The sequence below is a fragment of the Leptidea sinapis genome, chromosome 5 (assembly GCF_905404315.1).
Source record: "Leptidea sinapis chromosome 5, ilLepSina1.1, whole genome shotgun sequence".
Classification (NCBI taxonomy): Eukaryota; Metazoa; Arthropoda; class Insecta; order Lepidoptera; family Pieridae; genus Leptidea; species Leptidea sinapis.
Genome location: NC_066269.1, coordinates 5050026 through 5626741, shown reverse-complemented (window position 1 = coordinate 5626741; position 576716 = coordinate 5050026). Strand labels below are relative to the sequence as shown.

The 576716-nt window shown below is 36.8% G+C and overlaps 23 protein-coding genes and 2 long non-coding RNA genes across 34 annotated transcripts in view; 12 read left to right on the top strand and 13 right to left on the bottom strand.

Moving 5' to 3' along the window:
* Positions 1-1098, bottom strand: part of LOC126964523 (sucrose-6-phosphate hydrolase-like) — a 1642-nt gene extending 544 nt beyond the window's left edge. The window contains exon 1 of the mRNA XM_050807700.1: positions 1-1098. This exon is cut by the window's left edge and continues 544 nt beyond it. Within this exon, the coding sequence (XP_050663657.1) occupies positions 1-1044 (1044 nt within the window). The 5' untranslated portion in view covers positions 1045-1098.
* A 17890-nt stretch (positions 1099-18988) lies between these two features.
* On the bottom strand, positions 18989-20928 carry LOC126964569 (uncharacterized). The gene has a single exon (XM_050807765.1). It carries the CDS (start codon positions 20708-20710, stop codon positions 19997-19999), a length of 714 nt encoding a protein of 237 aa, XP_050663722.1. The 5' UTR covers positions 20711-20928; the 3' UTR covers positions 18989-19996.
* Positions 20929-26593: 5665 nt separating this feature from the next.
* Positions 26594-32682, bottom strand: LOC126964716 (chymotrypsin-1-like). The gene is made up of 4 exons (XM_050807992.1): positions 32231-32682; positions 29859-30033; positions 29424-29609; positions 26594-26863 (listed from the first exon to the last, which is right to left on the bottom strand). Exons 1-4 carry the CDS (start codon positions 32623-32625, stop codon positions 26594-26596), a joined length of 1026 nt encoding a protein of 341 aa, XP_050663949.1. The 5' UTR covers positions 32626-32682.
* A 21135-nt stretch (positions 32683-53817) lies between these two features.
* LOC126964497 (ras-associated and pleckstrin homology domains-containing protein 1) lies at positions 53818-118562 on the top strand. The gene is made up of 7 exons (XM_050807659.1): positions 53818-54198; positions 54902-54973; positions 59563-61112; positions 104941-105150; positions 106758-106893; positions 112185-112307; positions 116277-118562. The coding sequence occupies exons 2-7, from the start codon at positions 54934-54936 to the stop codon at positions 116381-116383; spliced, it is 2166 nt and encodes a 721-aa protein (XP_050663616.1). The 5' UTR covers positions 53818-54198; positions 54902-54933; the 3' UTR covers positions 116384-118562.
* Positions 118563-123794: 5232 nt separating this feature from the next.
* LOC126964512 (delta-1-pyrroline-5-carboxylate dehydrogenase, mitochondrial) lies at positions 123795-132062 on the top strand. The gene is made up of 2 exons (XM_050807681.1): positions 123795-123818; positions 129421-132062. Exon 2 carries the CDS (start codon positions 129747-129749, stop codon positions 131448-131450), a length of 1704 nt encoding a protein of 567 aa, XP_050663638.1. The 5' UTR covers positions 123795-123818; positions 129421-129746; the 3' UTR covers positions 131451-132062.
* A 6077-nt stretch (positions 132063-138139) lies between these two features.
* LOC126964578 (protein OPI10 homolog) lies at positions 138140-140277 on the top strand. The gene is made up of 4 exons (XM_050807775.1): positions 138140-138362; positions 138526-138778; positions 138866-138975; positions 139211-140277. Exons 1-4 carry the CDS (start codon positions 138333-138335, stop codon positions 139409-139411), a joined length of 594 nt encoding a protein of 197 aa, XP_050663732.1. The 5' UTR covers positions 138140-138332; the 3' UTR covers positions 139412-140277.
* Positions 140278-149239: 8962 nt separating this feature from the next.
* On the bottom strand, positions 149240-164640 carry LOC126964549 (cell division cycle 7-related protein kinase-like). Its single transcript, XM_050807742.1, has 8 exons — positions 164624-164640; positions 164336-164478; positions 163617-163716; positions 162705-162842; positions 161972-162097; positions 159574-159772; positions 157565-157728; positions 149240-152837 (listed from the first exon to the last, which is right to left on the bottom strand). Exons 2-8 carry the CDS (start codon positions 164461-164463, stop codon positions 152703-152705), a joined length of 990 nt encoding a protein of 329 aa, XP_050663699.1. The 5' UTR covers positions 164464-164478; positions 164624-164640; the 3' UTR covers positions 149240-152702.
* A 1217-nt stretch (positions 164641-165857) lies between these two features.
* LOC126964587 (CDGSH iron-sulfur domain-containing protein 3, mitochondrial) lies at positions 165858-166921 on the top strand. The gene is made up of 3 exons (XM_050807784.1): positions 165858-166088; positions 166158-166384; positions 166725-166921. Exons 1-3 carry the CDS (start codon positions 166032-166034, stop codon positions 166855-166857), a joined length of 417 nt encoding a protein of 138 aa, XP_050663741.1. The 5' UTR covers positions 165858-166031; the 3' UTR covers positions 166858-166921.
* A 1621-nt stretch (positions 166922-168542) lies between these two features.
* On the top strand, positions 168543-202424 carry LOC126964594 (cytochrome b5-like). The gene is made up of 4 exons (XM_050807794.1): positions 168543-168922; positions 176246-176334; positions 188467-188577; positions 195425-202424. The coding sequence occupies exons 1-4, from the start codon at positions 168806-168808 to the stop codon at positions 195498-195500; spliced, it is 393 nt and encodes a 130-aa protein (XP_050663751.1). The 5' UTR covers positions 168543-168805; the 3' UTR covers positions 195501-202424.
* Positions 202425-209257: 6833 nt separating this feature from the next.
* Positions 209258-213161, bottom strand: LOC126964592 (apoptosis regulatory protein Siva). The gene is made up of 4 exons (XM_050807793.1): positions 212849-213161; positions 211593-211735; positions 210757-210902; positions 209258-210520 (listed from the first exon to the last, which is right to left on the bottom strand). The coding sequence occupies exons 1-4, from the start codon at positions 212958-212960 to the stop codon at positions 210481-210483; spliced, it is 441 nt and encodes a 146-aa protein (XP_050663750.1). The 5' UTR covers positions 212961-213161; the 3' UTR covers positions 209258-210480.
* Positions 213162-227531: 14370 nt separating this feature from the next.
* Positions 227532-238604, top strand: LOC126964484 (uncharacterized). Of its 6 annotated transcripts, none has more exons than XR_007729388.1 (3): positions 227532-227908; positions 229418-230016; positions 237928-238604. XR_007729388.1 is itself a non-coding variant. In XM_050807631.1 (3 exons), exons 2-3 carry the CDS (start codon positions 227797-227799, stop codon positions 233608-233610), a joined length of 4305 nt encoding a protein of 1434 aa, XP_050663588.1. In that variant the 5' UTR covers positions 227541-227702; positions 227785-227796; the 3' UTR covers positions 233611-234649. The 6 variants fall into 6 exon arrangements, 3 of the variants coding, with proteins under 3 accessions (XP_050663589.1, XP_050663587.1, XP_050663588.1); XR_007729387.1 differs by lacking the exon at positions 237928-238604 and adding an exon at positions 234965-235247 and having other exon boundaries at positions 227533-227908; XR_007729386.1 differs by lacking the exon at positions 237928-238604 and adding an exon at positions 234965-235247 and having other exon boundaries at positions 227539-227908; positions 229418-234234.
* Positions 238605-240008: 1404 nt separating this feature from the next.
* Positions 240009-289541, top strand: LOC126964482 (uncharacterized). 3 transcript variants are annotated; one of them, XM_050807626.1, is made up of 26 exons: positions 240009-240403; positions 240512-243267; positions 243503-243759; positions 244914-244955; positions 247676-247816; positions 247884-248024; positions 249828-249912; positions 254672-254771; positions 255623-255773; positions 259270-259397; positions 259640-259724; positions 259838-259909; positions 260710-260808; positions 261955-262124; positions 265274-265379; positions 265543-265805; positions 266820-266971; positions 269715-269871; positions 273018-273158; positions 277012-277176; positions 281597-281710; positions 282512-282676; positions 283318-283421; positions 283950-284029; positions 284583-284734; positions 288020-289541. In XM_050807626.1, exons 1-26 carry the CDS (start codon positions 240329-240331, stop codon positions 288062-288064), a joined length of 5946 nt encoding a protein of 1981 aa, XP_050663583.1. In that variant the 5' UTR covers positions 240009-240328; the 3' UTR covers positions 288065-289541. The 3 variants fall into 3 exon arrangements, with proteins under 3 accessions (XP_050663583.1, XP_050663582.1, XP_050663584.1); XM_050807625.1 differs by having other exon boundaries at positions 282509-282676; XM_050807627.1 differs by lacking the exon at positions 244914-244955 and having other exon boundaries at positions 282509-282676.
* A 3774-nt stretch (positions 289542-293315) lies between these two features.
* Positions 293316-295692, bottom strand: LOC126964528 (uncharacterized). Its single transcript, XM_050807706.1, has 2 exons — positions 294818-295692; positions 293316-293742 (listed from the first exon to the last, which is right to left on the bottom strand). Exons 1-2 carry the CDS (start codon positions 295690-295692, stop codon positions 293355-293357), a joined length of 1263 nt encoding a protein of 420 aa, XP_050663663.1. The 3' UTR covers positions 293316-293354.
* Positions 295693-295828: 136 nt separating this feature from the next.
* Positions 295829-297763, bottom strand: LOC126964580 (U11/U12 small nuclear ribonucleoprotein 35 kDa protein-like). 2 transcript variants are annotated; one of them, XM_050807778.1, is made up of 4 exons: positions 297360-297763; positions 296858-297053; positions 296251-296381; positions 295829-296170 (listed from the first exon to the last, which is right to left on the bottom strand). In XM_050807778.1, the coding sequence occupies exons 2-4, from the start codon at positions 296925-296927 to the stop codon at positions 295829-295831; spliced, it is 543 nt and encodes a 180-aa protein (XP_050663735.1). In that variant the 5' UTR covers positions 296928-297053; positions 297360-297763. The 2 variants fall into 2 exon arrangements, with proteins under 2 accessions (XP_050663735.1, XP_050663734.1); XM_050807777.1 differs by lacking the exon at positions 297360-297763 and adding an exon at positions 297174-297308.
* Positions 297764-301785: 4022 nt separating this feature from the next.
* LOC126964525 (ubiquitin carboxyl-terminal hydrolase MINDY-3 homolog) lies at positions 301786-304419 on the bottom strand. Its single transcript, XM_050807701.1, has 2 exons — positions 304238-304419; positions 301786-304106 (listed from the first exon to the last, which is right to left on the bottom strand). Coding segments are annotated over exons 1-2 (1383 nt in total). The 5' UTR covers positions 304239-304419; the 3' UTR covers positions 301786-302724.
* Positions 304420-316732: 12313 nt separating this feature from the next.
* LOC126964511 (protein crumbs-like) lies at positions 316733-372299 on the top strand. Its single transcript, XM_050807680.1, has 15 exons — positions 316733-316961; positions 351670-351840; positions 353877-354088; positions 355775-355964; positions 357820-357916; positions 358476-358627; positions 358858-358977; positions 363176-363307; positions 363769-363911; positions 364946-365126; positions 366714-366791; positions 368299-368433; positions 369277-369356; positions 370763-370869; positions 372260-372299. The coding sequence occupies exons 1-13, from the start codon at positions 316907-316909 to the stop codon at positions 369318-369320; spliced, it is 1710 nt and encodes a 569-aa protein (XP_050663637.1). The 5' UTR covers positions 316733-316906; the 3' UTR covers positions 369321-369356; positions 370763-370869; positions 372260-372299.
* A 6255-nt stretch (positions 372300-378554) lies between these two features.
* LOC126964498 (nitric oxide-associated protein 1) lies at positions 378555-382773 on the bottom strand. Its single transcript, XM_050807660.1, has 3 exons — positions 381785-382773; positions 379967-380084; positions 378555-379769 (listed from the first exon to the last, which is right to left on the bottom strand). The coding sequence occupies exons 1-3, from the start codon at positions 382612-382614 to the stop codon at positions 378585-378587; spliced, it is 2133 nt and encodes a 710-aa protein (XP_050663617.1). The 5' UTR covers positions 382615-382773; the 3' UTR covers positions 378555-378584.
* Positions 382774-383028: 255 nt separating this feature from the next.
* Positions 383029-424930, top strand: LOC126964715 (protein crumbs-like). Its single transcript, XM_050807991.1, has 23 exons — positions 383029-383255; positions 383954-384061; positions 385939-386061; positions 386702-386850; positions 387237-387432; positions 387908-388086; positions 388387-388583; positions 388646-388868; positions 388956-389198; positions 391002-391214; positions 391611-391751; positions 405588-405693; positions 406469-406641; positions 407591-407680; positions 407761-407876; positions 408869-409013; positions 409091-409197; positions 409652-409839; positions 410080-410201; positions 411699-411828; positions 420992-421091; positions 421582-421750; positions 424685-424930. The coding sequence occupies exons 1-23, from the start codon at positions 383210-383212 to the stop codon at positions 424928-424930; spliced, it is 3510 nt and encodes a 1169-aa protein (XP_050663948.1). The 5' UTR covers positions 383029-383209.
* A 3465-nt stretch (positions 424931-428395) lies between these two features.
* LOC126964504 (protein FAM102B) lies at positions 428396-536309 on the bottom strand. 2 transcript variants are annotated; one of them, XM_050807668.1, is made up of 13 exons: positions 536035-536309; positions 502594-502947; positions 447998-448128; positions 446173-446356; positions 445499-445635; positions 443285-443377; positions 441461-441561; positions 438413-438507; positions 437406-438041; positions 433054-433180; positions 432115-432223; positions 430930-431062; positions 428396-430085 (listed from the first exon to the last, which is right to left on the bottom strand). In XM_050807668.1, the coding sequence occupies exons 2-13, from the start codon at positions 502737-502739 to the stop codon at positions 430082-430084; spliced, it is 1896 nt and encodes a 631-aa protein (XP_050663625.1). In that variant the 5' UTR covers positions 502740-502947; positions 536035-536309; the 3' UTR covers positions 428396-430081. The 2 variants fall into 2 exon arrangements, with proteins under 2 accessions (XP_050663625.1, XP_050663626.1); XM_050807669.1 differs by lacking the exon at positions 437406-438041 and having other exon boundaries at positions 536035-536308.
* A 2605-nt stretch (positions 536310-538914) lies between these two features.
* On the top strand, positions 538915-546140 carry LOC126964556 (pseudouridylate synthase TRUB2, mitochondrial). Its single transcript, XM_050807751.1, has 5 exons — positions 538915-539173; positions 539528-539719; positions 540384-540600; positions 543994-544130; positions 545515-546140. Exons 1-5 carry the CDS (start codon positions 539050-539052, stop codon positions 545763-545765), a joined length of 921 nt encoding a protein of 306 aa, XP_050663708.1. The 5' UTR covers positions 538915-539049; the 3' UTR covers positions 545766-546140.
* A 449-nt stretch (positions 546141-546589) lies between these two features.
* On the bottom strand, positions 546590-549673 carry LOC126964616 (uncharacterized). The gene is made up of 2 exons (XR_007729409.1): positions 549040-549673; positions 546590-547002 (listed from the first exon to the last, which is right to left on the bottom strand). It is a non-coding gene; the product is annotated as an uncharacterized LOC126964616 (long non-coding RNA).
* A 6392-nt stretch (positions 549674-556065) lies between these two features.
* LOC126964541 (box C/D snoRNA protein 1) lies at positions 556066-559240 on the top strand. The gene is made up of 4 exons (XM_050807733.1): positions 556066-556504; positions 556828-557146; positions 558140-558292; positions 558869-559240. The coding sequence occupies exons 1-4, from the start codon at positions 556160-556162 to the stop codon at positions 559141-559143; spliced, it is 1092 nt and encodes a 363-aa protein (XP_050663690.1). The 5' UTR covers positions 556066-556159; the 3' UTR covers positions 559144-559240.
* Positions 559153-561401, bottom strand: LOC126964509 (nudC domain-containing protein 1). Its single transcript, XM_050807676.1, has 2 exons — positions 559758-561401; positions 559153-559666 (listed from the first exon to the last, which is right to left on the bottom strand). The coding sequence occupies exons 1-2, from the start codon at positions 560989-560991 to the stop codon at positions 559173-559175; spliced, it is 1728 nt and encodes a 575-aa protein (XP_050663633.1). The 5' UTR covers positions 560992-561401; the 3' UTR covers positions 559153-559172.
* A 5607-nt stretch (positions 561402-567008) lies between these two features.
* On the top strand, positions 567009-567616 carry LOC126964610 (uncharacterized). Its single transcript, XR_007729402.1, has 3 exons — positions 567009-567166; positions 567244-567372; positions 567469-567616. It is a non-coding gene; the product is annotated as an uncharacterized LOC126964610 (long non-coding RNA).
* A 364-nt stretch (positions 567617-567980) lies between these two features.
* LOC126964573 (vesicle-trafficking protein SEC22b-B) lies at positions 567981-574124 on the bottom strand. The gene is made up of 5 exons (XM_050807770.1): positions 573824-574124; positions 573533-573642; positions 572185-572305; positions 570995-571193; positions 567981-569467 (listed from the first exon to the last, which is right to left on the bottom strand). The coding sequence occupies exons 1-5, from the start codon at positions 573893-573895 to the stop codon at positions 569319-569321; spliced, it is 651 nt and encodes a 216-aa protein (XP_050663727.1). The 5' UTR covers positions 573896-574124; the 3' UTR covers positions 567981-569318.
* Between the last annotated feature and the right edge of the window lie 2592 nt (positions 574125-576716).

Below are 576716 nucleotides of genomic sequence, written 5' to 3'. Positions count from 1 at the left end.
TCTACCCGAATATGTATTACGCCCTCTAGCTAAAGATATACTCTGCACTGGTGTTTGTTTCAATCTCAAATCATTAGTTACACTTATAACTCTCGGTATTGTCATTTGGCCAGTAAATCCCTGAGCATTTTCTGGATAATTTTGATCCCACATGTCAAACCAGGCAATCACAATTCTATTTCCATTTTCATCAACTTCGCTCTGTGTCGCATATAAATCATGTCCATGATCAAACTCTTGAAACTTGGAGAGAACTGTGAAATTATTAGTTTCATAGTCGAATGTACCAATGAGATAACCCGTTTGGTACAAGTTTCTATATTTATCTCCTCTTGGCTTGATACCCTGTGGTGAAAAAAGTAGCACAAAATATCCATCGATCTCAAAAAAGTCAGGACATTCAAACATATAACCAAGAAAACCATCAGATTCAGCCAGAACTGATGCCTTTTCCCAGTTTATTTTATCAGGCGAGGTATACAACAGAGCTCTTCCCAACTTACCATCGTTGAAAGAGTTTCCGAGGACCATGTAATACTTATCACCATGTTTCCAAACCTTAGGGTCTCTGAGATCAGGTTGTAGTTGGGTGCCATTTATTATAGGATTATTGTCGTACTTAGCCACGTTGATTCCATCTGTACTCATCGCCAGTGCCTGGTATTGGTTGTGGTTTGGTGTTTCGTTCGGATGATTCACGTTACCTGTGTAGTACAAGTACATGGTGCCATTGTCTACTAACGCACTTCCTGAAAATACTCCGCCTTCGTCATACCATTGATCAGGATACATTGCAATCGGCAGATGTTTCCAGTGGAACAAATCTTTACTCACGGCGTGGCCCCAGTGTGCTATCCCAGGTACGTAGCTGCTGTTTGGATTGTACTGGTAGAAGAGATGGTACTCATTATTGAAGATACAGAAGCCGTTCGGATCATTCATCCAGCCATGTTCAGGCGCCAAATGGTATCGTGGATAGAAGTTGTTCTCGGCATTTGCGTTTCTGAGAAAAACAAACGCGAAAATAGAAAATGATAGTAACATTTGTGCGGTTCTGTAGTAGCAATTGGTAACGATGACGCCGCAATAAATGACTTCGAGTTAAAATACGTTATTTATAGCAGTATGGGTCGTGTCAGACGGAGGGTCTCTTTCCGTTGTTTGTTTAACCGGCATTATATTATATTATGTGGAGTAGATTAGAGACGGTCGGTGACTTTGAATAATATATAACAAATTGTCTTTTACAATAAAATAGCGTTGATAATAACAACGGACTGAAATATAGTGTGGAATCATAATATACTCTTTTATAATGTAAATTTATCTGGTGCATTATGGACTGTGGAGTACAATATAGACAATCTACTGACAAGTAATGTGAACATTACATCAGCCACGACTAACAAGCGGTGTTACCGATTATTTATTACTAGCTGATGACCGTGACTTCATCCGCGTTGAATAGTTACTTTGGGCAGTTTTTTGAAAGTCAAGAATTCAGCAACAGTCTTCTAGGCCTGAAACCATGTTGTTCATTACACAGTTGGTGTTCAGTTTGTTCGTAAATTTTCATATAAAGTATATTTTCGATAGCTTTGCAGATGATAATTGGTTGGCGATGGTACGGTTTTAAAGTTTATTTATTTATTTATTTATTTATTTATTTATCTATTTATTTATTTATTTATTTATTTATTTATTTATTTATTTATTTATTTATTTATTTATTTATTTATTTATTTATTTATTTATTTATTTATTTATTTATTTATTTATTTATTTATTTATTTATTTATCTATTTATTTATTTATTTATTTATTTATTTATTTATTTATTTATTTATTTATTTATTTATTTATTTATTTATTTATTTATTTATTTATTTATTTATTTATTTATTTATTTATTTATTTATTTATTTATTTATTTATTTATTTATTTATTTATTTATTTATTTATTTATTTATTTATTTATTTATTTATTTATTTATTTATTTATTTATTTATTTATTTATTTATTTATTTATTTATTTATTTATTTATTTATTTATTTATTTATTTATTTATTTATTTATTTATTTATTTATTTATTTATTTATTTATTTATTTATTTATTTATTTATTTATTTATTTATTTATTTAGTTATTTATTTTTTTATTTTTTATTTATTGGTTCCCATACAACATACATGTATTAATAATTACAAAATAACGCTAGTATAAGTAAGTAATTATTAATGGTAGCACGTGATATTTAACTTAAATAAATGTAGAGTTATATAAAACAATGAATAATTTTATGTTACTATCACGACTTAGGAAAATGCATGTAACTTGTTAACTAAGATAAAATAAACATAAATTTAAAACACACAAACGAAAATTATATCCTACATATTATAAGTATAACATACAATAAAGCGAAACTGATACAAATTGCGAATAGGTGTGACCCTAGAGAGAATCTATTGGAGATTGGATACAAGTCTTCGCCTTGATGGAACCCCATCAGATCTGCTCAGCTGTCATTTTTTAGTTTTTATTCATTCCATATCTAATCCTCGAGAGTTAACCTCAATATAGTTACAGGCTTAGATTGTTTAGATTCTGGTCTATTTAACTGATATGTAGCTAACTAGGGCATTTTATACTGAAAAATGTTGGAGAATGTGCGGTAAACGCTTCCGCTACTTTTTTATCGCGAAACTTTGGGCCCTTTTAGCTCAATTTTGTGCAATTCAATTTTATCTTCGATGCCTTGTTGATGCTGATTTTCGTTGTGGGCTTAAATAATTAAGGCTTAAGAAATTTGAACTTCTACTGAAAGGTAAGGAGATTACCAGTGGGAGGCTCCTTTTCACAGGATACCGGCTAGATTATGGGTACCACAACGGCGCCTATTTCTGCCGTGAAGCAGTAATATAAGCATTATTGTGTTTCGGTCTGAAGGGCACCGTAGATAGTGAAATTACTGGGTCCAGTTTACAGGTACAGGGTGGTACAGTTTAAGTGCCGCTCAGAATTTTTGGGTTTTTCATTAATCCAGAGTAGCACTGCATTGGAATGGGCAGAGCGTGTCAATTACCATCAGCTGAACGTCCTGCTCGTCTCGTCCCTTATTTCATAAATCCTTCTTCTGTGCATTATGAGAGTAAGTCGGGCAAGCCTTGCGTACGGATACATTCCCCCGACCATCGAGACAAGATCCAAGAAATGCAGCTTGCAGCATGATGACTGCAATACGATTCTGGATCTACACCGGTTAATAATATATCTTTAATAAAAGGTATGCACCCAGTTAAATTTACAATAATATATGTTTAAAGTAAAATAATATAATACAATTAAAATTAAAATTAAATAAATTAAAATACAATTCTGTATTCAGGTCTATTTATTTCCTATTAGCCTCCTGGTGCACTGAACGCCAATGCTTGTTAATTGAGCAATCCAATTAATCTTATAAAGCAAAAGTTTCCAATATTTATTTTAGAAAACACATTTTTTTATGGAATACCGTTGACGTGTTTTTTGCTTCTCTTGTTAAATATTTCCTTAGAAAGGTAATAAATTAAACTAATTTCAAGACGAGCGAGGTAATGAATATCTATTTTACTTAAAGATGAAGATTGGATCAGACGAATCATTCGGGTGAAGGTTCACTTGGATAAAGCCTTCATTTTTGAAGTGAAAATTTCTTTAACCGCGTTGGGCACTTTTTGATAGGGGAAAATCTTATGGGTTCACGTCACCGACATGCTCATAACTGATGCACGCGTAGCGGCCGAGTGCTCTGCGTGTTAGACACTTTTTGGATGGGTGAAATCTCGTGAGTTCGCATCACCGAAATGCATAAAGCAGTATATCTGTAGCTATACAGCTGACGTATTGCGCAACATTAGTGCTGTGTATATCTTGTAAGTGAAATTGAATGGATTTTGTTTGATTATAATTTGAATTGTTAAATTGTAGAGTGCAGTACAATAGTGGGTCCTAAATACTATTTTTTTTATGATGCAAATTATAAATAACAGAAAATTATTTTAAATCCTCGTATTTATTTTGGCGTTAGTGATTGATAATTTAATTTCAAACATTATGAAAATTCAAATTTTAATACTAAAACTTCTAAGTTTTCACTTCCATCGGCAGTCTCTACAACTGTAAATTTTTGTTATTTTATTTTTATTCCATATTCGCACGACTTAGCTAGTTCTACCCAAATAAGCCGACTGATCGAATCGTCACTTTTACGAAATTCGCTCATTTCAATGTCAGATCAGACATACGATGTGTATGGGCAGCGGGGCGACAGGGGGCGAGGCGAGGGGACCCTTTGTGATCTCACCGGAAATAATTGAACTGGAGGATATTCGCCCGTCCGTCTTACTTGCTGGCGACTTGATTATACAGCCCTTTGATTTGTTACATGAACAACACTAATACCATTCGATGTTTGCTTGCCTGTGAAATTGGACATTCTCTTGTGAACGTGACGCAACTGCTTCATTATACTATATTACTAGCAGTTGCCCGCGACTTCGTCTGCGTAAATACCAATATGCTACTAACTTAAATGTCGATTTTCACGTCTCTAACTTCAAAAACATAGGACTTTCATACAACCTTCGACCCCCCTTACACCCCCTTAGGGGAGGTGTTTCTCAAATCCATTTCTTAGCTGACACCTACGTCCTAAAAAGAACCTACCTTCCAAATTCCAAGTTTGTAGGCTTTATAGTTTCTGAGATTTTGTCGTTCGTTTGAGTCAATTACCGATGTCTCTTTTAAAAATAATATTGATATATTAAACACACGCCCACACTCACAAACAAAAACACACACACACACACACTTACATATACTTGCAAGGGTATGAAGAACACTTTTTTACACGCTTTTTATCAGTTTCACCTGTATGTATGTTTGTTTGTAACCGACTCATTTGGGCGTGATTTTGACCCACTTTAAACGGTCAGATATCGTTGAAACTTCCGTAGTTTATCGAGGACCGATGGCAATACATTAATTTGATAAAATTATTCCATTTTGCAAAATAATATTTTGTCAATTGATGTGATTATCATATATCGTCGATAAGGCAGGAATTGAGGCCATATTTAAATTTCAACCATTATATGTAACCGATTTTTCTAATTTTAGGAAATTTTCGAATACCAAAGAAAATTTTTAATTCAAAAATGCAAGTAATAGTTTTAAATAACACCCTTTTATTAATAAACCAAACTAAAAGCGTGTTTTCAGTTTTCTCGTGTCATGGTGTTAAACTTTGAACTCCTTCGAAACGGCTTGACCGATTCTCATGAAATTTTGAGTTCATATTGGGTAGGTCTGAGAATCGGACAACATCTATTTTTCAACCCCCTAAATGTTAAGGGTTGTCTACACGATTTTTTTTTAAGTTTTTTTGACATATTTTTAACTTAGTTTGATTATGAGTCAGCATTAAAAAATGCATACAACTTCAAATTTTCACCCATCTACGATCAACAGTTACTTTTGTATCGCGATTTTAATATCGGCAATACAACGTTTGCTGGGTCAGTTAGTATTTTATAATAAAGATAGCTTAAGTAGGTAATCGGGGAGCCATAATACATCCACTCCCACTCAACACCTCAGGGAGGAGGGGAGTGGCTGATAAACAGCGCTGCATGGAAACATAAATCCATGATTCCATGTCAGGTGAAGCTGAGCCTTTTCCTTTTGCCTATTGTTTCATCGCATAGCCTATAACTTATTCATTTTATTTTTGTAACATTTTGTATGGCAGTAAAGAATTTATTTATTATTTATATATTATCGAATTTGACGATCCAGAGTGAGCGGGCCTTCACACTAAACATTAGCAGTGTTTTCGATTGGATCTGCTTAGTTTTCAATTGAGGTTTTTTCTTTTATTTTTTTAAAAAATCTGAGTGGGATTGCAACTCCGCTTGTCTCCAGACATAAAATGTGAAGGCCCTCTTTTACCACCTTCAAGTAAACTATCAAGTAAGCGCATCTAGTGAGTAAAAACAATAGTAACATAACATGCGAATTTCACGACCTTAAAGTAACACTAATCTTAAGATTAACTGTTCCGTAACTAACTTGCCGCATCTTCTGCCAATTAGCACGGTTATTTGACAGTTGCATTTTACATAATATGTGCCTACTATTATTATCAGTTGTTGTTTTGTGCATCTTTCAACGAATTTCAGAGGTAGCGTAAAATATAAATTATTAGATATGGATTTAGTCGATTTGATTGATCATCAATTGGATGATTTAGATTATTCTTCCATGGAACAAATACTTGTAACGCTTGTCAACTGTCAACAGTGGAACTTGTGCTTAGAGATTTTAATTATATTTTTAGTGTCTAACTTTACTAAATTGCAGACTTTTGTAATGTATTTGTAGTATAAAGTGTTTTGAACCTTGGTAAATGTTATATTGTGAAAGTGTACAGTATTTACAGTGATAAACTTTTATTAAATTTGCAAACAATCACATAGTGAATAAAAAAATTTCATGTACCCTCAATTTTCGTAATAATTGGTATTATTTCGTCGTCAATGCCGTATCCATACAATTGCTAAATAATCATGGTTGGAGAGTGTTTGGCATGTAATATTGGTGTTCTAGTAACACAAAACAGAATTAGATGCACTAAATGTAATGGTTTATACCACACTGAATGCATATCCTCAAATTCAGTACAAATAGCCCGTATCAATTGGGTGTGTCCTGCATGTACTGCTGTTACTCGGAAGGGTGGTGATAACACTAATACACCTATAAGAGTGCCACTACGTATAGAGACATCGCCGTCGACATCGAGTATAATAAATAATCAAACTGATTGCTCTACTGTCGGAACTTAAATCATTTCGTAGTGAAATGCATTCAAGACTAACCAGTCAGGAGGAGAAGTTTGATGCTTTCAGTAATGGCCTTAATTCCTTGCAGACTGAGTTGGCTGATATGAGGAAAAGTTTTCAGTCACTTCGAACTGATCTCGATTCGGTTATTGAATGTTCAAATAACATAAAAGAAAGCAACAATCGTAATACAGAAGTTCTTAATGACACAGTAAATTCAATTGGAGTCATTCAAAGTCAAATTAAAGAACACAATGAATCATTAGATTTTTTTTCCAAAAAAAATGAGGCACTACAAGTTGAATCTTCATCCCATTCTTATATAATCTCAGATTTAAAGAATGACTCCTCTACTTTCGATCACAATTTCAAATCCCTTCTGAGTAAGGTTATGCAACTGGAACGAATATCAAGAAGCCACAACATAGAAATACAAGCTGTGCCAGAAAGGAAGAATGAAAATTTAAATACAATTATAAAAAAATTATTTGATAAAATATCTGTGTCACTTCCAGATGATGTTGTTATCTCATGCAATCGAGTAGCTAAACGTACTGTATCTGATCGTCCCCGCACCATTGTAGTTACTCTTATGACACCGAAACATCGTGATTTAATTTTATCAGCGGTTCATAGATATAATAAAGCTAACCCAAAAGATATGCTTTGTTCTTTGGACCTTGGTATTATAGGAGAAAGAAAGCCAATATATGTCGCTGAAAATCTTTCACCTGAAGCTAAACATCTGCATATGGAAGCAAGAAAAGCCTCAAAAGTTTTGAATTTTAAATATGTATGGGTCAAATTCGGTAAGGTATACATGAGAAAGGACGAACACTCTCCAGCTATTAATATTAACAGCTTAGATAAGCTCAAAAGCATTTCTTAGATAATAAGCAATTATCACTTTATTTTATTTTTATATATATTTCATATCCTTTCCTGTTGTTTTTAACATTATGTTAATTTATTATCAGAATGTAAACAGATTTAAAACGAAGCTATATGATTTTTATATAAATGTATTAAATAACAACTATGACGTAATCTGTTTAACCGAGACTAATCTGAACTCTTCTATTAGGGATAATGAGTTCTTAGACGATCGTTACAATATTTTCAGAAGAGACCGTGATGTTAACACTAGTCATAAAATTACTGGTGGAGGGGTATTGGTTGCTATAAAAAAATGTTTTGTAGCCAATAGGGTTACTGTTTGGGAATGTAACATTGAATGTATTTGGCTTAATCTTGTTACTAAAAGTGACGATAAGCACAAAACCATAAGTACTAAATTGGGTCTTGTATATCTGCCGCCGGACCTATCTATAGAAAAGTTAAAAATGTTTTATCATAAAACTAGTGATATTCTACCAAACACAGATGAGTCTTTAATTTTACTAGGTGATTCAATACGCCCAATCTAAACTGGCATATAGATAATGTATCAAAAACTGTAGAGTCTAATTTTGCAATTATGGACACACGAGTTAGATTTTTATTGGACTTAATGTCAATTGGCAACCTTAAACAACATAATTATATTAAAAATAGAAATAATCATACGCTTGATCTATTTTTCTCCCGCCAAATTTCCGTATCACTTGAGCCATCTCAAGCCTTGTCTCGAGAAGATGTACACCATCCTGCCTTTGAGGTCAGTGTGAATCATGGTATATCTAAACCAGTACTTAAATATTGTCAACGTAGTCAGACATTTAATTTTAGGAAGTGTAACTTTGAAAAATGTAAAGAAGAATTTAACAATATCAATTGGCATTCACTTCTCTCATCTACTGACATAGATGATGATCTGGCTAACTTCTATAAAGTTCTAAATAATGTAATTCAAAATAATACACCTTACAAACAGCAACGTAGATCATCTATACCAGTTTGGTTTAACAACTCTTTAATTAAATGTTTAAAGGAAAAGGATAAATATCACCAAAAGTTCAAAAAATTTAAAAACCCCCGGGATTATGATACCTTTTCTTTTCTGCGTAAAAGATCAAAGAAAATGATGCAAGATTGTTACATCACTTATATAAGTAATATCGAGTCTAGTCTTAAAAAAGGTAGCAGTAAGCTATTTTGGAATTATGTAAAAAATAAAAATAAATGCTCACTTATTCCACCTACTGTTCAATTAGATAACAGAATTGCTACAGATGGTAACCAGATATGTCAAATTTTTGCAGACTATTTTCACACTGTGTATGAGGCTAATATGTCATGTGATTTTGTTACTAACGCCCATAATAGTAATTTAGACTGTCTCAGCAGTATTGTTGTTCAAATGGATGATGTAACTAGAGTTATGAAAAACCTAAATCCGAATAAAGGACCCGGTCCGGATGGAATACCGTCACATTTCGTTAAATTATGTCATGTTGAACTTTCTGCACCCCTTTCTATTATTTTTAATTATTATTATTATTATTATTATTATTATTATTATTATTATTTATAATAGACTAAGCAGCTTTCGCTGATGCGTCTATATCATTTGCCATATCTATCCAAATGTTTGTCCAGTCTATTCTTAAACTGATTAACAGATTTTGATTTAACCACATCCTTGGGCAATCTATTCCATATATGAACGACTCTGTTGGTCAGAAAGTGTTTCAATGGATTTGATGATGCTAATTGATATTCTAGCTTCATATCATGTCCCCTTAGTCTAGGATTGCTCTTCCTTGGAAACATGCTCTCAAAATTTGGGACATTATAATAATTATTTAGTATTTTGTATGTTTCAATTAGATCGCCTCTTTCTCGTCTGCTTTTGAGGGTGCTGAGTCCAAGCTGTGTAAGTCTTTGTTCATACGTAAGATTTGGAAGTGGAAAATTGCTCATGTAATTCCTGTTCACAAATCTGGTGAAAAGACAGATGCTCGTAACTACAGACCTATTTGTATACTTAATTGCTTTGCGAAAATATTTGAACGCGTTATATATAGACATATTTACAACTTTATTAAACCTATACTGATTCCTGAACAACACGGATTTGTATCATGTAAATCAACAACATCTAACATAACTGAATATATTGACTATCTATTTGAGACCATCGATGACAAGGGACAAGTAGATGTTATATATACAGACTTTCAAAAAGCGTTTGATAAGGTCAACCACGAGCTCTTACTTATAAAGCTAATGGAATGTGGTATACATGGTGATTTAATGCGTTGGATCACGTCATATATTAAAAATCGCACATAAATTGTAGCTATCAACGGATTTTTTTCTGACGCCATTTTGGTTCCATCTGGAGTACCTCAAGGGTCTCATCTCGGTCCTTTATTGTTTGCTTTGTTCATTAATGATGTCTCATCATGTTTTACTTGCAATAGTAGATACATGACATGTATAAAGTTGTAAATCATCATATTCATACTAAACTGTTGTCCAGGTTTTCACTATACTGTAATCCTTGTAGGACTAGAAATGTAAGGACTTTCTATGTTCCAACTTCTCGATTGTGGACATCACATAATGCACCAGTTAATAGATTATCTCGTTCATATAATGACTTAGCAAATATCAATAACTGTATTGATATTTTTTCTAATAGTCTGTGTAGTTTTCGACGCCTAGTTTTAGACACTCTGCGCCTGTTAGAGCCTTAGCTTATCTTTATGTGCTTCATATTTATGTTTTTTGAAATATGTATCAGTTTCGCTTTATTGTATGTTATACTTATAATATGTAGGATATAATTTTAGTTTGTGTGTTTTAAAAATATGTTTATTATATCTCAGCTAACAAGTTACATGCATTTTCCTAAGTCGTGATAGTAACATAAAATTATTTATTGTTTTATATAACTCTACATTTATTTAAGTTAAATATCACGTGTTACAATCATAAGTGTTTCCATTTAATTGACGTATATGTTAATAATGATTTACTTATACTGGCGTTATTTTGTAATTATTAATACATGTATGTTGTATGGGAACCAATAAATAAATAAATAAATACCAAGTATGCGTATATCTAATTTCCAAGGTATCAGCATATTTCGGTATTAATAATACCAAAATATCCTCTAACCTCTCGTGTAAAGTAAAGTTTGCAGTTCTCTCTCTTTTAATTTTATGCATTATAATGATTTTCTCAAAAGTAACCACTAAATAAAAAAAACTGTATTATTCTATTTCCAAACGTTTTCTAGTTTCAAAGGTAAACGGGCGGCAAACAGTGAAGTGAACGCTATATATTCAACAAAATCTTAACTGACAATCTGCAATGAAGCTTGACAAGTGATATTTGAACTAAAATTGAACGAATATGACGTGATAGATTCAATATTCACTTACGGCCTTTTTCAAAATCCTTATCCTTAGTTTAAGTTACTAGGGGTAGGGGTAGACAAATCTATCCTTTTACGCTTACTTACATTTCAATAACCTATTGACAGATAGCATTTGTCTATAACTATATGTGACATAACTATGAATAGATAAGATCTTGTCATTAAACAGTGACAGCAATATATCCGTAAGTTAAACTAAGGATAGATACCTTTCTATGCGGCTCAGCGGCCGCTTTCAATAACCTTATTGAAAGCGGCCGCTAACCAATCAGTAGTTACTCAAGACATATTTTCGCTTGTAAATTTGGCATAAGATACTCATGACATATAGCTTCCAATTAACGTTACGAGTACTAATCACAGCTTTACTTGGACATGGTGAACGAGAACCTAAGTCTCATTTAAGGCCCCTCTGAACGAAACACAGTAATGCTTCCACATTACTGCTTCACGGCAGAAATAGGCGCCGTTGCGGTACCCATAATCTAGCCGGCATCCTGTGCAAAGGAGCCTCCCTGGTAGGTTACTACTAAGTTAAGTCGAGTAAGGAAGTCTTTCGTTGGGAAATATTTTATGCTTTCACAACAAGATCAATAAACAAAATACATGCGTGAAGTATACCTTATATTTTACCAGTGGGAGGCTCTCCCACTGATAAAATCTTTAGGCACTTGTTAAATATTGAATAGCTAAAAAATAAATTCGTTATTTGTTTTTTTGCGAGTAAGCGTTGCGTGAATCATCCTCACGTTACTTCTACCCTGTATACTTGTGAACGTCAAAAATTATTTCCGTTTCTCTCACTCGCATCTCGGAAAGTTGTTTGTTTGATCTGATTAGCGGGTAGACGAGCTCCCCACCTTGAGCGGGAAAAACTCATAGTAATTGCTTCCTTCAATAGGGTGGAAGTGAATTTTGAAAATATAGCCAAATTTGGTTAGGCTGCGACGAAGAATTTTAAATGATTAAGAAAGATTTCGATTTAAATAAAAACCTGCTTTCATCTTATAGAGTGTAAACAAGATGAATACCCGATTACATTATTTCTGACCTGATGTCGATGACGTCACATCGTCCCTTTGTTAGAGCGCTTTTGCATGGTCCGAAGTAGTCGTAGAGCTATGTCTATGGTAGTTAACGCACTAGATGCGGCTTCCGTCATCCGGTTTCTTTCCGGGAACAATTAGAGCGCTTTCGCACTACGTCCGATCAGAGATCAGTCCGATCCGTACCCGTGAAAATACAGGTCTAGAAACCTCGGACCGAATTCGAATATTGTTAATGCACTAGTCCGATATCTGATCCAATTTCAAGCAATTCAGGCGCCACTTTTAGGCATACGGCATTTTACACGAAGCCTCACCGGAGCATTCACGTCGTTGATCATGAATCCTTTCAATCGGCGTCAACTTAAGTCAAGTAAAGAATTCTGGGTGGTTTTCTCGGTGAGTTGACGTTTCAAAGGAGCTTTTCACAATCACCATGCAGTGTTACGTCAATGCGACAGGAAATTTCATAATTTCCTACTACCGAATTAGTGTGTCCACTTTCGATTTTATCTTACATCACATAAAAGATAATATTTTGCGACAAGACACTTAATTTGGACAATGTATACCGCCAGAAGAAATACTTGCTTATTGTTGTGCTTAAGGTAAGTAAAACTCAGTTCTAAATCAGACAAGTGGGAGAGTCACGCTGCTGTCTTATGACGTCAGCACAATCGGGCCAGACTCGTCCGGGTTACTTACCACACTCGCACAGAACACCGGCGTGAAGTAGCGGCCTAGTGCCGCTATGTCGAGGACCGGAGGCCATTCCCCCCCGTCCTTTCCCCCCCCCCCCCTTGTGTTTCCTTACGGAGACGCAGATATCTCGACCTAGCGATACGTCATATTTAACGTACCCCGGGTACAAAATTGAGCATAATTTCATGCCTCATGCCGGGGTATGTGTGTACGTTAGGGAGGATATCTGCTGTCGCCGTCTCGGCAATTTTGAGGGTAGGGGCCTGTCTACTCTCTGGCTCCGCGTAGATTTAGAGGACCGCGTCCGCATCTATGCGTGTGTCTACAGGTCCCATAGTGGTAACGCAGAAACGGATCACCTCATGGGCTGCGTTCAAGCGGCATTTGATGACGTGCTTGCTCAGATCCCCTCCTCTGAAATCGTAGTCTTGGGTGATTTCAACGGGCACAATGCCGAATGGCTTGGATCACGTACCACAGACTACGCAGGGCGATCTGTGCATAATTTTGCATTGGCGTATGGTCTGTCCCAATTGGTTGAGTCGCCGACGCGGCTCCCAAATGTGGATAGCCACATGCCGTCCTTATTAGATCTTCTGCTGACTACACATCCCGATGGTTACCAGGTCTCTGTCGACGCCCCTCTCGGAACGTTGACCATTGCCTGGTCAGGAGTGGGTAATCGCGGAATGGGGTAAGTTGAACCTTGTCCAATTTAACCCCCAGAAGACTCAAGTTTGCGCGTTTACCACTTAAAAAACCCTATTTGCCGTATCACCGCTCTTCGAGAACACTTCCCTTAAAGCCTCGCCTAGTATCGGAATTCTGGGTCTCGAAATCTCGAGCAATTGCCAATTCCGTAGCCATCTGGAGGGCAAAGCCAAACTGGCTTCAAAGAAACTGGGCGTCATAAATAGAGCACAGCAATACTTCAAGCCGGCCCACATTCTAGCGCTCTACAAAGCGCAGGTCCGGCCTCATATGGAGTATTGCTGTCATCTCTGGTCTGGCGCACCCCAGTATCAGCTCGATCCATTTGACCGCGTGCAACGCAGAGCAGCTCGAATTGTCGGGGACCCAGTACTCTGTGAACGGCTGGATCACTTGGCGTTGCGTAGAGACGTCGCTTCATTGTGTGTCTTCTACCGCATTTATCACGGGGAGTGTTCCGAAGAGCTGTTCAACCTGATTCCTGCCGTCGAATTTCACCTTCGTACGACACGCCACAAGTTACGATATCATCCCCACCATCTGGATGAGTGACGGTCCTCCACAGTGCGGTTTTCAAGGAGCTTTCTTCCTCGTACCACGAAGCTGTGGAATGAGCTTCCTTGTGCGGTGTTTCCAGGACGATACGACATGGGTACCTTCAAGAAAAGCGCGTACACCTTCCTTAAAGGCAACGCTCTTGTGATTCCTCTGGTGTTGCAGGAGAGTGTGGGCGGCGGTGATCACTTAACACCAGGTGACCCGTACGCTCGTTTGTCCTCCTATTCCATAAAAAAAAAGACAATATTTATTATTGTTTACGTATAAGTTCTTATGAAGGTAGACAACACTACACATCCCTGTAATTCGGATTCGGATCTGACCCAGTATGCGAGCGTTCATATAAATAAAACTATGGCTACTTCGACCCGTCAATAATCTTCTCAGGAACGGAGGTTAACCGTTGACGGAAAGAAATCACATGGCGGAAGCCGGATCTAATGCGTTAAATATAATAGAATTAGTTCTACGACTACTCCGGACTGTGTTTTCAGACCATATTGCGAAAACGCTTTTAATCTCCGTTCGGGAGAAGATTATTGACGGACCGAAGTAGAAATAGTATTATTTGTATGAACGTGTGACGTTAGTAACAAAGTAACTTAAGGACCGACTTGTCAGCACATGTATCATACAGCAGTGATTCAGGTACTGACAATCGAAGCTGTGCGAAAATTCCTTCAGAATACAATTGGGGCTAGCTCAGACCCTACGCAGCAGGGATGTGCACCGCTTATGTTGTTCATCCATATATGTGACAGCCTCCCTTACATTTACGCCATGAAAAAAATCTGTTGCAAAAATTTTCCCCTCAGTGATACGTCAAGTTCCCGATATATTTTATTTTTCCCTTCAATAGGGAAAAACCCACCCTCTGCAGACACTGCCTGTGGGAGTGATACCGACCCCCTTGTGAGCACTGCCAGTTTGTGTGCACCCAAACTGGCACTTAGAAAATCAGCGTTGCAGCCAGTATTGGTTTACAGCACAAGCTGAGCATCGGCCTTTTATTTTGCCACACAGCATAAAATGAAATGAAATGAAATATATCTTTATTGCATACCACAAAATTATGAAACATAACAAAAATCGAGACTACAAAAAGCAATAGGCGGCCTTATCGCTTAAGAGCGATTTCTACCAGGCAACCTATAATGAATCAGTTATAGTTGAAAAGATAACAGAAGGTGGTGTTATCGATATGCATATAATTTAAACATACAGTAAATAATTCCAAGAAAAGAACTAGTATTGAAATTGTCACAGTAATAAATAATAATTATGGAGCGTTGTTTTGAAAGATTGGAGAGTTTGAGCCTTTCTGATTTCAGAGGGAAGAGAATTCCATAGGTTAACAGCTTGCACAGCAAATGAATTGTTGAAAAAGGAAGTTTTATGAACAGGTGTACAAAGCAAGAGATTATGAACAGACCGAAGATATAGTTGGTGAGAACTTAATGCTGAAAATTTTTCCTTGAGATATATAGGAGTTTTAGGATCAAATAGGACACGATAGAGATGTATAAGTATATGGAAATTTCTACGCAAGCGGATAGGGAGCCATTTGAGCTTTTTGCGAAATTCAGACACGTGGTCATACTTACGTAGTCCAAATATAAAACGAATACACATGTTCTGCAATCGTTCAAGCTTATCCAACTGGAGTTCGGTTAAGTCGACATATGAAATGTCAGCGTAGTCAAGAATGGACAGGAGAAGGGATTGAGCGAGTAAAGTTTTCGTGGGAATAGGAAGAAAATTTTGGAATTTTTTTAATGAGTGAGAGGCAGCATAGAGCTTCCTACTAACTTCTTTTAATTGATGGTGCCAAGACAAATTCCGATCAATGAATACGCCCAAGCTCTTAACAGAGCAGCTAAAAGGAATAAGAGTTCCTCCTACAGAAATGGGAGGTAGATTACCCCACTCAATTTTATGGGTTAGTTGTGAGCTACCAACAATAATACATTGAGTTTTCGACGGATTCACTTTTAGTCCATGGGCAGTACTCCATTCCACGATTGTAGTTAAGTCTTTGTTAGTGTTTTTAATAGCTAAAGGCAGACCCTCGAGAGAAGATTGTGAGTATATCTGGAGATCGTCTGCATACATATGATACCAGGAAGTTAAATTTTTAGTTATAGAGTTAATAAAAATTGCAAAAAGAAGAGGAGATAGTACACCGCCTTGTGGAACTCCAGCGGAAAGGTTAGACCAGGTTGAAGTGTTATCATCAATCTTAGTCCTTTGCCGACGCCCACGTAAATAGCTTCGAAACCACCCTATCACTGTTGGAGATACGTTAATAGAACTCAACATGCTCAGCAAAAATATCAAAGTCAACAGTGCAGAAGGCATTACTGAAGTCGAGTAGTGTAAGTATTGTGAGCTGTTGCTTATCCATGCCAGATCGGATATCATCGGTAATTTTTATAAGTGCAGTAGTCGTACTATGTCCTGGACGAAAACCAGATTGGAGAGGGTTAAGAACACTGTGCTTATTAATAAATATAGAGAATTGTTGATGGACTAAGCGTTCAAGAACCTTGGAAAGAAAAGGTAGTATAGATATGGGGCGATAGTCAGAAAGATTATGTGGTTTAGAAATTTTAGGTATTGGAATAACATTAGCGTCTTTCCAGGCTACAGGAAATTGGCCAGACGTTATAGAAAAATTAAGAATATGGAAGATTGTAGGAACTAGGATATCTATGATAGGAAGGATCATATTACGACTAATGCAATCACTACCAACGGCCTTAGATGTAACAGACAAAATGGTTTTTTTAACGTCAGAATCAGTGAAGGGAGAGAAGTTGAACGGTGGAAAGTCAGGGGTTGGGATTAAGGATAGGGATTTAAGCGTTTGAGCTTTAGTGTTATTGTCAAGAAAAGATGAATTTTGAGAGAAATGTTGATTAAGTTGTTCAATATTTAGATTATTGGAAACTGTATGTTGTTGCTTCCCAACTCCTAGCGTTCTTAGGAATTTCCAAACTTTACTGGTTTCACCGTTCTCAACAGACGAGTAGATATGGCGTCGCTGCGCGTCTCTGCACATTGTATTGCAACGATTCCTTAATCTTATATACTTTTCCCGGTTAAGATCAGAGTTATTATGCTTATAAATAGATTTAGCTCGATTTTTAGAAATTTGCAGTTTTTTAATATCATCAGTAAGCCAAGGAGCAGGTAAATGCTTTATCTTCACGGGTTTAACTGGCGCATGCTTATCATACAGCTGTATTAGCAAAGAATTAAAAATATCAACTTTATCGTTGATACTATTAGAATTAAAAATGACATCCCAATCAATAGTTTGTGCGTCTATAGAAAGACGTTGCATATCCATCCCAGAAAAATTCCGCTGCATCAGTATTTGGGGTTTACGTTTAGGGGGGCGTACTTTATAGGAGAGAAAAATGAGATCGTGGAAGGAAAAAGCATCCGCAGAGCATTGCCCATGCGAGTTTACATACTCGGGCTTAGAGACTATGATGAGGTCAAGAAGAGACGGAGTGGAGTGAGGAAAGAAGTGGGTGGCTGTAAGAGGAAGGATATGGAGATTGTAGGAATCAGTAACGGACAAAAGCTTTTTTGAACGATGGTCATCTTTAAGAAGACAGGTATTAAAATCACCCATCAAAATCAAGTGATCATATAGTGGTACAAATTTCTCGAGGATATGATCAAAGGAAGAGAAATAATCGACATTAAGTGAAGGACTGTAGAATACTCCAAGAAGGGTTTTTGTATGTGAAAGGATAACTTCAACAAGAAGATACTCAACTTCATTCTGTGACATGGAATCACTAGAAGAACTTATGATTGAAAACGGAAGGTGAGATCGAAGATAGATTGCAACGCCGCCACCAACTCTACCCACACGGTCGTTGCGAAGGAGGTGGTAGCCTGGAAGGTAGTAAGAGGAAGAAGGGAGGCTGGGCTTAAGCCACGACTCAGAAATAAGTACGGCATGAACATTGCTAGAATCAAACGACGCCTGAAGGTCAAGATAATGTGCAGGAATGCTTTGTGCATTTAGGTGAACTATATTAAAGTTTTTCTGTGTGTCTGGGAAGTGATTACTGAGAGCAACGTCAATAGGAATATAAGATACACTTTGAAAACTTTCTTCACCACTAGAACCAGAAGAGACTATAGACTGAAAATCATCAAGGCTAGAGTTATGTGACATTTTGAATCTTGATAATATTTAAAAATTATCTACTGTTTATTACTACTTATACTATTACATAAAAAATAATCCTATATAAAATAATATCCAAAAGTATACCTGCAACGAGTTTCCTAAACTAAAAAATAATATACAAAAATAATTAAATTAAATTAAATTAAATGATTAACGAACCCACCCGCCAGTTGCAAGGAGAGATTAATTCACTTCTTAAAACAAACAATAATAAAAAATAAAAAAAAAATAAAAGATAAAGTAAAAACAATCAAAAATGAAAAAGTAACCCTTTTTTCCTTTTAGCAAAAATAAACTATTTATCTCAAAACCCTCAAAAAACATAGGTAGGTTTTAAATAGGTAACTTAGAGGACTAAAAACTAAGTGACTAAAGACAAAAAATTACAATAATAAAAATGAAGTACATATACAAATTAAAAGAATAAAAATAATATAAACTATATCTATGAAGCTGTTTTGAGATAGACTTGTAATTTTCACGTAAATTATTATAAAAAAGAAATAAAGATTGCGCGCCTCCATCTTAGTACTCCATTTTTATGCTGTACAAATTTTATTTACGGTGAAAACATGATGCAGTAATTAAAACATAATATTTTTAATACCTTGACCCATATTAAGGGTGAGAAAAAATAAATAATAAAATAATAAGCGGCGCTATCTTACAGCTTCAATAACTTAGCTTACTAATCATGTAATTCTATAATCTAATTCTAATAATCTATAAATGCCAGCGCAGTGATGACCAAAAGCCTTGTATCCAAAGCAGTTATTTAGTCTGCGGCTGGTATGTCAAATGTCACAGCTGTCATTAGATGACAGTTGTCACGTACATCTGCCAGTCACACAAGACACTACAGTCTACACAAATAACAATGGTAATTTAATAGGTACCTATTATGTAACAACTACAGTTTTCATTTCCTAGTATCAACAACGGAATTTGATTTATTACACTAAAACTACAGTTTATTAAATATATTATACACAGGAAAGAAATAGCATAGGCAATATAAATCTGATAATTATGTAGTATGACATTTATACTATGTAACAATTGAAAATGTTTGAAATATAAGCTGCATTTAGTAATATCAAATTATCAAATTTTATGGAAAATTGTTTATTTAAAATGTTTAATAAATAGCATTTAATAGTTATATGATGTTCCATTTTATTTTTGGTATTAAAAAACAGAACAGGATGTAAATGAATACTGCAGGCTTGTTACCAAACTATTAAACTATAACACAAATGTTACAATGTGGTGCATTACAAGTTAGGTATATGCATTCTTTATATATTATCTTAATTATCAACACAGGATGGTTATGAAATTTTGTAATAAGTTATAAATACTAAATAAAAAAAGGTTTAATTCATATACATAACATAAAGATTCATACTAGGATAGCTTAGGCTTTGTGGTAGTGACATGGGTAATTAGAAGTTACAAAAAGCTTACAGTTAACTAAACCTATGAATTGTACAAGTTATTTAAAGGTTACATTACCTTAAAATACTTACAGATTAATGATACCTATTACTTATTTTTGACCGTTCTTTTGGACCTGGAGGTGAGACTGGCAGTACCCTGAGTCAGAGGCTTAGATGTCTGTTTAGATGTCTGTGGTATGCTGTGTAGGTCAGCTTTCCACTCAGCTCGGTGATGTGAACCATCTGGGCCTATAATATGTATGCATCCATCCCTTGTCCAGCACTTGTTTATGCCGAATCTCTGCCTTGCCTCCATAAATAAGTTATGACGACTCTTTGTTAAAAACTCTGACACAGTTAAACCGCTGCCCTTAAATCCAGTTTTGGAGAACCAAACCTTATCCCGCAATGCTACATCCGCAAACTTTACCACTATAGGACGAGGTTTCTTTTCGGAAGGACGTCCTAAGCGATGGGATGACTTGATGGAAGCAACAGAGAATCCAGTCACACCAAGATGTTCCCCTACTACTTTACAAACACGTGAAGTAACATCTTCCGACTTATCTTCGCTGACTCCGTGCACTAGTAGCATTTTGCGCCTTCTACGCATCTCCAGACGATCAACCTCTATACCAAGGAACTCCACCTGTCTCTGCAAAGTATTCATGGCAGAGAGCACAAAGGTCCTGAAGCTGTTAAACTCTGCAGCCAGGGAAGTGTTTGTAATGGGTCCATTATCTAGGCCCTGCTGGAACTCGCTCATCTTCTGTTCGAACATTTCAGCCATGGCGTTGAGCGAGTCTTTTAATGCATCCATGATGACTGGTGATACGTAGTGATCGGAACAAAGGGATATTAAAGAAGTGAACTTAATTGACTTTCACTAGGAGAATAAGTACTGTCTGGTGGGTACTATTTATCACATTTATCACACTTAACACTAAATCTACTAAAATAATAGTATAAAATTACTTTTTTTTTAATTTTAAGATGATTGAAAATACGGAGCTCTTTAAAAACAGTGTTAACTTTTTTCACACCTACCCTCGAAAAAAAGCATATTTAGTAAAGTTAGGATTAGAAATATATATTAAGTATTTAGATTGTATTTTAATGTATGTGGCATGGAATAAATTTTTCTTATTTCTTAAACTCACTTTGTAACTCTAGAGGAAACACTGAAGTGCAAAAAAAATGGCTTCGAAGAAGCTGGTGTCTTTAATGGAGCACGGAAATACTTCAAACCGGCTCACATTCTAGCGCTCTACAAAGAGCAGGTCCGGCCACACATGGAGGATTGCTGGTATCTATGGTCTGGCGCATCCCAGTATCAGCTCGATCCATTTGACCACGTGCAACGCAGAGCAGCTTGAATTGTCGGGGACCCAATGCTCTGTGAACGGCTGGATCATTTGGCGTTGCGTAGAGATGTCGCTTCATTGTGTCTTCTACCACATTTATCACTGGGAGTTTTCCGAAGAGCTGTTTAACCTGATTCCTGCCGCCGAATCCCACCTGCTCACGTTAGGATAATCCACAAGTTAGGATATCCTCCCCAACATATGGATGTGTGGCGGTCCTCCACAGTGTGGTATTCAAGGAGCTTTCTTCCACGTACTACAAAGCTGTCGAATGAGCTTCCTTGTGCGGTGTTTCCGGGACGATACGACTTGGGTACCTTAAAAAAAAGCAACGCTCCTGTGATACATCTGGTGTTGCAAGACAATGTGGGAGAGGTGATCACTTAACACCAAGTGACCCGTTTGTCCTCCTTTTCTATAAAATAAAACACAGGATAAATTTAATTAATCATACAAATTCAATGTTCAGTAAAAACGAACTGCTCCTAAATACGTACCTAACATAAAGTACTGTAATATAAGTCCAGCCCACTGGGGTTCAATCCGGCCCCGATAAGGTAAGCGCTGCAGTCAGCCGGGGGCGGTGCGGGTTGACGCCGGTGGTTCCGGGATCACATAATGAATATTGATGGCCTTGCCGCACTGATTCCGATAGTGAAATAATGCAACCAAGGGGCGAATGTTGGGATCCACACGAAGGTGGAATTTGTAGACACAGGCCCCAGCTCTTGTAGATTGGCACCGACTGATAATACGAGGAAAATTTAATGCGAATTTTTATATATTTTAATAAACAATAGCTTATTAAAGTTTGTGGTTTTAAAAGTGTAAACCCATACGAAATATCCGAAGGGACTTTTCGAGAAGGTGTACTGTAATAGTATAGTCCTCAAGGGAAAGTCTTACGGACTGTCTTACGTCTTCTTCAACCTTGATCTACCCAATGCTGAGTAAAGGTCTCTTCCATTTTAGACCATTTTGTGCGGTCTTGAGTTTTCCATCCGCATCCATTCCGTCCCAGCCGCTTGCATCAAATCGTCCTTCCATCTTGCTGGCTGTCTTCCAACATTCCTGAACCCCTTTCGTGGTCTCCAATCCAACAACTTTTTACCCCATCTTCCATCGGACCTACGACAAGCCCACTTCCACTTCCTAGAGGCAATGGTTTTTGCTATGTCAGTTAGTCCCGTTCTCTTGCGAATTTGGTGTTCCGAACGTGATCGCGAAAAGAAATCCCCAACATAGCTCTTTTCATAGACGATCATTGGGAGACTTGTAGTCGGTGGACGAGGTGCCGAGTCAGCGTCCAAGTCTCGGCTCCATAAGCCTTTACGGGTAGGACGCACTGTTCGAATGTACTGCGCTTGAGGTTTATCTCTGAACACATCGGAAAGTGTGCCGAAAGCCCCCCATCCCAACTGAATACGTCGCTTTATCTCACGTTCCTGTCCGCTCCTCGCGAGACTTATAACTTGACCTAAGTAGACGTATTCGGTACGATTGTCGAACCGTTGACCGTGCACGGTCACATATTCAGCCTCGGCATTGCAGCACATAATTTTTGTTTTTAGGCTGTTCTTTCTTACGTCATGAGCGTTAAAATGGAACCTGAGCGTAGCGAATGACTCGAGTTTTTTATTTTTAATTACAACTTCTGAGTAGTTATTGAGAGTCCTGAATGAAACGAGAGATTCAAGGCGCCCAACAGTAAGACAGGCTTTATTCAGGAATTGAATGATGTACTTTTGGCAACGTTTGCGAAAAATTTGCATTAAATAAGTTAATAATTTGTATTTAAATATAATAATATTGTATCAAGGTCACCATCACTTCGATTATTATTATTTTTATTGGAAAGGATGTTACAATGGTAGTTTGATGAGAGTTTGGTTAGGTTCTTATTATGGGATCCATGACAAAGTAACGGAGCTCTTCAATTCTTAGGAGCAAATTAACGATACTCGCCCGAATCGTTTATATGCCATCCAGATATTTGAGTCACCTACCGTCGTTATGGTCAAGTAATAGTCGTAGTCGAATAAGATTATCAATGGAACTCCTTAACGACATACAGTAACGGTGCGATCTGTGGCAGAATTTCTGTCTGCATTACTCGTATATATACAAAGGTACTCTGTGCTGCAATCAAATTGCAATGCGCTTACGTTCATTGCTGCATCTACACATATTTTAACAAATTATTAGTAAGTGTACTTCAGATTCACTAAAAAATAAAATAAAAATTAACAAAAAACAGCCAAACTTAAAAACTATTTATTTTCGTATTTTTATACAATCTGATTAATTTTTATACTTTCTAGTCCATATTATATCTATTGTTTTGGAATAGTGTTTTTAAAGTTGGTTGTTTTTTCTGTTTTTTTTTTTTAATATTCTTATTTCATCAAAACGATCGTACGCTGTAGTAGATAATTTGTAACCCCTAAAGCGCTAAAATTAAAAGCCTGTGGATATAAATCACTGTTACTTGACGACTTCTTCGTGTTCGTAAATTCTTAGCAAGAGCGCCATTGTTCGATTTTGTGTTTAGTTTCTGGTGGCCAGTTCGAAATATGACAATATAAAGTCAATCTTTGTTAAAAATCTCTTTACATAGAAGGAACAGAGTTTACATACCAATTTCAATATTCAAATCCTCCTTATCCGTAGGAAATATCTGCGTTATTATCTAGCTCTCTGTTTTGAAAAGAAATCAAGGCTTGTTTTACTTTGAAATTTCGTGGCATAAAATTAATTGAACATTGTCGAGCTGGAGGCATGTAAATATAACGACGGGCGTTCAGTAAATAGTAACCGTGAGGTGCAAACAATTTAGAACCAAAAAATGTCAATAGTGCCTGGTAAAGCTGAAATATTGATGAGACCTTTTGTTTGCTAGAAATGGAAGTCTTTTGTTCTCAGTTTTTCGGAGCGTGTTGTCGAATATAGTTAAAACTGAAATGCATGCGTTTATTAAGTATCCGTGCTTGAAGAAATCTAGTACGGAATAAGTTACTACAGATTGACAGGGTACTTTAGGTGCACATGCTCCACAGCATTCTACAGCTGTTGCGCGTTGGTGTACACGGAATAGAATAGGGTATCTGCATGATTTTTAAAAATACTTAAATTTGATATAATATTCTTTTCGGGCAATATGTATCGGCTATTCAGACGCGTCATTTTGCGCGGGGTTTCTGTGACGTCAGAGTCTATATCAACAAGCTTTATTATGAGTGATATCCTTCACTTCTGGGACTAATTAAATTAAATCTATTACCAAAATTTATGAACGATGGGGGATTCGAACCCGTGACCTCTCGGGTTTCGGCCAAGCGCGACTGAGCCAACCGTTCGAGTAACTTATTGTTCGTAAATCTTGTTATGCCTTGTTCAACTCTCAGATTGTGTCTGCATCTACAGTATCTACTTTACAGTTGATAACCTACTCAACCCCAATAATTGCATATTAGGAAATTGGCTTGAGATGTCGCTGTTTCAAATGTAAACAATTTGTTTTTTTCGTCTTATACTCGATCCAGTAGGGCGTAGTACAGCACCCGAACGCTGTTCTGACCCAATACTTTTCTCATTATTAAAAGCCATTTGACCCTGCAGATTCATATATATTTTCAGTGGTATCCATATTGTTCATCGTGCATTACATTTAGTAGCGGCATCTATGGGTGTTTGTTAAAATTGTGTTCCAACAGACTGGCAACAATTCGCCGATGATACCAATTAGTGATTTATTATTTATCTACTATCTTTTACTCGCGACTTCATCCGCGTAGAATACATAGTTACTTTGGGCAATATTTTAATTTAGGATACTTTGCACATAATATCTACCCTTACAAACTGCTCTTTCCGCTGCTGGTGGCGCTCTTCAATGATACAGTGCATATCCCTTGTGATTGTGGACAGTCTCTTCAATAGTATTTCCCTACGAACCTTTCATACCCACGTAGGTCAAAGTTTCAAAAACGCTCGACCTAATGTTTTTAAGTACTGCTTATCAAGTGCCTAAATACAAAGTTTCATGGTTTTATCTCCGAAAATGACGAATTCCCATACAAACTTCCATCCCTTATTTAAACTCCTCCATTTATTTTTTCACAATTAAAGGTAGCATATGTCCTCTTCCAAGCTCTAGTCTATATCTGTACAAAATTTCATGAAAATCTATTCAGTGGTTTAGACGTGAAAGCGTAACAAACAAACTTACATTCACATTTATAATATTAATAGGGATGTTCATGAGATATAAGCATTGTTGGCTGTCCCATAATGTTACCAATTACGCATGTTGTCGAATCCCGATGGTGTATTATTTCTTCAACTTTGACCAGGGGCGTGCATATCATATAGGCAATTAGGCAGTGCCTACCTCGTTATAAACCTAAATAAATCTTATATCTACAGCCTACCTTGCTAGAAAACCAATGTACGGCCCTGACTTTAACGTACTTCTACCAAAAATACGAGGGAACCACCAGCTTCGTGATGAGATTGGAAGATGATATATACGGTCACAGAACGGTAAATAATAACCGCCCGAGATGGCCTTTTAGAAAAACCTCATTAACAATGGGAGCCGAGCTGAACTTTACTTGACTTTCACAAAAATTAAAAAAGAAACATGTTATTATTTATATTTGAACACAGTCTGTCGGATATAGGTACTAGCGACCAATAAAATAGAGTGTTAATATTAAGTGTGTCTACAGACAAAATAAACAATAGATATATTAGAGACAAAACTAAACTCACTGACGCCATAGGAAGCATCAGACGGCTGAAATTTGGCTGGGAAGATTAGACGATTTAATATGGACGAAAGGAGTTACAAAATGGATACCATGGGAAGGCTCTAGACAAGGAGGGAGAGAAAAGAGGAGATTGTGTGATATTTTTACTAAAAGAGTTGGACCGGACTGCATGAGAAGAGCCAAAGATAGAGCGTATTGGAAAGGATTAGGGGAGGCCTTAGCCGTAGAGGCAACTACTACATTCAGTAATAATAAATACTGAATATCTAGTTAATTTAATATCCAAGTTAATTTAAGTTTTACCAGCGGGAGGCTCCTTTGCACAGGAAGCCGGCTAGATTATGGGTACCACAACGGCGCCTATTTCTGCCGTGAAGCAGTAATGTGTAATTGCCGCTCAGAATGTTTGGGTTTTTCAAGAATCCTGAGCGGCACTACATTGTAATGGGTATCAATTACCGACAGCTGAACGTCCTGCTCGTCTCATTCCTTATTTTCATAAATAAAAGCAATTTATTTGTACAAAATTTAAAGTAGTACAAATAAAGGTTTTTTTACTTTATTATTTTATTTAAACATTGTAGGTATCGATGTGTGTGTATCACAGACATATCGGACAGCACACCAGGATAGTAAGTGCAGGAGGGGTGCCGTAGAGGCGTGGTGGGGCGACGCTCGCGATATCATGCGCATGCGCAGCGCCGTCTCCGTGTCGCTGATGGTGGCGTTCACCACGTCGGCGTACTGGTACAGCATGGTGAACACGCTGCTAGCGCCGTGGGGGGGCACGTCCCCCGCGCGCGCGCATTCCACCGGACCCATTGACGTCACGCCCACCTGTCAACAGCCGTCACGTGAGAAGAGCGCGCGCTCATGAGGATGCAGAACATAGCATAGATAATACACTATATACCAGAGATAGATGTGCCACTGATGTTTTTATTATAAAAAATTCGTGTACCCAGGCTAAGAGATGGCGCTGCGTTATTTTTAAAAATATTTTACGCCCGTACCCGTTGTGTACCGACTACCGTCGCTAGATGGCGCTCAACAAAAGCTCTGCCAACTGAGCTAGCCGTTCGAGTGACGTATCGTTTGCAAAATCTTGTATGCTCTGTTCAACTCTCAGGTTGTTGCTTCATCTACAGGATCTACATTACAGTTGCCTGCTCAACACCAATATTTTCATATTAGGAAATTTACTTGAGATGTCGCTCTTGCAAATCTAAATAATTTGTTATGTTTATAAAGTGATTACCCTCACTCCCACGGAACGCGAGAGGTCGTGGGTTGGAATCCCGCATCGTTGATATAAATTTGTTTCCAAATTTTATTTGTTTTTTTACGGTATGTGTGGGTTGATCTACTGTAAAGTACAACTTTAAGTAAATCTATATATATGTATAAAAATGAATTGCTGTTCGTTAGTCCCGCTAAAACTCGAGAACGGCTGGACCGATAAACTAATGTTTAAGACCAAAATTAGCCAAATCTTCCATAATTATATGGAAGTCCAGAAAAGGTTTAAAAGGTTTGAATAAATATGAAAATGCTCGGAATTAAATAGAAACTACAATTTTGATTTTCCTTTGATGTGTCCCCCGTCGAACAGAAATCAAATTAAAATAATAGTTTAAAATGAATAACTATTTAGATTTTATATTAATTTTAGGTAGCCATAGCCATTGATCACAGTTGATCAGATTATTTTTATGTAGATTGAAAAATCTTAAGTTTTGTCACAAATTAAATTTCTGAACGCAAACAATTTTATTTGACATTTGGCAACAAACTGTCGATTGATAAATCTTAAGTTTTGTCACAAATTAAATTTCTGAACGCAAACAATTTCATTTGACATTTGGCAACAAACTGTCGATTGATAAATCTTAAGTTTTGTCATAAATTAAATTTCTGAACGCAAACAATTTTATTTGACATTTGGCAACAAACTGTCGATTGATAAATCTTAAGTTTTGTCGATAAATAAAATTTCTGAATCTAACCGCACCACAAAACAGAACAAAAAATATAGTTTATCAGAAAGCTTTAAATTAAACAGCTGTATCTGTGGCTGCATCATAACTGTGTGTCTGTCAATATCAAATTGAAACCTTAGCCAGTATTTTAGGAAAACTCTGTTTTGTAAGTATGCAACATCATAAGTAATTAATCGAAAATAATAATGAAATTTCATTCATATCCAGCATTTTTTTTTTTTTTAATAAAAAAAGGTTTCCTTTTGTTTGTTTTAAGTTTTTTTAAGCAAATGTTTAAGTCCTTTATTTATCCATTGAGGCAGTACGAAGTCTGCCGGGTCAACTAGTACTGAATAACAATAACTATCTATTTATTTACTAATTTACATTTTTTTTACTTACTCGTGAAGGCATCTAGTAATTGACCTTTGTGTATTTTGTTGCAACACTTTGCATATATTGGAATTGAAATGGTTTGTAAATTTAATTGAAAATAAGAACCTTTAATACCATTTTGTTCTGAAAAGAGCAACCTTAGTTTCTTGCTCGTTCATCTCTAAGGAAATCTGCTTTCCGAACGAGCTGTATGAAAAAATGACATATTTCATGTGTGCAATTTACCTACGAAATAAAATATATTTGATTTGATTTGATTCTGCAGATTTGTTAGTGTGCCGTTCACCAGGGCTGATACTTACACAAAAAATAACCAATAACATAATTTCCTGTACAAATTACATTTTTTCATCAAAACTTACAGCATCACAACCTATGCCATCTTCTTGTCACAAAAAAAGATATTGTTCGCAGTAGCTACACAATACATGATAAGTACTAAAAAGGGTTCTTATTTCTACATCAAGAAATTAAAATTCCTCAACAAAGAATAATATAATGGCTAGTTATAAATATTATCTTCATACCTTTTCTGTATACAATAATACCAAGACCAGTTTTGAAAGAATCAAATTAATTTAATTTCAATGATTAAGCTGTTTAGATACATTGTGAGCGGAATATCACTGAAAAGCAACATGAAATAATTATTTGCGTTTTTTTTTTAATGAAAACAACGGACTAGACGAGCAGGACATTCAGCTCATGGTTATTGATACGCCCTGCCCATTATAATGCAGCGCCACTCAAGATTATTGAAAACCCCAAAAATTCTGAGCGGCACTACAACTACGTTCGTCACCTTGAGACATAAGATGTCAAGTCTCATTTGCCCAGTAATTTCCCTAGTTACGTACCCTAGGTACATTACTGCTTCACGGCAGAAATAGGCGCCGTTGTGCTACCCATAATCTAGCCGGCATCCTGTGCAAACGAGCCTCCACATTACTGCTTCACGGAAGGCGCAGATAGGCGCCTTTGTGGTAGCGCCGCACACGAAGTAGTACGAGTCCTTCCCTCACCTGTACCCCGTTGTACAGCACGGGCCCTCCCGAGTCCCCCGAGCACACGCCGCGGGCGTCTCCAGTCAGCGTCATGCCGCACACGCAGTGGTACCAGCCCTCACGCTCGCACGGCACCAGGTGCAGCTCCACCGAGAAAAGCTCCTCTCCCAGCACTGACCGCTCTGTTCGCCCGAACCCCAGCACCTGTTGTGTAATATGCCTTCCTGTACTTGTCAATCATGGACTAAGGCACATATAGAGCAGTTTTTTGTCATCACAGGTGGGTCTACAGATAAGAGTACCAATAGCTTACAGGTAGGTAACCAGATACCAGCCCTCCGCTGTACTGAGACGAGTGTTTGGAGAAGCTAGGTTATGGTAGCACAAAGAACGAACCTGTGACATATATTACAACCTTAATTTCTAAGCATCTTTTAAGTGTGGAGGTGTAACCTTGACATTCTTATCCTGCAGATCAAACCCGCTGTGGATGCGCAAGTTGTTTATCATCTTCAGATCTGCAACGGCGTCGAGATTCATCTTGTTCCGCGTGCGCACGAGGCCCACGTCATGGTGGAGCACTGTCACGTCAGGGCCGCGACCCTCATCCTCCTGTTTCACCTCAAATCTGTACAATATTTTTGATGTCTATTTATATCCAACATGGGGCCCAAAGAAATAAATATTAAAGATTATGTCAATAGGGGAAGGCAAATACATCACGTCGTTCCGGTAACTTACTAATATACAAATAATTATACAAGGGGGAAGCCCTGGCAGTTAGCCTGGATATATCAAAGGCCTTTGATCGCATATGGCATAAGCCGCTTCTCTTAAAACTTCCATCATTTGGGCTTCCCGAGAGCTTATGCAAGTGGACCTCCAGCTTCCTCGGTGGGCGTTGTCGACGGTTATTGCTCTAACCCGAAGCCCGTGAACGCTGGGGTGCCCCAAGGCTGTGTGCTATCTCCTACACCGTATCTTCTGCATATCAATGTAATGTTACACACCTCAAACATACATTGCTATGCAGACGACAGCACTGGTGATGCCGTATACGTGAGCCATGCAGGTCTCTCTCGGGATGCAGAGAAATCGTCGACAAGTGCCGGGAGAAATTTGTATCGAGTCCTCTCTTGAGAAGGTCGTGAAATGGGCTAAATTGAACCTTGTCCAATTTAACCTCCAGAAGACTCAAGTTTGCGCGTTTACCACTGAAAAAAGTCCATTTGTCGTATCACCGCTCTTCAACAACACTTCCCTTACAGCTTCGCCTAATATCGGAATACTGGGTCTCGAAATCTTGAGTGAGTATCAATTCCACAGTCATCTGGAGGTCGAAATTATCGGGGACCCAGTGTTCTGTGAATGGCTGGATAACTCGGCGTTGCGTAGAGACGTCGCTTCATTGTGTGTCTTCTACCGCATTTATCACGGGGAGTGTTCGGAAGAGCTGTTTCACCTGATTCCTGCCGTCGAATTCCACCTTCGCAAGACACGCCACAAATTAGGATATCATCTCCACCATCTGGATGTGTGGAGGTCCTCCACATTGCGGTTTTCAAAAAACGATCACGTTCTACCAAAATCTGCATTGAGCTTTTTGGCGTCGTGTATTCATGACCATACGACAGATATCCTTTGAACACCAAACGTCTAGATTCGTTATAGCCTGGAGGTCTACTCGCAAAATCAACAACGATACATTCGAAACGATACGACAATACTCCGAAAATATCGCAACTATGCCACTCTAACAAATGTTCGAATTCTTTATCGTTTATCGTTACCATAGACGAATATTTTGATTTTTTTACGATGTTACTGTGAATGAAATATGTTCAAACCTAAACATTATCTGTGCTATGTCGCTGTTAGGCGCTAAGGACCATGCCAGACTCTGCACCACCAATTTGGTATCATTAACACATAATGTAAATATAAAAAAAATATGTAATGAATATAATATGACCATTTAAAACTGAATAAATAAAACAAAACTCGGGGATAATAAAATGTAAAAAAAAGTAACTCAACCCTCCTCGTCGACATCCTATTTCTCAGGCGGCATTTGCATTATTTCTATGCATAACCGATCAACAAAATGACTTAAATGACTTAGTAGTAAAAAAACCTGTTGAATAGTAGATCACATATAATTATTTCAATTATATTTATTAAGTATGTATATTGTATGGCAAATATATCTGTAGAACTTGAAACTTTATCTATTTTATTATCGTAAATGTGACGTTTGATTATTTGTGAAATTCGAATATTCGTCTCTGACATTTTCAACTAAGAGTAGGGTTAGGACCGATAATATCGAATAATGTTTCGTTCGTTCAATCATCGTTTCGACATTGAATACGATGTAACTAAGAGTAGGATTCGACACGACTAATGCCACGATTTATCGAATATCGATTTTAGGAGTAGGCCCCCTGATTTGTGGCATATCGTGCAAAGGTAGAATTCCAAACACACCTCTGGGCGTAAATTTGCACTACTAACTTCTTGTCAGAGGGTCAAGTCATCAACGATCGGTATTGTGGAGAGTTTCATCATTCCACTACCTCGCATTTCGTAATAATGTTCTACTTAATTCGAGGAATCATCCGTTTACAAGTATTCTGGAACCAATACGCTCGACTTAGGGATCCTACACCAACCTCAGAGTATGCTATCACTTCATAGGCCGGCAACGCATCTGGATTGGATATTGGGGATGTCCACGAATTCTTTCATTTATAAAAGGTTATTTTGATTTCCCATCAGGTGACCCATTTGCCCCTGTACTATAACTAAAATAACAATCAACTAACTTGGGGTGCCGATAGAGATAGTGCACCGGCGTGACATCCCCCTCGTTGGAGGCAGGGCGGCGCGTGTTGTACTTGACGTAAGCCAGGCGCGGCGACACGCAGTGTGCGGCTGTCAGCACCCAGTGCGGCGTGAGTGCGGCGGCGGAGCAACGAGCCGACCAGTAGCGGTCCAGAAGCGCGCAAACAGCCGGCCACTCCTCCAACGCCGCCGAGCGACCACCAAACAACCGCCGCGTCCCTCCCCCCACAACGTGCTCCATGCTCCGGAACGTGGCGTACCGTCCCCGATTCTGCCGCGTTCTATTACTCGACAAATTTAAGGCTTCGTTCTCCACATGTTGCAGCACAAACACAATTATCACTGCTAAAATTGATCGCAGAACTAATTTGATCATTTTGAATTATTCATTTATAAATGAAAATCACTATTGTAGATATTTATAAACCAAGAACATAATATAGAATATTTGACAGAACACTAACAGTTGTCTAATAGTCTGGCTGTCTATGCATGACATTAACAGAGGTTTTAATTTGTAAATTGCAATGAGCTCCATTTAATAGTTTAATAGATTATTCAATCTGCAGGAGATCTAATTAGGAAATCCAAAGATGTAATCGGCATTATAATAATCTAGTCAGAATTTAGTGGAAGAAAGAGAATGTGTGATCGCATCGCTAAGCATAATTTGGCGTCCACGCTTTGCTTAAGACGGATAATATGTAGCGTTACATCCTCTTCGAAGAGGGACGTCAAGGACACGGAGTACTTGCGCATTATGAACATGACAACTTTAGCAGAGTCTGCAGTGCTCGCTGAAAAAAAGGTTTTGATACAGTTAATAGAAATCTTCAGGGCTACAAAATTAACAATTTATTAAGATACCAAATATGAGAAGTTTGATTATAGTATAATGTAAACCCATTTGCAAATATGGGCACTCAAAACTTTACTGTACAAGTATGGAAATCTTAAACATTTTTATGCATTCAATTGATTAGAAACAATTGTACTTTACTTATTAAAAAGTAGTGGCAAATAATATTGCAAATCTTAAACCTAAATATGGCACACAAAGTAATTATCCCTGGTAATATAATATTTAAATTCTATTTGAGTAATATAGTGACTCTTTTTCAAGAAGGCTGTACTCAATGTTATGTATCGGAACGGTTTGGAGTCAGTCGTTCCACTGTTCAGAGGACCTGGGCTAGGTTTCTAGAAACCAGTTCTTTGCAATGAAGACCAGGACCAGGAAGTAAACGATGTATTGTACTGAGGGATGATCGATATATATTGTGAGTCAAGCTTTACGAAATCGGAAATCTACCTAAAATATCATCAAAAACAATCTTGAAGATGTTAGAATTCTGAGTGTGTTAGCGTCTACACTGTCAGGAGGAGACTTCTAAAAGTCGATATACACAGTCGAAGACCAGCCAGAGATCCTGAATTACTCCGTGGGCATTGCAAGGTCACGAATTTCTCAAAATTGTGTGACGTGGAGAGATGTAGAATGAATGCCAGAATGTCTTTATTTGGTATGAAGCAACGTCGTGAAGTGCTGAGAAGTCCATGAAATCGTTATGCAGAGGTATTTTTGGAGGAAATCCTATTTCCTCATGTCGAAACAGTGTTAGCTGTAACAGTAAGTGTTGCTGTGTTCATGAATGACAGTGCTCAAGCACGCCGAGCGGGTGACTTAGACGCCTACTTAAGTGAAGTCGGGATGCGCCGTTTGGATTGGCCAGCACGAAGTCCCGACCTCAATCCTATTGCATCTATGGGAATTTCTAAAACGACAACTACAGCAGTTATTTCAGTTAGTGGATGCCATACTCGAGAACCTAGCAACATCTTCATCATCAACATCATCATCATCATCAGACGTCCACTGCTGGACAAAAGCCTCCCCAAAAGATCTCCACGACGATCAGTCCTGCGCTGCCCTCATCCACCGGCCATCTGTCCGTCTAACTATGTTCCCTGCCCACTGCCACTTCATTTTCGCAATCATCTCGCGGGGAAACTCCTAGCATAGCCCTTTTTCATGCCATCTGAGCGACCATGAGCTTGCTCATCAGGCCCATAGCGACCAGGTCTACGTACCGTAAGTCTTCACTGGCAACACACACTGGTTGAAAACCTTCGTTTTCAGACACTGTAGTATTTAGGGCGAGAAGATTTTACGGAGCTTCCCGAACGCTGCCCATCCGAGTTGGATTCGACGAGTGACCTTTTTGGCGAAATTGGACCTGCCTAAGTGGATTGTTTGTTTATATATATAACATCTTACAGTGACCATATGAATATTAAAATGATGACAATTTTTTTTATTTTATTAAAGCACATTTTATCTCACAGGCAATTTCACTGATATATTTATGTAGATTATTTAGTTAAAACATCTTAAAGAAAAATTTCCGCGTTTAATATCTAATCAGGTAACTTAGATTATGGTAATACCTATAGGTACCCTTTTTTAAACTTAATTAATTGATTAACATAATATATTATAATATAAAAACAAATCTTATAACTATATTTACAATACTACGACTAGATAAAATTAAAACTATCATTACGTGGAAGCGTACTAAGATATATATATATACCGTATCAGGTAACTTAATGTACATTGTTGGTCCCATGCAACAGAATCTGTTTCGAAACAACTCTGTCGGATTTCAAAGCTCGTAATTATTGTTGTCGTTTCGTTTCGAAGTTGGGGTTTCATTATGAATATTAATCTTTACAATTACCGCTACTTCAAAAATATAATTTATTGATGGCATGATAACAATATTTAATATATAAAAAACGTAGTATAAAAAATCTTTTATTATTTAGAAAACACAAATCATTCTTATCATCATCTTTACGCTACGTGTTTACCTAGTTCGTTTATTTTTTTGAATTCTTCATTATGGCTACTATGGCCCACCCAAATGTTTACACAATACGGTCAATATAATTATACATAAATTATTAAAATAATTAAATTTTACATTATAAATAACAAAACCAGTGTGAGGCTCCTTTCCATCTGATGCCGGTTAGTTTATGGGCACCACAAGGGCGCCTATTTCTGCGGTGAAGCATATATGTGTAAGCATTACTCTGTTTCGGTCTGAAGGGCGCCGTAGCTAGTGAAATTAACTGTGCAAATGTGACTTTACAACTTATGTCTCAAGGTGAAGAGCGCAGTTGTAGTGCCGCTCAGAATTTTTGGGTTTTTCAATAATCCTGGGCGGCACTGCATTGTAATGGACAAGGCGTATCGTAACGTGCAGTTCACAACAGCGGTTTATATAAACGCGTCAAGCCGATCTGTCAGTGCAGCACTCCGTTATTGCTCGCTGCACCAGCGAAGTGCCTCTCTTTAGCATTATTGCATAGAAACAGTAAACACGGGCTTCAGCAAACATCGCTGAGGCGCTGCAATAGCGAGGAAGCCCCAACTACATCCTAAAAGCATTGTTGTACTGGACCCGAAGGGCGCTGTACGATCTTTGCGTAAAGTATACTTGTAGAATGAGGTGCAGTAGGCCCAAAAAGAGTAATCTTAACATCTGAAGAGCACCGGGCAAACCTACGGATCACCATATTAGATCATACCGACATCGCACTTCGTTCCAGCTCAACATCTACATCGACTCTCAGGGTAGGTACTAAATGTCCAAGATATTTAAACAGATCAACCGTTTCTAACTGTATTCCATTTATATGTCACTAACATCAAAGATATTTAAAAGTATCTATATAATATCATTGACTAACATGGCATAAAATAAGAAGATTTTAGAAAATAACTGTTATGTACCTTTGAGTGCTTTACTTTCAAGGTCAAATTCAAATCAACTTTATTAAATAAGGCAAAGCATGCACTACAAATATTTCTTTTAAATTACTGAATTTAACACGAATTCGTTAAAAGTTGTGCTCGTGTGAAGAATATACAATAAACTCAACGGCCACTATTTTCAATCAAATAGAGTATTTTACAATGGCTGTAATATATATAACAAATTAGTTTGTTAGATGCTGCATCCCGTAAAAGAATCATGTTTAAATAATAATAATTATTTCATAAAAAGTAATAAAGAATTTACTGTAGAAATACAAATTATCGTTTATTGGATGCATCAACCTTTAGAGCTAGAATTCATTATTTGTATAAAGATGCTTCGTGAACATGACGATCGTATTTGTAAAGTAAATACATCTTATACCCCCATCAACAATGTGGAGCATCTCTCAACAATGAACAAGATGCTACACGTCGTTGCCAGACAAATCACGAAGGAAAAGGGATTCAAATTTGTCTGGATAAAGCAAGGACGAGTCCTTATGACGAAGAAAGAAAACAGGGATTCCATCTATATACGAAACCATGAGTTATTAGATAAACTTAGAAAACTATAATTTCTTTATGTTAGGTATTGCAGTGCTATCTTAATATAATATCTATAATTTTAAAATTTAATAGATTAAATGCATATAACCAAAATGTAAGAGGACTGCGAACTAAAACACATGATTATTTATGCTCAGTTTACATGTGCAAACTATGACATTATAATTTTAAATGAAACTTGGCTTAATGATAGAATACATAATGCAGAATCGTTTGACAGTCGTTACACGATATACATGAGAGACAAGAAACGCTTCGGTTTTAGTGCAGGTAATTATGGTGGCGGAGTGCTGATCGCAGTCTCAAATAAATTTAATTCAAATCACTACAAGGTAGAAGATAGCCAATGTGACGATTGTTAGCATAGATATCAGTCGAGGTAAAACTATTTGTTTATGTGATGTATACCTCCTTTGAGTAAAAATATGCTTAAGCACTTTATCGATAACTTTAATCGAGTTTCTGAAAAAATAGATAACATCCACATAGTAGGCGACTTTAACATTTACTTTATTTCATGGCCATTGCTTTGTGATAACAACAATTTATCTTCTATAATTAATAATGTTTCCTTATGAGATCAAATTTTTGTTGATTTCTTGGCACTTAATACTCTCGTACACTATAACAATGTTACTAACTAGCTGTCAGAGCTTGTTATGACGCCCTAGTCAACGTTGACACACACCTAAAAGAAAGGAAAGAAGGAACTTTAGAAATATGCATTGTTTCAATGGTACAATTCTAAAATCCAACAATATTTTACGCTACAACTTTTACACAGCTGGCTATGATAATATTAATATATCTCTAAATAAAAAATAATGGATGTAAAATTTTCTGTGTAAAAATGTAAATGAAATGTCTGTTCTGCCCCACCGGCCATCTGACTGTCGAACTATGTGCCCTGCCTACTGGTGTATTCCCTAATATATAAAAAATCGCCAAGGTAGCTCCTATTCATAAAAATAAGATAAAAACATCATTTTGAATTATAAGCCCATCGCAATTCTATCCGTTTTCGCGAATTTATTCGAAGTCTTGCTCTATCCGTATTTAAAAAGCCATACAAAACAAATTCTCGTACATGAGCAACGTGGCTTCTCTCAATCCCGTTCAACGAGCACTAAGATGGTTGTATACCATAATGAATTAGTAAATGCAGTTGATGCCGATGTACAAATCAGTGCAATTTACATGGACTTTGTAAAAGCCTTCGATAGAGTAAGTCACAATATTTTATTGAGAAAATTAAATTTATATGGAATAGGCGGCTCACTTTAGGAATGGTTTAATTCCTACTTGTCGAACAAAAGTCAATACGTAAAGGTGAAGGGCATCAAATCAGACAATTACGTACTGGTCTCTGGAGTACCTCAGGGTTCACATTTGGGGCCATGGCTGCTCAACGTATTCATTAATGCTATTGTTTCTCACATACAAGACAGTAGCACTTTTCTCTTTGCTGATGTCCTGCATGTGCACTCCATCAGCTTACGAGTTTCCAGCGTGCGCAAGTTGGAGCTCGCCTGTTCCATCAGCCATTTGCCAAAACTAACCCTAAGCAATTTTCTGCCATACCACGTCTATCAAGACTTTTTTTGTAATAAGGTAAATATTCTTAAAGACTCTTTACCTACGTTTAAAGAAAATGTTACGAGATTGTTAGGTACTAAATGACTTAAGTTCTTTTTTTTTTAATTCGCAAACGTATCTTATTTTTGTAATTTTTGTTTTATTTTATATTATTGTGTTCTCGGTGTCACGATAGTAAAGACGGTGCTTGCTGTACACCTTAATTTATTGTACATTCAATTCATATTTTGTCAACATTCATATAATTAATCGTATAAGAATATAACAGCTACTGGTTGTCCATAAAATGAATAAATATACATAATACCATAGTAGGTTACTCATACTATATAATGTGTCTCGGTATGTAATAATAAAACTTTATAAGAAGTAACTACCTATAAACTATTACATCGCCGAAAATACCCCATATAGAGGGTCAAATCCAAAACCATACCAGTTCGCACTTACTTTTAAACAACAAAATTCACCTTAAGGGAAAGGAAAGGAAAGGTGTAGAGTAACTAGTACTATAAAAAAAGTTGGCAAATATGTGTTTTTTTGTAATTGCTGAAGGGAGAAAGTTTATTTTTTACGTATTTCAGTACGTCGAGAACACGAACATTGAGCCCCTACAGAACGTAGAACTTAAGCCGTCGTTTAACAAATTAAGATGAATTTTGCTAAGATAAAAGTAAAAGTAGCTGTAGACTAGTAGGGTTTTGGAATTGACCAACTGATATGGGATATTTTCGTCAATGAAATAGTTTATAGTTACCAAAAGTTTATTTACTACATGCCGGGACACATTATTGGTACACTGTCATCTCTCTCTACTTGTGTACTCTGTGTCAGAACGTAATAATAAAATTATTACTTACCTTGCACTTCCATTATAACTGGTCAAATATAAATATTGTCCTCTATTATTTAATTTATTTACTTACTTTAATTAAAACGGTTAACACCAATTACAGACAATTCATTACTAATTCAGACATTCATGTCGCTCACTGTACTTCATAATTCAACCTTTTTGGCATTAATCCCGTCCATTCATCCACGAACAAGTCACACTAAGTGTTTGATAAATATACATAATTCTACTTAATCATTTATTTTATTTATTATATAGGTGATCAAAATGTAGAATGATCACCTCGGGGGCGACACTGTTTTAAACTCGAGTGACGTATCTACTTTGATCCCTAGATTAAAAAACATCTCTGATCCCTTGCCCGTGTTTTGGAATCTAGAGTGGAGCGAAGAATTACACTTTTTACTATATTATTTTGAATGAATTGGTGTAGGTACGTTGACACAGAGCATAGAGCCACAATGGACGTTCCATTTACATCTACCAAACTCACACATGTCAAATATTTTATTTGGTTAACTGTACAAAAAAATTATACATAAAACGCAAATAATATCAAGCGAATAGATAGCTTGTCTCGAAGCGAACAGAGCCGATAAAATTGAAGGGATATTTCAGCTGGCAAATAAAATAAAACCCTTATAAATCAAGAAATACACAGCGAAGGGCTTAACGATCGCCAAGGACACGGCGCCGCCCTCCAACGAAGACGCTTAATATTATCGCCAGACGCCGATCGCATTATACTATAATACTTAAATTAATATATTTTATAAATATATTAATTTAAGTATTACAAATATATATTTAAACATTACTAGTACCTATAGGTACTAGTAATGTTTAAATTGAGGGAAGTCTTTTAATTATGAATACACTCTGTATGTATTATGTATTTATGTATGTTTAAGTAAGTATATCGTATCCATAGGCTATGCCTAATTTGGGGCACGATAATTTGTGTAAAAGTGTGACAATATTATTATCATTATTTTTTATTTTTATTACAGCAAGCGTCGCAAAAATGTTGGTCTCAGTGAGTCATATATCTTTGTGTAGTTTGGTGCCGAGACAATTGGTCCGTGGGACCCAGAGGCGCGGAAAATGTTCAAAATACTATCTTCGCGCCTCAATAAGGCTACTGGAAACCCAAACGCTGGCAGATATTTCGGTCAAGGGATCAGCCTAGCTATCCAACGAGGAAATGCTGCTAGTATTCTTGGTACGCTTCCACGTTATGATAGTTTTAATTTTATGTAGTCATAGTATTGTAAATATAGTTATAAGATTTGTTTTATTTGAATAAATATTTATCCACCTTGTAATCATAATCATTTAAAATTAAAATTTTCAGTTCTCGTTTTATTCTATGCTACTTATAAAACATTAAACGACAATTCTAAATTCAAAATGTAAGTTTGTAAGCTAAGTTTTAACATTTGCAAAATATAATTTACTAATTTTATTAAATAGAAACACAGGTACCTCAGCAAAAGTGAGTGAACATTGCGCGCCGGGTTTGAGCGCTCGCCATAATAGTTTGTTTCATTTCACAACTCATAAATGCATAACCTCCAAAGTAGTATTTTCATTCTACCGGATATTATATATTTCATTCGGACATACATAAAGAAAAACAGTTAAACGTAAACAGCCAAAGGCAAAAATTTAATACCAAGTACTTTTTGGATTCTCTTTTTTTTTGCGAGCTAGTTTTAATTTGATGGTAAAAAAATATACAATATACAGTTTTTACTTCGTTACTGTATAGAAAGATTTATTTGATGGATGAAGCTCAGTCAAATCGACGCCTAGTGGGGGTGGTAGGGAGTTCACTCCATTAAAGATTTCATAACTTTTAAGCCCTCCGAACGAAACAAAATGAGGCGAACTCGGCCCACTTGTTCAGCTCCCTCCGATAAGCTAATTCTAATTCAAACACCGGCTCGGACATAATTTGATAGGATTAAGAAAATCACATTGAACAGGAAAGAACGAGTTTGATGAACGGAATTAAATTAATCTTTGACAACCAGTTTACGCTTAATTCCGTTGTCCAGTCAGACTACCATTCAAGTAAAAACAAAGGAAAAGTGAACCATCTGTTTCATTATTAGACACTCATTCTTCTCTGCACTTGGCGGCAAAAATTGACGTTTTGAGTGCTCCATGCAACAGGTCGGGTACAGTGAGCTTATGCCACTTGAGGCCAGATCGCATCACGATTTATATAATTTGTCGTATCACCGCTCTGCGAAAACACTTCCGTTACAGCCTCGACTAGTATCGAAATACTGGGTCTCGAAATCTCGAGCGATTGCCGATTCTGCGGTCAGCTGGCCCATATTCCAGCGCTCTATAAAGCGCAGGTCCGACCACATATGGAATATTGCTGTCATCTCTGGTCTGGCTTACTCCAGTATTCACTCTATCTATTTAACCACGTGCAACTCGAATTGTCGGGGATCTAGTGCTCTGTGAACGGCTGGATCACTTGGCGTTGCGTAGAGACGTCGCTTCATTGTGTATCTTCTACCGCATTTATCACGGGGAGAGTTCCGAAGAGATGTTAGACCTGATTCCTGCCGCCAAATTCCACCTTCGCATGACACGCCATAAATAAGGATATCATCCTATGTGTATGAGCGCGGAATGTGCTTCCTTGTGCGGTGTTTGCGGAACGATACGACATGGGTACCTTCAAAAAAAGCGTGTACACCTTCCTTATAGGCCGGCAACGCTCCTGTGATTCCACTGGTGTTACAAGATAATGTGCGCGGCGGTGATCACTTAACACCAGGTGACCCGATCGTTTGTCCTTATTTTCCATAAAGAAAAATTATCAACACAAATAAAATAAATATCGCCGACAAATTACGCAGCGCAATGCGACTTACTTGTCTTGCCTTGCTCTATCGGAAAAGTCGGTATCGAAAAATTTAATTTGTGCAAATAGAAGTGTGAAAGAAGAAGTGTGAAAAATTGTTTAAATATCATGCATAACACTTTCTCAATTTAAAAAATTTCAGTCTTTAAATAAATTAATTCAGAATAAGAAATTGAAGGTTAGATTATCATCACATATCAATATAACGTTGCTATTGAATATTGAAGAATGCATCGCAAATGTAAAAAAAACTGAAATTTTATAAATAATTTAATTATTACTAAAGTAGTAATAAAAAAAACACTCTTGGAGATTTTAAAAAATATATTACTGGACAATTGGAAACAATTTTTTAACAGTTCAATTTTAACGGTTAAAAAAATAGTCAAAGTTACGGAAGTACTTCCGTCAGAAAAAATATCTTTAAAGAAGTTTTACTCAAAAAAATATCAATACTGGACTCCTTTCTTTCACCGTTGAAAGATCTGTCAAAGGTTTCTTTTATTTGAAACCAATGATATTTAAAAGTATAGATAGGTTACGTAGACAACATTCGGTGTTTGAATATGATACACTTACGAACACATGAATAATTTAACATTGCAATAGCACACTACATTACGATTACACGTCAAAGAAGGATAGTAAATGCAATTATCGCAAGCGAAAAAGAGATAACTCTAATTTGCTAATTGCTTCGTATTTGTATAGAAAAAATACAGTTAATTCATTAGATATGATTTTTTACCGTACATCGTGATTTATGCCTAAATTACGATTCATTAATGAGTTCATGTAGTAAAAGCTATAAAGTAGTAAAACTGCATTGAAATTAGGTAGATAATGTGTCATTGCTTTTAAAAAATAATAATAATATTGATTATAATATATAGCCACATTGACGATATCAATTATTGATACAGAAAATAATAAAAAACATACAGACAATAAAACAAAACCGAAAGGTATCTACAGTACTAAGGGTCCCAATTTTACTAACAACGGCTCCCAAAAAGTTTTGAAGTTTACAATTATTATTTTTTGTATCTTATAATATTTATGAATGTCTTTTTGTTGAGGGTTTATTACAATAAGGTAATGGGAGAAGAAGAAAATGATCCATTGATTCTTCTGCAGTTAACAAGGGATATACTGAAAGGGACAGTGTTACTGAAAAAACTCCTACGTAAACATATAGCACTCACTGTCTACAACGGCTACCTACCCTAAAACTTGTTTTAGTAGTTTGATAGTTCAGCTACCTATATACGCACTTGTTTATTAAAAATTATTACAGTTCGTATTACATTCACTGCAACAACGACTTTTTTACATCATTTCCTAAAATATTCTACCTCGATCATCTCGTAACAGACAGCATCAATATTTTGTCATTTCTGTACGTTAATCTCTGATCGGCCTGGTGGCGATCGGCGTTGTCATGGCGACATATTTATTTTGTTCGATTAATAATGAAATCTAATAAAATGTTATAATTCATGATTTCTTAACTGTGGCACGTAATTCTATGATTTTTTTTACTTTCATAATGATTTTTTTTTAATTTCGTAAGTATTATTACACAAGACGGCATTTTAATGTTGTAATTATATCAGATTGTAAGCAATTCTGTCAACAACAAACGCGTGTGTACCGTTTTCGTATCGAGAGAGCGACTACGACCAAAGGTACCAATTGACTTCATTTAGGCGATTGATTTTCGGCGTGCCAGTGACATATCTACCTCTTTTAATACTATAATATCGTTGTTTGAAACTCAATTATTTCTTACTATATATTATTACTAGCTGACTCGACAGACGTTGTTCTGTTCATAATAATTAAAATACTGTGTTTTATGAATTTGTCAATAATATTTTATAACACTAAGAATTATTTTTTAAAATATTCTCTCTGTTGTTATACTGAAATTGTTTCACGGCAGAAATGCCAAACCGTGCGTCAATGAATTCTCTCATAGAAAACTTGTCCATGCAAAACAAATATTTGAAATAAAAATAATCATGGATCTCAAATCGAAATAAAAACTATCCTATCTCTTGCTGCACTGCACTCCATGAAGTAAATCCCTGTAAAATCCGTTCAATAAATTAGGAGTTCACTGGAAGCAAACATCAGGACACTGGATTTATGTATATAATTAATTCTATAATTACTAGCTGACCCGACAGACGTTGCTCTGTTCATAATAAATAAAATACTGTTTTTTATGAATTTGTCAACAATATTTCTTAACATTAAAAACTATTTTGTAAAATATGCTCTCTGTTGTTATACTGAACGCCTTCGCTATGACCTTTCTGACTAGATGGTGCAATGGGGCTCAGGCCGCGCGCATTTGCAGTTACTTGTTTGTTGCGATACCGCTACTGCTTGCTTGTGTTGCTTTGCTGTGATGCTTGATCCTAGTGTAGCATATAGTCTTGATCTTGTCGTGGCGGGAAGGCTTACGCTAAACGCCTGTTGGTTGCCAAAGTCAAACTTTGGCAACCAACGAGGAGCTCAAACCCAAGCCAAGGTGTGAAACATCGTGCTGACGGCTGAGTGGCACCGGGGTTGTAATGACGGTGTCTCGAACGATCTCTTTGGGGCACCAGGGGGAACCCCATCGTATTCTACCCCTTGCCCCGGCATGCGGGGCTCTGCCGGGGTGGACCTTCAGTTCCCTCGCTACTCGTGGTTTCTATATAGACAAAAGAAAAATAGAAAAAATCAACAAAATATGCAGGAATAACCCTGCATCTCATTACTGCCTCGGCAGTTGAGGAAGCTTTACTTGATGGAGGTAGTAGGAGGAAAGTCATCCCCACTCCATCGACAGTTGAGAAGAAGACCGGGCATCCTCGGTCTTCACACCCCTCGACCAAGGTCCAGTCTGTCCGGAATCTGGAGCAAGCAAAACCCCTGCCCTCAAGCAGAAAACCTGCGGAGGAGAGCGGTGCTAAGCAACCTCCTACCTCCAACAGTCAGGATGTTGAGAGGACAAACAAAAAGAAGAAATGGGCCTCGAAGTTCGCCTTCGCTCTCCCACAGTTGGGTGAGCCAGGCGGCTTAAACGACCCCCTACGGAGGACTAAGCGGTGCAGCCACCAAAAGATACCTCTGCCTGTTACATGAAGGACGCACGCCTGAGGATGCGAGGAAATTGGCTATCGCTAGTAGAGCCACCCCGACCACAGCAGGAAAGAAACTCTTTCCCCAAAAACCGCTACCTAAGAGGGCAAATTGGAGACAAGTCCTGTCAACCCATAAGTCAGCTTTGCACATGCTACCAAATCCATCAAGGTAGCCATAGTAGCCAAGGATCACCCTTGCAAGACCTTGACCAAGGATGAAATCAGTGCACTTGAGGTAGCAATCATCTTTGAGGTTGCCAAATCAAAACCTGGTGAGTCCATAAGCTTCACAGGCGTTACCTTCCGCACGGGATGGCTACTTCTGCACTGTTACGACCAAGTCACTGTGAACTGGGTCCAGGAATTCATCCCCAAACTCAGTGATTGGAAAGGAACAGAACTAAGCACTCGCATTGGTGATGAAATACCGCAAGACCACTTCATCGCTATCTTCCTGCCACGTAGCTCCGATCTCGAGGGCTCCACCCTTATTCAGCTACTGGCGGCGCAGAACAGAGGTGCCAAAGTCGACACTTGGAGAGTAGCCAAAACCAAAAGAGAAGGAGGAGTTTGATACACGCTGGCATCTGTGACCAAGCTCGACTGCACATTGAACAACAAGAGTTTCAGCTTTTCTTCCGCTTCGGAACCATGCCCGTAAGCGGACTAAAGAAGAAAACCGGTGAAGGTACTTCGGCCGTAACGGACGACACACAGTCTTGAAGTAGGTGAAGACCTGAACAACTTGGAATTACCTACACTCCAGGAGGAGGAAGAACTGCTCGGAAAGAAGAAGGAGGCAGGTCTGAATGGAGGGGAGGATCAGAAAGCACTGATACATGCCTATAAGATTGCCCAGCTAAATGCAGGCAGAACTGCCAAACCGTGCGTCAATAAATTCTCTCGCAGAAAACTTGTCCATGCAAAACAAATATTGGAAATAAAAATAATCATGGGTCTCAAATCGAAATAAAAACTATCCTATCTCTTGCTGCACTGCACTGCATGAAGTAAATCCCTGTAAAATCCGTTCAATAGTTTAGGAGATCACTGGAAACAAACATCAGGACACTGGATTTATGTATATTAAGATAATGGAATGAAGGTTCAAACATTGAACAAGTTATTTAAAACTAGGAAGGTGCTGCTCGCGACCTCGTGTGCCTTAGGCCTCATACAGATACATAAAACGACGGTGACGGTGAACCAGAACTAGACAAAAGTCTTTTCTTTTTTCCACTCGCCTCTCTACACACCGAATATTTTCTCTGTCTTTTGAATGAAAATTATTGAATAAAAATTCTATATTGCAGTAAAAACAATGTTACAATTTCAACAAAGTTATGGTAGCACGATTTTGCGACCTTATTGATATTCAGCCTTTGGATGTAGGAGATTTATTTAAAATATTTGTTATGTTTTCATAGCTTCCTTTATTTCATTCATATAAATAAAATGCAAATATAAAATTTAAACGATTTTCATTATTTTGCGAACTCGACAACTAAAAATCTTTTCACACTCCCTCGAGTACTCTTAAAAGCGCTTAGTAGTTAGTTTCCGTATTACGCGAAGTTTTTAACATAATTCCGACTCACATAATGAACAAGAACCAAAGAAACCTGATAAATTGAGAGTTTCTCCGTTCTCAATGGAACGTAAAAGAAAAACTTTGGCATATATCAAATTTTGGATAGTTTTTTAAATTCTAGATGTCCACCACGTAGAACTACATATACAAGGTGGGCCAAAAGAAATCACCCTATTGGAAGATGCTCTCATTTTTGCAAATGGCCGCCAATGTCAAATCTGTTTTGACATTTATGGACTAGACAGATGCAGAATACAAGTAAACAAGCCATGGAGCAGAACACTTCCCAAGAACGTGGAATAATTGTGTCTATTTTTTATGTGTAACAATTCGTCTGTGGTGTTGCCGCAGCGCGAATTCCGTCGCAAATTCCCCGGCCGTCTGACACCGACTGCGCAAACACTGCGCCGTTTGGCCACCAACCTTGAAGAGTATGGCACCTCACGAGACGTTGCCAAGAGTGGGTGGCCCCGGAGCGCCCATTCTGCCGAGAATATCGCCGCTGTTGCCGAGGATGTCGTGCAGTCGCCGGAAAAATCGACCAGACGCCGTGCCACGCAATTCGCCATCATCCGGACGTCCCTAAGGCGAATTTTGGTCAAAGACCTGCGCATGTTCCCGTACAAAGTCCAGTCCGTGCATCAGCTGCTGCCTGCCGACCGCCAAACCTGCGTAACCTACGCCCAAGCCATCCTCAATCTCGAAGAAGAAGTGGACGATATTTCGACCAAAATCATAATGAGCGATGAGGCTCATTTCAACCTACGCGTGTACGCGAACAAGCAAAACTATCACTTCAGGGGCACCGAAAATCCAACTGAGTGATGCACGAGGAGCCATTACACCCGCTCAACGTGACTGCTTGGTGCGCTGTGCACGCTGGAGGAGTCATAGGGCCATTTTTTTTCGAGAACGCCGCTAGCCAAACGACAACAGTGGACGGTGCGCGCTATAGGGCCATGTTGACCGAGTTTTTTCTGCCGCAATTGGACGAATTAGGACTGCAGGACATGTTTCAACAGGAGGGAGCAACGGCACACACTGCGCGAGCCACAACCGATATTTTGAAGGCGGCGTTCCCGGGTCGCCTCATCTCTCGTTTTGGCGACTTGCACTGGCCCGCAAGATCGCCCGATTTAACCGTTTCAGACTTTTTTGTGGGGTTTTTTGAAGTCCCGTGTTATCGTGAACAAGCCCGATACTCTGGAAGCCCTCAACGACAACATTTGATACGAGTGCGAGAATCTGTCGGCAGAAGTTCTCGCTGAAATGATGAAAAATTCCATAAAACGAGCCCGTTTGGCAATCAATAGTGACGGCGCCCATTTGACCGATATCATCTGCTTGGCTTGACCACTACAATTCTAAAGGTTCAAATAAACATAATCAAAAAACAGAATCGAAGTTTTTCATTTAGAAAAAAAAGAGAGCCAAACAACATCGGATGACTTCTTTTGGCCCACCCTGTATACTTCAACAATATATGACTCAAATGAAACACTTTTGGCTTTACAATGTAAACACCCATCACCAGATGCTAATTGTGTTATTCCAGAAGCATCTTTTTCCGATAATCATCTACGGGCACACGATGCTGATGTATTAAAAGCAATTATGTCCTTTAAGACTGGTTCTGCCGGCGGCCCCGATGGACTAACACCCCAGCATCTTAAAGATCTAATATGTCCTTCCACGGGGGATGCAGGTAGAGCTTTGCTTGAGGACATTGTTCTCTTAGTAAATCTCATGCTTTCTTGCAAAGTCAATACCGAAATTACCGAAATTTTATATGGCGCGAATATATGCGCTCTTAAGAAAAAAGATGGTGGTATTCGTCCTATAGACGTGAGCTGCACCTTTCGACGCCTTGTTTCTAAATTTTGTTGTAGACATATTTCTCCTTTCCTATCAACTAAATCCATCCCAACTCAGTTGGGTTTTTGGCTGCAAAGGTGGTTGCGAAGCTGCAGTCCACGCTGCGCGTACTTTTTTGGACAGTAACTCTGTTTATGTCTTTCTTAAATTAGCTGTCAAAGTGCTTTTAACTCTGTTGATAGGGGAGCTCTACTGAGAGAAGTTAAAAATTCAAGTCTTTCAATCTGCCATTATATTTGGCAATGTTATAGTAAACCATCCAAATTATTATTAAGGCGACATATTAGCAAGGCGACCCTCTTGGTCCAGCAATATTTAGCCTAGCCATTCATTCCGCCGTATCAAAACTAAAATCAAAATTTAATGATTGGTACTTGGATGATGGCACTTTGGGTGGTGAAGTGGACACTGTTTAAGATGATTTGAAAGTTGTAATAGAAAGTTTTAGCTCAATCGGCCTTGAGTTAAATTTTTCGAAATGCGAACTTTTTATCGGCGAAAAATTCCAAATTTCAGACCGGGTTGATATTACAAATAAATTTAATGTTCTGGCCCCCAATTTTAAAGTTTTGTATAAGAATTCACTTCACCTTCTTAGAGCTCCATTATTTCCTGTTTCAATTCCAACGATCTTAGACGATCACATTAAAAAATTTAATAAATCAAATCAAAATAAATTTATTCATGTAGGTCACGGAAATGACACTTATGAATGTCAAAAAAATTTTTTCTAGTTGAATCTACCGCTACTTCGTAAAGAGTTGAGCAAATGAGAAGAAGTAGCAAGAAACTAATTGCCACTCTTTTATACAAGATTTACATTTCCATTGATTTACAAATCATTACAATTACAATATAATATGTAAAATGATGCAACAAACATACTCAAACGTAAAAAAGTAACGTTTCGGACAGATTATTTAAAATTAATTCTCATATGGCCTTAACTGCCTTATGCTTATTCGGCCTTGTTTATTTGTTCCAAAATTTACGTACCTCTTAAGGTCTAGCCCGTTATGGAAATTTCCAAATTTACTTGATGTAATTGATATTTTACTTAAAAATATTTTAGAAACCGTTTTGAATTGCGCGTTAACAGATCGTGCATGGTCTCAAGCCTCTTTACCGATACGGTTTGGTGGTTTGGGTACTCGCAAAGTTACCAGCATTTCTATCTTCTGTTAATAGTGCGCAGCCTTTGGTTACTAGAATTGTAAAAAATGTACCAGGTAACTCAGAGATTGCGTATGAATTAATTGCTGTACGAAGCTAACAATGCTTGGCTAAATATTGCAAATATTCAAAATTTTCCAGACGATTAAAAGTGTCAAAAAGCATGGGACGCACTTCTTTGTAAGTCAGCCTTTGGTGATCTTTTGATCTCATCTACTAACAGAACAGAGCGTGCTCGTCTTTTGGCCGTGACACAATATGAGTCGGGCTTTTGGTTACAAGCCTTGCCTTGACAATATGACATTGTCAATATGCGTATCACTACGGCTAGGTATAAAACTGAATGAACCACATCAATGTAGATGTGGCGTTCAGGTAGATGCTCTTGGGCGCCACGGGCTATCTTGCCTGAAATCGGCTGGCCGTATCAGTCGTCACGCCAGCATTAATGAAGTCATCCGCAGGGCATTTGCCGCTCTTAATATGCCAGCTGTAAACGTCATAATACTAAATACCATTCATTATCAGCGCAAAAATCACAAATAAAATTTCACATACAGGAAACTATCAATGCATGGTATTAGGATGTTACTTGAAAATAATTCGGTTACAAGCACAGCCATTCCACCACAGAACAGGTAAAAGATGCGTGTTCATTACAGAAGATATCTACTGTCGCCCTTTCGGAAATTTTGAGTACCGCGTCCGCATCTACGCGTGTGTGTATAGGTTCGATAGTGGTAACCCAGAAACGGTTGCGTTCAAACGTTAATTGACGACGTGCTTTCTCAGATCCCCTCCGCTGAAATCGTAATCGTGGGTGTCTTCAAAGGGCATAGTGCCGAATGACTTCCGTCGCGCGCCACAGACTACGCAGGGCGATCTGTGCATAATTTTGCATTAGCGTATCATCATCATTTCAGCCAGAAGACGTCGACTGTTGGGTCAAAGGCCTCCACCAAAAATCGCCCTGACAATTGGTCCTCATCCAACCTATTCCGGCGATCTTGAGCAGATCGTCGTCGGTCCATCTTGTGGGGGGCCCTTCTTCTACGTCTTCCGGTGCGTGGTCGCCTTTCGAGGACTTTACTGCCCCAACGGGCATCTGTCTGTCATGCTATGTGCCACTATGCCACTTCAGTTTCGCAACCATCTCGGCTATGTTGGTTACTGGTTGGTTCTTCTACGAATCTCCCCATTTCAAATTCGATCTCGCAGGGAAACTCCAAGCATAGCCGTCCATTGCCCTTTGAGCGACATCGAGCTTCCTCTTAAAGTTCATAGTTAGAGACCACGTCTGCGTTCCGTATGTCATCACTGGCAACACAAACTGGTTGAAAACCTTCGTCTTCAGACACTGTGGTATTTTGGACGAGAAGATTTTACGGTGCTTCCCGAACGCTGCCCATCCGAGTTGGATTCAACGAGTGGTATCTTTCCCGAAATTGGACCTGCCCAACTGGATTATTCGTCCAAGGTAGACGTACTAGTCAGTAATTTCGAGAGTACAGTTCCCAGCTAGGTGCCACATAGGTATTGGACATGACATTCGTCTTGCCCATGTTCATTTTGGGAAGCTGTATTGAGGCCATCGAGCATATGGTTTAAGTCTTCCATGGTATCTGCCATGATTACGATATCGTCTGCGAATCGAAGGTGATTGATGTATTCGCCTTTGATATTGATGTCCAGCCCGTTCCAGTCCAGAATATTAAAATCATTTTTTATACCAACGTCTGCAGTACCGATCGGTGACAGATGGTGCGATGCATCTGTTAAAGTAGCTGTTGACTACAGAAAAAAGGCATATCGAATCTGGGTTGCAATCTGGGTTCGATCTGGGTCGAACTGCCTATCTAAAGAGAAAATACAGCCGTGCCTTTCTTTACGCGATAAATCGCCTGTGCGAAATCTCAGCACGTTGTCAAAATTGGCGAGACACTTTCAAGCTACCCGACTGGTACACGCACGTTCTGGGTGTTGTCAAACTGCCGCTCTTTGCCTGCGGCCACTGTACGTGAGTAATGACAACCTGGCCCATAAGGCTAAAGAGAAAGCCGACAAACAATGAATTCAAGCTCTAAAGGTTGATGCATCCAATATGTATACGATAATTTATATTGATAGAGTTTATTCTATATTACTTTTTATGAAATAAGTTTACATCATTTAAGCATGATTGCTATATTGGATGCAGCACCTTACAAACTAATTTGTTTTGTATAGTAATAATGGCTGTAAAGCCATTGTAAAAAACTCTATTTGATTGAAACGAGTGGCCGTTGAATTTCTTGTATGTTCTTTTCACGAGCTGCACTGTTTCCGAACATATTATGGTAAATTCAGTAATTTAAAAGAAATATTTATAGTGACTATTCAAAAGCCCTAAGTTATTTTTTATGGAATAGGAGGACAAACGAGCGTACAGGTCACCTGGTGTTAAGTGATCACCGCCGCCCACATTCTCTTGCAACACCAGAGGAATCACAAGAGCGTTGCGGGCCTTTAAGGAATGTGTACGCGCTTTTTTTGAAGGTACCTATGTCGTATCGTCCCGGAAACACCGCACAAGGAAGCTCATTCCACAGCTTCGTAGTACGTAGTAGTAGTTTAAACGTAATTAAATAAATTTTATTTTACTTTGATATCCTGTGCACTCTTATTGCCTCCAACTAGTCTCTTGACGATAACGGAAAACACCGCTGATGATTCCGCTCTGTTTTCCTTGGACGTCAAGAAATCTAGCGGGCCGGATGGCATTCCTCCCGTCGTAGATCAGCCTAACGCCCTTGTCCATCCGATTCAAAATAAGAAGACATTTCGGATCCTACAGACCTATTGCTATCTGCATAATTAACCGCCAGCTATACTTGCTACAATTATTGGTGACCCTCTATCGCATTGTGAAACAGGCCACTCACCTCGACGTGACGACCACGAACATCGTAGTAAACAGTAAAATATATGACTGGTACAAAATTATATAACCCAATATACTTGCTTATTAATATGTTCGTAAAACTCTGAAACCCATAAAAAATTGTCAAGCCCTTCTTATGGAATATTATGTAGGGAAAACAATTATTTTTCTATAATAATCCCTGTATGTATAATCCCTGTTGAAAATAAACGCCATCTATAATCTCTTTTTAATTTTTTTTTTCTATTTTTTCTTTATTACAGTTTAGTTATTATTTCTCCGGAAAATCTCATCAAAATTGATACAGTCATTCCTCGGAGATCACCCAAATAAACAAACAGATTATTGTCTTTATATTATTTTGATATTGAAACAATTTTATTTATATTTTGTAAACTACTGATTCAACAGTCATAAATATAAATCTAAACACACAAAATAGGTATTATGTTTGTATAGATAGGTACTTTTTATCTGTTTTTGAATTGCAGAAATCTTCAAAGCTAGCTAGAAATAAAATAAAATAATATTGCTAACGAATTTGATAAATTCTTCTCCGAAAACCCAATTATTACGACCAAAGACCAGACTCTTCGTGTAATGAATGAAAGAGTGCCACTACTTGGAAAATATTCAATTAAATGCCACACAGATTGGGAATGGAGTGACCGCCGTCAGGCTATTTAAATTATTATAAAGTTGATTGTGTCGAATTTAAAAAATTAAGAAGCTCGTTAAAAATCCTTGCGCCCGTTCTTCTCAGGTGTGGGGCATTAATTCTCAAATGGGTGGTAGTTGTTTACTTCTGATATATAGTGATTTCATTTCCTATTTCGAAAAAAAATATTTGAATTTACTAAGTGTTTATGGAATATGTTATGTTATTGTCATTTCCTATGAAGAATTAATTTATTTCTATTCTATTCATGATTAGCAATTTGCTAGTGTGTGGCGTTAATGAATAGAATAAAGTCACCGACGATTTAAAAAAATCGATATTGAAACACAAGTTGATACACCAGATCCAAAATTTGGTATATCTTAGGAATTTTCAATCAGATGACAGTTTGAATACTCTATTGTCGTTAGTCGTTACTCTATAGTGTAAGTTTATACTCGGTGTACACGGTTCGATACACGAGTGGCATTGTGAATGGCATGCAGTTGCAGACTTCAGTCATCAGGTGTTTACAGTTTACTGTTGGGACTTGGGAGTATTTTTACTCTTGTTCTTCACGTTCACTGTGAATTATTTTCAAATTTGTATTTAGATTATCGTGTAACTGCATTTTATGTGTATCAAAATATCACTCAATCAATATCACTTAATAGTTGAAAAATAAATACAAAGATATGTTTATGTTTCTAATACAAAAATTTTGAAAAACCGGCAGTGCTTTTATTTATGTTTTATTGTTGTGCTTGGCCAGAACTTACCCATAAGGCAATAATGTGGTTTTAAAAGTTGTTTGTCTACTCGTGCGGTGATCGAAACTAATGGATATTTACTAATAGGTATGTAATTGATTACAATATTATATAGTATGCATGACAAAGTGGAATGCATTGTTGTAGGGCAGATTTTTTATAACGATAACCATAATGAGAGTGCTCATTACAAACGCATTGATTGTGCGTACTTTATGATAGTACATAATAAAAAGCCAATACAGTTAGTTGAATTAAAACGGCATGCGGCGGTCGACTCAGGTCCCGAGACGCGGGCCGCGGCGGGGGTCATCGACGTCTCTGCTATGTTAGGCTAGCTTCCTGATGTGTTGCCACTTGCCTGTTATGTGATGTTAATAGGAACTGTATTGCTTGCTATTTAGAATACTTCTGTATCTTATCAGTATTATACCTTTGTACATTGATAACAGTCACCAATGCTGAGTTGGTATGTGTATGGATGGGTTTTAAAATATTTATATTGTTAGGCCCATAATTCTGAAAAAAAAAACACCTATATTATATACAATAAGTATTATTTATTTAAAAAGTAGTGTTATATATTTACTTTAAACAATAAATATAATATATTATAAAGTATTATGTGTTTGTGTTTGTGTGGATCTCATTACATATGTATTATGCAATTTACTGAATATTATTTATAATATTATAAGTAGTACAAGTAATGGAATAGACTTAGTGATTATTTTGCTGTACGATCTTGATTTTATTAAATGCTTATTTGTTTTGTGTTGGTGCCATTCAGCTGTGTAGGGCACATTGGTGCGGAGCTGCAAGATGATGGTGGAGACAATCTTGGAGTGCTCACAGGACTTTGGTTAGTACTTTATCATGTGGCTATTTAGATAGAGATGTCAAGGCATGCTGTATATACATTTAAGTCATTTTTTGACAATGTCTTCTATATTTTCAACCTGAATTGCACCACCTGCATGCTGGTGCTGAATTAACAGATTTTTTTTATATATTATAACATAATAAACTCCCTCCTATTTTCCCGTTTCTTGTATATTTAATGCAAGTGAATGGCTGCAAACTCTTTCCCAGAAATTATTTGTCATGCATGCTGTTGTCTCAAGCTTCCTGGCTATTTAGTAAATCATTAATATCTTTATTGTAATGCTCTAGTCATTTTCATGATCAAATTATCCATTAAAGTCCCATCTTTTACCCAGCAGCCTTACTAGTACCTATTAATTACATTCCCGACAAGTGGTCACACCAGTGTGACTATGAGTAATTTTTTTTTTCTCACCGACACCCCATGGGTTTCGCTACACCCTATAATGAGTCACATTTATTAAAATTTATTGAAGTAGGCATTACTTTGCGGAAATCCATAATTATACAAATGATTTAAGTTTTCTTTAGTGTTAATTCTGCCAATATTTGTTTTTAAACAATTCAACACATGTTTCGCCTCTACACGAGGCATCCTCAGGACGTGTTGTCTTGCCAAAATCTGGCATGAGACTCGAGCAGACTTGTATATGTGAGCAGCATTGTATATTAGTCACATATAAACTTCTATTTTCAGGATCTCACCATTCTCAATATTTAATTATGAATAAAATTGTATCATAATTAATTGCAATAAGCTAATTTAATGAGCTCATCTATTGTTTCTGTGTCCCATGTATCTATGACTCTATTTACTGTTTGAATGCACAGAGTTATGTGAGTCAGCCAAATTATTTCTGTATATTAACATTTTCCTCTAACATATGTTTACTAATTAACCCACTGTTTCAAATAAATTGTTGTTTTATTGGTTATAGCTGTTGGTATTCCATATTATGAATATAAAATGAGATACACATTTAATTATCTAGTCTCTAATTGATATAAATAATTGTTCTTCAGTATTATAATTAATTGTTATATTTAAAATATAAGAATTGCTAACTTACACCACTTGCAAGGTGAGTAGTATTCTTTTGTGTTTCTCATGTCGTTGTATTTACTATAATTGTTGTAATAATAGCTTCTCTAACAAGTTGAATGTTGCTTGGGGACCTAGCCTAGCTCTGTATAAAAAGAGCTGTGACTGTGCTGTCATTGTCAAAACAAGATGTATATTATAAAAATTGAGGTTCAGAGATACAATAAAAAATAATTGATTAGAATGAATAGATAGATAGATACAGATAGGGAAGAAACCTAATTAAATTAATTATTATTTAACTATAGTTCAAAGTGTATGTTTACATACATTTTTAATAGATGATTCAGTTTCCCGAAACAAAAACTACACAATTATGATATAGTTATATTAATTTTAGGTCACTTAAATCCAGTGTCCTGGTGTTTGTTTCCTCGTGTGAACTCGTTTAACAGTCATTCTGTGAAATATTTTCATTGTAACAACATATTAGATAGATATTTTATTATATGAGGATATATTTTACAAAATAAGTCTTGACATTATGAAATATTATTCACAAATTCATAAAAAACAGTATTTTATTTATTATACACCAAACAATGTCTGTCGGATCTGCTAGTAATTGATTTGAACTTATTTAATTTATTTATTAGGGACTTCAATCATAATTCATTTTTATATGGTGACAGTTTAAATCAAGCTAGCGAAAGACATTGCCTGAACTCTAAAATTGTGGAGAGCATTAATAACAGTGCATGGTATGCCTTTAGGGTTATCAGTTGAACAATGATCAACAGTAAGGCTTTCATGATGGTTGGTTGGTTAAGGTTCTTCTAGTATATCTTACACATAGACTTCTAGTATATGAGCAAGCGGACCACTAGTTTTCTTACTGCTTGCAGCAGACAAGTCATTGTGAAAGGATATTTCTCAAGTCTAAAGCACATAGCACTGGAACTCGCCAAGGCTGTGTGCTATTACTAGTCTAGTTATACTACTACTTACAGTTGCTGGTCATAGTCTTCTGCATTTTGTATCCACTATCATGTAGATGACAGTACTGGATATGCCATATACACAGGCCATGCAGGTTTCTCTTGAAAAAATTGTCGACCAGTGATAGAATAAACTTATCTAATATATTCGTTTACCAGTGGGAGGCTCCTTTGCATCGGATGCTGGGTAGATTATGGGTACCACAACGGCGCATATTCCTGCCGTGAACCCGTAAGGTGTAACCATTACTGTGTTTCGGTCTGAAGGGCGCCGTAGCTATTGAAATTACTAGGCAAATGAGACTTCACATCTTATGTCTCAAGGTGACGAGCGCAGTTGTAGTGCCGCTCAGAATTTTTGAGTTTTTCAATAATCTTGAGCGGTACTGCATGTTAATGGGCAGGGCGTATCAATTACCATCAGCTGAACGTCCTGCTCGTCTCATCCCTTATTTTGATTAAAAAAAGTTTAGCTGCTCTTCAACAACACTACTGCGTTTTCCTACAAAGCCAACAACACTTAATTCCTCTGGTGCTGCAAGAGAAATTGGACAAATTCAAATTCCAAAAAAGTATGCCTCAGACCTGAGAAGAACGGGTGCAGCAAACTCAGCGGGCTCCATAATGACTCACAAAAGTCTTAAAAATTTAATTCTATTTATTTTTCATAGAGCATATGGTTACAATGTGATATCGTACAATTAAACTTATTATATAATAGACTGAGGGTGTTCGTTCCGTTCCCAATATATTGTGGTATAATAAGAAAGTCATTTATGCTATAGTAGGCTTTACAACACAAACGTTTTTAACAATTCTTTTTAGTATCATAATGCATTTGTTTTGAACATTTTCTGGGATCTTGCTGTAGAAGCATTATTATATCTGTTTCTGGTGTTAACATTAATGTTATAACAGTGAATGTACACTCATTTTTATACAAAATTTAAGTTGATAAATCATGCTGAATGAACAGAAAACTTTACTATTCAGAATATGGCGTTCTGTTGATAAGGTGAATCATAACATCCTTCATTCCAAACTTGAAAAGCAAATATAGCGATGGCGGCGAATTCTTGAAATTATTTATATCAAACTAGCTGACCCGACAGACGTTGTTCTGTATATAATAAATAAAATAATATATCATAATATCAAAAATTACTTCGTAAAATATGCACCCTGCTGTCGTAATGAAATTGTTTCACAGCAGAACTGTCAAACCTTGCGTTAATAAAATCTCTCATAGAAATTATGTATGGACACATCAAAGGAAAAACAAATTTGTTGTTTTTATTTAATTTAGCAGCATTTTCCTATTTATTCACCTTTTAAACCTTCTCTGGACTTCCACAAATAATTCAAGACCAAAATTAGCCAAATCAGTCCAGCCGTTCTCGAGTTTTAGCGAGACTAACGAACAGCAATTCATTTTTATATATATATAGATTATGCTAGCTCAGTTATTTAACTTGAGGCCTTTCCTATACGCTTTATATCTTCACTCCCACTTCTTTTTGTTTGTTTCTTATTTGACATGTAGCTATAAAAAAATCCAGCAATCATTTATAAATTCCGCACGCATCTGGCTATGTTAAATCCCCGACTAAATCGTCTGGCTTATTATTTATTCTTTAAACATAAAACTACAACATATAAAATTATTTAGGGGTTCATTTAGCCCGTTATGGAACACTTTTCAGGTTGCCTCAAATATCTTCCCAAAAATTTGTGCCAGCTCTCGGACTAAAATGAGATCCACAAATATGTTGGCGTTCCCAGTGGTCAGTCTGTAATTGAGAAATTCAAAAGAAAGTATGGTGATCGGCTCTCGGTCTACCCAAATACCCTGGCTAATGATCTCTTAATCCGCTCCACAGTGATGAAAAGGCTGAAAAGGAAGGATATGTTAGAGGAAGTTTTTAATCAACGTGTATATTTTTTTAATTTAATTTTTTTGGAAAGTGTAAATATATCCCGTTAGTCCTATAAAAAAAAAAAAATAAATATTTATTTTAATTCTTAACCGTTCATTCTTGACAGAGTGGGTGTGGTCTTGTTTCACTTGTGTAACAAATATTATGAGATCTGTCCACCGTGTTTGAGAGTGTCCAAGAGATCTTTTGACTTCAACTTTCCTTTATACCACCAGATGTTCCATGGAGTTCTCGTTACCGGTGATATACCCGAAGAGCTTGAATATTCGTATTTATACAGACGTATATGTATAAACTTACTATGATATTCAGTTCTTTCAAAATCAAGACGTGGATTCTTTGTTTGTTGTACTCTTTACAGTTGGTTTTAAAATTGCATTGCTTTTAATTATTGTTCATTGTTATATATAAATATTTTTATATTATTATTTAATTTATGGAACTGTTTTTATCTGCATGCTTTATATTTATTTGTATCCTTACTATTGTGTACGACTTTTGGTCCTGAAGGTATGATTGAGTAACATTCTAGGAGACATCTAAATAATGCTTCGTCAGATATAGAGAGTGAGCCCCGTTCTGTGTGCAGGCATGTCGACCGGTACCCTGCCCCAGTGGAAGCGGGAGCTGCTGCAGCGACGAGCGGCGCGGGCCCGGCCGCCGCCCGCCGCCCCCGCGCCGCCCCCGCCGCCGCCGCCCCCCGCGCAGCCCGCGCCCGACGACGACGAGGAGCTGCGCTACGGACCCGGCATCGTCAAGCGGCTCAAGTCGCGCTACCTCAGCTTGGCGCTGCGCGAGGCGCCCCGCCGCCGGCCCTCCGTGCTGCGCCGCGCCGCCTCGCTCGAGCACCTGCTGGACGAGCGGCCGCCGCCCGCGCCGCGCCAGCCCGCGCGCCCCGCCCGCCCCGCCTCGCTCGCCGACCCGCCGCGCGCCGCGTCCGTGTCGGCCCCGCGCCGCGACCTGGTCAAGCGCGCGCGCTCCGTGGACGCGCTGAGCCGGCTGGACACCCGCGATGACCGCGAGCCGCCGCCGCCCCTGCCCCCGCAGCCCCCGCCGCCGCCTCCGTCTCCGCCCCCCGCGCTGCCTAAGACGGCGCGCCCGCCCCGCAGGCCCGCGCCGCTCTTGCGTGACGCAGAGCGCCCTCCGCCGGACGTGGTTCGCTCCACCCTTCGCAAATTCGAGTGTGCAGCGCCCCGCAAGCCGGCCCCCGCGGCCCGCGTGTCGGGCGTGCTGCGCTGCCTGGAGGGCCTGCCCCGCAGCTCCACGCCGGAGCCCAGCCGGCGCTCGCCCAGCCCGGCGGCGGCCGACCTGTCCGCCATCGCCGAGTGGGAGGCCGCGCCGCCCGCCGCCGACGCGAAGCAGGTGTCGCGGGCCGCGCTGGAGGGCATCGCGCGCGCCGGTTCTTCAGTGCGGTACTCGTTCGAAGATCCGAAGCGGGGCTCTCACCTTCCCCCGGTGTCCGCCACGAATCCGGTGCTGCTGAACCGAGTCCGTCTCTCTTCTCCGCGACGAATAGGAGTCATCAAACCGATGCCGGCGATCTCGACCGACTCCCGACGTTCCAATTCCCCGCCGACGACAGGCGACACCCTCCAGGAGACACGACTACCGGAAAGTCCGCCGGCCGAACCGCCCGAGAGCACGCCGCCGCCGCGCCCCGAGCGAAGGGAGCCGCCGCCTGCCGCGCTGGTGGAGCCCCTACCGCGGCCGACGCCCGAACCCCACACCGAGACCGTCTTGAATGATTCCGAATCAAGTGTGTCGGTGTCTCGGGAACCGACGCCAGAGGCGGATCTAAAACCGGAGGCCCGCGTCGATGAAAGTCCAAAGCAAAAGCATTTAACGAACGGCTACGGCACCGCGGAAAAGATAGAGCCCAAGTTACGGGTCGTGTCGCGTATCGGGGCCGCGAGCATCGAGCGCGCGTGGACCGGCGCACCGGACCGCAAGTGTGTGACAAGTGACAAAGATGACAAGAGTGAGAGAGGTGACCCGGGTGTGGTGCGAGCGCGCGGGCTGCGGCCGGCCGAGCGCGCCGCCACCTCGGTCGTGTTCAACTTCTCGAACCGCAAGGAGGTGCCCGACTACATCGAGAACGATGGCATCATCCTGCGCGCCAGCCGAAGGAACAGGTTTAAGGTTAGTTTTGTAGTGATCATAGTTCTTCAGGTCACCGTCGACCTATTATCATTCTTCATTAAGACGACTGAGATGTTTTATTGTAAAACAATATTTTTTCTTATACCCTCAACTTTTTTAGTAAAATTAAATTTAGTTTTCTAATACTTCTATACTAAGGCCAACGAGACGAGATAAAGAATGTAAACAAATGGACCGTTACTGAGTTACGTTGCGTTAGGGAGTAATTATAATCTGTGTCCTTATCACTCCTACGCAGTAACGGCGTCAGTTGATCGACGACAGCTGTCGGTGCGTTTATAGCAATATTGCCAACATGATTAATAATATAATACATAGTTTTGGCATAAATAAGGCTGATCCGGACGCTAATGCAAAATGCATTGCTCTATGCGTCACCAACCTATGACCCTAGATCAACTTGAAAATACTGTCGGCAGACAGATGTCGCGATAGATATACATCTAGCATGCGTAGGGTGCGAATGACATTTACTCACAGAGGATAATATGAATACTATGTCATAAGAGACAGGACTGCCTAACAAAAAATTAAAATTTAGTTTGTGCAGTGGTTTGATATAAATTTGAAATAGTAGTAATTACAGTATGGCGATTGGCGACGAAGTATAATCCGGCTACGTTTGAAAGCGAACAGTTGCATATAACATAGTGGATGTCAGCCACTGACCTCTACGATATATCACTGGACTGACGGCTGTCAAAGTGCTTGTATGCCCGTTTGATATTCGCCATTTTGGCGCTGTTAGCCATGTAGCGAGAGTCCGCGGTACTAAAACTAATGATCACAACCTCAGCAAACATCTTTTGGGAAACTATTTACAAAAAAAATTGTGTACTTTATTACGTTTATTCTTGTAGTATAAATAACACGTAAAACGAACGAAATTAATTCAAAATGAAAAAATACTTCAGAGTATTGTATGTCCCTCCGCAGCCATTCGTATTATAAGTGAAAATTGTTCTCTGGACGCTCGTTAGTTGAGCTTCTAATGGGCACAAAAAATTTGCCGTCAAACATATGGAACAGCCTGTCCAGTTGTACTTATACAGGTCAGTGATTTCGGCTATATCCGTTTTGTACAGGCTTATAGCAGTCACCTGTCAATCTTTTTTTTTTGTTATGGAATAGTAGGACAAACAAGCGTACGGGTCACCTGGTGTTAAGTGATCACCGCCGCCCACATTCTCTCGCAACACCAGAGGAATCAAAAGAGCGTTGTCGGCCTTTAAGGAAGATGTACGCGCTTTTTGTGAAGGTACCCATGTCGTATCGTCCCGGAAACACCGCACAAGGAAGCTCATTCCACAGCTTTGTAGTACGTGGAAGAAAACTCCTAGAAAATCGCACTGTGGAGGACCGCCACACATCCAGATGGTGGGGATGATATCCTAACTTGTGGCGTGTCGTGCGAAGGTGGAATCAATTTATCAATGACTGCACGTTTCATACAATCGAGTGAATCGCTTTTTTCGTAGAGAGTTACGCTAGGCTGCATTATCTAACGTCTTCGACTTCGCCCGGTCTCATCTCTCATTTTCCTGCGAATCATCATAACAATCAATGAGTGCGAACCGATTGACGGTCGAGAACTTGACGGAGAGGCTTTCTAATTGTTAACGGCGAGCAATTAGTGCTAGTGACACCGCGGCCATTTTATAATTATTTGTCTCCGCTCTACTTTGTGCGCTGTTCGAACGACTCGATATCGAATCGAACATTAATGACTTACAACTTCCTACTTGTAAATCTTGATATAAAAGAGTGGCAATGAGTTTCTTGCTACTTCTTCTCATTAGCTCAACCCTTTATGAAGTAGCGGTAGATTCAATAAGAAAAATATATTTTTTTTTGATATTCATAAGTGTCATTTCCGTGACCTATGTGAATAAAATGATTTCGATTTGATTTACTTTAATCTTTCCTTTCGTTGCGTGCGTCCGTGCAGAATGGGATGTTGCTGCGTCAGCTTTGTCGATGGATTGTGATCGTAATCGATTTGGCAGATGCTTCTGTTTATGACATGGTTATTCTCATATTAAACATTTTATTAAGATAATGCCTTTGGTTGCGAATGAAACGTGCAACTAGTTTTATTATATTCTCGTTCAAATGCTACATTTTATAAAGCTGGTTCCAATACAACTTTTGATAGGGCAACATTGTTAAACTTTAATACTTTTAAGGTCGAAGAGCTCAAAATAACACAAATTATATTTTTGTATGGAATTAGCGGGAAGTTGCAGGATGGCCTTTCGGGTCAACCGTTTTCCAATTTTTAAATTTATTTATGAATAAAATACTGATTTTACTTAATGGTTTTAAAGCATAAAACTACTGAGGTTTGTACTATTGCTAGATTAGTCTAAGAGTCACAATAAAATAATTACTAGTTTAAATTTTAATATAACAAATAATAACTATAATGTTCCAAATAAAAATGAAGGTAATTATAACAATAAATTGTTTATGCATTAGGTAATTAAATATAGGTGAATCGGTGGTCAGGCATGTCTCAAAAAGTATTTTTTTTAAATTGTTGCAGTCAACAAGTCAGTCATGTCCCGTGGCAATTTATTAATTAGTTTAGGCATTATGTAAGCTGATATTCTTTCACTAAACACGTTGCATGCACGAAGCACGTGCAACCGGTTTAGGTCAACAGCGTCCGTATACAAAGGATGATCTACAACCGTTTTCATTAAAATTTAAAGTTTTGTTTAAGATTGAATACTCATTTTGCTTTAAAATTGGTAACACTTGACAATGATTAAAATACCCGCATTCTTTTTCTGATATTTTTAAGAATTTGAATTTTATAAATTTTGTTGTAAGTACGATTTTAACTGCTGATACATACTGAACGTATGATTCGGCTAACGAGTTTAAATGCATTAATTTGACTTTATAGGGGATGTGATTTTTAAGAATTGAGATATTTGCAAAGAATTGTCTAAGTTTGTTGCATACACAGTCTACGTGATTACTCCGACCCGAGATATGTGTGAGATTTAACTTTCCAAGTTGAAATTTCCATGGGCGTGGATTTGCCCGAGTGATAGTTTTTATCTAGTCAGACAATATGTTCGTGAACTATAAGGTATCTGATTGGTTACATTGATATATGTAAGAAAGGTTAGCAGTCCAACTACTGTACCTTGAGCAGCACCTTTCTTACCGTGACAGGATTACTGAACGTATTGTCGATTTTCACTTTGAATGTCCGATTTTTTAGATAGTGACTACACCATTCCAGTAATGGACCACGGACTGTACAAAAAGTCTAGCTCGTTAATAAGTTTAATATCTAACAGAGTATCAAAGGCGCGACTAAAGTCTATAAATAATACTAATACATGCTTTTTAAGATTGAATTGACTATTTACCTCGACAATAAATCTTGATAAAAGGTTCAAAGTACTCCGGCCACTCTGGAATCCAAATTGATTTTGTTGTACTTCATGTATCCTGTAACAACTATGTTATCTGTTCACATAATAAGTTTGCAACAATTTTATCAATCTATGTTATGATAGTATTGTTATGGGTCGATATGTAGAATAATCACTATGGTTTCCATTTTTAAATATAGGCCTCCCACAGCCTTCTTTTAATTAATCGGGAGAACGAATTTGATTACACTGCAGTTTATTTAGTTTGCAATAGCCACGATATGGCTATATAGAAGTTGCAATAGAAATCTCTTCCAATTAATTTTATATCTGATACCTTAATATCATCCAGACTAGGTGCCTTACGCGAGTTTAAATTTTGTATAATAATTTTAAAGACCGAATCGCTCGAAGGTTTTATAAATAAAGTGACTAGAATCATTTGGTTGGTGGTAACTATTTTGTTTATAAAATTTTATTTGCATGACGCACTAAATTCATTCATGGCATTATCAAAAACATTCGCAAAATTGTTTTTAAAAAGCATGTTGATATATAAGAAGGAAGTAGTATGCGGACAACTCAAATGTAGGTACATTTCTTATGAATCGTGTTACGTAGACGTCAATGAAAGCACGGAGCACGGCCTTGGCTGTCACGCCGCACGATCCGTGTCGATAAGGCGAGCGCAACTGATAACACAATGTCGGAAGGTTACTGTCCACTGTTCCTGTTCCAAGTCCACCTTTTTTTATGAAAATATGGGACGAGACGAGCATGACCTTAAGCTAATGGTAATTGCCCTGCCCATTACCATGCAGTGCGGCACTACAATTGCGCTCGTCACCTTGAGGCATAAGATGTTAAGTCTCATTTGCCCAGTGATTTCACTAGCTTCAGACCGAAACAATATGTTTACACATTACTGCTTCACGGCAGAAATAGGCGCCGTTGTGGAACCCATAATCGAGCCGGCATACTGTGCAAAGGAGCCTCGCACTGGTAAACGTCGTCGAAGCGAAGCGTGTTCTTAACATTGCTTAAGAATCCTCAGTTTTCCGAATTTGTCTGTAATACGCGGTGCAGTGCCTTGCTAGGTCTATTAAAAAGCACCAAATCCTGCTTGTAATATTAATTATATGAATAACTCCTATGTAAGGCAACATAAGGAAAGATTTGTTCGTAATTACTCATTATACATCACTTCGATTCATCACTTAGATTTGTGACAAACTGGCCCCGAACACGAATTTGTCACAAATCTTAAACTCCGTCTTTCTTTTATGGAAAAGGAGGACAAACGAGCGTACGGGTCACCTGATCTTAAGTGATCATCGTGGCCTACATTCTCTTGCAACACCAGCGGAATCACAGGAGCGTCGCCAACCTTTAAAGAAGGTGTACTCGCTTTTTTGAAGGTACCCATGTCGCATCGTCCCGTAAACACCGCACATAACACAGCTTTGTTTTACGTGGAAGAAAGTTCCTTGAAAACCGCATCCGTTTTTTACGCTGCGTTTTTGCCTCAATTTAGTTAAGATTGTACACGTGTACAGTGCACGATGACCTGCAATGTCACCTCCTACGATAAACTGCGTAGACGGGTCTAGATTTACGCTGGGATCCTCTTGAGGTTGCAAGACGATCCCAGTTCTGAAAGACCAATTTCAAAACTTAGCTTGTTCCGGTGGACCCTCTGCAGCTACATTTCTACCATATTCCAAAACTGGTCAAAAATGTGAATATAATTTATTTATTTATTTATTTATACTTTAATAAAACGGCGTAAGCCAATTACAATATTAAAGTAAGAATTAATTACAAACTAGACATATTACACAAATAATAGTTAATAAATACAAAGTTTACTGTAAATAACTAACAATTAATTAACATCCAAATACCGTTCATCCATTCCTCTCACAAAAACGCAAGCACTCTGTTAAAATCGTCTGCCATCCATCCGCAAATAAATCACAAGCAGGGTTGGCTTCGAGAAGAGCGTTGAGAGCAGAGAGAGACCTCGGTATAGGTGAGTTGGTGCGAGCCACAGTACGATGTGTCGGACTTGAGAACAATCTATGCTTGCGCCTCGAACAGTAATTGTCCGGTACAAAGATTCTACATAGCTCAACATGCAAACTCGGCGCATCTATATCACCTCTGAGAACTCTGCACATAACTGTGAGCTGCTGTCGTTTTCGCCTAACCTCGAGGGTGTTGTAGCCTAATGTACCCAGAAGAAATTTTGTGGGATACATATAGGGGTAGTATCCATGCGTACGTTTGTAAAGGTACCTAAGAAAAGCTTTTTGCACCTTTTCGAGAAGGAGTACATAAGTACTTTCATGCGGATTCCACACACACATAGCTGTTTCTAGCTTGCTGCGCACTAAAGCACCGAATAAAAGCTTTATAACTGGTTCAGATGTGAAATCCCCAGAATTCCTCAAAACAAAGCCTAAAATTCTATAGGATTCCTTGGCCAGAGTGGTAATATGATCATGGAAGGTTAATTTTCGATCGAATGTGACACCCAGGTCTTTGATAGTTTCTGGTCGAGATATCGAATCACCACCAATTCTATAATCAAACTCTATTGGGCACCACTTTCGACCGAAAGTCATGGCAAAGCATTTGGACGTATTAAATGCCATACGGTTCCTCAAGCTCCACTGGAACACAGCTTCCACATCATTTTGGAGTGCCATGCAATCTGAGTCAGATTTGATTTCTTTGAAGAGTTTCAGGTCATCAGCATACAGGAGACACCGAGAATTACCAAGCACATCTGGAAGATCATTTATCATTAAAAGAAACAGAAGAGGCCCCAGTATCGATCCCTGACTAACCCCAGATCGCGTGTGGTAATGATTGGATTCGAACAGACCAAGCCGGACATATTGTTGACGGTCACGCAAGTAGTCTGCGATAAGTCGGAGAAGTCTCGGTGCAAAGCCAATAGCGCTAAGTTTTTGTAACAATATGTCATTATTGACCCTGTCAAATGCTTTCTGGAAGTCAAAGTAGAGCACGTCAACCTGAGAACCACGATCCAGTTTTTCCGAGATAAAATCAACTAGTGACAACAAGTTAGTGTCTACAGATCTTTTCGGTCTAAAACCATGCTGCTCGCCACAAATGTATTTGTCCACTTGCGCGTATATGTAGTTGTGAATAATGCTTTCAAATACCTTTGCGGGCGAAGACAACACTGCAATAGGACGGTACTCTTCAACTTTCGATTTATCAGAGCTTTTCGGTACTGGGGTAACTCTCGACAACTTCCATTGGGACGGATATTCTCCCGATTCCAGGGCAAGATTGAAAATATGACAAAGAGGCATACAAAAGTTCTTTTTTGCCAGCTTTAGAACTGCAGGAGGAATACAATCCGGTCCTACGGAACTGCTCTGCTTCAACTTGTTGATTCCACCTATGACATCATCAGGTGTAATATGAAAGATGTTTACATAATTGCTGTCATACGTTCTATCGAAGCCATAAGCTTCATCTGTATCGAGTACAGGTACATCTGGCAAAAATGTGCTTGAAAAAAAGTTGGCGAAAGCATTTGCAGCAGCAACACCTGAAAAAGTTTGCCCCTCAAAAGTCACACTAGGTTCAAATCCACCTTTGGTGCGAAGGCTTGAAACGTGACGCCAAAAACCGCGAGGGTTGGCTTTGATGTTAACTTCAATATACTTAATATAGTCGCAATAGGATGACTCTATTCGGGTTTTAAGATCTGCTCGAAGTTCTGACAATCTTCTGTATATTTCTGGTGAGTAAGAACATTTCCATAATCTATGCAACTTCATCTTACACTTGATATCTCGGATAATATCACACGTAAACCAAACGGGGTAACGTTTACTATGGCATTCTTTACGTCGTTTCCTAGGCATGCACTGGTCAAAGATATTATAAACGGATTTATAAAAATTTTCAGTTGCATCTCTCACAGTATGTGCCTCCAGAACTGAACGCCAAGAATTTGCCTCGATTAATGCAGAAAAAAGCTCATAATCGCATCGACTAAAATTCCAGTCCCTGCAAGGATTTATATTAGATGGCTCAAGAAAATCTGAACGGCGACATGTATCGAGCCTGACTTCAATCTCTAATGGTGGATGATACGCGTCGGGCAGAACTATACCTTCAGCAGTTATAACACGCACCCCTCCACACACATCGCTCTCTCGAACCAGAATTACATCAAGCATACCTCCAAACATATTTTTGATAATGTTGTTCTCAGACAGATTACAATATGATAAAAAATAACAATAATAATTATTAATATTTACGGATGCACTATTTAAATTGAGATCACCTAGTATTAGAACTGGTGCTTTTAACACAGTAATTGTGTGCTCCACCTTACAAAACCACTCCATATAATCACAGTCTCTAGCACTAGGTTTAATGTATACAACGCAAACGTAGAACCGATGACCATGCCGGGAAAAGGATGCCCAGAGATCCTCACCATTGTCGGTCTCCAGTTCATGGCATCTGCTCAATATGACGGGAACGGGCAGCAAGCGCCACACCACCACATGGCGTGTCTCTATCTCTGCGTAGAATACTCCAATTTGCACATTCAAGCTCAGAAGTCTCCACAGAGGCATCAAGAAATGTTTCCGTAGCGGCTACAATATCACAATCATTCATTGCTAAATTATTCCGCCACATACGCAATTTCGTTTTCAGACCGCGGACGTTCTGATAGAAGATTTTAACGGTTTTATGACGACTACGCTGAACGAAAGGGCTGTTTCTTGCCTCTAGTAACAGGAACCATGGTAGCGTCATTGATTTTTGCCTTCTGGTGGGTAACCCAAGCCTTAATTCTGGCGTTTATGGGCCAGGCTTCAGCTGAAAAACATACCTCATAAGCTGCCACAGGTATACCAATCTTGTAGGACTTATAATCTCCTCTTCGGTTCAATTCCTGTACTGTACAAGTACCGGTGGGGCAAAGCTGACGAAGATACTCTCTTACATCTTCAACACACGACTCCATGTTCCACAAGTGCATGTATTTACGAGGCTCCACTGCTTTGAGATTTGTACTAGCTGGACCGGCAGTACCGCATAACGAAGCTGGTCGACGACTTTTCCTTGCAACTTCTATCCACTGGTCATCATCAGGGTCGTTACAGGAAGCCGCTGGAACATTCGAGTCATGTACTGCTGGTTGCGATACTTTTGCATTAGCCTTATTGGTCGATGGACAATAAGAAGGTTTTGGTGGCAGATGCTGAACTTTGCTGCAAGCTTTACCATGATAAGATTCGCGACGTTTCCTGTTCTTTTTAAGATTTCAACCGTGGCAGCGCTAAGCTCACATAGTGGCTGCTCAATAACCCTGTCAAAATTCTGTCGTGCAAAATTTATGTTTGCGATGCTATTGTCTATTATTCGCGAGGTGTACACATCAAGCTTGTTTCCAAGAGTTGCTAATACAGACACAACCTTGTCAAGACGATCCTTTAACTCAGTGACAAGTGAAAGTTGATTCGTATCATCAATAGTTTCGAAGGAGGTGTCATCCGTACCTTGGGAATCATTTCCGACGGGGTTCTTCTTTCGAATAGTTATATTTGAGCTATCCATGCTGCTAGTAAAGTTGCTCAAATAAATGAAATGAAAAAGAAAATAGAATAAAAAACAAAAAAAAAAACGCCGTACTCCGGGTATCAAAGTGTTACAACTAAACAATTGAGCTAACCGTGACTTGGATGTCGGAATGAAAAATTCAATTGCATGTGGCTTATGACAAATTATTGTCAGAAAGTATTGTACACAATAGTCTTTGGTATCAATAACGAAACGTACAATTTAGAAGTACCCTCGCTATTATTTACTCACTTGCGAACATTAATTATTTTAAAACTGAGATAAATCCACGATTTTTGCATTGAACTAATTATAACGCACTATTGTTACTATTAAGGCTTCACTTTAGACACAATTCAAGCAAAATCTTTGACTCTAGCCACTTAAATCGAATTAAAAATGTTGAGAGCGATGTGCACGTTACACGGCACACACAGTTAAAATAGAGGTTAATTCTAAACTAAGATCTTGCTATGGAAATTTATGTTGCAGCTGAGTTCCAACTAGGGCTTTCAATGCTGCAGTCGATGTCCAATCTCGGTATTCGCGGACGTGGAAATTGTCGATCCCGCGGGATCTCGGGATTTGCCGGATCCCGCACTTAGAAATAAATATATTTTAAGGCATTTTTAGATGAATGATGTGGTCTCTGCCTACCACTGTAATAATTACGTACGTATCCGAACGTAACTAAAACAAAAAATAATTGTGTAATACAAGAGTTTTATTTTAATTGTAAAGTTATTATGAAATCAAGTTATTTAGAGATCAAAGCAAATTAATGTTTGACAGTAAATTTAGAAGTATTGCGTTCGAGAATGATTCTTGTCTAAAACGCAAATCCCGCGGATACGCAAACTTGTAATACCGCCTTACACGGGATTTGAAAATGACGCGAGATTGGAAGCCCTAGTTCCAACCACGAATTAATAGTTAATTAGTTAGTTAAAAAGTTGAATATAGAGAATTGATTGTGCTGTGATGTGTATGTCAAAAAACTAAAATTGGGCAATCAAAAAAGTGATTCCATCCATCTTTTCTTTGATATCTACTCACAATACAAGGAAAAAAGGAACCAATCAATTTTCACTTATTTCATTTAAAAAACATTGAGAGTGGTAGATTTAAATAGTTTTTTGTGTAATATTTATTGAAATATGTAATTATTACACTATTAATTATTGTTATTTTTACATTACATTGTAATGTAACAGTCGTTACGTAACTTCCACAATTACAATCACAAAATAGTCATATCTTTAATGGTATTTCATGATATTACGGCAGGCTTGGAGGGGATAGGGATTTTGCTGCGCGACCGAACTGAAAAAAATGTGATAGTAAAACCGTAAGAAAAAGTCCGTGGAAAAAAGTGCGTGGAATAAAACCGTTAAATGAGACGTGCGCAGGCGCGACACAAGCGAGTAGTGTATATATTATCAATATTATTATATTAATATATGATAACGATTATAGACATATTAGAACGTTTTTTTTTGCACTTGGTCTATTCTACATTAGCCGAAGGAACTTCGTTCCTACCTGGTGTCCCACGACACCACATCATTTTTTTTTGTTAAAAGGTCTGTAACGACACTAAATCGTTTATCGATAAAATATGACGAGGGAAGTCTTGACACGTTGTACAAAATATGGAATATCCAAGTTTTTACAAGAAACAGTCGCTTAGCTCCTTAAAATATTATCTGCCCACATTAATTGGTGAAGTCAAGTTCATATTTAAGTTCTTCACTACCGAAAGCAGATAAATTTTCGTCGACTCCCGCTTACTAATTGTGAAACCCCATTTTTTAAGTGAAATCTTCTTTAGCGGCGTTGAGCACTTTTCTTGGGCCCATCCAGAGTATAAAATACCAACTATAAAATGTTAAACTCGCGTCATGCTACGTGTTCTGATCGAAAATTCGTAAGACAATTTCATACAGTGTTTTGGTATACCAGGCAATGATAGTTGAAAAAGAAATTGTCTTAGGTATGCCGTGAGTATACCTTAATATATTCTGACGTTTGTATTTAACCACATAAATGCTAGTAGGTACTTTTATTCTGATAACCATTACAATATATTCAAAAATGCACAACGTTAATGTTTAAGTTTTCATTTCTGCCAGCACTCCCCAAGTGCAACCCGTATTTTTTTGTCGCGCTAAAGTAGACCCCGTCGAAATTCCGCGGACCACTTTGGGAAGTTATGCTCTAGACTCTACAGTCTAGGCGAATCATATGGTCCATGTAATTAAGATTAAAGTCAGAATTGGACGTGTTTAAATAAAAAAGGTGCCGTGAACAAGTCGCCTGGGCCGCTCCCCGCTGTTATCATAACCTCAATACATTGTTCGCATTGGCGTTGTTATGAAAACATTCCGTCGGAATTGTTGATACAAGCTTCTGTACGGGCACACGAAAATTTAAACAGTGCACCAACCTGCAAATCTTTTGAATTGTTGCTTTAAAAGGTACCCGATGTTCAAATATATTTTCAATAGCTTCTTTTATTACTCATCCAACCTATTCGGGCGATCTTGACAAGATCGTCGGTCCATCTTGTATCGGCCTACCAACACTACGTCTTTCGGTACGTGGTCGCCATTCGTGGATCTTACTGCTCCAACGGCCATCTTTCTGTCGAGCTATGTGCCCTGCCCACTGCGGGTGATTTTGGTTCTCCTACGGATCTCCTCATTTCTGATTCGATATCGCAGGGAAACTCCGAGCCCGTTGCCCGCTGACCGACAATGAGCTTCCTCATAAGGCCCATTGTTAGCGACCACGTCTGCGTTCCGTATGTCATCCAATACTTAGGTGTGTGGTATTCCCTCTCACTATGGTACACCGCGGAACACTTCATGTGTTCCGCGGTGTACCTATTCAAGTTTACACTAGAGCACATGGTCACAATATGTCACACAGTGCGGCTGGACTGTACTGGTACTCACAACGTGGTGCTGCGAGGGCTTAGGAAGGATCTGGAAAGTTCGAGCTTTAAAGACGAGCATCCTCAAAAATTGCGGCCTTTTTGATCTTTAAACGCTAATCGCTCGATTGTGAACCACTTGTTCCCGTTTACTGCACTGTGGTTGGTAGGTTGCGTTACGTGTATCAATTCAGAGTTTACGATTTAAGTTATAATATCATTTGTGATAGTAAATCAATAATCGTACAGTTCAATATTATTCCTGGATGGCAGGACAAACGACCATACGCACGTGTCATCTGATGTGTTATGCTAGACAGAGGAATCATAGCAGCGTTGCCAACCTTAAATCTAATGAACGTTCATACGACTTTGAAACCCGAAAATACATTGGTACTACGTGTTGGGCGAAGATCGAAACATATTGCGTAACCGATGATTTTCAACTTGGTACAATTCAAAATATTGTGGTTTTTCATTGAGGTAGGTAATACTTATATCTTAATTAATGAACTCCTAAACTAATGAACGGATTTTAATTTGGATTACTTCATGGGATTTAGTCCAACTTGAGGGATAGGATAGTTTTTATTTAGATTTGGGACCCATAATTATTTCTATTTCCAATATTTGTAATAAATATGTATGGACATATTTTCTATGAGAGAATTTACTGACGCACGATTTGAAAGTTCTGCTGTGAAACAATTTCATTATAACACCAGGCAGAATATTTTACGAAATAATTCTTGATGTTATGAAATATTATTGACAAATTCATAAATAAAATACTTTTATGTACAGAACAACGACTGTCGAGTCAGCTAGTCCTATCTTCCCTTTCTTGGCGTGCGTCCGTGCAGAATGGGATGTCCCAATGCCAACTTAATGGCTGACAGGCAGTGTTGAGATAAAACCTTTAGTTGCGAATGCAACGGGCAACTACTAGGAAAATTATAAATTAATTGAAAAGGTGATTGCGTTGCATGCTATCGTGTCCGAACTTACAACTACGGGGTAGTAGTTATTAGCCCGTCAGTTGTCAGGCGGGTTACTACGTACGAGGCACACGGAGCACGGCGGGCAGGGTGCGGAACGCGGGGCGCGGCTGCGGAAGTATCTGCGGCGCACGCGCATGCCACCTGTCACTTTCTATGACTCCACCGCGAGTCGCGACCGACAACAATCAATGTTTGCCAAAAAACGTGTGGGAGAGAGTCGATGTGTTATGTGAGGTGATGTGCGATGTATCGCGTCCGCACGAGGTGCTAGCTCAGAGATACGAATCTGAGATCTATAAAGCGTACTTATACTTCGCTCAGACTCCTCCTCCTCGCGTCGTATTCCTCATTGCTGAGGGTCGTGATTTCTCTGCGGATTCTACTTTTTGACAATAGTTCGCCATCTGTGTCTGTCAAAGACAGACACAGATGGCTACGTCATGACATCCAGTATTGAGAGATGTGCGGATTTGGTCATACCATCTTATAGGGCTGCGACCTCTGAGGCGTCGTCCGTCTACCTTCCCAATACCCATCAGTTGTTTGAGGTTGTGGCCACCTTTTCTGGCGATATGTCCGAAGAACTCTAAGATTCTACGCAGGCAGATGGATGAGAGTCTGGTTTTTACACCTAGAGTGTGAAGGATGAATTGGTTGGTGCGGAATGCTGTCCAAGGGATTTCAAGCATCTCTCGCTCAGACTAAACTCACGTTAAACTTAGCTGAGTGTAAGCTTAGCACGATCTTTGAATTCGTTCTTATAGTCATTTTACGGCTGAAATTATGCTGAGTTTAAGCTAAGACAGCGTAATGCAAAACACAAGTACGGGTTTTATCGCATTCAGAAAAGTTTTACTTGACTAAAGTCTGAGCAAAGTCTTAAGTCCGCTCTATAGATTTTTATAAATGTAAATATTATCTTCTCGCGGAACGCTTCACGTTGCCAGAGTACGAAATTCAATTCACTCGAGCTATGTTTGAAAGTAATGAAATTGATATTCGCTTTGATAATATTTAGTTAAAGAAAAATGTTGTCCCCGAATTACAAAATTTCCCTTTTAGCTAAAGTATCGTATAACATCATTTAGCGACGGAATATCGAGTTACGTTACAATCAATCTGTATTAATGATCTGAGAAGCCTTACGGCCGTGTCGCGTCACCAATACCGTGACGTCAGCGCAATACGACGACGTAACTAACATCGTGGGAGGCGGACACAAGAGCCAGTCCTCTCATCTGCGCCCACAACAATTCAATTTTACTTTCGCAGAAAGCGACAGTTTTACGTCCGTGTAGCGTGTGCCTCAGACCCAATTTGCGGTTCTTTATTTCCAATTTCGGTCTCATTTGAAACGGGGCGACCTTTTCGTTGGTACCAATCCGGCCTTAAATTATGGACCAAATACTTGTTAATGGAAGGGTATCAATGTAGGTCTACCGGTCGCGGTAGCGGAGCGGGAAACTAGCGATTTTTAATAAATTGTAGAGTGAACGAAATTTGTCAATTATTTGCTAGTTTCGTTGGTTGTTTTTTCTCATATTGTGTTCAGTAATTTGTTACTGATAAACCGTTTCCTTTTTCGTTTATTTTAAACACCGGTGGTAATAATTACACTTCATGAATACTGGTTGATGATCAATACTGATACAAAGAAACAAAAAAAATCTATTGCAAATAACTTACTGTAATACTTTTACAGTGTGTTAGTTTAATACATAAATATAAAATAATTTAAAATATAAAAAGCTCATTCGGATTGGTTTTCCTTAGCTGCAATACAGTCCATAATACTTTGAGGCCAGTTATCAATAGAAGCACGCACCTTTTCCAGGGAAAAATTCTTCACTGCCAATCGTACGGATTGTTTTAGGAACTCCAAATTATCATGGCTATTGACTCCATCACGACCGCTGTCAAGAGTCTGCGGGCGATGCGGCGAGTGGCCAGTGTTAGTAGTAGTTCGTTCCGTGAGCCCGGCCCATCGACATTTACGTAAAGTTCGCATTCATTAGCATTAGATAAGTCGTCGGACTTGTTCAGATATTTAAACGAAGCGAAGATCGCAACTATTACGCAATGTTCAATTTCTATTTTGCCAAACGGCAGTATCCGCTACCTTACACATTATAATAATATTTTGTTTACTATAATGTTACATGGAGCCAGTGGGCCACAACCACAACGGCGCCTATTTGTCCCATGAAGCAGTAATGTCTAAGCATTACTGTGTTTCGCTCGGAAGGGCGCCGTAGCTAGTGAAATTACTGGGCAAATGAGACTTAACATCCTATGTCTCAAGGTGACGAGCGCAGTTGTAGTGCTGCATTTTTGGGTATTTCCAGATTCCTGAGCGGCACTGCATTGTAATGGGCAGGACGCATAAATTATCATTAGCTGAACGTCCTGCTCGTCTCGTCCCATAATGTTATAAAAAAATGGATTGTATTAAAAATATTTATAATAATTCAGTATGTCTCTATAAAAGTGTGTTTAGTTTGTTTGTATCTCTCTCTTTTAATGGAGGACAAACGTGCATACACACGGGTCAACTGATGTATATGATCACAGGCTGGATGGCCCAAACTCTCTTGCAGCACGAGAGATATCTCGAGAGTTGTCGACCCGAAAGCTTCAAATAAACGTACTTACAAATTCTAAAACCAAAAACGCTTTGGTATTTTCATGCCTTCCTCGTGTACCTTCCAAAAAAAATATTTTAAGATCATTAAAGTAAAATTTGACGAATTTTTATGTTAGGGGGATTTTTTTTCGAACCTTACCAAAGTCAAATAAACTTAATTCAATTAGGCTTAAACTAAGCGCTATTGTGGTCACTTTAAATATTTCTTCTACCTTCTATTTAATCTACCATCTATTATGTTCGGAAGAAGTTCAGCTTGTGAGAAGAACACACAAGAAACTCAACGGCCACTCTTTTCCATCAAATAGAGTATTTTACAATGGCTGTAATACACAATACAAATTAGTTTGTATGCTGCATTCAACATATGAATCGTTAATTATTTTATAAAAATAATAATGAATAAATTCTCGTATATTGGATGCATCAACCTTAAGAGCTTGAATTCATTGTTTGTGTAAGAATGCTTGGTGAAAATGATGATCGTTATACCTAAACAGTTATATGGAATAGTAAATGGTATAAAAATCATTAGGTATATACTTTTATTTAAAATTAGACACATAATGAATAATTATTAAAAAACAAGTAATTCGTGGCCAAGTCGCCGATAATCTCTAACATAAATAAATTAATCATCGTTATCGGTGTAAACCTTCATAAATTATTGACTGTAATACACGTAGGTACATTTCTTATCTTTGTTTTTATATGAAAGCAATAATTGAAAATATCCGAACCGTAAACTATAGAAAGTACTCACACATAGAGGTGGCTGTACAAAGTCATAAAACCATAATTTATAATATTGAATTGTCGCAGTAAAATGAGTATCACTAAACAGAAGGAAACAAAGATATGATAGATGACTCATTAAATACGGCCGACGGCCTCGTCAGGTGGTGCTCCTGGTATCCTATATTAAGATAGCTGATTGTTGGACAGTGGCTAATCATGTTGTGGTGTGCCTCAAGGAGCCGCGGTGGGCCCCAATGTCTACACTCGCTTCGTGTTGATAGTTGATCGAGCGCACACCGCACACCTGAGCGCCGGGATATAACAGCTGTGATCTCATATTTTATTCGCGCCACACGCGGCTCATGAGAGCTGTCGTTCCGCGTTATAACTTCAATTACAATTTCATTTATTTACTTCGTTTTGATGAGATTGGGTGTTGAGGATTAAGTTCTATTAAAGCATTTGGTTTATAGTCTGGCACGATAAGCCTGGGTTCACCAAACGCTGATGGTCATCATCAGCAATGCGCTCTACGGAGTGGCCACACCAATTTTGCTCATTTATACAGTATGTATTTTGCATTTCTGAATTAAATGTAGCCACATACTTGTTATTGCATTTGCTGACGATATACAAAACATGTTCAGCCAATAGATTACGATTTTATGGAGAACCTGATCTGAAATTACATTACCTATTAAAACTTAATTACTAAAGGTTAACTACTCATACTTTTTTGATATCAGAATCTCAGTAGGTACTAGATATTATTTAAATTAAAAAGAGTTGAAAGAAAAAAAATATAGCAGATCAAATTAAATTTTCACAAAAAGTAATCGGAAATGGAATTTATAACGGCATAAAAAGGCATTTATTTTCTCAAAATTGATTCCATTAGAATTATTTTTGATGTCATTTCTAATACACTAGCGGCGCAAGAAACTCTCCCAGTATTCTTTTTTTGCGCTCTTTTTCATAAAAATATACAATATTGTACTGTCATTACTTTTGCTATCACTTAAATGTTCAGCTGTGGAGAAATAGGATTTACGACACAGCCATTTTTGAATATAAAACATTTAAGTTTATAGATAATGCCCGAACAGGGGCTGGGACGTTATTATAAAAGTGTATACATTTACCCTTAAAGCTAGTATGTATCTTATGAAGCCTACTAGAATTAGTAACAAGCAATCAATTATTTCTAGTGTTATAATGTTGAAAATCACTATTAAGAGCAAAAAGTAGACGATTTTTGTCAACGTATATTAAATTTTCATAAATGTACTGATAATAAACAGTCCTAATATTTATTTCCATAATTTTTTCTTTGAGAGACTGTCTATAACCAAGCTGATATATAGCACGAACAGCTCTCTTTTGTAGAGCAAACACTATCAATGTCAGCAGCATGACCCCACAGTAAAATACCGTACGTCATGATGCTGTGAAAATAATTGAAGTACACTAGTCTATAAGCAATCTTTACATTATCAAATCAATTATTATTTATTTTCGCCTTAAATTTTTTTTTTAACATTTAATTGAATAAATATATAAGAAGTTTATTTACATATAATTCCAGTCATTGTGCCATTTTATTTGATGACTTTTTACCATCTTGTAAGTTATGACATAATCCCGTTCCAGCAATTATGAGATTTTTGATCAAACGACGTGAGACGTAGTTCTTGCACTCCTCTCTTGATTACTTGATCTTTGACATCAAAATTCCCGGAAATCGCTTTAAACCAACTTTGTGCTTTATCTCTTATTGAAACATCATTAAGTTGTAATTTAAGTCTTCTTCGCGGCTTGCGTTCCATTTTTTCTCATCAGTTAGAGAACATTATCGAATTTCTTCGTATAGATTCACTTACTTCGACCGATAGAAAAACAAATGAGAAATAGCTGAAAACAACATTTTACTAATTTGTTACTTTTTTGAAATGTAACCTTTTTAATGTCTACAAAACCAGCACTACAAATAAAACAGCCAAAGAGATTTTATTACAAGTTTATGCATACTATATGCTAAAATAGTCTTTCCCCGACCAACTATTTATATTTTTAACATATACCGCACCAAAGATTATAATTATTTACTTTAACGAAGTCCTAATCGTTGAATTAGTTATATCTACATATTATTATTTTGTTATCGAGGGTACTGTGTATTGTATAGGTTCGAAGTCCGTACACGAGTATAAGGAGGGTGAGTCACACGAGCGGCTGTGGCGAGCTTCTTGTTGTTCGGCCACCAATCTTTGGGACATGGTCGAGCCGGCTGGTATTACAGCTTGGGTGGTTGGGTGTTGAGGCCGAACACTACAAAATGGCCGGTATAATATTGCGGTACTCTGACTAATTGGGTACTCACGGAAGTTGTAATTGCCACGTCCGTGTGCCCTATGGGACCTTCTAGGACGCGCGTCTGGTACCATCCGCTTTTTACGCAGATGCAATCAGAAAGAAGTGAGGCATTAGAGCGTTAAAAGTGGTCAATCACCCAACTTACCTAAAAGAATTTGCTTTATGTAGGTACAATAAGCTTGCTTTCAATAAACTCCACCGGTCTTCAAATATGTACGGGCAAACAGAAATTAAGATGGACTGGATAAACTAACACAGAAAAAAAAGGCCCAGCCAGGGCAGTCCTCATGTACAGATCAAAGTAGTGACCACAGAAGATGAGCTCTCTATTATGTTTTTTGAACGACAAATGTCTCCCAACGGCTAGCGAGGGTGCCTGTGGCGTGAAATGTTGTCCAAATAGAACTATACACATAATCTCGAGGGCTTTAAGATTGCTGTGGCGGGTCCAGACTTTGTTAGTTGGACGCCGTGAAGCTCGACTGAGGAACTACGAGTTGGAAGCGATTAGCGAAGATTGGGACTGACTGGAGGTTCTTGACCGAGCAAGGACAGTGGGCTGTAGAGCGGCTGTAGCCTGCGATTGTCCGCCTGGCAAATGATGCAGCGAGCATTGCTCCCAATCGATCTCGAATACGTACAATATAATAAAATTCATAAAAATCGAAAGGCCTTCGCGACTGGAGTGTAGGCGTAGCTGATGACGATGGCACGATAGCACGCAATTACTTATAGTTTGATTCGAGGCACACAAACACGCATTGTTTGCTGGACTTGGATAAAGCATTCGATATATTCACTCATAAGTCGATTTATAACTCAAACCTAACCAAAACCTCAATAAACCAAACCAAATTTTAAATCCTCTTTTATTCGTAATTTGTACAAAAATAAAGCAACCAACCTGTGTTCAGAATAATTGGAAGCCGCAGGCAAAGATATGCTACTTATTGTGTATAAGGGATATTTCTGATATTTCATACAGTGAAACAAGAATTATTCCAAAACGAGGAAGTAGACGTTATTAAAACATCTGTTGCGGAATTAACTGGTTTACGTGACCTTGATTCAAACTGATCAATTTACGTCGAGCAAGCAGCTAAACAAATTATTGAACCCAATCTACGTCATAGACTTTTTATTACCTACATTTTATTCATTTGCAACAATTACCGGTCGGTCGGTAGGAAACATATTCAGAGTTTTATTGATTGGGTGATGGTGATGAGAAGAAGGAGTCTCAAATAATGCTAAACAAATACAACAAAACTTGATAATATTAATGAATTCCATACAATAATAATATCATAGTATATAATATATGGGTGATTGATAATAATTATCACAAGCGACATACCTAAGCGCTTTATCTTCGGTACTTGTAGAGAAGTAGATAATTTACTTAATGCCAAATAAAAAATTACTCAGGTTTTTTCTTTATTGATTTAAATGATTTTGTACGACATACTAATAATTTTGAATAATAAAAATTTGTATTTTCTTTAATTAACGCGAGTGTTACACATTTAAATAAACACTTTTAAAGGATTAAAACGCGTGTAATTGTAAATGTTTTTACATTAGATTTTTGTGTAAAAGTTACATATTATTTGTTGTAGTTAACCCGACGTTTCAAGACCTTTCCAGATCTCGTTTTCAGGGGTACTAAATGTAAAAACATTTACAATTACACGCGTTTTAATCCATTAAAACTGTCTTATTTTAATAAAAAGTATTAAGAATGAATAAATCGGATTAGGTTAGCCTGTAATGATAGTTTTAAGTTGTCTAATAAAAAAATTAAAAAAAAAATTGTCTTGTTACCGGCGGATGCGCCAGATGTGCGAGCTCTGACAGTCTTTCAAACAATGTATCTAACTCCACACGTTCTACTTTTCCTAATTAATTCTCATCGTATGTACAAAGTTATTTGTTTACCTCTCAACTTGTGTTGACTGTTGACGGAGCTGCTAATGTGTCTCAATGAAAAGCTGGTGGAGTCAATGACGTGTCTGTCAGTATTGAGGAATGCATCACTTGAACATTTTACATTTAACTTAGGCTGTACCGATATGCTGGAATGTTTCTTTTCAGTGTAAATATATATAATATATAGGTGATTGATAATATAATAAAATTAATAAAATAAAATAAGCCTTTATTGCTGTTATTTTTATCTTAATTAACAAAACATATTTAAAGTATAATAGAGGTAACAAAATATCATTAACTTAAACTAACTAGATGCTATCGTTGACATTCGGTTGTTTTCCCCTTGCAAAAGCTTGTCTTTCGACAAAGGCGAGGAGGCCTTTCAACAAGGCTTTCCACTTGTCTCTATCTTTTGCTATACGTAACCATTCTAAGATCACTGCTTTCTTAAAATCATCTTCCCATCTCTTTGTCTGTCTTCCCCTGCTTCGTCTGTTTTCTCTAGGGTACCATTCGGTTATAATTTTGGTCGATTTCTCTTTCTTTTCTCTATACTATTATATGTTATAAGTATCTAATTATATTGTCTGTGTTGAACTGTGTAGCCTCCTCTCAGTGTCAGTTGTCATTGATACCTCAAATATTTTAGAATGTGATGCTACGAATATCGTTTAATAATCGTTGTTTGTCATGTTCGCTATTAAGAAATTTAAAAAATGGTCCTTACATTATGTACAATCTAGTACATTGTATCCGTTCTCGGTTTCCCGTTAATTACCTATAACTAGCATGAATCAGAGAATAGTTCTGTCACAATTTTGTCCAAATATTTCCGGTGACGACTTCACAATCGGCAAATATTTATAGAGTAAGTGGGCATCTTTGTCCATAACATCTATGTTTATATTATATACAGGAAACTTGTAAAACCTGGATAGTGTTGGTTGTGCGCTTAGAAAATTTTGAATTACGAATTTTGAATTATTTTTTTAACAAAAATAATTGTACTCCTACTAATATCTTCTCTTTCTTGGCGTGAGTCTGTGCAGAATGGGATGTCGCTATGCCAACTTAATGGCTGACAGGCTTGCCCTGCATGTTTCAGTATGACAACTCGATGATAATTGAATTAGCAGACGCCTCTGTTTATGGCATGGTTATTCTCATATTAAACATTTTATTGAGATTAGCCTTAGTTGCGAATGCAACGGGCAACTACTAGTATTTATATAATGGTCCACGTACAGTGGGTGTGTGGAACAACGCGGTAAGGGTTGCCAACGATACTGTATGTATTTGGTGGCCGATGAAACCTTACGAGGAGCACGAACGCTTTTTATGAGATTATGAATCAGTCTGAGTTATATAGCAAACTCCTACTGTGTTCTACTGACACACATCGATCGAATCGCGGCCGCATGATCACACTAATAATATAAAACGAACGCAACAAAAAGTTTGCGTTTATAACTTGCCGTTACCGCTCGCTACGCTGGGCAATGTTTAAAAGGAAGCAAAAAAGACGAAGAAGAATTCGAAAAATAAGTAGCCATAAACCATCTAGGATAAATTTCGCATAGATTGGTGGTAGTTTCATGTTGATACGATCAATGGTTTAGGTGTGAATGAGCCTCAAACAAAGACCATTATATATATATAGATAACGCATTCTGAAGTTTTTAATCAGACAACATCGTGTGTTGCAGCTTTTCGTACAGAATAACTTCATCCTATTAATCCATAAACATAAATAACTGGCTGACCCAACAGACGCTGTTCTGTACATAATTAAAAAAAAAAACACTGTTTTTTATTAATTTGTCATATTTCATAACATCAAGAGTTATTACGTAAAACATGCTCGCTGTTGTTATAATGAAATTGTTTTGCGTGCGTCAATAAAAAATTCTCTCATATAAAATAATATGTCCAAACAAAACAAATATTGTAAATAAAAATAATTGTGGGTCCTAAAACGAAATAAAAACTATCCTTTCTCTCAAGTTGGACTTAACTGCACTCCATGAAGTAATTAAAATCTGTTCATTAGTTTAGGAGTTTACTGGAAACAAACATCAGGGCACTGGATATATATATATATATATATATATATATATATATATATAAATTAAGATTGTATACTTACTTTAAATATAATGTTGACATCTTTTTTATTAATTTAGAAAGAAAAAGAGAATCCATTTTATTATAAATAAGAATAAACAAAGTGCAATTGTGGTTGCTCGCAGTCAGGACCTCTTTGTTGGCAAGTCGTTGAACGGATACACTTCACTTGAATAACTCCGCAGGTTGTCGTTTCTGCGACAGCTTGGTATCGCTTCCGCGACGCGCTTGCGACCATGACCCTGTCTGAATACCATGACTCCAGTGAAAAGTCAAGTTACACTAGCGTGCCAGAACCGGCCTAGTGTGGCTCATTTCAATACTGCATCATTAATTTAACATTATTTATAACTAGCTGACCCAGCAAACGTTGTATTGAGAAAAAATTAAAATGTTTGGGGTATAAAAAATAGATGACAACCGCTTCTCAGACCTACCAAATATTATCAAATGGTACATAAAATGTATCGTAGTTTAATAATAATTATTGCATATTATTCTGTTCCATCAACAGTTAATCTGCCACTTATAGTTGGCTAAAATTGAGTTTAATTTTTACCGCCTGAGAAAGAAAGCTATAAAAATTCTATTTAGTTATTCATTTTAAACTATTCTTTCAATTTGATTTCTGAACGACTGGGGACACATCAAAGGAAAAACAAAATAGTTGTTTTTATTTAATTCCGAGCATTTTCATAATTATTCACCTTTTAAACCTTCTCTGGACTTCCACAAATAATTAAGACCAAAATTAGCCAAACCGGTCCAGCCTTTCTCGAGGTTTAGCGAGAGTAACGAACAGCAATTCATTTTTATATATACATATTAATGCAATCTTTATTTCCAAATCCATATAGTACAGAAAATGTGTTACGAAATTCAAAAGAATTCTTAAAAATGTTTGTGTTGTAAAGGTTATTATAACAAAACCAAAAATATATTTATTTACATTGTTTAAAACAAGCAATAACATAATTTGGGCTAGTGTATTCCGGTACGCAATTAATGCCTGTATCGAAAGAAACCGCTCTTCAAAAAAATGACTTTCTTAATGATACCGCAGATTGGTAATAGAGCAATCGCCGCCAGACTATTAAATATTAAATTTAATTCTACCATATTATAACATTAAAACCATATTTTTATGAAAAAAAGAAGCCCGCTGAGTTTCTTGCGCCGGTTCTTCTCAGGTCTGAGGCATAGTTTTTCGAAAGGGTGAAAGTTTTTGTCTTTCAATACCTAAGCGATATAATATCCCATTGTGAATAAAAATATTTGAATTTTTGTTTTTTTTTTTTTAAAAGAATAGCAGGACAAACGAGCGTACGGGTCACCTGGTGTTAAGTGATCACCGCCGCCCACATTCTCTTGCAACACCAGAGGAATCACAATAGCGTTGCCGGCCTTTAAGGAAGGTGTACGCGCTTTTTTTGAAGGTACCCATGTCGTATCGTCCCGGAAACACCGCACAAGGAAGCTCATTCCACAGCTTTGTAGTACGTGGAAGAAAGCTCCTTGCAAACCGCACTGTGGAGGACCGCCACACATCCAGATGGTGGGGATGATATACTAACTTGTGGCGTGTCGTGCGAAGGTGGAATTCGGCGGCAGGAATCAGGTTAAACAGCTTGAATTTGAATTCTTATCTCTGATACATATATACAAATACCATAACCTAAATGCGTCCTCCCACGGACCGAGACAACAGATCAAGATAGATCATCGTGTGCTTAGATAATTTATACGTCTTGACACAGCTAGTCTAGCTGTGTAAACGTCGTAAAAATAGACTTAGAACTTACCTCTATTTTTAGCAAGTTAAACAAATCGCGAGTGTAAGACGTAGCTTGTCACTCACACTAAATCAATTTTCCTGGCCTGTTTTTATCGATTGTCTAACAGCAAAAGACTCTATCTAGACGTATAAATTATCTAAGATCGTGTTGTTGATGTCTTAAATGATATGTGCCAGTCGCCACAGTAAACAGACGATGCCAATCAAAGGTTCAACGTAACTATAATTAATTCGATGGAAATGAAAGTGAGAATGATTGGATTCCATCGGCTTACGATTCGTTGTCCGCGTTGAATGCCGTGTGATAGTGTAGCGCCGAACGCGGCCGGTATTCCGATCGGCCGACGACATGTTGGACTTAAGCTGGCTGCATACGTAACGTGTTTTTATCCGGACGAAACGGGACGTGAAGTTTATATATCGTTTCATAGAAAATGTAAACAACAGAGATAAGTACCGTCGCGGTCGGCGACGATATTTAGCACGATGGCCCGCGCGTGCTCCGTCCCGTCCGTAACTTTGCTGCGTACCCGAATGCATTGGATGTACAGAAAATCTCCTTTTCCTCTTTACGGCCGTAGGTTCTTCGTCATCAAATCAATAGCAATTGATGGGCAAATGAAACTTAACATCATATGTATCAAGGTGACGAGCGCAATTGTAGTGCCGCTCAGAACTTTGGGTTTTTCATGAATCCTGAGCGGCACTGCATTGTAATGGGCAGGACGTAACAATTACCATCAGCTGAACGCCCTGCTCGTCTCGTCCCTTATTTTCATTAAAAAAATTATGCCAATGCTTCAAATGAAAGAATCCAACATCATCATTGCAAATCAATCCTTGTTTACAACACTAGTATGTTAGTTCAGAGTTACTGTCACGGTGCGTGTACATTGTAAATTCCCGTCAGTGTTTATTAAACAACATTCCTTTCGCGTCCCGTCAACATTTAAGGCGCGGACTGACTAGGATTGTAAACGCTACAATCAATAGTACAATATGTGTGTTGAGCATGTGGCTAAGCTGCAAATGGGCATTTATTTTACTGGTTTTCTTTTGTTTATTCAAAATATACATATTAAATTGAATTTAAGTTTTAGAAAAATACTAATTCAATTAAATTCTTTTAAAAAAGAATGTTGTTATCGCTGGAAATTTGTCGTATCACCGCTCTTCGACAACACTTCCCTCAAATCCTCGCCTAGTATCGGAATACTGGGTCTCGAAATCTCGAGCGATTGCCAATTTCGTGGTCATCTGGAAGGCAAAGCCAAATTGGCTTCAAAGAAACTGGGCGTAGAGCACGGCAATACTTCAAGCCGGCCCACATACTAGCGCTCTACAAAGTGCAGGTCCGGCCACACATGGAGTATTGCTGTCGTCTCTGGTCTGGCGCACCCCAGTATCAGCTCGATCCATTTGACCGCGTGCAACGCAGAGCAGCTCGAATTGTCGGGGTCCCAGTGCTCTGTGAACGGCTGGATCACAGAGACGTCGCTTCATTGTGTGTCTTCTACCGCATTTATCACGGGGAGTGTTCCGAAGAGCTGTTTAACCTGATTCCTGCCGCCGAATTCCACCTTCGCACGACACGCCACAAGTTAGGATATCATCCTCACCATCTGGATGTGTGGCGGTCCTCCACACTGCGGTTTTCAAGGAGCTTTCTTCCACGTTCTACAAAGCTGTAGAATGAGCTTCCTTGTGCGGTGTTTCCGGGATGATACGACATGGGTACCTTCAAAAAAAGCGCGTACACCTTCCTTAAAGGCCGGCAACGCTCCTGTGATTCCTCTGGTGTTGCAAGAGATTGTGGGCGGCGGTGATCACTTAACAACAGGTGACCCGTACGCTCGTTTGTCCTCCTATTCCATAAAAAAAAAACAGAGATTTTTACTAAGTTTAATTTGGGAAGCAACTTCCAAATTTTTTATTGGATATTTCAAAGTCGGAATATTTTCATTGCGTTATGTTGTAATCGACTCTCTAAGAAACCAATTTTTGTGGATATTGAGGTATGACCGCGCGTTTAAAGCCGTGCCCGCGCTACACGTTACGTATGCAGCGAGCTTTAATTATGTTGCGTACACTCGGGTGTGACGAACACGGGGCGAGAGGTCGTGGGTCAACACGCGGTCTGGGTACGACATTGACATAAACATGTAACCTGACTGAGAAGGCTTACTACAGTATAGCAGATAATAATGAACGCTCTGGCTTACCTAAATTGTTTAGTATCATACTAAGTTGGCTAAGTTATTATATGATTATTCTAGCCGTTCCTGCCCGCTTCGCTGGGCGAATTTTAAAAGGAAATAAATTTTTGTACTAAAATTTAGTAGTGTAGCCATAAATTATCTAGGATAAATTTCGCATCGATGATGGTCGTTTCATGTCGATACGATGAGTGGTTTACGCGTGAAAGAGCCTCAAACTAAGACCATTTTCATTGTAAACATATATATGTCTTCTAATATATAAAATTCTCCTGTCGCGGTGTTTGTTACAAAACTCCTCCGAAACGGCTGAACCGATTTGTATGAAGTTTCGTGTGCATATCGGGTAGATTTGAAAATCGGCCAACATCAACATTTTTAATTCTCCTATATGATAAGGGTGACCCACCCCAAATATTTAATTTTTTTGACAAATTTTTTTATTTTTATTTTATGATGATTCATCAAAAAAAAAATCCACCCGTTTTTGATCAACACCTATTTCTGTTCCGCGCTTATTATATTATTCTATTCCATCCACAGATCCACAATAGAGTTGCAAGATGGCAATCGAATATAATAATTAGTGTAGTGCGATATATTTGGTAGGTCTGAAAAGTGATCGTCATATATTTTTGATACCCCAATAGTTTTAACTATTGAATTTTTTTTATTACTTTAGATGGCAATACAACGTTTGCTAGGTCAGCTAGTATATATATATATAAATATTCAAATTCTAAAATAGCCTTTAATATATAAAGTTTGACATTAGTAAATTAGGGCATTTATTATTCAAAATAAATTTTAGAATTCTTTTTTGTTGTCACTTCAAACACTACCACCGCTTCGGAAACAAATGGCGCTCTGATAGAGAAGAAACGGTGCACTATACTATCACAGCATTCTTTTTTGCGCTCATTTTAATATACAATATTGTACTGTCATTGTTATTCCTATAAAATAATCATAATCTTGTCCCAGGCTGTCCGATCACTTAGATATTCAGCTGTGGAGTAGTAGGATTTACGACGGAGCTATTTTTTAATAACACATTTAAATGACACAAACGTCTCGTGCAAGATTTTGGCGAGACAACACGTCCTTAGGATGCCTCGTGTAGAGGCGAAACTCGTGTCAAATTGTTTAAAAAGAAATATTGGTGGAATCAACACTAAAGGAAACTTAAATCATTTTTACACAAACGTTTTTTAACAATACTTTTGTATATCGTAATACTTTTGTTTTGAACATTTTCTGGGTTCGTGTTGTAAAAGCATATACATCGCCTCACAAAAGACTTACTAACTCGACTTAGCCGAGTAGTAGGTGTTTTAAGTTTATGTCTGTTCCTGGTTTTAACAATATGGTTATGACAGTTTCTAGCAAATTCACTTATACATTAACAAGAATAATATATTGAGATTTTGTCAATTTATTTATTAAGAGATTATTAAATTACAAAATAACAAGTTAACAATACAAGTCTTACATAAAAGCTAGTTAACACTGCGCCTGAACAAGGTAAACCTGTGTTTCAGGCGTAAAGAGCATATATTAAAACTAAATAATCACAAAAAAGAGAAACTTAATAAGAGAAGCAACAGTAAAGTTGTAAATTTCTGTAAATTATGTGTTGGGTTGAAGATACCCATCTTCAACCCAACATGCATGTTATAATAATATACATGAAAAATTAACAAAATAATTTGTGTATTTGATTACACGAAGCCATCATTTGATGCCGCGCCCACAATTTTAAACAATAGCTTCAACATTCTAATTTGTTGCCAAGTCAGGTATGTGTTCACCAACTCGCGAGTAAAGTGTGTTAATTAATATATTATATTATTGCATAATTAATGAACTGGCCGCTCGCTGCTCTCACTTCGATAACATCCAGAGCACGTACATACGCAGCATGTCATTTCATCTCAAGCGCATAAGACGAGCCATCTGTCTTCTAAACTCTGTACTTGAGGCACGGACGAGTAAAAAAAGAAGGACTCCGCGCCGTGATATTAGCAAGTGAAGCACCGTTATGCTAGTGTGTGTTCGGTTACGGGGGATACAAGTTACACAATTTTTTCTGCCTTAAATAATCATATATGGCCACAAACACGTTTTTACACTTTATCACAACGCATGACGGCATTTTTAAAATATTTTATTGAGACGCAAACTGATCCGTCACAGACGATGACAATTGTCATAATGGCCGCCTATAGGCCTGTAGTAGTTTAAGTGCACACACTTAAACTACTACAGGCCACGCACACGTGAGGCTATGTATTTACACGTTGATCGGCTTGTTTTGGTGCTACACTGTTATGTAAAGTGATACGGAGTCCTTATTGTTTTACTAGTCCGTGACTTGAGGCAGCAATTTAGTTAATTTGATACCCACTCATAATTTTTTTCCTTACGCTATATACTAAAAACCTACTGTAAGCAATAGTTCATATTCCACCAGTTCGTTTCAGTTTTCCATTCCAGTTCGTTACCAGAAAACCAATGCACATTCAAAATTTATGTGTTAAATAAATAAATATAGTATAGTGTGTCATACTGAGATACATTCGAAGCGAGTTTATTCATTCAGACAGCCATGCGCGTGCACGTGTACGGCCGGGTCCACGTAACGAAAATATTAATCCATAACGAACCCATAGCAATTTATACAATGTTGCATTCATTTCAATGACATATGACTAATGGACAAAGACGATGTAAATACTACGTTATAAATAGGCGGAACTGCCTGAGTAAAAATTTAAATTTTGGCTTAGTATGTAACGTGCAGATGAATTTGACATAAGTTTAAAATAGTAGTAATTACAGTATGGCGATTGGCGACAAAAGCTTAAAACGTAGTGGATTTCGGCTATCTCCGTTTTTTGTAAGATTATAACCGTCATCTGTCAATCTATCAATGACTGCACGTTTCATATAATAAAGTGAATCGCTATTTCTTAGAGAGTTTCGTTAAGCTGCTAATGGAGACATTGGATCCGTTGATTATTAAATAAAAACTGACAGTAGTGACACACAGACAATTAGTGACGCCCATTTGTTTGACCTTTCAAGCGGCAGACTTAGCATCGATCACTACCCTTAATAATAGAAAACAAATACCTACTCTAAGTTTGGCGGTTTACTTTATGTGAGCCACAGTAGGAAGAATAGTATAGAATAGAAAATAGATAAGCAAAGAGGATGTAAATACTACGTAATAACAGGCGCGACTTTCTAAGTTAAAATTGAAATAGTTTAGTATGATACATGCGTAAGTCATGACTATCTTTGAAATAGTAGTAATTACAGTATGGGGATTGGCAACGAAGTATAATCCGGATAAGTTTGAAAACGGCCAGTTGCTTCACGCAGTGGATTTCGGCTATCTCTGTTTTTACAAGATTATAGCCGTCATGATTAAGATTTAGATAGGACTTTATTTATATACTAATAGTTAAAATTACAATCAAGTTCTGACTGCCTTTGACTTGAGTGAATGCCCTAGACTATTTAAATCTTTATAACGACTTCCTTCTCTGACTCATTTTACCCCTGTATAAATGTCGTAAAAAATGGATGGTTAACTGAAACTGGTTATCGGTGTGTGTGTGTCACTAGATACTGCCTTGTTTGTTGCTTGTACTGTCTGATTTCTCATGTTTAGTTCCTCGTAATCAATCATTGTGGCAAACGATGTCTTTATTAGTATTACGATAGATAAGTCGCAAGTTATCACTCGCATATTGTGAAACATACCTAAGGCTTACACTTGATATGTACAAATTAGAGCTAGCCCCTAGCCAGCATCGTATTCCATCAAAATATTAGGTTAAAGTATGAAATTTTCGATTTGTACTAAAAAAATTAAATTCGTTTTTTTTTATTTTAATTTATTTGTCAAAATAATTACCCTTATTATCTTTACATTACTGGCATCTAATAGGAAGGTCTTTTATGTCTTTGCGATAGAACTGTAGTGATCTAGATTCGACATACTGTCTGAAAACATTTTGTACTGCCTCCTGAGAAGAAAACTTTTTATCACGTAGAAAATTGTCCAAATCATGATAGAAATGGTAGTCCGTTGGAGCAAGGTCTGGCGAATAGGGAGGATGACGAATGGTTTGTAATAATTGCAGTTCCTATAGAGTTAAAACGGTTTCTCGTGCTGTATGAGGTCTGGCGTTATCATGGAGCAATAATGCCGATGACCGATTCATCATTCAGTCGGGGCTGTTTCACTGCTAGTTTTGCTATCATTTTCGGGAGTTCGGCACATTAGACATCTGCCGTTATTGCTTGACCAGATCGGAGAGTTTCTAAATTCAGGATATCTTTTGGACTCTCATTGGCAATCCATCTATAGGATGATATATTTGTATTTTTTAGATTTTGGTTTGTACGAATGTGACAAATCGCACGTTTTCTATAATTTATGGTTTTGGAAATCAATATTGATATAATGAAACGCAGATTCAGTATTGATTGACAGATAATATAAAATCTTGTTTCTAAATAATTCGGATATTGGAATCGGTTGTAAAGTATATTTGTGCGTAATAAATGCCATATTTTAGGCCCAATTATAACATGAATACGAAGGTACATTCCGGGAAGGTCGAGTATAAAATGCATTTTCAGGATGCAGGATCAAATGTATATATCACATGATATGTAACCCTTGGCATGGCATTTTGAACTGGTTCAAGAATCAATAACTACTAAATAAAGCCTCATCGTTGATCACATTAGCCCCAATGTAATCGCCGCAAGGCATTCAAATTTTGTTTTGAATCCAGAATATAGTATTTATATCCAATAAATATTCATGTGCGGCTCTTCTCGTCCTGTTTACACAGCGCAGACAAAACGAGATCACTGCATATAATGCACTCGTTACATTCCAAGTTATTTCAGAACCGGAGCATTATACTGATTAGGTCTACGGATGCTGCTCTTGTACCCTTGTCCTATTTATGACGATCAGTTTTGTACCGCGGCTGTTAACTATATGTCGTGCTTCTTGCACTGCGTCTGTCCAAGAGGGGCGTTCTCTTTCTTTATCCTTAAATGTTTGCATCTAAAGTGGGTACCATCTGTGGTCAGGCCTTATATTATGTGTCAGGTAGTTATTAGCATTAGTACTTTGGCCAAAATGCAAGTTACTTTAAGGTCTTGCATTCTAACCATCGTTGCAAACTCTTCGGTCTCTTGTCAAATGTTTTAGCTTCCTCTGGTAAAACATTGCTCTGCGTTCTTCGCCCAGTATGTCCTCTAGTTGTTTACTCCCTGTGACAAAGAAAGCTTCACCTGATACAATAACAGTTAATTTGTAAACTGGCATTATTTTGTTTGTACCTCTTGCTTAGTGAATGCTTTTGACCATAATTATAATAAGTACATATACCAGTGACGACTACACCAAGGCTAAAACAGTTATTTTTGTTTTGTGCCTCCGGCATTTGGCAAACTTTGGAGATGTCCATGGTGACCAGTCACCGTGTGTACAGCTGGAACTTCGAGTGACAAGTGTACTTTAAAATTAACTTTTTATACATATCTGCGATACAACCGCTAAGATTATATCTCAATTAATAGCCCAACTTGGCAAATGAAGAACCGATAAAGCCACATAAAAAGTTTTGTGGCTGTTTTACAGATATTTTCAAAATTTTATATATTTTTACACGCTTTTTATTAGCTTCACCTGTATGTATGTTTGTTTGTACCATTTGTTTCATTTGGGCGCGATTTTGAACCACTTTAAACGGCCAGATTTCGTTCAAACTTCGTAAATTTCTCGAGGACTGATGACGATACATTAATTTGATAAAATTATTCCATTTTTCAATTTGCAAAATAGGATTTTTGTTAATTTATATCATTTTCATCTTGGTCGTCGATAAGGCACGAATTGATGTTAATTTTAAATTTCGACCATTATCTTTAACCTTAAATTTATCGAATATAAGAATATTTTCGAATACCAAAATGAATTTTTAGCTCTTTAGCGTGTTATTAGTTTTTTAAACTATAATATTATAAGGTATGTCTTTGCACTGCGTCTTTAAATTAAATTGCTGTCACTCATGATATCTTGTAAACACTTATTTTTTTTTATGTACTAAGCATTACAATATTGTTAAAATTGTTTTATATTATGACTATTTGTCGTTGCTCACATGAACTAACTCATTGTTATTTACCTACCATTGTTATATTATCGATGAACGCACCTGCACAACATTATGTTAACATTCTTTTTGTATACGAATTCTAAATGGTTAGTACAACCAGTACTTTGAATAATAATTATCAAAACTATCGAAGTATTCGTAAAAAGCTCTTTGTGGTGTGTGTTAATCCCTTAAATTGTAATAAATGATATAAACACATTTGTGCAGAAACAACGGGCACTCAAAACTTTTCTGTATAACTATGGCAATCTTAAACAAGGAGTATTTAATACAATATACTTACTTAAACATACATATATACACATAAACATCCATGACTCGGAACCAAACATCCATATTCATCATATAAATGATGGCATCTACCGGGATTCGAACCCCAGGATCTCTAGCTTAGTAGTCAGAGTCACTTACCTTTCGGCTATATGGGTCGTCAAATTAGAAACATCTTGTCAACGTATTAAAGAGAACTGGCAAGTAAAATAAAATTTGTAGGTAATAGTATGTTATCCTCTTAATGGGCGTCGGTTTTCGAACGTACATCCCAGAGTGCATCATCATCATCAGCCGGAAGACCTTCACTGCTGGACAAAAGCCTCCCCCAAAGATTTCCACGACGATCGGTTCTTCGCTGCCCTCATTCAACGTATCGTCCATCTTGTGGGAGGCCTACCAACACTGCGTCTTCTGGCACGTGGTCGACATTCGAGGACTTTCCTAGAGTGCATATGACTACTCAATATATGGAAATCATCCTCTGTGTGACAATATTGGCGTGGCGATTGCAAACGTCATCTTATCTCAATTCTCATTATGATGTTAAAAAGGTTCCAATATAATAGGCATTTAGATTGATAAATTTTGGTACATATTTGTATTTCTCATCTATTGTTGATACACGTCTAGTTATGATAGTAATTAATAATCTGTAGCGCAAATTAATATATTTTTGTAAATAGTTTGATTTACGCGCGAAAATACTCGTAGGTGTCATGGTGGCCGATTATGACGTCACGACTCATAAATCAATGGTAGCGAGTTACATAATGACCAATTAATATTATATTAAAGCGACGCAGTGATGACATTTGAAGCGTGACGTCATTCACGTTTCAGTTGACATGGCCAACTGCCGTATATTTATACTTTTAGTTCATTAAATTTTTAATATCTTTACTAATCTCAAATTTACAATAAAAACTAACTCATTTTTTAGAATCTATTCGTCATTTCTTAAAACCATTTCTTATTTGATACTGTCATCATGCGTATTGGTCCATTTGTTCGTAAATGAGTTTCGTCTGCAAACTTCACACTATACTTTAGAGCTTAGATCAATTCACCTGTGCTGATAGTACTTATACAGACTTTCAAAAAGCATTTGACAAGGTGGATCATTAAATTTTACCAAAATAAATTATAACGGAGTTCAGGGCAATCCCCTTCGGTGATTCTCTTCCTACATCGACTGCTGGCCACAATCAGTTGTTCTCAATGGTTACTCGTCTTCTCATGTCTACATTGCGAAATCAGGCGTCCCTCAAGGTTCCAATCTTAGGTCCTTTCTTCTTTATTATATTTATCTAACGTTTTGAGAAATGCTTTCAGCTCAGTCATACTTCACTATGCCAAAAAAAATTAAAACAAATAAAGAACCACAATGATTGCTTCTTCTTTATAATGATGTATATTCGAAAGTCGGATCGGTCGATCGGACAAAGTGACGTGTTTCTTGAGTGCTCCCTAACACTTTAATTGTATTTAATTATTGTGAGTAGTGTGAGGATGTTTACGGTGTAAAATACTAAATTTTGAAGTTAAATTTAAAATATGTGACAATCCAGTTTATAGAATCCTTATTTCATCGAGTAATATTAGTATTAATATTTCAATATTGTGTTTCGAGTGTCATGGTGTCAGTGAGCGGTTGTCTCCGTAAAAGTTGAAATCAAAAGATAAGTAAAAATTATAAATCAAGTCTGTTTTACATTAGTTTTATAATGAAGTTTAGTGTCGATACTTCAAATACAGGCGTTACTTTACAGAAATTAACCGTTTCATCCGGCACTAAATACCTTTGAACTCCGAGTGCAATCTTCGACGTTTCATTAGGGTTTCATTAGATTACTGTTACAACAAGGTGATATTGATAACTATCATAATAATTAAACAAACACAACAAACACAAGGGCTATTCATTACAACGTGAAATCAACAATGCCGGTATTATTTAACTAAATTCAACCATTGTGATTTTTGCGCTCAAAGACACTAAGTAAATTTGTGTTGGTGTAAAATAACTTGCGTCGGTAGTTCAAAATCCGTGCTTAATCTTTATGACGTCTGAGCCTATATTTGACGTGGGCTTGTAGCTTGTCACTTCACACATTTCAACCCGGTTATTAATTATTGAATAGCTTTGTTGTTTGACATCGGACTAACGTGTTGATGATTACGGTTCGAATCTTATGTTTTCTTTTTTTTTTTTTTTTTCATTTTTGTAGATATAACGTGTTTTTATTTATATGTTTTGGCCAATTTTAATTTTATTGTTGTTTATTTCATTGGAATTTTATTTGAATCCTTACAGGTACATAATTTATTTTGTATTTTAATTTTTATTAAGGCTTTTTTTGTAAATAATTGATTGTCCTTTTACATATAATTGATTGAGCATAGATCATAATATTTTCCTATTGTAAATAATATTATAGCAGGATGTATACCAGATCAAAACGAAGGAATATCTGCGCAACGTGCACACACACTATAAAAGTGAAAGAATATTTGGAATGTACTAATTGCAATAACACGTTTGACTTAAAATGTGCTAGCATTACTTTAAAAAGATACAATTCAATGTCGACCGATAAGAGACTCAAATGGAAATGTCATAAATGTAGGAAAAGCTCTACACAGGAAATAAAAAATCTTTCAAATACTGAACAGCTGACACAAAGTATCTCGTTAGATAAAACCATTTCAAATATTAGTAATTTATCCAGCAAGAATACTCTCACACTACATAATCAATCATTAGAAAATATAACATTTTGTAGTTCAATGAAAGACCTACATAATTCAACATTCAGAGATGTCAGCACATGTAGTTTACCAGATCTTGGTACTGTCGAAAGCTCACAGGTTTTAGACCTTAAACAGGACTTAGCAACCCTATCTGGGCAATTAGAAAGTGCTCATGAAGAAATTGCCAAACTAAATATAGAAAACACAAAACAAAGAAAGTTAATTGAAGAAAATGAAAAACAAATAAAATTACTTAAAACATTGCTAAGCGACGGTAATCCTTCAATCAACTCCACACCGCTACGAACAAAAACAAAGAAGTCTAAACGCACACCGTCAGTAAAATCCTCTATACAGAACAATATAATATCTCATAAAGCAATAGAACAAATACCAATTAATTTAGAAAATGCACCAGCAGTACCACTAAATTCTGAATTTAATAAAAAACTCGCTCAAAAAAGTACCAATATTCAAAGAAAATCAGGAAGAAAAATTTGCATTATAGGAAGTCAACAATCTAAAAATTTATCCTCAGCGCTCATTCAGTCGAGAAGAACTAATCCGTATGAAAAATATACAATTGAAGCGTTCATCAAACCCGATGCAACGACAGGGGACATCCTCAAATCTTGTGAGTTGTATGATTTTTCCTGTAACGACAAATTAATATTAACTGTAGGTGAAAATGACTGTGATCCAATTAAAATATCATCTGACTTATATACAAAAATAAATTCTCTACCACAAGTCCATATTATTGTAACTAGTGTGACTTTCAGTAGGCATTTGAATGAACTGAAACTTAATGACATGTTGCGATTGATATGTAACAAGTTTCCTAATTGTACGTTTCTTAATCTCGATGAAAACATTTATCGAAATAACACGCCGTATTATAATATATGCCATAAAATAAATCTCGTAATTGACCAAATAGACTACAATAAAAGGTTTTTGAATTTCAAAAAACAAAGACACATAAATCGTTCCACACTAAAAGGAACGATACCATATTATTTTAAGAAAGTGACTCATGGCGTAACTTCAAAAAATGATCAAACTTTAAATTCATCTCAGGATGCACCAAAGAAGGGAACAATTCCTTTTTATTTTAAACCAAATAAAGTTGATGACAGCAAAAATGGGGAAAAACTGTTTTTTCGTGCCAAAAATTAATAATTCAACATGCACTTGTAAAGTTCTTCACCAAAATGTTGCTGGCTTTCTAGCAAAGAAAGACTTAATAGAAATCATGGTTGAAGATCTGCAAAATACAGATAAAATTGACATACTATGCTTCACGGAAACATTCATTCCAAAAGGGCATGAAAGTAATATAAAACTAAATGGGTATCTGTTAGCATCAAATTACAGTAGAATAAAAAGAAGGGGTGGTGTTTGTATATTAACATCACAAGGGATAGGATCAAAAAATTTAGAATACCTACATACTTTGTGTGAACCGAAAGCATTTGAATGTTGTGGGATAGACATAGTGGACAAAAATTTGTTTATCATTTGTATCTACAGGACACCTGATTCTGATGTAAGTATATTTTTTGAAAAACTAAGAACCGTGCTTCAGAAATACTGTAAAAAGAATAAAAAAATTATTATATCAGGAGATTTTAATATTAATACACTGAATTGTAATAAAATCTCTCAACAGTTAAAGCAAATCGTGCAAAACTTTAACTTTAGATTACACATTAATCTACCAACGAGAAATAGCACATGCATTGATCATATAATAAGTAATATTGATGGCGCTATAGGTTCTTTACATAATTACGGTATTTCTGACCATAACACAGCACAAATTCTAAGTTTCGAAAGTGTTAACATTAAAAATAAAATATCTATGTTTATGTACAAACGTAATTATAGTAATTATAATATTGAGATATTCAAAAATTACCTAAAAAGCTTGTCGTTCAATGAAGTCTATGAAGAAAAAAATTTCAATAACGCTTTTAGCAAATTTCATTCCTTAGTAACTCTATTATATAGACTTTGTTTTCCGAGAATAAAAATAAAAAATATGGAATCCAATGGAAAGCCCAAATGGATAACTAAAGGTATTCGAATAAGCTGTAAAATAAAAAGAGTATTAAGATATAGAAAATGTAGAAAAAAAGACGATAGCAATAAGAATAATTATTTGAAATATGCAAGAACACTTAAATATTGTATTGCCACATCAAAAAAATTGAGTAATACCCATTATGTAGCAAACAGTAAAAACATATGCTATGCGACGTGGAGAATTATTAAAAATGAAACAAAAAGTAACAATAGTGACACTTGTATAGAATCAGTTATAGTAAATAATAATGAGATTAATAATACTAAAGATATAGCAAACAGTTTTAATGATTATTGGATAAATTTGACTAACAGCAGTGATAAATGTCTGACAAAGCGAAAGTTGAAACCTTGTATAAATCAAAATAAAACTGGAAGTAGTATTTTTCTCAATCCAGTAACGGAAAACGAAACATTAAAAATAATACAATTGTTGAGGAATACTAAAGCAGTAGGCTATGATGAAATTCTCACAAAAATTATTAAAATATGCAAAGATGAACTAGTACCAGTTATAACATACCTAATCAATTTGTCGTTTGAAACTGGTGAATTCCCAGACGCACTAAAATTATCGGTGGTCAAGCCACTACATAAAAAAGACGATAAAAAACAACTTAATAACTACCGCCCAATCGCACTCGTATCTATTTTTTCAAAAGTCTTTGAGAAAGCAATGTATGGTCGTTTAACAATTTTTTTTACAAAAAATAATATAATAAACAAGCAACAATTTGGCTTTCAAAAAAACAAGTCGACAACATTAGCTGCATTTAAACTGGTTAACAAAATAGCAGAAAATATAGATTCAAAAAAACCAACGTGTGTAATATTTTTTGATATGAGCAAGGCTTTTGACTTCGTATCACACACCATCTTGTTGGATAAGTTGGAGCAAAATGGCGTTAGAGGACCAGCTCTTAACTGGATGGAGTCCTACTTAAAAGACCGTAAGCAATGTGTGGAGATCAATTGTATCGACGAAAAGGCTACCATAATTGCCCAACAATCAAACTTTAAATTAAATAGATTTGGTGTTCCGCAAGGAAGCGTCCTTGGACCATTATTATTTTTAATTTATATTAATGACCTGCCTAGTGTGACAAAAAATGACTGTTATTTATTTGCCGATGATATATCAATAATTATGACATGTAATAATAAAAATGAGATTGATATTTATGAAAGTGAAATTAATAATGAAATTAATACAGTGGTAAATTGGCTAGAGGATAATAATCTTCAAGTTAATATTAAAAAAACCTCATTTATGCAATTTAGTTTAAGTAACCGCTCTAATAACTATAGCCTTAAGATAAATTATACAAATACCCAAATAGAAGAAGCTTTGCATGTTCAATTTTTAGGAGTACTTCTAGATAAAAATCTAAAATGGAAAGAGCATGTAGACATGGTATGCCAAAAAATTGATAGATATGTTTATGTGTTATATAGATTGCGTAAAACGGCTTTACAAAGTACAGTCCTGGCAGCTTATCATGGTTATGTCACATCAGTACTTCGATATGGACTAATCTTGTGGGGAAACTCTAGCGAGGCTAATAGGGCTTTCATGGCCCAAAAGAGATGCTTAAGAGCTATGACAGGAGCTTTTTACTTAGATTCGTGTGAACCACTGTTTAAAGAATTACGTATTCTTCCATTCCCCTGTATGTATATATACGAAATATGTATCTTTGTCAAACAACATGACCATTTATTTACAAAAGCAAGAGATATTTATCCGAGAAATACAAGAAACGGTGACAGACTGGTGATTGCACACAAATTTCATAATGCATCCTACGGAAAATGTAGCTATGTCATGTGTATAAAAATATTTAATAAACTCCCTCCAAGATTACGCGTATTACCCGTCCAACGATTTAAAAAGGATCTTTTTACATGGCTTATAGATAAATGTTTTTATTCCATAAATGAAATGTTGACACATTAGGTTAAATTAAATTGACTTTAAAATATATATTAATTCTAGTCTTTAAATAATGACATTTAAAATAATAATTATAATTTAAATTAACCTAAGTGCTTAAAATATAGAGTTTGTTAATCAATTATAATAATAACTAGAATTTTGTTAATAATAATTTTGCATGCCAGAAATGGCCGATAACATTGATACATTAAAACTACTTACACCCATTGTTACATGTTTTCTAGCAAAATAAAGAATTTATTTATTTATTTATTATTATAAATAGACTCTTGCAATAAATAAATGAAAATTTAGTACAATTTCTAGAAGATCATAGGTTGATACCTTAGATATATTCTGCATAATTCATGTCCTTGACAGAGTTACTAGTATATGAGACCGCGGTGAGACATTTGATTCAACACTTATTTTCGATCTTCATGTACAGACTATGTCTAAGAAAGCTCACCAAATATTTCATGTTCAGTGTTAGAAAAAAAATTATTGCGTTCATACATGACTCTGTATCGGCATTAAGAATCCATTCTATGAATTATAAGTAATCTAGATGTTGTTCAACGTACATTTATAAAAATTACATTATATCGATAAAGTATAACATAAACTGTGGTCTGTTACTATTAAATTTGAAATCACTTGAGCAGAAAGCTTTTATGAAATCGAAAAGTATTCTGAATTTGACAGTCTCGAATCTCGATCTTCATTCACAGATAAACTTTGGGGTTTCGCGTGTTGCGTCTTGATAAGTGACCCTTGGGGTCGAAATTTGATTACCAAGGGTTGACATAAACGAATACTGACTTGAACCCATGTCGTATCTATAATATAATAAAGACTTTTTTCTTGTTCTTACAGATAACTATCCGATCCGTAAATTAGAAGAGATAAAGTATCTCCAACAACAGCTTGTTTATATTGTTGTAAACTAGTGAACGCGTCTATTTTTGGAAAGCTATCTGTTTGCGCTTTAACAAATCCACTTTCAGTAATTGTAAATAATTATTATTATATCGCTAATCACCAAAAATAATATCTAGCAACCATACCAATCGTGTTTATATGGACTTTGACGTCACACTGCGCTTCAACCAATAGCATTACGTTTCGACATTTTATATTTCGCGTTGCATTTATGTTTAATTCACATTCAGCAAACATTTAAGAAGAGAAACTTTTTAAGATATAATCAATAATAATAAAGATTAATAAATTAATATTTGAACTAAATATAAGTTACATGCATACACACTATTAATTTTTTCCTAAAATCCATTATGTTTTTAAATATATATACAGTATTGTTAACTTTAAATACTCTCGCACAGCATATTGTATTATAAGTATGTTATATTAGTAATCTCATAGAAAATGTAACCAAAACATATAAAGACACATAGTGTTGGGATAGAAATATAAATATATTTACAAACCATAGGGAGTGATAATATAACATATTGCAAAAACACTTGGTAATAGTTATTTATGCAACTGTTGTGTAATAAGGGGTATTAAAACACGAATGTGGATTTATCTCTCGAGGCGAAGCCGAGTGTGATAATAGTATCACATGAGTGTTTTAATACCTAATTATCAACAGTTGCATACAAGACTTTATCTTCACCCAGAATATGAATCTTCTAAAAGATTCTGAAACAGTTAGCTTACTGCTAACATTAAAACACCAGGCCTAGCAGTAACCTAATATCATCCATTACTGATTATATATACAAATAAACTAAGTATTAATGAAACAATTATTTATTTTAGTAGTAATTTACATTTTGTATAGTTCAATAATTAAAATTCACTCAAATATAATGTTCTTTTGCAGCGTTTAAAATGAATCGCTCGTTTTTTGTAAACAAAACAATAAAAATATCGAGATTTTAAGGTTCGATTTTATTAGTCTGTAGGAAGCATTAAATTAATTAAAAGACTTCTTTAAGAGAATTGTAATTTATAAGTAACTAGCTGTGCCCTGCGGTTTGACTTCTGTAAATATGTGTCTTCTTATAGAAAATATCACCAATACATATAAAGAAGTGTTGGGATAGAAATATAAATATATTTATTTACCATAGGGAGCGACAATATAACATATTGCAACAACACTTGGTAAACGTCATAAAGGTACATCTGTTCGTAAAGGGGCGTAAACATCGGGAGGACTGACAAAATAACTTCCAGCCCATCTTTTAAATTATATAACAACTCAGCCTACTTAATATTATATTATACAATTTAAGTATTCTAGTACGTAGATTCTATTCACGCAATCAAAAGGTCACAGAAAATAGCTGTTGCTTCATGGGAGTCCTCCCAAGAGTCAAACACATGTTGCACATAAACAAGTGCCATTTCAGCATCCATGATTGACTTTCCCCAAGTAAAACCTAATTGCTAGTCGTGTAGTAGATTATTTACCGTCAAATGTGGAAGCAGTCGGTTGAGTATTAGGTTTTCAAAGATTTTTACTAAACACCGGTAAAATTGTTTTAGGTCGGTTGTTCTTGGTATACTCGGTGGATAAATTTCACTAGTTACCAATGTTGCAAAGCACTACATCTTTAGATCACCATTATGACGCGAGTGTCAAGCTATTGTGTTGTTTATCAGATATCTTTAAACGAGCAATTCTTGTATATATATAATCTGAATCTAGGAAACGGCTAAAACGATTTTCATAAAATTAAAGACTGCCGCGACAAAGCTATTGCATAGCATTTTTATCAACTTTGCAATTATAATTATTTATTTATTTTATTTATGCAGTTTTTAATTTTGATAAAATTAATTTAAATAAAAAACAAACGGGAAGTGAGTAAAATTTTAACTTGCAAGATTTGATTACAGACAGACAACGGGACAGGTGAAACTAAATAAAAATGCTAGTCATAATAATAAAAATTAAAAAAACGTGATAAAGAAATTAAAAAAAATCAAGACGTACCCCAGGGTCGAACCTGGGACCGCTGTTCCACGGCAACTGCAATGACCGTGACGACATATCTATATACATCTAGTAAGTGTTAGGTTATTTTCGTTACGGAATTACTGGATTCGGTCTCCACGCTCAAGGCCCGCGATAGAAGCTATACAATAGCTTAAAATGTAGTTTTATCAGTGTTAAAACACTACAACAATACACGAGAAACAGCTACAGTAACATAAGAATACAAAGGTAAATTTCGCCACTGTATACAAGACTATAATAGCTCAGATGGGATTGGGTGATCCGGAAAGCCGAAGACCCCGGTTCGAATCCAGATGTCCTATTAGTTTATTTTTTGTTCAAGTTTTGTACATTCTTAAAAATCCGAGCAAGGCTCGATCGTCCGTATAGCAACTAGCTGACCCGACAGACGTTGTTCTGTATATAATAGATAAAATGATGTTTTTATATGAATTTATCAATAATATATCATAACATCAAAATTTACTTCGTAAAATATGCACCCTGCTGTCGTAATGAAATTGTTTCACAGCAGAACTGTCAAACCGTGCGTCAATAAATTCTCTCATAAAAATTATGTAAGGACACATCAAAGGAAAAACAAATTTGTTGTTTTTATTTAATTTAGCAGAATTTTCCTATTTATTCACCTTTTCAACCTTCTCTGGACTTCCACGAATACTTCAAGACCTAAATTTGCCAAATCGGTCCAGCCGTTCTCGAGTTTTAGCGAGACTAACGAACAGCAATTCATTTTTATATATATAGATTAAGATGTGTCGTATCTGTGCGTTCCAGGCGGGTGAACCAGGCGTGGTGCTGCTACCGGGCGCTCGTCCCCCGCCCCCCGAGGACGACGACGACGAAGGGGATGGCGGCGAGGAGGGGGAGGGGCGGCCGCCGTCGCCGTGCCGCGTGCGCTTCCTCAACGACAACGTGTTGATCAATGGACGCTCATGTTTGGCGCCGAGCCAGGTCACGCCGCACCGCCGCGACCGCGTCGCCACGGTATGTGCTGTCATGTTACTGGATACTATTTTTTTTTAGTATGCGGGCGAGTGGCTCGTGTTATAATGTTATTTTTTTTATGAAAATAAAGGACGAGATGAGCAGGACGTTCAGCTGATGGTAATTGATGCATTGCCGTTCAGGATTCTTGCAGAACCCAAAAATTCTGAGCGGCACTACACACATAAGATGTTAAGTCTCATTTCACTAGCTACGGCGCCTTTCAGACCGAAACACAGTAACGCTTGCTTACTGCTTCACGACACATATAGGCGCCGTTGTGGTACCCATAATCTAGCCGGCTTCTGTGCAAAGGAGCCTCCCACTGGTATGTGACAGAGATCCGTGAATTATTTGTAATATCTGTGGTGAAGACTTGAGTTGAAAATATGCTCAATGATCAAGGTCCACATGTGATATGGTCAAGTAGCAGCCTGTCCGAACACGATCGTTGATACACGCGGTAGGAGGTACACGAAGCACAGCTCTACTCAACGCTAGTGACCTATGAGCTGCTCCTGGCTGTTTTCGGTGAATTGGAAGAAGCTGGTACTGGAACTGAGTATGTGCCTTATATAATTACAGGCGGTGGTTTGGCGTGAAGTAGTACCGTCTGACCCTCCTGATCACATCAAGTTTTAAAATATTTTTTATAAGCAATAGTGGAGTACTGCCTTCACCTGTGGTGCACCCCAGTCTCAACTCGGACCGCGTGCAAAGCAGTTCTTTAAACGGCCCGATCACTTGGCGTTACGGAGAGACGTCTCTACGTTCGCATTTATCAGGGTAACTGTTGTTAGTCATTCTGCCGAGCCCACTGTCAACTTGCTGGCTTCACCTGAAACATATTCTCTCTCTGGATGGGTGGCGTGCCCCCACTGCGCAGTTCCTAAGTAACTCTCTTTCACGTGTGACCAAACTATCATGAGCTGCTTTGCGCCTTGTCGACATGGATCGCTTAAAAAAGAACGCGTCCACTAATGACCTTACAAGTCAGCAACGGTCCTTTGATTCCTGTGGTAATGAAGAGCGTATGTGCGGCGGTGATCGCTCGTCACCTGCGGACCTACCATGAACTATTATTGCGATTCAATTGAAAACCTAAAATGAACTGCTTTGCTATTTTGTACCACGACGTGATTAGAGCTATCTAATTTAGGTTGACGTCAAACCAACTCATTAAATCGCAATAATATCAATTGAATGTCAAAAATAATGTCAATTGAATCGCAAACTGATTTAGTTCGTTCATTCATTCGTACCATGAGGTAATAATTCAACCTAAACTGGATAGCTTATGTGTCAAAGTGAGCGATTCGATTGCTACTTCCTTAGAGGAAAGTGAATCGTGTTGTAACTTTTAAAAAATAATGACTCTTAAAATATACAGAAAAGGAAAATTTTATTGATGAAAGATGAGATAAGAATAGTTTATTGGCCTTTTTGTAAAACAAAATACTGAAAATAAATACCAAAAATGAAAATACTAAAGACGAGGCAGCAGTACCTAAACTGAACTGCATCGGAATCGCATCGCTTATTAAAAGTTGATGTTTGAACACTAGTTTGTCCATCTCTCATAATTGATCGTCTCTCGTGTGTTCCAGCTGAAGCTGCAGTTCGATGACTCGCTGACGCGCACCTTCGAGTATCCCTCGGAGACGTCGCTGTGCGAGGACACACCCTCGGCTGCGCCCGCGCCGGCCGCTAGCCTGGCCACGCTCGCCGACAACACACACCTGAGTGAGTACGACGCGCTGGTGGCCTTTTTAAAAAACACTTTTTCACTCCCGAATTACTTTAATTTCCGCACATAATTTTATACAGAACTTACTCACAAGACCGAGTGTAGCCAACTCTCCGCACCGCGTGGCGGCTATCGCTTTTATATAAAACTAATATGATAACTCGGCAATTTACCTCGTATGACAATTGTTGATAACAGCTCGCAGCTGCCTCGACCTGTCGCGTGGGGCTCACAAGATACCATTACTGACAGTCGCTGACTATTAGGTCCTAAACAATTATTATTAGGCCCGAATGGTGTTTTATCATTGAATAATCGGTAGTCTTATATCTTATACTAGCTGACCCGACAGACGTTGTTCTGTGCATAATAAATATATTTTTTTTTATGAATTCGTCAATAATATTTCATAACATGAATAATTATTTCGTAACATATGCTCCTTGTTGTTATGCGGCCGTTTTCAATAACGTATCTCTAGTTACGGATACATTGCTGTCACCGTTTAATGACAAGATCTTATCTATCCATAGTTATGTCCAATATAGTCCAATGCTTTATGTCAATAGGCTATTGAAATGTAATTAAGCGTAAAAGGATAGATTTGTCTAAGTCTAGTAAGTTAAACTAAGGATGGATAGGTTATTGAAAACGACCGATAATGAAATTGTTTCATAGCAGAACTGTCAAACCGCGCGTCACTGAATTCTCTCACAGAAAATATTTCCATACAAAACAAATATTGGAAATAAAATAATTATGGGTCCCAAATCGAAATAAAAACTATCCCCATCCTATCTCCCAAGTTGGACTAAACTGCACTCCTTGAAGTAAACTCCATTAAAATCCGTTCATTAGTTTAGAAGTCCATCGCGGACAAACAACGTGTCACGTAATTTATATATATTAACTAGCTGATCCGACAGACGTTGTTCTGTGCATAATAAATAAAATACTGATTTTTATAAATTTGTCAATAATATTTCATAACACTAAGAATTATTTTGTAAAATATGCTCTCTGTTGTTATAATGAAATTTTTTCACAGTGGAACTGTCAAACCGTGCGTCACTAAATTCTCTCATAGAAAATGTGTCCATACAAAACAAATATTGAAAATGAAAATAATTATGGGTCCCAAATCGAAATAAAAACCACCATATCTCTCAAGTTGGACAAAATTGCACTTCATGAAGTAATCCCCATTAAAATCCGGTCTTTAGTTTGGGAGTCCATCGCGGACAAACAACGTGTCACGTAATTTATATATATGTATTAAGATAAGATTAAGATTATGTATCCATTCATTGGTCATTTAAAAGAACATACCTTCGGCGATAATATCCTACACTAAATTAAAAGTAAACCGCCAGGCTGGAATCTAGAACAAAATGCTATTAATAAATAAAATACATTTTATTAAGACTTGTTTTTTCAACATCTGCTGTAGCTGATTAAAAAAAATTCTAAAAATATTTTTTTTTTTAAGTTATTTGTAATATATTTAAAGTACACTTTGGGGCACATTTTGTCCATCTCCTTTAAATAGTTTGTCTGTGGCAGGAGAATTACTTGAAGTTCAAAACTAAATGTATGTCAGTAGGACGTTCTTATGACGATAAGATTCGAGTATTTTATTTTATTTGAAAAAAAAAGCCAATATTTGAAAAACAATTGCATTCATAGCCTTTTGTAGTTATTAACATTGAGTTTATTTTTACAAAATTCTTAAGAAAATAAAGAATGATACGTTATTTCAGTATCACCATTTATTTATTTATTTCGAAATTTCTTGCTATTTACTTTTATTTAATATTTATATCTAAATATTTATTTATTGCACGAGATGTCTATTAGCCACGAAAATGTGCATGAGAAATGTTGAAATATATTGGAGAGTAATACATGCTTGATTGTAAAGTACACACAGTGATACACAGCCGGCGCGGCGTCACATCGCCCCCCGGGTCCGCACCTGCGCCCGTCCCGCCCGACGAGATCTACATATAAGACACGGTTCATACTGTACCTACTACTCTCGCACCATACGACACACGGTGGCGTGGCCTCGAGCACGTCCACCATTTGCGCTAGTGTGTGTGTTTGTGTGTGCTGTCACAGTAGTGCTATAGCCCGCAACCCCCACTGCATCTCGACGAATGAGATGGGCCTCGGGTGCACCAAACTAGAAACGACACCCACGCTCCGTTGTCCTCGTATGTGAGTAATTGGTGCTCGCTGGAAGAATCGCTTTTAACACGTAAGGGGCTAATACGAACCTCGTTTTGCTAACCCCCAAAAAACTCCACGTCCAAACAAAAGGCAGGTGTAGACTGCTGATAGAAGAAAAAACTTATAACTTTTAGTTATATTAATAGTTAAATTAATAAAAAGAACACTATTTCAGGAATACACAGTATATACACATTAACCTTTTCATTAAATGCTAAGTAGAAATCCATTCAATTTCACTTATATGATATATACAGCACTAATGTTGCACAATACGTCAGATGTATAGCTACAGGTATACTGCTATAAGCATTTCGGTGATGCGAACTCACGAGATTTCACCCATCCAAAAAGTGTCTAACAATATATATATTAATTATTTATTTATCGTGTGCGACAGTCATGAAACACACTATTTCAACAAGGCACAGTATTTCCATATTGAACTTTTCATTTAAATGCTAAATAGAAATCCATTCAATTTCACTTATAAGATATACACAGAACTAATGTTGCACAATACGTCAGCTGTACAGCTACAGGTATACTGCTATAAGCATTTCAGTGATGCGAACTCACGAGGATGTATTTATCGCATGCGCCAGTAATGAGTATGTCGGTGACGCGAACCCAAAAGATTGTCCCCTACCAAAAAGTGACCAATGCGACTAAGGAAGTTTTCACTTCAATAAAAGAATTTCCAGACTTACACAATACATGAAGCCGGCTCACATATTATGAGCCCTCTATATCTATGAGTTGCATGTCACATATGGAGTTGTATTGCTATCATCTCTGGTCTGGTGCACCTTTTTGTCATGTCAATCAGACATGATTGTCGAGGATCCAGTACTTTTGTAAGGAACGTCTGTTCATAGAAATGAAATTTCTTTTTATGATAGTCAATTTTGATGCCATCGGTTCAAGAGACTACCAGGAGGCCAAAATTTATCCTCCCCTAACAGTTTTCATATTATCCATACATTTTTATCGTTTATATATTCCTGAACTCTATAATACGCTTTCTTCATTAAAAAAGTTTAAATTTATGTAACAGCAGTTTAGTAACATTATTTGGGAGTTTATTATATATTTTTATATACACCCATGCTTTAAATCCTCTAAAGATTCTAGAACAGTTAGCTTATTGCCAACATTAAAACATCCAATGTCCTAATAAACATTACATCATTCAAACGAGTGTTGTAATGAAATTCAGTACAACATTACATCAACCGTTTTCATAATAACACTCCTTTGGATGATATTATAGTTACTAGGACTGGCTTTTTTAATGTTAGCAGTAATCTAACTGTTTCAGAATCTTTTATAGAGGATTCATATTATGGGTGTAGATATAGTTATTTATGCAACTGTTGTGTAATAATTAGGTATTAAAATACTCATGTGATACTAGTAAAATAAATAGATATTTATTATCACCATTCATATTAACCCACATTCGTGTTTTAATGTCCCTTATTACACAACAGTTGCATAAATAACAAGTATACACTTCCATATGAATGAGTGACCAGGTTTATTGTGTGTTATGTGTATGTCTTCTAAAACACCTGATTCCTGCTTCCAGCTTCGCAAAACGAGCCAAAATCATCCTCATTGACTGGATGTGTGGTGATTCCCTGCAATGTTGCTTTGAAAGAACCTTCTTCCACGTACAAACTCTGTAACGAGCTTCTCTGCGCGGTGTTTCCAGATTTATCCGACATGAGTACTTTCAAATATAGCTCGTACACCTTCTTAAAAAGCCGGCACTGCTCCTGTGTTTCCTCTGGTGTTACAAAAGAGTGTGTGCGGCGGCAACCACTTGCAAAGAGGATGTAAATACTACGTAATAAAAAGCGGGAATGTATAAGTAAAAATTAAATTTAGCTTCGTATAAAAAGTGCAGTGATTTGACATAAGTTTAAAATACTAGTAGTTACAGTATTGTATTGGTGACGAAGTATAATCCGGCTAAGTTAGAAAGCGAACAGTTACTTGAAACGTAGTGGATTTCGGCCATCTGCGTTTTTTTTACAAAATTATTGCCGTCATCTGTCAATCTATCAATGACTGCACGTTTCATACAATCGAGTGAATCGCTTTTTTCATAGAGTTTCGGTAGGTTGATTTAAAGACATAAAATCCCTGCTGCCCTGGTTTTCGTCATTCGTGTTAAAGATACGGATGTGTGGAGGGTTTTTAGTTTTGTCTATGGTCAGTAATAGATGACGTCAGTATGACCAGGTCTAGCTGCGGTCTCGCTCGGGGTACGCTTGTGTTGGACTGTCGCTTCTATTGTAGCTAATACCGCTAGGAACGTGGATAAATAAATAACATTTCATTAACATGGACTTTTATCATTATTTTTTATTTATATCACTCAGGCAACTATTGTATTAGACCCACTAGCTTCAAACCTTCATCCCTCTGTTGTCTGTTTTTTATGACGAGAGCTAATATTTTAATTATAACCCATAGATCGTATATCTTTAAACGAGCAATCATTGTATGTATATATATATATTTATATTCTGAATCTCGGAAACGGCTCCAACGATTTTAAAAAAATTTAGTATTTGGGATTTCGGGAGCGATAAATCGATCTAGCTAGATTTCAGTTGAAAAAAAAAGTAGTTTTATCCGTGTTTCAATGAGAAACAGCTACAATAGCATTAGAATACAAAGGTAAATTTCACCACTATATACAAGACTGTAATAGCTCAGATGGGACATTGGGTGATCCGGAAAGCAGAACATCCCGGTTCGAATTTCATCAATACATTCTTTAAAATCGTCGTCCGGATATTTGAGATATAATCGGCGTACAATACTCGTTCCTCTGTATATAAACCTCAATACACGCTCCAACACGCAACATCTTCACAGCTTACTTCTATATGTAGCTTGTTACATATATATATTGTAGTCAACAAATTACACTTATAATTTTATAAGATTTTTATATTAAACCCAATAATTGCACCACCTCACCTTAAAGAAAAGATGGCACACGGTGAAACATGTATTGTATGTGTGTGTGTGTGTACAGATGGCGCGGGAGGCGGGCTGGGACACTACACGCCCAGTAAGACGCTCGCGGAACACTTTGAGCTGGGCGTGGCGCCCGCGGCCCTCGACCACGTCCCGGACGACCTCGCAGACAAACCACCAGGTGCGCACACTACGTTCGCTTTAATTAGTGAAGTGATGGAATGTATTTTTTTTATATAAGAGGGGGCAAACGGGCAAGAGGCTCACGGGATTGGGGAGAGGTGAGGCAACCGCCCATGGACATCCGCAACAACAGGTGTGTCAATAAATGCGTTGCTGGCCTTTAAGGTTTGAGTATGCTTTTTTCTTGAAAGTCCCTAAGTCGTATCTGCTCGGGAAGACCGCAGCCGCTAATTGATTCCACAAAGTGGCTGTGCGGGAAAATTTCAGTTTCAGAGAGGCAGTTTCATTAATAGTTGTCGCTTACAATTAAAAATTATTTATTATTATACAATTAAAAAAAACTAAACTTACTCAGAATATACAACCAAAAAACATGCAATGTCCAACCAATACACGCAAAATCTAAAAAAATAAGATACAAGAAGTGAAACCTAACTTATTATTTTATGTAAGATTTTGGAGTATACTTTTTGCTAAACATTACTTGACTATAAGATAAGATGAGAAATGAGACAAGGTAAGATAATAAAAGCTATTTTATTAGGTAGGTACTTAACAATCTGTTGTGTATTGATACACACAATATAATGAGCACTTGTTTTTAATTAGTCGTAAATTTAATTTGTGAGTAGTAGTTTTTGGCTTTTGTACCACAAAATTTTGACAAGGACTGGATGTCCACAAATTTTGCCTTCGACACAGGAAGACTCTCTGCATATGATTGCTCTGGAAGAACAAACTCTGAGGTTTTGGCCAGATTTACGCTGTGATCAATCGCTCCAGTCTTTTTTTTGGTCCAGTTACCACAGCCGATGTCCACGTACTATTGTATTGTTCTCTGTGAAATAACAGTCTTGAGTGTTCTTTTTCAGCCCTTATTTCTTTTATTGGCCTAGACTGAAAAGGGCATGCTTTCATGGACAAAACATTTTTTTTCCGTGTACGACTAGGACCTTGCATGTTTTTGCATTGTATTAGTATTTTTAGAAGGCGATTACTCAGTGACTATGCATGTTCTTCCCTAGAACGTTTTTGCGTTCCTTTCTACCACTTTTACACTACAAAATGGCATTACCAGTTTAAAAAAAAATAAAAATGTGACATTGCATGATCTTTCCCTGTGCCCTTCATATATATACATACAACAGTTACCTGAGTGATATAAATAAAAAATAATGATAAAAGTGCATGTTAATGAAATGTTATTTATTTATCCACGTTCCTAGCGGTATTAACTACAATAGAAGCGACAGTCCAACACAAGCGTACCCCGAGCGAGACCGCAGCTAGACCTGGTCATACTGACGTCATCTATTACTGACCATAGACAAAACTAAAAACTCTCCACACATCCGTATCTTTAACACGAATGACGAAAACCAGGGCAGCAGGGATTTTATGTCTTTAAATCAACCTACCGAAACTATGAAAAAAGCGATTCACTCGATTGTATGAAACGTGCAGTCATTGATAGATTGACACATGACGGCAATAATTTTGTACAACACAACGTACAACTTCGCATATTTCTGCCGTGAAGCAATAATGTGTAAATATTATTGTATTACGACTGGGCAAATGAGACTTAACATCTTATGTCTCAAGGTGACGAGCGCAATTGTAGTGCCGCTCTGAATTTTTGGGTTTTTCATGAATCCTAAGCGGCTTCGCATTGTTATGGACAGGACGTCAATCAATTAGCATTAGCTTAACGCGCTGCTCGTCTCGTCCCTTTTTAAAAAAAAAGCCATCCGAACTTTCGCGGTTCTCCACCGTGCCGACAACGGCGCCACATCGAGCTCGGCTCGTGATTTAACTTGTTTCTAATCAGTGATAATAATCTACTAATCCATTATCACAGCGTATTTAATTTAGTCGGGACCCCGGCATCACGACTGGAGCTTAGCATTTAACAGCCATCTTACGGCTAACCACGTTTTTGTCACTGTGCGATTGGTACGATAGAGCATATAGATATACATATAATGACCCTCCTGGTGTCCTCTAACTCCATCAAATAGTTAAATCCTTCTGCTATACTATTTTTGTTCCCGCCGTTCTCTACCGCTCTTCAGTGGTGTGAGGTTTTTTTTATGAAAATAAGGGACGAGACGAGCGGGACGTTCAGCTGTATGATAATTGAAACGCCCTGCCCATTGCAAAGCAGTTTTTTTTGCAATTTGCCCAGTAATTTTACTAGCTACGGCACCCTTCAGACCGACACCATAATGTTTACACATTACTGCTTCACGGCAGAAATAGGTGCCGTTGGTACCCATAATCTAGCCGGCATCCGGTGCAAAGGAGCCTCCCATTTGTAAAAGGTTGTGCTGGTGAAATTCTAGCGGATTGTTACAAATAGAATGTAATGTAGTTTTAATCAGTGAGTCAGCTCAACAATGTATTTTTATTATTTATTTGTACTATTAATAATTTACAGAAAGAATCTTAATCTCACATAGTCCCGCAAAACTGTTTGCACCACAGACATGGATCAGACATGCAGACGAGTGTATGTACTTCGCGTGTCAAAAAGAGGAGCAATGCTCTTCCTTTGACGCTTTTTTTTTATAAAGATTTATAATACATTGCCGATTTTAGTAATAAGCAATACTGACTGTTGATGTACTGAAAACATCAACTAATGATGAGGTGAGTGGCTAAACGTTAGGCTCGATGCACTGGCATTTTTAATGACGTCACAGTAGGTACAAAAACAGGGCACGCTTGGTTTTGATACAGACGGAGGGATTTGCGTAATCTACTTGAATCTATGTCTGTGGTTTAGACAGTTTGACTGCAGGATCAAGTCTCTTGTAATACATGAATGCTTATAAGAACATTGATTTTGTACAAGTGTAATTAGCAAAATATATTGATAACACTATAATAAAAAATCTAATTTTAAGGCAGTGTTGACAATAAATATTTCTTAAGTTTAGTTTTAAATTTTCTCTTACTAGTTTATGTTTCTAAAGCTGTTTAATAAATACGTTTGACGTGTTTTCATAGTTCTATCGCCGTAGTAGTTATAATAATAATATTGACACACTTTTTACGCAAATTATCTTGCCCCAAGTTAAGCATATATAGCCTGTGTTATGGGTTACAAGACAATGATATATTTAATACAATATACTTACTTAAACATACATAAATTCATATAAACATACATAAATACATTTAAACATCCATGACTCAGAAACAAACATCCATATTCATCATATAAATGCTTGCACCTACCGGGATTCGAACCTGGGACCTCTAGCTTATTAGGTAGGATCGCTAACCACTCGGCTATACAGGTTATTAATTATTTATTAATACGACTTTACTCACGTTTTTGTCGGTGTCTCTTCGCCTCTTACTCTGCCTAAGAGGTGGGACGTTATCGCGAACCCACCACACTCACCCTGATGAAGGACTTCCGAATGGTCCGAAACTATTCGGTACCGACACCGACAAAAACGCGAGTAAAGTCGTTTTAATAAATAATTTAATAATGACTCACGAAAGTTTTAATAATTTAGAAGTAGTTATTAATTCTAGGTACCTCGAACTTGGTGATTGTGCGTAATTGGGGATGAGTTATGTTCTTGATTGATTCAAATACAATTTCAAATCCAAATATTTTTATTAATAGGATGTGTAATCACTTATTGAAAGTCAAAAAACTACCACCCATTGCAAAATGAATGCCTCAGGCCTGAGAAGAATGTGCGCAACAAACTCAGCGGGCTTTTTTTTCATCAAAAATTTGTTCTATAATTAAAGTAACATTGTACAATTAAACTTATTATTTAATAGCCTGAGGGCGGTCGCTCCATATACATCGCCCCACAAAAGACTTGCTAACTCGACTTAGTCGAGTAGTTGGCATTATAAGCTTACGTCTGTTCCTGGTGTTAACATTATTTAATGGCCAGTAAATACTTATGTTTTAAGTATGTTCCGTGTGTGTTCTCAGAGGAGGCGGGGCCTGGGGCGGAAGGCGGTGACGTAAGGCCGTGCGCCGCCGAGAGCGCTCGCTCGTGGAGCGAATCGCGCAGCCAAACTACCGACCTGCTGTTCTGAGCGACAACTACCGTGTGCAGTGTGGGTGACGATATACGAGGTGTTGAGAACTATTGTGTCGAACATGGCGGTGAGGTGCGACGATTGCCCGCACTGCGTGCGAAGTGCGTGCGGGCGTGCGGGCTGTCGGACACACTTATCTATTTAAATTTAAAAAAAATATGTTGCTCTATAATTTCTTATATTTGAATGATTGAATTGATAATATTATGTATTTTCTGGTAGTTGTAATGGAACTGTGTTTCGATAATTTTAGACGATGATTGTATATGCGATAGTGATTGTAATTTAATTCTTTATATTATTAATAATTATTGACCATAGAACGTATTGCTCAATTATTATTGTGTGTAGAAGTAATGTAGGTAGTCGGTGTGAGATAGCGGACTGTCGCTGGCACATTGTACGTACTTAGCTGTAGAGTAGCGCGAGCTGGACTGATTAGAAATATCATTATTATATCTACGATGCATTTTATCTGCTGCTGTCGCCACACAAACACATGCAAATTCAAATATTTTTATTCAAAACATGTGACATCACTTATTGAAAGTCAAAAACTACCAGCCATTCCAAAAAGAATGCCTCAGACCTGAGAAGAATGGGCGCAAACTCAGCAGGCTTTTTTTTCATCAAAAATTATGTTTACAACATCATATTGTACAATTAAATTTATTATTTAAAGCCTGAGGGCAGTCGCTCCATCCCCAATCTGTGGTATCATTAAGAAAGTCATTTATGTTATAGTAACCTTTACCACACAAACTTTTTTTAACAATTCTTTTGAATGTCGTAATACTTTTGTTTTGAGCATTTTCTGGGATCTTTTTGTAGAAGCATATACATCGCCCGACAAAAGACTTACTAAATCAACTTAGCCGAGTAGTAGACATAACAAGTTTATGTTTGTTAATTACACGTGTCAAGATTGCTTATTTATTTGGTAGCCAGTGGGAATTTCCATTTGTATGACTTAAATATTTCTTATTTAGGTAGACAAATCACGTAACCGTTTCTATTTGTGTGTGTTTGGGCGTGCGTACAGAAGGCAGACGGCGTCGCCCCGGGGTATGGGGCGGGGGGGATTTGCCCCCAAATTATTGTGATTAATTCCTATAACGTCATTCCATATTGCTTAATTGTATTTTTAATAACGATTTTATAAGATTTTTTACAAATTGATGTATTTAACTGAGCATTTAATCGATCGCTTTACATGTATTGGAGACACTGACCTCTACTATATACCACTGGACTGGCGGCTGTCAAAACGCTTTTGTGCCTGATTGATGTCTGCCATTTTGGCGCTGTTGGCCATGTATCGTGAGTCTGCGGTACTAAAACTAGTGATGACAACCTCAGCAAACATCGATAGATGGTGGGAAACTATTTACAAAAAAAAATGTCTACTTTATTACGTTGATTCTTGAGATATAAATAACACGGAAAACGAACGAAATTAAGTCAAAATGCAGATACACTTTAAAGTATTGTAAGTTCCTTTGCAGCCATTTGCATTATTTAATTTGTTTATTAATTAGTTCTCTGGACGCTCGCGAGTGGCGCTTCAAATAGGCGCAAAAAATTTGCTACCAAACATATGGAACAGCCTGTCCAGTTGTATTTATACAGATCAGTGATTGGAGAGTGTACAAAGAGGCGGGGAGAGGTGGCACGTGACATTTGACGTGTAGGTACTTTACATTATTCGGCTTGGAGGCGAATTCAAACGGTGCAAGTGGCGCCTTATTATTTAGTAGTTATAATTGCTTTAATATTATGTAAGTCAGTGTTTTAAACGCTTCTTTGTAATGATCGTGCGTGAGAGAGGGGGGTGGGGGGAGGTCGGACGCATTGACCGTTCCCTACACGTCATACAAATTGATTTTTGTGCCTGTTGTAAAACAGTCATAAACAATGTGAAATAGGTTTAACAAAAAGATAGGAGAGAGTGGGTCCTCCCGGCCACCCTGCGCGGGAGGTGGGCATGATGCAGAGGAGTAGGTTGGTGAGAGAAGGTCGACCTACGTGCCTTTTGTTTTGTTCTGATTCTTTACGAGTGTCATATTATTATTGTTTACGTGGGTCGGTGCGACCGCTTCGACAAATGCGACAAATCCGTCAGTATTTAATTGTTAATGTGTACTGATGCTGGACGCAATAAAATATATTATGCGAATCGTTTTGTTTTATTAACTTTTATATTTATATTTACTTTTAACCTCCTAAGACCCCCCGTACATTTTTATGTACAAAATAAATTACTTCCGTCAGTTCCAGCACAACACGTGACTCAGTAGTCAGTGACACCTATTGTACATTTTTCTGTACAAAACATTCAAACAACTCGTGGGCTTTTTGAATTTTCACGCCATTGAATTTTGTCAGTTGACGTGTTAGGTTGATGTGTTTTCTCTATGGATTTCGTTACTGCCATCCATTTGACACGAACTGTCAAGCAAACGTATGTACTTCTGAGAAGATGGCACCGCCCGTCCGCGTTGGTAAGTTTTCATCTTAATTTATCAAAAGGATCTTAATCGATATTATGTAAAACTCATATAATTTTCATTGAGCAATAAGTACATTATTCGATTCTAATATTATTTATCGAAATTCGCTTTGTTAAACTAGTTTATTTTGCATTGAATATTTATGTAAATTTTTCTGCACTTTGGGTCTCAAGCTCTCAACGTGTAGTTTCGTAATAATTTCACTTTTAATCCACAGAACTTCCTGAAAAGATGAAGAAATCAGCCATATGCTTGACCAGTCTGACTATGAAGATGATTTTGAAGATGGTAATGCTTCGGATGCTGATTACAACGCACCCGTTCAAGAAGACGTGGTTTCTTCAGAGTCAGAAACGGGTGAAGATGATCCTCCTTTAGCCCCTCCTTCTTCTCGTTCAGTACGTAGGCAGCTTCAGAGCAAGTGATGACTCATCAGGATCTGTCGATCAGGATGCGGAGTGGCTGTCTAAAGACTTTAACTCACCAATTCCACAGCTATTTGAACCAAGTTACTAGCCTAGCTAGATTCTTCAAAGTTATTATATACGACCTGTATAGCCGAGTGGTTAGCGATCCTACCTACTAAGCTAGAGGTCCCGGGTTCGTATCCCGGTAGTTGCAAACATTTATATGATGAGTGTGGATGTTTGTTTCCGAGTCATGGATGTTTATATGTATTTATGTATGTTTAAGTAAGTGTGGTCTACCTATTAAATATATCGTTGTCTTGCAAACCATAGTACAAGCTATGCCTAATTCGAGGCAAGATAATTTGTGTGAAAGTGTGTCAATATTATTATTAGATCTACTCGTGGTATTGAGAAACCTCCTGAATTTATATTTGTAGGGAGGGAAAAACCGATTCAAAACGAAACTAGGAAAATAGATCATTGAGTATACCTATTCAATGTAAGGAATTTAATTTTAATTCAGACTAAATATTTATATACAAATACAAATTATAATATGATACAATATAAAAATTTTAAAGTAATTAAAATAAAATTTAGCCTAATGAGTTCCCACAGCTGCTATTTTTTTTTTAATAAAATAAGTGACGAGACGAGCAGGGCGTTCAGCTGACAATAATTGATACGCCTACATTACAATGCAATGCCGCAGGATTCTTGAAAAATCCAAAAATTTCCCTATTTCGGCGAATAACGAGGCCGACCTGGAGGCTGGTATACAGGTGTTGCCCTGGCCTGCAAACAGTCCGGATCTCAATCCCATTGAACACATGTTGGATTTACTGAAACGCAGTATTCGAAGCACAAACCAACCCGTGCACAATGAAGTACAGCTAATAAACGTTCTCAAATCAAGCTGCGAACAAATTCCTCGAGAAACAGGTGTACCTGCACCTGGTGGAGAGTGTACCTTCTACTAGGCTTCAAGAGTGCATAAGAAAACGAGGAGGGCATACTAGACACTGAGGAAAGTCACAAATCAACCGACATTATATTTATTTTTCCGATATTTTTTCTCACTGAATATTTTTTGTATTTAAATGTGTGTATGTAAAAATAATGTAAGTTTTTTAGAAAATAGGAGTTTATTTTTTAAATTTTTTCCATCATTATTTTATGCTGTCCACAATAAAAATCAATTAATTTATTCCATCGAATCATTAACTAACCCTTAGTCCTCAAGAATTCATGAGAATACTCTATAAACGTTGTGGCCCTTATTTTGTTTTGACTAGTTGGTATATAATAAAGAATTTGTCTTATTCCGAAGAAGGCATAACAAAACATCTAACTCGCCTTTTGAAGCCATACTGTAGAACAGCTCTTCATCAAAATAACGCAAATGTTATTTGTATTAGGTCTTTAACCACCTTCCAAAAATATTAGAGAGGTGCTTAAAACAATCATGCATAAAAAATTATTTAGCCAAAAATAATGATATTTAAAAGTTAGTATTTGAGAGTGGTACCTACAAACGAATGTTTATTTTATATTAAATTATTGAATTCTAGCTACGTAATGTGTATTAATAATGACGTATTTAAATAAAATAATTTTAATATTGACAATCAAATATTTGTGTGCCGATTTATTAGCGAATTGTGCTCAAAACCTACCACTTATTAGATAATTTATGCCTCAGTCTTCATTGAGCGATGTATAGATATGCTTTTACAACAGGATCCCAGAAAATGTACAAAACAACAGATTGGGAATGAAGCGGACACCCTCAGGCTATTTAATTATAAATGTTTATTGTTATATATTGTATAGATAATACATGGTAACCATATTTTTAATTAAAAAAAAAGCCCGCTGAGCTCCTGAACCGCGGCCGTTTCTTCTTAGGTCTGGGGCTCTCTATTTCGAATGGGTGGTACTTTTAACGTTCAATAAGTGATTTTGGATCCTATTTTCAATAAAAATATTCGAATTTAAATAGAAAAAAATAAATTTATGAAAAGAACAACCGACTTAAAAAAACACTATGCCGAAACAATAGATATATTATGCACTAAAATGTATAAAAATAATTGCGAGTTAAATACGATCTTATTAATTAATCTAATTCTAGTTACGATTATTGTTATTTTTGGAATCGATGTCCTTCCGCCCCAGCCCCGCTCTCGCCTCCACACGTCACGCGACTCAAGCACATCTCATCTATGCATGTAGTTATAAATCTACCTTGGCTGACATTAGATATACACAGTTTTACAGGACTTTGTATTGTTTTAAGAAGAAACTGTATGTTTATAATAAATAAATAAAAAATAAAAAAAGAAGCCCGTACCTTCTTCACATTCCCTTTGTACGGTGCAGCTATCGAGAAATCGGCGAGCAGCTTTCTAGTTACCCGACTGGAACACGCAAGTTCTGGGCGTTGTCGAAAGCTGCTCATAGTAACTTCAACCACCCGTCCCTGCCACCGATGCACACGAGGAATGCCCATACGGAAAAGAGAAAGCTGCGGCGTCAGAGCACTATGCCTGAAGTAGGTACAGTTGAGACAGAAAACTGTTCGGCGAGCTCTGTTTTCGTTGGACGTAAAGAAATCTAGTGGGCCGGATGGCATCTCTCCCATCATGCTTAGAACGTGTGTCCCTGAGTTAACGCTGGTGCTAACGCGTTTATTCCGGCGCTCATACATAAAAGGCGTAGTCTGACTTATAGAAATCAGCCATTGTCCATCGGATCCAAAAAAAAAAGGAGATAGGATCCGGCAAACTACAGGCCTATTGCTATTGTCTCCCTGCTCTCCAAAATCATGAAGAGCATAATTGATTGCCAGATCGACAACCGACAGTATCGTTTTTGCCATTGTCTTCTGGTATACCTACCACATACATTGGCGGCGGCTATCGAAAGCAAGGGAGAAGGCCGGGCAGTTAGCCTGGATATAGGCGAAGACCTTTGATCGCTTATCTCAAAACTTCCATCATTTGGGCTTCCCGAGAGTTTATGCACGTGGATCTCCAACTTCCTCACTGGTCGATGTCGACGGATATCCTTGGAACCCGAAACCGTGAACGCTGTAGTGTCCCAAAGGCTGTTGTGCTGCCCTACCTGTTTCTTCTGAATATCTATGATGTGTTGGACACCTCCAACATACGTTCCTATGCAGACAGCACTGGTGATGCCGTATACACGGGCCATGTAGGTCTCTCTCGGGCCATCGTCGACCAGTCTCGGGAGAAAGTTGTATTTTCTATCGGGTCCTCTCTTGATTGGTTCACCACTAAAAACACCCAATTTGTCGTATCACCGCTCTTCGACAACACCTTGCCTTGGATTATCGGGGACCCAGTGCTCTGTGAACGGCTGGATCACTTGGATTTGCGTAGACACGTCGCTTCATTGTGCGTCTTCCACCACATTTATCAAGGGGATTGTTCCGAAGAGCTATTTCACCTGATTCCTGCCGCTGAATTCAAGGTACTTTCTTCCACGTACTACAAAGCTGCGGAATGAGCTTCCTTGTGCGGTGTTTCCGGGTTGATATATGGGTAACTTCAAAAAAAGCACGTACACCTTCCTTAAAGGCAAGAGAATGTGGGCGGCAGTGATTACTTTATACCACGTGATCCTTACGCTCGTTATCGATAAAAAAAGGAGAAATTAAATAGCGCTCAAAAACTGACGTAGATTTATTCAACAATTAAATTTTACAATTTAAACGTAACTATCAATAATACATTATTTACTCAAATTAATTACTTAGAACTTCTGTTTTTATGATCCCCTGTTGTGTATAATTTTCTTTTAATTAAATTTAAGTTAATCTTTTTTTGTAATTAAGCTAGTAGCTATCTGTGTAAACCAATGACGTTCAATACATAACTAAGATTACAAGAAATTCGATAAATATCAATTAGCTGCCAATAATTACATTAAATATATATATAATTATTCTTTTTCGTCAAATTTGAATGTGAAACAAATGCCATATCACAAAAATTTAATTGACTTTGGTACACAAAAATAAAATAAAACGCGATATTAACACGATTCTCATTGGTGTAAACTTGTAAATAGCCTTTTATGTAAACAGTTTCCATAGTATTATTATAAACCGTAAATTCTCCAATTATTGTAATAAACAAAATAGGAAGACCTGACAGCGGTTTAGCACCTATTCGAAATACTAAGGCCTCCTTGATAATTCTTCCAAGACTATGGAGCTAAAGCCAGGCGTGGCTGACTGTTTACGACTTTTCAATCAAAATGGGTTACTTTAACTATATATTCGCTTACTTTTTCTATCTTGCTGTACCTCCGTTATAGATGTTCAGTATTGCAAGCTTGGTTTGTTTATAGTCTATACGCTAGTATACTATAAGTCTATGCTACCTCACTACTATGCCCTCACTGTGACATAATAAAATATGACAACAGAGTACTGACAATTGACAGTTGACACAATAAAATTATCAAAAGAAGAAAGACAAATAGGTATCGAGAATACCGGAAAAAGGCGGGAAGTTTAGAAGTAGGCGGACGTCCTTTTTTGGCAAAACTTTTGAAAGTTAAATTAATTTGATATTATAGGATCAGTTAAGTTGTAAGGTGTATATATAAGTAGTTAGTGTTTATTATTTATAGTTTTAGTTTTTTTCTCTTCACCTGGTAAGTCATTTTATTGTATTATATGTAAATAGAATTTTTCTCTTGGCGTCCATGTTGGAGCCCGAAGACCCTGGAGGGGCATCCCTCCAGGTGTCTCATGTAGTCACAATAGATGCGTCGGGAATGGAAACGGAAAGTTCAATTATAGATACGGACTGTTCGGAAAACACGAAATCAATTAAAAGAAAGAGAATCTCAGATAGAAATCAAAGGAAGAGAAAAAATCACAGATATAAGGGTCCATCAGATTCCCAATACTCTCCCAATGATTTGAAGGATAATGTTATTCCTAACATGCTTGAGTCTAATGATAAAAACACCGAAATCCACCATAATGAGGCTGTTCAGTCTAATAATATCACAAGTAACCCTCGTTCTGCTCGGTCACTTTACCACGCGTCAGACCCTGCGCCTTATGTTGTCCATGTTCAAAAAATCTTACTACCAAATCAAACCGGATCTATTCACCCAGTACAATTTGGATTTTTCCTTAAAAAAAGTTTGATAAAAAACATTGTAGAGGGAAGCATCAAAAAGATTGGAAGGAATAGGTTGTCTTTACAATTTAAAACATTTCAGGATGCTAACACATTTCTAGATCACAAATCTCTTGATGTTAATAAATACAAAGCATTTATTCCGGCCTTCACTATCACCCGCATGGGAATTGTGAGAGGTGTGCCATGTGACTGGGATGAGAAAGATATTATAGAAAATATTGAGCTTCCGCAGAACTGTGGAAGCATTTTGAAAGTTCGGAGATTAAACCGAAAGGTATATGATGGAGAGACACCCAAGTTCATTCCAACTGAGACCGTAGTTTTAACCTTTGACGGGAAGGTGTTACCTCCCAGGGTCTTTATATGTTTCAATTCCTTATCTGTAGAGCTTTATATTTTCCCCACGCTGCAATGTTTTAATTGTTGCCGTTTTGGTCACACCAAAATGCAATGCAGAGGCACTCCAAGGTGTTACAAATGTGGTGACAACCACTCAGGTATAAGCTGTGAGACTGAAAGGAATGATGCTGTCTGTATCTTATGTTCTGGTTCCCATTTCGCAACCGACAAAAAGTGCCCGGAGTATGCTAGACAAAAAGCTATTAAGGAAACAATGGCTAGAAACTCTATATCTTATTCAGAAGCCAGTAAAGTCCATCCACCAGTTTCGAAATCTTATGCTGACGTTCTTGCTTCTGCTTCATCGGCCCCTACTGGTCCAACTATTACATATTCCAACCCCAATAATTTAACAAGCCTTTCTAAGAGTCCCACACAGTCATATAGGAAAACAGTATTCTTGAAACCCAAAGTTCGTCCCAGAAATTCTAGTAAGGGATATGATCAAAAAGCGCATGCAGAGCTTATCCAAGATTACAGCAACATTTCTTCCTTTTCTACAGGTTGTCTCAAAAATTACAATGATTTGTCAGAAATAATAACAAAGGATCTCATCATTTCTATCATTCAGTACCTTTCACAATCTAATATAATTAAAATACCGTCCAACGATGCTGCTACTTTGAAAAGTTTTTTAAATCATGGCCAGTCAGGACCATCCACAAAACCAGTCTCTAGTGATTCAGTGGAATTGCCGGAGTATTAATAGTAAAAAAAGTGACCTAATTTATTTATTGAATAGTTACAAACCATTTGCAGTCTCTCTTCAAGAGACTTGGCTTCGTCCCGGATTCAATTTTAGAATTCCAGGACATATCTGTCTTAGAGAAGACAGAACAGATGGGTATGGTGGAGTTGCACTAATTCTTAGAGGAGGTGTGCCCTTTGTCCACATACCCATCCCTAATCACAGTGATAAATTTTCCATTATTGCTGCTAGTGTAAATAATATTTGTTTTGTAAATATGTATATACCTCACCCTTCCACTGAAGTCTTTGATGATATTTGTAGCATTCTATCTTCACTCCCGCGCCCTATTTTAGTCATGGGAGATTTCAATGCACAACATTCTATGTGGGGAAGTTCTAAGTCTGATCATTATGGGGCTAGAATCTTAGACATCTTAGATGATAATAATTTATGCCTTCTAAACTCTGGCTGTTCTACTAGAAGGTCACAGCCCCATGAGGGTATTAGTGCACCAGACCTAACCCTGTGTAGTCCCTCCCTTGCCCCTACATTAAACTGGTGGCCTCTATCGTCTTCATATGGAAGTGATCACTTTCCACTAATTGTATCATTTCCTCAAAAAATTAGCGAAAAGTTGTCAAAGTCTCCTTCCCGATTAAAATATAAACTTAAGGATGCTAACTGGTCATTATATAGAGATAAAGTTCAACAAAATTTATCAACCATACCTCCACTAAATGATAGCAATAATCATCTTTGTAATGAAGCTTTTACACAGGCCCTACTACAGGCTGCTGAGGAAGTTTTTCCTATTAAAAATAATAATGGCAATGGGTATATTCCATCACCTCCTTGGTGGGACAGTGAGTGTTCTGCTGCGATAGCTGAGAGAAAGATAGCTGAAAAAAATTACAGAGAAAATTCTACATCACAAAATTTTAATGTTCTTTGTAATATTATAACTAAAACACGTAAATTATTAAAACAAAAAAGATTCAATGGCTGGAAATCTTTTTGTGCCTCAATTTCACCAGACATTTCTCCATCTGAAGTTTGGCAAAATATTCGTAGATTCAGATCCTCTTTTAAACCTCCAAGGTCTCCTCTTATGGATAGCAGTACAGTTGATTTGTTTCTTGACAGATTAGCTCCACCATTTGTCCCATCTATAGATAATATGTCTTCTAACTCACAGCTTTCTCTCCTCCCCCAGCATGATAGTAGCAATTCATTCATTTCCTTTAGCCTTTCAGAACTCAAAGGGGTTCTTTCAAAACTAAGGGACTCAGCCCCTGGTTACGATGGAATTCCATATTCCTTTTTTCAAAACCTGAATGATTCCTGCCTTTCTTATTTTCTCAGTTTAATTAATTCAATCTTAACATCAGGTAATATTCCTCCATCATGGAAAATCCATGAAGTTATCCCAATACACAAGCCCAACAAACCGATTAATGATCCATCATCATACAGACCAATTGCATTAGCTCCAGTTATGTCCAAAATTTCTGAACATTTAATTAAAACTAGACTAGAATGGTTTATTGAGAGTAAGGGGTTACTATCACCAAACCAGTTTGGATTTAGGAAAGGCAGGAGTACAATGGATAGTCTCAGTATTTTTATGACAGACTTAAGATTGGCATTTTCTTACAATAAGTCTGTGTTAGCGGCATTCTTAGATGTGTCGGCAGCCTATGATAATGTCAACCTTTCAATTCTGAAACAAAAAATGACTAATTTGAATATCCCACAAATTTTTATAAGCTTCACAATCAATCTTCTCTCTGGTAGAATGCTTAAAGTAATATCAGGAGACTCCTACCAATCCCGTATTGCCTGGAAAGGTTTACCTCAGGGCTCAGTTTTAAGTCCTTTACTTTACAATATATATTCTCATGATCTGGAAGCCTCCCTTAAGGGTAAAGTTAACACACTCCAATATGCAGATGATTTACTCCTCTATGTGTCTGGTGATTCTGTAGACAACATGTCTGATACTATGACACATTCCCTTAAGTTATTAAAAGTCTGGCTTGACAATAACACTTTAAGCCTTTCGGTTCCTAAAAGTATTATAGTCTTATTCTCACGTATGAGACTTCCTCCAGCAGTATCTGTATTTTATAATAACATTAGAATTCCCACTAAAAGTGAAGCAACATTTCTTGGGGTAATTTTAGACTCAAGACTTACAGGAAGCCCTCATTGCTACTATATAAGTGCCAAATGTGAGAAGATTATAAACATACTGCGTTGTCTCTCTGGAGTTTGGTGGGGAGCCCATCCTTTCTCTCTAAAGCTTCTATATAATGCTCTAATAAGAAGCATTTTAGACTATGGAACATTTATACTTGAACCCTGTAATGCAGTAGCTCTCCATAAGTTAGACATTATCCAGTCTAAGGCTCTGAGAATAATTGCGGGAGCTATGCGGTCGAGCCCTATTAACGCTTTGCAGGTGGAATGTTCTGAAGCCCCCCTGCACCTCAGACGTCAATTTCTTTGTGACAGGTTCCTGTTTAGAGCATTACAAGTTTATACTCATCCTCTTTACTATAAGTTACGGTCTCTGTTGGAATGTATGGATTATTCGTACTGGGCTCATAAATCGCCGCCATGCCTTATTGTTAGTCTCCAAAAATACTTAGCTCTTCAAGCTCCAACACATAGATCACAATTTCTTCCTATATTTTGTGTTAACTATGATGCATTAATTTTAAATCCATCTATTTTGTTTGACTTTGGTGTTTGTAAACAAGATCCTTCTGCCAATGCCAAATTTATGGATATTATTGACAGTGACAGCCGATGGAAACATTGCCATTTAGTTTTTAGTGATTCTTCCAAACCCGGTCCTGAGAAGTGTGTGGGAGTTGGCATTTTTCATCAACAGTTTGGCATTGTACAGAAAATAAAATTGCCTCCAGAGACTTCAGTATTTACTGGAGAATGTTTTGGTCTGCTGAAGTCTCTGGAATACATTTTAATCATGAAATTAAAAAACACAATAATTTTTACCGACGCTAAAAGTGCCCTACAAGCCTTGGACAGATTTCCTTTTAGCAGTAACAATCATCCAGTCATTATTGCATGTCGTGATTTATTGTATCAATGTTGTAGCAAAAATTACACAGTTTCCTTTGCTTGGATTCCGGGGCACTCAGGAGTCTTTGGCAATACCAAGGCTGATAGCCTTGCCAAAGCTGCGGTCAATGACGGAGATCTGGTTCCGTACCAAAACTTTTGTTGTGATTTGGCCCTCCTTCCTAAATCCCAGTTATTCAACTCTTGGACACATATGTGGCTTTCTTCAAGTCAGACTAAAGGTCGATATTACAGCACGATCCAGGTGGATATACCTCCTAAACCGTGGTTTTCAAATCTGACGTTTGGTAAAGCTACCACTTCGACTCTTATTCGTATGAGGCTGGGCCATGCATGCATTCCCTTGCATCTGGCAAGGCTTAACCTTTTGCCTAGTGATATATGTGAGTGTGGCAATGACGTTGGGGATTTTAATCATATATTCTTTGCCTGTCCTCGACATGACCGTTCCGCTTTTATTTCCTCGCTTTTGTACATTAAAATTCCTTTTCCTACTTCAATTTCTGTCCTTTTATCTAATATAAATATTGATGTATATAGAATTTTAGCTAGTTTTATTTTTCTTAACGATATAAAATTATAACCATTTATGTACTTATATACTAAATTTACCTGATCCTTTTCCAAATTCCGTTCCAATTCTCAATCCAATGACACACTTCCTCACCTTTTTGTATGGCTGACGCACAAACCGTGCAGGCTAATAAATGGCGCAAAAAAAAAAAAATAGGTATCGATAATTTTCTTTCGACCTACAAGCTAGCGTTTTATTTACTGCATTTAAATTGACAAAATGTGAAGTGAAGGTCATTACAATTGTCGCCAATTCGGTAATTTTCCGCTTCATTCGTTCAACTCAAAATAAGCAGCCTCAGCCTTAAAATCTATGAGTTACGTACCTACGGGTATGAATACGTGATTTACGTAACAGTGTGGTAAAAGCCCGCAGTTGCAAGTCTCAGAAACCCTCTGGGCTGACACCCAACGATCAAAACACCATCTTACCAGTGTTTTGCTGTTTTTATCGGTAGTACTGCATTGTCAGCTGGTAACAAAATGTTGGCAGTGTTATGTTCGCGGACAGCGCTGAGCGCGCGTTCGCTAGAGCGTTGCGTCTCCAGTGTGGTGGAGCTCCCGAAGCTACATAACTTCGGCGTACAGAACGAGCCGGTGCTGGGGTACCGCGCGGGCAGTCAGGAGCGTGACCTGCTGACCGCCGAGCTGCAGCGCACCGCAGCGGTCACCGAGGAGGTGCCGATCGTGATCGGGGATGAGACCATCAAGGAAGGAGAGCCCCACTTCCAGGTGATGCCGCACGACCATCACCACAAGATTGCGAAGTTCTACTATGCCTCGGAGAAAACTATCCAAAAGGCTATCCAGGTGTCGGCCGAGGCACAGAAACGTTGGGACCGCACGCCTCTTGATGAGAGGGTACAGATTTGGCAAAAAGCTGCCGACATGATGGCCGGTGCCCACCGTCAGAGCCTTAATGCGGCTACTGTTCTAGGTCAATCAAAGTCAGCCATCCAAGCGGAAATAGACTCTGCTGCTGAGCTGGTGGATTTTTTCCGATTCAATGTCTTCTTTTTAAAAGAAAATGCCAAATATCAGCCAATATCTGAAAATGCTTCAGTGACTTTGAACAGTATGAGGTTCAGAGGTCTGGACGGGTTCATTGCAGCCATTAGTCCATTTAACTTCACTGCCATTGGTGGAAACTTAGCCTATACACCTGCTCTCATGGGAAATGGTGTAGTGTGGAAGCCATCTGACACTGCATTGTTGTCCAATTGGCGCATCTTTAACATTATGAGAGATGCTGGTCTTCCATCAGGTGTAGTAAATTTTGTACCAGCTGATGGACCTACATTTGGACGTACCATTACAAAATCACCAAAATTATCTGGCATCAACTTCACTGGATCAGTTCCAACCTTCAATTGGCTCTGGAATGAAGTTGGAAAAAACTTAAACCTATACAGTAATTATCCAAGGCTAATTGGTGAATGTGGGGGAAAAAATTATCACTTTGTTCATCCATCAGCTGATATACAATCGGTTGTAAATGGAACAATCAGATCTGCATTTGAGTATTGTGGTCAAAAATGCTCAGCTTGTTCAAGAATATATGTTCCTAAGTCCCTGTATGAACCAATTAAAGAAGGGTTGCTCCAAGAGAGGGCTAAATTAAAAGTTGGTGACCCATCTGATTTCTCTGTGTTTATGGGTGCAGTGATTGATGATAAAGCCTTTGCAAGGATTACCGGCTACATCAAAAATGCTAAAGGTAATCCCAAGAATAAAATCATTGGTGGTGGTGGATTTGATGGAAGCAAAGGCTACTTTGTTGAACCTACAATTATTGAAACCTCAGATCCTCATGACAAACTGATGGTTGAAGAAATATTTGGGCCTGTCTTAACAGTATATGTGTATGATGATAAGGATCTAATGAAAACATTGGCATTGGTCGGTTCATCTACTAAATTTGCTCTTACTGGAGCTGTGTTCTCCAAAGACAAGAAATTCTTGGAGACAGCTCTTGAAGAGCTCAAAATGACTGCAGGCAACTTTTACATCAATGATAAGTCTACAGGCTCTGTTGTGGGCCAGCAACCGTTCGGAGGTGGACGCATGTCAGGCACCAATGACAAGGCGGGAGGTCCTAACTATGTCATGAGGTGGACATCACCACAATCAATCAAGGAAACCTTTGCTCCTCTAACTGAGATTGACTACCCATACATGAGGGATTAAGCACAATTAATGTTGCAATGCATAGTAGTTGTAACAAAAGAGTACAATAATAAATATTTACCTATCACTAGTATTAATAATAATAACTAGTAGTAGTTTGTTTGTGCTTCTTGTCAAGATATGTAATTGTCATGTTTTGAGTAACATAATATTATGAAATGTTATTTATTCTAAATGATACAATATCAGTAGAGTAATATGTGTATATTTGATGATTATATTATACACGGTGTTGTAGTAGGTATTATATTATAGTGGTATATTAGGTACTACAATAATCAAAATGCAATAATATTATTTGTTCAGTGAAATTTGCTTACCAGAGTGCGGATTCTCATCTGACATAAGCAATATATTTATTGTAACATTTAAACTAAACAATAATGACACAGTTGAGACATGTTTGTGAAACTACACACTCCACACTACTGTCCTTATGTTATCACTCAGAGTTCATAGTTTTGTTATCAATTAACTGCTCTCTGAGATAACTGCATTTACACTGTTTAAGTATTTATCAAAAAGCTAAGCTTAAGTTGTTTGTTTAAACTATTTATAATGTTTATTTTTTGTGTTACAGTAATAAAAGTATTATTTCTCTCCACTATTAAAGTTATTTGTGTTAATATTTACTATGGATGTTTGTTAAATAAATTAATTATTATTGCTCATACATAATGAAAAGTATATTTATTATAAAGCTGAGTGAATTTGTGGACCTACATAATCTAAAATACCCTTAAACTATGGCTTCTATATACATAATTCTAGGATTTGTTACAGGAACATGATAATAAATCATCAGAATTTTGTCTGTTAATATACTTGGGAAAATTTGTCACCTTTATGGACAATCAGATTGGATGCAATCAGTTTTTAGTTGTAAGGGTAAGTACATGACATAATATTCACTGGGATTTAAAATAGTAGTGGGAATGAGCAACAATTAAATCACAATGGTCACCAGACTGGTGATCACAATGATTATAATTAAAATAGCTTCAAATTATTTTTTTGCATTTCAAGACAGATAAGGTGAGATATGTTTGTCTCTTTTCACTCTGTAACTTTTAAAATAAGAGAATGATAAAACTAAAAAAATTATGATGTACATTACCACGCAAACTTCCACCGAAAATTTGTGTGAACCAGATATAGTAAATAGTTTTAATTTAATACGACATAAATCGCTTTATCAATAACTTCATTGAAATAAAATACGCTATTATATAAACATCGATCAAAGTTACAACGAACTACTAGAACCTTTATATTCTGTTACTTGCTGCTACGGAACCCTTAGTGGGCGAGTCCGACTCGCACTTGGCCACTTTTTTGTAATTTAAATCTCGCTAGTAGCCGCCGGCCGCGCGTTACCGACGCCAAGGTCAACGGGCTCGGGTTACACAATAAAATTTATTGCTTTTGAAGTTTTTTGGCTTGTTTATAAAAACGAACGTCAATGCTTTTGTTATTAAACAAGCTGCCGCTTTGTTAATTGTTAGTTAACATAAACAATAGATACTTCGTAATTTAAACAAATTTCGTTTAAAGTAGGGCTGTCATGCATTTTTTATGATTTTTTTAGATTTACCTACAGATTACATTTCGATTATAACTAATTAATGTAGTAATTTTTTATAACTAAAACATACTTCAAAGTTACTAATTAGTACTAGAATAGTTACTAAAACATCATAGATAATACTCATCCAACTTAAAGAATGCGCGTTCTAAACAGCCAAGATTAGCTGTTAAAGACCAGCGCCCATAGAAAGAAAGCATTTAAATTTCTATTGGGTAAATAAAAAACTTGAACACGAGGCCGAAACGCCAGTTGGTCTGCTCGCATCTGTCCTTAATCCTCAGGCACTGCAACGCGCGCATGGTAGGTGTAGATCTTACGAACATATTGCTTGCCCTCTACAGAACTGCAATGAAAAGTCGTAGCAATTACTTGCCAATATTTTCACAGATCTTGGGCATGTGCGTAAATAACGGATGGATTTTATACATAATCATATAATACAAGGGCTACTGAATTCTGGGAGACAACAACTATCAAACAAATCTGATTTTATGCCACAAGCACCAAAGAAACCATCAAAAAACCTCTTACTGCAAAGCCAACTACTACGTCAGATTTGATGGATATAATCATTTTCCGACATTTGGAGCCAAGGATCGATGCAAACCTTGCATAAAAGGGCAGACCAATGTCTTGCATGAAGTGTGGTATGGATACCATATCTACTGGCCGTCAGAAATGGTTTTTTTTTAATTTCCATAGCAAGCATACCTAACGAAATCCCATTTTATCATATTATTTCTCAGATAATCTATTATTTTTTTGTTTATTTTATTGGCTTGTCAACAGGAATGATACTAAATGTTTTATTTTTTGGATTTTAACAAAAAGTACTGATTTTTTATTAAAAATGCGATCATTTTTCTTATTTTTCCAACCAAATTATTATACAATAAGGTCATAGGAAACATGGCTATGTATCTTTAGAGATAAATTGATATCTTAACATATTATCAAGGACTCTTAGCACTGTATCCCACAGGACACATGTGTTTTTTGAAAAACTACTCTCATCGGATATTTTTTTTTTTGCATTTTTCTATGCATCTTTGGGTTATAAATATTACGCCATATGCAAATTATTTTGATATTCGAAGATTTTTTCTCTGCCAAGTAAAGGGCACCTACAGCATTAGACTTGGGAAAACTTCAAAAAATTTCATCAAATCAAATAGATAATTTTCGCCAATTTGCATTGCATCCATGTTTTAGAGAAAGGGTTGAGAAGGAAAATTTTGAGAAGGTGAACCCCTGCGGGTTGGAGTGCCATTATGATTTACGCAAAGATTAAATTCTTCGAGAATATCAAGCAGAGCTCCAAAACATGTGATGTCCATTAAAATCATAGGAGGAGAAATACGTTAAAATAATATCTGCAATCCTGGTTGAATGATGTTGAGTATATCGAGAACACGATGTTCAAAACCTTTGCTGCAACAATATTTTTACCGGGATGCTGGTTTTGAAGGGGTAAAGTGAAGGGTGCGTCTTGTAAATAAGCCACAGCCTGTACCATCGCCATCTATGCGATTATCAAATCAAAAATATTTTATTTCATTGGCAAATTACATTACACTTGAAAGATGTCATTTTTTCATACAGCTCATTCGCAAGGCAAAATTCCTTACAGAAGAACGAGTAAGAAACTCCAATGAAGTAGACTTCCCGGCGACAGGATCATCAAGCCATCTTGTGCCTGTTCACGAGCATGACGCATAGACCAGACATCGCCTCCCTCGACTATATTTTAGGGATGGAAACGACCCGGGCCACGTCACCGCCACACGCATGTCTAAAGGTCCCTGAAGTATCATCCAGGGAGGGGTCATGTCTACGAGATGGCGATGGCAGAAGGAAGATATTTATTTATAAAGTGAATAAGACTATGTTTCTGAGGAGGTAGGCTTCAATCTGGTGTTCCATTGCAGAATTGATACTAGGGCGATAATTGTTACTGAGAAATATGAATTGAGATAGTTTGTGAGCAACGTTGTACGGTATGCTGAGAGTGTTTCTTGATGTCGTCATTGTGTGCACAAGAAGAAGAGATGGATTAGTGCTGAACCATTCGGAAGGGCTGAAGTTACCTCAGCGATGATAGCCTGGGGAGAAGCTCTTCCATATAACTTGCTTAAAGAGTCTTCTAGAGTGTGGAGAAGATGTAAGAGTTTTCCTATGAGAGACTGTGGCAGTAGAATTAATACTAGCCTTGCTCATGTGGATTGTAGGTGCATAATAGGATGAGGAGGGATCAAGGGAAGGGAGGGAAACAGGAATATTTTGGTGAGCAGTGTTTATGTTAAGATAAGAACATGAAACTTAACCATCCGGGATTACGTTTCAGTTTAGTCTGGGAGCTGTTGTAATCTTTTTAAAACCTGTGGGATGTTCAACGGACTCAACAAACTCATTCGTCCACTGGAACCTGACGGACAATACCCATCGTTGTAATATCAAAATTAGGGATTTATGCTAATTGAGCGAAGCGAAGCGAAGCAGAGCGGAGCTCCCACCGGTTGACTCCAATTGATTTCTGTGTTAAATTGTTTCTCGGCCATTTCTCGACCGATTTTCAAAAAAAACTAGTAGAAAGCTTTAGAAATTTTCTAGGTTATTGTCGAGACAAAATTTTGAATTTCGACTCATGTTTACAACAAAACAAACATGGTTTACAAATTATTCTAAATTATGAAAGAAAGAAAAATATTTATTTATAAACACACGCACCAAAATAACAAAATTGAAACAATTTAAAAATATAAAAAATATAAAACGTGTGGTGTTTAAAAAAGGAGCCACTCAGCATGTGTTCCAACATAAATGTGTTGCAACGCTGATCTTCTGTGGCCCCCGCGTGACACATGAACCTCAAGGGCGACACCTCGCCTAAATAAAATTGACTTTACTAATTAACATAAAAAACAATTGTTACTAAACTTAAAAACTAGAACAAAATATACAGATTATAAAAAGTAATTACAAATTAGAACAGAATCATAGCCATAACAAATAATAACATAAAACGAAATTCAAAAATCCTAGTCTATTTGAACGCAACTAAGGCTGGAATACTGACTTTGATGTTCATTTAAGAGATATTTTTTCATTTTTAATTTAAAGAAATTAACTGATAATGAGGCTTTATAAGGTGGTGGTATAATATTGTTCCAGCACTTAGTTGCATTATAACTAAAACTACCTTTGAAGCCAGCAGAATGATGCCGACTAAAAGATAGAAGACAGTATAGAGCCGCTTTGGTCACTGTTGTGGTACAAGGTATTCGTGTTACTCAACCAGTTAAATTTTTTATATAAATATGCGGGAGCCTTAGAGGTGACCACATTGAAAAGTAGAGCTGCGAAATGCAGGCTTGTTCTATACTCCATATTTAAAACTTTATGTTTGATCAGATACGGAGTAGTGAGTCAGGAGGAGATGTGACTTCGTGGAGGAATGTCCCAATAATACCTTGCGCAAGCGTTTTGGACCCGCTGTACTGCATCCTTCGAGCGGGCCATTTTCACCATAGTTTAACTTGAAGAGTATTAGAGTCTCACAAAGTTTAAGACGCAATGTTTCAGTAATTTATGGTCTAATCCTAATAATAACAAAACCTTAATTCTATAAAAACCAATATTATGGCATTGATATGTTTCTCAAACCTGAGATTCTCATCAAAGAGAATACCCAGGTGTCGAGTTACTGGAACCCGTTCAATCACCACATTATTTATTATGATATCCAAATTGTTTTAGTAGCATTGAGCACCAAAGAGTTACATGAGGACCATTTTAATATTCGAGAAAGGTCTGAATTAAGCATGGAAATAGCATCGAGGGTATTTGAAGGGTCAAAAGAGACATAGAGCTGTATATCGTCTGCATACATGTGGAAGTTACAGTGTTCAATGGTCGTAATGATGTCGGATGTGTAAAAAATAAATAACAAAGGACCTAGGATAGAGCCCTGAGGCACTTCACGTGTGACAGCACAACAGCTTGGAAGTTCGGTTGAGCCATTTTCATGTGTCACAGCAACGGTCTGTGTACGGTTATACAAATAGCTGGCAAACCATTTCAAAGTTTGTGGCGTGAAACCATAATAAGTTAATTTGGCTAGAAGTCGCTGGATGTTGAGAGAATCGAACGCGGGAGTAATCAAGCATGATTTATAGAGATCATTACATTATCCAGTATTGTGGTCACTAAGCTAGTCTCCGACACCGGCGTGAAATCTGTCTGAAAACCTATAAATACCAGTAAATATTAAAACAAAATATAACACACAAGAGAATTAGAGATTTTTTAGTTACATTGTATATTAAAAAAAAATCCTCACTATATAAATATGAAATTAATCTCAAAAGTACAAAGGTAAACAATGCACATAAATTCTGAAATTAACAGGCATCCCGACACGACTAATCCGAACATATTAGCTATACGTATGTCTTTGAATTTAATATAAAGTTCTCTAAAGCATATTCGGATTGGAAATCTTTAAGACTCAATCATACAGACAAAACCACATGCAGCATTATTTTTTAAAAAGACCTGGAAACACCAGATAAATACACGCTGCAGCGAAGCGGTACGACGAGTGACTGCGCATCCTAGTTATTTATCTGCTGTTTAAAATGGATTATCTATAAATTAGTTTGAATCTAGCTTATTTTTTTTATTTTTAATTATTTTTTTAAATTCCATCCGGGCAGATGTTGGCAATTTAGTTTCTGTAGAGTAGTTGATCGACTCTGATACGTATAGCCTGAGAAGGGAATAGGGATCATCCTTAATGCGGGATACTCGTAATTTTGTGTTTTCCTTAATAACCACAAGTTAAATTGGATGATTGTATACATTTTGGATGGAGGTAGAAGCTATATCCGTATCAATATCTGTCTTTTTAAGAACTCTGTTATGTTTCGAGCTGGATAGTGAAATATCTGATGGATTCGGAGGGGACTTAATATACAATGGAGAAGTTAGTTGTAAGTTGTTAGTAACCAAGCAAGTACCTCATATATATCTAAATGCAAAAATGTAATAAGCGGGCAACACTACGGATTTCGCACTTTGAGGTATGACGTTTGACTACTTTGTGCTTTCGAGAGTCTGTGTTTGAGAATCGAAACCACTGCATTCTACTTTTAGTAATGAATGCCAATTTCCAGGTCTTTCTAGAAAATAATGGTGCATGTGGTTTTGTGTGTATGATTGAGTGTTAAAGATTTCCAATCAGAATATGCTTTAGAGAACTCTATATTAAATTGAAAGACATACGTATAGCTAATATGTTCGGATTAGTCGTGTCGGGAAGGCTTGTAAGTGTTAATTTCAGAATTTATGTGCATTGTTTACCTTTGTACTTTTAGATAAATTTCATATTTATATAGTGAGGAATTTTTTTAAATATAAAATGTAACTAAAAAATCTCTAATTCACTTGTGTGTTATATCTTATTTTAATATTTACTGGTATATAAAGGTGCAGACAGATTTCACGCCGGTGTCGGAGACTAGTTTAGTGACCACAATACTGGATGTGGACTCTATAAATCATGCCGTAGTATTTTTGACGGGAACGACGCCTTTGCCGCCGGGTACAGTTGCTATCGTGTACTGGAGTTGGCCGGATCCTAATGCCCCACCAAATTGGCAACCTTTAGGCCATATTTCCAATGCGAAACCTTCTGCAATTTTTAAAATTCATAATTTAAAGAAACTACATGAATTGACCAGTAAGTATTCATATTGAACTACCATTTTTTGTTATAAATATAAGCTTAAGTTTATTAATTTACATTTTCTATTATTATTAATTTTAGATGAGAATAAATTCATGAATGCATTTGGTCAACAGCAAATTTGTCACAATGCTCAGATTGGTATATCTATAGAACCTGAAGTTAATGCTCAAGTCCTTGAGCCACTATTGGTGAGTTGATTGTCTAATTTAAATAATATTATTACAGTCAATATTGTAAGATTCCCAGTCCATCACCAGAAAGTTAAATTTAGCTTTTGTGTTTATGTGCTAATGTTATGTTATTTATTAGCATATAAATAACATAACTTTTGGGCAGACATGTCATGATTTTGAAAGGAATGTGTTAAAATAGATATGCTACAGACAACAATAATTATTTCATGAAAATTTATTTTATTTATAGACACAGCAGACAAATACTTATGTGACATTTGCACAAAAGATGTTGGAGAATCTAGTAAACTATGTGGCATCATTCTCTGTGACACAAGAACAGATGACACCGACACCTGGAGTGTCTTACATACCTCTGAACACACTGCACACTTGGTATCAGAACTTCGAGAGGAGGTTACAGCAGAATCCTAATTTTTGGAAGAATTAGATTGTGTTGGACTTGAACTATGGTGTAAGCATAATAATGAGAGTGAAGTTGTGTGATCCAGTAACATGAAGTGGATGTGAACCAGAAACTATCAACTGCCATGTCAAGACATGGTGCAATGTCATCTTAATTGGGCATGTGACTTCCTCAGTGAATGTTATATAACCCCTCAACTCAGACATATGTAGAATTTAAAATGGCGCAATTGTGACGGCCACACACATCTTGCAGGCACTTGAGTGCGTCCGGTTACAATATAATAAATTTTTCAGAAATATGAAGAGTATAGGCATGTAACTTGGTGTGTTCATTATGAAATAAACTATGTCATTGTTTAATAATCTTAGAGATAAAGACTTTGCTATTTTATCAATCATTAGCTAAAATTGAAGCTTTTTTCCCGCTGGATTACATAACAAAACATCGTTTAACTGAGGTAGCTCGCCCACCTGAATACATGAAAGAATATTTTAAAAAATTGTATGGCCCTGAGTCTGCTGTTGACATTAATGCTTTCCTTGTTTATCCAAGATTGTTTTGTTTCATTCTTACATCATTGCGTTCACAATTAAAATAAAGAAAAAATAAATCTTAGACCATAGCGGGTCGAGTATAATATGTCTGGTGCGCAGTTATCGCCATTTTGCCACCAGATTATGTCTAGGTCCCAGTTGAGGGGTTATAACACTTAAGGTGAAGCTGCCATCTTACAGGATATAGTAATGATAATTTTTTTTAGAAGTGCTAAACATTGCTACATAATATTATTTTACATAAGATGCTGAAAATTACATTTTTGTGTTTACAGTTATGTTTTTACACAACTAAGACTGTTTATTGAATATATTAATTTTTTTTACATAAAATATGTTGTTTGACATATTTTTGTTATATAGTTAAGTTAATTACTAGTAGAATCTGCCAGGCATTGTTTTTACAGCTATACATATTTATTTTATTTATTTATTTCTTATTAACAAATTACTTAATATAAATTACAAAATTCTTGTACATAGTTACATAAACTCATTCGAGTTTTACTGTGTACAAAAGGTTGTCGGAATACATAATATTATTTAAAGTGTTATGCTTAAGTCATTACAAAAGAAAAAAGAAACAACTTAAAATTACATACAAAATAATATTAATTACTTATGTAGAAAAAAAAAAACAAAACAAAAGCATAAACAATAATTTCTTTAAATAATATAGAAATTGGTGGTTCCAGCACTACCTGGTGTGGGAAGCTTCCCATGCAGCTGCATCATATTTGAATAATTCTCCATGAAAAATTACATATACATGCCAATTTTCATACAGATCGGTTGAATGGTGTTGGAGTGAAACAATAAATTTAAACATCTGTTGTTATATGAAGGGCACAGGGGAAAAACATGCAATGTCACTGAAACAATGAACTGAGAAATTGTTAAATTAACATTTTGATCCTTGAAAAATGTTATAAAAGAAACTTAAATAAAACAAAGACATATTAATTAACGAAGAAAATATATTGGTTTTGGGTGTGTAGTACAAAAAAAAACATTTTGGTTGTATTTCTTAAGTTAACAGAAAAAAGTAAACAAACACAGAATATACAGGGAAAAAATATGCATTGTCCATAAAATTGTTATTGTTTATGCATCACTATATTTAATCCGTGAGAAGTATTCCTTAGCTCTTGATCCACAAAACTTTGACAAAGCCTGGATATCCATAAATTTTGCTTTTGAAACTGGAAGGCTCTCAATGTACAACCTTTCTGGTAGTAAAAACTCTAAGACACCAATAGTATAATCATGAGACTTCAACTTTTGTTTTGGTCCCATGAGAGCAGACGATGTCCAGGCAGAATTGTAATGTTCTCTATGAAAAATTGACCTTGGATGATCCTTTCCAACGTTGATTTCTCTTATGGGTCGAGATAAAAAAGGACATGCCTTCTTATACATAGGTGACAGAAATGATTACTACGTTGATTACTACGTACTTACGAGAAACAAATCACTAGTTTTTCAAATGAGTAAGCTTACAAAAATAGAGCTAAAAATTAAAATCTATAGTAAAAAACAGTAAGTAATTAAAAAAAGAGTTGAACAAAAAAGCTTCTTCTTCAGCTTCAAACACAAAATAAAACTTCAAATAAAATACTAATGCTATTCTCAGAGCTATATAATATAATCAACAGCTATGACGTAATAAACTCTACATGGACAAATGGAATTCGTCAAAACACAGACCAGGTTTTTCAATGCGGGTTTCGTATAATCCTTCCGTCAATACCACATATAATCCTTCCGTTTCTTTTGAGATTTTGACCACTTGCGGCACATCTTACGTTTGATTTTTTTTTTATGGAATAGGAGGACAAACGAGCGTACGGGTCACCTGTTGTTAAGTGATCACCGCCGCCCACAATCTCTTGCAACACCGGAGGAATCACAGGAGCGTTGCCGGCCTTTAAGGTAGGTGTACGCGCTTTTTTTGAAGGTACCCATGTCGTATCGTCCCTGAAACACCGCACAAGGAAGCTCATTCCATAGCTTTGTAGTACGTGGAAGAAAGCTCCTTGAAAACCGCACTGTGGAGGACCGCCACACATCCAGATGGTGAGGATGATATCCCAACTTGTGGCGTGTCATGCGAAGGTGGAATTCGGCGGCAGGAATCAGGTTAAACAGCTCTTCGGAACACTCCCCGTGATAAATGCGGTAGAAGACACACAATGAAGCGACGTCTCTACGTAACGCCAAGTGATCCAGCCGGTCACAGAGCACTGGGTCCCCGACAATTCCAGCTGCTCTGCGTTGCACGCGGTCAAATGGATCGAGCTGATACTGGGGTGCGCCAGACCAGAGATGACAGCAATACTCCATGTGTGGCCGGACCTGCGCTTTGTAGAGCGCTAGTATGTGGGCCGTCTTGAAGTATTGCCGTGCTCTATTAATGACGCTCAGTTTCTTTGAAGCCAATTTGGCTTTGCCTTCCAGATGACCACGAAATTGGCAATCGCTCGAGATTTCGAGACCCAGTATTCCGATACTAGGCGCGGCTTTAAGAGAAGTGTTCTCGAAGAGCGGTGATACGACAAATGGGGTTTTTTTAGCGGTAAACGCGCAAACTTGAGTCTTCTGGGGGTTAAATTGGACAAGGTTCAATTTTCCCCATTCCGCGACCTCAAGAGAGGACTCGATAGAAGACACAAGTTTCTCCCGGCACTGGTCGACGATTTCCCGAGAGAGACCTGCATGGCCAGTGTATACGGCATCACCAGTGCTATCGTCTGCATAGCAATGAATGTTGGAGGTGTCCAACATATCATTGATATGCAGAAGAAACAGCGTGGGAGACAGCACACAGCCTTGGGGCACTCCAGCATTCACGGGCTTCGGGTTCGAGCAATATCCGTCGACAACGACCTGTATGCTGCGCCCAGTGAGGAAGCTGGAGGTCCACTTGCACAAGCTCTCGGGAAGCCCAAATGATGGAAGTTTGGAGAGGAGCGCCTTGTGCCATACACGATCAAAGGCCTTCGCTATATCCAGGCTAACTGCCAGGCCTTCCCCCTTGCTTTCAATAGCCGCTGCCCATCTATGTGTTAGGTATACCAGAAGATCACCTGCCGACCGACCATGGCGAAACCCGTATTGTCGGTCGTTGATCAACTGGTGACCCTCTAGATATACCAAGAGCTGACGGCTAATTATGCTCTCCATGATTTTGGATTACGTTTGATGTTTCCTTTGGAATTTCTCTCAGTTATTTTACCGATTTTGTGTGGCAGTTCTCTGCTCGTTCTTGCTCTGCTTGGGCCGGTTGGAACAGCCACTAAAGGGATTTTTTCGGGTAAAAGCTCGCTTATAACACCTAAACGATAATCGTAGAGTGTCATTTTTTGGTGTCCAGAATACTTGTTGTACATTTTGTAAGAATTTATGAACAGAAGTTGAAAGGTGTGGATAGCTAGCTTAAGATACCAGCGAAGAGTTTTTCTTTCGCACGGATAAAATGCGAGCAGTTGGTCTTGTCGGTCAACTCCTGACATAAACTCATTGTATTTGGCAATAGTTTCAGGTTTTTCATTGAACTGGCCACGCTTATTAGCAACTGGTATCCTTTTTTCTTCATATTCCGTGGTGATGTACATGACTGGACGCTTATCTTTCCATTTTCCAATATGCACACCTTCTAGAAACCTTGAAATATTTTCACCTTTTTTCAGTGTTTTTTGAACCACATCTTTTGGATTTTCTTTCAAATCTTTTCTTAACGTTCCAGTACAATAAGTTTTGTTATCTAGAAGACGTTTAGCTAAGTGGAAACTATTATAATAGTTGTCCATATACAATGAGTGTCTATTCTGGAGTTTATCCTCCATCAATTGCATTACTACTTTTTCGGCGTGCCCTTTTCCAGCAACATCACGGTCTTGGCTTCCTGCATATACTCGAAACTTCAAAATGAGACCATCAGGCTCAGTCAACATGTATAGTTTGATACCATACTTATATCGTTTGTTTTGATTATATATATTGCTTGAATCTCAGACGCCCTCTCCACAGAACTATGCTCTCATCCAACGACAGCTCTTTGCCAGGATAATAGCATCTACTCATTTTTTGGTTGAAATAATCAATGACACTACGTATTTTGTACAGTGGATCGTCATCCACAATCTCTGTCTCCGAGCTGAAGTGAAGACATCTCATTATCAGCAGATATCTATTCCTACTCATCTGTTGACCAAAAATAGGTATTGAAAATAGCCGGCTCGTTTTCCAATAATCTTGTAATCGGGGCAGCTGAATGGAACCCATGTGGAATAGTAAACCAAAGAATATTTTCAGTTCAGGGACATCAACGTCCTTCCAATTAGTTATTCTTGATGATTCCAAAATACCAGTGAGGAATAACTTTTCGGCTTGGGCGTTAGTTTTATCGCAAATCATTGCAAGAAAATCATCTTCAAGGAAGAAATTGAAAAATGCTATTGGAGTTGGGTCAGGCGCGCCTAAGAACTCATTTTGTTTAGTGAAATAATTTTTTTTTAGCTCGCATGTTGTTGTCCATGAAGAAGAAGATCCTTCTTCAGACAATGCTGAATTTTCTGGTGGTCGTAACGCTTCCAACGATGGGACTCTACGAGTTCGTTGCGACGCCAATTGTACTTCCCTAGCCGCAATTTGCGTAATAACCTGCCGCTCGATTTCCTCTTCATCATCATCTGATGACATGTCCTCAAGCTGAAAGTCATCATCAGAGTCGTTGTCCCAAAGCTGCTCTTCAATATCACGATCAGTCATGTTATAATTTGGCGCCATTTTCTTTTGTTTAGGCCGCGAAGGCCCCGGTTGAATACTCATAATTTAACGCTAATATCTTCAAAACAAAACACAATTTTCTAAATCCACAACTTGCGTAACAATTTTGAAACGTTCAAGCGCAGTGCCGATCAATAAACGTGTCGCCAAGGACGGTGCCGGGCGCATACTGAGGCATACAAAATGAGCGGCACTACTCCGCTAATTTGCGGGGTCGGCACCCCGCGCTCAGCCCGCCCCCCGCAAATATGCGGAGTGGGCACTGAAGTTGTTAAGAGCTTTTGTTTTAGCCAAAAATTCATCACATGTACTGCATGTATCACTTCTCGGGTATCCGAATCCTATGTTGAAGTTATTTACAAATATATATCGATATGTTTCATAGGACAATTGTTGTTTGTCTTCGAACATATCATACATTTTTTTGACATTCAACTCTTCGGGCAAATAAATTTTTGAGCTATCATGTAAACTATAATGACTTTTTCTTCCACGAAATGACCTTATATGCTCCATGACCTTAGATTTAAGAGCTGAGCTAAGTTTTTTTGGGCGGTTATTATGTTTACCTCGCATGTCGGTTGGGGCTTTACCTGCTGTAAGTAACGATTTTTTTATTGTACATACTCTTTGCCTTGTTATTCCATGTATTGCAATAAATGCAGAAGCACATACTGGTACATCAATAGGTTGGATATCGTCCACAAGTCTCACTCTTTTCTAGGTCGTCTTCTTTGAATTTCTAAAACACTTATTAGGCCACTTAAATAAAGGTTTTGTTCATCCCTAGATGACAGTAGATTTAAATATTTCAAAATTCTGGTCCTCTGTTCCTCATTGACAACTTCAAAACACTTGTGTCTCTTGCAATTACAGTTGAATCCAGTTTCATGACTTTGAAGTCTAATTTTCTTATTAACTTCCGACATACGACCGTAAACTTTACGTTTTTTGGTAGCTAGCTTCAGATTAACGTCGTCTTCTTCTTGAGACGACATTCTTCACTTCAAATAATTGATTGAAATAGAATTATATCTTGATATAATCTAAACACACGCTGCATAACAAAACAGACGAATGAAATAAAAATAACATATGTCAAACTGACAACCATGGACAATGCTTATTTTTTTCCTGTACGACTTGGACATTGCTTGTTATTGCACTGTATTAATATTTTTGAACGAAGATTACTCTGTGACTGTGCATGTTCTTCTCTAGAACGTTTTTGCGTTCCGTTCTACCCCTTTTACACTACAAAATGGCATTACCAGTTTAAAAAAAGTAAAAATGTGACATTGCATATTCTTCCCCTGTGCCCTTCATATAGGTATATGTAGCTATTATTACTATTCAATAACTCGCTATTACTACTTTTCCACAGTAGCAACTTGAACATTAATTCATCTATTCTGTGTCAACATAATAATATCTTGGTGTGGAGTGGGAATTTTCTGTAATGAAAGAGGAGAACACAAAAACGAGTTATTAGTTTTAAGTAATCACCATTACCCACACTTTTCTGCAAAACAAGAGGAATCAGAGAAGTGCTACCAGCCTTAGCCATGCTTTTATTTTAAGGTACTCTTGTTGTAATATCCTGGTAATACTGCAAAAGGATGCACATTCAATAGTGTGTATGTATGGTGAAAATTATGTCCGAGTGGGAGGCTGCTTTGCACAGGCCAGGTAGATACCACAAAAGCACTTCTTTCTGCCACAGAGCAGTATTATAACAATGTCATAATGCACCTTGGGTTCAACATACTTATTAAATTAACAATGGAAAACAATAAATACTTCATAAATTCAAAGTTTTTAAAAATTTCCTTATATGAAAAATTACTACAAATTTTCAGTAAAAGGTGTAAGAATATAGCTCGAATTTGCTATAATAATTACATTGCCCATGTTGAGGACAATTTTTAATTTTATAAATATTTCTACACTTACCTTAAAGACAAACACGAATGCAATCCAACTACCCCAAACGATGGTTGTAAAAAATATGAAGGAGGTCGTTGGTCAGGGGATTACAGTCTGTTTGCAAGATACTCTTCCATGTATATTAATTACCCCTCAGACCATTCTGTCTCATATATTGAATCATTGGAAACTAATGGTATTGTATAAATCCATTTTGCATTTAGTTAAGTCACTAAGCACATCATATATAAAGAAATGGGTCCAGATTGAATCCCACCATATTATATAATATCAAGATGCGCATTATCATTGAGGATTATTGAATTCAGTGAATTATTAATTTCGTCTTCATATTTTTGTTTATTGAGACAGTGTATTAGAACTGCACTATCGTCAGCAAATAACACACAAGGGAAATAAATGTTGCGGGGAAGATCGTTAATATAAAACAAGAATAATAACGGTCCTAGAACGCGGCCTTGCGGCACGCCATATTTAATATCCCTAGAATCAGATAAATACTACACGTTTGGATTTGACACATACTGGATATTTCTGTATATTGAAGATGTCCGATTAAGTAAGATTTTATTAATTCTAGGGCATTTCCTCTTATGCCGTAAGTATTCAATTTGATCAAAAGCGTTTCATGGTTTACAGAGTCAAAAGCTTTAGACATATCGGTAAATATGGCACAAGTAGGTATTTTTTATCTACATTATTTATTATTTTATTTATTAGATCATACATTGCATATTTATATTTCTATTTTTACGAAACCCTTTATGTTCCTCACACAAAGTATTGTATATTATCACAAAGGAATAAAAGGCTTCATAAATTACTTTTTCAATGACTTTAGAAAAATCAGGGATTAAAGCTATTGGTCTATAGTTTGTCCTATCTCCTTTATCATTATTCTTGTGAAGTGGTTTAACTATTATCGTCTTAAGGCTATTGGGGAAAATTCCAGCGGATATGCTTGCGTTAATAATATGGCATAGAGTATCGGCTATTGAAGTAAAAACAAATTTTATGACGTTTGTTGAAATACCGTCATATCCAAAACGATTTAAAGATTTTATTATTCTGGTTATGTCATTAGGAACGATAGGGGCCATAAAAATTGAGTAAGGGTTATTTTTTAATTTGACGTCTCTATTTGAGCATAGAGATAGATCTGAGACTTGATCGACAAAGAAATCATTAAATGCTTGGGCTGTTTCAATAGGGTTGGTTACTATTGTATCATGTTTTTTTTATACAAGGTACGGGTTCAGTTATTGATTTTGTACTATTTATTACCTGCCAGGATGTTTTAGATTTTTAGAGTTCTTTATTAAAAACAGTTGTTTTGTGCTTTCTGAGTCAGTTTAATATATTTTTTAAATCTTATTGAGTATTGCTTAAAAGTATTTTTATTTTCGTTTGTAGGTTGAAGTTTTTGTTTCCAGAGCAATGGGCGTTGTTTTTTGCGGCAGATCCTTATACCTTTAGAAACCCATTTGATCTTTTGATCGATTTTATTATCGAATCGAACGGAAAACAAAGTTCGTATAGGAGTAAGAACATTTCTAGAAAGTTATCATAGGCCGTATTGAGATCTTCCGTGCTATATACATCTGAAAACGGTAAGCTTTCGAGATGATTTCTAAATTTAATCAAATTTTTCTCGGATAGCCTTAATGTTTTACAGGTTTTGATTTGACTAAACTTTTTAACTTTAACTGTCAATATTTGAGCCGTATGGTCGGATAAACCGAAGCCTATTATTTCACTCTGACAGGATTGTTTTGAATTGTGCGGAAAATGATCTAAGCAAGTTTTACTAACAGGTCTGGTCGGTTTATTTATTTCTAGTTTTAGATTATAATTCATCAGAAAATATACAAGCTCCCTGCATATTTTTGAGTTGACTTTTGAGTATTAGTGCCGGAAAAGGCGTCCGCGCACTGTGCTGATCCTGCTTTCGAGCGCCAGGCTTCGAATTTGACACCCGCCATATTGAATAGTTTTGTTATGTCATATTGTTGGCGGGGGTGCGACCGTCCACTTCAGGACCACTAAGAAAATGCATCCTGGTCGGTCTCTTCCGGCACTTGCCGGAATTATTTGGGGCTGTACCCCAACGAGCGCAATGCGTCTTGTATGTGCCCTGGCTTAGTAGCGATCGACAGGCCCCGAATCACAAATTTCAATTTGTGATCTGCCGGCGTCGAGGAGGTACACCAGGACGGCTTTGACTTCTAGGTGCGTTCAAATCAAATTCGTCCGCTGGTAAAAAGCGGACCCCCTTGTCAATAGGTCGGGCCAATCGAGGGCCGTCCCAACTTTGCACGCAGGACCTTGAAGTGCTGGGTCCGGTTGGACATATCTTCCACTACCATCGGTGGAAATCTTCCCCTGGGCGTGGTATTTAGTAGGGCCGGTTGTGGTCCTTGGGGTGGTCTAACACTGGTAATGATTACCTACCCCATTTATATATACCTCACACAATCCCAAACCACCTCTTGGAACCCCGTATTCGTTTTACGCCCTGGAGAAGCACAGGGAAGACATCCACATTAAAGAAAACAATTAATAAAAAAAAATCAATTTTAATATATTAAAACGTAACTTATTTAAAAATTAACAAAATTTGCATTTGTGGTAACACACAGAAGACATTCAGTACATTTCTCTCTCTCTCTCTCTACAAAAAATGTTTTAAAATGAGTAGTATATAGTAGTATCTCTAGACCATATCTGAGCATAGTAGTGAACAGAGTATAGGTACAATCTTAGATATATCGCAACGGTAATAAGGTATACGCATAGCTATAAAAAGTACCAAAATATTGCAGTAGTAAGAACTAAATATATTAAGCATTTCAATTTGATAGCATTATAATAAGTACAAAACCTGCACAGATATGTCGCTGCTGTCATATTAAAAATCTAAAACATTAAATGTCACGTGCACGGCACAATAATAATTGACAAATGGCCGCCCATACCTACTTGTTTTGTATGTTGTGTTCTGTAATTTTTCTGGAAGAACAGACTGAGTTTTATTGTTTGTGCTTTACACCTTTAACTGTCGAGTTCATTTGTTCACTCATAAATAATAATAATCATTCTAAAACGAAAATTGTTATTACAATAATTAATGTTATAAAAAAATCACTTGAAAATTATTGTTGTTTTAATATTTTATAACCATAGTTATGTAGGTAACATAATTTTAAAGTAGGTTATCAAAACACGCTAACAGATGGCGCTACTCTGTTTTCCCAAAACAGTTGAGGTAACTCTCTATTACTAGTATATACAATGGTACTCTGTGGTAGTGAACGTGCTAACTACGGTGACAGTACAATCCCTTAATGCAGATCAAGACCAAAGTAATGTAAATATTAATATTCTTACAATACTGAGGACGTAGTCCAAAGTGATTAGTCATCAGTGGTTAGAATAGGTGGATGAGTTTTAGTCAATCACGGCAAAACGGAATGAATATATGAAATTCAAGACAATAAATAGAATATGAGGTGCAAGAACACATTTTTAATGTAATGTCAATGCGGTCGTAGTAATGTCCGGTATCCACCAAAGCGGAGAGGAGATGAGATGTTTTTTGATAACCAATCAGATATCGTTATTTCCATATCTCCTCTTCGCTTAGCTTCGGTGGAAATGGATCAAGTGAAGAGGAGAGGAGATGTCTCCTTTTCTATATTTTTTTGTGCCGCGTCCAGCGATCAAGCGGCACGGCAGAGCGAAGATGCAAGTAGGCGGGCGGACGAGCGGTGTCCCCGAAGGCGTTGTTATAAGTACAGCACATCTCCTCTCCACTTTAGTGGAAATAACCTGATAGCTTCGCGACTTATCTCCTCTCCGTTTTGGTGGATACCGGGCCGCATGACCGCAGCTCTCGCACAGCTGTAAGACACTTATATATAAATCAGGTGAGGCAACGTCACATGGCGCTTTGTTTGAGTAGCTGAGTGATAGTGTGTTCTGGGCGATGCCTTTAAGGCGAAGAGTAAGCAGAAAACACGCAAACATGGTGTTTTTAGACAAGTTTTGTGGTGAAAGTATAGCATTTCGAGCTATGAACACTACTTATCCTGTTACACATATCCTAAGTCTTATTTGTAGGTTGCTAATGTTTGCTGTTGGTTATAGTTAAAACTGCTGAGCCTGTTTGAACTACCACTTTTCTTTGAAGTTAAACAAGTTTTATGGCATGGCGTGACGCTTGGGAAAGGACATAGTCTACATATTATCCCGGAAAAATCTATGGTTCCAGCGGGAATTTTGAAAAATTGAAATTCACGTCATTTTAGGTTTAGTTTGCCATAGCAATCTTCCTCGACATAAAATTCGTACAATATGCTGGGAACGGGAGCGAAAACGGAAACCGGAACTGGAATAGGACACGAGATAATCTTCAATTCCAAACCTGCTTATTAATTTTAAAAACCCTTAATCTACGCGGACGAAGTCGCGGGCATCATCTAGTAATAATATATTTATAATAATAACAAATAATAACTTATAAAATCACACAAACAACCAATTAAAATATATACAAGTTGTTTTATAATTTGGCATACACTGAGTAACAAACATTTTACACCTTGGCTCATGTATAACAGATCATATCTGTATTTTCTTCACTCCACGTTGTAGCCAAGCTTACCTAATATTATTATTAATTAATTTATTTGGTGTATTATATGGATAACTTACTCACGCGTAATCATAACCATAGCTGGTATATGATTTAGAAAAATACAAATTGCTTTTTAACCGACTTCAAAAAAGGAGGAGGTTATCAATTCATTGGTATATTCTTTTTTTTATGTTTGTTACCTCAAAACTTTCGACTGGGTGAACCGATTTTGATAATTCTAATTTTTAATTGAAAGCTGGTGCTTCCCGTGTGGTCCCATTGTAATTTGGTCCAGATCTGACAATGGCATCCATGAGAAAACCATTCTTAAATTTCCGATTCCAAAAATAACAATAATCGTAACTAGAATTAGATTAATTAATTAGATTGTATAAAAATACGCAATTATTTTTATACTTTTTAGTGCACATTATATCTATTGTTTTGGAATAGTCTTTTTGAAATCGGTTGTTTTTTTGTTATTTTTTTTTTTTGCTTTATATAATTAAAAAAATATTGTTAAAAACATTTATTTGGTAAAGGTTACTATAACGTAAGTGACATTCTTAATGATACCACAGATTAGGAAGAGGGCGATCGCCCTCAGGCTATTCAAGGCCGATTTTTTTTTTGCGCCAGTTCTTCTCGGGTTCGAAGTATAAATTTTCGAATGGCTAGTAATTTTTTTACTTTCAATTAATTATTTTGAAACCCTTTTTTTAAGTATTTGAATATATTATCCTTCAATCTACCCTCTGTACAGCTGTCACAATACCATACATGCAAGACAGCAATCACATCTAACATCAATGACATCAAAAAGGTACAACTCTTACATTTATTAGGTTTTTTTCACAACATCACCAACAACTACGGTAGTTACCTTATAAGAACCATAATATACAATTTTTGAAACAAAAACCATTCGCATGAGCTGTTGCGACTCCCCTTTTTGTTTGTATAAAACACCTAATGAAAAATAATTTCATAAGATAAAGTTAAATCTCTGAAATGAACTACAAAACAGGTTTCGTTTTTTTTTATGAAATAAGGGACGAGACTACTAATTCATACGCCCTGCCTATTTCTATACAGTGCCGCTCAGGATTCTTGAAAAACCCGAAAAATTCTGAGCGGCACTACAACTGCGCTCTTGAGACACGTAACATCTTAAATCTCCTTTGCCCAGTAATTTCACTAGTTACAGCGCCCTTCAGACCGAAACACAGTAATACTTACACATTACTTCTTCACGGCAGAAATAGGCGCCGTTGTGGTACCCATAACCTAGCCGGCAGCCTGTGCAAAGGAGCCTCCCACTTGTAAAAGCTTCATGACTAGGAGTGTTCGTATGATGAACTCTATGACCAGATGAGATTGTAAGGAGTCAGGGCTGCAGGAAGGCGTGATGCAGCGCGCTGGCAGCGCTGAGACGCGCGGCAGGGTCCGGCTCCAGAAGCTGCTCCGCCAACTGGAAGGCGCTCTCCGGGAACCCACACACGCTGGCTTCAGCCACGCCCCCCTGAATATCATACAAATTGCTTAATATCTAGTCGAACATTATTTAAAAAAAAAAATATTGAAGTAGGCGTTACTTTGCAGAAATCCATAATTATACAAATGATTTAAGTTTTCTTTAGTGTTAATTCCTCGTGTAGAGGCGAAACACGTGTCGAATTATTTTAAAAACCAATATTGGCGGAATTAACACTAAAGAAAACTTAAATCATTTGGAGAACATTATTTTATAGTTATTTAGTTGAGTTCTCGTGACAGGTTTCATCATGCTCGCTTGAAAATCACTGCTTGTGGCGAGGACTTGGTACGGGTCGTCGAATCAAAAGAAAAGAAAACTTTTGACATTCATAAGTGTCACTGCCTTGACCTACATGAATAAACTGTGAATGCTACTTTGGCGAAGAAATTAAGGCCTTATTACATATTTTAATGAATGTAGCTTTACTTTGAGTGTAAAATAAAAAAAAATATTTTTCATTACTCATACTCGAAAAGTAATGTTGTTTTGATCTGATTATTGGGTGGAAAATGCTGCTTCCCTCCATAGAGAGGGAAAAACTCATACAAATTACTTCCCACCTAAGGGTCGGAATGAACTTTAAAAATAGAACTGCTGTGAAGAGTTTTATGTAAAATAGAATTAATTAAAAAAAATGCTGCGGCCATGTGACTTTCTAAACAGCCAGTGTGAACTTAGCGCAAACTTCTTTGAGCGGAATAAACCGCAACAATTACGTGGTAAGTTCCATATTTGAAAGGACAATGGCGAAATAATTGTTGAGTTAATTATTAAGCGTATTAAAACGTCACTATTACGAATTTACATATTATAAATTCATAAGATTTTTCAGACTTCTATTTAATCCTGATTAAGCCAGGAAAATAATTCAATTAAAAAAAGGATCTCAAATGTCTTTTTGTTAAGAAGCAGCCATTTGACTGTAACTGAAATGTCATTATTTATCGATTTTGGCTTCGACTTATGTCTTTTGACCAGTAGAGTTATTATATCTATCCTGTTACTTACGTAAGCATTACTTTGCCTGTCTTGTATACTAATGCTTTGATTTACATTATGATAAGCCTTCAAAAATACAATAAAAATGGCACAAACAATAGTTTTATTCTCCTCATAATCGAAATGAAAAGTAGAGTGTTTAACACAGGTAAAAAAATCAATTGGTTAACAATCTACTATTTCAATACAGTTGTTAGACATGCCGCACTTTCAGAGGCTCGAATGGCCTGCGCTGCATTCGCGTACGAACCCGTTGCCACGTTTCATTGTCAAAATGAACGTATGTGTGTAGAAATAAACATCTATATATATAAAAATGAATTGCTGTTCGTTAGTCTCGCTAAAACTCAAGAACGGCTGGACCGATTTGGCTAATTTTGATATTTAATTATTTGTGGAAGTCCAGAGAGGGTTTATGGTTTATTTAGGTGAATAAATATGAAATGCTCGGAATTAAATAAAAACAACAATTTTGTTTTTCCTTTGATGTGTCCCTCGTCGTTCAGAATTCATATTGAAAGAATAGTTTAAAATGAATAACTAATAAAAATCTTTATATCTTTCTTACTTTCTCAGGAGGTAAAAAACAAACTTAATTTTAGTTACCTACAGTTGGCAGATTAGCTACAGTTGTTGACTATCTATCAGATTATTTCTAAAATGATAAATCTTAAGTTTTGTCACAAATTAAATTTTTAAACGCTTACCCTACTATTTGACATTTGACAACAAATATGTCGATCCATCCTCTATGTAGATCGATACCTTATACAAAGAAGGATGCGTATATCTATGTGATATCTAACTTTCTTTACTTCGGTTATCTTTTTGTAATAGTGATATTTCTGTCTCTTTTATACCCCAAAAAATTTAAGTATTTATTTTTTTCTTATTACTTTATATGGCAACACAGCGTTTGCTGGGTCAGCTAGTTAAATTATAAATCTTTCCCACAACTGTATTCAGAGACGTCTTCTGATACGTCTAACCTACTATCCACTCTTGTATCACAATGTACTATTTCCAGGCAAAACCGAATTCAACATAGAATTAAATAACGGTCCGCCACTCAAAGCTAGATAACACTTGTAATCAAAATCCTGTATTTTTTTCTAATTGAACTGTAATACCTACAATGTGTTACCTATCTTAATATATATAAATTACGTGACACGTTGTTTGTCCGCGATGGACTCCTAAACGAATTTTAATGGGGATTAATTCATGGAGTGCAGTTTGGTTCAACTTGAGAGATAGGATAGTTTTTATTTCGATTTGGGACCCATAATTATTTTTATTTTAAATATTTGTTTTGTATGGACACATTTTCTATGAGAGAATTTAGTCACGCACGTTTTGACAGTTCTGCTGTGAAACAATTTCATTATAACAACAGGGAGCATTTTTTACGCAACAATTCTTGATGTTTTGAAATATTATTTGTAAATTCCTATAAAACCGTATTTTTTTATTATCTACAGAGCAAAGTCTGTCGGGTCAGCTAGTTATAATATATATTTATACCTGATCATGGCATTTCTCGAGCGTGGGGTAAACAACTACTTTGAATCAGTCTTTGTCTTTATAACGCTTTGAAGCGGACCAGAACACGATAAATGATGACACTTACTGCCGTTTCCAATATTCAGTCTATCTCCGGTTGTGGCCTACTTGAGATAAAAATCGTAACTATTGTTGGCTTTTCTGTCCCGATAAACTTATCGACGCTAGCTCGTCTTATCAGTTCACGCTGTCTGTCAATGGGTGGACGTATAGCTTACCAGCGATAGAAGTTTGTATGGAAATTGCAATTCACGCGTCGCAATATCAGGCGATAAGAATGACTTATCGGGTACATTGGGACAGCTTCAGATTACTGACAGTAGAAGGTAGTAATTTATCTCACCTGTAGATAGTATATTGGAAACGGCCGTTAGCGAGTTTGAAATGTTTGTCAGATCCTCTTGCAACTTTAATCTGCAATTTCCTACAACGATAGTCATGGATAGTTGGACTGCCAGCAACATACAGGATGGCTTTTTGAGAAGGGCAGTGATGGCTAAGTCCATTAGTTCAATAATACAGGTGTAATTTTTTTGAAATATCATTCGGGCCGATTTCCGTCAAAAGCTCAAGAAATTTTATAAAACTAAATATACATTTATTGTTTTCTTATAAATCGAGGGCATGGCTCCTTTCACGACTTTTCTCTGAGACTTGTAGTTTCCGACTTGGCCATCACCGCCCTTCTCAAAAAACCACCCTGTATATAACAGAAAGCAGCCAATACCGAGTCAGCTAGTGTTGCAGACCACCGTATAATTCTGCCACGTTCGGCAGCCGACCACTTCCATATGTATATTCAAAAATTCCTACTTGTGGCGAGTGAGCAGTAACTTTAATAAAATTGATAAGCGAGCAGGCTTAGATCTATTCTGCACAAGCGTAGCATCGGCTAGACATGTTGGGTAAAGAATTCTTTTTTTTTTGACTTAATTGTTAGAGCATAAGTATGATATAAGTATATTTACCACTAATGTTGACAGTATTAACCTAAGTGTTGGTTAACTATTTTAAACTAATATGTTAGGACCTTTAATTGGCTTTTTGTCACTATTACGCTGTTGGCCTTTATACAAGAATTAAATAAAAAAAATTATTCAAATGTACATTACATAATATGACGTTTTATCTATTTTCAATAAGCCGCTGTAGATATTATTTTTAATTTTGTTATTAGGCTCTGCTTCATCACAGGACACCTTGTGGCGAGCCGGATACGAGCCATCATCTTGTGTTTGGGTTCCAATATAAAAAAAAATAATAATATTGACAACCTTTTACAAAAAAATATCTCGCCCTAAATTAAGCATATAGCCTGTGGTTATATTTAAAACAATATACTTACTTAAACATACATAAATACATATAAACATTCATGATTCGGAAACAAACATCAATATTCATCATATAAATGCTTGCACTTACCGGGATTTTCAACTCGGGACATCTAAGTTAGAAGGTAGGATCGCTAACCACTCGGCTATACACGTAGTCAAATGGACATGGACTAATTTTGTGAAGGTGTGTCACTGACTTGTATAAATACCATTGGACAGGCTGTTCCATATGTTTGACAGCAATTTTTATGTGCCTATTTGAAGCGCTACTCGCGAGCGTCTAATTAATTTTGACATATAATAGAAATGGCTGCGAATGAACGTACAATACTCTGGAGTATTTTTGCATGTTTAATTAATTTCGTTCGTTTTCCGTGTTACTTACACTTCAAGAATCAACGTAATAAAGTACACAACTTTTTTTCGTAAATTGTTTCTCACCATCTATCGATGTTTGCTGAGGTTGCCATCACTAGTTTTAGTACCGCAGACTCTCGCTACAACAGCGCCAAAATGGCGGATATCAAACAGGCACAAAATCACTTTGACAGCCACCAGTCCAGTGGAATATAGTAGAGGTCAGTGGATAGAAGCCACAATGAATAGTCAAATGTCTCTACGCAACGCCATGTTCAAGAAAAAAGTCATGCCAAGTGATATTAAAGTTAGCGTGCGTTGAAACACCGAACGGGCCACACAACGCAGTCCAGACTATTCTTGCGCCAAAATGGCGAATATCAAACAGGCACAAAATCACTTTGACAGCCGCCAGTCCAGTGGTGTATAGTAGAGGTCAGTGAGGTGTGTACGTACCTTGTGGCGCGCGTCCAGACACAGACAGCGCGCGGTGGGCTGGAAGCAGCGCGGGCAGGGGGGCGAGGGGGGAGCGGTCGCGGGGTCCGGGGGGGCTCGCAGGTGTCGCGCCAGACGCCGGAGACACAGGCCCGGCCGCGAGCCCGACACCACCAAGCGGCGACCTGCGACACACGCCGGCAACTAAGCGTTAGGCCTCGTTTCATATCATACTGTCGCAACTTATCGCGGAGGTAGGTAGGTATACACACGAGAGCTTACGAGTGTCGCGATAGGAATTATCGCAATTTATTCTATTATATACTATGAAATCATGCCGCCAAGACGCGCACGTGTAGCAGCTGCATTAACAATATTGTTATTGAATAAGAAAAATAGATCAATTTGGGTTCGAGAATGGATTTCTACGAGATGTGAAGCTGGTGTTATTACGTGAAATACAACTGAAAGATGGTCAACTATATTTCAATTTTATTCGTATGATCGTAGTTGATTTTTCTAAATTTTTAGTTTTTAGCTGTTAACACAGAAGTGTTAGAAGTAAAACTCGGTGACGTTATAAAAAAAACAAGTCACAAGACACACATTTCAGATATTCGATATCACCGAAGGAAAGACTCGTTTTGATGCTGCGAGTTTTTCGAATATCTCAGTTGTAGATAATTATTTTACGACGGATTTAAGCACATAGCTTTTTTTAATTCGGTTTTTATAATCCGCATGCCGGTGGACCCACAAACAAGAAGTAATACAATAAGAGTATATAAGATATAATACACGAAGACAAAATGAATGGAAATTATAATATTTATATGTATTCAGCACTCAAGAGAACACTCACTCATCCAACGCCCCGTCAATCAACCCCTTAGGGCATTTGGTGACGTATTCAATAGATCAAAATCAGGCAAGTCAACTAATATCTGATTTATTGCTTGTGACCACCTTATACAATATGAATGTTGCCTGTAATTAGTACTGCAATGAGGAACGTATATTGTACATTTTGTCCTGGTGTAGTTATTGGGCACTTTGATACCAATTTGTGATGTTAATTTAGAAGAATCTATCATAAAGTGGAGTAACTAAGAGTAAAAAACTTTATCAGCTATTTGCCACTGTTAATGTGTTTTTTATATGTAAGTTTACTGTCATGTGTCAAGGTCTCTTATTTCATTAACAGAATTAAGAACAACGCCCTTTATTTTATATTTGTGTTCTATTATATTATACTTATGTGAAAAAGTAATGGAAATGACATTTTAACATGTTTAGGACTAGTTTATTAAGATGACAGTATGCCTTAAATCTTTCTAGATCCGCTTGGAGAAGCTGACAATCTGAATCTCGGGTGGTATTTAAGAATATTTTCATATCATCAGCATACAGAAAAAAATTGGAAGATTCAAAGCAAACGCCTACATCGTTAATAAATATATTAAATAATAGAGGGCCTAGTAACGAGCCTTGTGACACTCCGGAAGAAACAGTATTCCAAGAAGAGGCATAGCCCTTTACAACAACTTGTTGAGACCAATGTAAGAGCAGTACCATCTGAATAGATTTCCATGTATTCCAGCAAATAGAAGATTCCGTAATAGTATGAAGTGATTAACTGGGTCAAATGCTTTACTAAATTCGGTGAAAACAGCATCCACTTGTCCACCTTCGTCCATACCCGCAATCAGCTTCTTCAAGAGGCCAATCCCGACTTTGTCGTTAAATCATTATTTTCAACTTACTTAAACAAAAACCTAAGCCGTGTGGGCGAAACTTGCTGCGTGATATACGAAACTAGACCGATAAGCAGCGAGATCTGTCGCGAGTCGATGCAGACATGTTTAGATATGCTTTCGCAACTACTCGCAACAGCACTTGCAACGGGGTTTTCACTGGCAAGCTGCTGTCAGACAGACTGTCGCACATTTCCCGCGGAAGTTGTCTTGCAGGTGGAAACACGGCCTTATATCTCGAGATCGATCGATCACGTGCTACTGTGGGTGTGTTACCGAGCGCGGCGGCGGCCCGCTGCAAGGCGGAGGTTCCCAGCAGGTCCGCCAGCTCGGCGAGCGCGGCCACGTCGTCGGGCGCCCGCAGCAGCGGGTAGCGGCCCGTCAGCAGGGACGCCAGGATCACGCCGCACGCCCACGTGTCCACGGCCGTGCCCTGCCGCGCCCACTTCAGAAGCACCTCGGGCGGCCGGAACCCCTGGCCGGAACGGTTCACGTATTAATAGACTGTATTAGCTCGACACTAGATAGAGAAAAACTGTGCTAATTTTAACTGTTTTTTTATGATAATAAGGGACGAGACGAGCAGGACGATCAGCTGATGGTAATTGATACGGCCTAACCATTACAATACAGTGACGCTCAGGATTATTGAAAAACCCCAAAAATACTGAGCGGCAGTACAATTGCGCTCGTCACCTTGAGACATAAGATGTTAAGTCTCGATGTATTGTACCGTAAAATATTTCTAAATCTGGATAAATGTCACTTAATTAGTTATAGCAGAAAACGCAACATAATTAACAACAGTTATACTTTAGGCGGTAAGGTTTTATCACGTGTAACACAAATTCGGGATTTGGGTGTCATTATGGACTCTTAATTGACATATTTTGTCCCACACATAGATCACATTTTGACAAAAGCGTATAAACAACCAGTTGTTTATACGCTTGTGATTGTTTTGCGAGTGCCTAAGCCTTTCAAGTCTCCATTGACCTATAAAATATTATACAACAGTTTTGTACGGAGTCATGTTGAGTTCGCTTGTACAGTCTGGCATCCTGTATATTGTAAACATATCGAAAGAATAGAAAGTGTTCAAAAAAAGTTTGTAAGACGGCTGGATTATAGGTTTGGTCACGAATATGTGGACGATGAGACTTTAATCAAAAAATTCAACATTATGTCTTTACAGTTTCGTCGCAATTATTTTGATTCTATATTATTTTTCAGAATTCTCAATAACGTGAATGATTCCAGCCCTTTTGCATAACATTACATTTAGAGTACCCCGTAGATGTGAGCGTAAATGTGTTAATAAACCGTTATTTAGTATTCCGCATAGCAAGATCGTTTATTTTAAAAATTGTTTTATCAGAAGAGTGTGTAATTATATTAATACCGAACATTGCCACTTAGACCATTTCATGTTTAAGTCATTTAAAAATGTAACCATACATTTAAAAACTTGTAACCAAATGTAGAAAAATATTGTTAGTTGTACCTTACTAATTTTCATATCTGTATTGGCTGTTTTAAAAATTAGGGAACTTTAGGTTTAGATTTAATATCCTGTTTATGTAATCAATTTATGAATGTGACCGTTTGTTTCTATTGAATAAATAAATTCTAAAAAATTATTTAGTGCGTCACGGCAGAAATAGGCACCGTTGTGGTACCAATAATCTAGCCGGCTTCCTGTGCAAGGGAGCCGCCCACTGGTGTAACTCTATGACTTTATTAAATTGCTGCTAAATAAAGGCTATATATGAGCAGATATAATGAATGGGAGCACTCGATCGCTGCTGTGAGTGAACTGATCGTCACGGGGCACCGGCGCAGCGGCCGCCTTACGCGGTTAATATTGCTGATCGGGCGAATAGCTAATCGACCTAAATTACATTAATAAAATAATTATTTGTTCGATTCTCGAACTCGTCACTGGCCGGCTCCCGGTTAAAACTTAGTATCCCGTAGCATGAATTGTGAAGTAAAAAATATTGAGATTGATAGAGATTATAATGCTACCAGTACCACTTTTATTAAAATAATGTAATTCACCGTTCCAGAGAAAAAAGAATTATAACCTAACCTCAAATTATGACATTTTTAAGGGGGAAATTTTTATGGGGAGGAGGCAAAGGGAAACGCATAGAATTCGTTTCTGGCACCCGCTGCCGCGGCACGCTACGCTCGTGCGTTGTTTTATCTGATCTAACATAACCTAACCTGGTTAGGTTAGGTTATGTTAGTTTTGATAAATTATAGTTGATAGAGCTTTGGGCCACGATTATAGTGCTACTAATCTTATTACAAGGTAATGCAGTTTTCAAGAAAGTAACGAAAAAAAATTGTGACATCTACGGGTAAAACTCCCAGACTATTTTTACGTTCATTTTACTGTTATACATTTAGTAGCAAGTTTTTTGCCTCCCGCCGCCATGCCAGCGATCATGTACCGTTTTAATTAAGTGATTTACCCGTTTTCGGTTAGAATTTTTTTTTCCTTGTTTTCTTGAAAACGGTGCATTACCTTGTAATAAGAGTGGTATCATTAGAATCGTGGACTAAAGCTATATCAACTACAATATTTTTTACCTCCAAGTTCTTGCTACAGATACTAAGTCCATCCCCAGCTCCCTCCCCTCGCTCCCCCGCCCCGCCCCTCACGTACCTGCGTCCCGGCTCGCGGCGCCCGCGCAGTATTCCTCCGCATACAGGGCGCGCACACTCCCCCCACGTTCGCGCATGCGCACTGGCCGACGACCCCTCCTACAGCCACGTTACTTGCACCACCATTCTGTATTCAACATGATTTAATATAATATAAAAGTGTTCAATACATAATGTTACCTGGACAAACTCCTGGTTCTCTCTCTCTCTGTTCTCCTAACGAGACAGCAAGAAAGTCATCCTGAAGGGGATGTCTTGATATTCAGTAATTGGTAATTCGACGTATCGGGTATGCCAGGTGCCAGCCAAACTCTTTTTCTTTCTTTATATGAAAATAAGGGACGATACGAGCAGGATGTTCAGCTGATGGTAAAGGCCTGTCCATTACAATGCAGTGCCACTCAGGATTCTTGAAAACCCCGAAAAATTCTGAGCGGCACTACAACTGCGTTCGTCACCTTGAGACATGAGATGTTGAGTCTCATTTGCCATTGTCATTTCACTAGCTACGGCGCCCTTCAAACCGAAACAAAGAAATACTTACACATTACTGCTTCGCGGCACAAACAGGCGCCGTTGTGGTACCCATAATCTAGCCGGCGTCCTGTGCAAAGGAACCTTCCACTGGTATAGCTTTCATCTGTCAATGACTGTTTCATAAAATCGAGTGAATCGCTTTTTTCTTAGAGAGTTTCGCTAGGTTCGAACTTGTATTTAAAACACGAAATAGTTACCTTCGCGACAGGACACTTGACTACAGGCCTCCTTATGTCAAGCACATTATTGGGTGGACCCGATACCCCACTGTTTGTTCGGCTGCTTGTAGATAGGTCTAGCGCTAATCTCTTGGCACTAGAAGAATCCTCAATTTCCTAGAAATTGCATAGTGTGAGTGCATAAGTATGTCAGAACATTGCATAGCTAATAAAATAGTTTAGTAAAAAAAGGATTGTGTGGTTTTATGAAACCACGGTAAAAGTGAAACAAACTAAATAGATTGGAGCACTGGTACAAATGAGTAATAGTCTATATACTACACGGTCAGCTGCTGCAAACTATACCGCCCGACCGTCACGCGACATGCAACACACAGACGAAAAAGTTTGAGATGATGTAATAAAAGTTTAACTTTAAAAAAAAATAGTTTAATACCAGTTTCAGGTTTAATAGTTTAGGCACCAAAGGAGTATTTACTTCTTCATCTGAGGCTGGTTATTCAATTGTATTGGTGTGAACTGTAATTTCTTGTGCTCCTTAGAAAAAAGTGTGTGTGTGTGTGTGTAATCTTTATGTGTGTTAAGTAAAACTTAATAATAATTAACAGATGCATAAATACATCATAATTATTAACATTATTTTATTTTATTATTCATGTATTGCTGAAGAGCTAGGATTATTAGATTACTATTGTTAGATTTTTTTTGCTATTTTTTTCTCTTTCTTTCTTGTTTCTGAAATACTAAAGTACAAGGTGAACATAGAAATTGTAAGATTCATTCAATTATTCTTTAATATTCCTGTTTGTGTAATTTTACCCTTTTGTGCTTCATCTAATTAGTGTAAGTGGCGCTGTCATGCTAATTCAACAATAAATAAATATTGTGAATATTACTGTGTAATGTATAAGAATACTGAACTATAGATACCTCGTCTCTTGGCCTCTTTTTGGTATTGGTGTGTGCAGGAGGGGGCTCATCTGGAGAGCTACAAACTCGCTGTGCCAGGCCAAAGTCAACCAACAAATACCTGGAGCAGAGAGTTCTATCATAACATCAGCCACTCAACACTTAAAACTAGTGATCAAAGAGGATGTAAATACTAGACAATAAGAGGTGGGACTACCCTAGTAAAAATTAAAGACCGAGAGTACAGCACACTATTCCCTTACCAAGTTCCGACCCCTATTTTGTTTATGAGATGGTTTATTTTGCATGGTCTTATAGCTTGTCAATAGCTTTCAGATGCATTCACTCAAATCATCGTAATTATAAGCAATCTATTAAAAAACTATGCAATAACAGAATGCTGTGCAAGTTCCAAAATCACACAGATCTGAGGCATACCACATGAACAGTTTCCCGGAATGGAAAGGTTAAACATAACGACATTCTAAATAAACTTAACATGTGTGAATATTTAACCCTCCAGGCATTTATAAAAATAAATTATGAATTTAACTAATTTAATAATTATTATGCCGAAATTTTTGATCGATTGATTGATTCAAAAGGGTGATAAAGAATATCTTGTCACTTCTTCTCATTAAGCTTGTTGTGTTGAAGTTTGCTGACAACTTGTATTGATGGTAATGAAAACATACAATTGACAATAAAGGTGCTTCCAAAATGTAAGGTAACAGAATTACCTCTTATTATCACGATCATATAGAAAGTTGCTTGGCTTGACATCTCTGTGTATGACTCCAAATGAGTGAACATGTTTAAGAGCTTCCAAAAGAGCACGCATATACTCTCGGATCTCATTCACATCCATGTCACCAACATACTCCTGTAATTATACAAAGTAATAAGTTATACATAAAGATGGACAGCTAGATTGATTTTAATATGAGATGAGCATATTAACCTGTAGAGTCAGGCCATTCCTAGATACTATATTATATGAAACATACTAAAAAACAATTAAAATCTACCTTGTAGCCCAAAGTTCCTGTGGATGCATGAAAGTAAAACAAGTACTACTTAGTGTAAAGTATACAATTAAGATATCATTAACATACTTAATAAAAGCCGTACTTACAGAGAATTTCTTATGAGGTATATAAGGCATCACAAATACAGTGGTGTCCAAATGTCGTAGACATAACTCAATTCCAATAACATTGTGCCTTCCTCTGTGTAAAGAAAACACCTTATTAATAATTAACATAACATCTAACAATACAATACTCAAAATGTATTTATTTACAACCACTATTCAGTAGTTTATTTGAATAATAGACATTTTATTACAACAACCAAATGATGATTCTATTCTAGCGATAGGAATTATTTATTTCCAAAGATGGAAGGTATCACAGCAATAAGATAATGAAGTTAAAAATTTGCAATCATAAACAAGAAAAATAATACGATAAATTAAATTTTACCCTACCCCATCTCTTGCAAACACCTCAGTTCATGTTCAATGCGTGCTGGGTGTGCGGTAGGAACCAGGTGCTTGATGGCAAACCATCTCTTCTGAGTGTCTGGTAAGTTGGCATGTTGACGCAGCGAGCCCAGATACACACTACTAAATGTCCCTTCACCAATTTTTCGATGCAGGTCAAATATTTTATTCAACTTCGGCAACTTACATAACAAGTCATCTATTTGAGCTTCTAAAAATGAATGATTTACAATATATAATTACGATGAGTTAATGCTATCAGAGTCAGCTGACAGAGATATTATAAATTAGTGATAGAAATTATGTAGACCTACTTTCGGGATCATCTTTACTACAACGAATTGAATTCCTGCTCTTTCTAGTTTTACTGTTTTTTAAAGTCACCATATCCCTTGGATACTTTAAGCTACTGCATTCAATTCCTCGTATTCTTGACATCATAACAGAGATGAGAATATAATGCTTAGTCTAACGATCATCATAACTTGAAAGGAATATTTAAAATAGTAATTTCTCTCAACGATTTGAAGCAATTTAAAATATATCAATTAAAAATTATTATCATTTATCACTACAATAACAATAGCAATACCATAATTATGTCAATTGTCAATTGGGAATAGAAAAATGGGATGTAAATTGTAAATGTAAATACTACCTACGTAAATGAAGATATTCTTTAGCAATAGGTAGTTCACTCGAAGAATATTCATAGTAATTACATAATCTTTGGTGGTGATAGAGAGGCAGTGTTTAAATTCTCTTTGGTGAGGCAAGATACGTCATACGACATAATAATATTATTTAATATTTATGATTATCTGAAAGTTAGTATAGTAATTAAATTAATAGAGTTGGTATAATGTAATAGATAGAAATTAAAAATATTCAATGCTAAACAGTATCACAAACTTTTAAAGGTTAAATTAAAAATGTTTACCAAGAAGGTTATACCATTACATGTATTGGCAAGATGGTCAATCAAAACGGTATGTTTATTTAATGTTGTTTTTCTGATGGTCATTGTAAAAGTCGAAAAATAAAAATTACATTTTCAGGCTGGTTATGTCACTAAAGCTCCGAAACCAGAAATACCTAATAATTCGTTAGCATCTGTTTATTCAGCTAATGAACAGAAAATTAATGGAATTGTATATGACAAGAAGCCGTTTAAGGTTAAGTTAGAGGCTGGGAAGAATTATTTGTGGTGTCTTTGTGGTCGTTCAAAATCCCAACCTCTGTGTGATGGGACACATAGAGATATTTATCTTAAAATTACGCAAAGGTGACTGAAACTAAATAGTAATTTAATAACATTAAGTTAAGAAATAACAATCTTATATTTTACAAAACTACAAAAGACATGGTGCTAAATATATAAATATTATCTATAACCTTTTAACAAAATTAATTTACAATATGTATGTTAGAAAACAGTATTGTTGTAGTAAAAAATAGTAAAAGCTATGTAATATGTTATGATGGTATCATAAAAATATTTAACATTATACCATTAATATTATAGAGCTTTAAAATGTTAACATTAGTTATAAATGTGTATATATTTTTTTAATTTAAACATAGTGTAGGTGTATGTTATAATACAATAATATATTTATTTACAGACCTATAAGGTTTAAAGTGGAACAAACTAAGGAATACTGGCTATGTAATTGTAAACAAACAAAGAACAGGCCATTTTGTGATGGAACTCACAAACAACCGGAGATACAGACAGCCTCCACTATAAGAGTGTGATGTTCTTTCGCTATTGGTGTATAATTATAGTTTATAGTGTAAGTAAATAAAGTGATAGAAATAATGAATGTCTATTATTGTTAGCTTATTTATTTAGATCACATATTATGTGGAAAATACATACTTCTTGGACTACTGATTTCTCCAAAAGACAACATAAAAAAAGATACTGAAAATTAAAAAAATACTGGGGGCTTAAAGAGATAATGAAGGACAAAAGCTTACATAATTCAACCTAAAGCAAAGTATTATAAAGTAGTATACATGCATCCTACCAGTTTTAGTATACCAAAGTGAAAAATAAGGTTAAACAAAAAACATAATGAATAAACTATTCATATGTTAGCACACCATGGAAAGAAGTTTCATAGTGATCAAAATAATGGACATAGTATGGAATAGCAGCATCAGATCAATGCAAAACTTTAGAATATAACCCGGAAAATAGGAATACAAAAGTGTAAATGGGATATGATTAGATAAACAGACAAATGGAGTAAATTAGTCACCCAGTGGTACCCAAGGAATAGAAAAAGAAATAGGGGCAGACCACAGAGTAGTGGGGATGATGATATAAGACAGGTTACAGGAACAGGCTGGGCTAGAGTAGCCACAGAAAGGCAGAAATGGAGAATATTGGTGGAGACCTTTGCCAACTGGCAACTGGACATGCACATATGGAGAAAAAGTAATATTTACTAATGATAAACTGTCCAATTAAAACACATCCCTATAGTTACTTCTTCTTGCAATGTCTAACCATTGCCAGGTCGCGAGTGAAGTGCCTATCAGGTGTCCACATCACAGAACCAGCAACCCAAGCCGTTTGGCACTTAAGTCAGCATATCCGAATAGGATGTTCCATTTTTGCATCCTTCCCTTTCATATGAAAACCTCTTTCATCCGCGGAAAAATCACTTTGACTAAATTACAAAATTTCTTAATTGTTACTTATTATTACTACTAAACTGTTGCTGGTACTGAATTGTATTTTTTGTTTAATATATATTGGATATTGTTTTTAATTAATTTTATGGAAATTTTAAAGAATGACAAGTTTAGGGTTTGTACACAAAACTGCGATGCGACGCGATGCGATTTCGCAACGCAGAAAATTACGACACAAATTGCTGCGATGCGATTTCGTGCGGCAAGGCGTCTCCCAGGGTGACCATTCCTTCGACGACCGTTAACCGTACTAAACGTATTTTGAATTGAAAACGTTCGTGACATGGATCGTAAAAAGAAGTGTGCACTTTTATTATTGCTTAGGAGATACAGGAAAAAGAAACAAAGAAGATTTTGGGTTCACATCGCAGGAATGCGCGATGCGAATCTATTTGCAAGTTCTTGCGATGGGTAGAGGGAGCTCGCAGATTTTTGCGATGCGACGTCGCCTCGCAGTTTTGTAATCAAGTTCGAAATTCGAATTTCCCGCCTGCTTCATTTGTGATCTTTTTTTTCAGTTTTTTCGAATTAGGTTCCTAGCTGTTATACACTATCCGTCCAAAAATGCGAGACAGGTGAATTACCAGTGTTTAATTGTTACTCTACGACATTTGACAAGTCGATATTCAGACTATTCGATTCTAATTTCTATAGTCAACGTCATGTGACGTTTGCATTTAGTGTCAAATGTCAATGACTACCTACCTATCAGTCACTTTAGTATGTTCTCAGTAAGAACTAAGAACGTAGTGTTTAATAGTCTATCAGACAACAAGCAGCAGCTAAGAAGACAATTCATATTAATTCAATTCGATAATCATATCGTGGAAAATTATTAACTTCTCAGAAAAAAACTAATTAATATTTGTTGTGCTACAAAATTTGTAATATTACTTAGCTACTTATTACGTAAATAATTAATATTGGGTTTTTGGTAGTGTGGAACCAAAAAAATTTTAAGGTTTTGGTTAGGTACTTTGTGTTTTTACAAAGATTCGTCATGCAAGACCAAGTTAAGCTATTTACTCGCGAAGAACTCAAGGCCCGCAATACTGAAACCGACTGTATACTTATAATTCATAATGGAGTTTATAATGTCACAGAGTTCCTGGAAGAGGTAAGAATTTTATTTTTTTGATATAAATATTATATTTGTACGTTTAACAAGTGTGCACAGCCTGCTTTTAGTTATTGAAATTTTAAAACTTCTTATTGATGTTGAGCAACTGCAATATGAGACAGAACTCACCACTATGGTATGTCTGTGGCAAATAGCAATCACCCAATCCATGGTGTTAACGAATATAAAAATATTTATAAAGTCATTTATGCTATACTACTACTAACATGGGAGATATAAATTTAGTAAATAATAAGCATATCTTCACCTTACAAAAGATACTAGATACAAAGTCAACTTCGTAAAGTGGTAGGCATTCAGATTTAAATTTATTATTATTTGGTATTATTACTTATATTTACAACTAGCTGACCCGGCAAACGTTGTTTTGCCATATAAAGTATAATTCATGCGATAGTTTTATAAGTAATAAGATATTGCCTATATAATAGCCTGTACATCATTTTGTTCTATTGTCAATAGTTTTTGCAGCGCACGCAAAAATAGGTTTTCGATTTTACACCTTGTGTTACAAAATAGCAATTTTATTACGGATCCCTAATTTTGAAAAAAAAACATAGCCTATAGCCTTCCTCGATAAATGGACTACCCAACACTGAAAGAATCATTCAAATCGGACCAGTAGTACCAGAGATTAGCGCGTTCAAACAAACACTGCAGCTTTATAATATTAGTATAGATTACTGGAAAATTCACTAAAGTCCATACATTCCTAAATAGAATATAAAACTAACTAGTTATTGCATACTGTCAATCCTTATAGTAAAACAATCAGTGATACTATAAATTTGTGTGTTTAGCAAGGTACTGTTAGCTCACTTCCACAGTGGGCTAACAGTACATACACTGCAAATTATATTAATGTTGGTGTTACAATTTGGTGGCATGTTTTGGGTGGTTATGATGGAAATAACCACTTCTGATAAGTAGTATTTGTTGAATGTGAAAGTAATTATAAAATAAGTATAGTGGAAACACTTCGCGTCTTGAATATTTTTCAAGATTGCTGAAAAAAGTGGATGACAGAGCTAAGACTAGATCCTGAACATTCAAAATGCCATCTAAAGCTGGAGTAGGTTTAGTTCACATACATCTTGTAATAGCTGTACAAGACCAATCATTGGAAGTGTCGTAGTTTGTTATTTACAGCTCGTATGTTTAGGCCACCAGACTACTGCACTATAACATATAACACATTGTAGTATCACAGCTCTGTAAAAGCCATGTTATCTAGGATAAGACCTGTCTTATATATCATTCCACTGCATTACAAGAGGGGGATATAGAGGCCATATTTGTTTTAACGTTGATGTACATATTTTCTAAATAAAAAAACGTACATACTTTGAAAAAATGTAGAAATGCACTATCAATGATAAATGAATCTAGGTTATTGGTTATCACGGGCTACTATCTATAACTTGATGATTATGGCACACCTATTTTGTGTGATGAGGTGAGTGGCTAACCCTGCTATCCCAACTCCTCAAGGTCTCTACTAAAACTCTGATGTTACCCATGACCTTGGGGAGAATCCTTAGTGACCCCATTTGTTTAACCCCATATATGGTCAGACTAGAATGATGTGTGGCACCATCTCTTCTGCCTCCAACCAGGCTCTGCATATTAGACTGTCCTTGACATCTATATATTATTACATGAGTTATCTTACATAACCTTGGTCATGGGAGTTTTAAACACTTGCGAGAGAGTTTAATGCCTATTAGAGGTAGAGCTTCTTTTACTTGACTGCACCCACTCACTTCCGTCCAGTATTTATTATGTAGTTCCTTGGTGTGTTGTTGTATGACCGTTGCAAGCCATCTAGAGCCCAGCTCTAAGTCTATTCTACGTCTCTACATCCGCTTGATACTATGTTTTGTTACAGCCTGTACATTTAAATTATATTAAAAAGAACATTTCAGAAATTAATTTATTAAACAGTTAATGAACCTATTCTATTGTCATCTGTTTATCATACAATGACATAAAATGATGTTTATTGAAATTTGGCCCATTTATAAACTTTCTAACCAAATTTCTTTGTTTTTAGATAGTTCATGAATGAAGTATTTATTAATTAACTAATGTTTCAATTATCTTTTATATATAACGAATCTTAATTGCTTTGTAATAATAAACTGAGACCCTAATAATTAAATTAATTCATATTCATTAATTAATTGAATCAATTAGGGCATGGATATTTTGAATTTTCATACCAAGCTCTGCTGTACTGATTGTTGGCAGATCACAGCACTAGTCCAATGTGTTAGTGAAAGCAACAACTGACTGCAAAAAATATTATTATTGGAACCTTGGTTGCGTTCCTACATATAAAGGATCCGAAATAAAACTGCCTCGGAAGTTCTGGACGTTGTCGAAAGCCTGTCGTCTCTTAGTAACCTCAACAAGCCGTCAATGCCGCTACACATGAGGAATGACACCGTCGGCCATACGGCAAAAGCTTTTTGCCTCCAACTGGACTCTTAACGACGATGGATACACCCCGCCGACCATCTCTTGTCAGTATTCTATGCCGGAAGTACAGTTCAGACAGGAAACTTTTCGGCGAGCTCTGTTTTCCTTGAACGTAGAAAATCGAGTGGGCGGGTGGCGTTAAGATATAGACATAATATTTTATTAACAAAAAGAAATAACAAATATTTTTTTCCCAAGTTAAAACTCTTATAACACATAACTAATTATGAATTGTAATGAGTACTTACTTTTAATACCGTTCAGCATATTCTGCAACAGGTACTGCTGCTGCAACGCTGGTTTTGAGCCAATCTATTGCGACACAGATCGCGAAGTGGTTCCGAAATGTTTGAACATATTTTAAATATATTACATACAACACTTAAAAGAAAATATACAAAAATTATAAATAAAATATGACACAATAGTAAAAAATTAACGATCATACGCATATTAGTTGCGCTTAAAATACTATAACTACCCGCATATCACAGAATTTTATTGTTTTATTATGTAACTGGACACAGTTTTGCTATCTATTTGTAAATCTTTTTGGTATTTTAGTAAGTAAATAACTTTTATATTTTAATTTAAAACTATGTATTACTTCCATCGTGCTTATAACTGGTGCTCCTGAGTTGACGCCCGCGGCCCGTGCTAAGGCGTTTATTCCGGCACTCATATTCAAAAGGCGTAGTCCCGGAACTGTTGGAAGTCAGCCCTTGTCCATTCGATCCAAAAAAAGAGACAGTTCGGATGCTGTTAACTCCAGGCATATTGCTATTACCTCCCTGCTCGCCAAAATCATGCAGCGCATTATTCAACTGCGTTTGTTATACCTAGACCACCAGTTGGTCGACGACTGACAGTACGGCTTTCAACATGGTCATTAGGCGGTTGAACTTTTGGTATACCTAACATATAGATGTGTGGTGGCTATTAAAAGCAAGGGAGAATACTTGGCAGTCGTGTATGACACGATACGCGTCTCTCAAAACTTCCACCAGCAGCTTCCTCACTGGGCGCAGCATACAGGTCCGAAAGCCCGCAAACAATGGAGTTCCCCACGGCTGTGAGCTATCCCTTAGAGTGTTTATTCTGCATATCATCAATATACGATATGTTGGATGTCTACAACATGTATTGCCATGCGAATGATATCAATTTTCGAATGAGTAGTAGTTTTTGACGTTAAATAATTAATATGTAAAGTCATAAGTGATTTCAAATTCCATTAACTACGGAGAAAAAAATTGAATATTTTACAACCAAGTCGACAAAACATAAATTTATACGGCTTACGCTAAACCTTAAGAGATGTATAGAAATAATGTACAATAATTTGTAATACTTCTTAAATAGTATAGAAGCGTTGGTATATCTCATCTCATAACTCACAATAAACCATTTCTCTTATTCAAACTAACAAAAATTGCGTTTCTTGCTAAGTTATTCAAACTCTTATTATGTATTTATAATCATTATTAGGTATAATAAATATGATAATATTCTTAAGCGTTTAATTTAAATTATAATTGACTGCTATCTTTTGTGGTTTATCTAAGGCTTTTGACTGTGTTAAACGTTCAACACTGGTCACGATGCTATGCAAGTATGGCGTAAAAGATGCTGCGCTTGATCTTCTGTTTTTATATTTGAACAACAGAATATAAAAAGATGATGGGAACGGCAGGAGTTCTCTTGGGACTCCTCTCAGTATGGGGATACCCCAAGGATCTATTATTTTACTGTTCTTTATCTTGATTTACATAAACGATTTACCTCATCTTGAAGAAAAAAATCGGATTAGCTACTTATTTTTTTGTGAATTACACTTCAGTCATATTCAGAGTTAAAAGAAACCAAGTTAGGTATGACGAAGTAAATAATGTTCTATATGACATCATGTACTGGTCTAGCGCTAATAACCTAATTGTTAATTTATTGTTAAGAAAACGAAATATATAAAATTGACCGTTTCAGTCGTCTAAAATGTGGATGCTAGTGTTAAACGGAGAGTTGATAAGACCGGTGGAATCTGATGCACACTTAACATGAGCTACTGCATCATCAGGAAACTCCATAAAACCATTGTGTTTCCACACTCTATACAACATTCTGCACACACCGTTTTAAATACCAACAACGCTGATATAATGTGAAATAGGTCTGGTGTTGCAGGAGAGGATGGCGACGGAGATCACTTAACATGAGGGTGATTCGCATGCTCGATGTAGCAATAGAAGTGTTCTACTCTTAAATAATATTAAAGATTAATTCGTCTTGTGACGAGACACCACAACATAATTGACATCTCATAATATTAATGTGACCCCACCCACCGACGTTCTCCAAGTACATTCCCGTCCGCACGACAGCCACATTCCTAATAGAACATTCCAGTGAGATTGCTGCCAAAGTAGGGCAAATCGATGCAATCAACCCGTGACGTTATGCGCGGAGCACCCCCGACTACGTAATAGATAGTTCCACATTAACACGAGGACGCTCTTTGGAATTTGAATACGGAATAATATAGTATGCCCACCCTTACTAGTATAAATAAAATGTTACAATTGGTATAGTGTCATGGTATACAATTTGTAACAATATTTGGTTATAGTACTACTACTACTTTGTCCAAAAAGTATCGGCAAAAGATCGATAATAATACACAAAATATTAGTTATTCATTCAATTTTATGTGCTATATTTTATGGGCTTCAGAGTTAGCTTCTTTTGAAATGATACACTTACGCCAACGAATAATCAAATAATTTTTCATCAGTCAAAACATTATTAAAGGCTGTAGTTCTCGTCGCGAACCCTCCTTTATGTCTTCTACCGAATGGAAACAGGTGCCACGAAGTGGTAATTTGAATTTAGGAAAAAGAAATAAGTCGTTAGGACCCATATCTGGTGAATAAAAGGTAGTTGCCTGATGCTATTTGTTGAGTTTTTGGTCAAAAATTCGTTCACAATGATAGCCATGTGCGAAGATGCGTTATCGTGGTGCAAAATCAAAACCATTGCCATGGAGTCGAATATCAACCGCCAGATCTTGGGATACCTAAAGGATCAACTGATCAGCGACTCTCAGTACGGCTTCCGTCAAGTTTCTTCAGCTTGTGATCTTCTTGTATATCTCACCCATAATGGGTGCAAGTGGTTGAGTCGATGGGGCTCGTCTTACCTCCTCTCTCGACGATACAGCGAATGCTTCCCACGCCGGTCGTGCCAACATCCCTCGGGATAGTGTCGACGAGAACCGGAACAAATTATGTTAACGTCTGGTATTCCACAAACACGCTTTTTGTGAGGAACTTCTTGCCTCGTACAGCCACTTTGTGAAATCGATTACTGGCTTCAGTTTTCCCGAACGGATACGACTCAGCATAGAACATACCCACCTTAAAGGCCGGCACCGCATCTCTTGACCCCTGGTTTGGCGGATGTCCATGGGTGGTTGGCTCTCCACTTCCCACTTATATTAAAAAAAAAAGAATATGAGTATTCCGACGAAATCGAATCGTCATTTGAGATTGAACCTTGTCCGAACCTAATTGCAAAATTTGAATACGCTCAAAGTCAATGTCAAACAAACTTTATTCAATTAGTCTTAAAGTAAGTGTTTTTGAATCGTCATTAAAGATATTTAGGTAATTTGAATTACGGAATACAATGGCTGTAGTATACATGGTAACAAATTAGTTTGTAGGTTTAAATATAATATTTGAATTTGTTTGCATAAAATATTTGAATCGAGTTTAAATAATATCAATTATTTCATAAAAACAAAGAAGAAACTGAAGGTATAAGTATAAATTATCGTATAATATTGGATGCATTAACTTAACATAGATCAACCTTTAAAATGATAGTCGTGACTACTGTCATAATTATTAGCAATCGCATCAAACAAATACAATGATTTATTAACAGGTCTACCTGGCACAACAAGCAGAACCCGTCCACGAGTTGACAGACTAGCCACCGTTCCTCCTTATTCCCAAGTTTGTTAAGTTGTTCGTTAGTAATATTAAGTTAGCTATTTAAGTATATCACAGTCCAGATTCGAGGGTAGAAGATAAAATTTAATAGGACAGTGTTAGAAGTTTACTTGTGTCTTGTTATTTAATGTTAGCGAAGCTGCGAACAGGCAAGATTTGTCGAAGATTTGATGTCGTGTTATGTCATAATCGCTTTAACTTGAGTGAATCAACGCCAGTAGGGAAAATGTTCTACTAACAAATACTTTGCCCTTCCTATGAAAATTGCACAATTACAATGAAAGAAACAATTTGTTATTTTTTTAGAGTGATAACGCTCACTTCTGGGATTAATTACAATAATCAAAATTTGTGAACGATGCGAGACTCAAACTTCCGACCTGCGCGAGGCCTCTTCCATCTAAGCCAAGCGTTCGAGGCCCGTATCGTTAGCATAAAACTGTCTTGTTCAACTTTCAAGCCACAACCTGAACATATAATATTTATCAACGATATGTCACTCGAACCGTTGGCTCAGTTGGAAGTGCGCTCGCACTGAGCGCGAGAAATTGCAGGTTCGAGTCCCGCATCGTTCACAAATTTTATTTGTGTAACGAAAGGTACAGTTAGGTAGGTCCACCAGAAATTGGCGTGACGTGTCACTTACTGTCTTTTATGACTTCGTTTGTGTACCTATCGAAAATTCTTTATCTCTCCCTTCCTTCATTATAAGGTGGTTTGTACCACCTGCAGGCTCAGTGATCAGTGGATTCTTATTCTGTTCAATATGTCCAGACCAGATGTATTAAGCACTATATTTGTTGTTCAGCATCCCGGCGGCCTCGAAGTTCTCATGGAGCTGGCCGGAAAGGATGCGAGCGAGGCCTTCGAGGATGTCAGCCACAGCTCCGACGCGAGGTGAGTTATGCGTGCTGAGGAGGATAGTACACCGTCATGACTGTCCATCCGTTTCGAAGACGTCCTCTGCTGGACAAAGGCCACCCCCAACGATCGCCATGACGATCGGTCCTGCGCTGCCCTCATCCAACCTACTCCAGCGATCTTGACCAGATCGTCAATCCATCTTGTGGGGGCCTATCATCACTACGTCTTCCGCCATTCTAGGACTTTACTGCGCCAACTGCCATCTCGTCACTATACATGAAAGTCGGCACTAGTCATAAATAATATTTAAGTATAGTATAATGGGTGTTAGGGCTATAGACTTACGGGCTGTTTTCATTTTTTTTATTTTCATTTCGTCAAACGGAACTATTGAATGCGAGGCTGCCAGACCAATCTGCCAGATAAGTCCTCTAGAAATTAAATATAGTGATTGTAAAACGCAATCTGTTATATCTGGAACTTTTATGTAGCCATTAATTTATCTAGCCTATGGCAATCTGCAACTTTATCTGGACATTGTGAAACAGCCCTTTAGAATAATACTAGAACTACTACGACTATACATACTACTTATACTACACCATAATATGGTGATGCGTGATCAATTTTGATTGGTGGGATGTGTGAGTTAATTAGTGGTTCTATTCTATTCTTCCTACTGTGGCTTCTGTGGAAGACACACCACAGATTTGCCAGTATCACGTTAAAGTAGCTATGAGTATGTGTCTCCTTTACATAAAGTTTTATTTTCTTATAATATCTGAAACAAATAATATACATGCTATTACACTATAAAAGGACATACACATATAGAATTACTTAAATTATTAATTAATATAAGTACTTAATGATATTTAATGATCTCTTATTCTAAGTTTATTTAATATTCAAAACACTATGGAGCTATAAATGTCAAACGTGACTGATTGTTAATGACTTGTCAATATAAATTGGATACAGTAACAATATATTATCTTTCTGTATCTCCTAAGAGATGTGATTCTCTCTTTGCATGCTTTGTTTGTTTATATTCACTGGTATATTCTAAGTCTGTGAATAGAACAATCATTTTAAATAATTATAGGTATTCTGACAGTTGACATCAACTGTCCTAGGGCGGATTGCACCAAAATTCCAGTTAATGTTCCTATTAAGGTTAACTATTGGTTCACATCGACAAATTACGTTGCATCATCATACAATTAGTTATCGTTAAAGTAATTAAGATTGCTAGTGAAATGAGGCGCATATCTGCTTAAAATACGTGGGCAGTATTTTCTCATATGACAATAGTTTAACGAAATGATGTGTTGACAATTGATAGCTGTTATTGTTATTCACGATATGACAGATAAGTGTGTATTCGGCGCAGTTATTTGGTTTTATTGGGTGTTTTCGCTGTATATATGTATAATTGTTAATTATTGGTTATTGTTTTGTATCTATAGAATTATTATAAGTAGTAGAGAATTATGATGTAAGAACAAAAATCCTCAAATGATGCGTTTGAGAAATTTTTGTGAATTTCGTCTTACCTATTTTTCCGGATGACTTTCTACAACCTTTCTTGGAGCAATGACATAATTAGAACTCTAAATAAAAATAATAAATAAAAAACGGAATAATTATTTTTAAAATAAAATTCAAGAACACAAATTTTAATTCAACTGACAGATCACAGACATGTATGCGTAGGTGTTTGACAATAACTTTAACGCTTAATCCAGGGGTTATTGTTACCGTATAAAACTTATGTCATTTTAACGAGCGTATGATGGTGCAACTCATTTTAAAGCTACATCGTTAATTGAATTTGAAGTTAAACGAATGATTAAACGTGGGATGATGCAACCCTCCCCTCATATCATGTTTTTAAACAGGCGTTTTTTTGTATTATTCGATTAGGTTCGGTACCTACTAGAGTTGAGACGTACTAGGCAAAATGCAATACTAGGTATGACGGTGTCTGTGACTCAAAAGTAACAGCGACAAATACCTGTTACAAAATACTAGCTGTTATTTTAATACTATCTGTGATAATATACTAGCTACTGTAGTGAGGCGTATATTTTTCGTTCTTTGGTGTTACTTTTTAGCGCCATCTATACGTATTACATCGAACTTTCTCTTGTGGTAACTTCGAATTTCAAAAGTTCTGTTTAGGTAAAGCTGTACAGACCTATTAATTATTTTTATAGTTTTGATGTAATAAAAATAATCATTATAATTTCGTATTCATTATGTTTCAATACTACCTATGCTTAAACAGTGATCCTTACCTAGTACACAATAAAAATGTGCCCTTATCATACGAATAATTCAACAATAAAGTAGAAATAAACATCATAAAAATATATTATTCAGTAGGTACTATCAAATTATCAATATAGGTTTTTTCTTTCGAAGAGGTGAGCCGTATTTTCCTACTCGTAGGCACAATATAACTGTGAATAAAAACGATTACGAAAAATGATATCAGAGACAGGGTCTTCCATTTGAAATTTACTTCAATATTTTAATTAGGTACCTACCTATCTAATCTTAACAATTGTATGTTAAATAAATGTATGAAAGTGATGTATCTAGTATTTACAAATGTGTCTAAAAGAAAAATATTCAGTAAACAGGGTTTTTCTTATCCCATATATTTTAAAAGAATAGTTGAACCATAACTATTTTATTACCTATTGAATTAAAAATAATATAACAGACCTACAAATCACACAATTATAGCTGTATCAAAATGCTGTTAAAAAAATACCTACTAAATACTCCTAATTATTTGTTTAATAACAGGTATTACTCAAATATCAGTTGCTACTAAAATACTAGGTGTTATTAAATACTTGTTCAGTAACCGTTGTTACTAAAATACTAGTTGTTATCAAATACTTGTTCAGTAACAGGTGTTACTCAAATAACAGTCGTTACTAAAATACTAGTTGTTACAAAATACTCCTAATACTTGTCACTGTTATTTTTGATATCCTGTCACAGTGACTGATATTTTAATACCTGTTACAAATACCTGTGACGATAAATACGTCTCACCCCTAGTACCTACACGTAGGCGTACGAGTAAACTACAAAAAAAATCCTTTTAGGTTTTCGAACTAAACAAGAGTATTGAGTAACGATCGAATTAAATAACATGACTTCGCAGAAAGTAAATTACCTACCTGATACTCATCGAGTAGATGTCGTATGGGCTAGCCGCTGCCCGCTAAGATAAAAAGAAAACAAATGAATTATGATAATTTATTGCATGACTAGTCATTGTACTTCCAACATTCGCAATATAGTTTCTAAATGATCATGTTAGTACAAACGATGCATGTGTGTAATACAGTACTCGCAGCCAATCTGATGTTGTTTTTAACCGACTTCAAAAGGAGGAGGTTATCAATTCGATCGGTATGTTTTTTATGTATGTAGACCGATTACTCTGAGATTAATGATCCGATTTACGTAATTTTTAGTTCGATGTAAAATAGATGCCATTTGGTCCCATAAAAATTTTATATAGTTTGGCCCCGTAGTTTTCATTTTATGAAAATTTTTGTTTACCTCGATGATATAATATTTTTTTGTGTACGGCTTTTTAACTAGTTTTCATTCATGTTGATTATATATTATAATTATTAACTGACACTAAAAAGTAAAAAAAAAAACTACGTTTAAAAAAACCGACTTAAAACCTATCAATAGGTAGCACATATAAATAATAGCATTTTATTAAAGGTAGAGGTGAATTAAATTAAATTTTTAGTTATTTGATACTTTTCAGTTTTTGAAGTCGTTTTTTTTAAACCTAGTTTTTTTTGACCGTGTGAGGTCCCTGATGTCGTTAGCTGTCACCGCAAGGTTGCTCTGCCCGAGCGTCACTCATACTCGTAGGTCGTTAAGAGTAAAAATATTCGTTGCTCGTAGGTGTCGTGGAACGCAATCTCAAGATAAACCTTGAAACACGTGAACTTTGCCCGTGTCCTCGATTATATCATAATATTGTAATATGTTGACGTTCACTTATTGTAGTACATTTTACAAAAGAATTGCTGTTTCGAATGAATAGAGATGCGGCTGCGGATTCGATTGCCGTTGGCGCAACTTCTGTCTGTTCTGTTCAAGTCTTGTGCCCCCCAGTATTAGCCAAAGAGGATGTAAATACTACGGAATAAGAGGCGGTACTGCCTAAGTAAAAATTGAAATAGAGTTCAGAATGAAACGTTCAGACGAAGTATAATGCGGCTAAATTTGCAAGCGAACAGTTGCTTAAAACGTAGCGGATTTCCGCTATCTCAGTTTTTTATTATAGTCGTCATCTGTCAATCTATCAATGACTGCACGTTTCATACAATCGAGTGAATCGCTTTTTTCTTAGAGTATTTCGCTAGGCTGGTATTACCTGGAACATTTGACCGCGTCGAACTCTGAGCTGCAAGAATAGTCTGGACTGCGTTGCGTGGGCCGTGCGGTGTTTCAACGCACGCTGACTTGAATATCACTTGGCATGACTTTTTTCTTGAACATGGCGTTGCGTAGAGACATTTGACTATTCATTGTGTCTTCTATCCACTGACCTCTACTATATTCCACTGGACTGGCGGCTGTCAAAGTGCTTTTGTGCCCGTTTGATTTTCGCCATTTTGGCGCTGTTGACCACGTAACGATTGATAACCTCAGCAAACATCGATAGACGGTGGAAAAATATTTAGAAAAAAAATGTGTACTTTATTACGTTGATACTTGAAGTATAAATAACACGGAAAACGAACGAAATTAATTCAAAATACAAAAATACTTCATAGTATTGTACGTTCCTTCGCTGCCATTTGTATTATTTATACGACAAACTTAGGTATCTGGACGCTCGCGAGTGGTGTTTCAAATACCTAGGCACAAAAAAATTGTTGTCAAACATATGGAACAGCCTGTCCAGTGGTATCTATACAGGTCAGAGCTTCTACCGAATTTATGTAATTATAAAAACTATTACATTAAATTACACTTTATATTTTATTTAAATAAGGTGGCGATCATTTAACATCAGGGTGTCCCGTACGCTCCTTTGTCATCGTCTTCGAATAAAATGAACTTTAAACCTTTGCCTTTCCTACTAATGGACAAAAAATAAAAAATCTATTAAATCTTGTTACAGTGGCCAGTTCGATATTTGAATATATATTTGAATGAGATTTCTTGACAAAACCTCTTTATACCAGGTTTAAATTATTTTTCACACTAGGGAGTTTTTACAATATTTTTTACCTCTGCGTTTTGAATGAAAATAATGACTTGCTTTGCATTGACTAATTGCAGAAAGTTTGACAATATATTATTTTATTTATAATTATTCATCAAATAACATACTTACTGCCAATCATGACGTCATACTGCAGAGTTGGGTGCAAATAAATTTAAATATCATAATAGCATTCTGAAATGCATAATTAATGGATACTGAATTACAATGCATAAGTGAGAGAGCTGTTTGTTCAATAGAACAATAATATCAGTTTTTAACTGAATAAATACTTACACTGATTAGTTAAATTAATAATAATGTGTAATAGTGTAATAAAAATTAATGTAGCATTTTTATAAGTTTATTTTAATTTTTACTTATTTTATAATTCTTTCCATCTTGCCTTATCTTTAATATACTTTACTTATAAATGAATCTCCTGTATTCAAAAGTGGATGTCAACGGGACCTCAATCCTTGCCTGTTGGTGTTTCCACGGTGATAAGACGGTGCTGGAGGATCACTCAGATGAGTCGTTGCCCGCTTGTTCGTTTGTCCTCCTCTGCCAAAGAACAGTACACCTTAAAGGCCGGCAACGATCCTGGGATTCCCCTGGCGTTGCAAGAGAATGTGGGCGGCGGTGATCACTTAACACCAGGTGACCCGGACGCTCGTTTGTCCTCTTTTTCCATAAATATAAATAAATAATAGTTAAAAAAAAACTAAAAAGCACGCCTTACATAAAATTCAACTAAAAAATAGAAAATAAATTTAAATTGAAAATAGCCCCGCCCCTTAAGCAGCGCTTTGGTGGGGTGCTTTTTAAGATATTATTAAAATAATAATTCTTCTACACCCCACGCTTTTTTTTTACAATAAAATATATTTTTTTTGCACTATTTTCAATTTAAATTAATTTTCTATTTTTTAGTTGATATTTATATAAAGCGTGCTTTTTAGTTTTTTTAACTATTATTTATTTTTCATTTTTTAGTTAAATTTTCTATAAAAGCGTATTTTTAAAACTATTAAGTACTTTAACATCAATTCCTGCCTTATCGACTATAGATGAAAATTATATAAATTAACAAAAATCATATTTCCCAAATTGAAAAATTGAATAATTTTATCAAATTAGTGTAATGTCATCGGTCCTCGATAAATCTACAAAGTTTGAACGAAATCTAGCCGTTTAAAGTGGGTCAAAATCGCGCTCAAAGAAGTCGGTTACAAACATACAGGTGAAGCTAATATAAAGCGTATAAAAAAGGGTGTGCGTGTAATCTTTATGCGCGATTGAAGTAAAACTTAATTATAATAATTAACTTTAACAATAATTAACAGATACAGCTCGTAGATAAAATATGTTTTTTTCGTTTGCCCTTGTTTTTGTCCCACCTATTCTAGGACATCCAGTATATAACAAATATTCTTAAAAAGTTGAAAGACAAGAAGTTTTAATTTATACCATTAAATATATACTTACATTAATTAAAGCCGTGTTATTAATTAATAATTGAATAAAAATAATAAAATTATTAATATTACACATATCAATATAACGTTGTTATTGAATACTAACGAATATGGCTCTATGGGCTCGGAGCTTTCGCCTGTCCGACGGACGAAGAAAAATACACGAATGTTGCAAACGTCAGACTGAGAACTTTTATTTATTATTTACTAGCTGACCCGACAGACGTTGTTCTGTATATAATAAATAAAATAATGTAAATAATAATAGTATATCAGAACGACGAGTAATCCTCGTTATATTACACACGTACACAAGTTCTTTAAAATAAAATTATTTAAACGCGGTATATCGACAGTTAAATTATTGTAAGTTGTATATGAATGGATAAAGTCTGGATCGAATAAATGTTTTGATTAAAACGTGAACAGTTTAATAGTTTAAATAAGTGAATTTAAAGTATTGTGCTAAGTATTTAAGAGAATAATTATTCTGAAAGTGACGGTGAGGTATAAAAAAGTGCTAACAATTGCATTCCACTATAGTGCTTATTTCTTTGAGGATTGCGGCGATAAAGGCATATGACACACGGCCGTATATGGTTTTATACTGGATGAGCAAACTGTAAGCGATGTAAATATTCTAATAATATTTTAACAAATATTAATAAGAGTTACATCTAAGACATACACTTATTGAACTAAGTGGTTGATGAATCGTTTTGTACAAGTTACCTACTTACCTAACATATAAAGTTCCGTAATGCCTTTATGCACAAAATGTTCAGTAACTATTCTTGTTACACAAAAACGTTTGAAGTGTACAAAATGCAATAACCAATACCATTCTGAATGTGTTGGTTATAATAATAATGATACAAAGTCACGATCACAGTGAATATGTTCCAGTTGCTCCCCAAACACTAAACAATGTAATTTAAATAGCACTTCCACAGTGTCTATAGAAACGCAGGCAACCAATTCTACTATATCGTCAAGTGTTATAAGTAAAATTGAGAATAAGATTATCGACGTAATTACGCAGGAATTACCGAGTATTATTCGGGAGGTTCTGGTTTCGGAGTTGGAACCAATTAAACAGCAGTTACAACAACTAAAGGATTCCACCGCAGTTCTTAATAATCAATACGAAGAATTATTAGAAGTTGTCAATTCCAAAACCACGGAAATATCATCTCTCCGCTTTGAAAAAGACACCCTATGTGATACCGTAAGCGAGTTAAAATCTCGAATTGGGTTTATGGAGCAAATTGCACGACAGAGCAATATAGAAATTATTGGAATCCCGGAACATAGAAACGAAAATACAAAGAAAATTGTCGAACAACTCTGTAGCGTAGTTAGGTTTAACCTTTCATCGTCAAAGAATATTTTATTGGCTACGAGAGTTGCTAAGTATAATCGTGAATCAAATAAGCCAAGAGCCCTTATATGTCAGCTTCCTAACAAATTAATGCGCGACAATTTACTTGCAGCTGTTATATTATATAACAAGACACACAAAGACACTAAACTCTCCTCAACGCTATTAGGCATTGCTGGTCCCCAAGTGCCAATATTTGTGAACGAACACTTGACGCGAGCCAACAAATCCTTGCACGCTGATGCCGGAAAGAAAGCCAAAGAAAACGGTTATAAATTTGTTTGGGTAAGAAACAGTAAAATATTTATCCGTAAAGACGAAAATTCTCTCTCCAAGACTATTTTGAGCCCGGAACAACTGGAAAAGTTATTTAAATAATTTTCTTATTTATTTTAGAATTCTTGTTTATTGTTTTCTCACCGTTCTGTTTAGATTTTAATTTAATTTAATTTATATGTCTATTAATTTAAATGTTTTTAATAATGCAACATTAGATATATACTACCAAAATATAAGGGGAATGAGAACTAAGTTGGAGGAGATTAATAAAAACGTATTATTACATAATTATATGATAATTATACTAACTGAGACCTGGCTCAAAAGCAATATTTATGATGGAGAAATATTTGACGATCGCTATGAGATTTATAGACGTGATAGGCAGTCTAATTCTTCATATAGTAATAGGGATGGTGGCGGTGTTCTCATTGCCGTACATAAATGTATTAAATCTCATAGAATGACCTCTTTTGAAAGTATTGCTGAAGACTTATGGGTAGAATTAGAGATTAAAATTGCTAATGGGTTTGACAAATTAAGCTTATGCGCCGTATATATGTCTCCTCCTATTGATAAAACAGTTCTTCAGGCCTTATTCTCGAAATCATCTATTGCTGTAAATGAATCTAAGAAACATTTGATAATTGGGGATTTTAATATGAGTTTTATAAAATGGAGCAGAGAGGATGATAATAAATTTCTGGAACCCATTAATTTTCAAACTCCAATAGGTACGTCATTGATTGACCACATGGCTTTTTGTAATAGTAAACAATTTAATTCTGTGTTAAATAAAAATAGTAGAGTTTTAGATTTGGTGCTGTCAGACATAAAGAGTGTGACGGTAGTGGAGACATTAGATGCTATCTCAAGTACGGATTATCATCATCCACCATTAAATGTATCGTTAGACCTGCTTCAAATGAGTTATTTAAAAGAAAAAAATAATGTCCGTGAAAATTCTCTCAATTTCTTCAAGGGTGCATATGAATTAATAAAAAGTGAAATTTCATCGATAAACTGGTTGTCAGAATTAAGTAGCTGTATGGATATAGATGCTATGGTAACGAAATTTTATTCCATTTTACATAAATTTATAAAACTACATGTTCCTAAACAATTCAAACGAAATTATAAATACCCTCCCTGGTTCACAGATAACCTTATTCAAGTGTTGAATGAGAAAGAAAAGATACGAAAACGCTACAAAAAATATATGAATGAAATGGATAAACTACAATATAACTTATTAAAAGAAAGATCTCGTGTGCTTATAAATAGTGCTTATGAAAAATATATAAAAAAAATAGAAGATAATATAAAAGTAAACCCAAAAATGTTCTGGTCTTACATAAAATCTAAAAGAGGTAATACAAGTGTAATTCCATCTTTAATGAAATTAAACGATAGTTCATCGAACAATGGCACTGAGATTGCTAACTTTTTTGCTGAGTTCTTTTCATCTATATATAATAACACATCAAAAATTGTATCACCACAAAAGGATAGACACACTACATCAAAATTTAATAAAAATAGCACAAATCACCTACAGGTAAGCGAAACAGAAGTTAAAAATAAGTTAATGTCTCTTGTCATTAATAAAAGTGCGGGAACTGATGGTATACCTCCCGTATTCTATAAAAATTGTGCTGCGGAATTATCGATACCTTTATCAATAATATATAATAAATCTCTGAGGGATGGTATATTTCCAAGTGAATGGAAAAAAGGGAAGGTGGTGCCTATATTCAAGAAGGGTAATAAATCGGATATTAAAAATTATAGACCAATTACTGTACTAAGTACTCCTGCCAAAATATTTGAATCTTTTGTCTGTTCCCAAATCTCATGGGAAACTAAACATTTAATAAGTGAAAAACAACATGGTTTCGTTAAAAAACGATCAACCCTTACAAATTTGATGTGTTTTACTGATTCTGCTATAACTGAAATGAGCAATGATAAGGAGGTTGACGCTGTGTATACAGATTTTAGTAAGGCGTTTGACAAAGTCGACCACACCCTGCTAATAAACAAGCTAAGAGATGCATACTGCTTCTCAGAAAGTGTATTGGTATGGTTAGAATCATATTTAGCTCATCGACCACAAGTAGTTAAAATAAGTGGGTATCAATCTAGAGAATTTCAACAAACATCTGGTGTTCCTCAAGGCTCTAATTTGGGACCATTATTGTTTACACTGTTTATAAACGACATTTCCAAAAGTATTCAAGAATCAAATTACGAGTTATATGCAGATGACTTAAAAATATATCGTACAGTTACTTGTTCAGAGGATCAAACGAAACTACAGAATGATATCCATCGTGTAATGTTATGGTGTAAAAATAATTTGATGGAACTCAATGCGTCCAAATGTCATTTTATAAAATTTTCTAGGAAACGAAAGAAATTGGAGAGTAAATATCATATTGATGGCATACAAATAAATCAAATAAACCATATCAATGATTTGGGTGTCATTTTAGACGAGGAGTTGAGATTTGATAAACATATTGACAAAATAGCTCACAAAAGTTTTAAAATGCTTGGGTTTTTCTTACGTAACACCAAGGCTTTTACATCAATTCCTACGCTTAAAATACTATACTATTCCCTTGTAAGATCTCAGGTTGAATACAATTCGGTAGTTTGGTGCCCCTATTACAAAACGTACATCACTAGGATTGAGTCAGTTCAAAAGAAATTTATATCCAAATTGAGTTATGTCACTAATAATTACACTATTATAAGTTACAAAGACAAATTAAAATTTTTCAATATGAAAATCTTAGAATTGCGAAGAAATGCGTCACAAATTCTTTTCTTATATAAATTATTAAATAATCAATTAGACTGTCCATTACTTCTATCTAAGATTGGATTATGTGTACCACCTTATCCTTGTCGTATTAGTACATATCTGCCAGTACATGTACGATTTTTCAGAAACAATTATGGCTCAAATTCACCTATCCAACTTATCTCAAAATTATATAACAGTAAATTCCATAGTAATAGTAGTATAGATATAAATTTTAATACATTTGGAATTTTAAAAAATACGCTTTTGAACCCTTATAATTTGGATGTATAAAATAATAGTTTTTAGTAATAGTAAACACATATTGTAGTAGTATTACTTAACTTACAATAATAAATGGAGGCAACGCTGTGCATACCTATAAGTTAGATATACAAATATAAATATAAGAAATTTTATATTATAAGTAGTCATAATATTAATTGTGTGTCTAGTTGGTAAGCCTTTTCTAATAAATAATAAATAAATAAATAACATCAAGAATTCGTAAAATATGCACCCTGCTGTCTTATTGAAATTGTTTCACAGCAGAACTGTCAAACCGTGCGTCAATAAATTCTCTCATAGAAATTATTTCGATTTATTCACCTTTTAAACCTTCTCTGGACTTCCACAAATAATTCAAGACCAAAATTAGCCAAATCGGTCCAGCCGTTCTCGAGTTTTAGCGAGACTAACGAACAGCAATTCATTTTTATATATATAGATTACAAAGTAGTCACAAATGAACAAATACACTTGGAGATTTTCAGAAAATATTACTGAGCAATTTGAGACAATTTTTAAACCATTAAATTATAATGGTTAAAAATTGTTACAATTGATTTTTTTCTTCAGTCAGTCAGAAAAATATTCTGAGTTACCCCCAAGTCACGCCTAAAGAAGTATTACATCAAAAAACAGTATCAATGATTTTGCGTGTGTCTGTTGGCAGATCTCTGATGAAGAAGTACAAGATCGGTGAGCTGGTGGAAGCTGACCGCACGGCCAGCAAGGCTTCGTTCGCGACCACCTGGAACAACGACCAGCCCCAGGAGCCCAACAAGTGCGTACTGGCCTAGCAACCGCGTGACCTCCGGCGGCAGCCACACTCCACATACATACATCATGCTGACCTCATTCATATATTTACATATTTGCACTTTTTTTACTTCTTGCACATATTTTGCTTATTATGAAAATAGGGTTGCCATCTAAGAGTGAAATAGAAGTAGGTACTACAGTCATGTATCATGTATTCATTTGTGTAAATAATCCCAGAATTGAGGGTTAGAGTACCTTAAGTTAAATATGGTCTACTGTGGCGACGGCTAAGAATGGACCCCTAATAATTGACACAAATTCTCGTTTGAAACTTTAAACAAAATATATATATTAATACAAAAAATATGAGTAACCTATTATATTATGTTTTGATTGCATTCATATTCTATATCATATTAAGAGGGGGCAATGTCGCTTAAATGCAAACTATTACATCCTCCCTGGGGCTTCAACATAACCCGTTTTTAAACACTTATGAATTTTCATCCAAAGAAATTTTTTGGTATAATAAAAACAAAGACAATTGTAAATATTATATTTTTATCGCTATATCAAATTGTTTAAATAAATTATAATTATTACAAAAAAAAATAAAATAACAAATTGTTTGGATTTGAAAGAGCTACATCTCAAGTCAATTTTCTAATCACTGTAAACTATATTCTGTAGATGAAGCCACAACCTAAGACTTAAACAAGATACTAAGATTTATGAACTATACGTCACTCGAACGGTTTGCTCGGTGGAAGAGCGCTCGGACAGTACCCGTTCATAAATTTAGTTTACAAACGTAATATGTGAAGTCAAGTATCATTATGACTAAATATTTCATAAACACATTATATTATATGATTTAGATTGGCTGAAAACTGTTTCGTTCAGTATTATAAATTGTAATGTAACATGTTTTTAATAGTTATAAAGTTGTGTTTCCCTAGCAATTTTATAAATGATCATGGTGTCATGGATTCCTTTAGAATTCTTATTGCTGTAATTTCTAATATACTAGACACTACTACCGCTTCAGAAACAAATGGCGCTCTGAGAGAGAAAGAGTGGCGCAAGAAACTCTCCCACCATTCTTTTTTTGCGCTCTTTTTAATAAAATATACAATATCGTTCTGTCATTGCTATTGCTATAAAATAATCATAATCTAGTCCTTGGCTGTGGGATCACTTTGATATTCAGCTGTTGAGTAGTAGGATTTACGACAGAGCCAGTTTTTAATAAAACATTGAAATTAGATTATTTTTAGATAATGCCTGAACAGTGGCTGGTACTTTATTATAAAAGTGTATACATTTACCCTTAAAGCTATTATGTATCTTATGAAGCTTACTAGAATTAGTGCATTGGCAACCCTATTTTCGGTATATTTTATATTACTTAATTTTATATTGGGCTCAAATAGTTACCTATTTAGTAATTAAGTGGGTATTAGTTATACATGTTGGGCTCAAAGTTATAACACGTGTTAAATAGTTTCTTAGCTTCGTATGCCATTGCTATAAGCGCAAATATATTAATTTAAGTTATATCAATGTCACCAAATAATAAGTGTTGCTTCATTATCATAGGAATTGTTTGAGTAAGGTAATTAGTATAGTAGTATGATTGATCTCTATTGCCTCGTTCAAGAGCTCATATTATATCATTCCACTTTTGTTAATAAACCTCAACGGCTCCGTGCAATCTGTAGGTGATCACTTGGGCGTGGTCAACGCATACCTCAGTACTTAATCTAGGAAGACCAAATGTGATTTATTTTATAGATCTGTATCCTATATAAAGTAATATTTACAGGTTCAATGTTATTTTTTATTAGTTTACAATTTTAAAATGTTTCGCTATTGCGTATTTTAATTGTTATATTTGTTGTGCCGACAGTACCTATGTTAGCGTCTTCCAATAATTTGTAAGGGGTCAGTGACCGTTCTTACCGTCAACAGTTCGACAAAGATTTATCCATTCTGAACATTCGGTTCAGTCGACTGAACAGAAATCCAAGCGTAGTCCCCGGCACAAATTATTTTAATAACATATCAGTTATTTCGCGTTCGAATAATTCTGGTTTTTAATCAGTTATTTATAAACTCTCATGAGTTATATTGATGTACTTTTGCATTAGCTCTGTCGCAAACACACGTGGTTACAAAAAATGAACGGATAAATTAATAGGTGTTTGTACGTAATACAATAATCTCGCCACCGTCACTGGACGTTTCGTGTGATGAATTCTCTGGTTATTGACACCACACTGCACTAAGTGGTGGGTACAGATCGCATAAAGTACTAATATCGTACCGGCTGGCGGTGGTTGGTCATTGGTGGACAGTGGTGGTGGTAATTGCGTTATGTCGCAGCTTGTAATAATAGTGTTCGACATACAAATTCTAAGTAGTCTATGAAAATATAGTTGTGAAGGCCAAATCTTGTTATACGCTATACGTCGTTGTACTATGCTGAATAAAGTGTTTAAACTGTTCGTGTCTTGTCATTTAATACATTCTCGCATACCTGTAGTGATAGTAAGAATGTGTGAAGAAGAATGCATGGTAATGTTATCGTAGAGTATTGTAACTCGCCCCTGTCCTTTAATTAATACCTAAGCAGCGTAAGTAAACAGTAAACACGCGCTAGGGTTGTCAACCTAGAGTATTTTAATTTCATCTACTTGAGTTTCTTTCTAGCAAAACAACTAAGATTGAAATAAAGTGTTCATCAAATATTATTCACCAAGGCAGTAAAGCACTTTATTACGCTATGTACGTCATATAATATCGTGAACGAAGCGAAGGGCCCTAAAATTAAATCCTAACCGAAGCGAGGGAGTTGTGTAGAGTGCCGGGTGAATCGAGAGATTAAAACCACTCACTACCTAATACAATCTTTACTTCGGAGGTGAATACTCAACTTTACACACCTTCTGCGAGGTAATAAAAAGAAAAGGCGATAGAAACAAGCCTTTATTTAGTCATAATAATAATTTGTACCTCAATATTATTAACACTTATCATCAATATTAATAATATTTGGTCTCTAATAATAGTCTCGTGCCAGATTTCGGCGAGACAACACGCCCTGAGGATGCCTCGTGTAGAAACGAAACACGTGTCGAATTGTTTATAAACAAATATTGGCGGAATTAACACTAAAGAAAACTCGATAATTTTGGATTTCCGCAAAGTAACGCCAAAATTTTTTTGTTATTCTCCATTGATTAACATCATGAAACTAATGATGAATAGCTGTAACGGTACCTATAATAATAATAATGATCTTTTTTCGGTTAAAATTAAATCCTTTTTAGACGACATTTTCTTATCAACGCAACGTGAATATATTTGAAGTTTTAAATAAATAATAAACTATTCAACATTAGAATTAATAATAAACTATTCTAGAAAAAGTGTTTTCAAAGCGTACGCTCACAAAACTATAACAACGTTCGTTCATCACTGCATCGCATTCGCAACTGTCCGGTGTACCGAGTGTCTACCGAACTAGAGACACGTAGGTATAACTTGAATTCGGGCCGTTTGTATGAAGATAGAATACTGTATGATAACATTACGATGAAAAAAACTTCTTCAAACATTCTTAGTATCTCCAGTATTTTTTTGACGAGCCTTGGCCCTTAGCTTCACCTGCTTGGACTTTTGTTGTTCAATGAAATTAGCAGGGAAAATCCATGCAGCCTATTAATAAGTTGGCATTGAATTGTGTTTCCGCAAGTTTATTTAAACACTACCTTCTTGAAGTGCATTAGTAAGTAAGTATATATATTTAATTCTCGATTAACAATATTACTAGATACTTAATTACCTATTTCATTATTAAGAGCGTATCTATAAGTTTTGGAAGATATGAAAAATATTATGTAATATAAGAAAAAGAAACTAAATGCATTGTCTCGTGCCAGAATTTGGCGAGTCAACATCTCCTGAGGATGCCTCGTGTAGAGGCGAAACACGTGTCGAATTGATTGAAGACGAATCTTAGCGGAATTTACACTCAACAAGGCTCACAACATTTGAATAATTTAGGATTTCCGCAAAATTAAGCCTACTTCAATATTTTTTATACTCGATGCTTTTGAAATTAAATATAATGTTTATACAAACGTACGGACTTGCAACATGATAACCTGTGCCTAATTTATTTTAAGGTGGATGATTAAAACATCAAAGAAAAATACGTAGGCGAACCGAGGGAAAGAAAAGGGAAATCTAAATTACCCATTTATTGGCATAGATAAGTTTCTACTCATTCATAGAAAAATCTAAATTCCTTAAGTATTGATATTAAGTTATGGAAGCAAGGCACACAATAAAAGATAGCGTGTAATGTATGTTGATATATAACAATGTGGATTTTTGATGATTACCAAAAAAATTTTTTTTCTTTCATTTTCAATTACAGTGCTTTGGATGAGGCTAAGAAATTGAATATGGCTTCGGAAGTGGAAGATAGCCTAGAATCTTTGGATACTGGCAGCTTTATCTTTACCCGATGTGTGTATCAGCTATTAAAAAGTTTTCAATGATGTTTGCGCCTTTTTTCAGGATGTTTTTTAATTAAATTTAATATAAATAACGACATAATATTCGTATTTTTTTTTAATTGTAACAGCCTTACCTCATCTATGGGATATCTGATTTTAAAATAAAACTGAATAATGCTAATAATAACAGTTTATAGCTTGCCAATAAAAGGGTGATTTACCCTATTTAATCAATTGCATGTCCAAAAAAATATTATTCTGACTATTTTGACAGTCACCTACTAGTAGTAGTAGTAGTCACAGAACGGTTTAAAGAGATCTCTTTACTGTTCTGTGGTAGCAGTAGTGCCTAGGTAGTTATTTTTATGTCAATTTGAAAAAAAGCAGTATTCTAATCCTTACTTGAAATTACATCAGAATTTTGCCAGGGTTCTTTAATTCTTCCGAGAAATAAAAGGTAATTATCGTTGATAACTACCTTTGTGGTGTGTGCACCAGGCAGTGCTGTGTAACCTCTCGGTTCTCAAGATCACTCGATACGAGCGTCTCGCACGAGCTATACTTACTTCATCAATATGTCTTTCATTTGTCAACATTCCACGTGTATCTTTTTTTTAACTATTGTTCCTAAAGACCTGTATAAATACCACTGGACAGGCTGTTCCATATGTTTGACAGCAAATTTTAATTCAAATTTATTTGAAACGCCACATGCGAGCGTCCAGAGGACTAATTTTGACGAATAATACATTTTTTTTGTAAATAGTTTCCCACCATCTATCGATGTTTGCTGAGGTTATCATCACTAGTTTTAGTACCGCAGACTCACGCTACATGGCCAACAGCGCCAAAATGGCGAATATCAAACAGGTACAAAAGCACTTTGACAGCCGCCAGTCCAGTGGTGTATAGTAGAGGTCAGTGATTGAGCGAGTCAAACTCAATTTATTCTGTTCTTAAACCTGCGAGAGATTACTTTATCTTTCGTTATGTACCAATTAATTACGACCATCATTTTCACAAAGCATTCTAACACAAACATAATTAAATCAAGCTAAAGGTCGATGCATTCAATGTTGGTATAATTATTAACATTTACAGTTTATTTTTTATTACTGTTTTAATAATTCATATTTAAAACGTTTTAAACTTTGTATTCGATTCATATTATATTGAATGCAGCACCTTACATATTACTTTGTTATATAGGTACCTTATATTACAGCCATTATATTATTAAATACTCTATTTGATTTAATAAAGTGTTAAGTTTCTTGTGAGTTCTTCTTACGAGCTCTACTTTTTTTGAACATATTAATTATGCTAGATTCAGTAATTTACATTAAATATTTAATAATTCAAATTCAAATATTTTTATTTAAAATCACTTATTGAAAGTCAAAAACTACCACCCATTCAAGAGACTGAGAACTTAAAATTTTCACCCATCTACGATCAACAGTTACTTTTGTATCGCGATTTTAATATCGGCAATACAACGTTTGCTGGGTCAGCTAGTTAATAAATAAATTTTATGTAGGCGTAATCGTGATGCGTAGTTAATAAATAAACTATAAATTAATACGATAAATTAACTACATGGCACACAATATTTCCATATACTGAGCAAGCAATGGGATATTGTAATTCATATTAATATTATATAGAGGAAAGATTTGATTGTTTGTTTGTTTGCATTGAATAGGCTCCGAAAATACTACACCGATTTGAAAAATTCTTTCTCTGTTGGGAAGCTACACTATCCCCGGATGACTAAAACTTCAATAATGCAACCCAAGGTGTGAAAAATACCAAAATTAATATTCATCGCGGCAGCATATTATGTTATAAGTATTCTTCTCTCAGTTCTGTGTGTACACGGATGAAGTCATGGGGTATCAGCTAGTTAGTAAATACATTGGTAGCTTTCTCACACACACACACAATCACTGACACATACACACACGCGCACATTGTTGTTTGTTAAGAAATTGTCTAGAATCTGAATGCTATGTTCCGCGAGTCAAATAGAAGTAACTTTATAAGTAACTGTGTTGCCCGGCTTTTGTGTGACAGGCATTATGCTTAGTGCAGAGCCACCACTCAGTACAAATACCCTACAATGTACTCAAATATTCACAATTAAGATTAAGTGTATTGTTTTAACTTTAATTACATTGTATGTATTTTAATTTTGGTAATAAAATTTATTTATTTTACCCTGATTAGCTTGTTTACATACTTAAAAAACTCACAGTCCACTTTTGTATTGTATCACTGTCGCGATGATGCAGATGTATTTATAAGACGGGACGTGAGCTGATGGTTATGTTATTGTTGCAGCGCGTGGAGCGCCTGGCTCGTGCCACTGCTGCTGGGCGTGGCGGCTACCTTCCTGTACCGTTTCCTGTTCTTGTAGCCGGGACTTGCGACGCCAACTACGCATCAATCGTGGCGAACACGTATCGAAGTATTGAACTATTTATAACAATGTCATAAAGATGAATTACCAGTTACATCCGGTTATCAGTTATATGATAACAGCGGAGAATACCACACAAACATCGATAGATACTTATTAATATTATGTATAATTCTTAAACTATTATTTCAAGCAATGTTTTCGTGTTGATTACTGCTGCTTATTGGACCGAGCCCATTTGCAAATCACTTTAACAAGTTGTAGGTATTGCCGGTATTACCGCCTATTATTATTATTATTGCCGATATTAGACAAATACAAGTCGTGTAGTGTTCTGCACCCACGATCTGCTACTGCCATATGTCACACTAGAGGTGGTCGTTAAATCCATAAACTGTTTTTATTAACAGTTTTATATTCGTTAACGAATTAACTGTTTTTCTTCAACGAAAAAACCTGTTGAGCATAATAAGCTACTAAATTCAATCAACGTCTTCGCCCGTAACTGGCAATAAATAAAGAAATTTAATGCCTCACTAAAACAGCTTAATTCAAAACAGTTGACGAATTTGCGAACGAAAACGTTGAATTGATATTATATTGACGAAATAAAAACCAAAATTATTAATAAATGCATTAACTGATTTTTCAAAACCCGTTGACGATTTAACAGTTTTTCAACCTGTTGACCATTGAAAAAAAAACAGTTAAATTAAATTAATTTAAAAACCTTCAATGACACACCTCTATGTCACACTGAGTCGCAATTTACATATATCTTCACGCGAGGAACTTTTTACAAAACAATCACACTGTAACGTGCTATGAATAAGTATATGTAATATAAAGAATGACTGGTGAGACACTATCGATACTCGGGGGCGTGGTATTTGGCGGGAAGGACACACAGCTAGGGTTACCATCCGTCCCGATTGATCCGGACGTGTAGGTACTGACTTAGACTCTAGTATGGATTTTGTACCGCACTGTATTTTGTCCGGTATTTATTTTTTATTAAATGGTATATATTAATATAAACTACATTAACTAATATCAAGTAAGTTTTTAATCTTTACGGGAAACGAAATCCAATCGAGATCAACTGAGATTTCGATAAAAGTCTAGACTTTTTGGATTTTTATCAAAATGTCAGGACTTTTCAAATTACTAAATGGTTACCCTACACACTGCGGACCCTTTGGCGCTTGCACTCATCTAACGAAACAATCGCGCACTCAACGGTGATCTATCCACACTTTTTTTTTGTTTGTTATATTTTTAACTTTGTTCAAAAATTATGTAGTATCTAATTTTTTATATAATTAAGTACATCATTTGAACCGACTCCTTTCCTTAATTGACATCTTTAGTGTCTCACCATTCCTACTATAATATGCATTAGTAACATATTATATTAATAGAATAATTAGTTCGATAGACTGCCATTTATTTATCTACCCGTACGTGCAGTGTGCTGAGTCTAGTAAGTACCTACTCAGTGCTCATTATTAGCAAACAATCTGAAGTGCGAATGACACGCTTTGGCGTCATAGTATTAAGTTATGTTTAAGAGCTGCAGTAACAAATACATCTTCTACAGCCATAACAAAAAGTCGATAGGGCGTTAATGAAGTTCACCTTCACATCTTTGATTGTCAGAACCAACCAACCATCGCACCATCACAGTGACTTGGCTTTTTCGTATTTACATATTACAGTGATATTGAATAATTTTCTATAAGAGAGGACCTTGAGATTAATTTCATACTGTATAGAATAATACTGACGCTATACTTGGAAATAAAAAAAAGTGTGTGCGTGTAATATTTACGTAAAGTTAAACTTTGACGTTTACGACTCTTATCACTGAAACAATTTACTTTATTTGTTGTGTTATGGGTGTTTATTACTAACCGTACTAACTCTTGTTGCCTATTCTTCAGTTCACAAAAAAACCACAGCTATATCAACCGATCATTTCCTTTTAAATCAGCTCTTTATATACTTCAATCAACTAAATTGTAATAAAAAATCTCTCCACCATGACGTTGGCCGAATCGTCGACATTCAGTCGACGGAGCCAGTTATAAAAAAAAAACTTAAAATAAAAATCGTATAACAGTTTTATTATACTTTTAAAGAGATCACATCACACATAAAATGATGAAAGAAAAGCCTAATTGCGTTTTTCTCTTTAATGAAAAAAATAACTTTTAAAGCCTATATATATTATCTTTTCTTAATTACGAATCTCTTAATCTATATAAACATGAATTGCTGTTAGTTAGTCTCGCTAAAACTCGAGAATAGCTGGACCAATTTGGCTAATTTTGGTCTTAAATTATTTGTGGAAGTACAGGGAATGTTTAAAAGGTGAATAAATAGAAAAATGCTTGGAAATAAATAAAAAGAACAATAGCGAAGTTTCATACTACAAAATATTTGAAATTGAATGGTAGCGTCTCAAGAACTGACGTGTACTAATTAATTCTCTATAATTTTCTGCATCTACTGATATTATTCATTTTTAATTTGGAACCGGGATAGTGGAGAAATAAATGATTATTTTGTTTGAGTTTTTAGGTGAGGTTTTTATTTTTATTACTTTACCGTTCTAACTATATTATACTTATCTATTTTATTCCAACAACAATAATACGGAATAACACTAATTCCAATAATCTTTAAGGATAGGAACTAGTAACCATAGGCAAATAGTTAATAAATACCTAATTACTAACGTATACGGTACTACTGTCTACGGTCAACAACTCTGAGTATTATATTATGATAAAATGGAAACTTGTTACTTGATGCAATGGTAATAACAGTTTATTTGCAACAAACCAGAGTTGGCTGTCCATAGCTTTATAAGTAATTTTATAAGAGGGAAGTCAAATGCGCAATCCATAGTCGTAGGTACTTCTAAAGTGTGCCTAACCTACACCCGAATTTAAGGCTCGGGTCGACTTTTAAACTAAATACTTCCATTTTTATAATCTTAAAAAACTGATATAAAAAAGTACCTAGTTTTCTAATGTCTTTTTCTCAATCCAAGATTTTATTTTGTAGAAGTAGGTAGCAGTAAATTAAACAAGCAAAATATTTTATTTTGTTTATTGTTATATAAACAGCGTACGTTAGACCAAATCGTGGGGCATATCATAGTCCGGTAATGGAGAGCAGAAGTAGTTCGAGAATCAGAGTTTAAAACGAGAGAAATATATTATTCAATTCCAAAACCAAGCCAGGTAAAATAGAAACTACTTATTAAAATAAAGAAAGCACAAAACAACACAACAGCGGTAACTATAATTGATAGGTATTATTAGCATTAGGTAGATCATAGGTGACAGGTATAGAAATTAGAAACTCATTGATCACTCGCTCATCGCTGTCAGTCATATTGACAGATAGCTTTCCTTGATCTAACCTAAAATGGATGTGATTTCATAGTTGTGACAGCATATAATGTGAAAATGAAATAAATATTTTATTTATTTCTCCGGTTCCTTGTGCAATACAATTTTATCTAACAAGTCAATTTATCTACGAAGTTTTTTTTTGTAACTATCCTAACCTTAGACGGTTATTCCTATAGTCAGGTAAAATTTCGCCATTGTTCTTTGTTTTTCCTTTGATGCGTACCCCGTCGAATTTATTGACGAGACGGTTTGACAGTTATGCTGTGAAACAATTTTATTACAACAACAGGGTGCATTTTTATGAAGCAATTCTTGGTTTTATGATATATTATTGACAAATTCATAAAAAAACATTATTTATTATATACAGAACAACGTCTGTCGGGTCAGCTAGTATTAAATATTAATCACTCTTTTTAGGTTACACTTCACCAAGACATTCCAATCTTTCCCAAATGTCACTGTCAAGTGACATATTAAGTAATTAACTAACATAGTACTAATTCATTTTACATACTTATTATTGTTTATATATTTTACAAAGATTGATGTGATGTTATAATATTGGTATTATTCATTAAAATACAAATAGTCTCTCTCTTTCTATCTTAACTAATTTATATCTCCCTCTCAACTTCCTTTCACCTCGCCCGATTACACTTTCGTAACGCTCTCGTCACGCATTCACGAGCTTACTCCCCAAGTCAAGCGTTATTACTATTATTAAATCTTTGGTTTTACTTCAAAAAGAAAAACACCTTGTTATCTACATCTAGATATGCGCTGAGGTACCGTCGTCACGTCCTGTACAGAATTTTTAAATGCAAATTTAATGTAAATCATCTACGATATACCGCACCCTACAAAGTAAATTGATACCTAGGTGGCTAGATATCTAAAGGTATTAAATTATATTATATTAATAATTAACTAGGTAACCCGACAGACGCTGTTCTGTTAATAGAAAAAAAATGTAAGTATTCGGGAATAATGTAGTCTAAAGCTATGTGTAATCATTGTTTATGAGTTAAAAATGAAACAAAAAGATATTTCTGAATGATTTTATAAAATGTATCTAGTACTAAAATGATAAGGATTAATACCGTATTTGTGTAAACAGCTTTTAAGTACTTAATTACCAATTAAAATCGATATAGTATGTTATCCATAAGAGATACACATAATATGCCGTCGCGGACTTTTCTGTAGACTTATACAAGATACATAATTCCACCATACTTTTTTTAGTTAAATCTCAAAGGGAAAACTCCCAGACGGCTTGGTATGTATGGTATGGTATAGGGGCTCCTATTTCCTCAATTAAACCACTAGCATGGGTCCGTGCAGCTCCTTCCAGAAGTTCAGAACATTCCTGGGGTGTTCGCAGACTTCCTGGAGCGACCCCGTATTCCAGTCCACGGCCAGACAGCCTCTGCACTTAGGACTGTCCCAGACGGCTTATTTTTTACTACGCCTCCAACAAATATCGGTGATATATATATCGGTCACAAAAATGTATAGAAAAACTAAACAAATTATATACTAAAACCTTCCTCGAAAACCACGGTTTCCATGAAGTGAAAACAGCATGAAAGTCGGTGAAGTAGCTTTTGAGTTTATCGCTAACAGACAGACAGACGCGGCGGAGGACTTTGTTTTATATTGTGTTGTTAAAACTTGAAATATAATCATTACTAGAGACCGGATTATTTGCTACAAAAAATGCCCAAAGTAAAATAGCTAAAATATGCACGAAAATCCACAAAAAGGGCCAAAATATGCATACAATTAAACAGGAAAAAATAAAAAGTCATATTTTGAAATATTTTTTTATTTTATGAAGGCTTGTACTGACAATAGTATTTGTGAAAAAAACTATTACAAGATATACCTACTTAGGTAACAATGAAATTTAAGATTTACCTTAAAAATATATACTACTAAGTACTGTTCTAAATGTTCTGTAGACAAATTGTGTCTACGATCGTTTAATAAATTTTTGTAAGCGGAAAAGGAGCGTTTTACGTCTACTGAGGTTACTGGACAAAATTTAAATTCGAGTGCAATGTTTGGGCGTACTACGAAAAGCATCGAACGATGAGCGAGATCGATCGTAAATATGCTTAATCATTACATAGTAATGCCACGTATGTTATACCGTGGTATTGTGGACGTTCAAATTGTGTTGCGTAATCATTGTGCAAGAATAAAATGATAAAGTTATGAATGATACATCGTATATTATCATGTTAACATTATACATTACGAAAATTTATTGAAAGAGCCGTTACTTTGCGGTAATCCATAATTATCCAAATGTTTTGAGTTTCATTTAGTGTTAATTCCGTCAATATTTGTCTTTAAATAATTTAATTTGAATTGTTTATTATAGGTACATTACATTTACCTCATCTCCAAGAATATTAAAGGAGCATCATGATCCACCTTCAGGATTTAAAAATGAAGCCTTTATTAAAACTATTCAACATTTCAAGGGTAAATCGGTTTCGTCAATTGTTTTTCTACAATATTTTAAATCAACAAAACACGTTCCGCACTAGCATTGGATTTTAATTCAGAGTAATGCACCGGAGGATGTGGTACCTTTTTATTACTACTTTTTTTTCCATTTCTACCTCCATAAAAATTAATCAGCCGAAAAAATGTTATTATTTTCAAGATGGAGTTGTGAATTTCGGATGTATACTGGCAATCATTTTTGAGTTCGTGTATTCCCTGGTAGACGTTGTTGTATATACCAAGAGAAATACCAAAAACATTGTACGTCGTTGTGCAGTTCTGCAGCGGATAGGCGTGCGTCTAAAGAATGTAGGATTTTTTTGCCAATAAGGGACGAGACAGGAAGTTCAACTGATGGTAATTGATACGCCCTGCCCATTTCCATGCAGTGCCGCTCAGGATTCTTGTAAAACCCTGCGTGGCATTAGAAGACATAAGATGTTAAGTCTCATTTGCCCAGTAATTTCACTAGCTATGGCTACCTTCAGACCGAAACACAGTAATGTTTTCACATTACTAGCCGGCATCCTGTGTAAAGGAGCCTCCCACTGGTATTATATTATATAATGTAAAATATTGTCTACGTTAAGTTAAACGTTCGAAAGTAGAAGATGTGTGTATTGATATTCTACGTATTATATGCATCTCTTCTTGAGTATTTTCATACTACGCAAATTTGTCAAGGATGTGAACTATTGCAAAATAAATATAATAGGTACTTATCATAAACAGTTTCGTTTCTACACAGTACAATGTACGTACAATAGTCGTGTTGGATTTCTAGTGATTGCGACGAAAATAACTATGCCTACTTATTATTTAATAGCTGCCAATGCTTTGATATGTGACGTCTGCGGCAGGTGACACGGTGCTTATTGATAAGATATTATTGTAATTTTAAATGTTGTATGGTTCAATGTAAATAATCTCTGTGCTATGATGGAATTTTATATAAAGGATATTTTAAATATGTAAATGGCTTTGATTTACTCCCACCCATGACTTCCGACAGCTGTACGAGGCCCCTAACTAACATGAATTAACACAATATTTTATGATCGTTGCGGGATCGAACGGTTGGCTCAGGTAGTAAGAGCGCTCGCACGGAACGCGAGAGGTCGCAGCTTCGAGTCCCGCATCGTTCATAATATTGTGTTTTCAGTTTTATTTGTGTAATTAATCCCAGAAGTGAGGGTCATCACTTTAAAAACATAACAAATTGTGTAGATTTGCAAAAGCGACATCTCAAGTCAATTTCTGTAAAGTATATCCTGTAGATGAAGCCATAACCTGAGAGTTGAACAAAGCATACAAGATATTATAAACGATACGTCACTCGATTTTTTTTTCAGTTTTATTTGTGTTAATTGTAGCTAGTTAAGGACCCATCCATAAATTACATCACACGAATTTCGTGATCTTTTGACCCCTCCAACGTCGTTGTTACATGTCTACGTGCTTTTTTTGAAGGTACTCATGTCGTATCATCCCGGAAATACCGCACAAGGCAGTTCATTCCATAGCTTGGGGATTATTCCCAATTTGTTGCGTGTCGTGCCAGGGTGCAATTCGACTGCAGGAATAAGCTGACACGACTCTTCAGAACATTCCCCGTGATAAATGCAGTAGAAGACACAAAAAGAAGCGATGTCTCTACGCAAAGCCAAGCTAGCTGTTCACAGAGCATTGGGTCCCCGACAATTCAAGTTGCACGCGGTCAAATGGATAGAGTGAATACTGGGGTGCGCCAGACCAGACATGACAGCAATATTCCATGTGGCCGGACCTGCGGTTTGTAGAGAGCTAGATTGTGGGCTTGAAGTATTGCCTTACTCTATTTATGACGTACAGCTTCTTCGAAGCCAATTTGGCTTTGCCATCCAGATGACCACGGAATTAGCAATAATAATAATAATAAATCTATAACTTGAGACTCAGTATTGCGATACTAGAAAAGGCTTTAAGGGAGGTGCTGTTTAAGAGCAGTGATACGTCAAATGGTTTTTTTTGTGGTAAACGCGCATGAGTCTCCTGGGGGTTAAATTGGACAAGGTTCATTTTACTTCATTTCGCGACCTTCTCAAGAGAGACAACACTGTCACTTATCTTCATATCTTTCCATAATGTGTTAACTTATACCTACTTTTACTTTTTCGTCAGCATAAGCTGCACTGTATGCTTCGTATAATTTACGGTAAACCTTAATAATTTTTTGTTCATTTTAAAAGTGTTTCACAAGTTATTACAAATTCACAATACAGCAGAACTAAGAAATAACGTTGTTTTAAAATTTGGCAACAAATCAAATTAAACCTTAGTCACCCAGACAGAGTCAGAGTTGCAACAATTTTATGCTATTCTTTAGTACCTCGGTACTTATGTAGTTTAAATTTAGAATTGTAATACTTAGATATAAAATAATAATAAATATTTTGGATAAACTGTGATGTCACAAATATTGAGACCCCTCCCCACTCCTTGTCACACTTCGTCGACCCCCATAATGTGTGACGTAATTTATGGATGGCCCCTAATGAGTCTGTTGTGGAATTCATTATTTCTTAAATACTTATAGCTCATGCGATACAGATTTCATAACGACCAGTGTACTCTTGCAAAATGCTAAAAAGTAAAGACCAGGGGGGTGCAGATTCCCTACATTGGCACATGAAAAAAATGGCGATCATTTTACATACATGATAGATAGAGCTAGTGATACCAAAAAACTTACTTAAATTACTTATTAAAACAAGACTTTACCATAGTTACCCTATTTATAACGGAGATTATTGGTTATTTAGAAGGAGAGAGCTCGACTGCCTGAGTCTGCTGACGTCTAGCGACTCGCACCGGCGCTCGGGCCCTTATAGTGTTTCAGCATACTGTGCTACTTTGTACTGAAACCTTCTTTTTGACCACGGTTGGTGTTTTGGGTCAACACGACACCCGGTCCGATGGTCTAGGTCCGGTCTACCTCCAGAAGCAAGCCCCGGGAACCAATCCGGTGGGGATGCTGGCGTGCCAGCACCTCCGTTTGGGCCGCGCCTAAGGCAAGACAAAAAAAAATTTTAAACCAGCATGCCACCATTAATCCTACCGGCGATATCGCAGCGAAGCGGGACTCGACCGCGCCCACTTCGGCGCAAGGTTTTTGTGCAAGTATTAGATTCAAATCTTTGTTTAAATCATATAATTTATCAAATATTTTCTTAGAACCTACTAGAGTAGCCAGCACCTCTAAAAGCTGTATTGATAATATTTTTACTAATTATAAACCTATTTCTCAATCAATAATTAGTAAACTGAGCTCAGACCACTTTGGTCAATTAGCCTCTTTTAATATTGAAGTAAACAAATGCACTTCAACTAAAAAGTTTATGTTTGTTCCGGTAAACAATAGGCGAATGGAGAAATATACAGGCAATGTTTCGGAAAAACTCTCAAACTTGTATTTGAATTATAACAGTAGTCCAAATGAGATGTATGGGAAGTTATTTAAAATAATTTAAACAGAGTTTGCTTCTATATTTACTTCAAAGACAGTCAACTCGGGTGGTCTCTTGCAACTGGGCAACAGGTGGTATTCATAGGAGCAGACAACGGTTATATGAACTATATAGTGAGAGATCATCATGTATCGTTCCTTGTATATGTGAAAAAATATTCAAAATTATTTAAGAAAGTATGTAGGTAGGTACTATTGCTAAGTCAATGCATATTAGAGAAATAATTAAAAATGCTTCAAATAAAATAAAAATGACTCGGAAAGTTATTAACTGGGAATCTGGAAGAGCGAAAGACTGCAAGTTTGAATATAATCTTATAATAAACAATACAAAAATCCACTCTGAGCAGGAAGTAGCTTCTGCTTTTGAGAAATTTTTTTCTGACATTCCAGTTTCCATCTCAAGCAACCTTGTCTCCTCCACCAGTGTTGCCGAGTCACTTCTTTTGGAAAATGTTAAGGAATGTTAACAAAATTTCAAATTCAGTGTTGTTAGCCCAGAAGAAATAATTAAAACTTTGAGATCCTTAGAAATGAAAAAAAACTGCTGATATATGGGGCATATCTGTAAACATAGTAAGTTCTGTTTTTGACGTCATAGCACCATATCTAGCACTAGTTTTTAATAGCTGTATTGAACATGGCGTGTTTCCTGACCTTCTGAAGTATAGTAAAATTACACAAATATTTAAATCGGGACTCACTTCTGACCCGAATAACTATCGCCCAATTTCAGTGTCGCCGACTCTAAGTAAAATTTTTGAAAAAATTAATTTAAACCAAATGCTTACTCACTTTAACACGTATAAGTTACTTCATATAAAACAATTTGGCTTTACTAGGGGACGCTCGACTACGGATGCAGGTGTTGAACTCATCAGGAATATTTTTGAGGCCTGGGAGGAATCACAGAATGCACTTGGTATCTTCTGTGATTTATCTAAGGCTTTTGATTGTGTTCAACATTCAACGCTGGTCAGGAAACTATGTCACTATGGTATAAGAGGATCTGCACTCGATCTTCTGATCTCATATTTAAATAATAGGATTCAGAGGGTCGAGATGAATGGCAGGAGATCTCCTGGGACTCCTCTCGGTATGGGGGTACCACAAGGACAATCTATTCTTGGACCCTTCCTCTTCCTAATTTATATTAATGATCTACCTAACCTTGTAGAAAAAAAACACAAGGTAGTATTGTTTGCGGATGACACTTCACTTATATTCAAAGTGAAACGAAGCCAAGTTTTATATGACGAAGTAAACAATGCTCTATCTGACATCGTGTACTGGTTTAGCGCCAATAACTTATTGTTAAATAGTCATAAAACCAAATATATTAAATTCACCGCGCCAAATGCTAAAAATGTAGATGCGAATATTTTGTTAAATGGAGAGGTGGTAAAACCAGTGGAATCTGCTGTATTTCTTGGCATTACTCTTGATTTGTGCTGCAGAAGAGGGCTATTCGCGCGATTTATAACCTAGGTCCTAAAGAATCATTAAGAGAAAAATTTAAAGAAATAAACATTTTGACTAATGCTTCTCAATGCATTTTTGATAATGTTCTGTATGTTCATAAGCACATTGAGGAATTTTCTACGAAACTGTGACATTCATAATGTTAACACGAGGAACAAACACAAACTTGTTATGCCTACTACTCGGTTGGGTCGAGTTAGTAAGTCTTTTGTTGGGCGATGTATATGCTTCTACAATATGATCCCAGAAAATGTACAAAACAAGTGTGTTACGAAATTTAAAAGAACTGTTAAAAAACGTTTGTGTGGGAAAGGTTATTATAGCATAAACGATTTTCTTAATGACATCACGGACTGGGAATAAAGCGAACACCCTCAGGCTCTTTAATTATAAATGTTTATTATATGATATCGTACATATTACATTGTAATCCATATATTATATTTAAAAAAAAACCCCGCTGAGTTTCTTTCGCCCATTCTTTTCAGGTCTGAGGCAGTCTCTTTTGAATGGGTGGTAGTTTTTGACGTTCAATAAGTGATTTTAAATCCTATTTTGAATAAAAATATTTGAATTTGATGCCACTCAAGCGGGTCGTTCGATGGGAGCCGGTGAAGAGACCTTCGTCGCGAGTCCGCTGACGCCGTCGACGGTCCTGTCCACGGAATCTATCCCGTCCGTCGTTCAACCATCTACGCCCAGGCGACGACAGACGCCCACGACTGCCGTCACACCTACTCCTGCCGTACCCACGGCGATACCTGCAACGGCGAAGCATACCGTGCAAGCGCCTCACCCACGTATGCCACGTTATCCCGCCACGCAGCTGGGTATCCCCGTGGGGCGCTTCCCCTCGCCCCCTCAAAGAGAAGACAAAACCCCGGCACGAACACCACCCGACCTTGTCACCGGGCTCTTCGATGGAGACCTCGATCGGCCCGACATACGCGGCTACTGCCGCGTCCAAAAAGACGCCAGTGCCAGGCGACGTTACCACATCCGCCGCCTACTCCATCGCTGCAGCGGTAGCCGCCCCCACCTGGGCCACTCCGACCACCAAAGCGACCAGTCGCTACCCGCCGTTGAGCGTGGAGGTGCTTCTGGACTGGCCGACACACTTCCGAGAGCTGAAGAAAATCCTCGGCCACACCCCTAACGGACGCCCGTTTTGCAAAGGCGTTCGTTTCATCCCGAAGTCTGACCAGGAGTTAGGAGTGTCGCTGGAATATCCTGGTTCTGCTACTCGCTCCCCGCGGAGACGAGCGCTAAAGTAGCTACCCAGGGCCTGCCGGCGAACACAAAGACGGCAGTAGTGGAGGCGGAGCTGCGTGAGCTCGGGTACGTCCCGGAGCACGTGCGAGCGATCCTCGCTCGTCCGGGCAGACCGGGATGTCTGACGTTCGCGCAACTCCAGCGTACGAAAAATCTCATCCCGGTACCGGGAGGACCATATCTTGCCGATCGGTACTACTTACAGGGGTTTAGCAGTCTTGGTGCCAGTACCTCAACTGCAGACGTCATACGCCCTAGGCGTGGAGATCTGCATGGAGCGTCAGCCCACCCGTGTGTTCGCCTTGGCTGATGTCCACACCTTGCTGGACTCGCCGCTGCCCACGATCCTCGCGGGCTACTTCATGCGAAACACACGGCGTGGAACTCCAATATTGTAAGCCCGGATGGCAAACGCCTCCTGTACGACGCAGACCGTCACGGCTACGGGGTGCTAAGACCAGAGGTCCCGACGCACTACCCGTACTGTGCAGCCCACATGCCGGACGTCATCGACATAGCCGACACGCGCGGCAATACGCCGCACCATCGCTAGACGTCCTGGATGACCACCTTATCTCCGACCACCAAGCAGTTCTCTTGACGCTGAAGACAATCCCGATGATGACATCGCTACCTTCTCCGAATCTTTGCCGAACATTCGCCGTCCTTTACAGTAGAGAGCCCTGCAGACGTCGATCGATTCGCCACTGGCCTCAGCGCAACAGTCTCCAATGCGCTTCGAGAGTCCAGACTAATAAGAGGACTACCACGTGACCTAGTCTCCTAGGACACGACTGCTTCCTCGCCGCTGACTGACGGGCGCTCACCGGTACACTACTGGCGGGCTCGACCACGCTGAGCGGCGGGCGCAAGACAACTACAGACCTACCACCCTGCCGCAGTCCGCAGATCGCTCGCGACACCACGCGGGCTCGATCGCACTGCAGCAGGATACCACCGGATATGATACCATGGACCAACCGGTCCCACCCAAAGCCCCGCCTATAGTTGCAGGCGGCGTTTATACCACTGAAAGGGGCCATCGCCCCGAACAGTTACCCTGAGGCCCGTGAGGGCCTACGCGGAAGACCCAGGTATTAATGAGGTAACTGTCGAACATTACACACAAATATGAACTTCTAATTATTATCCATAAATAAACAACTATAATTATTGTAATCAATATGGTCTACAGCATAGATAATACAATATATACTTACCAGAGATAGATCATAGATGTGCAAGTGATGTTTTTATTTTGTAAAATTAGTGTACCCAGGCTAAGAGATGGCTCTGCGTTATTTTTACGCCCGTATCATACCGTCGCTAGATGGCGCTCATTATGTTTAATGTTTATAATATATATAGCGGTAAAGTGTAGACCTTAATGATTATTATTTTTTATTCATTTTTTTTATAGATAACCTATCGCTAATACATTGCATACTTCCTTTCATTTAAAATTAGTTTTATCAAAAAACACGTACCCGCAAAATCAAGCAGAGGGATATTGTACTATTAGGGTTGCAATTGCAAAAAAATTCAACTCATTATTCTAAATTATTTATTCAATATTACAAGTCTAGGGAATGGACGGTAAACAATAAAAATTGAACATATAATAAATACCTACATCCAAATTTGTCAAATTAACTTATCTTACACATGTATCAACATCATAAAAATCTTCTCATTTATTTTTGATATTACTGCCTTAATCCAGGATTTATTCCGCATACTATGTCTCAATCGGGAATCTAAATTTATAATACAAAATGAATAAATATATTTGAAGAAATTTATCTGCATAAAAAAACACACAATGCACATGTAGCCAACAAAATATAAGCAAATTGGGAAAATATCCATTGCCAGCATTCATTCTTAATATTTTTATGTTGTTTCAAACTTTAAATTTTACAGTACTAAGCAAGCAGTTCTTGTTAATAAATATATGTACCTATATGTCACGGTAATAGTCTCTAATAACATTGATCAAATGTACTGCCCGGATATTTATAAGGTCAAATAACCAGTCTCAAGCCTTGACTCCACAGTCATTCTGGTATCTTTCTTGTTCCACATGATGCTCTATCTTTTACGGTGTTATTAGTCAACCTTTTATTGTAGCAGCTAACCCACAAACACTTTACATATCAAGTCAATTATTTATTTTAATACTTTTAACCACAAAAATATCATGTCGCCGAAGCTTGTCCAAAAATGTTTTCAAATAATTTCTGATTGCAAAGTCAAACACTTGTTAAAAAGTATTGCCAAGAGGTATCTTTTGTTCAAATTATTCGTTTTTGCTACATCACTAGTTTTTCATTCAATTATAATAATACAGAAATCAGAGGAATCTACACCCTCGTTTGGTCTCAGTTGACTGTCAAGCTGTTGGTTCTCTAGGATTGTGTTGACTTTTCTTTGCTTGTCTTGTTAATTTTTTAATAAAAATAGAATTGTTAATAATTAAATTAAGATGGTGCACTGAAGGCACTTGATCAATGAAAATTATATGAATAACTGAACCATGAAGATAACACAGCTTAATATAGGACCCAGCTTTCAATTGTTCAAACTATGAGAGCTGCCAATTTCTAGGAACTGGCAGAAAAAAATTAAATCTTTAGTGGCAGAGCATCTTGTTACCACTGACTTGAATACTGTTAGTTATGTAACCACAACCACTCTGGCCGCTAGGCCTTTTTGCATTTAGAACATGATTTGCCTCAAGTACATGATTGTGTCTGTTCCATATCCTCCCAATTTACCGATAGCATGACACACATACTTCTGTGCCTTCAGATCTGAAAAAATAACACTCAAAATTATAATTTAGCTGATACAGGTTAATTTTATTACAACTGTAGCTCAGAACAAGCAACATGGAGTCTACCAAATTTTATTTTTACTAAAGTATTTTTTAAATTCATAATCATTCATCGATTTACACATATGGAAGGTAAATCAGCCCTATAAATATTGCCATTGATAATTAATGTATTGGTAGAGTTTACTGCCATGATCCAACACCAACACTCACACAATGATGGAGCAGCTGGAACAGTAAAGCTGGTGGCAGGAAGAGCAGTTATGCCCACAGGAGCAGCACAAGGGTGTCTCACAGTATGCACACACATCCTCCTCTCTACCACCACATTTACATTCATGTTTATTATTCTCTGTTTTCTGAAAATAGATTGTGAATCAAATAGACACTTTCAAAATGATGTGTTGAGTTATGTTATTATTATATGATATAATGATGACTATGATACCACAGACTGGAAATGAAGTGGACACCCTCAGGTTCTTGAATTATAAATGTTTATTGTATGATATTACATTGATATCCATATTTTTATGAGAAAAAAGCCCGCTAAATTTCTTGCTCCCATTTTTAAGGTCTGAGGCAGTCTATTTTGAATGGGTGGATTTGACTTTCAATAAGTGATTTTGAATCCTATTTTGAATTAAAAAAGTGTTGTTGTACTTATGTATGCACTCAAGAAGTTATACTTGTTTGGCCTAACGAAGCAAAAATCCTTCAAATTAATTATTCCTACTCTACAAGTGTAGAATAGCACTAGGAACGCAGCAACTAATGAATATGGCTATACGGGCTTGAAGTTTGAACCCTTTGCCTATCCTAATAATGGACGAATAAACCAAAAAAATAATAATGAATGTCACAAACGTCAGAAAATTTTAGGAACCAACTTCACCCTATTACTTTTGTGTTAAGAGTGATGTGCACACATATTAAAATATCCCTCATCAGTTTTTGATAACACACCTAAATAAGTAGAACTTCAATAATTGAATTTGAATAATCATGTCACATTTCACTAACAGTTTTAGAGTTTATAGCACACTTACCAATTGGCCACAATGTTGAAGCATGCCCTCCGGTGATATAAACAACTGTTTATAATTGTCCTTTTTATCACTCTGTATCTCTGGTATTCTAATATTTGTTGAAGAGTTTTTTGCGCCATTAAATAGTATACTCAATGTTTTTTCTGAAACAATATAATAAAATGAATAAAAAAGCTAAAAGATTTAAATATACTTAAATTTAATCAGGATTTGTTATAGTTTTAATATATAAAGGTTTTATTTGTCAATAATATTTCATAAGATCAAGAGTTATGTTGTAAAACATGCTCCTTTTTGCTATAATGAAATTGTTTGACAGCAGGACCGTCAAACTGTGTGTCAATAAATTCACTCATAGAAAATATGTCCATAAAAAACAAATATCCAAAATCAAAATAAAAACCATCCTATCTCTCAAGTTGGAATAAACTGCACTCTATGAAGTAATCTCCATTAAATCCATTCATTTGTTTAGGAGTTCACTGGAAACAGACATGGAACTTGCTTTATTCACTGGAAACAGGACACTGGATTTATATATACATATAAAGATAAATATTTTTAAGTAAAATCAATATTTAACAATAAAAAACAAATGTATGAAACATTAACATTGAAAAGAAGCCACCTATAGTGATATAATTTTAGGAACTAACAGCAGGAGCTGTAAGTTAAAGCCTTTTTGTTGCTGTGTGAAATGCAAGTAATTAAAAATCTATAGCATGTGCCTCAGAGCTGGAGATATGGGAGGGTGCAATTGATATAATATAGTATTTTTATGTTTTCCCTATTACAAGCAATTGTTATAGAGACCTTAATGAACCACCATGAAAATATGATAATCAAGCCAGCCTGTATCTAGAATCATTCTGACCAATAATCTATTGTTATATATAAATATATATAATATATAAGAGAACTTCACCTATATGTTGACTCATCTTCATCACAATATTTCTGGAACAATAAGGTGTAGAGACTGGAAATTTGGTAGGAATATTCCTTTCGCCAAGTAGATATCAGGTAAGAATGGATTTTACGAAGTTCCAACCACAATAGCTTTTTATTATGAGCAAAACAACATCAGCTAGTAATATCTATAAATTTGTAAGATACCTTGATGATATATGTGATTTATGAAAAACAATGTTAAGTTCTATCTTCTATTTAAACAGTTCATGATTTCGAATAAGTGAATAATAATAATTTTATATGCAAGCGTAGTAAAATCATAACTTTTTATATTTAATACTTACCATATACTTGTTGAAGAGTTTCCTTATTATTATTATTGAATTGTTTAAGACCAATGTGTGTTTTGGATTGTGGAATAAAGTCATCAACGTAAGGATTTGCTCTCTTTGCCATGTCAGAAAACTTCTAAACAATAAATTAAATCGACATTAAAAAGTTAAATGCAATTAACGTTCTTCAGTGTTCAGAGATTGGTTTAGTGCGGTATCTTCACTGTGGCACTTCAAAAAAAGTCTGGTATTTAATGGTACTTGATAGTATTTTTGCATAGTAATTTCAATTTGCAGTTTCATTAGTAGGATTTTTTTTTTTTTTTAATTTAATTCGTTCTTTCGAACAGGCTATAGCCAGGGGCCTTACTGCCTTGTCGTTAGTATTTTCATTTCTTTGGTATTTATTATTTTCACTATTTTGTTTTACAAAAAGTCCAATCCAGTTTTCTCATTTCATCTTACATTATTTCCATTTTCCTTTTCCAATTATGTATATTCGATAGCGAATATTTATAGTAGTTTCTTTCATCAAATCCAATCCAGTCTTAAAGTCATCAGTTATTTTACCATTTCCGTTAATGTATAATTCTCTAAAGAATATTTTCCATATTTTCCTTTTAGTAAGTCCAAATCCAGTAATATAGTCTCTAATAATTTTCCCCTTTTCTTAAAGTCAAATCCAGTGTAATTTGCATAACTTTTTAGAATAATACCTACCTATTTACATTATCTGTTCAGTTCGGAATTGCGCTATGCTATTACTAGTTGTATATGTACGAGTTATAACGTATTTACATAATTATAAACAAATTTACAACGTATGTATCTACAAATTACAATGTATTTACAGTACTACATACAAATTTATACAAGGACATATAAGTTGATGTGTCCTTTAATAGATCTATTACTGAGAGCGGGATTATATTGGGTGCACCATATATTTCCAGTAGCTCATCCATCAGCACAAGGCGCTGTATGCCAAAGGACGAACAATCAAAAAAGATGTGATCCAGAGACTGATCTTGTTGCTTATTACAATGGTCACAAAAAGGAGAGGAGACAATTTTTTTGCGATGAAGATGAAAATTCAATCGATAGTGACCAATACGCATTCGTGTTATTGTAGTATAGAACTTTCTGTGAGCGTTATTTTTAAACTTACAAAACCAGGGTGTGCTATTAACGGGATTATCTAACAAAGTATACAAATGAGCCTTATTTTCAACTTCTGTACAATTGTACCAATATCTTCCCCAAAGAAGAGTCATACGCTGTTTTAGATTACTTATTATATCTGTATATGGTATGTTAATGTCTAGATCTTTGCAATCAGGATATAGGGATAGATCGGATATATTAATGATAGTTCTAGCTAGAAAATCAGCGCTTTCGTTTCCTGCTACTCCTATATGGGACGGGACCCAAACGAAATCCACTTTAATATCGATTAAACATAGTTCGAACCACAATTCCTTTATAGCAAAAATGATGTAATTGATGTTAGCACTCATTTTGTTATTTGACAAACTTTTTAACACACTCATACTATCACTAACTATTACCCACTTCTTATTAAGTTGATTTTGTTTCTTAATATGCTTTAAAGCAAAAAGAATAGCGACGGCTTCAGCAGTAAAAATACTGGCATATCTATTAATCTTAAAGCCAATACCCTTCCTAATTTCAGGAAGGTAGATTGCAAAAGAAACATTATTATTGTTTTTTGCGCCATCCGTATAAACAAATTTACAATTAGACCATTCTGACAATAATACATGAACCTCCTCTTTTGAAGTTAAATTTGGATCTATTACAACATTAATTGCAGAATATTTACATCGAAAAGAACCTGCATGGCAGGGAAGTATATCATTATTCCGATGAATATTTAAATCTTGTAGAAATTTAAAAAATGAAGAAAAATCTTGCAAGATAAACAACTGTCTCTGAAATGAAGACGATTGATAAGCAATAAGATTCTTAAGAAGATTGTTCGTCGGCAAGCTATAGAGCTTTAAAATAAATCTTTCTTTAAGATAACTAAATCTAATACACAAAGGAGGAAGGTTGGCCTCGATTTGCATAGCAGCTATTGGGCTAGTTTTAAGTGCACCCAATATTGTACGCATACATTTATTTTGTATTTTATCCAGACTATTAACAATTTTGCTGTCTGCGGCGAAACAATGAAAGCCATATTCAAAATGACTACGAATAAGCGATTTATACAAAATTAACAATATTTTAGGGTCCGCTCCCCACGACGTTGCACACAAAGATTTTAATACATTATAAGCTTTATTCGCTTTATTTATAACACTATCTGTATATTTTTTCCAAGACAGTTTTGGAGTAAATGTTACACCTAGAAATTTTATGTCACATGAAATAGGCAGTGGAATGCCATTGTATAAAATGGGAGGCAATATGATGCGTTTACGACCAATCACAAAGACTTTTGATTTGGTTGGATTTACATTTAAATTAAGATAAGAAAAGTATTGATATAAATTTACAAGTGCTTTATTAATAGTAGCGGCTAAATTAATCAGATCAACTCCCGATACATAGACGACTAAGTCATCTGCATACTGTAGGTTTACTATATTTGGCCCCAAAATAAGGTTCAATCGTCTTATGTACATAATAAAAATTAAAGGAGACAATATTCCCCCCTGACAAACACCTAGAGAAGAGAGTCGTGGTCCATACAAATGTTTATTAAATTTTACATATACTTTTCTGTCAGTCAAAAAGGATTGCATCCAATTTATTATTTTACCTGGTATCCCTAACATTGATAACTCGTCACAAAGCACGGCAATATTTACACTATTGAAGGCACCTGAGATGTCAAAAAATACAGACAAAAGATACTGATTACTTGCTAAACATTGATGCGCATCAAGCTGTAACTGCGCTATACTCTCCCTAGAAGACCGACCTTTGCGAAAACCAAACTGATTATTAGGCAAAAGACAATTTTGTTCTATAAAGAACTCGAGACGTTGTTTTAGAAGCTGCTCAAATATCTTCCCAACACAAGACGTGAGAGCTATAGGTCTATAAGAGTCGGGTAACATTTTATTTTTGTCTGGCTTTAAAACTGGGATTAAACAGTCTGTTTTCCATTCTGCAGGAATAGTATTCTCCTTCCATAGGCGATTAAGATTATTTAAAAAGATGTTGAGACTGTGGCAATTAAGTTTTTTGAGTAAAATATATGGAATGGTATCAAGACCGAAAGATGTATCTCTTCTAGTAAATAAAGCGGATTTTAGTTCTTGTAAAGAAAAAGGCTCTATCAAATATTTATTACTATCATTAACAACATTTACATAGTTAGTTAACTCATTTGATACAAAGTCAGAAGTATACTTTTGTAGAAAATCTGGAATCCAACTATCATTCAACACACTGTCAGGAATGTAAGTTTTGTTAAATTTGCGCATGTATTCCCAAATTGAAGACAAAGGAGTACAACGATTAAATGAATTGCACAAGCCTATCCAGCTATTTCTTCTTTCACTTTTTAAGATAAGTTTTTTTAAAGCCCGCAATCTCTTAAACTCCACATAATTTTCATCAGTGGAGTTGTTTTTAAAATTAATGTAACCATTTTTAGCATTTAAAACTGCTTCTGTACACCTCTGATTCCACCAAGGCAACCAAGGATATTTAAAAGATTTTTGTGAACAAGAACTAGTAACATTATTACTATTAGAACTTTTGGAAAACAGACAGCTAGGGATTGACTGCTTGGCAGCAGAAAGTAAAATATTACAAAAGGAATTAAAAGCATCTATTGAAGATAAAGTGTCAAATTTAACATCATCCAAATAAGAAACAACTAAGTTACTATACATACTCCAATTCACCTGCTTATAATTAGGGTGAGTGGGCAAATGTAGATTATTACATAATGTGTTTTGCAAACTACTACTATCACTACTTACTGCCATTTTTATTATTACAGGGAGATGATAACTACTGCCCAGAGGACTGTCAATAACTGACCAGTCACATAAAAGAGCCAATGATGGAGTTACCAAAGTCAAGTCAAGAGCATTAGGACGCCAAGATGGAGATCCTATTGTGGTAGCTTGACCATTATTCAGAATAACAAGACCATTCTCATCTATAACCTCTAAAACATCTTTACCTCGAGGCAATGTATCAACACATCCCCACAACATGTGATGAGCATTGAAATCACCTGCAAATATCATTGGCTCTGGAATGGACTTAATTAAACTGTTTAAATTGTTTTTATTAAATGGAGGATTTGAATTGGAAGGACTGTAAAAACTTACAATACTCAGTTCTTTGTTATTAATTTTAATTTTAATGCAAACATTTTGTAGAGCACTATCAAAATATGTATTTATGTTAGAAAATGTGATATTATTATGAATAAAAATTGCTACACCATTGTGTTTATTACCACAATCATTCCTTATTGTTTTATAGCCTTTTATTAAAAAATACTGATGTGGTTTTAACCAAGTTTCCGAAATTATAGCAATATGAATATGATTTTCATATAAAAACCTTGTAAAAATAAGCCTATTACTAATAATACTTTGAGCGTTCCACTGCACTATATTCAATGTATCCATAATAACAATTAACTAGATGTCTTTTTTCTAAAAGTGTTATTCAGAATTTCCTTAATACTATTTGAATTTATAGTTAACTTATCTTTATTCGTACAAATTTGTAAAACTGCTTCAACCAAGAGGTTCATAAATTTGTCAGATTTTATAAGATTGCTCAGGTGTGTGTCAATATACTTTGAGTTTAATTGAGGGAAAGCAGATTCATTGAAGAGATCTGAGTATCTAACACTACGGGACTTCACTTTGTTTTCTTCAATTTTTTGTTTTTTCAGAGGACAGGTAGATGAGATAGCTATGTGATCTCCACCACAGTTGGCACATTTTGTTAAAGTTTTTGGACACATTTTAAAATTGTGATTGTCAGAACATATGGAACAAACTTCATTGTTTCTACAAAATTTAGCAATATGGCCAAATTTCATACAGCGTAGACACTGTTTAATAGGGGGTACATATACATTAACCTCATGCCTCCAGTGATCAAGTGTTACATACTCAGGTAACAACGTTGATGCAAATGTGACTGCAACAGTTTGCGTTGGAACAAAGGAGACAACACCCTGTGGGTCCTTTACTCGCCGCATGAACCTTCTCACAGCAATAACTTTTTTACTCGATGCAATTAATTGATGAATTTTTTTGTTGGAGTAATCAGTGGGAACAGAAGTAAGAACTCCAGTGACCTCCGTTTCAGAAGCCGGAATTGAGGCAACCATCTCCAACTCGCTAAGTAACTTTTCATTTTTTAAAAATACATTCGCATTGTTAGGCAGGTCAAAGGTAACACCAACTTTAAAAGCATTAACGGACCTCAGGTGCAACACACCCGATACGCAATGCCTCCTGATTCCATTTGACAGACCCAACCTGTCCTTGTCTGATATTTTGACTTCACCCTGCTTGCGATTGAGAAATACAATAAATTCCTTCTTATTTGAATTTTCGTCGTACAACCTATAATAATTTGTCGCTCTATAAGGGGTATACTTCTCTTTATCCTTTCTTCTTACAATGAGACGTTCAGTCACCTCCGCGTCAGATACCGAGGATTCGGATAGGGGAAGTTCGTCTGCTGGTTCTGCGTCGCTCTGGCCGTTCTTCGGCCTTTTACCTGTACGCTTCCCCATGGCGATGGGGAAGCGCACTTAACAATTTATATACACAAAAATCGAATATTTATAAACCAGGATAAACAATTTACAAGTATGAAAAATATATGCACAATGAACAATAATTTAAACAATTTTTTTTTGTATAAGCGCGCCTTCCTTCGTTCACTCGTTCCCGCCAAAAAAAACTCATTAGTAGGAGGTTAATATTTTTTGATTTTTCGACCCTTCGATAATTCTTCAAATAACAATATCAAGTTTTTTTTTAATTTATGATTCTCTGTATCTGTAAGTCGACGATTCAGCCAACGTCAGGGTAGATAGGATTTTTATTTTTATTCAACTAATTTAAGTGCGGAAAGAACTAAGTAACAAGAAATGATCGGTTGATAAAGCTGTGGTTTCGTTATAGCATAAAATCCCACCGCTCAATTTAGCAGGTACGTGTTATTTGATTAAACTTATTTTAAATGAACGTTTAGAGAGTAAGCAATGTATTAGCCATAGGTTGCATAGTTTAGCCGCAAGCATATACATCAACAGGGTGAAATACAGCAAAATTTAAAAGCTATTGAACACTGGACAAAGGAATGGTTACTTTCACTGAATGTCAACAAAACCACTGTTCTACATATTGGAAAAAAATAATCCCCGAGTATCATATTGGTTAGACAATAAGCAACTAAAAGCGGTTGATACACAAAAAGACCTAGGAGTGATCTTAAGCAATGATCTCAAATGGGAAGCACACATTGTGGCTACTGTGAAGAAAGCCATCTTGTTATATGAGATAGAGCAGAGTATCAGCAGTAGACTATGAGCAAATCAGTGCATTCACCATTATTTAATATAAGAAAACAATTTTATAAATTAACTACAACTTTTTATAAGCATGACAACGTAATAACTGCTTTGTAGTCATAGTAACCAAAAGTCACTAATTTCTTCTTCTATGAGTAAGACCTCTATGATACTCCCAAGGTCTGAGTGACGCCTATCATCTTTAGAAGCTTTAACAATCTTGGTTGTGGTAATGCCTTTGTAAAAAGGTCTGCCTCCATATGTTCTGTGTCCTTGTAACGGATGGTCACTAATTTCTTCTGGACACAATCCCGTATAAAATGTTCCTTTATACTGATATGTTTCGATCTCTTACCAGTCATTTGATTGTTTGCTAACATCTGTGCAGCCAAATTATCATTATACATCGTAACAGTTTGTTGAAAAACTCCAATATCTTCCAACAGATATTTCAAGTGTAAAGCTTCCTTCGTTGCTTCTGTCATCGCCATATATTCGGCTTCTGCTGTTGACAAAGCCACTGTTCTTTGTTTCTTTGATGCATAACTGATAAGGCCACCACCATACTTAAAAATATAACCGGTATATGACCGACGGTCAACGGTACATGCCGCCCAGTCAGCGTCAGCCATGCCTGTTAGTGCCATTCCTGATTGTTTATATCTGATGGTTACATTCTTCGTTCCTTTTAAAGAACGAATCACCCTTCTTGCAGCTTGCCAATGTGTATTATCAAAACATGTATTATATTGGCTCAAATAACTAACAGCAAACATTATATCTGGTCTTGTGGCTACAGCGAGGTACATTAGAGATCCAATTAACATTTGGTATGGTATATTCTCCATCTCTGTGAGTCCATTACCCTTCTCCAGTTTCAGACCAGTCTCCATGGGCGTTGACACTGGCTTACATTCAGCCATGTTGAACTTATTTATTAAATTTTCAATATAATTCTCCTGTGACAATGTTATTTCTCCCCCTACATTGGTGAATTGTATGCCCAGGCAATGATGGAGTGAACCCATATCTCGTAACTCAAAAACTTTTTGCAGTTTTGTTTTGACTTCTCGTAACAGCATTTCTGATTTATATGCTAGTATTAAGTCATCCACATAAATGTTTGCAAACAGCTTTTCTCCTCCTTTTTCTAATATACACAAGCAAGGATCCGCTGAAGAATTCTTAAATCCGATTTCCAACAATTTCTCATATAACTTTAAGAACCATTGTCTTCCTGCTTGTTTCAAACCATATATGGCTTTGTTTAGTTGACATATCCCATTATTTTTAATATCTATTTATATCTAAAAGCATTTCTTTTGCTTTTTTAATCAACTCTATGTCTTTTCCATGTGTAATAATGTATTTTAAATATTTATCCAGAATTTTCGCCTTCTTCATATAAATTTGTTCATCTAAATGGCCGTTTAAAAACGCAGTACACACGTCTAGTTGGGATAACTTAAATTTATTTTCAATTGCATGTGCAATAAGTATTCTAAGAGTACTCATTTTTGCAACAGGTGTAAATGTTTCAGTGTAATCAATTCCTTCTTTCTGATTAAACCCACGCGCCACAAGTCGTGCCTTTCGTCTATCTATTTCTTCCATTGCATTATATTTATATTTTAAAATCATTTTACTATCAATCAAATTTTTGCTTTCGTTCCTGTGTACAATTTTCATAGTATTATTTTTAATATGAGATTCAATCTCGCTTATTATTGCATCTTCCCATTCATCCATGTTCTCGTCTATTTCACAGAGGAATGATTGTTCAGCATCCATCTCATAATCTTGATGCCATGCTGGTGGTTTTCTCTGTCTTTTATCAGTAGAACTAGTCGGATCTATTTCATCTGTTTCTGTATTTGCGTCAACAAATATTTCATCATTGTTCAATTCCTGGTCAGTTTCATCAATTTCATGTTCTTTCAAATCTTTATTGTCTTCTACATTTTCTTTTTCAGGAGAAAATATAATTTCTATTTCCTTTTTATTAACTACATCTTGTTTTTGTTCTCCTTTGATCTCGTTTTCATAAAACATTTTGTCCAGTATTTTGACATCTCTGCTAATCATTACCTGGTCTGTTTTTGGGTTGAAAATCTGGTATGCCTTGTGATTTTCCAAATATCCTACAAAAATTCCAGGTGTCGCTCTGGCTTCAAATTTTCCATTTTTCTTTCCATTCTTATGTACAAACGTCTTAGTTCCGAATATGTGAAAATGTCTTACTGACGGAACTCTCTTTACCCATTTTTCAAATGGAGTCGCGTTATCAATACTTGTGCAAGGACTACGGTTTGCCAAGTAGTTAGCTGTATTAATAGCTTAAGCCCAAAAAACTTCTTTCATATTGGCGTCTATCAACATACATCTAGCTTTATCAAGCAATTTCCTATTTTTTCTTTCTGCTAAGCCATTCTGTTCTGGCGTGTATGGTGCGGAAAGTCTCCTTTTGATGCCATTCTCCTTCAAATATATGTCAAAATTATTGTTAATATATTCTTTCCCATTGTCACTTTGTAAGCATACTATCTTCTTTTTGGTAAATCTTTCAGCCTCATTTTTGAATTCCTTAAATTTTGATAGAGTTTCATCCTTAGTTTTCATTGTATATACTCTTGTATATCTTGAATAATCGTCTGTAAATGTGATGAAGTATTTGGAACCCCCTTTCGATGGCTGCCTCATGGGACCACATATATCAGTATGCACAATTTCTAATCTTTCATTTGTACGTTGCTCATTTTTAGGTGCATTTAACAGTAATTTTGTTGCTTTGCCTTTAGCACAGACTTCACAGTCTTTAACTGTGTCACTTTTATTGAATTCTAAGCCTTCCATAATTTTCTTATCAAGTGCTATTCTCATTTGTCCTTCATTTAGATGTGCTAACTTTCTATGCCATTGCTGCATTTTGCTTGCTTCGCAGTAATTAGCTTTCTCTTCTATGTTTTCTTTAACGTAGTACAAACCGTCTGAATGTCTCTCTGCTTTTAACAGAATTTTATTGTTTCGCATCACGATAGCATTTTTTGTTTAAATAAAACTGTTCCACCTTTGTCTGTTATTTTTCCAACTGACATTAGATTTGTAGTCAGCGATGGTACGTACAAGGCTTCAGTTAGTTTCTGATTTGGTATTTTATAGGTGTAAAGTTTTGCTGGACCTCGTCCTTCGATTTGTGCAAGGCAGTTTTCTGATGCTAACCTTAACGTTTTGTTATCAGCTTTGTCCATATTAATGAATCTTTTCAATTCATTACTCATATATGACGTACATCCGCTGTCAAGACACCATTTCTTAATTTTTTCTTTATTATCAGACTTATTTTATTATTATTCTTTATTATCTTAATTTTATTGGAAACATAGCTCCAAAAGCCAAGTTTTAATAGTACAGCTTTTGCATGGATCCTCCATGTATCGTAGTTTTCTCTTTTCAATTGTTCTATGTGCACGTGATTACTCATTTTTCTCTTTTATGCCCGTTTCTGGGCCCATAACCTGTTATATGAGATAGAGCAGAGTATCAGCAGTAGACTATGAGCAAATCAGTGCATTCACCATTATTTAAGAAAACAACTTTATAAATTAATTATAACTTTTTACAAGCATGACAACGTAATAACTGCTTTGTAGTCATAGTAACCAAAAGTCACTAATTTCTTCTTCTATGAGTCTATGATACTCTAAGACCTCTATGATACTATGTCAGTTCAGTAAAACTTTTTTAGTCGATGTTTTGAAGTCGCGCACTTGCGGCCGCGGGGACAATTTTTTTAACCATTAATTTAATGGTTTTAAAAAAGTTGTCATGACCCGTCAACCCTAAAGTTGCGGCTGACTGAGCTGGCAACCACCTATTTTTAAGTTCCATATTTAATTTCCCTTAAAATGACGTACAATTTATTAAAAAAATGTATGGGTGCAATTTACATCAGCAAATTAATTATAACTACTTAAATTAATTACACGCCAACCTGCATACAACTATCTTAATCTATAGATACATTTAAAAATTCTTTTATAATGTTGTATACTCCACTTACAGGCTAACTCGACATGCTTAATAGTATTATATACATCCTTTGTTAAACTAAAACTTTTGAAAACAATTTTTGAAAAATTTTTACAAATTAAAGCCATAAGAAAAAGGCTAATAAAAAAATTACTATGTTCTTACTTAATAACCAAGGAAAACTAAAGAATAAAACAATAACTACGAACAATGACTAACCATCTTGCAGTACTTTCATAATTTTTTTTACTTCTTTTTTAAAACATGGGGCAGAGTGCTGAAAAATATCTATACCGGCTCTTTTAACCAAGTTGTTGTAGGTGACAACTATTCTATACAAAGGGGCGGATCTGCCTAGGTTCGATCTAGTTAATCTAGGCCTGAACGTTAGTTTTTTGATAACATGTGACCTAGCATTACGCTTTGGTACCGCCAATTGAACCCTACTCAACAGATTTGGGCAATCGACCCCTCCATCTATAACATTTTTTAGGAAAGAGAGATCAATTAAGTCCCTGCGGTCAGACAGTGACGACCCTTTATAAAATTTTAAAAGATCAGTGTAGGTGTTAACCTTTTTATGTATTTTATCCTTGTATGCTAGGTGCCGTAAGAACTTCTTTTGGACTCTTTCTACCCTATTCTTATGTATTTGATAATATGGATTCCATGCAATAGAACAGTATTCAAGTCTGCTTCGAACAAGCGAATTAAAAAGTGCTAGTTTAGTAGAAGACTTTCTAAATGCCTTTGTATTCCTGTTGATGAATCCCAACAATTTTAGTGAATTTTTAACTATATTGTCAATATGAGGTATAAAGCTTAATTTATAATCTACGATCACGCCAAGATCTTTTATTTGATTTACTTTTTCTAAAATGTTGTTTTTGATACTATAATCGAACTCAACATTTTTAATTTTTCTGCTGAATGTTATGCTTTTGCATTTCAAGTGATTTAATTTTAAATTATTGAGATCGCACCAATCAGAAAGTCTATGCAAGTCCCTTTGAATATGAATTGAATCACATATGTCATTAATCTTACTATACATCTTTAGGTCATCAGCATATATTTGGAACTGACAGTACTTGAAACATTCAATAATATCGTTTATGAATATTCCAAATAACAAGGGCCCAAGATTGGAGCCCTGTGGAACTCCTGACGTCGCAACAAATGTGTGGGACTTATATCCTCCTAAAACCACATTCATTTTGCGATTCGTTAAGTACAACTCAAACCAGCTAAGTAGAATCCTGCAGATACTGTATCTCCGGAGTTTCTCTAACAAAATATAGTGATCAACTACATCAAACGCCTTCGATAGGTCCGCGTAAACACAATCTACTTGAGCTGTATTATCCAGAGCCATTGTTACGTCATCCACAAAGAAGGCTAAATTAGACATAGTTGATCTTTTTTTAATGAACCCGTGCTGGTTTTCTGACATCGCTGGTTTCATGTACCATGCTAGTAGCGGACAAATTAATTTTTCAAAAACTTTAGAAAATATTGATAAAATACATATTGGTCTTTACTTTGCTATATCTTTTCGATCCCCACTTTTGAATACGGGAACTACCCTGGCTCTTTTCCAAATACTTGGGAATTCACCGTCACAAAAAAGATTTATTAAATATTAGCAATAACGGTTCTGCTAAGAAAACAGAACAACGTTTAGCAAATAATGGGTGGTATGTCGTCTGGTCCGGGCCCTTTATTAACATCAAGGCCTTTTAATTGTTTTATAACATCCATTTTAGTTATGTTGAAACTGCCATCATTGCGATTATTTATAAAAGACTAAGCAGTTTTCGCTGATGCGTCTATATCATTTACCATATCTATCCAAATGTTTGTCCAGTCTATTCTTAAACTGATTAACAGATTTTGATTTAACCACATCCTTGGGCAATCTATTCCATATATGAACGACTCTGTTGGTCAGAAAGTGTTTCAATGGATGTGATGATGCTAATTGATTATCTAGCTTCATATCATGTCCCCTTAGTCTAGGATTGCTCTTCCTTGGAAACATGCTCTCAAAATTTGGGACATTATAATAATTATTTAGTATTTTGTATGTTTCAATTAGATCGCCTCTTTCTCGCCTGCTTTTGAGGGTGCTGAGTCCAAGCTATGTAAGTCTTTGTTCATATGTAAGATTTTTTCAGTTCCCTAGGCAACTTAGTGGCTCGCCTCTGTACCCTTTCCAACAATTCTATATCCTTAACAAAATATCGATTCCAGACCTGAAATGAATACTCCAATAATGGTCTGATATAAGTTTTATAGATTTTTAGAAATGTTTTCTTCGTGATGTTGAAGAATGCTTTTCTGATTAGGTACAGGATTGAGATGTATCATAGAGGTCTTACTCATAGAAGAAGACTTTTGGTTACTATGTCTACAAAGCAAGCTTATAAAAAGTTGTAATTAATTTATAAAATTGTTAATTATAAAGACATAGAGTTGATTAAAAAAGCAAAAGAAATGCTTTTAGATATAAATAGATATAAAAATAATGGGATATGTCAACTAAACAAAGCCATATATGGTTTGAAATAAGCAGGAAGACAATGGTTCTTAAAGTTATATGAGAAATTGTTGGAAATCGGATTTAAGAATTCTTCAGCGGATCCTTGCTTGTATATATTAGAAAAAGGAGGAGAAAAGCTGTTTGCAAACATTTATGTGGATGACTAAATACTAGCATATAAATCAGAAATGCTGTTACGAGAAGTCAAAACAAAACTGCAAAAAGTTTTTGAGTTACGAGATATGGGTTCACTCCATCATTGCCTGGGCATACAATTCACCAATGTAGGGGGAGAAATAACATTGTCACAGGAGAATTATATTGAAAATTTAATAAATAAGTTCAACATGGCTGAATGTAAGCCAGTGTCAACGCCCATGGAGACTGGTCTGAAACTGGAGAAGGGTAATGGACTCACAGAGATGGAGAATATACCATACCAAATGTTAATTGGATCTCTAATGTACCTCGCTGTAGCCACAAGACCAGATATAATGTTTGCTGTTAGTTATTTGAGCCAATATAATACATGTTTTGATAATACACATTGGCAAGCTGCAAAAAGGGTGATTCGTTCTTTAAAAGGAACGAAGAATGTAACCATCAGATATAAACAATCAGGAATGGCACTAACAGGCATGGCTGACGCTGACTGGGCGGCATGTACCGTTGACCGTCGTTCATATACCGGTTATATTTTTAAGTATGGTGGTGGCCTTATCAGTTATGCATCAAAGAAACAAAGAACAGTGGCTTTGTCAACAGCAGAAGCCGAATATATGGCGATGACAGAAGCAACGAAGGAAGCTTTACACTTGAAATATCTGTTGGAAGATATTGGAGTTTTTCAACAAACTGTTACGATCTATAATGATAATTTGGCTGCACAGATGTTAGCAAACAATCAAATGACTGGTAAGAGATCGAAACATATCAGTATAAAGGAACATTTTATACGGGATTGTCTCATATAACAAGATGGCTTTCTTCACAGTAGCCACAATGTGTGCTTCCCATTTTAGATCATTGCTTAAGATCACTCCTAGGTCTTTTTGTGTATCAACCGCTTTTAGTTGCTTATTGTCTAACCAATATGATACTCGGGGATTATTTTTTCCAATATGTAGAACAGTGGTTTTGTTGACATTCAGTGAAAGTAACCATTCCTTTGTCCAGTGTTCAATAGCTTTTAAATTTTGCTGTATTTCACCCTGTTGATGTATAGGCTTGCGGCTAAACTTTTTTAAGCAACCTATGGCTAATACATTGCTTACACTCTAAGCGTTCATTTAAAATAAGTTTAATCAAATAACACGTACCTGCTAAATTGAGCGGTGGGATTTTAGACTATAACGAAACCACAGCTTTATCAACCGATCATTTCTTGTAACTTAGTTCTTTCCGCACTTAAATTAGTCGAATAAAAATAAAAATCCTATCTACCCTGACGTTGGCTGAATCGTCGACTTTCAGAGACAGAGAACCATAAATAAAAAAAACTTGATATTGTTATTTGAAGAAATAATAAAAAAGCAAAACGAAGAAGAAATGGCTGTATGGGATTGAACCCTTTGCCTGTCCTAATATTGGATGAAAAAAATCAAAGAAAAAAAATGAATAAATAATGAAGAAATAATGAAGGGTCGAAAAATCAAAAAATATTAACCTCCTTGAAACTGCAAATTGAAATTACTATGGAAAAATACTATCAAGTACCATTAAATACCAGACTTTTTTTTGAAGTGCCACAGTGAAGATAGGTACCGCACTAAACCAATCTCTGAACACTGAAGAACGTTGATTGCATTTAACTTTTTAATGTCGATTTAATTTATTGTTTAGAAGTTTTCTGACATGGCAAAGAGAGCAAATCCTTACGTTGATGACTTTATTCCACGATCCAAAACACACATTGGTCTTAAACAAGTCAATAATAATAATAAGGAAACTCTTCAACAAGTATATGGTAAGTATTAAACATAAAAAGTTATGATTTTACTACGCTTGCATATTAAATTATTATAATTCACTTATTCGAAATCATGAACTGTTTAAATAGAAGATAGAACATAACATTTGTTTTTTATAAATTACATATATCATCAAGGTATCTTACAAATTTATAGATATTACTAGCTGATGTTGTTTTGTTCATAATAAAAACATTGAGTGCGTACAAAGTACACATGTCAGAAGTGAAACCTGCATGGTGCATGAACCTCTAAACTGCATATGAATTCCTGGTATGTGTTGCTAGGATGACACATGATTTCAACCGCTATGAAAGACATTCCTACCACCACTAATATATATAATAATATGTTCTCCTGGTGTCTATGTAGTAATATGTCGTGTGCTTGGAGTCAGAATATATTTAGGTATACTCGCGCCATACTTAAGACAATCTCTCCTTTAACTATGATCGCCTGGTGTATTATGCCTCCTATCTCATTATCTCCCATGTAAAATATTATGAATTGATGTGACTGCTCTTTTTTCATTTCATCAACTTTCAAATCACAACAATGATAAAGAAGTTTTCACTTCAATATTATACATATTTCTGTCTCATTCTTTGCTGGCTTCATCCTATCCTATATTATATATATATATATATATCCTATATATATATATATATATATATATATATATATATATATATATAACAATTGCTTGTAATAGGGGAAACATAAAAATACTATATTATATCAATTGCACCCTCCCATATCTCCAGCTCTAAGGCACATGCTACAGATTTTTAATTACTTGCATTTCACACAGTAACAAAAAGGCTTTCACTTACAGCTTCTGTTTTGAGTTCATAAAATTATATCACTTTAGGTGGCTTATTTTCAATGTTTGTTCTATGAATATTGTCTTAACAATGAAACATTTGTTTTTATTGTTAAATATTGATTTTACTTTAAAATATTTATCTTTATATGTATATATAAATCCAGTGTCCTATTTCCAGTGAATAAAGCAAGTTCCATGTCTGTTTCCATTAGATTTCGATTTTGGATATTTGTTTTGTATGGACATAGTTTCTATGAGAGAATTTATTGACACACAGTTTGACAGTCCTGCTGTCAAACAATTTCATTATAGCAAAAGGGAGCATATTTTACAAAATAACTCTTGATCTTATGAAATAAAACAAAGTTATTCAAAACAGTTCATATGTAGATTTAGCGAAGGTTAGCTAATATCGCTGGTTTTAGCACATAGTAATGTTACCATATTAAAAAGTTACAACATATCACATGGTAGACCATCCCATCCCAAAGAAAAATTTTTTCACATGGTTACTATATTTAATTTAACAAAAGCAACCATATTATTAATTTAATGACAAAAAATATTGAAATATATACCTATTGAAATAATGTTATTAGTCATAGAAAGATAACTTTACTTTGTCGATTTTTCAAATATCATGTGAATAACTTAGTATAGTGATTCAATATGTTCGCAGAGAATAAAGAGTCCGGTAAACCACCTAATAGTAAGAGCACTCTAGAAAAGTTGGATTTTGTTACCAGAGAACCTATTTCCATTTTCAGTGGGATAAAAAATGCAAAGAATGAAGAGGAAAAAAAGAAGCTTAATAAACTTTTAGAGACACTAAGGGAGAAATTGCCTGAGGGCTTTAAGATAGGAGCTGCTATAGGTGAAGGAGATTGTTTCTTTGATTCCATAGCTCAAGGATTGAACGAGCTAAAATATAAAGGACTGATTAAAACAGGTAGTAAAGGATTTAGTGTAAAGTCTTTGCGGAAAAATTGTAAGCAATATGCACAACAGGTTAATCAATCAAAAAAAGGTTCATGGTTGGGTAGTGCTTTAAAAGGAGAAGGTGAAAAACTTTGTGAATATATCCCGCGTATTGAATTTACTGCAGAAGACATTGAAAATACAAGTGATTCAGAAATAAAAATTCTAAAGTTGGAAAACGCTATTTGGGGAAGACCTGAAGTTGAAGGAAAAATGATATGCGAAAAGTATGGCGTGAAAATTAGGACTATAGAATTGAGAGATAAAGAGATAGATGGATTACATGTCACTAAAGTTAAGGTAGGTACAGGTAATAATATTGTTTACATAGTGAATTACAGGAACCATCTTGTACCACTTCTTAGTAATATTGAAAAAGATAGAAAGAGAAGCATAAAAGTTTCTAGAGAGGAAGCTTACGGTAATGTGGTTGGTTCAAATTCAAACAATATTTCTCAATCTTACATTTCTACACCATTACAAGATATTGAAAATTCCTCACACAAGCAAAGCGATCATTCAAGGAGTACAGGTAAGGAAAATCATAAAACGAGTAGAAAACGAAGATGTTCTGTTACAGACAAAGATGATATAGTATTGAAGAGGTCGCGTGTGGATGTACACAATATTAATGAAGAAATTAGATTTGCTAAAAGTGTTGCCGGTAAAGAAGGAACACCTAGATTTAATCAGTTCTTAGATTTTTTAATTGAAGGGGAAGGAAAAGAATGTCTAGAAGTTCTCAAAGAAAAAGGAATAAACCTATCCAGTATGTCCAGCATTTTAAGTGGATCAGGAGCTGATGCTACAAAAGCTTTTAAAGGCTTATATGATCTGTGGTTTGATAAGCAAGGAAATAAAACAAGATATTTAAAAACTCTAGAAAAAGAAAGAATAAATCTAGCTAGTGTTTCTAGTATTTTAAGTAAAGCAAGAGCTAATGCTGCAAAGACTTTTACAGGCTTATATGATCTGTGGTTTGATGAGCAAGGAAATAAAACACGATATTTAAAAATTCTAGAAAAAGAAAGAATAAATCTAGCTAGTGTTTCTAGTATTTTAGGCGGTACAGGAACTAGTGCTCCAAAAGCTTTTAAAGACTTATGTGACCTATGGTTTGATGAAGAAGGAAATAAAACTCGATATTTAAAAACTCTAGAAAAAGAAGGAATAGGTCTAGCTAGTGTATCCAATATTTTGCATGGAGCAAGAGCTAATGCTGCAAAGACTTTTAAAGGCTTACATGATCTGTGGTTTGATAAGCAAGGAAATAAAACACAATATTTAAAAACCCTGGTAAAAGAAAAAATAAATCTTACTATTGTATCCGGTATTTTAAGTAAAGCAGGAGCTAAAGCTCCCAAAGCGTTTAAAGATTTATATAATCTGTGGTTTGATGAAGAGGGAAATAAAACACAATACTTAAAAATCCTGGAAAAAGAAGAAATAAATCTTACTAATGTGTCTAGTATTTTAGGTGGAGCAGGAGCTAATGGTGCAAAAGCTTTTAAAGACTTATATGATCTGTGGTTTGATGAAAAAGGAAATAAAACACAATATTTAAAAACTTTAGAAGAAAGCGGAATGGGTCTTACTAATGTATCCAGTATTTTGCATAGAGTAGGAGCTAATGGTGCAAAAGCTTTTAAAGAGCTATATAATACTTTTCTTGATGAGCAAGGAAATAAAACACAATATTTGAGAACTCTAGAAAAAGAAGGAATAAGTCTTGCTAGTATATCCAGTATCTTGCATGGTGCAGGAGCTAATGCTGCAAAGGCTTTTAAAGACTTGTATAACCTGTGGTTTGATGGAGAAGGAAATAAAACACAATATTTAAAAACTTTAAAAGAAAGCGGAATAAATCTTACTAATGTATCCAGTATTCTGAATGGAGCAGGAGCTAATGGTGCAAAGGCTTTTAAAGACTTATATGATCTGTGGTTTGATGAGCAAGGAAATAAAACACAATATTTAAAAACTCTAGAAAAAGAAAAAGTAAACCTAGCTGATGTGCCCGGTATTTTAAGTAAAGCAGGAGCTAAAGCTCCAAAAGCGTTTAAAGACTTATATGATCTATGGTTTGATAAGCAAGGAAATGAAACACAATACTTAAAAATCTTAAAAAAAGAAAAAATAAATCTAACTAATATGTCCAGTATTTTGCACGGAGTAGGAGGTAATGGTGCAAAGGCTTTTAAAGACTTGTATGACCTGTGGTTTGATAAACAAGGAAATAAAACACAATATTTAAAAACTCTAGAAGAAAGAGGAGTAAATCTTATGACTATGTCTAGTGTTTTAGCTGGAGCAGGAGTTAATGCTACAAAAGCTTTTAAAGACTTATATGATCTGTGGTTTGATGAAAAAGGAAATAAAACACAATATTTAAAAACTCTAGAAAAGGAAGGAATTGATCTATCTAGCATATCTAGTATTTTGAATGGAGCAGGAGCCAATGGTGCAAAAGCTTTTAAAGACTCCTATGATCTTTGGTTTGATGAAGAAGGAAATAAAACTCAATATTTGAGAACTATAGAAAAAGAAGGAGCAAGTTTTGCTAGCATGTCCAGTATCTTACATGGAACAGGAGCTAGTGCTGCAAAAGCTTTTAATGACTTATACGATCTTTGCTTTGATAAAGAAGGAAATAAAACACAATATTTAAAAATTCTAAAAAAAGAAGGAATAAATTTACCTAATATATCTAGTATTTTAAGTGGAGCAGGAGTGAATACTACAAAAGCTTTTAAAGACTTATATGATCTTTGGTTTGATGTGCAAGGAAATAAAAAACAGTATTTAAAACATTTTACTGAAAAAAGGAATAAGGAAAGGAATTTTAATATAAGTAACTTATCTGGTATTTTTAGTGGGGCAGGAGCTAAAGCTAGCAATGCTTTTAAAGAATTACATAACGTTTGTTTTAATGACAATGGAGAAGAGACAGAACTTTTAAATAATTTCTATGATGTAGGCTTTAAGCCAAGTAACTTATCCTCTATGTTATGTGGATCAGGATCTCATGCTTCACATAGATTAAAAAAATTTCATAATACTCTTTTTGATGATAAAGGAAAGGAAACAGAACTTTTAAGTGATCTTCGTAAGATAGGTTTTAATCCTCAGAGTCTGTGCACTATATTAAGTGCATCAGTAAGTAGCTTAGGACAGTTTCATGATTTTTGTTTCACAGAAAGAGCAAAAGCGTATTTAATCCATTTCTCACAGGCAGGTTTTACAATAAAAAAATTATCTATTATACTGCATGGAGCAAGGGCTAGCATTTGTTCTGCTCTGAAGGATTTTCACAATGTTTGTTTTGATGAGCAAGGCAACAATACCCAGCTTTTGAATGATTTCTATAGCGTAGGGTTTACGGCAAGTCACTTATCCACAATATTAGGCATGGCAGGAAATAATTCAGCTTCTATCTTAAAAAAATTCCACAAATCATGTTTTAATGAACGGAATTATTTATATCACTTCTTAGCCGAGAAAAAACTTTTTACACCAAAAAATTTATCTAGGGTGCTACATAGAGTAGGACTTAGTATTTGTTCTGCCTTTGAAAAATTGCATGGTTTTTGTTTTGATAAAGCAGGAAGCAAAACAGATTATTTAAATAATCTTATCAAAAATAACTCACCGAATATGATACTTAATATACTATATAAAAAAGTAGAAAAGGTTAAAAAAGCTCCTTCTGCTTTCATAGATGAGCAGAATATTAGCAAAGAAGATGAAATAACCAATCCAGGTCTTAACCCGAGTAGCGTATCCGGTAGAACGGAGCAAGAACAAAACTTGGGTAGTTTACAACAAGGTGATTCTAAAATTAAGGGAAAAATCCGGAAGGGTAACTTAAATCGGGGCGAAAACCGAATGGAATAGATGATAACCCTGAAACTTATTTAAATGATCCAACAGTGGACAAGCAGCTACAAGAATCATGTCAGACAATTTCTTCCTGAAATTGTTTTATTTCAGCTTTAGGAAGGCTGTTTGTTTGGGAGATAATATCAATAGAAACACCAGCCGTTAAGTAGGTTTTTTGCAACTTCAATGTTCCTTTCTTTGCAACCTTCAGCTTCCCGAACTTCCAGCCTCCCTAACAAGCCGGATTCCGTAAAGGCTTTTGTACCATATACATAAGCTGCGGCAGGTTATACAGAAGACGGAGAAGTATAACCAGCCACTATGCTTGGCGTTGGTGGACTATGAAAAGCCTTTGATCGAATTTTAATAATATTAAGAATAATAATTATGAGGTATGTAATTTGAAACAAAATTGTAAGTAAGAGGCATTTAGTAAGTATTGCATAATATGTAGATGAATATTGTTTTGTTATTCGGTAGATTTCTCGTGACTCACATAAATGCCTCTGCTTGTGGCGGCGACGTGGGGCGGGTCATCCCTTTCCCTAAAATATGGTCGGGGGAGGCGATGGCTGATCCCTGCGTCATGCTCGTGAACGGGTGCTACTCGTGGTGGCTGAATGATCTTGTTACCGGGAGGTCTGCTTGATGTGTTTTTTTCTATTATTATTTCCTTTAAAGTTATTATATATTTTATTTAATGAAATGCTCACATAATGCCTCTATTTATTTACGGTGTGTGTGGATTGATGCATCTACTATACTCAATAACTCTTGTGTTTATAAGTATTAATTTACTTTTTTTTTCTTTTTTTTGACTTACTCGTGTAAGCCTTTCAGTTTTTGACATTTGAGTATTTTTATTGCGTCACTTTGCATATATTGTAATTGAAATGATTTGTAATACAATTAAAATGTAAATCTTGACTTAAAAGAGTGGCAATGAGTTTCTTGCTACTTCTCATTAGATCAACCCTTTACGAAGTAGCGGTAAATTCAATAAGATTTTTTTTTTGACATTTACCTACATGAATAAAGTGTTTTTGAATTTGAATATGCTCGATGGCCTCAATACAGCTTCCGATAATAGTTTCAAAATGAACATCGACTAGACGAAGAGCATGTCTAATGCCCATGTCCCACCTACTCCCGTAACAGTTGGGAACTGTACTCTCGAAATTATTTACGAGTATGTCTACCTTGGACAAATAATCTCTAATAATCCAGTTGGGCAGGTCCAATTTCGGGAAAGAGGTCACTCGTCGAATCCAACTCGGATGGGTAGCGTTCGGAAAATTCCGTAAAATCCTCTCGTCGAAAATACCACAGTATCTGAAGACGAAGGCTTATAACCAATGTGTGTTGCCAGATGCGGAACGCAGACGTAGTCGCTAACTATGGGCCTTATGAAGAATCTCATTGTTGCTCAGCGGGCAATGGAGAGGGAGTATACCTACTCGGAGTTTCGCTACGAGATCGAATCAGAAATGAGGAGATCCGTAGGAGAACCAAAGTCACCGACGTAGCGCAAATAATTAAGGAACAGAAGTGGCAGTAGCTCGACGGAAAGATGGCTGTTGGGGCAGTAAGGTCCCCGAATGGCGACCACGTACCGCAAGGCGTAGTATTGGTGGCCACAAGATGGTCTGATGATGTCACAGCAATCGTCTTCCCGCTGAAATGTTGATTATGAAAAACGAGTAATATTATAGAATAGTCTGGAGGCTTGTGACCCCCTGGTAATTAAACTTTTAAACTGAAAGTAGTCTGTCCAAAAATTTAGAATCTAATCCAAGCATATAAAAATCACTAGTAACTAATTACAGTGCATGATATCTGTGTTAAGAATTTTAAGCGACACTGTTACCTGTTATGTGGTGTGACTGGGTACCTCAAAAAGGTCTGTAGGTAGCGAGTTAATAATATAAATATGAAAAGTGACTCTCCAGACCTGCCAGGTATCAAAACTGTACAATTTACGAAATTTTGATTCAATAACAGTTAATGTTAGTAGTGGCATATTATTACATACAATAGGAATAGATTCGGAGGCAGGGTTTTTTTTATGTAAAAGAGGAAAAACGAGCATAGGAGTCTCTGCCGCCCACATCCTCTTGCATCACCAGAGGAATCTCACAAGCGTTGCCGGTCTTTTAGGAAGGTGTACGCGCTTTTTTAAAAGTATCCATGTCGTATCGTCCCGGAAACACCGCACAAGGAAGATCATTCCATAGCTTTCTACACGGTCCTTGAAAATTACACTGTGGCGGACCGCTACACATCCAAATGGTGGGGATGATATCCTAATTTGTGGCGTGTCGTGCGAAGGTAGAATTTGGCGGCAGAAATCAGGTGAAAAGGCTCTTCAGAACACTCCTCGTGATAAATGCGGTAGAACACACAATGAATCGACGTCTCTACGCAACGCCAAGTGATCCAACCGCTCACAGAGCACTGGGTCACCGCCAAATCGAGTTGCTCTGCGTTGCGCGCGGTCAAGTGGCTTGAGCTGATACTGGGGTTCGCCAGACCAGAGATGACAGGCTGACAACATTACTCCATATATGGCCAGACCTGCGCTTTGTAAGGTGGAGTGGAGGGTTGGAGGGCAAGGCGACAACATTCTAGATACCTACATACCATAACATTAATTAAAAAAAAGTGTGTGTCTGGTACCAGGATATGGAACAGCTCATCGCATCCCTTGACCATATTTACAGAAGTGGTGACCCTTCTAAATTCTAGTTCGATTTCCTACTCAATGAATACTGTAGCTCACTTGACACTTATTTCAAAAATATATTTATTGTTATGTAGCTAAACATATAACCAATAACATCAATTAATATAAATATCTAACTTGTAACGTACTCGTAGTACCTTCGTAGCATTATAGATCGTAGAAATATAAATCGTGCATATTAACTAGATACAGTGAAACTTGGTTAAGTGAGAAACCTCCATAACTGGAACTCATGCTGAGGACCCAACACTTTGGCACTGAATTACCTCTGTTAGTGGGACGAGGTAAACCTCTATATCTGGGATTTGTTCTTTCGATTTATCATCATAGATAACATTGTTTGTTTACTCATTCTTATTCTACCCACAAATTCCACATGTAATTCCAAGTACGTAAGTACAAATTTTGAGCTTCAATTACCTTCAGTTTTAGTTTCGCTTTACTATCATACAGATGTTTATTTGAAAAATGTCAAAACGAAAGCTACAATCGTTATCATTACGTGAAAAACTGAAGTTAATATCCGTTTATGAAAGTGGGAAGACACGCGAAGAAGTTTCTGCCGAATTTAATGTGCCAACCTGTATTCTCACCTCTATTAATGGAACCCTCTGTAAATGAGACAGATATTTATTTATACCTGTATATCTGAGACACTGGGTAAGTGGAATACCTCTATAAGTGAAACGACATTGCAGGTCCCTTGATGTCTCACTTAACCAGGTTTCACTGTATATGTAATAAGCGTATGCCGAAAGATTCGTTCTTAAAAGAACATATTATTTTATATACCATAATATTAGATCTTATAAGAACCATTTCATTAATTCAAATAGTTTATTTCTCAAAATAGGATAACTGCATCACTTTTTGAAGGCAAGAAAATTTACAAGTAATAGAATAATACAATCCTTCTGCTCATAAATTCAAATCCCATGCACTTTTATCTGTTACATAATCTTTAATTGTATAATAAGCTTTTTGTAAAAGTTTCTGTTTAACAAATACTTCAAACTTTTTTAATTGTAGTTTGCAAATTTCTTCAGAGATTTTATTATAAAAACGGACACATTGTCCCCTGACTGATTTGTCTATTTTCGTAAGCCTTGTGTAAATCAGAGCAAGATTATGTTTATTTCTAGTGTTGCAGTTATGAATGTCACTGATTTTTTTTTAAACTATCTATATTTTTATGCACAAATATTAGTTTTTCAAATATGTATTGACATGGTACTGTTAATATGTTGATCTCCTTATTCTTATACTGGACAGATTGTAGATTGCTCGAACAGCTCTTTTCTGCAGCACAAAAATCGTTTGAATATCACTAACGTGTCCCCATAGTAATATACCGTAAGACAACACTCAATCACACAATCACAGAGATTATAGTTTTAATAAATAAAATTAAACTGACAGAATGACCCCATAGGTCAATTGTGTTTTTTAATTTAAAGAGTTAAATACTTTAACGACCTCAGTATAGTGCACATGAAATGAAATTTGCAAATGAAATTTAAAATATTTAGAACATTCTTCGACATTTTCTTTCAACATAATGCTGTACATCAAGTCATAGAATGTTGCAGATCACCTGAACCAGAATCCTGTAGTCAGCTGATCGAAGAACAAGCATCGTCACGTTATCTCGAAGACCGCAGATACACTCACGTGACCAGTCATATGCTCCGCGTTACACAACCTCACAGCAAAGCCGAGCGTACTCTACTAAAGCGCGTCGATCACTATTCATTCAATTTTAATCAATAAGCAACAGGAGTGGGTGCTCATTGACATCCGCCGATCGAGCATCGACGCGAGCTTACACAAGCGCTCGCTGGCCGGCTTACTGCGATAGCATTAGTTTTAGAGCGAGATAGAACACATTATATTATTCTCAATTCTTATTGATTTAAATGTTTAACTATTGGTCAAAATGTAAGCTTTAGTGTGTAATTTCTAAACTTGTAAAGATTTTTAAGTAACAATTGTAATTCGTTAACTAGTTTTAAGTTCAGTCTCCAAAGTTATGTAATAGTATTGTAACAAGTAATAACCATTTAGTTAATAGTTTTTTAACAGCTCATGCCATGCAACTTTCGTTATTGTATAGGTTAAAATTTCTATAAAATACACACATCAAAAAAGTCTAAGCAACATGCATGATATTATAAATTTACCATTTTTATTAATTAATTTCCAAGTCTTTATTCACTCAAAGTGCATAATATGTAAACGTTTTTGTTATTGATTACATACTGGCTGGTTGTAAAAAAAAAATTGTTTTGTTTTTTTCAATTAAATAAAAGGGAATTTGTTTGAATTTAAGTGCGTTTTTATTACTACGTTTAGTCTTGATTTTATAATTTTACCAACCATTTAAATATAGTTAGCGACAAAATTGAATTGTTAGATATTCAATTGACGGCAATTATATATTTCATTTGACGGCAAATTAAATGCAAAGAGCTGTTGGGATGTTGCAAGCGGGAAGTAATCAATTTCAGGTATCTCTCATAGAAGTGTTATTTGTCGTCATTGGCAGCGCTACAATAATACAAGGGAACCCGCTGAACAGAATTCAGGCCGTAAGTTTGAGGCTACAAAATTCAAGTGGTGTTGAAGTAATAATAATAATAAGTCCCCAAACTGTGAAATCGACTGCATGAGTACGGCCTACGAGCTCGACGCCCAATTAGGTGCCCACCGATACGTCACGGGAATCGCGCTCGTCGAAATGAATGGTTTAGAGAACGCAGAACATGGACCCAGGAACAATGTTTAAGTCTGATACAAGAAGGGTGCGAGTGTACCGTCGGCCCGGAAATACTGAAAGGCTCAGGTGCATTCTGGAAATTCATCCATACAGCGGCTCAACAGTTATGGTATGGGCGGATGTTATGAAGAACATGCGAACTGAGCTCGTTTTTGTAAATGGTAACATGAACGCTGAAAATTACGTTGAGGTTATTCTCTGACCTTATGTCCATCCATTTGCAAAAACCTTTGGCTCAATTTTACAATGTTAATGCATGACAATGCGCGTTCACACACAGCTCGGCAAACCAGTCAATACTTGGCAATGGAGTATTGCCGTGGTCTGCACAATCGCCAGACCTCAACCCCATCGAGCACGCATGGGACATGCTCCAGAGACGTGTCTTAAAGGACTTGGACGGAGTGACAACAACCCAACAGCTGAAGGATTTGCTACAATTCCATTAGGAGCGAATACCGCAAGATGACATAAACAGTCTTATTAATTCAATAAATAATCGTTGCCGACAAGTTCTAAATAGCAGAGGAGGCCATACTTTGTATTTAATTAAGTATCCTATTCTTTCACAATAAATTCATTTTCTTTAGAAACTTCATTTTATTAAAAAAATGTTTAGTTCCTTATGTACCTTAGTTTCTGCAGTATATTCTAATATTGTTAATTTCTGTGAATAAAAGAATTTATAAGGACAACAGCTGTTATTTTAACATCATAGGACCCTAAAAATATTATTTTAAAAATAAAATACAACGTTATAATGTGAAAAACCATCCTAAAATTTAAATTAGTACGTGTTGCTTAGACTTTTTTGATGTGTGTATGTATATGTAATGCACTTCATGGGTACCGAATACATAGGTAATTATAGTATTTGCTACTCTGTGATGCCAACAAGGCACCTTCGATCGATGGTTACCTGTCAAGAATTAATTGAAAAAAATAGGTAATAATTGCTATTTTGTGTATGTAACTACATACCAAATACATTTTTCAATTAAAATTTTATAAACGAGAACGTCATAAGGAGCGTAACACGAGTGTTGTACATAGTCCAGATAAATCAATGTTTTCTATCAATAATTTTAGGTTTATCACATAGTGAAAGTGTTTTTGTATATATATTACTTTGTAGTGACAAGGCTTTTCGTGCTAGTATAACATATGTAATAGTGGTTTCTATTCAAATGTTACGCAATAATAGATAGAACAGGATGTCTTGGATGAAGAGGTCGAATGCTGGCGAACCGCCGACCGGTCAAGACCAGACGTCCTATGGGTCGAGTCAGGTGAGTGATAACAATATTCAACAAATACATTAGCATATAAACAATGACGTGGCCAAATTTTTTCCGTATAAATACATTTTATAATTAAATTTGCTGCTTACTTTTCAGCCATATGGAGGTCAACAAAGTATGTACACAAATCAGCAAGGTGGCCAAACAGTGCAACAGCAACAACAAATGTGGCAAATGCAACTACAGCAACAGCAGCAGTACAATCAGCAATACACACAGTCCTTCCCCCAACAAGCAGGGGTAGGAAATACAAATCAGTTGTATCAATCATCACCTGTGTACAATCAAACATATGCAGCCAGTCAAAATTATGATCCTCCACAACAGAGATTTCCAACACAACAGCAGCAACTACAACAACAACAACATTATTATCAAAATGTTCCTCAACAACAAGTGCACCAGAAAATTGAGGGCAATAAGGATGCATGGGAGGATAATTGGGGTTGGGGCTGGGATGACCTATCTAAACAGAATGTGAAATCGGGACAAATAAATTTACAGCAACAAAATAGTCAGGCTCAAAGTTACAGTAATACAAATGCAAATATAATTGAGGAAAGTTTTGCAACTACAGATAATTGGAATTGGTCACTGGAAGAGAAACAAAGTAACAAACATGAGTCTGCGTCCAACATTCAAGTCCAAGAGTTTTCAGGACCTATTCCAAATGTATCTCAAAATCAAATTAATGCTAATAATTTTCCAGAGGTGTCACCTAGTACAGAAATAACTGACAATGTGGCATTGCCCACTGATCATGTTAAATCTCTTAATGACAGAGATGTAGTAAAGGAACAAATGCCTAATTTGGCACTAGGAAAGCGGTTTCATTTAGAAAATTTAACTCCACAGTGGTCAATAGAATCCCAAATGTCCCAAGACTCTAGTGATGGCCCACTCACTCATTCAGAAGAGACGCATAGTACATATAGAAGTGAAAATCAGTCACGGAATTCTGATAAGAGTAGTCCTGGACCAAATACTGATTCCTCTAACCTTAATTACAATCAAAACACAGATAATTCTACAAATGAAAACACACTAAATTTTCGAGAGGATACTCTTACACATGACAAAATGCCATTCAATACTAACATGCAACAGGCTGATTTATTAGCTCAGTCTGTCAGAGATATGCACATTAATAGCACTGTAGCTACAAGTCCTATACAAATCAGTGAAGGAATCAATATTTCAACATCTAATATTGGTCCCAATGTGACGACTAGACAGTCTCCTATGCCTCCCCCTCCCCCTGTAGCAACTGGATATCTCACTAGGCCCACATCATCTCCACCACTACCACCAAAAAACTTGTCTTCTATTCAAGCTTCTGCAACAAATGCAGTACCACCAGTTCTAAGTTTGAGTAATACTATTTCACAATCAAACATGTCACAATCTCCATCAAACTATCAATCATCAGTGCCACAGAATCCTTTCAAACATGCAGGTACATTCACCCATAAGCCCATTTCCAAGATGCCTCATAGCATGACTCCACCAATATCTTCTGGGGGAGGATTAACATCTCCTCTTATAGTTAATAAAATATCACATCAAGATAATGTTCCATCAAGTTTTGGTGCTAATTTGGAAACCACACCAGACAACTCTGAACAGCCAGACGAGCTGTTGGCTTCATCTATGTATAGAACATCATCTGCTGTCACACAACATGTACCAGATAATTTAGAAGTTGCGCCACAAAATGATAGAAATGAATATTTACAAACAGCACATCTCTCTGGCAGTGATTATGGAGAAAATACTGACTTTAGTCGTCCTCCACCAAGTAGTTCTAGGAGAATGGGTGTAGGTCAACAAGATATGGAATATAATCAAAACTTAAATGTATCTGGTGAAGAACCACCACCAGGACTAGCAAGAATGGTCCCTGGGCAACAAAATGAATCTGACAGTTGCTACAACCAACCTGGTGAAGTGTATATGGATCGCCATGTTGATGGTCAACCTACAGAAAATATTTCTAGGCCTTATAGAAGAGCAGATGGGCAGCAGTTACCAGATAATTATGCTCAAACACCTCCAATGAGATCTACCGAAAGAAGACCACTTGGTTTTGACAGAATGGTACCAGGAGAGCCAAGCAATGATGAATATTCTCAGTATCAAAATACCAACTTTAGTAGTGCAAATGAGCCTAGAGTAGTCACAGGTGTGGACAATACTTTCCCTATCATGGCAGACATAGCTTTGTCAGAGCTGCGTGAGCAAAATGTTGATGGCTCTGATTATATGGATCAGAACATGAGAAATACATCCAGAAATGTAATTGGTGCTGTAGAAGATAATAATACTGTGGCACCTGATTATAGTGCACCTGTTGAGGATCAACAGAGAGACATCATTATGGAAGGAGAAAACTTACAAGACTTGAGTACTGTTCCATCTGTTGAAATGTCAGTAAGAGAACATTCATATGAGAGCATAAATGATGGACTTGAAAGAAATGATTTGATTTCCAAGGAATATCAACCAAATGGATCTCGTAGACAATCACTCAACCATGGTTCTTCTGCTGGTGATTCTGAGGGTGACAGAGGGTATAAGCCATCTCTCAGGACCGATAGGGATAAACATAAATCAATTAGAGATCGAGAGAGGGTTTTGGATAAAGACAGCAGATACCATCATGATGAACGAAATTACGAACGGGAATCGGAGCGGAAGAGGGATGACAGGCGACCAGATAAAGATAGAAAGGATAAGAATCGTGAACGTAAAGAGAATAGCCCTGATTTACGAAAACCTCGACGAAGTAACCGCAGTCACCGTTATGAAACTGAAGACACAGACTGCTATAGTGACAGGGAAAAAGATCGCAGGTGAGTTTTTTTCAAGATCACCTAACCTACCATAAACTTTAATATCACCTGAATAAAATCTAGAAAGAATGTGAATCTTTTCATGCTGTAAGAGTGTTCACATTTTTTACTTTAATAATTTCTAATAAGTAATAAGAATTGATGTAATTTCATGTTCACACTGACATCTAGCACTTGTTGAATTCTTGTTTGAAATTTGCAATATAAGCTCTTGTTATTGTGTTTCATTTATCAGACGATACCGCGAGGGTTCATATGCATCAAAACCGCCGCGGCCCGATGACAAGGAGCGGCGATACGAGGAGCGAGAGAGAAGTAAACGGCACAGTACATTAGAACGAGAGCGGAGGTACGAGGACGAGAGAGACGGAGAGGGCCGCGGCCGACGGTCGGAGCGCCGCGACCGCTACGAGCGGCGATACAGAGACATCGACCCTCAGCGCAAGCACGGCACTCGGCGCCGGGAGAAGGAGGACGAAGAGCGCCGCAGGGGTGAGTCGTGCTCGTAACATGTTGCCACGTAATACACGGATTATAGGCGCTACGGTGGCTCAAAATACACTTCTCATCAAAGGAAATCGAAACACCTCTTAGGTGGGGTTTCCGAGGAGGTTTATGATTTTTATATTTATCAAAAAATAATACAACTAGTTAATTATTGCGGATATAATATGGTATGGTTTAACAAATATTAATGTTTTACATTAAAATTTTATTTTTCAAACTGTCTTGTAGTGGTCAACAACAACGGTTATACTGACCTAGCTCAGGTATTAATTTACAATGGCTGCAGTTTGAGCCATGGCATGGCAGTACCAAATGAGGCTTCAGATACTTGGGTGTATCCTGGCACATTTAATGAATGTGACTTACAGATACAAAATAAAGTTCAGTTATTTGAACAGTGCTTGCCTTCCCAAATTTTCCACAAACAACCATCGTAACTAAGTCCTACATCAATGCAGCACTGTGGTGATCACTCTCCTTCTCTTCAGTGCACATTCTTTCTTCCATTCTTACCATACCATATTATAATCTTTCAAATTAGGAATTGTGGAATCATTGTCTAGACTTAAGGGCCAGCTATGCATTGTCTTATTTTTTTTAATGAAATCAATATTCTTTTCTATTTAAAAGTTCGCCTGAATAGTACTTGCGGTACTGTTTCTATTTTTTTGATGAGAAGTTTATTTAATAGAAACATACTTTGTTTATATGCATAAAACATTAAAGGCATAAAAGGCATTTATTTTCTCAAAATGGATTCCTTTAGAATTCTTTTTAATGACATTTCTAATATACTAGATACTACTACCGCTTCGGAAACAAATGGCGCTCTGAGAGAGATGAAGCGGCGCAAGAAACTCTCATTTCGTACATATTCACATATCACATCATACATAATATATCTTATGCTTTAAATAAGTTTTGCAAAAAAAAATCATTTGTGGAAGAATTTGATTTATCTCCAAAATTACCCGTAAAACATCTCAGTATTGCTTAATTTTCTGCTCTGTTCTGTTTTTGTGTTCTTTATGTCAAGTACATAAGTGTAGTAAAAGTTACTTTCAGAGGATGAGCATTGGGCAGTTTGCCATTCTGGGTGTGTCAATGTGTAACTGTATTGATGAACATTTACTTTCCAGTTGTGAAATTTTCAAGTGATACAAAGTCGGACAGTAGTAAAGGTACATTAAGTGTTCTGTGTGGAGTGTCCTGTATTTCACTGCGCTCTGTAAAATCCACTAAATTAAAGTAACAGTTATTGACATGTACAAAAAGTCATTACCACAGAGATAAATTTAAGACCAAAATTCAGTGATATACTGGAATTAGGCTATGGTAAATTTGTGACCACCGAAAAATAACGACAAAATCGTTTTTTTTTTCATGACTTTGAAATTTTACCTCTAATTTTATGAACGGTTGTGGCATGTTACGTCCTAAGGAACACAGCGGAATTAGGCCGGCACGCCTGGAGATATACCACTCTCACACTTAAAACTGACATTAAATAGCGGCATTGCCGTTAGTACGATTTCCGTCAGGGTCGCTCAGCTGTGGTCTTATTGCATATCTCTTCCATAAATGGGCGCAAATGCTTGAGTCGATGGGCCCCTTCTTCCCTCTTCGCCCGACGACTGTACAGGGTATGCCTACCACCGGCCGTGCCAACATGTCTTGGGATAGCGTCGACGAGAACCGGAACAAACTTGACTGAAATCGAGACTATGCTATGCAAAGTCTCGGAACAGGGCTGACAAAAATTAATCCGACCCCAAGAAGACACAAGTTTGTGCGTTCGCCGTTAAAAAGTCTCCCTTAATCGTATCCTCTCGATTCGAGATCACTCCTCTAACTGCCACAGCCTGTATTGGCATACTTGGCGTCGATATACCGCCTGCAACTATATAAGGCCCAAATTTGGCCTCACACTGTTCCCACCTCTGGGTGGACGCTCCCCAGTACCATTTGACTGTATGCAACAAAGAGCGGCTCGAATCATCGGCAATCAAGTCATCTCCCGTTGGCATGATTTTTTGGCGTTACGTATAAATTTGGGTTATCTCTGCATCTTCAACCGCATATATCACGGGGAGTGCTCAGGGGAGTTGTTCGGTTGATACCAGAACCATAAAATAAAAGACATTTTTTCTAAAATTAAAAGACATATTGAACTTTAGTTTTGAATTTGCAATTGTAATTTGTTGCATATACAAAAAAAATAATGTTATCTGTGAATGTCTAGTCACATTACCGAAAAATAAAGAATAGGTGGTAAAATTTCAAGGTATTCGAAAAAGGCAGAAAATTTTGGTAAATTTTCATCATATCACTGAATTTGGTACAATTTTATTTAACAGTTGTGTTTTATGCTTATAGCTGATTTTAAGACTGTTAACATTTGTGTTTTTTTTTAATTTTACAAGGGGTTCGGTTTTATGCAAGTTATCCGGCTGATTTATTTTTCCAGAAATTAATAAAAAAACAAATTGGCATGCAGCATGTTTCCCAATGATCAAGTTATGTGATATTACTTACAAGCTCAACATACAATAAGACTACCGTTTTCATTGTATCTTATCTATGATTTCTAAACGTTATCTTTCGTCTTGTAGTACTCAATTATTGTCATGTTATATTTAATCAGATAAAAATGTATTCTTATGTTTTACGGCATATCTTTTTTTTTTGGAAGTAGGACAATGACTGCACGGGTAACCTGATTTTATCACAGGAATCACAGGAGCGTTGTTGCACACTTCGTTTTTTTCACACAGGAATTTATCCGTGTCGTATCATCCTGGAAACATCGCGTAAAAAGCAGTTCAGTTGTACCTGGAAGAAAGTTTCTTGAAAACCGCACTGTTGAGGCACGCAACAAATCCAGATGGTGAGGCCACGCCACAAGCCAAGATATCATCCTAGCTTATGGCGTGTCGTGCGAAGGCGCAGTTCTGCGGCAGGAATAAAAAAACAGCACCAGGGCATACAGTTCTTCGGAGCACACCCGTGATAAGACCCACAATGAACCGCCGGCTTTACGCAAAACCAAGCAATCTAGCAGTTTGCAGAGCGATGGATCCTAAATTCGAGTAGCTTTGTGGGGCACGCGGTCGAATGGTTCGAGCTGATACTGGAGCGCACCAGATCAGAGATGAGAGCAATACTCTAAATGTGGCCGGACCTGCGCCCTGTCTTTGAAGCCAATCCATATGACCGCGGAATTGGCCATCGCTCGAGAGTTCGAGACCCAGTATTCCGATATTATGCGAAGTTTTAAGAGAAGTGTTCAATTCAGTGCAAATATAGTAGTAGGTTTCTAATTTAGTGGTCAGAGCTTAAAATCTGTCTCGTCTCCATTGTATGGGTGGTAACATGAAATGGGAAGTATGTGGGGCTTCACTGTCGGGTGTAAGTGATAGGATGTGAGCGAGGATGCAAGAATTAAATTACATAAACGCCATAATATAAGATTTTTTCCACTTTCTGCCATCTAAAGTCTTGGTAATTCTTTATACGATACAATACAGTTCTAACAAATCAAATTTAAGCATTCAATGCAGTGGAGTTTTGAACTCAAACTATAATATATTTTTATAGTTTGAGTTAGCGTATATCTTGGATTGTGTTTATATTGAAAAAAATATATTTCGGGTGCTGTTATATTATTTTCGTATATAAATATAGTCAAAAAATATTTATTTATCAAAAGTATTTTGTAGCAGATTGTGTAAACAAAAAAATTTGGATAAGCGAACAACTTAAAAAATTGGTCAGTTATACTTCTAAGAGACTTGAATATTATTTTATTTGTGTGTAGCTTAATAGTCGAGCTTGGGACTTCTGAAGAATTGACCTAGCTTACGTTGTTACACTATGATTACATTGAGTTCGTACGCCGCAGGTGACACGTACTCGTCGGGCTCCCGCGCCGGATCCCGCGAGGCGACCGCCACCGACGAAGACCCAGACGAGCCAAGAAGACGACCGCCTCGTGACGACAGGCGCCGCCGCCGGCCGCGTCCCACGGAGCCCTACTACGACGGTGAGTGTTGACGGCGGCCGTGTGTGGTACGTGTTCGAGCGTCTTCTGACCAGCACTCCTGCCGCAGGGTACGGCGCGGCCGACCCATACCTGGCGCAGCGCCAGCAGTACGAGTACTACGAGCGGCTGCGGCGCACCGACCCCGCCGCCTACATGCGCCTCTACAATCAGCTGATGGCGGGCCACGCGCCGCACTACGCCTACCCAGGTAATGCATCACTTACAACACATCACTCCGCTAACTAAATCTAAAAGTTCACCGGCTGATGTTGCCAAGGCTGTAGAATAAGTGCCTAACTCTTTCTTTGTAATGCCATTTAGTAAGCTAGAATTTGCAGAAGTGGTAGTCACTAAATAATATCAACGCTTGTGTGCTAGATGATATTAAAGTGTTGACTTATCTGTCCAATTTGTCTTTTGAAACAGGTACTAACATAGATCTGAAATTGAAATTTAGAAATACTGTCTAAATTTTATTATAATTTCACCATATCAATATAGATTTCAGAAGGGTAAATCCACTTCTCTTGGCATTTTTGACACCTATTGAACTAAGTGATTGAAAGTAATTGCAAAAAACATGCAACTGTCGACATGTCGAAAGCTTTCGATTTCATAAATCACGATATTTTATTGAAATATTGGAAAAATGGCATTAGGGGCCCTCCTTTATTTTGGTTTAAATCATATTTATTTGGGCACATGGAATTTACGCAGTTAAACGTTATAAACGCAAAGCAGGGAATAGTAACTCATCAGTCTTCCGTTTCCAACTGTAAAAGTGGTGTTTCTCAGAGAAGTATTTTGGGACCTTTGTTATTTGAATAGAATACTCTTAACAATTAAAACGCGTTAATCGCCTTTGTTATTTATTATTTATGTTAATGACTTTAAAAAAATATCTCAACTTCTCTTGATTCTAACATACTCGTACATTTGTCGAAACATTAACTGAAATCTGAAGTAAGAAAAATGCAGAGAATAAAATAAACACACGACACGCACACGCAAACAAACACACAGGATAGTATATATCGATTATCATACCCTCTAGTACTGCAAATTTAAATGAATATGAATTGAAGTTAAGTTGAAATGAAATGAAATTTTTTGTAAGAGGACATGTACAAATTGATCTAAATATTAATTATAATGGAATAAATCTTGACAAAATTGACAGTAAATAATTTTTACGTATTCTCTTAGATAAGGACCTTAATTTCGCTGTTCAATAATCATAAGGTATGCACTAGAATTGGTAGGTATGTGTATGTCTTTAGGAAAAATGAGGCGAAAAGCTTCTCATAATTTATCTCTCAGTCTTCTCAGATACGGTCAGATTCAAACTGATTTGTCACAGACGCGGACAATGGCAAATGTCATAATGGCGGCCGATCGGCTTGTATTAGTGTAAGTGTGTGCGTGGGTATGTATTAACACGTTTACCGGCTTGTTTTGGTGCGTCACTGTTATCTAAGGTGACACGGAGTCTTTATTTTTTTACTCCTCCGTGTTTATGGCCACTGTCCCAGAACAACATTGTACTTATATAGTGGCTATTCAATGTGTTAAAAATTATATAATAATCTACCGCTAGATTTAAACTTCTCTTTCTTCTCTTTAAATGCTTGATTGGCAAAAGTTTTTTTTTTAATTTTAAGTAAACTTTTTTGCAAACTTTAAGTACTTGATGTATTTGACGAAATAACAATTTATTTAATATCTAATTTGTCAATAATTTTCTGTAAATCAACAAATAAAATAATGAATGTTATAACGCAGGTAGCGTGATTATGTTCAAAAACACTTTTAAAGGATTAAAACGTGTGTAATTGTAACGGTTTTACATTAGATGTTTGTGCAAAAGTTACATTTTTATTTTAGTTACAATTACACACGTTTTAATCCTTTAAAAGTGTTTTATTTAAATGTGTAACAATCGCGTTAATCAAAGAAAATACTATATGTTCAAAAAATTAAAAAATTAATGTTTGTACATGTGTGGTTGCAGGCGGCTGGCCGGGGGCGGGGCACGAAGAGCGCAGCAGCGTGCATTCGGGCCGCTCTAGCGCCAACGGACTCAAAGGGAACGACACGTACGTATATCTCTACCAGCTGACATTATGCCTTCTTAAGGCGACACTAAATGCCGGCGACCTTGAGCGATATGAGTTCACGGCTCCTATGTAAATAAGGCAATATTTTCAAAATTCGAAAATGTAACATTTTAACAGGCGCAAACTGCTTAATTGTTTACAATCCTCATTATTGATTACTAATCTAAATAAATGTACCTACATAAAAAAGTAAAATCTATAAGAACAACTTTTATGATAGTAGTATACTAAACAAATGCATGATGCCGAGAAAAAACTTGTTTAACTGCAAAGAAAACTGGTAGTTCATAATAGCTCTGGAGTGCTAACTGTAACCAACAATAAGCATTAGCAACCTACAAGTAAGACTTTAGTCTATGTGTAACAGGATAAAGTAGTGTTCATAGCTCCAAATCCCTTATTTTCACCACAAAACTTGTCTAAAAACACCTTGTTTGCATGTTTTCTGTTTACCCTTCGTCTTAAACTTCATTTCTTTTCTTCACTATCCATATACTTACCAATATACTTAGGTACCTCAATCCTGAATATATCATTCAGGGGCGTGCATTGGTTGTCTAGTAAGGTAGCCACTGTAGATTTAACTAGTCGTAGTTGCGCTTTAGTCCGATAGTACGACATAAGTTGTATGAAACGCTGCTGCTTCTATATAGAATCTGTAGACTGACTACCGCAGGTAGTATATTAACTTTAATACTAGTGCTAAATTTATTTAGGTTGAAAACGAGGCACTGCCCAAATTGTATTGGTTCGGGAGAACTGCAGCCGGTAATTGATTCCACAAATAGGCAAGAAATTCCTCGCAACATGGTGTGGGTGGTATTTCGCATTTGGACGTAATCTCTGTGATGGAATTCTGTTTTTGCGGTGGAACGCTTAACAATTAAGCCGATCGGAGATGACTTGATGGTCGATGGTTTAAGCTACTCTAGTAGTAGGCATTCACCGGTCCTGCCTCCCGAGTTCTGGCTCACTTGTTCGTGATGCCAACTAAAAAAAAAACTGTGTGCCAAACTGGAGATATTGATGTATTTTCAAACGATTGCGCTGATCTGTTTCTGGATATCTCTTATAGTTTCAAAATTAGCCATTTAAATCAAACAGATCAGCTAATGATTGGTGATCGACTCAACGTTAATTACATGAATGTGATAGAGGTAATTAGTAACGATTAAAACGACAGTTTTGGGCTGTGTTCATTTATTTTTAAAACATGATTTAAATAAAGTGTATAATAAAACATTGTAACAGATTGTTATCATTTGCAAAATTTTTGATGAAATCATTCAAACTCTTCTTATTAAACTTAAAGTATAGACACATTATGCAGTGCTCGCCACACATTGCGGTAAATTCATTCTGTACTCTTGCAGTATTGTAACTATACATTATGCAATTCCTTTGTAAAACATCAGCTGGAATCCCCGAGGCGGACGACCATATGAATCGAAGTATTGTCCAATACCCACCTCTTTTTTTTATAGTAAATGGCTCCGTCGACTGAATGTCGACGATTCGGCCAAAGTCAAGGTGGAGAGATTTTTTATTTTAATTTAACTGATTGAGGTATAAAAAGAGCTGATTAAAAGGAAATGATCGGTTGATATAGCTGTGGTTTTGTGTTTGTGAACTGAAGAATAGGCTACAAGAGTTAGTACTAAACACCCATAATATTAACTACCTTGTTAGTATCTAATCTAAATTTAAGGGAGAAATGTGTGAAAGTAAGTGGGAATATGTGCCTAATAGAAGCGAAGAAAGTATGGAGGATAGAAATTACAATTTAATATTATTGCGGGAAATAAATTTGTAAAGAATCTTTATGAAAGGGGAATGGCATAAAGTAAGAAGAAAAGGGATGTTGATGGGGCGAGGGATATCCTTCGGTAGAAGAAATACCGAGCTCATCAATGTATATTGCAACCCAGTGAGAGCCCGGCTTATTATCACTATCTACATTGCTGACAGAGCGATATTACATAGATCGGCAATTGGTTTGGGATAAATTTTGTTCAAATAATTCTGTATCCCGATTGTATTCATATTTGTTGGGAATAAGGTCAGTTGGGGGGATAGAACAGTTATGGGGATCATAATAACATAAGCACTCAATAAGCAAGGCTTTAATGTATCTTATTCATGTATTTATTTATGTATTTAACTTATTGTGTTAATAATAATTAATTATTAATATATAGTATATTTTTATTGAATAAGAGCTGATTGAAATCGAATCCTGTACCTACAAACTCATTACGTAGCCATTAGTTACAATCTGGAAATGTTGACTTCATCGAGCTATAAATAATTGAACTTATCATTTAAGTGCCATTATGCTTCACCACAATATTTGAAAACAGTACTAATAATGTATAAACAAATTTAATTTTGCGATATTTTAGTACATATGGAACTTTTTAGAAATATAATCATTGAAGCGTCTTATTCAGTTCATTTATTATATATTTTGTATGTTGTGTTATTGTTAAGTGCAATTCGTTGCAATGGAGGTAAGTTTTATCTATTATACACTTTGAATTTTAAAAATAATATCAATTGGTGTGTTAATAAATACTATTCTAAAGCGACTGCTTTGCATTCTACAATAACAATTCGACTGAATTATTGTTTTAGAATGCTTATCGTATCGTCTCGTCCCTTATTTTCATAAAAAAAAATGCATTAAACCCTACAATGGAAAAAAATACATATAAAACATTTTACGCTTCAATGTTTCTAAACAGTTCTAGAATTTTATACTAAAATATCGTAAAAGTAAATTTGTTTATGGTTAGTACTGGTTTTCTTATAGAGTGATGAGAAATAATGAATGGCACTTAAATGAAAAGTTCAATTATTGATGGCTTAATGGAGTCAAAATTTCCAGATTGTAACCATAGACTAGGTAAGTAGGTACAATGTTCGTTTGCAATCACCTCCTATTCAATAAAATTAATAAAAATTGTGTTTCATCAAATTTGAATCGCTTGTAATGATATTTTCTTATATTGTAAGCCAATTAGTTTTAAATACATGAATAAAATTCATTAAAGTCTTGCTTATTGAGTCCTTATATTATTATGATCCACATAACTATTCAATATCCCCAAATGACAGGACCTTACTCCCAACTAATATGAATACAATCGAGATCCCAGTAAAAATAATGCTTACGCGGCAAACCGATTGCCGATATACGTTGTAACGCCCTGTTATATTGTCAGCAATTTAGATAGTGATAATAAGCCAGGCTCTCACTGGGTTGCAATACACATTGGTGAGCAGGGTATTGGACAATACTTCTATTCATATGGTCGTCCACCTCAGGGATTCCAGCTGATGTTGTTTTACAAAGGAATTGCAGAATGTATAACTACAATACTGTAAGAATGAATTTACCGCAATGTGTGGCGAGCACTGCATTATGTATCTATACTTTAAGTTTAATAAGAAGAGTTGGAATGATTTCATAATTTTTTTTGAAAATGATACAATCTATAACGATGTTTTATTATTTTTTTTAAAATCATGTTATATATAGTATATGCTAATTACCTCTATCAAATTCATGGAATTGGCATTGAGTCGCTCATCAATCATTAGCTTAATGACCAGTGATTAGTAATTAGTAATCTGTTTAACTTAAAAAGCTAACATTGAAACTACAAGAGGTATCGAGAAACGGATCAGCGCAATCGTAGTTAAATAGGTACACCAAAACTCCAGTATGACACCAAACTTTCTTTTTAGCAGGCATCACGAACAAGTGAGCCAGATCGGTGAATCCCTACTACTCTGAGCCAGAACCGGTGAATGCTACTCGCTCTGCGTTGTATGCGGTCAAATGGGTGAGGTGAGAACAGTACTCCATGTGAGGCCGAATTTGCGTCTTACATAGTTGATGGTGATAGCATGAAGTGAAGTACTGTCTCGCCTTATTGAGTACCATACGCCTTTGGCCAAATGACCACCAAACTCAACGACTTTCGATATATCTTTAGCACTTAGATGAATGATTTCGAATGGAGAGGATACAACAAAGATATACCCCTGCTTACTTCTTTTTAACTTTCTTTCGCAGTATTCAATTTACTTGATGAGTTTCTTGATTCACAAAATTATGATACTGGAAAGCCTTTCTATTGACATGTTACCAAGTCTGCACACAATATACCTTTCTGTAAACTATGAAAGCGTGCTTATATAATTATACTATGGTCTGGCGCATCCCAGTATCAGCTCGATCTATTTGACCGCGTGCAACGCACAGCGGCTCAAATTGTAGGGGACCCAGTGTTCTGTGAACGGCTGGATCACTTTGCGTTGCGTAAAGACGTCGCCTCATTATGTGTCTTCTACCGCATTTATCACGGGGAGTGTTCCGAAGATCTGTTTCACCCGATTCCTGCCGCCGAATTCCACCTTCGCACGACATGCCACAAATTAACATATCATCCCCACCATCTGGATGTGTGGCGGTCCTCCACTGTGCGGTTTTCAAGGAGCTTTCTTCCACGTACTACAAATCTGTAGAATAAGTTTCCTTGTGTGGTGTTTCCGGGACGATGCCTTCGAAAAAAGCGTGTACACCTTCCTTAAAGCCCGGCAACTGTGATTCCTCTGGTGTGCAAGAGAATATGGGCGAAGGTGATCGCTTAACACAATACTGCTGCAGAAAAAATGTAAATGAAACCTACAAAATTGTGTATCGATTCGTAATATCAACGTTTTTGTCCAGGGAGCTGACCACGGATGCGTCTCTCAACTTGCACCTGGAGGAGTCCACCGTGCGCTCCGAGCGGATGACTCCCTTTAAATACTCCACCGCGCACATTAAGGTATCACTACTGGACAGCTTGCCCTTGTGGCTTTCTGAAGTGTCACTGTTATGTTATGTTGAAATGGTCCAGTTTAGCTGATGTAAAACTTGTAACAATTATAAACTAGTGTAGTAATTAATATCAGTAGTAATATTTATTAATATTAGTATTATTATATTATACGTTGGATGAGGGCAGTGCAGGACCGATTGTCGTGGAGATAGCAGTGGGAGGCTCCTTTGCACCGGATGCCGGCTAGATTATGGGTATCACAACGGAGTCTATTTCTGCAATGAAGCAGTGATGTGTAAGCATTATTGTATTTCGTTGTGTTGGGCGCCGTAGCTAGTGAAATTACTGGGCAAATGAGACTTGACATTTTATGTCTTAAGGTGACAAACACAATTATTGTAGTGCCACTCAGAAATTTTGGGTTTTTCAAGAATCACTGCATTGTAATGGGCAGGGCGTATTACCATCAGTTGAACGTCCTGCTAGTCTCGTCCCTCATTTTTAAAGGAAGATCTGTGGGGGAGGCCTTTCACAGCAGTGGACGTCTTCCGGCTGTTGAGGAGTAGTAATTAATGAGATTACGGCCGTTTCCAATATACTATCTATAGCTGTCAATAATCTGGAGTTGTCCCAATATACCCGATCAGTCATTCTTATCGCCTTATATTGGGACGCGTGAATTGCGATTTCCATACAACTTCTATCGCTGGTAAGCTATACGTCCATTTGGCAGACACTCGACCATCGATTAGTTTATCTCAAGTAGGCCATAACCGGAGATGGACTGAATATTGGGAACGGCCGTTATTCACCAGTAGGTACTGTTACTGGTGATGTAGTGAAGTCGTGTCGTGCAGGGGTCGCTGGGTGGCGCAGCCCTGGTGCTGGTTCGTGCGGCGTACCCCGCGGACGGTCGGCCCGCGCCCGTGTCGCTGCTGCCTCTATCAGCGCTGCTGGCGCGCCACCTGCCGGCCGACCGCATGCGCTGCAACGCGCCGCTTATTAAAGGTGAGCCAGGCGCTATAACCTCACTGACCTCTACTATTTACCACTGGACTGGCGGCTGTCAAAGTGATTTTGTGCCTGTTTGATATTCGCCATTTTGGCGCTGTTGTAGCGAGAGTCTGCGGTACTAAAACTACTGATGACAACTTAAACAAACATCGATACGAAAACTATTTACAAAAAGAATGTGTACTTTACTACGTTGATTCCTGAAGTATAAATAACGCTGAAACGAACGAAATTAATTCAAAATGTAAAAATACAGCCATTTGTGTTATACGTCAAAATTAGTTCTGTGTTCACTCGCGAGAGGCGCTTCAAATAGGAAAATTTGCTGTCAAACATATGGAACAGCCAGTCCAGTGATATTTATACAGGTCATTGGATAACCCAGTTGTGCTGGATTACTTCTTGTTTTATTTGTTTGTTTATTAGCATCACCAACATAAAAATAACTAACTAATAACATTAAATATTATTCTAAATAAAACAAAATCTAAGTGTTATTGTAATTGCAGGCAACAACCACATGCAAATACTACATACCTATGCATAAATTTAGAATTTTTATTGTGCAACATAAGATGTAATAATAAGAAATACAATTATATAATTAGTTTCTATAAAGTAAAGTAAAATGAATAAGTTTTTTGAACAGCAAAATAAGATCCTGTCTAGCAACATATCAATTTCCGAAGTTTATACCGAAAAGCAGAGAACTTATCATTAAAAATGTCTATACTTCGATCGGCTTTCGGAAGGCATTATTGTAAGTGCGAACAATTCTATTTATCTACACTCATGCTTTAAAGATTCGAAAACAGTTAGCTTATTGCCAACCATGGGCGGCCGGCAGGGAGGTGCACTTGCATCCCTTGGGAATCTCGAGGAATAATTGAAATAAAAAGCCGTCTGTTGGAAATCATTTTTTTATTCACAATAATTAGTAGGCAGTAATTACACAATTCTCATTTAAAAAGCAACTGCAGCCGGCGGGGTTTTTGACCGAACTTATTAATGAAGTTTTCTATTAAGTTATCTTTATTGTCCTTGGTTATCTTGCCTGCGTGGACACTTAACAAGCATAATCCAGACAGTCGCTCGTCACCTGTTGTGGACCTATTCCAAGTTTTAACTCTTCTCAGTGTGCTAAAAGATCTTTCTACTGTGCACGTTGTGACGGGTAGGCTAAGACCAATCTTGATCGCTTCTGCTACCGAAGGAAAGAAATCTTCAATCAAATCAAATTCATATCGATCAACTCCACTGATATTATTTGCCGCTGGCTGTGGATATTTCCACTTTTCTCTAATTAATCTAATTTCTCTAAGAAATTCTTCTTTACTGAGGCCATTTATTATTCTTGGGTGTAGTTGTAACACAGAAAATGATTTTTTATGTGTTTCAGAAAATCTGTCTTTTAAAGAAGAAATGATCGAATCGAAGGGATCTATAAAGCTCTTCTGTAAAATTCTTCAACGTTTTCGGATTTGTGGATGGATCGATGAGCCTGTCGTTTCGTAATCTCGATATTAAGGTCTTCGCAACTTTGTTTAGCTTCTCCAAATATAGCAGTAAATTCCTGCGATGCGTTTTGTCTGTGACCCTCTTATTATTTTAATGAGTTTGCAAATGTGGTCATTCACTGAATTAATGTCTAAATCCTCTTGTTGAAGCTGGTTGTAGACAGGCTCAAGCTTTGCCGAGTAAGTAGCAATAATATGCAATTCCACAATAAAACTTGTGGTGGTCAAAGCAGTGCGCAGTTGGTAAGCTCTAACCTTTGTCTTAGAATTTATGGCTTGATCTTCTGAGAGGTCTTCTAATGCTTCTACAATTTTATTTCAATTTTGAGCGAAAACTCGAATACTTTTGTACTTTGCAGACCATCTGGTTTCGCAAGTCAAGGGAACATTTGGAATTTTTTTTCGCCGTAAAATGCTCTCTCTAAAAAAAGTTATAGTTTCCTTAATCATTCCAGCAGTATTTCTTATTTCACTCAAATTATTTAAATCATTGACAACAAGATTTAATATGTGAACTCCTCCAACATGTCCAGCCATCGTGGAGCAACCATCATATCCTTGCCCAACCATTTTGTTGAGATCTAAACCACATGATGTCAACAAATATTAATATATTTGTTGACATCATGCATCGATTTCTGAAGTTATAATTAACTTCAGAAATCGATGCATCATCTAATTTTTGAAGTGGTCTGTACCCAAAAAATTCTTCAAGTATTACGTAACTGTGTTTCGTTTGGTCAAACTTGACGTATCTTATGCCCATTGAAAGCTGTTCAGTCCCGCTTATGTACGCTGTATCGTCAGCCAAGATTGAAAAGTATGTCGCTTCTTTTGCTTCATCAGTAATGGTTTCACGAAGAACATCAGCACAGGTATCTATAATTTCGTTTTGTACTTTATGGGATACATAGAGGGCATTTTTCGAACCAGTTGCTGCAAAGTGGTCGTTTAAAACCGTATCTCCTGCCTCAACTCGGAAATGTAGTTAGTCTTTGAAAACTGACCCATCTTCTGTTGTTCCTCGAAGGGGTAAATCATGCGTAGCACAAAATAAGACATTAGATGTAATGGTTTGAAGATTTTTTGTTTTCTGAAATTTCCCTGTTATATTCAGTATCAATCTGTTCATAAACATTTTTTTTCTTTGCATGATTTCTAGAAAATTTTTAGAACGTATAACCGATTCACGATGCCACTATATATTTGCATGAGATTTCTCACACTCATGAAATTTTTTATATTTTTTGCATGGCCGAACGAAAAATGGCCCCTGTGTAATGCCTCGATGAATTTGTGCGGGAAATAATACACATGTACGGCAAAGTGATCCTTTAGCCTGAGCAGAAAAGGCTAACCAAGGGTATGCTGTAGAATTTTTAAACCAATTTCGATGGTCGCGAACAAATAGGTGTGAGCCGTGACGACTGGGTACATTTAAAATAAATTCATAATGAATAGTCAGAAATTTGTAAATGTCTCGAAAATAAAATAAACCGGGCTACAGATGTTTGTTTCCGAATAAAATTTCAACTTTTTATTAACAAACATATACGGCGAAGATAAACGACTAAGATCTGCACCACCTGCAAATTATTTCTGCCGGCGCCCATGTAATGCCAACATTAAAGCACCCAATGTCCTAGTAACCATTACATCATCCAAACGAGTTTTGTAATGTTGTACTGAATTTCATTACAACACTCGTTTTGATGATGTAACGACTGGCTTTTTTAATATTAGCAGTAAGCTAACTGTTTCAGAATCTTTTATCGAGGATTCATATTATGGGTGTAGATAAAGTCTTGTATGCAACTTTTGTAATTAACTATTAAAACACTCATTAAAAATGTTTCGTCTCTGCTGATTCTTGGAAGTCTCAAGGGAGCGGATACATTAATTAACGTGAGAGATATTATTATTAAATAATTAAAATATTTTTGTAAATAATTTGTTGCGCATGTTGTTATCAGGGGTGACGCACAAGAAGAGCGTCCTGGAGTACTGCCGAGAGCGCGCGCGGGGTGCGGGGGCGGCGCCCGACCGCATCGGCTGCGTGCTGTTGTGGGAGTTACTGGCGCTGCTGCTCACTCAGAACGGGGTGCGTCCACTAATACTGTTACAGAGAGAACATTTTATATAAGTACTATCGGACCCGACAGACGTCCTGTACACACATGTTAAATTTGAAATCTCGGTCCAGCCGTTTAGGAGGAGTTCATTGTCAATACAAGTACAGAAGAATTATATATACCAAGATTAGTCAAAATATTAAGATTTGAGCTTTGGCAGTTATTTTCGCCGTGTGTAACTTACAAAAGTGTGATTGTTGTGTATCGTTAGGTGATCATGGGCACGGACATCGCCGAGCTGCTGATGAAGAACAGCAAGGAGTACCAGCACACGGAGTCACCAGCCTCGGATTCAGGTAAACTCACATCAAATATTTTTATTAATATTTAGGTTCTCCCGTACTAGTCATAAACATTATTGTTAGCATTAAGTTATGTTGATATTACAACAATGTTACTAATGTTGCAGGTTCCCGCGGCGCGACCGCGGTGGTGTCCGATCCCCGCGACCCGCCCTCGTCGGCGCCTGCTGAAACGTTACGTTAGTAATAGTAGTGTTCAATGTTCCTATTTGTTAATGCTTTATTTCTTTAGCAAGTTGTTTGACGTGCCTTAATAGATTAAACTGATAGAATACCATAATATCTGCTTAATAGTTTGCCAGAGGACATCCGACGGGAACATAACGAAAATAAATTTAAAAACTATTGAATTATTATTATTATCATTTATTGTTGCAGTAATATTTGTAAAATACGTTTCAAGATGTATTTTTATGATACTCGCTCGATCATGTAGACAAACTGTGTATTATTTTTAGAAGAAACTGTATGTTTATAATAAATAAATAAAAAAAAAAGTTGCGGTAGCTCACCCATGTGCGTAAAAGACTACCTGCTGCTGATAGGACAGGTTCCGTGCTTGATACAAAACGCGGGATGATTGTACTACGCACTACTATTTCATTTTGTGTGGCCACAGTACAATTTAATTACAGCTTTTGACGAATTTTTGTAGAATTTATTGTTCTTTTAACACGCTTTGTTTGTAGCCTACTAATTTGGGCTCGATTTTGACCCACTTTAAACGGCCAGATTGCGTTCAAACTTGTAGATTTATTGTGGACCGATGACAATACATTTATTTGATAAAATTATTCCATTTTTGAAATTGCAAAATAAGATTTATGTTAATTTATATTTTTTTTTTCATTTATCGTCGATAAGGCAGGAATTGATGTTCCTTTTAAATTTCAACCATTATCTTTTAAACCAAAGCGTGTTTATTAATTTTTTTGCGACTATATATTTATATTATATACATTTATTGTTACTGTTGCAGCGCATTCAGAAGCCAGCAGGACAGGCGTGGAGAATGAACGACACGCTGTGGACAGGTTCAGGGAATATTTGATATACGGCAACCGGCAGGAGGCTCTAGGTGATTCTTTGTTATTACCCATTATTAATTCTAAGTATGCAATTATGGTGTTTGACAGGTTATTAACTAAAATTTATTGAAGTAGGCGTTACTTTGCGGAAATCTATAATTATCCAACTGTTAATTATATTTAATTATGCGAAACATTTCATTGACACCGGTCACTCACTCGGAAACAATAAGAATTATTATATTTTACATACATGTGAAAAAGGATTTCTGTTGTTTGTGTTAGAGCGATTGCTCTAATTCTGATTAGAAATAATAAAACACAAAAATAACATGTTTACCTTGTTGGACGAACAAACATATTTGGTCCTTTCACCATTGTTACGTATCTCTTCCGGAGGTAATACGTCACAACAGCCGACCAATCACAGCGCGTCATTTCATGGGACGAGGATATAAAAGAACGTTTTCCGGCTCATTTAGTTCAGTCTCATGCCAGTGTTTCGCGAGTCAACATGTCCTGAGGATACTTCGTGTGGAGGTGAAACAGGTGTTGACTTGTTAAAATACAAATATTGGCGGAATTAACACTTAAAACATTTGGATTATTAACTATTAAGTACGTCCACGAGCCACAACATACTCTACATCCAAAAAAAAAAATCTTTTTTAATTACCAGTAAGAACGATGATTATACCTAATCCATTACAAACGAGCTTCTTTACACAATTCACGTGTGCAAAATTTCGTCATTTTTTATATAAAAGAAGGCAAATTGATTGTTTGTTAACCCGGAGTACGGATGTAACTTTTTTTTCATGGAAGAGAGGACAAACGATACTATCGTTTTGTCACGTTCGGTCACCTGATGTTAAGTCATCATCAACTTCTTTTACAATACCAGAGGAATCATAATAGCGTTGCCGGACCTTTGAAAAAATATATGCGCTTTTTTTTTAAGGTTCCCGTGTCGTATCGTCACTGGAACACCGCACAAGCTCATTCCACAGCTTTGTAGTACGTGGAAGAAAGTTCCTCCTCAGATGAAACAGCTCTTCGGAACACTCCCCGTGATAGATGCGGTAGAGGACACACCATAAAGCGTCGTCTGGTACGCAACGCCAGGTGATCTAGCCGTGGCACTGGGACCCCACCCGTTAACCCGTAGTACGGCTGTAACTGTCTGCGCTTCACAGAATGGGCGATGCAGAGCGGTCTGTGGGGCCACGCGCTCCAGCTGGCGTCGTTCTGCGAGCGCCGCGTGCGCGCATCGGTCACCGCGCGCTTCCTGGCCGCACTCCCGCCCGCCGACCCGCTGCACACGCTGTACTCGGCGCTGGCGGCGCGAGCCCCGCCCGCCGCCACGGTCAGTAGGCCCCGCCCACTACGATATACTGGTGGGGCGTCGTCTAAAACATATCCGTTGTCTTTCTTACGCCATTAGTTTTGTCGTTTGTCAATTAGGCATGTTGTAAATGAGATTCGATAATGACCGGCGTGCCTTACTACGAATTATGCCTTAACTTTTACATACAACTTGAGTAGGAAAGGTTATTTGATTGCGAAATTTTTAAGATTGCCTGAAGATTTATTTTATTTTATTTATTTCATATAGGAAGACCAACAGCGTACAATAGTTTTAAATAATATCTAATAGTGACAAAAAGCCAATTAAAGGTCCTCACTGATAGCAACATATTAGTTTAGAATAGTTACGAACACTTAATACTGTCAACGATAGTGATAGATATACTTATATAATAATTATATACTTATGCTCTGCTCTTACAATTCAATGAAATAATTCGTTACTCAACATGTGCCTGGCCGAGGCTACGCTTGTGCAGAATAGATCAAAGCCTACTCGCTTATCGATTTTATTACAGTTACTGCTCACTCGCCACAAGTAGGAATTTTGCCTGTATTTGGATTTAACTAATAATGTATGTATAAGAGAATTGAAACGCAAAAGACTAACAGGGGTATTAAATTTTATCAAAGTTAATAGTTCGGGACAGTCAATTAAATTGGAAGTAATTTTTAAGAGGAAAGATGTATCTGCTATTTCTTTTCTCATGGAGAGAGTATATAAAATCGTTTGCAAAGATTATAGGTAATAGTTTTCTGATTTAAAAGAAATTTTGAGTCGAAAACATAAATAATTAATAAATTTTAATTGTATCCTCTCAATTCGTCTAATATATGTGTCGTATGTGTACGTGTGGGTTCCACACCTGGAAAGCATATTCGAGTATACTGCGTACGAATGTGCAGTAAAGAATTTTAAATGTTTTGATGTTTTTGAACGAAGCACATGTGCGTTGTACAAATCCCAGGGCGCTTGAAGCTTTCTTGACTATATGTTCAATATGATCATCAAATAACAGTTTAGAATCATATAAAACACCACGATCACGCACGACAGTATTTTTTGTTAATGTTTGACTTTTTAATTTATAATCCGATGGTATAATGTTATATTTACGTGTGAAAGTAACTACAGAGCATTTGGAGGGATTAAGATCAAGCTTAGTGGTTCAACATCATTAAGAGTCGCAACGGTATTAAATATCTTCATATCATCAGGAAAACAGAGCAAGCGAGTGTTATGAAAGCAGGTGAAAGCAAAAATATCATTTATAAAGATGGTGAATAATACAGGACCAAGTAACGATCCTTGCGGAACCCCACTGGGAATGGTTACCCAGCTCGAGATATAATTACTGATTACCACAGCTTGTGACCTTCGGTCAATATAAGATGAAAACCACTGATGCAAGTCCCCGACAATGCCGAAAAGTTGAATTTTCGATAAAGACGTCTCATGGTCTATTCGGTTAAAGGCTTTGCTACAATCGGTATATACTACATCTACCTGGCTACCATTGTCCATTCAGGCTTCAGTCAGAAACAAGATTCTCTTCACTGAGCAAGATAAGGTTGGATACAGTAGATCTCCCTTTGAGTAATCCATGTTGAGGTGGGTGGAAGGAGTTTTTTAATGAGTTGTAAACCTGGCTTTGGCTATTAGGCATAGCTTAGATATAGGTCTGTAGTTTAATACATCCGTTGTAGAACCTTTTTTGTGTATTGGTGTAATATAAGCTGATTTCCAAATTTGAGGAAATGTACATTCAGTAAGTGATTTTCTATACAAGAGTGCGATGGGAATTGCAAGTTTTAGAACAATTTTTTATAAATATGGGTCCAATATTGTCTGGTCCGGCTGATTTTTTTGGGTCTATTTTAATAGTAATTGAGCTACTAGATCTGTGTCTATGTGGATTTGAGAAATACAACTTGAGTGAGAAGTACAGTTTAACAAGTTATTATTAATAGGTGAGGATGAGTCAATGTCGCTAGGGGTGAGGAATGTTGAGTGAAAATAATTGTTATTTTAAATTTTTTAAATAATAGTTAAATTATTGTCGCCTGTGTCAGCAACACTTCCAAGATAGTGCACTTAGCTGGGAATGCTGTTAGATTTGGTTCGTGATTTTACGTAAGACCAAAAATGCTTAGGATCCTTTTCGATAGACCTTTATACATTTTCTATATAGTTCTCATAACAACGTTTTTCGAGTGATTTGGTTCTGTCGCGTAACAAAAAGTAAGTCAATTGATCGGATTTATTGTTGTACGTTTTATGTTTTTTTAGATTTTTGTGTTTTTCTTTAAGCCACTTTATCAGTGCAGGCGAATACCATTTAGGATAGGCTTCTCGCATTATACGTTTGGTCGGTATGTACTTTCCAATGAATTTATCAAGGATTTTATAAAATAATGTAACAACTTTATCTACGCTATGTAAGGAAAATTTACTATGTCAGTCACTTTCTTATAATTCCGAATTAATAGCATTATATTCTCCCTTATTGAACAGATAAGTTAATGTAGCTAGAGGTATTAATAGCGGAGTATCCACAAACTCCACCTTTATTACAATTGGCTTGTGATAAGGATCAATTTTTGAAAGGGCGTCGTCACATTCAAACAAGATGCGCGATTATGATTTTAAGAAGATGAAGTCGCAGATAGAATATAGCCTATTAGCCAATCACATGATTACTACTACAGACCAATTGACATCGAGATCGTACAAGCCGTTCTTGAGTTATAAAAAAAAACATACAGATAGATACATAATGAGGGATAGAAAAAAATTTAAAAAATCGTGGTCACTTCAGTAATCGTATTGGTGTTACTCGGTCATCAAACTTTTTACCAATTATCACATTACTTAAATATAGTAAAATAGTTCAATAAAGTACAGATAGTATATTATGACCTTTATTCAGATAACATAACCATACAGATAGATACATAATGAGGGATAGAAAAAAATTTAAAAAATCGTGGTCACTTCAGTAATCGTATTGGTGTTACTCGGTCATCAAACTTTTTACCAATTATCACATTACTTAAATATAGTAAAATAGTTCAATAAAGTACAGATAGTATATTATGACCTTTATTCAGATAACATAACCTTTATATGAATGTTTTGTGCTGTAGTGCGTGTCGGACGAACGTTGGGGTGACTGGCGCGTGCACGCCGCCATGATACTGGCGAACCCATCCAACAAGCCCGACCAAGACAGACGCACGCTCACGCAGATAGGTAACGTATGTGCGGACAGTGCTCACCGTCGGTGGTGCATATCCGTTTAAACGTTATTATTACTAGCTCGAATTAATTGATACTTAAAAATTTCGTATCCACTTACAACAAAAAACAATATTTCATGTACTGTCAAGCTAAATAATAATTTGTTGCGTTTCAGGTGATAGTCTCGCGTCGCGTGGGCTAATATATTCGTCGCAGTTTTGCTACCTGACGGCGGGAGTGCCCTTCACCCCGCACCCCCTGGCACCGTTCACTCCGCGGGACTCCGCCCCCTCAGCCCCGCCGCGTCTCTCCCTTCTGCTCGCGGACCCGAGGGCCACCACCCTCGCGAGCTTTGCGTCTGATGAGGCGATTTTCGCGACTGAAATCTACGAATACGCGATCTCGTTGAGCCAAGACTACGTCATCAATGAATTGCAGGTTCGTTTAATATTCAGTAATATTTTTTTAGAGCATTAAGAACTATTATTTGTCCACCGACCATCTGTTTCACTTCCACTTCAGTTTTGCAATCATTTGTGCTATGTCGGTGACTTTAGTTCTCCTACCGATGTCTTCATTTCTAATTCGATCTCGCAGGGAAACTCCGAGCAATAGCCCTCTCCATTGCTCTCTTAGCGACCATGAGCTTTCTCATAGGGCCCATAGTTAGCGACCACGTATTTGTGCCGTAAGTCATCACTGGCAACACACATTGGTTGAAAACCTTCGTCTCTAGATACTGTGGTATTTGGGCAGGTTAAACCATAATTATTAATATCCGGACGACCGAGCCTTGCTCGGATTTTTTAAGAATGTACAATAAATAAACTAATAGGACATCTGGATTCGAACCGGGGTTTTCTGCTATCCGGATCACCCAAGGTCCCATCTGAGCTATTATAGTCTTGTATATAGTGGCGAAATTTATCTTTGTATTCTAATGTTATTGAAGCTGTTTCTCATTAAAACAAAACTACATTTTTTAAAATTGAAACCAAGCTAGATCGATTTATCGCCCTCGAAATTCCCTGTATACAAAATTTTATGAAAATCGTTGGAGCCGTTTCCGAAATTCAGATAATATATATATATATACTAGCTGACCCAGCAAACGTTGTATTGCCGATATTAAAATTGCGATACAAAAGTAACTGTTGATCGTAGAATTTGAAGTTGTATGTATTTTTTAATGCTGACTCATAATCAAACAAATTTAAAAAAAATGTCACAAAAATTTAAAAAAAAAACATTTAGGGGGATGAAAATAGATGTCCGATTCTCAGACCTGCCCAATATGCACTCAAAATTTCATGAGAATCGGTCAAGCCGTTTCGGAGGAGTTCGGTCCCGCACACCGTGACACGAGAATTTTATATATTAGATATACATGAATTGATCGTTTATAGATATAAGATGTAGCGATGTTATAATCAAAAACCTACTGTGGATTAGGTGTACAAGCTGGTGGCGGCGCTGCGGCTGGCGGACGTGGGCGAGTGCGAGCGCGCTCTGCGTTACGCGGAGGCGGCGTCGCGGGCCGTGCTACTGGCCCCGCACGCCTACCCCCCCGCGCTCTGCGCCGCGCTCGCACGGCTGGCGGACAGGTGCGGACACTGGCCATCGTGATTCACCACATAAACGTTCTTTATGCTTTAAATCCTCTATTAAAGATTCCAATACAGTTAGCTTATTGCCAACTTAAAGCACCCAATGTCCTAATAACCGTTACATCACCCAAACGAGTGTTGTAATGAAATTCAGTACAACATTACAACACTCGTTTGGATGATGTTATGGTTACTAGGACGGGCTTTTTTAATGTTAGCAATAAGCTAACTGTTTCAGAAGCTTTTATAGAGGATTCATATTATTGGTGTAGATAAAGTCTTGTATGCAACTGTTGGATTAGGTATTAAAACACTCAAGTGGTACTATTATCATCCACATTCGTGTTTAAATGCCCCTTATTACACAACATAATTATTACATAAATAACTTTTAAAAACTCTTTTGAATTTCGTTGTTGTTGTAAGAAGCATCCGAGTAAATGACCTAACAAATTTATTTTTTTTGTTTATGAAACAAAGAAGCCCTCTGAGTTTCTTGCTCCCGTTCTTCTTAGGTCTGAGACATGCTATTTCGAATGGGTAGTAGTTTTTGACTTTCAATAAGTGATATTAAATCCTATTTTGAATACAAATATTTGAATCGGTTCCTGGTGCAAACTTTAGCATTATCCTCGACGCAGAAATTTACTCTGTAATTTAAAGGACCTCTACCATTCTACCTCGCCCACCTATAACTAACTTGGTAACTATAACTAACTACAGTTAACTAACTACAGTGAACTAACTATACATTTTGACAGTGTGTCACTCGAACTTTTAAACAAACTCTTTTCGCTTTTTACAGCTTCCCAAAAGCAGTCTAGTATTTGTAAAATATTGAATTGAACAAAGTAGACTGGCAAACTATATTGGTGAATTGCAATTATTTCAATGCCATGGTGTTCTACAAATATATTAGAGTCTAACGGTCAAAAAATAACCGTGCGCGCTACTAAGAAATAAATTGTGTGTACGTTAGGGAGGATATCTGCTGTCGCCGTCTCGGCAATTTTGTGGGTAGGGACCTGTCCACTCTCTGGCTCCGGGTAGATTTAGAGGACCTCGTCTGCATCTATGCGTGTGTCTACAGGACCCATAGTAGTAACGCAGAAACCGATCATCTCATGGGCTGCGTTCAAGCGGCAATTGACAACGTTCTTGCACAGATCCCCTCCGCTGCAATCGTAGTCTTGGGTGATTTCAACAGTAACAATGCCCAATGGCTTGGATCACGCACCACGGACTACGCAAGGCGATCTGTGCATAATTTTGCATTGGCGTATGGTCTGTCCCAATTGGTTGAGTGGCCAATGCGGCTCCCGGATGTGGATAGCCACATCCCGTCCTTATTAGATCTTCTGCTGGCTACACATCTCGATGGTTACCAGGTCTTTGTCGACGCCCCTCTCGGAACGTCCGACCATTGCCTGGTCAGGAGTGTAGTGCCTATCCGACGCCCACGACGCAGACCACCAGCGACCCGCCGCGTTTGGCACTACAAGTCAGCAGATTGGGATAGGATGCGTTCCTTTTTTGAATCCTACTCTTGGGGCAGGGTTTGTATCCCTTCAGGTGATACTAGTTCCTGCGCCGTTGCAGTAGCCGATGTGATACTACAGGGCATGGATATTTTTATACCAATCTCTGTAGTACCGATCGGTGGCAGATCACAGCCCTGGTTCGATGCGTCAGTTAAAACAGCATCTGACTGCAAAAAACAGGCGTATCGAACTTGGGTTGCGGCGCTGGGCACAAAGGATCCGAACTGCATAGTTCTTAAGAGGAAATACAACCGTGCCTCCAGATTTTTTAAGCGGCAAATCGCCCGTGCAAAGTCAAAATCGGCAGTAGCTTTCCAGTTACCCGACCGGAACACGCAAGTTCTGGTCTCCTGTGCGCTCTTTTCGCCTCCAACTCGACTCTTGACGACAACGGAAAAACACCGCCGACCATCCCGCGGTGTCAGAGCTCTATGCCTGAAGTACAGTTCAGACAGAAAACTGTTAGGCGAGCTCTGTTTTCGTTGGACTTCAGGAAGTCGAGCGGGCCGCATGGCATTTCTCCAGTCGTGCTTAGAACGTGTGCCCCTGAGTTGACGCCGGTGCTAACGCGTTTATTGCGGCACTCTTATTCCAAAGGCGTAGTCCCTGACTCATGAAAGTCAGCCCTTGTCCATCCGATCCAAAAAAAGGAGTCACTTCGGATCCGGCAAACTACAGGCCTATTGCTATTACCTCCCTGCTCTCCAAAATCATGGAGAGCATAATTAGCCGTCAGCTCTTGGTATACCTAGAGGGTCACCTGTTGATCAACGACCGACAATACGGCATTCGCCATGGTCGGTCGGCAGGTGATCTTCTGGTATACCTAACACATAGATGGGCTGCGGCTATTGAAAGCAAGGGGAAGCCCTGGCAGTTAGCCTGGATATAGCGAAGGTCTTTGATCGTGTATGGCACAAGGCGCTCCTCTAAAAACTTCCATCATTTGGGCTTCCCGATAGCTGGTGAAGCTTGAACATACTATCATACTTATAGCATACTTATGCTCTTACTTGTTTGTATTAGCTATGTCATGAAATGAAATTTATTTATTGCCTCGAATACAGTATACATTATAGATTTTAATTTTATTTTAGTGTCTTCTATTCGGCTAAAACTTTTATTATTAATTTTATAATTATGACTTAGAATAGATGCGGGTGTGTCCATTATTAACATATATATAACCGGCTTTTCAGACTAAAGTACTTCGACCCGGCGCTGGCGGAGGGCGCCGCAGAGGAGGCAGGCGCGTGCGCAATAGAGGGAGGGGAGGAGGGTGCGGGCAGCGGGGAGCCCTCGCCACGTCACCAGCAGTGGGTGACCGACATACAGCACGTGGTGGACACGCAGGCGGTGAGCGATCTACTGAGCGCTTTATTGAAATAGATCTTTTTATATATGCATTGTCATTAAATTGCAATAAGTTTAACCCCCATATTCATAATGGTCCGCTAACTTTAAACAGCCGCTAAGGAGTGTGTTTTCTCGTTCTGACTTAGGTCAATAGAAGAAGACAGAGTGAGAATTAGCAATGCTTTAAGTTAGCAGACTATTATGAATAAGGGGGTTTATATTTTACAAGCTTATAATTGGACGTAGTTTCTGAGAAACGTTCCAAGCCACAAACATCACATTTTAAGGAATTCGTGTTTAAAGTTTTATAAATATTAGTGTATTCCATACACGTGGGTTGGGCTACTGAGTCGTGATATCATTTAAAGAGTGACAGTAGGGCTGCCATTTTTTGTTAGGCCGTTAATATGAATCACGTGACCAGTTTTGTGTTCTTAACTCAATTTCGATATTATTGTGGTTTGAAATAACGTCCAATTATATATGCAACTAGATTACGATTGTTATTGAATCGCCACACTAGTGGGAGATTGTATCGCGGGATTAAATAGAGCTATTAGATAAACAATTAACCGTTTAACTTGGCAGCCATCATTTGGCATTTCTATGGCAAATTTTGAAGATAATAGCAATTTAATTAAATAACTACAAATTAAAATTAATACTAAATTTAAAAGAAAGTCGTAATGTGTAATGATTTTTCCGACTTATTATACAGGGTGTCCCAAAACTCAACGATAACCTGGTACCGGGCGAGAGGCCAAGGTATACCAGTTATGAAAAAAATAAGAAAAAAAATCTATGTCACTTAGTCAAGCGATGATAGACATTTTTCGAAAATGTTAAAAATTTGACACCCTTTGTCGCATTTTTAGGTACTGTGATCGCAATTTTCACAATTTTACAGTGATTTTTTTAATAATGTTATCACAAATGAAAGTAATAATCATTGTTAACTAAGTAAAATAAATTAAATTTTGACGAGTTATGGTTTATAAAATTTATGTCAGTCAACTTTGACACTCTACGTTGGAAAAAAAATGTACTACACTACCTATGGCAAATTTTTTTTAAAAGATGGCCCATTTAGTCTAGATTTCAAAATAGTACAACACTTGCCACTTTTCTTGCCAATAAACCTGCTATTTCGTATGATATGCGTAGGGATCCCTCAGTAAAAAAAAATACCTGATATTCTTTTGTTTGAAAAGTTCGAAGTCTCCATTGTTTGTAATGAACAAAAATGATAAAAAGAAATGGATAGTAGTTATGGTATTTGTCAAAACGAGACGTCACTATCCGTCTCACTCACAACGACTCATCAGTCGTTCATAATAACATTTAGTACGCATCGTTTCTTCGTTTACTGCGCTTCTCTCGTAATCGTGTTACTTTCGTACTATCGACTTTGGCTTGTGTTACCCTGGACTTGATACTCTATCCGTACTTGACGACTCTGGCTTTGTTTTTTGGACTTTGTGCTGTGCAAACTGTGTGTGAACAACATGCCGCATTTGTACACACCGCAAGAGTATGCAAATATGCATCTTATCTACGGTGAGTGCCATTGTAATGCCTCTGCGGCAGCTCGACTGTATCGGGAGAGGTACCCGAATGTGGAGCGGCACCCAGATTATCGTGTCTTCCTAAATGTGCACGCATCATACTCGAAAGGACGATTACCCAGTGCTCGTATATCTGGTGGGAGACCTCAAGGAAACTACGACGCTGAAGTTGAAAATGACCCCAGTACCTCAGTACGATCGATTGAAATTGCAACGGGTGTGGCGAAGAGTACCGCACATCGAATTTTAAAACGATACGATTTTCATCCTTACCATGTACAACGTGTGCAGAGCTTGTTACCACGTGATCACGCACCCAGAGTTGATTTCTGCAGAACCATGTTAGCGAAAATTCGTGAAGATCCGGATTTTCTAAATAAAGTTTTGTGGACTGACGAATCGACATTTAAAAGAGATGGTTATTTAAACTTACATAACCTTCATAGTTGGCATACGGAAAACCCGCATTGGATGCGTGAGGATCGATCCCAATACCAATTTAAAGTCAACATGTGGACAGGAATATTAAATGGTCAAATAATTGGACCATTTGAATTCACTGAAAATTTAGATGGCGCCACCTACTTGCATTTTCTTCAAAATGATTTGCCGACATTGCTAGAAGATTTACCACTCAACATCTACAGAGAAATATGGTATCAACAAGATGGTTGCCCAGCACATTATGCCCGGCCTGTAAGAGAATATTTAAACGAATTATATCCCGGTAAATGGATCGGACGCCTTGGACCAATTTCATGGCCCCCTCGGTCCCCAGACCTGAATCCAGTAGATTTTTTTACTGGGGATGCATAAAAGAAAAGGTCTACTCAAAACCAATTCAAAATGTAACAGAATTGCGCCAAAAATTGATGCAGCATCAGAAGAAATCAATGCGAGGAGATTTGCAAGACTGGTGAACAGGTCATTTCTGAGGCGATGCAGAGCTTGTATTCGTGCTGGAGGGAAACAATTTGAGCATCTGCTTTAATTTTAGGATAATAAAGTGTTACGATAATTTACCGTTTTATTTTGATTAAATTTTCCATGAGTTCCTTTCGCAAAAAATACGAAATAGCAGTTTTATTGGCAAGAAAAGTGGCAAGTGTTGTACTATTTTGAAATCTAGACTAAATGGGCCATCTTTTAAAAAAACTTGCCATAGGTCACTACCTACAGTAGTACATTTTTTCAAAAATATATGTCAGTCAAAGTTGACTGACATAAATTTTATAAACCATAACTCGTCAAAATTTAATTTATTTTACTTAGTTAACAATGATTATTACTTTCATTTGTGGTTACCATTAATAGCACTGTTATTTGAGATAACATTATTAAAAAAATCACTGTAAAATTGTGAAAATTGCGATCACAGTACCTAAAAATGCGACAAAGGGTGTCAAATTTTTAACATTTTCGAAAAATGTCTGGCATCGCTTGACTAAGTGACATAGATTTTTTTTCTTATTTTTTTCATAACTGGTATACCTTGGCCTCTCGCCCGGTACCAGGTTATCGTTGAGTTTTGGGACACCCTGTATATGCTAATAATAAAAAAAAATAACATTGTTGTTGCAGGCGGCAATTTCGCAACAAAGCACACCTCAGCATCAGCTGTATGAGCAACAGCTGCAGCAACAATATCAGCAACAATACCAGCAACAGCAAATGAGCGAGAGTTACTCGGAGCAGCGTGATGAAAATACTTGGCATGATCAGGTTGAGTTAATACTAGACTAGTTTAAATTTTTTACTGTAGATACTTGTTTTTAAAAAATAATAAGTAATATTTAAAAAAAACTAAAAAATCCCGCTTTAATAAAAAAAAACCAAACAAAAGAGTAGAAAATATTTTTCAATAAGTTTAACTGAGGATTATTGTGATTAACAAAAAAATATATGTTCATTGTAAAAAAGCAGATAAAGTAAAGGTAGTCATTTTCAAAATATTTTAAAAAGCATCCCCCACCCTTTTCACAATAAATACTGTTTTTTTGGTCGCCACACCCATCCTTATCGAAAATTATTTTTTACTTTTTCGTTTGGTTTTCTATAAAGTAAGTGTTTTTAGTATTTATTTTGAGTGTTTTCAATCTTAAAACAATCATAATTTCTTAGCAACGATTTTTTTTTTATGGAATAGGAGAACAAACGAGCGTACGGGTCGGTCACCTGTTGTTAAGTGATCACCGCCGCCCACAATCTCTTGCAACACCAGAGGAATCACAGGAACGTTGCCGGCCTTTAAGGAAGGTGTATGCGCTTTTTTTGAAGGTACCCATGTCGTATCGTCCCTGAAACACCGCACAAGGAAGCTCATTCCACAGCTTCGTAGTACGTGGAAGAAAGCTCCTGTGGAGGACCGAGGACCACACATCCAGATGGTGAGGATGATATCCTAACTTGTGGCGTGTCGTGCGAAGGTGGAATTCGGCGGCAGGAATCAGGTTAAACAGCTCTTCGGAACACTCCCCGTGATAAACGCGGTAGAAGACACACAATGAAGCGACTTCTCTACGCAACTCCAAGTGATCCAGCCGTTCACAGAGCACTGGGGTCCCCCACAATTCGAGCTGCTCTACGTTGCACGCGGTCAAATGGATCGAGCTGATACTGGGGTGCGCCAGACCAGAGATGACAGCAATAATCCATGTGTGGCCGGACCTGCGCTTTGTAGAGCGCTAGTATGTGGGCCGGCTTGAAGTATTGCCGTGCTCTATTAATGACGCCCAGTTTCTTTGAAGCCAATTTGGCTTTGCCCTCCAGATGACCATGAAATAGGCAATCGCTCGAGATTTCGAGACCCAGTATTCCGATACTAGGCGAGGCTTTAAGGGAAGTGTTGTCGAAGAGCGGTGATACGATAAATGGGGTTTTTTTTGTGGTAAACGCGCAAACTTGAGTCTTCTGGGGGTTAAATTGGACAAGGTTCAATTTACCCCATTCCGCGACCTTCTCAAGAGAGGACTCGATAGAAGACACAAGTTTCTCCCGGCACTGTTCGTCGATTTCCCGAGAGATGCCGTATACAAGGGCCATGCGACCTGCATGTGCTGTCGACACCACCAGTGCTGTCGTCTGCATAGCAATGAATGTTGGAAGTGTCCAACATATCATTGATATGCAGAAGAAACAGCGTGGGAGATAGCACACAGCCTTGGGGCACTCCAGCATTCACGGGCTTCGGGTTCGAGCAATGTCCGTCGACAACGACCTGTATGCTGCGCCCAGTGAGGAAGCTGGAGGTCCACTTGCACAAGCTCTCGGGAATCCCAAATGATGGAAGTTTTGAGAGGAGCGCCTTGTGCCATACACGATCAAAGGCTTTCGCTATATTCAGGCTAACTGCCAGGCCTACCCCTTGCTATCAATAGCCGCAGCCTATCTATGTGTTAGGTATACCAGAAGATCACCTGCCGACCGACCATGGCGAAAGCCGTATTGTCGGTCGTTGATCAACTGGTGACCTTCTAGGTATACCAAGAGCTGACGGCTAATTATACTCTCCATGATTTTGGAGAGCAGGGAGGTAATAGCAATAGGCCTGTAGTTTGCCGGATCCGAACTGTCTCCATTTTTTTGGATCGGATGGACAAGGGCTGACTTCCATGAGTCAGGGACTACGCCTTTAGAATAAGAGTGCCGGAATATACGCGTTAGCACCGGCGTCAACTCAGGGGCACACGTTCTAAGCACGATTGGAGAAATGCCATCCTACCCGCTCGACTTCCTGACGTCCAACGAAAACAGAGTTCAGGCATACAGCTCTGACACCGCGGGATGGTCGGCGGTGTTTTTCCGTTGTCGTCAAGAGTCGAGTTGGAAACGAAAAGAGCGCACAAGAGATCGGCTTTCTCTTTTGCCGTATGGGCCAGGGTGTCATTCCTCATGTGCAACGGCGGCATGGACGGCTGGCTGAAGTTACCAAGACCAGCTTTCGACACCGACCAGAACTTGCGAGTTCGGGCGATTTGCCGCTTAAAAAATCTGGAGGCACGGTTGTATTTCCTCTTAAGAACTATGCAGTTCGGATCCTTTGTGCCCAGCGCCGCAACCCAAGTTCGATACGCCTGTTTTTTGCAGTCAGATGCTGCTTTAACTGATGCATCGAACCAGGGCGCTGTGATCTGCCACCGATCGGTACTACAGAGGTTGGTATAAAAATATCCATGCCCTGTAGTATCACATCGGCTACTGCGACGGCGCAGGCACTAGGATCATCCGAAGGAAAACCAACCCTGCCCCAAGGGTAGATGCAAAAAAGGAACGCATCCTATCCCAATCTGCTGACTTGTAGTGCCAAACGCGGCGGGTCGCTGGTGGTCTACGACGTTGGCGTCGGATAGGCACTACACTCCTGACTAGGCAATGGTCGGACGTTCCGAGAGGGGCGTCGACAAAGACCTGGTAACCATAGGGATGTGTAGTCAGCAGAAGATCCAATGGATGATGGGGGGAATGGCCACAGGTCCTCGACACTAACCTATGCGAAACATAGCGGCACTAGGCCGCTACTTCACGCCGGTATTCTGTGCGAGTGTGGTAATTAACCCGGACGAGTCTGGCCCGATTGTGCTGACGTCAAAAGACGGCAGCGTGACTCTCCCACTTCTAAAACGAATAGTTACTTTTTGTTATAAGGACAATAGCCGGTATCGGATAAAAAAACGGTAATCCTGAAGATTGTTGTAAGGATAATGGAACAGACATTTAAATTATTCCATGGTGTTCAGGTTTTGGTTGGCCTGCCCAGTGGCATATAGGTATGTGCAATAAATAGATCTCGTTGTGCTCCTCTCGATATATCGGGATACCGCAAAGGTCTATTCTTGGACCGTTACATTTTCTAATTTATATTAATGATCTGCCTTGTGTTGTAGAAACGCACCATCTTCCACCTTCGCACGACACGCCATAAGTTAGGTTATCATTCCCACCATGTGGATGTGTGGCGGTCCTCCACAGTGCGGTTTTCAAGGAGCTTTCTTCCACGTACTACAAAGCTGTGGAATGAGCTTCCTTGTGCGGTGATTCCGGGACGATACGACATGGGTACCTTCAAAAAAAGCGCGTACACCTTCCTTAAAGGCCGGCAACGCTCTTGTGATTCCTCTGGTGTTGCAAGAGAATGTGGCGGTGATTACTTAACACCAGGTGACCCGTACGCTCGTTTGTCCTCCTATTCCATAAAAAAAAAGAAAACTTCATATTCAAAGTTTAATTTTTTTCCATTTCTTCATATTAAAATTCATTTCAACGAACGTATGGCGAAGTAGACAATCCTCTCTATAAGAAAAACGAGTTACGAGTGGGGTGCTGACATCAGGCTTTTTAATTTCATAAATATTTTTAATCTTAATGGCTGAAGTTCTAGCGCCCATACTTATCAGATTTGAAGGTATATTTTTAGAAAAGGATTTGGCTTTCAATAACTGATGCAGAAACATTGAATAAACATAATATTTGACTTTTCATCAGACAGGGTCTTTCAGTGGTTGGATTGTTAATGAGTGAGTAGGAGGAGCTCGGTGGTAAACTTTGGTGGTGATCAACGTTTATGTTCCGGTTCCAGAGCGTGCCGCCGCCGCCTGTGCCCACGTACGAGCCCTACGAGCTCAGGGAGGAGGCGCCCTACCCCGCGCAGTACGGACAGACGGTGGACGCGGCGCCCGACCCAGCCCAGACTTACCCGGAGCCCTACGCCTGGCCGCAGGACACGCACTACGGCTACCAAGACGTATGTACAATGGCAACAATATCGCTTAGTGAAGATTCATTGCTTACATGACATAAGAAAGGTAGTGACAGTTGTTAGAAAGAAAATGTTGGCGAACTTTGTTCATGTGGAGAGAGGACGGATGAAAGAATATTGAGTGCACAAATTTATAGCTGATTTTTTAACTGTCTTAAAATATCACAAAAAAAATCAAATACATATTCTAGATGTAGATTTATGTAGTAGTATAGATATTTTGAGAGTCAGTAAGTGGTGCTTGTATATCTTGCAACTGGCTGGTTCAAATCCTTAATTGACATTATCAAATGATATTTAAAAACGTTTAAAATGACTAATAACTTGGGCGCGTTATTTATCTCGTATCCCTCGAAGTGTATTTTCTTATTAGTTTCGGTGTTTCAACTGCGCGGATTTCCTAGTATCGTTTTGGTTCTGTTCGTATGTGTGTAGTGTAAGTGTGAGTGTGTAACGGCTTGTCTGGGGGCAGGGCGGCGTGCGGCGGCGGCGCGGCCGGCCCGCCCCCGCGGAGGTGGCCCCCCTGCCCCGCGCCCCGCCGCCGCCCCGCGCCCCGCGCCGCTCGCGAGAGTCGCTCAGCGTCGGAGACTCGCCGCTCTTTCGGCCGCTGGTGTTCAACGGCACCTTCCCCATCGACGAGCCGTGCGACGTGGACGCGGATGAACTCGACGACGACGTAGACGACATCGATTACAATGACTCCCCGTCGCCTCCTCCCGCGCGCCATATAGAGCGTAGCATGCGAATACTAGAAAGCATGCTCGCCCGCCACGCCGGCGTGTACGTGCGGCGCGGGGCCGGGCCGCGCACGTTCCCGACGGACGAGCCGTGCGGGGCGGGGGGCGAGCCGCGCATGCGCCGCCGTGCCCCGCACGCGGCCTACTACGTGGCCGGACCCAAGACGTACGACATCGACGAGCCAATCTTGTACTGAGGAGCCATTCGGATCACTTTTTTTTTCAAATATGAAAACAGTGTACAAACTTGATTCGTATTTGGCCGCTTACACTGAGGGGCCGCGCGCGGTTAATATTTATTGACGTGGCTAGTGACTAAATACTCAGCGTGCATTCATATCTGTTTTTTCCACGTCACAAATAAAGTAGTGGTCTTTTGTACACTAGTATAGTAACTTCAAAGTCCGTCTCCCAAAAATCACGCACGTACATAGCTGTATTGTAATAGACTTCTTACGAATAGATTACAGATCTGAAATGTTTTGTACAAATGTATTTTAGATATTCACTGAACTAGGAGTATAAGTATATAACAACTTATTTAAGTATCACTCAAGGGCTGCAAAAATGCTTGAAAAGCCTAGGAAGTTAATTTAAACTGACTTATTTTTAACAAATACGCACATGAATTAGTAAACAACGTAAAGTTTTGTAACTTTTTTTTTGTTCATCCTCTTTTTTGACTGTCACATGATATGTATATTAGTGGAAACTTTATTGTTGTGTTTACAATCTTTTATGTATCTTTGTAAATGTTTCAGTGTTTGTTTCTCAAAATATTTGTAATTGATTTGTAGTTGTGATTTAACATCATATGTGGTTCTCGTGGGTATTAAAAGAGCTGATTGATTATATTGTTCATGATTTGTTTGTTAGTTTGCTTGCGATCAGGCCCGCGTAATCGTTCGCCCCGCCCACCGCAGCTGTATCGCCGCTGGTGCGACAAAAATATCTCTATATGCTCTTTGCCTCGTGTAATTTACTAGTGAGGCACTGCCACCAAGCGGAATATAGGGACTTGATTAATATTAGAGGGATTGATCATATTATTTTTTTAAATTACAAGCTTTTATTTGTATATATAGTAGATATCCAGTATGTATATGAAGTATTGCTATAGGTTTTGTTAAGAAGTAGAGAATAATTTATCGATTGTGAAATAACTTCATCAATTACATTCATATTAAGCAATAGAACCGAGTTTACTTAGTAGGTATTTAAGCCGAGTTATTTATTTATTTATTCAATAAAAACAAATGGTCACATACATAAATTGTTTACATAAATAGGATATTAAATCTAGACTTATAGTTCCCTAATTTTTATATAGATACCATTTAGATTACCAATATAGATATAAAAGTTAGTAAGATAGATACAACTAACAATATTTTTCTAAATTTGGTCACAGATTTTTTGAATGTATGGTTACAGCATTTTTAAATGACGCTAATGATCGAAACGTAAAAAGGTCTAAGTGGCAAAGTTCAGTATCCATATAATTACACACTCTTCTGATAAAACAATTTTTAACATAAACGGTCCTGCTATGCGGAATGCTGAATAACGGTTTATTATAGTTATTTATGTAACTGCTGTGTAATAAGGGGTATTAAAACACAAATGTGGATTTATCTCACGAGGCGAAGCCAAATTGGCTTCAAAGAAACTGGGCGTCATTAATAGAGCACGGCAATACTTCAAGCCGGCCCACATACTAGCGCTCTACAAAGCGCAGGTCCGGCCACACATGGAGTATTGCTGTCATCTCTGGTCTGGCGCACCCCAGTATCAGCTCGATCCATTTGACTGCGTGCAACGCAGAGCAGCTCGAATTGTCGGGGACCCAGTGCCCTGTGAACGGCTGGATCACTTGGCGTTGCGTAGAGACGTCGCTTCATTGTGTGTCTTCTACCGCATTTATCACGGGGAGTGTTCCGAAGAGCTGTTTAACCTGATTCCTGCCGCCGAATTCCACCTTCGCACGACACGCCACAAGTTAGGATATCATCCTCACCATCTGGATGTGTGGCGGTCCTCCACAGTGCGGTTTTCAAGGAGCTTTCTTCCACGTACTACAAAGCTGTGGAATGAGCTTCCTTGTGCGGTGTTTCCGGGACGATACGACATGGGTACCTTCAAAAAAAGCACGTACACCTTCCTTAAAGGCCGGCAACGCTCCTGTGATTCCTCTGGTGTTGCAAGAGATTGTGGGCGGCGGTGATCACTTAACAACAGGTGACCCGTACGCTCGTTTGTCCTCCTATTCCATAAAAAGAAAAAAAAGTTGCATAAAAGACTTTATCTACACCCAGAATATGAATCCTCTAAAAGATCCTGAAACAGTTAGCTTACTGCTAACATTAAATGAGCCAGTCCTAGTAGCAACCTAATATCATCCATTACTGATTATATACAAATAAACTAAGTATTAATGAAAGAATTATTTGTTTTAGTAGTAATTTACATTTTGTATAGTGCAATAATTAAAATTCTCTTGAATATTGTGTTCCTTTGCAGCGTTTAAAATACATCGCTCATTTTTTGTAAACAAAACAATATGAATATCGAAGTAAAATAGCGGGGATTCGAATAACCTACTTTTTTTTTACGGCGCGTGACGTTCTTGTAGTGTGGAACGCGCGTAAACGAAAATGTTTTTTTTTTTGAAATTCATACAGATACCACGCATCGAGCAATAAGAATGTGGCTGTCTGTTGAAACTCTCAAAGAGTTGAGCATGAAGGGATTGCAAAAAAAATAAGGAGTGTTGTTATGAAATTCAGTACAACATTACAACACTCGTTTGGATGATGTAATGGTTATTAGAACATTGGGTGTTTTAATGTTGGCAATAAGCTAACTGTTTTAGAATCTTTAATAGAGGATTTAAAGCATGGGTGTAGATAAACACATTTACGCTCTGGGGTACTCTAGATGATTGTAATGTTATGCAAAAGAGCTGGAACGTCAATCACGTTATTGAGAATTTGGAAAAATAATATAGAAATTATGTAATAATATACATAATACTATTACAATCTTAAGTATAAACAATCCACATTTAACAGTTACTTGTTACTTCGCATTAACCGATTGGGTGATTTTGGCCTTTCTCTGACATCAAGCAGTAATATGCAAGTATTATTGTGTTTCTGTGTAAGAGGCGCTAGTGACATTATTAGGCTAATAATTCTTAACATCTCACGACTCAATGAGTGCAATTGTGATGCTCTACTGAATTTTGTCTTCGATCAAGATTTGTAATGGGCGGGGCGTATCCCTCACAATCACACCTTGCTTTACAGCTTCAATGATCAATGTGTGGATGTTGGCTTTGACATTTAATTATACGTATATTATATTATTGTATCTAATTTATGTGAATCTATTTATTTACTGTACGTAATGGATGTAGGCACAAATAAACCGTAGCTATTTTATTTTATAAGAGAATGTGATACAATCTAAATTGTTACGTTAGGTAATACATTCAATAAAATTATTGACAGCATTATAGTCATTTCATTTTTGGCAAGCTTTTCAGTATAACCCGAACTGCTTAGTGAAAGTTTTATTCCATCAGTGTGATATATTTGATTTTAACTTTTATGCACAAATTACTTTAAGTTAATCATTCGTATTAATTTGAAACGTGTGTGCGGAAGGGCTACGGAGATAACGGACCGGCAGAGGAACCCCCCCGTGCCATCCGCCTGCCGGGCGCTGCGCCCTCGCGCCCCCATCTCTATGACGACGATGTCCGCCCACCCAGCGCCGACGTAAGTAGCAACTCCTACCACGACACAAACTGCTTTACATAGCTGACTTTAAGGCTCCTTCTACACGACGCTGAAACCGCACCGGCACCGCTTCGAAACCGCGCGCGCACCGCATTCATACCAAGTTAAATAGTAAAGCAAAAATTGGGTAAATCATTGTCCATGAAACTAAAATTTGTCTGATTTTAATATTATAATTACATTTTTACACATTGTTTATAGCATAAATAAAATAAGGAAGAAAAGGATTTATTACGATTCATGCAATTTTACATATACATATTTGGCTAACATTAATATGACAGCAAATATACCTCTATATCTACCAAATTGATATATATTAGAAAAAACTGCGACAAAGTTTTAGATGAATTGATATAAGCTAAGCTATGACGACACATACAGGAGTATGGCGAGTTACACTAAAGTAAGATGTTTGTACATTTCTTTTGTAAAAAAATCTATAATGAAAATTTATCATACTTACTTGTAGAGCTTCATATGAAAGTATTTTTATTCGTATTCTAATATTTTTATACAAAATAGGATTTGATATAACTTATTGAACGTCGAAATCTATATAGATAGATATCGAAAAATTTATGCCTCAGACCTGGGATAAACGAACACACGAAACTCAGCGGGCTTCTTTTTCTAGTAGAACTCTTTCACTTTATAATACACGTATGAATACAAGCGGAGGTGACGTAATAGTACGTGCAATTGCAACACAAAATGGCGCCGGCGCGGCTCCGGCGTTGTGAACACGAAGTTTAACCGATGTTGTGTGCCCGGCAGCAGACAGACCGCGAGTCCGAGACTCCGAAGCCGAGCAGCAAGGGCACGGAGGGCGGCAAAGCGGAGGACGGCGGGAAGAAAGGAGGCGGTTGGTTCGGCGGAATCCTCAACAAGCTGTCTCTGCGCCCGCCCAACCAGATGATACTGCCGGATGACAAGAACCCTACCGTAAGAGACAACATTTCAAAATTCCCGATGATCATTTGAGTTTCCTCATATTTATCATGCTCACTGTTAAATTTGTCACTGCACACTCTAAAACTCTTGCATGATTGTAAATATCCCATTTGTCTTTTTATATAAAAACTTCCTGTCACATTGTTTGTCCGGGATGAACTCCCTAAACCACTGACCAGAGAACTTCTGAGATACACAAATAAAAATTTGAAATCATAATTTTATGAACGATGCGGGATTCGAAAGCGCGACCTCTCGCGTTCCGTGCGAGCGCACTTCCAACTGTGCCAACCGTTCGAGTGACGTATCGTTAATAAAATCTTGTACGCTTTGTTCAACTCTCAGGTTGTGGCTTCATCGACAGGATCTATTTTACAGTTCACATCAACCTGCTCAACCCCAATATCTGCATATTAGGAAATTGACTTGAGATATCTCAGAATTTTTTTTAACACACAGTTTGGCAGGTCTGGCACGGTTAATTATATAATTATTACAAGAACAGGTAAAAACAAAATAATTATTATAATTTCGGAATTAACAAAAAAAGTTTTATATTTACTTGTACTATTATATATTATTTGCTAAAAGTGTTGAATACAAATATAGTTTAAAAAAAATTCGTTTGTCAGATCGTGTGGGATGAGAACACCAAGCGCTGGGTGAACCGCGACGGTGGAAGTGACGACGTGACGCAACCGCTGCCGCCGCCTCCCGCCGCTCCGCCCGCACTCCTGTATGTACACGGCCCTTAATGCTGACAGTTACTACGAAAGACGAGACTAGACTCGAAGGACCAATTATTTTAAATGCTTCTTAACGGATTAGTACGCGTGTATATAACTGAGTATTAATATTTATTCTTATTTTAATTAAATTGAATCAATAATACATGGGTATAATACTAATTACCGAAATAATTAATGTCAATATTATGTTGTAATTATATTACATGCGATTTAAGCCTTTTAAAATTATGGTATTTAGGTATTGATTTCCACATTAAAATTAACATTGAACAGACTTTAAATAAAAAAGGATACTTGAGGTAAAGGTGAGGGTAATACAACATTTGTTTTTGAGCTAAAATATTTTTTGTTATTATGATATAATATCCCTGCAATGGTTTGTATTATCACACCTACTTGTTCACTGTGAGACATCATTAACTTACTTAGTACTTCTATTTTGATTTATTTACATTAATTTGAGATGTATTATTTTCAATAAATAAATGCAATACAATGTCTGTTCGTATTCGCAGGGCGACGTCAACTCCGCTGCAGTCGCCGGGCGCGCTGGTCGCGGGAGGTGCCAACCTGTACAAGATGCAGCGCGGCAGGAGTGAGTTATGTTTTACCTATACAGGGTGGTTTTTTGAGAAGGGCGGTGATGGCCAAGTCGGAAACTAGGGACTTAGAGGAAAGGAGTCATGCCCTCGATTTATAAGAACCAATAACTGCATATTTAGTTCTTTAAAATTTTTTTGAACTTTTGACGGAATTTTTTGTGAATAGACAATGAAACAGAACACAATTAAAAAAAAAACTAAATGTCATAGACATGTCAGTATGTTTGACAGACCGCCTTTTGCCGCTCTGTACTACAGCGTCCCACAGTCTCAGATGTAATTTTATTTAGAGCCTTTTAATAAATAATTAGTTAACATTTAATAATTTAAATTTCTTCATTTTTCATTAATCCCTTCCTGGAGACCTTCAACACAAACAGAAATCGACCCAAATAATTTTTCAACAAAAACAAATACACCTGTATTATTGGACCAATGGACTCTGTTGCTGATAAGGATCAATCTTTCAACTGTATACTATGTTATTATGCTTGAATATGTCTGTTTGTTTCCTAAAATGAATAAATAATCATGAAATAAAACCAGATATCAAGAAGTCGTACGTGGACGTGTTCAACCCGGGTGGTGCGGCCGCGCAGGCTCCACCCACCGCGCTGGCCCCGCCCACCGCCCTGGCCCCGCCCTCCGCGCCCGGACCGCCCCCCGCGTACTTCGTGCCCGCCCCCGCGCCGCTCCAGGTACGTCCTCGCTGTGATATGTATTAAGATAAAACACTTTTAAAGGATTAAAACGCGTGTAATTGTAACTGTTTTTACATTCGATTTTTTAAAAATGTGCATTTTCATCTGCAGGCCCCCTGAAAAGACCAGAGGGCCTACCATCAACTTTAAATAAGCGATGCGATTCCTATGCAGTTCAGTTTACCAAATGCCAACCAGTTTGCCAGTGTACCAAAATGCGTACCATGAAGTGCCTTTTACTGAATGGCGTTTGGATCGCTTATGAAGAATGAACGAAATAAATTTGTCTGTGGTCCGCGGTGTGAGAAGAAGGTGACGCTCTACAGTCGTTGCATAAGTTTGTCTCCCTTACTCGAACCATATGCGTTGCGTTTCGAAACCTAAAATGATATGATTTTAGCGGTTTTTTGGCGTTGAAAATACTAAACATACATTTTTAAATTGCGCTTTAAAGCGTCAAATTATAAACCACTAAGCCCTTTTTTAAATAATAGTAATATAAGTAAATATAGTTCTTTGAATTACAAATGAAATTTTTGCTAAGGTGTTTTCGTAAAAATAACGAGCTATAAATGCACCTCGTTTGATGATTGATTTGACAGGACCACAGAGTACATTTTTTGAGAGAGGCTATAGCCCGGGCCCTTACTGCCTCGTCTTTAGTATTTTCATTTTTGGTATTTTTTTTTGTATTTTGTTTTACAAGAAAGTACAATAAAGTACTCATCTTTCATCAATAAAATTTTCCTTTCCTGTATGTTTTTCACTATTTTTTAAAAGTTATTATCAATACGATTCACTTTCCTCTAAGGTAACAACTTTTTTCGAATAGCTCACTTTGACACATAAGCTATCCAGTTTAGGTTGAAATATTACCTCATGGTACTAATGAATGAACGAACTAGATTAGTTTGCGATTCAATTGACATCATTGCGATTTAGTCAGTTGATTTGACGTCAACCTAAATTAGATGGCTCTAAACACGTCGTGGTACGAAATAGCAAAGCAGTTAATTTTAGGTTGTCAATTGAATCGCTATAAGAGTTCATGGTAGGCCCGCTGAAAATTCAAATTCAAATATTTTTATTCAAAATAGGATGTGAAATCACTTATTGAAAGTCAACAAAACTACCACCCATTCCAAAATGAATGCCTCAGGCCTGAGAAGAATGGGCGCAACAAACTCAGCGGGCTTTTTTTTTCTCATCAAAAATATGTTTTACAATTAAAGTAACATTTACATAGTAACAAAGTAACATTGTACAATTAAACTTATTATTTAATAGCCTGAGGGCGGTCGCTCCATTCCCAATCTGTGGTACCATTAAGAAAGTCATTTATGTTATAGTAACCTTTACCACAAAAACGTTTTTTAACAATTCTTTTGAATAACGTAATAAAGAAAGGTCTTAGAACGTCGGGTTACCTAAAATAAAAATGTTACTTTTACGCAAAAATCTAACACGCGTTTTAATCCTTCAAAAGTATTCTATTTAAATGTGTAACACCGCGTTAATGAAAGAAAATACTTTGATATGTATGCTATTGAGACTCAAGATGTTGTCTCATAGTTATCACAATGCCGCTCCGATTGTTGGTATTTTAAGAATGTTTAGCAGCACTGCATTATAATAGGAGGTATCACTTACTATTACTTCTCTCTTCACTCGTACATCAAAAGAACTGAGAATATTTCTGATTGATTCACCAAAGGGATAATGTTAGCGATTATCATACATTTTCCCGCCCGACACCACGACGGCGACTGGTTGCGCCACCGTGGTGTCCTGGTGACATATAGCCCTTACGGCCGTATTATCGTGTCCGTGCCAGCGGCCACCGGCGGGCGGCACGCGCCTGGTGTCGATGCCGCCCTCGCCCCGCGCGCCCCCCGCCCTCCCCGCACGCTCCATACACCAGGTACCCCTCCCTCGTCCCGATTACCGATCATTCTATTATAATTTATTTAGTGTAAAGTACGTAATGCGCATATATTTCGTATTTGTTGAAGGTAGTATTATGAGTCAGTGCAGATGATTCCTGATTATTATGTAGTTTTTTTTATATATATAAGAGGGGGCAAACGGGCAAGAGGCTCACGGGATGGCGACAGATGAGGCAACCGCCCATGGACATTCGCAACATCAGGTGTCAATAAATGCGTTGCCGGCCTTTAAGGTGGGAGTATGCTCTTTTCTTGAAGGTCCCCCCTAAGTCGTATGGGTTCGGGTAAACCGCAGCCGGTAATTGATTCCACAAAGTGGCTGTGCAGTATTGTGTAGTGCTAGTAATTTCTACTACTGCTTAGTTATTAATGGAATACCGGTCTACGTCATCGCAGTCACCTACGTCATGGCATGTGTAGACGTCAACTTAGTTATTCTAGAACCTATGTATGCTATAGAAGGCTCTCATATTTTTGTGTTGTGTTTTCACCGCATATTCGCTAGCTTTAGTTCACTGCGTGTGAACAAGGCCTTAGCTGACTACCTAATCAATTGTGAACCACGTGTTTAGTCGTAATAACTAAGTACTTTCAAGGATTAAAACGCGTGTAATTGTAACTGTATTTTTACATAAACTATAAATAAGAGTTAAATAAATAAATTAGAAAAAATTTACTTTTACATAAACACGTTTTGTAAAAATTACAGTTAGAATTACATGTGTTTTAATCCCTTAGAAAGTATTTTATTCATATTTAAATACTAATAGTCGTGTTAATTAGAGAAAATATATTATTCATTCATTCATAGTCAGTAGGGGTCATCGGTTCATAGCAGGCGTAGTGGGACATATCCTTAAGGATCAACTTATTAAGCGTCAACAAATGTAAGTTGACGCTGTGTGGAGATGCCAATGACCTGTATAAATACCACTGGACAGGCTGTTCCATATGTTTGACAGTTTTTTGTGCCTATTAGAAGCGCCTTCGCGAGCGTCCAGAGAACTAATTTTGACGTATCAAACAAATGGCTGCGAAAGAAGCGTACAGTACTCTGAAGTATTTTTGCAATTTTAATTAATTTCGTTGGTTTTCCGTGTTATTTATACTTATAGAAACAACGTAATAAAGTACACATTTTTTTGTAAATAGTTTTCCAACATATATCCGTGTTTGCTGAGGTTGTCATCACTAGTTTTAGTACCGCAGACTCACTACATGGCCAACAGCGCCAAAATGGCGATTATCAAACAGGCACAAAAGCACTTTGATAGCCGCCAGTTACGTATATAGTAGAGGTCAGTGGGAGTACCTAATGGTTGTTTTGATTGTGCAGCACGAGAGCGACCCCCTCGACGACACGTTGCGCAGTGGCATCTAGCACCAGCGCACTTCAACTATCACTGGACTGATTGGAACACCCGTCTTCGATTATTGCTCTGTCTGATAGAGGAGCGCGCTGTCCAACCGTTTCTGTTCCAGTTTGTGTAAGCTCCAGTTAGTTCCACTGTATGGTCTCATATTTACAATATTATGTACATTTTGTATGCAACGATTCGTATCATAATTAGCGTTATATAAAAAAAAATAAGTGAGCGACGCGTCATGCTACCCTGTGAACACGGAAATATCTTCATCGATAACAGAATATTATAAAGTTTTTATTACTACAACGAGAAATATTCGTTCACTCAAAAGTGAGGTTAAAATAAAATCCTTTAGAAATAGTTAAACAGCTATACTGTACTATATTTGTAATAAAAATATATTTATCTTGTTCTTCATTATTTATCTATATATTATGTCTGATACTACTTCCCTGCTCTGTGGGTTTTTATTTTCTTAAAACATGTCACTACTCGTACTGTAGCATGTCTAATATTCGTGCATTCAAATATTTTAATAAGTATCAATGAGCTGTTAATAGTACCTAAATTCCTTCCCAAATATGGCCTCGTCGCTTATGAACTCATTATTGTGACGAGTGTGGAGTTCTGTCATTTAGTCGTGGTTGTATTGTAATGTTATCATGTAACACTGTACAGGGTCCAAATATGATGTCGGGTTAATTTTATTTAATAGTTGATTTATGACTATCGAACAGCAAATATTTAGATTGTTTCTCACAGGGTACGTATAGATCGGTCCACTGCAACTTTTACCTACAGACAGTTAACATTGAGGCAACGACTGTTCACAAACTACTTCACCAATACAGTCACACAGACCAGACAGTTCTCACTCTTCTATGTAATGAATGCATATGTATGCAACCCTGTTATCTAAGTATTTGTTGATCCACGCTCCAATATGTAATTATTGAGGAAATATCGGAACCATGCACTCTATGGTCTATGCCCCACTGCGTGACAGCTGACACACATGGCAGCCGACATAGAGTAGCGACATGGGTGAGTTAATAAACCTAAGCGCACTCGACCATCGCAAACTATCTATTATTAGTATCTATTATTATAATTAAAATGGTAAATATATTAGGAATTAATTTTGTCGGAAAGTTTAGTATTATAATGAATTATTGTTTGTTTTATTATTATAGCTAATTCAAATTGGGCGTATATAATATATTATTATTTAATATACAAAGGTGCATTCGGTTCTTATACAAAATAATTAAATTATTTCGTTGCTATCTTATACTGTTTAAATATAAATATATTTTGTTTTTGTACAGACAGACAGATGGGTTTAGTTTATCGTAAAGTGGGAGGATGTAGATAGTAGATGAGCCGGGCCCGGCGTGTATAATGTATCTGTATATTATGTGATGACTTGGAATGTATTATAGTGATTCAATATTGTCAAATATTTAAATAAATTGTTTACGTTAATGCTTATTTGCTGTTTTATTTGATTACTGGAGCCCGGACATGCTGTCTCGATCTGCAGTTCATTACGGAAGTAAGTGGCTATCCAAGCCTGCCCAGTTTGAGTGGTAACACATCACGTGACCTACATGGCTACACCTATTCTACTCTATTCAAATACGTGCTGTTTGACAGATGTCATTTTCCCCCGTCTGAATACCTCGTATTACGTCATCAAGTGTATTCTGTCGTGAGACAGTAAGATACGACATGGGTACCTTCAAATAAAGCGTACCTATACACTTTCCTAAAGCTGCGCCGTGTTTTCATGTTAGTTAACATTAAAACATGTTTTATAAACAGATTAGGGGTGTGGCTAAACACTTTTTTAAATAAAACATCTTAACATGTTAACGCGCGAAATGCATAACATCACCTGCGTTCGCCTGCGGGGAGGGAAATTAACGCTTAATTTGTTAGCCTTCACTGAATGAAGACTAACTATCATTCGTAGCTAGCGATACATCTATTTGGTTTGTTAGTCATGGAGTGGAATAAAGAAAATACTTTGTTTTTTATCAAAGACTGGTTCTTTGGGATGTTACATTGGTAGATCATAAAAATAAATACAAAAGCTGGTTTCACTTTTTCGGGACTTATGTTTGAAATGAAACAAAAACAGGTGCAGCGGACGGACTGTTTTGCTATTAAGTTTTTTTAACATGTTTTGTTAAAAAATTGGGGCCTGGCTTAAAAGGCCGGAGACGCTCCTGTAGCCGTAGTAAGTACATCTATTAGGATTAGCGTACCGCATTACGATTCCGTCGTATTACCTGTGCTTGTATCTCAGGGTCTGCTGACACGTTGTACAAAAGCAATTCAAGTTTTGCTCTTCACCCAATAACTAGCAGATACCTTATTAACTTTCTGCAAGCTACTCCACACTTAACAATGCTTTTTTTACTGCAACAACTTAGTAAGTAAATTAATGCTAGAAGGTTAAGACGTAAACTTAGGTTTACCCGGGTATAACCAATGTGCTTTGGTTAAAGTCCGCAATTGAAATCAACTTTATTTTGTATTCACCGCTTACCCGTATACATCTAGGTCTACCCTTCCACTGGTTGCTGGTCTCGGGATGGCGGGCCATATCCGACATCCTCTTCGTATTTTTTGTTTATAATAAAATACTTCCTACTTATAGGTACTTTGTAATGATCGTATGATGCAACACCTAACATTACCCAGCCAGTTGGGTTCACCTAGATGTATGCGGATTAACGCCCAATACAATTTAATGTTGCTTAAACTTTCGAACTTTACCCAAAGCGCTTGGATAATACTTCTCTGCCTTTTCTGCCCCACCGGCCATCTGTCTGCCGAGTTATGTGCCCTACCCACTACCACTAAAGTTTCGCAACCATCTGGTCTATGTTGTACTACTTTGGTTCTTCTACGGATCTCCTCATTTCTGATTCGATATCGCAGGGAAACTCCGAACATCTAAGCTTTCTCATCAGGCCCATAGTTAGCGACCATGTCTGCGAACCTTAACTTACGTATAAGTATCCTATTTCCATAACAATTCTTTGACGTTTCCTTTACAGTTGTTTATTTTTATTGATTTATTTATTGTTGGAAACGAAATACCTTAAGCAATTTTTATTCTTTGAAGGCATACAAATACACATAAATACAATTTAAATTAGTATATTTATATATTATTATAGATAGGCAAGATAGACACGCACCTGTATTTAAACAATCAATTCGTTAACAATGAAGAATGGCGTTAAAATAACCAGTTTCTAGACTATGTAGTTTAGAAACCGTTTATTTGAATGTTCAGACAAACACTTAAGTGTAGGTAACATAGAAGTGGAGTGCTGTCGCAGGCTACTCCTCCAGCAGCGCCGTGTCGTTGATGGTGGCGGCCGCTATGAACTGCATCACGGACAAGGAGAGCGTGGCCGCCACCAGCCCCACCATCACCAGCGAGCATGCCACCAGCCCCTTGCTCACACCCATTTGCCGCGCCTGGTCTTCTACCAGCCTGGTACTCTCATCTTTATACTTTCATTGTTAACATAACACATTTTATATTAGTATACCACTATAAGTAGACGTTCTGACTAAGGTCAAAATATTATTACGTAACAATGACAGATACAGAGTAAAGCCTTTATATCTGTCACGTTGCATAATGCCCATTATCTATCATAAGTTAAATTCAGTGAAGACTGTCTCTTATCCCTGTCTGTGATAAAACCACGATTAGAGAAGAATAGAATTATATGATCTTAGACTTATAAATAATTATTAGTCTAGCTGATAAGATTTCTAAATATGTTTTTTTTGGAAAGAAAGAAAATACGTTTACGTATTTAGAACTTTACTTACTTTGAAATAAAAGTTAGATGAAGTTCTTCGAAACCTTCCACGTAAACAACTTATTCCAGAATATCAGATTTGTTTTCGGAAAGATTCAACCATCGATCAAGTCCATAAAATAACCAGCATAATGGAAAAGGCACTAGAAGAGAAGAAAGTTTGTCCCACAGTATTTTTAGATGTCGCGCAAGCTTTTGATAAAGTTTGGCAGGAAGGACTTATGCACAAACTAAGAAATAAGCTTCCCAAGCAGTTTGCAGATATTACAAGTATCTAATCGTATTTCACTCACAGTGTTTTGAGTCAGACAAGATGATGCATTGTCTGAAATAAGAGAAATAAAAGCTGGAGCACTACAGGGTAGTGTCCTAGGTCCGTTTCTTTATTTATTTTATAGGTACCTGTGATATCCCGGAGCTAGAAATTAATACCATTGCAACTTCTGCAGACGACAAAGCTGTAATAGTAGATACCACTGTTTTTCTTGGAATAACGTTAGATGCCAAACTCCAATGGGGCCCTCATATACCTAAACAACTTATTTAGCAGACTTAGTTCTGCTGCATATGCAGTAAAAAAAACTGAAACTGCAAGATTTGAGACTTGCAAGACTGGGATAATGCTGATGATATCGATACTATTTTTGTGTTGCAGAAAAGAGCTATTTGGGGAATTTATGATATGGGACCAAGAGAGTCACTTAGATCTAAATTTAAAGACTTTGAAACTATGACTGAAAGTTCTTGGTACCATATTAATATCAAAATATTGGCTCGCGCGGCTATGCAGGTTAATTCGTGTCAGACATGTGCTCGCGCGGCTGCCGTGCGTAATTTGTACGCACCTTAAGGCTAGATTGTATTAACTTTGTCGAAAGTCCATCGGACTATCAGATCATAGTAGATCGTAAGCGATCTTCTCTCCCACCCCCAGCACACAGCCGTTCCGAGGTTCGAGTTTCCTTAATTGTCGGAGGTATAACTGCTCCATAACAATAGTCCCGGAGTACTGGGTCTCGAAATCTCGAACGATTACAAATCCCGCGCTCATTTGGAAGGCAAAGACTAATTGCCTTCGAAGAAACTGGAGGTCATACCTAATATTTAGAGCAAGGCAATACTTCAAGCCAGCCCACATTCTAGCACACAGAGCGCATGTCCGGCGACATAATATGGAATATGTTGTCAGGAACCGAACAGACGCATCATCGCAGCTGGCTCCCGACCGAATGTGTGCCTGGGCACACGATCTTTGAATGAATTAGTGTACAAGGGTACATTTACCTCTTTACTCATTCACTTTTTTGAATGTATGGTATATCAGCTGGTTGGTACGCCTTTTAAAATGTGAATAGCATACGGGCATATTTTTCAGATTCGAATAGACGACGACTTGAAATAAAAATACAGTACAAACAGGACTACGTGTAGTATGTGTTTATTATTATTAAAGTCAGAAGACAGGTTTGTCATTTGTAACGGACAGTATCCAGTCTCTGAGCGGCGCTAGTGGCACGTAGAGTGCGGGCGCGCAGTCCAAGCCACAGCGCGCGTTGTCGGCCATGATGGCCAGCAGCGCCCCCCCGCGGAGCAGCGGCGCGCCCGCGCACCAACTGCATGCGTGGCTCCCGCCCCGCCCTCTCCGAACCGCGCAAAGCCCGCGCAAGCCACCCGCCACCCGCGACAAACCCGAGCCGTGCGCCAGGTGCCGCACGGACCAGCGCTCGTCGCCGGCGGCCCCGCCCTCGTCGTCGGAGCGCGAGCCCTCGCAGCGTCGCAGCGGCATCACACTTACCCTTGATCTTTTCAACCTTCGTGATTCTGGACGACTGTCATTGCTCCTAATTTATAAACGGTATTGTGTTAAATAATAATCCTTAAGGTACTGGTGTACAATGTGTCGGTACAGCCACTGTACTGTCCGAAGGTTGCTTGATTATAGCAAACAACAAAAAACGGAGGAAATTATTTTCCTCACACAGAAAATATGAACAAAATCGAGTTTAGAATAATAAATATAAAATCAATTAAGTACAGAATTTAGAATACAAAGAAGGGAAACGAAGGTTGGGTTTTTGAAGCTTGTGTTATGTAAGAACAATACTATCTGTTTCAAAACTTCTCCCTATGACTAACATTTAGAATGGATGTCAGATAATAAAATTTAAGGCATAACTAAGTTTACTCTCACTACATCCAAGTTGAAGATAATAATGATATAAAATCTAGATTTAATATTATTTTAACCAATAATTATCAAATAACGAATATTATGTTAACAAAGGGGGTTCTGAAAAAAGGTAACAATTCTTCTAAGTATCAGGCTGAGAAGTAAAGAATAATTTGTTTTAGTTAGAAACAACTTACCCAACTTTATATGCATAGACAGATAATATAATAATAACTTATGTATGTCAATTTATCAGTGCCAAGTACCATGATGTGCTTTTAACGTAAAATTAAAAGGCAACAATTTTTTACAATATTTTTGATTAGGATATCACACTGAGATTGGAAATCTTCTCATTTGGTCTGATCTTATTGACAATAATTTACCAAAATTAGTTTTAATGTACATTTTCTTGAACCAAATTAAATATGAAATACTATGGGCTGTTTGTTATAATTTAAACATTCAATAAGTGATTTTTAATCCTATTTTGAATAAAAATATTTGAATTTGAAACATAATCAATGTTTCAAATAAAAGCTAAGCTCTGAGAGTATTTTATTTACTTATTTTTTAATGAAAGAGAAAGGACAAACAGGTGTACAGCCCACATTTTATAAATGTGCACATACTTTTTTTAAATATGAATAATAATTAATTAATAATTTGTCTTAATTATGTTTTATTATTTAACCATACAAATTTCCTTAGACTATTAATAGAAGTATTATATAAAAAATAATTACCTGTACTTTCCAAATCCATAAATATCCAAACTCTCTCCTAGGTTAATAAGTAAATATTCAAACATTGTTGATAACTTTGGAATAGATGCAATGTTAATAGTCAATACAGCTTCAGATTTAAGTGTAGCCAAATCATAGCTCTTATTGGTGCCTTGGTACAGAGGATGTATCATCACATCTGACACAGTGTGGACTTTTCCTTGCTCTTTCCTTCCAAACCTCTCCATCATCACAAATGAGTCGAGTGAGTCAACCTCTTCTATGGACTCTATACAACTAGCGGCAGTGATAGCCCAGTGTGCAGTTATCACTGTGAGAATGCATCCAAATGTTATATCACCATTCAGTTTAATTTTAACCAAAGCAATCACAAAGTGTGATTTATTTCCAACATCAACATCACCATCATCTGCTACTATGACAGACCCCTCTTGAGTTTCTGGACTTACATTTTCAATAACTGAATTTTCTTCAGTGGTTTTCTCTTGTTTGTAATAGTAGTGGGCTGCCGCAGAGGTTTTCTGTGATGCCTTCCATGTGCATTCTACATTAGTAGTTAAAGTTGAAGTTTCTCTAGAGGGACTACTATCAGTTACCTTACTTGTAGTACTGGTATGTTTTGTAGGTGAATTTGATTTATGGTCTGATGTTGATAGTTTACTATCTGAATCATCTATTGTTACAGTAGTGTAGTCTATGTCAACATTGTGAGGGAATGAATTATTTCCCCTCCAACATGCTATGAAGTGCAATATAAGAAATGAGAGAAAAGCAATTAATCCAATGAAAAGCACCACCTGTACTGCACTCAGATACTGCTCGGTGGCTGTAAATGATCGGAACCAAGCTCTCAGCTGCTTCCATACATCACTCATATTTATAATACTAATACATGTTGTTTTATTATAGGTCAAAATACATGACCATCTTGATTCAATTGTACTTATCACAGACACAATCAATTTTGTAAGACTTGGAATTTAAATAATATATATTGCCATACTTCACTACTCATTGTTTGAACAATCCATGCCCCTGTTCTATATTATAGGGTTTCCTGAAAGGTCTGTCTCTGCATCCAAATCTTAATTGACCAGATTCCTTGCGTCCACCAAAACCTCCTCCCAGCCTTCTAGGTTTCCAGCCCCACAATCGTCTCTCAGCTTCTCTCTCAACAACAATTTCAGCTCCATCTATATACTCATAGTGCATCTCCTTTAAGGCACTCTCCACACTTGACATACTCTCAAACTCTATAAATGCATATTTTTTTGACTTTCCTGTTACAATATCCTTAACAAGACGGCATCTCACAATCTTTCCAAATTTAGAAAACTCTGATTCTATAGTTTCCTGAAATATTTTTAATATGATATTTACACATGATAAGTATATTATGTTAGATTAAAAAAATATATTATTAAGGTTAATACCTGCAATGTTCTTGGATTCAAACGTGCTATAAATATTGTTAGTTCAGGTTTTCCTATAACCAATTTGTTTGGAATATATTCTGAACATATTGCTCGTACAATGGCCTGATCATGAGGCTCTGTGTCAGTCCCTGTAGACATATCATAAGAAAATGTTAATTGTGAATAGAACTGGAAGTGCCACATACAAATGTTTTATTAATTCTGGGCATTGACAGTACATCAAAATCACAATTAGTTTTATTCAATTTTATATATATGTATAATTTTCAATTAAATTTTGATCATATTTATAATATGCAATCAGTAAATTAATTTGAAGCAGAGTACTCAATGACAAAACCATCAAGCAAACACAAGTAGCGACTATTCAAGAGCATGAAAATATGGGCAAACCATCATCACTCTCGACATGTAGAGTAAGAAACGACCCGCCCCACATCGGTGCCACATTGCCACAAACAATATTGAGAGACTGAGACTGGGATATACAATATATATATACAATCCTATTACGACTTACTAACTCTAGTAACACTACGCGTAATAAATAATAATTGACTACTCAGTAATTACTATTAGTTTGAAATTTTAAACATTTAATTACCATCAATAGAACCCACTTTTATTGGATCATATGTATCGTATGCATATTTCTCAAAATCTTTCTTAGACATTGCTGTTGCTCTTTTCTTCTCTACTTTAATGTATTATCTTGTCAATTGTCACGTTTACTGTTAGTTTTTAATTTTGGTTTAAAAGAGCATCAATGCCCAATGGTAACAAACTAACAAGACCATCAGCTTAAAACAAAAATAGTAAATACAAAGAAAAATAATGAATAACTAAAACTTTTCAATACAATCGAATAAGTACACCTATTCGATTAAAAGCTCATGTTTACAAGCATGTTTATGGTTTACCTTTACGCTAAAAAATAAAGATTAAAGATTTTAAGTATAACTAACTGTTTTGTGATAAAAGATTGGCAAAATTAACAAATAAAACCAAAATGAATTAAGAATATGGGTGTTTTATCATTTTCAAGTCTAAAGTAAAAATCACAGAACACTTTAAAGTTTAAACTAATAATCAAAGAATATTTTTACTCCACAGTCCACACAGCAGTCACAGCACACTACTCGGTAGGTACTCCACTGAACACTTTTACCAGGGGTGGAACTTAGAGCTCAAAGTTAGCCCCCCAGTTTTTTAATTTTTTTTTATTACATCGTTAGTTCGCCGTTTGTTCTCGATTTATTTATTTAAAAAAAAATGCATTTCATTAAAATTGGTTAGGTTAGGTTATGTTAGAACAGTTAAAACAACGCACGAGCCGAGCGTAGCGTGCCGCGGCAGCGACCGGCGAGTGCCAGAACCAAATAGTAGGCGTTTCCCCCCATTAACAGGGGGCGGGGGCTAACTAAAGGGTATGTTTTTAATTATTTGATTTTAGATAAACAACAAAAGAACAAACAATTATTTATAGCGAACAATTAAGAAAAAACTACGAACTAACGATATGCGCTATTGAAAATTCAAAAATAGAAAAAAATTTTTTTTTGGGGCGCTAAGTTTGATGAGCCCTTAAAGAGACATTTTCAAAAGACTGTAGTGCCATCTGTTGTTGGTCGGTGGTAGTTGGCCCGAAAATGAAAGCTTTGGCAGCTGTCACTCGCTTTGAAACCTTTCAACTTACTTTTATTTGTGTTACTACTTACTGCCCACTGGTCATAAATGGCGGCTACGCCTAGCGTTTGCACATGTATGTAGCTCTCGTGTTCCATTTTGCATATTTACACTACTAAATCTATCCTTTATGTTCTATGTTGTGACAAAATTAGATAACTAACTCTACGCGCAATTTCAACATGGTAAAAAATTGCAACACCTACATTAAAAAGTAGAGTTAGTTATTTAATTGCGTCAGAACATTAAAAATGAATTTTATAATTTCGAGCTTATATATAGTTAATTTCGGGGCCAATCTGCAAATGGCGCCAGCTTTCAAATAGACAGCTCATAATGCGTAGAGAGGGCTCTCTTTTCCCTATATAATATTATACTCTTTTACTCGAGATACTAGGCTATTTCTCTCCCTTGTATAGAATTACCAGGGAATATAATAGTCATCACGATGAAGTCGACATATTTGATCACAACTTACATAAATTTAAAAAATATATTAAAACGGTTCTTTCAAGGGAGGGATGACCTCAATCGTTATTTTTCGATGATATTTTGCGTAAATTTATATTAAGATTGTATTCGTAGATATATAATATATTATAGTTCTTATTTTATTTTGTGGTTTAATTTAATTGAATAGCATGTCATTTTCGCCTATAATTGAGGCATCACTTACCATGTGAATGTTATTGTTTTTGTATTATACTGTGTTTATATTAGTGTACTATGACGACATACGACATACCATCGAATATCGTCCGCTATCAGACCGCGTCCGATGGTCCAGCCGTATCAAATCCAACCATGTCTTTAGGCTATTAGAGTAAATATATTATGCTTTGTGTCGCAGACCGCACATTGTCAAAGCCGTGTTATTATATATTAAAACGGTAGATTGTCAATCGACTTCATTTCTTAAAATTTAACGGCATGGTATTAGTGACATTGTAATACCACGGGTAGGTAGGTACACCTACACTATAATTATATAATGTAGATACCCTGCAGCTTACCTAAACGTATGGGCCATCAGGATAAAAGACTTGTAAAAGTTTTTATAGGAAGAGAGCTCAATATTAAGGCAAAGGATAATGGTATATTTTGTGAAGGATTTATTTTCGGAAAAGCACACAGACAGAAGTTTGGCACTAGAGAAAAAGCTAAAATGCCTGGAGAAAGAATACATTCGGATGTTTGTGGTCCTTTTCCGCCTTCAATCTCGAATGTCCGAAATTGTATGCTTTTCAAAGATGAATTCACCCGCTTTCGTTATGTCTACTTTATGAAAGCTTAATCTGAAGTACCTGAAAAGCTGAGGCAAATTCTCACCGAATCACAGGAATTCCTTAGTGTTAATGGTGGTGAATTCGATAATGAACTAGTCCGTAAAGAACTTTCAAAATACGGAATACTCCGAAGGCTAATAATGCCATATACGCCCGATCAAAATGGGTGTAGTGAACGAGAAAACCGTACGATCGTAGAGTCAGCTAGAGCAATGATGCATGCGCATGAAGAGTTACCTCAATATTTGTAGACGGAGTTGGTACAGACAGCAGTTTACGTTTTAAACAGAACACCTACTTCTTGCGTGAAATACAAGACTCCGTTTGAGTTGTGGTTTAGGAAGAAACCGAGAATAAAACACCTGAGAATTATCGGCTCTGTGTGTTATGCACATGTTCCTAACCAGAAAAGGCATAAATTGCATTGGAAAGCTAAAAGATGCGCGGTAATTGGATACGACAACAGACTACGGAACAAAGACTCAAATTACATTGTCACATCAAGAGACATAATTTTTGACGAAAAGCCATCAGAAACGAAATTCCAAGAGCCAGATGAGGATATCACAGAAGTGGAAGTTCCTATTCTAGTACAAAAGGAATGCAACGAGGAAGTGACAACCGCTCCAATTAACAATGAAGTAACAGACCATAATGATCTAGAAATTCAATTGGAGAGTAATACTCATGCTATCGAGGAAGACAACTTTGAAGATGCGGTGTCTTCTCATGAAGAACCAATTGAACCAAGGGGAGAGAATAGAAATGACAATAGTTATTTTGAACAGTTGGTTGAACATAATCTTGAACAATTGATCAATGCACAGAGTGATAGAGTGAGTAATACTGCGAGGTCGATCATTAATCAATCGTCCAACCAGGTTCAATGATTATGTCATGATCACAAATGGATTTTTTGAACCGAAATGTTACAAAGATGCAGTATCCTGCAATGAAAGGGAGCTTTGGAAGAAAGCTATAGATAGTGAAATAGACTCCCTGAAGGAAAATTAAACATAGGTTTTAGAAAAATAGAAAGGCTATTCCATGTAAATGGGTTTTTCCTGTTAAGCTGAATGCTGATGGATCAGTAGACAAAAACAAAGGTTGCTAAGTGTTTCCGCAAAAAGAAAGAAGACTATGATCAAACTTTCACTCCTGTTGCGAAAATGACCAGTCGTTCTGTAATCAGCATAGCAGCAAGCAGATGTATCAGTTTGATGTATCAACAGCTTTTTTTGTATAGATCACTTTCGGAAGAAGAAATTTTCTTAAAGCAACCTGATGGCTATAATGATAGTTCAGGAAGGGTTTGTTTATTGAAGAAAAGTCTGTATGGGCTAAAGTAGTCGCCCAGATATTGGAACTAAACAATTCTAAATTTCTTCAAAGTTGGTTTTAAAACCTGTATATTTGTAAGAGAGAAAGACCAACGGAAACAGTGTGGTTCTCTATGTAGATGATTGGCTTGTAGCTGGAACAGATCAAGAACTGGTTGACGAGTCTCTTGAAGAACTGAAGGGCAGAATTAAAATTTCTTCCTATTTCCTTGGAATATATAACCAGAGAAGGTGATAAAGTAGTAATACACCTATCATCATATGTTAAGAAAGTCTTGAACAGGTTTGGAATGCAGAACTGCAAGCCTGTGACTACACCTATAGTCAAGGAAGAAGTAGTGTCACTAAACGAGAATGATGAGTTCATTCTGAATAACTACAGACAAGTAGTTGGGTCGCTTGCCGATTTAATGGTTGGAACAAGGCCTGACATTGCATTTGCCGTCAGCATGGTACCAAAAAGGCCTTTGTCCAGCAGTGGACGTCTTTCGGCTGAAATGATGATGATGAGTTAGTATTCTACTGTCTAACTATACCGTTTTTTCTACCTTTCTACACTAGATTCTAGATCTAAGTGTGTAAATAGCCCAATCACTAATCAAAGTAAACGAAAACACTTCGAAACAAAAACTAGCCCAAGGATTGTAAATATAAACAATTTTTACAGATAGCATTGCAATACGTCATTCTATTCGAGAGGCTTGTAGATTCGTCTACTTCGTACAGAGTCTGTAAGGGTAATAATAATCCAGCGCCTAATTCTGTTTGCAATGTGTTACATATTTTTTTAACACAAAATTAATAATTTTAATTTGTCAGTTCATTTCACACCAATAAAATTAATTTCCATAGCAGAATAAAGACTCAGAACAGAGTTCATGTTTGGCCATTCAGTGAATTCAGTCCCAAACTGAAAGATAAATTCAACGGGTCATTATATTATTGACTCATAATACATTGATAGAATATTATTTCGGATGCACAAACATGCACATAAAAATATTATCTTCGTTTCAGAGCACTTGTTATATATAAAGGGTGTGGAAGGAGGTGATAACTTCCCATCATGTGACCCATATACTCATCTGTTGGGCTACCCATAGAAAAAGTAATGTGCCATACATCTAAAATCACTATCAAGTATAATATGCTATAACTTCGTTACCAAACGATATGCACTATAATGAAGAATATCATTACGAAACATTAAAACAATCTGGTTAATAATAAAAAAAGCGTGTTCTACTAATTTATATAACAGAACATGTTTTACAATATATATTACATGACAAACACACAGCTATTTTACATGAATCTGATGTACAGCTTGTACAAGTCCGAACTAATGTTATATTCACAGTGTTATCTACTTATCACTAGGTTTATTGAATGGTTTACTGTCATATTGTGGAACTGCACACTTCATATATAGGCTAGACAGCCGTTCATTCAGATGTCAATTAGTCAACATGTGAATAACAATGTGCCCTATCTTTAGAGACATTAACATAAAGACAAAATTAAATGATGTACAAAAGCAATTCATATTTCGTAACAGTTAAATGTTAATTAACCTATAATTATTCATTTCAATCCAAGATTTTAATTTCTTATTGTAATTAAAAGTTAACAAATCGATAAATATTGAGTTAATCTTGATCATGAGGCAAATATATTATGTTTACATGAAATGGAGGATACAATATTCCAGGAATGAAGCAAAACAGGATAGGAAATAATAATTATCAGAAATGACCCAGTCTATGCCAAGATAGGTCCAAAAACACAAATAAAAATAATCCCAAATACACTATATAGTAAATAATATTTTAGCTCCATTCCTCGAATAAATAAAGATGTCTTGAATAAAATACCTGTTTGGTATAATGTAATAAACATAAACTAAATCAAACAATAAAGTACATCGACACATCAATCACATATTTATAAAATACTACTTAAAGTTCCAAGTTGAGAATCACTGCAAACCCAAATTTATGAAAAATAGCTGCCTACAACCAACTTTACCAAGGACCCTTGTATTCTTTCTTTTCTATACAAAAAATAAAATAATACAATAAAGTAATGGAATATTCAGCAACAAATTGTTAATTGTATGACTTCTCACTTTGTCACTTTTAAGTTCTGAACCTCTTGTGCTAATTTAGGGAAGGAGTGTGTCCATCATCCCACACCACATCAATGCTAGGCCATTTAGTCTGTAGACAAGTCAACATGGGATCAGTTGTGGCTGCTCTCATGGGACACTCCAGTAGGGCAGCTCGACCCGTACGGTACACAACCTGTCCCCCAGGGTTACTGCGGGGAAGCCCATTGTAATGATGAAGTGTAAAAGTGTCAGGAGCACCACGTTCACACCCTGGGAAAAATTCATCCATGAATGCGTTCAATAAAATTATACCTAAGTTCTCTGCATCAAGTTTTTTCCTCATTAATTCCACATACTCAGGTTCACTGACCAGGTCAGCTGCACACAACACATCTTGCAGAGCTTCTGATGGAATAAAATTATTGCCTTCAGGATCAAAAGATCTGAATATTCTTTCAGCAGATTCCCCAACTGTTTCTGGAGCTGCCAGGCGTCTCTCGGTGGAGAACAACACTGTCAAATGTGTCTCAGAGGCTAGAACCCACACTGGATGTTTGGGATTTTTATAATATGATCCTACTGTACAATATTGCATATGCTCCATTATAGTAAGGAAACCAATATCATTCTGTCTCTCAATGCCTCTAAGCCTTAAGCCTCCCACAACCTGGTCATGGTCCCACACATGTGCAACTGCTCTACCTGTCAGCATTAAATTGATAAGACCCTGTGATCCATAGCCATATGTTGAATGAATCAAGGGATCTGACAGCTCCGACAACTCTGCTTCAACAGTTTCCACTCCCTTGCTAAGAATAACACTATATAACAATAGTAGCACACCATATTTATCCTTTAAAATGCGAATGTTCCTTGTGTAAAATGACTCCACTTCAGACAAGGTCTGAAAGGAATGAACCTCAACTCTTTGGTGGAAATGTTCAATAGCATCACAAGACTGTTCCTCCACACTGGCATCAACACTTGTACTTGTTTCTGCATCAGGATCACTCTTTCGGTACACCGCCACATTGTATTTGGCAGCCAGACACTGGCTTAGTATCATACATGCCGCTCTTACTAGCAGAGAGTTACATTTCTCAGAGGTTAAATCATGTAAACTGTGCCCTGGGGTCTCTGACAGTAATATCTTCAGTAAAAAGCCTTGAACGGGTGCGATGGCAGCGCATGGGCCTCCTTCTTGCTGTATCAACGCGCTAGGCTCGTCATCACTGAACTGGAAGCCCTGCGCCCATCTACGGAACACATCTTCTTTAACATTGTCACCCCAGAGCAACCTTCTTGTGCTCACCAATCCACGTTCTAATGACGCTGTGCCAGCGCTCATATTATCAATTTGTAACGCTATACTCGAGCTACCCGTTTGCTCTTCCTGTGCTCTTCGAAACATCTGATCCAAGACTATGCCCACTGAAAATACAAATATAGTTAAGCGATACAGTAAAAAGGCTGCTTTTTTATTTCTTGAAAGGTCTAATTAATATCTAATCAAACCGATTATGGTATAATTGTAAAATGAGTAACCACGTAGTTCTACTTACTAAAACTGCAATTATCATATTAATCAACAACATGTACGAATATTTGTCCTAATAAAAAAACGATTTAAAATTTGTTTTAAATAAAAGCACATGATAAATCGTTTTTAAAACCTAATAATAACTTTTCATTATAAAAGAAAAGCTTATGACATAGAGGCTGCCATTTTTTATAAAAAGTCTTCAATTTTATAGTATAACAAAAAGTGGTACTCTGTGGTCTACAATGGCGTACAGCTCTACAGTCTACACTCTTGGTCTACAATCTAGTACCCACTAACACTATAATATTCTAACCCCCTTATTCATAATAGTCTGCTTAAAGCATTGCTAATTCTCACTCTGTCTTCTTCTATTGACCTAAGTTAGATGGGAAAAAACACTCCTTAGCGGCTGTTTAAAGTTAGCGGAGCATTATGAATAACGGGGTAAGCCTCTAGTACTTAGGGTACGTTCCGATATGCACTGCGAGCACTGCACAGTGCTATCACTGTAGAAAAATTCGTTCCGTAATGGACTGCCAGTATACTGCCGCAGTAAACTAGGGAAATATATGACGTCATAAATTGCCGCCATATACAGTTTAATATCAATAGTCATAGTAATGAGCACTGGCGTTTTCGAGGTAAGGTACTCGCAGTACTTTGATCACGTGATCAGTCAAAAGTCCACTCGAGTGCCTAACGTTTTATAAGCAATACCTATAGTTTAATCCCAAATATTTTTAATTTGACAATTTACTCCAACAACAGTTTCAAATCAAATCAAATCATCTTTATTTGCAAGATAAGGTAATAATATGTTGTTGGCTTATTATTAATAAGTGCTCTTATCCTAACCCACAAGGCATGCAAACTTATAGAGAAATATATAGTTCACGTTTTAATTTCTGTAACAATTATAATATATTGTACTATACTAAAAAAAGATATACATCCCAAGCAAACTTAGATTAACATCAATCATACAATATTTATTATTTCACAGGCTTATTAAGTTTAATTTATAATATAATGTTATACAATGATATTGAGTTCAGTCGAAGTCAATTTTTATTATTTACTATTTTATCGTCAAGAAAATCTTTTAATGAGTAGTATGCTTTTTTTATTAAGTAAGATTTGAGAGACTTTTTAAAGTAGAATATATTTTCGCGCTTAATATTGTCAGGTAATTTGTTGTAAATTGTTGGTCCCATGCAAAAGATGCTGTTTCGATACAACTCTGTTCTGGACTTCAAAGTTCGTAATTTGTTGTCGTTTCGTTTCGAAATTAGCGTTTCATATTTATTGATATTATTCTTTACCATAACTGCTACTTCATAAATATATATTGATGGCATTCTAAGAATATTAATTTAATAAAGTGAGGTTTACATGATTCGGTTGCTTTCAGTGAGCAGACAGATCTGATACATTTCTTTTGAGCTTTGAATACTTCATAAATCCCTGGAGCATTACCCCAGAATAGTATCCCATATCTTAGAGTGCTGTCTACATACGCATGATATGCTGCTAACACCGCAGTCATATCAACTACTTTCTTCAGCATATGTAGAGCAAATGAGAACCTATTTAGTTTTTTAATGACATAATCAATGTGTGTTCTCCATGACAGATTGTGGTCAAGACAAATGCCCAAGAATTTTGTGGACTTCTCTTCATTAATTGCTTTACCGTCATAATTTATATTTAATCCATAAGATTGTGTGTTTTTGTAAGCAAATTTCGTCATGCATGTTTTATTTAGATTGATTTTTAGATTATTATAATTTAACCACTCTATTAGTTCGTTAAGCGAATTGTTTATGTAATTTTCATATGTTAATGGATTGTTGTCAATAAATATGGCAGTACTATCGTCTACAAATAGGACCATTGGATCCTTAATAGTTTGAGGAAGGTCATTTATATAAATAAGAAAAAGCAGTGGTCCTAGAATACTGCCTTGGGGCACACCAAATGTTGTTTTCCGGGGGACTGATAAATATTTCATTTTGGTTTTAGTTATAACATTTATTTTAGTTATTTCTGTTGATTGTTGTCTACCAGATAAATATGATTTAATTAAATTAAGAGCATTGTTTCTAATGCCATACCTTTCTAATTTATTGGTCAGTATTAAATGGTCGACATAGTCAAAAGCTCTGGTCATGTCCATAAATATTGCTGTCACTCGTTTTTTATTTTCTAAACTAGTCATTACCGTTTCCAAAAAGTTATAAATTGCTTCATTGATAGACTTATTTTTCCTAAAGCCTACTTGCTCCTTAGTCAAAATATTAAATGTTTCAAAGTACGAATACAGGTTTTTGTGTATAATTTTTTCAAAAACTTTTGATAAGATTGGAATCAAGGCGATAGGCCTATAAAATTGCATATCCAGTTTGTCTTCTTTTTTAAAAATAGGTTTTATTATCGTAAGTTTCATTTTATCTGGGTATATTCCATATTCGATACACTGATTCATAATGTAACTTAATACTGGAGCTATTATGGTAGCGACATATTTTATTACTGTTGTATTTATACCATCGTATCCGTTACTATTTGTGTTTTTTAATGACTTTATTGCATCCAGAATGTCATAGGAGCATGTTGGGTTAAAAAAAAGTGAGTTAGGTTGATGGTGTCTAGTGATGTATTTGGGGTTATCATTATAACCACTTTTTTTGCAATCGTTGTTAATTTCATCTATAAAGAAATCGTTGAATGCCTGCGCTATCATTTGAGGATCAGTGACAATTATTGATCCAATTCTAATAGCATCTATGTCATCTCTAGAGATATTGTTCAAAGTACCGTTTATTATATTCCAAGTGGCTTTTGTTTTATTAGAGGAATTTTTTATGATATAGTTATTTTGAGACCTCTGTGTAAGTTTTATAATTGATTTTAATCTTTTGGAATAAGCCTTTAATTTAATTATATCTGATTTACATTTAGTTAATCTTGACGTCCACAAAAGCTTCCTTTTAATTTTAGAGCAAGTTCTTATACCCCTGGAAAGCCATCTATGTCGTTTTGTAGAGGATATTTTTATTTTTACAATAGGGAAACATAAATTATAGAATAGTAATATCAAGTCTAAAAAAATATTGTATGCCAAATTTGGGTTATCAACAGAGTACACCTCTTGAAAGGATAAGCTTTTGAGGCAGTCATAATAAGTTTGTATTAATGAACTAGAATACTTTAATACACCCATTTGAATGCTGCCTCAAAAAATGCGGCTGACAGCTACAGCTTAAGAAATTCAATTAGGTAAAAATTAAGATCAAAATGCGCATTTACTACACCAAAACTTTACGGGGCAAAAGAAAGCGTGATGACGTCATAATTCCTCTGCTAGCCAGATTCGTTCGCTGGCTGCTCAAAAAACAGCATCAATAGGTAGCACATATAATTAATAGTACTTATTTTATTAATATTAAAGGTAAAGGTTTGCATATGAGGTGTATTAAATTAAATTTTTAGTTATTTGATATGATGTTTTTTCATTCTGAATATTGCGTATTTCTGACGGATTCTTGTCTGGGGACTTGTCAATAATTAATACCAATGATATTATATATAATAAAGAGGTAGATATCGCACTAGCGCGCGCAAAATGTTGCAGACAAATTTAGACAATTGCCGTAATTTCATTTAGTCGACTAATAGCAGCGAGCTAAGCGGAACGTTATCGTAGCGTGAGAATAATAATCTAAAATGCCAACCTGTGTGTTAAGAAAATGTAAAAACTATGTTTGCAAGATATATATAAGCTGATACCATACGAAATTATATAAAAGAACGTCGTATTTGTATTTTATCACGATTTTATTTCGTATTTACAAATAAATCTCGAATTATTAATATGGTGGTTCGAGCAAGATAGAGAATATGATGTCAACTGCAGCCCGACAAGGACAAATAGTATGTGTCATAGATTAATCAACCAGAAGTGAAATCGTAGGCAGAATACGTAGCGTTCGTAACCGCTTGATTGCGGAACTTGAGTTTGCTTGTTAGTTAGTGAGTGTCTTTCTTAAATAATATTATGATGATTATAATAAGTTCTGGCTTTCAAAGTCTTCTAACAAAGGTGGTATAGAATGAGATTAGTAATAGCAGGCTATTTGATATTTTATTTGTACTTAATCTTGGAATGTATGTAACGTACAAGGAGGTCTACTCGCAAAATCGACAACGACACATTTGTAACGATACGATAATACTCCGAATATACCGCAACTACCGTGTCTGCTGCCGTGCTGGGATGATCGAGGTAGTATATTTTAGGACAATTTAGGAAATGATGTAAAAAAGGCGTTGTTGCAGTGAATGTAATACGAAATTTAATATTTTTTAATAAACAAGTGCGTATAGCTGAACTATCAAACTACAAAAACAAGTTTGAGGGTAGGTAGCGGATGTAGACAGTAAGTGCTATCTGCTTGCGTAGGAGTTTTTTCAGTAACACTGCCCTTTCGGTATATCCCTTGCTAACTGCAGAAGAATCAATGGATCATTTTCTGTTTCTCCCATTATCTTATTGTAATAAACCTTCTACAAAAATACATTCATAAATAATATAATATACAAGAAACAATAATTGTAAACTTAAAACTTTTTGGGAGCCGTCGTTAGTAAAATTGTAAAAATGGAACCCTTACTGTTAAGCCTTACTATTTTTGACTTACTGTTATTTCTGTTTTGTTTTGATATGTCTGTATATTTTATGTACAAATAATTTATATCATTAATATGGCTATATATTATAATCAAAATTACCTTTTTTTTAAATCAATAACACTTAATTTACCTAATTTAAATGTAGTTTTACTACTTTTTAACTTTTATTACATGAACTCATGAATTAATCGTATTTTAGGCATAAATCACGGTGTACGGTAAACAATCACTTTTGGTGAATGATTCTGTGTTTTTGCTATGCAAATACGAAGCAATTAGCAAATGAGACTTATCTCTTTTTCACTTGCGATAATTGCATTTACTATCCTTCTTTGACGTGTAATCCTAATGTAGTGTGCTATTGCAATGTTAAATTATTCATGTGTGCGTTTGTGTATCATTTACAAACACGGAATGTTGTCTAGGTAACCTATCTATACTTTTAAATATCATTGATTAATACCATATTAAATGTAAAAATATTCGTTTGATTAAATTAAATTTTTAGTTATTTGATACTTTTCAGTTTATGAAGTCGGTTTTTCTTAACGTATTTTATTTTTTTATTTATATAAGATTGATATGCAAAAAGCTTAAGTAATTTAATAAAACGAATATTTTTACATTTAATATGATATTAATTATTGACAAGTCCCCAGACAAGACCCGTTTGTCAGAATGAGACAGCTGAAAGGACACAGTCAGAAATGAAAACAATAGAGTCGCTCTTTTTAACCGACTTCAAAAAAGGTGAAGGTTCTCAATTCGTCGGTGTTTTTTTCCATGTTTGTTACTTTCGACTGGAACTGATTTTGATAATTATTTTTTTATTTGAAAGCTGGTGCTTCCATGTTCTATGTTACTAGAATAAGATCTATTAATTAGATTGTATAAAAATACGCAATTATTTTAATTGTTTTTAGTGTAGATTATATTCCTTTTGCCAAACATCTAATATTTTCGATGACGCCAAAACATGGCTTTAGAAAAAACCGCTCGACAACTCTGGCAACGTATAAATATATAAATGAAGTATTGAACATATTAAATAATCAAAAATACGCAATCGGGATTTTATTTGACATGAAAAAAGCATATGAGACAATTAAATACGAAATTCTTTTAAATAAACAGACATTGGTATCTGCGGTGTAGCTCATAAGTGGTTTGCTTCCTTTCTACGCAATCGTTCACAGTACGTCGAAATAGATCATCTAGATGAAAGCTCTAAAACTATATCACTCGTCAGATCCTCGAGGGTCCAGCAGGTGCAGGACTCAATTTCTCAGGGGTCCGTACTCGGATGTGTCCTCTTTCTTATTTACATCAATGACCTTCCGAAAGGTATTGATGTACATTGTGTTATGTTTGCAGACGATTCATCCGTTGTGTTCCCTTCTATAAATAGTAACAAACTTAATGAAAAAATGGAAACAATTATAAATAAGGTAAAGGATTGGCTAAGCGATCATAATTTAGAGATCAATTTCAGGAAAACGAAATTAATGCAATTAAGACCGAGGCAAAAAATGAACTAGACATAAACTATACATATAATACAACAAAATTAGAATGTGTTAAAAATTTTCTCTCTGCTGAGTATAAATCTAGGTTCTAATGTGCGTTTTTAATTAAGCAATAAAACTGAAACATAAAGATAAATATCTTGAAATTAATTGTTAACCCATTAAACAGAAATAATATTTTCTGTTGTCACATCTACTAACATGTTATCGATGAATCTACGTAATCTTGTGTAGTGAGTTGTGACTCAACCGTGACTCGCGTCGACTATTGACGTCGACCGGCCCGTGTCGGTATGATTTTGATCCGATGGTGTTTTAAATCTACCTATAATTATAATTATTATTAAATATTTGTATTATAATTTTTATTAAATATTTGTATTAGAAATTAGAAATGTATATAAGCTATACTCACCTAATTAACCTATTTTAATTACTTTATATTTACTGTACGCTTTAAGATGCAATTTTGTTACCGACTTTTTATAAAATAGCCTGTAAGTTCCATTTAAATGGAAATTCCTTTGAGGAACAATAAATGTCTTAAACCACATTGTGAATTTTAAATCAAATATTCAGAAATACAAATTAAAATTATCACAATTTATATATACTTTAAGAGAACTAAAGAAATCTACAAATTTAAAAACGGCAGTGACAGCCTACTACGCCTACGCACAAGCGTGGCTAAACTACGGCGTCATACTGTGGGGCAACAGTGTAGATGCACACGAACTCTTTATTTTACAGAAAAAATGTATTCGTGTGCTTGCAAATATTAAACAAAGAGAAAGCTGCAAACCTCATTTTCAAAAACTAAATATTGCAGCAGTGCACATATATATTCGAAATATGTAAGTTTGTAAGAAAACGCCCAAATCTATACACTAAAACCATAGACATGCCCCGGCACAACACACCTCGCTATAAAAATAATCTTATGCAAACTAAATATAAATTAACATTACACAGTTCTGGTCCCTACCCAATGTCAGTTAAAATTTATAATAAGTTACCAGAACACTTAAAGCCGAAACCAATATAAAAAAATTCATAAGCTCTTTGAAAAAGTTACTTTTGAAAAAATGTTACTATTCTATTAATGAATAGATATTCATTAATAGAATAGTAACATTTTTCCTCTAGATAGAGGAAAAATATATTTGAATGTCTGCCCCTCTGTCGTTCATTGCTATGCCTTATTACGAGGTGCATGTGATAATTATTTAGTACTACAATTTTGTTTAGTAACTAAGTCGCATGTAACAGAATTTAATTAAACAAAATAAAATAAAACTTTCCCCTTTATAATGTGAGTATTATTTTTTATTAAAAACGTAAAAAACCTCCGACTGAACAGATCTTGATCGGAAAATGGGACAGACTGACGAACTTAAAACTTATAGCACCCACGTTTTGGTCTGTATTTAATAAAAATAGCTAACTGCTACTCCACTGATGTCACTGTCCAAATGGGTTTCTAAATTCTAAATACGCAGCTGAAACTGAAATAGTGTTTACATTGCTGCCTATTGACCAATAAAATTTTAAACAACTGGAGTAAACGCAGCAATGTACATACAGCAGTCTAAGGTTATTATGGTGTCATTCATGGCATGTGCCTTTCGGCTTTGATTTTGCATGAGGTGCATTGCCTATAATATGTATAGAACGTCATTGATTTATTTATTTAACTGGTCTTTGGCTAGTCATAATGAATCCTACTAACCAAAGATAATTTAAACACTACGTTCAAGAGACGGGAGTGCCATACAAAATAATGAGAAATGTGGCTTGTATTGTATTGTACTAAATCTTGATACCAACATAATCAACTAATGACGTAATATCAGAGCTGCCAATATAATAAATATAAAGGGTTGAAATCAATTCATAATTTTTATCGATAATTAACTAATTATATAAATAATTATATTTATATATATAAATTAATATAAAATAGTATAATTTTAAGGTTCTCTTTTGTTTATTTTAATATGGACCTAAGCAAAGCCTTACAAGTTTAAACTAAGGGATACGTTTTAGTTATCTCAAAGAAAAAAACAATTAACATAATTAATATTTTATTAATAGTTTTGTTTTGCGTTGTAGTTTCAGCTTAGACAGTCTTTGGTATTCGTTTTTCAGTTGTTGCAATAAAGTCGTAGGCGTGGGTCCTGAATCTGAAATTATAACAGAACACATTAACAGAAGTTAAGTAGTTGACCCTAATTGTTAGGCTTTAAATATTTTGTTTTCGCATCATAACCACAATATAATATAATAAAAAGGATTTTAAGATCAATAAGCTTATTAATAAAAATATAGGTACCATAAAAACGAAATAAATAAAAATAAATTTGATAATAATTTAAAATAAAATATCGACAATCGATAAAAAAGTGACACACACTACAGATAGATTATAATGTTATAATTTTTTGTCCAGATAAATTAAATCAATACTCTATCACTTTTAATCACTTTGAGCATTCCTTATTATCTTATAATTTGTTCATAAAATGCTTACCTTTTTTTTTATGGAATAGGAGGACAAACCAGCGTACCTGGTGTTAAGTGATCACCGCCGCCCACACTCTCCTGCAACACCAGAGGAATCACAAGAGCGTTGCCGGCCTTTAAGGAAGGTGTACGCGCTTTTCTTGAAGGTACCCATGTCGTATCGTCCCGGAAACACAGGCACAGGCAAACGCAGGCACTAGGATAATCCGAAGGGAAACAAACCCTGCCCCAAGGGTAGGATGCAAAAAAGGAACGCATCCTATCCCAATCTGCTGACTTGTAGTGCCAAACGCGGCGGTTCGCTGGTGATCTGCGACGTTGGCGTCGGATAGGCACTACACTCCTGACCAGGCAATGGTCGGACGTTCCGAGAGGGGCGTCGACAGAGACATGGTAACCATCGGGATGTATAGTCAGCAGAAGATCTAATAAGGACGGCATGTGGCTATCCACATCCGGGAGCCGCGTCGGCAAATCAACCAATTGGGACAGACCATACGCCAATGCAAAATTATGCACAGATCGCCCTGCGTAGTCTGTGGTACGTGATCCAAGCCATTCGGCATTGTGCCCGTTGAAATCACCCACGACTACGATTTCAGCGGAGGGGATCTGAGCAAGCACGTCATCAAATGCCGCTTGAACGCAGCCCATGAGGTGATCCGTTTCTGCGTTACCACTATGGGACCTGTAGACACACGTATAGATGCGGACGCGGTCCTCTAAATCTACGCGGAGCCAGAGAGTAGACAGGCCCCTGCCCTCAAAATTGCCGAGATGGCGACAGCAGATATCCTCCCTAACGTACACACATACCCCGGCATGAGGGATGAAATTATGCTCAATTTTGTACCCGGGGTACGTTAAATATGACGTATCGCTAGGTCGAGATATCTGCGTCTCCGTAAGGTAACACAAGGCCGGCTGCGCCGTCTCAAGGTGGTGGTGGACGGCGTTTAAGTTGGAGTGAATTCCCCGGATGTTAGAAAAGTCCATATTAAGCGTGGAGCGGGGTGCCGTGGTGTTGCTACCCTGTTTGTCCTGTGACATACGCGGTACTATGCCCTCCCCAGAATACGAGGGGCAGCCCGAGCGCGAATGCTCGGGGAGGGATTCTCCGGCTCTACAAGAGCCGGTACCCTCCTGGGGTAATTTCTCTTTAAATACCGCTCTCATATTTTCTTCTGGGGGGGGAAGGACGGGGGGGAATGGCCACCGGTCCTCGACACTAACCTATGCGAAACATAGCGGCACTAGGCCTACTACCCTTGGACCTGGGACTACCCTATTCTTTTTACGCCCCGGGGCAGCACAGGGCAAAAACTCTTACTCCCATCTGACCAGCCAGATTTTAAACCACATATTTTACACGATTTTATATTACATGATATATTTTAGAAAGTCTTACACATTTATTCTAAAAATAATTAACCACATTACCCCGTATAAAACTCGAATATAGTAAAAGAAAACGAAAATTCGTAACAAAAATTGTTAACAGTCAATTTATTTCGAATGAATGACATGTCACATGACACTCAAACCAAAACAAACAAAAGATTCGAATATATGTTAGAGCGAGACAGCATTTGCCGCCATCATTTTTAGTGCAATGCCATAAATATTCAAGTTTATTAGAGAGTTACGCGTCCAGAATTGAACTAATAACATATTTATAGCTCGTCGTCAAGCCCTGTTGTATTTACGAACCGCTCGATCCTTTTAACTTTTGATTCCGACCACACTGAAGTGTCTGTTTAGGCGACAGTGCCCAGTTGGTGTCCTGGTGAGTATGCTTAGGATTTTCCTGCTCAGGGCTTAATTCGCGTTTGTATTTTTGAATGCCTTTATTAGTGTTTTAGCATGATTAGAGCCTGTTCAGTTGCTCCACAGTTTAAGTGCTTCTTGTTAACATTAATTTCTCAGGGTGTGACGAACAGCGAACAGTCCACAAATAGGTTCCGGACCACATTGGATTGCTTTACCTCCAGCTCTTGTAAGCTCATCGGCTATATTATTGCCTATGATTCCAGCATGACCCATCTGAGAATCACTCTGTTCTTCTTACCTAATGTATTTAAATCATTTTTAGGTTTCGTAAATGCAGTTTTGACTAGTTTTGACAACGCCAAGTCTGCGTCTTAGACCAACAATGCTGCCTGACTGTCAGAGTAATTTATGTTAAGGTAAACATTTAAATTAAGGACAGTTGAACTAGTAGTTTACAAATAAATAAAAAAAAAACAATATCATTTAAGGGCATTGCGCCATATGTCTTGTGGTTACATTTCAGTAAGCCCGTACCCGATGAGCATAGTTGTGCGCGCCGTATCTTGTACTGGACATTAAATACGTTATCCTGTCGCAGTCGTTTCATTGGAAATGAAATGAAATTTTATTTGCAAGAAACATTGTGTTTAAGGTGGTAACTCTTAAAACTTACCTTACAATCAAAATAACATAAAAACAATAATTTTGACTGTCTGTTTGTTTATTCCGGGTAATCTCCGGTTCGATTCTAATTTTGATGAGACTGTCTGGTGAAATAATAACTAAACTAAACTGTAATAAAACTAAAAGTAAACAATTTGAAACAAAATGCTTTGAGTTAAGGCGAGAATGCTTTGAAGGCTTCCAAGTTTTTCTCGATAGAGCCGTCACCCAGACATATTTAAATTTTACATCCACCGGTAACCTACTCAAAAAAAAATGTAATCTTTAGAAAAAACATATTTTTCTCACATAAGAAGGACATGACAATTTTTTAGGGTTCCGTAGACAAATGGCAAAAAACGAAACCCATAAGGGTTCCTTTTTAATCACAGACAGACAGAATGTTTATAGATTCGTCATGTCTGTCTGTCTGTCCTATAAGAAGTAAAAAAATGATATTGAGTTTTCTAATCATCAATATCATTTTTTTTCTAAACGGAATAGTTTGGGCGCGAGAGACGCTTTCAAAGTGGTAAAATGTGTAACTTCTCAAATAAGAGAATGATAAAACGAAAAAATATATGAATTATATAACCATGCAAACTTCTACCGAAAATTGGTTTGATCTAGATCTAGTAAGTAGTTTTTTTTTTAATACGTGTAAATGATGAGATCTCATTTGCACTGTATAATTTTGAGCAAAGATTTTTTGCCTTTTCCATTTAAATTATTTAATATCGTTTTCCTTTCTATATAACTTTTATATTATGTTTCTTGCTGCTACGGACTCGCCCACGAAGGATTTCATGGGCGAGTCCGACTCGGACGTGGCCGCTTTTTTATTGCTCACAGAGTTTTACGAACATACGTTTTATTGGGTAAAATAATCTATTTGATTTGAAGCAGTTATATTTACTGTATACTATGATGTTCATCGAAACGATAACAAAATTATGACTGAACAACACATCTAATTAGTTTATGAGTTATTGTTTAAAGATGAGATATGCCTGTCTCTTTTCAGTGCATTGCGTTTCGCGAAGGTTTGAAAAGTCGAGACACTGCTGTACAGCTCAACTTATCGTAACTTCTTGTCTCAGAGCAATTGGATGTAATAGAATAGAATTTCTAAATAGCTTCTAGGATCTTCATTGTCTGTTACCTGTCTGGCTGGCAACTGAGATACGCAATAGCACTCTTCGCGTTCAAGTTTCGCTTCGACTTGCATCCCGAACCAATATAAAATTTAAGAGAATCGATTTCTTAGTTCAGCTGTCACTTGTCAGCAGTTTCAGATTCAGACTTTCAAATTTATACTTCAGTAAAACATGAGAATTTGATGTAGGTTGTTGTGTCTTTTCTTTTAATTTTTTTTTCGTGTCGTTTACTTTCGTTGTTGTGTTATTTAGTTGAAAACATTGTCTTGTTTTCTTTAGAGTCTATCTCAATATGTGTTAGTTTTGTGTCTTAAATAGATATGATTGGGTAAAATTTTTGTTGATTGTTTCGACATAATGAAGTTGGATCTTTACGTTTCGAGGCGTCGCGTTGCGTTAAATCTCGCTACAGGTTTGTGCATTCACTTTTTCTAAAATAAAATTTGTTTTAGCTAACATATAATTATAATTTGTAACGAAGCTCAGTGTATAGTTTGATGGTAAAATGTTTGCTTTTGTAAATACACAAAATAATATGTATTACAATATGATAAGTAATATTATAATACATTGGTAACTAGTCTGACATGACCTGATGACTGATGTCCACTAATGTGAAACTTGATGCTTATTATCTTTATGAGTCATTGGTCACATGCATTAGTTATGATGTAGCTTAGTTCAAAAAACATTGTTGACTATGTCTCTTCCTTCTTTCATAAGTTTAGCACTAAGAATCTTTAATTTAGCATTATATATGAAGCAGTTGATTTGATGAAGGCAACATACTATACAAAGGGACGATACGACATGGGTACCTTCAAGAAAAGCGCGTACACCTTCCTTAAAGGCCGGCAACACTCTTGTGATTCCTCTGGTGTTGCAGGAGAGTGTGGGCGGTGGTGATCACTTAATACCAGGTGACCCGTACGCTTGTTTGTCCTCCTATTCCATAAAAAAAAAAAATCTATTGCTTCTGAGCTTCAGGCGACCCAACATGGGTTTTATGGCTCAATATGCTAGTTAGTGGTGTTATATGAATAATTTGATCGACACACTGTTGTCAATAGTAATTAAATGATACTCTTACTTTGATGAACACAAACAATATCAGAACCTAAAAAAATATTGGTATGAAATTTTGTGTGCTGTCTTAGTAATTTATGTTGGTGTTTTTAGACACAGTTTTGAGACATTTAATGGAAGTTCGACAAGGAACTTCAGGAGATATAAAATTGTACAACAAAGAAAGAATGCAGCTATTTGACATAAATTGCAAATATTCTTCGACTAAACATGTAAGACTAGGTATAACAACTTGCCTTTTATGGTAGATAGCCATGATATATTGTTGTTTGCTGATTATACTTATCTTGTTTTGATGCTCATTGCATTTTTGTAAAAAGAGCACAAAAAAGAATACCGGGAGAATTTTATCTGCCATTGATTCTCTCTCAGAATGTTATTTCTTCCCATATAAGTAAGTGCTTTTATTGTTATGATATGAAATAGCTATTCTAAATACTTGCATTTTTATACCTTTTATCTTTTTAAATCATTGATAACACAGGTCAACAAAAATACCATTTTTACTTCATATATTCTGATTACTAAAATACCTACAAATATAAAAAAAAATGTGATTACAAATTGAAAATATTTGCTTTTTAAGAACTTATAGCGGTTTGACCATTTCTGATTTACGTGCCCAATGAATGCCTTCAAATTCTGACAGTATTAAAATGCTGTTAACAACAAATAAATATATGAAAACCAAAGGTTAAGGTTATTAGACTTCAAAATGGTGTGTTTTATGACTGGAATGCAAGATGGATATACTAAACACTCCTGTTATTTTTCCTTGTGGGATAGTAGAAATAATGCTGCTCACTGCCGATAAAACATTGGTGTACATACATACTATGTATGAAGTAGATAAATACAATGTTGAATGGGAAGCTAACACTATGTTAATTCCGCCAAAGTATATTAAATTGTTAGTAAAGGCAAATCATGATTCGAAGAGTTTTTTCAAAAGTGAAGCAAAAATTAAAACTGCAATCTTTGTAGGCCATCACTGACATGATTACGAATTTTTCGATGATCAGATGTAGAATATCTCTAAAGATGCATATGTAACATTCTCATTTGGATAAATTGAAAGTATGGGAGCATATTGAGAAGTACAAGGGGTACACTTGCATCAAGGTATAATGGAATTTGAGAGATGTTACCAAGGCCAGTATACTGAAAGCATTTGGGGGTTAATAAGAAAAACTTCTATTGAACATGACAGCAAAAGTAAAACTGTTAATTTTTCACACATTTTGAAAACTTCTATATAATCTAATATGAGCCAGACTAAGGAGACTCTTTGGCAATCAGTCTTATGTCCTTAATTCGTTATTATTTAAGGATGTCATTTGGTTATCAATACTTGAAAGACCATCAAAAATCATCGCCCAACAAAGGTTAACCTAACTCGACTTAACATATTTTTATTTATTTATACTATTAATCATTTACAGAAAGAATCTTAAAAGCTAACATAGTCCCGCAAAACTGTTTGGACAGTTTGTCTGCAAAATCAAGTAGTAGGCATAACTAGATTATGTTTGTTCCTGGTATTAACTTTATTATTATCAGTTTCTAGAACACAGAACACACAGTTTTCACAGTATGTGTTTTCATAGAACATTAATGAGAGTTAGAGAATTCATTAGCTACTTACAACTGTAAAAGAACCTTGACATTCTTAGTTGTTATGTTATTATGCTTCTACAATATGATCCCAGAAAATGTACAAAACAAATGTGTTACGAAATTTAAAAGAATTGTTAAAAAACGTTTGTGTGGGAAAGGTTATTATAGCATAAACAATTTTCTTAATGACACCATGGACTGGCAATAAAGCGATAAAAACACCCTCAGGCTCTTTAATTATAAATGTTTATTTTATGATATCACATTGTAATCTTTATTTTATATTTAAAAAAAAAAGCCAGCTGAGTTTCTTGCGCCCATTCTTCTCAGGTCTGAGGCAGTCTCTTTTGATTGGGTGGTAGTTTTTGACGCTAAATAAGTGATTTTAAATCGTATTTTGAATATAAATATTTGAATTTGAATTCTTCCTTGTTTCTGAATAGGCTTTACGAGGACATTCAAGAGCTATCCTTACTTGTATTAATAGAGGCAGTCTCCGTTTGTGAGGTCATTCAGTAACTGAGAGATACCTACATGGATTTTGATAATTCAACATATTGGTAGAACAAAAAAAGTGTTATGGAACTTGGCTTTTAGATTATTTTAAAAACATAACTGTTTTCTTAGCTTTCGAACGATGTATAAAAACACGAAATTTATTTCAAAGAAACAGAAATAAAATTATCACACAAGAAGCCGGAAGAAATTCGTGTTTGAACTAAACTTAAGGTTGTTCTTAAGAAAATCCACAAAATTAATTAAAAGGTATTTAAATTACGTATTGACCCAATGTAAGTAAAACAAAAATACAAATTTAAAATAAAATTTAGAACCAATAACAGTCTTTTTCAACTCTTACCAAGATTTGCGAACGATAAGTCACTAAGGACGGAACCAGAGAGGTCGCGGGTTCGCGTCGCGCATCGTTCATAAATTCTTGCTGTAAATTTAATTTAATTAATCCTAAAAGTTAGGGATATCACTTAAAAAATATTTTTTTTTTTAATTAATTGTAAGTAACAATTATTAAGATATATGACATTTGTAATTTAGCCTTATTAAAGACCACCTCCCCCAGCGGGAATTGTAATAACATAATAATACGTCGAATTACCAATAATCCTGTTACATAATAAGCACTGCTTGTGTGTTATCAGTGATTAGTGTTATTGGTTCATAGTAAAGGGTTTATCACCGACAGCCGGAGGGCTGTGGGAGGCTCCTTTGCACAGGATGCCGGCTAGATTATGGGTACCAAAATAGCGTATATTTCTGCCGTGAAGCAGTAATGTGTAAGCGTTATTGTGTTTCGGTCTGAAGGGCGCCGTAGCTAGTGAAATTACTGGGCAAATGAGACTTAACATCTTATGTCTCAAGCTGACGAGCGCAAGTGTTGTGCCGCTAAGAATTTTTGGGTTTTTCAAGAATTCTTACTTGTATGAGTACTTCATTGTAATGGGCAGGGCGTATCAATTACCATCAAATGAACGTCCTGCTCGTATCGTCCCTTATTTTCATTAAAAAAAAATACACTACATAGAATGTATTGAGAGGCAACAGTTAAACTCTAGGTACTACTAATGATACTTTAGGTACTAGGTTAGAAATAGCGCGAATAACCCTTGCGCGAATAATTCTGCAGCACAAAGCTGGTATCAATATAAACTGCATTGCCCCATAATAATATACCGTAAAACATCGTATATATAAAATTCTCGTGTCACAATGTTAGAAACGCCTTACTGATATTTACCAAATTTAAATGCAAATTCAGTAGGTCTGAGAATCGGCTACTATCTATTTTACATCCTCCTAAATGTTAAGGGTAGTCCACCCCAAAATTTTATTTTATTATGATTCAACATTAAAAAATACATACAAATTTAAATTTTTGCTCTTCTGCGATCTACAACTATTTTTGTATCACGATTTTTATATTATTCTGTTCCGTCCACCAAACCGATAGAGGGTTGCAAGATGGCAATCGAATACAATAATGGTAGTACGATATATTTGGTAGGTCTGAGAATCGGTTGCATCAAAATTTTAATAATTGATTTTTTTTTAATATGTTATATGGCAATACGACGTTTGCTGGGTCAGCTAGTAAGACTATGAAAATATCTAACGTAGCTGTATCATGTCGGTGAATTGTGTAATCTTTTTTTCCATACGCAGTTGCAGAACTAAGTCTATTAGCCAATACTTCAATTTGGGGGCTTCATTGTAATTAGGAATAAAGAAATGATTTGATTATAAGTGAAATGTGACACGAAAACAATAATTTCTTCATTTTTTTTCTACAAGGTAGACCATTAATATAGGCACTGGTAGGTATGTGATTAAGCTAAGATTTATTCTGCTTTTATAACTTATTAAAAGAAACTACACGAACAAATAGTCGTCATAATCTATAAAGCCACAGACGGTAAACTAAAATTACTAAAATTCTCGATGCTTGGGGAAATGAAACTTTAGTATCCCTCTAAATGTTTTTTGAAATGTCATAACATTTTTGCTCTTAATAGTGATTTTCATTATTATAACACTAGAAATAAGGGATTGCTTGTAACTAATTCTAGTAGCTTTAAGGGTAAATGTATAAACTTCTACAATAATATCCCAGCCACTGTTCAGGCATTATCTATAAATAAATTTAAATGTTTTATAAAAAAATGGCTCTGACGTAAATCCTATTACTCCACTGCTGAATACTAAATGATCGGACAGCCTGGGACTAGATTGTGATTATTTTATAGCGATAGAAATGACTGTACAATATTGAATATTTTTATTGAAAAGAGCGCAAAAAAAATAATGCTGAGAGAGTTCTTGCGCCGCTTCTTCTCTCTCAGAGCGCCATTTGTTTCCGAAGCGGTAATAGTATCTAGTAGTATAAGAAATGACATCAAAAAGAATTCTAAAGGAATCAATTTTGAGAAAATAAATGCCTTTATGCCATTCTCTCATCAAATTTAATGTTTCACAGTCTGTTGTAAAGTTTCTGTTTGACGGTATTCATGAATAATATTGACTGATGATTTAATATTATTGTTTTTCAGCGTAACTGCTTACGAACACCTCGTTAATGTTTGCTAAATCTAAAAGAAATTGCTACAGTGAAGTAAATGTAAAGCAGGAAATTGATATCGTCACCAGCAAGAGCAGAGGTTACTTAGTGTCTCGAATTGTGAATGGGAAAGCGTGTCGCTGTAGCCTCACCGACAGAGCCACAGTTCATATCGCCAGCGGCAATTACCGGCCACATAGGGGTATTGTTCTCATCTCTGCTTGGGTGCACTCCAGTATCTCTGTCTTCTATCGCTGTTATTACAGGGAAAAAAATAAAACACTATCAACCATTTGCAATGTCTCGTAACGGTACCACAGAGGCGGATGGTCTCATGGGCTACGTTCAGTGCGCAATTAACATATTTATATCGGCTTATTTCCTATCAGACGTGACGATTCACAATCGCTTTATTTGAAGCCTTTTTGCCAGTCCGCACTGGTTAGATTGGCACGAAATGTATCTACGGGGGCGTAGTTGAGGGCAGTCGCTCGTTTACAGCAGATATAAGTAAAATCTTAGTATTAGCAATAACATGATATTTGAAATTATAAATATTAGTCTTGGCAGGTTTTGTATTCCTTTAGCGAGTAATATACTGCGTCGGTTAGTAGCTCAGTTATCAGTTGCAATGTGAGTTATCTGGGAGTAACTTGTAAGGAAGTGCATGAACAGAACCGCAGCTCAAATCTAGTCACTCCATACACCGTTAGATAGAACGAGCAAAATGATAATGTCGAGGTTATTGGGCAGTGTTTGCGGCGCTGTTGCTAGGCGAGGGTGTGACAGTGTTCCGCATGAGCGGCGGCAGGGCGCCCGCGACGCAGACCGCAGGTGTGCCGACAAGTGGAGGGCGGCAGAAATCGAAGCCGAATCATAACTTGAGCTATAGTGCCTCGTGTACAATTATATTTAGTCCCCTTAAATAAGAAACTCCGGTACCTACATACTTTTCTTTTGTATCGTGGTCCGTAGACACGCCATGTTATTGTAGTACCAAAGAGGGAAAGTTAAGCGATTGCTAAAGAGGATACAATATGTAGGAACTCGACTCTTATTTCGATTACAAACCATTAAAGGAATCGTACTTTTCCCTGTGATACCTATGCCTACAGACTACACCTACGACAACAATAAGTACAAATAATGCTAAATTAAGCAAATATTAATTTGACAATGAACACAGAAAGATGTTTTTTGGAAAGCTTTTTAAGAAAGATGAAGGCGAACACAGAATTTGTTCATGTAAATTGGCCATATAATCAATATCCAAATAATAATTATAATACTATTCTTTATTAAAAGGTATAAACCCAATACAAACTAATACATAGAAATAAAAATTCGGCAATTTCTAATCTATCACATTTTGTCCTCACTCGTCATGCTTAGTCAAATTGGTCGTACCTGTTGTATCAGGGTTATTTTTTGTTCGCCTCTCGGTGCACTGAGTGCCAGTGCTTGAAAATGGGACAGTTCAGATCCTCAGCCAATGCACTGAGAATCCCGTTACTACGTATTTACTCAAACGATTCCGAAAAAATACTGTTCGTGATGTTATGATCGCGAAGAAGTTCGGTACTCCGGTCTTAGCGAACATGTTCGACACGCTGCAGTACCGTGGCAACTTCATCAGGGTACGCGTCATTGAATTGCACTCTGATACTGTTCACAGCACGCCTAGTGAACTTGACCCAAAGTTGTCACCAACATAAATAGAATAGAAACATAAAAGTAGTATTAGAAATGAAATCAAAAAGAAGTCTGAAGGAATCAATTTTGAGAAAACAAATACCTTTATGCCTTTATACAATGTCACCATTACTTCGTCACTGCACTTTGCGAAGCGACGTGCGAGTTAGTTGCATCTAACTGCCAGAGTACGAAGTTCCCTCTCTATATCTTCATCGTCAACGAGTCCCTCCGTTAGTATATGTCCGAGGTATCTGAACCGATTAACCCTTTCAAGCACATCTCCGATGAGAAATACCGCTGGTATCCTCGTCGGACAACTGCCTGAACGGAACACCATCGTAAATGTTTTCTTAACATTATCTTTATGGCCATGTTCTGTGGCGTAACGCTCACATGTTGATACAAGTTTAGTAAGCCTCCTGATTGAGGGGCTGAGAATCACCATGTCTTCTGTATAGCTGAAATTATTCATGCATGTCGAATATCTGTCCATTTGGAGATTGGACAACCGACCTCGGTATAATTAGGTCGTTTAACTAAACCAACAAATAAAGAACTCGTAAGAAATGGATTTTCATGTGACATTTCTGCAAATAAAATCAATATTTTTTATATTATTGGTCAGGATCGGTAGGATTACGTCTGTTGTACAGATATTGTGGGACAGATCAAAGTTGATTCACTGATTTGCAGTTTTTTTATTTGTGCAAGTTTGTGGGTGTATCGCTCGGGAGAAAGACCCTTCTAAGGGTGTATTAAAGATAGCTTCTATATCTTATCCCCTTAATGTATAATGTAGTATTTAAACGAGCCTTATAAGCCTTAAAACAGATTGAATAGGCTTTAGAGATATTATGTGAACTGTGATAATGTTAGTTCTGGTGATCAGGTGAGCGTAGCTGCCGTAGCTATGAGCGGCAGATTGACATGACAGATCCGATGGGTAATTGTTATTTTTTAGAGATTTCCCTCACTTTTGTTTTTAATTTCATTGGGTAGTTTGTTTATTATTCGTCATTCGGACGGTTGCCTAAGTAGTCGAACCGCTGTCGAGTGGCGCGGGTTCGTATCCCGCATCGTGCATAATTTTTTAACCGACTTCAAAAAAGGAGGAGGTTCTCAATTCGTCGGTATTGTTTTTTTATGTTTGTTATCTCAAAACGGTGCCATCTAAGATAGGTGTGTAATAACATACGTAGTTATAGGTGAGTTGTGCTTGAAGCGTGAGGAGGCGAGAGCCGGTCCCGGCAGAAGGACACCGATTCCATAAATTACAATAATAATAACTAGAATTAGGTTAGTTAATTAGATTGTATAAACATACGCAATTATTTTTATACTTTTTAGTGCATAATATATCTATCTATTGTTTTGGAATAGTGATTTTGGAGTCTGTTGTTTTTTTGTCAAAATCTTTTTGGTACGACGTATCGCGAGGGTTTGCCTTGTGGAATACCAAATGTAATAAATCACTTGCTTGTATTGTATACACTATCACTGTCTTATTAATAAACGCAGTATAAAATTACTCCCAGTCTAAAATTTTTTTTCTTTATCTTACCTCTGTCACTACAGAATTACAAGACAGGTAAAAGTAATTTTACACCTAGGGTAACAGAGTTGCACTTGGAGTAACTATAACAGACACGCGAATGAAGTCCTATCATTGAGCAGGAAAAACCTATGCATCACCAGAATGCTAACTGGGCACTGTCAACTAAATAAGCACCTCAGTGTGGTAGGAATAAAAAACGAAATAACTTGCAGATTTTGTGTTGAGGCCGATGAAACGCCTCTTCATCTCCTCTGCAATTGCGGCCCACTAATGCATAAGCGTAACACCATCCTTGGCGAGTACACCCTACTCCTAGATGCTGTTTGTAATACTCGCGTCAAGAAGATACTGAGGTTCGTAAATGCGGCAGGGCTTGACTACGAGCTATAAGTATGAGAGGCGAACACAATAGTTCAATTCTGGACGCGGTGTTACTAAGACGCAATCAGAACTAGCTTAATACCCACACTTTGCAAATAATAATAACAATAACTTTACAATCCGTTAATAAGACAGTATAGGTCCTACTCAGTGAGTAATCTCGGAATTAACATTAAATTGGTAGAGAGCGGTAAACATCCAAAGTAACGGTTTGTCCGGCGGACGGTGAACGCGGAAATGTTAATATTATGCGCCGCATTAGCTCAACTCCGCTTGCCTTGCGGGTTCAGGCCCCCTATATATATATACTATACTGTATACTGTAGAAGTTATTATGGGATATTCTCCTACTAAGCCTATCTTAGCCCGACAGGTTTATTTGATAAATATGTCTTACTGTAACACTATCAAAGAACAAGTGTAATTATATATGGGTACTAGCTGACCCAGCAAACGTTGTAGTGCCGATATTAAAATCGCGATACAAAAATAACTATTGATCGTAGATGGGTGAAAATTTGAAGTTGTATGTATTTTTTAATGCTGACGCATAATCAAATTTAAAAAAAAAATTGGTGTGGACCACCCTTAACATTTAGGGGGATGAAAAATAGATTTGTCCGTATCTCAGACCTACCCAATGTGCACTCAAAATTTCATGAGAATCGGTCAAGGAGTTTAACTACAAACACCGCGACATGAGAATTTTATATATTAGATATATAACGGCACTTACTCTTTATAAAATATTATATATTTGTATATATATGAAAGTTCTCATAGAGCCACAATACAACAAAAGGCATTGTACTGATGAATGAAGTTAGCCAGCTGTTCGGTTTCTTAGAGCGGGTCGTCGGCGTCGAGGTGAAGGAAAGTGAGTGCTGAGTCACCGCGCACGGGCCCGGGACACGGCCTGTGACGGTGACTCAGTGAGCGGCGGGTGTCGTAGTGCTAGGTGACGTCATATATCCAGGTGGATCTCCAGTGACCCATCAATTAAATCATGCTATCAAACTCTTCACGAGATTGGTAGCCAATCGAGAATAGGCGAATGCCCATAGGTGGCTATACCGCCCAAACGATTACTTTTTACATAAAACTACTATTATTATCCATCCGCCAAATCACATCACAAATCAACTTGCTCTGTGAATGGTTTTGTTTTTGTCTTGTGGATTTGTTGTTTATTTACTGTAATAATTGCTATTAAAATGTATTCTTTTATAGCAATGGTTTTGGTCACAGTGCAATGAAAAATTATTGTCACAACTGCTTTGTCGATCTACGAACGGGTGGATGCCGCGCCTGTGTTATGGCTGTAATATGGTATCTGTGGTGAGCACTTCGATTCTAGGATAATAATAATAATAATATTGACACATTTTTACACAAATTATCTTGCCCCAAGCTAAGCATATATAGCCTGTGTTATGGGTTACAAGACAATGATATATTTAATACAATATACTTACTTAAACATTCATGACTCTGAAACAAACATCCATATTCATCATATAAATGCTTGTACCTACCAGGATTCAAACCCGGGACGACGCTTAAAGTACTGTATGTTAATAATGATGAATAATAGTAGAATAATTATATATTAATAATGACATTTGTTTGAAAACCTGAACTTTTTCTTATCAAACTCATTATCCAATTAATTATTAAAATTGAATATTATCATTTACATTGTCCACTCGGGGCCGGTATAGGTTTAGGCTGCGGGTATTCCCCTTTTGCAAACGGAGATATTTTATACCAAAAAATAATAAAGCTAAGCTGTATTTGGAAGTGAGCCAAATTGTGTAGTGCTTGTTATTTTAACCTGCAAATTACGATGCATTTCCGGCTATAGCTTAACTATTCATAGATTCATAGAAATCATTAAGATATTGGTGAGACAATGAACGTGCCAGCACTCGAGGGGTCCCGAACGGAACAATGCCGTACTGCCACTAATACTAATTGTAACTTTCTCTGAGCGATAATTTTTAACTGTTTCTACGTTCGCCTTGGTTTATTGCCTCATAATCGTATTGTTGTAGGAAACAGTCGACGCTATGCAGAGATTTCCCACACGATAGTGTTATAGTAATGCACTATTTCTGTGTCGAGCTTCTTGGTCTTTAACAATAAGTTATCAAGTCACACACTTGAAACATGTAGATATTTGGTACCCATAATCTAGCCGGCATCCGGTGCAACGGAGCCTTCCAAGTCCCACTGTCCAGAATCAATGTCAGCCGCTGTTTTAATTGTAATCCAAAATGATCTGTATGTTCATAAGCACATTGAGGAATTTTCTAGAAACTGTGACATTCATAATGTTAACACGAGGATCAAACATAAACTTGTTATGCCTACTACTCGGTTGGGTCGGGTTAGTAAGTCTTTTGTTGGGCGATGTATATGCTTCTACAATATGATCCCAGAAAATGTGCAAAACAAATGTGTTACGAAATTTAAAAGAATTGTTAAAAACGTTTGTGTGGGAAAGGTTATTATAGCATAAACGATTTTCTTAATGACACCACGGACTGGGAATAAAGCGAACACTCTCAGGCTCTTTAATTATAAATGTTTATTGTACGATATTACATTGTAATCCATATATTATATTTAAAAAAAAGCCCGCTGAGTTTCTTGCGCCCATTCTTCTCAGGTCTGAGGCAGTCTCTTTTGAATGGGTGGTAGTTTTTGACGTTCAATAAGTGATTTTAAATCCTATTTTGAATAAAAAAGTTTGAATTTGATCTCAAAATCAATGTTCGCTTATGAGTAATAATGATCTGTATGAAAGCATATAGATAACTGATGGTTTAGCCTGTATAGTGTACATACACTACATAATATACCGTGTAGGGTACTGACCTCTACTATATACTACTGGACTGGCGGCTGTCAAAGTGCTTTTGTGCCTGTTTGATATTCGCCATTTTGGCGCTGTTGACCATGTAGCGAGAGTCTGCGGTACTAAAACTAGTGATGACAACCACAGCAAACATCGATACATGGTGACAAACAATTTACAAAAAGAAATTGTGTACATTATTACGTTGATTCTTGAAGTATAAATAACACGTAAAACGAACGAATTTAATTCAAAATGCAAAAAGTTCCTCTGCAGCCATTTGTTTTATACTTCAAATTTAGTTCTCTGGACGCTCGCGTGTGGCGCTTCAAATAGGCACAAAAAATTCGTTGTCAAACGTAAGGAACAGCCTGAACAGTCAAGTGGTATTCATACAGGTGATTGGTGTAAGGTGTAACACTCTTTTGTTATGCGGCTTTCCGCCACGGAGACCTTCACGGTATTCAAGTCTTATAAGGAAATCCTTGTGAAGTATCTGTCATTCACAAACAGATGCGGTGGCCGGTGGACTAATATGGTGCGAGATGGTATCACACCGGGTGCCGTTTCACCTTGTTTCATAGAAAGACATGTATCACATTATTCATAGAGCTATCGATATGTTACATTAACTTTGAAGATGTAAACAGAAATTATTGCTATGAAGTAACTAACAGTTCTGCAGTGACATTATATACTTACAATTCAATTTCAATTCAATTCAATTTATTTATTAAGAGACTAGTTGACCCGACAGACGTTGTTGTGCATATAATAAATAAAATAATGTTTTTTTATTATTTGTCAATAATATTCATATCATCAAGAATTATTTCATAAAATATGCACCCTGTTGTTGTGATGAAATTGTTTCACAGCAGAACTGTCAAACCGTGCGTCACTAAATTCTCTCATAGAAAATATGTCCATACAAAACAAATGTCGGACGACGGTGGGCACATCAAAAGAAAAACAAAATTGTTGTTTTTATTTAATTTTCCGAACACTTTCATATTTATTCACCTTTTAAACCTTCCCTGGACTTCCACAAATAATTCAAGACCAAAATTTGCCAAATCGGTCCAGCCGTTCTCGAGTTTTAGCGAGACTAACGAACAGCAATTCATTTATATATATAGAATATCTTTTACGAAAGATATATATATATAGATTTTTAAAATACAAAATTAGAATAATAATACAAATTTTACTTAAAAGCTAGTTAACACTGTGCCTGAACTGTAAACCTGTGTTTCAGGCGTAAAGAGCTTATATTAAAACTAAATAATCACAAAAAAGAGAAACTTAATAAAGTAAAAAGGTATAAATTAATCTACAGGTTAAGTATAGAAGTAAAAAATGTCTTCAAAGTAATGACTGTTAACTAATACATATAAAATATAATGTTTATTTTAACACTAACTAACTTAGGAAGGTAACAGATAGAGACTGAAAAAATCTGTTGCCTCAACAAAATTAAATTAATATAATATTATTGTTATAAATTGTTAGTTTTTTAGTATTTTTTTTTAAATTTATGTTGAAAAACTTAATGTTGTATCATTATGGGTCCATCTGTGTATAACAGGCTGCCGAACCCGATCAAGAAAGAACTTCAAACTTCCACAACGGTGTTTAAGACACAACTTCGAAAGTGGCTTCTCGAACATACGTTTTACTCAGTGGAGGAGTTTTATAAGATGCCAGTTATATGACCTAAGTAACAGTTAAAAAGTATACTTATTTTACAATACGTAAAAAAAAATATTTTCTTTGTATAACATGACAACAATTACAGAATAATGTATTATTAGTGAGTTAGCTACTTCCCTAACTATCTAAAATGATTTTTAATTGACTTATTTTTCCTTTGACTTGTAACAATGGTGTTATAAATAAATGATTTGATTTAGAAATATTACTTACGTAGGTACTTATACTTAACTACCGGACCCGAAATATGCAATTGTCCTGTAGACGTTAGGAGATCACTAACATACACAGGAGAATTATATATGGACTGTATTGAAAATCTATAAAAGCGTCAAAATCGGGCCAGCCATTTAGGAGGTAGTTAAATTGTGAATTTGAACGATCCTCGAATCCACTTGAACACACACAGATAAATTCATTCAAACCGGTCCAGCCGCTTAGGAGGAGTTCACAGTCAACACACGTACAGAAGAATTATATATATAAAGATTTTTCATCCATTAGTATGAAACAGGCAACGGAAGACACGATACAGCCCGATATTGAAATGTATTTAGTTCTTTAAATAAGTTACTTGAATAAGACTTGCCACTAATTTCTGATAACAGCCAAAACTATAAATCAGAATGACTTGCAATTAATGCCTATACCTGGAGACAAAACAATGAGCACTTACCGAAAGAGGCCTTAAAATTTTGGTTTAGTTTATTGAGCTTTTGGCTCGGTTTGAAATAAACATTCCTTTTACGAAAGATGCAGGTATATATACCAACTAGTAAAAACAAAATAAGGGCCACTTGATTTTTTTGACCTCGCTAGCGATAATATTTTTTTATGTCTTCTCAAGTAGCTGATAATTTATCGTGGTGTTACACGTGGCATTTACTGAAACGCAGTATTCGAAGCACAAACCAACCCGTGCACATTGAAATACAGCTAATAAACGTTCTCATATCGAGCTGGGATTAGGCATAAAAGGCATTTATTTTCTCAAAATTGAATCCTTTAGAATTCTATTTGATGTCATTTCTAATACTACTAGATACTACTACCGCTTCGGAAACAAATGGCGCTCTGAGAGAGAAGAAGCGGCGCAAGAAACTCACCCAGCATTATTTTTTTGCGCTCTTTTCAATAAAAATATACAATATTGTACAGTCATTTCTATCGCTATAAAATAATCACAATCTAGTCCCAGGCTGTCCGATCATTTAGATATTCAGCAGTGGAGTAAAAGGATTGACGACAGAGCCATTTTTTTTTATTTAACATTTAAATTTATTTATAGATAATGCCTGAACAGTGGCTGGGACTTTATTATAGAAATGTATACATTTACCCTTCAAGCTATTATGTATCACGAATCATTGATCAACCTTTAAACCTCAAGAATTCATGAGAATACTGTAAAAACGTGGTGGCCCTTATTTTGTTTTGACTAATATATATTACTTACCAGTACCAGGGAGCCTCCCTTCCCGGATGCCAGCTAGATTATGGGTGCCAGTCGGCGCCTATTTCTGCCGTGAAGCAGTAATGTGTAAGCATTGCTGTGTTTCGGTCTGAAGGGTGCCACCAGCTGGTGAAATTACTGGGCAAATGAGACTTAACATCTTATGTCTCAAGGTGACAAGCGCAGTTCTAGTGCCGCTCAGAATTTTTGGGTTTTTAAATAATCTTGTGCGGCACGGCATCGTTATAGGCAAGGCGCATCAATTACCATCAGCTGAACGTGAATGGGAGGCTTCTAAGGCCACAGTGCCGGGTAGTTGATATCATAGAGGCGCCTTTCTCTACCGTGAAGCAGTAGTGTGCAGGCATTATTGTGTTTCGCTTTGTATGCCGCCGACCGCCGCAGCTAGTGACATTACTCGGCTCGTCATTAACGGCTGTTCCCAATATACTATCTACAGATTGTCAGTAATTCGCTGTCAATAATCTGAAGCTGTCCCAATGTACCCGATAAGTCATTCTTATCGCCTTATATTGGGACGCGTGAATTGTAATTTCCATACGAACTTCTATCGCTGGGAAGCTGTACGTTGTCCCATTGACAGACAGCGTGTACGGTTAAGGTGAGTTAACGTCGATAAGTTTATTGGGACCGAAAAGTCAACTATAGTTACGATTTTTATCTCAAGCAAGAGATAGACTGAATATTGGGAACGGCCGTTAGTGACTAGCTCGATTGCGATGTCAGAATATTGAGCGGCATTACAGTGTCATGGGCTGGGCGAATCAATCACTCAATCGCGTCTCATTACTTTTTTTTATTTATAAAAAAATGACAAATACTAATAGAAGCTACCTTTAATTTATAATCTATGTTAGTAATCTTTATAAATATAATGATAGAGGTTTTCATGTGCACGTCATCACGGAAGAGTACGGGATAGGTAGTCTTCTAAGCTTTATTCCTTAGACTGGCCTTTATAAAAAAAATGTAAAATCTCCAATTGGTATAAAGTTATTAAAGTTTCACGGCCGTTTTCAATAACCTATCTATCCTTAGTTTGACTTACTAGACGTAGACAAATCTATCTTTTTACGCTTACTTACATTTCAATAACCTATTGACAGATACAAAAAATACAAAATGTTTCTTTTCTTTAGCAAGTATGTATATAAATCGATATTCATGATTGGAGCCTCCTTTTAAGCACTATAGCGCCTGTGTTAGATCTTCGCTCTTCCATAGCTTATTAATATTTATTATATTATTTACAGACAATCAAACTAACTACTAAGAAGTATATCTAAAAAGTATGTACCTATAGTAAGAAATAAGGTGTGTAAGGTGTGTGCATTGGGTGTGTTGTGAGTGATAAGTAAGGTGTGAGAGGTATTATGAAGTGTGTGTCATTCAATGTGTGTTTGTGATCAAATGAATGAATGTTAAATTAATATTATGATTGTGTTAAAAGTTCTTCAGTTTCTGTATAAGTGAGTTAATTTATCCAACTTACTAGCATTTTTTTACATTCATAAAGTGGTTTTGATATTGATATTTCCTTGTTATCCCTGATATAAAGCATGGCTGAGAGCTAACAGATAGCATTGGACTATAACTATATTGGACATAACTATGGATAGACAAGATCTTGTCATTAAACGGTGACAGCAATGTATCCGTAATTTAATCTAAGGATAGATAGGTTATTGTAAACGGCCGTAAATAAACAACGATTTTTATGACAACTTTGTGCTCAGTCATATGTGTACGCGGACGATGTCGCGGGTATCAGCTAGTAGATAATAATAGGAATCATTCAATAATAGGTTTTTTTTAACTTCTTACTCTTTTCATTGGGTAAGGTTATCATTGCGGTTCAAAAAAAATAGAAACATTATTTTTTATTATGACCAGAACATCGTCTGTCGGGACAACTAGTTATCTACACAAATAAAATTTGAAAACAATTTTTTTTAGAACCCGCGACCTCTCGCGTTCCGTGCGAGCGCACTTTCAACTGTGCCAGTCGTTGCGGTATCGTTGATAAAATCTTGTATGCTTTGTTCTCTCACAACTCTCAAGTTGTGGCTTCATCTACAGGATCTACTTTACAATTGATAATCTACTCAAGCCCAATAATTGCATATTAGGAAATTGACTTGAGATGTCGCTCTATTTTCAAGTTGTATACAAATTTTTTTGTTTTCAAATTTTATTTGTGTAATTAATCCCAGAAGGAAGTGTTATCAAATTCAAATTCAAATATTTTTATTCAAAATAGGATTTAAAATCACTTATTGAACGTCAAAAACTACCACCCATTCAAAAGAGACTGCCCCAGACCTGAGAAGAATGGGCGTAAGACACTCAGCGGACTTTTTTTTTTAAATATTAAATATGGATTACAATGTGATATCGTACAATAAACATTTATAATTAAAGAGCCTGAGGGTGTTCGCTTTATTCCCAGTACGTGGTGTCATTAAGAAAATCGTTTATGCTATAATAACCTTTCCCACACAAACGTTTTTTAACATCACTTTAATAACATAACAAATTAGCTAGTTATGTGTTAAATTTTAATAATCTTGTGAGTGGTTAGTACTAAATTAACGGATCTGTAACCGGCTGCCGTGAACATTGGCGGTTTTAATTCACAATGCCTTGATTTTGAGTGTGACTCGTGTGAAAGGATCGCATACATTATAATGTGAGAACTACTTTGGCTCGGGCCGACCGTTGGCGCCTCGCTCCACTTAGCGGGTAACGAGTGGTCACAAATATCAAATGTGTTGCTATCATAGCCAAACAATATAATATAATAGTACAAGTACAGAAGATGCTGAGATAGTTTGGACATGTCGAGAGAATGAATGAAGAACGATTGAAGAAGAAAGTGTATGAGGCCAGTGTGAATAAAAGTATTGGAACGTGTAGACCTAGGCGGACGTTTCAAGATCAAATCAGGGACGTCTTGAAAAAAGGCCAGGTCAAGAGTACCCTAAACCGGAGAGCATGTATGAAAGGAATAATGAAAGTGGACGTAGCGAAACAAGTATGTAAGGATCGTAGCAAGTGGAAAGAAGTGGTCTCTGCCTACCCCTACGGGAAAGAGGCGTGATCTTATGTATGTATGTATGTAAGTACGGAAGTCTCACTCCGCAAAATCAGTTAAAGAAATAGGGACTCTTGCGACCATACAATAAGATGTTATTCAGATCGCACAGCGCTACTAACCTACATTTTTATTCACCTAGGAGTTGCCTCTCTTTCTATCGCGTGACTCTTACCTCTTCTGACGACATTAGGGTTGACTTCTTTAACTAAAAGTGTACCTACCTAGTATAAGGTCATCTTATAAATATAGCTCAGTTTTTCCTATAATGTAAATAGGTATGTTATCGTAATTAGAGTAGAGCGTACTTAGACTTTGTTCAGACTTTACTTAAGTAAGTAAAACTTAATCTATGTACGCTCTATAGATCTAAGCCTTGTAATATAAGTAGGTAGTAGCGTATACACGATCTAACAGCCAAATAATGCGTTTTATTAAGTTTAATTTGTCAATATTTGTGCTAGCCAGTGAGTACACCAGGAGGCTCCTTTGCACAGGATGCCGGCTAGATTATGGGTACCACAACGGTGCCTATTTCTGCCGTGAAGCAGTAATGTGTAAGCATTACTGTGTTTCGGTCTGAAGGGCACCGCAGCTAGTGAAATTACTGGGCAAATGAGACTAAACATCTTATGTCTCAAGGCGACGAGCGCAGTTGTAGTGCTGCTCAGAATTTTTGTGGTTTTTCAAGAATCCTGAGCGGCACTGTATTTTTATGGGCAGGGCTCAATTACCATCAGCTGATCCTGCTCGTCTTGTCCCTTATTTTCATAAAAAAACTACTCTATATTCTGTGCTAGCGGTTATATTCTAAATACTAGAGCTAATGTCAAGCGTGGCTGACTGTTTACGAGCTGTCAATAAAAATAACAACAAATTCGCTTTCCTTATCTATCTTGCCGTATCTCTTTAAGAGATATTCTTCTCTCTCGCTCGCTCTGTTTATCTATATTCTATACGAATAACCTAGTTATTGTAAGTGTATGGTTGCGACCGTTTTTGTTCGTGAAGTGTTGAACGCGGCCGTCGTAATTGGTTCTGAAGTGTTTCCAGTTGTGGAATGTGTCGGGACTCGGTCTCGAGCGTAAGGTGTCGCAGACGGACTCAAACCCCACTCACTCATGAGATACTTATAATACATTGGGACACAAGGGAGTCTCGTGCATATTGTAGCGCGAATAAAACAATATAATATTCTCTGGTACTTCCATATTTTTATTATTTCACTTTCTAATAAACATTTTTATGAATAACTAGCTGACCCAGCAAAACGTATTGCCATCGTAGTTAACATCTATAGTTATTCTACCAACTATTGGTAGCTAAAATTAAGTTCTGATTCTAATTAGTTATTCATTTTAAAGTATTCTTTAAATTTGATTTCTGAACGACGGCGGACACATTAAAGGAAAAACAAAATTGTTGTTTTCTTTTTTAATTCCGAACATTTCCATATTTATTCACATTTTAAACCTTCCCTGGACTTCCACAAATAATTCAAGACCAAAATTAGGCAAATCGGACCAGTCGTTTTCGAGTTTTAGCGAGACTAACGAACAGCAATTCATTTTTATATATATACTAGTGGACCCAACAGACGTTGTCCTGTACACACGTCTTAAATTTGTAAAATCTGTCCAGCCGTTAGGAGGAGTTCACTAACATACACATGAGCAGGAGAATTATATTATATGGACGTAATTGAGAATCTAAACCAATCTCAAATTCACTGAAACAAACAAAAATCTCATCAAAATCGGTCCAGCCGTTCAGGAGGTAGTTCAATTGTGAATCTAAACCATTCTCGAATCCACCTGAAGACACACAAAAAGTTTCAATAAAATCGCTCCAGCCGTCTAGGAGGAGTTCAGTGACATACACACGCACACAAGAATTATATATATAAAGATTTTTATATATATAGATAAATATTAGGCCGAAGGCTAACCGTTCTTACTTAACTTCATTCTCTAATTTGTCTTATTCGATTATTTTCTGATTCGCGTCAATGTTCAAATTTAAAATAAAATATTATTCTTTAGCTTTACGGCCCACCTTATACCAATGAGTTCTTATATACGGATAAGATATCTTCTACTTGTAAACAGGATCGTTTCACTAATTTGGTGCAACATAAGACTGGCACAAGGTCATTGTCCAAAGGTAAATTTGAAATACCCATGGTGCAAAATTACTATGGAGATAGAACATTAAAAAAACGAGTTCCATACTTACTCAACAGTTTACCCAAGGACATAAGACGTGAGCCTAGACTTGTTAAATTTAAAAGTTTATTAAAAAAATTACTTGTTAAATAAGTTATAACCATTTATGTAAATTAATTGTATCAATAACATACTTAATAATTTATAAGCTATGTTTATGTAAAGCGAGTTACCTCTGCAGTCAAACTGCGGGGCATGGTGAAAAATAAATTGTAACTTTCATGAATAAATATATTACATACATACATACAAGAACTCCTTGTTACAATATTAATGGGTTGTCGCATATATGATCTACTTAGACATCATAATCACCATCTGGATGTATGGCGTTCCTTTACGTTGCAGTTTTCGTACGGAGTCGATTTCCTTGCGCGGTCTTTCTACGACGTGAGTACTAAGATAGCGAATAACTTTTCGTAAGACCGGCAACGCTGGTGGTGGCGTATGCCTATGGGCTCCGGGAGGCGGTATATACCACCAAGTATATCTCGCTCGATCGCTTCCTTTAAAAAAGTAAATGAATGGCGCTGCTGTAGGTATCCGGGGTGAGACTCAAGCGGTATTTGCTTACTACGAGTGGGAGGCTTCTTTGCATAGGATGCCGGATGGATTTTAGGTACCACAACGGCGCCTTTTTCTGCCGTGAAGCAGTAATTTGTAAGCATTATTGTGTTTCGGTATGTCTCAAGGTGACAAGCGAAGTTGTAGTGCCTCTCAGAATTTTTGGGTTTTTCTAGAATCCTGAGTGAATTTACCAATGGGAGGCTCCTTAGCACAGGATGCCGGCTATGGGTATATGGGTACCACATCGGCGCCTATTTCTACCGTGAAACAGTAATGTGTAAACATTACTGTGTTTCGGTATGAAGGGCGCCGTAGCTAATGAAATTATTGGGCAAATGACACTTAACATCTTGTCTCCAGGTGACGAGCACAATTGTAGTGCCGCTCAAAATTTTTGGATTTTTCAATAATCCTGAGTGGCACTGCATTGTAATGGTTAGGGCGTATCAATTACCATCAGCTGAACGTCCTGCTCGTCTCGTCCCTTATTTTCATAAAAAAAAATAACTAGGCACCACCACACATACTTACCTACTTTATTATAGGCAATGAATATACAATTTTAAAATCGTATAATAATAATTATATGTATACTTACATATATTAATGATATAAAAAACACATCGTATACTTAAATAGATGATTGTTAAACTTATTAATATTTTTTAAAAGATTTATGGCAATTTTTACATAAAAAATTGGTTTAAGTGGCTTATGGTGTGGATTTAATTTCCGCACTCCGCATAGCGTATGCATGATAATTTATAAAAATATAAATTTTTAACTCAATCTATAATTAATTTAATAAGTTTTAGAATGTAAATAGCAGTATAATTTTGTTTAGTAATATTTTTTTCCAATAATAAGCGCTTATGTTTGTGTACATACCGCAGCCGGCACGTGACGAGGCCCGAGACGTGACCGTGACCTGTCACACTGCTGACTGCACACCGTACCCACTGTACGTGACATCACAACCATGTCAGCAGTAAGAGCGACTCATACAACCTACACGGCCGCACCGTCCTTTTTTATTGAGAAGGAGGACAAAAAAGTTAACGGGCCATCTCATCTTAAGTGATCACCGCCGCCCACATTCTTTTGGAACACCAGAGAAATCACAGGAGCGTTGCCTACCTTTTAGAAAGGTGTATTCGCCTATTTTGAAGGTACCCGTGTATCGTCTCAGAAACACCGCACAATTAAGCTCATTCCATAATTTGGTAGTACGTGGAAGAAAGTACCTTAATAACCGTGGAGGAACTCTAACGCGATATTTTCATATGTTATCGTGCATGTCCGCATGGCAGACTTTTTAAATCCAGACCATAAGCCACTTAAACAATTTTTTTAAGAAAATTTATTGAACACTAAAGAAAACTTAAATAATTTGTATAATTTTTTTTAGTAAAAATTGCCATTAATCTTTTTAAAAAAATCATGCATCATTAATATGTGTGGGGTAGGGCGGGGCTAGTTGAGCATAGGGGCAAGTTGGGCAATCGAAATATCTCGGAAACTATACACCGCACGCAGAAACATCAAATAGCGAAAAGAAAGCGTCGACAGAGAAGAACTTATCGCACGACCACCAATGGTGAAACGTCGATAGAGTAAAGTACATGACTGCATTATTTATTTTGACAACAAAGAGTAAAATAGTTGTAAACAGTAATATTTCGTCTGAAATAGTCAGATTTCATTTGTTTTCAATCGGGTAAGTGTTATACAATGATAATTTATTCTACTTTTGATACATATAAAGGTTCTGCGTATAATTCTAACAGATTGTTCATAATCTCACCTTTGTCTTAAAATTTCGGGGTGTGGCTAGTTGAGCTATAGTTGCTCAACAAACATGGATTCAGTGTATCAGATATGTGGAACGTGGATGAAACAGGAGTGTCCACTGTGCTGAAGCCAAATAAGATTGTAGCTGGGAAGTTAAAAGTTTATCAGGCGAGAAACATGCGTACAATGTCAAGTTTGCAGAAAATGGGCTCATACAAAATGTGAGCCTGGTGCTGGTCTTACTATCGTTAGTGTCAATTGCAACAATGACATGAGTTCATAATTCGATTAATTGAAAAGATGATTGTCAAAAACAAATTTGATTTCGTGTCTAGTTAACATTAAATCCATCTGAGTGCTCAATTTGCCCCATATCCTTGCTCAACTTACCTCACCCATGGGGTATGTTAAGCAAACATGACTGTCGGTATTTAAACAGCTGTAGCTCTTAATCTCAACTAGCTAGAAATAATTACTATGGACACTATTGCTAAGGGATATATTAGTAATTGATCAGTATGCAGAACAAGACATTAAGAGTTATCGTTGAGGAGCTATAGCCGCTCAAGTGAAAAATTGCTCAACTAGCCCCGCCCTACCCTATGCATATTATAATTATTATACGATTTTATAGGACACAGCATTGGAATTTTAAAAATGTGTGTATACAACATAATATATTGCTTCACGGCAGAAATAGGCGCCGTTGTGGTACCCAAAATCTAGCCGGCATCCTGTGCAAAGGAGCCTCCCATTGGTAAATATCTGCAGTTCATAAAATGGAGACAGGTGGACGAACAGACAGCGAAGATATAGTATCTAATAAGGTTTCTGTAAAATGGGCAAGTGATTGTGTGGTAGTTCCGTGCCGATTTAAATAACAAGAATGAATATTTAACAGATGTTTAATTATAGTTATTAATATTAAAACAATAGATAGAAACTCATTGGTATTGTCTGCTTCGTATTAAATTACAACGCGGACTGTCGAGACTAGACGCACCTACAATAATAATCGATACAATATGCAACTACATTGTACACCCACACCCGCAAAGCAGTTGCATAATATTTCATTGTTTACTCATGTGTGTGTATCCAAATGATTTGAGTTTCTTTTAGTGTTATTTCCGCCAATATTTGTGTTTAAACAATTCGACACGTGTTTCGCCTCTACACGAGGGTGCCTCGCACCCTCAGGACCTGTTGACTCGCCAAAATGTTTGAGACTTTTAGTCTCGTGCCAGAATTAACACTAAAGAAAACTCAAATCATTTGGATAATTATGGATTTCCGCAAACTAACGCCTAATTCAATAAATTTTCATGTGTATGTGTATATGAGTGATATCGGAATCACATTATCACACACACTATCAAGCACCCACAGGCCACACCCACCAGTCATAAGTATACCTGACCTGTATAGCCAATAGTGGTTAGCGATCCTACCTACTAAGCTAGAGGTCCCGGGTTCGAATCCTGGTAGGTGCAAGCATTTATATGATGAATATGGATGTTTGTTTCCGAGTCATGGATGTTTAAATGTATTTATGTATGTTTAAGTAAGTATATTGTATTAAATATATCATTGTCTTGTAACCCATAACACAGGCTATATATGCTTAACTTGGGGCAAGATAATTTGTGTAAAAAGTGTGTAAATATATATATATATATATTATATTATAAGTGAAGAAGTATGATGCCACTACTGGCCAAATATCGCTATCTTTAGGTAGAATCGAAAGTGCGATTTGTTGCTTGTAAGCCGGTCTTATATGCTTCCCTTATGAGGTTGACTTGAGAGCACGATAAAGCTATACAAACTATAGCTGTTCCAACTGTTCCGTGATGGGAACTACCAAAAGTTATATTGGCTACTACGATCCACTCACAGCGACTTTTACTGTGAATTATGTAAGTTATTGAACAACCGATGTACTTACTGACTACATGTAGGTGTCTACTGTGAAGGCAAACTGTACCCACGCAGTGGCGCCCTACTTTGCACGGGCCACGCGGGCTTTTCAAAATACAATACATTCAGGTTTTATTCTTAGATCATTTATATGCCTAGATAGGCTATGACGGCTGTGAAAACGTCGTAAAAAATATGCTTAGAACTAACCTCTATTTAGAGAAATTCACGCACACTAACACAAAGAGTCATGCAGATCGCGAGTGTAAGACGTAGCTTGTCACGCACACTAAACTAATATTCATGGCCTGTTTTTACCGGTTGTCTAACAGCAAGAGACTCCATCCAGACGTATAATTTATCTAAGGTTTTAGTTTTACTTCTGATTAAACTTGACATTGATAATGGCCATAGGATACATCACACAGGATGCCGGCTAGATTATGGGTACCACAACGGGTGTTTCCGTCTTAAGGGCGCCGTAGCTAGTGAAATTACGGGGCAAATGAGATTTAACATCTTATGTCTCAAGGTGACGAGTGCAATTGTAGTGCCGCTCAGAATTTTTGGGCATTTCAAGAATCCTGAGCGGCACTGCATTGTAATGGCCTGGGCGTATCAATTACCATTAGCTGGACGACCTGCACGTCTCGTCCCGTATTTTTATTTAAAAACAAAACAGTCTGGTAACACCGCACCCGTGTGATGGTGAACTTGGTCTCGATGAGATTTGTGAAGTCTATCTAGGGTTCTCAACCGTACTCTAATTTAGAGCATTGTAAGCGTACTCTTTAATATAACACTATAAAGCATGAATAAATTACTGTGCAGTCATGCAATCCTATTTTATTTTTATAATTATATTATGTTTAAAAATATAAAAGTAAAATATATTGTTTTTTGGAAGTCCGTACTCTTTATTCAACTGCCTTGAAATCAAATATACTCTATTTTTTCTAATAAAAATTGGCAACCCTAATTCTTACCTCGCTGATTTTATCAAAATTACTACAGAGACTACATTATAAATATGAATTAGGTACTAGAAAGATCTACAAGAGAAAGGAAGGCGTAATATTTGGTTAAAATTGTGCTTCGCTAAAGGGCTGTAAAGTCCTCGAATGGCGACCACGTACCGAAAGACGCAGTGTTGGTAGGCCACCCACAACATGGACCGACGATCTGGTCAAGATCACCGGAATACGTTGGATGAGGGCAGCGCTGGACCGATCGTCTTGGAAATCTTTGGTGTAGGCTTTTGTCTAGGAGTGGACGTCTTCCAGCTGATGATGATGATGTGCTTAGCTACAATATCAGTACCAGCTAGATTTTAAAACATAATAAGAGCTCACAGGCATAGTTAAAGTGGCTTTTACTCAACTTTCTTTTGTACAACTATAGTGCATACGCTTCCGTCCCGCTGTGTGAGGTGTTGGTGTGATCCAAGTTGCGTTACACTGACCACTCCTGTGTACCGCTGCGGGCCGCGGCTCTATGTGAACACATGCTTGCAGGGTTCAATATGTTTTTAGAGTTCCGTAGCCAAATGGCATAAAACAGAACCTGTCTGTGTGTCTGTCTGCCCGTGTAGGTATGTCACAGGCACTTTTTTCCAAAGCTATAAGAACTATACTGTTGAAACTTGTTAAGTAGATGTATTCTGTGAACCGCATTAACATTTTCATACAAAAATAGAAAAAAAAAAAACAATAAATTTTGGATTAAGTACCTACATAGAACTGAAACTCAAATATTTTTTTATCAAACCCATACGTGTTTACGGGGTATTGGATAGGTCTTCAAAATGATATTGGGATTTCTAATATAATTTTTTTTCTAAACTGAATAGTTTGTCCGAGAGACACTTCAATGAGAATGATAAAACTAAAAATATATATGATGTACATTACCATGAAAACTTCCACCGAAAATTTATTAGAACGAGATGTAGTAAGTAATTTATTTATACGTATAAATGATGTGAGCTCATTTGCACTGTATGATTTTGAGCAAACTTTTTCGCTTTTCGATTTGAATAATTTAATATCATTTTCCTTTCTATATAACTTTTATATTATGTTACTTGCCGCTACGGAACCCTTCATGGACGAGTCCGACTCGCACTTGGCCGCTTTTAAATTAATCTGTTAGATACCTACACCTACAATAACACTATACTCCTCAGCTAGTAGTATTGTATTACACAGCGCTACTTGTTTTTAATTAGTACTACTTTTACAAAGCTCGCGATGAGAGTGGGTGAGGTTGCGCCGAAGTCAGTCATGGCTGTAGCATCAGGAACGGTGACCGTGGTGACATTTGTACCATCTCGTCATGCACTTTACCTGAATGCGGATCTGCCTACCGTTCTCGGCTCGTAGTCATTTCTTTATTTTCTATGAACACAAGGATTCGAGGAGAATAACGCTCAAGAATCTTGAATAACCCCAAAAATTCTGAGCGACTCTACAATAATTGTGCTCACAGTGTCACCTTGAGACATAAGATGTTAAGTCTCATTTGCCCAGTAATTTCACTAGCTACGGCGCCCTTCAGACCGAAACACAGTAATGCTAACACATTACTACTTTACGGCAGAAATAGGCGCCGTTTTGGTACTTATAATCTAGCCGGCATCCTGTGCAAAGGAGCCTCCCACTGGTAAAATACAGCCGAGACTGGTAGCTGTCCGAGTTAAATTAGCTGCATCTCTTTGTTTGTATCAACCCTAGCGCTACCCGACGTAGGTATATATTTAAAGGAGACAGCTGAGTGGTAACTCTAAGCTAAAGCTAAGAAGGGTACTTCTGTTCTCTTAATTGTATAATGTGCTTCTGTCGTGTCTCTCGTACCGTATAATGCGGAAGGCGGACTGCATGTTGAGAGTCCGTTACGGGTTAGTTATAAATCTGGCACGACGCGTACCATTTCAGCCCGTTAATGGTTACGTAAGAGAACTTATTTTTGTAAATGATTGTGTAATTTTGAAGTTAGGCGTAGTGTAGATTGAATAGATTCCAGAAATAAATGTGTTTTAGGCACTGTTTACTGAATTTATGTATCATTGGTCTTATATTTTTAGCACTACTTACTTGAACAACCGTTTTCGTAGTTTGATAGATGACATCCCTACTAATATTATAAATGTGAATGCAAGTTTGTTTGTTACGCTTTTACGCCTAAACCAGTTACAGTTACTTAGTACAGAGATAGACAAGAGCTCGGGAAAGGACATAGGCTATCTTTATCGGGAATAAACGCCTTGGCGGGGTTGAAATAGGGAGTGGAATTTTGTATGAAAGTTCGCCATTATCGAAGATAGCACCATGAAAATTTGTATTTAGGTAAGAACTTAAGTGTCACTTGAAAGGTAATAAATAAATATTTGTTCTAGCGTTTCTAAATTTAGACCTGTGTGGCTTATAAAAATGTATTAACCACAGCAGTTTGTTGGGTAAAGTGAGTATATTAAGAAATAGAAAATGCTGCCCAAAGTAACTATTGCACGCGCACGAAGTCGCGGTTACAAGCTAGTATACTATATAAAGAGTAATATAATATAGAGTCTGCATTCTGCTGGATACTTTGGAGCACATTATTGTTCGTGTCACCAACTTTCGCGATTCGCACAGCTTTCCATATTGTCTCATGTGCTGACTTCTCCGTCTACGCGGACTTGAAATTGGAATAGTTTTCATCTCACAAAGTAATAAACTTTTCATATATTTAAATAAAACACTTTTAAAGGATTAAAACGCGTGTAATTGTATCTGTGTTTTTACATTCGTTTTTTGCGTAAAAGTCAAATTTTTATTATTATTTTAGCTAACCCGTCGTTTCAAGACCTTTACAGATCTCGTTTTCAGGGGGACTGACTGAATGACAGAGGGACGTAAAATGTAACTTTTAAGCAAAAATCTAATGTAAAAACACAGATATAATTACACGCGTTTTAATCCATTAAAAGTGTATCACTCGTATTAATCAGAGAAAATACAATATTTCATATAAGTAATATATTGACTCATAACATATCGTAAATAATACGAGAAGTATTTAGTTAATTAAAACTTCTTGTATCATAAAAATAGTTTGAATTTCGATCAAGAGAGTCAACGGTCTGAGATCTTGTGTTATTTTTCATATATTTCTTTTAAATATTCCTATGCTACACCAGAGGAATCACGGGAGCGTTGCCGGCCTTTACTGAACGGTGTACGCGCTTTTTTTGAAGATACCTATGTCGTATCGTCTCGGAAACACCACACAAGGAAGCTTATCCCACAGCTTTGTAGTACGTGGAAGAAGGCGCCTTGAAAACCGCACTGTGGAGGACCGCCACACATCCAGATGGTAGGGATGATATCCTAATTTGTGATGAACCAGGTGAGACAGCTCTTCGGAACACTCCCCGTGATAAATTCGGTGGAAGACACACAATGAAGCGACGTCTCTACGCAACGCCAAGTGATCCAGCCGTTCAAAGAGCACTGGGTCTCCGATTCTTTTGGAAACGACAGTAAACAAAATTGACAGTGTAACTAACCCCGTCACCGTAGACTGAGTTGTTGTGTACTTTGCCGTGCTGACTGTGAATAATAAACCTTTTAATAACAAGCCTACTACAGTTACAACTTTCAAAAAGTCCTTTACAGTGACACAATACCTTTTTGTCAGAGCTATACCAATTGCCAAAATCTGAATTTTTTTTATTAAAGGGACAATTGAAAGTTATAAGATTATCTTGGATTCTTAATGAAAAGACAATAGAATCTAGAAAACTTTTGCAAAAACATTGCTTACATAATAAAAAGCATCCCCATGAAAAGTCGTGTTTACTTATTTTAATTGATACTTGATTAAAGTATAATGTATCGTTAAAAAGAAAATTGAATCTGAGCTGCAGTGCTTCAGTGAATAGGTAGTGATTTAGTATTCTGAAAGATCCCATTCTCGTTAGTGGGATTTTTATTCTTAACTGGATATTTCATCTAGTATCCTTTCGGTAATTATGCCTCAGACTTGAGAAGACCGGGCGCAATAAACTCAGGGTTTCCTCTTTTATTTTTAATATAATTTTGAATACAATCGAATTTATAACCAAAATATTCCATGGACGCTCCATTCCCGATCTGTGGTACAGCAATGCCAACTAACTTACTCGAATCAAGTTAACGAAAGATCTATAATGATATAATGAATATAAGGGACGAGGAGGATTTTCAGCTGATGGTAATTGATACGCCCTACCCATTACAATGCAGTGGCGCTCAGGACTATTGGAAAACCCAAAAATTCTGAGCGGCGCTACAATTGCGCTCGTCATCTTGAGACTTAAGATGTTAGGTCTCATTAGCCCAGTAATTTCTCTAGCTTCGACGCCTTTCAGACAGAAACACAGTAATGCTTACACATTGCTTAACAGCAGAAATAGGTTGTGGTACCCATAATCTAGCCGGCATCCTGTGCATTGGAGCCTCCCACTGGTAAATTGTAATACTACTCGAGATACTAGTAGGTAGTGTAATCGATTCGTTCATGCTTATTGACATGTGACGTATAATAATTGTAGAATGGGATTTTCTCGCGGACACGGTTAGCGTAATGCAATCAATGTGGTATTGCGGCGCGAGGGGAGAGCCTCGTGACCAATCGATTGTAACTCAATTACTTGCTTCACGAGTGACGAGTGTTAACTCCACACACGACCACTACGTAATAATATGTATGCCGATTGCCGATTATTAATTGGATTTGCGTTCAATGTGCCTAGGTCGGCCAGGGCCGCTTACTAAATAGTATATATTACTAGCTATTATTCGCGACTCCGTCCGCGTTTTTATCTTTTAGGATACTTTCAAATAATACAAATACAAACTGCTCTTTCCGCTGCTGGCAGCGCTCTTCTATGATACAGCGCATATCCCTTGTAAATTGTCGTTGTTGACAGCCTCTTTAATAGTATTTCCCTGTGAACTTTAATATCCTATTTCATCCCCATGTAGGTCGTAGTTCCAAAAATGCTCGAACTAATGTTTATAAATTATTTCTTAACAAGTATACAAATGATTTAAGTTTTCTTTATATTTCGTGTCAGATTTTGGCGAGACAACACGTCCTGAGGATGCCTCGTGTAGAGGCGAAACACGTGTCGAATTCTTTTTTATTAAAAACAAATATTGGCGGAATTAACACTAAAGAAAACTTAAATCATTTGTATAATAATGGATTTCCGCAAAGTAACGCCTAATTCAATAAATTTTCTTAACAAGTGCCTTAATACAAAATTTCATGGTTTTATTTTCGATAATGACGAATTTCCATACAAACTGCCATCCCTTTTGTCAACCCCTCCATTTGGTTTTTTGCACTAAAAGTTAGCCTATGTCCTTTTTCAAGCTCTATTCTATCACTGTACTAAATTTTATCAAAATCGGTTCGGTGGTTTGGCCTGAAAGCACAACAATTTCGCATTCAACAGAAGCATTTTCTCACTTAGGTTGATTCATAGATATATCTGACTAATTATGAATTGAGACAAGTTATTTTAATAGTAAACATCATTAAGATCGCTCATAGCAGCCCGCATGTAATATGCCCCATTAAGCTGGCAACGTTACCTTTTTAAATGTAAAATTCATTCTCTGACAGAGTACCTACATTTTAGATAGTTGGAACGCTTGTCATTTTCATAAGGCGCTTGGATAACGCCTTAATAAGGTCTCGTCTCCAAGAACCCATCAGGGAAGATATATGGATCCATCACCAAGTGATGCATGTTAGCACCTGTCATCTTTGATGTGTTTACAATGTGATAGAGCGATAATTACCACAGCCACACACGACGGGATATGCCTGGCGCAAACCTCCCTAGGCTTGCGCCAGCTTGCATGCAAAAGCTTGTGTTATGTAACAGAATATTAGACGAAGGAGGATCCTGAAGCCAGAACCTTGAGGTATTTTCTTGAAGGTCCCTAAGTCGTATCTGTTGGGATTACCGCAGCCGGTAATTGATTCCACAAAGTGGCTGTGCGAAGGAAGAAATTTCTTGTAAAACGCGCGATTGTAGAATGCCAGACGTCAACGTGTTGCGGGTGGTACTTTGCACGTAATGTCCGGTGGTGGAATTCGGCCGCTGGTATCAACCCGAACAGCTCCTCTGAGCACTCCCCGTTATAAATGCGGTAGAAAATGCAGAAAAAATCCACATCTCTACGCAATGCAAAAGAATCAATCCGATCGGAGATGTCTTGATCGTCGATGATTCGGGCCGCTCTTCGTTGTATGCGGTCAAATGGACGAAGCTGGTACTGGGCACCACCCGCCCAGAGGTGAGAACAGTACTCCATGTGAGAAGAAATTTGTGCCTTGTAAAGTTGCAGGCGGTGGCTTATAGTGAAGTCTCTCGCCTTACTGAGTACACCAAGATTTGTTATGTTGATCATTAGATGTTACTTTTGCAGTCGTTCCACTGACCGCTGTAGTTAGGGTTGCCAATTATTATTAGAAGAAATAGAGATTATCTGATTTCAAACAGTATAGACTTCCAAAGTACGAGTGCCTATCATTTATTTTATTTTTAACAAGGTATTTTATTGCACTTTTTGTAGCGCATAAAGAGTATTTTATCACACTCTATTAGTGTTACAGGGTACAATACTCTTTTTTAAGTGTTTTGTACGGTTGGCATCCCTAGCTGTAGTAGTAGTATTATGGCGATAATATCAATAACTGTAACTCCTGTATGTTTTCTCAGCGCAGTACCTTCATGTGTTGTATTCTTCCAAAATGCGGCTCAACGAATAAACTTAAACTTTCAAACTTTATAAACGAAGTTCCTATACTTGTTTCCAGCTTGATATGACATGCATTGTTTAGCAGTATAATTCTTATTGCATAGCTGTTCTATTTCCGTCACCTAATAAGTAGGTACTACATGCATTTATTGAGACCTTAGAATTTAGATCAAGGATTGATCTTTGCTGCTCTCCAACTAACTACTATCTAAGAACAATAGCTTTTTTATTACGGCAACTTTATAATGTAGTGTGTACTGGCTATTTGTAATGTTGCTTGTGTGCGTGGCATCTTCACACTCAATGGCATCTTGCAAATTTTGTAACTTATATAATACGCTTCGTGTTATTTTACATTGAAATTAATAAAATACAAAATACTTACTGATAATACCTGATCGATATGTCTTTCTTATTTCTTGTTATATTATTTTTACATTTTTACTACGCAACCCGGCATTTTAGTTTCAATTATTAGCAGTGTAACAGAACATGTGGCACGTCAACGTCACACATTGTTCGAGACTGGCTCGAGTACGCTTGGTCGTAGTATTAGTTGCCGCACTTTGCGGCTACGTCTGCGGTATCTAGTAGGAGCGCAGCGGAGAGCAAACCTTTATCTAAGTTTGAAACATTATTTTTCATACTGTTATTATACTTACACAACTGAATAATAGTCAAGTGACGTTATCACTTCATTGTTTTATGGATCCTCCTTAGTATATTCTATCTGACGATTTCAATTGTTTGGTGAATCTGGTGTACGGCCAGCCCTCCAGTGTATCTCTCTGTCACGTCAATGTTTGTATGTCACTATAAGCGTAACACCATCCTTGGCGACTACACCCTGCTCCCAGATGTTATTTGTAATACTCGCGTCAAGAAGACACTGCAGTTCGTAAACAGGGCTTGACGACTAGCTATAAGTATGAGTGGCGAACACAATAGTTCAGCTCTGGACGCGGTGCTACTGTTATTCCACCTTCGCACGACACGCCACAAGTTAGGATATCATCCCCACCATCTAAATGTGTGGCGGTCCTCAACAGTGCGGTTTTCAAGGAGCTTTCTTCCTCGCACTACGAAGCTGTGGAATGAGCTTCCTTGTGCGGTGTTTCCGGGACGATACGATATGGGTACCTTCAAAAAAAGCGCGTACACCTTCCTTAAAGGCCGGCAACGCTCTTGTGATTCCTCTGGTGTTGCAAGAGAATGTGGGCGGCGGTGATCACTTAACAACAGGTGACCCGTACGCTCTGTTTGTCCTCCTATTCCCTAAAAAAAAACTGACACTTGTCAAATAGCAATCCTCAATAAAAACGCGGCCAGGTGCGAGTCGGACTGACCCATGTAGGGTTCTTGTAGTTCTTTGTAACTTTGATCGATGTTTTAATAATAGAGTTTTTTTTCAACTAAGTTATTGATAATACGATTTATGACGTATAAAAAACTACTAACTAGATCTCGTTCAAACCAATTTTCAGTGGAAGATTGCATGGTAATGTAAATCATATATTTTTTTTAAGTTTAGTCATTATCTTATTTTAGAAGTTACAGGGGTGGGGGGACACTTTTTACCACTTTGGAAGTGTCTCTCGTGCAAACAATTCAGCTAAGAAGAAAAATGATATTAGAAACCTCAATATCGTTATGTTTTTTAAAGTGATTACCCTCACTTCTAAGATAAAAACACAAATACAATTTGAAAAACAAAATTTTATGAACGATGCGGAATTCGAACCCACGACCTCCGGCGTTACGTGCCGGTGCTCTAACTAACTGAGATAACCGTTCGAGTACCGCCTCGTTATAAAATTCTGTATGCTTTGTTCAACTCTCAGGTTGTGGCTTCATCTAGAGGATCTACTTTACAGTTGATAACCTTCTCAACCCCAATATTTGCATATTAGGAAATTGACTGAGCTAACCGTTCGAGTAACGCCTCGTTATAAATTAGTTAGACCACCGGCACGGAACGCCGGAGGGGGTAGTCCTGGGTTCGAATCCCGCATCGTTCACAAAATTTTGTTTTTCAAATTTTATTTATGAAACCTCAATATCATTTTTGAAGACCTATCCAGAGAGAAAATTTTGATGGTTTGGTTGGTTTTTTCTGTGTGAAAATCTTTAAGCTGTTCACAGAATACATCTACTTACCAAGTTTTAACAGTATAGTTTCGGCTGTGACATACGGACGGCCAGACAGACATGACGAATCTATAAGGGGTCCGTTTTTTGCCATTTGACACTAGTGAATGATTATTATTTGTTTACAGGATGTGCACTGTTAGCGGCCCTGGTGTCAGCGAGCTCCGCAGGCTCCGCGGGCGGCCCTCTGGGCGCCTCAGACCGTCCTGAAGCCTACTTCAACGGGTCCTCGTACATACGCCTGTCGCGACCGATCTCCCTCAAGCAACTCGTGGGGCTCAGCTACCGCACCTGCGTAGGTGAGTAGCGAACATGACGGAGATGATCACCAACACGACCGAAAAACTTATGAATATATCTTATTATCTTAAACGAGCAATTCTTGTATATACATAATCTGAATCTCGGAAACGGCTCCAACGATTTTCATAAAATTTAGTATACAGGGGATTTCCGGGGTGATGAATCGATCTAGCTAGGTTTCAATTTTAAAAAATGTAGTTTTATCCGTGTTTTTATGAGAAACAATAACATTAGAGTACAAAGGTAAATTTTATACAAGACTATAATAGCTAAGATGGGACATTGGGTGATCCGAAAGCAGAAGACCCCAGTTCGAATCCAGATGTCCTATTACACGCCTGACTGTGTAGTCAGGCTTTTTGGGTACCAAGAGTTGTAACATGTTAAACACGATCTTAATTATGGATGAGTCATCGTACACTCTACTGTAGTCCGTCAAGTTATAAAATATGTGCTCCGCGGGCGCGATCAATTGGCGATATTGCACGCGCACGTGTGTCGGGGGGGGGGGGGGGGGGGGGGCATCAGCTCGCGAGCCTCGTCACCCGTGTTATGAATTATTATGATGGGACGGCGACATGACGGATGCGCGGGTCGATGACGTTACATATTTGGACATGTTATATTATGTGTACATTGATTCGTGTTCTGTTAATGAGCAAACAATATTGTTTGTTTATAGTGCTATTGTTCAATTGTCCATCCTGCCAATTAAATATTGCATTTCATTATTTTTTCATATTATCAGAGCTCATTGTCACGATTATTGTAATCGAATTTATAATGTAAAATTTCGTTAAATGCGGATACAGAATACTGGAATATTTCTTATATAAGATCACCTAAATAGGCACAAGATTGCTAAGAGTTTTTCCATCTTGTTCCCCTCAGGTTCTCCCGCGCCATTCTAAACACCCATTTATTTAAAACACGTAAAGTGGTTGGTTACCTAACTACATTATTTTAAGAGAGTTAAGGATGGATAATATTGTGATATAAACCACTTTTTTTTCACATTTTATTCAACATCAATAATGCCAACTGTGACATCGGCTACAAAATTGCTGGTGTATCCTTGATATCTATTTTAGCTTCCCATATTACGGCGCACATGTATACAGTTACAATAGGTTTTGAAGTATTCAAAACAGTCTTACATGTAGAGTGAGATCCAATGATGTTCTTATGTATAGAACGTCATTGGTGAGATCGAGAAATTAAATATTGAGATATTAATCTGTTTTTGTAGGAATATTAATGTGAAAAGTTAAATAATAACTAATATTTAAGTAGTTAGTTATAGTTTTTTTTAGGGAATGGGAGGACAAACGAGCGTACGGGTCACCTGGTGTTAAGTGATCACCGCCGCTCACATTCTCTTGCAACACCAGAGGAATCACAAGAGCGTTGCCGGCCTTTAAGGAAGGTGTACGCGCTTTTTTTGAAGGTACCCATGTCGTATCGTCCCGGAAACACCGCACAAGGAAGCTCATTCCACAGCTTTGTAGTACGTAGAAGAAAGCTCCTTGAAAACCGCACTGTGGAGGACCGCCACACATCCAGATCGTGGGGATAATATCCTAACTTGTGGCGTGTCGTGCGAAGGTGGATAGTTAGTAGATTATGCCATTATTACCAGTGGGGGGGCTCCTTTACACAGGATGCCGGCTAGATAATGGGTACCACATCGGCGCTTATTTTTGCCGTGAAGCAGTAATGTGTAAGAATTACTGTGTTTCGGTCTGAAGGGAGCCGTAGCTAGTGAACTTACTGGACAAATGAGACTTAACTCTTATGTTTCAAGAGACGAGTACAATTGTGGTGCCGATCAGAATTACTGGAATTTCCAAGAATCCTTAGCGGTACAGCATTGTAATGGGCAAGTCGTTTTGAAGGTTTCTGCTCGTCTCGTCTATTGTCATATAAAATTGCATTATCTTAATTCAGTCGTTTTGTTTGAACCAAAAACCAAGATCTTAAAACTAGTGTTGGATACTTCAATTGACCGTCGATCGTCGGGTATCGTTTCCAGGCGGGGAGCTGTTCTCGCAGCGGTTCGAGGGCTACACGCTGCACGTGACGGCGCTATTCGAGCAGGTGGTGGTATCGTGGGCGCGGCCAGGGCAGGCGCCTCGTGAGGCGGGTCTGCCGCGCGAGACCCTCGACAACCGCTGGCACTGGGTGGCGCTGCGATACCGACCCAGCCCGCCCGCGCTGCTGCTGGAGCTGGATCGAGACACGCAGGTGACACCACACCCCACCGACATGACACCCTACCGGCACCAACCCTATCGACACTACACCTTACTACACCAACCCTACTGACACTACACCTTACAACACCAACCCTACCGACACCAACCCTACCGACACCACACCCTACCGACACCAACCCTACCGACACCACACCCTACCGACACCAACCCTACCGACACTACACCCTATCGACACTACACCTTACTACACCAACCCTACTGACACTACACCTTACAACACCAACCCTACCGACACCACACCCTACCGACACCAACCCTACCGACACCAACCCTACCGACACCAACCCTACCGACACTACACCCTATCGACACTACACCTTACTACACCAACCCTACTGACACTACACCTTACAACACCAACCCTACCGACACCACACCCTACCGACACCAACCCTACCGACACTACACCCTATCGACACTACACCTTACTACACCAACCCTACTGACACTACACCTTACAACACCAACCCTACCGACACCACACCCTACCGACACCAACCCTACCGACACCAACCCTACCGACACTACACCCTATCGACACTACACCTTACTACACCAACCCTACTGACACTACACCTTACAACACCAACCCTACCGACACCACACCCTACCGACACCAACCCTACCGACACTACACCCTATCGACACTACACCTTACAACACCAACCCTACCGACACCACACCCTATCGACACTACACCTTACTACACCAACCCTACCGACACCACACCCTATCGACACTACAGCTTACTACACCACACCCTACCGATACCCACCACAATCTACCGACGCCACACCCTATCGACACCACATCCTATCAACTCTACTTCATCTTAACTTGAAACTCAAAAGCTTCGAGATAATTACTGCCTGCCTACTGAACTACAGGTCCCGGGTTCGAATCCCGGTAGGTGCAAACATTTACATGATGAATATAAGTTTAACAATTAATAGAATATAAGTTTTTATGTATGTATTAGTAGGTATATTGTATTAAATATATCATTGTCTTGTACCCATAGTACAGGCTGTGCCTAGTTTGGGGCGAGAAAATTTGTGTAAAAGTGTGTCAATATTTGTTTATTTAATTATTTAATTACAAATATATATACAAACCGCAGGTACTCATCACTGGTCTGACGCACCCCACAGTATCAGCTCGAACCATTTGACCGCGTTCAACGTAGAGCTGCTCGAATTATCCGGGATCCAGTGCTCTGTGAACGGCTAGGTCTTGACCTGTTGACCTGATTACAGCCGCCGAATTCCACCTTCGAACGACACATCACAAATTATTAGTCTATCATCCCCTCTATGTGGACGTGTGGCTTTCCTCCACAGTTCGGTTTACAAGCAACTTTCTTCCACGTACAACCAAGCTGTACAACCGAGCTTCCTTGTGCGGTATTTCTGGAACGATACGACATGGGTACCTTCAAAAGAGGCGCGTAAACCTTCCTTAAAGGCCGGCAAGACATATCAAGATTTATGATCATGACGTCACTCGAACAGTTGAATCAGTGGAAGAGCGCTCGCACGGAACGCGATCGATAGTTCATAAAGTTTTATCACTGCTCCCAGCTGGCGTCGTGTACTAACAGTGCTTCTCATATATCTCTCACATTCGTGTCTGACACCAGTGATGCTCGCTGCAGGTGATATCCAACGTGACGTGGAACCCCGAGCTGCTGTCGCCGGGCGCGCTGGAAGCGGGAGGCGCTGTGCTCCTCGTGGGCAACCTGTTCAGCGGCTGCATGCACGAGGGTCCACAGCTGGAGTTCCACGCGCAGTATGTGCAGCACACAAACGTCACATTCGGCAGCTGTCCGCTCACCACAGACGAGTGTACGTATCCTTTCATTACTTCAGGCATCAACAGGCGTGGCTGTTTCTTGGAAATTGCCGTTTATCAAAGAGGATGTAAATAATACCAAATAAGAGGAGTGACTGCCTTACGGCCATTCCCAATATGCAGTCTATCTCCGGTTGTGGCCTACTTGAGATAAAAATCGTAACTATCGTTGACTTCTCTGTCTCAATAAACTTATCGACGGTAACTCTGCTGTCTGTCAATCGGACGACATATAGCTTACCAGCGATAGAAGTTTGTATGGAAATTGCAATTCACGCGTCCAAATATAAGGCGATAAGAATGTCTTATCGGGTATATTGGGACAGCATCAGATTTTTGACAGCTAATAACTGACAGTAGAAGGTAGTAATTTATCTCTATCTATAGATAGTATATTGGGAGCGGCCATAAGTAAAAAAATGAAATTAAGTTGACTATGAAACGTGCAGTAATCAGACATAAGTATGAAATAGTAGTAATTACAGTATTGCGATTATTGACGAAATATAATTCGACTAAGGCTAAAAGCGAACATTTGCTTTTAAAACATAGTGGATTTCGGCTATCTCCGCTTTTTACAAGATTATAGCCGTCATCTGTCAATCTATCAATGACTGCACGTTTCATAGAATCGAGTGATTTGTTTTTTTCTTAGAGTTTCGCTAGGCTGCCGTTTAATATATTGTATTCTTCTCTATTTATTTATTTATTTTTGAGAAAAAAAAACAGTATTTAAAACACTCACAAAAATACATATAAAATTGTACACACACCAATAAAATTTCCACTAATATATAAATCATGTGAGCAGTCAAAAAAGACGATGGAGATACTGTTAGACCGTATTGCACTTAGTTTTGCAGCGTTTTACTGCAATGACACGTCTTCTTTGATCTAATATAATGTTAAAATACTTAAAAAAGGTAAACTGAGCTTGAATTTCAATTTAAACCGTTTAGAATGGAGTTGCTTTCTAAATATAGCTTCGCGAAATGGATAATCCAAGTTGCTATCGTTTCATCTATGACATCCGCCGACTATTAATTTTATTTATTAATATTTACATATTAGCTTTAAGGGTATATATACAATAAATAACTAACTAACAGTTTTATAATAAAGTCCCAGCCATTGTTCAGTGGCATTATCTATAAATAAATTTAAATGTTTTTTGTGTAAAAAAAAATGGCTTTGTCGTAAATCCTACTACTCCACAGATGAATATCTAAGTGATCCGACTGCCTGGGACTAGATAGGATATTGTATATTTCATTAAAAAGAGCGCAAAAAAAAGAATGCCGGGAGATTGTATTGCGCCGCTTCATCTCTCTCAGAGCGCCATTTGTTTCCGATGCGGTAGTAGTACTAGAAATGACATCAAAAAGAATTCCAAAGGAATAAATTTTGAGAAAATATATGCCTTTTATGCCTTTTTATTTGGGAACTTACAGCAAGCATCACATGGTTAGTAAACTTTAATGGTACGGAAAGCTATTTATAAATTGCCGCTATTGTATAAACAATAGTTAATAGAATATTTCAGTTGTTAGTTTACATAACATAAGACGCACATTAATATATATTTAATATACACTCACTGCATACTATTTGGCTTATAGCCTAAATTAATATATTGTTTGTAATTTCTCAATACTGTGACTTCCGGAGAAAACAATCTGTGTGATTTGTAGAAAATTAAAGATTATTAATGAATATAAACTTAATGCATGCAGTTAGTTCTATTTATTTTTTTACACTATTTTTCGGATAATAGTTTATCGCAGGTTATGCTTTGTTTATGAGTTAAGCGAATGTTCTTTGTATTGAAGTAATTTGTATCACTTCCAGGCAAAGATCGGAAGGACGTGCTGAGAATCCCGCCAAAAGACCACTGTTACAACGAGCCCTGTTTGCGACACGGCACCTGCATATCGCGACATGACAAGTATGTTATAAACTGCAGTATGTGAGCGAGTTTTAAGAGCTAAATTCCCGCCACAAACTGTTATTATCTGTCCCTGTCACTCTCGCGTAAATATAATGCGTCTCGCTCGCACAGATGCAATGGCTGCCGTCTTCACGGTTTGTAAATCTTTTAAAGCGAGCAAGACGCATTAAATAGGCTCCTTTGCACGGGATGCCGGCTAGATTTTGGGTATCACAACGGCGCCTATTTCTGCCGTGAAGCAGTAATGTGTAAACATTAGTGTGTTTCGGTCGGGAGGGCGCCGTAGCTAGTGAAATTACTTGGCTAATGAGACTTAACATCTTACGTCTCAAGGTGATTATATTGCCGCTGAGATTTTTTGGGTTTTTCAAGAATCCTGAGCGGCACTGCATTATAATGGGCGGGATGTATCAATCACCATCAGCTGAACGTCCTGTTCGTATGGTCCCTTATTATCATAAAAAAAGCGACAGAAACACAATAATCCTTACACATTACTCCTTCACGGTTTTGTTCGGGTGTCGGTTTTGCGTGACGCGGGCCCATGTGACCGCAGGTACGAGTGCCACTGCTCGGCGCGGTACACGGGCAACAACTGCGAGGTGGACGCGGGCGACCCGTGCAGCGCGGCGCCGTGCCAGCACGCGGCCCGTTGTGTCGAGGACGCGCGCGGCGACTACGTGTGCGTGTGTCCGCCGCACTACCACGGTACACACTCTCTGTTATAACGAGTCCTAAATACTGGGATTATAAAGACATTGCTAATATTTATTTGTACCATAACTTAAAGATGTAGAGATGTAGGAATTTTCTGTTAAAGAAAAATAAAGTTTGTTTGTTATTATACAAAATCTAGAGAAAAGTTCTTAGCTGCTTACGATGGTTTAAAAATTGTCTGTAAGAAGGTACTTTCTATTACCGAGTTACCCACGCCACAGGAGTCCACTGCGAGCTGGAGGAGTCCCTGGACCCGCAGTGCGTGGCTGGTCCGTGCCGCAACAACGGCTCGTGTAGCGTGCCCGCCGGGACCGACACCTACGTGTGCGACTGTCCGCCTGGTAACCACTGTTCATTTATTTATTTATTATTAACAAATTACATATTATAGGTAACACAATTATTGTACATACATAAACTCATTTGAGTGTTACCGTGTACAATAAGGTCGTCGGAAGACATATAATATTATTTAAATTTAAAGTTTAAATTAAATTACTTATTTTTAAAGAAAAATGAAACAACTTAAAACTACATACAAATATTATTTATACAGAAAAAAAAACAAAACAAAGGCATAAACATTTAAGTAGATGCTAAGAAATTTTATGAACAATATTACAAACTAAATAACTTACAAATACCCTCAATATTAACACTACAAGTATTGTTGCTTTATCTAAAGAGTGCTTATTTTATTTACATACAATTGAACACTTGCAAGAAGGACGAGGAGGGTGAACATAATTTTTTTTATTTCTTTATATTTGCGATCGCTCTTAATGTCTACAGTCCAGGTTTATGTCGCCCCGTTGTCAAACGATAAATATATAACTCATTTAATGAATGCACAATCGGGATTTAGAAAGGGAATGGGATGTACGGATCAGGTCTTTTCCTTGCGGTGCATATTGTCTATTGCGCGTTCGTGGATCTAGATATCTAGATAGAGTGGCGAAGAATGAATTGTGGTCAGCATTGTCCACGAGCGGTGTGAGCAATGTCCTCATACGAGCATTGCAATCTATTTATAGAGATTCTATTGCTTGTGTAAGGATAAACGGGGCATACACTGAATGGTTTAATATCGAAAAAGGTGTTAGACAGTGATGTGTAGCGTCACCGTGGCTGTTTAATCTGTTCATGAACAATTGCTTGACAGGTTTAAAAGAGAATGACAGTGGTTTGAGAATGAATGAGTTACTCGTCAAATGTTTTCTCTATGCTGATGACCAAGTATTACTTGCATCTTCAGCCGAGGAGTTGCAAGAGATGGTAACTGCTATGAAGGAGCTTTCGGTAGAAAGGGAATGAAGATGAATGTAAAGAAGACGAAAGTGATGGTGCTTGAAAGAGATGAGGTAGTGACAGACTGCAATATCGTGATTGGAGATGAAAAAATTGAACAGGTGAATGAGTTTGTGTATCTGGGTTCTAAATTTACAAGAGATCGAAAGTATGAGAGTGATATTGAAAGAAGAGTGAATGCAGGAAACATGGTGAATGGAGCTTTGCATTCCTTTATGAACAGTCAGAAGGTGTCTAATAAGACTCGCTTGGCTGTGCATGAGGGGGTGTTGGTTCCAACACTACGTACGGAAGTGAAAGTTGGGTATGGCAGAAGAAACATGAAAGCAGAATAAATGCAGTTGAGATGAGAGCGTTGAGAAGTATGATAGGAGTTACACTGAGTGACAGGATAAGAAATAGTGAGATAAGAAAACGTTGTGGTCTGAAAGAAGATGCTGTGACAAAAATTGAGAAAGGTATGCTGAGATGGTTTGGACATGTCGAGAGAATGAATGAAGAACGATTGACGAAGAAAGTGTATTAGACCTAGGCGGACGTTTCAAGATCAAATCAGGGACGTCTTGAAAAAAGGCCAGGTCAAGAGTACCTTAAACCGGAGAGCATGTATGAAAGGAATAATGAAAGTGGACGAAGCGAAAGAAGTATGTAAGGATCGTAGCAAGTGGAAAGAAGTGGTCTCTGCCTACCCCTACGGGAAAGAGGCGTGATTTTATGTATGTATGTATTTAATGAATGTCACCAGACAATAAAATTTAACAAAAAAAAACAACCGACTTCAAAAAAAACTATTCCAATACATTAGATATAAATATACACTAAAAAGTAAAAAATAATTATGTATTTTTATACCCTCTAATTAAATAATATAATTCTAGATACAAATTACAATTATACTTATTTTGGATTTTTTTTTAGTGAATCTGAAGTAAGTACACTTACTAAAAAATTTGGAATCCAGCAATGAACGTCAGCGCATTGTAATTTGATTACAGACAGTTAGAAATTCTGCCACAGATACCTTACTGTAAGTCGTTAAGGAGATCCATTGATCATCATATTCGACTACGACAATAACTTGACCATAACGACATTACGGTAGATGACTCAAATATCCGGATAGCATAAAAACGATTCGGCCATAATTTTTTATATATTTTATATATATAAATAAGACCAAAATGTTTTATAAAAAGGATACTCCTTAATTTGTTCCTAAGAATTGAAGAGTTCCGTTACTTTATCTCATGGATGCCATTGTCAGATCTGGACCTATTTGACCACACAAAAAGCACCAGGAGGTCTACTCGCAAAATCGACAACGATACATTCGGAACGATACGATAATACTCCGAATATATCGCAACCATCCTACTCTAACAAATGTTCGAATTCCTTATCGTTTATCGTTACCATAGACTAATATTTTGATTTATTTACGACGTTAGTGTGAATGAAATATGTTCAAACCTAAACATTATCTGTGCTATGTCGCTGTTAGGCGCTAAGGACCATGCCAGACTCTGCACCACCAATTTGGTATAATTTACACATAATGTATATGTTAAAATAATATGTAATGAATATAATATGACCATTTAAAATTGAATAAATAATACAAAACTTGCGGATAATAAAATGTAAAAGAAAGTAACTCAACCCTTCTCGTCGACTTCCTATTTCTCAGGCGGCCATTTGCATTATTTCTACGCATAAACAATCAACAAAATGACTTAAATGACTTGGTAGTAAAAAAATCCTGTTGAATAGTAAATCACATATCATTATTTTAATAATATTTATTAAGTATGTATATTGTATGGCAAATATATCTACACAACTTGAAACGTAAAAGTGACGTTTGATTATTTGTGAAATTCGAATATTCGTCTCTGACATTTTCAACTAAGAGTAGGGTTAGGACCGATAATATCGAATAATGTTTCGTTCGTTCAATCATCGTTTCGACATTGAATACGATGTAACTAAGAGTAGGATTCGACACGACTAATGCCACGATTTATCGAATATCGATTTTAGGAGTAGGCCCCCTGCTTTCAAATAAAAAAATAAAGAATTATCAAAATCGGTTCACCCAATCGTAAGTTCTCAGGAAACAAACATAAAAAAAACTGACTCATTGAAAACCCCCTCTTTTTTTGAAGTCGGTATAAAATCATATTTTTCGATTACAGTATCATTCAGCTACCACAAGTAGCGCCCATTCACGAGAGAGAGACGTGAGTGAACACCACGATATCAATATTATGTTGTTTGGATTTCGACAAGCTCTTGTTTCGCTTTATCTACCACTCATTAATTGATTTGATTTGTAATCTTCAGATACACGGTGTCTTATAAATTCGTGAACGATATATTTTAGTATCAAATCAAAATCACTTTATTCGTATAGGTCACGGAAATGACACTTATGAATGTCAAAAAAAATATTTTTTCTTATTGAATCTACCACTACTTCGTAAAGGCTTGAGCTAATGAGAAGAAGTAGCAAGAAACTCGTAGAAGAAGTATAGACCTTGACTTCGCTTAGATTTGACGCTGGTAAGGGAACTTCCATCTTGCGTTAAAAGTTGTCTATCGTTATTTTAGCAACAACATGGTTACCTATATTTAATATGAAATCGGCGAGTGTACAATGGTCACGTTGATATTGGTAGATCCTAATATAGGTATACGCGCAATACTTAGCGATTGAATGAATATTTTAGTTAGCTGTATACTTTCACAGTTACTGATTTGGATCCATTGTGTGTTTTTATTCAAACTTTTACGGCGAGTTTAGTCATTATAGCTATTCATGAATTAAAACACCAGGGATGCTCCTTAGCACAGAATGCCGGCTAGATTATGAGTACCACAACGGCGCCTATTTCTGCCGTGAAGCAGTAATGTGTAAGCATTATTGTGTTTCGGTCTGAAGGGCGCCGTAGGTAGTGAAATTTCTGGACAAATTAGACTTAACATCTTATGTCTCAAGGTGACATGCGCAATTGTAGTGCCGCTGAGAATTTTTGTGTATTTCATGAATCCTGAGCGGCACTGCATTGTAATGGACAGGCCGTATCAAATACCATCAACTGAACGTCCTGCTCGACACGTCACTTATTTTCATTAAAAAAATCCCGTGCACGATACTAGCTACAAGACTTACGTATAAGTTGTCGACTGGTTGTTTGAGAAGACTTACGTGTGGTGTTATTGAACCGGCAGGATACAGCGGCCACAACTGCGAGGTGGACGTGGATGAGTGCTCGGACGGTGTGGACGGCGGAGCCAAGTGTCTGAACGGCGGCCGCTGTGTGGACGCGGCTAACAACTACACGTGTGACTGCACCGGCACGGGTATACCGCGGCCTCACTTACTTTGGTGCACCGGACTTATTGTCTTGTTATGATTATAATATAGCTATCATAGTTCCTTGTCTACAACGACGAGTGAGAGGGTCACAATCTCTTACAACACTAATCACACGGGCGTACTGACGTGCCGGAAATACTGCGCAAGAACTGTCGCAGAAATAAAAGAGTTGATTTTAATAAAAGCCATATAATGGTTTTAGTAAGATAGAGTTGTCATTATATAAACACTATAAAAATGACTACAAGAGCCGTTACATTAATATGACTCGTCGCGATTCCCGCGGTCATACTGTGTCAAACTAGTGGTTTTATATATATTATAGTAATGCGCACTGTTTGTAATAATAAAACGCGGATATGGCATTGTAAGTTCGTCTGTCTGGGAGAAAACTGAACAACCATTGAGAAAGAATCTGATAGTAGTGTTTCTGTCCACGGGGCAGGTTACCGCGGCGCGCGCTGCGAGCTGAACGTGAACGAGTGCGAGCAGGAGGGCGCGGTCTGCGGCCACGGCGTGTGTTACGACACGTACGGCTCGTTCGTGTGCGCCTGCCTGCCCGGGTACACCGGCGAACGATGCCACCAGGTGAGCTCACTACTCCGTACTAGTCCTATCTCTCCCCCTGTCTAAGTTTCGACATCATACTTACGATCCTGGCTGGGATCCATGTCGTGTCCGATGTCTCTCTTTCAATTACAGCGCAATTACAGGATTTTCCTCTGTCATCCCTTGGCAGGACTACCGGGACTGTGTAGAGGAGCGTAAGTACGCGTAAACCAGCCAATCACAGAGTACCTTTGTATATTTTACATAGTAATAGAGACCTAACTCAACTATTAAAATGGGAAAGAGAAAGGAACGCCATCTGTTATCGTGTTTTGAAAACTTTTTAAGGCAATAATAGCTACGCATACTTTTTCCTACTATTTATAATTGTTACCTATATAACTATGGTTAATATAATAATAAAACAATAAAATAATTTTTGTCATTTAATTTTCTTTTTGTAACATATTTTTCGCATTCACTTTAAATGTATCTTCATAATTATTAGACTCCTTGTTATTTTACAAACAATAAAAAAATAATCACTGTGTAATGATTATATTATGTATGAGTCAACAAACGAATTTAACATATATAGAATTGTGATTGTTCTGTAAGAACAAAGACTGTGCGTTTTATTGTTTGTGCTTTACAACTATATCTGCTGAGTTCGTTTGTTCACGCATACATAATATAATCATTACACAGCTATTTGAGTTAAAGATATGAGTTATTTTGTTATAATTTGTGATTTGGAGAGAGAGGAGACTAATAATTATAATTAAAGTGAATGCGAAAGATATTGAATATTATAAAAGGAAAAAATAATTGACATGAAAATTATTTTATTATTATATTAACTATAGTTATAAAGGTAACCATAATATAAATAGTAGGTATAGGTATGTGTAGCTATAGCCTTTAGAAGTTGTCAATACATGCTTACAGATGGCGGTACTCTGTCTTTCCCATTGTAACAGTTGAGATATATCTCTGTGACTAGTATATACTCTGTGGTACAACTTGTGTACTACTGTATACTCTTGGTCCGTGCTGATGCGTGTCGTGTCCAGATGTCGGCGTGTGCGTCGGGCCCGTGCGGCGCGGGCGGCGCCTGCGTGGAGGAGAACAACGGCGCGGGGTTCCGCTGCGTGTGTGCGCGCGGGCTCGTGCCGCCGCTGTGTGCGCCCGCTGTCACCCCCGCCGCCGCCTGCGCTGACGTCACCTGCCCGCCGCGCTCGCACTGCAAGCCAGGTAACGCGAAACTGGCGACAGTTAAAAGGATTTTAGATCTCCAGTCCAAGTGTGTCGTTTAGACTGAAGATCCGAAAAAAAGCTTTTATCTACACCCATGCTTTAAATCCTCTATTAAAGATTCTGAAACAGCTAAACGGGTGTTGTGATGTTGTACTAAATTTCATAACAACACTCCTATGTTTTTTTTCGATCTACTCATGCGCAACGAGTTTCAACAGACAACCATATTCTTATTGCTATATGCGTGGTATCTGTATGAATTTCAAAAAAATAACATTTTCGTTTTCGCGCGTTCCACACTACCAGAACGTAACGCGCCGTAAAAAAAAGTAGATTATTCGAATCCCCGCCATTGTTTAAAAAAAATGAGCGATTCATTTTAAACGCTGAGAGAATATTCGAGTGAATTTTTATTATTGCACTATACAAAATATAAATTACTACTAAAATAAATAATTGTTCCATTAATACTCAGTTTATTTGTATATAATCAGTAATGAATGAAATTAGGTTACTACTAGGACTGGTGTTTTAATGTTAGCAGTAAGCCAACTTTTCCAGAAAATTTTAGAGAATACATATTCTGAGTGTAGATAAAGTCTTGTATGCAACTGTTGATAATTAGGTATTGAAACACTCATTTGATACTTTTATCACCATAAATCCACATTCGTGTTTTAATATCCCTTATTACACAACAGTTGCATAAATAACTATTAAAGTACTCGCCAAGCCATACAAAAAAAATTCAACCAGACGATTTGAGAAATTCGAATGAAGAAAATGAACGCCAGCGTAACTCCAATAATTTGAATGTGATAAGCAAAATCTATGAAATATCTGAAATAATGAAGAGACTTAATTAAAACACTTATTAAAGGATTAAAATGCGTGTAATTAAACCTATGTTTTATATTAGATTTTGTGTAGAAGTTACATTTTAACGTATCCAAGACCATTCCAGATCACGTTTACAGGGGACTGTTACAATAACACGCGTTTTTAATAAGCTTTTATTAGCTTCATACGTATGTAACGGAATCATTAAACATGATTTAGACTCCCTTCAAAACGTCGGATTAACTCGAAATTTGGCATACTTAATAAGGACCGATGACAATTCAATATAACAAAAAAAAACTAAAAAATAAATAATAGTTTAAAAAAACCTAAAAAAAATACGTATTTATAGAAAATCCCACTAAAAAATAGAAAATAAATCTTGTATGTCTGGTATATAAAATAATGTTATGTCCCTCAATTCTAGGATTAATACACAAATAAAATTTGAAAAACAAAATTTTATGAACGATGCGGGATTCGAACCCACGACCTCCGCCGTTCCGTGCCGGTGCTCTAACCAACTGAGCTAACTGTTCGTATCCCGCATCGTTCATAAAATTTTGATTTTCAAATTTTAAATCTTAATAAATTTGAATTAAAAATAGTGTAAAAAAAGCTTATTTTTTTAGTTTTTTTTAAAACTATTACTTTAAATCCATTAAAAAGTGTTTTATTTAAATGTGTAACACTCGCTTTAGTCAAAGAAATTAAGTTATGACGAGACTGTTGGTTTGTACGCAGGCGTGTCGCCGGGCGCTGTGGTTGCGAGTGTGACCGTCACCAAGCAGGTGGTGTGTGTGTGCGACGCGGGATACTACGGTCAGTACAGACACGTCGCGACTAGTTCACGAGCGTGCGACTTTATTTTATTTTATATTTAATTAATTCAGGAAACAAACAGTCATATACAAGCATAATTACATAGTATATAGTTCAAACAGACCTAGCAGTTCCATTAATTATTTAGAAGCAAAGTAAACACATGTCATAGACACCCCTTACCAAACCATGACTGACACAGGATTATGAGCACGTTGCACTTTTCCGTCAATTTGTGGAGCATCTTCGGAGTGTACACTTGGTCTTTTTTTCTTGTGGCAGCTCTTCAGTTGTGAAAATTAGTCAACAATGAAAAAGGTATTTCTGTACTTTTCCCCCGCATATCTGGATTGATTTTGGACATGTTGTTTGATGATGCGGATATTTTTATTGTATCCTTATAGGTTTTCGACGAATTCTAGCTTTATAGTTATTTATGCAACTGTTGTGTCATAAGGGGTATTAAATGTGGGTTTATCACACGAGGCGAAGTCGAGTATATAATAATAATATCACATACTACCTAAATACCAACAGTTGCATACAAGACTTTATCTACACCCATAATATGAATCCTCTATAAAAGATTCTGAAACAGTTAGCTTAATGCTAACATTAAAAAACCAGTTCTAGAAACCATTACATCATCCAACCGAGTGTTGTAATGAAAACTATAATGTTGTATTGAATTTCATTACAACACTCGTTTGGATGATGTAATGGTTATTAAGACATTGGGTGCTTTAATGTTGGCAATAAGCTAACTGTTTTAGAATCTTTAATAGAAGTTAGTGTCGTAAGATCGATAGGAGTAAACTCGAGTTAGGTATTTGGAATGGAAAATAGGTATCATCAAATTTTGATTTGTACCTAACTCTATTCAAGGAATATAAATAGTTATAAATATTAAAACGTATATTTTGAGATATTATGTTGTCTAGCAACGCGTGTCATATTACAATACTTATTCAGAGCGGTGCGGATATTGTTACGTCATGCGTGCATTTTGCGCTCTATCAAATATTTAAATAATCTTAGATCATTTATACGTCTTGATAGACTATGATACCTGTGAAAATGTCGAAAAAATTGAGTTTATAACTAACCTCTATTTTGAGCAATTCACGCACACTAAAACAGTGTCGTACAAATCGCGAGTGTAATAATAATAATAATAATATTGACACACTTTTACACAAATTATCTTGCCCCAAATTAGGCATTTATAGTCTGTGTTATGGGTTGCAAGGCAACGATATATTTAATACAATATACTTACTTAAACATACATAAGACGTGTAAGACGTAGCTTGTTGCGCACACTAAAGTATTATTTCTGGCTTGTTTTTATCGGTTGACTAACAACGAGAGACTATCAATACCTATAAATTATCTAAATCTAAATAATGCAGTATATCGGCGAAATCGAAGAATCCAAAAACTTTACTATACCTATGGTGTCCATAGAAAGCAGAACAAAATGGAATAACAGTGTATTGTATATCAGGTGCGCCCGGCGCGTCTCCGAACTGCACGGCGCTGGAGAACGTGTGCGAGAGCGGTGCGGGCGTGTGTCACAACGGAGGCTCGTGTGTGCGCACGCCGCACGGGTTCAACTGTACGTGCCCGCCGCCCTACCGAGGTAACGAAAACGTTAAACCTGTTTATTATTTTATGTGTTTTATTTTAATATTATTTGATACTTAATTAAATGTACTTATTTTCTCAAAATTGATTCCTTTAGGATTCTTTGTGATGTCATTTCTAATATACTAGACACTACTGCCGCTTGGAAAACAAATGGCGCTCGGAAAGAAGCGGCGCAAGAATCTCTCCCAGCATATTTTTTGCGCTCTTTTTAATCAAATATACAATATTGTATTGTCATTGCTATTGCTATAAAATATGTAATCATAATCTTGTCCCAGGCTGTCGGATCACTTAGATATTCACCTGTGGAGTGGTAGCATTTACGACAGAGCCATTTATTTAATAAAATATTTAAATTTATTTATAGATAATGCCTGAACAGTGGCTGGGAATTTATTATAAATGTGGTATACATTTACCCTTAAAGCTATTATATATCTAATGAAGCCTACTAGAATTAGTTACAAGCAATCCCGTATTTCTAGTGTTATAATAATGAAATCACTATTAAGAGCAAAAAGGTGAAGATTTTTGTGAACGTAGGTTTATTAAATTTTCATAAATGTACTGACAATGAACTGTCATAATACAACTGTTTACAACCAAGCTGGTATATAGCACGAACAGCTCTCTTTTGCAGAGAGTAAGTAAAGTAAGGCAACACTACAGAAACATTTTAATATTGTAATGAAATGTTAACTATTGTAATTTAATATTTTAGAGGGCATATGCCACAATATGAAAGGAAATATTTTGGATTTCCTCATTTCTGTGTACCTAAACGTTATAAATATTTAGCAACAATGTGTGATGTAATCAGACGGACGTTCCATAGACAGTGGAGCGAGGAGGGCGAGCCGCAGCTCGCGCACGGTGTAAATGAGCCCTTACCGAGCTCAGTAGTCTAGGTGTAAGGTACCCGTTATGTGTCGTGTCACGTGCGCTCTTCGCCCAAGCATCTGTCCGCGCTTATTACTTTAACAGTGTTGTGTTGTATGTGCGATGTGCATGAACGGAGAAGAAACAAAGAGGATATATCGCTCGTATGACTGACGTGCTACCTAGCACAATACAATTGATTAACAAAACTCTTTATTCAAAATAGGATATAAAATCACTTATTGAAAGTCAAAAACTACCACCCATTCCAAAAGGTATGCCTCAGACCTGAGAAGAACGGGCGTAACAAACTCAGCGGGTTTCTTTTATTTTATATAAAAATACGGTTACAATGTAAAATCGTACAATGAAATTTATTATTTATCTAGTTCCCGCCCGCTTCGCTAGCGAAGTTTAAAAGGAAATAAATTAAATTTTATTCACCTTATTTCAAATACAATAAATAAATAAGTAGCCATAAACCATCTAGGATAAATTTCGCATCGAATGGTGGTAGTTTCATGTCGATACGATTAGTGGTTTAGGCGCGATTAAGCCTCAAAAAAACATTTTCATTATATATATATATATTTATATATATATAAACTGTGGGTGGTCGCTCAATTCCGAATCAATGGTATCATTAAGAAAGTCATTCATATTATAAGAGATCTTTTACCAGACAGACATTTTTTAACAATTCTTTTAAATTTCGTAATACATTTGTTTTGAACATTATCTGGGATCTTGTTGTAAAAGCATATACAACGCCCCCACAAAAGACTTACTAACTCTAATTTGCCGAGTAGTAGGCATTTATATTAGTCAGGTATGTCTCCTCTTTGTTAATTCTCTGTATTCGAATCGATTATTAAAAATAAATATAATAAATTATTTAATTATTTAGCATGATACGTTTCTGACCGTTTTTGTAGTACGAAATTCCGGAATGTTAATAGCAGGGGCGTGCATTGGTTTTCTAGGAAAGTAGGCACTGTGGATCTAACTAGACATAGTTGAGCTTTGGAATTTGCAAAGATTGCTTACCGTAGGTATTTAATTTTATGAGTGAGTGTTCAATAGATGTTTGTTTATAAAATAACGGAACCAAATTAAACTTAATTAACTTTAACACTAGTGCTTTATTTATTTAGGTTTATAACGAGATAGGCACTGCGTAATTGCCTATATGATATGCACGCCCCTGGTTAATTGTCTATTAAGAGTCATTAGATATAAATATTATTTAGGATAACGCCGTTTGTGCATGTCATGTGTACGTGTATCATAGTAAAACATACATCCATATCACATTTATACGTTATTCTAACATAGTTTTAAGAACTTCGATAATCAGAGCTTTCAGCTATAGAAATAGATATTCACTACTTTCTTTATGACATTGGTAATAGTGGTGATAGTAATAACTAATGTCTGTGTAGGAGTGTATTGCGAGATCGGCCCTGCGGGCAAGGCCCTGTCCGACTTGAAAGTAGAGAGAAGCTGCGCCTCGGCCCCTTGTGCACACGCGACTGCCTGCAGAGACACCGTGAGTACAATCTATAAACTTGTGATTCTTTCAATTCTTTAAATGTAATGAATAATTTTGAAAATATAATGAATAGACATTGGCTGTTAAAATTAAAATGTTCAAATAAATGTATTTAATGTGTTACTAACCCTAGAATAAGATTTTACTAACATTATATGGGCTATGGCCTGAAATAAATGATATTATTATTATTGAATCAAAATCACTCTTTTTTTTACCAGTGGGAAGGCTCCTTTACACCGGATGCCGGCTAGATTATGGGTACCACAACGGCTCCTATTTCTCGCGTGAAGGAGTAATGTGTAAGCATTACTGTGTTTCGGTCTGAAGGGTGCCGTAGCTAGTGAAATTACTGGGCAAATGAGACTTGACATCTTATGTCTCAAGGTGACGAGCGCAAGTGTTGAGCCGCTCAGAATTTTTTATTGAGTGGCCCTGCATTGTAATGGCCTAGCTTATTTCAATTACTATTTATTAATTACTATATATTATGTAAGGTGACGCAACAAAAATAGTCAAACGTCAAATACTTAAAAGTAATGCCTTACATGAGTAAGTCAAAAAAGTGAATGTAAATTATTACATAAAAATAAGAGTTATAAACACTGTAAATAAATAAAGGTAATTTTTGAGCATTTTATTAGAGATTGAAAACAATTTTTCACGACGAAATAATAAGAAAGTTGCCGACCTTATAAAGCTTGGGATAAATGTACATATGGATTCGAAAACTGAAACGCATTGATATGTGGCGGGCGAAGGTCGAATCGGGGACTCCGTGGTGGGAGTCTTTGAGTGGGACCGTTAAAAGGCATTTATTCCCAAAATTTATTCTTGTGTGATTGATTTTGATGTCATTTCCAAGACTACCACCGCTTCGAAAACAAATGTGCTGCGAAACAGAAGAAGCAGGCGCAAGAAACTCTCCCAGCATTCTTTTCAATAAAATATACAATATTGTACTGTCATTATCATCTAGATATTCACCTATGGAGTAGTAGGTTTACTACAGAGCAATTTTTTTAATAGTGAACAGAACCTGAACAGTGGCTGGGATTTTATTATAAAAGTGTATACATTGACCATTAAAGCTTTTATGTATCATCTGTTCTACGTATTGACTTCCAATATCAGCAACCACACTCTCTATAAACTCTGGAACCCCTTTTTTGATATGCTCGTAGGAACTTAAAAAAAAAGGAATGTTCATCCAGCTCCCTCACAGTCAAACCTTGTGGTATTGTAATCTGCAGGTTTGTCTGTCCTCCTGTTACATAACAGTTTGTGTTGTCAATCAAAGTAGCTAGAGCTATGATCTTATCAATGGAGTGGAGCGAGTTTCACAACTCCCCATTCTGAGTACATTAAAATATAAAGCCTACAACAGACGAACGGATTCCGGTGCGAGTGTGAGGCGGGGTGGACGGGCGCACGATGTGACTCTCCGGCGGGCGCCGCGGAGCCCGACTGTCCGCCGGGCTTCGGGGGCGCAGCCTGCGACGTGCCGCTTGACTGTCGCGCGCAGCACTGTCCGCCTAAACAGGTAATTTTGTTTATCTACATCCATGCTTTAAATCCTCTATTAAAGATTCTGAAACAGTTAGCTTATTACCAACATTAAAACACGCAATGTCGTAATAACCATTACATCATCCAAACGAGTGTTGTAATGTTGTACTGAATTTCATAACAACACTCCTTGTTTTTTTTTTTCGATCCCTTCATGCGCAAAGAATATCAACAAACAGCCACATTTTTATTGCTCGATTACATTACTATGTACTTGGTAGGTGTCTTACGCATTATTGCAATTTAAATTGACTTAAAGTATACACTTATATTGTGATAACATAATTTTTCTGTGACCTGCAAATCTTGTATAATATTTTTCTTAATACGACGTAAACTGGAACAAAAAAGATCTATTTTGGATGATTTTAGTTTGTTAAAATTATTCATTGTTAGGTAATACATCATACAGCTCAGTGTTTTTTATTTATTACGCGACCCCATTACTGTTTGAAAAATTCTCGCGACCCCCTTGACAATCAGATAAAAAAATAATTTAATTAAGACAGCAAAAATATCGAGAGCTGGCAAGGGAAGCTCTAAAGTTATTAGTACACTTCATAACTGCGTGATCTGACATTCTCTTCAATGGTGGACATTAAAACTAAAAAGAGAAATAGACTTTAATAAGCAAATGTTTTTTTTTTGTATTTTTATGGAATAGGAGGGCAAGTGATCACCGCCGCCCACATTATCTTGTAACACCAGAGGAAACAAAAGAGGGTTGCCGGCCTTTAAGGAAGGTGTACGCGCTTTTTTTGAAGGTACCCATGTCGTATCGTCCCGGAAACACCGCACAAGGAAGCTCATTCCACAGCTTCGTAGTACGAGGGAGAAAGCTCCTTGAAAACCGCACTGTGGAGGACCGCCACACATCCAGATGGTGGGGATGATATCGTAACTTGTGGCGTGTCGTGCGAAGGTGAAATTCGGCGGCAGGAATCAGGTTGAACAGCTCTTCGGAACACTCACCGTGATAAATGCGGTAGAAGACACACAATGAAGTGACGTCTCTACGCAACGCCAAGTGATCCAGCCGTTCACAGAGCACTGGGTCCCTGACAATTCGAGCTGCTCTGCGTTGCACGCGTTCAAATGGATCGATCTGATACTGGGGTGCGCCAGATCAGAGATGACAGCAATACTCCATGTGTGGCCGGACCTGCGCTTTGTCTCTACAAAGCGCTCTGCTACTATGTGGGCCGGCTTGAAGTATTGCCGTGCTCTATTAATGACGCCCAGTTTCTCTGAAGCCAATTTGGCTTTGCCCTCCAGATGACCACAAAATTGGCAATCGCTCGAGATTTCGAGACCCAGTATTCCGATACTAGGCGAGGCTTTAAGGGAAGTGTTGTCGAAGAGCGGTGATACGACAAATGGGGTTTTTTTTAGTGTTAAACGCGCAAACTTGAGTCTTCTGGGGGTTAAATTGGACAAGGTTCAATTTACCGAGGTCGACGATTTCCCCAGAGAGACCTGCATGGCCCTTGTATACGGCATCACCAGTGCTGTCGTCTGCATAGCAATGAATGTTAGCAGAAGAAACAGCGTCGAGAAGAGAATCTAGCAAGAGAAAAGAATATTTAAGGATATGGTATTGGAAAAGGCTTCCAAACATCAGGGATACTAACATATTTTATAGTTAGATTTAACGGCACTCTCTAAAATTATTAAACTATATAATATAGTATTATTATATTAACATGAACGAAACGCTCGCACAGACCCCTAGAACCTACATCGGGTTTCGCGTGCCTCTTCACAGAATGTGTACTTCATTGGATTCTCACATTAATGTTGACCTGTTTTCGCACTCCTCTACTGCGTCATTTAAGAATAATTAAAAAACAACAATTTCTGTCCTTACCCTAAACCTTGTATCTTTATTCATTATTATATCCACTGGTATGTCTGTCGTTGTCTTGATTTATATAATACTAGCTGACTCTGCAAACGTTGTATTGCCAATTTATTTTTAGAGTCAGACCGTTTCTTGGACATTGCAACATTACTTTATTTTTCTAAAATTAATGTAGTCGAAGTTACTTCTTATTACATCAGCTACCTGCTAATAATAGACCCGTAAAAATCGGTCCAGCCATTTCAGAGATTAGCCGGAAAAAACAGACAGACAAAAATGGTAAAAAATTTAATTTTGGTGTATGTACCGTATATATTTTCATTCATATACATGTAGTAAAAAACGCTTATTTCAATATTACAATCAGACACTCCAATTTTATTTATATGTATAAATTGTGTATTCGCCTAAGTATTCTATTGTTTACGATAAGTAAACGTTCTGTTGTCATGTCTGTATAGTTGTATTCTTTTGTGTTCGCAGTGAAACTATCCTAGGCTATATCCAACATTGTAATTTTCATATTTTATATAACTTCATTTTTCACTCTTGTGATTTTATTTATTTATTTTGATTAAAACGGTTACAACACCAATTACATTAATCAAGTACATTATACTATTGTTAGACGCTATTATGCGAGGACTCACAAAGTTGGAGCAGCAACTGCACCAACACCTCAAGTCTATTAGTAAAAAGATCACAATCAGGGCGGGCTTCTACGAGGTGATTTAACAATTTCAAGACTCGCGGCACGGGCGCCGCAGTGCGTGCTACCGTGTGACACGCGGGTACCGCCAGCAGACGGTGATTTCTACTACAAATATAATTGTCAGGTGTATACAATCGAATCAGCTCATTATGAATATCAGGGGCATCTATTAAGTCCCGGCTAACTTTAAGCAAGGTGTTTGTCTGGTCGAGAGCCCGTCTGGTTTCCAGAGTGTTGTATCCGAGGCAACCGACGAGATACGCCGTCGGGTAGTAATCCAGTTACCACTTACAGGAAACGCAAAAATGCTTTTTGTACTTTCTCCAGCATAAGGGAATAGTTAATAGTGATGTATCTGTTTGTTTCATTAACAAATAAATAAACGGTGCGCAGGAGTGCGTGGAGGGCGGCGGCGGGTGGCGGTGCGCGGCCGCGGGGGCGGAGTCTGCGTGCGCGTCTTCACCCTGCCACAACGGCACGTGCCTGGCGCTCGACACCGGCCTGTTCCGCTGCCAGTGCCAGCCCGGCCACACGGGTGAGTCAACCAACTGCTGTCCAACCGAAACAACTGTCTTGCATTTTATATGTGACGACCGCGGAACAGAAGAAACTAGTGCAAGTGGCATGTGGGCGTTACCCTGTCGCCACTATTGTGTACAAATGTACCTACTCGAGGCTCAAGTGAGACCAGTCATTTGATGTCAAGTGAAGCATAATTATCTTTAAACAAAATACAAATATGCCTTATTGTGCCATTTTTGACTGTAGAAATCATAGCCGCAATAAAAATATGTCCAGCAAAGGGAAATCCTATCAGCGGTAATCATAATGTTCCGATTTAAAAACAATTAATATTTTTTATGTGTTGTGCAAAATATACAATTAAAAATGAATCATAATATTAGGACGTATGGTTCATATACCTTTACGTTTAATCGATGTAACTTATGTTAGAATAATTAATGTAAACAATAAATATATCTTGCTACTCAACAAGTGCATGCATGTACATATCGATATAATTTTATCTTAATAAACGGTATTTAAGTATTGCTCTTTTCCATGCATCATGCGAAAAGGGTGTAGCTAAGCAAAATGTTATAATATGGTTGTGGTAATTGTGTACAAGAGAGACTACGATGACTTCGAATAAATAGTTTTAATAATTGTCTCTTAGGTACAGCTAATTATTATTTGAAAATTATGTGTAAGATTCCAGTTAAACTAAATAAGCATTAAATATAGACAAACATTTCATTTATTAGATTTTTATATTTGGCATATATTGAGGTTCAACCAATAAGGTTCAACGAAAAACCTCATTACATCATGGAAAAAATAGATCGAAATCTGGGAATGTTTGACATCATTGTAGCATATTATGGACATCATTATAATATAAAATGATTATTAATACTTCATCAGAGTATTTTTATTAATCATTCGTTACTGATTCTTTTGGAAATTTTCTATCCGCACGCGCATTACATATGGAAACAGTACGGTTTATAAAATCTCATGTCTTACTGGCCCCTGGATACATAATAACGATGAATACTTATAAAAAAAAACTATGTTTTATGCTTGTATTGCTTCCAAGGTAAATATAATACTGTTAACTTCCAAGGTAAATAAATATAATACTATTTTAACTTTTCAAGACTCTTCGTGTACGCTGTCTTGAATTTATTTGCATTGAACTAAATATTGTCCATTCCTTTAAAGAAAACTATATCCAAGAAAAAATATTGGCCTAGATATTATTATTATAGCTTTCGTCGTACTTTATCGGTAATATACTTTATTAACCCTGATTGCATCATTTCTAGTTTTCACAAACTTATCGATATGTTTATTCATATTCGTACAACACTAGGTATTTTCACAGAAGTCAAATCTATGGTTATAGAGTTCCTGTTAGTTCAAGTTTTTATATGTTATTTTTCGCAATTTAAGAAAAAGTTCTGAGGTTGTCATAATTACTTTAAGAATATGAGATTAGCGTAATTGTATTAAGTTCGAAATTTTTATGTCTTTTCATGATTGTTAATTTAGGCCTATCATAAAGCGGGAATTAAGTGTGTGTATTACATATTTAATACATAAATGTGTGAGTTTGGCAACATCGGTTTCCATAGTAAAATGACATGATGTCACTTCTAGTAGTTTTTTTCTGTTCTGTGGTGACGACTGTTCACTAATGCGTTCTTGGACCACCACTCAAAGAATCCAATACTTAGGCCTATCGCAGATGACACACTTTTTGTTCGATTGAGTCTGCAGCACAGACATTAGTCAGCATAACTATAGGGATGTAAACGCAATGGTTGCGGTGTATTATTTTGTACTGTATATATAAAAAAAGAAGAAATAGAGAATTTTGGGTTTATCAAATTCTTTCAGAAAAATTATTAAAGGGACTGTTTCATATTAAACATTCAGTTCTAAAACTATATCCAAATAAATTTGCACACTTCATCCCACAATTTTCTTTTTAAAAATAAATAGCGCGAGTTGTATAGGGACTCATCAATATAATAAAAAATCGGCAACTAATTAAAGTAATCGCCCCTATAACGCGCCCTTTGCACGTGTGGTGTGTTATTACAAAATTAAATTATTTTATTAAATTTGTGTATTAAAAACCTTTATAAAATAGTAAAACTAGGCTATCAATTTGAAATACTTGTCACGAATTGTGATTAATTATTATTGCGAATTACGAGGTCTTATAGATACCTTCTAGGAGAATATAACGCGTTTTCCTATTATGAACCACACTACCGCGTTATAGGGGGCATTACCTTTTTTTTATGAAAATAAGAGACGAGCGAGGCGTTCAGCTGATGGTAATTGATATGCCCTGTCCACTACAATGCAGTGCGGCTTTTAGGGTAGGTAGAGCTACAATTGCGCCATCATATGATAAGTCTAGTCCAGTAATTTCACAAGCTACGTCGCCCTTCAGACCGAAACAGTAATGTTTACACATTACTGCTTCACGGCAGAAATAGGCACCGTTGTGGTGCTATAATCTAGCCGGCATCCTGTGCAAAGGAGCCTCCCACTGATAAATACCTGTAGTCAGAGCATTCTTGTCTTCCATGTACGCCTATAATTTGTAATATGCTTTTTTACAAGATTCATTTTTAATACATGTTTTAAATTTGTTTTACTTTAGTCGCAATATTTCACCAGGGATTTTATTACAATATTTGAAACAGTATCCCATAAAAGATGTACCTACCTACGTACTATAACAATCTAAACTACTACTTTCTCTGTGATATGGATATTTTTTTTTACATAAAATCTTTGTAGCCTGGCGAAACTGTTTGGGCAATTGCTTAATAATACTATTAATAACTCTTTCTCCTCCCAATTTTTTATTTATCCCTTACATTATATAAGTATATTTTAATTGTTTAGAAATTTACTCAAGTTTTTCGCCACTTTCAAGGTGATGCTTTGTGTAGAGGACTGGAATACTGTACCTTGATAAATAGCTAGGTAATCAATAATTATAAATAAAAATCCATGTAAGATAGGATCAGAAAATTTAATTATTTTCTATTCGCCAACTATGGCTTTACCAATCCTATAAGCGGGTGTATCACGTACGCGTTTTCCTCGCAGTGCATTAGCAAATGGTAGCAGTGATGGGTATCTCTTGTGGATTCCCCGCGCCATTGGAGTCCAAACTCTCACTTTACACACAGTCTCTGGCTTGGCCGTCACAGATACCCATGCTATGGAAGATAATACTATATCACCACAGCACTGATGTGGACCCTCACCAGTAAACTCTAACAAGTCTTGTTTGTGGCTTAAGCCTGGCCAATTGTTCAGTCTCTCTGAGTCCCCTATGGGCACTGCAAATAGTTCCGTTCCAACAAATTTATCATAAACTACATCAGCATCTTCAGACTCGACAACAGTAATTGGTAAGCACTCTGAGCAGAATATGCTGAAACGACATGGCGCTGAACATTCTACAAGATCTACTCTGGCCAATCCTCCAATGAAAAACGACTGGCCATTTTGTAAGTAATATGTCTGTGGCATAATAAGTTTCTTAGGTACAGTCAACAACAATTCCTCAGTGCTCAAAAATGGTAGAACTTGTTCGGGATGAATAACTCCCGGAGTGTCATAGAACCACTTGCTCTTAGCAAACAATTCATGTTTATCATCTAGAACAGAAAGTGGCTGTTTCTTTTCTAATATATTCTCTTGTAGGTATTCATAATCTGCAAATGTCCTACCAATGTGACTCATTAAAGACAGTGGTTCTGAATGGCTATTCTCTTGTGCTTGTGCATTTCTTATTTGTTCCTCATATTTCAATAAATGGGCTTGTGATTTCAGTCTCTGATTTCGCTCTTTTAATTTCGATGCGGAAGGTCTGTTGATAGGAAATTTTAATAGATTTAATGTGGTTCCAGGCCATCGGCTGACAGTGGCTCGTTTGACAATATCTACTGCATGCACTTTGCAATAGTCAGACTGCAGTAATGCGTTAAATAGTGAACTCTTCCCCACATTGGTACAACCCACAAGGAATACATCTCCTTTGTAGAGCCACATTCTAAACATTGCTGTTATCAAATCCTCAACACCATATCCAGTTTTTGCTGAAATTAATCCCACATATCTGATCTTGGCATCTCTTAGTCTGGTCTTATTGATTTCTGCCATTAATGATTCTTTCACTCGCTTTAAGTATCCAATGCTATCAGCAGGTATTAAGTCAACCTATAAACAAAAGAAATATTATTAAAAATAACTGAAAAAAATTCCATAAAATTTTCAGGTTCTATTTAAAGTTGTAATAATACTAAACCTAAAAGATTAGGTTTTGTTTTTTCAATTTAAAAGTTTATTTGACTTACATTTATTAAAACTAGCAGGCATAAGTATTTAAATAATGAGACAATGATATGGTTACATACCTTATTAGCTACTATAAATATAGGTCTGTCAATGCCAATGATGTCCACAATACCAGGCCATATCGAGCATGGGAAGTCAAGCAGATCCACCATAAGCAGTACCAATGACTTAACATGTCTAAAAATCATAATAGCTAACATAATTATATGAAACACCTATTTCAAATACCATAACACTTCATGCCCTCTTGGTTAGATACAGAATGCAAATCTTGTCTCCATTATTTATATTATAAACTAGCTGACCCAACAGACGTTGTTAATGTATAATATATTAAATAAAATGTTTTTATATGAATCTGTCAATAATATATCATAACATCAAAAATTACTTCGTAAAATATGCACCCTGCTGACGTAATGAAATTGTTTCACAGCAAAACTGTCAAACCGTGTGTCAATAAATTCTCTCATAGAAATTATGTATGGACACATCAAAGGAAAAACAAATTTGTTGTTTTTATTTAATTTAGCAGCATTTTCCTATTTATTCACCTTTTAAACCTTCTCTGGTCTTCCACAAATAGTTCAAGACCTAAATTTGCCAAATTGGTCCAGCCGTTCTCGAGTTTTAGTGAGACTAACAAACAGCAATTCATTTTTATATATATATAGATGTATAATTAGCAGAGCCCAGCCTTGTCATGGTTTCTAGTACAACCCCTGTGTCAGATGTTGAAACATATCTTTTTCATATGTGAGGGGGCAAACGAGCAAGTGATTTATCCTGATCAAAAATAATAAAAGTTGCTTATGGAATCTGCAATACTAGAGGTCAAAATGTCGGTTGCCAGCATTTGAGATCAGTATGCTCAGAACTTGAAGGTCCCTATGTCATATTATAATAAATAAAATATAAATGATATTGAAATAAATTATATATGGGATTTTTGATAATGAAAATTTTTAATCATATGAATGGAGCCTTAAAAATAGAAGCAGATTTACAGATCAGCAGTAGTTATATGATATTGACTAAAATATTTGAGCTTAGACTAAAGCCCCAGAATGTGTTCAAGTAGGTGGTACATGTGGCTTCAGAAGTTTACTTATGGTAATGAATGCAGAGTGTTTCAAAAGAAGCACAAATGGGTTAAGTTAAAGGTTGACAAGGAAACATTAAGGTGATCTGATTCATGTAGAGAGAAATGGATGAAGGGAGTATATAGAGTGATTACAGTGACCCAGTATTATATTACATGATCAATTCTGCTATTTGCTAAATGCTGCATTCTACATTTTTTTTTTATGGAATAGGAGGACAAATGAGCGTACGGATCACTTGATGTTAAGTGATCACCGCCGCCCACACTCTCTTGCAACACCAGAGGAATCACAAGAGCGTTGCCGGCCTTTAAGGAAGGTGTACGCGCTTTTTTTGAAGGTACCCATGTCCCAGAAACACCGCTCAAGGAAGCTCATTCCACAGCTTTGTAGTACGTGGAAGAAAGCTCCTTGAAAACCGCACTGTGGAGGACCGCCACACATCCAGATGGTGAGGATGAAATCCAAACTTGTGGCGTGTCATGCGAAGGTTTGGCGGCAGGAATCAGGTTAAACAGCTCTTCGGAACACTCCCCGTGATAAATGCGGTAGAAAACACACAATGAAGCGACATCTCTACATAACGCCAAGAGATCCAGCCGTTCACAGAGCACTGAGTCCCCAACAATTAGAGCATTGTAGATAAATTCTTTTTTGTCACTGAACAACTAGAATATAAATGACAAATTTTACTAAAGTCTACTCTGTTTTGAAAGTAAAATTGAATCACACATGAACTTGGATATTATCACATGTTCATAACATAAAATTTACCTTATAGACTGCAAAAGCCTCTCGTACTCCTCGGGTTGTACTGTAACATCTAGAGCAATGTTGTGTTCCTTAAGGAAATGACATCTCTGGCATTCTATTGTTCTCAGTTCTATACTACTTCTGCCTTTAAAAATTTCACTAGGCAAATAGCCTGGTATAGCCGGGTCATTGCAATGCAGCAGTGCTCCGCAGCCTCCACATGGCACATTGCTGATGGTGCTGTGTGGATCTGATGTTCCATACAATTTAATCCAATCATTGTCTTCTTCCTCATCAAGTTCCTCCTTGAGCCGTGTATCATCAAAGTACTCATAGTTTGTCATCCATTTCTCGATATTCGAGCTATCAAACTCATTCTCTAATTCTTTCACTGTATTTAAGTTAAATTTAGTTTCCGGTGTATTTTTATCATTTTCGATAATGTTCACGGACGCGACAGTGCTGTATGGTAACTGAAATATAGTTTTATCCTCACTGTTTCTTTCATTGATCTTCGAACCATTCTCTTGTAGTGATGTTTCTTCTGTATTAGTATATTTCAAGTAAACCGGTAAGGGGGATAGACTCTGCTCATTAAAAAGCCTTTTTCGTTCTTTTTTTGCTTTCAAAGTACTCTTAATGAAATATCTATGGTGACCAAGCTTAAGTTTTTCTTGATCTAAATACGAACTAAATACTATTTTATCCTTATATTCTTGAAATAATAACTTAAAATCTTTAATATTAGTAGATATTTCTCTGTTGTTCGTTGCAATTTTTCTCCGTTTACAATGTAAAATTATTAATCGTTCCCGACATAACCCTAAAAAGTTTCGCACGGGATGCAACATACTTTGATTTAACAAAGTGACGATATAAACTGAATCATAGCATTTGATACAACTATTTCAAACGACGAACAAACTAATAATATTAAATATTGAAGAAAGAATATATGATATTATTGAACGTAATTGTAACAACTTGTAAATAAAAATAACTATTATTGATCACTAGTCATTGTCAAATTTAGTTAAAGCGTCATTTGCGTCACATTGAAATTGACAAATGACAGCTTTTGTTTATTTTTATTGCGTGACCATGCTTCGTAATTTGGTAGAATTTAATGTTACCATGTTGTAGACTAAACTTAAACTATAATTTAATGTAAAATTTTATTCAAATTTTATGCTCAAATCTACATATCGATGAATTATTTATGTAACGTTCCTAAACTCTTATCATTCAGTGCTCATCTTTTTTTATAACAACAAACATATTATTGTATTTAAGAATGCTCAGTTAATGTGTAGTTTACGTATCACGAGTTATGATTCATTCAAGGAGAAACGTTTCAAATCACTTGTGCAAACTGAACATGAAAACTGATACGTTTTCATTTCCAATGAGATTTTCATCACGGTTTAACATTTTATTGTTATTCTAATGAGTTCACGGTACAAATTTATTCTTCTGCTGTTTTTGTTTGGAGGTTTGTGACCATTCATTATTTTAATATTAGCTAACAAACAATAATTGTCCAACCAAAGGACCTCTCAAAAGTTTTTTTTTATGGAGGTATTAGGTTTTTTAGTGAGTATAACTTAATATGTATGATGAACATTGTGTTCGTTATTTTGTCGAGTTCTCGTGACAGGCTTCATCATGCTCGCTTAAATGTCACTGCTTGTGGCGGCGCTGGGGGACGGGGCGTTCCCTGCCCTAAAATATGGTCGAGGGAGGCAATGGCTGGCCCATGTGTCATACCGTGATCAGGCGCTACTTGTAGTGGCAGGATGATCTTGTTACCAAAAGCTCTGCTTCATGTTTTTAAAATTATATTTTTTACAATCTCTAAAAAATGCTCACAAAACACTTTCCTTCATTTTCGGGGTATGTGGATTGATGCATCTACTCAATAACTCTAGTTTTTACGTATTACATTTACTTTTTTGATTTACTGGTGTAAGGCATTTCTTTTAAGTATTTGAAATGATTTGTAAAACGATGAAGCTGTAAATGTTGATTTAAAAGAGTGGAAATGAGTTTCTTGCCACTTCTTTCAATCTCAATATTTTGCGACGTGGCGGTAAATGTAAAAATAAAAGAAAAATTGACATTCATAAGTGTCATTTCCTTGACCTACACGAATAAAATGATTTTGATTTAATTTTGATTTTATTATTTCAGGACGTTACTGTGAGACGGATATTGATGAGTGTGCCTTGATGCCGAAGATATGTCATCACGGGGTCTGTGTTAATATACCGGGTTCCTATCAATGCTACTGTAAACCCGGTAAGAGCTATTTTTAAACGACATAAAAATGGAGGAGGTTATTATATCGTGTGTTTTATGTTTGTCAACATGGGTATCCGCTTTTTATTGACCGATTTGTTTTTTGTTTTAAAATTTAATAATTAACATTTCCAGTTCGGTACCTGGTATCTGGTGATGATCAAATTGTATTTGGGCCCGTGTTTGGGCATTTTGACATTGTCATGAGATATATTCGAAGCGTATAAAAAAATACGGACTTGATACGTATACAATTTAGGCTAAAATTTTGTGGAGGATATATATTTTTTAATTCAAGCAATAAGGCCTGTCCCACCTACGGTAACCGTGTAGGTATCGAAAGTACGCGCGGCGGCCACACTAATGACCAACGTGGCATAGGCTATCCAGTAGGGACTAGCTTTATTCTTCACCTTCTTCACCGAACCGACCGATCTTTTGAAAATGGAGAACCAATCTTATTTAAAGTGATATTATTATGAAATTACCATACCATAGCTACCTATTTATTTTTTATACTAAGTAGGTTCAATGGTTGTTTCGTTTTTCGTAATTAGACCAAGAGCTAACCGCAAAAAAGTTGTTTGTTATTGTAAATATTATACCTAATAGCACGTATGCAAGTCTAGCTCGCGTTATTGTTCTAGTCAAGCTCGTATGTATATACCTATTTAGATAGTTTCTACTTATTGAAGGAAAAATGAACTATGTTGACTATGTCGTTACGTCTACGGCAGTACTATCTGCAACTAATGTAGGTTTGACAACGAAAAAATATTGATTTAAAATTACGAACATACCTATGTATGTTATAGAAAATACTGAGCTGTTTTTATAAGATGACTTTATACTAGATAAGTAAGAAGTTTTAGGTAAAGAAGACAACCCTAATGTTATCAGAAGTGGCAAGAGTCACGCGATAGAAAGAGAGGCAACTTCTAGGTGAATAAAAATGTAGGTTAATAGCGCTGTGCGATCTGAATTACACCTTATTGTATCACCACAAGAGTCCCTATTTCTTTAATTGATTTTGCGGAGTGAGTCTTATGTACTTGAACTGTTACATATTCTTTGGTATAAGCAATAGTATGAAGTCTATATCCTTTTGAAATACCAATTTCTTTGCTTTCTATATTATAAAGTCAAAACGTCTACAAAATAAATTGATCTAAGTATTAACTTTCCATTACCTGTCAACATAGTCATGTGTAATTGCTTATGGATAAATAGTTAATGAATAACACTCCACTACAAAGTTACATTGTTTGAGCATTGTTCTTTGTACACGTTTGAATTACTGTTTCCAAGAATAGCTTCTCGCCGTTATATGAAATAGCTCGGCATCCTGATTGCAAGAAGTACTAAGTTACCTACCAATGTTTGATATTGCATAAAAAAATAATGTTTAGGTGTCCCATTTAAGATACGACACTCAAATATATACACGAAAACATGGGCATTATTTAAGTAGATCATCTTATTAGGGTAGTAGTGCCAGTGGAAGAAAAGGTAAAATTTTGAAATGTCGTTAATTTATAAGTATAAAAGTTGAAAATATTTAGAATTGTGTAGGAACACTAGCTTTCATAGACTGTTTTATTATTATAATATAGCGGTTTTGTCTTGATCTTCCAACTAGGATCATCTTAAATGTATTCATTAAAATTACTAATTTCAAACGTAAACTATGCATTTAGGACGTCACTACATGGGTACCTTCAAATAAAGCGCATACACCTTCCTTAAAGGCCGGCAACGCTCCTGTGATTCCTCTGGTGTTGCAAGAGAAGTGTTGTAGGAAGATTAATGTTGGATTCGAGCTTCACAAAGCTAGTCAGCAATTGTCCACGATAACGTATTATGTCCTGTCGTCGCAGGCTACACCGGGGACAGCTGCGAGCAAGACATCGACGAGTGTCTGTCGTCGCCGTGCAAGAACGGCGGTACCTGTCAGAATCTGGAGAACAACTACGAATGCGCCTGCGTCGAGGGATTCGAAGGTCTGCTCTCAGTACACTTTACATCGTCCATAACGGTCTAAGGTTAACATAATGAAAACCAACAATTGTTCAGTTTCTCATGTAAACGATACTTTAACAGTTAAGGACTTTGATCTAGGGTGCGACAAAATGTCAAAATATAGTGCAACAAAAACATCTCCACTGAGTGCACATTTCTTACAGTTGTAAATATATTATGTGTGAAATATTATTAATATGTGTAGTGTAGTATAATTTATTACTCAGCACCGCGATATCATGCGTCAAACAGGAGCTACTGAAAATCAGTGCTGTGACCAATTGTCACAGGTAATCTGAGTAGCATCCCTTTTGACACACAGCTGCTATATAATATCTTGGGAAAGTAATTTATTTATTGTTTGTAAAATATGTTTTAGGTTAGTTTTAGTTGTAATTTTTCTTTTTTATTCTTATTTTTGTTCAATGTAATATTTTATGTGTGTCAAGTAAAATATATATTGTTATTATTATAGTGTATAATATATACTACCCATTTATCAAGGAAACAATGGTATTTTCTTCGTTTGCTGGCATGTTTATTCATTTGGGATCACAACAGCACTTCAAGTTAGTTTTTCCTGTCGTAATCTGTGTCAATAATAGGTATGTGTAATGTCAGGCAAGGACTGCTCCAGCAACATCAACGAGTGCGCGTCGAACCCGTGCGCACTTGGCTCCACGTGCGTGGACGGAGTCGCCAGTTACTCGTGCGTGTGCCAGCCCGGACTCACCGGCCCGCGCTGTCTGACCGACATCGACGACTGCGAGGTGACAAATCAAATCAAATCATAATCACTTTATTAATGTAGTTCACGGAAATTACACTTATGTCAAAAATATATTTTTTCTTATTGAATCTACTGCTACTTCGTTGAGCTAATGAAAAAAGTAGCAAGAAACTCATTGCCACTCTTTTAAGTCATGATTTACATTTTCATCGTTTTACAAATAATTTCAATTACAATATTAATTACTTTTAAGAATCTGAAGACGAGCGTCCGGCTACAGGATCATGCTGCCACCACAAGTAGCGCCCGTTCTCGAGCATGACGCATGGGCCAGCTATAGCCTCCATCGACCTTTTGTAAATATCGAGCTGGTGAAGTGATCTGTGTTTCATAAGATAGCCGTAATGTGTCGTGTGGTGCCGACAGTCGGCGCCCTGCAAGAACGGCGGCCGGTGTGTGGACGGGCTGAACAGCTTCACGTGCGACTGCGCGGGCACCGGGTACAGCGGCGCCGCGTGCGAGAGCAACGTGGACGAGTGCGCGCCGCAGCCGTGCCGCAACGGAGCCAGCTGCATCGACGACCTCAACGACTACCACTGTCTGTGCCATGTCGGCTACGCGGGTACGACGGTCTCCACCGACTAATGCTATTCTAAGGCGCCTATCTCTGCCGTGAAGCAGTAATGTGTAAGCATTACTGTGTTTCGACCTGAAGGGCGCCGTTGCTAGTGAAATTACTGAACAAATGAGATTTGACATATTAAGTCATAAGGTGACGAGCGCAATTGTAGTGCCGCTCTGAATTTTTAGGTTTTTCAATAATTCCGACCGGAACTATATTGTAATGGGCAGGGCGTATTACAATCAGCTGATGGTCCTGCTCGTCTCGTTCCTTATTTTAATCAAAAAACAAAATGCTGATGTATCTGTTACTCCCGCAAACATTTGGATGTATACCAGGAATTACACACAGGAAAACACAACAAAGATTACACAATTCCTTGTGGTTGATATCAAATAATGTTGCCCCATATCGATTATTCAGGTAAGAATAAATATGTAAAACGAAACTAAATGTACGGGCGGGTATGTTGTAGGTAAGAACTGCGACATCGACATCGAGGAGTGTGAGAGCAGCCCGTGCCAGCACGAGGGCGTGTGTCTGGAGCGCAGCAACGCCAGCCTGTACCGCAGCCCCGAGGCGGCGCCCGAGCGAGTGGGCCCGCAGCCGCACATGCTGCTGCCCCAGTACTTCTACCAGCCCTTCTCCGTCGAGGTGATTATTATAAATTTAGTGCAGACAGACTCACTACCCAACAATAAGCTTTACAATTTATATCACCACATTTTCAATATTATATATACAGTACAAATCGAACTTGTGAGATTTTGAAATGTGTAAAGCGCAGCTGTTTCATGTTTTTGAAAGTTTCCGCTACATATATAAAATATTTTTATTCGAAATCTAACCTCAAATGCATAAAAGTAGCAACGTACATTACAAATGATATTTGGTCAGAAAATCCGCTTAACAATATAGCATAACTTGGAGCCTACTGTTTCCTCCATTCGACAGGACGGCGCCGCGGCCGGCTACCTGTGCGTGTGCGTGGAGGGCACGAGCGGCGCTCGCTGCGAGATCAACGTGGACGAGTGCGCCTCGTCGCCCTGCGGACACGGCAAGTGTGTGGACGGCATCGGCGCCTACCGCTGCGAGTGCGCGCCCGGCTACGAGGGCGACCACTGCGAGATCGAGATCGACGAGTGTCTCAGGTACGGCGCGTCCGGCGACCCTCCGCTGTCCGCAGCATGTACTACACGCATTGTGTCGGCAGGTACACGCCGTGCTCGCACGGCCGCTGCTTCGACGGGCGCGCGTCGTACGTGTGCGCGTGCGAGGCGGGCTGGGGCGGCCGCAACTGCTCCGTCCTGCTGACGGGATGCCACGACCAGCCGTGTGCCAACCGCGGCACGTGCCTGCCCTGGCTGTTCCGGGAGACCGACCACCGGTTCAACTGCACCTGCGCGCCCGGCTTCTACGGACACACCTGCGAGCAGGTCGCTTGACAATCACCTTTATTGTAAAAGTGCAATACTTCTACTATTTTCATTTATTATTTTTTGAGCAAAATGGAATGTAATCAGATAACCACAATGTCTCTGGAGAGGAGCAGCTACGTGGAGGTGAACACGTCGCGCGAGGAGGGCTACGACATCTCGTTCCGTTTCAAGACGACGCTGGGCAGCGGGTTGCTGGCCATGGGCCGCGGCCTCACCTACTTCTTCCTGGAGCTCTCCAACGGGCGCCTCAACCTGCACTCCAGCCTGCTCAACAAGTGGGAAGGAGTGTTCATCGGATCCAACCTGAATGACAGCGAGTGGCAAAAGGTACATACACCATGTTTATAATCGTTTAAAGCTACAAATATTGCATTGATTGTTTGTTGATGGCATTCATTTTGGAATGGGTGGTAGTTTTTTGACTTTCAATAAGTGATTTCACATCCCATTTTGAATAAAAATATTTGAATTTGAATTTGATGAACAAATTGGTACTGAAGTGTTAAAATGGCCCACCTAATACTGGTGAAAGTAAGGACACTGCACTCAGAGGTTTAAGCTCTGTTCAAACTGAGGTTATTATCGTGCGAGACGCGGGACGGTAGTCGCTCGCGCCCAGGTTTTCCAGCGCGGTAGGCACTGGAAGCCTAACTAGTAGTAGTTGCGATTAATATTTAAAAAATTAGTTCCTGTTATAAGGAAAAATATAAGTTTATTTACCAACATTTTTCTGCCGTTCTATCAGATTGATCGTGTTTTAGCAAGATTTGTCAAATTATTCAAGCACCGTAACCAGTATGATTCCACACAGCCTTCGTTGTACAAAATAAACAGCAAGGAAAGCAGAACAATAAATTGGAATGGCGGCATCCAGCTAGCCAAGTGTATTTTTCGTAATACTTGGTATTGAAATATCTCAGTTAGTTTTACCTTTTTAATGAGTTAATCTAATATTTGGCATTGGTCTATTAAGAGAAACAATTTTTATTTTATCTACGAACGAAAATTGTGCAAAAGGATGCGTACCTAATTTCTGAAAACAAATCGTATTTATACTGGAATCTCTCCATTATATTTTAATTCCTTACTAGTCACCTATTTTAAACACAAAACACACAGCAACTTCTTTTTTTTTTCCAATACAAACACTAAATATAATTAACAATAAACAAATCAACACAAAACAAATAACTAATGTCTAATAATAGTCTAGTCTAATAATTCACGCCCGTGATATAAAGTACACGAAAACAGAACAACTAAAAAAATGGCGCTGTCATTGTTGATTACTAATTGTGAATAATATATTTTTATTTCCGGAAATGTCATTTTTTTATCTCACAATCACGAATCAGGTCATGTGAGATATCAACACTCTTATGGGAGCGCAATAAAGTTGAAAGTCGGACACTAAGCGAACGAGATACGTCATAATAATTACTCATAAATCATATTGTAGGTATAATTTCTTTCGTTGGTTGAATCTGTGACAGCTGCAGTTATCAGTTCGAGCTGTCATAAGCTTGCCTACTCAGGACTTGCCAAAGAAGTCAAATTGCGATGGTCATATTTAAGAACGATATACATAGGGATTGTATATTTTTTGCTGTTTTTGTATAACCATGATAAATAAATTTTGTTATAGAAATTGAACGTATTCTACTAGCCTTGAGTAGGCATTATCGGACCTGCCTACTATAGGTATTTAGTATATAAAACTTACTGGTTGGGTGTTCATTAGAAGTTCGAATAAAGAATAAAAGAACTACATATATATCTGAATTAACTTGGAATCAAGTGTAGGTATATTATTTAGACTCTAAATAACGTAGGTAGGCTATGCCTATTGGCATATATGGAATGCACGCTCCTGCTCGCGCCGATTGTGTCGTCTAACTTGTATGGACGTGTTCAAATTGACGCGAGTTGTCGCTCAAGTTAAAGTGAAACAAGGGCGGGACGCCCGGTGGGATTGTTTAACCTCATAACGCAAGATGTTGACGCAACGAGCGAGCGAATTGCTCTAAAACTCATCCCACGCTTTATTTGCCTCAGTTTGAACAGAGCTTCACGGAGGTCGCGAGGCGGGGTGACTACCACCAACTATGATCGTTTGGGTGGTGTCCGCAGGTGTTCGTGACCATCAACGCGTCGCACGTGGTGCTGTCGGCCAACGAGGAGCAGACCATCTACCCCATCAGCCAGAACGAGGCGTTCAACGCGAGCGTGACGTCGTTCCCGTCCACGCGGCTGGGCGCGCCCGGTTCCTCGTTCGCCACGCTCACACACGGGCCCAACTTCTTCGTGGGCTGCTTCCAGGATGTCGTCGTCAACCAGCACTGGGTCATTTTCATATTTTTGTTATTTTAGTGTTTCACCTTAATTCAATTCGGAGAATGTTTTTTGTCTTTCAAATATTTTTATATAAACTGTGCTATACTCGATTACTATTCTGGCCACATGATCTGTTCCATATAATGGATTTATTTTTTATGACGTAATACAATCTTAATAACACTTTTTTTGTGAACAATTTTTTTATAATATATTCACCAAAAAAGTTAAAAAGGGCCGGAAATGATCGAAGTTTTTAACATAATAAACGCGCATCAAGTTTTAATATATATATTTTTTTTTAAAGTTGTTACAATATTTATGATCAGACTAGTTATACGTATATTGTCATATAATTCAAAATTGTATGAAGTAATTATAATTAGAATGAATAACAACAAGTAGGTGATACCGGAGGAGTCGAACACGACGACAGCGGAGTACAGCACGGAGCGCTCCGGGGACTGGAGCGAGGGCGAGGGGGAGGGCTCAGGCGAGGCGGCGGAGGGCGAGGAGGGCGGGGCGCGAGTGTCTGCGCGCGGCGTGGTGGGCGCGTGTCCGCGGCGGCCGCAGTGCGAGCCCAACCCGTGCCGCTCGGGCGGCGCGTGCGAGGACGCCTGGACCTCCTTCGTGTGCTCGTGCCCGCGGCCCTACCTGGGCGACACGTGCCAGTACAGTCAGTGCACACGCATCTTATACTTATCATACGCAGACCATGCACTCTAGTGCATTGCCCGTGCATCAAGAGAATACTCGTTTAATACTTAATGCTATTTTACCCTTACACCTGCCCTTAACGTTCAACAAATACAAAAAATATACTTTTCACTTCTCATGCTCTAAAATTGCTTTTTTGTGCACGATATAGGCTGCACAAAATCGATTTTTGTGTACAAGTGTATCAACGTATCTACTCATAAATGTATCTATATTAAGGCAAAGAAAATGAGCCATCCAGCCAAACAATAAAAAGTTCAGAGATAGAATTTGTTATTTTATAATATTTACTTTAATTTATTTGACTCGTGTGTTTTTTAAGACATAAGGGATATTAAAATTTAAATTAAAATACGGTAGGTTATTTAATTAATTAATAAAATATATATATTACAAAATTAATTTAATAGTAGGCTGTATAGGTCTGGAGCCCAAGCCTAATATCAATGTCGTAAGATTAAAAAAAAAGCGGCGGGAAACAGGTCTTGTTTTTCGTGCGTTTATTAATTTCTTCAAATTTGACGAATTGTTAAAAATGTCCATGTTATACTACTGTTTTATTTCCTCGCAATCGAAATGAAAAGCAGAGTTTATAACTCGTCCACAAAACTATTTTATCCTCGACATTACTATTCGCCTTCGGTTCGGCTTGCTAAAGGCCTCGGATAAAAATGGTTCGTTTTGTGCACTCGTAAAATCTACTATTTCTCAAACATGCATGGAAAAATTGTCATTATTTTCGAAGAAAGACCACGCGAAGTGTCGTATTTTCGGACAGAGAAGATCAAATCTATTGCAGGAGCGTTTTTTGAGTTTGGAACATTACAATTATTAAATTCTCTTTGCGTTTTCCTAAAAAAAAATGGAGGCAAAGTTTGAAAATACGTCTTGATTTGTTATTTACATACCTTCTTGATAAATATAAATTAAATAATAATTAAAATGAGTTTCAACGGCTCCGAGAGTGAAATGGAGATTGATTGTGCTCCACCAGATTTAAGATCAGAAGCCAAATTGGCAATGGAAAACCTGCTTCCAGCGAAGTCAAAAGAAAAATACATGAAAGTATATGAAAATTTTATGAGTTGGAAAAACGAGAAAAAGTGATCATTTTCTCCGAAATAGTATTTTTGGCGTATTTTAATGAGATTTCTAAAACTAAACTAGCCAAAAACATGATGGGCAATTTATTCCATGAGGGAATGTACAGTTCATGTTAAAAACGGCATAAACTTGAAAAATTGTGGGAATTTAACTACTTTTAATTCATATTATATATAAAAAGTGTGTTTTTTTCCCTGCATTCTTTTGAGAAAAGCACTATATATGCCTGCACTATATAAGAGCTGCAATTGCCTACTTCCCAGCCTTTGCAATAATGTACTATTAATTGCTATTATAGTATCTTTTCATCTATTTGTGTATAGTTATCATTACTAACTTACTGTATATCTGTGTCAGGTTACGTGGCGGCCACGTTCGGCCACGAAGGCGCCACCAAGGGCTCGGTGGTGGTGGTGACAGTGGGTGACACAGCACGACGCGGAGTGCACGCGGCGCTCGATATCTCCATGTTCATCCGCACGAGGAAACCCACCGGACAAATCTTCTACCTCGGCTCGGCTAGGTGCGTCGCCACACTGACAAACATACCTAAAGATTCTCACAGTCCGACTGACACAAAATCTTAAAAGATTGGCTACATTTTCGAAATTCGATCTCGGACGTCACCATTAAGGTTCCTGACTTGGCGGATAGACGTATCAGCTTGGACGAGATGACAATGCTAGGACTTAGAGAGTTTCCAAAAACGCTACGTAACTCCGCTCTATACTTGCAATCAATAACATCTGTTTGATATTTGATTTAACGTTTCGATTCGAACATTGAGTACATTATTAGAATGTTTGTTCATTGTTCTTACAGTTCTGCTGGCTCTGGCGGTCGCGACAGAGAGCGCGAGGAGACCCTGGTGGGCGGGTCGCTGAAGGGAGGCGAGCTGCTGGTGCACCTGCGCTTCAACCACACGCCCGAGGACTACACCGTGGGCGGCACGCGCCTGGACAACGGACACCTGCACCTCATACAGGTACCGGGCGACGGGCGACGGGCCCGTGGCTGTGGTCGGGGACTGACCGTCGGCTGTGTGTGCAGGTGGTGCGCAACTCTACGCTGGTGCAGGTCAAGTTGAACGGCACCGAGTACTTCCGCAAGTCGATCTCCGCGGCCAAGCAGCTGGACGCGCAGGTGAGGCTCCTTTATTACTATAACCTTATAACTACAGCACTAGTCACTCCCTCCGCGCTCGTGCGTTTGTGCTTCATTCATAGATCAACGGCGTGGTTTTTTTACTGTTTAACTTCAGTTTTGACACAATATGTCATTATGTTCCTATAAAATTAATTGACCCCTAGCAAAACACCGCTCTGTTTCTGTTGAAGTGTAGTATTTTAGAACTTCCAACTTCTAATTTAAATGAAACATTAATTATTATTAAATAAAAAAGTACTAAACTAATTTTCTACTATATCTCCTTTGGGATTTTAATCGGATCTGAGACGTCAGGATGTGGTTGAAACCAAACATACTAATAATGCAGAAAATCTAATATAAAGCGTTTATATAATTTTGTCCCTGCCTGTACCTTTAATATAGTACTAAAGCCAGTATCAAATTAAGTTATACGCAAAAACACTTTTTATATATTTGTATGAGTTACACCTTTAATGATAAGTCCGAGAGAAGTAAGTCTTTAATAGTTGTTAAAATGATAAATTGACAATAAGATAAAATGATAAATATTTGCTTCCAGGTTCTGTACCTGGGTGGTCCGCCCCCGCGGCCGAGTGCGGCGGTGTCCCCCGGCCCCGCCCCCGGCCCCGCCAACGAGACGGCTGAGCGCGAGGAGGCCGGCCCGCCCGACTACGACGAGGCGGACTACTTCAAGGGGGTCATCCAGGACGTGCAGATATCCAACGGTGTCAACGTCACCATCGTGGAGTTCTTCCCGCTGCAGGTATGGTAATGAGTAACGATAGCGAAGTTTCGTTGGTCCATTTAAAAAAAAAATTCCCGTTGTAGGCTCCTTTTCACAGGATGCCGGCTAGATTATGAGTACCACTACGGCGCCTCTTTAATGTAGAATGAGATGATTAGGAAGATGAGAAGCGAGCAGTATAGAATCTGCCGCGCGAACTGCTTATATGAGATAGAGATGTACTGAGTCGCTAAGAGTATGGGATTTAGGAGCTTACTGGTGAATAAGTAAAATAATTTACTTATATAATACCTATACCTCATTTTAAGTAATTAATTAACTGATAATATATTTTTTTTTACATTTATATTATATTTGTAGAAGAAATTTGTTGTTGATGTTATACCCTTAAATTTTCTCATGTCTATTTCAATGATTTTTTCTAATTTAATAATGTTTTAACATTAATTTTCTAAAACGTATGTAATGCTCTATTTATGTCCGTTTTGTTACTTGATTTTTAAGTCCGTTTTGTTATTTAATTATACAGCGTGGCCTCATTCGGTATCACCCATACTTGGGAGACTCTTGCACAAGATGCCGTTAGATTATGGGTACCACAACGGTCCCTATTTCTGCCATGGAACAGTAATGTGTAATCAGGATCGTGTTTCGGTCTGTAGGGCGCCATAACTAGTGAAATTACTGGGCAACTGAGACTAAACATCTTATGTCTCAAGGTGACGAGCGAAATTGTAATGTCACTCAGAATTTGGGGGCGTATCAATTATCATCAGATGAACGTCCTGCTGGTCTCGTCCTTTATTTTCATAAAAAAAAAAACATGTTTGTTGAATGTTTCTACGACGATATTCGCAGCATATTGATATCGTTGGGCGCCAATGTCGCAGGTGGAGGGGCTGGCACTACCGCCGCCTTTCGGCGCCGTCCAGTTGGACCCGGCGGGAGTGCTGGCGGGCGTGGTGTCAGACGACGTGTGCGCGTCCACGCCGTGCCTGCATGACGCGCCCTGCGCCAACACCTGGAACGACTACACGTCAGTACATATATCACGGACACCACACTTCACACACGACAACGGACGGTGTTATGCAGAAAGTACTCAAACCACACTTTGCTCAAAATAGAGTTAAGTAGATATATAACAACCTGCTCTCAGAAATAAGAAATGCCAAAACATTAACTTCTTTAAAACGAGCCTCCAAAGGGATATACTCAACAATTATGAAACGTTCCAAAAAAATTTTTAACTCCGATCACTTCCATTAGAATTAGTAAACAAGTACTCTAAGCGTGGTGGTCTACTTCTTCATGACATTGGCAAACTTGTGGTATACCTTCCACAGAAGCCACAGTAGGACGAATAGAATATGAAACGTTTCAATAACATAAGTGGGTTGTTTTATGTGTTGTCTATTTGCCTAACATTGTATTGCAATCATTACCTACCAAAGTAATTGTTTTTAAGTACTACCTTCTACTTCAATTGTTAAAATATTACTTTCTCATGTAAGTCAACCTAACCTAAGTATGGTATCGTACTCCTGAAGGTCGAATCTGTCATGTAGTGAAAACCCTATTTTTTAAATGTACACGGAAACTGTTTTTTTTTTTATTATTTTTATAATAGGATATTTATATGGAAGATTATTTAGAGCTGAAACTTCAAATACCTATAACTCAAAAGTGCCTTTGTGTGGTTTGAGTCCTTTCTGCTTCACTACGTCCTACTACATTGTCCTTCGAGATTGAAAAAGAGAATGCTATCGATTGCTGCGTGGGCGCGCTGTTTCAGCTACTTATACTAATTTGATTTGTACTAAGAATTTTGGAACAATGCGGGACACGAATAAATATAAATTGTAACTTGCTAGTATCATTTATTGGTAATAATCAATAACAAAAAAAGACAATCAATCTTCTTAAAAGGCATATGAACGCACCGTATACCAAAAGGCGTAGTATACAATGGTATACCATTGTATACTACGCTTTAGTGTGTACTACACCTACGTCGCACGAGTTGCACCCACTATTTTGTATTACAAATGCGACGATTTATGTATTATTTCCGACTCCATATTCGTTTTTAAACTTTTGTAACTTAAATTTTAATTAAACTTATTAAATTAAACTGTCAGACGCGTCAACCCAAATTCAGTTTTGATATTTCGATTGTGTTTTTTTTGTTATTATTTTAGCAATTTTATCTCAATTTGCATGTGGCAAGTATAATTTGCGTGCGACATGTAAACTTTTCGCACTCAAACAACAGTTTCATTTACGATAAAACTCACGTGTGATTTTAACATGGGAAACGGCTCTTTTTCAACCGCAACAGCGTGCGCTAAGATACTACTTTTCCCGCATGAGTAATAGAATAGTATATTTCATTACGAGTTCGAAAAGCCTGTCATTGTAAAGAGTTGCGACAAATGTCTACCCGAGCCGAGGCGCAGCCGTATGTGAGGGTTGACAGTCGGAACAAGTTGCAATGATGGTTCGGTATGTGTATTGAACAACTATTTTAATACAGTTGCGAAATTACTGTATTAAAAAATATGTTTGATATTTGGGGCCGGGTTTGTCAAGATTTTTCGTATATGTAGATGTGCGTGTCCCCGTGGCTACAAGGGCAAACAATGCAGTGAGGTGGAGTTTTGTCAGCTGCAGGGCTGTCCGCTCAACTCGCACTGCAGGAACCTCGACCGAGGGTGAGTGTTTTGCTATCAAATTCAGCTATTATTTGTATTTAACTTGATTATCATATTCAAATGTATGTTCAATAAAATATTATTTTTTATTGCATAGGAATGGGTAATCAATTATTCATAGTTATGACATGCATCTTTAAAGCTCTGTGCACACAAAATTCCACACTTTTGTCATGTTTGTAATTTGGTAAATATTTAAAAGTTGCTGCTAACCCTGCCCGTGCGTAGGTACGAGTGCGTGTCCAACGCCACATTCGACGGCGTGAACACGACGCTGGCGTACACACTGCGCGTGCCCGCCGCACACGCACTCGCCGAGCCGCCGCCGCTGGCGCCGCCGCAGACGCTCACTATCACCTACAGGTACCTTCGTACTTTTAATTTGGCTTATTAATTCTTGTCTACAATGTTTAAGACTTCACTATTTTGTTGTAATTAGCTTGCACGCCATGTTTCAATTTTCTCAATTCAATCTCACCTTATTAATAAGCTCGTACAATATGATCTTCCCTTTTTTCATTTTATTGTTTATTCCTAATTTCCTGTCCTCTGTTTGAAAATTTATCTTATTCAACTTGTTGGTAAATTTTTATTTCATGATTAAAGCTACAAATACAATTCGAAGTGCCATCAAACATTGTTACGAACCAGTATCGCCAAACTAACACATTCGCAGCTCAAAATGTAGTTGCAATACAGAGGAAAAATGCCATAAATTATAAATTGTACGTTGCCCAAAACTTTTTATAGATGTAGGTGTATTTTTCGGCTGAGAACGCAGTGAACAACTAGTTTGAATCTTTAGCGCTAGAGGGCGCGGTAACCAATTACTCTAAAATTTGTAATCAAAGGTGTCTCGGCCACAGTGAGGCGTAGTGAGGCAGCAACATAATTTATTTATTTATTTTATTGGAAAAACAAACAGAAATACAAATACATGTGTAGACAATAAGTTATAAGAATTATAATACATGTATTCTAAACCACGTGTTCCGCTGATTTTTAACAAAATTGCGTTATCTACGCTTAATACTACTAATGCTAAAAAATTAAGATTAAAAATAGTATTTATAAGTAATAGTAATAGTGACATATATACATATTAAATATTAAAAAATAAAATAAAAATAATATAATCAAAGATATATAAAAATATATACCTATACATATTATAGTAATACACTAAAATAAATATTATACCTACTATCTATATTATACACATTTACCTATATATGTATATATATATACATTTTAGGAGCCTGTATTCTATGCATAGTTCATATTTAAATTTTGTATTCGTCTTCTTGCTTCTTTCTTAATATACTTATAACCTGGGATTTAAATGTGGACTGCTTGTCATGAAAAATATCTAAATTAGTGAAGTATTCATTATATCTATAACACATTCTACGGACGGGTGATCGTATTCCAGCATTTGTACGCGATGGTGGTATATAAAAGAGTCTTTTAGTCGTGTCACGTGCGCGCTTCGTGGTTTTATAATGTACTTTATTAACTAAGTCAGTGCAATTTATGTTATTATGAATGATTTTGTATAAATAGAGTGATTTGAGTTGTATTCTACGGTGATGAAGTGATGTCATATTAAGTTGTTTTAGTATGCTTCTGTAATCAAAAACATTTATCAGGCTAAAATTAATTATTTTAAGCATTTTTCTCTGAATTTTCTCCAAAGTATCTGTGTAAATATTATACACAGGATCCCAAACTATGACTGCGTATTCAATAGTTGACCTTATGAGAGTACAATAAAGATATATAAAAGTTTTTAGGTTACGGAAGTTTTTTCCTATTCGGTAAACGAAACCAAGCATCTTAAATGCTTTGTTTGCTATATTATCAATATGTTTATTCATTAATATTTTTGAATCTAAAATGACTCCTAAATCACGAATTTCGTCAACCTTACTAAGTTTGTTGTTGTTAATATTATATGTAAAATTAACGGGTTTTTCTTTTTTGTGAAAGTCATTGATTTGCATTTATTTAGACTAAATTTTATTTTATTAGCTTCACAATATTTAGCCAGACTGTTTAAATCAGATTGCAAGAGACAACAGTCATTATTATTCTTAATAATTTTGTTAATTTTTAAGTCATCAGCATACATCAAGAATTCAGAATTTTTTATAATATTACGAATGTCATTAATATATACAACAAAGAGGAAAGGGCCTAAGATTGAGCCCTGTAGAACACCAGAAGATACACTACAGAGTTGCGATTGATAGCCGTTAACAACTACTCTTTGCGTTCTATTGTTGATGTAAGATATAAACCATCTCAATAATGTTCCCTTTATGCCGTTAAATGCCAATTTTTCTAATAATTTTAAGTGGTCCACTTTATCAAAAGCTTTCATGAAATCTGTATAGATTTAGTGAACTTGTTCACCAGCGTCCATTTCTTCATATATAAAACCCGTGTAAACCGCCAGGTTGCTGACAGTTGAGCGGTCTCTGACAAAACCATGTTGTTGTGGTACTATACACGGTTCTATTACTGGGTAAACTCGATTATGTACCAACTTTTCAAAGATCTTCGCTAATTTTGATAGTATAGATATGGGCCGATAGTGTTCAATGTTGTCCCTAGCCTGATCTTTATGGACAGGAGTAATGTTTGCTGTCTTCCATCTTGCAGGAAATGTACCACTAGTTAAACTTCTGTAGAAAATAAAATGAATAGGTACTGCTATGCTTTTAGCACATTTTTTTAGAAAATAGTGATGCAAACCATCAGGCCCAGCGCCTTTTGTAATATCAAGAGACTTCAATTGGTTAATAACATCAGATCTCTTGAATGTAATATCGGTTATGATATCAGCATTTTCAGATGTAACTGTAGAAGGCTGCCATGTGTTAATATCCAGGTCACTAGACTCGTATACAGAGTTGAAGAATTCTGCAAACATATTTGCAATCTCTTGGGGATCGCTTGAGTCCCTGTTTATATAATTCATCTTTTTTGGATAACTGCTATTATCCATAATGTTCAAATATTCACAATACCCAGTGTACAGCTTATATACTAGGCGTCCTTATACACAAAAGTGCGTATAAAATGCAACTAAACAACATTTTAACTGAGCCGTGCGTCAGTTTGGGCCGAAAGCTGAGTCAATATACAATACATTGAACAATATGAAATTTTTTGTCCTGTTCTCTTTTTTGCATGTAATAACTACAAAATAAAGCATTACAATAATGCTTTACATTGCCATTTTTATTAAAAATACAGTGGTTTTTAATAACGTTTGAGACGTTTTTGCAGAAAGTAGCGAACCGTGGCTGAGCCAGTGTTATGGACTTCCGCATAAAGTGACACACGTGATAGATGCCACTTGTAACCTACTCCATGATTACTGCTGTGGTATTATTATGGACTCCACTTTACAACTATAATTATTAGTAATATCACATATTAGTAATATGCTGACTTCCTCTGAGCTCCTCAGTCTCGTAGGATTTCACGTCCCAGCCAGGTCTCTCCGCTCATGCTTTACTTTTGAACTATCGTCCTCAAGAATTAACTTTGGGTGAATGTTTGCGTTTGTGACTGTATACCTTTGATTTTTCTTTTTGTTATTATTGCATCTATGAAACATGTGTCAGGACGCATCTATATTTATATCTAGTATCTCTTCCTATATTATTCAGTTCTTGTGATGTGTTTGTTATATTTCCTTGTAATAATAAATATATATCTTAATTCAGATAAAACACTTTTACCTACACCCATGCTTTAAATCCTCTATTAAAGATTCTAAAACAGTTAGCTTATTGCCAACATTAAAACACCCAATGTCCTAATAACCATTACATCATACAAACGAGTGTTGTAATGTTGTATTGAATTTCATAACAACACTCCTCTGTTTTTTTTTTCGATCCCTTCATGTACAAAGAGTTTCAACAGACAGCAACATTCTTATTGCTCGATGCGTGGTATCCGTATGAATTTGAGAACGTCCCGCGCCGTAAAAAAAGTAGGTTATTCGAATCCCCGCCATTTTTCTTCGATATTTTCAATGTTTTGCAAAAAAAATTTTCGATTCAAGTTTTGACAGCACACCGCCAGATATTTTAAACGCTGCAAAAGAGTATAATATTCAAGTGAATTTTTATAATTGCACCATGCAAAATGTAAATTACTACTAAAATAAATAATTCTTTCATTAATACTTAGTTTATTTGTATATAATCAATAATGGATGATATTAGGTTACTACTAGGACTGGCTGTTTTAATGTTAGCAGTAAGCTAACTGTTTCAGAATCTTTTAGAAGATTCATATTATGGGTGTAGATTAAGTCTTGTATGCAACTGTTGATAATTAGGTATTACAACACGAGGCGAACCCGAGTGTGATAATAGTATCACATGTGATACTTTTTGTGTGGATTTTGGATTTTTGCGTAAGTTACATTTTTGTTTTAGTTAACCCGACGTTTCAAGACCTTTCTAGATCTCGTATTCAGAGCAACTGCAGATGGAATTATAAAAATGTAACTTTTACGCAAAAATTTAATTTAAAAATAGTTACAATTACACGCGTTTTAATCCTTTAATAGTAATTTATGCAACTGTTGTGTAATAAGGGGTATTAAAACACGAACGCGAGTTTATCACACGAGGCGAAGCCGAGTGTCATAATAGTATCACGTGAGTGTTTTAATACCTAATTATCCACAGTTGCATACAAGACTTTATCTACACCCAGAATATGCATCCTCTAAAACATTCTGAAACAGTTAGCTTACCTACTGCTAACAATGAAACAGCCAGCCCTAGTAGTCACCTAATATCATTCATTACTGATTATATTATACAAATAAACTAAGTATTAATGAAATAGTTATTTGTTTTTAGTACTAATTTACATTTTGTATACTGCAATTATTAAAATTCATTTGAATATTATGTTCTTTTGCAGCGTTTAAAATATCCGGCGGTGTGCTGTCAAAACTTGAATAATTATTTTAAATGAAAATGGCGGGGATTCGAAAAAACTACTTTTTTTTTCGGCGCGTGACGTTCTGGTACTGTGGAACGCGCGTAAACCAAAATGTTCTTTTTTTTTATTCATACAGATACCACGCATCGAGCAATAAGAATGTGGCTGTTTGTTGAAACTCTGCGCATGAAGGGATCGAAATAAAACAAAGGAGTGTTGTTATGAAATTCAGTACAACATTACAACACTCGTTTGGATGACGTAATGGTTATTCGGACATTGTGTGTTTTAATGCTGCCAATAAGCTAGTTTCAGAATCTTTAATAGAAGATTTAAAGCATGGGTGTAGATAAAAGTGTTTTATTTAAATGCGTTAATCAAAGAAAATACTATCTTAATTCGGAGCAATGAACGCTTTTAGAACAAAAGTGGGAGGAACCCTGTTCCGCGCCGAGTTGGACGAGTCGTGGGAGGCGGCGGAGGGCGCGGGTGGAGGTCGCGCGTGGTTCAGTGTGGGCGTGTGGGGCGGACAGGCCACGGTGCAGTGGCGGGTGGGCGGGGCGCTGCCCGCTCTGCGGCGCCTGCGCACCGCGCGCGACCACCAGTACTGGACCACGCTGCGGTTCACATTCGCCGACGGCCTCATCAAAGGTGCATTATATATTGACACTAGCCGTCCACGGTGCAGTGGCGGGTGGGCGGGGCGCTGCCCGCTCTGCGGCGCCTGCGCACCGCGCGCGACCACCAGTACTGGACCACGCTGCGGTTCACATTCGCCGACGGCCTCATCAAAGGTGCATTATATATTGACACTAGCCGTCCACGGTGCAGTGGCGGGTGGGCGGGGCGCTGCCCGCTCTGCGGCGCCTGCGCACCGCGCGCGACCACCAGTACTGGACCACGCTGCGGTTCACATTCGCCGACGGCCTCATCAAAGGTGCATTATATATTGACACTAGCCGTCCACGGTGCAGTGGCGGGTGGGCGGGGCGCTGCCCGCTCTGCGGCGCCTGCGCACCGCGCGCGACCACCAGTACTGGACCACGCTGCGGTTCACATTCGCCGACGGCCTCATCAAAGGTGCATTATATATTGACACTAGCCGTCCACGGTGCAGTGGCGGGTGGGCGGGGCGCTGCCCGCTCTGCGGCGCCTGCGCACCGCGCGCGACCACCAGTACTGGACCACGCTGCGGTTCACATTCGCCGACGGCCTCATCAAAGGTGCATTATATATTGACACTAGCCGTCCACGGTGCAGTGGCGGGTGGGCGGGGCGCTGCCCGCTCTGCGGCGCCTGCGCACCGCGCGCGACCACCAGTACTGGACCACGCTGCGGTTCACATTCGCCGACGGCCTCATCAAAGGTGCATTATATATTGACACTAGCCGTCCACGGTGCAGTGGCGGGTGGGCGGGGCGCTGCCCGCTCTGCGGCGCCTGCGCACCGCGCGCGACCACCAGTACTGGACCACGCTGCGGTTCACATTCGCCGACGGCCTCATCAAAGGTGCATTATATATTGACACTAGCCGTCCACGGTGCAGTGGCGGGTGGGCGGGGCGCTGCCCGCTCTGCGGCGCCTGCGCACCGCGCGCGACCACCAGTACTGGACCACGCTGCGGTTCACATTCGCCGACGGCCTCATCAAAGGTGCATTATATATTGACACTAGCCGTCCACGGTGCAGTGGCGGGTGGGCGGGGCGCTGCCCGCTCTGCGGCGCCTGCGCACCGCGCGCGACCACCAGTACTGGACCACGCTGCGGTTCACATTCGCCGACGGCCTCATCAAAGGTGCATTATATATTGACACTAGCCGTCCACGGTGCAGTGGCGGGTGGGCGGGGCGCTGCCCGCTCTGCGGCGCCTGCGCACCGCGCGCGACCACCAGTACTGGACCACGCTGCGGTTCACATTCGCCGACGGCCTCATCAAAGGTGCATTATATATTGACACTAGCCGTCCACGGTGCAGTGGCGGGTGGGCGGGGCGCTGCCCGCTCTGCGGCGCCTGCGCACCGCGCGCGACCACCAGTACTGGACCACGCTGCGGTTCACATTCGCCGACGGCCTCATCAAAGGTGCATTATATATTGACACTAGCCGTCCACGGTGCAGTGGCGGGTGGGCGGGGCGCTGCCCGCTCTGCGGCGCCTGCGCACCGCGCGCGACCACCAGTACTGGACCACGCTGCGGTTCACATTCGCCGACGGCCTCATCAAAGGTGTATTATATATTGACACTAGCCGTCCACGGTGCAGTGGCGGGTGGGCGGGGCGCTGCCCGCTCTGCGGCGCCTGCGCACCGCGCGCGACCACCAGTACTGGACCACGCTGCGGTTCACATTCGCCGACGGCCTCATCAAAGGTGTATTATATATTGACACTAGCCGTCCACGGTGCAGTGGCGGGTGGGCGGGGCGCTGCCCGCTCTGCGGCGCCTGCGCACCGCGCGCGACCACCAGTACTGGACCACGCTGCGGTTCACATTCGCCGACGGCCTCATCAAAGGTGCATTATATATTGACACTAGCCGTCCACGGTGCAGTGGCGGGTGGGCGGGGCGCTGCCCGCTCTGCGGCGCCTGCGCACCGCGCGCGACCACCAGTACTGGACCACGCTGCGGTTCACATTCGCCGACGGCCTCATCAAAGGTGCATTATATATTGACACTAGCCGTCCACGGTGCAGTGGCGGGTGGGCGGGGCGCTGCCCGCTCTGCGGCGCCTGCGCACCGCGCGCGACCACCAGTACTGGACCACGCTGCGGTTCACATTCGCCGACGGCCTCATCAAAGGTGCATTATATATTGACACTAGCCGTCCACGGTGCAGTGGCGGGTGGGCGGGGCGCTGCCCGCTCTGCGGCGCCTGCGCACCGCGCGCGACCACCAGTACTGGACCACGCTGCGGTTCACATTCGCCGACGGCCTCATCAAAGGTGCATTATATATTGACACTAGCCGGCCACGGTGCAGTGGCGGGTGGGCGGGGCGCTGCCCGCTCTGCGGCGCCTGCGCACCGCGCGCGACCACCAGTACTGGACCACGCTGCGGTTCACATTCGCCGACGGCCTCATCAAAGGTGCATTATATATTGACACTAGCCGTCCACGGTGCAGTGGCGGGTGGGCGGGGCGTTAAATTAATACTCGACACGAGGCACCATCACTGGATGTTCACTCTCGCGGAGTACAACTACACGTGTCTATGTGGTGGTGGCAGATATTAGATTATTGAGACATCTCATGTGAATAGTTATAAATTTCCGCAAAATACAGCCTGATTCAATAAATAACCAATCAAAGCAAGATCGACAGACGGTCAAAAGTTTCAATGATTGTAGAATTGTTATTAGAAATTCTACAATACTAATGTATGTAGATAGTTGTATAGACAATAGAGATTATTGGTGAGACATAACTCTAAAAAATATACTAAAATATATTACATAAGGCGGACATGTCGACTTATTATTGGAAAACTTGCTAACTTAGATATTTTTAAAGAAACCTTGTCCAGTTTTAAAAAGAATGTTCTAACTGTGCTAAGAAAAATTCAGATTTGAACGATTATAACTGAAACGTTTTTACTTTAACAACATTATAACTAATTAACATTATAATTATAACAATAACATTTTAATTATTTGGTTAAGATTCTTACTTTATTATTAACTTTTGTTTTATTAGTACCTCTTTTTATTTTTGTTTTGTATAATTTATTTTTCTCTGCTGTGCTATAGTCTTAATTGTCATATTTACTTTAGTCTCTTTGTAAACCTAAATATGTATGTGAATGTTTTTTTCTAAATAAATAATGTTAAGATGGTATAACGATACAAGTGTGTGTCGGTGCAGGCGCCTTCGTGGACAGCGAGGGTCACGAGGAGGTCAGCCTCACGGACAGTATCGACGTGGCGGCGTGGCAGCGGCTCGTGACGCGCGGAGACATCGCGCTGGGCGGAGTCAGGCGAGCGACCGCCGCCACCCCCACCCCGCGCCCGCGCCCGCCCTCGCCCGCCGCGCTCAAGGTGAGCGGGTGTACAATGTTGTAGACCAGGGGTGCTCAACCTTGAACTGCTGGCGATCTACCTCTAAATTGGTAGACTACAATCGATCGACTCTGAGCGGCTTAAAGATAATGGATTGTGAATTGTCGTCTAGTTAGAGAAGATAACATACACATTAGTTTAGCGCACAATAATGTGCATTCTTTTATTCTATATATATAATATAATTATTATTCAAAATTGCGAGTTTATTGTTCTTACAAAACAAACGCGTTCTAGTGTCTAAAGTTCTGAAAGAGTGACTTTGGAGATTGCATCTGCATGACACTGCATGTCCTGAGCATAATTTTCATAAGATGGTGTGTAATTACCGATTTTAGTTACCTAAAACAAAATCTTTGAATAGTTCTATATCGGATTTTTTTCTCGAGATCGACTCAAAAAGCACTCGCGATCAACCGTTTGAGCACCCGTAGTAACAGTAGACAGAGTACACTTTTTCTCAAAATTTATTTTAAAAGGCATTTATTTTCTCAAAATTGATTCCTTTAGAATTCTTTATGATATCATTTCTCCTATACTAGATATTAGTACTGCTTTGGAAACGAATGGCGCTCTGAGAGAAGAGAAGCGGCGCAAAAAACTCTCCTAGCATTCTTTTTTTTGCGATCTTTTCAATGAAATACAATATAAAAATACAATATTTTACTGTCATTGCTATTACTATAAAATAATCATAATCCAGTTCCAGGCTGTCGGATCACTTAGATATTCAGCTGTGGAATAGTAGGATTTACGACACAGCCATTTTTAAAAAAAACATTTAAATTTATTTATAGATAATGGCTCAACAGTGGCTGGGACTTTATTATAAAATTGTATACATTTAAAGCTATTATGTATCTTATGAAACCTACTAGAATTAGTAGTTTTGCGAGAGATTTGGGCAGTAATGTGTGGTGTGTGGCAGGCGGAGAACGCGACGGATAGCCCGGTGTGGGAGTACACGGAGTTCGACGAGTTCGAGGACAGCTCCGCGTCGGCCGGCGAGCACTTCAAGGTGGGTCCGCGTCTGTGTTGGTGTTGGTCTCAACAATTATTACTAAGTACATATATTACACCGACCGCGTGTGTCCGCAGGGCTGCCTGGGCGCCGTGCACGTGGGGTCGCTGCTGCTGCCCTACTTCACGGAGCAGGAGCTGTTCGTTGGCGCCGCCGCCGCGCTTCTGGCCGCGCAGCCACACTACGCGCTCATGTAACTACCGCCGCCGCTATACATGCTTGCATCCTATCATGCATGATATGAAGCCATTTATTCTAATTTAATTATAGTTTTCCCTATCTTTGGCTTTGGTCATCCAATGCGAATGACGGACCTTGGAATGAATAGGCCTGTTCATTTACCGCTCAGATGTATAACTAGCCCATTTCCACTTCAATTACCTTACTTTTTCATCAACATCCGTAACCATTGTCCTATTTCAAATCTTCTGGTTGCTTAGTCTATGAGATAGGTTTTATCCCAACATACCTAATCTTTTCCATTGTACGTTGACATATTATGACTAATTTATCCTCTCCACTTATTTTGGCGAACAGGCTTAGTAATCCATAACCACCGTGACCTATAGTACACGGAAGTCGGTATATCGAAGAGCTTCTCTTGATATTAATATTTTGATATACATTGTGTACTTGATGTGATGTGTCGTGGCCGCGGCTACACTGGCGACTGTGTGGGAAAGTTAATTTGAATATGTTAATGTGAAAAACATACCTGCGTCCTATTTAACTTAGGAGTATGACGCCGCCCTCCCTGTTGGAATACGAACTCAAATTAAACTTGTGACACACTACAGTATCAACTATTTTGTTAGAGGCTTTGCGTGTAATAATGCGCTTAAACAAACCAACTGTATTCTAATCATTCAAAAAAGTAAAACCACCTTCTCTATTACAATTTTCTTTTAGCATATCAAATCGTTTTTCTAGCTCAGTCTTTTATTGCAGTGGACAACCAACCGACATTCAAAAAAGTTTATTGTTTCTTGAACCAATTCACCATAAACATTGAATGCGGTGCGCTCTTTACATTCCAAAAAGATTAACAGAATAGAATTCACGCTGCCTCCTCATGACTCCGCTTAATTACTCCGATTGCAGTGCATTAAACTTTCGAGAAGAACAGCTCAGGATTGTACAACAGTTGGTGTCAATATAAAATGTCCGCGTTGTTTTGTATCGCAGCTCGGGGTCTCCATGGGGCTGGCAGTCGGGCGTGGGGTGCGCCCTGTGCCTGGAGCAGGAGTGCGCCCACGGCGGCCACTGTCGGGACATGCGCAACAGCTACACGTGTGACTGCCCGCCCGGCTTCCGGGGCGACCAGTGCGAGGTACGTCCACTGACACGCCCCCTCCCCGCTCTGGTGTGAGCTCGCCCGCCCACCTAATGTGTGCGTGCTGTGTGCAGGTGGACATCGACGAGTGCGAGCAGCACGAGTGTCAGAACGGAGCGACGTGCATGGACGACCTGGCGCGCTACGTGTGCATCTGCCCGCCCGGCTACGAGGGCACGCTGTGAGTGTGCTGCTTCTGACAGATTGAGTGTAGTAGTGTAGGACACGGAGAAGACAAATAAAGGGAAGTAAGAGAGACCACTGTCACGTGCCATTGTCGGCTCAAGCCGAGGGTGCGATAGCGTTCCCAGTATTAGTCCATTGTAATAATTGTTTAGGATAGGGAATTAATATAGTATGCGAGTTATTCTGCATGAATCTAAAAACTATTATAACTAACATGTAATGTCATGTTTAGGAAGATGAATAGCGAGCAGTACAGGATGCCACAAACCATCAAGAGATAGAGATGGAATAGAGATAGTTAGTATGGGATTTCAATGCTTACTTCTTATAAGAGATCAGAGGGAGTGAAGTGAGTAACGGACAGTTTCATTCGGTGTCACTACCACCAACACATGTAAACTGTACGGTCATCGACCCGCGCATTAATTAATAAATTGCGCTCTGTTTAGGTGCGAACGTGACGTGGACGAGTGCGAGAGCGGACCGTGCCAGAACGGGGGCCAGTGTGTGAACGTGGCGGGCTCGTTCCACTGCGAGTGCTCGGCCGAGTGGGCTGGCCCGTGGTGCGGGCAGCCCGCCGCCACCATGTGCCGGCACGAGCCGTGCGGCCCGCGCGCGCTGTGTGTGGACCTGCCAGGTAGCGGCGTGGCCTCCCAAGACTCTTTAAATGGCTGCTTGAGTAGGATAGCTGATAGCTGTAGCTATAGTATTAATGAATATTTAAATAAGTGTAATAAATAAGTATTTGCATGATTTTATTTAGGCTGGATAGAGGACAAATGGTAATATGTAAGATCTGGATATACGCTATTCCAAATAAATAATAATTTCATTTCATTTCCGCCAGTCTTAAAACGTGTATCGTGTGTGTTCACAGAGGTGGCGGATGGCGAGCGGTACCGCTGCGATTGCCGCGCGGGCTACGCCGGACCGAAATGTGAGCGCGCCTTCTGTGAGCTGGAGCCCTGCGTGCACGGTCGCTGTAACACTACTGCTGAGGTATCCCCTTATGATAAGTTCACTAAACATCTATTTCCACATACATGCACATTGTTCAACAATAATAGTTATTTATGCAACTGTTGTGTAATAAGGGGTTACGAATGTGGGTTTATCACATGAGTGTTTTAATACCTAATTATCAACAGTTGCATACAAGACTTTATCTACATCCATAATATGAATCCTCTATAAAAGATTCAAAGATGAAATAGTCACAATTAGCTTACTGCTAACATTAAAAAAGCCAGTCCTAATAACCATTACATCACGCAAACGAGTGTTGTAATGAAATTCAGTACAACATTACAACACTCGTTTAGATAATGTAATTATTATGAGGATTTAAAGCATGGGTCTAGATAAAAAATACGCAATACTTATACAGCCGACCGTGCGTTACGACAAATACTCACCTAAGCTTTATTTTACCGCAGGTTCCGTTTTTAATTCCCGTAATTAAGAAATTCCACCAAGGAGTTTCACCTTAATAGAGCGCCTTTAACTCAATACACTTGTCTCACTTGTATAAGTAGAAAGAAAACGAGACTTAAGATATAGTTTGAAATATAGTCACGCGCAAGGCGACATTTGGGAACCTCAAAGATTCTTACGTCTTTCCGAAACAAATGTTTGTTTTATCACCATTTATGCTAGTTTTTTCGCAAATGGATTGTTTGACACACGTGCAGTAAATGGTATTTAATATGTTATAAATTACTAATACAAATAATATATTTTAATCTAATATATATTATGTCGAAATATTTACAGCAATGCGGCTGTTCACCTGCCGATGCAATTATTGTGTCGCGTCTGGTTGCCACGAACCCCCAATCGTGTACCGTATGGATTTCTCTTATATGCAATAAATGAAATTTTGAAACTGAATAGCCGCGAGCACAATGCACGTCTGCATTGTGAGATTTTCGTATTTTTTTTTTTACATCATCGGCAAATAACAAGTATGTACATTTATTGCATTTAAGTGAAATCCATACTGTATAATATTTTATCTACACCCAGAATATGAATCCTCTATAAAAGATTCTGAAACAGTAAGCTTACTGCTAACATTAAAAAATCCAGTCCTAGTAACCCTTAAATCAAATTCAAGTTCACTTTATTCATGTAGGTCATGGAAATGACACTTATGAATGTCAAAATTTTTTTTTTCTTATTGAATCTACCGCTACTTCGTAAAGGGTTGAGCTAATGAGAAGTAGCAAGAAACTCATCATCCATAAGTGTGTTGTAATGTTGTTCTGAATTTCATTACAACACTCGTTTGGATGATGTAATGGTTATTAGGACATTGGGCAAGTCTTGTATGCAACTGTTAATAATTAGGTATTAAAACACTCCTGTGATACTATTATCAAACCAGATTCGTGTTTTAATACCCCTTATTGTAATAAATTACTGTTACTGTTGTGTACAACAGTTGCATAAATACCTAATAATTACACAATATACTAACCGTGTCGCACGCGGCAGCCGCCGGAGTGTTCGTGCGAGGCAGGGTGGGGCGGCCGCACGTGCGAGCGCGCCGCGGTGGCGTGCCAGTGTGTGAACGGCGGGCGCTGCAACGGCGCCGCCGACGACCCGCGCTGCGACTGTCCTGACGGTGAGTAACGGAATATGTGCTTTATCCGCACATTATACTCATTTTTATTTGTTGTATATTTCTATTTCGTAGTTGTTATTATTTAATACAATCAATAACTTCCTTTATTATTTATTTAAAATATCACGTGTTTGTATAGAGCATCACTGAAACACCTCTCATAACCTATTCGAGAAATCATAGACATCACTGCCATCCCAAGCCTTTGACTGTGATATTGGGGATTATTTAATGAAACGACCATTTACTTGTAGATGTTTCTATTGAATAAAATAAGTACAAAAAATAATACATTATACAGTATACTTGTCAGCAGTAAATTTATAGGGTTAGTAAAAGAATTTATCTATACCCATGCTTTAAATCTTCTATTAAAGATTCTGAAACAGCTAGCTTATTACCAACATTAACACACCCAATTTCGTTATAACCATTACATAATCCTAACGAGTATTGTAATGTTGTACTGAATTTCATAACAACACTCTTTGGTTTTTTTTCCGATCCCTTCATGCGCAAAGAGTTTCAACAAACAGCCATATTCTTATTGCTCGATGCGTTGTATCTGTATGAATTTAAAAAAAGAACATTTTCGTTTACGCGCGTTCCACAATACCAGAACGTTGCGCGCTGTAAAAAAAAGAAGTAGGTTATTCGAAACCCCGCCATTTTTCTTGAAAAAATGAGCGATTCAAGTTTTGACAGCACACTGCCGGATATTTTAAACGCTGCAAAATAACATATATTCAAGTGAATTTTAATAATTGCACTATACAAAATGTAAATTACTACTAAACTAAATAATTCTTTCATTAATACTTAGTTTATTTGTATATAATCAGTAATAGATGATATTAGGTTACTACTAGGACTGGCTGTTTTAATGTTAGCAGTAAGCTAACTGTTTCAGAATCTTTAAGAGGATTCATATTCTGGGTGTAGATAAAGTCGTGTATATGTGTTGATAATTAGGTATTAAAACACTCATGTGATACTATTATCACCCACATTCGTATTTTAATACCCCTTATTACGCAACAGTTGCATAAATAACTATTACTTACGTATTTAATGTAAGAGAGTTTATACACTTCATGACAATTACAACTCTACAACATCATTTAACTTTAACGTGTCGCACTATGTATCATAAAAATACTAAAGATGTCACCACTCGACGCTATAGCTGGCTAGTCAAACGATTGCTACCACGAGAGACAGTCGGAGTAAGAATGATGCACGGGATAATGACGGTCGGCTGCGGCGCTCGATAGGGTCACCTACAAGTGAAAGTTTTGTGACAACAGCAATTTACATAATGGTAACTGATAGACTGTTTATTGTCTCCTTTACAATATATATATAAAGTACTGAGTACAGACATAGCCCAGATATTTGCGAACCTGAAGTGGCAGTGGGAAGGGCAAATAACTCGACATAGGTAGGATAGGTGGCCGTTGGGACAGTAAAGTCGTCGAATGGTGACCACGTACCGGAAGACGTAGTTTTTGGTAGTCCCCTCTCAAGATGGACCGACGATCTGGTCAAGATCGCTGGAATAGGTTGGATGAGGGCAGCGCAGGACCGATCGTCATGGTGATATTTAGGGGTGGGTTTTGTCCAACAGTCGACGTCATCCGGCTGAAATGGAACTCAGACGTAATGACTAAATCTTATTGACTATAAATATCGTACATAAACAAATCTTCAACAGGACAGGTGCTGTACTGCGATGTCTCTTTGTACGTGCCATAACTTCTATAAAGGTCGTTATGAGTGCCAAGGAAAATAAGACTTTCATTACCACCGTTCAATTTTCTATATAATTGCGTATGAAATTAACATACGTTTTAAGTACCTACTAAAGCACTTATATAAAAAAATCTAAGATTGTGTAAACCAGCATATTCGAATTTAATTTTTGTATGTATTTTGTTATTAATATGATTTTAATGATGAATTTCATGAGAAAATTTATTGAGTAAAAATTTGAGGTAAGAATTTTTTTACTTTTAGGTAACATAATAATACAATCATTAGGCGTACCGCAGTAATTCTTTCAATGCCGTGGGATCATTTTAAAGCAGAGCAATTTATGTTATATTTCTATACTCATACATTTGAATGTCAATTGATAAATTTCATGCCGAAGGGCCGAAGAAGACCGGGTTCAGACCGTTGTATGATTTGAATATTTGTATGTTAGGTTCAGCCCCAAAGCTGGATCCCATAAGTCCATACAGGCATAAGGAGTTGAATGTAGAATAAAACTTTATTTTGTACTGACAACTTAGAGTGTCTTCCTAGAAGCCAGTATATATTTATTTTTAAAACATCTTGAAGTTCTATTTGTTCTTTTTTTCGTGAGCCAGCGGTCAAGAGTCATGCCCAGATATTTGGTTGTATTTTCGTATGGTACTATTTTATTATTAATGTAAACTGACTCATTGTCTGGTTTCTTATTACTAAAGTTTACATGAATAGATTTACTTTCATTTTAATTTTATCCTCCATGTTTTAGTAGTAGTAGTCCACTTAACTACTTTGTTTACCCCTATTTGAACTTGTTACTTCCCACGCCCATTAGAGCAGTATTATTAGCATAGGTCGCAGCAGCATCATTGTCTATTTCAGGAATGTCATTTGTGAATAGTAGGTACAGGACCGGACCTAATACACTTCCCTCGGGCACTCCAACTTTTATCTCCGTAATAGAAATTATTCAGAAGAAAAGATATCCTCTTGTGGAATCCTAAAATATCTTTTGGTAATATAAGATTCAAGTTCAGAATATATTTTTGTTTAGGTAAACATAAAAGAGAAATAAAACTTAATGAACTACTTTTTAAACAATATATTATGTTTTTAAAGTGATAACCCTCACTTCTAGGATTAATACACAAATAAAATTTGAAAAACAAAATTTTATGAACGATGCAGGATTCGAACCCATGACCTCCGGCGTACCGTTCCGTTGCTCTAACCAACTGAGCTAACCGTTCGAGTACCGCCTCGTTATTAAATTATGTTTGCTTTGTTCAACTCTCAGGTTGTGGATTCATCTACAGGATCTACTTTACAGTTGATAACCTGCTCAACACCAATTATTATCCTATTATTTCCAAATATTTGCATATTAGGAAATTGACTTGAGATGTCGCTCTTGTAAATCTAAACAATATGTTATGTTTTTAAAGTGATAAACCTCACTTCTAGGATTAATACACAAATAAAATTTGAAAAACAAAATTTATGAACGATGCGGGATTCGAACCCGCGACCTCCGGCGTTCCTTGCCGGTGCTCTAACCAACTGAGCTAACCGTTCGAGTACCGCCTCGTTAATAAATTCTGTTTGCTTTGTTCAACTCTCAGGTTGTGGCTTCTTTGGTTGTGACAATGTGAGGTAGGCATAAGATTTGTTTTTTTATAATTCATTCAAACTTCATTTAAAATGTATTTGGAACTCCGCCGATTTAGAATCAATAACAAAAAAGCGTTGTGTTGTTCATTATCTGATTTTTTAATATTTCTCGATATCGTTTGTAGATTGTTTATTGTCTGTAACGTAACTCAGTACTCTGTAGCTCACGACAACAGGTACCGGGCGACGTGTTATCAGCTCGCTTCATCGATAACAAACGCGCAGATAAGTGGCCCGCGATATAACACTGCAAGCGGTTCTCAAACTGTTCACTCGGCGAGTGTGACCTTGTCATACAAATTTAACTTAAATTCTGCTGACTTACCGCCCTAACATCTACCTACCATTACTTGATTTGTACACAGCCTATACTAAATAGAAAATGGAAATAATAATAAGGTGTAAACATACACGATGTTATTACAAAAAACTAATTTAAACATGGCTTAGACAAGTGTTTTGTTAGACAGTGCCGCAACTATAACAACGTCAGTGACCTAAAAATAACGACGTGTATAGTGGAGTTTATCTTTTTCTATTATAAAACAGTGTTTAGGTTGTGTTTAACTAAAATTTCGTTAAGCACAACATAAAGTGTACAGGAACAATTAAAGAAACGGAACGCAATTTTTGACGGCTGTCATCTATCTGTCATCAAATAATCTAAATCCTCTTTATGAATAAGATATATCCGTTAGACACACCTTCGACAAGCTTCGAATCGTGTTTAAAGAATGTCTAAATAATGTTGAACGCTAAACAAATTAGAACTTTTTTTAAATAAGTGTTCAACACATGTTAATTTTTTTGTTATAACACAGAATTTTTTTAGTCTAACGCCTTATTTTCCTAGTGGTACGTTCAATATTTTCACCTGATAGACTGTATCGCGCCTGTATACAGTGGATGATATAATACATTACGATTACAAGCAGAGAGTCCTTGTAGAACCTGTAGCCTCGATCAGTTAACGAATAACAAGTGCCCATGACTCAACCACTAAACAATTGTTGTTAATCATTGAATCGTTACGTATTTGGTGTAGACATTGATTGGCGCGCTCGCGGTGCCGACAAACGATACACTCTGCTACTTATATAAATTTAAAGTAATCTTTTAAATGTATTTTATCATTTGATCTGTATTAAATAGCGGATTATATAATTCCAAACTTACGCACGAAAATGATAAAAAATAATATTATAGCACGTGGAAAAGTTTGTGAATCACTGACCTTCGATGTGCTCGCTGTTCGAGTTTCAGTTTCTGAAAAAAATGTCATTTAAAAGTTATTTCCGCGTTTGAATTGAATGTAAAATGTGACTGGGTGATGGTTCAAGTTTACTTGGTGAACGATATGTTGTGTGGTGGCTCCCGGTGGTGATGAAGATGTTAGCTCGCAGGTCGCTGCTCCTGGTTGTCGTTATCGGGTTATGTATGTAGTCGCAGTGGCGACGCTTCTTCCACACATATTTTTTCCTGTAAAGTAGTTTTATTTGCGAATTAGCCAATGCCAGAGATAACTTTTCCACTTCGTATGTACATACTAGTGCAAGGATCAGGTGTTATGTATACGGGTCACGTTTTCACGGAGAATCATTCATTTCGACGTTTATTGCTTTTGCGATTAAATCGTTGACGACCAGCTTCCGTAAATGAACCACTTGATTTTTTGGGGACAGAACAATTCTCATGTTAGTGAATTGTAATAATTCATTATGAGAATAAATATCTTAACCTATGGTAATGGTGGGTTATCGTTTATAGAACAATTTCTCATACTTATCTCAAACTTACTGAATTTCAGACTTGTTACACTTTGGAACTGGGATATTGTTATGCACACTACTCGATTGAGTCGAGTTGATAATAATTTTTTTTTGGACGTAGTATTTGAGTTTAGATATAGTTTATTTATATATTTAGTTTATGTATATACTTCTATTAAATTATCCCAGATAATATTATAACCTAATTCCTTCTCAATATTTAAAATGATATATCTTTCAACGAGCAATAAATTTAGTATACAGGGGATTTCGCGGGCGATAAATCGATCTATCAATTAAAAAAAATGTAGTTTTATCCGTGTTTCAATGAGAAACAGCTACAATAACATTAGAATACAAAGGTAAATTTCGCAACTATATACAAGACTGTTATAACTGAGATGGGTCATTGGGTGATCCGGAAAGCAGAAGACCCCGGTTCGAATCCAGATGTCCTATTAGTTTTTTTTTGTTCAAGTTTTGTACTTTCTTAAAAATCCGAGCAAGGCTCGGTCATCCGGATATTATTTATTAAAATGTATTAGTGTGGTAAATTTTAATTTACCATAAATCACTTCATAAATGATACCACACGTTGGGAATGGGATGATTTTCTCGTTAAATATATAGTAAATAACAAGTGAGTTGACGTGCAATATTCGTTAAAGTTCTTGTGCAATAGTCATATATCAATTACAATGTACAATATCAATTTTACGTCGGCAAGACCATCAGGATCGAATGTAGTACCCAGCTTAATATGATAGCGGAAGGTCGGCTTGGTTTGGTGTTCTGGTTACCTGCTAGTGATATAGAAAGAAAAAGGCCTAGACCACAAGGCATTCGAGTATGAGGCAGCATTAAAAACTTTGTAATAAGCCTGTAATTAGGGTGTAGTTTTTTTTTAACAATATCTTCTGCAATCGCCTGGTTCCATTGTCTCTGGCCGTCATAGAGCGTTCATATTACGACGGAAACTTGCAGCGTTGATAGATTTCCGACAAATTAGACCGACAACCTGATCAAAGTTGTAAGGTCCTATTGCCGCGCAGGACTAATCGTGGAGAAGTAAGGTTGATGCTTCCGTTCAAAATTAATAGAACCTCTGCACCAACAACCCAACATAAACTTCAGTACAGATCTTATTTCTCAATTTTATAAAAGCAGGCTTGTATTATTTAAATACGAAGTAAATAACTCTCATTATATCATCTCTATCGACTTTGATTGTGTTCAGTTATTCACTTCTTTGCATTTCTGTTCATATTTATTTATCGGTTTCCGTTTCACCTAAGAATAAGAACGATATTTTAATTCTATTAACACATACTAATATATTAATTGTGTATAGGCACTTTTATCCACTACGGTATGCGACAGTATAATAAGTGTAAGGCCCTCTTTCACCACATTCAAGTAAACTACCAAGTAACCTAATCACTGAGTAAAGTCAATAGTAACATAACATGCGAATTTCACGACCTTAAAGTAACACTAATCTTAAGATTAACTGTCCCGTAACTAACTTGCCACATCGTCTGCCAATTAGCACGGTTACTTGACAGTTGCATGATATTATGTGCCTACTATTATTATCATTTGAGCATCTTTTCAGAGGTAGCATAAAAATAAATTATTAGATATGGATTTATTCGATTTGATTGATCATCAATTGGACGAGTTAAGATTATTGTACCATGGAACAAATACCAAGTATGCGTATATTTAAATTCCAAGATATCACCATATTTCTATTTAATAATACCAAAATATCCCTCTCGTGTAAAGTATGCAATTCTCTCTCATTAATTTTATCCATAATAATGATAATCACACAAGTAACCACTAAATGACAAAAACTGTATTATACTATTTCCAGATGCTTTCTAGTTTCAAAGGTTACAACATCTGGCGCTAAACAGTGAAATGTACGCTCAACATTTAACAAAATCATAAATGACAATCTGCAATGACGTTTGACAAGTGATATTTGACGTAAAATTTAACGAATATGACGTGTGATAGATTCATTACTCACTTAACCAATCAGTAGTTACTCAAGACATAATTTTCGCTTGTGAAATTGGCAAAATATACTCATAACATGTAGCTTCCATTTAATGTTACTTGAGAAGTTACTAATCACAGCTTTACTTGGACATAGTGAACGAGGCCCTTAGTGTTAAATTCATAATTACTTATAAGAAGTAAGGAGTATCATATTATATAATATTTAGGAAGTAAAAATTTCGTCGTCGCAAACAATATTTTTTCTACGACTGGGTAATTAAATTTTTTAATAAATAAACAAATAACAAAAATGGGCGGGAAATGTATTGTATACATTGGTACATAATTCTGGTGAGTGGTTTTATTTTTACTTCAAGGAATGGCAAACACCCATACAGCCAACGTGGGTAATGTAATAATTATAGAATACCTTGCAGCATCTTGGCAAATTATATTAACAAGTGTTTTTCTAAAATTGACATTGTAAAATAGCTATTTTAATTTCTCTAAAAAGCGAACGTTAAAAGTTAAAAATATATATATAACTTTGACAAAAGGGACTTTATACTATTATCACTACAACCGGCCGTCCACGGGTCCGTGTGCGGGCGACGGTAGGCAGTGTGCCGCTGACTTACACACGAATTATATTTTTATTTCGTGCGCGCGTGAATCGAGATAGCTAGCTCCGCCCAAACGCTGAAGTTCAGTATGCTAAAGAGCCTTAACACACTTCTACAACCTCAAAATTTTACTGAAATTTTAATTTCTACCTATTTTTACATATACTTCTGATGCAATGAAATACTTGTGAATTTATTATCAGTTCTGTCTACTCGAACTCAAGGAAACTGAACAGAATAAAAAAAAATTGCAAATAGACCACGTGTTAGATTACATCGCGACTGTTGAAGCTTAAAAATTTAGGAATACTGAAAATTAGACAGAAAATTATGTTACTTCACACAATAATTCGAGTTGACACAGTCCAGGTGTGAATTTTATATGCGTTATACATAACTTAGGTTCTATGTGGACGAAAGATTCTAAACGTGAAAGAACACGTTAGAAATGGTTTATTGAACTTATACTGATGGTCGAAGCAAAAGGTTCTCAGCGAATCTCCAATCTCGACCAAAGAAAGACAAAAGAAGAAGAAGTTACTATTTTTAGGACGACAAAACGATAAACCAAATACAATTTGTTTAAAATTTGACTGAAAACATAATTTAAATAATAAGATAAGAATTTGAATCTGCGATTGCATTTAATTCGAGGCCGGTTGCATAAATCGAATGCCCAAAGTTCAAAAATGTATCGTAAGTTGGGGATATACGTAGCAATGTTTCTAGATATCTTTTCGGTAGTAGGTAATGTAAATAGTTTCAGGCGGGGGTCACTAATCATAAACCTTTGCACTATCGTGCGTTTCGGCCAGTTTGTAAATATTCCTATTACACAAATCAAATTTGAATTTGAGTCGTTATAAAATCTTGTATGCTTTGTTCAACTCTCAGGTTGTGGCTTCATCTACAGGATCTACTTTACAATTGATAACTTGACTTGAGATGTCGCTCTTGTAAATCTAAACAATTTATGTTTTTAAAGTAACCCTCACTCCTAGGATTACTAAACAAATGTCAAGCCACAATCTGAAAGTTTAACAAAGCATACAAGATTTAATAACAATACGACACTCGAACGGTTAGCTCAGTTGGTTAGAGGCACGGAACGCCGGAGGTCGTGGGTTCGAGTCCCGCATCGTTAATTAAATTTTGTTGTTTTTCAAATTTTATTTGTGTATTAATCCTAGAAGTGAGAGTTATCACTTTAAAAACATAACAAATTGTTAATCTTCCTATTGTTAAAACTTGGTCGTGTGTTGGCGGGTCACCCACTACAGAACACTCGACCGGTGATGGATGTGTCTTACCCAAAGTAATTAGTGTGTGGTGATGCAGGGTGGACGGGAGCGCGCTGCGAGCTGGACGTGGATGAGTGCGCGGCCGAGGGCGTAGACTGCGGGCCCGGCCACTGCCGCAACCTGCCCGGCTCCTACGTGTAAGTACCACCTGCTATACGAACTATCTCCCCATCGCGCCTCCAGACACACTGGGTGTACGGGGGCTCTGATGGGCCACACGAACGCCACGAGTCATTAAGGTGATTACGCCCATTTGAATTTGCCCATGACGTCGACCTGGAGACATCGTGCATGGGAGCTCACGTTGGTGGTATGTGAAAACCATCCTGTGGAGGAATGCCGCACATTCAGATGGATGATATATAAGTTAATGATGGGGTGTCTTAAACATATGGAGGCGCGATTATGTCTTCTTTGTAAAACTTTGCAGTTGGGATCTTTTGTGTCTAGCGCCGCTACCCAGGATAGATACATGTGTTTTTGCAGTCAGCTGCTTTTTTAACAGAGGCATTGAGCTGTGAATCTGGCACCGGTTGGTCCATGCCCTGATCAACGCGGCCACTGCTCAGTCCAGCTTAAGACTCGCTAATTTCGTATTAAATAATATTTTCGTGGTCGGGCATGTAGGTGCGAGTGCTCAGCGGGGCTATGCGGCGCCGGGTGTGCCCTGCGGGACCCCTGTGAGAACGGCACGGGGCCCTGCCGGGGGGGCGCGGCCTGCGAGCAGCGCTGTCGGGACCGCCCTGACTACGTGTGCCTGTGTCCGCCCGCGCGCGCCGGCAAGGACTGCGAACTGGTGAGTACTCTCATAGTAATAGGTTTCCTTGGCAGTTGTATTTAGGGTCCAAAACGTAATGTACTCGCACCTGTCGGGACCGCCCTGACTACGTGTGCCTGTGTCCGCCCGCGCGCGCCGGCAAGGACTGCGAACTGGTGAGTACTCTCATAGTAATAGGTTTCCTTGGCAGTTGTATTTAGGGTCCAAAACGTAATGTACTCGCACCGAATGTGAGAACAGCTAGTGGTGAACACTCACCGCTTACACCTAGTCCAGCTCTAGCCCACGTTGCGCGACGTCCTTCAGCGGGCCTACCATGAACTCTTTGCGATTTAATTCACGGCCTAAAATGAACTGCTTTGCTATTTCATACCACGACGTCATTACAGCTATCCAATTTAGATTGACGTCAAATCAAGTCGGAAATTTAATCACAAAGTGTTTTAGTTCGTTCATTCATTCGTACCATGAGGTATGTGCGAGTACATTACGTGGCGGCGACGTGGGGCGGGTGGTTCCCTTCCCTAAAATATGGTCGAGGAAGGCTATGGCTGGTCCATGCGTCATGCTCGTGAACGGGTGCTACTCGTGGTGGCTGGATGATCTTGTTTCCGGGAGGTCTGCTTGATGTGTTTTTTTATTATTATTTCCTTTAAAGTTAAAGTTATTATATATTTTATTTTATGAAATGCTCACATAATGCCTCTATTTATTTACGGTATGTGTGGATTGATGCATCTACTATACTCAATAACTCTTGTGTTTATAATTAGTATTAATTTACTTTTTTTTCTTTTTTTGACTTACTTACTAGTGTAAGCCTTTCAGTTTTTGACATTTGAGTATTTTGTTGCGTCACTTTGCATATATTGTAATTGAAATGATTTGTAAAACAATTAAAATGTAAATCTTGACTTAAGAGTGGCAATGAGTTTCTTGCTACTTCTTCTCATTAGCTCAACCCTTTACGAAGTAGCAGTAAATTCAATAAGGAAAATTTTTTTTTGACATTCATAAGTGTCATTTTCGTGACCTACATGAATAAAGTGTTTTTGAATTTGAATATATCAACATAAGCTGGATAGCTTATGTGCCAAAATGAGCGATTCAAAAAAAGTTACTACTTAGCGGAAAGTGAATCGTTTTGTTAAAAATTAGTGAAAAGATACATAAAACAACTGGAAAAGAAAAATGGAATTGATGAAAGATGAGATAAGAATACTTTATTGGATTTTTTTGTAAAACAAAATACTGAAAATAAATACCGAAAATGAAAATACTAAAGACCAGGCAGTTAGACCCCTGGCTATATAACCTGTTCGGAAGAACGAATTAAAAAAAAATATACTCTGTGCTCCTGTCAGATCAAAAATCAATGGAAGTGCGTTCATAACTCGTTACAATCAGTTAATTTTACGAATACACATAAGCAAACCAAGCAATTTGTAATTCAAAGAACTATTTATAAATATTTCTATTATTTAATAAGTACTAAAAAGGGCTTAATGGTTTATAATTTGACGCTTTAAGGCCCAATTTTACAATGTATTTGTAGTAATTTCTACGCAAAAAAACCGCTTAAATCAAATCATTATAGGTTTCAAAGCGCAACGCATCTGGTTCGAGTAAGAGAGACAGACTTATGCAACTACTGTACAGGGTCATCTCTTTAAGCGATTAAAACGCCATTCAGTTATTGACACTTCATAGCGATTCAGTTTAGGTACCTACAATGAACTGCATCGAAATTGAATCGCTGATTAAAAGTTGATGGTAGGCCTTCTGGTCTCGTCATCATAGCAAAAATACAACAAAATAAGTGAAGCCTCTGGGATACGTAAACAATTTAATTTAACTTTAATTAGTAATAATCCATTACCTACTAAGGTGTGATATCATTTAGAAAGTCATTTTTGGAGTTTACTCCTTAAGAGTCGATTTTCATATAAGGCGCCCGGTATGAACAAAATATGGAGAGTAAAATCTACTCAACAAATGGGATAGTAACGTTTTTCTTATTTAAATAAAAACAAACTTTGTCTGCTTACAAATAAGGCAACAATTAGTATTGTATTTTCCTGTCGGCCACCTAGGGTTACTTTTGAAAATTATTTTATATTGCAATTTGAAGTGTTGTGGCTAATGTACGTTAGTTTCCTAAACTTTATTAGATGGCGTTGAACCACAGACACCCCATCTAAGTTGAAATTAAAAACAAATTATACTAGATTAAATTTTATCTAGTGTCACTTCCATAAACTGTTTCGTATTTCCAAATCGAACACTGAATCTATCGAGTAATACGACAACATAACGGTTTTCGATAGATGGCGCTGATCACAGATTTAAATAATTAGGTACCTGACCATAAGAAAAATCACTATTAACTATGAAGTAATTTTTTTTATAACTATTAATATCTATATTTTTTTTAATTAATACTAGTACAATCAATGTTACGTATTAGTTCCGTCTCGTAGTATTATTATTACATTGATCGATGCAATTTTAATTGATTGATCGTTTGCGGTTTTTAATTGATTTTTCTTTATTCTTAACACGGCTTAGACTATCATTATATTATTATTACACATAGAATATAAGCGCTGTACTAATTTTCTGGTATAACTAAAAGGAAAGTACTTACCTAATGAGTACTAACAATACATTGACAAAAATTTCCAGAAAATATACAATGGCGATCGCGTAATATTTAAAGAAATAAACTAAAATAGCCAGTATTTTCGTAAGTCTAAAGTCGAAATTACTGATAAATAAAACTATGCGAGAGGACCACGAAATTTAACTCACTCCCATGTCCTAAGGTGCTCGTCTCTAATTTATTCATTTGGTTCTCGGTCGGACCAAGCGGAGTCGGTACTGTACTGCAATGTACTTGATGAACGAAATCCTACTCAGTACAGGAACTACACATGTCTAATGTGTGTGCAGACGGTGCTGGAGGAGGGGGCTGGCGAGGCAGGCGGGTGGGGGGCGGGTGCAGCGGCGCTGGCGGCAGGAGGCGCGCTGCTGGCGGCGGCGCTGCTGGCGGCCGGTGCGGCGCTGCTGGCGGCGCAGGCGCGGCGCAAGCGAGCCACGCGCGGCACGTACTCGCCCTCCGGCCAGGAGTACTGCAACCCGCGCGCCGAGATGATGACGCACGCGCTCAAGCCGCCGCCCGAGGAGCGCCTCATCTAGAGCGGCAACCGCGCTCTACACGCCGCCCCGGGGGCGCCTCATCTAGAGCGGCAACCGCGCTCTACACGCCGCCCCGGGGGCGCCTCATCTAGAGCGGCAACCGCACTCAACACGCCGCCCCGAGGGCGCCTCATCTAGAGCGGCAACCGCGCTCAACACGCCGCCCCAGGGGCGCCTCATCTAGAGCGGCAACCGCGCTCAACACGCCGCCCCAGGGGCGCCTCATCTAGAGCGGCAACCGCGCTCAACACGCCGCCCCAGGGGCGCCTCATCTAGAGCGGCAACCGCGCTCACCAACACAATAACATGGCGGCCGTCCGCTCAGTGACGTGTGCGGGCGGCCCGAACCAAATGTACTGACATAGACATGGATGTACTGTTACATTAGTGTGTGTGTTATTTAATTTTGTACCTGTGCGTATGTGTGTGTGATGATTGTGTGGGCGTGTGTGCGTGTCACAGATAAAAAAAAACTGCAGCGTATCGTTTGAGCAGCTGTCATCATTGTGTGGGTATTATGCAGGGGCGTGCATATCATATAGGCAATTAGGCAGTGCATACCTCGTTATGAACCTAAATAAATATAGCACTAGTGTTAAAATTAATTTACTACCTACGATAGACAGTCTACTAAGCAAGCAGCGTTTCATACAAATTATGTCATACTGTCGGACCAAAGCGTAACTACGACCAGTTAGATCTACTGTGCCTACCTTGCTAGAACCAATGCACGCCCTTGGTATTATGTTAGTGGTATTAGTTAAATTAAATCAAATGTTATTAGTGTGTGTGCGGGTCATTAGAGATGGATTGACGACTGACATCGAGATTTGTTTATCTGATTAATAATATTGATAAAGTCGTCTCAATTAGATTGGGATTTAAAATGTGTTGCACGTTTACCTAAACATTATTTTATTGCTCACAACATTAATTAGTATAATATTGTATCGTTGCCGCGCCCCACGAGGCAAGTAGCCAGTAAGTACGCGGCGTGATGCCGGCACGTTTCAATTTTAATTATTATCAAATATACAATATTGACATTTTATAAATAAAATTAATGTTATTTATTAATAACATATTATATACCTACTGATTGATAATGAATTTTATATAAATATTGAATTATACTCGGACTAGTGTAAGATGGGTTCTTGAGAGACACGACGTTCTACTCGCCGTGTAACATATTGTGTATCGTAGGGTTAGTGTATGTAAGATAACGGAAAGCGTGCAAGATTCTAAATTAATGATAGTGAAGGCGACCCCATCGCGACCGCTTCCCCGACCCCGCACCGGGGGGAGGGGGGTTGACAGCGCATGGTTCCCGGGAGGTCGCCAGTGCCTTACACACAAGTCTGTTATATTATGCAACATATACTCTTAAGTTTTAGACAATGTATCACGACAGACTTATATATTATTATGCTAAGAAAAAACCTAATGTAAGTAGCCATGTGCTAGCGTGTTTGCAACGTACACTTGCATTCCACACTTTTGTCGGTGTGTTCTGAACAAATTATACATTCAAATTGTAAGTCAAATATTCTTTATTCGTGTAGGCTTATTTATACACTTTTAAATTGTAAAATATTTATACATTTATATCCTTATGTGATGCACCTACATACTACAGCTTGAGGCTCTCAATTATTAAAATATCCCCTATGTTTTCTAAGTTGTATGTTGATGAGCTGCGAACACACCGCACGAGCGTCAGCGGTATAGTATTATTGCATTTGTAAATGTTTGTGATATTGTATTAGTTCTGTCTCTATTTGAGACTCAGTGGCACTTCATGTACATAATAGCATAAGTGTTTCAAACGACTACTTAATGACTAGTGCAAATTATATCAAATATTTATTTTATTATTACATTAGTATTGTCTAGCCTTCGATTCCATTCGTAAGCATCCATTTTTATGTTTTACACTATATTTTATTGTTGTAAACTGTAGACATTTGTGATACCTGTAGGATACAATAAATGAATTGGTCACACAAAAAATTCAATGATTTAATTCAGAATTTTAAAATCAAATTTATCAGAATTTTTAAGAAATTGGAAATGTAACCTCTCGGATATTGGTGACTGGACATTTTAAGTACTTAAGTAATAATAGTTTAGTTATGTAAGTTTTATAATAGTAAGAATGAAATATCGAGGCATCCGTGGCGCCCGGGTGGGGGGAAGGGGGGAGCGACCACTAGCAATGTTACCGTCCACGCTGTTGAATGCATCTTCTGTGTAATGTAAGCTTATTGGCCCTTTACTCAATATATTGGTACTTATTAATTATTGAAATCATGAATAAAATTTTTAATTGATTGATCTGTTTATTTAACAAGAACTCCCTTGTATTTGTAATATGTACCTTGTAGTACTACCAAACCTTACTCTTATTTGAGCGAGTTTCCCTCATCGGTGTTGCATCGGACAGTTCCGAAATATGAATAAGAACGACTTTTCACTGTACCCATAAGCTCTGACATAAAATTTGGCCCAAACTGAATCCATCCTTGAAAATTTCGTAAGGAAGAGAAGGACAAACGAAGGCACTGGTAATGTTAAGCATTTCCGAAGTGGTGGTACATAAATGTAAAAAGAAAACTTTGTACATTCATAGGTGTCCTTGACGAAAATGAATAGTGACTAAAACCAGATCACGTTTGGTTCTTTCTGTCTTGGTCTTATAATAACATCGCCTGTGTAACGTGAGCGGCATTTGAGATTTAATGAATTATTCAAACAAAAAGTAAAGATATAAAAGTTTATCACCTTCAAAATCCATTTTGTTTTAAAAAAAAAGTAATTACACAAACTTTAAACTTGTTAATTTCTATATTAAATCAAACATTTTTGCAACGAAAATAGTCACAAACGAAACGTCGTTTAAATAAACGTATTTTCAAACATAACGATGTTTGAAAATACTTTTAACTTTTGTATTTTCTATGCCGCCAGTATTTAATGAAGATACCATTAAAAAGTTTCATGTATTGAAGCTGGAAACAGTTGGGTTGAGCAGGTGATCAACTATAATGTAGGTCCTGTGGATAGTGTCACAGCTCGAGGTTGAACAAACGACCCTACATTTAACGAACATGCGTCATTGGGACGGTTGGTCACAGTGGTGCGTGATTCCGAATCCTGCATAGCCCATAAATCTTGATACCTAAATCAAATTTGTATACTTAATCCAAGAACCCATGGTTACAACCTTTTTGTTATATACAAAAAGGTTGTAACCATGACAATTATTTTGGCCATTTTTGGCCTGAGTTTTATATATCCTGGGACGACTCCAGTGGACGTGGGTCCCCAAGTGTTGATCAGCAGTTTGCGGGTGGAACTAATAATATAATAATAAATATATATATATATATATATATTTGTAATATGCAGGTAATACATGATCTGTATCATGTATGTCAGTGCCGGAATAATGAAACAACAGAATATTTCTAAACACGTCCTTTAATCAAATACTGTACAGGTTGCATTACAACAAACACAATAACATCTTACAACAATAAAAACTTGCGCTCACACACACATACGTCGCGCAATTCCATTCAATACCACCCCCTCCGCCGCCCGACCCCCGCACGACCCAGCGAGCGGCGTCACAAAGGACATCGCAAATATCAGTTACGATGTTCTTACTGACGCTCGTTGACGCACGCGACACGCCGCTAGCCGATGACCTGTATATAAATACCACTGGACTGGCGGCTGTTAAAGTGCTTTTGTGTTTGATATTTGGCATTTTGGCGCTATTGGCCATGTAGCGAGAGTTGCGGAACTAAAACTAGACCTCAGCAAACATCGATAGATGATGGGAAACTATTTACAAAAAAAAATATGTACTTTATTACGTTGATTCTTGAAGTATAAATAACACGTAAAACGAACGAAATTAATTCAAAATGAAAAATACATCAGAGTGTTGTACGTTCCTACGCATACGTCAAAATTAGTTCTCTAGACGCTCGCGAGTAGCGCTTCAAATAAGCACAAGAAACAGACAGCAAGTCAAACATATGGAACAGCCTGTCCAGTGGTATCTATCTATACACGTCAGTGCTCTAATAACCTTAACAAATATTCGGAGGATGACTGGGAAGACAATTGTATTACTATCCCTGTATCGTTGCTTAAAGAGATTGTATCGAATTATTTTAATGGAAACATAGCAATACTTATAACAAAAACTACTAGACAACTCAGATAAGACTGTTCCGTTGAGTGACAGTGGGGGGCCGGCAGCGCACAGGGCACACGTCACGAGGCAAGCTTCAGCGGAATAAGTTGTGCGCGTCCCGTCTGTGTGTACCCTTCATTAGTACTAAAAGTGTTTCTATTTCAATGTGACTGTTAATATTTATAATAAAAAAATAAGACTCTCGGAATAAACAATGACAAACGGAGGTAGACAGACAAAGCAAAATAAATTATTTTTGTTTTTAAAACAAAAAAAAAATTTATATGAGTGGAAAACCGTATTGTGTAGTCTATTTTAAAGGTGGTTGTCGCCGTCCTATGAAATGAATTATAGAATAAATACCAATTATATTTTATATATTATTTCAAAAGAGAAGCGAGAAAAAATCAACCGCCAGCTATAATAGGAAATATAAGAAAGCGGACCATGGACTTGTAGTTCACACACACTAACAGCATATATAGTGCTCACACAGATGTACTTGAAATATAAAATGGCTGACATCGGAAGTAATTGTGTCTGGAAGAGTAATCATCACAAGTCAAACTCTCGACACGGTTCTGCAACAACTACCGACAGGTAGACTCTTTTATTGCGTGTGCAAGACCGTGTCGAACACACAGACGAACAGACAAACATAGGAACGTTCAGTCGCGGACGTCGTCATGTCATACACTCACTCAAATACTGCAGTCACAAAATATATAGACCGGAAGTTACGCACGCGAGTCGCAACACACACACACACACACACAGCTTACATCACGTAAAACAATAGGATTATGGCATAATTTATAATACATTAATAACAATAAATATGGTGGGCGGCGCTCACACAATATTATACAAAATAAATATCCGTCGACAACGATCGGGCCGCCCTCGGCTTCAACTTAACCTACTGGCTGCCTCGCCTCCGGCTACCTGCAAGTACCGAAAAAACGTCATTATTTACATTAACTTTCAAACTCAAAAAGGATTAAAAATAGGATTTCAAATAACTTACGGCCGTTTTCAATAACCTATCTAGCCTTAGTTTTACTTACTAGACGCAGACAAATCTATCCTTTTACGCTTACTTACAATTCAATAACCTATTGACAAATAGCATAGGACTATAACTGTATTGGTCATAACTATGGATAGATAAGATCTCGTCACGGTGACAGCAATGTATCCGTAAGTTAAACTAAGGGTAGATAGGTTATTGAAAACGCGCGTTATTGAACTTCAAAATCTACCACCTATTAGAAAAGTTATGCCTCTTAACAAGCAAGAAACTCTGCAAATATCTAGTTTTCCTAATCTTTTTGCATTTCAATGTAATTTATTCATTAAGTATGTAAGTACCCAGCTTTGGAGGTACGCGCCTTACTGCCAAGGTCAGTTCATTTTTACCATAACCTAGGAGAAGGCATAACAAGTTTTTGTTTGTTCCTGGTAACATAATGACAATCAGAGTTTCTAAAATAAGCGTAATAATATCAGGTATATATTAAGATATTTTTTTTATATCACCTCCGTTATAAATCTAGGTTTGTTAGTATTATAGGGACCGCACTGGCTCGCCTGACATACCTCTACTGTTTTGAACACATTAATTATATCTCACTTTAAAACAGACAGAAGTAACAGTATCAGAAAGTAACAATACATATACAAATTCATGGATTTTAATGGTTTAATAAAAAACCTTGTGTCAGTGTTTGTGCATTGCCCCAAATAGAGGTGTTACTGCAGAGCACGCAGGTATGGCAGCAGTACGCACCTGTGCTCGCGGTGCGGCAGGGGGTGTGGGTGCAGCACCACGCGCTGGTAGTCGCGACGTGCGAGCTGCTGCCGCTGCCGGGAGCCGAGCTCGGCCGTGCCGTCGCGTCCGATGAACAGCTGCAGCCCGGACGCTACGGGGACCACACACAGACTGTTATATTATCATACGATCCCAATAGTTTCATCAATCATAACTTATGTAACTCATCCAAACTTGAATTAAGACCTTCTTTTTCGTTTTTTCTGCTTCTAACTGTATCTCTTTTGCAAGCTGTGGCAATCTCTAAGTGGGTGTACAATTTAAAAATAATATGTTCCACATTTTGTTTAGTTTAGTAACGATTAGTTATTATAGCCTGTTCATTGTCCTTAAATAAATATATAAATAAATAAATATGCACGTTAAAAATAAGTTTAAAAAATGATCCTTAATTGATTTCTCTGCCATCTCAAAAAACCTTGGCACCATAACTCGAAAAGCAGCCTTAGATTTTTAAGAAACATGCACATTTTTTTGGTTTTTTTTTTTATTTTATTTGAATTGTTCTTGAATTGAAATCTGTAACTGATTTAAATTTAAAAATACTATTAAGTCCTGTTTTATTTTATTTTCTACTGGTACTTCTTCGAAGTGGTGTTGAAATGTTAATTAGAAGCTGACACACCGGTCCGACGTTGCTATTGGTGAGCCCGTAGACCCCAGACCTACGTTATTTTATAAAAGCTGAAAGTTTGTCAGCGCATGCTCACAACACATGTTGGAACGATGGACCATTATGGAGTTTGGGTTGCAATGGGTTTGGCAGGTAAACGGTACTAAAAGTGTGTAAAATACCGATCTAAATACATCAAATTATAAAGTGCTATTTTTGGTATTATCTTCAGAATATTATTAAAAATCACGTTATTCATTGACAGACACTTACCATCTGCATCGTGGCAACCCCTTGCCAGACATCCTTAATGTTCATGAAACTATAATTTTACTTGCGTCATAGTATAAAAAATGATTTTTAAATATAATACTTGGGTAATAAGTAGATTTGCATGCTATGAATAGTGCTTCCAAAACATATAAGCTCATTATTTATTTTAACACTTATTACATTTAATAAATGTGTTAACGGCAACATACACATACGTATGGTGGTGTCATGTTGCGTGTTAGCCGTGCGGTACTCACTCTCAGCGGCGTCGTCGGGCGCGGGCTTGAAGTCAGCGCCGGCGAGAAGCTCGTCGATCAGCGAGTCCGGGTTGACGCGAGTGTTCTCCACGCGGCACGACACGCCGTGCTGCGGACACACACACATATACACTCGTATCGGATCGACCTCGTACACACACCAGACTAGCGAAACTCTCTAAGAAAAAAGCGATTCGCTCGACTGTATGAAACGTGCAGTCATTGATAGACTGTCAGATGACGGCTATAATCTTGTAAAAAAAACGGAGATAGCCGAAATCCACTACGTTTTAAGCGACTGTTCGCTTTCAAACTTAGCCGGATTATACTTCGTCGTCATACTGTAATTATTGTTTCAAACTTGTGACTCTCTTGGAAATATAGAAGCAGTGGTTTCCCGTTGCCTTCTGCCCCAGACTTTTTGAAGTGATTTAAGCTCCAAGGCCATTGTAGCCTCTTCTGGCCAGTTTCAGTGGCACAGGTGAATGGTTATCCTACCATTTACTCGGACCTCGTCAGTTATCCAGCAGGGAGCAAATTTGCCGATCCTCTCACATCTCAAGATAAAAACCCGTCTGTCCACGACATGCCACCAAGGAATTCTTTCATAATTTGGCCACATAATGCCTGGAGGAATTGAACGTAGTTGAGAACACAACTGGCAAGCGAGCCCGAGGCCGATCTCCTACCAAATGGACCGACCAAATAAAAGATTCCAGGTCCCCAAAGTTTTGAAACAAAAAAAATCACTCCAAGTGTGGACCACTTGTTGATGACCACGATCATCAGTCATGAGGGAAATTCTAGAGAGAAAGATTTCAAACTTATGTCAAATGACTGCACGTTTCATAAAACGTCTTTTGACATACTTAGACAGTCCCGCCTCTTACTACGCAGTATTTACATCCTCTTTGACACTGCATAGCAGCCGGCACGTACCTGGGCGTCGTCGTGCGCGGCGGGCGCCACGTTGGCGGCTCGTTTGCGTCGCTCGAGTGCGGCGCGCGCACGCTCCAGCGAGCCGCTCTCGGACGCGGACGCGGTCAGTGACCCCGACGACGGGTTTCTGTCGAGCGTCATCAATCATTCATTATACAAACATTACCCCATATTCCTTTGCTTCGTTTTAACTTAGATTATTTATTTTATCTACAGCTATGCATTAAATCACCACTACACCATTCAAACAGGTGTTGTGATGAAATTCAGTACAACATTACAACACTCGTTTGGATGATGGTTACCAGGACTGGATTTTTTAATGTTAGCCGTAGGCTAACTGTTTCAGAATCTTTTATAGAGGATTCACATTATGGGTGTAGATAAAAGTCTAATAGTGACAGAAAGCCAATTAAAGGTCCTCACCAGATAGCAAATTACTAGTTTTAAATAGTTATAAGAAATTCCGAACTAAAAAACATTTAACGTTTGAATAACCAATAATCTTAAGCTATAAAGTATAAACTATAAAATATTCTTAGTTCAGCGTGCCGATTGGCAAAGGCCTCCTCCAACGATTTCCACTCTTTTCTGTTTTGGGCAACTCTTCTCCGGTTAAATAGTTACGAACACTTAATACTGTCAACAATAGTGGTAGATATAGGTATGCTCTAACAATTTAGCCAAAGAATTCGTTAATTATAAGTCTAAATGAAAACATTATGAGTCCAGGCTTATTGCTTTAGTGTGCGTGACAAACTACGTCGTTCACTCGCGATTTGTATGTCACTTTGTGTTAGTGTGCGTGCATTGCTCAAAATAGAGGTTAGCTGTTTTCACAGCTGTCACAGTCTAAACATATAAATGATCCAAGGTTTTTAAGAATCATTCCATATAGGCTATAAGTAACATTAACATTGAGTGAAATAATTAATCTGTGAATTCACATAAATATCTGTTTATGTAAAGCTCTTATGAGTTCTAATAGTTGCAGACTCACAATTAATGATAACTATGTTTTAAACTATAATGGTTTGAAAAACAGTTAAAAATAATACTCAATACTAATCCGGATATTTACCATGATCAGAACACGGACTAGTAAAAAAATAAGGACTCCGTGTCACCTTACATAACAGTGTAGCAGCAAAACAAGCCGATTAACGTGTAAATACATAGCCCCACGCACACAATTACACTAATACAAGCAGACAGGCGGCCATTATGAGAATTGTCATCGTCTGTGACAGATCAGTTTGCGTCTCAATAAATTATTTTAAAAAGGCCGTCGCGCGTTGTGAAAACTTGTAAAAACAATATTACGGAACATAAAAAGTGTCAAGGAATTACATCTCACAGATAGAAACGTAGTAATCACACATTTTTTGTTCTTTTCATGATACAACTTCATTCTATGTTTGGAACACAAGACCTCCACAACGCGTGATAGTAACATCCAGTGTGACCGGAAAATAAACAGGGACATTACCCGAAAAATTGGGTAATCCATATTTTAATGGTGTTCCAAGTAGATAATTCATTTTTTTTATGAAAATAAGGATCGAGACGAGCAAGACGTTCAGCTGATGATAATTAATATGCCCTGCCCATTAAAATGCAGGATTCTTGAAATACCCAAAAATTCTGAGCGGCACTGCTACAACTGCGCTCGTCACTTTGAGACATAAGATGTCAAGTCTCATTTCCCCAGTAATTTATTTTAGTTTTTACCAACAATTTTTCAAAGTAGTGTGGAACACTACTTCAAACCGACCCATATTTGTGTGCTTTATAAGGTGCGGTTCCGGCCACATAACGAGTATTGTTCCCATCTTTGAGCAGAGCTGCTCGAATTTTTGCATTACTTGGCGTTGTGGAGAGACGTGGCGTCTTAGAAGACACAAAATGACTGACTGATGGCTGACCGCATTTGTCACGGACATACAAGTATGAATTGTAATTTTGTCTTTAAAAAACGAATTTAAGAATGAATTTTGTGTATTAGGTATTCTTAAAAATAAGAAACGTCATTTGTATATCAGTTAAAACATAGATACTACAAACAAGACACGGGCACAGGAATCAAACCCGCAATCCTTACTTTCAAGGTGTAACAGTTTATGTAATTTTTATTTACTCTTAATATGACGATATTCATTTTTATTTAAGAAAACAATCTGACTATCAGATATTAAAAAATCGGAGATACGAGTAACGTGGCTATATAATACTATGGACTAATAACGGGAAAAAAATTGTGTTATCTGGTATCCCCCGTAACTGCACACACACTAGCGTAATGTTGCTTCACCTCTTAATATCATTGCGCGGAGTCCTTCTTTTTTTATTCGTCTGTGGATCAAAATAGAATATAATATAAATATATTAGTTATAGGGAGTGACAATAGCATAACATATTCCAACAACACTTGGTAAACGTTATACAGCAACATCAGTTTGTAAAGGGGTTTGACATGGGGAGAAGAACTGATAAGAAACTCCCAGCCCATATTTTAAATCATTTAAACAAAATTAGTTTGGGTACTTAATACAATACATACAATAGGTTATTATTTTTTCTGATATTTCAAATATTGATCTACCCTCTTTCTGCCTGCAACGAATTTAATGATCCACAGTACTACCGGTAACGTTTTCGAACCCACTCAAAAGTCATAGTAAATATCCAGGTTAATATTGTTGATACCTACATTAAACTCAAAATAGGTAAAAGTGTTTATTAATTGGCAGCCCACATGCGAAGCTCAACATAAAAGGCAACATAAATAAAACGTGCATTTTAAACAATATTCCGAATACAGTCCACTTACAGAGTGAATTAATAAGATAGGGATGTAAGTCTCAACGAGGCCAAATTATTTTGATTCACTATTTCGTACATCATCGCTACCTTATTGTTTCAGTCTCAGTAACCACACGTTAAAATATTTCAAAAGCAAAATGAAAATAATCGAAGACGCGCAAATAAAACACAAGTCGACTACGCATGACGCAACATTTACACGAGACAACATCAACTGCGTGCGCGCTCCGCCGTGTGCCCTTGCGTGTGTGTGTGTGTGTGTGTCAGAGTGTGTATGTGTGTGTTTGTGTGTGTGTGTGTGTAATCGAGGGTACACCGATGATTTTTTTATTTATTAATTATGAAAAATAGCATTACAATTTATTGATTTATAACAGGACAAAAACCACAGATGTTTGTTTGTACAAATACTATTATCGCCTACAAATAATATTAAACTATAAATACACAATTTTAAAATCTATTTTTATATAGAATTCTCGTGTCCCGGGGTTTGTTACCAAACTCCTCCGAAACGGCTCAACCGATTAGTATGAAATTTTGTGTATCGGGTCTGAGAATCGGCCAACATCTATTTTTCATACCCCTGAATGATAAGGGTGACCCACCCCTAAATATTGTATTTTAAATTATCAAAAAAATACATCCAACTTCAAATTTTTAATCGTCTACGATCACAGATCCAGATCCGCAAAAGGTTTGCAAGATGGCAATCGAATATAATAGTCTTGTTGTGGTACAATAAATTTTATGTACGATACATTTGATAGGTCTGAGAATCAGTCGTCATCTATTTTTTATACCCCAATTTTTTTTATTTTTTTATTAGGTAGGTACTTTATATGGCAATAAAACGATTGCTGGGTCAGCTAGTATACTTTAAAAACGATTCGAGTTTTGTTGTAATTACACCATACAGGCAATTGAGCCAATAAATTATGAATTTCGTGATGGTAATGTGTTTTTGTGTGTATGTGTGTGTGTGTGAGTGTGTGTCTGTGTGTGCGACGGGAGCGCGCGCGATAGTCACTAACATGGCGGGGGTCGCGGGGGGCGGTCGTGGCCGCCGCGGCAGAGACTGCGAGAGCGCGCACGAGCCACACGACGAGCAGCGGCCCGCCTCGCCGCCGCCGCCGCACCTGTCCGCGGCACGCACATTACGTCATAGTACAGACGGCAACACAACATTAGATACACGTTACAACGACAGGAGACAACCCCCACTCTTGTTACACATTACGTGACACTATTGCATTATAACTTATGTTATGTTTAATAAATCGTATATGGCAACAGCGTCATTTCGGTATAATATTACGTGTCAGAAAAAAAAAGGTAAAAACACTGGCACCACCCAACACCGTTCAATTCACAGCATGTTATAATGAAACAGAAACGTTTAGTAAATGAAGTAAGACACAGAAGGGACCCGCCCGACACCAATGTTACGGAAGGGAGGGCGGGGTCAGTGGGGCGGAGTCAGCGAGGCGGGGTCAGCGGGGCGGGGTCAGCGGCAGCGGGCACTCACCTGGCACACTCGGACACGCTGTGCCGCAGCTGGGCGTCACATTCCGACTTGGGCGTCGACGTCATCTGCTCGTTGAGCGTCCGGTTCGACACGCTCCGGAACCGATGCCGAACGTCGATCTTCCCCAACTGGTCTTCCATCTCGGAAGGTATACAGTAGAACTCGTCCTCGAGACAACCGGACAGCCGGTTGGCGATCAGAGAGTTCTTTCTATGAGCCAACGGCGTTAGGAATGGAAAGTTCGTGAACAGCTCTTCGCTCTTTTTATTCTTCTCGACCAACGCCGGTATTGTGTTTAGAGATTTCTGCTTCAGTATTTGGAAGTTCGTAAGCGGCTGAACTACCGAGCTTATGATGGAGACGGCTCGCCTCTTCTGGTCGAAGTAAGTGGGCATCGCGAAAGAACTGTCCTCGACGATTGTGGCATCCGGGGTCCGGTACTCCTCGCTGGATGGCGAGTGCAGCACGTGGCGCGGAATAACATCGGGTTGCGGCATCAGCGTAGTGTCGGGGGTGAGGTACAGGTCTGACGAGTCGGTAAGCGTGCGCTCGATGACTAGTTTGGCGGGGGGGTGGCAGCAGCCGCGGGGCACGTACAGCGTGGTGGTCGTTGTGGTCGTGCGCTCCACGTGGATGCTACGGGGGCGGGGATAGGGGAGGGTGAGCAGGGCGGGGCAGAGAACAAAATAAATATCAATAAGCAAATAAACAGGCTTCAACTTGGTTAGTCTCGTGCTGGTGTGCCATTAGATAGGTGGTGTTGGTCGAGCACACACACATACGTCTGTACAATTCTAGCGTTCATACACTCACAGGTTTTCATTATCATTTTATTTCAAATCAAATTTTAATATATCATGTTATTTAATACAAATAATAAAAAATAGGTATTAACATATCGAAAAAAAAAATTAAAACTACCCTCACCTAGCTGTATAGGGTATGTGTATACATAGACCCTAAGTTAATATATCTAGTCACTGTTGCTGGACGGATTGCACTATTACCTATTGTGATGCTTGGAGTCGGGGGCGGAGTCTCCTTCCGAGCTCTGCCTGGAGTGAGCCGACGCAGCCGACACTGAGCTGCCATAACCTGACGCCTGAAAAATTAATTTTGCATTTTAATTACTCCCCTATGAGACCGGAAGAACTGCGTATTATATACTAGGTCTAGCTATAAGATATGTTACGAATAAAAAAACATTTCTTATGAAGTAATATTAGCTTAATAAAATTTAAATATATATGTTCACTTTTGAAGTCTCAGCAAAAAATATGAAATAACGAGCTGTTAAGTATTGCCGTGCTCTATTTATGACGCCCAGTTTCCTCATAGCCAATTTGACTTTGCCCTCCAGATGACCGCGGAATTGGCAATCACTCGAGATTTCGAAGCCCAGTATTCCGATGGCTTTAAGGCGAGGTATTCCCAACACTTTAGGTAAAAATCGCTCGAACGTATATCTATAAGATTCAATAGGTACGCATAGACACGGGCATGGCTGAGACACGAACCAAGCGATTCGGGTCAACGACCGTGGAGGTCGTTGTCCGGAAGGACCGTGTAATATTTATTAAAACTTACATTTGCGCAAGAGTACGAAATACTGTGATGTTTTTTATGCATTTTTGAAGTGAATCGACGTATGAGAGAAATGTTATATTACGCGCAAAATTATGATTTCAACATTTTGGATATCGCATCCGAGGTTCTCGAGGCTGCAGAGAACGAATTTGGGGTCATTTTTGAAATCCAAGATGGCCGCCACGCAAAATTATGATTTCAACAATATGGGTATCGTATCCGAGGTTCTTGAGGGTGCAGAGAACGAATTTGTGATCATTTATGAAATCCAAGATGGCCGCCGCGCAAAATTATGATTTCAACAATATGGGTATCGTATCCGAGGTTCTCGAGGGTGCAGAGAACGAATTTGGGATCATTTATGAAATCCAAGAGGGCCGCCACGCAAAAGTTTTATTTCAACAATATAACTAAACATCTTGTCTCAAGGTGACGAGCGCAGTTGACGCGGCGCTCAGAAATTTCGTTTTTCAAGAATCCTAAGTGGCACTGCATTGTAATGAGCAGGATATACAGTGTTTTTTTTAAGTGGGACAGTATGGGGAAATCCTAAAATATAAGAGATACAGGGAAACTGTCTTAGGAAACATTAGGTACTTTTTTGTGAAAAAAAAATTGGTATAGTCAAAATTTTGGTCAAGTGTGAGTTGTCCCTAAAAAGGATTAATTTTGATGAAATTTTTTTTTGACGCACATCTACTCAGTTTCATGAGGGGATCATTTTATTGTATGGGAAGAAAAAAATCGGGACAGCAGAAGTTAGGTAAATTTAATAAAATAATTTTACATTAAAGTAAATCTTCAAAGTGGCCTCCCTCTTTTCGAATGCAGGCACGAGCGCGTTTCAGAACACCTCTGGTAGCTTTAGACAAGGCGTTGTGATGTATGATTTTCAAAATGATAATGCACTGCGTCTTTTAACTCATGTACCGAGTTTTAAGTATCTGCATAAATTCGACCTTTAAGGTACCCCTAAATGAAAAAATCCAACGGTGTTAAATAGGGCGAACGTGGTGGCCATTTAATAGGGCCATTTGTGCCCATCCAGCGATCAAGAAAATGTTCATTTAAAAACTGTTTAGTAGCGATAACCGATGTGGGCAGGGGCGCCGTCTTGTTGGTAGATGATATTATTCAAATTATTTAATGGAATTGCCATATCTACTAAATCCACAGCCATGTTTAATATTTCCTGATATTTTTGACTATTCAATGTTCCATGGTAAATTTTAACGACAAAGATTTTATTATCTAATATTGCACACCAACAATTAAAGGAAAAGCGGACCTGGTTATGGGTTGCCGTAGTTTGGAAGGGGTTTGTACGTGCCCAAAAATGATTATTTTTTCTATTGTACATGCCATTGTTTGAAAAATTGCATTCATCTGTCCAAATAATCCGGCTTGGAAAAGACGGGTTTCTATCGAGCATGCTACAAACCACTGGCAAAATGCTAATCTCCGGTCAGTGTCTCCTGGAAGCAATGCTTGTACAAGATGACCTTCTATTTAACACTTGTACTTGTAAGCCTTCAACACCTTTCGTACTGTAGATCTATGCACACCAATATTGTTAGCAGCTTCCCTCAATGAGGCTTTTGGGTAGGCTTCAAAATATCCTAAGATTGCGATAGTTGTAAATTCATTTCTTACTGTTGCTCGTCTCTTCTGTTTTAGTGTAAAACAGCCTCCCTTTCTTAAATTTTTCACCAGTTTGTCAAAAATTTTGCGGTTCGGTTGATCGCGGTCCGGATAACGTTCCCGATACCACTGTAACGCATTCACAGAGCTACGATAATTTACAAAATACGCTTCAATTAAATTTACTTTATGCGAGTTCGATAATTCCATGACGAAAACTTAACAGAATGTTAACTTTAAACAATGAAATATCAAGTAAAATACTGTTTGTTTCAAGGAGTTCCAAATTTAAAATTTGTTTTTTTTTTAATTAGATTTGTAAGGTAAGGTGCTCGCGTAAGAATACCTTAAAGTATTTTAATCCTTTTTAAACCAAATAAAGTGTTCCAAATTCAAATGTAAAACTGGAATAGGCAATATTTTTTTTAATAAAAACCTTGCAGTAGGCTTGTAATAATGAAAACGATTTTCTTAAATTTGAGTAACTTCTGCTGTCCCGATTTTTTTCTTTCCATACAATAAAATGATCCCCTCATGAAACTGAGTAGATGTGCGTCACAAAATAATTTCATCAAAATTAATCATTTTTAGGGACAACTCACACTTGACCAAAATTTTGACTATACCAATTTTTTTTTCACAAAAAAGTACCTAATGTTTCCTAAGACAGTTTCCCTGTATCTCTTATACTTTAGGATTTCCCCATACTGTCCCACTTAAAAAAAACACACTGTATAAATTACCATCAGCCGAACGTCCTGCCCGTCTCGCCCCTTATTATTATCAAAAAAAGATTTTATAAAGCTGTAAGAATATTGATGGAGCACCTTGCTGCTCATATCTCCGGACGTATTGGAGGAGTTCCTCGAGTGTGTGTGCTGCAAACACTCCGCGCAGCCGCCGCCCGCCACGCTCACTGGTACAGTCGCTGGAACATTACACACACTTCTGTTAACTTGTACTACTTATTACTATGGAGCCTTTGTGAAATACTGAAGAGAGACATGTTCACGGTGGCCGTTCTCAGCGTCACGATTTCTACTTGTCTAGTGTGCTTGATATGGGAATGAAGCTTCAGGTAACTTATACGTTTATATAGTCTGTAGCTGTTAGAAAACCGATAAAAACAGGCCCGGTTTAATAATTTTGTGAAAATAGAGTTTAGTTCTAAACTCAATATTTACGACCTTTTCACAGCTGTCATAGTCTATCTAGACCGTTGATAGAAGATGAACACTAGGTTCGATGACAGCATATGTAAATGAGATAGCAATGGTCTGTAACGTGTGTTATGTTTTCATTCTGGACTATTTGTACAACGCAATAGACAACAACAACCCATATTTTAAAAATAACTGAATTCACACCAAATCACTCAATTACGTATTAAAAATCAGAATTTATTCAATTATAATTTAAATTAAATAGAATTGCACCACGGCAGCCATTGTTAGTTTGGAGCCGATGAACTGGTTCCAAACATAAAAAACGCATACGCGAAGGGGATAGCAGTTATTGTAGTGTATCTCGGTTACTCTCAATACCAATCTAATTAATGTGTCTCTGTCACATTACTATTGTTATTTAGTGACGCATCATCTCTCTAACAAAATCTTTAAAATCATGGCTAGTAGTATTAAAATACGACGATACAGAAAGCGTTCTTAAAATTAAAACTTAATATTCAATTACTAACATTTATTTAATCTTGTGCACAGTTTCACATACTAACAAAGACTTTAAAAAAAATACACACACACACACACACACACACGCAAACACAAACACACGCACTTACACACACACACGCACACATATACACACGCACACACATACCTCTTTTTAGTGAGTTTGCTAAATATGTTTAATAATGTATAGCCTTTCGGAAGGACCTAGCCTTTGCAACTCAGGGTATCCTATCGCAGAGGATAGGGCACAAAACATTTTGTACCTCAAATTATTAGTTGAATAAATGATGATTATTATCTATTCGAAGACGTGTTAGTTTACCGACGTTACGTTAACCAACACCGATAGTTACTCACAAGTTGAAATACAGCGGGAACTAAAGTATATCTTTGATATCTTGTTTATTTCGAAAACAGTTAACAATCATGTCAATAATATGGAGCTTCTCGATATCTTCCACCGTACCATCGAGGTCCGCGTAAAAGTATTCATAATACATTTAGCAGACCTCTTATAATATCAAATTTAGGACTGAATTCGCCAATCATCAGAGCTGGCGAACAATATAACATGCTTGTTAGAAAACACCCAAATGTAGATATATTCAATGACTCACATCACTTATGAATAAAATACTAACATAGTTTTAAGTCATTCTATAAACTAACCTAGTAACTTAAATTAATTTTCACATTTACTTTTATTTATATTTATTTATAAAACACCTACTCTAAATTATTATTAGTCAATGCTGTGCATTTCTTTTATAGGTGTGCATATTAGAATTGTAAATAATGTTAAGTTTATATTTGTAAATGTATTAATATGTATTCTGTTGAAGTGTTTAATAAAAATAAATAAATAAAATATATTTAAAGGTTACCAAGTGAGAAAACGAAATGTTGCTACACTCATAGGCTATGGTATGGTACTACTTAATATAAAAATGAAGATATAATTACTTGGACATTCCGGTAAGATCGGAGGCTCGTCGCCCTCCGGCGAGGGCAGATCGCACGACGGCAACGATGATAGAGGCTGTGAGTGGCTGCCCTCTGAAATACAACCAGCCAATCTGTAATCCTTCGTGAGTGAGTGACCCATCCCATCCCTGCTAATATTATAAATGTGAATGTAAGTTTGTTTGTTACGCTTTTATGCCGGAGCTACTGAACCGATTTTGATGAAATTTGGTACAGCGATAGAGCTTGGGAAAGGAGGTAGGCTACATTTTATCCCGGAAAAATCCTTGGTATTGTAAAAAACTGAAATTCACGTCGATGAGCTATAACTATGCCAATAGTAGGTTTAGTTTTCCATCGCAATCTTCCTCGAAATAAGATTCATATAATATGTTGGGAACGGGAGCGAAAACGGAAACCGGAACTAGAATAGGACATGAGATAATCTTCAATTCCACATTTGCTTATTATTTTTAAAAAACCCTTTATCTACGCGGACAAAGTACCGGGCATCAGGTAGTATATTATATAACTTGCTCCAGCTTTTCTCAGGTCTGAGGCGTATATTTTCGAATGAACTATTTAACAATAAATCAGTGATTTTAAAAGACTTACTTTGAAAAAAGTAATTGGAAATACTCATTTTTATTTACTCATAAATATATCGATCGCGACCATCATGTTCACGAAGCATACTTACACAAACTAAGAATTCTGCTCTAAAGGTTGATGTATCTAATGTTCGATTGTTAATTTGAACACGATTCATATATTGGATGCAGCACCTTACAAACTAATTTGTTATGTATATTACAGCCATTGTAAAATACTCTATTTGATTGAAAAGAGTGGCCGTTGAGTTTCTTGTATGTTCATCTCACGTGCTCTACTTTTCCCGACTATATGGCAGATTCAGTAATTTAAAATAAATTTTTCTACGAAGATTGAAAAGTGCTTAGTTTAAGCCTAATTAAGCTAAGTTTATTTGACTTTGACTAACTGGCAAGAGGCTTACGGGATGGGGAGTGGTGAGGCAACCAACCCTGGACATCCGCAACAACCGACAATGTCAAGAGTTGCGTTGCCGGCCTTTAAGAAGGGAGTATGCTCTTTTTATGAATGTACTTAAGTCGTATCGGTTCGGGGCAGCTGCAGCCGGTAATTGATTCCACAAAGTGGCTGTGCGAAGGAAGAAATTTCTTGAAAGACGTGAAGCGAGTGGTATTTTGCATTTTGACCTAATGTCCGCTGGAATCAACCCGAACAGCACTTCCGTGATAAATGCGGTAGAAGATGCAGAGAGAATCCACATCTCTACGAAAAGCCAAAGAGTCAAGCCGACCGGAGATAACTTCAGCTGGTACTGAGCAGAGGCGTGCATCTAATATAGGCAATAAAGCAATGCCTACCTCCTTATCTACCCTAGATACTACTGTTACCACTAACTAGATACTAAATACCTACGGCAGGGGCGTGCATTACTTTTCTAGCATACAAATACTTACCTTAATAATATAATATTTAGGTATTGCACATATATCGCGAAGATTATGTCTTTGTGATTTACTCTCGACATTACAATTTTGTGGTTTTAAAATTAAGTAAGCTAAAACTAACTGGGTGGGTGTTCTTATTGAAATTTGGTAATAGAATAACGGAACTAAATTAACATTACCACTAGTGGTATATATTAATTTAGGTTCTTATTAAGGCAGGCACTGCCTGATATGAAATGCACGCCCCTGACCTACGGTAAGCTATCTCCAGATTACATATTCCAAAGCTCAACTACGACTAGTTAGATCTACAGTGCCTACCTTGCTAGAAAACTAATGCACGCCCCTGGTACTGAGGGTACTTTGACTATATCTGAGGTTAAATTGCACATGTTTTTATTTTTATGAAAACAAGGGACGAGACGAGCAGGATGGCAACTGACACGCCTTGCCCATCACAATGCAGTGCCACTGAGGATTCTTAAAAAACCCAAATATTCTGAGCGGCACTACAAATGCGCTCGTCACCTTGAGACATAATATGTTAAGTCTCATTTGCCCAGTAATTTTACAAGCTACGGCGCCCTTCAGACCGAAACACAATAATGTTTTCACATTACTGCTTCACGGCAGAAATAGGCGCCGTTGTGGTACCCATAATCTAGCCGGCATCCTGTGCAAGGGAGCCTCCCACTGGTGTATGTTGAGTGTTGCCTACCGAAGTTCTTCTTCTTGGTCAGCGAGCCGAAGTCGGAACTAGCCGTGGATGAGGCGCAGTCCTCGTCAGCAGGCGGCGCGCTCTCCGACCCGCTGTCCACCACTCCGCCTTCCGCTGCCTCTTGCTTGCGCTCCGGTCTGCATACATACTATTATATTATATCAATGACGAAGGTATCAAATACAAATATAGTAATTCTGTCATTTTCAAGAGATCTGAGCCTTTATTGTTTCGAGTTGTTGAAGTTGTAAACAATGAATCGAAAGATAATATAAGATGATGGGAAGCCTCCAGCTGGTGATAAAACTAATACTACTAAAAACATTTGTACCTTCAAAAAATGCGCGTATTAAAATGACAACTGAGTCGGCAACGCGACGATTCCTCTAGTGTTGCAGGAGAGTGTTAGCGGCGGTGATCACTTAAAATCAGGGGATCTAGCTACTCAAGCGCTAGATTTGTGTGCCCGCTTGAAGTCTGGCTCTTCATCATCAGCCGGAAGACGTCCATTGATGGACAAAGATTTCCACGACGATCGGTCCTGCGCTGCCCTCGTCTAACGTATTCCGGCGATCTTGACCAGATCGTCGGTCTAGGTCTAGCGCTACTGACGCCTAGATATTATCCGAACACAGTTCACCTTCGCCTTCTATTAGAAGTTGATATGTACGTACACTTTAAAGAGCGGGTCGCCGGAGATCATGTTCATCTTGATTCGTATCCTGAGCACGGAGTTGTCCTGCCGCTGCCGCCGCAGGTCGTAACCCTCCAGCAGGTATCGCCGCGTGGTCTCCCCGGCGCCCGCCAGCTCCGCCAGGTTCACGTCACAGAAGCCCAGCTTCTGGTAGGAACGACCGCCTGCCACAGGACACGGGGTTTATTGCTTTAAACTGTACGCTCATCAAAATTTTCAGCTGATCTTACCTACTGTCTGATGACATGCATTCGTAATTTATAATATACCACTACTTAGCATTAATAATGACTTAAACGGCGATACAGTTGATCATTACTAAGTTACTCTCCGTATACTTTTAGAAATTTTTTCTTATCATTATTTCTAAATGCGGCAATATGTTATTTTAATCTAATTTCGAAATTTAGGCTCTTTAGACCTATAAACCCCGTTACAAGTGTCAAAACTTAACTTAACATATTCGATTGATATTGCAATTCCTTTGGAAGGACAAATTAATATTGTTTCTCTTCAATATTTTAGCTATTTTGTCTGATATACCAATGATGACCAATATAAGTATGTTAAACTACGGAATTAACACTAAAGAAAACTCAAAACACTTGTATAATTATCGGCGTACTTTAAAACAATTACAAATGTACTTGATCAAAACATGTTTTCATTTCAACGATAACGATATAAGACCGCCAATGACACGATGCTATAAAACTCGCGTTCTCAGTTCACGCAGAGCCGTGCATTACTTTTCTATCAAGGTAGGCACTGTAGATAGAAGTACCTACTTGTATCTACACTTAGTACTACTTGTACTACACGTACTACAAGATACGTTTATGGTATAATATTTAGGTATTGCACATTTATCGCGAAGAGGTTGACGTTGTGATTTACTCTCGACGTGTCAATTTTGTTTTTTTAAAAGTAAGTAGCTAAAACTTACTGGGTGGGTATTCAACAGAATTAATTTGGTTATAGAATAATAGCAGTGGTATGTTCATATATTCATTTAGGTTCTTATTAAGGTAGGCACTGCCTAAATGCCTATATGGAATGCACGCCCCTGGGTTCACACAGATGTATCGCAAGACGCGTAGGTACAGAGATGTCAACATCGTATCGACGGACAATTTTCCAATCGATCTCTTTTGTTTGTCGCTAATAGTCCGGTCAATCTAGACATTCGAGGTTGCATAAAATCACCACAAGATAAAATTGTTGAGAACGTAACTAAAAATAAAATTTTAAAGTTGGGACATCATTCCCATGTATGGAAAAAAATTTTACTCGAGGTCAAATGTCAAAATTATAAGTTATTTCGCGATTTTCAGCAACTCAGTAAGTTTTATCTTAAAACCACTCCAGACAAAAATTGTAGATCATAGAATTATCTATAAAAATGTGTCAATACTTTTGTCCTACGAGCCACCGTTTCCGAGATATAACGATTAAAAAAGTTGTTAATGTTCTTATCGTAATAATATGCACACGTTTCTACGTTACCTATGGGGTAGTGTAGTTAGCGCGTAGGAAAAAAAATATTGATACATTTTTATAGATAAATATCTGGACAACCGAGCCTTGCTCGGATGTACGTATGTGGATGTAGAATGTACAACACTTGAACAAAACAAAAAAACTAATAGGACATCTGGTTTCGAGCCGGGGTCTTCTGCTTTCCGCTTCTGCTGACCCAAAGTCCCATCTGAGCTATAATAGTCTTGTATATAGTAGCAAATTTACCTTTGTATTCTAATGTTATTGCAGCTGTTTCTCATTAAAACACGGATAAAACGGCTCACCCTTGACCTCCTTCCTCACGGACACCCTGAGCAGGGCGCGCTCCAGCACGCCGGTGTTAGCGTTGGCACACATCTTGCACACGAAGTTGAACTCGGCGTTCCAGCGAACGCTGTGGTTGCGGACCTCCTCCCTGGAACACGATCGTTTTACATGTATCACTTCAATCATAAGCACTGTTATTATCTTTTTATCAATATATGGTACTAGCTTTTACCCGCGACTTCGTCCGCGTGGAATGGTTACTATGGCCAGCATTTTTTTTTAGGATACTTTGCAAATAATATACACAAAAACAGGGCTTTACGCCCGCTCAGCGCAGTTCTACGATACAGGCACTGCGGACAGACTCTTAAACAGTATTTCCCTGTGAACTTCTCTATCCTTCATCTCCTATTTCATCTATCTCCATGTAGGTCAAAATTTCAAATATACTCGAAGAAATGTTTATAAATTACTTCTTATCAAGCGCCTAAAAACAAACCATGAAGGTTCTATCTCCGAAAATTACGAATTCCGTAACAAACAAACTTACATTCACATGTATGTATTATATTAGTAGGAATTTAAGATAGCAAAAATACCAATACTAAAATACATAAAGGACGACCTGTATAGCCGAGTGGTTAGCGATCCTACCTACTAAGCTAGAGGTCCCGGGTTCGAATCCCGGTAGGTGCAAGCATTTATATGATGAATATGGAGGTTTAAATGTATTTATGTATGTTTATATGCATTTATGTATGTTTAAGTAAGTATATTGTATTAAATATATCAATGTCTTGTAACCCATAACACAGGCTATGCCATATGCTTAACTTGGGGCAAGATAATTTGTGTAAAAAGTGTGTCAATATTATTATTATTATAAACAGTAGTATTTCAGTGCATATAACTAACAAATATGAAATGTTCGACACGAGAAATTCGCAAGCTATTGGAAGTTACTGACTCAATAACAAATTAAAAGCTCTATTTGTAGGGTAGTTTACAATCAATCGTAAACAGAGTTCATTGAACCTTACGGTCCTTGTTATAATCGTAACGCAACTCCTAATATAGGTGTACTGAATAAGCTATGACATTTGTGATTTGATTGAGCGCGGAAGACTTCGAATGTTTATCATTTGCATTATAGTGTAGGTACGTCATGCAAATTGCATCGTGTTACCAAATCTAAAACCAGTTAGTAAACATCTGTACATATTATTTGAGCCAACCGTTCGAGTGACGTATCGTTGACAAATCTTGTATGTCTTGATCAACTCTCAGGTTGTGGCTTTATCTACAGGATCTACTTTACAGTTGTCAACCCCAATATTTGCATATTAGGAAAATGACTTGAGATGTCGCTCATTTTTAAATCTAAACATTTATTATTATATAAAATTGGTTTTCAAATTTGAGTGAGGATTTACACTTTAAAAAAAAAAAAAAAAATTGTTCCTTTAGAATTATTTTTGATGATATTTCTAACACTACCGCCGCTTCGGAGACAAATGGCGATCTGAGAGTGGGGTACTTCTAAAGGTCTATGAGAATACTTCTGATAGCCGAATTAGTCATCTACGTACAAAAGATCGCCGAGTAAATAATAAGTAGGTCATTAAGACGTTTTATACAAATGCTTCAGCTAAAGAGCGCCACTCGTAGGTGTATATTTTAATAATATGTCGTCGCTATTGTTGTGTTGCACGCGAGGCCAAGTGCGCTATGCCACTACACCAATGTCACCCCTACATATATACCCTCCACTTCTAGCTGAACTGTTCATCATCTACTGAAACATTCATCATTTTATCACCCTCAAATCACTACAGCGTTGCTGGCCAGCCAGCGAGGTGAGTGAACGCACTATTTGGAGGTAACTATGTTATACTCAGAGGGCAATGGAGAGGGCTATGCTTGGAGTTTCCCTGCGAGATCGAATCAAAAATGACTAGATGCGTAGGAGAATAAAAGTCAACGACACAGCCCAAATGGGTTCGAAACTTAAGTGGTAATTTTGTGGCATATATTTCAATGGGTTTCTGGATAGTTTGAAAACAAAATTAGAGCCAGACTCTCCGGGCAGGCCGGTCAGGGATACCCACGGGATGCACTGGAAAAGTGTGACGACACCGCACTAAAGTTATAAACCTGGCCTGTTCATGCGTTTTAGGATTAATAATTAAACTATTTTCATTTGCCTGAGTAAATTTCGGCGATAGTTGAATATTGTACCTGAAATCGCGGGGAAATGTATCAAGGGAAAGTTATGGTCGCAACTGCTGAAAGCTTGTGCGCGCACCAAATCGATATACAGCTGATATAAAAAATAATAATGCCAATATTTTCGTAACAGAGTTAATGGTGAATAATGTTTATTATAAAAAGAAAATATTTAATATTTATCATCATTAAGGGTGTAGAGTTATTTATTTAATAATGGAAATGTGTTGGTACTATTTAGTGGCAAATACATAAAACTTTTTGTTGGTATAAAACTGTAGTAACCAGCACCTAGTCTTCATTGAGTTACAAACATATTTAGATCTTGATGTCATAAATCGCGAGTGCGGTAGTGTAAAGGAAACATAGAGCCTTAGGGACCAGTCCCACTGCCGACGAGAAAGCGACGTTCCATCGACTATTTTCCCGCTTAACAACCGTATTATAGATGTAGATATCGTATGATTAAAACGTATATTATAAACTCACACGACCTGGTGAGAACTCTCTCCACACTTGTCGCAGCGACAAGAGCTACCAAAGATAATATAACTCTCAGCAGTCATTTTCTACTTCTTCTTCGAGTGGTGCGAGCGACCGCCAGTCGCGCTCCTACACTCGCTGTTCATTTAAGCCGGAAGACGTCCACTGCTGGACTAAGGGCTCCCCCAAAGATCGCCATTAAGATCGTTTATTTCAGCGTTGCCCTCATTCAACGTGTTCCGGCGATCTTGACCAGATCGTGTGTCCATCTTGTCCTACCAACACTACGTCTTCCGGTACGTGCTCGCCATTCGAGGACTTTTTAATTCGATCTCGCAGGGAAACTCCGAGCATAGCCCTCTCCATAGCCCTCTGAGCGACAATGAGCTTCCTCATAAGCTTCTTGCTCTTAAATGCAAATCCGAGTTACACAATGTGTGGCAAGGTAATACACACATTAATAAAGAACAAAGCCAGATTAAAGCAGTACAGCCTACGATATAAAGCTATAACATTCATTAGATACGTGAGATCGCTAGAGTAAAAAATAACCACTTCATTGGCAGTCGGGCATACAAACAGCTTTAAGATCTTTAGATTCAAAAATAATTGGTCCATCGATCCGGAGGAGCAGGCAACTTTTCGTGAGCCTAGAGTAATACGAATACGGGACGATGGAACAGCAGTATCTAACGACAAATTGGTCGGGAGACAAATATCCAGGAATTCATTTCTATTAGGACAATGACACTACCAGAAATTATTTATTTATACAAAAAAAAATGTGAAATGTGAGCAAAATGTTCATTAAGATGTGAGCCTCAAAAAAGCTGTGTTTTAATTAATAATTTGCTTTGTATGCTGGTGTTAACTTGTGTAAGCCCCGCAGGCCGTCGCGTAGGGGCGCACCGTGCAGGTGTGTTGTTCAGATTGGTGCCGTAAGGCGATGATGTCGCGGGCGGCGGACGGTGGCTTGGGTTACCTTGGATATATCTGACACCACACCAAGGGTGTGCACTGAACCATGAGCCCGCCGAGGGGTCCGCCGCACGTATATCATTATTTATTATCAGACGCGTGCCTTGCGGGTTGCCGGTAGTCATTCACGGATTTTCATTTGCATGTATGCTTACAGCACCAAACTTTTTCCTTGAATTGGAAAGTATTAAAATATAAGCAGCAAATTAATTTACCTAGATAATTATAATTAGAGTTCCACAAGGATTGTTAAATATAACCTTAATAAACTTTTCATTAAACAAAATAGAGGCGGAAATCCGAGATGATTATTCGTACAAAATAATATGCGGTTATGCGTTATAATAAGCGTCGGTGTCGCAATAGGTTGAACAGTTGACTCTTACCACGGAGCCACCGGTTCGATCCTCGCGTGCCACGTACCAATGTGTTTGTGGTTTTCAAATTCATTGGCGCTTTCCAAGGTTGGCAATATACAACAACTGAACATATTTTTAATAATCTTATATATCACACCAATCAAATTTAATACTGGACTCCGATGTGGTATCCTAGTTTTGTGAATATGTGAAGTATGAATTCAAAAAATCGATGGCGTATTATTCATGAAGTAATAATGGGCAGGGGACAGTGTGATTACCTGCCACGGAGTGAGCCCTAAACTCAACCGTTAATGACGGACCCAATATCAATATTCCGATGAAGTCTGTGGAGAGGTGTGGACGCCCACCAGCTGACATCAGCCATGAGTCAGATGCGCTGCCTCATCACGAATCAATTATAGTCGACTAATTAAACTGAACATCAGCCAACTCACGAGTGGGACTGTGAAGGTCGGCGGGACTCCCTCGTGAGACAAACGAGTGACGAAACTTATCAAACGAAACATTTGTTTGTGTATGTCCCCGTGTGAGCAAAACTGGTGAAAAAGTAAGTTTTTTTTTTATTTAAAAATAAGGACGAGACGAACAGTACTTTCAGCTGATGGTATTTGATACGCCATGCCCATTGCAATGCAGTGCCGCTCAAGATTCTTGAAAAACCTAAAAATTCTGAGCGGCACTACTATTGCGCTCGTCACCTTGAGATGTTAAGCCTCATTTGCCCAGTAATTTCACTAGCTATGGCGCCCTACAGACCGAAACACAGCAATGTTTACACATTACTGCTTCACGACAGAAATAGGCGCCGTTGTGGTACCCATAACCTAGTCGGCATCCTGTGCAAATGAGCCTCCGACTGGTGATGAAATTGTATCTTTCGGATTACTTGATACTTGATGTAATGGAAACCGATAGACAATTAACTATGTGATATATTAAATAAATATAAAAATGAATTGCTGTTCGTTAGTCTATCTAAAACTCGAGAACGGCTGACCGATTTGGCTAATTTTGGTCTTGAATTATTTGTGGAGGTCCAGAGAAGGTTTAAAAGTTGAAGAAATAGGAAAATGCTGCTAAATTAAATAAAAACAACAAATTTGTTTTTTCCTTTGACGTGTCCATACATAATTTCTATGAGAGAATTTATTGACGCACGGTTTGACAGTTCTGCTGTGAAACAATTTCATTACGACAGCAGGGTGCTGCATATTTTACGAAGTAATTTTTGATGTTATGATATATTATAGACAAATTCATATAAAAACATTATTTTATTTATTATATACAGAACAACGTCTGTCGGGTCAGCTAGTATTACATAAAATGATGAGTGATTCATAATGAGGATGTGCGGTGTGTGCGGGGGCGGTGGCTGGTCACTCGCGGTGAGCCGGTGACGTATGGAAGCTCGTCACCATCACTTGGACTAATCACCGGTGACGTTGGATGAGTGCACGAGCCACTGTCACGTCCTTTGAGCATTGAGCAGTGACCTTCACTCATCAACATTACCATATGAGCAAGACGGAAGTGACACGCGATCTGTGAGGAATAATAACATTCATCCGAGTATACTGTTACAGAACCTATATAGTTATATTGATATTTATTATATCATATTTAGTGTCCTGATGTTTGTTTCCAGTGAACTCCTAAACTAATGAACAGATTTAATGGGGATTACTTCATGGAGTGCAGTTAAGTTCAACTTGTGACAACTGATGGTAATTGATACGCTCTGCCCATTACAATGCAGTGGCGCTCAGGATTCTTGAAAAACCCCAAAAAATTCTGAGCGGCACTAGAATTGTCAACTTGAGACATAAGATGTTAAGTCCACGGCGCCCTTCAGACCGAAACACAGTAATGCTTACACATTACTGCTTCACGGCAGAAATAGGCGAAAGCATGTAGTTAGTGTAAGTGCATGTCGATGATTGCACCATTGTGATACAGACGTCGTCGACGTAAACATGTTGTTTGTATGAGTCGTGAAAATCCTCTATTTACGGTCACCATATCGTTATTAGTGCTAATAATAATATATACACGTGGGTTAGTTATTTCTGAAGTGTCACCAACGGGAAATACATTACAATGACGTACACCGTCCAACCGTTCATTGCAAATTTTGCGCTATAAGAACAAATAATAAATAAGACTATTTTTTTACCTAAATAGGCTTTTTAAATAAAAAAATACACTTTTAATATATTCATCAATAAGATAAACAGTAGGAGACAAGTGCACAAAATAAAATACTTCAAAAAATCATTGTCATCAGCAGCCGGAAGACGTCTACTGCTGGACAAAGCCTCCCCTAAAGATCTCCACGATGATCATTCCCGCGCTGCCTTCATACAACGGCGATCTTGTCAAGTCTTCCAGTACGTGGTCGCCGTTCGAGGACTTTTCTGCCTCACCGGCCATCTGTCCGTCGAACTATGTGCCCTGCCCATTGCAACTTCAGCTTCGCAATCATGGGACTTTGGTGCTCCTACGGATCTCCTCATTTCTGAATCGATCTCGCAGGGGAACTCTATATATTATGGCGAAATACCAAAAGGCGTACTATTTTTGTTTTACAAATGCAGTTAAATGTACACTGTGTTATCTTGTTCAATGGTACTGTACCGTTCGTGAACGAGTCGGTCACTTGTCGTAATAGATCACGCGTCAAGCACTCGATTTAGCAGTAGGAGGCTTCTTAGCACGGGATGCCGACTAGATTATGAGTACCACAATGGCGCAGTACTACATTAAAATGGGCAGGGCGTATCAATATTTACTATCAGCTGCTTCCTGCTCCTCTCGTCCTTTATTGTCAAAAAAAAAACGCCGCAATTCAAATTTAATCAATATCATATTAAATGCCTTACATCGTCTACAACAAAATGATCTTAGTGTGGAATTCATAACGGATTTAATATAAATCTCACAATTGGGTCGCTGACGGCGGTACCAGGAACACATGAGATCGCGGATGTTTCACATGTTGCGTTATGTTTTACAGTAATAGGTAACTACGGACTGGGCTTCCTTACGAGCGCTCCAGATAGTCCCGGGCCGACCACCAAGGCAGCACCTATATACTAGTAGGAAGTGCATCACATTGCACTGAAAGTTAAATTGGTACAACGGTTTTACCAGCTTTAAATATAGTCCGTTGAAGAGTATTATGCACGTGCTGCACCCGATCTCAGGGTCTCGAAACAAGGCTCCAATGAGTGTAAATACTAACAATATAATATTTCTAAACGCGCTGCTGAAGGGGTCCCCTCGCTGTGACATATTTGCTGACAAATGGGCTGACCTTATAGGTCAGATCCTGCACTTTAGTGAAAATTTATAATATTATTTTAGATTTTTGAAGTACCGCTCAGGATTCTTGAAAAACCCAAAAATGAGCGGCACTACAATTGCGCTCGTCACCTTGAGACATAAGATGTTAGACCTCATTTGCCCAGTAATTTCACTAGCTATGGCGCCCTACAGACCGAAACACAGCAATGTTTACACAATACTACATTAGGCCGCTCAGTTTTTGGATTTCTCAAGAATCCTGCACTGTATTGTAATGGGCAGGGCGTATCAATACCATCAGCTGAACGTCCTAATAGTCCCGTTACTTATTGTCATTAAAAAAAAAGTTACGGCAATGTGGATGTGGATGCTGTATGCGAGGGAGGTGTGACGCACTAATTACAAACACAGTCCCTGCTCGAACCGGTTTAGTTGGCCCGCGACCTTGTCTAACAACAGCAGTCGAATTATCTTAAGTCAATGTAAAGTGTTATTGTCCTTTAGATAATAGTCATCTGATAAAGCCACACACTTTATCTTAGGATTATAAGTTGTCGTTTCACGTTTTATAGACCCGCGTCGCCCGGGGAATGATCACCGCAGCCAATTTTAATATAATATATAATATTTCCGATAATAGAGTAATTATAATTCGTTACTTTCATACAAATGCTGGATTTTGACGTTTTAACACATCTTTGTTAAAAAAAATACTGAGAGAGATATATCTTGCGCATTATGTCTAGGTTTCTATCGAAGCAGAAAATACAAATTGCAAGAAACAAATTCAGTTTAAATAACCCACGAAATATCTGCCTTCGGCACTTCATAATGTATTCAAAAATAGTAAAAGTAAAGAAAACATTGCGATAGAAACCCCGCGCTTATAAGTTATAATTGAGATTCTATATACTAAATATTTATTTCATAAATTTTTAATGTTTATTCAAAAAATACGTATTTCTCGGAAGAAGTTTCATGGAATTTCTGCATACTAGTTCTCGTTCAATGTTGTCACTTTCTCTTGCTTGTCATGTTGGATGAAACAACATGCATGTCGACCATGATCACATTACGATAGACAGGACTGGGAAGGGCCCTCTTAAGCAAGGGCACTCATTGGCTTTGGATAATACATATAATATATTTAGCTCCCTTATCCGAATAAATTAAAAGGTTAAAATAGATTCTAGTTAGTTTAGTTAGTTTACTTATATAAAACACATCCATATTGGTTTAATTTATCTAATTTATTAAGTGAATGATAATAATAATGAGGGTAGGTTTAAATTATCTCAAGCCTAGTACCCAGCCGTCACACTGTGTCACACAAACACAGTGACAACATCCGAGTGTGGAAGTAGTCATTAGTGTAGTGCGTACGTAAGGTTGATAAGTTAATGACGTAGTGTTTTGAAGATTCTCTGAAGGCGATTGTAAATGTAACTGAATAGCATAATACAAACTAATATTAAAATAAAAAAAAAATACTGCTTGATGTGTTTTTTTTATTATTATTATTTCCTTTAAAGTTAAAGTTATTATATATTTTATTTTATGAAATGCTCATATAATGCCTCTATTTGTTTACGGTATGTGTGGATTGATGCATCTACTATACTCAATAACTCTTGTGTTTATAAGTATTAATTTACTTCTATTTTGACTTACTCATGTAAGCCTTTCAGTTTTTGACATTTGAGTATTTTTGTTGCGTCACTTTGCATATATTGTAATTGAAATGATTTGTAAAACAACTAAAATGTAAATATTGACTTAAAAGAGTGGCAATGAGTTTCTTGCTACTTCTTCTGATTAGCTCAACCCTTTACGAAGTAGCGGTAAATTCAATAAGGAACAATATTTTTATATATTTTTTTTGACATTCATAAGTGTCATTTCTGTGACCTACATGAATAAAGTGTTTTTGAATTTGAATTTGAACACATATAGAAGGCAACATGCCAAACAAACAATATGGACTCTATCTCCTAAACGATTTTATTATAATATTTAAATGACTGCGGGAATGTACCAGCGAATGACGTCAATCCTTCACAAATGATCTCATATGAGATACGAGTATTTGTGTATTATGTTTGTAAATTGCATTTCCGTGAGTTTCTCTCATTAGAAGCAAATTGCTTCGCGTCTTCTTGAGTAGTAAGTCGTGATTATGTTCGCTGCCTGTTCCATGTTCAAATATATTTGTTTGAGTCAAATAATTCACCACCCGCATTATTCTGGATAAAGCCGCACAACTTATGTTACTGATAAGCACACAATATTACAATTGGGAGGCTCCTTTGCACAGGATGTCGGCTACATTATGGGTCCCGGCGTCTATTTCTGCCGTGAAGCAGTAATGTGTAAACATTGTTGTGTTTCGGTCTGAAGGGCACCGTAGCTAGTGAAATTACTGGGAAAACGAGACTTAACATCTTATGTGACAAGGTGACGAGCACAACTGTAGTGCCGCTCAGAATTTTTGCGGTTTTCCAAGAATTCTGAGCGGTACTGTATTGTAATGGGCAGGGCGTATCAAATACCAGTTGAACGTCCTGCCCGTCTGGTCCCTTACTGTCATTAAAAAAATACAACGATAATGTCTAGAACCGATTGGTCGCAAGAAACCGTTGTAAATTAAGGCGAAGAGTAAGCAGAAAACACGCAATCATGGTGTTTTTAGACAAGTTTTGTTGTGAAAGTATAGCATTTCGAGCTATGAACACTACTTAAACCTGTTACACATATCCTTAAGTCTTATTTGTAAGTTGCCAATGCTTGCTGTTGGTTATAGTTAACACTGCTGAGCCTTTTTGAACTACGCATTTTTTTTGAAGTTAAACAAGTTTTTTGGCATGGCGTGACGCATTTTTTTGGTACTTCTCTCAGTAAAGTTATTCTTATAGCTTGTATTTTTTGTGTAGGTTCATTTATTCAGATTAGTAGTGCATAACGAGTATTGTAAGCATATAAACTGTTTTCCACGCAAGAATTTTGAAAATATTGGCTTTGTTACATAGATGGCGGGCCGGCAGCCGTGAACTCATATCGCTCAAGGTCGCTGGCATTTAGTGTCGCCTTAATATCAAACTGATGTAAGTCTCCGGAATTTAATAGATTTTCATTTTTGATCAAATACTTGTCCAACACTATTCCGATGTTTTTATCGATGAAACATTTCGCGATGCCAGCACATAGTATACTTGACTAGGTCTGTAGTATTCAGTAGATGATATGATTTAACGACGTAGTCCATCAATTGGTGGGAGATCACCTGCATTCATCTCAGATATCATATCAAGAAGCCACAACCTGAGAGTTGAACAAAGCATACACGACAACGTTGGCTCAAATGGAAAGAGCGCTCGCACGGAACGCGATTGGTCGTGGGTTCGAGTCCCGCAACTTCCATAAAATTTTGTGTTCAGTTTTATTTGTGTATCATATCATTGACAGCAAATACAATCATAATTTTTTATGTAAATTCGATGAGGGGAGGTTAATACTTTATACAACATGAACCGAGTTTCGCCATGTGTGATACACATTAGTCAAAGTGGCTTCATTCCTCGGAGAAATGTATCTGGCATAACACTTTCTTTATTTGTAGACTAGTAGTTTAATTCTCACTCTGTCTTCTTCTATTGACCTACGTCAGAATGAGAAAAAACACTCCTAAGCGGCTATTTAAAGTTAGCGGACCATTATGAATAAGGGGGTAATTATTAAAGACACTCTGTTCTGCAGTGGCAGATATCACATAGATATTAAATTTGTAGATATTTTTTTATTATTCTTCTTTTTTATTTCTTATATACGTTTTTTTTTTTGGAAAAGGAGGACAAACGAGCGTACGGGTCACCTGGTGTTAAGTGATCACCGCCGCCCACATTCTCTTGCAACGCCAGAGGAATCACAGGAGCGTTGCCGGCCTTTAAGGAAGGTGTACGCGCTTTATATACTTATATATTATACCTTTCATTGCATACAATTTACATTTACATAACTTAATTAAGCCTCTACTTATATCTTAATATATATATATTACGTTACACGTTGTTTGTCCGCGATGGACTCCTAAACGAATTAACGGATTTTAATGGGGATTACATCATGGAGTGCAGTTTGGTCCAACTTGAGAGATAGGATAGTTTTTATTTCGAATTGGGACTCATAAATATTTTTATTTCCAATATTTGTTTTGTGTGGTCATATTTTCTGTGAGAATTTATTGACGTATAGTTTGACAGATCTGCTGTGAAACAATTTCATTGTAATAACGAGGAGCATAAGTTACGAAATCATTCTTGATGATATGAAATATTGTTAACAAATCCATAAAAAGACAGTATATTATTTTATTATGTACAGTACAACGTCTGTGGGATCGGCTAGTAGTTTATAAATTTTAACTTTTTGTACGACTTGTATTTATTTACATGCTGTAACTGCCTATAAATTATATGTATCCCTAACACCTAAGACTTGTTTAATGTTAATGTAAAACATGTTATTCTGTTGGTAGTTCTGAAATAAATTGATCTACACCCATGCTTTAAATCCTCTATTAAATATTCAAAAACAGTTAGCTTATTGCCAACATTAAAACACCCAATGTCCTAATAACCATTACATCATCCAAACGAGGGTTATAATGAAATTCAGTACAACATGATATCATCCGTTTTCAAAATAACACTCCTTTGGGTGATATAATGGTTTCTAGGACTGGCTTTTTTAATGTTAGCAGTAACCTAACTATTTCAGAATCTTTTATAGAGGATTCATATTAAGGTGTAGATAAAGTCTTGTATGCAACTGTTGATAATTAGGTATTAAAACACTCATGTGATACTATTATTACACGGGGCGAATTTAATTCCCCTTATTATACAACAGTTTAACTAAAATAACACCGACCCGTGAAGGACACTCACGATATAATACTCGTCCCCATAAATAAACAAAAAAAAACATACCGACGAATTGAGAACCTCCTCCTTTTTTTGAAGTCGGTTAAAAATATACCTAACTTAGAAGTCGAGACGATACAAACGGTAGACACAACTGCTTTATAATTACCTGCAACAATACAACGAACGTTAGTTATTAAGAACGACCGCAGCTGATTGATACACACACACACACACACACATCACGTAGAGGAAACATTGGCTACACTCCGCAAGGCTAGCTCGATTCGTGTTGCAATCAATTCCGTGGAACTGCTCAATAGGAAATCTTAATTAACTCTTTACAAACAATATATCTATGTAGATATATTATACTTCCTTTTATAATTAGACGAACACGTGCTCGAATACGTGTAAAACAATGGTATCAATATCATATTATATTATTTGATTAGAAAACATGTAAATAAGCCACGTGGTGCATTAGTTATTGAAATGAAGACTTCTTTAGCGGCGTTGATCACTTTTCTTCGTATGGGTATAAAATGTCTAACTCGGGTCATGTCACGTGGCCTGATCGAAAATTCGTAAGACAGTCGTTGAAATTATGAATGAAAGTTGATTTTTCTGGGAGATAAACTTTTTAATGTAAAAAATTTTAACAAAAAAACAACGTAGGTACCTCAATAACACTATTCCAAAACAATAGATATAATATGCACTAAAAAGTATAAAAATAATTACGTATTTTATACAATCTAATTAATTAATCTAATTCTAGTAACGATTATTGTTATTATAGGAAATCTTAATTAACTCTTTGCAAACAACTACATAGATATATTACACTTCCTTTTATAATTACACGAACACGTGCTCGAATACGTGTAAAACAATGGTATCAACATCATAATATAGTATTTCATTAGAACACATTTAAACAAAGCCAAGTGGTGCTAATGCATTATTAAAAACTTCTTTAGTGGCGTCGAGCATTTTTCCTGGGATGGGTGTAAAATGTTTAACTCGCGTCAGGACACGTGTCCTGATCGAAAATACGTAAGACAGTCGTTGAAATTATGGATGAAAGTTGATTTTTCTGAGAGATAAACTTTTTAATGTAAATTTTGGAATACTTCTGAAGTGTTGGAATTTTATGTAATATTAACTGTCATTTTTGTGTACGCTAGCGTAATAAATGAATATTGTATTTCACCACATAAATGCTAGTACTTTTATACTGATTAACGAAGCAATGCGTGGGAAATAATTCCCTAACCATTCCAAAATATTTATTCAGCACTCCGGGAGTTTATAAATACATTATTAATACAATTCACGGACATTTATAAATACAGTCGGTAAGCAGGACAATTTGACATTTTGTTTAAAATGGTAACATAAATGAACAACATTGCAGGTGAGGAGGTCGTACTAATTGAGTGTACATTCAGCATTGTCGGACCTCTGGCACCTGTGGCCTGGCCTACCTTCGCCCACGTCGCAGCTGCTCTATTTATAGCAACCGGAATTAATTGATGATTAAATGAAAAGATGGTCAAGACCTTAAGGAAAATGTTACGCGTGAGTATTTGGTTCAACGAGCGAACAGTTGAGTTATTTATATATAGAATAGAACTAAAATGGAATGAGAATATTTATAATTTAAAGAGCGCATAATGGTTTGTGACCCTGGTTTCCAAGCTAGGGATCCCGGGCTCGAATCTTGGCAGGTGCTGATATGAATATAAAGTCTTAAGTACTTACTTCATAATACACAAATTACTACAAGTAAACATTTAGCAAGACTGACTGTGTACTGTGTGGAGTACAAATTAGTATGCACACATTTTCGGCAAAGTTCTTTTTTATAACATGGAAACGCTGAGACAATCACGTATTTCTCTAATCTATGGGGTGGCTGTAGCCATCATGAACATGTGGCGTCAATTGGCACTATTAGTGTCAAGAAGACAAGTGGCCAAACAAGACGAGCTAAGGAATTCCATCTATATCAACGTAATCTTATGTTTATTTCAAAGATCTTTATTGAAATATGTTAATTGAATTTATAATATTGATTTTAAATACAACAATACTGGCCTATTACTTCATTTTGCAAAGGTTTTATGATCTCTTGATAGAAAATGCGCTGTTATAGCACGTTAGGCATTTTTACTATAGCTTTGACTATTTACTTAGCATGGACCCTTGTCCTGTGGCGACACTTCGTCTACGATCTCTGAAGATATTGAAGTGGTCGAGCACAAAGGTGACGTGGCCAGTGACATGGATGTGGTCGCAGAAGCAGCGCAAGCTGAAGACCAAGTGGGTCACCAGCTCTCGTACAATTAGGATTACCGTGTGGATGATTTTTGATAAAAAAATGAGTTCCGCACGCCAGAAATGTAAAATTATATTACTGAAAACAAATGATATGGTATATTATTGCAAATACCTCAAAAACTAATAAAGAATTTTGAAATAAAAAAAAAAACAGTTTTTGAAACCAAACTCAGGAAGAATTTTTTTTAAGAAAGTCCTGTACTCTTATGTAACTGTCGAAACAACGGTTCCTGCTTCTATGATGGAAATTATAAATATTGGCGCCATGGCACCAATATTTATAATTTCCCCCGAGGGTGAAAATTTGTCCGAAATCGAAAACGGGTAATAAGATTGCGGAAGCCAATACATCCTTTATTATACAGATATAGTTTGATAGTAGTGAGAGGCGAGATCATAAGGTCAATAGGTCATTGGAAGGTCTAGATTTAACGTAAGTGCCTTTTCACATGCATACGGTTGGCGTCTAGACGGCACAGCTCCGTGGCGTGCAAGTTTTTTCACATGTACACGGTTTTCGGTCACCCGGCGGCTAGAGGTGTTCGCAGCATTATCGCTAACTAGACTGGAGATGTCGCCGTTTTGCGCTCGTGTTCATGTGATCGAGGCTTTACAAGTCAATACATTAATGCAAAGACGGTTGCCGCGTCAAAACCAAGTTAATAGTGGACAAGCACGGGCGATACACGGTCACGGCACGGTCGTCGTGAAAGCTGTCATCAAAGAGGATGTCAATACTACGTAATACGAGGCGGGATTGAGCAGTAATTACGTAGCAGTTACGTGGGCACTTAACAAAAAAATTAGTATGACACGTGCGGTCATTTGACATAAGTTTGAAATAGTAGTTAGTAAATTACAGTATAGCGATTGGCGACGTAGTATAATCCGGCTAAGTTTTAAAGCGAGAAAGCAGTTGCTATCAATGTAGTCGATTTTTCCTTTTTTTTAACATTATAACCGTCACCTGTCAATCTGTCAATGACTGCACGTTTACAATCGAATCGCTTTTTTCTTACGGCCGTTCCCCATACACTATCTACAGATAGAGATAAATTGTTACTACCTTCTACTGTCAGTAATTAGCTGTCAATAACTTTAATATTAACTCTTTTAAAAATAAAATTAAGGAATTTTTAATGACGAAGAAATATTATTCAGTTAAAGAATATTTAACAGACATGAATGTATAGTCATTAGAATAAGTTAATTCAGATATTTCAAATTAACATTTTTAGTAAGCAAATTTTAATTTTTCACATTTTTATTATATTATGGTGGATAGACTTTTATGAATAATTTGGTTTTTATGTTGTTTGTTTTTCACGGTAAACTTAGAGTAAGAATTGTAAAATATTATTTTTGCATGCCTACCCGGCAGATTGTTAGCACCTATGATTATAATGTAACACCAATGTACCCACTCAATCTATGCAATTAAATGACTTGATTTGATTTGATTTGAAATAATCTGTAGGTGTCCCAATATACCCGATAAGTCATTCTTATCGCCTTATATTGGGACGCGTGAATTGAAATTTCCATACAAACTTCTAACACTGGTAAGCTATACGTCGTCCCATTGACAGACAGCGTGTACGGATAAGGTGAGTTACCGTCGAGAAGTTTATTGGGACAGAAAAGTCAACGATAGTTACGATTTTTATCTCAAGTAAGAGATAGACTGAATATTGGAAACGGCCGTAAGAGTTTCGCTAGCCTGGCTGTCATTGTAGCTCATACACATCACAAATCACACACCTACAATAACACTACACACAAATAGTCACACACTTACACTCACACATATTTATAAACACACATACATAATATATCACGGCACCGAGTACGAACTCTCTTCAAACCTAGAGTCTATTGGACTAACAGATATATTAGATCGTTAGTGATCTTCTCTCCATCCAGCCTAGTAAGCAGGCAGTCCGAGGTTCGAGCCTCCTTCCGAGACGCCCCGCGCCTGTGAGCTACATTTTTGGCCTCCAAGGCCTCGCCCGGCTTCGCTGTAAAAGCCTTTAGGGCTATCAGGATAGAGGAGGTTTTTAGTCGGTAGGGGGTTTAAACCAGAGCCCGACATATGGGCCCCGTTACGGGGTCTTCAATAGGTAACTGTATTTTCCTCCTCTCGAAAAAAGAAAAAAAAAGCTCATACGCTTCTACTTAACACGTGACCGTATGATGCATGTTAAAAGGCACTAAGAGTAATGTGCCCCGACATTCAAAGTCAAATATTCTTGTTCAAAATGGGATGTGAAATCACTTGTAGAAAGTCAAAAACTACCACCCATTCCAACACGAATGCCTCAACGCAACAAACTCAACGGGCTTTTTATGTCCATCAAAAAAATATGTTTACAAAGCAATATCATACAATTAAACTAATTATTCAATAGCCTGAAGGCGGTCGCTCCATTCCCAATCTGTGGTATCATAGTACAAGTATCATTGCACCTGACATATGATATATGTCATGTCAGACGGAAGTACGTGCCCCTGGCTGATAATGTCATTGATACTATATATCGAACGTGGCTATCGCAGCGGAAGTCGACGCTGTCTTCGCCGTGCCACGGTTGAGGTCACGCGTAAGGTCGCATACCTGTACTGTACTACACACATACAACACAACATACTGACCTAGAAGCTACAATCATGTTTTGATCTTTCTAAGTTCATCGTAACACTATCAAATAACGAATATATTTTCAAAACATCGCTTTAAAAGTTACGTAACTGATGATTCATATTATGATATTCAAATATAGGAATATATTAATACTGAATTCTGATTAAGCGGCAGCGGCGATCGTAAGTTGCCTCGCCCTTTAACAACTAACTGATATATGTTGTGCTCTACAAGTATGGTGTCGGTAATATAATATATATAAGGAAATAAATATTATGACTGTTCATAGTCAGTACATTTATGAAAATTTAGGATATATTCACAAAAATCGTCACCTTTCTGCTCTTAATAGTGATTTTCATTATTATAAAGTGTTATAATAGCCTAAATAAACCCTACTACTAGTGAGGTATAAGGGATTGCTTGTGACTAATTCTAGTAGGCTTCATAACTAATGGCTTCAGGCATTATCTACAAATAAATTAAAATGTTTTATTAAAAAATATAAATCGTTACTACACAGCTGAATATCTAAGTGTTCGGACAGCCTGGTACTAGCAATAGCAATGACAGTACAATAATGTATATTTCATTAAAAAGAGCGCAAAAAATAATGGTTGGAGAGTTTTTTGCGCCGGTTCTTCTCTCTCAGAGCTCCATTTGTTTCCGAAGCGGTAGTAGTATTAGAAATGACATCAAAAAGAATTCTAAAGGAATCAAATTTTAAGAAAGTAAATGCCTTTTGTGCCTTTTTATATTTCTTGAACAAAAAAAATATAGTATACAGTCCAATTAATTCAAATGCCTCAAAATATAAACAAACCCAAACACGAGCTCCGAAGTACAATCCGTACACAAACTAACCGGAAATTTGTCGGAGATGAGGACTCAAAAGGAGAGTGAGACCGCCAAATCAAGGCCGCGGGTTAGTTCGAGCGCGTCGTAGCTTCCTCAGACATTGGTGATTGAATCACCTACATACGTGTTATCCATTTATATCTACAGGCAGGGGTGTTCTAGCTAGGTAGGCACTGTGGATCTAACTAGTCGTAGTTGAGCTTTGGAATAAGCAAAGATTGCTTACTGTAGGTTTTTAGTATCTAAATTTTTTATGAGTGAGAAGTTTAGTAATAAAATAACGGAACCAAATTAAACTAAATTAACTTTAACTCCAGTGCTATATTTATTTAGGTTCATAACGTGGTAGGCACTGCCTAATTGCCTGTATAATATGCACGCCCCTGTCTACAGGCAAGTACGAGCCTCGCTTTACTCTTACATCTATTTGATAACTAGCTTTTACCCACGACTTCGTCCGCGTTGAATAGTTACTTTGGGCAATTATTTTTATTTTAACTGCTCTTTCCGCTCTTCCTCTTCTATGATACAGCGCATATCCCTTGTCATTGTGGTCATCCTCTTTAATAGTATTTCCCTGTGAACTTTAATCTCCTATTTCTTCCCCATATAGGTCAGTGTTTCAAAAATGCTCGAACTAATGTTTGTAAATTATTTCTTATCAAGTGCTTAAATATTCCATACAAACTGCCATCTCCCATTTCAACCCCTCATTTATTTTTTGGAATAAAGGGCAGCCTATATCCTTTTCCAAGATTTAGTCTATCTCTGTACTAAATTTTAACAAAATCGGTTAGGAGGTTTAGGCGGGAAAGCGTAAGCAACAAACTTGCATTCACAATTATAATATTAGTAGGTATAGCAAAATCATCCAGATAAACCTTCTGTTCAACTCAAATCATCAAGAAACTAGAAAATTTAGTCACTCTGTCTTTAGGAAATTTATTGAGGTAGGCGTTAGTTTGCGGAAATCCATAATTATCCAATCTTTTGTTATTAATTTCAAAACAAATATTGGCGGAATTAACACTAAAGAAAACTCAAAACATTTGGACACTCCCACTTTGTCTAAATATTTAATTGAAAATTGGTTCGAGGCCAAAAACGATAAAAAATAAAAAGAATGTGCCACGAAAACCGTGCGGTGGTTCGCCATCCAGTATTATTATCATTAATCAGATAAATGACTAAAGAAAATCTCTACATCTCGCGTACAGCTGTGTATTGTGTTAGTGGAGTCCATAGTTCTGCGAGTGGGGGGGAGGTGAACGGCCAGACATCCGAGGCTTAAGCGAAATTAATTAAGCGTTTCGCAACACAACAATAAATCTCCGCCGGAGAGAAGATTCAAGGAACTCAGTCAAAATAGATTTATAAAGCAGCATTTCAACACAATCTAGTCAAAAGATTCTTCTTCTAGAAAATTCCACGACTCCTGATTAGCCAATTCTGTATTTTGGTTATATTTCTATTCAAAAGGACTTTACTTATAAAAAAAATACTCGATTTGAATCCAGTGGAGTCACGACTCACGTATCTTACCATGTAAATTTATAGAATATGTAAATTTGTATAAATGAAACAGCATTATATATAGATTAATTATAAACACACAAAGAAAAAGACACAATTTCAGCAATGACGTTTGCGACGACAATAATAAAGTATTCGTGGTGTGGTGATGTTGACATTTCTCCGTGGAATGCAATGCATCATTTATTATAGGTACAACTAAATACCTATTTTGGTAATTGGAATAATAAGTACAGGTAGGTTTCCTATTTATAGATATACATCGCGATCATTAGACTTCGCTACAAATTGGTTTATGATTAAATTGAAAATGTTTTATGCTTACAGATTGTTGTGCAGATAACTACTAAAAGACAATTCAAAATGGACCTGAACGATCATTGTGAATTTTTTAAAGAGGTTATATTTATCAATTAATTTATAATAGAATTATGTCCGGTATGATTCAAAACTACCTAAGTTTTGTTAAAGGCGCACCCTATCTCAAATTGCTTAGCAAGATTTTGTATCAGCTGCATCAACAATTCTGGATCAATCACGTTGAAATAAATATATTCGGCCTTACAAATAAAATTGGCATAAAGTTATAACTATGCATAAACCAAGAATATGCAAAATGTTTACAAATAGACATTTTGCTTACGAATGGTTTGTTCAGACGTATAACGTTTCCCGCGTATTCGCAAGGCAGCTTGTCATTTGGAAAACTTCAGAATTATCATTGTATTGACAGTGTTGATGTAAACATTTTGCATTATCTTTGTTTATCATCAGTTATAACTTTATACCAAGTTTATTTGTAAGGCCGAATATGTTTAAATTCAGAATAATATGATCTAGCGAATGTCTTATGTGGAAACATGATGTCATAGAATTTCCTCGATAGAACAAAATCACAAAGTTAACTCTAAATGCAAGCGGCGGGCGTGTATAGTATCATCATAAAATTTTCTAAGAGCGCTTTCGCACTACATCCTATCAGGGGGCCTACTCCTAAAATCGATATTCAATATATCGTGGCATTAGTCGAGTCAAATTCTACTCTTAGTTACATCGTATTCAATGTCGAAACGATGATTGAACGAACGAAACATTTTTCGATGTATTCGATCCTAACCCTACTCTTAGTTGATAATGTCAGAGACGAATATTCGAATTTGACAAATAATCAAACGTCACTTTTACGATAATCTCAACGACACCTTCTAGGCTGTTTTTACTACCAAGTAATTTAAGTCATTTGTTGATCGCTTATGCGTAGAAAGTAATGCAAATTGCCGCCTGAGAAATAGGAAGTCGACGAGAAGGGTTGAGTTACTTTTTATTACATTTTATTATCTGCAAGTTTTATATTATTTATTCAATTTTAAATGGTCAAATTATATTCATTACATAATTTTTGAATATTTACATTTTGTGTAAATGATACTAAATTGGTGGTGCACAGTCTGGCATGGTCCTTAGCGCCTAAGCACTTTGACATTTAACAACGACATAGCACAGATAATATTTAGTTTTTATAGATTTGCACATAATACATTCACTCTAAAATCGTAAAAAAAACAAAATATTAGTCTGTGGTTACGATGTTGTTACGATGTTGTTACGAAACACGATATGGAATATGAACATTTGTTAGAGTAGGGTAAGTGCGATATATCCGGAGTATTATCGTATCGTTCCAAATATATCGTTGTCGATTTTGCGAGTAGACCTCCAGAGTTCGATCCGTACCCGTGAAAGCACGTTCTCGAGTAGTCGTAGAACTATTTCTATGATAGTTCACGCACTAGATCCGACTGCCGTTATCCGATTTCTTTCTGTCAACCTTCGACCAGCTAGCTACCAATTGTTTCGTCACATGTACAGTAAGTTTTATCTAAAGCTTTTATCTGCTCCATTATACTTATAAGAAAACGGTAATTAACTTAATACGAATAATTTTATTGTAAGAATCAAATTGAACCAAAGATGTAAAATTAATTGAAAGAATGCTAGGTTATGAGCTAGCTCCCACTCCCAATCACTCTTGACGATACTAACTGACAGATTGATGGTAACGTGAACGTAAATTGATCAGTGTTTATACATTCCAGCCGGCACGGTTCGTGTTAGTTGCGAAACGGGGCTCGTTCGCAGAAATAGGCCGCGTCCACACCGCACGCGCGAGTTACTCCACCAAACATAAACACTTCGTTGAAACACTGGCATGTATCAAACACACGTGTGACGTGTAGTATTGAACATTCATATAGTTTTCTATGGATTTTAATGATTTTGTACTTATTGTGTTGTGCGACTCTTTGCAAATATATAGTGATGTCTTCGCTATTATTCTAGGGAAGGGGACGGCAACAGGCGGACCGGACGGTTCACTGCAGATTAAACAAACACCTCTCAATCTTAGGTCTCAGAGATTGCAGAGCGTGTAGATTCTGTAATAGTTCAGATGAAACCCCGCTACACATTCTCTATGAATGTGGTCCTTTAATGCGTAAACTTAGCATCTCTTTGGGAAGTCCAATTCTTCAACCATTTGAGATACGTCAGCTCACTGCAAAAGACATAATAAGATTCATGAAAAGAATCAATGTTTGCAGTGAGCTATAGTTAACAGTGGCTATCACAATAGATCACATTGGTCGCAGTGTAACAGGGCTGAACTGAACTGAATCAAAGCCACTTTACAAACCCTAACCATAACCATACAAAATAATTAATACGTAGTAAGGTATACTATACCTTTATTTATTGAGAAAATTTTCAAGCTAAATATGATAAAGAAAAAAAGTGGCTTAACTAAGCAAAAATCATTATAAAGATTTATTCCTCGTGCTAATCTCCGATTTTAGAAAGAACAATTTGATAAAATCTTGCAAAGATTGCTTTGACAATTAAATATTGAATACGACTGTATAGGCTTGAGCCCTTTGCCTATCCTAATAAGAAGAAACGAAAAAAAACAATAAAGAATGACGCAACCGTCAGAAGATTTTAGGGACCAACTTCAACCTGTTACTTTTGTGTTACAGCGATGCGCACGCATCTTAAAATTTCCCACCCTTCATTTTTTTTTATAACGCAATACAAATCTACCTCTATCGCACAAGATCGCCATAGTTTTAATTCAGAATTATAAGCATTTTTAATTTATTACAAACATAATACAATTTTCTTTACAAAAATAAACAAAATGTTTAATAGTATTGGTAAACAGTTCATAATTTTTCATACAGTTTTTATCTAGATTGAATGATTAGCTCTACTTTTCTCCAACTGTACGAGTTAGGGATACTTTTTTTTGCAATTTCCAACTAAGATATTTTTCTCATTGTCTATAGAGATATAATTAACGGGATAGCGACCTTAAAACACTAGAGTACGACCCGAGCGAGGAAGGTTTATCCGCCTCATCCAGAGTATCTCACCTTGAACCGCTCTTGTATTTAATGAAAATTAATTAAACTGAAAACATGTTACAATATCTGAAAATATGTTTGTATGGGTCGTGTCAGAGTTCGTCTGTTCGATTTGATAATCATTTTAAATCTGTTAATGTTGTATCTACTTCACATTTGGTGGTATATTATATGCCTATGCTACCGAAATTCCATTATTAGATGGATCTACTTCCAACTAAATCTATACATATGGGCTCGAATCCCGGTAGATGCAAGCATTTATATGATGAATATAAATGTTTGTTTCCGAGTCATGGATGTTTAAATGTATTTATGTATGTTTATATGAATATATGTATGTTTAAGTAAGTATATTGTATTAAATATATCATTGTCTTGTAACCCATAACACAGGCTATATATGCTTAACTTGGGGCAAGATAATTTGTGTAAAAAGTGTGTCAATATTATTATTATTATTATAGAGCGGATAATAGATCTCTACATATAATAAAATTGTAAGAAGTAAAAACTCTATATTGATTTTTTTTAAAAGAATACATCGTGTGTTCTAAAAAAATTTTTGAATCCAAAAAAAGTACTTAATAGATTTTTGTCTATTCGGGGAGAACGCAGACTACCGAATAGATTTAATTAAACTTTTGCATGAATATTTAAATATAGGAGCGGACAACAAATAGGCTATAAACATAATACAGTCACATTATTTTTCTGCATTATAACGTAGCTGGGTTTATCAGAAGGTAATTAGTCATATCCCTAAATACTACCAGAGGGAGGCTCCTTTGCACAGGATGCCGGCTAGATTATGGGTACCACAACGGCGCCTATTCCTACCGTGAAGCAGTAATGTGTAAGAAATATTGTGTATCGTTCAGAAGGGCCCCGTAGCTAGTGAAAATACTGGACAAACAAGATTTAACATCTTATGTCTCAAGTAGACGAGCGCAATTGTAGTGTATTTCAAGAATCCTGACCGGCACTACATTGTAATAGGCAGAACGTATCAATTCTGCTCTGCTCGTCTCGTACCTTATAGACATAAAAAAACCTAGTTGCAAACATAAAACATCTTCTTTAAAAATCTTCCCTATCAAAAACACATATTGAGAGCAGAAGTAAATCTCGTCCATCATTATATCTAATATATGGAATCCATTTAAGATATAGCAGCATAATGACGATATAATCGGGGGCCCCATTAGCGCACAATGGGAAACAATTTGTGGTTCATCCTGTTTCGATAACAAAACTAAGCAGCTAACTCTTTGGGCCGTTATCTGTTATGAAGACGTTTAGTGCGCCGCAAACAACTTTTTGTTGGCCCTAGATAATATATTATAAATATATACTAGCAGCTGCCCACGACGTCGTCCGCGTGGACGCTTTAAAGCAGAAAAAATATATTTATGTCTCCATCTACATGTTGTCCCGACCTCTTGTTAAAATTGCAAAATTTTAATTAAATCTACTTAGTAGTTATACCGCGACCGCACCATAATATCGCGCACTCGGTTGTTTATCGTCATCGTCATAACTATTCAAATATTTGTCCATTTGATGCAGTGTAAAAGACAAAGTTTATCTACCTTAATGACCCGATAACAAATAATAATATAAATGATATAATGAACAGATGCGTTAAAAGTATTTATTTTGATATCAGGATTAATTTCTTACAAACAAAGGTGCGTTAGAAACAAATTATCAAATATTATTGCATTTATGGTTCACTATTCTGGCGATAATGGTCTACACATTAAATATATCTGAGATATATTCTGTTAAATTAACTTTTCCACTATACATTATAACTCCAAGGGTTTTTGCGGCGCAAGCCAGAATAGCTCTGGTCAGATAGCAAATTTTCTTCGTACTTACTTGAGACTTATCGTTATATTTTGGATAATTCACACATTATATTTATAAATTATAGCCTATGTGTTACTCCGATGTGTAAGCTATATTATTGTAAAGTTTCATCAAAATCAATTCGGTAGTTTTTGCGTGAAGAAGTAACAAACGTACACACACACACACCCATAAACTTTCGCCTTCATAACATTAGTGTGACATCTTAAACTTGATGAGGACTGTGGAGGAATACTTGCTGGCCAGCAATGTTTGGCGCCTACTCTCAACATTTGAAGTACATATCAATTATCTATAATACCTAAATTATATAATACAATGAGTAAGCGTGCCCCTCACTACACCACACATTTTTTCGAAAAAAAAAATATGCGTTCTTTTGCTGTTTGCTTTCCGAATTTTTGTTTCTCCGTTTGTCTCTTTTGAATGCGGTATTCAATGATGTATTTTTCGCAAGCCCTGTAACGTTTAGTTTATTTCATTCAAATTTGTTTAGAAACAAAAACGTTACATAAATTACAATTGGTAGGCTTAGTTCTTCTATAAATTTAAAGATGCGGCTGGGAGTTTCTTATCAGTTCTTCTCACTATGTCAAAGCCCCTTTACGAACTGATGTAACTTTGAAATTTGCCAAGTGTTGTTGCAATATGTTATGTTATTGTCTCTCTCTGTGAATCTCTCAAGAAAAAATAAAATGAGGCAAGTCAACATTCAAATATTTTCAGCTTGGGGCTGAGACATGGACACTAAAGATGGCCGACACAGATTGATATTTGGTGCTGGAGGAAGATGCTTCAAATCCCTTGGACAGCACTCCGCACCAACCAATCCATCCTTCACACTCTAGGTGTAAAAACCAGACTCTCATCCATCTGCCTCCGTAGTACCTTAGAGTTCTTCGGACATATCGCCAGAAAAGATGGCCAAAACCTCGAACAACTGATGGTTATTGGGAAGGTAGACGGACGACGCCCCAGAGCTCGCAGCCCTATAAGATAGTCTGACCAAATCCGCACATCTCAGGATACCGGACTTCATGACGCATTACACGTAGTCAAAAACAAACACAGGTGGCAGATATTGTCAAAAAGTTGAATCCGCAGATACTCGTAAACACGACCCTCAGTAATGAGGAATACGACGCGAGGAGGAGGATGGTGAATAAATATATTTCTATATCTAAACAAACTGTAAACATTATGTCGGGAATACCCCGGGGACCTCAGGTTCAACAGCTATAATTAAATAAACCAGTACAGCCTACCTTGTAATTAACATAAGAAACAAGTTTTCCTCCACCGTAATGAGATTAGCTTCGCACGTAAATACGTACAAATTTTGTGTACATATACGGTCTATAATTATGATACATAATATACTGTCTCTAAGCAATATGTTATCGAAGTGAAACGATGAAGCAGAGAAAATATTTTTAAATTTCACTGTTCATGTTAAAATGTAATACCGTTACTAAATAAACACAGATGTTAATGTGTCTTATATTATGTAAATTTTGATCGATTGATCGAACACGGCCGTCTCGCGCTATAACTGCATGAATCAATGCCAATAGGACAGATGTTTTTTTTTATCACAATAAGGGACGAGACGAGCAGGAGCTGTTGACCTGTTGAGCTGATGGTAATTGATACGCCCTGCCCATTACAATGCAGCGCCGCCAGGATTCTTGAAAAACACAAAAATTCCGAGCGGCACTACAATAATTGCGCTAGTCACCTTGAGACATAAGATGTTAAGTTGTCCAGTAATTTCACTAGCTACGGCGCCCTTGACACCGAAACACAGTAATGCTTACACCTTACTTACCTTATAGGTACATAATCTAGCCGGCATTCTGTGCAAAGAAGCCTCCCACTGGTAAATTCTCTTAGTCGCCTCTTACGACACCCTAGCGCCGTGGTCTTCCGCATTCATTTAAAAATGTTCTTCATATTGGTGGTTGCACGTCCAAAGGACTTTAGTTGAGGGCAAGCGCCGGTCAGAGCTGCTGACTATTGATTCACCGCAGCGCCCTAGCTGTCCTCTGTTGTTCATAAGTCTCATTCATTTTTTTTTATTGTCTCTTTACAATTCTTTGACATCCAATTTATCCATTTTATATTCATTTGTATTGCCAAATTTGCGAGCCGATCTTTCAATTTTTAATACATTTCCTGCGTTTGGCATTTTTCCAACCGATCTACGTAACGTTTCTTTTCAATGTATCTGATAAAACTTAATGAAAAGCAGATTCAGAATTGGTTGACGAATGATATAAAAGCTTAGTTCGAAAACGGTGTAATAAATGGCGATCCTCCACATTGCGGTTTTCAAGGAGCTTTCTTCCTTGTACTACAAAGCTGTGGAATGAGCTTCCTTGTGCGATGTTTCCGGGATGACACGACATGGGTACCTTCAAAAAAAGCGCGTACACATTCCTTAAAGGCCGGCAACGCTCATAAAAAAAAATTGATAAGAGATCGCATATTGTAAACGAATGTAAGATGTCTATCACTACTACCGCTTTACACATGGCGATTTGAAAGAGAAGAAACGGCACAAGATACTATTCAAGTGTTCCTTTTTTGTTGCCGATGAAAGAAGTCAAATTAGTTCATACATGATGACTCATATAGTTAATAACTTTATCGCGCATTTGATGTTTCGCTCGTAATAATATTCACGTTGTTAATTTGCTTAACTTTATTCTGTATATGTATATGCCTAAATAAGCAGTTTCTAATTGCACGTCACCGATGTAAATCTACAACAGACGGCCCAAGCAGCCGGTTGGGAAGAACTATAAATAGATATTATTATGGTCATCGTGGAATCTTATCACAAAATACCATCAACAGGCGTATTAGAATATTATTTAACAAATGTGCAACACTACGCCGTAGCTAACGATATAATAGGTATACTCATATAGAGTGAGGCCGACGAAACCAGATAAAAAATGTAAACAATAAGCGGCGATCAGCCACGCGGAGCGTACGATTACAAAGACGCTTTGAAACTGCCTAATAATTATGTATATGTTCCAACAGTGCGATTATTTAATACTAGCTGACCCGACAGACGTAGTTGTATTCATTAAAAAAAAACTCTTGCGGGTCGAATTTCGTAAAATCCTTTCTTAACTGACCTCTACTCGGAAAAAGGAATATCCCTACGAAATTTCAAGTCTCTGCGCCTTATGGTTCCGGAGATATCGTGATGAGTAACTATATACGTGGAAATCTCTTATATACAGGGTGTCAAGTTATGCGACATGAAGGGAAAGTACCTTAAATATCGAAGATAGGCTATTTTACTGAAAGAAGACTTTATGTTATTTTTAAAAGTTGGTACTTCTGCATTCAAGATTTTCTAAAAGTTACTTAATCGAACCGACTGAAATGTAAAAAAAGACCCCTACTTTTATGATGCCAATTGAAAGAATGGCCAAAAACTAATAACTCTTCTAAAGTAACATAGTATTTTTTCCCTTCATGTCCCATAACTTTGGGACACCCTGTATATATAGAAGATCTGGATACCTAACTGACCTCCTAAGTGACATATTATAGGGCATTATGTGTAGCCAGACGTTGTTAGCAACAGCGAAACTGAATTAAGTATGTATATAATATGTAGTTACATAATTATAACTCAGTTATATCTAGTCTCACACCACTCGGTTTGCTAAATATTTACAAATACCTATACAAAGACGGCAACTGTATTTAAACATAGAACTACTGATACACACGGGTGTAGAAGGAGCAAGTAGATATTATATGTAAATTACTGGGCAAATGAGACTTAACATCTTATGGCTCAAAGTGCCGCTCGGAGTTTTTGGGTTTTTCAAAAATCCTTAGCGGCGCTGCATTGTAATGGGTAGGGCGTTTCAATTACCATCAGCTGAACGTCCTGCTCGTCTCGTCCCATATTTTCATAAAAATAAAGAACCTGCCTCACAATAATTGATCTTGAGCTGTGGATACAACTTGAATGACCAGTGTCACCCCAAATATTAAGAATATGATTGAAAAATTTTCTTGCGTCACCAATATTATCACCCAGCATTGCTGTACTAGATTTCAAAGCCAATCTGTTGATATTGATATATTTCTGTCGGTCGATACATACATACATTGTAATTCACTGTATATTTAACCGGTTTATTAATAGCAGTTATTTAAATTACTAAGCACTATTTACATACTTCACTCGGGAGTAGCGACCTTGCTCGAAAACAAAGTATCTGTGCTTGGAGTTAGGGTTTAATAAATACCTATCTCAAAATTGTACATAACGACTAACAAAACTTTTTTTTTCGTTTCTTTGCATCTAAGAATATTTACCATAATAATGTATTTTTTTTGCATAAAACCCTTAGAAAGTAGAGATTTCGACGAACAAAAAGCACACCTAACTTTTAAAAAAGCTGATATTTTGACGTAAAATTTTCGATTGAAAATTTGGGTGCTTTTCCAATATTAAGTAAAAATGTGTTAATATGTAAAAATTAGGATTAGGATGGAAAGAAAACTGTATTGTAGAAAACTGCACTGTATTGTTTTTTATATTTAGGACATAAAAATGTAAATTTTCATCAAAACTCGTGTATTTTCTTTAAAAGATAAAAATTAAAAAACAAAAATTTGGCGGCAACTACATTATAAGACGGTATGACAGGGAAGTGTTGTTCTATGTCATAATAATGTTAATAAATGTATTAATTAGCACATAAGTGCAAATATGTCAATATATTACCTTCTATGCTAACAGAAATATATTATAGAGAATAAAATTGTGTTTTGTTGTCTATTTTTATTTTTTATGAATAACTCAAAAGCTATCTGAATGACTTTAGAAATTGAATGCAGTGCTATCACTTTGTCAAAGTTGCAACACTGACCTATTAATAAGAAAGGCGTTAATTTTCTTTAGATCGTTAGGTAAAGCTACCGAACTATTAAATAAAGTCAAACGCGCAGAAACAATAATATATCCACTATTCTTGTTTAAGACCTAATTTGACGATATTGTAATAAAAGCCAACAAACTATGCTAAAGTGACCGTAAGAATATCGATATATCGAGAGGTTTTGACTAAAGATTAGGTAGCAAGTTACGTAGACCACGAGCGAGCACACAGTGCTCCTTTTAGCGTTTTTAAGCTCTATTTGAATGTTTAAACCTCATTCATGGAACGAACGCAAAAACACAACTAAAGCCAAATGTGTGGCGTATCGAGTGTCTAGTGAAAATGCGAGCAAGGATGATGGACACACGACCAGACACGGGCGACCACCCGGCCCTGATGGACCCAGTAGCGTACAAAGTAGGATACTTTCATTTATATTTGAATTGTTTAAAAGAAATATTAATTGCAAAAAATCCTTAAAAACATACATACAATAGCTATCTCAACAGCTTCTCAATATATTCTTGATAATGTAATGTATGTTCATAGGCACATAAGTGAATTTGCCAGAAACTGTCATAACCATAATGTTAACACCAGGAACAGACATAAACTGATGATGCCTACTACTCGGCTAAGTCGAGTTAGTATGTCTTTTGTGGGGCGATGTATATGCTTTTACAACAAGATCCCAGAAAACGTTCAAAACAAAAGTATTACGTTATTCAAGAGAATTGTTAAAAAACGTTTGTGTGGTAAAGGTTACTATAACATAAATGACTTTCTTAATGATACCACAGATTGGGAATGGAGCGACCGCCCTCAGGCTATTAAATAATAAGTTTAATTGTACAATGTTACTTTGTTACTTTGTAAATGTTACTTTAATTGTAAAACATATTTTTGATGAAAAAAAAAGCCTGCTGAGTTTGTTGCGCCCATTCTTCTCAGGCCTGAGGCATTCATTTTGGAATGGGTGGTAGTTTTTTTTTTGACTTTCAATAAGTGATTGCACATCCTATTTTGAATAAAAATATTTGAATTTGAATATCATCAATTTCATCTAAGAGTAGGAAGTGTAGACCTGTGCAGACTTCAATTACTTAATATTAAATAATAATAATACTTTTTTTAATAATACTTTTATTTCATTTTCTTTTACACTCACTGCAAATAACTTAAATTACTAAATGTACAATATTTATTACATAATACCAATTATTTACATCTTTTTATCGCTAATTGTAACAATACATTGAACATTGAAAATTTGGTTTTGCAGTGATATTAAAAGACCTCTGACCCCGAAACTAGTTAAAACTGTATCTTCGGGGTCAGTGATTCCTCGACAAATGACAATGACAAACGAAACAAATTAAAAAATAAAAATTAAATGTGAATGTATGTGTGTGTGTGTGTGTGTGTGTGTGTGTAATTCTTAGTGAGTAGGTTACAGTAGACTTTCCGTTTCTGAATATGATAATTGTTTAAGATAAGTGGTGGTTTTCTTTTTTACCTCAAAATTGCTTAGTGTGTAGATGTGTCTTCTCATGAATCTTATTGTAAAGCTTAGAGGAGAGAGCATCATATTGACGTTTTGCGAAGGCCGTTATACATTTTATTATGGGACATATATGGGTGCGGCGTCGTTCAAGAACAGTCACGTTGAGGGGTAGGGTCGCATGTTTTCTTAATACACTCCGAAGAATATATAGTTGCCGGACCGTTAAGACTTGGCATTCTGAGTAAAGGAGGTTGGTAGAGTATCGGATAGGTTTATAAAGCATTATCTTTAGAATAGCTCTTTGAGCTCTTTCCAGACTTAACATAATAGTTACGCGGGCTCCACCCCAAACAGGGATACAATAGGTCAAAAGTGATTGGCATAAGGCAAGGTATACAGTTTTCACCGTATTGGGATCAGTCAAGTGTCGTAACGTCTTAAATATGTATATTAATTTCCGCAGCCTCACTTTTAACGCTTCTATTTGTGTATGCCATTTTAGGTTAGAGTCTATGTGGATTCCGAGGTATTTTACGCTGGAGACAATATTGAGAGAGGGGCAGTTACAGGTGGGTGTTATTGGATGACAAGTAAGATATTTAGTAAATTAGTTGAAAGCCAATCGGCCACGATGTTAATCGCTTCTTGGGCGTGCTGTTTGGCACTACTCCAGTCATTACCATGTACAACGAGTGCGGTGTCATCTGCATACGCGTATATGCTGCAGTATGGTATGTTTAGTTTGCACAGATCGTTGACATACAGCTGGAAGAGTGTAGGTCCCAAGATACTGCCCTGCGGGACACCGTGGTCAATTAACTCCGTGTCACTGATATGCTTGTCTATTTTCACACTCTGTTGCCGATTCAAAAGATAACTCCGGAAAATTCCCAACGCTTGACCTCGAATTCCATAACGCTCTAACTTAGTGATTAAGGTCGGAATTGATACCGTGTCAAAGGCTTTGGAGAGATCTAAGAAGATTGCAAAACATTTTATTTTATTATCAAGTTTACTCACTACGTTAGTAATAAGATTTGTGGTTGCAATTTCTGAAGATATACCCTTTCTGAACCCGAATTGATTTTTAGCTATTATGTCATATTTATTGAGAAATTTAACAAGATGGTTGTAAAGTATCCTTTCCAGGACCTTGGACAGGACTGGTAAAACCGAAATCGGCCTATAATTAGATATGTCCCCTTTATCCCCTTGTTTATAAATGGGACTGACTAAGGCTCTTTTCATTACATCAGGAAACACACCCGTAGATATGGAAATGTTACAGATATGTGTGATTGGAGGTATCAGGACTTTTTTGGACGCTTTGATTACCAAGGGTGTGATTCGGTCCCAATCCGGAGCAGAGTCGTCTCGTAGTCCATAGATTATGCGTTCAACTTCATCAGTACCAATCTCAAGGAGAACAAGGGAGTTGGATTGTGTGGAGGTTGTCAGTATAAATATGTATGAGAAGTGAGTGATAGTTTTGTATGTCTATAAAGTGTAGTTATCGGAAGAAAAACAACATTTCCTATAGTGTAGGTAATATTAAAAGAAAAAAGTCGACCAAAATAGAACCATTAAAACTATCTAGTTAAAGTAATTAAAATTTCTACATAAATTCAAATTAAATTTGTACATAAATAATCCCAGAAGTGATACACTTAAACCACCACGAAAGCTGACTCAGCAAACGTTGTATTGCCGTAGAAACTGTTGATCGTAGATGGGTGATATAATCAAACAAATTTAAAAAAAATGTCAAAAAAATTAAAAAAAAAAATATTTGGCGTGGACCACCCTTAACATTTAGGGGGATGAAAAATATAATATAATAGATGTTGTCCGATTCTCAGACCTACCCAATATGCACTCAAAATTTCATGAGAATCGGTCAAGCCGTTTCGTAGGAGCTTAACTACAAACACCGCGACATGAGAATTTTATATATTAGATGAATATGACCCAATTTATTAATTAATACTCGGGTTATCCTCTTACCCCCTTATTCATAATGGTCCGCTCACTTTAAACAGCCGCAAAGGAGTGTTTTTTCTCATTCTGACTTAGGTTAATAGAAGAAAACAGAGTGCGAATTAGCAATGCTTTGAGTTAGCAGACTATTATGAACAAGGGGGTTAGAAATTAGTCTTAGATAATTAATAAGTCTTTTTCGACGTTTTCACAGCTGTCATAGTCTATCTAGACGTATCAATGATATAAGAATTTACTCTTATTATGTGATGTACCTAGTGGAAAGGTCATCACCAACCCGGTACTAATATATAATTGATGTAATCATAGGCTAAATACCTGCTGAAAAACTATTGGATACAGAGTGGAGAGACCTCGTTCCGCACCCGAATTAAGCGGTCGATAGTAATTTGTAAGGTAATGATCAAACGAACCACTAATTGATTCGGGTATTTATAATTCAATAAGCGGTCAACGTGTAGCTACACCACAACACATCCAGCAACAAACTTCGTTGATCATTAAATTTTGATTTATAACCCAAAAGCCGCAGAATTTAATTTAGTAGGCACGGACTAGTAAAAAAAGAATGACTCCGCGCCGTGATAATAGCAAGTGAAGCACCTTTATGCTAGTGTGTGTGCGGTTACGGGGTATAACCACTACACAATTTTTGCTCCCTTAAATAATCATATATCCACAAATACTTTTATATTATTTGTTTTTACACTTTTTCACAACGCACGACGGCACTTTTAAAATATTTTATTGCGACGCAAACTCATCTGTCACAGATAATGGCAAATCTCATAATGGCGGCCGATCGGCTTGTATTAGTGTATGCGTGGGGCTATGTATTTACACGTTTACCGGCTTTTTTTGGTGCCTCACTGTTATGTAAGGTGACACCGAGTCCTTCTTTTTTTACTCGTTCGTGTAAGTAGGTAAGTGTGATAGACTGTCGTCATGAAGAAGGATGTAAATACTAAGTAATATACAATCGTATTCGACTCTGAATTCGTGCACCCGACTCTAAAAAATAACCCCCCAAGATATCAGCTACGAGATAGGCGAGAGATGCCGCGACGTGCCCCCACTATTCATAACTTACCACCGCGAATGCTTTTATTATGAAAACCGAGCTGTATTAACATCAACAAGACACGTACCTTATACTCGACCCTTACTAGTTGCTTCACAGAAGTATCGTTTTACCGAGCAAGGTAGTTACAAAATGTGTTGACGAATTAACTGCAAAATAACATCGCTGCGATATTCGAGTGTTTGCAAGAATAGTTATATTATTCTACTACCTCTTAGTAATCTATAATATATAAGAGATTTCCACCTATGCATTGACTCATCACGATATCTCTGGAACCATAAGGCGTAGAGACTTGAAATTTGGTAGGAATATTCCTTTCACCGAGTAGCGCTCAGCTAAGGGAATGATTTCATGGAAAACCAACCGCAAGAGAGTTTTTATGAACAGACCAACGTCTGTCGGGTCAGCTAGCATAATAATATATCCAGGAATATCTTGCACATGCATTCTCTTGCCACCGAGTGAATCGGGACAAAAGCTATCAGCTTTTTACATGCTCACCATAAATATATCTTGATAATTATCCAATAGTATTTTCACACAGATCGTCTACAAAGAACGCTCGTGTGAGTCCTCCGTGGCCAGTTTCCGTATATAATATGTCATGTCGGAAACTTTATCCGTCATCTGTAATGAGGAAAATGTATCGGTTATCGTCACGCTTCACTGGAAGCTTCACGGAAGATAAAGTTCGAATAACTAAACTGTCCTCGAGTGGTCTACTTGATGTTTCTAACACAATGTCAGTGTTAAACTCACAGGTGGCAAAAAAAAACACGCATCGGTTTATGTTCGTTCAATCACTCCTAGTGTTTCATATTTTTGAGTTGCTACATTGTTTTAAAAAACTGATTACATCGAAAGGCATACAGTACCTGTTTTAAGAGGGGGTAAACGGGCAAGAGACTCGCGTGAAGGGGAGTGGGAAGGCATCCGCCCATAGACATCTGCAACACCAGGGAACAAGAGATTCATTGCCGGCCTTTATGGTGGCAGTATCCTCTATTCCTAACGACCAGTATGCCGATACAGACAGGAGTGATCTCGAATCGAGAGGATACTACATAGAGAGATTTTTTACAATTAACGTATATATACACGTACATACATAATACAATTCTAGAGTCAACACTCTAGAATTTCGCATTCTCTATTAAAATGTTTGAATGTTTGATTACAGAGAGCAGTTCGTATCATTTCCGCAGCAGAAAGTGTGGCGCCACTATTATACTCAACATTAGAGAATACTGATCTTACAATGTCAGAGCTGAATCCGCTCTCGACTTTCAAGACTCGAAATGACCTTACCAAATGCACAGTTCTTTTGGATTATTTTCAGGAACTGTAGCGCTGGCAGTGGATTCATTTTATGTATATTTGACAACCTGCACTGCACTATGCATAATGTATAATAACAGCAGGCATTATGAATGAAGTAACGTAATTAAAATGGTATTTGTATTCATATAAGATTGCGTATCGCGCACGTAATTCGGTTCCGTTGAGCTCCCGCGGCCGCGCGCAACGCCCGATGGTTATAGAACAATAATAATGCACAAATTTCATAATTCCGCAGAGTTCATACGAGCGTAAATTTCCACTTTCTCGTCGACTATGCGACCTGTTACTTAATAATACTGTTAATTAACAATTAGCGCGCTAACGAGCAGCGCTGCACTCGCGTGCCTTGTGAAACTGTAGTGAGAGAGCTTTACACTCGCTACTTATATCATACTTACTACTAGCTGACCCGACGAAAGTATTTTTTTGACATTCATAAGTGTCATTTCCATGACCAACATGAATAAAGTGATTTTGATTTGATTTGATTTGACAGACGTTGTTCTGTACGTAATAAATAAAATACTGTTGTTTTCCCCACCTCGATGAAAAGCTGTCTTTTAGTGCCTGGTACGAGGGACAAAAAGCAAGCTTTTTCATCCAGGTGGGAAAGAAATCGTATACGCACCAAGTGACATTGCCACCCGCGATTGTCAATATTCCGCGGGTGAGAATAAACTACTTTTCTCCCTAGGTGCGTGATATACTATTTTTATGAATTTGTCAATAATATTTTATAACATCAAGAATTATTTCGTATAATATGCTCACAGACCCGAAGTACTTTGGTAATAGGATTTAATTTGAAGTACGTCGTTTTTCGTTCCGGACGAAACTTCGGCTTTCGATTTTGGTAATAGACCTCCAGAGCTCGCCGTTGCCAGTGTCAGAACTATTAATAACTCTGTTACTTGAGTCGAAGTATTAATTACCTGCTCGCAGCCTGATATCATTACTAGGTATAACTAATAAACATTACTTTAGCTGACATTAAAGTAATATTGATAAGAGCTGTGTACAACGATCTCGCAAGTGTATTGTACCGGTCGCACCCACGATTGCAGTTCAAACACCTGTTTGTTGCACGCACTCTCATGCACGTGAGTGTTTACAATTCGTCCAAATATTAACTTACATCTTATCCTAAATAATGTAAGTTAATCATTTTTTCTTAAATCCAGTGTCCTTAATGTTTGTTTCCAGTGAACTCCTAAACTAATTAACCTATTCTAATGGGGATTACTTCATGGAGTGCAGTTTAGTCCAACTTGAGAGATAAGATAATTTTTATTTCGATTTGGGACCCTTAGCTATTTTTATTTCCAATATTTGTTTTGTATGGACATATCTTGAGATGAGAGAATTTATTGACGCACGGTTTGACAGTTCCGCTGTGAAACAATTTCATTATAACAACAGGGAGAATTTTTTACGAAATAATTCTTGATGTCTTGAAATATTATTGGAAAATTCCTATAAAACAGTATTTTTTTATCTACAGAACAACGTCTGTGGGGTCAGCTAGTATTATATATTTCTGAGTCGTCATATTTGATGACAAGTATTATTATTACTATTTACTTGTCATGACGAACCCTATAGCCCAGTGGTTAGAAACCATGCCTACTGAGCTAGAGGTCCCGGGTTCGAATCCCGTTAGGTGCAATTATTTATATGATTAATATGAATGTTTGTTTTCGAGTCATGAATGTTTATTTGTATTTATTAATGTTTAAGTAAGTATATTGTATTAAATATATCGTTGTCTTGCACCCATAGTACAGGCTACCTATTGGGGCAAGATAATTTGTGTAAGAGTGTGTCAATATTATTATTATTATTATTTAGTAAAAATATATAGGTACGTTCTATCGTAATAATATGTTATGAATAAAAAATAATGATCCATTTTAAAATGGGAACTAATATCCTCTATCTCAGAATATGTTAGTGTTGTAAAAAGTACGGTTTACAAAAAAACTTATTCGCGACGTAGTGACCACGTTATACTGTTTCATATAATAATTTTAATAATGTTACTCGTTAACCTTATCATCATCAGCTGCAAGACGTCCACTGCTGGACCAAGGCCTTCCCCAAAGATTTCCATGACGATCGGTCCTGCGCTGCCCTCATCCAACGTATTCCGGCGATCTTGCCAAGATCGTCGTTAACCTTTTAATTTATTTTATATTATAGTTAGTATTTCTAATTTCTCGGATCTAGTGATTTTATACTTATGTGTGTTAATATTCTTATTTCAATCTCAACTCATTACTTATCTTTGTTATACCGTGCTCCACGTCTAGTGTTCGTACGTGGTCACTATTGGAGAGCCTAACCTACATGGGTGGTTTGGATATTTTCACTGGCGTGGGCACAGCGGTTCTACGACGGGAACTCATTGAACACCCTCGGATATCTACTGAACACCCTACGGGCTACATCCTACGAACTACATTCTACTGGGCACCCTGCAAACAGGGGCGTGCATTGGATTTCTAGCAAGGTAGGCACTGTGGATCTAACTAGTTGTAGTTGAGCTTTGAAATAAGCAATGATTGCTTACCGTAGATATTTAGAATCTTGCATAAGGAAAATTTTTATAAGTGGGTGTTCAATAGAAGTTTGGTAATAAAATAACGGAACCAAATTAACTTTTACACTAGTGCTATATTTATTTAAATTCTAAACGAGGTAGGCCCTGCCTAATTGCCTATATGATATGCACGCCCCTGCCTGCAAATTAAAATCTACTTAACGTCCTGCGGGCTGTAACCTGCTCTTCATCCTGCCTCTGTGAACGCTACCTGTCGCGCCCTACCACTACAGGTAAGTGCCGAAGCGTCCAGGTGAACCAGAATGGGCGCGGACCACCCGTACTAAGAGTTCTAGAAAGAACCTTTTTCGTGTGGGTACGTAAAATAAATAGTATTGATTAATAGAACCCTTTTATTTTGACCTACCCACACTTACGTAGACAACACTGCGTAACAATATCAATAATAATAGTTGTGCATCAAATTTAAATAAAAACCGTTAATAACCGTTAATAAAAGCAGTAAACCATCTAAATATTTATAATATTAAGATAATTTAAAGTTATAATTGACAGCTATGATCCTGTTCTCATTTGCATGGCATTGTACTTAAAACATCCGCATTGTAATTAAGAAACATTACCGAGATACTACCTACATACGGAGTAGGTTAACGGCATATTATATTAGGAAGGTAGTGGCGGGTACTTAACTAGTAATAAGAGCATCGGTGACATCAAAATTCATCAAATTCAGAGCAACAATGCCACTTCTATGACATAATGAGGAAATAATACATTGCTTCACAAATTATGCATTAACAGTTTAGAACACCCGGAATTAATACGTAAAGAACACACGAAGAGTAATAACTATGGCTGATCATCATCACTAACTGCTAACTATTTAATACTTGTTTATAATTTTTATATGTACACTATATTTGGTTGGTAATTTTATTAACCTTCTCGCAATTACGATTATAATTGTAGTATCGCTTCGTAGTTCGTATTGTTGTGACAACTGGACTGAAAGAGCGTCACACATTTATTACAAAATTGTAAAAAGATGTAAATGTTGAAAAAGTGTAGTGCCTTCGTAGTTCGTATTGTTGTGACAACTGGACCGAAAGATCGTCATATATTTATTACAAAATTGTAAAAAGATAAGTAAATATTGAAAAAGTGTAGTTCTTCTTATTAAAGATTAACCTTTTCCGAAGCGGCGATAAATAGCAAAAAAGCATAACTTTTGACATTCATGTGCGTCTCTTCTTTGACTTGATTGAATAGCGATATTGATTTGATTGCATTTGCTTTATCTTCTTCATCAATCGCGGTCCTGTGCCAGCTCCGACCATGTCTCATTAATATTGGCATCCAGAACGTCACACCATTCTTCTCGGGATCTTCCTCGACGTCTTTGCCCTGATTCACCCAATGCGTGACGACCTGTGCGCATCCGACATACGTACCATCAAAATCATCACTTAAAAATAAATTAAAAACTTTTCTTTTAACAACACAAAAAAATTAAATTAATCATTCCAGTACTTAGACCGTACGTCCTTGGTGCCTACAGGCAGCGGTTGTGTTTTTGTAATACTGCTTTTGATTTGTTGTCTTACTGTTTTCCTGTTTATTTTTATTTGTATTTCGTTTATTTCATTTAGTGTTTTTTTTGTTTCTCATCATATTTCAAATTTTAATCAGTTTGTAAATTGATTGATAACTTGACCAGGCTGTATCCGTGATGACACCCAAGTAAGGCTCCCACTGAAAACCAGCTCTGCAGCTTGCTGCAGCACAATGCTGAGTGAGAGACCTGTATTTGATCACATACCACAATTATGGTTGATTTTATTGTATATATTTATTTGTCAATTTTATTTTAGTGTTTTAAACTGTGTGATTAAATAAAATAATTTTCTTTCTTTCTTCTTTCTTTCTTTAGCCAGCCCAGTTCAACTATAGTCTGACGGTTCTTTCACCCACATCAGCAATGCCAAGTTCTGGAGCGCAGTACGTAAGGTACAATATATAAAAAAGAAAACCGAGTAAACATTAGTAGGTGATAACCTGTGGCTCCGTGGTGGTAGTCGACGTCTCTACCTACTGCGCCAGAGACACCCAAACTTCTCACTTCTACTGTTGTAGATGTTCTGACGTTTCATAATTATAGTTACTATAAATCAATTCTTCAATTAAATTTGGTTGGTCTGAAGAGACTGCACTTCTAACCACGCCATGGTGGATTGGCTGCAGCATACCTTGGGTAGGCTTACGGCGGTCATTATCGCCGCCATCGCACCGCAATTAGTACAGACCGAAAAGCAATACCTGCAATGCAACTACCGGGCCATTGTACAAATTAGCTAAATAGTTAACAAAATACTGATCACCGAACAGCAGATACAACATGTGTACATTGTCAAGCTGGTGTGACTAGGGTTGCCAACAGTAGTCTAAAATAGAGTATTGCACTCTATATCACGTATGCGTACTCTTTTAACATTAATAGAGTATGCTAAAACACTATTTACTATTAATGTTTATTACACTTGTACAATGTATACTATACAGTGGGAGGCTCCTTTGCACAGGATGCCGGCTAGATTATGGGTACCACAACGGCGCCTATTTCTATCGTGAAGCAGTAATGTGTAAACATTACTGTGTTTCGGTCTGAAGGGCGCCGTAGCTAGTGAAATTACTGGGCAAATGAGACTTAACATATTATGTCTCAAGGTGACTAGCGTAATTGTAGTGTCGTTCAGAATTTTTGGGCTTTTCAAGAATCCGAAGCGGCACTGCATTGTAATGGACAGGGCGTATCAATTACCATCAGCTAACCAAAGAAGTCAACTATTTACTGTTAATATGTTAACAAAAAGTATAAAAAAAATACCTTTTCAAAAATATAAATTAAATTACTCTTTTTCGGTCGTCCGTACTCTTTATTAACCTCCTTTGAAATCAGACATACACACTATTTATTCTAATAAAAGTTGGCAGCCCTAGGTGTGACGTGGGAAGTGTGTCGGTCTGTGCGTGGGTTGTGTCGTGTAGTGTGTATCGATCTGGTGATATCTGTCGTTCAATAACATTCCCGGAACCGCGGGAAAGTGCTCGGTGTCATTCATCAATAATGGAGGACGTTCCCACCGCACTTTTGTTCAACTCTCTAGTAATTCATAACAACAATTTTCTTTTTATCAATACACGTTTCTATAAAGCATATTGACAATAATTATTATACTCATTTCAATTTATTGAAGTTATACTTCTTTAGGCGCGTTTTGAAAAAATGTTGAGAGTGAAATTTTAAGATGCGCGCGCATCACTGCAAAACAAAAGTAACAGGTTGAAGTTGGTTCCTAAAAGTTTTTTTAGGTTTGCGTAATTCGTTTTAATTTGGTTTTTCGTCCATTATTAGGACCGGCAAGCCCATACAGCCGTATTCATTATTTAATAATTAATCGTAAAAGCCATCTTTGCAAGAATTTTACAAAATGGTTCTTTCTAAAAACGTAGAATAGCACGGCCACAGAAGTATAATTTCTTGCGTGCATACATAAGTACACACACACTTTTTTTAAATTACCTCACCTAACGTTGCTTCTGTATTAACATGTTTGTCAAAATGTTTATGTAATAAAAACTGGAAATATTTATCACCTTTTAATATATTAGGTATATTAGGTTTACACTTGTTACAAGTTCTGAATGAGCCGCAATTGTATATTCTCTTTGTTGTTCTCAGACAGTTCCTGTAAAAAATAGAGAGATGCCCATAGACAACAGACGCATTGGTATCTGAGTGGCTAATCTAAGGCCAGGTGTCTCTTGCGCCGGTTAATAACAAAATTGTCACCGGGCACCTGCACAGTTCGCACACAATACACATATAATATTACTTCATCAGTGGTTAACAACCTAATCGCATCGCATCAAAGTTCTCGGTGCAACTCAAAATCACATTTAGCACCAGATTAGAGTTCCTAGAGGATTAGCGGGAGCCCCCCGTTGCAGAGCATCTCTTCCTCGGAATCTCAGGTAAGTCTGTCAATTGTTTTGCCATAACTTATTTTCATTTTTAATATCATAAATGTTTTCCTACGCACGCGCTAATACAAGTTCATTCAGCTGCGGTAAGAATTGGTAAGGGCGAAGCGAGGTATAACATATTAATAGAACACCGTACAACGTCACCTTTAAGGTGATCACTGTAAATATCATTTCATAAGGGCCGCTTTCTAATAATAGATGTCTTTAGTGACCCCGGACAGTGTTGAGTCCGTGGTGACCTCGTGTTATAACACACAGGTAAGGGAAAATACCTTATCTTACGTCTCAAGGATGTCTGTTGAAATTGAAATAATAAAAGCAGACGATATATTATAGAAAAAACCAATATTATGATTCACGTGCTGACCCGGCAAACGACAATTTATATGGCAAAACATTCCTATATAAACCTAACACCCGTATTCTAAGACGATCCCTCGAACGTTCCTCGTCTCGATTCACCTCAGTCGAGGAAATCGGTATTCGTAGTAGCAAAAAAAAACACCTCCTCGAAACATTTCCTCAGTTGAGTCGAGGAATCAACTGTCAAATCTTATGGTACGTTTTAACGTACCTTATGAGAATTTCGAGAAAGCTTTACAACTGAATACCTACTGCGCTTTCCTTATCGTTTATTTTCTTCAAGATAATAATATGGACTTTGAAAACTTTATAAATTACTAGCTGACCCGGCAAACGTTGTATCGCCATATAAATTAATAATAAAAAATGCAAAAATAAAAGATTTGATGTATAAATAGTAGATGTTGGCCGATTCTCAGACCTACCCGATATGCACACATAATATTTTCAAACCAAGCCGTTTCGGAGGAGTTTGGTAACAAACACCGGGACACAAGAATTTAATATATATATATAAGATTATATATACGATAATCCGTATAGGTATCCAGAACGACGTTACTTACGAGACGCCGAAAATCCAGATGAATTCTATGACGATATGGAATTTCAGACGCTATCAATAGAATAACGAAATTGTTGTAAATATTTTATTACCACATGTTTTTGATAATATAAATTCGGGCAGTAAACATAAAAACAATGATGATTCAACAGACAGTCAGGTACGCAACGAAAACTTGATAGCAATTTAAATAATAAATAAATATTCAAAATGGCTCTATTCTAAACAAATTTTTCACTGTTTTATGACGTCACTGATGACGTTTTTCCTCCACTCTACCTCAACTCAACCTAATCGGAATCTCGAGGATCCCCTCGAGATTCTAAGAATATCGATTTGCAGGAGTGTTTGTGATATTCCTTGAGGAGACCTAAGTCGAGTTTGAGTCGAGGAAGTTTTAAAGTTTCTTCTTAGAATACGGGCGTAAATCTTCTCCGAAACACGCTGCACCTTATGGTACAAGTATTATATCGATCGGAAGGAAAAAAACGGCCCTCTATTTATTAGTACAGATTGTTGCGATTATACTCCAACAATTTTTATATAAGTATGTAATCGGTATCTATTAATTAAAAAAGTAATGGTGTTATTACAAAAATAATAATTTAAACATGGCTTAGACGCGTGTTTTGTTAGACATTGACCTAACTATCGTATAGTAAATCTTGACTTAAAAGAGTGGCAATGACTTTCTTGCTACTTCTTCTCATTAGCTCAACCCTTTACGAAGTAGCGGTAAATTCAATAAGAAACAATATAATTTTTTTTTGACATTCATAAGTGTCATTTCCGTGACCTACATGGATAAAGTGTTTTTAAATTTGAATTTGAATTTATAAAAACGTCAGTGACCTAACAATGACGACGTCTAAAATGGAGTTTATCTTTTTTTATAAGGAAACAGTGTTTAGCTTGTCTTTAACTGAAACGTCGTTAAGCACAATATAAACTGAAGTGTACAGGAACAAATAAAGGACCAGAACGCAATTTTTGACAACTGTCTTTTTTATATATAAAATTCTCGTGTCACAATGTTCGTTCCCGTACTCCTCCGAAACTACGATTCTCATGAAATTTTGTGAGCATATTGAGTAGGTCTGAGAATCGGCAATCACCCTTAATTTTTTTTTTAATTTTTGGACGAAAATTTTTGTTTTTATTTTATTATAATGTGGCATTAAAAAATACATACAACTTCAAATTTTCACCCATCTACGATCAACGGTTACTTTTGTATCGCGATTGTAATATCGGCAATACAACGTTTGCTGGGTCAGCTAGTATAATCTAAATTCTCCATTTGAATATGATCGATCCGTTAGACACACCTTAGACAAGCTTCGACTCGGGTTCAATTATAAGCAGTGTCTAAAGATTGTTGAAGGCTAAAGAACAGAAAGATACAAATTTGAAAAGAACTCAACGGGCAGGTCGGGGTAATGCCGCCTTATCTATTCACGACACTGAGTCACCATGACACGGTCTCCAACTAAAACTGATAACGCATTAGCCAGCACATGCTCCACAATCCTTTTTTTTTTCACATATAAATTTTTCTAACATTTTCTTATCTTGGACTTCACTGTTCAAAGTTTATAATTAATAATGAACCTAGACACACAGTCTAGGTCCGGGTTCAGGTGCCTGGCTAGCAGAACGAAGTAATATCAATTTTGTAAAATAAATTTATAATTATCCCAAGAGACAATTTAAAAAAGTGGTGATATGTGTCACAATTCTTCAATTTAATTAAACTTAACTATTATTTACATATAACTTAACTGTAAGATCTGTCTATTTATTTGAACTTAACTTAAAAATTTGATATGTAAACTATAACCATCTTAAATTATACACCCAAGCATCAGAAAGTAAGATTGTTGCTACTTTAAACCTATAGATCAGTGTTTATCAACCTTTATTAGGCTATTATTCTAAAATTTTTATGCTTACATAATTTTTAACCTCTAAAAATTGTTTATGAAATATAAATGATAACTTTTAGGAATAATACAAATATTGATTCTTCTATATTAATTTAGTGCGATACTTGATCTTGATACTTGCAGCACAGAGATTTTATATTAGGTTCCAATTTACTTAGGTTTTTATCTCAAGTGTCCGCGTTGTGATATCGATTTATGTTGTTATAATTAAATCATTTACAGTACTAAATTCACATTCAGCTAAATATGATGATGGAAACGGGAGTAAAATTTTTCTTGCACATTCTTGGAATTCGCCTTTTTTAACCGATTTCAAAAAAGGAGGAGGCGGGTCGCGGCGGAAGGACACCGTTTCCAAAACTTACAACAATCGTAACTAGAATTAGATTAATTAATTAGATTGTATAAAAATACGCAATTATTTTTATACCTTTTAGTGCATATTATATATATTGGTTAAGAATAGTGTTTTTGAAGTCGGTTGTTTAATTTGTCACCGATATCTAGCATTGCATTTAAATCACCCAAAGCGAAAGGGTTAAAGTTGTGCCGAGTCCATTTTAAAATTGCCCCCTTTAACTATCAAACACTGCTTTAGAAAATCCCTGTCTCGTGCAATACTGGTGAGTTACCATGGACTTATCTTAACATTAACTTAACAATTTTTAATTAATTTAATAACATTACAAGTGCAGAGATCACGATTCACAATAATATGACCATCTGCTGGGTTCGTCTCATACGTTCTCTCCCATAAAAGTATCATGTTTTTGTTTTATAAAAATAAAGCAAGAGACGAGCAGGACGTCCAGCTGATGGTAATTGATACGCCCTGCCCATAACAATGCAGTGCCGGTTAGGATTCTTGTAAAACCCAAAAAATTTTGAGTGGCACTACAACTGCGCTTGTCACCTTGAGACATTAGATGTTAACTCTCATTTGCCCAGTTATTTCACTAGCTATGGCGCCGTTCAAACCGAAACACAGTAATGCTTACACACGTTGCGGTCCCAATAATCTAGCCGGCATCATGTGTAAAGGAGCCTCCCACTGGTAAATCGTCTGTCGGACTTCGTCATACCAGCCCCCAGAGACACATCCAGCCATGAATATCAAACGTTTGGTGATCGTGACCAGCAATATTGAATAAAGGACAATGCGGGTACGATGTGATGCCCTTGACCAAGTTTCAGAAGTAACACCAACTAGGTCACCGTCAAACCAGTTTGTTTAAGTTAATTATAGTTATTTTAAGAAAATTTACTGAGGTAGGCGTTACTTTGCGGAAATCCATAATTATCCAAATGTTATGAGATTTCTTTAGTATTAATACCGCCAATATTTGTCTTTAAACAGTCTCGTGCCGGAGTTTGGCGAGTCAACATGTCCCGAGGATGCCTCGTGTAGAGGCGAAACACGTGTCAAGTTGTTTGAAAGTATTTATTGGCGGAATTAACACTAAAGAAAACTCAAAACATTTGGATATAGATATTTTCTTTTCATGAATAAATGAACCGTCATGATAAAATATCTGTGAGAATTTCTACAAATGTTCATATAGATTTAGTAAGTAGACTTTGAAAACCCAAAGACAATTTTTGAAGTGAAACTTCTTTAGAATCGTTGTGATTTCAAACCGGTTGCAACGGAAAAAATGACAGGTAAGAGACACAAATTCAAAAATGTGTAGGATGAAGCCGGCAAAGAATGAGACAGAAATATGTATAATATTGAAGTGAAAACTTCTTTATCATCGTTGTGATTTGAAAGTCGATGAAACGAAAAAGCGACAGTAAAAAGAGTAGTCACGTCAATTCATAATATTTAACATGGGATATAATGAGATAGGAAGCATAATACAATGTTTTGGTACCAGGCGATCATATTTATAGAAGAGATTGTCTTAAGTATGGCGCGAGTATACCTTAATATATTCTGACTCCAAGCGCATGACGTATTACTACATAGACACCAGGAGAACATATTATTATTATATATATTAGTGATGGTAGGAATGTCTTTCATAGCGGTTGAAATCATGTGTCATCCTACAACACGTACCAGGAATTCATATGCAGTATAGAGGTTCATACACCATGCAGGTTTCACTTCTGACTGAATGTTTGGATATAGATATTTTCTTTTCATGAATAAATGACCCCGTCATGTTAAAGTATCCTTGAGGAATTCTACAAGGGTTCATATAGACTTAGTAAGCAGAATTTGAAAACCCAAAGATAATTTTTTTATGAGAAGAAGTAACGAGACGTGTTCGGTTCGTTAATGCGGCAGGGCTTGACGACGAGCGAACACAATGATTCAATTCTGGACGCGGTGATACTAGGACTCATTGGGATTAGACAAATAGCCACTCTCTTCAAATTATCTCTCTCTCCGTTCATCTGATGGTTTTCACGATTACTAGGAAGCCCGAACTTCTGAGCGGCATAGATATTGCTCTCGTCATATTGAGACATAAGGTGTTGAGTCTCATTAGCACAGTTTTTTTACTAGCTAGGGCGTCCTTCACACTCAAACATAAATAGTAAAGGAAATCACAAAAGCCTGCGCAAATCGCGTTCTTAGCAAACTTTAATTATAAAGTGACAAGCGTATGTATATATAGAAAAAGTTTGACAAACTTTTGATTTGATATCCTATGCATGAGTGACATTTAGAGCACAACTTATGGGAAGTGGGAAGTACTCCCCGAAGCAGACATGTTTTTTTTTTTATGAAAATAAGGGACGAGACGAGCAGGACGGTCAGCTGATGGTAATTGATGCGTCCTGCTCATTACAATGCAGTGCCGCTCAGGATACTTGAAAAACCCCAAAAATTCTGAGCGGCACTACAACTGCGCTCGTCACCATGAGACATAAGATGTTAAGTCTCATTTGCCCAGTAATTTCACTAGCTACGGCGCCCTTCAGACCGAAACACAGGAATGCTTACACATTACTGCTTCACGGCAGAAATAGGCGCCGTTGTAGTACCCATAATCTAGCCGGCATCCTGTGCAAAGGAGCCTCCCACTGGTAAATGTATGTTTTAATTTAGTACATTACAATTATTTAAATACTCAACACAATGTTGTTCAAAATAATTTGACATGGCAAGTAGGTTCGGACCTTGATGGACTATAACACCGTGATGATTCCTCGACTCCGGTAAATACAATAGCGTTATATCCGCTCATAAGCACTTGAATTAAAACCAGAAGATGACTGAATAGAAAGAAAGATTTTTTATTTTTATTTTGAAACGTACAAGTAAGTGCGTACGTACCTTTAGAGCACAACTTATGCGAAGTTGGAAGTACTACCCGAAGCAGCACCGTTTACAAAAATATTATGTTAGTTCCTACTCCAGAACGATACCGGAATTAAGACTTTATTGTGACGAGCGCAGGAGTGAATATCGAACGCAACTCGAGGAATAATTGAGAAAACACACCATTTACGATTATCACAAATAAAACATTCAATCATACGAACAAAATATTATTTTTGATTATCTGTCTAACTCATTAACAGCTTTCAAAGAATAACTATTTTTTTTATGATCATAAGGACGAGACGAGCAGGACCTTCAGCTGATGATAATTGATGCGCCCTGCCCATGAAAAACCCAAAAATTCTGAGCGGCACTACAATGCGCTCGTCACCTTGAGACATAAGATGTTAAGTCTCATTTGCCCAGTTATTTCACTAGCTACCGCGCCCTTCAGACCGAAACGCAGTAATGTTGTCCTAACGTTGTTAATGAAAGTTTGCATGGTGTTAGCTTTGTGAGCTGGAGACGAGGGGCTGACAGCGAGCAGCTCCGCATTCCTGGCAAGGGGACACTCGGAGCCGGCGCTGCTAACTGTCCACTTCCCGCCGCGAGACGCGAGCGACACACGAGCGCATACCAGCCTGCCTCAGAGCCAATTGTCGTCACAACCGGTAGCGGCAGGCGCTCAGCAATGAGGATGTGAAAGCGATCTCGCTGTGCTTCCTCACATACGCCCGTCCACCAGTCACACGAGTGCCTCGACTACCCTATGACAACGACTGTAAACAACCGGTTCGCGTATCATCTTAAAAACACAGCGATTTTAAAAAGGCATAAAAGGCATTTATTTACTCAACATTGATTCCTTTGGAATTCTTTTCGATTTCATTTCTAATAACTACTAGATACTACTACCGATTCGGAAACAAATGGCGCTCTGAGAGAGAAGAAGCGGCGCAAAAAACTCCCCCGGCAGTCTTTTTTTGCGCTCTTTTCAGTAAAAATATACAATATTGTACAGTCATTTCTATCGCTATAAAATAATCACAATCTAGTCCCCAGGCTGTGCGATCCTTTAGTATTCAGCAGTGGAGTAATAGGATTTACGACAGAGCCATTTTTTTTTATAAAACATTTAAATTTATTTATAGATAATGCCTGAACGGTGTCTTAGCCTCGACGAACGAAACAAATAACATTCAGTGTTTTGTGTATTATGTTAACTTCTAATGAAAGATTGAGTTGGATGGACGTGACTTTGTTATGTAGTCGCCAGTACCAACAAATAGTATTGGTGGCAGGCCGTGATAATTCAATGAATTGACATGAACAGATTATTAGGTACCTATCAAGCTGCTGTATACACACACACAAACAAATGATGTATTAATACGATGCACATTGATGAGACATAGATGATATTGTCTTGTGGAGCAGGTATCTGAGCTTGACTTTAGCACATATCCTACTAATATTATAAATGTGAAAGTTTGTACGTCTGGATGTATGTTTGTACCTCTTTAACGCAAGAACTACTGAATGGATTTTGATGAAACATAACAATAATATAGCTTACACACCAGAATAACTCATAGGCTATAATTTATAAAACTATAGTCTGAATTATCCAAAATATAAAATAAGCGTGAAGTAAGTAGAAATGAAATCTGCAATTAATATGGCAATACAACGTTTGCCGGGTCAGCTAGTATTTATAATACATGCATTATTAAATTTAGAATTTTCCCATCAATAAAACTACTTTATTTTGTAAATGTGACCGAACTGGCACATCCTATCGAATAAAGAAGTTTAAAAATCTGTTCATAAATAAATGACTGACTTCCGAGACAACAGAAATCACAATACACACACGAATTATTGAAGATGTCCGTCTTACAGCAGCAGTCAGTTGAAATTAAACCAGGGTGACAATGGCCGATGCATTTAGGGGGCGTCCATAAATTACGTGAGATGTTTAAGGGGGGGAGGGGGTCGAGTAAATTCTGATCTAATCTTACGTTGGAGAGAGACCCCCCGTCTTGCCAAATTACACGCAATTTTTTTCTGATTGAAACAAAAAAAAATATACCATTTTGATCCATTTAATCATATGAACAAGTTGGTTCCAATAGTCTCTCTTGAGACCGCGCATGATTCTCCATGGACTAAATTAGAGTAGATATTCTTTTTTTAATCGAAGTAGTTACGGTTTAAGTATTCTATTGTTAAATTTATACTTCACTTATAACTCTTAAGTAGGCGTAAATAAAAGCACTAAGCAAATTTCTTTTTACGTAAGAAACCCACATTTTGAAAAATCTCACGTGGGACTGGGGGATGGGGGAGGGGGTTGAATAAAATCTCACGACATCTCACCATTACAGAAAATTAAAAAAAACACCTCACGTAATTTATGGACGCCCCCTTACATGTTCTATGTATGTACATAACTCGCGACACAACAGACAACGGACCAGACGGAACAATGCAGTGACGACGACAACTCGACCTTCCTTGCCCACCACACATATAATGCCTCCAACTATAATAACACTCATACACGAGCATATTATTATGTTTTGATATCACTATTGTTATATAGTACTAAATAAAAACGTAAGATATGAACATCCGAATTAGCTTAATAAATAAAATAACTGTTACGCAATGTGTCGTTTATTTTTATCTAAATGCAAATATAATATTTAAAAAATTAATAATAATATAAATAATAATTTAACTAGCCGATGCCCGCGATTTCGTCCGCGTAGATAAAGGGTTTTTAAAAATAATAAGCAAGTTTAATGATTATCTCATGTCCTAATCCACTTCCGGTTCCCGTTTTCACTCCCGTTCCCAACATAATATTATATTATGAATCTTATTTCGAGGCTATGCTATGGCAAACTAAACCTACTATTGGTAATAGCTCATCGACGTGAATTAAAAATTTTCACATATCCCGCGGGATCTATGGATTTTCCGGGATAAAATGTAGTCTATGTCCTTTTCCAAGCTCTAGTCTATCGCTGTACCAAGTTTCATTAAAAACGATTCAGTGACCTCCGGCGTAAAAGCGTAACAAACCGACTTACATTCACATATTTTATAATATAAGTAGGGATAACACAAAAAAACAAAATTCAACCTCGGGGAAATCGATTTTGAGCCCACAATGGCGAGCAATGCAAGAATCCCTGATCTAAATAGTGTAAAACATATTATACCGAACAATACATAATAGGAGTTTGATAATTAAAACCTGGTTGGAATAAAAATCAATTAAGCTTAGTTTTTTTTTATTGACACACTTTTACACAAATTGTCTTGCCCCAAAGTAGGCATAGCCTGTGCTGTGAGTGCAAGACAACGATATATTTAATACAATATACATACTTAAACACATAAATACATACATAACTCAGACACAAAAAACCATATTCATCATATAAATGATTGCACTTACCGGGATTCGAATCCGGGACCTCTAAGCTTAATAGTCAGGGTCACTAACCATTCGGCGATATAAGTCGTCAATGAGTTTTTTTTTACGAAGTATTTACGAAGCGAAGTGCAGAAAATTTGTACATTCCAGAATAGTCTGGATAGTTTCCCGTGAGCCACATGTCGGATTGCGTTCGGAGATAAATTGTTAGATGATTTGTGAGCGAGACATCCGCCACGCGACACTCTCATGCGCTCCTTCCGCCTTCACCTTGGCGAGACGCGGCCGCGTGGAGACAATACATGGCGCGCGTAAACCTGTTCCGCGATTAAGTGCATAATGCAAGAAATTTATGACAAAGGCTAATGGCTATAGGAATTACTAGACCTAAATAATTCAAATCTTCTATTTCATGGTCTCCCGTGGTTAACATCTGCATAAGCTACCAGTCAAAGTATAAGCTAGGAAGTGGAAAGATAAAAATTTTTTTAGACAATAACATTCTGATAACAGTATGATGGTAATTCACAGCCGCGAATTTCTTGCAAATGCACAAATGTTGCAAGGACGATGGATTTACTGGTTTGGCTTATCTTTAACATTACCTTAACGAAAATAGGATAAAAAAGCAGTCAAGTGCGAGTCGGACTAGCCCATGAAGGGTTCCGTAGCAGCAAGTAACATAATACAAGAGTTATATAGAAAGGGAAATGATATTAAATTATTTATATCGACAATTTAAAATTTTCGGTGGATGTTTCCATGGTAATGAACATCATATATTTTCAGTTTTATCGTTCTCTTATTTTAGAAGTTACAGGGAGGTGTGGACACACATTCTACCACTTTGGAAGTGTCTCTCGCGCAAACTTATTTTCTATTTTTGTGTGAAAATGCGGTTCACAGAATACATCAACTTACCATGTTTCAGCAGTTTTGGCAAAAACTGCTGTGACATACACGGACAGTCATACAGAAATGAAACTCATATCTAATGCACAATGCAAACTATAGACTGCCCGGATTTATTAGAATGTATAGGCCTACGTGTGGCAGACGAATGTATTAGAAGACCAAAACTGTAACATGTCCCGAAAGTATCAACGTACTACGGGCAGAGCCGATTACGACAATAATAGAGCTTTCACTCTCAACTCAATAAACAATTCACTGAAGCTTTGTCGACATTATGTGTCCATGCAACGACCTGACAACAACGGCGAATTAAATTGTTATAAAAATGCTGGAATACCGCAGCAGGAAGCAGGTCGATCAGCTATTCGGAACACCTAGCAAGAGGCACAACGAAACGACAGAGCAGAACCCATTTCCTTAATGCTAGATTGACCAACACAAGTTGCACCGAGGACTTGGTGATGTAACTGGCATTTAGCGATATTATCACCCGGTCGTGTCGATCACTGTTTACTGAACTAGTCACCCGGCATCAAATGCGAAATATTTGATGATTAAGCCGGTGACGCGACGCGGTATCCTTTACGATTTTTCATAATTAATAATACTAATTAACTTTCGCTCTAAGAAAAATTTTAAAAGCATTAAATTTCGGAAAGTGTATCATTATTCGCTGTATAGACATAAAAAAATTGTTATAAAGTGTAAATTGGATCAAGTGTTTGACATGAAACTGAAAACGTAAGCTATGTCGTAACATGTATTGACCACATTTGAACCACAAACCGCTTTGGTAATTTTAATCATTTTATATTACGTTGAAGTGATCCAAAAAAGGTGCATAAACGTGCACTATCTAAGAAATTAGCATTCATAACACAAGAACAAACTTTGGATGGAAAATCCCTTAGCGACTTTGGCTGCTGGAGATGCCTGACAATAGGTAGTTTTAAAAAAATCCATGATTAAACGTATCGAATAATTTTATAAATCTATATATATAAAAATGAATTGCTGTTCGTAAGTCTCGCTAAAACTCGAGAACGGCTGGACCGATTTGGCTAATTTTGGTCTTAAATTAATTGTGGAAGTCCAGGGAAGGTTTAAAAGGTGCATATATATGAAAATGCTCGGAATCAAATGAAAATAACGATTTTAATTGTCCTTTGATGTGTCCCCCGTTCGCGTCGTTCAAAAAACAAATTAAAATAATACCTATTTTAAAATGATAACTAATTAGAATTTTTATTTCTTTCTAACTTTCTCAGAAGGTAAAAAATAAACTTAATTTTAGGTAACTATAGTAGGTAGATTAACTACAGTTGTTAACTATCTATAAGATTATTTTTATTGAGATTGATAAATCTTAAGTTTTGCAAAAAAATTAAATTTCTGAACCTAACCGCACCACAACACAAAACTAGCTTTATACAAAAGTTTAGGTCTCTTATTCATTGATTGAGGCACTACGAAGTCTGCCGGGTCAGCTAGTAATTTATAAAAATGGACATTTTAGACGGTGAAGCAGCAGTGTCACAGAGTGACGCGAACGAGCCGTTTGAAGAGGGTGGAACAGATTGAAATTTAAAAATTGACGAAGCAGTTTTCATGTTAGGGTTACATATGTTAATATTGTAACTCGTAACATTAAATAATGGACTCAATTTATAGAATCTCACCTGCTAGAATGTTCCTGGAAGTTGCCTCCGTCCACCAGGCGGACCTTCGCGAAGAGCACAGCGGACACGAACGGCACCTCTGTGATCTCCTCGAGGCACACCTGCACCCCGAACTTGTATCGCTTCTTCTTCATCATGTACGCCATGTCGCCGACCACATCGGCCCCAACAACACTGTCTTCTAGCACTCACGAGCACAGCACGACACAGCACTAGTCACGGCACTTCACTAACGCTTCAGCGTCACGTAGATACGAGCGGCAGCGGCGGTGAAATGTTTTGCTTGGCACAATGATCGGGAAGCTCCACGGGTTCGCGGCCGCGCTCCTCGCGCATATCGCTCATGTCATTAATCTGAAACAAAATTATACATTTAAATAAACTGTATGTTTTCAATCAATATTACAAATTAAAGTTAAGATTCTGATAAGGCATATCATCATCATCATCAGCCGGAAGACGTCCACTGCTGGACAAAGATTTCCACGACGATCGGTCCTGCGCTGCCCTCATCCAACGTATTCCGCCGATTTTAAGTTGTATTACTGGGCCTAAAAATACCCTATTACGGTATGAAACTGCAACTTCTTCCCTAAAAAGAAAAACTACATCTAATAGGCTTAATGAAACATTTTAAATGTTTTGGTTGGTCAACATTGATCCACAGGTATTTTCCGGTTAGCGGTTCCGTTACACGAAAGTCAATTACAACTTTTTACCTTTCGCTAGAGCGATAAGTTCTGTGACCGAATAAAGCTACGCCGACTGACAACTGGTATCGGATCAACCGCCAACCGGCTTAGCGAAGCCTCTCGTGGAGAATTTTTGACGCGAGCTGGATCACCGTAATCTATATTTGGATTATGAGATTCTCATTTGCCGCTCTTGCATTACTCAAGGCCATTTGGTAATTGCGTTAGATATTGCAACAAGTACTCTATATAAATAGAGTTTACTTATATGTTAATTCATATTATTTTGCTAAGTTTGTTACGTTTACTTCACATAAATGAAAAGTATTTTGTTAGGTAATGTAAATTCAAATATTTTTATTTAAAATAGGATATCATATCACTTATTGAAAGTCGAAAACTACCACTCAATCCAAAAAGTATGCCTCAGACCTGAGAAGAACGGGCGCAACGAACTCAGCGGGCTTCTTTTTTTTATTATTTAAATTTATTATTTAATAGCCTGAGGGCGGTCGCTCCAAACCCAATCCCAACCCCAATGGTATCATTAAGAAAGTCATTTATGTTATAGTAACCTTTACCACATTTTGTTTTCGTTTTTTAACAATCCTTTTGGTAGTACATTTGTTTTGAACATATACATCGGCCATGTCGCATATAATTCAGTGTTAACTAATGCTAGTAGGTATTTATAAAATACTAAATAACTTAGTGTGACCCTGCAACGATATTATTTTTATTTGTGATATTTAAGAGATCTATTGTATAATACTCAACTTTGAAATGACTTCATACATGAATGAGCAATCTCGTGCGAATTGGCACAGGATTCGCCAAAGTGAAATGTGTTTAGGCACAAACCAACTTTGCCAAATGTTACACGTGGTGCTACTGTTGCGTGACTTGAGCAAAGTGATTGCGGCACTGGTCGAGTGATCAGGCAAGTGCAAGTGGTGTGTGTACGATTGCGCAAGAGGGGTTGGACGCATGGGAGGGGGAGACGCGAAGGTCGATCCCAATCGTATAATAATCGCCGCAATTACAACAGATTTGCTCTCACAAACGCAGCTGCTGCTAATTGCATCCTATAGCCAGCCTCGCTCTATTGTTTCTGCCTTTATCAATTATCTAATCCGTCCACATCCAAATGGATCCATTTGGATGTGGACGCACAACCTGACGAAGGGAAACATGCGTTTAATAAATGAAACATAAACAAGTAAGTAATACTGCCCAAGCCTTTCAAAGGAACAGTTTTATTATATTCTGAATCTTCTGAATAAAAAAGTTTATCCTACTAATATCTTTATCCTTTTCTTGGCGTGCGTCCGTGCAGAATGGGATGTCGCTATGCCAACTTAATGGCTGACAGGCTTGCCCTGCATGTTTCAATATGACAACTCTCTCTGTTAATGATTATTCTCATATTAAACATTTTATTGAGATAAAACCTGTAGTTACGAATGCAACGGGCAACTACTAGTTAATTGATAACACTCCACGAGTTGCTAAAGCACCTTGCGTTCATGCGAAGATGTTCTAGTTCGTTATGTTCATACATAATGTGAGGTTCTAAGGTCATCTAAAATAAAGTACCGAATAAAAAGTAATATCTTTAGCTCCAATGCTATGCAAAAAGGGAGTCTAGAAGGCTAGACTAAAAGCAATTTAAATAGAAGCTATTTAACATTTTGAGATTAATAAGGGGTCGTCCATAAATAACGTGAGGTGTTGTTTTTTTAATTTTCTGAATCTCCCTCCCCCCTGGTGAGATGTCGTGAGATTTTATTCAACAACCTCCCCCATCCCCTAATCTCACGTGAGATTTTTTAAAATGTGGGTTTCTTATATAAACGCGTTGGATTGTTATTGTAAAAAGAAAAAAATATATATAATGTATATTAAGCTATTTGGTATTAAACAAAAATGGTGACAATTTGACAGTCAGTTGATGTATAATGTCGAAGTATAAATGAAATATTTTTTTTTCGAACGAACTAGTTAACAATCTGGTTTTAAATGGACCAAAATAGTATATTTTAATTTGTTTCAATCAGAAAAAAATTGCGTGATATTTGCCGAGACCTCCCCTCTCTCCAACGTAAGATTAGATGAGATTTGGCTCGACCCCCTCCCCCCCTTAAACATCTCACGTAATTTATGGACGCCCCCTAAGTGAAGTATATTCTTGTAAAGTTTTAGTAAAAAGCATAACAAATAGGTTGTGATATTAAAACAACTTAACTGTATATTAATAAAACCAAACATGTCAGCACACTACATAATACGAAATAGAAATATAAAAAAGAGTAAGTTAATGACATGTATGTAGGTGCTTGTAAACAAGAGCACGTCGCAACAGCAATAATACTGAAATGCTTACTTTACAGCGTCGCGACACGAGTCAGGACACCTCTATAAGTCTGTATCAGTTGAACAAAAGATATCTAGGTATAATGCAATGATATCGTATCAAGTAAAGTACATACAATAATTATTTTGCATGTTCGACAAGCGTGACCACTTTTTTTCGATAACAAAAAACATCCCGAAGTTTCTCGAACTATGTAATGTTGAATACTATTTGCCATTATTTAACCTCGGAGCTGACGCGTATAATTAATCTTTATTCAAGTAGGCGAAACATAAACACTTTGAAATCGCTAGAAGGTATTGATGAATGTTGTTTAATCATCATACCAAACTGATTGGCATACCTAAACATTTGACACAAATTGCTAAATATGCCCGGGCAACTGAAGGTAAACGTGGATTATGTTTCTTTAAGCTAACGTCTCCCCGCCTGCAAGTCTTTTTGAAACTCCTGTGAGCACAGCTCATGAGACACATCCAGGGTTCTAATAGTGGGAGGTTCCTTTGCACAGGATGCCGGCTAGATTATGGGTACCACAACGGCGCCTATTTCTGCCGTCAAGCAGTAATGTGTAAGCATTATTGTGTTTCGGTCTGAAGAGCGCCGTAGCTAGTGAAATTACTGGGCAAATGAGACTTAACATCTTATGTCTCAGGTACACGAGTGCAGTTGTAGTGCCGCTGAGAATTTTTGTGGTTTTTCAAGAATCCTGAGCGGGACTGCATTGTAATGGGCAAGGCGTATCAATTACCATCAGCCTATCGTCCTGCTCATCTAGTCACTCATTTTCATTTAAAAAAAAAGGTTTTTTTTATTAAAAAACATTATTCTAAAATCTCAAGTCAATCCGACACAGCTAAATATATCCAAGATAATCAATCCGTTCCGTATAAAGCAGGTTCTAAGCAGGAATTTGGGACAATATTTGGGTGTAGTTGGTAATGGCAGCTTGCCAAACGCTCCACCTATTGGAGGTAACTATAGCGCGAGGGCCGAGGCCGAGCTCCCGTCATCACTGATGCCTGAAAAAGACTTCGCTAACGAGATTGGTACTTATAAACTAATAGACATTACGGCAACTGTGCCGACGTTGGCCAATATGTTGTATTAAAATTACGAAAGTCAATTTGTACGCCACATTAACCAACCTGCTATATGCGTAATATTTTGCTATTACTTTACAGGTAACACCCAAAGGTATCACATAAATATAATTGCTTCGTGCAGCATATTATAATATAATGATTCTAGGAACGCTAACACGCGCACATTCTAAACAAACAAAGTGCAAATATCAATTCGTTTAACAAATATAAACAAATGCTATCAATAATTCTAGGAAACGAGATCCAACAAAAACACCTTTGATGTAGAAAACGCCTTTCAGTATAAACAACATAGAGAGCGTCTCAACAGTGGAAATTTCCAAACGATCGTTACACTTTTGCTTCTCTTTCGTTCAATGTTAGTAAGGCCGGGCCCTCACACTACGAATTAGGGCAAAACAAATATATGGAGCAAAAGGGACAGAGTATGTGTAACGAGGCGGGTGAAAGAAAAGTTAGGACTTTATCTGCCTTCCGTTCGCCGTTGTTCTATATATGTGGACGAGCCTAAGACGAATTATTGCGGGTTGTGAGAACCCATCCATGGTCGTTTCAATAACATTTTTGACAATGTTATTACTTGGCAGCATTGTTGTATACAGTCGCGTGGGTACGACCCAGCCTCGGGCAATGATGTTAATATTTAACTCCACCTTTTCATTGGAATACGATGCGATCATTACATCGTGTCTTAGACTTGGTTGAATTTGAAGACTGACAGTACCAATTCTATGTGATATACAAACTCCAACGGCGCTGACCTAATATTATAAGATAAGCAATATTATAGTAAAGTTGTTCAGTTCGAAAAACCATGGATGGGAATTACAATAGGACTAATGTTAATAATTTGGACACGTTTTATAATGAAACTGCAGAGTTGTTATAGGTAATTGTAAATAATCCCAATAATAAATCCAGCAGATATCGTCTATCCTTGTCGTATAATGTGAGTTGTTAGTGTACACAGCTACGCGTGAAGTTCGCGGCGAGCTCAACGTCGCAATTAAAAATGATTACTCCAAGGTACCGAGACGCGACGACTCGGGCTCGCCACTCGGTGTTGTGGAAAGGATGGGACGAACCTTGCGAGCCGCGTCCAATGGTTATCCGCACAGACATTAGTTGTAAACTTCATCATTCAAAACTGATGACACTACAGCAAGGGCGCCATTTGTTTCTCAACCGGTAGTACTGGTGGTCAATGATATCAAAAATGATTCTCGAGGAATTGATTTTGTCGTCGTTGAAGTCGAATTGTCTGATTATACAAATGTTGGTGTATGTTTGCTACAATGTCAACATTAGTTTTTATGCGTTTTGTTCTCTATAATTGCAGATTGTATCATTGGTTTTGAGGATCTACAAAGCAGTACAATTTTTTGGAAGAAATTTTAAATAGTTAATGAAGATTCTAGCGAAAACTATCGCTCTTGACTGCATGTTTCCACTAACATTGTCGCTAGACAATAATACTGAAAAAATTATAATCAACAAGTTACCTGCGAAACTTACAAAAACAAACCAATCAGTAATTACTTTGATTTGATCGGCGGATTTCCCCACGTTACACAATCAGAGAGGAAACTGGCAAGGCAACGCATTCACACTACTCGTACGAAATATTTTGCCAAGAAATATTATTACAGGCTTATTGATATTAGCCTTCGTTTGTTAGGACCGTATTCCAGAGAGCATTAGTCAATTAATAGATTTGAATATTGTTAAAAGTTAATGGAGTTATAAGGTCTATCACAGTAAGCCATGTTCAAGTGTATTTTGTCTTACGGTTACGTATTGTGACCTCTCCTGGAATAAGGAATTTTAAAATCACGTAGCGCAGAGACACTCCCGCCATTGTAAATACCAAGTAACTCCTGTACTTGTTTGTGTTACTCATTCAACTCGCGAATGAAATACTCGTATGAGGAAATTCATCGGAAAATATCCTTATTTTTATTCATACTTAGTTAGGTTAGTCCAAAATAGCAATTGTCAAACGTAAATAGTTTCGGTTAAACCGGAGCCACAAAATAAATGTGCGTGACCAAGTGGACGTAAATTATTGCAACCGTCGAGGCCGTGAAATCGATAATATTCGCGTCTGAGAGTCGAGCGGAACGGGCACGCTTGCAGTTTGTGTTGGTACATGCTACTCACCGCACCCAGCAGGCGCCTTTCGTGGGCTCTACTGTTTTCCTCTGGTTTTTTAACTAGTAATCAAACTTGCACGGCAGCGGAGGTATTAATCTGTATTATAGAATGTATAAGAGTAACTTCTTCTTCGTCACTGTGTATTGTCTTGTTGGCGCACATTCCTATAATGGCCATTTTGACTTGCACGCAGCAGTACGGAACAAGGGTCTACAACTCATAGCCAATTAGCGCGTTTCTCTTTTTCTTCAGACGCGTCTCCACTTATGAAAATTAGCCGTCAGCCCGGCGAACTTTGTTCTATGGTGAGTCAAGCAAAAATGAACTTCCACACTGTCCATATTGGGTCACTTCTACATCGTCTCTGTGTATCGTCTTGCTGGAATACGTTCCTATAATAGCCATTTTGTCTTTTGGACGCAGCAGCACGGAACAAGGGTCTACAACTCATAGCCAATTAGCGCGTTTCTCTTTTTCTTCAGACGCGTCTCCACTTCTGAAAAGTTGGCCGTCAGCCCGGCGAACTTTGCTCTATGGTGAGTCAAGCGAAAATGAACTTCCACACTGTCCATATTGGGTCACTTCTACATCGTCTCTGTGTATCGTCTTGTTGGCACACGTTCCTATAATAGCCATTTTGACTTTTGGAAGCTGCAGCACGGAACAAGATTCTACAACTCATAGCCAACTACCGCGTTTCTCTTTTTCTTCAGACGCGTCTCCACTTCTGAAAGTTGGCCGTTAGCCGAGTCAAGCGAAACTAAACGTCCACTCTGTCCATACTGGCCTATTCGTATTGGATCTTTCATAGCCATGCCCTCTTCTACGCCCACTTTGCCCTGTATAAATACGAAAATACCCAATATATGTCGTTTCTACGGACATGCTAGAACACCATGATCTTCGAAACTTTTGGAGTGTAGTCATTCTCCGGTAGCACCACAGCTTGAGAGCTTCCATTACGCATTTACATTTACATTTACAAATGCCTTGCAATTCGTTTTAACTTACGCCAGAGATAAAGCGAAATATTCTACATTCGACATACTTCTCGAACTTGAAACTCACCTTAAACAATCATGATCTATCTGATTTTACGTGGACGCTGAGGTTGCAGATAAGAATATGCATGTGACCGTTCTATTCCCAGTCCGATCTTGTAGTCTTCTACAAAGTAGATTCATAGGTAGATTAGTTCGTACCCAGTTATAGAACAAAACTAATCACCAGCCGAATTTATTTTATATATAACTACCTGATGCCCGCGACTTCGTCCGCGTAGATAAAGGGTTTTTAAAAATAATAAGCAAGTTTGGAATTGAAGATAATCTCATGTCCCATTCCAGTTCCGGTTCCCGTTGTCGCTCCCGTTCCCAACATATTATATTCAGAATCTTATTTCGGGGAAGATTGTTATAATAATATAATAATATTGACACACTTTTTACACAAATTATCTTGCCCCGAAGTTAAGCATATATAGCCTGTGTTATGGGTTACAAGACAATGATATATTTAATACAATATACTTACTTAAACATACATAAATACATTTAAACATCCATGACTCGGAAACAAACATCCATATTCATCATATAAATGCTTGCATCTACCGGGATTAGAACCCGGGACCTCTAGCTTAGTAGGTAGGATCGCTAACCACTCGGCTATACAGGTCGTCGTTATAGCAAACTAAACCTACTATTGGTATAGTTATAGCTCTTCGACGTGAATTTCAGTGTTTCACAAATCTCGCGGGAACCATGGTTTTTTCCGGGATAAAATGTAGCCAATGTTCTATCCCAAGCCCTAGGCAATCGCTGTACCAAATTTCATCAAAATTGATTTAGTATCTCCAGCGTAAAAGCGTAACAAACAATCTTACATTCACATTTATAATATATGTAGGGATATTCGACTTCTAGTAAGACTCCAGTCATATTGGATTAAAAATATACCTATCTGGTATTTTCAAAATCTTTCTAAAACATGACGTTCTCAAAACAAAAGTCGTTTTACTTGAAGCAAACTACAAAGCACATTAGAAGCAATAAACAAAACGAATCAATATTAAAACAACATATCCGGAAGTAAGAAAGAAATAAACATATACTTATGGGGGTTAAGAAACAACATTCCGAATCAATACAGTGTGAACGGAACAGCAATTTATTATATTATTTTTATTATGGTAGTTTGTTGTTGACTTGTTGTGTGTTACAGATGATTACAAACTATGTTAATCAATCAAAAGCAATATATCTATATATCTTAATATATATAAATCTCGTGTCACAATGTTTGTCCTCAATGGACTCCTAAACTAATGAACGGATTTCAATGGGGATTACTTCATGGAGTGCAGTTTGGTCCAACTTGAGAGATAGGATAGTTTTTATTTCGATTTGGGGCCCATAATTATTTTTATTTTCAATATTTTGTATGGACAAATGTTCTGTAAGAGAATTTATTGACGCACGGTTTGACAGTTCCGCTGTGAAACAATTTCATTATAACAACAGGGAACATTTTTTACGAAATAATACTTGATGTTTTGAAATATTATTGGCAAATTCCTATAAAACAGTATTTTTTTATTATCTACAGAACAACGTCTGTCGAGTCAGGTAGTATATATATATAATATATATATAACGAAAATGGTCTTTGAGGCTCAATCACGCCTTAACCACTGATCATGTCGACATGAAACTACCATTCGATGCGAAATTTATCCTAGAAGGTTACTTATTTTTCGAATTCCAACGTTCCTTCATTAATTTATTTCCTTTTAAAATTCTCCCAGCGAAGCGGTGTTTTAATAAAAAGTTATTTGATGAAATTTAAGGATGACAATAAGTTCTTGTAGTTGGTTGTAACTTTATATTTGAGTTGATTTAATGAAAGGTAGATTGCGGTTTACGATTTATGACGTATTAAAAAAAACTGCTTACTAGATCTCGTTCAAACCAATTTTCGGTGGAAGTTTGCATGATAAAGTACATCATATATTTTTTTCTTAGTTTTATCATTCTCGTATTTAAGAAGTTGCACACACACATTTTACCACTTTGGAAGTGTCTCTCGCGCAAACTATTCAGTTGAAAAAAAATTATATTATTAGAAACCTCAACATAATTTTTGAAGACCTATCGATAGATCCCCGCACGTATGGGTTTGATGAAAAAAAAAATTTAAAAGTTTCAGTTCTAAGTATGGGAAGCCCAAAATTTATGGATTGTTTTTCTATTTTTGTGTGAAAATCTTGATGCACTTCACAGAATACATACAGACGGACAGACAGACAGACATGAAGAATCCGAAAAAGGCGACTAGAATTATATTCATACTATAAATGTTTTGCATCTAAAACGTACTTACAAACGCAGGTTATGTAAAAAGGAAATAATATTCACCAAGTTTTTGTTACAAATTCTACAACATAGCAACAAAATGAAATAAAGAACTCTGGCTCAAATAATTACGCCAAAACTGGCGTAAAAAATGGTCGGTACGACACGGTCGGTGACGAGCACGGTTGATGACCGCTCACCGCTGCTACACAAAGGTCCATATTGCTGTAGGCGACTCAATACAAAATCCGTGATTTAAGGCGCTTTCATACCTCAATATCAACAAAAACTGGTTTCTTAAAAGGCATAAAAATCATTTATTTTCTCAAAATTGATTCCTTTAGAATTCTTTTTGATGTCATTTCTTATACTACTAGATACTACTACCGCTTCGGAAACAAATGGCGCTCTGAGAGAGAAGACGCCGCGCAAGAAACTCTCCCAGCATTATTTTTTTTGCGCTCTTTTCAATAAAAATATACAATATTGTACAGTCATTTCTATCGCTATAATATCGCTTAGGGAGTCGATTACAATATAACGCAATGAAAATATTCCGACGCAAAAAATACAGTGCACAAAGAAGGATTTAATGATAATTTATAATCGAATATAATTTTTATATATATATTGAAATATGCAATAAAAAATTGGAAGTTGGAAAACTTGGAGTCTAAAATCTCCGAATTTTAAGCGATAACAATATTCTGTTTTTAAAGAAATGAATAGAATTAGTACTTTTCTAAAACTTAAACCGAACAATTGTTCAATTTATTATGTAAATTTTGAATAAACAAAAGAAAACCAGTAAAATAAATGTCCATTTGCAGCTTAGCCACATGATCAACACAAATAATGTAGGGTTGGATGTAGCGTTTACAATCCTAGTCAGCCTTAATATCTTTTAATGACAGTGACAATACATACTTGACCAGGGATTACGATGTTTTTAAGGAAAAGAAGGACAACGAACGAAACACCAGTTGGTGTTAATCAGCGCCGCCCATGCTCCATTACTAGTGGGAGGCTCCTTTGCATAGGAAGCCGGCGAGATTATGGGTCTTAACGGCGCCTATGTCTGCCGTGAAGTACAATGTGTACACATTACTGTGTGTCGGTCTGAAAGGCGTCGTAGCTAGTGAAATTTTGAATGAGACTTAACATCTTATGTCTCAAGGTGACGAGCGCAATTATAGTGCCGCTCAGAACTTTTGGGTTATTCAAGAATCCTGAGCGGCACTGCATTGAAATGGGTAGGACGTATCAATTACCATCAGCTGAACGTCCTGCTCGTCTCATCCCTTATTTTTATAAAAAAAAACGCTCTCTTTAAACACCAGAGGAATCACAGGAGCGTTGCCAGCCTTTAAGGATGGTGTACGCGCTTTTTTTGAAGGTACCCATGTCGAATTGTCCCGGGACAAGGAATCTCATTCCACAGCTTTTTAGTACGCTGAAGAAAGCTCCTTGAAAACCGCACTGTGAAGGACCGCTACAAATCCAGATGGTGCGGATGATATATGATATAGGTGAAACAGCCCATCGGGACACTCCACGTGATAAATGCGATACAAGACACACAATAAAGCGATACGCAACGCCAAGTGATCCAGCCATTCACAGAGCACTGGGTCCCCGACATTTCGAGCTGCTCTGCGTTGCACGCGGTCAAATGGTTCGAGCTGGTACTGAACAGAGATAACAGCAATACTCCATATGTATTGAGACGATTTCTGGAATGCAGGCCTAACGAACAACAAACACGGGCAGGGGCGCGACAACGAACACTGAATTATAACCTAATTCATATTTTCTATTGTCCAACTAAAAGACAACGTTAGATTCAATCTTTGTATTGAACATTCTTGCGATAAAAACAATCGTGACGTCATAGTACATTCGACTTTTAAGCCGAGTAATATTAAAACGTACAACAAACATTTACGTGCACAGAACACATGTGTCAAGTTTTTATACATTGCGTGGCTTCTCGAGCGATTCACACCCGGTGGTCACGACGCGACGGTTCCTTATGGTTCCCAAGCCAACCTCAGGTCACACATGCTATCTGGGCGTCACACACTCACCAGATGTGCCACTACACGACACATTGATGTTCACTGTGTCGTGAACCAATCAAACGCACATGAAAACGGCACAGCTGACCCACTAACTCCATTCCACTGCAATATTCCAATCATCACTTATGAAATAATATTTCACGAGTCGAACTGATCCGGATTTATTAGATACAAAAGGCGAGAGTTGTTGACCTCATTCTGAACAGTTTCTGCCAATAGTATTTGACGCGAAATGGGTCATTAAAAAATCTTGGATTATACGTCTAGATTTTTTTTATGATACTAAGGGACGAGACGAGCAGGACGTTCAGCTGATGCAATGGTGCTCAGAATTCTTGAAAAACCCCAAAAATTCTGAGCGGCACTACAATTGCGCTCGTTACCTTGAGACGTAAGATGTAAGGCGCCGTTGTAAGTTACTGCTTCACGGCAGGAATAGGCGCCGTTGTGGTACCCATAATCTAGCCGGTATCCTGTGCAAAGGAGCCTCACACTGGTGATAGACTATGATAGCTGTGAAAAGGTAAAAAATAACATATTTTCAAAAAATAACTTCTATTTTGAGAAATGCACGCACACTAACATTACGTGTCATACAAATCGCGAGTGTAAGACGTAGCTTGCCACGCGCACTTAACTAATGTTCCTGGCCTGTTTCTATCGGTTTTCTAACAGCAAGATACCCTACCTAGACGTATAAATTATCTTAGCAAATAACAGCCACGCGAGACCTTCAGGTTGGAAACAGACACCGGAACTACCCGCTAGATACCAGTTAAAACAAGCTAATAATAGTGAAGCAATGACGTACGTAATGGCGTGTTGTACACTCGAACATTATGATCGCCATATTATCTTATCGCTAAATTTTAAATTCGCATCATCAAGATAAAAAAAAAAAACACTTATCGAGCTTTAATACCATCAGTCAGCTGATGTTTATCAAAGGTAAGCAAGGCAATGGTAAAAAGGAAATAAAACAACTAATTAACAAGGATATACACGATGAGTCTATACTCTAAGCTGTAATATTCTTTTAAACGTATTTCTTTTATTTTGCGGGCAGTCAACGAAAGTCCAGAAAACATGATTCATTGAGGAACACACATAAACTTGTTATGCTTACTACTCGGTTAAGTCGCTTTTATAATATGATCCCAGAAAATGTACAAAACAAATGTGTTACGAAATTTAAAAGAATTGTTAATAAAACGTTTCTGCGATTTTCTTAATGACACCACAGACTGGGTATGAAGCGGAAAATTAGTGAAGCATTGGACGCGGATATGATAAATATGGTAAACGTAGCGACATTCACAAATGTCTCTTTTGAACCTAAATGAATCAGTGTTTTTACAATTCGACTTTGAACTTTCATCAGCCTACACAGCCTTAAACGGAAAATAAACACGTATGTAATCTCTTTAAGTTTATGTTTGTAAAAACCAGTTTTGAATATCAAGTTAAGAGAAGAACGACTTGTTTTCCTGACCTAAGCCTCGCAAGCATGACCCTTCATCACCCAAGTGGTTGAAACCACTTGGAAGGCATAATACGTACGGCACGCTATGAAGGCCGTTTTCACGTTTGTCCACTCGTGAAGTTTCGTATTAATTAATAATTACATTGAAGGAGCAAATTACTGTTCTTTATGGTCAATTTTCGAGAATAAATTGACATTTCACATCACAATTATAATATGTCAAAACGGCCATCATAGCGTGCCGCTAGTATAATTGCTGTAGCCGATGACGAATACAATAATTAGTAAATGTTGACAACACAGATAAGTTCAACATCTTTTATTGCAGAGCAATCAAGATAAGAAGAGGATATTGGTTTTTGATAACGCATTAATCAACACAATTAAAATGTTGCTAATCCGTTGTTTGAAAAAGACTCAAGTTATTATTGTTATTAAGCTGTTCATGTTTCGTCTTGTTGAATTCGAATTTTACTTATTTAAATAATATTTGTGATAAAAATGGTTTTTGTGGTTTTTGTTTAAATGTAAATATATTAAAACTAAGTATGGGCGAACAATTATTATTATAGTTTATTTTATGACCGCACGCACGATCTTAAACAAAATCGTAAAACTTTGAAGAGTATATGAGGTTTTTAAGTATGAACGAATGCATTGTAAGGAATGTTGTTTTATTCTTATGTTAACACATATCAAAGTGTCTAGCAAAAGCTCATAACTAAAATGGTACCAACGGTTAATGGTACGACTGTCGATTAACTAACGCGGAAGACAAGTGAAGTAAGTGTTACCATCTCACCATAACAGAAGGTGAACCAGAAGAAGCGGCGTGTCTAACATCGTGCAGTCAAACGTCAGCTAGCAACCCACACTGATGTACTGCCTGTACACCGGTATCAAATTGAACAAAATGAGTTCACTGACACAGTCGAGTGCAGACACGATTTGACTGTCAACAGCGCGGCAACACTGATGTCATTCGTTGCCGTTCTTTATTCTCGTTTATAACGACAAACAAACTAATGCGCTTTGAGTACACGTCGCTCCGGCGCTCCGGGCAATAACATTTGCATCAGCAAATACAGAAAATGCTCAATATAACGAAATGGTCCCACTATTTATTACGCGTGCACAACTATTACGATACATCAATAAACAGAGAATAAACAATATTGAAATATTTACTGTGAGACATTTTACGGCCGTTTTCAAATACGTGTCTGTAGTTACGGATACATTGCTGTCACTTTTTAATGACAAGATCTTATCTATCCATAGTAATGTCCAATATAGTTATAGTACAATGCTTTATGTCGATAGGTTATTGTAATGTAAGTAAGCGTAAAAGGATAAATTTGTCTATCTCTAGTAAATTAAACTAAGGAGGCAGGTTAGATAGGTTATTGAAAACGGCCGTTAAGCAATTATGTTTTAGATATTTCACCACCAAGTATACAAATTAGGAGAAAGTTTCAGGAATTTAGAGCATTCATAACGTGTGGAGCACCATTTATTATAGTCAGGGGCGTGTATTGGTTTTCTAGGAAGGTAGGCACTGTGAATCTAACTAGTCATAGTTGAGCTTTGGAATAAGCAAAGATTGCTTACCGTAGGTATTTAGTATCTAGCATAAGGAAAAAATATATGAGTGGGTGTTCAATAGAAGTTTGGTAATTGCTATATTTATTTAGGTTACTAACGAGGTAGGCACTGCCTAATTGCCTATATCATATGCAAGCCCCTGGTAATAGTACATATTATAAATATACTAGCTGACTTGACAGACGTTGTTCTGTAGATAATAAAAAAAATACTGTGTTATAGGAACTTGCCAATAATATTTCAAAACATAGTAAGTAAGTATATCTTTATTTGGAACAAACACTACAAATACACGTGAACATTTACAAAATATATTAACAAATATATGAAATAACTTATCTAAACAATAACTATAATATGCCTAATCTAATTAAAACTAACATGCATTAAATACTAAAGTAAGGCTTATTCTATATCAACATAATAAGGTGGTGTTTGCAGTGTTATGTCCCAAAAAGGTTTGCTACTCAGCATATTAGTTGGGTATCACCCGACACTGATTTTCAGTAGCTACCTTCAATAAGGCGGCCGTCGCGGTTACAGCCACAAGTGCTTCCATTATTAAATACAATAATTATGTAATAAATAATAAATAAATAAATGATAGTACTCAAAACATAGGGTAAAAACTAATATTATAGTAGATGGCTAGGTCGTAACAGTTATAAATTAGATATATATTGATTATATAATATATAAAATTCTGTGTGTCCCGGTGTTTCTTACCAAATTCCTCCGAAACGGCTGAATTATTTCGTAAAAAATACTCCCTGTTGTTATATTGAAATTCTTTCACAGCGGAACTGTCAAACCATGTGTCACTAAATTCTCTCATAGAAAAAATGTCCATACAAAACAAATATTGAAAATAAAAATAATTATGGGTCCCAAATCGAAATAAAAATTATCCTATCTCTCAAGTTGGACCAAACTGCACTCCATGAAGTAATCCCCATTAAAATCCATTCATTAGTTTAGGAGTCCATCGCGGACAAACAACGTGTCAAGTAATTTATATATATTAAGATAATATATCTATCAGACAAAATGTCAATGTAAACAAATTTGACGGAGAGTATGATGCGCTATTGGCACCGCGAAACTGTTATGCAGTTGTTATGGTTATTTGAGTTTCCAACTGGTACCAACATTCAGTTATGATAATATTAATTCAATAATTTGTAAGCTGTTAATACTATTGTTTTAGTTATTATATATAGTATATTTTTAATATTATATAATCGCATGCAAAATCTTAGTGATGTCACTTCATTATCAATTTGATAGTTTTGTATTATAAAGTTGGTAGTAGGGTAACTGCTACGAATTAATCTCAGCTATTAGGCACTTCTTGTTGGGCCATTCCAAAGTGGTATTCGTGCTGGCTACTGGTCACCCGACTGCCCTAGTTTTTAATTAAGTATTACTTACTACGTATATAGTTGTGATTCATAAAACTATTCAAGTGGTTCGTAAAACTCTTTTATTATACAGTATAGATAGATAGTACAGTCCGCACTGATACTGCTTCTAGGCAGATATCGAGGTCAGGTACCGTGTCCGTGCCCAAACCGCATCCCAGCTAGAACCGCCCGCAACAAGCCACTCTTCAATAACGGTATTCATTCCATATCAATTTGTCTACGCATCTGACGCCACTGACACATTATGGCGCTCCTGGCAACATTTGTATATGGTCCCACCTTACCTTTCAACATAAATGAATCGGTTGTGACGTTAATTTAGTGGGTTTTGTAAAATTAAAGACATGATACCAAAATAGCCTAAGCTCTCTCATGATATATCAATGTCAAAGAACTGTGGGCGATCCTCCACAATGGTCTTTACAAGACTACAAGATACCTTTTTGCAAGTAAAACCACTGTTACTGTGAAATGAAACCTTCCTACTGCAGTGTTTCCAGGTAGGCTGACCAAGCTACTACTACTAAAAAACATGAAGTATTCTGTCACCAGTCCCAGGCTTCGATTTGGCCTCAATAAAAAAATATTCGGAGTGTATACCGCTTCTATATAACTTCAATGTGGGATAATTTCAAGACGCATACGGCAAGCGAGCCTTTGGAACGTGAGTGGGCGATTCAAGGTCTATTTATAAACAGGACTTACAAAGGGCGGAGGACGGCGTCGACCGGACAATTCGTGACGTATCTGGATCAAGGGCACCAGCCAGTCTTAGCCGCAAGTAAATCGAGCAGATCACCTGAAGTTAAATGATCACAGGAGCATTGGAAGCCTTTTGAGGTGTGAGTATGCGCTTTTTTTTAGGTGCGATGTCGTATCGTCCTGGAAATTCCGACAAAGTATACTCAATCTCAAATCACTGTTTGGTTGTAAAAAAGGTCCTTGAAAACGGGCCGAAGATATGGCGGAACGCCACATATCTAGATGGTGAGGATGATATCAAAGTGTGTAGTGTGTCCTGAAAATTCAACTCAATCAGCTCATCAGAATGCTTCCTTCACTGTTCAAGCCAGCAGAAGATCGAGCCGTTCACTGAGTACTGGACTATTTGAGCAGCTCTTGCTCAGTCTCGGTCTTTTGATGACTCCCAGTTTGTCGATTAGTTTAATGTTTAATTTTGTTTTGCCTTCCCGAACACCTCGAAATTGGCAATCTTCAAGTCCCAGTTATCCGATACTAGGTGAGGCATTATTGTCGTAGAGCGGTGATATGACAAATGGGGTTCCAAGGGGAATACCAGCGTTATCGTTCTTAAAATGAGAGTAACAGCCGCCGACAATTAACTTAACGCTGCGCCCAGTGAGGAAACTGGTGATCCACTTGCTTCGTCCAAAACTATCAGTAAGGAATGATTTAAGTTTCAAGAGAAGCGCAATCATATCATGCCCATACATCTGTCAAAAAAGATTATCGCGATTTGGCTTAGTTTTTTAGAAAAAAGCGCAAATCATAGAAAAACTATAAAGTAAACAAAACAAAAATATAAAATCATAAAAGCAGAATAATTACAATAATTAATGTATTGTTTTATAAGTTACCAAGTGTGAAACAATGGCACGAAACACGTAATTATATTAAAACTTACATTTTTGTTCAACGAAACAAATTAATTATATTATTAAAAATATAAAGATTGGCAATGACATTGACCGCTTGTTGCGACCGATGCTGTCTACGTCAACACACTCCGCACAAGGATAAAGCAGAAAAAAGTCCACTAGTTTTTTTACGCAACTTCCTATCAGTTCAAAAACAATTCACAGTTTCAACGAATTTATCAAGGAAACTGCACCGAGCCAAATCACTTCAATGCTACATAATGCGTAACAATCTAATACCGCGCCGCGTTGCTAATTTAAGTGTTATAATAGTAATATTACTGACTGAAATAATCTTTCTCTCCACAGATTATCCACGAGTAGAAAATATGATCACACTTTACCTTCAAAGTTATCTGTATGAAGGTAGATTTAAGATAAATAGTAGATTTTACAACGAGTGCACAAAACGAACCATTTTTATCCGAGACTTTTGGCAATAGGCTGGATGGCTGATAGTAATTTCGAGTATAAAATGGTTTTGTGGACGAGTTATAAACTCTGCTTTTCATTTCGATTGCGAGGAAATAAAACAGTAGTATAACATATCATTTCTTTAATCAATATTCAGAGTAAAATTAGTACAGTTTTGAATACTGAAGGATATTGTTTTTCCCGGCATATTAACGGTACTTTTCAGAATTTGTGAAGATGACATATTGTGAGGAGATGGCATATTATGAGAAGATGGCTCTGACGAAATTAATTACAAAATTATCGTAAACTTTGAGATATTTTTCCCGAGACTTTGGCGGTAATATCTATTGCACAACTCTCTGTGCATTAATTTCCATGAGAGAGTGCTAAATACTCTTCTTCATTGGACATTTTTAACAATTCTAGCAAATTTGAAGAAATTAATAAACGCACGAAAAACAAAGACCTGTTTCCCGTCGCTTTTTTTTTTAATCTTACGATATTGATTGGCTTGGACTTGGCTCCAGACCTATACAGCCTACTATTAAATTAATTTTGTAATATATATATTTTAATTAATTAAATAACCTACCGTATTTTAATTTAAATTTTAATATCTTTAATGTCTTAAAAAAACACATGAGGCAAATGAATTAAAGTAAATATTTTAAAATAACAAATTCTATCTCTGAACTTTTTATTATGTTTGGCTCAATGACTCATCTTCTTTGCCTTAATATAGATATATTTATATACGTTTATGCACTTGTGCACAAAAATCGATTTAGTGCAGCCGTGCACAAATAAGCAATTTCAGAGCATGAGAAGCGAAAGAGAAGTTTTCATTACACCTGAACAAAACAACCACACAAAGTTATATAGCTGTTTTAAACTTGACGCAGTTTTATAATCGCTTACTAAACATCAAAAGAATTATTGTCATTTTATCGGGAGCATAAAACAAAGTTTGTTGCCAAAAAGCGAGCACGCCGAGCTGAGAACAATATAAATGTTGATACTGCAGGCACTGTTTGCTTGTACGTACGTCACAATACAAGATTGCGTACACAATTGCCTGCGATCGCCATTTTCTAGAAGCGGGCACACAATGTGTTATCAATTCCTCCATGAATATGAGCTACAGTCGCATATTCAGTCATCAAATTACTTATTTGACTGACGATGTCTCATTTACAGCCACGAGTTGGACGAACAAAGTCAAACCAGAAAACCACTGCAATTAATAATTGAAGAGCCAGCGCGAGATACGAGCAATTGATATCAATACAGAAATCAATTAGATAACAATCCAGTGTCGCGAAATGGATGCACTGATAAATGACGTGACAGCGACCCTGGCCTCCTTTCCGGACAAATAATAATATTAGGCAATAATTAAATAAAACTGTGTCAAGATTAAGCCCAAAGAAACCATCAAAAGAAATCGGTGGGGCCCAGAAAAGAGTGTTGAAACATAATATCCAACTTTACAATCTGAATCTAGCGAGTCGGTTTCGACACTCTACGTTCTAGGTGGCAACCGACCAGACATCCCCAATACTCTTAATAGTGATTTTCATTATTATAACACTAGAAATAAGGGATTGCTTGTAACTAATTCTAGTAGGCTTCATAAGATACATAATAGCTTTAAGGGTAAATGTATACACTTCTATAATAAAGTCCCAGCCACTGTTCAGGCATTATCTATAAATAAATTTAAATGTTTTATAAAAAAAATGGCTCTGTCGTAAATCCTATTACTCCACTGCTGAATATCTAACTGATCGGACGGCCTGGGACTAGATTGTGATTATTTTATAGCGATAGAAATGACTGTACAATATTGTATATTTTTATTGAAAAGAGCGCAAAAAAGAATGCTGGGAGAGTTTCTTGCGCCGCTTCTTCTCTCTCAGAGCGCCATTTGTTTCCGAAGCGGTAGTAGTATCTAGTAGTTATTAGAAATGACATCAAAAAGAATTCTAAAGGAATCAATTTTGAGAAAATAAATGCCATTTATGCCTTTTTACTAATGTTAACAATCTCGTCTTTGTCGATTTCTTTCGTTATCAATTTCAGTATATTTGCTAGATATTGCACTGTTAAGATACCATTGGTAACATCAAAGGACGTAATAACATGTACGTACTAAGAATGAATTTGTTTGTTAGATTATTTAAGAGATAGCTTGTGGCGCAACACAAAAGTCAGTTATCAAATTCTCTCAAGAGCATTGATAAAGACGACTGTTTAAAATATTTCGAAGTGCATAGAACTAGTGAATGTATGTGGATGAAAACAAAATTCGAATACGATCATGCCACAGTTGACAATGGAATCTTCTCCGAAATAAAAGAAACAAAAGTATCATTCAGCGGTTGTAATTGGTGTAAAAATGTAATTACATCGCCGCAGACACGGAAGCAGAGCTGACGTAAGCTGTGTGAAGTGTGAACACTTCATTATCTGGTATTGTTTCAGAGATGTGTGTGCGGCTTTTATTATTTCTTGACATTATTCTACAATTACGTCACAAGTTATATCGTACCTATTTGTATTCGCTACGTATTGTTTATTTATTTTCTATTAAAAGGCATTAAAGGCATTGATTTTCTCAAAATTGATTCCTTTAGAATTCTTTTTGGTGTCATTTCTAATATACTAGATACTACTACCGCTTCGGAAACAAATGGCGCTCTGAAAAAACCTCTCTCCCAGCATTCTTTTTTGAGCTCTTTTTAATAAAAATATACAATATTGTACTGTCATTGCTATAAAATAATCATAGTCTAGTCCCAGGCTGTCCGAGCACTTAGATATTCAGCAGTGGAGTAATAGGATTTACGACAGAGCCATTTTTTAATAAAACATTTAAATTCATTTATAGATAATGCCTGAACAGGGGCTGTGACTTTATTATAAAAGTGTATACTTTTACCCTTAAACCTATTACGTGCCTTATATATATTATAATACATATTATATTAAAAGAAACTGTGCCATCATATAAATTTAACAATTCATTGAACTTCCAAAACACCATTAGAGAACGACGTCCAGACAGAAAACCTAAAGATATATTCAATATATATTCAATTCCACTGAGGGCTCCCTAAGCTGTGCATTTATCAAATGAAACATTACAGGGAACAAACAGTGTATAGTAAAAATCTAAATTGTTTATTTTGGCGGTAATACTTGAGAGGACTAGAGGGAGCTTCGTTTTTCGGTCAATAAGTTATAGTTGCTTATCTTGAGAAAAAAGACGGTGTATCTAAACCATCTGATCCAAATATTTCACAAAGCAAATTGGCGGGAGATTAAAGGGTCCACGTTGCAAGAAACGACCTAGTGGCTATGGTATGAGAATCAGCAGCGCATATAACTGCCATTTCATTTATTACCGCGCACCTCTTTTAATTTAAAAAAAATACATTACAATTAATATAAAACCACCCATTACCGCACCGAACCCGAGTATTCTGTGGTGATTGTTTCATCGATGCATCAAAGGGTTGCCAAATATAGAATATATTCCGAATATATTTTGTGCACCTTCTGTCACATTCTATTATTTAATTAATTAATTAAGAAACTTCGTTGTTAGCTATTTCCATTGAAATGGTGTTACCGTTTTTATTATTACTAGTCTGCGCTACCTGTATTCTCTCGTGTTTTCCGCATGTGGACGTCTTTGAACTTATAGAGTAAGAGCCTGTGAACCCCAGACCTTCGTTATTTAATAAAAGCTGAAACTTTGTCAGCGCACACTCTCAACACAGGTAAGAACGATGGCCAATTATGAAAGACTACAGTGGCTTTGGCAGGTGAACAGAACTAAACGTGTGTATAATACCGATCTAAATTCAACAAATAATAAAGTCTAATTTTCTAGTATTACCTTCAGAATATTATTAAAAATCACGTCATTCATTGCCAGACAGTTGACATCGTGACCGTCTGGGGTCACGGGGTCTTAGACTATTACCCCCTTATTCATAATGGTCCGCTAACTTAAAACAGCCGCTAAGGAGTGTTTTGTCCTCATTCTGACTTAAGTCAATAGAAGAAGACAGACTGAGAATTAGCAATGCTTTTAGTTAGCAGACTATTTATGAATAAGGGGGTTGGACTCTAGATTTTATATAGCAATACAAGATAACAAGCAACTTTCATCACTTTCGTACACGTCGGAAGAGGAACTTTTTCAGGCCACGTTGTTATGGAAGCTATTATTTTTATGGACATTTTATTGTATTTTACTTCAAATAGTTTTACTTTATTATAGAATGGATAATCGGCTATTTGAGGACTATTTGTATCGTAAAAAATAAATTAACATCTAAGGCCTGTGAAAGAATATTTGAATGATAAAGATAGTTGGAATTAATGTTCTAAATTTTGTTAATGATTATTTTTATACTCATTTGAATGCTATTGTAACTTTTGTTCTTCATCCTGACTTGCGATAGAAAACTTATAAAGTTTAACAGTGAATAAAGATTTTTTTGACTTTGACTTTGTTTATCCGATTGAAACGATGATCATTTTACCAGTCAGCAAAGGGATTAAGTGATGTCATCTTTTCATCTGATTAAAACCTGAAGAATTACCAGGTACTCTAGCAGTTCTACCTACACATTCACGACTTATAAATATTCCATCAGCATCTTAACTCTAGGAGGAAAATAGTCATAAGTGATCTTCAAATCGTTTCGAACCTTTTGAATATCATTATTTCTAGCTGTAGGATTCTTACAGCTAGAAATATTGTGTATGTAAATCAGGGAATGTCTAATAACGCGAAGGACATTCCGGAACCAGTTGATTGCTTTATAACTGTCGATAGAAATAAAGAGATTGAGCTTAGAAGTTTAAATATTATATGAAACTTTTTCTTCTACACGCAAGGAAGAATTTACTGCTTTTTCTACTGCTTACAGAAGAATTTACTGCTTTTCTACTACCACAGGAGAATTCCTACATTCTATGAACTCCCTACGTATAAGTGATGTTACTTGAAAGATTCCAATTTTTGCTACGCAGCTTGCGGTGATAAATTAACCAGATATGAACGCGAAGCTCAAGAATCATTCGCCCATATCAGAAACTTGTGGGAAGCATTCATTGGGATAGCCACAAAGCTGAAAAGTATGTTGCAATATTGTTGTTAGATGAGGGACGTTTGGGTAACAGAGACCCATCTATTTCGCCTGAATAACACATCAAACAGGTTTAATTGATCTTCCCTCACCTATAAATAGCATTTTTATAAAATTGGGCCCTTGAATAACAAAATTTTATAAGTAGTTCAGTGGGGGTGTTACTATTTAGAGAACGTTATCACACTAACAGTCTTGTGGAACCGAGGAATTTCACATTCAATAGTTTAATTATAAATGTAAACAATCGTAAGGATTTTGATTTAATACTACAAGAAGATATCCTTACTCTTACAAATTTCACCAACAAATTCAAATATTTTTATTCAAAATAGGATGTGACATCACTTATTGAAAGTCTAACTACCACCCATTCCAAAATGAATGCCTCAGATATGAGAAGAACGGGCGCAACAAACTCAGCAGGCTTTTTTTTTCATCGAAAAAAAATTGTTTACAAAGTAATATTGTACAATTAAACTTATTATTTAATAGCATGAGGGCGGTCACTCCATTACCAATCTGTGGTATCATTAAGAAAGTCATCATATGTTATAGTAACCTTTACCACACAAACGTTTTTTAACAATTCTTTTGAATAACATAATACTTTTGTTTTGAACATTTTCTGGGATCTTGTTGTAAAAGCATATACATCGCCCCACAAAAGACTTACTAACTCGACTTAGCCGAGTAGATCTATAGTCTCATAGATCTCTAGATAGTAGTAGGCATTATAAGTTTATGTCTGTTCCTGGTGTTAACATTATGGTTATGACAGATTACATAACGATTTGGAAAATCTATGTCAGAGCGAAGCAAAGTGGATATAGAAAGACGCTCTATGAAAAAATACACAGATAAAGTTAATTGTTAGAGAATTAAACCTGTCAATTTATATTAGATAAAATTGTATAAAACTTGGCGTATTAGCAAAAAAAAATGCAGTTGTATGTTACTCCAACACATTTTTAACAAACAGAAAAGTATACATATTATATGATTGCTGAGTCGAGGCCCTACATGGCTTTATCAATGATAACTGTCACTACGTAAACTTTCAATAACGTTACGCTCTCTGATTCCTGTCTCACTAAGTACTAGCTCCACACAACACTCTTATTTAGCTCATTCTCTTTCAACCACTCTAAATTGTCTGATCTGTGTTTTTATACATCGGGATCGGGCCAGGTCAAGAGTACCCTAAACCGAAGAGCATGTATGAAAGGAATAAAGAAAGAGGCCGAAGCGAAACAAGTATGTAAGGATCGTAGCAAGTGGAAAGAAGTGGTCTCTGCCTACCCCTACGGGAAACAGGCGTGATTATATGTATGTATGTATCGGGAATCAAGTGATCTCTGTCAAACAAATTCTTGGTATAAAGTAGGTAATCTTAGCTGTGATAAAACGCGAACTTAACTATTACATTCGGCTGTCCTAGTATTTGAGAGCTGAAATTATACCAACAATAAAAAAGATATCAAAGATTATTACACAAATAAAATTTGAAAAAAAAAATATGAACGATGCGGGATTCGAACCCACGACCTCCGGCCTTCCGTGCCGGTGCTCTAACCAACTGAGCATCGTTCATAACATTTTGTTTTTCAAACTTTATTTGTGTATTAATCCTAGAAGTGAGGGTTATCACTTTAAAAACATAACATATTGTTTAGATTTACAAGAGCGACATCTCAAGTCAATTTCCTAATATGCAAATATTGGGGTTGAGCAGGTTATCAACTGTAAAGCAAACAGAGTTTTATAACGAGGCGGTACTCGAACGGTTAGCTCAGTTGGTTAGAGCACCGGCACGGAACGCCGGAGGTCGTGGGTTCGAATCCCGCATCGTACATAAAATTTTGTTTTTCAAATTTTATTTGTGTATTAATCCTAGAAGTAAGGGTTATCACTTGAAAAACATAACATATTGATCAAAGATAATGCTAAGCTAACACTCAGCTAAGGCTTACGTAAGTATAGTCTGAGCAAAGGATTAGTAGGCTCTATAGATCTCAGCCTTAGTCTTATAAAAATATTTCATTTCACCACACACCCATGTATATTGTTCCACCGATTGTGACAGTGTCTATTGACTCTCAATGCAATATTTTCATCACAAACGCATCGAGGTTTAGCACAAAAGGCCCGAAAATATTTGAGTGTTTAAGAGACCTTGATATTAATGTACTGTTTATTAGATTACGAAATATGTAAACGCAGCTGCTACAGACGTGAACACGACGAGACCGTACCAAACCGGTCCGACAAAGGTAGAGGTGCTGCTACTGACCCTTGGCGTGCCCTTGTTCAGACCAATTGGCAAGATGTCGCCGCAACGCGTGGCACAGGCGGCAAGCTACACTTTGAGATTCACAACGTCGTGTGAAGTAGCTACCGCCGCGCTGGACTTAACAGCCAAGCCAACAGTCATGACGCCACTTTGGGTTTGAGCTGTGGCGCGGACCGCAATTACGACGGACACATGACATTTTTATTTTATTTTTAATAATTGATGAATAATAACTATTCGGTACAATATCTAGCGAGTACTGATAAACATTTGCGTACTATTTCTCTCTTTTCTCTTATAATTATATAAAAATCTCGTGTCCCGGTGTTTGTTACCAAACTCCTCCGAAACGGCTAAACCAATTTGTTTGATAATTTATGGGTAGGGCTGAGAATCGACCAACATCTATTTTACCCCTAAATATTTATTTTTGACATTATTATTTTATTTGATTATGATTCAGCATGAAAAATACATACAACTTCAAATTTTCAGCCGTCTGCGATCAATACCTATTTTTGTATCGAGATTTTAATACTATTCTATTCCATCCACATTACGATACGCAATAGAGTTGCAAGATGGCAAACGAATAATATAAAGTATAGTAGTACGATAAATTATATTTACGATGTAAGTGTAAGAATCGGTCGTTATCTATTACATTTATATTTATACCCCAAAAATTTTAATTGTTGATTTCTTTTTATTACTTTATATGGCAATACAACGTTTGCTGGGTCAGCTAGTAATTTATAAAATTTATACATCTGGTACTTAGATTATTACAAAACGGGATGATTATATAAATATCACTTATACCTACCAATTGGCCGACTGATAGCTCAAAGGACCAAGCAAAAAGCGATGATGTAATGTAACTAACAACAAAATCCAAAGTGCGGCGTCTGCGGGCCATTCAACGGCTAAATTCAAGGTTACTCCGTAGCGGCATGGGAGCGGGGGGCTCCACAAGCTACAACAAGTTACATACTTTTATCTGCACACTGCCGGTCGAGGATTTCGGTGCCAATATCTACAACACCCACATTAATTAATTATTATCACGTACTTACTCCAAAACATTTGAGCTGCTACTGTTGGCCTTACCAATTGCTATCTTTAATGTATTCGTATTTACTAATTTATACAGATTATTTATATGTAAGTGAGGCATATCTTTTTGAATGGGTGGCAGTTTTTGAAGTTCAATAATTAATTTGAGCAGGGGCGTAGCTACCGCCATATCAATTATACGATGTACGTAAAATTAATAAAAACATTTCTTGGTTACCGAAAAAAAGGCAAGGAGAGTGTATATTAAATTTGAATCGTTTGTAAAAAATTTGGTAAAAGTGACAGATAGATAATTATAATAAATAAATAGTTTTTTTTCTTTTAATTTTATGCAAACATTGTTTTTTCTTTTGTGAGAAATCTTTCTCCTTCATAAGAGAAGCAAATTTTTATAACGGACCCAGCCAAGGTGCGCTACGCCACTGAACTTGAGAATCCTATTTTCACTCAAAATATTTAAGTTTGAGTTAGATATCAAGAAATTATTAGTCAACTCAATTATGATGAGTAAAGTTATCTATAGCAAATTCAATAGAAGCCATGTTTATATTGGTGACAAGATTTAAGAAGATATTAAGGAATAAACATGTGCCGTTTCTGTCGCTAATTATCTAGGTATATAGATACTATAAGTTCACCAGCTCTGAAATCGTTCGTTGAAAACTACAAAGTGCCGCTTATTTATCTACAAGCGAACGTACTTATAGGATAGTAAGGTGTAAGAAAGAATAAATCTAAAGTATAGGGATACAGATATTCGACGGACAGATGGCCGTTGGGGCAGTAGAGTCCTCGAATGGCGACCACTTAGCATAAGCCGCAGTATTGGCAGGCCCCCAAAAGATGGACCGACGATCTTGACCAGATCGCCGGAATACGTTAGATGAGGGCAGCGCAGGACATATCATCTTTATTTGTCCAGCAGTAGACGTCTTCCGGCTGATGCTGATGATGCAGGGACGTATTCAGTAAGAATGAATAGTGTTTAATAGTATCTTGAGGTATCAACTCTGTTTTCGTTCATTCATATTATGTAGATGATTTGGTGGATGGCTTTTGGAACTTGCTTGCGGCATATTTAGTTCATGGATACCTTAACATGATGATGTACGATAGAAACCTTTTTATCAATGGCTGAAGAACGAGTAATAATGTCACTTGAGTTACGGTTTGCTGATCGTTAAGCTAACACTTGGATCGAGATTTTTAGGGAATGCTCCTTTTTAACTATACGTAATTTCTTTTTTGACTCATATTATTATTATTATTATTTATAATAGACTAAGCAGCTTTCGCTGATGCGTCTATATCATTTACCATATCTATTCAAATGTTTGTCCAGTCTATTCTTAAACTGATTAACAGATTTTGATTTAACCACATCCTTGGGCAATCTATTCCATATATGAACGACTCTGTTGGTCAGAAAGTGTTTCAATGGATTTGATGATGCTAATTGATATTCTAGCTTCATATCATGTCTCCTTAGTCTAGGATTGCTCTTCCTTGGAAACATGCTCTCAAAATTTGGGACATTATAATAATTATTTAGTATTTTGTATGTTTCAATTAGATCGCCTCTTTCTCGTCTGCTTTTGAGGGTGCTGAGTCCAAGCTGTGTAAGTCTTTGTACATATGTAATATTAATCTTTACTGGTTCTGATTTTTGTCTGCTTTCATAATACCTGTGTTTACAACCGCAGGTAAGTTCCTAGGGTTACTGTTTTGGATTATATTTAAGTCTTGATTTTCACTTTACTATTTCAATGGGATGCAACAACAGGTCTTCGTGTATATCTATACTTAAAACATTATTTAATTATTCTATATCTTGTCTCTTCTTTAAGCAAGGTCTTTCGTTTTTTTTTTCCTTTTTTGAGGCTTTAAGTATAATTGGTATTATTTTATTGGCTTTAATTTACTTAAAAAATATTTGTGTTAAATAAAGCTTTTATTGCGAAAAAACACTTTCAAATGTGAAGTAAAAAGAAATTTACTGACACAAGTTTACTATATTTATATATATAGGTAAAACTAGCTGACTCGACAGACGTTCTGTACATAATAAATAAAATACTGTTTTTTATGAATTGTCAATAATATTTCATAACATCAAGAATTATTTCGTAAAATATGCTCCCTGTTGTTATAATGAAATTGTTTCACGGCAGAACTGTCAAACTGTGCGTCAATAAATTTTCTCACAGAAAATATGCCCATACAAAATAAATATTGACAATAAAAATAATTATGGGTCCAAAATCGAAATAAAAACTATCCTATCTCTCAAGTTGGACTAAATTTGCTCTGCATGAAGTAATCCCCATTAAAATCCGTTCATTAGTTTACGAGTCCATCGCGGACAAACAACGTGTCACGTAATTTATATATATATTACTAGCTGACCCAGCAAACATTGTATTGCCGGTATCAAAATCGCGATACAAAAGTAACTGTTGATCGTAGATAGGTGAAAATTTGAAGTTGTATGTGTTTTTTAATGCTGACTCATAATCAAACAAATTTAAAAAAAAATGTCAAAAAAAAATAAAATTTAGTGTGGACCATCCTAACATTTAGGTGGATGAAAAATAGATGTTGTCCGATTCTCAGATCTACCCAATATGCACTCAAAATTTCATGAGAATCGGTCAAGCCGTTTCGAAGGAGTTCAAAGTTTAACACCATGACATAAGAATTTTATATATTAGATAATATATTGCCTATTTTTTTATTTTGTGTAGAGTTTTTATTCTCTTTTTTTATGTTCACCCATTATGTGCATATTTCTTATATTATATATTTTGAAATTATATAAAGTAGTATTTACATTTGTCCACACATCCCATTTACAGAATTTAAATAATAAGTGTAACATTAAGGTCTTAGTGAGAAATATTTAAGGTTATAAATGCATATCTTTTATATTGAATTTTATTTTAGTAATTTCATATTTAATTGTAACCATTATTTCTCAAAAAAAATATAATAATCTGCAAATTATTGTAATATTTCTTAATCCTTATTTCTAATGTCACTCTCCAAGAATATTCTCCTCAATTTCTAGACTAGAGTCTCACACCAGAATTTGGTGAGTCAACATCTCCTGAGGATGCCTTGTGTCGAGGCGAAACACGTGTCGAATTAATTGAAGACGAATATAAGCGGAATTTACACTCAAGAAGACTCACAACATTTGAATAATTATGGATTTCCGTAAAATAATGCCTATTAATTCAATAAATTAATAATATTTCATAACATCAAGAATTATTTCGTAAAATATGCTCCCTGTTGTTATAAAATTGTTTCACAGCAAAACTGTCAAGCTAGGTGTCAATAAATTCTCTCATGGAAAATATGTCCATACAAAACAAATATTTGAAATAAAAATAATTATGGGTCCCAAATCGAAATAAAGTTGGACTTATGTAAACTGTGGTAACAGTAACAGGATTAGTACAGCCCATGTGTTGGTTTCAAAACAATATTTTATAATAAGCTAGCTGACCCAGCAAATGTTCTATTGCCATATAAAGTAATAAGAAAATTAATATCAATAATTAAAATTTTTGGTGTATAAAAAAAGATGACCAATTCTCAAACCTACCAAATATTAAATCGTACATAAAATCTACCAACTTTTATAGGTAGCTAAAATTAAGTTTGTTTTTTACCTCCGGAGAAAGTTAGAAAGATATAAGGATTCTATTTAGTTATTCATTTTAAACTATTCTTTCAATTTGATTTCAACAACGGGGCACACATCAAAGGAAAACAAAATTATTGTTTTAATTTAATTCCGAGCATTTTCATATTTATTCACCTTTTAAACCTTCCCTGGACTTCAACAAATAATACAAGACCTAAATTTGCCAAATCCGTACAGCCGTTCTCGAGTTTTACCGAGACTAACGAACAGCAATTCATTTTTATATATATATATATTATAGGTACTTTGGAAAAATTAAGCTTTAATGAGAAGTGGCAAGAAATTCAAACAGCCATGTCTTGCATTGCAGATAATATCTTAAGGTAGGTAATGATCACTAAACAATTAAAAACTTTATTTGGCAACATATCATTGAATTGTAGTTGTGAGCCAAGTAACATGATGTCATAGTTTAAACATTTTTGGCCTTACAAATAAAATTGGCATAAAGTAATAACTAAGCATAAACCAAGAATATGTAAAATATTAACAAATAGACATTTTGCTTATGAATGGTTTGTTCGGATGTATAATGTTGCAGCTTGTCATTCGGAAAACTTCAGATTGACAGTGTTGTCAACTATATTGTAAACATTTTGCATTTTCTTTGTTTATCATCAGTTATAACTTTATACCAAGTTTATTTGTAAAGCCGTTTGTATTTAATCAATTCAAGTGCAGTGTTTTATTTATATTTATCACATTTGTCTGTATCATGCATTTTATATTCTAACCTTATTCATAATAGTCTGCTAACTTAAAGCATTGCTAATTCTCAGTCTGTCTTCTTCTATGGACCTAAGTCAGAATGAAAAATAACATTCTGTAGCAGCTGTTTTAAGTTAGCGGACCATAATGAATAAGGGGCAAATTGTGACAGAAATTACAATTTTTGTTGTTGTTGCATGGAATGTGAGACGTTGCAGGTTAGAGTCCCACATTGTTCATAAAAATTCTTTTCAAATTTAATTTGTGTAATTAATTCCAAAAGTGTGTATGGGCTCAAAAACCCATTTTTCAGTAATGTATGTAACCATTTTACAAGGTTATTTATATCAAATATTTTCCATGCAAGTGTGTTGAAAAACACCAAACAATGTGTTTCACAAGTCATGTGCATTGATCATGATGGTGACGATGAGCTTGTTTTCCATATCAATGAAAACTACCTCAGAGTAATGAGCAATAGACAATGGAATAGACTAGTTATAATAAACTATTTTCATAATTTTACCAATCCCAATAATATAATATAAATAATATAAAATATTTATAATTAATGTAATATTGGTATTTGATTTGTAAGCCTTCCAGTAGCAATCATACACACAAACACAAAGTGTCATACAAATTGCGAGTGTAAGACATAAAAAGGCATAAAAGGCATTTATTTTCTCAAAATTGATTCCTTTAGAATTCTTTTTGATGTCATTTCTTATACTACTAGATACTACTACCGCTTCGGAAACAAATGGCGCTCTGAGAGAGAAGAAGCGGCGCAAGAAACTCTCCCAGCATTCTTTTTTTTTGCGCAATCACAATCTAGTCCCAGGCTGTCCGATCATTTAGATATTCAGCAGTGGAGTAATAGGATTTACGACAGAGCCATTTTTTTATAAAACATTTAAATTTATTTATAGACAATGCCTGAACAGTGGCTGGGACTTTATTGTAGAAGTGTATACATTTACCCTTAAAGCTATTATGTATCTTATGAAGCCTACTAGAATTAGTTACAAGCAATCCCTTATTTCTAGTGTTATAATAATGAAATACCTTCTCACACACACTAAATTAACATTCCGGGTCTGTTTTTATGGGTTGTCTTATAGCAAGAGACTCTAGACACATAACTTATAAAGCCCAGCATGTTGGAAATGGGTTAGAACCTTATAATTTAAGTGTCTGTCTCTCAGCGAGCAGTCATAAGCAAATGTAATTTTGATAGGTGATATTTGAAATGCAGAAATCAAACTCATGTTACTAAAATCCCCACCAAAACAAGCAGGTATTATATATGTTGTATTACATATGATCCAATAAGGAAATGTCAATGTTGGTTTGTGTTCAATCAATTCATTTGGGGAATTCATCAAAGAATTTGTATACATTAATAGCAATAATCATAAATTGTTGTTTTTACTCCTTAACAGCAGTCCCTTTCTTCTCATCAAACAAACCAATGTTTAAAGCTCTCTTTCTGTTTAACAAACTTGTTAATACAGTTTGGGATAAGTAGAAAGATAATTTAAATACACATTATGCATGAATATTGTCTGGAAGATTATTTAAGTATTAAGAAGTACTATCTGTTGTAAGGTTGATTTGAGATTTTATGTTTTACTTAATATTCATATAATCATTTAGTGATTTAATACTCTTCTCTAACACTTTCATCTTTATCTTTTAATTAAATACTGATAAGAAAGCACTTCATTGTCTTTGAACTTACAAGGATGGTAATCTGTCAAATAAGTTTATTTTCAAAAATTCTTTGATTTTTTCTTTAAATCTCAGCAAATTACAGAACATTTGAACAAACATAAATGAGACTTAGTACAATATTCTCTAAGAAGCTATCTTCATAATGTAGTCTTCCATTGTGAAAAATTTAAATACTAAAAATTTATAGAGGACTAATATTCAAGTTGATACAAATAGCAGGCAGAAGAACCCAACGCTGCAAGTGAAAACTAGCATGTTGTATATTACATACTACTTGAATGTATGTAGGGAAAATGAGTGTTTCTTTAGTTACATTTATTTGCATTAACGACTAACTCACGTCATAACTACAAATAAGAAGAAAAGCTGCACAAACATAAAATATTACAGGTAGGTACTCACCAAAATAATTTTGTTTTAGTTCACTACTTCACGAAAATGTGAACTGTCAGGTCCAATTAATTTTATGACAAACACTTCTTACAATAGGTTTACACAAGAATATACATATCAAGCACCAGGCAAATGTAATCGTTAAAGATATATCATATGCACTTCAAATCACAAATTGATAACAAGCCACAAACCAATAACCAACTCGATTTTCGATTCTATACTATACGTCTGATCGTCTGCCAGATTGCTCATAGCTGCCAAGCTGCCTTCAAGGCTTCAACAATCAACGTTAGACTTTCAGCCATAGGCATGACAATTGACAATCAGATGACAATTTACAGTCATGAATGTCATAATGACAACAGTTAGCTGTCAATACAATATGACGGTAAGAATAATGTTACCATTTATTAAATATTTATAGATGGCGTTGATGATTAAGTAATTTACATGTAAGTATATAGTTATAGCAGGATGACTATTAAGAGACGTTTTGGTATAATTTGTGTGCGTGTATGTTTACGGTCAGCACATAAATAAATAAACCAATACTTTTATGTTTTCTTTTAATTGTTATAGCCACAATTTAAATAATTAAATAATTTATTTATGATTAGAACTAAATAGTCAGACCTCACAACAATGTTCTGTAAAACATAAAATATTTATATAGCTGATAGCTGATTTTTGCCTATTTTAACAAGTGCACTAATCTAGCCGTAGCAACATTCGTGAACTCTCTAATTTGAAATCCAATAATAAGAAGATCCTAAGATCACCTGAAATCCAATATTATATTCAATACTTTCTAATGAACGAACGCTTCTTTTACACAAATAGAGGGTGCAAGACAACGATATATTTAAAACAATTATATGACGATACGTCACTCGAACGGTTAGCTCAGTTGGTTAGAGCACCGGCACGGAACGCCGGAGCTCGTAAGTTCGAGCCCCGCATCGTTCATAAAATTTTGTTTTTCAAATTTTATTTGTGTGAATTTTTATTTTTGTTTGTGTGAATCCTAGAAGTGAGGTTATCACTTTAAAAACATAACAAATCATTCCTTTAAGCTTTCATTAGCTCTATATTGACTATATTAGAAATTATTAAGTAATTTTATTTATTTTTTAAATTTAAAAAGAAAAGAGAATAAAGAAATATGTTTATTTTATTATATTATGAAAAATAGTATATTAAATTATCAAACGACGAGTGGCAAATTAAATGCCACATTTTATTCGTAAATATTAAATATTTTCTAAACTTCAAACGAATTAACATAAACATTTTTGTATATTAACAAAAAGATAACAATTAGGTAAATTACTTACTCTAACTAGCAACTGCTTAGTTTAGGATGACTTACAAATTTTTAGAGACTGAGCATTTGGCGATTAAATAAAACAACTGCTTGACTGTGAGGAATATGTGGAAGATATGATTTATTTCAAAGTTACATGATATATATACAAAATCCTTAAAACTAGTTACCCAATTACAATCGTTACTTAAAAAATATTTACAAGTTCAGAAAATACACACCAATACTAAAGCTTACATTTTAACCAATAGTAAAACGTTTCATTCACTAAGAATTGAGAATAATATTATGTGTTCTATCTCGCTCTAAAACTAATGCTATCGCAGTTTGTGTAAACTCGCGTCGAACCTCGATCATACGATGTCAATGAGCATTCCGCACCTACTCTGTCGCTCATTGATTAGAATTGCATGAATAGCGATCGACCCCCGAGTCCCGACGCTTCACTCGTCAGTCGAGGACGCTCGGCCTTGCTGTGCGGTTGTGTAACGCGGAGCATATGACTGATCACGTGAGTATATCTGCGGTCGTCGAGAGAACGTGACGATGCTCGTACATCCATGAGATGACTACTGGTGATCTCTATGATTCTATGAGTTGATGTACAGCATTATGAAATGGTTCTTATCAGAGCTAATATTACCTTATATAAAATAAAATGTTCTTTTCAAAACGAATCTTTCGGCATACGCTTATTACAGTTATTATGTACGATTACTATTTCTACGATCTATAATGCTACGTTACAAGTTAGATATTAGATATTTGTATTAATTGATATTATTGGTTGTAGGTACAGCTACAAATTTATCAGAAAATGTTTTATTATTTATAAAATTACCTTTTTGTTTACACACTTTATACATACTACGTTCACCCTTTCTCAATCAGTCTCAATCGCATTGTCCTTGGACGCTTTTTAGACAAAAACGTCCCACATTTTCGAGTCACTAATAATGAATAATAATAGATTTCAAATTCCGTTTTCTTTGATAGTGGTAGCATTATTTACGATAGGGGGCGCAGGCTTATTAGTCAGTTACCTGAGGTTTAAATCGGTTATCCATAATTAAGAATTTTGCCGAACGTTCGAAAGGCTGACGTACTCTGTAATTGTGAATGAGGCGTTAATTAGTCTTTGCCGGCCTGCCTTGCTATGCTATTTATTATCTGAAAAACGAATACCAAAGACTGTCTAAACCAAAACTACTACACAACGCAAAGCAAAACTATTAAAAAAATATTAATTATGTAAATTGTTTGTTTCTTTGTGATAACTAAAACGTATCCCTATTTATATATATATATATATATGTTGTACTATATATATATATATATATATATAATAGGTTAATTATCGATAAAAATAATTATGGATTGATTCCAACCCTATATATTTATTGTATTGGCAGCTCTGATATTATGTCATTAGTTGATTATATTGGTATCAAGATTTAGTACAATACAATACAAGCGACATTTCTCATTATTTTCTATGGCACTCCTGTCTCTTGAACGTAGTGTTTAAATTCTCTTTGGGAGTTTGGCTGTATGGGCTTTTGACCCCTTTGCCTGTCCAGATGGACGAACAGAAGTCAGAACCAAAAAAATAATCTCTTTGGGGTAATAACAATAACAAATAGAGAAATACCTTAAATTAATATTTGTAAAATTGTAAGTTATGAGGTGATTGCAAAATGGTGAAAATACATGACGCAGCGGTTGCTTTTAAAGCTCTTAATGGTATCATTTGCGTATACAAACCACCCTGTGTCTCAGTTCCCCAAGTACAACATAGAGTTATAACCAATTTAATTCGAGGTATGTTCTACCAAACACTAAAATTAGTCCAGAAAAATCATATAGTTACAAGAGTCATTGCTGGTTTCAATACTAGTTAACTCAGACTCTGGAACATCGCTGTCTTTATACAAACAGCCTGATGTTAGTTTTGACTATGAGAGTAAGAAACAAATGATTGATCTGCCATTTCTGTAAGGTTTTTTAATGTTTTACATAAATATAACCCAAGATATCCTTAAAACAAGTGCAAATCAAGAGTGCAACTATAGATTTTTTCGGCAGATTTCATGCTGCAGTATACTACTTACTCAGGTGAAGCATATGCAAAATCCTTAGTATTTGTGTAATTTTCTGTATAATCATTGTTTTCAGACTTGAATGCTTTGCCTGACAGAGCTAGAGAACAGAGGGTGGAGATTTTAGGTCCAACCAATGGGCCAATGACAGTAAAACTTGTACCTAACTATGCAGATGATCCATTAGTCTGTGGACCTAGATACATAAGGGAGGACTTCAGATGTAGTTGGGCCACACACTTAGGTCTTTTTAGTAGTGGCATTCTATGTGAGTACTTGTCTAGTTTAGTCTCTCATGGTGTATTGTTTTCTGGTGTGATAATGTGTAATGTTTATCACAAATTTAGGCTATTTCTCTCCCTTGAATAGAATTTTCCAGGAAATACAACAGACATCACGATGAAGTCGACATATTTGATCACAAGTAACACAATTTTAAAAAATATATAAAAATGGTTCTTTCAACTGTCTAACCTGGATCTATTTTTGTGTTATTTTATATTTAGATTATATTCATAGATATATAATCTATTAAAATTCTTATTTTGTTTAGTGGCCTAATTTAATTGAATAGCATATCATTTTCGCCTCTAATTGAGGCATCACTTACCATATGAATGTTATTGTTTTTGTATTATACTGTGTTTATATTAGTGTATACCTTGCTGGCGGAATTTATTAAATAAATAAATAATTTCTTTAAAGCATAAAGGATGTGTGTGACAAATGGATGAATAATGTAATATCATGCGAACCAATTTTGATTATTCTTTTTTTTATTGAAAAGAATGTTGTACTTCAAAGGCAGATTGGTGAGGTTCTGATTATGGGATCCATGACAAAGTAACCGAACTCTTCAATTCTTAGGAGCAAATTAATGAGATATAATTATTGTAAAAATCAATTAAAGTTAATATTGTGATTAATTTTAGTGTTGGGGATTAATGAAGGAACTCAATTAACATATCAGATAAACATGGGAAAGCCAACAAGAGCGTATAAAGTGCACGGCCAGTTAGGAAAAGCAACAGACACATACTTTTGGAATGGACGCACTATGGAACGATCTGGGTATCGACATGTTACAAGGGATAAAATTGACAGAGTGGTAGCTCATATGCAAGCAGCACATCAGAAAACTATGTTTCAGTAAGCGTTTTTCTATTTATTTTTACTGGCAAGTTTATTCCTACTGGCAACATATTTATTTGTCTGGGTACCTATTTGTACTATGAGTTGAGAAAATCATAAAAAAAAAGTTTCTGCCTAAGAGCTGTGAAGGTGACGTATATAGCCTATAAAACCTATACAAGTTGTTTATTTTCTCAAAATTGATTCCTTCAGAATTCTTTTAGATGTCAAGTAAAACTCTACAATTGCCTGGCCCAACCATTGTTCGGTTTGATAAGATCATGTATTCTGTTTCCTGACTAGTACAGTGTTGTTCATGATTGAATATGTCGACCATGGAGCTATTGTTCTTGAAACTTTATATACAGAACAAATAAAAAATCTGCGTAACGAAATTTGTGAGAAACGGCAAGGCAAAACTAGCAAAATGTTGTTTGTTCCATCAAAGAAGGCTCACAAGTAAGCCATTGCTATGGCTGCAACTCGAAATACTTGAGCATCCTCCATATTCACCTGACCTAGATTTCTATTCATGTCTTGGTTCTTGTTGAAGGTTTAATTGAAGGAACAGAGACCAATGGTTGTGATACTGTAGTCACTGCATTACAAGAATGAAGAGTTCGAAAGGAATTTTAAGTGTAGAAAAAAGTGATTGCAAGTACCTATAGGTTGCTAACATGCGGCTATTATCGCATTTTTCAAAACTTCGCTCCAATAAGCCAAAACTAGTTTACAAATTGAGCAAACAAACTTATTATTGACATGACCGACAATCTACATTGTATGGTCAAAGCAAGCCATGTTTTATGGTCACATAAGTTTGTGGTGGGTTATCAACGCTGACATCTTGCTATCCTAAACTGATTCCACCACCCAATAATATGGACACCGAACAAATTCCTTTTGACGCTTTTCTCTATTTAATAACTTTCGCTCAAACATTGTTTTGTCAAAAAACATGCTAAATATTCTGATGTGTTTCATTATTGATTATATATTATCCAACTTGACTGGATCACAAAACCGGTCTGTTTGTTACTGCCTCTCAACTTTTGCTGATGCACGAAAATACTGTGGTATAGGAATTTTGTATCGAATAGGGTCTGTAACAGATGCACTGTGACTTGTGTGAGTAGATTCTGTATAATTTCCGTTCGTAGGTGTATTTATATCCACACAGATAGTCAGGCGGCTCTGTCCGCTATAGATCCAACAGAACAGTCTCAAAGCTTGTAGACAACTGCCGGACTATACTGAATACTCTGGGAGGAATAAACAGTTACACTTTGATGGGTTCCAGGACATGCAGGGATCGAAGGCAATGAACACGCCGACGAACTTGCAAGAATTGGTGCTAAGAACACTCAATTTAGCCCTGAACCCTTCTGTGGTGTCCCAAGGAGTCTTCTTAAATCAACCCTTGATACATCATTTTGACAAAAGTGCATTAAACTCTGGAGCAATACTCCGGGTTTAACCCATTCCAAAACCCTAATCCAAGCCTTCAACAAGAAGGCTGCGCATGAGGCACTAGGGCTTAGTAGAAAACTTACGCATTCTAACCAGGACACCAACGGAGCACTGCAGATTAAACAAACACCTCTCAATCTTAGGTGACAGAGATAGCAGAGCGTGTAGATTCTGTAATAGTGCAGTTGAAACCCCGTTACACATATCTCTGAATGTGGTCCCTTAATGCGTAAACGTACCATCTTTTTGGGAAGTCCAATTCTTGAGATACGTCAGCTCACTGCAAAAGACATAATAAGATTCATGAAAAGAATCAATGTTACCAGTGAGCTATAGTTAACAGTGGCTATCACAATAGATCACATTGGTCGCAGTGAAACAGGGCTGCACTGAACTGGACCAAAGCCACTTAACAAACCATAACTATCCTTTTTGTAACACTTTAGCCATGTAAACAGGCTACCTACTTACGCAATAAATTGTATGGTCGTTACTGTTATTGTTAACTGTTAAAATATCAGTCGCGCGTCTTTGGATTTGGCGCGCATGCCTTGTTTGCCTTAGGGGTGATCTGCCTCTCGTACCACCTCTAAGTAGGTACCTTGAATTTCTGCTGGTGTTCTCCAAGGTTCCTTGTTGGGTTCTGTGTTGTATACAATGTATACAGCTGACCTATCCAAAACTGATGGTATTTTTTTTTATGAAAATAATTGACAAGACGAGCAGGACGTCAGCTTATGGTAATTGATATGCCCATTACAATGAATTGCCGCTCAGAATTCTTGAAAAACCGAAAAATTCCGCTCGTCACCTTGAGGCATAAGATGTTAAGTCTCATTTGTCCAGTAATCTCACTAGCACTAGGGCGCCGTACTCTTTGGACCGAAACCCAAAATTACTCATTACTGTTTCACGACAGAAATAGGCGCCGTTGTGGTACCCATAATCTAGCTGGCATCCTGTGCAAAGGACCACACACACTAGCCGCTGGTAAAAAGTACTACTAGTAATACTACTACATTTGCCGATGACACCGTCATAAAACAAATAATGTTAAATACCCGGGAGGGGAAAATAGATATTGATCGATCAGACAACAAGATACTCATCTGCAATGCCCATCTTGAATTATGGAGTGCAAGTAATTCCAATATCTCAATACTGTGTTAAGGTGAGTAGTTTATGGGCCCTGGTAACTCACCATTGCCGAATTAAACTATTATTTTATATAGGAATTCTTTATATTTGAAAGAGATGAATTGGTATTCCATCATAAGATTAAGCACACAAATCAAGCCTTAAATATCCATACTGCTTAATGTAATGAATAAGACTTAGATTAAGGATTGGTCTCCGCTGCGCTCCAACAAGATACCGCGGGCGTAGTCGCAAAGTGCGGTCACTAATACTACGCCCAAGTGGGCGTACTAGAGCCACTCAGAATAATGTGTGACGTAGACGTGCCACCTTCTGTTAAACAAGGCTGATAATTGAAGCTAAAATGCCGGGTGGCGTAGTAAAACTTTGTAAAAATAAATTTACAAAAAATAAGGTAAGTGTCTACCTTTTTTCGTTTATATAATCAGTAAGTATTTTGTATTTTATTAATTTCAATGTAAAATAACCACGAAGTGTATACATATAAGTTACAAAAGTTGAAAGATGCCATTAAGTGTTAAGATGCTACACACACAAGTATCTTTACAAATAGCTAGTACACACTACAATTTAAAGTTGCCGTAATTAAAAAAAGCTATTGTTCCTAGGTAGTATGGTATCTAGTTTGAGCGCAGCGGAGACCAATCCTTAATGTTATGAATTAGATGCAATATTTACAATGTGACATGATTTATAACAGAATTACAGCACACATTAAGTTACGGTCATGTTGCTTATTTTGAATTCAAATTGTTTGTTTCATGACAGAATAATTATTTACAGAGTGTCAGGCTTGCATATGGATTCACAGAGTACCTATGAGCTAGCCTCCCAAGGCCTGATACGACCTGCAAATGCCAAATTGCCAGTTATATATGGTATTAAATGTGTACAATTTGATCCACCAAATTTTATACTGGGTAAGACATACTTACAGTTTATCAATTCTATCAATATTTTCTTTTGTCATTTCAGAGGGCCTACCATCAACTTTTAATAAGCGATGCGACGCTCTACAGTCGTTGCATAAGTTTGTCTCTCTTACTCGAACCATATGCGTTGCGTTTCGAAACCTTAAATGATATGATTTTAGCGGTTTTTTGCGTAGAAAATACTTAAAATATTTACATTTTGCGCTTTATAGCGTCAAATTATAAACCATTAAGCCCTTTTTTGTACTTATTAAATAATAGTAATATAAATAAATATAGTTCTGTGAATTACAAATTAAATGTTTGCTTAGGTGTTTTCGCAAAAATAACGAGATATGAACGCACCTCCATTGATGTTTGATTTGACAGGAGCACAGAGTACATTTTTTTTTAATTCGTTCTTGCGAACAGGCTATAGCCCGGGCCCTTACTGCCTCGTCTTTAGTATTTTCATTTTCAGTATTTTGTTTTACAAAAAAGTCCAAGTAATCTCTTCTCATCAATAAAATTTTCCTTTTCTGTATGTTTTAAAAGTTATTAACAACTCGATGCACTTTCCTCTAAGGAAGTAGCAACTGTTTTCGAATCTCTCACTTTGACACATAAGCTATCCAGTTTAGGTTGAAATATTACCTCATGGTACGAATGAATGAACGAACTAAATCAGTTTGCGATTCAATTGACATCATTTTTGACATAAAATTGACATTATTGCGCTTTAATCAGTATATTTGACATCAACCTAAATTAGATAGCTCTAATCACGTTGTGGTCCGAAATAGCAAAGCAGTTCATTTTAGGTTATCAATTGAATCGCAATAAGAGTTCATGGTAGGCCCGCAGTTGTCACTTTTCGATGATGTAATTGTATGTACCTACTTGCTTAAGATAATTTGTTTTAATGAAAATATTTAAATTTACATTCATCCCTACTAATATTATAAATGTGAATGTAAGTTTGTTGAGAGCTACTGAACCGATTTTGATGAAATTTGGTACAGCGATAGACTAGAGCTTGGGAAAGGACATAGGCTACATTTTATCCCCGAAAAATCCATGGTTCCGCGGGATTTGTGAAAAACTGAGAGTCACATTGATGAGCTATAACTAAACCAATAGTGGTTTTAGTTTGCCATAGTAATCTTCCTCGAAATACATTCATATAATATGTTGGGAACGGATGTGAAGATAGAATAGGACACGAGATAATCCTCAATTCAACTCTTTATCTTCGCGGACGGTGTCGCGGGCATCAGCTAGTTCTCAATAAATATGATAATATTGATATGACATGTAATTTTGTTATTTAACAGTAGCAAACTTTTTGACTATGTGCTAAATTATATGGCTAATTATATTTTAACTTTTTTAGAAATTCAAGCCATCAATGAATATGAAAAATTCTTGTGGACTTTAGTTCATGATTTGGGTGTTCAGCTGAAAACATCTGCATATTGTACTGGTGTTCAGTGCATACGACAAGGGTGGTTTAACTTGGAGCATGCATTACTACGGAAACACTGGAAGCTCGAGCACTTCATTGATAACATGGAGCTCTGCCATGAAGTATTAGAAAAGCATGATAACATGTTGAACAATAAAGCAGCTAACCTTACTGCTTGAATTATAATATGAATCAATTTTTTGTTTTCCATCCTCAGAAATTAAAATAAATCTGTTTGTTCAAATCACACTCTCATATTAAAAACTTCTTAGTGAAAACATTATTTTCTAGTTAAGTTATTAAAACATATAATATTACTATAAGTACAAGGTCACCCATGTAAATAATTCAGATTAATAGTGATAAATGAAATAAGTGTTATATTAATCTTTTATACAATAATTAAATAAGCAATACAACAAATTAATTATGAACAACTGTTATGTTTTAATTTTTCATCTATAGTGGCAAACATAAGCCTTGAAGCCAAAAGGTGTTTGAATCATTATAGTTTTAAGAAAAAAAAAACCTAATAAAATGAGATAAGCAAGACATATCATTGTTTTATTTTTAAGTTCAGATCTCCTCAGGTATTGTCAGTGTTTATCTATTTAAATAAAAATTTCTCGTCACATTATTTGTTCGCAATGAACTCCTAAACTACTGAACTGATTTTAATACATATTGTATGCAGTTTGCTACTACTTAAGAGATAGGATAGTTAATTAATTATTTTTATTTATATATGAATATTTCTGAGATAAATATTTGACAATGGTTGGACACTTCTGCTGTGACATTGTTTCGTTACAAAACAAGGAACAACGAAATAATTGTTAATATAATTATTGAACTACTAAGGATTAAAAAAATATTTTGTTTATAAAAATAAAACTTATAGATTATTATTTCAAATATAGATTTATAAATTTTGTATCATTGTAATTTTTATATACTAATATACTACCAGACAAGGCACAAACAATACAGTCAGATCTTGAAATGGATTGAGTTCTTTTAATAAGTGCATAAACTTAAAACTAAACTAGATAAGATAATAATTCACACAAATTAATAGGTAACATATTATGATATTATATTATATCGTTCAGAAATATGTTTGTTTTTTGGTTTAGATTTTCACAATAGATTTTGACAAATTAATAAAAAGATTTTTTTAACAACAGAACAAAGACTGTTGTGTCAGCTAGTATCATTATAGTTCTCTGTGAATCATATAATATATATCGGCGCAAATACTAGAACACGAATTGAAAACACGTGCACGTGCACCGAGCCTCATAAATACGGCCGCATTTCAAAATACGTGGAGTAGCACGTGCGCCGGGTCCTATAAATACATCCGCACGGTCGACACTGGAGTCAGTCGTGCTCGGGCTGTCGTACGGTACGGACCTCTCTGGGACGTCGTAATGCTGCCCGTTGAATAAACGAAAGTAATAAAATACCTACCCGTGTAGTTTTCTTTGGAAGAACCAATGAGTGATCTTCAGCAAGATACCAATTGTGATGTCAACAGTAAGACGTCACACCTTTTAAAACCAATACAGAGGTTCTTTCCTCGTCATCAGAAGTGGGATACGACCTGATCAACTGCGACCTACAAACATTCAGCAGAAGGGACCGTTGGTAGATAACAATACGCCATTGGAAGCAGGGTCACAAGGACTGCAAGCATACCCATAGTATGGAAATCAGATGGGAGGGATACCAATCATTTCTTGATGGAGACGATGCAGTTTGGTGTCAGCTTGTGGTGCTGCAGGATGGCTCCTGTACATGCTTATTTACGTGTTGACCGTATCGGCGGAAAACGAATTACCCACTCACCGAGATCCTATTGCACAACACACCCAGCCCATTCCATCAATCATATGAGAAAGGCTGTCACTGCAGCCACACTAAGACTCAGTGTGAGGATAATCAGAGTAAAGGGAAGTACCTCTATCTAATAATTCAAAACAACCAGACGAATATCTTTTATAAATACACGAGGGAGTCCTACGAGAAAAGTGCCTGAAACGTGGCGGCTCTAACCTCTGGCGGTGGTAGCTCAGGCTAACAACGTCATACATTTGTGATAACCACGTATGCTTGATGTATCCATCAGAGATACCGTTGGGACGCCTTGTGGAATCGTGAGTAGACACGTAGACGCCACAGATCCGTATGAATATCTGGAGAGTGGTACCTCTGAGCTAATCATGTCATAAACTTGGATAACCACGGACCCATGATGTATCCATAAGTGAACCATGGAGATACCGTTGGGAAGCCTTGTGGAATTATGATTAGACACCTACACACCACAGATGCATACGAGTGTCTGGAGCGTGTTACCTCTGACCTACTCACGTTACACACTTGTGCTAACCACGGACTCTTGATGGATACACAATGTTTATTCTATAATTCAACACATCCTGATGAAAACCTTTTATTAATCTACGAGACCCTCCGAGAACTCTTCGAGAACCTCCGAAACGCCTCTTAAAAGTTTTTTATTTTTGCAGTTCAACGAGAACTATACGAGACCCTCCGAGAACTCTAAGAGACCCTCCGAGAAATCTTCGAGAACCTCCGAAAAGCCTCTTAAAACTTTATATTTTTGCAGTTCAACGAGAACTCTACGAGATCCTATGAGAATTTCCAAGAACTCTACGAGAACCACTGAGAACCCTCAGTTATAATTATAGCATTTGTGTTTATGTAACTACAACAAAGCAACTGAAGTTGATAACAGATGCACTACTCAGAAAAACTTTCTATACTTGCAGGTCAACAAGAACCAACGAGAATCTGCGAGGACTCTGCGAGAACCTCCGAATCCTCTACGAGAATCTTCGAGAACTTTACGAGAACCTTCGACAACCTACAGTTACAATAACTGTCGATAAGAACTAAAGAGAATCTATAAGAATCCACTACAACTTACAAATACCAACCAGGCTGGTGCAGAGCGCGAACCGCCTGTCAGAATGGCCGTATCGGCGTAAATACTAGAACACGAATTGAAAACACGTGCACGTGCACCGAGCCTCATAAATACGACCGCATTTTAAAACACGTGGAGTAGCACGTGCGCCGGGTCCTATAAATACAGCCGCACGGTCGACACTGGAGTCTTCCTCTAGTTCCTCCCTAGGGAGTGCCGCTTGCGCCTCTCTTCCCCGAGAGATGGTCGCCTACGATGAAGGCTTAGAGGGCACACTGCCCAAAGCCAACCTCAGGTGGTGTTTAGTGGGTAGGCACTTAGGTTCTTACGTGAGTCCCACATAACCAACGCAGCCTTAGGCTGCGTTGGTATGCATGAGCATTCACCACCTCCCTCCCTTCGTAATCCCGGAGGGTAGCCCTTTCCCTTCGTCTGGGCGCAAAAAAAAAAAAAAGACACTGGAGTCAGTCGTGCTCGGGCTGTCGTACGGTACGGACCTCTCTGGGATGTCGCAACGCTGCCCGTTGAATAAACGAAAGTAATAAAATACCTACTCGTGTAGTTTTCTTTGGAAGAACCAATGAGTGAGCCAATCTTCAGCAAGATAGCAATTGTGATGTCAACAGTAATGATGTCACACCTTTTAAAAACAATACAGAGCTTCTTTCCTCATCATATATAAGTATTAAATATATCACAAATATCAAATTACATATTCTATTACATTTTTCTTTAAGAGGCTAAACACTATTATTCATAGAGATGTTATTACATAGTAGAAAAAAAAGATAATTAACAGGTCATTATAATAAAAAAACAAATATACATGGGTATATAATTCAATCTTGTTTACTTTTCCAGTTGTTCTTTATATGTGGACTCTCCTGATAAGTTATAGCCCTCTATTAATACCATGACTTTTCCCATCTAATAAAGAGAAATTAATTTTACATAAAACAGAGTCATTTCTGTTGTATTTAAATAAAAATGAAGTATATTTTCCTTCTATTATACCATTTATTCTTCAGTATACCTGCACTAAAAATGATATTTTAAACAACCTGATAGATAACCTCTAAATTTGTGTTAGACTTTTCTATCTAGTAATTTTCAGATACTGATTAACTGGGGGTGTTGATTGTAATCAACCATTGTTATTAAGAGGACTATTAGGTGTATTTGCTTGTTTTTCTAATTGTTCAATTCGTTTATGTCGTATCATATTTGACAGTATTCCATCAAATGAAGTTGTTTTCTTTTTGGCTGATCCACGCAATGTATCCTCTCCTTCTCGACGAACACGCAGCCTTAGCGAGCTAACTTCGTCCATGAAGTCAAAGTCTGATTTTTCTTCCCTAGCAGGTGAGGTTTGCATAGCTTCTGGTTGATTATCATTTGACACTGCAACGGGAGATGGTGCTCGCCTTCCTGGACTCTTCCACTCCAGATTAATAGTTCCAGTAATTTCTATAGTTTTATACAGTTCTTCTAGCTCTGCAGGATCAGGCATCCAACTTTTACCCACAGTAATTCCGCTTTTTGATATTTCATCATCTGAACAAGGCAATTCCCAATCATCGCCAACAACTTCAGCGGTCATTGTGAAAATACTAAAGTTATTTAAGTTTTTATTAAATAGAATTACACTTTTACAAAAACTGCTTTGTAAAATATTTATAAGAAAGTAACGACTATTTTCGATTATTCAGTTACTATTGTAAATTATTTGATAACATAAAGTTAATTCTAAAAGACTTAATACAAAATACAGTTTCCGATTCACAACAAGTAATTAGGTAAACACTAAACAAAGAGGATGTTAAACTGATCTCAGAGCAATTATTATAGAGCGTAGAGAAGGAGTTCTCAAGAGAACTCGTTCTTTACGTATATTGTTGTACAATACTATGTGTATTGTCATCTTTGTCCATTTCTCGAAATCTTTGCATTTAAGTTATATGGATAGCTCATGTAAATTTGTAACGTCGTACTGTACCTGTAAATCGTGTCAGCTTGGGTGATGTCTAGTCGGTCAAAATATTGGGATTTAGTGCGTAAATTAAGTAAAATATACATTTCATTGGTTTTGTTAAATATGTCTTGATCATCATCTTGTATTTTGTTCATCGGGAACAACAAAAGGGGGTGAAAATACCCAGAATTATCATTTAGTATACTTTGTGATTTTGTCTTAGATGTTCGATAACATTGGCACGCATTTAAAGCTATCACTCCGTCCTGTATAATAATTGTTCCAAGCTAGAGTAGTAACAATAATTTGAGCTGTGCAATACTGGCTTGACTTTTCTTACCTACGCGAATCGTAATCCACCGAAAAGAGACAGACATATCTCACCTTGTGTTTTGAAATGCAAAACAATAACATGAAGCAATTTTATTTCATTTTGATAAGAGATTTAAAATCCAAAAATTTTAAAAAGTTAGTTAAAAAAACTTGCCGACGAAGAAGAAGTTATGAACGTTATTATGATTTCGAAGTGAAAAATTGTATTCAATTTTTTTTGTCATTCAACTACAATTTTAGCGCTGAGCAGTCGGTATCTTCTCTTTAGCAATAATCCTTCTTCAATTATTCTTTTTCCACAAATCATTTAGACTTTGTGCTTTTGTGTCATTATTCTAAGCTTTTAAGATCTAACTTGATGTTTAGTTTTGAGTGATTGTTGAAGATTTTATAGTTATAGTATTAAATCTGTAATACATATAAGGATTAATAATACCTACATATACCCAATAGTATAGCATGCAAATAAGTGTAAAAATAAGTAAGTATAATTTAAATTTTGAATTAAACTTTGTTTATTGCATTATTTCTAGTTACACAAGCAAATAAAGAGCTACATTAATTTAACCCAACAGCATGATTCTTTATTTAAATTTTTTATCTTTTTTATTTATCGCTATAATAGTGGCAAGTACTACCTTACAGGAATAAAAAACGGCTACATATGGATTTGAATTGAAGTCGTTTGCCGCATGTCGTCTCTTTCTATCGTACTTTTAGGTGTATTGAATGAAAGATTGCCACTACTTAGAAAATATTCAATTAAATGCGCGCTATCCAGTCTTTATATTGCTCCGAGAAACTGATACTTGATAATGATTACACCTCTGAATTTTAGTGTTAATAATCTAAGGGTAGCCCAGAGTACCTTTGTTTGTATTAGTAATAGAGACACATCTCAGCGAAAGGCAGGAAGTATCGGCAATCGAGCAATTCTTGTTTAATATTAAATAATACGCTATACATAATCTGAATCTCGGAAACGGCTCTAACGATTTTCATGAAATTTAGTGTGCCGGGGATTTCAGGGACGGGTAATCGATCTAGCTACGTTTCAATATTAGATATCCGTTTTGAAAATACAAGGCAATGAAAAACTGCTACAATACCATTCGAATACGATACCATGCAGCGTCACCAATTTCAAGTTAGATCTGCAAATACCATTACTGTGCCAACGACAAACATTCTAATCGGTTGTGTTGACTTACTAGTCGGTCTTCATGCATAGTATGTTTTATGTAGCATTTTCTAGAGTTAACCGACTACGTTTAAAGTATTAAGTACATCTTCCAAATGAAAATCCGCGACATTTTCGCATTAAACTATGGAAGGAAATATTAGGCTAAGACCTGATTTCGTAATTAAAACTATGATTGAATTGTTAATTACTATTGTTTTTGTTTCCCCTTTTGTGCGAATATTTAACAATATTAATGTAAGTGGAAACCAAAGTGATGGCAGCTATTTCGGTCAACGGATCAGCCTAGATATCCAACGCGGTAATGCTGCCAGTATTCTTGGTACGCTTCCTAAATATAAAGATACTATTATATATATAATAAAGATACTTTTAATTTTATGTAGTCATAGTATTGTAAATATAGCTATTAATTCAAATTCAAATATTTTTATTCAAAATCACTTATTGAACGTCAAAAACTACCACCCATTCAAAAGAGACTGCCTCAGACCTGAGAAGAATTGGCACAAGAAATTTCTTGTGAGTTCACACACACACACACATACTCACGCCTTGTTACCGCGGGGTAGGCAGAGACAATAGAATGCCATTTGCTTCTATCCTTACAGACCTCACGCGCTTCCTCTACATTCATTACTCTTTTCATAGATGCTCGCCGGTTGCGGGTGCTTCGGACCTCTCCTTTTCTCAAAACGTCGCCAATTTGATCGACGAATGTTCTACGAGGTCTCCCGCGACCGACTTGCCCACACACACTTGCCTTATATATTTGATGCGTCATTCTTTCTTCACTCATTCGCTCCACGTGTCCAAACCATTTAAGCATTCCTTTTTCAGTCCTTGTCACAACATCCTCTTTCAAACCACAGCGCGCTCGTATTACCGCATTCGGAATTGTATCAGTCAGTCTTACCCCACACATACTACGCAGTGATCGCATCTCAACTGCGTTAATTCTGCTTTTATGCTTCTTCTGCCATACCCAACTCTCACTTCCATACATTAACGTGGCGACAAGCACTCCATTATGTACAGCCATTCGCGCTTCTATTGGCACAGTCTTACCGTTTATAAAGGCATGCAGCGCTCCATTCACACAATTTCCCGCAGTCACTCTCCTTTCAATATCACCTTCATATCTTCCGTCTCTTGTAAACATGCTACCCAAATATACGAAATCTGTAACTTGTTCTACCCTTTCATCTTCAATCGTGATAGTACACTCAGTCAACCTTTCATCCTTCTCAAATACCATCACTTTCGTCTTTCTTGCATTTACTTTCAAACCTCTCTCTTTAAGCTCCCGTTCAAACAGTCAATCATTTGCTGCAACTCATTTACCGATGATGAAAAAATGACTTGATCATCGGCGTACAAGAGGCACTTAACACACAGCCCTTCCATATTGATTCCACATTGCATTTCTCTCACATCATTCATGCATCTATCCATGAATAGGTTGAACAACCAAGGCGACGCTACACAACCCTGTCTGACACCTTTGGAGATATCAAACCAGCCCGTATAGGCACCATTAACACGAACACAGGCTTGAGAATCCCTGTACAGAGATTTCAGAGCCCTTATCAGAAAATTGTCCACCCCATACATAGATAAGACCTTCCATAATTCCTTTCTATTCACCCTATCATATGCCTTTTCCAAGTCTATGAACGCGCAATATACTTTCTGGTTTTTTGCCAGACATTTTTCAGTGATGCAGCGTAAGGAAAAGACTTGATCCGTACATCCCATTCCCTTCCGAAATCCCGCTTGCACATCCCATACCTTGTCATTAGTCACATTCATTACTCTTTCAATCAATATTCTGGCATACACTTTTCCAACAACACTAAGAAGGTTGATCCCGCGATAATTTTGACATTCCTGCTGCGAGCCTTTGCCTTTATAATAATAATCTTGTGAGTTCAGCGGGCTTATTTTTTTAAATATAAAAATATGGATTACAATGTGATATCGTACAATAAATAATTAAAGAGCCTGAAGGTGTTCGCTTTATTCCCAGTCCGTGGTGTCATTAAGAAAATCGTTTATGCTATAGTAACCTTTCCCACACAAACGTTTTTTAACAATTCTTTTAAATTTCGTAGCACATTTGTTTTGTACATTTTCTGGGATCATACTGTAGAAGCATATACATCGCCCAACAAAAGACTTACTAACTCTACCCAACCGAGTAGTAGGCATAACAAGTTTATGTTTATTCCTCGTGTTAACATTATGAATGTCACAGTTTCTAGAAAATTCCTCAATGTGCTTATGAACATACAGAACATTATCAAAATGTATTGAAAAGCAACAGTCAAAATGTTTATTTCTTTAAATCTTTCTCTCAATGATTATTTAGGACTTAGGTTATAAATCGCGCGAATATCATCTCTCTTCATCAAAAAAATATATCGTATTATGTAGACTATCCCATGGTCTATAAAAGGTAAGTAAATATTTGATGATATTTATATTTGTATGATCCTTTTGTGTATGGGAAGAGATTACATCACAGTATGTTTTCACTATTTTATTTCTATTGCAAGGTTTTACTTAACACTTGTTTATCGGTTAGTTGGTATATAACTATGTTAGTATTTGTTTTAATTCAAACTCTGAAAGAAACGTTCATAACAGTTCCCGATGTCTAATTGAGCTAAAATTTTGAACACCTACATACATAACTTCGGTGAGAATACAATAATATGATATTATACATCATTTGACCTTGCAGCCAGGATTATCTCCTCAATAGGAAACTTTTCAACGGTTAGTAGCACGGATACAAAATTTTGTATGTAAGTTTAGTTTTGATATCTAATCACGTTTTAATTACGAATTGTTGCTGTAGTGATGATTGTTATCTTACGAGATTACTCCTTATTAATTAGTAGCTAGGATGTTACGCATGTATGTAAATTTCTCTTAAGAAGCTTTGTCTCTGTATATTTTTTTTTCATCAAGGGATATCGCTGACAACACTGTCAATACAATGATTATTGTGAAGTTTTCCGAATGTCAGGCAGTCTTGCAAATAAACGCGGGAAATGTTGTACCTTCAAACAAACTAGACATAAGCAAAATGTCTACTAATAAAATAAGAATAATTTATACCTTGTATATCGTTGACATATCTGCCCATGCAATGCATTCTGATGTTATTCTTATAGCGACCCTTATTTAAGTCTAGTATAACTATGAAAATAACAGCGCTTTGTAGAGCGCTAGAATGTGTGCCGACTTAAAGTATTGCCGTGCTCTATTTATGTCGCCTAGCTTCTTCGAAGCCAATTTGGCTTTGCCCTCCAGATGACCACGGAATTGGCAATCGCTCGAGATTTCGAATCCCAGCATTCCGATACTATGCAAGGCTTTAAGGGAAGTGTTGTGGAAGAGCGGTGATACGACAAATGGTTTTTTTTTGTGGTAAGCTCGCAAATTTGAGTCTTCTGGGGGTTAAATTGGACAAGGTTCAATTAACCCCATTCCGCAACCTTCTCAAGAGAGCACTCGATAGAAGCCATTAGTTTCTCCCGTCTCTGGTCGACGATTTCCCAAGAGAGACCTGCATATACTGCATCACCTGTGCTATCTCACCTAACGGAGCACAGCAGGATTCTTTCAAGCCTTCTCTTCCAAGTGACCACGTAACTGAACGTCACTCGAACGACGCCCAGTATGAAAATACCGGCTGTGGTAGTTAGGTAATTATTTTGAAATCGAGGAGATACGAATCTGAATGTAATACGTGTGAATACACTAACCTGACTACAAAATCATTGGTACCTACAGCACATCACGAAATCAAATTTTCACCGAACTACGATCAACAGTTACTTTTGTATCGCGGTTTTAATATCGGCAATACAACGTTTGCTGGGTCAGCTAGTTAAATATATAATATGGATATAGAAAATATGTTCCAGAAGCAGAGCCACAAACACTAACAAGGTCACAAAATAAATATGACAAATGACAATTGGCATTTTACTTGATGTCAAAATTCAAAATAATTTAGTACCACTTTAATACCACTTACCAGTCTGCATTTGCAACTTTTATAATTTCTCGCACTACTTGGTTTGCTGTGCTCACTATAATGATATTTGGTAACACTTTCTCATCATCGGAGAGTGATGCAGAAAGTGAATCGAATACTTCAACAAGGCTCGGAGAGTGTGAAGTGTGTGGTGCAAACGAAGCGAAATACACATGTCCTAGGTGTGAAGTAAAAACGTGCTGTTTAGATTGTGTAAGAATCCATAAAAATGAGTTAGAATGCACTGGCATCCGCGACAGGACTAAATTTGTAAGGGTTAAAGACTTCAAAGATACTGATCTTCACAGTGACTACAGGCTACTTGAAGAATGTGCTAGATTTGTTTACGCAGTCAAGAGGGATGAAAAGAAGAAATTCACAAGAATTGACAGAGATTTACCAATTGTAAGACCCAGTTTAGCATTTGGACTATAATAAAATAATTTTACATCCATTTAAATAGTAAAAGTCATATAAAGGCCATAACAATTATTTTATTTAATAAGCAGGAAACTTGGTCCCGCATATTAGTGCTGTGTTCACCATAAAAATATCATTATCTGGGTGAATTAATTTGCCAATTTATCAACCAAACTGGAATAATATAATTTTACATATAGCCATTACTTACTATGGGCCAAAGTTAAACAAATATTTAAAAGTATTAGCATTAATATAACATTATCTATGTGAATAAATCTGGAATTTATACATAATAATAATTTCAGCACTTATATAAACTTAAACTAGCAGCTAGAAGAAGAGGAATTGTACTACTATTTTTGTCTCATAATTTTTCAAGAAATGCTGTTAATACAACAAGATATGATTTTAAAAGACATATTATATCCTGGAGGATTGAATGGCTATTTCCTAATGTTGATGGTCCCCCATTAAAATTCGTTGATAGTAAATGCCCTGAAAACAAAAAAATGTCAGAATTGTTAGATAAATATGTTAATCCCGAAGCTCTACCTTTTGAGGGTTCAAAATCCCTTACTTATTATAAATCTGCCACTCAATCAGGTGTGAAGATTTTACTTAAAGGTAAGCTACCCCCGGTCATTTAGTTAAATTTAAAGTATTTCTGAGCATGTATGTTGGATGGGCACAGGTCGTCACAACATTGCATGCCTCGGGATGGGCAAAGATGTCAAGGCAGACCCCGAAAATGATGTTGTAATGATCTAGATGCCTATAATAAGACCTAGATGGAGCTGGCACAGGATCATGATAAATTTAGTAAAGCAGGGAGGCTTTTGCCCAGCAGTGGGATCCAATAACCAAAAATTTTTGCTAGACCCACATTCAAAAAGAATCTAAATTATTATTTTGTAAGTAAGCAACAAAAAAGTACTATTTATGTCATAAATTAATATAATAAAATAATTTAATACATGCATGATATATTTTCCATTTATATTTATTATACAACTTATTTTAAGAAAATTTATTGAATTAGGTGTTACTTTGCGGAAATCCATAATTATACAAATGATTTAAGTTTTCTTCCAAAAGTGTTAATTCCGCCAATATTTGTTTTTAACTATGAGACAGTCTCTTTCTCTTTGAGTCTCTTGCCAGATTTTGGCGAGACAACACGTCCTGAGGATGCCTCATGTAGAGGCGAAACACATGTCAAATTGTTTAAAAAACAAATATTGGCGGAATTAACACTAATGAAAACTTAAATCATTTGTATAACTTATTTTAAGCTAAATGAAGTTGACTTAGACTTAGCTTAGACCCAAAGGGTGTCATGATAATTCTTTAAATTAAAAAAGATATTCTTAAAAAACAAAATAGAATATCAACTCTAACTCTTATTCTGATCTTACAGAATACACAGCTAGTGGCATCCAGATTCAATCTAGAAACTTGTTTCTGACTGTGATAAGTGGTAAATGATTGACTCAGAGGTTGCAAGAGAGTGTGGTTACACATTAGTGCACTCACCTCAAAAATATCTATAATATTTTCTCTATAATCCTTTATTAATTTAAAAGTGAATGATTAACACGTGTTATTTTGTTGTTGCAGCTGAAAAAGTAAAAGGATCTCAAAAGAAATTCTTTGAGCTGGAGCCGTCAGAGTCGCTCTGTGAAAGTTTATCAGGCAAATGTGTCATTGAGTTTCCATTGATATTTGTTGTGCTTAAAGATCACGCATCTAATTTTGATATAATTACCACAGGTACAGTAATTACTCATTATCATTTACACAACTTTTTTGTCCACAGTATATGTACAAGAGCAAATATAGCTACGGCAATATCTGCTTATCTGTGGAAAATAAATTTTATTGATTATATTTTGCTCCACATGACTGATTGTTAGAACTAGTTCATCTAACCTACAATTTTAACCAGGATGCTGGCTAGATAGACTACACTGGCAGCAGTATTGTGTTCCCATTTGAAAGTTGCCATAGATAGTGAAATCAGAATCTAATGAGATGTAACATGTCATGTCTCAAAGTGACGAGCGCAATTGTGATGCTGATCAGAATATTTAGTTTTTTAAGAAACCTGAGTGACAGTAAACCTAAGTCTCAGGATATCTTGCTAGTCTTCATAAAACAAAAATGCAGGCTACATAAAACATGGATATTAATTAAAATCATGAAAATTTTAACTGTAATCAGTTAACTTGTAACTGTAACAATTGCTGTAATCAGGATGTTTCAGCATAATTTGTCAGAGAAAATTGTTTGTACTTATCAATTTATTGCTATATAAACTTACATAACTGATTTATTTTTAATTTTAAGTGGATGAAGTTGATCATGAAGAATCTGGAAATGTAAATGACATCAAACATCTAGTAAAAGAGGTGGCACAGGAGAAATGTTCATTAGCAAATGATGATTGTCAAGCCAAAAGAAAAAGACCATTACTCACCGAAAAAATAGCACAAGAAAAGAAATCAGAAATACAAAGAGAAATAAAAGAAGAGAGAAAGAGAAAACCAAAGAATCTTCTTTTTACCACTGGCTATTCATCAGAAGAAAGCATAAAAACTGACAGTGAGGATGAAGATTTATGAAAATAACTATTTGTGACATGTACTTTTATTTACTGTACTTCAATTGCAAGAAAAACACTCTGTGTCAATACAAATAAATATTCATTTGTCGCATTAATACCTAACACTTCGCCATTCTTCTCAACATTAATAACATTCTGCTGTCCTACTTTAACACTTTTCATGGTACCTTCTGTACGTTTTCTTAATTGACAATCAGTGTTTGCTGTATTTTTATATATGAAAATATGCCTTGTGGCTTCACTCACTACAGCATAGCTAAAGTTTGCTGGACATGTAATGAATTTACGATTTTGTTTTGATGATTGTACATAACCAAATGCCATTAAAGTACCGTGATGTTTAATTGGCCAGCTGTCAGAGTTGACAAGTTGTGGATAAGGCTGCCAGATGCAAGCGTCTACATCATGTCTTAGGCACAATGCTGGTGCTTGCTGTATTTCCAGCTGTTGAGTGAATAAATATTGATGCACACTAAGTGGTACTCTGTGTGTTACCATATGATGAGTAGCATCCAAGCGAACTGAAAAAGTAAGATTATTATTATTATGAATACAATACAATTATTTCAAATGTGTGTATGTATGTACATAAACAACCATTTGTTGACTTACCCAAAACAGTATCTTCCTCTGAAGCTGCATCACATTCTTCCAACTCTTGAGTTGAAAGTGCAATAACGGACTTGTCAGTCACTTCTGTTTCTGAACATAAATGTGCAAGTCGTCTGTGAGTATCTTCTACTAAAGTGGCATCCATTATCTGTTCTCCATTAGAGTCTCCTCCTTCTATTAAACCATCCCAAAGCATACTTTCAGCTTTTGTTATTAAAACATCAACTTGTCCATTATCCTGAACATTCCATGTTGTTAGTTCACTGTCAACTTTATGACTCAACTTGCCATTTACAAAATCTTTTCCAGCATAGCTAACTTTGATTGTTAATGGAGTTACATTGACATGTAAGAGGTTTTTATTAAATTTGTTTTCAAGCTGTAAAGTTATGGTAATATCCTCAGCTGTCTGCAGCCATGTATATATAATCTGTCTGGGTTGTTCTTTACTTGGCATTATAATATCTCTCTCTGAATCTGATGTGAATTTAAATAAGTTATCAGAAGCAATGTAAATTGCAGTACAACCAACTTCAAAAGCAGCATAGTGAACAATGCCTTTTCCTTGAATTTGTCTTGTAGCGACTTGTTTCCAACCCTGCCCTTCATTCTCCAATGTAATCCAAGTTAAAACTGAATTGAAATGTTTTTCATTCTGTTCAACAGATTGAAGAAGACAATGAAGTACCTCCTTACAATCTGTGTCTTGAACTCTTGTATCTACTATTACAAAATATTTTCCTTCCAAAGCTAATGTAGAATGTATTGTCTGCCACTGTGATTTTTCTGTTGCTGGTTTATTCCTTGTACCAGTGTCTACAATATGTAAGTAACCTCTACCATCACTGATGACCGCCAAGTGACTTGAAGGAAATTGCAGACATAAATTAAAATTACCAGATTTCCTTTCCTCAGAAGCAGGAACATCATACACAATTGCCTGTTGGATTGTATTATTTATATTTTCAAATGTTATATTCCGTACTTGTTGGTTTTTATCAATATAATAGAAATTAAACGCATGATCCCACAAGTCGGGAACTAAGTGATTCTGCAGTGCAAATAATTTTGCGTGAATGAAGGAGTACTGAATATCATCTGGATATAATCTATCCACGTCAGATTGTAGATTAAAACGGTGTTGTGGAAGACTGTTTAAGTTCAATTTATATCCTTCGAATCCATGGTCTAAAAGTCTCCGATTCGGACGTAGTTCCACCAAGTTTGAGGTCATCTTGTTTTAATTTAAAAAGTTCTTGGTTTATACTATATGTACAAAGGTTAAAAGTTTACTGAACAACATACACTACCACAGTAAATAGTAATTCTACAAAACAGTAAAGAAAGAAACACCGAGGAACATATTTAATATTACGCTGTATTTACATCCTCTGATATTTACTCTAACGAGCAAAGAGAATTTAAACACTAGACTGTTTCATCTAAGAAGTCCCGCGGCGAGTAGTGTACCTACTAAAAGGTAAAAATCAACATTGGAAGTAGGAGCAGACTATTAAAGTAGGAAATCAATTAAATATGTATCTTAATCTGATATTGTTTCTGTAAAAAGAGGTAAGATAGAAAATATATTAAAACTCAAGTAATTTTATTTTGCGACAGTAGCGCCATACCGACGGGACTTTTTTCATGAAACAGAGTCTACGTTTCCTAAACACCACAGAGTACCTTTATTTGTACTAGAGTAACACCTACACATAGACTATATATATAAGACGTGTATTATCTATGATACGTTGCACGTTCATGTGTCTGGTAGACGCAGAGAATATTTAAATAATATTCTCGTGACAACTAAGAGTAAATTGAATAAATATTTAGGATAATGTTATAGCGCGGTGGGTGAGTGCTTGAAACAAGTGTTTATAGCAATTTCTTAATTTATTTTTCGTGTGAGTCCATTGAAATATTACATGAGCTTTGCATTTTTTAGGGGACGCAATTTTATTTTTGGGACATGTGTCAATATGTCAATGACATGGGGGGGTCAAAAAAACTTAACGCCAAGTTTTTGGGGTTGCCGCCCTTGTCCCTCGGCCGCCATCTTGGAAAAAGGGTGCAAACAAAGTTTCGATATCTCTTAACAACTTTACTTATTCATTCCTAACTGTTTCCCTTTCTATAGAACTTACCAAATTATTGTTTCTTATTGTAATTTCTAAGAAGAGTAGGTACATTTTCGAGAATGTTAATGTTAGTTACCGTTTGGGGACAAATGAACATCTGCCTGCTACGACTCGTTTTCACAGTCTAAAAGTATATCACCGGGTTAATCAGATCATAATTCTGAAGATTGGGGCTGGAAAATGCATGCAAACATTTGGATGCCTATACAAGCTTCCAAGCCTCCAGCAACCCCTGATCTCATGAAATTAATTTTCTGTAGATGCAAAATAAATTGTGGAAGGAAGCGTGGCTGCAGAAAAGCAGACCTGAAATGCTCTATAGATGCTTCTATTGTTCAAGCGAAACATGCAAGAACATAATGGAAATAACTTAAAGAAAATAGATTTGAAAATGAACTTCCAATCATGACTCCAATTTTAACTCCAATTTTAACTCCTGTCATTCCCCAAACCTTCACATTCAACGTTCAATTACATTCTGAGCCACAGCCTGGACCATCGAAGAAAAGAAGAATAGAATAGCGAGCTAATAACTGATTGAAAATATGATTCAGTCGAGGATTACTCATCGGTAAGATGTCTGTGGAGTAGGCCTACTGGGAATAACATGTACGACGCCACATGATGTTATACGTATTCAAAGTCAAATAAACTTTATTCAATTATGCTTAAGCTAAGCCCTTTCAATAGTCACTATAAATATTTCTTTTAAATTACTGAATTTACCATATTATGTTCGAAAAAGTTCTGCTCGTAAGAAGAACATACACGAAACTTAACGGCCACTCTTTTCAATCAAATAGAGTAGTTTAAATATGATAAATTATTTCATAAAAAGCAATATAGCATATACTGTATAAATATAAATTATCGTATATTGAATGCATGAACCGGAAATGCATGGGGCATTTTAAATGGTGACAGAGAGCTCACCACAAAACCAACTATATATGCAACTATTTGGTATACCTATATATTCACAAGCTTGGTTATGATCTAGAAAACGAGACATTATGCCTCCATTTTCTTCTATCTATAATACATGGGGCACACTAAAAGTTTTGCACTTCTAGCTAATCAGAACTATTTAATTTTCGAATATTATATTATTTTTTATTATGTTTTTGTTTGTAATTCAAAGAACTGTATTTATTTATTATATTTAAAAAACTTTTATTGTGTTATATTTTTTTAAACGTTGCAACCTTCTTAGTAATAAAAAAATCTGGTCTCTTTTGTTAATTTTAATATTGACCTAAGCAAAGTCTAACTAGTTTAAACTAAGGGATACGTTTTAGTTATCTCAAAGAAAAAACAATTAACATAATTAATATTTTATTTTAGTTTTGTTTTGCGTTGTAGTTTCGGTTTAGACAGTCTTTGGTATTCGTTTTTCAGATGTTGCAATAAAGTCGTAGGCGAGGGTCCTGAATCTGAAATTATAACAGAATACATATTAGCAGAAGTTAGTTAATCCTAGTTTAGGCTTTAAATATTTTTTTTGTACATCATAACCACAATATAATATAATAAAGGGGATTTAAAAGGTAATAAACTTATTTATCAAAAATATACATACCGTAAAATTAAATAAATTTAATAATAATTTAAAATAAAATATCGACAATCGATAAAAAAGTGTCACTTCAGATAGATTATAATATTATAATTTTTATTTAATTAAGAATTTAGCCATGAAAATTCTCTTACTCCCATCTGACCAGCCAGATTTTAAACCATATATTTTACACATTTATTATTACATGGTATAGCTTATAAAGTCTTGAACATTTATTATATAAATAATTAAGCACATTACCCTGAATAATACACGAATAAAAGAAAACGAAAATTCGTAACAAAAATTGTTAACAGTCACATGACATTTAATCCAAAACAAACAAAAGAGTCGAATATATGTTAGAGCGAGACAGCGTTTGCCGCCATTATTTTTAACGCAATACCATACATATTCGAGATTATTAGAGAGTTGCGCCAGGCTGAGTTCTACGTACGCAATGAAAATTGAATTAAGTCGAAAAGATTTTAGAGTGATGATTTTATATGATTTTAAAAGTTTCATCTTCGCAAGACTGTGCTGCTCGTCTCCAAAATGCTTTTGGGAGAGAAGCACCTTGCTTGAGCACCGTGAGGCGATGGTGTGCTGAATTTGAGAGAGGTCGGGTTTGTTTACATGACAAATTTCGTGAAGGGCGGCTTTCGACTGCCGTCAACGAAAGCGGCTAATTGAAGAAAACCCGCGGATTACGTATGAGACAATTCGGGGACTATTGGGGATTGGTATGAGCGAAATTCAGAAAATTTTACACGAAGTATTGAAAGTTCGGAAACTTTGTTATCGTTGTATGCCTCATGATCTGACAGCTGAGCAGAAGCGGGCTCGCGTGGAATGGTGCTCACAGATGTCAATGAACTACGACCACGGACATTCTAATGCTGTTTATGACGAAACGTGTAACGTTATTTATTGTTTTGAACCCGAAAAAATCAGCAATCTTGTAAATGGGTGTTTGAAAATGAGAACAGGCCAACAAAAGTGAGGCAGGCGAGAAACGTTGGTAAAAAAATTATCGCATTTTTTTTCTCAGCTACGGGTCCCATCTGCACAATTCCACTTGAAGATGTGGAAAGTAGTATTCTACCGTTTGTTTTCCCAGGGTATTAAAAAAAGTTGGCGACAACGCTTCTTCACACACGGCCAACAAAACTAAGTCATTTTAAAGTACAACTCGTCACCCATCCTGCACATAGCCCCGACCTATAATTATGTAATAATTTATAAAGCTATTGCATAGCTTCTATCGCGGGCCTTGAGCGTGGGGACCGAATCCAGAAAGTCCGTAACGAAAATAACCTAACACCCCCCACTAGATGTATATGTATGTATGTATGTAGATATTTCGCCACGGTCGTTACAGTTGCCATGGAACAGCGGTTATCACGTATGCTTTTTGTGCAGAAGGTCCCAGGTTCGAGCCGTCTTGGTTTTTTTTTATTTCTTTATTTTTTTATCACGTTTTTTTATTTATTTTTTATTATGACAAGCCTTTTTATTTAGTTTCACCTGTCCCGTTGTCTGTCTGTAATCAAATCTTGCTAGTTAAATTTTACTCACTTCCCGTTTGCTTTTTTTTAAAATTAATTTTATCAAAAATAACCTCAATATTATTACTTCTTTATTTTTTTGTTGTTTTTGAAATATTAATAATATGAAAATGTGTCAGTCGACAGTTGTGGTCCATTCAATGGGAAACGAGTGCCATCTTGTGTTAAAATATAAAACTACGATAAATAAATTTATCAGTTTCTTTTCACTTTTTTGGATCACTTAGTGTATCCAAAAATAATCCGAGCAACTGGAATACACTGAAGAAGGGTCGAAAATACTTGGTACAAATGGTAATAAATTTCCACTTATTTTGGCTGGCGATTTCAACATCAACTTTGCTGATAAAAAATCAGAGCGGTTGACAACTTTTCTTTCGAAAATATTGAATTTGAAAATGAATAATGATCCACAACAATCCACAACAAAATATGGGACCACCATTGACGCGGTATTTTCCAGATATTTAGAAGATATCAAGTCTGAAACTTATGTTTCTTATTTCAGTTACCATAAACCTATAGTTTCAATGATAAATATTCCTGAATAACCTACATGTATTGTAAGATAATAAAAATATTTTGAACAATATTAACTTCTTATTTATTTAATAAAAGAAAAAAAAAATAGTTTTCTTATCGGTCACCACGGTCAAAACGTGTAACTTGTATTAATACCAAAGAAAAAAAAACTACCGCATAAATAAAATAAATAAATAATAATTATAATTGCATAAGTTGATAAAAAATGCTATGCAATAGCTTTACCGTGGCAGTTCCCGAGTGCCACACGTATTTTTTCTTTTATTTTTTTGTTTTTCTTTGGCACTGCACAGTATGCGCATTCAGCCAATGTAATAATTAGAACAGTAATACTTACCCTCTAGAGTTTAAACGTACTAGGCAAAATGCAATACTAGGTATGACGGTGACTGTGACTCAAAAGTAACAGCGACAAATACCTGTTACAAAATACTAGCTGTTATTTTAATACTATCTGTGATAATATACTAGCTACTGTAGTGAGGCGTATATTTTTCGTTGTTTGGTGTTACTTGTTAGCGCCATCTATACGTATTACATATTACTTTCTCTTGTGGTAACTTCGAATTTCAAAAGTTCTGTTTAGGTAAAGCTGTACAGACCTATTAATTATTTTTATAGTTTTGATGTAATAAAAATAATCATTATACTTTCGTATTCATTATGTTTCAATACTACCTATGCTTAAACAGTGATCCTTACCTAGTACACAATTAAAATGTGCCCTTATCATACGAATAATTCAACAATAAAGTAGAAATAAACATCATAAAAATATGTTATTCAGTAGGTACTATCAAATTACAAATATAGATTTTTTCTTTCGAAGAGGTGAGCCGTATTTTCCTGCACAATATAACTGTGAATAAATACGATTACGAAAAATGATATCAGAGACAGGGTCTTCCATTTGAAATTTACTTCAATATTTTAATTAGGTTAACAATAGTATGTTAAATAAATGTATGAAAGTGATGTATCTATTATTTACAAATGTGTCTAAAAGAAAAATATTCAGTAAATAATAAAAGTAAACAGGGTTTTTCTTATCCCACATATTTTAAAAGAATAGTTGAACCATAACTATTTTATTACCCATTGAATTAAAAATAATATAACAGACCTACAAATCACACAATTATAGCTGTATCAAAATACTGTTAAAAAAATACTTACTAAATACTCCTAAATATTTGTTCAATAACAAGTATTACTCAAATATCAGTTGCTACTAAAATACTAGCTGTTATTAAATACTTGTTCAGTAACAGTTGTTACTAAAATACTAGTTGTTATCAAATACTTGTTCAATAACAGGTGTTACTCAAATAACAGTCGTTACTAAAATACTAGGTGTTATAAAATACTAGTTGTTACAAAATACTCCTAATACTTGTCATTGTTATTTTTGATATCTTGTCACAGTGACAACCGGTGATATTTTAATACCTGTGACGATAAATACGTCTCACCCCTATTACCCTCATATTATGTTACTCTATGCTTATAGTCATAATGTCTGACGCAATTGACAGCGATGATAATAATAAACTATTTTCGTACCGAATTAAACAGTTTTCTCAACAAACACCTACTGTAAATAATTACCCATTAATACATGATGAATACTTTAAATAAAAAATACAAAAAGCGAATATATTTTATGTCTGCAGGATGACCACTATTCGAACAAAAACGTGAATTCTTTAATTGCAAAAATTAGTAATAAAAGGGATGAACCTTTTAAATGTCGAACAATTGGAATTTTGGAAAGCAAAAATGGGCATTATTATCTAAAAGAGGTAAGCAAAATAAATTTTATTTTGATACATATTTGTTTCAAATTAACCTATAGATATTAAAAACAGTGATTTTGACTAAAGGCTTTGCTTTTCTAGATGGACACCAACACAAAAGACCAGAAACACAAAGTTCGCATTTCGACCACTTACTTAAAAAAGCCCCTACCTTCTTTAGTGATGCCAAATACTGTACAACTATTTGGAAGTGTACAATGGGTTGATCAACCTGTTTTTTATATAAACATTGTACAGGTACTTATTAGTAAAAATTCAATATTTTTGTCTCTTTTGACCTCAGTATTGTCTGTACGGGTATTTTATTATTTTTCATTTATATCATCAAGTTGCTCATAAAGTTGCCTCTAAATTTTGTTAAACAACTTTACTGTAAATTACCCAACTTATATGTAAAATACATTTTAAACAGTGAACCAACATGTTTTCAATTTTCTCTCTCAAATAAAATGTTGAAATTGTTAATTTGATGTTTTCTTTATTCATAGATGCTGACTCCTCAAATAGCAATCCGTATGAGCAATGCTGTAAATGAAATAAGGAAAAAGCACCTGGCGAGAAGAAATATTGAAATAAATGAATAAAAAGAAGTATTTTAAAAGAAAGCTTTTATTACAATCTTAAATAAATAGTATTAATAACAATAAATTTAAAGATTAACAACAATCCAGAACCATTCATACTTATTATAAAAATATTTGCATAAATATATTACAGTTACCAATTATTGAATCGATATACTCTTATTGCATAATATTTAAACTGCACTTAGTCAACGTAATTCACTAACAACCTACAAGATAAGCGCAATGGAATGTACTATAAATTTTTAAATATATATAGTATGTGAAATTCAGCCTAAACATAGGTAATATTATATTTTGAAGAATTTTAATGTATCTGGATGAGATAATATATTAAACTATTAGTAATACAGTAAAAGCTCCTTACTCGCGCTACCCTCATTCGCAAATTAAAAAATGCGACAATTCCTATATATGTGGCCAAAGATTTTTATTCTCGAATCTAATCAGTAGATAGTAACCAGACCAATAAAAAAGTAAAGATCTTAGTACAACCTATTGAAGGCGCTATACATACAAATTCTTTAAACCATTAGCTTGATGATAATAACTAAACAATATGGTCAAAAACTTCAAAAAAATCGTTTTTTTATTGTTTTATATATTTATTATGTCAACTATGAACATATCCTCTATAATTCCATATAAATTACTATTCCATTTTCACAGTTTCTGCATTTGTGGCATATTTATGGGAAATATATCCAGTGGGAGCTGGATTTAATTCATAATAATTTTAATTACAAATTAATCTATACATGGGTTAAAGGCTAAACAATTTATTTTGGGTGTATTATGTAATACAAACCACAATTTACACACTACCCACATATTTGTTTAAAGAATATAATTAATATTGTGTCCCTAAAACATATTTTATATACCTCAGTTATTATAGTTATCTCAATACTTTATCATTACAATAACACAATTGTGCTGCATGGTACATTTTATTGTATACAAATCCTAAGGTAGTCTATAGATTATATTTTATTAACTAAGGTTTAACCTTCCTAAATCGCCATTGCCCCAGGGCACAAAATTTTCAGATACACCAAAACCGAGAGTGCCGTATGGCACACTATTCCCTCACCAAGTTCTGACACTTATTTTATATATAAGATGGTTTATTTTGCATGGTCTTAAAGCTTGTTTCAATAGCTTTCAGATACATTCACTCAAATTATCCTAATTATAAGCAATTTAATAATACGCAGTGACAGAACGCGCTAAAATCACGCTGATCTAAAGCATATCGCGCGTGATTAGTTTCCCGGAACATAAAGGTTCATAGTGAATTAATTTGTCATAGCAGTTAATTCATTACATTATAACTTCCACTTTCACCTAAAGCACCCAAAAATATAAAACAAAAACCAGCAATACAACAGCACCAGCCGCCACTTTGACGATCATGGACTTGGTGTTGAGGTAAGTTGCATCCTTCTTGTACTTCTGAGACATCATTGAGAGATTTTGTGTTTTCGTGTCAAGTTCTGCAAATCAAAATTACTTAAATGAAGAAAAAACTGTTTTAAAATATACATAATATAGCATAATATGTAGCATATAATATTATATTGTTGTAAAATACAAATTCAAACTTTTATGATAGGATTCTGAAATCAAAACCAATTGTTATTTTTTTAAATTAATTACACAAACTAAATTTGTAAACAAAATTTATGAATGATGTAGGACTCGAAACCGCGACCTCTCGCGACCGAAAGTTGTTTAGATTTGAAAGAGCGACATCTCAAGTTAAAATCCTATTATGCAAATATTAGGGTTGAGCAGGTTATCAACTGTAAAATAAATCTTGTAGATTAAGCCACAACCCGAGAGTTGAACAAGAATCAAGATTTATCAACGTGACGTCACTCGAACGGTTGGCTCAGTGGAAGAGCGCTCGCACGGAACGCAAGAGGTCGCGGGTTCAAGTCCCGCATCGTTCATAAATTTTGTTTTAAAATTTAATTTGTGCACTCTGAAATTACTTATTGTATATAAAAATCTATAAACTTCTTCAAAAGGGTATGCCTCAGTCTTAGGAATGGACATAAAACTCAGCAGGCCTATATTTTTTCATAAAGTTGCATTACAATGAAATCAAAATGTCTGGAAATGGTCAGCCCATTTCCCAAAGTGTGTTATAATTTATGCTATAATAACTTTTACGACAACCACTTTACAAAGAAAAATTTTTTTAGGAATTATCCCGCACCATAGAGTTGGTTCAACCAGTTAAAGTGAGAACATATGAGGACTGTGGTAGGTGAAAATAATAACATCAAAGAAAAGTTTGACTATGTAAACACCAGATAGTTACATTTTCTTAAAGTGGCAATGAATTATCTTTCTATATAAAAGAAAGTCAAGAACCGTAAGCCCTGGTGGCTCTGCTGGCAGTGAATTTTTATCTTTTGAACTATGGTTCAACTATGGTTGAACTTTTTAGGTGAAGCAAAGTGCACTGGGCACCAGCTAGATATTTCATAAAACGTAAGAATTTTAATATTATTACAGCAGAATAGTATATTAACACTGTATCTTCCAATTGCTCTGGTGTTGCCAGAAAGCATGGGTTATCAATTAACATCAGGTTAGTCTTATTCCGATGTTGGCAAGCAATAGCATAAATCATATTATATGTTGAGTACTTGATATAACAATTTTATATAGAGTATGTTTTAAAGGAAGAGAACCAAAGTCACCGACATAGCCTAGTTGATTGCTGAACTGAAGTGGCAGTGGACAGGGCACATAGCTCGACAGACCTGATGGTTGTTCGGGGCAGAAAAGTCTTCGAATTGCGACTACATACAGGAAGAGGTAGTGTGGGTTGGCCCCCCACAAGATGGACCGACAATCTGGTCAAGATCGCGGGAGTAGGTTGGATGAAGACAGCGCAGTATCGATCGTCATGGCGATCTTTGGGGGAGGCCTTTGTCCAGCAGTGGTTTTGTTTTGATGTTTTCCGGGTGAAATGGATTTTTTTAAGTAAAGTATAAAGCATAATATACCAGAAAGTATAGCTCCTCTTTGCAGAACATCGTCAATATTCTGCATCATGATGCGCTGGACATCTCCCAGCTGTCCCCCCAACTGAGAGGCAGCTCCGGCTCGCCTGGCTCGGGCTCCACCCTCTGCATACTGCTTGCGTGTCCTCTGCATCCAGGTATCAAATTCTATGAATGTATATGGTCGAGTAACTGTATTCACCTGAAATGTCAAATATAGAAATTAAAATTTAATTAATTAAACAACTGCGCTTTGTAGAGCGCTAGACTGTAGTATTGCCGTGCTCTGTTTATGAAGCCCAGCTTCATCGAAGCCAATTCAGCTTTGCCCTCCAGATGACCACGGAAATGGCAATCGCTCGAGATTTCGAGACCCATTATTCCGATACGAGGCCTTAAGGCAAGTGTTGTCGAAGAGTGGTGATTCAACAAATGGGGTTATTTTACTTTTGGGGGCTAAATTGGACAAGGTTCCATTTCCCCGTCGAGAACGACCTGTATGCTGCGCCCAGTGAGTAAGCTGGAGGTCAAATGATGGAAGTTTTGAGAGAAGCGCCTTATACAATCCCCACCGCCATACAAAGGCGTTCTCCCTCTCCGGTTCACGACACTAACCTATGCGGAACATAGCGGCACTAGGCCACTACCTAACACCAGTATTCTATGTGAGTGTGGTAATTATCCTGGACGAGTCTGGCCCGATTGTGCTGACGTCATAAAACGGCAGTGTGACTCTCCCACTTCTAAAAAGCTCTAAGTTGCCTCTAACGACACCTTTGGGCCTGGTGCTCCCCTATTCTTTTTACAATTAATAATATCAATTAATTAATTAACCAATAGATTAAATTTTTTCGAAAACTAAATGTTGGTTGGAAGCAGCAAAATTTTAGTCTTGAGAAAAATAAATTAGGGAAGCTCTGCTCTAGATGAAATAATGTTTCTATTGTTACTGCCTATTGTCTTATATCTCTGTTACAAAATATTTATTTATTACGATAGTTTTCTTATTGGATTGTGCTTACTATCACCAAACTTGTAGTTCACTCTCCATACATTACAAAAAATATATATGCTTTCTGTGGGGAAAATCTGGGATATACCTGCGCAAACAAGTGCTTATGGCAACTTAAGAACTTAAAGTTTGACGAGCAGTAGACATATTTTAATAACAATCTCACTAAATGATGAATTACCCTCGTTCCATACTGTTGATGAAATTCTTGTGCAATCTCTTCTAAATAACTGAATGCAAGCCTCTTACTGTAATTCCTTTCACACAAGACCAGGTAACAGATTTCATTCTCTATTAGGTAACTGGAACAATTTTTTCATATTTAAACAATAAGAGTGACATTAGTATTATCATTTTTCAAAAGATGTTGTAGTCATTTGTTTGTGTGTCATCCTTGGAACAGGAGCTGTTTGGACTGCCTGGTCTATGTTGTCATCTTATAAACAATTGTTTATTAAGTTTTTAATATTATCCCCCTTATTCATAATGGTCCGCTAACTTTAAAGAGCTGCTAAGGAGTGTTTTTTGTAATTCTGACTTAGGTCAATAGAAGAAGACAGGGTGAGAATTAGCAATGCTTTAAGTTAGTAAGGGGGTTAATAAGGGGGTATATCTTTATTTACTTGCAATGGGTTTGGGTTGATACAATTACTTAACTTATTCATCAGAATACATATTAGTACTTTAATAAATAAGTACTATGAAGTTAGCATTATTTACAAATCTATGTACACCTTCAAGAGAAATGCACAGCAAAAACCAATTATAATTTTGAGTTAGTGTTTTGTAACTAAGCAGAAATTAAAGTTAATGAGAAAATAAATTTATGTAACTAGGTTTGTAGTTAGTAGTTTGACTTAAAAGAATGTTAGTGCTTTATTTTTAAGTGAGCCAAGAGAATTGTTGAATATATCTTATTCAAGTTTAGTCATAATACTTGTGTGTCACCTTTCATACATTATATTTCATAAAATACTGAAACTGATATTTGGTGATTAATAATAGTGACAGAATAAAGACTAATAGTACAGTTGTTTCATTTAGTTCCACATTTTAAAGAAATATGTTTTAGCTGCCCTTTCATAAGATTCATTATTGATTTTAATGAGTTAGTAACTGTGGTGAACATTACATTGACAAATTTGTTTGAGCACACAACAATCTCCTAATTATTAGGTACACTAGGTTACCTACTCAGGGCCCAGCTGCAACATTAACTGAATATACATGTTGGGAATCACAACCAACTGCACAGCTACCGCATAATCCTGTATGAATGCATTTGTACTTAACACATAGTGAAACATTTGACAATATGTTTCTTTCTACTTTTCAATATTTATAGATTTTATTCAATGTAGTAATAAAAATTCTTAACTACATATAAGTCACCTAGCCAATGTACTTAATAAATGATGTAACATTATTCTAGTATTGTATAAAGCTAGACAACTAAATGTTTTGATCTTAAATAATAAAAGAAAATCAACTAGGAATAAATAAAAAATTAAAGAAGCATTGTGACTCACTGAAATAAATAAGGCCCTGTTTCAATAGAGCAGCGAACAGGCGACTGAGGACTTAGCTTTCTAAACAGCATTTTGGCCTGATTTTGATATTCCAGAATATTACAGCCACTCTGCAAATTATCACAGCAAATAAAAAATTAAAAAAAGGAAATGGGAAGTGCAAGTACTATGATGTTATGAAAAAATGAGAATGTGAACTAGTCAATATGGTACTTGATATTGGCATTTGATTAGGTGTTTCTTAAAATTAAATTATTTGTGGGTCAGATATTATTTTTTCTCTGTTTTTACCTCATCTTCCTGCATTGTTGCTGCTAAGGGTAGGCCGTCGACGACCCTTGCAATCATTGTCATTAAAACCATCTTTATATTTTTAAATTTTCCTTTATTTGAAATGCACACTATAACACTAATGATTAGTTTTTTCTCATTATCGACTCATAACGCGATATCTCTTCGAATATTGTGAGCAAAGAATATATTTAATTTACTGGTAGTCTTAATAATGAATTCCTGTTTTCGGCTTTCCCTACCTAAATAATAAATTATTCATTCGATTTTCGTAGACCGTAGCTTCGTAGGTACACGTCAAGAGCATTTTGAGTTTGACAATGTCAAAAATGACAATTTATCGTAAAACACGTAGGTGCCTAGCATAGACTACGATGCGTTCTATTCATTCGCTAAGCAAAATATTCATATTAAAATAAATTTATTGATAATTAGATTTAATAATAAATTAATTTAAAGATATAATCATTTATTTCTCAGATTTGACTGAGAACTCATTTACCGCAAGTTGCAGAAAGCATCCTAAAAGTTAATGTTTCAATATAAATCCGCTACTTTTTGATTTTGACAGTCAAAAATAGCATCTGATCTAATGAAACATTAACTTTAAATATGCTTTCTGCAACTATAGGTTAGAGTTGTAAAAATTACAAATTATATTTTTCTAGACTGTGCATCCAGTAAATTATAATTTAGCATCGCGCCGGTTTTGTTTACATAAAAAGTGTTGAAAAATTCTGAAGAATATGTAAGCGTCTTACTTTAATTTTATAAGTTGTTGGCTGTAGAAATCCGAATCAATGGTTCTGCCTGGCGGTAAATCCACCTACCATATACACCATCCCACCATATACACAGCATAGCATTATAGCTTAACCAACCTTTGTTTGACCACGACGTTTATTGAACGTTCTTGTCGTACATGATCCACTTTTCTTCACCAGTCAATCCCTTCAAAAGTGGTTAACAAATTATGTCTTGATAAATAATCCTTTATTATTAAACTTTAAAATAAAAAAAAATAATCTTTGAAACTGTTAACTTGACCTATAGAATTGTGGTTCCTCATGTAAATTACAAAATACTGGAGCGGGATGGAATATGCCTAAATATAGTTAAAAAAAATCGACTTGTAGAACAGCCTTTATTCTGCGTGTAATTGTATAATCTACTTTAGTCTAAAATCTTTTTCCAGCTATAGATTTTTAACGTTTTGGAAACAGGTGGAAGTCTGAGTTAGATGAATAACTGTTGACCTTGACCTGTTTGACTTTGATGCAGGTCCGACCTCTTTAAATTAGCAACCAAATTTTCAAACTATTGCACACGATGAAATCACATCTTTTATTCTTCATAAATATGTCCGCCTTTCAATCCTTTCATTTCCAACACTCTATTCTAACTTTGTTTTGAAAATGCAGCAACAACAATTTTTTTAAGACTGTCGCATAGCACAAACATGCTCTGAGTGTTCCCCGCCGTACGCAGGATTTGTTGTCCAACATAGCTTCTTACAAATCTCAATGGCATATATTCTAAATACTATACTAAAAAATAGTACTACTTCAATAATGATTTTTTTATCAGGTTATTATTTTCGATGAGAGCTGGCCTCTACGGAAACCAGATCTGTGACGAGTGGTCACTCGTCGTGGTGCATCGCTTACATTTGTATTCGTGAAATGTGTATGTATATACCATGTAATAAGTAATATTATGTTATAGTTTTGTTTTATGTAACTATAAGTTTTGTTATATTGAATATTTTCTAAGACTGAAGGACTTCTATCCATGGTCATGTAATAAATTAAAAAAAATGACTGTCGGCTTAAAAGTGACAGCGAAATGGGCGGGAAAAGTGTTATCACTGGCAGCTAGTAAACTACTGAGTACTAACTTTATTTTTCTTAGCACTGAATAAGAGTCACAGAATAATAAATATTTACCGATTATCATTCCGCTCTAGCCTTTCCGGATCTCGCTGTACACTGTAGATCGGCAAGCTTCCGGCAATTTCGCGGCATTTTCCCCGTGAGTATTATTTTACGTGTAGTTATAAAATGCTTATAACTAGGGTGATTTGAGTGACTGTCACTGAAAGCTATTGAAACAAGCTATAAGACCATGTATAAATTATTCATATTGTCTTTCTTTTTTATTTCACACAGACTTTTCATTCGAAAAAAAGTGTAAAAATAGGTATATTTTAAAATAAATATTGTTATTATTGTTAATTACTTGTTTTATTTATTTCCTTTTATGTTTTTGTAATGAATAGTATATGTTCATTATAAAATAAAGCTTAAATCTCCACAAAGAACGATCTTCGTGTAAGGTCTTGATAACGACCGCTCGCTGCGCCGGCCGGGAACAAGTGGACACATATGACATAAGTGCTTTGTCCGTAAAGCTATGACGTCGAATATTGGTGGCCTTGAATCGTAACGGATCGAAATGTGTTTGGGAATTCACTCGTTCATAACTGCGTAGGCAAATAAACCATCTTGTACACCTAATAAGGGTGAAAACTGGATGAGGTAAAAGAGTGCCCCGCGGCACAGCCGCTCTCATTGTTTTTTGAATTGGACGTGCCCGCGGGCACGTCCGATGCGGAAAGGCTAGTATCAAATATTATTTTATTTTAGAAGAAAGAGCTTACATTTTCCACGTACGTATATAAATTCTTTCCGTCTGAAGCACTGCGTAAGTCACATAATAGGCAGGTACAATATTCTCTATTCTACCGTACAGTTATATGTATATAGCAGCTCTGTACATATATATGCCTTTATGCCTGTACATCCCAATGTTAATGTTAATACTACGTATTACGAGGCGGGACTGTTTAAATAAAAATTTAGTTTACTATGAAACGTGCAGTGATTTGACATAT

What these genes read in the sequence shown, in the direction of transcription:
- LOC126964592 (XM_050807793.1), bottom strand. Translation starts at nt 212,960, where the DNA reads ATGGCAAAGAGAGCAAATCCTTACGTTGATGACTTTATTCCACAATCC. An exon ending in TTCAACATTGTGGCCAATTG is followed by an intron (nt 210,903 to 211,592) that starts GTAAGTGTGCTA and finishes ATCTATTTTCAG; the next exon opens with AAAACAGAGAATAATAAACA. An exon ending in TCCAGCTGCTCCATCATTGT is followed by an intron (nt 210,521 to 210,756) that starts GTGAGTGTTGGT and finishes TTATTTTTTCAG; the next exon opens with ATCTGAAGGCACAGAAGTAT.
- LOC126964512 (XM_050807681.1), top strand. Translation starts at nt 129,747, where the DNA reads ATGTTGGCAGTGTTATGTTCGCGGACAGCGCTGAGCGCGCGTTCGCTA.
- LOC126964569 (XM_050807765.1), bottom strand. Translation starts at nt 20,710, where the DNA reads ATGGATGCATTAAAAGACTCGCTCAACGCCATGGCTGAAATGTTCGAA.
- LOC126964482 (XM_050807625.1), top strand. Translation starts at nt 240,329, where the DNA reads ATGTCTTGGATGAAGAGGTCGAATGCTGGCGAACCGCCGACCGGTCAA. An exon ending in CGTCCTATGGGTCGAGTCAG is followed by an intron (nt 240,404 to 240,511) that starts GTGAGTGATAAC and finishes CTTACTTTTCAG; the next exon opens with CCATATGGAGGTCAACAAAG. An exon ending in ACTCCACCGCGCACATTAAG is followed by an intron (nt 254,772 to 255,622) that starts GTATCACTACTG and finishes CGTGTCGTGCAG; the next exon opens with GGGTCGCTGGGTGGCGCAGC.
- LOC126964484 (XM_050807630.1), top strand. Translation starts at nt 227,797, where the DNA reads ATGGCAAAGAGAGCAAATCCTTACGTTGATGACTTTATTCCACGATCC. An exon ending in AACTCTTCAACAAGTATATG is followed by an intron (nt 227,909 to 229,417) that starts GTAAGTATTAAA and finishes ATATGTTCGCAG; the next exon opens with AGAATAAAGAGTCCGGTAAA.
- LOC126964498 (XM_050807660.1), bottom strand. Translation starts at nt 382,614, where the DNA reads ATGTTGCATCCCGTGCGAAACTTTTTAGGGTTATGTCGGGAACGATTA. An exon ending in AGGCTTTTGCAGTCTATAAG is followed by an intron (nt 380,085 to 381,784) that starts GTAAATTTTATG and finishes TATGATTTTTAG; the next exon opens with ACATGTTAAGTCATTGGTAC. An exon ending in TATTTATAGTAGCTAATAAG is followed by an intron (nt 379,770 to 379,966) that starts GTATGTAACCAT and finishes TTTTGTTTATAG; the next exon opens with GTTGACTTAATACCTGCTGA.
- LOC126964509 (XM_050807676.1), bottom strand. Translation starts at nt 560,991, where the DNA reads ATGACCTCAAACTTGGTGGAACTACGTCCGAATCGGAGACTTTTAGAC. An exon ending in AGAGGAAGATACTGTTTTGG is followed by an intron (nt 559,667 to 559,757) that starts GTAAGTCAACAA and finishes TTACTTTTTCAG; the next exon opens with TTCGCTTGGATGCTACTCAT.
- LOC126964580 (XM_050807778.1), bottom strand. Translation starts at nt 296,927, where the DNA reads ATGTCTAAGAAAGATTTTGAGAAATATGCATACGATACATATGATCCA. An exon ending in AAAAGTGGGTTCTATTGATG is followed by an intron (nt 296,382 to 296,857) that starts GTAATTAAATGT and finishes ATATGTCTACAG; the next exon opens with GGACTGACACAGAGCCTCAT. An exon ending in TGAATCCAAGAACATTGCAG is followed by an intron (nt 296,171 to 296,250) that starts GTATTAACCTTA and finishes AAAATATTTCAG; the next exon opens with GAAACTATAGAATCAGAGTT.
- LOC126964587 (XM_050807784.1), top strand. Translation starts at nt 166,032, where the DNA reads ATGTTTACCAAGAAGGTTATACCATTACATGTATTGGCAAGATGGTCA. An exon ending in CAAGATGGTCAATCAAAACG is followed by an intron (nt 166,089 to 166,157) that starts GTATGTTTATTT and finishes TTACATTTTCAG; the next exon opens with GCTGGTTATGTCACTAAAGC. An exon ending in TATCTTAAAATTACGCAAAG is followed by an intron (nt 166,385 to 166,724) that starts GTGACTGAAACT and finishes ATTTATTTACAG; the next exon opens with ACCTATAAGGTTTAAAGTGG.
- LOC126964573 (XM_050807770.1), bottom strand. Translation starts at nt 573,895, where the DNA reads ATGGTTTTAATGACAATGATTGCAAGGGTCGTCGACGGCCTACCCTTA. An exon ending in ACAGGGCCTTATTTATTTCA is followed by an intron (nt 572,306 to 573,532) that starts GTGAGTCACAAT and finishes AAATTGTTCCAG; the next exon opens with TTACCTAATAGAGAATGAAA. An exon ending in AAGAGGAGCTATACTTTCTG is followed by an intron (nt 569,468 to 570,994) that starts GTATATTATGCT and finishes TTTGATTTGCAG; the next exon opens with AACTTGACACGAAAACACAA.
- LOC126964556 (XM_050807751.1), top strand. Translation starts at nt 539,050, where the DNA reads ATGGTGAAAATACATGACGCAGCGGTTGCTTTTAAAGCTCTTAATGGT. An exon ending in CATCAGAAAACTATGTTTCA is followed by an intron (nt 540,601 to 543,993) that starts GTAAGCGTTTTT and finishes AATTATTTACAG; the next exon opens with AGTGTCAGGCTTGCATATGG. An exon ending in TCCACCAAATTTTATACTGG is followed by an intron (nt 544,131 to 545,514) that starts GTAAGACATACT and finishes TAACTTTTTTAG; the next exon opens with AAATTCAAGCCATCAATGAA.
- LOC126964541 (XM_050807733.1), top strand. Translation starts at nt 556,160, where the DNA reads ATGATATTTGGTAACACTTTCTCATCATCGGAGAGTGATGCAGAAAGT. An exon ending in TTGACAGAGATTTACCAATT is followed by an intron (nt 556,505 to 556,827) that starts GTAAGACCCAGT and finishes TAATAATTTCAG; the next exon opens with CACTTATATAAACTTAAACT. An exon ending in TGTGAAGATTTTACTTAAAG is followed by an intron (nt 557,147 to 558,139) that starts GTAAGCTACCCC and finishes TTGTTGTTGCAG; the next exon opens with CTGAAAAAGTAAAAGGATCT.
- LOC126964504 (XM_050807668.1), bottom strand. Translation starts at nt 502,739, where the DNA reads ATGGCGTACATGATGAAGAAGAAGCGATACAAGTTCGGGGTGCAGGTG. An exon ending in TTCCAGGAACATTCTAGCAG is followed by an intron (nt 448,129 to 502,593) that starts GTGAGATTCTAT and finishes ATCGTGTTCCAG; the next exon opens with GGAGGAGGTCCGCAACCACA. An exon ending in AGCGTGTCCGAGTGTGCCAG is followed by an intron (nt 433,181 to 437,405) that starts GTGAGTGCCCGC and finishes GACGCTCGACAG; the next exon opens with AAACCCGTCGTCGGGGTCAC.
- LOC126964549 (XM_050807742.1), bottom strand. Translation starts at nt 164,463, where the DNA reads ATGGATGTGAATGAGATCCGAGAGTATATGCGTGCTCTTTTGGAAGCT. An exon ending in TCAAGTGTCCTGTCGCGAAG is followed by an intron (nt 162,098 to 162,704) that starts GTAACTATTTCG and finishes TGTTGAATACAG; the next exon opens with AATGGTGGTGCAAGTAACGT. An exon ending in GCGGGCCGCCGCCGCGCTCG is followed by an intron (nt 157,729 to 159,573) that starts GTAACACACCCA and finishes CGTGTGTCGCAG; the next exon opens with GTCGCCGCTTGGTGGTGTCG.
- LOC126964594 (XM_050807794.1), top strand. Translation starts at nt 168,806, where the DNA reads ATGCAAGACCAAGTTAAGCTATTTACTCGCGAAGAACTCAAGGCCCGC. An exon ending in TCACAGAGTTCCTGGAAGAG is followed by an intron (nt 168,923 to 176,245) that starts GTAAGAATTTTA and finishes TTTGTTGTTCAG; the next exon opens with CATCCCGGCGGCCTCGAAGT. An exon ending in CAGCCCCAGGAGCCCAACAA is followed by an intron (nt 188,578 to 195,424) that starts GTGCGTACTGGC and finishes TTATTGTTGCAG; the next exon opens with CGCGTGGAGCGCCTGGCTCG.
- LOC126964511 (XM_050807680.1), top strand. Translation starts at nt 316,907, where the DNA reads ATGAAGTTGGATCTTTACGTTTCGAGGCGTCGCGTTGCGTTAAATCTC. An exon ending in AGCTGGATCGAGACACGCAG is followed by an intron (nt 354,089 to 355,774) that starts GTGACACCACAC and finishes TGCTCGCTGCAG; the next exon opens with GTGATATCCAACGTGACGTG. An exon ending in GTGCGACGCGGGATACTACG is followed by an intron (nt 366,792 to 368,298) that starts GTCAGTACAGAC and finishes ATTGTATATCAG; the next exon opens with GTGCGCCCGGCGCGTCTCCG.
- LOC126964716 (XM_050807992.1), bottom strand. Translation starts at nt 32,625, where the DNA reads ATGATCAAATTAGTTCTGCGATCAATTTTAGCAGTGATAATTGTGTTT. An exon ending in TATCTCTATCGGCACCCCAA is followed by an intron (nt 30,034 to 32,230) that starts GTTAGTTGATTG and finishes AATATTGTACAG; the next exon opens with ATTTGAGGTGAAACAGGAGG. An exon ending in TGCTGTACAACGGGGTACAG is followed by an intron (nt 26,864 to 29,423) that starts GTGAGGGAAGGA and finishes GGCTGTTGACAG; the next exon opens with GTGGGCGTGACGTCAATGGG.
- LOC126964528 (XM_050807706.1), bottom strand. Translation starts at nt 295,692, where the DNA reads ATGAGTGATGTATGGAAGCAGCTGAGAGCTTGGTTCCGATCATTTACA. An exon ending in TATGGATTTGGAAAGTACAG is followed by an intron (nt 293,743 to 294,817) that starts GTAATTATTTTT and finishes TTTATAAATTAG; the next exon opens with GAGCAATGACAGTCGTCCAG.
- LOC126964715 (XM_050807991.1), top strand. Translation starts at nt 383,210, where the DNA reads ATGAGTTCACGGTACAAATTTATTCTTCTGCTGTTTTTGTTTGGAG. An exon ending in TCCGGGGCGACCAGTGCGAG is followed by an intron (nt 409,014 to 409,090) that starts GTACGTCCACTG and finishes TGCTGTGTGCAG; the next exon opens with GTGGACATCGACGAGTGCGA. An exon ending in CCGGCAAGGACTGCGAACTG is followed by an intron (nt 421,751 to 424,684) that starts GTGAGTACTCTC and finishes ATGTGTGTGCAG; the next exon opens with ACGGTGCTGGAGGAGGGGGC.
- LOC126964578 (XM_050807775.1), top strand. Translation starts at nt 138,333, where the DNA reads ATGTTCGGATTAGTCGTGTCGGGAAGGCTT. An exon ending in TAGTCGTGTCGGGAAGGCTT is followed by an intron (nt 138,363 to 138,525) that starts GTAAGTGTTAAT and finishes TGGTATATAAAG; the next exon opens with GTGCAGACAGATTTCACGCC. An exon ending in GAAACTACATGAATTGACCA is followed by an intron (nt 138,779 to 138,865) that starts GTAAGTATTCAT and finishes TATTAATTTTAG; the next exon opens with ATGAGAATAAATTCATGAAT.
- LOC126964497 (XM_050807659.1), top strand. Translation starts at nt 54,934, where the DNA reads ATGATGGTGGAGACAATCTTGGAGTGCTCACAGGACTTTG. An exon ending in GGAGTGCTCACAGGACTTTG is followed by an intron (nt 54,974 to 59,562) that starts GTTAGTACTTTA and finishes TTCTGTGTGCAG; the next exon opens with GCATGTCGACCGGTACCCTG. An exon ending in GCCGAAGGAACAGGTTTAAG is followed by an intron (nt 61,113 to 104,940) that starts GTTAGTTTTGTA and finishes TGTGCGTTCCAG; the next exon opens with GCGGGTGAACCAGGCGTGGT.